General features: G+C 50.9%; 15 protein-coding genes and 10 non-coding genes across 26 annotated transcripts in view; 14 read left to right on the forward strand and 11 right to left on the reverse strand.

Moving 5' to 3' along the window:
* Positions 1-349: 349 nt before the first annotated feature.
* Positions 350-225,431, forward strand: RNF220 (ring finger protein 220). The gene is given in 15 exon segments (XM_068406809.1): positions 350-974; positions 137,490-137,619; positions 152,392-152,437; positions 162,797-162,892; positions 167,069-167,111; positions 175,154-175,197; positions 176,374-176,506; positions 192,002-192,098; positions 193,137-193,223; positions 194,958-195,013; positions 196,757-196,835; positions 212,489-212,560; positions 212,562-212,595; positions 213,730-213,804; positions 222,237-225,431. Coding segments are annotated over 15 exon segments (1,689 nt in total). The 3' UTR covers positions 222,309-225,431.
* A 5,401-nt stretch (positions 225,432-230,832) lies between these two features.
* TMEM53 (transmembrane protein 53) lies at positions 230,833-235,148 on the reverse strand. Its single transcript, XM_068406776.1, has 3 exons — positions 235,066-235,148; positions 234,355-234,467; positions 230,833-232,496 (listed from the first exon to the last, which is right to left on the reverse strand). The coding sequence occupies exons 1-3, from the start codon at positions 235,118-235,120 to the stop codon at positions 231,834-231,836; spliced, it is 831 nt and encodes a 276-aa protein (XP_068262877.1). The 5' UTR covers positions 235,121-235,148; the 3' UTR covers positions 230,833-231,833.
* Positions 235,149-238,765: 3,617 nt separating this feature from the next.
* ARMH1 (armadillo like helical domain containing 1) lies at positions 238,766-247,745 on the forward strand. The gene is made up of 11 exons (XM_068407123.1): positions 238,766-238,971; positions 239,339-239,407; positions 239,900-240,066; positions 240,896-241,009; positions 241,849-242,522; positions 243,312-243,471; positions 243,992-244,064; positions 245,023-245,161; positions 245,974-246,059; positions 246,813-246,916; positions 247,714-247,745. The coding sequence occupies exons 1-11, from the start codon at positions 238,766-238,768 to the stop codon at positions 247,743-247,745; spliced, it is 1,824 nt and encodes a 607-aa protein (XP_068263224.1).
* Positions 241,556-241,670, forward strand: LOC137666903 (U5 spliceosomal RNA). The gene has a single exon (XR_011048719.1). It is a non-coding gene; the product is annotated as a U5 spliceosomal RNA (small nuclear RNA).
* LOC137666891 (U5 spliceosomal RNA) lies at positions 242,553-242,667 on the forward strand. Its single transcript, XR_011048708.1, has one exon. It is a non-coding gene; the product is annotated as a U5 spliceosomal RNA (small nuclear RNA).
* LOC137666910 (U5 spliceosomal RNA) lies at positions 243,058-243,175 on the forward strand. The gene has a single exon (XR_011048726.1). It is a non-coding gene; the product is annotated as a U5 spliceosomal RNA (small nuclear RNA).
* A 330-nt stretch (positions 247,746-248,075) lies between the features above and the next one.
* On the reverse strand, positions 248,076-267,386 carry KIF2C (kinesin family member 2C). The gene is given in 22 exon segments (XM_068406004.1): positions 248,076-248,428; positions 249,768-249,894; positions 250,468-250,584; positions 250,662-250,770; positions 252,337-252,404; positions 252,898-253,008; positions 253,452-253,656; positions 255,114-255,256; positions 255,487-255,578; positions 256,728-256,791; positions 258,445-258,535; positions 258,802-258,964; positions 259,051-259,063; positions 259,065-259,106; positions 260,300-260,344; positions 260,346-260,396; positions 260,659-260,759; positions 261,997-262,137; positions 264,802-264,850; positions 265,071-265,172; positions 267,085-267,179; positions 267,288-267,386. Coding segments are annotated over 22 exon segments (2,070 nt in total). The 5' UTR covers positions 267,352-267,386; the 3' UTR covers positions 248,076-248,351.
* Positions 267,387-267,838: 452 nt separating this feature from the next.
* Positions 267,839-267,951, reverse strand: LOC137666911 (U5 spliceosomal RNA). Its single transcript, XR_011048727.1, has one exon. It is a non-coding gene; the product is annotated as a U5 spliceosomal RNA (small nuclear RNA).
* Positions 267,952-268,416: 465 nt separating this feature from the next.
* On the reverse strand, positions 268,417-268,531 carry LOC137666909 (U5 spliceosomal RNA). Its single transcript, XR_011048725.1, has one exon. It is a non-coding gene; the product is annotated as a U5 spliceosomal RNA (small nuclear RNA).
* Positions 268,532-269,163: 632 nt separating this feature from the next.
* RPS8 (ribosomal protein S8) lies at positions 269,164-274,302 on the forward strand. The gene is given in 9 exon segments (XM_068406291.1): positions 269,164-269,251; positions 270,148-270,254; positions 270,637-270,668; positions 270,670-270,734; positions 272,100-272,113; positions 272,115-272,276; positions 273,284-273,317; positions 273,320-273,415; positions 274,138-274,302. Coding segments are annotated over 9 exon segments (624 nt in total). The 5' UTR covers positions 269,164-269,247; the 3' UTR covers positions 274,248-274,302.
* LOC137666894 (small nucleolar RNA SNORD55/SNORD39) lies at positions 269,997-270,081 on the forward strand. Its single transcript, XR_011048711.1, has one exon. It is a non-coding gene; the product is annotated as a small nucleolar RNA SNORD55/SNORD39 (small nucleolar RNA).
* Positions 270,442-270,545, forward strand: LOC137666900 (small nucleolar RNA SNORD46). Its single transcript, XR_011048716.1, has one exon. It is a non-coding gene; the product is annotated as a small nucleolar RNA SNORD46 (small nucleolar RNA).
* On the forward strand, positions 272,535-272,607 carry LOC137666896 (small nucleolar RNA SNORD38). Its single transcript, XR_011048713.1, has one exon. It is a non-coding gene; the product is annotated as a small nucleolar RNA SNORD38 (small nucleolar RNA).
* Positions 273,860-273,931, forward strand: LOC137666898 (small nucleolar RNA SNORD38). The gene has a single exon (XR_011048714.1). It is a non-coding gene; the product is annotated as a small nucleolar RNA SNORD38 (small nucleolar RNA).
* A 671-nt stretch (positions 274,303-274,973) lies between the features above and the next one.
* LOC137666902 (small nucleolar RNA SNORA35) lies at positions 274,974-275,103 on the forward strand. Its single transcript, XR_011048718.1, has one exon. It is a non-coding gene; the product is annotated as a small nucleolar RNA SNORA35 (small nucleolar RNA).
* Positions 275,104-277,634: 2,531 nt separating this feature from the next.
* BEST4 (bestrophin 4) lies at positions 277,635-281,752 on the reverse strand. Its single transcript, XM_068406787.1, is given in 13 exon segments — positions 277,635-278,052; positions 278,346-278,500; positions 278,953-279,033; positions 279,310-279,462; positions 279,783-279,860; positions 279,960-279,971; positions 279,973-280,100; positions 280,420-280,467; positions 280,470-280,500; positions 280,502-280,621; positions 280,623-280,654; positions 281,176-281,270; positions 281,601-281,752. Coding segments are annotated over 13 exon segments (1,503 nt in total).
* Positions 281,753-290,423: 8,671 nt separating this feature from the next.
* PLK3 (polo like kinase 3) lies at positions 290,424-296,782 on the forward strand. Its single transcript, XM_068406665.1, has 15 exons — positions 290,424-290,582; positions 291,353-291,460; positions 291,547-291,663; positions 292,108-292,237; positions 292,325-292,412; positions 292,959-293,054; positions 293,713-293,908; positions 294,239-294,365; positions 294,765-294,874; positions 294,954-295,071; positions 295,176-295,259; positions 295,454-295,616; positions 295,744-295,873; positions 296,119-296,229; positions 296,588-296,782. Exons 1-15 carry the CDS (start codon positions 290,424-290,426, stop codon positions 296,780-296,782), a joined length of 1,932 nt encoding a protein of 643 aa, XP_068262766.1.
* A 1,640-nt stretch (positions 296,783-298,422) lies between these two features.
* Positions 298,423-299,100, reverse strand: DYNLT4 (dynein light chain Tctex-type 4). The gene has a single exon (XM_068407073.1). The coding sequence runs from the start codon at positions 299,098-299,100 to the stop codon at positions 298,423-298,425; it is 678 nt and encodes a 225-aa protein (XP_068263174.1).
* A 1,878-nt stretch (positions 299,101-300,978) lies between these two features.
* On the forward strand, positions 300,979-307,915 carry BTBD19 (BTB domain containing 19). Its single transcript, XM_068406832.1, has 8 exons — positions 300,979-301,104; positions 303,030-303,264; positions 303,693-303,746; positions 305,346-305,405; positions 306,715-306,783; positions 307,134-307,265; positions 307,483-307,608; positions 307,738-307,915. The coding sequence occupies exons 1-8, from the start codon at positions 301,016-301,018 to the stop codon at positions 307,870-307,872; spliced, it is 900 nt and encodes a 299-aa protein (XP_068262933.1). The 5' UTR covers positions 300,979-301,015; the 3' UTR covers positions 307,873-307,915.
* Positions 307,916-310,101: 2,186 nt separating this feature from the next.
* On the reverse strand, positions 310,102-330,625 carry PTCH2 (patched 2). Its single transcript, XM_068406538.1, is given in 24 exon segments — positions 310,102-310,444; positions 310,446-310,510; positions 310,683-310,928; positions 311,360-311,459; positions 311,730-311,872; positions 312,021-312,158; positions 312,736-313,019; positions 313,565-313,745; positions 313,834-313,976; positions 314,221-314,533; positions 314,616-315,021; positions 315,149-315,267; positions 315,344-315,469; positions 315,558-315,650; positions 315,784-315,939; positions 316,022-316,153; positions 316,375-316,522; positions 316,886-317,007; positions 317,108-317,303; positions 319,205-319,296; positions 319,538-319,607; positions 319,733-319,922; positions 330,071-330,263; positions 330,560-330,625. Coding segments are annotated over 24 exon segments (4,065 nt in total).
* A 13,278-nt stretch (positions 330,626-343,903) lies between these two features.
* Positions 343,904-446,625, reverse strand: EIF2B3 (eukaryotic translation initiation factor 2B subunit gamma). The gene is made up of 12 exons (XM_068406673.1): positions 446,563-446,625; positions 446,178-446,326; positions 443,372-443,511; positions 425,187-425,346; positions 419,420-419,531; positions 393,833-393,922; positions 375,162-375,292; positions 374,317-374,510; positions 370,196-370,273; positions 369,347-369,495; positions 355,771-355,874; positions 343,904-344,120 (listed from the first exon to the last, which is right to left on the reverse strand). Exons 2-12 carry the CDS (start codon positions 446,323-446,325, stop codon positions 344,068-344,070), a joined length of 1,359 nt encoding a protein of 452 aa, XP_068262774.1. The 5' UTR covers position 446,326; positions 446,563-446,625; the 3' UTR covers positions 343,904-344,067.
* Positions 446,626-447,244: 619 nt separating this feature from the next.
* On the reverse strand, positions 447,245-455,811 carry LOC137666415 (E3 ubiquitin-protein ligase HECTD3-like). Its single transcript, XM_068406405.1, has 21 exons — positions 455,488-455,811; positions 455,257-455,417; positions 454,617-454,709; positions 454,052-454,187; positions 453,556-453,671; positions 453,185-453,298; positions 452,029-452,111; positions 451,638-451,803; positions 450,983-451,064; positions 450,526-450,708; positions 450,381-450,430; positions 450,198-450,262; positions 449,827-449,930; positions 449,440-449,559; positions 449,222-449,311; positions 448,923-449,129; positions 448,523-448,652; positions 447,982-448,056; positions 447,620-447,701; positions 447,477-447,548; positions 447,245-447,329 (listed from the first exon to the last, which is right to left on the reverse strand). Exons 1-21 carry the CDS (start codon positions 455,809-455,811, stop codon positions 447,245-447,247), a joined length of 2,538 nt encoding a protein of 845 aa, XP_068262506.1.
* A 1,370-nt stretch (positions 455,812-457,181) lies between these two features.
* Positions 457,182-471,193, reverse strand: LOC137666648 (E3 ubiquitin-protein ligase HECTD3-like). Of its 2 annotated transcripts, XM_068406781.1 has the most exons (21): positions 470,758-471,190; positions 470,498-470,658; positions 469,967-470,059; positions 469,558-469,693; positions 469,016-469,131; positions 468,633-468,746; positions 468,132-468,214; positions 467,707-467,872; positions 467,140-467,221; positions 466,008-466,190; positions 465,285-465,337; positions 464,896-464,960; positions 464,357-464,460; positions 463,899-464,018; positions 463,456-463,545; positions 462,885-463,091; positions 462,363-462,492; positions 461,847-461,921; positions 461,531-461,612; positions 461,338-461,409; positions 457,182-461,075 (listed from the first exon to the last, which is right to left on the reverse strand). In XM_068406781.1, the coding sequence occupies exons 1-21, from the start codon at positions 471,082-471,084 to the stop codon at positions 460,991-460,993; spliced, it is 2,544 nt and encodes an 847-aa protein (XP_068262882.1). In that variant the 5' UTR covers positions 471,085-471,190; the 3' UTR covers positions 457,182-460,990. The 2 variants fall into 2 exon arrangements, with proteins under 2 accessions (XP_068262882.1, XP_068262881.1); XM_068406780.1 differs by having other exon boundaries at positions 470,498-471,193.
* On the forward strand, positions 471,077-476,676 carry UROD (uroporphyrinogen decarboxylase). Its single transcript, XM_068406782.1, has 10 exons — positions 471,077-471,412; positions 472,172-472,284; positions 472,367-472,446; positions 472,644-472,706; positions 472,804-473,001; positions 473,250-473,411; positions 473,537-473,674; positions 473,821-473,921; positions 474,191-474,257; positions 474,442-476,676. The coding sequence occupies exons 1-10, from the start codon at positions 471,183-471,185 to the stop codon at positions 474,604-474,606; spliced, it is 1,317 nt and encodes a 438-aa protein (XP_068262883.1). The 5' UTR covers positions 471,077-471,182; the 3' UTR covers positions 474,607-476,676.
* The window catches only part of ZSWIM5 (zinc finger SWIM-type containing 5), a 101,562-nt gene continuing 11,904 nt past the window's right edge, over positions 475,776-565,433 (reverse strand). The window contains exons 2-14 of the mRNA XM_068406779.1: positions 505,859-506,215; positions 497,082-497,230; positions 496,305-496,455; positions 490,747-490,926; positions 488,282-488,458; positions 485,756-485,902; positions 484,669-484,806; positions 483,917-484,177; positions 483,349-483,484; positions 481,476-481,633; positions 479,033-479,196; positions 478,645-478,726; positions 475,776-478,241 (exon numbers count right to left, since the gene is read on the reverse strand). Coding sequence (XP_068262880.1) covers positions 477,379-478,241; positions 478,645-478,726; positions 479,033-479,196; positions 481,476-481,633; positions 483,349-483,484; positions 483,917-484,177; positions 484,669-484,806; positions 485,756-485,902; positions 488,282-488,458; positions 490,747-490,926; positions 496,305-496,455; positions 497,082-497,230; positions 505,859-506,215 — 2,963 coding nt within the window. The 3' untranslated portion in view covers positions 475,776-477,378. The remainder of the gene's footprint in view (positions 478,242-478,644; positions 478,727-479,032; positions 479,197-481,475; positions 481,634-483,348; positions 483,485-483,916; positions 484,178-484,668; positions 484,807-485,755; positions 485,903-488,281; positions 488,459-490,746; positions 490,927-496,304; positions 496,456-497,081; positions 497,231-505,858; positions 506,216-565,433) is intronic.

The raw sequence follows: 565,433 nt of genomic DNA on the forward strand, positions 1-565,433 counted from the left end.
TTTGGTTTGCCTTTCATTCATCTGCGCTGGATGATACCCTTTAACCTGGAGGGCCAGGGCTGATTCCACTAGTGTGTGAAGTTGTCTATTGATTTTCTTGAATGAGAACAGTGGCGCGTCTCCAGCCGATGCGTTGTAACACATGTGGCCACCCTGCTGCTGGAGCGTCCCAGGGAGATGAGCACAGAAACCTAACCGTTTGTGTTTTTCTTTTCTTTTCTGTTTCCTTGCAGTGTTCGAAGGGTGATGATGCTCCAGTAATTTTCCCTGCTCCATTCCCAGGCATTGCTTTGCTTTCCTTCCAGGGAAGATCATTCTGCTTGTGATCCTGCTGAGGAACGAGACTCCGATGGACTTACACCGGGCAGCGTTCAAGATGGAGAACTCACCCTATCTCCCCAACCCCCTGGCCTCCCCAGCACTGATGGTGCTTGCCTCCACTGCTGAAGCCAGCCGTGATGCTTCCATTCCCTGCCAGCAACCGAGGCCTTTTGGGGTCCCCGTGTCAGCAGATAAGGACGTGCATATTCCCTTTACCAATGGCTCGTATACTTTTGCCTCCATGTATCACCGGCAAGGTGGGGTGCCGGGAGCGTTTGCAAATCGTGACTTTCCTCCATCCTTGCTTCACCTCCACCCCCAGTTTGCACCCCCCAACCTGGACTGCACCCCGATCAGTATGTTGAACCACAGCGGCGTTGGGGCTTTCCGACCTTTTGCATCTACTGAAGACCGGGAGAGCTACCAGTCAGCCTTTACGCCGGCCAAGCGCCTGAAAAACTGCCATGACACTGACTCACCCCATCTGCGCTTCTCGGACGCTGATGGGAAGGAGTATGAGTTTGGCACGCAGCTCCCCTCCAGTTCCCCGGGCTCCCTCAAAGTTGATGATACGGGGAAGAAGATCTTTGCTGTTTCTGGCCTCATTTCTGACCGGGAGACCTCATCCAGTCCCGAAGACCGAAGTGACAGATGTAAGTACCTCCGTTGACTTGTTGGTTCTTCTTTAGTTGCGCCTTGTTGAGGTACTCAACAGGTGATTGTCCCGCAGTGCTGTGGTTGTTGCTGAAGGCAGAGGAAAACCAGCCTTTTCTGCCTGCCAGGCTCGACCACGCAGTATTGCCTTGTCTCTTCTAAATGGACATTAAAAGATTTTAAGGTGAGGTGCTCTTGAAGGAAACTCGTCTTCCAGCACACAGCTGGGGAGACAATGTTGACCATGCAGAAAGCTGCCCGTGCCCCAGTGTGAGACTATAGATGCTGGTACATATATGCCTGTAAACAGGGATGCAGCTGGAGCATGTAGCCAGAAACTTTCCCAGAGCTTGCAGCAAACATGTACCCCCTGCTTCTTCAGGTATTTCTTTCTGACCTTTTCTTCATGCACACTGTTCTTAGAGCAAATGCATCACCTTCAGGATTCATGCCTCAGGTTAGGACAGAAGTACCTTTTCCTCTGGCTAACTTAAGAATATTTCTGGCCACTGAGCTCCCTCTTCAACACATAAACTCGAATCCGTTCTTACAATTCAATAAGCTGTTGCACCATGTGCTTTCTCTGAGTGTTTTTCCCCTTTGGCGCCTGTTGAAAGGTGACGCAGCCTTTCGCAGATCGGTGGTTGGACTGAAGGAAACCAGCCCACACGTTCATGACTGTAACTCCCTGTTCCCCCATCACCTTGTCCCTTGTGGTGTTGCCTACACGGAGGGGCAGAGCTGTCCTTTGTGAAGGGCAGGCTTCCCGCTTTGCTGAGTGGGGAGGTGACCCATGATGGGGAGTGGTCTGGGGGCAACAGAGTATGGTACCGCGCAGAAGAATGCTAAGTTATGGTTAGAGTTTTCCTGCAAACCCAGACGTGTAGACCAAGGAGCAAGTGGTTTGCTTCTCACATGGGCTCTTTTGTTCTGTTTAATTTTCTTCCTAGAAAACAATTTTATTATTGTTGTTGTTATTATTATTACTATTTTTTTTTTTTCAACAAAAACCTGCTGCACTACTTCTTCCTCCCCCTTTCAGACATGATTTTTCTTCTCCCCTTTATGATGCCGAGGAGAGTAATAGAGACATTGTGGCTCGATCTCCCCTGTCGGCGCTGCTTCCTCAGCCTGTCTCCTTGAATTAGGCACTGTGCTAACTTACCGGCGCTAAAAGGCATCTGCCTAAACCCAGCGTACCTTTTCAATAAACGTCATCATAAAATCAACCTGCCTTGTAAATCCATCACTCTTTGGTTTTGAAATATGCTGCGAGTGTGTCTTTTATGTTGGCGTTTGCGAGGGTAGGATGATTCCCACTGAAGGCAGAAGCCATGTACTTCTCGCGCTACGAATGCGACCACTTGTCTGTCTCCCCCCTCTCCTTCTGATCCACCCCCGACTGTGCTACTTTTTGTGCCGTAAGCTCCTTTCATTGTTCAGCATCTCCTCTCCCTTCTTTTGGGTCCGTAGGGGAAGGGGCTGTAGTTGGGAATGCGTATGGATGTCTATGTGTGTAAGCCGGTGATATAATTACCCTGGGTGGGAGGCAGGTGAGATGGCAAGGCTTAGAGACATCGTTGTCAATGCTCTTTCCCGTATCGATATAACCTGGCTGTGGAAACGAAGCTGGCTCGAAAGAATACTCCGGGAGATAGCGGCGGAGGAGCAGGTCCGCGAGCTAAATGAATTTAGAGTGCGTCAGCTGCTGTGGATCTTGCTGGCAAAACCCTGTCAGATACCCCATTTAAAGAAGTAAATCTGTTAAATGAATTAGACCACATGGAGCGCAGCTGCGGACAGACAGACGCGTGCACATCCACCGCCGTGCCGTGCCTTTGCCAGCAACGTGTGCCCAGCGTGGGTCCTCTCCTCCCTGGGAGCAGACGGGGCTTTGCATGGGTGGCGCGAGAGGTGGGCACGGTGACACCGGCTCCCTGCCGCTGCAGGGGACTTGCTGGGGAAGGGAAGCAGAATAAAAACTTTGCAGGCAGCTTTGAAAACTTGGGCAGAAGTGGAAGGTGTTTTGTTTTGCTGTCTTTCTTACCCGTGTTGTTAAATTTCTTTGAGATGCTTGGCTGCACGGCAGAGCTGAGCAAACGCAACATCCCTGATATTTCATCGACATTAAAATTCTTCCGTAACTACCAGCACAGTGTATACTCAATGTGTCTGTTGGCTCTGTATCATACTCCCATCACATGTAGATACTGCACCATGGAAACTTCGCTCCATTAACACGGCGGGTTTATGTGGTGTGTGGGTACACACGCACGGGTGTGTTTGCTGGAGGCCGAGGGAGTGAGCGGCGGAGCTTTTAGAGGATCCTAATGATCTTTGATGTTGACCATTAGAAAGCAAAAACTTCCGCAATGAGGAATTCGAGAGATCGCAGTTTGCGGATATGATCGTGATCCTGTTTTGCATTGATATTTTCATACATATTTTTGGAGTTTCTATACAAATGCATACTTTGAAGGGGGTTGTTGTCTCTTATTATTGGCCCCTGAAAAGTTTTGTGGGTTCCTTGTGTAACTGTTATGTATAACCCATTGTAAAAACCGCCTACTCGTGCTCCTGATGGAGAATCTGTTGCAGGTAGGTGGCTGTAGCTTCTAGGCAAAAATGTAATACGGTTTTTCTACAATGGTGAGCAAAAACCGTAAATTTTTCTTAGATCAGCAACACCTTTACGTGTCTAATGGGTGCTTTTCAGATTTGCAGAGCTCAACCGTTTAGTTGTATTTTTCAGATTCCTGAAAGGGTTTGTGTTACAAGGAAGGTGAATTATTATGATTGTGTATTCTTCTGTACTACTGCACAAGAACTTTTTTGAATAGCTCATTAAAATGTTTGTTTTACCCCATAGCTTAAACGGTGATTTTCTAAGAAGCTTGCTTTGTTGTGTTTTTTTTTTTTTTAAAAAAAAAAAGGATTTCAATGCAGAGTTTTAATTTTCCTGAAAAATAGGTTTATGCCTGAGATACTTTGCAGCAAAATGAGAATCCAAAGTCGGGCATTTTCGTCTCAAGGAGTGTTTGGAAGGTGCTTTATTTAGTCCTCTGCATCATGGGAGCAAAGTCTCATCCTCTTTTCACCGGTGGAGGAAATGCACAGAATTCGGAAAAATTATTTGGGATATGTGCTGGTGTAACCCAGATTAGCACATCGCCCTGTAAGATACGTATCTGTGCAGTAGAGTGCTCAGTCTTTCGGATGAACCTTTCCTTACTTTTAAAGCTGGGTGTTGCTCGCAAGCAGTACCCACACACGTGCATCCCGGGAGGGGACAGCGTATCCTTTGGGGTGCATCTGAGTGGGATTACGCTCCTTGTTACTCAGCAAATTGGGCTGAGATGTCTGCATTTGGGCAAGGTGTCTCTTGCTGTAAAATGCAGGTATTCAGGAGATCCGGAGTGATGGAGGGTCACATAGAAAAGCGGAGCCTTTCCAGGTAGAAACAGACGTAATGTGTGCTGGACAGGCCACTTCCCTTAGGTGCTTACTGAGAAAAATAATGCCATTTGTTAGAGTTTAGGGGTTTCTTGTAAAGCATGTGTTAAAGACACTGGGAGACATATTTTATGGGTTTCCTTTAATAAGCGTACAATGGTTGAGATTCCTAGAAGGAGTGGAAATAAATGGCATGTTCCTTTCTACAAAAGAGATCTATAGCCCTGTTTTAAAATCAGAAAAAAAAAATTAAAGATCCATGGTTTTATTCTTTGTTTCTAATAAAACCTGTCTCAGTGGCCTTCTGTACCCAGTCACCATGGCATCGCTTTCCCACAATGTGACAGGCAGAGGTCCATGCCAAAGCCAGGATCTTGTCAGAGCAGACACCTCTGCCGTCCCCATGAGGCTGCCCATGCCCCCAGCCTCCCACAGGAGATGGTTTCCTATTGCTGTCTGTTGCTTGGTCTTCATCATGTGTTGTCTGTGACTTCTTGTGGAGCACAGCCTGATGTATGAAGGTGACACTCAACACCCTGGCCACTGGTTCAGTTTGCATCCTCTGGCCAGAGCCTAGCTCTCCCAGCCTCAGTTTCCCTGCTAGTGCTGGTGGCTCTCACCCAGCTCCTGGTGTGCCCTGGGGATGAGCGATTGAGTTAGTGAGCAGGCTGGGATCCTCGCTCTTCCCTTGGGACTGGTGGGTAAAGCAGAAGTGGTTCTATTAACATTATTTTGATTGTTATTTTTGATAATCATATTTAACCTTGGTTATTTGGACATAGCCACTTTGTCCTGCAACTGGTTCCTCCCCTGCAAGAGAGGTTGTACGCTGTGTTAGTGAGCTCTTTGTTCCACTTCAGGGTTTTAAACAACATGGAGTTGGTTTTCCTTTTGAAACAACTGGTTCGTTATTGATCAAATGTAAATCGCACTTCAGGTGATGAGCATCAGGGCTACAATGACCACAGCTTGAATTCCTGAATAATCGTAGTGCTTTGGAAATCAGACCGAGGACTGTCTGTACAGTCGCCCACCCGGTCAGACATGGGTGTGTTGGGCTTCGTGTTTGTGGGCTAGGACCTATGTAGAGAGCTTGTGTGTGTGCGTATGCCTGTGTGCTGGGGGGAAGAAGGTTTTTTTTTCTTGTATTTCATGGCAGAACAACGGGTTGTGGGGGGGAACACACATGTGCACACATCCAGCTCTCATGCTCACACCTCTTCCTGCTGGGATGAACCACTTCCAAGGCCGGTGAAATTTGGGGTCTAATGTGAAGTGACGCTTTGTTGCTAATAATAATCAGCTGTGACCATGGGAAATTGCACGCTTAACATTGCTTATGAAATAATGAAATAAATCAAGTGGAACATTTGCCTTCCGTCATGCAGTGCCATGCGTGATGTAGAAGGAGTGAAGGAGTGGGTTTTGTGAAGGGATGGGCAGGCAGATGGACAGTAGCAGAGGTGAGAGCCCCGCATCCATCCCTGTCTCACCACCGAAAACGCGCCGTCCTCGAGGAGCTCGGTGCGCTGCCTGGACGGAGGTCCTGGAACATGCAGCAACCACCTCCTTTCTCTGCTCTTCTGGCAACAACCTTCCCGCTCCCTCTGCAAACTGTTGCAGAGACTCCTTTCCATGCTGTTCAGCTTAATTGTCTTGTTAGGATAAAGAAATGTTTGAACAGTTAAAGTGGGGAAGGGCAGGATGGGAGCAGCCCCCGCCGGCTGCGGGGCCATCTGGCCTGCCTTGGATCTGCCGCTCTCCAGTTTATATTTCTCTTTCTGTTATTTGGGGCTATCTGGCGCACTCAGAATACCTAATCACCATGGTGAGAGGAGGGACGGGGCTGCCTCCCCCGCCGCCCCCTCGGCCTCCCCTTCCCATCAATTGTCATGCAGAGACCTGCCGGGCTGCTGCTCTGCTCGCAGCCCTCGTTTGCTGTCCTCTCGCCCGGCTCTCGGCAGAAGGATGGCTTTTAATTGATCGTTTGGGGGGGAGGGCTGGGGCTGTTTGCTCCTCCAAAATGTTTCCCCGTGCAGCCGCTGCCACTCAGCCAGCTTTCATGTCATCTGAGCCGTGCCAGCAATGCCTCATCCCCTTTCTCTTCCTTTTTGGACTCGAGTTGTTCTCAGGGTCATCCTTGAAGTGCTGAGCAACACCTAAATCTCATATTTATCTATCTCCTGCTGGAGAGATGGGCACAGGCACCATAAATGTTTTTATTTTTTGCCCCGTGTGTCTGAACGCTGGCATGAGGGTATTTATTGTCCGATTGCAGGGCACACTCCCCACCTCACTCAGTATTTCCCATCAAAACAACAGCCCCCAAACCACTGGCCAAACCTTGCTTTTCGAGAAGGTTTTAATCACGTTAAATCTTCAGCCCCATCGATCAGAGTCGCCTGCTGTCACAGAACTGTGGCAGGAGAAGCGAAGGCAGACTCAGTGGCTGCCGTGCTGGGTTGGGGATCCTGAATCCTGACCTTGGGCATGGCTCAGAGTCACAGTTACCCAATCCCGAGTGGGGGAATAGCAATACCTCCCTCACGGCGGCGTGTGCTGCTTTGATATCTTCTGACTGAAGACACTAGGCAAGGGCAAAGTATTAGTATTATTAATATAGTACAGTTAGTAGAATATTATGAACTATTATAAATCATTACCGCTAAACTACAGTTATTAAAGGAAATGACCAAAGTGCACTTTGCGAGCCAGGATCTCTGACAGTTAAAACGTTGTTTTATTATTTTACTTGCTAACTTGCAAAATTCAAGAGTTAGCAACAGTTTCCTGGTTGATCGGTGGCAATTGCGTAAGGAGTTGGGAGAAGCCGGGGGTAACGGGCATACATTTCAGGAGGGAGCTGATGAGCATTAGTGCCTCTGTGATTGTGTTTTCTTTTTCTTTCTTTGATAATTTGAAGGTCTTGAAGGAAAGAGACGTACTCAGGCATGGGCCTAATCCTGCTCTGTAGGAGTGAACGTGTTCCAGGCAATGAGGTCTCAGAGTTTCTGGAATTCCCCCATGGAAGAAATCAAAAGTGAAGGTGTTTGTGAATTGTTGCTGGTTGTTATTTGTTTGATACCATTTAGACAAGTCCCATTAAATGCTAGCGGCAGATTCATTTTTCCCTCTTTGTTTGCCTTCCAAGCAGCAGAAAACAGACATAATTATATTTTACGTGAGACTGTAAGATTTCCTCTCATCTCTTTTTTTCTGGCTAATATCTGCAGCTATAAAATAAATTCCATTTGTGCATACATGGTGTTAGACTGAGGTAAATAACTGTCATCTAAAATCTGTCTAACCTTAATCTGCATCAGGAGCACTATAGAGAACTATACCCATTTGTATTATATTAAGCTTTATTTTTATTATGGATTTCTAATGCAAATTCATAGTGGGGGCAAAGTTGTTTTTTTTTAATACCATATTCCAAGAAAAGCAGCCATTGAAAGCAAATTGTGACGATTTTTATTCCGCGGTTCATGTCACTGGTGGTCTTCGATCACGTCAGTTTGCTTGATGGCCTATGAATTTTTCACCTCTTTTCATCAGGATGGAATAGCAGATTTGGGGCCTTTTGAGGACATTTTTCAGCTATGCAAAGCGATTGAAATTCTATGGGAATAATGGATTCCTATTTGGGAAATTTAATGTGGGATTGGATTACTGTATAGAGTCCTCTGAAAAAGGGCATCTGTATTTTTTTTGTAGATCTACACATGTAACTTGTATGTGTGCCTTTCTCCCCTTTTATGCAGCCTCGCTGTTTGCCTGCTTGTCTCTGCTGGCCTGAGCCATCCCTGTGTATATAAACTCACAGGTTACAGACATTTGGGGCAAATTCATCACCCTGAATTCAGTTTTCTTTACGTTTTAGTGCTGAAATATTTTCCTGTTGCTGCTAAGGTATTGGGTGTTTGTTGGCCAGATGATTGGCAGCCCTTCCCTGGGACCTAGCCCTCAAGTCAGTGAAAGCTCTGGCTGAAGAAGTACTGTGGGATTTGGTACTCTCTGGGTCTGTCCTCTTCTTCTTTGTCTTGTCTTTTTAAAACGTGGATGGTGGTTGAGATAAGCCAGCTGTTCTTCTTTATCCATCACTTTCTCCTCTCCTTCGACCATGTGCTGGTGTCTTGAATTGCAGCAGTGCCCTGAGCAACAGAGGAGGGGGAAAAGCGATGTTGGGAAGGAGTGGGGCAAAGAGAGATTTGTTGTCTTAAACGCAGATAACATGGGGAGGGAGTCCTGGTGACAGTGAAACTGTTCTTTGAGCTCAGGTGTGGGGCACTTCCATCGTATTTTTCCTCACTGGGACATTTTTTCTAATCAGAATTGTTTTAAAACCTTCCTTTTTTGGTAGCTTAAAGCCAAGATCTGCTTTCTCACCGAACTGCAGAGCAAGAATGTGTTTTGTAGTTTTTCGTGTGAATACCGGGCTCCTGCAGTGGGAAAAGGAAGGCACAAAGTGTCTCTGGATACCCCTGAAAGGAAGAGCTGGAAACTGTGTCCTTGCTTTCCCCCAGCAGCACCGATTCTTAGCAACTGGCTCTCACTGGAGTAACAACAGCAAGTTTTTAATTTGGAAAGACACAAGAGCTTTTACGCGTGAGCTTTTTTTGCTGGTTCGGTCCTGCAGCCTTGCCTTCTTTGGCAGTTGTGCCGGGATGGGAAAAGACCTGGTACAAGATTACCGCCCTGCCCTCTCCTCCAACCTTACTCCCAATATTGAAGATTTATTCAGGATTTTTCTATCCCAGGCCTCTTTGGGGGGAGACTCCACAAAATTCCTTACCTCAGGCCCCCGTCCAAGCCCTCACGCTGTGCCGGAGGTGATGTGAGGGCATTTGTGGGTGAGCGGGGAGGAGGGCTGGTGGGGGTGAACGGCACCCTGGGTGCTGCATCTCGGGCTGGGTGAGCGACAGCCTTATCAGGGTGGCCTGGCCATGCCGTAGCCAAGCCATCGCACACCCAGGCCAACCTTTGGCCCACGCAGACTAGAGGGAACCTTGTCTCCTTGTCGCTGTTTGCAGTGTGGATGATCCTGTGAGGTCCTGACGGCTGTGCGTGGGTGGGAAGTGCCACCTTGGGTGCTGGGTATCAGGGCAGGTTAGAGGGATCCAGGCACAACACTGCAGGGCCATCAAGGGGGCTGCAGAAGCCTGCTTCCTTCTCGTGTTTATTCTCCTCCTTGCAACCCAGTTTCACTTCCCATTACCAGCGCTACAGGTTGGAGGTGAGCATCTAGTGAAGTCCTTTGCCATGGTGACAGCTTTTCCCTCCTGAGCACTTGTCTTCAGCCTCTCCGAGGAGGCAGTTTGACCACTGGTCTTTTTTTTTTACTGGGGAGATGAAGGAGCAATCAGTGACCTGGGTAACCCTGCGCGGAGCACGAGCAGAGGAACTTAACGGTCACAATCAAAAAGTTGCCAGCCTGAGTGGATTCATACATCAGGAGGTGCCCCTTAAACAGGAGAAAGCGAGAATGAGCAGCTAAACTCTTGTAACCCTGCTTCTTCGCCCCCGGATTTGCACTTTGCTCAGTGCACAGCCCGGCACAGCACTGCTGGCGTTGCTCCTGCCGTCTCTGCTCCCAGGGCTGGTTGCCACCATCTGTGCTGCTCCTTACTTTCTGCATATTTGGGTTCACGCACAGAAGTGTTGCTCTCCAAGAGTTGTTCTGGTTACAGGAGCGGCATGGTGACCGGCAGCCTGCCTTTGCTCAGGATTTGGGGCTAATGTGTTCAGGGAAGCCATGTTGAAGGCACCTGGAGATTCAGTAGTGGGGGGAGGCGGGAGTTTGCAGACCAGAAATTTAATGTCAGCAAGAGGTCTTCGAGAGAGTGTGAAGTAGAAAAGTCCTACAAGTTATTTCTGTCTTAATTTGGCCGACGTATTATGGCCAGTACCATGTTGGGTCCAGACCTGAAATAAGTATGATGATATTTGGATCAGGACTGGCATATACTGGAAAAACTAAGCTGTGAAAGTTTGCAGATCTCTGTCTCCATTAGCCAGCAGTAATGTTCCCACCATCTCATTATTTTCCCCTCTTAAAATGAAAACAACACATTAACTGTGGAAACAGGGTAGGATTGTGTTAGTGCAAGACAGAGCTGGGCAGAGAGAACTTGAATCAGCCTCACTTGCATGTAACTGAGATGTTGTGGGTGTTGTAGCCTGGGGAAGCTGTGTATGGTGTGGTCTGGGTCGGGCCCCAGGTTTATGGCACATCTCAAGGAAGAAGGGACTTTAAACTACAAAAAAAAATGCTTCACCTTTGGTCATCTCTTCAGGAACACTGTAAGGACCCAAGCCTGCCCTTGGGCATGTGCATCCCCCACCGAGGCGCCCACCCCGGGGAGTGGGCAAGGCCCTGGCAAAGGCTGGGGAAGGTTACGATGTCAATGAGAAACATCTGGGTCTGTGTTCTCCCAGATGTTGCCACTTGTGTCTGGGTTGTTAGCTGCACCTGGGCAAAGAAGAAAAGGAAACCCCCCGGGCGGTGTGATGGGTTTTGCAGACCCTGGGAGGAGAAGGCAGTTAGACGCCACTTGCTGATAGTCCCTCTGTTATGTACTCAGGTGGCTCACTGACATTTGGGTGATCCAGGACCCAAGTTTTCTGCAGCTAAGGAAATGTGTCATCAACTCGTCACATACCGATTATATTACTTTTGTTGTATGTTTCTAGCTTGACTGGTGTGGGGGTACTGAAGATGAAGGGCACATTTATTGGCAGAGCTGAGCGTGCCTTCTCCTAGCAGCCAGGCAGAGCAGGAAGAGGGAAGGGCTGCCTGGGCAAAGCCCTGAGCGTAGGTTGTGCTTGTGCTGTGGACTCTATTGACCTTGGACGAGTAGAGTCATTCCTCATCGCCCATCTTTAAAGCAGGGGTTACGATATTCTTGTAGCACAGCCGTATGCTGAGAGTGGTTGCGTTCACGTTTCGGACGTGCTCGGGTCCTAGGGCAGTGGTTATAACCATGGTACCTGGATGGTTACACCAGGATCGAAGAGGCTGCATGGAGGGGGCAGGGATGGAGGCTTATTTAATAAACATTATCATTGGGATTTTATTCTGAAGAAGCAGTTGCCATATATTTTTATTGATGAAACTTGGATGAACAGCTGAAAGCAGTGGCTAGAAACAGTAGAGAAAGAACTGGGGGGGAAAATTTGGAGTAAGGTAGATAAAAGTGAGAGATAAAAGAAATAATGCAGGGAAGGATGAGTAATCGACATTCTTGGAGTCGAAGCGCAGGCTCTGGCTTCCTTCCTGAGCAGTAAAATAAAATAAAAAAAAAAAAGTCTTTAGAACAACAAAACTCTGGACGCGCTGGTTTCCTTCCTGACAGGCCCAGCCTCGTGGTGTTTCGATGAGTCCTCATTGGCAACCAGGGCTGATCTAAAGGCCAAAGGCAGAAAGATTGGGGGGAAGGGAGAGGCATTTAACTCTTTGAGCACTGCTGGAAAACCAGAGATGATCTGCTTTGTGTGGGTTCCTTTTGCCATTGCTGGAGCATGAACAGCATTCACTGGGGCTCAGAGATCTGAGAGGTGATGGGTACATCTATCCAGGTGCTTGGTCGTAGTCAGATGTTGTAAAATAAAAGTGAGTATTTTTAATCCTTGTGGATAAAATTCCTTGGACTGCGTGTGGTACGTCATGAAACAACAACAGCAATGAGCAACGCGGGAGCAGACTGGCAGCTCGTAGTAGGAAGCCCTGACACGCCACTGTTGCTGTCTCAGGGATGCTCAGTTTACTCATAGCTTCCAGTTTATAGTAAAGTGCTGCTCCAGTGTCTTTCGTTAGCACTCTTCCCAGCTGGGACAGAGCTGCTGGGTGCATGAGAGCCCCTCATGCCCCCGAAGGCTCTGGGCAGCTTGTGAGGAGCCCGGAGTGCGGGAGGAGAGGCTGTGCGTGTGCTAGACAGGTTGAAGGGCTTGGGCAAAGCTTGTTTTGCAACTAGCTCTCTAAGGCTCGCCGCTCTCCACAGGGTTCCCATCTCTGAAAGGTCGAAGCTACTTCTTAATTCTCAGCAGCTGACAAAATATTTATTTTCAGGTACTTAAAATATTATAATTTGAAGTGGAGTCCAGGGCCCTGGCTGGAGCTGAGCTTTTGTACTAACAGCTTCAGTGAAATGCCTTTTTCCTCCTACAACTTGCCAACAAACGCTTGGAAAATAATTGTGGGACAGTCATCCCTTTAGTGAGCAGATCAAGAAGATTTGAGACTTGCCAGAGACTTTCAAAGGACAGGCCAAAGGTTCAAGTTGTTGCCAGTTCTATTTGTCTTAGCCTTTACACTTACTTTTGTGTCATTAATTTCATCAAATGTCTGTGGGTAAAAGGCACCCAGCGGGCTGCTGCTTTTGCTGAGCTCTCGGGGTGTACTTGGACACCTCTCGGGAAATAAGCCCACCTTTTTGTCTAGGGAGAGAGATTAAAACCACCACGGCTGTAGCAGAAAGAGCCTTACCCACTGTCACGCTTGTGATAACCTGACATGGGGACGGCCGCCCCGGGGGAGCAGCACCCACGAGCTACTGGTGTCCTCTCTGCAGCCCTTTTTAAGCAGGTTTTGCAGGGAGATGCGCATATGAGTGATGCTCTCTCAGTGTTACTGTACATATAGGACCTATAGAGACCTACAGAAATAAGGTGCCATGCTCGCATTTTGTGGAAGTTACTGAATTGAGGCCTCAGCAGGAAGGAGAGGTGAGCTGACGCCGGGCAGAGGGGAGTCCAGCAACACGGGGTTCTGTTCCTGGCCCTGCAGTTGGGTTCTCAGGTTAATCATGTATTTGGGGGGATGCTGGCAGGTCATTCTGTTGATTTTGGTAGGCAGGGCACCTCTGTTGAGCTGTTTGCGAGGGCTGCCCTTGCTAGAGTAACAACTCTGTTGGCACTGTCCTCTCCTGGGGGCCATGCAGCAAAAAAAGCAGGGAGGAGGCTGTTTTCTCAGCAGGATCCCTGCAGGCAGAGCTTCCCTGCCCTTCTCTTGTGCCGCCAAACCTCTTTTCTTGGTGCTCCCATTGCTGCCTGCATCCTGACAGCTGCTTTCCTCCCCTTTCTGCCCCAGTGCAGCCGGCCAAGCACGTTGATTTTTCGGCAGAAGTGTTGTAATAATTAGGCAGCTCGTCGGAGGGTTTAGCAGTACTTAACCAGATGTGAAAAGACTCGTCCCATGGTCCCCGCTGGCTCGCTGGGCTCCAGCCAGCTGCCTTTTCCCGCCTGCTCAGGTTGCCTAGAAAGGGCTGTAGGAGCTCTCCCTGCTGCCCTGGCTCCTCTTGCCTCTCTTCTTATGCTAAACACTCATTTATAAAGGAGAAGGAGGGAGGGTGGAAATCCTTGGGCTGTTTGGGAGAAGAGAAGCAAAGAATTAAAAAGCAGACACCTGCAGCGCTTGGAGTCGAGACCTCTGCCATTAACTCTTCCCAAGGCAACATCCCCCAGGCTTGTGGCCTGTCTTTTGGTGCCTGGCAGGGCTGCGTGGTGGGGTGCAAGGGCTAGAGCGGGTGGTGGTGCTATCCGGGGCTCTTGATGCCTCCTTGTTTTATATAATCTCCATCAAGCTTTATATACATATAGAAAAAAGTTTTATATATATATATATCATCTTCATCTCCCCTGCCTCAGTTTCCCTCCCTGTGGGGATGATGCTGTTTCCCTGTCCACTGTGCTCTAAAAGCATTTACACACAACGCAGTATTATTATTGCTAACATGGTTGTAAACCACGGTTGTAGTAAACTGTATTGTCTGCCTAATCCATATTAATGGAAAAAAACTGTTGGAGGCAGGATATTGGCCTGGATGGCCCTTGGACTGAGTCATTCTGACAATTCTTAACATTTCTATTGTAAAGTTTTATAAATACGCACTGGCACCATATATTATGTTTAAAAAAATCTATATACAACCTATAGGTTTATGATTATAGAGAGAAAAGACGTATTAAATCAGCAAGACCAAAGGAGCAGAAAAGATATAAAAATGACACTATATTATGCTAGAGCTTATTGAAAATCCCAACGCATCTTTTTTTGTGTAAATGGTAAATTCTTTTCTATGTTCTGAATTTGTTTCTTAATGTGTGTCACATCCCAGAATAGTAGCATGGACACACTTGCAAATATGGTATGTGTTTTATTGTGAGTATTATACTGCATAGCAGAGTAAGGGTGTTGAATATTGCAGTCGGTTATATACAGCCGTAAATGGGAGCTACCTGCTGTTCTGTATACAGCGAGCTGCATATTTATTAGTAAATACCAGTCTAGGTGAAATAAAAATAAAACAGGAAGTTGTATTAAAGACTTCAAGGTTTAAAACTAGTTTGCACAAAGCTCCTGGGATCCCACTGCAGGGAACGGTCCTGCATTTTTCGCCATTAAGTCTTTTCCATCTGATTTTTCTAGTTCTGTGAATTTGAAAGCCTCTGCTGAACTCCCCCGCTCATCAGTTTGTGGAATAATTCATACGTGTTTCAAAGGAGGGCAAAGACTGGGTTTGGGGCTGGAGAAATTTGGTGTCGGCTCCTTCGCTGGTGTAGCTCCAGCTGAACACATCAGAGTAGCTCTGATGGGTGAAATGCCGAGGACCTGTGGTTTAGGGGAACACGCAAGGGCACGTGCGTCACACGCGTGCGTGCGCATAACACACAGAGCTGTGGGCTGCAGTCGGGTTGCAGGCAGAAAGCACACCCCGCGTTTTCTGGGGTGCTTGCAGGCTTTCCAACTGATAGACGCCTCTCTGGAGACGGGGCAGAGCGTGGACTCCAAATGAGCAATGGCTTCTGAAATACCCGAGTGTTTAACCTAGAGGGAGCTCTCTTACATGAAGAATGAGACTTGGCGCAGCTTGCCTGAACAGCTTTTATCGCGTGTATCATCTTTAGCAAACTTCTGCCTCCTGCATCCTCGGCTTGCGCTTCTGGGTACCACATTTCCCCAGGCTGTTGGACGGAGGGTTGGAGAAGTCCTGTGGGTCACTTCTGCACTCCCAGCTGTGCAGGGGCCAGAGCAGGAGCCTCCCTCAATTTCCAGACGTTGCTCCTTGTGGAAGTTGATGGAGATTTCTCCTGGCGATAGCTTTTCTTCTATTTTTTCCTGTTCCTGGTAGCACCATCACGCCTTGCGAATAAGTCACGGCTGTCAGGGTGTCAGGCACCTGCTCCCCACTCTGCTGGGAGGAGGAAGGGCTCCTTGGTGGGGAACAGTCTTTTGTTGGCTGCTGAGGGTGCTGTTAGCAGGCTGGTTGACTAAGGAGATATTTATGTGGTGGTCTGGGGTGCGCTCAGTGCTCCATTTGGGTCTCTCCTTTTAAATGGCTTTATACCCCTCCTTGGGGTAGATCCAACTGCCTGAATGCAAAGCTGTGATGTTTTGGGGTTAGATGAACTGGTATTTCCTTTCCTGGAAGCTGGGAGATGGTGACACAGATGGATGATGCGAGGGTGCTTCCCCAGTACACAGACAGATCCAGCTCTGACTTAGGGTGAGTCCTTCAAATCCCTTAAGTCCTGTGCCCGGTGGGTGCGGGAGCTCACATCTGGGGCTGGAGGAGAGCCCTGGCTCCTTGGGCCTCCAGGGCAGCCCGTCTCTGGACACTGTGACACAGCAGTGAGAGGTGTGAAAGAGCTGACAGGGAGCTTGGAGCCTTGTGTGCCCACCGCGGCTGGGCAGAGGGGATGTGGCTCTCCAGAGGCAGCAATCATAGCTCTGCACCTCCAGGCCATCCATGGATTTAACAGAGTAAACAAGAAACTTGCTGAAGTACTGCGACAGAGGTCTTGGAGAGCTGACGGTGCCTGCGATGTCATTTAAAAGGAGGACTGAATAAAAGGAGGATGGAGCAATTCTTTCCTGGGTCCAGAAAACTCCTGTCTGGGAACAGTGAGCCCAGAGGAACAGCTTGATGGTGCTGGGGTCGAGCTGGAAGGATTGAGGGTGGTGGTGCTGCCCTGTTCCTCCACCCCGTCCCCTGGCAGTCCAGGTCCCTGTGGTGGCTGCGTTTGCCCTGGCAAGTGGCAGGAGGTTGGGACTGTCACTGCTGGGGGGCTGGCAGTGTCTTTGCTGGGGAGCCTCTCTCCCCAGGGCAGCTGCCCTGCCACTGGCACCGTGCCAGCCCCGGGTAAGAAAAGAACCACGCCAAAAAGCAGAAAGGGGAGGTTTGTCCAGCCTGGGTGTACCTGCGGGGAGCACGGCTGGGAGAAGCTGGGAGCTGAAATCCAGTCTGCTGTCCAGAGCAGGCTTTCCCAGTCACAGTCTCTTCTTGGGGCCTTTCTAAGCTGGTTGGCACAGTCTGTCTGTCTGTCTTCCCATTCTAAGAGACTTAACAGTCCGGGGGGCAGAGGGGCTCCTCTCTCTTCTGCAGTCCCTGCCTTAAGGAGTTTATTTTACAAAGCTGGGCAGGGTGCTGGGGTCCTTCCCCCTTCGGCACACTGCTTGCTGAGAGCCATGGCGTTGTCGGTGGCTCGGCTCCTCGCACGGGCATCCCTGGTAGCACAGGAGAGATGCGGTGTGGTGGTGGTGGCGGTGGCACTGGGAGCAGCTGCTGCTCCTCGGATGCTTTCCTGTTCTCCAGGTCTCTCTAGGCAAGGGCTGGATGTTGCTTAATTAGGTTTTTGTTTCCCTCGTGCCCCCACTGACCTGTCTGGCCCCCTCAGGTCTCTGGACCTATTGACTTAACAGCTTGAAAGGAGGACGAGAAAGCCTAGGTGCAGAAAACAGAAAGCCTAGAGTTTCTGCAGGAGAAAGCAGAGAGATGCTGGCAGAGTCTTTCTGGAGAGTTTTTACAGTGGAGTTCATGGAGAGCTGAATTCAGCCTTTCAAGTACCCCGACCCTGGCACGCGGGGTTGGGGTGATCCTTCTGCAGCCCCGCTGTCCGGCGGTTGGGCTGCTCTGGAAGAGGGCCGCAGAGAGGCAAAGCTGGAGGGGAAATTAAGGACAGATGGAGTAGGACAGTGCATATTTTCCTGTGGGTGCTTTTCTTTTTGTTGGATTTTTTTTTTTAGTTGAATGAAGGATTTGGGGGAAAGAAAGGGCATGTGTGAGGGTAAGGAGCTGAATGGGGAAGGTGGTTGGAGGGAAGAAATGGAGAACTAAAGCACCTTTTTCATCTAATTTTTAAAGAAAGGCTTTGTGCTAACTTTTTGTATGCCTTCACTTTGTAGTGTGGTCTGGGTTTTTTCCAGAACAGGCAAGGAGAATTGTGAGCAGCAGAGGCAGAAGAAGTTACTTTGATTCAAGCCCCCAATCTGGCTTGAAAAATGCCAGAGGAAAGTGGATGGGATTGTAATAAGCACTTTTCCTGGGGATGACTTCTCTCTGTGTCTCAGATGATGGCCAGTCCTTCCTTCTCTCACTGTCCTTGCTTTGCTGGCTAGCAAATGGTACCTGAGCCTCCACCCTTCACTATTCCGAGTTGGCACGAGTTGATTCTGGGAGGCAGCTAACTGCAAGGATATCTCCCCTGGACTTCTAACGAGGTTAGGGGATGCTGTGGGAGAGAGAGCAGGGTGAGTAGGCACACCTGACTTTGGGGTCTCTGCAAATGCCTCTACGTGTTAATAGTGCCCAGGCCTCACCCCATCCCGTTTCTGTCTTTGACAGGAGGAAGCCGCACAGTTGCGTATAACTCATGAAATTCAACTCCGTGAGGGCCTGTGCAAGTGTGGTTAGAAAAAACAACCCATTACTCTAATGGTTAGCTTTAAAGAAGTCTGTTAACTCTAGGAAGCAATGAGAGACCCCAATGTGCTGTCCTTCAGGGCTGCTTCCCCAATACTTGAGTGGCAGACTAGTCCTTACAAATCCTGAAGTAGCAGCTATTAGATGTAAACTCTTTCAGTGAGATGTCTAGATCCCAAATTGTGCATTTAAAAATGATGCCAGTGTTGGTTTGATGCTTGTCCTATGGCTGTGGATGCAGACTGGGTTGTGGTTGTTGACTGAAGTGCATTATCTTGGGCTCAGCTGTCCTGTGTGCTAGATGAAGATGCATTGCATGAGAGCAGTTGGTGCAGGGAAAGTCCTGCTTCCCAAGCTGTGCTGGAGCTGAGGGTGCTGCGTGATGAGGAGGGTCCCAGCCCTGCCCTCCTCACATGGCTCGGGCAGCCTGGGCCTTTGCAGTGAGCAGTGCAACCACAATCCAGATTGTCTCTGCTGATCATGGAGGGACTGTAGTGTCATGGTGTTGCTCACACAGGCACCTTGGTGAAATGCCTGTGGTAGGGACTGTGGATGTCCTCATGCAGCAGAAGTGCTCCATCTCCTCTTCCCCTCTCCCTTGTGGTCCCAAGTCCGCGGCCCAGCAGATAGATACCTGCTGTTTGAGGGCCTTTTTATTCTACATCCAAGCTTCTTGAGAGCAAGTTCCCTGCAAGTCTCTGCTCTTTGCTCAACACAGGCAGCCTTCCTTGTGCATTTGACCTTGTACAGAAAGTTAGTTTTATTTTTACAAGCCCCCAAGGGAGGTGGGTGACTCCCAGGGGAGCAGAGCAAGTCCTGTGTCCTACGCAGGATGGCATGGAGGCAGCTTCAGGGCATGCTGGTTTCTCATCTGTAATTCCCACCAGTCGTCAGCTGTTTGGAGTGAAATGCTTTGGCTCTTGAGGAATTCTTGGGAATCTCAAAGGGTTAAAAAAATCTGACACTTCTGAGTTGTACCTCGTGTGATCTTCCCCTTCGCTTTGCCCCCTTCCACTCATTCACCAGTCAGCAGAGAGCCCAAGATGCTGCAGGTGTACAAAACCAGCCTGATTTACGTTAAATGAATTCGCAGTGCTCTATGTTGTCACCAGTGACTGTCTCGCTGTTCATGACACGGGGATGAGAAACAAACTGCTCCTCTGTCCCATGAGACACCGCCTTTATACCTAAAGATATTAACAGTACAGAGAAAACCAGGAGTAGCAGTCTGCAGGGAAGATGGAAAGGACTTAATACCCACAGCTTGCAAAATGAGAGCGGCTCAGGACATCGGCGTTGAGTGCTGGAGCCTTGGAGGTGGTGGGAGTGTCTGTAGGAAACGGGTTGAAAGGGCTAGGACGAGAGGGGATCGCTGTCGCAGCCTGAGACTGTTTTCAGAAACAATCCTGGACCTTTGGTGTCTCAAAGGAAGTATTGAGAGTCCTACACGTATCTGTTGTGTGCCCCTAATAAAACCGTACCCCCCAAATGAGGAGGCAGGTAGGGCATGGTGAGTGTCTCCTGAACGCGCTGAGAAAGGCGAGCAGAAGAAAGGCTGTCTTCTCCTGGTGGGCTGGCACAGGTTGTCGTGTGGTCACGGGTACAGGAGAGGCTGCGGAGAGCTTGTCCCCAGGCGATGTGCCCGGGCTATGGGGTGACACAGTGCTGCGGCTGATGTAAACCTGTCTTGTGCCATCCCTCCGTGGCTGATGTGACTTGGAGCAGCCCTCTGAGTTAGGGTCGGCTCTTTTCTGCAGGGCGGAGGGGTGACCACCAGCTACACAGCTATGCTCTGCCCCAGGCGGGAGGGTCTGAGGGAGTTTGCAGTTCCCTGCCTGAACGTGGGTGTCTCGTTGTCTTCCCACGCTCTGCCAGGGGTCTGGGCAGCTGCGAGCGGAGGAGCCAGGATGATGCCGCCTGCAACCTGATGGCCCCTTTGGGCCCTTTGTGACCCCCAGTAGGTTGTGATCCGCGCTCAGAGAAGCACTGCTTTAGATCATGGGTGGCTGTCGAGCACATGGGCGGCAAATCCCAGCCCAGCAGTGTCCCGCTGGGAGAGGAGGACCAGGGCTTAGGCATGCCCAGCAAATGGAGTTTGAGAAGGCCTCCTTTTCTTTAGATATGTTTTCAGCTCCCACCTAGACTTTAAATTTAAAAAGTCCTTGCCTGGTAAGTCAGGAGAGACGTAACATTGGCTTGCAAAGTTTGGGCTTGATTTAAACGAGGGCAGCACTTTAAAAATAAATCCTTCTTCCCCAAAATACGTCCAGGTAGGATGTGCTCCATGCTGGTTTAGTGCTTCAGTTTAGAGAGATAATTTTGTCCGAAGCCACCCTTCTGTAGGAGCCTATAATTAGCAATTAAAGCACAAAAAATATTTCCATCGAGTGACTCCTAAATAAATGCTTGTCACTGCTGATCAGAGTTGGTTTATTTCCATGTGTGTTTTCCTTCCTTCTTTTTTTTGTATAACTTACGGCCCTGTAAATGCTCAGCAGCTGTTAATATGATTCTGTCGATACATTTACCATGGTGATTTGGCTATATTTGGCGAGCGTGTGAAGAAATCACTCACTGGTTAGAAGGAGGAAAGACAAGCTGTCGATATCAAGGGAGAAATGCTAATAACCCCGGTGACAAATCATTCCTGGGAATCTCAAAGGGTTAAAAAAAAAAAGCAGCAGCCCTTCCCGGAGAGATGGGCCTTGTGGAGTGAAGGTGACTCATCAGGAGCTGCAGACACCAGCTGTCATCTCCAGCTCCTCCCGTGCTTAATCACTTCACTTTTCTAAAGAAATATTTTGTTCTAATTCAAACAGACCCGGGCTTGTTTGTTTTTTATGAATTATTTACTGGTGAGGAGAACCTCTTGAGGTATCCATCTTCACTCAGAAATAAGTGGACTCTCAGAGCCTGCTGCAGCACTTTAGAGCACACAGTCCCCTCCATGATGAACCTTTTTTAACACCCACTTAAATCCAGAATAAACCCCAGAAAGTCAGCTCTGGCACTTGGATCCATACTGGAGGGAACGCACGCAGACTTTGGCCTCATCTAGTTGCTCTTTGAAAGACATCCCTGCTCATAGGTGTGGGGCAGTGATGCTCCAGGTGACCCTGTGACTGCCACCGGTTTCCCAGCGTGGAGGTGGAGATGTGCCCCCATATCTGACGTGCTCCTAGGTGTGTCCCCGCAGCGAGCACATGCCTACCATGCACAAAGCAAGCGCACGAAGGGGCTTGAGTGTGCCAGTGACCCCCTCTCTGGGCACTGACACCCTCCAGCTCTGGGTGATGTTTCTGTTACTTAATAAACCCATGACCAAATTCCACCTAGCGGTTCTTGGCTTCTGCTCTTTGCACATTTATAGCTCTTCCAGTGGCAACAGGAGCTCGTATGATATTTTGCAGTCCCAAAAGGTCTGATCCAGCAGCCGTGGAAGTAAATAAATAGGAAAATTTGCACTGACTGGACTGGGCATCAGATTAGTCCCTAAAAGTTAGTTGATCTGCTTTGGGGTTATGACAGACAAATATTGCCCCAAGGTTACTGCTACAGGAATAATCGATCTACCTGTCTTCCTCCCAGGAAGACTGTGCCTGACCAAATAAGTTGGCTTTTCTTTGTGTGGTCTGAGACCAGAGAGTGCAGTTTTCAGCGTATTTAAGATCATTTCTATTTGGCACTTATCTGCTCCACAGGATATTGCTACTTGACTGCAATGTCCTTATTACCTACTTCTTATATTTCACTTAGAATCCTTTTCTTAAATTTATTTTTTTACTAAATAAATAACATGATCTGTAAATAAATGACTTGGTCCTCAAAACAGTTTAGACAGGCAAAGTGCCTTGAGTGTGATTTAGCTGGAGTGGTGCAAGTCGCACGGTTATACAAGCTTCAAAATGACAGGAAAGATAATCCCATCAGGCAGTCTGTAAAACAGAACAAGCTTTGAGAAGGGTTTTCTTGTATACAATTACTCTTGGAGACACAGGATGAGGAGGAAGGGGATTCAGGACCTGGGGAGGCTGAAAGAGGCATCTGGTTGTGTCCTAGACACTTACTTGCACTAAGGCTCCTTCATGCATGTCACCATAGCCCATGGAAGCTGGAAAGGAGATGGACACATCCTCGTGGAGAGTAGCTCTGGTGCCCCATCAGCAGGGGTTTGGCCAAAGGGCTTTGCACTGACGCTGGCTGCAGACGCTGGTGTGTTGCAGACCTGCTGGGAACGCGACAGGAGGGTGCTGCATCATGCAGCCTTGCCTCCATCCATCATGGGTTATGGGCAATGGGGCATGTTTTAGCCTCATTACAGGGGTGGTGTGAACCAGAAGCCTGCAGCCTGCCAGCTGCCCTTGAGCACCAGAGACAAAAGTGCCCGAAAGTCTCCTTTGTGCCCCATTTCTGTTTGGAGAATGGGAACATCCCCTGGAAAATATGATGCATGAAAGCGATTCCTTTACCCAAGTCAGCAATATATTTGCTTTTGATTCCTCATTTGTTCTCTTTTTCCTTGCAGAAGACCCTTTAAGCAACACTTTTTTTAAGGGGCACTTTTGACACCCAAACCTTTTCTTCCTGCCTTCTTCCACCCCCTCCTCCCTCCAGCCCTCACAATCTGCCGGGTTCCCTCTCTGCTCCCCTCCTGGTGCAAAGACAAGAAGTTTGGGGTAAGAAGTTTGCGCCGTATTCATTAGTGATTTGTAAGTTAGTGGAACTGAGGACTTCTTTGGGATTTTTGCCACTTACTATGAACTCTGGGATCCCGCTGTTTACAAAGCAGTGGCTGGTGGAAGGCACGAGATACAGCTGAGGTTCACTTCTGAGCCAGTTTCTTGCCTTTCTTCTTGTGTGAAAAGTTCCTGACTCCATGTTGATTTTCTTGAGATCGTGTTTATTTAAATCAGGATAATAATCTTCCAAATATACCCTAAAATTATATAGCCATATAAATCCTGTCATAATATATTCAGTAAAACTGTCAGGTGATCATTCTTAATGTAAAATGAGACCTTTTCATTTTCATCCAGTCAGTTAGCACTAAATTAACTCCTTGGAACAGGCTCAGAGTCATTCATTTGAGTAAATATCCCAGTTATTTATTGAATATACAGCATCGCAGTCTGTCTCGGGGCTGGGAGCGAGGGGCTCCTGTCCTTATCCCAGCTCCGACACCGGTCAGTCAGGATGCTTGAAAACTTCAGTGACACCCACGCAAACAATTTTGCTCTTAATCTCGGTGCAGCCATGAGCTGATTCCCAATGACAGGTTGAAGCTGTGGGCTGGGCTGCAAGCAGGACTCCAGATCCGCTGCCCTGGCAGCAGCCCAGGAGCAGGAATTGTCCCATGCTGGGTCGAGTGCTCGGGCACATGGGCAGGAGCTGCATCCTGGTGCACAGCTGGGGATGCTCAGCTGGTCGGCTCCTTGGAGGACGGCTCTGATCAGTTGCACTGGCCCTGTCCTCCTCAGTCGCCTCACCTCAGAGCACCTTTTCTAAATCATTATTTAACTTTTCCCCAAGCTTTCTGATTCCTAACCATCACAGGTCTTCTAAATCTCTAGCCAGGAACTAGTCAGGGCACATCAGGACCTCCGTCTCCTCTTCTTGGGATTGAAAGGTGCCAGCAGTTGTGGGAGAGGGTTGCTGAGGGGTTCACCATGCATGGCTGTTTGGAAGGAGCATTCAAACTAGTTCTGGAGTCCCAGAAGGGCCGTCAGGGAGATAAAAACCCTCAAAGAGCTTCAGCTCGTCCTTCAACAGGGCGATTTTGTGGAGTGCCTGGTCTGCTACAGCCTCTTCTCCATCCCCAGAGAGGCTAGGTTCCCTCCTTTACTCCTCTTCATCCCTCCTCTGGCTGCCAGGCCAGGGGGGAGCATGAATCAGCAGCAGATGCCTGTCCCAGAGCCTGCCAAAAAACATGACAGAAATTGAAGCGCTGCCTGCAGGGGATTCCCTGGAGGACTCAGATATCTTATCAGCACTCACTGTTTAGATGTCCAGTCCCATGATGGAGCAGGAGGGAGAGGTGAGCTTCTTTCCCTGCATCCATGAGAAGGCGGTGGAAGTGTCTCCAGGGATGCCCTGGCATCCTGTCTGCAGCCTGGGAAGCACGGACTCAGCCAGGTTCAGGGAAACACCTTCCTTCTCCTGGACCTAAAGACAGAGCCTTGCTTGCAGCCCCGTATTCAGCTTGCCAAACACAAAAGCCAAATAAAAATAAACAAATCAATGAATCAAATCCTGACTCTCCGGAACCGAGCTGCAAGGAGATACACTCATCCTGCTCTTCTGGGAGATCAAATTCACTACACAGATCAAAGAAAGAAAAGGAAAAGCTCTTCGAAAGTCAGGAAACAAAATCTCCTCGGCCTTCCCTTAAAGAAGGAAAGTTACTGGACTGCAGCCTAAAAGAACCAGAGGAGAAAGCATCAAAGGGAAGCTCTTACTCACATGTGTCTCTGTGAAAGGTGAGGTCTGCCAGGTACTAGATGTCCAGTTTGAACTGACAAACTTCAGCTTGCAGAGAGCAGTCTCTTATCCTGCCTGCATCCTCCTCCCCTAGAAAAAATGAGATTAGAGTAAGGGAAAAAAGAAATTAAAAGGCTCGCCAGGTTTATTCATAAATTCTTTATAGTCCTGCAGAAAGTGGAGGGCTGTTACCTTTCTTATTTCTTCTTGATGGTGCCCATTTCAGCTATAGCCTGCCTAAACCAAAGACGGTGAGGGTGGCCGGATCGGTCTCTCCTTAGGAGGGTAGGAAAGGAATCCACCCTCATTTGAGGATGGCATGTCGGGTGGGCAATGAAGGTTGAGTAGTAGGAAGATGTGCCAACTGTAGCTAAGGCAAGAAGTTCGGAGCTTAAACCGAAGCCTTCCTGTCAGCTGTTATTTTCTAGCATGGGGGTGACAAAGCAATGCAATAGGCTGTCTAGGGAGTGGAGAGCACTGATGGGTTTCAGGAGCAAATTAACCAGAATTATTTCAGGAATGTGTTAAATTTAGCTGTTTCTGCTTTTGGTCAGAAAGAAGCAGATAACCTCTCATTCACCCTTCCACTTCTGCCTGATTTTGTGATTCTCCAGGTATCATGTTCCCACTGTTGTGCAGATGCAAGGTGTGGAGCACTGGGTGCTCTCCTAGAAATACCCTCCAGTTTCTGGGGGAGCTCAATATTGAGGTAACCTGTTGGGTGGGGAGATGTTTTAATAAACAAGAGGCACAGCAGATTAAAGTTCAGGAGCAGCAGCTGGCAGCAAAAATGGTTCCGTGTAAGTTTATCGGCACATAGTCAACTGGAAGAAGGGAGAAAGAAGTTCCCCCCCAGAAGAAAAGGAAAGAAGGTGCAAAGGGGAAAGGTGTGAAGAAATTGTGCAGGGAGTGGAAGTGGGGAGCCCAGCTAGAGAGATAGACCTTATATTTTTCAAGTCTAGGGGCTGCAGGAGTACAGTGACCCCAACAATCTAGTGGGATCACCTGTCCAGAGGACTCACAAAATGAAAGCTGTGGTGTGTGGCTGCCCGAGGAGGACCACCCATACATGGGTGTCAGCAGAGAGGATGCCAGGGCTCTGTATGGCAGGATGCTGAAGCCTTTTATCTCTGTTTTCTCAGTCTGGCCGACTCAGGACTATTTCGATGCCTAGCTGGGATTTTATGTAGTTTGTTTTAGTTTAGTATGACATGGTTTAGTGTTTAAAGGTTGCCTGGGTTACAAATTTTACTGTTGTATTGATTGACTGTTTTTTTCTGTCTTGTTGCTGAAGATGAGAAGGAATTGAGAAAAATGTTCCTGATTCTCCCACCAAGCTGGAGTACTCCTCCCTCCAGGTGGCTGGCAGTTTCCTTCCAGCATTTGCCTCTGCTACCATCTTGCTATGTGCAAACACGCACACAAGGCACGGGCTTCTTCCAGTATTGCATGATATGCTTGAATCCCACATTGCACACTGCTTTGTATTTCTGCTGGTGCAACTTCTGCTTCTGGATACGTGCAGCAAGGTTTTTAAAAAGCCAGCAATAACCAGTGTGATTCTTTTGAGCAAGGTGTTTGTGTGGGGAAGGCAGGTCAGAGACCACAGGAGGATGCTCTCCTTTCGTGTAGCCTAAGTATGGCCTTGCCAGCGTGACTTCTGCTGTACAGAGCAGAACTGGGAGCAAATGTGTGAGCAGATAGACTATATGCGTTCATCCACTGGAAGGTGTTGTATTTTGGGGGACTGCCGCACACTGAACCTGTGACAGCAGCAATTGCAGATTTGGTCCTTTTCTACTCTTTGGATGAGTGAAGGGTTCCTCGCTGCCCCAGGTACTTTCCACTGGCACTGGACAGGTGTGATCCTCCCAGGGAGGATGTGTTGGCCCCACAAATCTTGGCTGGGATGCTGCTGTTCTCCACTGGCCCCTTTGCTGTGTTTATTAATATCCACATTGCTCCATTTTAGTGTTTTGGCAATGATGGTGATAAACAGCACCATAACAGTGCCCCACAGGCACCTCTATGCCTGTGCTGTAAGGTGCTGCTTAAGTATCTGTGCTGCAGAGCATCCCCAGATGGGAGCTGGTTTGAGGGAGCAGTTGCACCCCAGCACATGGTACCTCTGGAGGTTGTGGTCTGAGGAGGCAGGTGGGCAGCAGGCACGAAGTTCTGCCTCTCGTTTTTCACTCTGTCCACAGAGTGCTGGAAAGCACAAATTCTGTTGAGATTAAGTTATAATTTAAGGCAGTGAACATGTGCTCTGCTGGCGGCTATAAAGATTCAAATCATAAAGTTTTACAGTGGAACGGTTTCTGTAAAAGCATCGTTAGAAAGGGGGAATCGTGCCTTTAATTCTTACGACTTATGGGGCTGCCTGGTTTGTTTTGGTTTTAGTGGAGCTTGGTGTGACATGGGGTTGGGTCCCAACCCCACCTTTCCATTTGAAGTCAGGCCTTTCTTCCCCAGGGCCCTGCTTTTCCAGTGCCTTGAGAAGGCCTGGAAATGGTGCAGAGTTTTTTGTGTTCACCCCATCCACGTGAGAGTTTTGTGACCCCTAATGTGTGCAGAGCTTTTGGCCTGTTGGACTAGCAGGGAGAAAGATGATGTGGTGTGTGCTGCATAGTCGTGCCATGGAGTTTGGGGAAATCCAGGCTGAGACAGGAAGTATCATGAGCATGTTATGAAATGCCTAGCCAAACCATCAGTGTAGGGTTAGGGTTGGGTTAGTCAACCTGGGGCCTGTGAGTCTGTTAAATAGCCTTCCAAAGGATGGATTAGCTTCCTCCTTCTTTCAGACATTGAAACTAAGTTAGGCTTAGTCATGTCCCATGACACTGGTTAGTGCCCAAAAGGAAGCACCACCACACGTTGCTTCAAGTTTTTGCACCATGCAGGGTGGCATTCTTCATCTATAATGTCTTTGCTCTGGTTGCACTTGGAGTGGAGACTCGATTGCGTTCAGCAAGCGAGGGCTCCTGGGTCCGGGCTTTGGAAGCGGTCTGACACAGCCGGTGAAAATCTGCAGCTGCTGCGTGAAAGGCCAATGAATTAAAACGTAATATGAATAATTCAGTCAATACAGCAGCCATGAGTTGTTGTTATTTTTATGTTAAATTCAATGCATTTTTGTCGCCCTCATATTTTGAGTGATCAATAGGCCAAAGATGTTCATATTAACAATATCAGCTGCATTGTAGAAGCGGGGGGAAGTGGGAGGTTTTTGCAGCTGGATAGATGTGTAAGGTTTTTGTCACCTCTTTGGGACACGTGGAGAGCAGTTTGAGATTATGAATAAGCATCATAGGTACATACATTTGCTGAAAGATCAGCAGAGAAATTGTTAACAGTATTCCCAGTTCAATGGTTATCTCCAGCTCCCAGAATTAGCACCCCACTGGGGTGAGTCGACTACGGCAGACCTCGCCGTGCAAGTATAGCAAGATCTTTGCAGGGGGAGGAACGCACCGCTGGTGTGATTACACTTGGTTCATCTTTCGGTTTTATTTATAAATTAAAGCACAAGAACTTGTTCTTAATGAACATTATTCAGATCAGCGGTGCAGGTGGCACGTGTGCCATATTTGAGGCTGTGTTCTGATGAGTTTTGCAGCTGGACCGCCGTTGCAGGGCTGGCCTGGGTGAAACTGAGAGGGGAATTTAGCTCAGCTGTAAGTCGGCTGAGTTTGAAATGGGGGAGTTTTACGGACCTGACTCTTGAGATTTTATGGGATACTGGCAAACAATTCGAACAGGGCATGGGGAGATAGACACCTTCCCAGCCTTGATCTGCAAAATGGAGGAGCAGACAGCTGAGGTGCTGTTGGTATCTTACAGATGGAAAGAAGGCATTTAATCTGTTCCACTGTGTGGTGGAAGTGACTTCCCAGCCTCGGCTGGCAGCTGGTGGCTGGCAACATTGCCTTTAAAGCTGAGTGTCATGGGATTAGATTGAGTCCTGTGGCATTATGGCCAAGTCTTGTTCTGCTTTTGAATCCTCCCTTTGCCGAGCCCATAGATCAGCTCGGCTCAGGCTGTGCGGTGGCAGTAACCCGGCATTATTGAACCCGTCCTCCTCGCTCTCCCAGGCAGTCACACATGCGTCTGGCCAGATTTGCAGGACTCAACAGCGGACAGCCCAGGCCCCACTTACTCAGAGGAGCAGATCGATAACAGAGGCGGGTGATAGATGAGGAGAATTAGGGATGGATAATCTGCTGAATTTACATGACCCAGGGTGGTCCAGGGAAGGCTGCAGCTTTGCTGGGAGACTTTCAATAGGAGACAGAAGTTGCCTTAGTTTCCAGCTGCTGACTGCATTTTAAAAAACATTGCAGGGTCTGTTTGGGTGGGTGGAGGAAACTGCCAATTGTGAGCAGAAAATAAAAAGTGACGTGTCCGCTGCCTGCCTTCAGGGCCGCGTCCCCCCAGCCCCGCTCGGCGCAGCTCAGCCGGCGCTGCGGGAGAGGGAGCGTGCAGTGCCATCCACCCATCTGCCTGTGCCGGCAGGCTCCATCCCGTGATGGATTTTCAGGGATGAAGGAAATACCGGCAGGATGGGCAGGATATACTTTGAGATATTTTATAGATACATATTTGGTGTAGGTGTTAAATGGGCCGTGCTGGCTCACTCGGTGTGAAGCAGAGGGTTTCAGGCCGAAAGCTCTGTATTTCCAGGACCTGGTTAGCAAACACATCATAAAAACAAGAACCAGCAGGTAGAAACGAGAAGCAAAAAGCTGCACTTTTAAATAATAATAATAAAAAAATCCAACTTTCCAGTCCCATTGCTACTGGAGAGTGGAGTTTTAGGGCTTAATCCTGTAAGATGTTGCTAAATGCCTTTTGCCATGAGAACAGAGCATATGCCAGCGGCCGGCTTTTGAGGAGGAAACTTCCCTTGAATGGAGGCTGCCCCCGTAACTGGTTTACAGTGGTGTCTTCCTTTTGTCTTCTTTCGTTTGATCTTCACAGAAGCATCTGGTCTGGCCTTTGCTGAAGACACCACACTGAGCTGGAAGAACCACAGGTCACTTCTTCTGCCCACAAGTGACAGCTCTGGTGCCCATAAAACTATAACCTTCCTCCTGGCTGGAGTGCGCTACTGACAGACCAGGAGGCTTTGATTTAAGTGGTTTGGCTTTTTCTATAATGTGCCTATGTCATTTGGTCTCAGATTTGGTTTTTGGTAAGAAACAATGTTTACAAAGCCTCAAAGGAAAAAAAAACCCAAACAGTAATTCAAAAAAATATGTACGCCAATCTTCTAAAAATCAACCTTCCTCCTTCCCTTTCATCTGTTCATCTTGGAGCTCAGGCCTTGCAGTATTCAGCTTTTGCACAAAACTCAGAAAGATAAGGCACTGCAGAGCAACTGGAAGGAAAAGTGAGAACAGAAAAGCTATTTTCAATATGCAGACTGATAAAAGTGCCCAAATTCCCAAGAGTAGAAAGTGAAATAGATTTTCATGTTTCTTCCCAGTGCAACAATCACAGAAGTTTCTAAAAAAAAAAAAATATTATTTTTTTAAAAATACATATGATTTTAATCAAAGTATGTTTCTTTTTTATTTTACTGAATTAGAACCTGATCCCACAGTTAGATCTATTTTGGATGCAGCTGATTGATTGAGAATCATCTTACTCCCTCCGATTCCAGGAGACCTTTGCTGTCTGTGGAGTCTTTTCCCCTGTACATCTAGTTGCAGAATTGATGTCTTGGAATGAAATGCTCCTCTACTGCTTGAAGATGCCTGTCCACAGGTAGAGCGAGCATTGCAAGGTCTGGGACCTTCTGGGGAGAGCGGTGCTGGAAAAAAAGCAGGGCACTGCGAGCTGCCTTGTGCAGGAGTGCATGGGGCTGGTGTAGACGTAAAGTTGTCCATCAGCTTTGTTTGTGTTTGCTGTTTTGCTGGATATTGTAAGTACTTCGCGATAGACCATGGCTAAGGAGGGGTGGTTTTCATGCCAAAGATTGTACACTGCCAGGAGGGGCTCTGACAGCGAAGGCATCAGACAGTCTTCACACCAAGCAAAAATTGCTATTCTAATGCAAAAAGACCTTAAAGGGACTGATTTTAAAGGCTTTTCCCTTCCTGCTTCCCTCCCCTGCTCTGTATTAGTACTAGGTAAATAGGTTTGGCCCTACGGCGGGCTGTCCTCCTGGGCAGGAACACCCCGGAGCAGGGCTGGCCTCGTGCAGGATGCAGGCTGCTGGGCACTGCGGTGTGGTGCGTGTGCTGATGGGCTGCAAGGGCGGCTGCGGGGATGGGAAGCTCTTGGCTGGAGGTGCCTTGCAGCTCTGTAAATCATCTGTTTGGGTGGCTGTGCTGGGCACCGCAGCATCCTCAGTGAGGCCACGGCTCCGTGATTGAAAGGAGCATCCTGGAGTGGGAGAATGAGCTGTGCAAGTGTAAGGGAGTTGGAAGGAGAGCAGCGGTACCCAGGGGTACCCATATAAGGGTCTTGGTAAAATATGTACCCTCCAAACAAAGCAATTGTGTTGTTACCGAAGCTCTCTGTAGGCAAGGTGTGTATCTGGATTCTCTTCAGCACCCTTGGTTGCCTCTGCCTTCTCCTAAGGAAGAAGAAGGAGCAGTGCTAGGAGCCCGGCATGGATGTGTAAGCCCGTACCAGTGAGCACATGTGCGGGGAGCACGGGTAGCCCTGCATGGCAGACGTGCTCGTGCCACAGCAAACCTGTGTTGCATTGGTGCTGGGGGAGCTTCAAGGAGGAACGGGCTGTTCTACTGGACAAGTTGTATTTCAAGCAGAGAAGTTTAGAAAAGGCAAAACTTTATGTTTCAAACAATTCTGTGTAGTGCTGAAGAAGAGATGCTCTTGCACATCTACCTGTTCTCTATGCATGTAATATACGTACCCATGGGCATATCTGTAGCCAAGCACAACATGCGTGTCTTCTGTAAAATCACAGGCGTGCACATATCTGGACACACGTGCATGCACCCAGCCTGGGGCCTTTGTACATTTGTGTTTATTGAATGGGCTTAATACAGGGCAAAGTTCCCTTGGCTTTCTGCTTCTTGACATTTCAGGGAGGAAAATGTCCTGCCTTAGTAAAATAACTGGGCGAATAACTTAAAGGAAAAAAAAAAATACCGAGGATTGCTCCAGTCAAGGAATTAGCCTGCCTTGCCGCTGCAGTGGAGCTCCTCTCCCTCTCTCCCTGTCAGTCCTGTGGCACTCTCCCTGCTCTGTGTTTTAATTCTAGCCTCTAATCTCAGCCGCTCCTGTGATAAATTAATTGTAATGATAGAGGCCCCAGTTACGAGGTCTGCACCGTTTGCTTGTAATCTGAGCGACAGGTTTAGGGCCTGCTTTATTTAAGATGCGAGGGTAATTACATGGGAGTTAGCATATGCAGGCAGGGAGATATGATTCATTCTCCCAGCGACGGCCATGACACAGCTGTTTGTCGGATAAAATAGAGGAACCGTGTTGTTACAAAATGTTCCCCTTATTATACCTCATTAAAAACAAGGCTGTGATAAGTCAGACCTGGCAATGAATAAAATGTATTGCCCCCTGTAAAAGCTGATAGGAGAGAAAGAGGGTCTTCCGAGCAGCCTCAGGTCATTTATTTATTTTTTGTTCTCTTTCACGCTCCCTCTTCTTTCTTTCTCTCTGGTTTTCTGCCTCGCACTGCCTGCTGGAGAAAAGAAAAGGAATGTTTTCTCTTGCTTTCTCTTCTTTCTTTTTTTCTTTCTTCCTTTCTTTGAACCTGCCTATGCCCTCCCCTTCTGGGAGCAATGGCAGATAAAGCAGAGTTGGGCCAATGGCAATTAGCAAAGCCTTTTGCGGGGAACAAAAGAGGAGATTTGTTCCCATCAGCCCAGCACGAGTTGTGCCTCTTCACCTTGCCTGAATGCAACAGGCTGAGAGAGATGGCAAACTCCCTCTCCAGCCCAGGGGGCAGGGGCCTTCCCAGGCAGGTTATTAAAAAAAAAAAAAAAAAAAATTCCAAATAATAGTAAAGCGTTCCTTCCAGGAGAGAAAAAAATATTTTTCTTTTTCTTTCCCTTTCCCTTTCTTTTTAAATAACCTGAGAAGTGTAAGGTGGTTCTCTCCCCTTTTTCATCTGCAGGAAAAGAGCGGACGTTTAAAAATAAAAGCCAAAAGTGGGGGAGAAGGCCACGAATGACTTCTGAGAGCCTCATCAGGGTGAGACATGTAGAAAGGGTCTCTCTGAACTGGTGTGCCGGAGCAGATGCATAAATCCGTCGCCTCTGAGAGTGTTTGGGCACGAGAGTTCAGAGGATGGCTTTCACTCTTTCACCAGCGGTTTTTTCTTTGCGCACACTTTAAGCTGTCAGACTTTGTGGGTTGCAGGCATTCCTGCTTATTTATTTATTATTTTGCTGCCCTAAAGATACAATGTTGACTTTTGTTTTATTTTTTTTTTTCATTCCGAGAAAGATAAAGTAGTTTTAAAGTAGCAGAGCAGTAAGAGGTGTTGCCTGCTCTGGAGGGCTGTCATTTGGGTGAGAGGCACCAACCAACTCGAGCAAAGCTCAAGGCGGGCAGCTGTGGCCTTTTGGAGCTGTTTGTATGGGCTGCATTAAACCAAATGACATGTGTCTTGGTTTTTCTAACAATTTTTTTTTTTTTGAACTCTGATCAATACGTTCAGCTGCCTCTTCTCAGACCATTTGCTTCTCTCTTGCGTATGTTGCTCTTTTCTTCCCACAATAGCTGAGATGAATGAATAAGGCTGATTGATAGATTGGCTAGTTTATTTTTAACTTAAGCTATTGAGGGAGATTTATAAAAGCATCATAATTTCTCTCTGGGTGGATATTTAAGTTATAAACACTGTAACATTTGACTAACAAGATATTGATCTGCGTTCGATTTAAAAATTAGATTCAATATCTTAGAAATAACTTTTTGAAGTACCGGACACAGCAAATTAGTCACTTTTTAGGTTTGTTCCCTTGGGAATAGGTCCTGTTTGTAAAAATGCATATCTGGTTTGCATCCAAGCCACCAGATTTTCTGAAGGGTAGGTCATTGCTCGCCTGGGATATTGGCTTCTGTGCTGTACCCAGGTCCTGTGCTGCCACGTGGCTGGTGGTGGGTGTTAGCAGTAGGCTCAGGAGTGATGGTGACAGCAGAAGGCATTGCAGTACCATGGGGTATCACCATGGTATTACACCGATTAGGGACTTACGATGGTAGAGCCGGTGTCTTGGGCAAAGGAGATCAGATCCCAGGGTGTAACCTGTGTTCCTGTCCCGTTGCTGCTCATGGATTCTCCCATGCCAGCCAGAAGAGGCATAGGTAATGCCAGGTCTTGCCTCTGTCTGGTGGTACTATTTTAGTGGAAAAAGTGATTTCTGGGTTAGGGGCAGTGTCAGCTCATGGCAGTTATGATAGTACCAGTGTCGTGGACCTGCTGGGCTTTGCAAGCTCGTTTTTTGCTGTGGGGAGTCAGTGCTGTGCACTAGCAGAGAACCTATCCTGTTCACAGCTCCTTGCTCCAAGGACATGGGGTGTAAGGATGAGGAAGCCTCTCAAGACAAAATGTCCCAGGCAGATGTGCCCTCATGCAAGAGTCCACAGCATTGCCGTGGATGGCAATGGTGCTGCAAGTTTCAGGATGAGACTAGTACGTTTTGAAGGCTGATGTTGGAAGGTTGGGGAGAAGTCGAATGCAGCTTAGGCAGCCCCTGGACAGTTTTTCCTGAATCTCTGAGTTAATCACACCTTCCCATACTGGCTTGCTTGTCCCCTCACCTCCTCTTCCCACTTCTGTATTGATCTTCTGTACCAGTTCCCCTTTCTGAGTAGATCTTGTTTACAGAGATGTAATGAAGTGTCTTATTTCCAAATAAAATCCAAAACAAGCAGGAGTAATGGTTCACAGATTCAACCACTCCCACACTGGTAATTTACTAAAATTAAAACTTAATTAAGCCAGGCTCACTCAAAGGTTTTGCATAATTTAGTAGTCTGTCTTGGATAGGCAAGGAGCTGTACAGGCAGACAGCTGAGTCAGGAGCCAGGTCTATCATCCAGCCCTGGAGTTGGAGCTATTACTTGGCTCTTTGTACACCTACTTCTTTTCACTCTTAAGATCTCAGAGCAGCTTAAAGGAGTGAGCTGGAATCACTGCCTGCCTTTTACTGATGGGGAAAATGAGGCACAGAGAAAAGCAGCTCACGAGGCTGGTGCTGTGAGCAGTAGTAGAGGAGAACCTGATGCCTGCTGTCCCACATGCCTGTTTATGCATCACATCAGCCATTCTTGAGATTTTAAAAAATGGATTATCTCACCGTAGCAACATCTGGACTAGGACATGTTTCTGCTGAGGGATGCAACTTGCATTTTAAGGTCACATCTTGGGGGAGCATGTCACCTTTGAGCACAGGACCACTTAGCATCACTTAGGGATGACAGCTTGGGAGTGTGTACAGCCAGGTCATGGTGACAGTACCCGTATGACTTGCTGCTATGGATTAGGGGTCCTTTGCAGGGGAGCACAGAGCAGGGAGGACCACTGCTTCCAAAGATCTTACAGTCTAGGAAGGGAAGACAGGCAGCAGGAACAGTATCACAGGGAAAATGGAAAGGCTTGAGGTGCCATAATGGAGCAGCAGCAGAGGTGCTGGGGAGCATGTAGGAGCAAAGACCGAATCGATGGGCTGCTGTCAGTGTGTGTGAGGCTGTACCGTCTCCCCTCCCCCTGTGAGAGCCTGCTGTTGGACTGGGAAGAAACCATTGTCGCCACAGTTGCTTGGTCTCTTTTCTTTATTCCATAAAGGGAAGTGACAGGTTTTACCACTGGATCCTCTGCTGCCTCTGAGAAAGCTTTGGAGAGACTTGGCGGTAGAAAGGACAAGCCCTCTTCATGCTCCTGTGAAACGGCACTGGTAGAAGCACCACTGTGGGAGGTTATCCCAGGAAAGCTGCTGGCTAAAGGCTGAAAACCAGGGCTTATTCAGTACAGTTTCGCTCTTCTCCTGGGTGCAGGTACCCAACCGCATTAGACACACCTGAGCATGCCTGAGGAGCAGTTTGGACATTAAAGCCTCTCTCTCTCAGTTGTCCCATTGGCAACATGGGGACAGCTGATGGGGACTGCCCAGGTGGGTCAGCACCATGAGGCTTTGAAGCCCAGCAGGGCTGTAGGAGTGCTGTTGCCTTTCTGAAGCCTTTGAGAGATGCTGCCTTGGCTGCAAGGGTTGGATGAGCTGGTGGCATTGGCTTCCTACACAATCAGGCATGAGCCGGGCTTACAGAGAAGATGTCTCTTCTCTGCAAGGGGAATACGGAGCTAGGGAAGTAGAGGGTAACAGAGAGCAACCTTTTAGCTGAAGATGTGTAGAAGGGAGCTCACCACAAAGGGAGGACCCTGAAATGTCTGCCTCAAAGGGAGGGGAGCTGCAGGACCAATGTCTGGACCATCAGCACCGAACGGGACACCCAGCGCTGGTATGGAGGGGAGGGACATCAGCTAGCAGCGAGATTAAGGATCACCCAGAAGATGCCGGCTCCAGAGAAGAGGGGACAGCAACAAAAGCCGGCAGGGGTGTAAAACCAAAGGCCAGCCCTCCCCTCCCCCTCGCCCCATAGAAATCCACGGGGGGCTGGAGAGGCAGGTGAGTAAATCACGCTGCCGGGCTCCATCACCGCCGGGCTCTTCTTTGTGCGTCGCACAAAAGCCGGGAGTGTTTTATTTTTGGTGCGTGCGGGTGTGTTTTGGCGTGCGGGGCCCCCCCGGCCGAGGGCGCGGAGCGGGGCCCCTGCCGAGCTGGGTGCCCCTTGTCGCTAGCCCGAACCCGCCCTGGCCAGACAATGTGGAGGGTGGGCTGGGGGAGGCCTTTGTCTCCCTGTTTTATACACTCTCTTTTCAAGGTGGGGAGGAGGGAGAGGGGCTGAAAAAGTTTTTGAATTTCAATCAGGTTTGGCTTTGAAAGCCTTTGGCTTTTGTTGCGGGGAGAGGAGGGGAGGTTTACATTTCAGCTGAGCCTGGTGGATGGGCGCTGGGGAGCCAAGGGGGCGGGGGGGCAGTCGCTTTAATGACATCAGTTTGGCTTTGGGGCTAGGCATCCAAGAAAAAGTGTCATCCCAGGGCCTGCTTGTTTGGCAGGCACATGAAGAGGGTGTCACGGGGGGGGAGGGATGATGGGACGGTGCTGCGGCTGCTTTCTCAGTAGCTCCGAGACAGGCATGTCCATCTGAAGTGCCGGGTGTGAAACACAAGCCTGCCTGAATGGCTTGTCCCCACCAAGCACTGGCCACCCCCCGCCTAGCTCATCCCCCCCACCTCGGTGGCAGCTTTGACTTGCGTAAGCTGGTGAAGAATGGACCCACCCATGCCTAGAAATCTGCCTTCTCCCTCCCTTCCCACCCCTTCTCCCCTTTTCTGAGAGGAGTAATGGAGCAGATCTTACAGGGACCAGCTGCCTCTGCCCCCATGCCTGCCTGCCCCGTGCTCCGCTTTATAACCCTGGGGTGAAAGGGGGGCATGGGGTGCTGGTGCCCCCCACAATGCAGGGCTCAGGTCTGCTCTTCCCATGCAGTGCCACAGCTGCCACCACAGCGCAGGCTTTGGAGGGGCTTGTTTGGCCAGACGCTGCGGCACCCCTCGATTGGGTGCCATGCAATTTCCAATCTCGCAGCACCATGATGGGGTGAGGGCAGCGCACTGTGACCTCCATGAGCTGGTTCATCTCCCTCTGCACCTCGCTCACCCCCTTCGTGGAGCAGAGGTGACAGGGAGTTGTCCTCTCTGAATGTCTAGCCTTGGCTGGGGAGAGGTCTGGGGGAGAGGAGCATCACTCGCTCCAGCTTGTCATCATCTGTAGTAATGTGTCCATCTTTCACGTGGTGGTGATGCTGCGTGGGTCTTGTCTGCCCGGTGGTAGGGAGGACCTGTACCAGCTTCCATGGTTGTATCAGATGGTGCAGATGGCCCTTCCTCTTTTGTGTGTGGCCTCATTCGACTCTCCTATTCAGCCACAGAACAGCTTATTTTCCTTTGTTTTGAGTAGACTTAAGAAAAACACAAACCTGCGCTTCCAAGAGCAGATCTCAGCTCTCCTAACACGGGCCATTCAGATGCACATCTCCGATATTAAAAATCAAACAGTGCCCTCTTCTCTTGGTTGCTGCAGTTCTGTGTGGGACAAACTTGGAGTAAAAAATGTGGAAGAGCTCATGGAAAGAGAAGGAATATGGTTTCACACAATTATTTTTGATTTTTGAGACGAATCCTGAATTCTAGATCATAGGTCCCAGTTCTTAGGTCATAGAAAGAATGGAACATTCCTGGTTTAAAGAAAATAAAACCAACCACCTTTGGGTTTTGATCAGACACATTTTATGTCCCAAAGCTGTGTGTGCTGCCAGACCACTGTGCCCTTGGCAGTGAAATAAGTTCTTCCTCTTGTGCATCCTTCAGAAGCAGCAGAGCAATGGGATGAAAGGGTGTCAGGAGCAGGTCTTAGCTCTTATAAATTAAGATGTCTCCTATTCTAAAAATATAAAGAACCCATCTCTGTTCCTCGAAAGTCAGAAGATCCAGAACTTCAGTCCTGCCCCAGGGGCGACACCTTGTCCAAGCCTTATTTCAGTACAAATTGGGAGGAATTTCCACAATACAAAGAATGGTTTGAAATGAGTCTCATTGCATGCTGAATTTTTCTTTTAAAGCTGTTTGAGTCTATTAACAAATACGGGCAGCCAAATGAAACCCCATCAGAGAATAGCCCAGGAGAGCTCACCAGAGGCATGCCAGCAGCTGTGTGAGGGTACAGTCTGCGCGGGGCAAGATGTCTTTCTGTCTTTCCATATTGCATTTGTACATTTCTAAGAATACTTCAGCTTTGCCCCTGCACAGTACTTACTAGGTAAAAACACACAATAGAAATCGTATTTCTTAGAGTAATCTTGTCATATGCCCTTTCTGCCTGGTGTGAAGTTTTCTTCATCTTTAAACAGTATCAGAATTTATATTGGTTGCCTTGAGAGATATAGAGTGTCTTCTCAGAGTCTCTGTGGTGCTTGCTGCAGAAGAACATGATCGGATTTTTCCCGCTTTCAGTCTCTGATGTAAGGCTAGCACCTTCAGCTGGTGTCTGATATGGAGATGTCCATGTTCACCATGTCCATTCTGAGCCATAACGGTCTGTTTTAGAAATCAGTCAGCAGAAGAAAGTGTTGGCGGACAGGGAAGACTCACCATCCCTTTCAGGAACTTCACTGTAACGCAAGAGCATACCTGCAAAGAAAATACTGTGCTCCTACATTGGGCAGGCGCTGCTGGCAGCTGCAGATCCTTTGTATCCCTCATCATGAGGAACTTTGGAAATGACCCAAGGTTCTGGGGAGGATAGCGTACAGTGTCCTGCTTTCCATCCGTGTGTCTGTCACCACCTGTGGAACCAGAAGGTGGAGGGTAAGAGCTGCTGTACCACTGCAGAACATGTCCCCTGGGGTGTTGACACAAGGCTGACATGAGTCTAAGGGTGAAGGAGATGCCTGTACCTGCACAGGCTGCTGAAGGTGGTCAGGGTGACACGGCGAAACCCACTTGCACCCAGAGCATGACCCAGTGTTGCTCAGAAAAGGGAAATTGTCAAGAGAGGGAGGGGTTCAAAAGAGCAACAGGTTTGGGGGAAAGCAGCTAGACCTCGAAAACAGAGATGTTGAGATGTTCATGTATGAAACTAGTCAGCAGACCTTTGAGGGCAGATGTTGGCTCCTGGTGGGGCTCTGTGGACATGGTGGCAAGGGGTGGAGGTCAAGGAGGATGTATTCCCTTTGTTTCTACATTAACCTGAACCAGGCCGTGGGAACTCCCGCCAGGACCCATATTTATGTTCATATTTGATTTTTATCTATTTACCTCTCAATTTAAGAGCGATGGGTGTGGATGTCTCCTTGTAGGGGACTCACTTCTGGCCTCAGTTACACCCTGCTCCTGGCTCCAGCAGCATTGCGCTGGGATTTATACCGGCACAGTGGAGGTCAGAATCTGGCCTTGCCACCCCTCCTTCTTCTTGTAGGAACGTTTTTGGTTGTGGTTTGCCATGAGTCCCATGCAGCTCTGTTTTGCTTTTCTCTTCTTTGAAAAAACCCTACAATCTAATTTTTACTCTCTGACTGATTCCAGGACCTGAGGTGCCACCTCAAAATAAAAATGCATCCTCCCTTCCCCAGGTCCAGCGAGTTGTTTTCCTCTGCCTCCTGCAGTGCAGGTTAAGCCAGTGCCAGCTCTGGTCTCAGGAGATTCCCTGCAACCCCCACTTGCCTCGCTCCGTCGCCGGCAGCTTTTTCATTATTTATTTAATGTCTTGTACCGTAAATAATGGTGACTTTATGGTTATTAGGAACGGGTTAAGGTACATGCGGGCAGCACCAGGCTGCCTTCAAAAGGAACAGGCCCGGCATAAAATGTTGCGATAATTGCTTTACTGCTGAGTGCTTGGTCTTTATTTTGTGTCCGATTTGTCTCTTAAGCCAGCGTAACATTCTCCCCGCTGCAGGAGAATGCAGAGAGCAAATTGAAGGTCTGAGCGTGAACAATGCAACATGGTGCACTGCTGGGTTTTTCTTTTCTTTCCTCTTTCTTCGTTCCTCTCTCGACCTCCCTCCAGTCATCTCTGCTCCCCCTCCCCCTCCAGCCTCCTCTCCCTCTCGGCCGCTCCAGCTCTTCCACCTCTTGGCACCCTGTTTACAGCAGGTGAGAGGGGAGGTGGGAAGGTGGCAGGTCCTCTTCAAAAGCAAGGAAAAAAAATATAATGGTGGAAAGTACCTTCTTATACGAAGCCAGGCATGTCCTTCAGCCTGAAACCCCAAGCACGTGTCCCAACCCAAGAATAATGATGGCTTTTCCGTAGTGCTAATGATACCCACGCACGCAGCAGCCATGGGTGCTCCTGGGTACCACACCACCAGCAGTGGCATGGCAGCTGCCTGCACACCACACGCCAAGGAGGAGGCAGCGGGGAGCAGGTCGTGAAGGCAGGTGTGCTTTTAAAACACAGCTCCCAAGGTGCCGGGCCTGGTGGGTGTTTGTGTTGGGCCTGCCGTACACTATAATTACCTTGTTAGGTGTAATTAAACATGGATTTGTGATCCTTCTAAGGTGGAGCTTCCCTTCCCCTCCTCTTAATCATGAATGGCAGCTGCGGTTGCACTGCAGACAATGGGAGCATCCTGGCGCAGGGCGGCTGCGGTGGGTGCATCAGTCATCCCAGGGCCCCGGTAGTTGACCTGACTCTTTTCCCACCCGTACGCTCCTCCCTGGCGTGAAACCATCTGAATTGCTTTCTTCCGACATTTATTTTTGGCAAAGGGGGAAAGGCAAGTGCCAGCCTGGTTCCCACATGTCACTGCAAGTCTGCGCTGGGCTGCTTCTGTGACCTTGACAAAGCTGCTCGGTTTTCCTGGGCCTCAGTTATCCAGGCTGTGAAATGGCACCATTGCCCCCAGTCTGCCTGATTATGAGTCTCTGTTTAATAACTATCCAGAAAGTGCTATAGCAGAGGGACAGAGATCTGCTACAGAGCCTCCTGTCTCTCCTGTGTCCACAGGCAGGAGGAAATGAAGGTTGCAGTTTCTCATTTAATCTCTGGTTGTAGAAAAATCATTGCTTATTGACACGTTCATGTGGATACCTCCAGAGTGCCTGGGTCTCCTTCATATTTGAGAAGCCTTCTCTGGTTGGAAAGTCAGCAGTTTCCTGGTTGTGAAGTATGTGCTCGCATGATGGGATGGGGTGACAGGCAGCTGGCCTGATGCAGAGCAGTTGAACAGCCCTTTCTCCATGCCTTGCTAGCAGTGTTGGGGCCAAGGCGATATTTGTTTTACTAGGAGGATACAGAGAAAGGAGGAGTGATTGTAAAGCAGTCCACAGCCTTCTCCTGGATGCCCAGCCAGGAGTCTTCCAAGATGTTCAGAATCTCTCTCATTTGAGATATGATCTTTGTGGTTTGGTCTTTCTACACCTTATCCACCTGGTATGGAAAATGCAACCAAAAATGTCCCCCGGACAGATGTCATCTTTGAAAAACCTTTGGTTTGAATTTTGCTCTGGAGTTAAGATTTGGCTGTTACCCCAAGTGCAACAGCTACCCGGCTTAGAAGCTGGTATGTGCAAAAATTCAACTTTTTGCTTTGCCCTCTCTTTCCACCTTAGCTAGAGACACGATGCTTACCGGGAATTAAAAATGAGAGAGTTTTACCTTCCCTAGGCCTCTGGAAAATAGCTTGATTAGCAGAGCAAATTATTGCACAGAGTTTTTTTTTTTTCTTTGCAAGGATCCAGGAGTTATTTCAATCAGAAAGTGCTAATCATCAATTTAAGCTTAAGAATCCATGGCTTGTAGCCGTGGCAAAAGCCAAATCAATGCTGAAAATCTGACCCATGGATAGGTTTGGGCCCCTTTCTCACACTCCCCACCTGCCTCCCTTCCCCCTCCCCTTGTCCCCCAGAGCAGCGACCGAGTAATTAATAAGGCATAAGGGGAAATATGAATGAATTGGGCTGAGCGAGAGAAGGACGAGCAGGAGGAAGGATTTGCTCTGTGTATCTGAACAGCTTTAATTAGCTGTTTCTTAGTCTCTTTGGTTTGGTTGCTTGTTAGGGTAATCCAGTTAAAGAGTCTGCCTTTCATCTCTGTTAGACTTTTCTCATCAGAGAGGGATGGGTGAGCTGCGCTGGAGCACAGGGTGGTGCAGGCGGGTGGGAGCCGAGGCCACCCCAAACCCCAAATGCGATTGTTCCTACAGGGCTGCCGCCTTTAAAAACAACTAAAACAACCCAGCTCCGGTGCAGCCCCCTAGCTAGCCACGAAAGTCAGCCGTAAAATGGCCAATGTGCTTCTTCAGGCTTAATGTGTCCTGTTTTCTGACCCCGAAACGTTTTCTTTATGAAAGGATCAAGTTGGGAGCATTGTCCCAGCGCCTTGAAAAGAGCTGCACAGAATGCTCTTTTGTGTTAAGTTGCCTTTTTTTTTTCTTTTTTTTTTTTTTTGAGCCACTGCCTGCTGTGTTTTTTTCCTCCCCCTCCCTTCTGCACGATGGGGGGAGAGGCTGGGACGGACAGTGATACAGACAGAGACTGTCTTGATGAACCATCTGTGCCACAGTGTAATCCAGTGGAGCTGAAAAATTAAACAGCATTTTCAATTAACTTTCTCTTTCTGGCTCTTTTTTCTTCTTCTTCTTGGGGAGAAGTTTTGTTTTAACCCTTTGGAAGCCATTGGGATGAGGAGGATCCCAGACGCGGGGACAGCAAGGGCAGGGCACGTGTGAAAATATACGCCTAGAATCGGGACAGTGTTGGTGAAGCCCAGCGTCCTGTCTGGGGCAGGACATGCTGGCTGAGTTAGGGGATGGTTCGGAAAGGCATGTAATTTTGGAATAAATGGGCCACAGGGGAACTTTTTCTTACTCAGCTGAAAGAGTGTATTCCTTTGAAAAATGACAATGGCAGTTTTTCTTTACTCTTGTTGATACAACCTAGGATGTGTTCATTATCCTGTTTAAGTGGGATTTTTTCTCTTTGGTTGTAACCTCAGTGCTATCTTGTGGCAAGGAGTCCCAGGGGTTAACTCTGCGTTGTCTATAACTATTGCCTTTTTATCAATTGCAAGGGGTTTTTTTGCCATTCATCTTCACTTCATCATTTAATTTCCTTCTTCCTTTACCTAAGGAAAGGCATAGTAGGTGTTACTTCATTAAAACTACTCCTGTTCCACTCCCTGTTTTGTATATGTCCTTTGTGACCATTTTTATTTGTCCTCTACATAAAAGGTATTTTCATTCTCTTTGGGAAAAGGGTTGCTCCCGACCTCGGATGGTGGTTGTGGTTCACATGAACCCTCCTGTTTGCAGCAGAGGTGTGGGAGCTGGCATGGGACACAGAGTCCCTGCTGCTGGCTGCTGATGCACACGTGTGTCTCCTGGGTTGTGGTTACCGTGGCTTTTTGGAGGAGAATCCTGCCTTTTTGCCATTGATGACTCCAGCTGTCCTAGGTGCTCACTTGTGAGCTCCTCTGTCAAAGGCATTTAGAAAGCCTGAAAAACTTGCCGGACAGTTGTTGAGCTGAGGCACTCGGACAATTCCCATAGAGTAGAGAATATTTGCCTTTGCAGGAGGCTGCCTGCGTGGGGTGTGTTAAATCATGGCCATCTGAATACAGTCTTTAATTCTGGAAGGGTTTCCAGCAATTCGCCTGATACTGAAGTAGGGCTTTGCTCATCTGTAATCCTCATGGCCATCCGACGGCCTCTTTGAGGAACATTACCGATGTTTTGCCCTCCAGTCCTCTGGCTTAGTGGTTGCAATAATCCTCATATTATTTTGCTCTTCTAAGCTCCTTTTACAGCTGTAGGACCCCCGGTACTTCAGAAGGGAGATGAACCTTGTTAGTACTTTTTTCTGGAGGAGAAATGAAGCACAAGGAAGCAAAGGGACTCGCCAGAGGTATCACCAGGTGACCAGTGTCATGGCTGAGTCTGGTCCATGAGCTGGAAATCCAGGCTGCTCCCTGTTCGAGCTGCTGGTGTTGAGGAGGATATCCAGCCCTGTCATTCCCACATTCCCTCGCTTGTGTCTCCTCTGAGCCTGGGAACTTGAATTCTCTTAACCTGCGTGCTGTGCACACATACATGCAGAGGCACCCAGGGTCTCACTCCTCTAGCTCATCTCTTGCCTCCCCTCTCAAGCAATTCAGCACCTTTCCTGAGCCCTCCCAGCTCCACACCCTCCTCCTCCTCAGCCTTCCTCCTCAGTCAGTTCTCTTCTCCCACACTTGCAGCACAGCAGCAGCAACTTCTCCCCAGGGAAAGACTCATGAGGATGTCCCCATGCCTATTTCCCCTCCCAGTGCTCGTATGGGGGTTACGGAGCTGGCAGAGGGGTGGCTGCAGAACCTGGGCCCAGTCTTTTTCCTTGGCTGTTGAACACTCCAGGTCTCCATCCACAGCCGCGTAGGCTGGAGGCTGGGGAGGGAGGACCTTTGCTTCCCATCAAAGCAAATCCAGGCTGTCCCTGGACCCAGGCTGCTCTGCCCCACTCTGCAGGAGCTGGGACACGGGGGCAGTGGGTGACAGCAAAGCCATAGCTTCGCTGCAGCCTTTGCATCTCCGCTTCAGACCTGTTTCACGCAGCTGGGTAAGGCCAGGCAAAGAAAAAAAATTGTCCCCTTGAGCCAGTGCCCCCAGTCCACTGACTTCTGCAGCCAGGAGGAGAGGTCGCTGAGATGTGCAAGTCCCTTGAAGCCCTCCACTACAGCTGGAGTTCGTCACTTCTCGGGCTAGCAGGAAAGCAGGGAGAGTAGCCGCTTGCAGCAGGGTCGCGGTGCCCACTTGCCCTGTGTTCACCGTGCCCCCTCGCAGGGCTCCCTCCCTGGCCCGCAGCTCCCCGGGGAGAGCAGCCCGCGGGTCTCCCCCTCCACACGGGCAGCCTCCCAGTTACCAGGGGCTGCTGCTGGCATGACAGGGGGGAAGAATACTCAGCAAATTGCTTTGCTGCACATCTTAAAGCAGCCCTTGATTTGATTTAAACAAAAACAAAAGGGGGCTTGGTGGAAAGCGGGGCGATTGGCGGGCGCAGGCCCTCCTCTGTGTCTCGCACACACAGGCTCGCATAAGTGACAGCTCAGTGGGCCGCTGTTGAGGGCTTTCATTGCCCTGGCTCAGCCTTTCGCTGGGGAAAGCCAAAATGTCTGTCACTGTGTGTCCCGTCCCCCCTCCCCACTCCTTTTCTTTTGCTTTTCCCTTTCTTTCCCTCCCTCTCTCCACAGAGGAATGGGCGAGACCTTTGCATTCAAAGGGAGGATGGCTCTGTGAGGTCTCACTGAGGGTGGAAATCGCTTTAGCAGAGATGATGTTTCTTTGTTTAGGGGCAAATTGTGCCCCTTCTCTGCAGCTCTGGAATTGCCAGATGCTGTCATCTGCAGGGGGGTCCCCAGAGAGGGGTGCAGGAGCCACAAGGGGAGAGGAAGGACTCTAGTTTGGGAGGGGAGCTGCTGGTTTTAGCACTTTTCAGTGGGAGGCAAGGATACAAGGGAGAATAGAGAAAGGTTTGGAAGATTTGTAGTTGGTGTCTGGGGAACTGCGTGTGAGCAAGGGCCCAGGGAAGAAGCGCCGCTGAGCAGAAAGAACATGTGCTCCTTCCTGACATCTTGGGGCCGTGAGCTCCATGCAGTTGCTGAGCTGTGGCTCTCCCTGGATGCTTTGGTCTGAACTTCTGCTGTTATTTGATACCATGTCAGATCCTCACGCTGCCTTCACCTCCAGTTTTGACCAAAATGGAGCCCTAGGACTGAATTAACTGGCACCAAGGGAGATGGATTGGGTATTGCATTTCAATGTCTCTAGTCGTTTATATCATTGGAGCTGTTCTGAACCATATCCAGCTCTCACAGCAAGCTGGGGTAGATCCATCCCTTGGCTTTCACATGAACCTTGCACAAAATGCAAGACAATGGGATCAAGAAAGAGCAGTGAACAGCATCAAGGAAGACATAGGGTACTTGGACATGCAGTGATGGGCGCGATGGAGCAGAGCCTCTTGCTGCTCTCCCTGGAATCAGCACCCACCGCACTTTGTGCTCGAGTGCTGAATACTGCAGACACTGCACTCCCTGCCCCAGCATTGCAGGGAGAAACAGGACATGAGAGGAGCTGCAGGGCTTTTGAGGACATGCCTAGTAGCCCTCTTCTGAAGTCCAGGCACATGGTCTTGGCCAGCTGTGGCCAAGTGTGAATGTGTTTGGGATAATACTTTCTCCTGAGCCCCTGGACCAGGGCTGCTCTTGTTTTGACAACAGACAGCCCCCTCAAGTGTCTGTCCCTCATCATCCTTCATGAGTTGCCACCCTTTGCTGAGCTCTGCTCCCAAATGTATTCATTGGGGTGAGTCTTGTGGGCTCTTGTTCCTGAGGACTCAGAGCATGGTCGTCTCAGCCCTCCACAGCTAGTCATCCTTTCTGGGCATGATCCTGCAGTCTCTGCCTTGACAGCAGCAGATGTCAGATCCATGTGTGTTCAAGGACGCTCTCAGATCACTTCCAGGCTTGACGCCAGCACTTTGGGTGAAGAGGATGATTGGTATTCGGAAGCAGACAGGGTGGTTGCTTTAGTAGCAGAGTGCTGTAACCCATGGCATGAGGAGCACGATGTGGAACACAAATTTTGGCATATGTGCCACTCACGGCAGTCGTTCTCCATTTCTCTGTTCCCAGTGGCAGGGTCAGTCTTACCACAGGTCTGCTTTGGCAGCAGGGAAGGGAAGCAAATATCTCCCCAGTGAGGGATAAGGAGAGCGACTCGTTTGGGTGATCCCACAGAGTCCTTCTGCCAGCCCTGGTTTCATACATCTTGGCTGTGCTGAACACTTTCTCTTGGTCTTTTTGGCAGCCTCACAGTTAAAAACTTTACCAGTTTCTTTCTCTCTCTTTTTCCTTCCTTCCTTTTCAGAGTTGACAGGGGCAAAATAAAGGCTTTATTTTTTTTTAAACAATTTTGTTCCTTCTGGGAGTGATGGAGCGAGAGTGAGTGAAGATTATAGCTCTGTGTGCCGAAGACCTTCATAATGGGGGGAGAAGCAGTGACATAATGGGAACCTAATGGCAGTAATTGGCCCTGGTTTTGACAGGGCCTATATCACAGCTCAGGAAAAAAAGAGATGTTTAAAGTAAAAATTTACACAAAATTATACGGTTTGGGGGGTGAAAACGGCTGTTTGGTTTTTATCTCTCTTTTTTTCCCATTCCTCTGGGGACATTGCCTCGCACTGTGTTTGTGTCTGTGTGTGTTTTCATGTCCAACACTTACTTAATCAAAGTCAGAATGCAGGTCCCTGAACAAGAGAGCCTTCCGTGCGGCGCCCAGATTTTTAAAGCGCTGGGTCAGATGCTGAAAGCCGGCGCTGCTGAAGTCTCCTTCAGGAGAGATGGGATGTGGGGACCCCACTGAGATTTCTCCGAGCCTTAGCTGTGCCAAGGCAGGTGCCATAGGAAAGTGAGGAGTGGGGCGGGGCACAGAAGCTGGAGCAGCAGAGAGGGGCTGTGGGCAGGGGTATCTGCCCACACTGGTTAGCAAGGTCCCTTCTGCTTTTCTCCATCTCCCCTTGTAGGGGCTGTAGGAGCTCATGCATGCAGAGAACAGTGAAAGGGATGTACGTGCAGTGAGCCAGGGAAAGCGCAGCACTGTGTCTGCAGGCTGCACTTCCGTCCCCTCAGCCCTCAGCACACTGCCATTCCTTCAATGTTTGCTCCGGTATTCAGAGAGCAAGGTCCACAATATCTCACCCATCGTTGGACCCTATGAACGTCCTTCCTTGAACGTATCCACAGCTCCCCCAGCCTTAGTCAGCTCCTTGATCATCTCCCAGGATCTCTTTCTGCTGCGTTCCAGATCATCTCTGCCCCTCTCCGGCACTGTGGTCCCAGACACAGTTTTCCAACACAGCCATGGTTTCTCCAACACAGCCATGTCAGCACTGGCCAAAGTAAAACACTAGTTCGAGCTCTGATTCCTTTGCAGGCCTGGACCACGCTGCATGTTTTTTGTTGCCATATCACAGTGCAAGCTGATGTCCAGACTGATGTCCGCTATCATCACCCAGGTTTTACCTGCTGCTGCAGCTTCCCTCGCACATTTTCTTGCTTGATATATATCAGTCATCTTGTCTTCCCTTGGAATAGTGGTGTGTCCTAATGAAAGCTCATACACTGAAGGCCTTTAGCCAGAAAGTGGCCACAGGCTTGGAGGTGTGACTGCAAACGGAAGCTTGGAAGTGCGGCACCGCGAGCATTCATGTGTGTCTGAGTGACTTTATATACACTGCTTGGGACGGGGACTCAAACTTGTATAAGACCCTGCAAGAGCCCTCAAAAAATGTGTGCCTATTGTGGTGTAAGCGTGCTTATCACATGCATGGTTGTGACTGCTCAGTGACAAATTGCATTGCTGCAACTTGGATCACAAAGCTATTCTAGATGATACCTAGAGTTTCTAGAGTTCATTGAGTTATGAATTCCTCTGTCTTGAAGCTGGATTTAGCACGAAGGGTTGCTGGCTTTACAGACAAAAAGGTGTTGAATTGGGATGCATGTCTGCATGTTGGTTTGTTGGTTGAAAAGGTCCCAATTCTTTCACTCTTCTGACACTAGGACCTTTAAGTGTGTCTGGTGAACAAGCTCAAGGCTCACCGTGCCCATCACCCAGTAGAAGCTGGGCAATATTCTTCAAGGACAGACCCCAAGGGGACACCTTGGATGTACAGCATGTACATTTATCTCACAGCAATGGCTGAAGGGGGCTTGTACAGATATCTTGTCCCCATTCTGACCGAAACAAAACCAGTAGATTTGCAGTAGTACAGTTTGAAAGAGACAAGGAGCTTAAAGCAAGATCTCTAAGTGAAAATGCCTGAGGGCTGCTGTTACACCTCTGTGTTAAGGGATCAATAGTCATTTGGACCACATTGAGAGGAGAAATTACTAATCTCAGAAAATGCCATTCCCTGTGTAGCTGGGTTGGAAGTGGTGTGCCGTGGTCCGGGAGGGTGACCTGGCCTCACTGGGCACTTGGTTAGTTTGCAGACCCGGTGGCTGACCGTGGTTTGATATTTTAGGAATAAATAAGAGCATCTCTCCTCTAAGTTACGGGCAGTTTTCTGTTCTTCAACCTATGCAGTTGAGAGTCACGACACAGAAGCTCTGTGCTTGTCCACCAAGGCCACACAGATCACCTACTGCTGTAGTCTGCCTGGAGAGGGCCTTTCCTAGGGCCCTGCTTCAGCAGCTGTCTCAGCCCCCCAACATCTCCCGGGAGGACAGAGAATATGCTTAACTCCAGTTTAGAGGTGGGAACGCAAAGTCCCAACACCTGTGCCGCTGGCTGGCTGTGGGGAAGGGAAGTACTTTTAGCACTAAAGGCTGAGAGTAGCCATAACTCTTCCCTGCGCTTGCTTTGCTTTACTCTGGGGTGCCTCTTTGCCCACCCCACTGTTGAGCTCGTGTGTGAATGTGCATGTTTGTGCGCATGCACCTGACTGACCTTAAACAAGTGTGCAAAACTCGTTTGCCTTCCGGGCTCACAGGCAGCAGAGCTGCTGGGGACCTTGGGGGCAGGGGGGAAGGCAACATCTGTTCAAAACCAAACAGTGCCTCCTGCTAAATGGCCTAGAAAGCTCCTGCAAGCGGGGTCCTGGGTGGAGACTCCAATGCTGGGAATGTTTTGTCTGGAGGAGCTGGGATCGGAGGTGGGTGTCCGTGGGGGCTCCCACATCCTGAGAATGAGCCACATCTGGGGAAGTCGTTTGGCTGGTGCTGATGATTCCCCAAGCGCTCTTGGCTTTAATGACTCGTGATGCCGCAAGAAGTGGCCCTGTAATGGCCATTCCATGCTTGGCCAAGGTGCGCGTGCTCTACTCCCACATTGGCGTGTTTTCTCATTCGCACTGGGGACCTTCCGCTCTCCAGCTGCCCCAGGCAGGGCCACCTGGAGACCCCAGCACCTTCGGGAAGGGTCTGGGGGATTTGCAAGTTGCAGTAAGGTGTGCTTCTAGTGGCCATCCAGGTGTTTGTTCTGGCTCTGCTGTACCCATCGCCAGTACTGGGCCAGTGTGAATTCTCCCTGCATGAGGTGGGTTCAGAGGTGCTGGCTAAGTTGGGCTGTGGATGCAGACCCAGGAGTGTTAAGTCAGAGGACCTGCTGCTTGTCATGGGAGGGAGAAAGTGAGCACCCCGATCCTGGAGCAACAGTCCTGGCTGTTTCACTGCCTGGGAGCTGGATTTTCAATAAGGATGCTGTGTTGTATTGCATGTAGGAGGGGTGGCCAAGCCCCAGCACACCAGCACCAGCCTTGCCTGCAGGGACTTGCTTGGGACTGAGAACCCCCAAGCATGGCCCTGCGCTCACAACCCTTCTTACTGTGCAGCTGAGAGGCAGTGATGGTGTTTGTCCCCCTCGTCCCTGCCAGGCTGCCACAGATGTCCATACAGAAAGGTCCTTGCTTTGGACCTTGCACCCTTCACACGGCTTGTAGAGACAGGGACCATCCTGTCAGCCCAGCATCTGGCCAAGCCTGCCCCTTTGGCCATTTTCAGCTCCCCTCAGAAGGGTGAATTATCGTGGGACTTGTCCTGCTGGGAAGCAAACTAGTAATCTGTTTAATCCAGCACCTTCCCTGCAATGGTGAGTGGAGCTCAGTCATCCAGCAAGAGTTTAAGTACTCTGCAGTTGGCAGTTTGGAGTTAATTCCCCTCCAGCCCTTGTCCCACTCAGTAAGAGATTTTGGTTTAAATCCCCTGGCTGTGTGGCAAATCTAAGCTGAAGTTTCCTTGACTGAAGGTTGACTCCCGCTGACTTGGTGGTGTCCAGTAACCATGGTGCTCATATGGGTTTTCTACTGTTCAAGTACCATCATTAATCCTCCATGGGAGGATTTTCGTGGGCCTCAACCTAGTTTCTGGAGGCATGTGCACATAGTGGCAGGGACTCTGCTCTCCTCCCTGTTGTCAGCCTTGGCACAGAAGCAGAAGCCCAAGAGGGGCCAAGGAGAAAGAAGCTGGCACCATGCAAAGCATGTATCCCGGCTCTCCTGCAGCCCCTGGGACTGCTGCTGACCCCACCAGGTACGTGGGGCGGGCAGTGGGCTGACCCTGCCACACCGCATCTGTCTCTTTAACTCCATATAGCAGAGAGTACCACAGCTAAGCACCCATGAGTAATTTTGCATGCAGGCATGACATTCTCCAGGCTCCAGCTGTGCTGCAGAGGGACAGAGAGACAGGGTCATTGCCTGGCGTCTCCTCCAGTGCCTCCTCCATGGACTTTCTCCTTGGTTGTGCTGGTTTGAGGGTCTGCTGCAGCCTCCTCCCACCCTTGCTCTCTTAACAGCATCCAGATCTGAGTGTTTCTGAAAGACAGACAGGACACTGCTGACTGTCCCCCTCTTCCTCCCCTCCTGCCCCTGCTGTGGGTCCCCTTCCTTTGATGGGTTCTCTTGGTGCTCTCCTGCTTCCCATCCAGACCCTGGAGGAAGATTCGTTTTCACACCAAACCAAATGCAAAGCCCATGACAGCAACAGCAATGAGATTCATGTACGGATTCAGGTTGCTCGCAGGGCCCGATTCCTGCTCAGCTCCGGGTCGTGGCATCCAGTACCCTGTCCTGGCAGGAGCCTGTCCGCCATTCCGGTGGGGAGTGGGGACTTCCCTCCCCCTGCCTGCCTCGCGCAGCGAGCGCTCATAAAGCCGCAGGTGTGGGATGTTTGTTATTTAGTCTACAGCCTGGTATGTGACAGTTTCTTTTCTACTCAGAGTGGTTTCAGATAATTAGTACATTACGATTCCCCCACCTTGAGTGGGGGAGAGAGGAGGGGGCAGCCCACCCTCAGACTACTTGTAATTTCACATCCTGTGTTTTATGGACCCGAACTGTTCGGAGTGGGGAGTTGGATGGGGGGGATCAGAGAGCAAACAGCGAGTCCTTCCCCCACCTTCACCACCAACCAAACCCTGGGGTTGTTAGGGTGGCCAAATGTTATTTTGCAGAGTTGCAACGAACTTAATTCAGAGGTGTTTGTTCGCTTTTCCCCTCTCTTTTTTTTTTCCTTTTAAGGCTTGAATGCCTTAAAAAGGGAAGAATGAAAAACAAGATGCTCTTTCTCCAGGCCTGTCCATGCTCCCCTCTCTCCCTTTTTATTACACGCTTATCGCTTCTTTCCCTCCTGCTTTTGAAATTGATTTCCTTTCCTTTCTCCCCTATTCAGGGCCTAAACGCTGAATGTTCGATATTTCATTTGAGGCCGCTAATCGCATTACCACCCTTGACGTTTTACAGATATCATATTATGGGCGCAAATTTGGCAAATTATTAGCGTTGTAATGTATAGCTTGTCAAAGGTATTTAAGACACTAAGAGCCCTGGGCTTATCGGGGTTAGCAGAGAGCTCTCGTTGAGCTTTTGAAATGCAGAGAGCTGGTTATAAAACACACTGTGACTCTCTTTTCAGCTTGTAAAAAAAAAAAGAGTGCAAGAGAGAGAGAAAGGAGGGAGAAAAATATCATCCATCTATCAGGGGCTTCCAAGGCTGATAACAAGCAAAATTCTTCTCTGTGGGTTTCACTGGAAATGTGAGAAGCTTTTAAAACATTTCACAAGCTGTCTGGGAAAGAGTCAAAAATCTTTATTGAAAGGATGTAGCAATCTTTTTACTGAGGTCTATTTATCTCCTGGGAACAAGCTGTAAGTAGGAGTTCCCTTCCTAGTCACTGGAGGGGTTTGGGAAGGGAGAGCAGGGTCCTCCAGCGCTCCTGCACTGTCCCCTGCTGTGACTGCTCCTGGCCCAGCCTGGGACACCAGCAGCTGGAAATGGGTCCCAGCAGCTCTCCTTCACCCTGCTCGGCCGGGATGCTCATTGCCATGTCCTGTTAGGCAGTGGAGATGCTGTGGGGCCAGTCGCAGGAGGGAAGGTCCGGGGAAGCTCCTTCCTCAGTGCCGCAGCACAGCTCCGGGACAGGCAGAGCAGGACAGAGCCAGTGCTGGCATTTGCTCAGCGACCTTCTCCCAAAGGGAGGTGTTTCCTCTCCGATCAGTTTATTAAAATGGTTTTAAGTCCTTTTAAAGCCCTGTGGGGGATTTGTGCCTTCCCTCGGTGTCGAACTGTGAGCGTGTGTGTTTCCCCCTCTCTTTTCAGAGCGAGGGAGGAGGGGGCATGGCAGCGCTGGGTCACATTTTGCTCCCAATATTGTGATGCTAACAAGCTGCGGAGTTCGTCAAGGCGAAGCGGGGCTCTGGCAGGACCGGGGAGGGGGTGACGGGGTTGGTGTGATTCACTCCCCGCTGGCAGCAGAATGGATATCATGCGTCTTATTACGGAGTTAGACAGACAGAGCCCCACCACTGAGAGCTGTCAGTCCTGCCTCCGCTTGACAAAAACAAGCCATAAATAAGCAAACGCTTCACAGCAAGGGGGTTTGTGTGTGTGTGTGAACGAGAGGGAGAATGGCTGCGTGTGAAATACCCATGGGGGGCCTGCATTCGCATCCCCTGTTTGTAAGAGGGAAAATGGGTGGGATTTATGCCCCTGGGTCTCCATGGAAGAGAACGTGTGTCTTCGTATTGCCTTGCTTAAGTGTTTGGAAACAGTCTTGTGTACACCAGGCAGGGCACAGCTGGGTGAAAGCGTGCCAGTGTGGGGGGTGTGTAAGCACGTTCACAGCAGTTTGTGTTTGTGAGGCTGCGTCAGCAGTAGAGGTAGCTGGGGGGTTCCTCTTGCAGAGGTGTTTCACTGGGAGGATGCAGTGGGATGCTGAGGTTGGTAGAAGCTTTCAAAGTACCTGTTGCATGCACATGTGGGCCTGGCTGCGATGCACGTGTACTCGCAAGATGCAAAGCGGTAGGTTCTGGGAGGTGTTGTGCTTTTCTGAGCACAGAGCATCTCTGAACAGAGCTGAGCATTGAGATGGGTTGTGCACGGGCACGGCTGAAGTGCCCGTCATACTCAGGAAGCTCTGCCAGCACCTGTGAAGGCAGGAGGACACTCAGCCCTCGAGGGCAGGGACCGTGTCTTGTTTGGGGCAGGAAGGGTCCATGGTCTTGTCACAGCTTTTCTGAGAGACTGTCAGTGAAGGACCCCAAGCCCGTGCTCCTGCATGTGCCCTGGGAAGGCTGCAGCATTGATATGTCACCTGTACCTCCCGGGCCAAAGCAGGGGTCAGCACACAGTGCCCTGTCTCTGCTGATGGGTGCAGCAGGTTTTCCTGGCAGCCTAGCAGCCCCTTCCAGCCCCCTTCCGCTGTGAGTGCTCTGCCATCCACATCCTCCCAGCAGCTTTCAGCCCCTTCTCATTTTGTGGTGTGCTAGGGGGTTTCCAGCGGAGGTGTGGAGACCACATGCGGAGCAGTATTTGATCCTTGGTTTGCTTTTCTTGTTCAGCATTCCTGGGTAGATGAGAAGTAATCCATGGACCCTCAGGGGCCACAGACCACAGGCTGCAAATCACTGTGCTCTGCTTACGTCTGTCAAAAAGTTCTGTAACTGCCCCTGTGCCTGTCGGAGGGCAGGGCATGGTGTCCTCTGACCAGCCAGTTAAAGCAGTGAACCACATCATTTTCATGATTTTTCACTGCAATACAGAGCTGCTCAGCATCTCTGTGCCATGCAGCAAGTTTTGGGGCAGTTCTAAGGGCTGGAAGGGCAGAAATGTCAGCCACAGGGCAGGTAGCAGTGCACAGACCTGAGAGGTGCTGGGCACTGCGGTTTGTCGATGCTTGCAGGCTCCCAGAGCAGTGGTGGGGAGGAAGCGATGCAGCAAGATTTGGGGAAAAGCTCTGGGTTGTATTTGGCCTCTCTGAGGACCTTGCCTCATTGCAGGCAAATGTGCCAGGCAAGCTCTTTCCACATCGAATGGAGCTACTTTTCTATCTTGTATGACTGGCTGTGGTCCTTCTACCTTAGAAGAAGGTAGTAGGAAAAAGACACTGCCCTGTCCTCAGTCGGTTTCTGCAGGGTTGAAGTCCATCCTTGTGGCTTTGGTCCCATTTCCCTAATGGACAGAAGTTTGTTTGATTTGAGCGTGGAGCCCTGGGCTCCCTCCCTCTCTCAGCCTCCTAAGGATGCAGCATTCACCCTCTCTCTCATATGAAATGGCGCATCGGTAAGTGCTACTTAAGAAAACACATGTTCTCCCCCTTGAAAGCAGCCCCCCCACTCCCCCCTCACACCAACACCTTTCTTTATTCGACCCAAACCTCACCAAGGGGAATTTGCAACAACTGCGGTGATAAATCCGCCCGCAGATAATTGGCAAGAAAACAACACTTGTGCAGTATATAACGTTTTATGGTTGTTTCATGTACTTTATTATAATACTAATGAGCAGTTATATATCAGGAGCTAACTGCACGCCGGATTAGCTTGTTAGCATGATATGAAACGGCAGAGCAAATAGTCCAGTCCCTCTCACCCGCACACCCTCCCCCTACCTCTCATTCCCATTTGCACTGAGTAATTAGTATGCAAATTAGACCCTGGGACCACACAAGTTCTAGTATATTACAAGGGCTTTATTATGCTCTTGTGAGTAGATGATGGAAGCGGCCCATGACAGTGTTTATCTCACTACCTCTCTCTCTTTCTCTCTCACATACGTTGGCAGAGAGTAAACACATACTGAGCTGGGCCCCGTACCATTATGACTCCCTGAAGATGCCACCAGCTTGCCTTTATCCCAATGACCGGAGTTAAGAGCCTCCTCTGGAAACACCATAACAATGATGTTAATAATAATAATAACCCTGATGATGATGGTGGTGCTAAGAGCAGCCTTGGCTCTGGCAGTCATGGTGATGATTGCAGGATCAAGGAGAAGGATCAGAGTGAGCCAGAATGAGCTCTTTTTCACCTGGGTTGAGCTGTGGAGGAACGAGGATTGCCCTCGGTTTCCAGCCCTGTAGAGATATTCTGCTTTCTTGTAGCGCAGGATTACAGTGTGCTGACTGCTCTTGGCATGGGTGCTCAGAGAGAAGCATCTTCAAAGTCTTTGGTGATTTCCAAGCTACTGAGAGATAGATCTCAGCTGAAGTTTGCTTCTGGGTTCCTCTCCTCTTCTGTTTTCTGTGTATCATACTTTGTGTCCCACTTTCTCTTCTTCCCTTTATTTCTCGCTGAGGTGGTCCCTGTCTTCCAACCATGTATCTGATGATGGACAGACCTCCCTGAATATAGGCACTTTCCATTTAAATTAGACTGTAAGACATCAGCAGCATCCCATGTCTTTCCTGACAGCATGACTCAGATGTGCACCAAGGTACAGACTGAAGTTGGTCTACATGGTCCATTGGTGCTCTGCTGGGACGGTGAACGTGGTGCCATGGGGCCATACTTCTGCCCACAGCAGCTGAACTCACCAGCTTGGGTGCCCAGCAAGCACTTTCTTGAGCTCTGAGTCATAATTTCTAGTTGTCATAACCAGGGCTGATGCCAATCTGGTCACCTGGGTGCTAATGCATACAGTCTCATTCCCACCCCTGACCCAGCCTGCTCTCTTCTCTCCAGGTGTGAGATCTCCTCTCACTTAGCTGAGGTTGCTCTTGAGGTTGAAGAATGAGTACTGAGGAGCCGGTAGGGGTGAAGGAATGGAAAGAATTGCAATGAAACCTCATCCCTGCTGCTTGGGCTCTCATGGGACACAGTCACTTCCACAAGCGTGTTGAGTTCCATCTCAGAAACAAGCAGGTTTTTGCCCAGAGGCTTTCCATTAGAAAGTCCTGGCTGTGAAGCTCTTGGGCTTTGACCAAAAGAAGATGTTGTATGGGGTCGGGGGGCATGTGCTCTGTGGAAATGCAACCTCCTGCAGTTGCTGTAGTGTTTCTGGTGGTGTCTGAGACTTCATGAAGGTTCAGGGGAGGCAGCTGATGGGCCTGGGGTGGGGGGCAGAGAGACCTGGATTGGTGCCAGGCTCTGCGATGGGCTGCCCGTTGGGCAGGGCAAGTGTGGCAGGCATTGGGTGTTAAACCATCTCCGAGGAGCTGCCTTTTGCCAGTCTTCCTTTGGGGGTTTTCTGCCAGCATTCGCTTTGGTTTGCTCCCATTAGCATCTGTCTTTTTCTCACCACAAGAGCTGACTGTCCTGGATGTTCGCTGTTCTGAAGGACAAAGAGAAAGGGAAAACCAGAGGGATGGTTTGCTTTTCTGGGAGGTGTCTTCTCAGGGCTTGATTCTGAAGAACTTCATGCCAAAGTAGAGAGAGCCTGAAATCCCAGAGCAAAAAAAAAAATTGGCCACATTCGTTCTGAGCATAAGCGAGGGGCAGGGGGTGGAAATCTGTAGAGACGGCAGTTTTTGTAAAGCGCTGAAGTGGCCCACACATCACACCCTGACAGGCCCTGATGTTAGCTCCCGGAATGGATCACAGGAGACTCATTAGAAAAAACAAATATTATCACACGCTGAAATGATTTATGGAGAAAAATGAAAAATTTTGTGTTGTTGCGTCCTCGCTCTCCCGCTCTCCTCTGCTTTCGCTCAGGGAAGTTATTTATGGCAGCAGGCCCTTAACAAGAGAAAGGCGAAGCGCCGAGCCGCTCGCTCCTGCAAACTGCCTGCATTTGATTTTTATTAGCGAGTTAAAACTTCCTTCTTTTCACCTCCCCCCTTCCCCTCGCGCGCCTTTATTATCCCGGACTAACTGAAATGCATTTTAATGCCTATTACTTGTGCTTTTAATAGTGATCCTAACGCCACCCCAGCAGCAAATAAAGTGACATTGACAGGAGGAGGAAGGCCTGACAGACAGCCGGGCAGACAGGAAGGAGTTACGGGCCCGCGTGTGCTCCCTCCTCGTCTGCTCGGCGCCGCTACCTTCCCAGTAACCCGAGAGGCGGTTTATTGTCAGAGGAGCAAACGCACACCAAACCCCATCGTTGATGTACTTGCACGGCAGCGCGAGGCCGAGAGCGCGCAGTGCCCCGGGCACGTGGGCTCGTGTCCCTGTGGAGGTGGCGAGCCCTCTGCCTCCCACCTGTGATGAGGGGGCAGTTGATAGGAGACGTGGAGCTTCCCCCAGGCTTCACAAGCGTTCCTGGATGGGGGGCTCCGTACCCTCACCTCCACTGACTGGGGGGGACACAGCCCCACAACTTCCCAAGCAGGGCCCTCAGCTCCAGACGTTGCCTGGGGAGCTCCTCGCCAAGGCCGGGTGGGATTGGGAAGCAGGGGCTGGTGCCTTTCCCCTCCAGGACACAGCCTGGCCTCCTCTGAGAAATTTTTTCCTGGCCTCAACCTGGCCAAATCACCGCCCTTGGCTGTGCCCAGCGGGATGACCCTGGCAGGGGGCTGAGCCACTGAGCACCCCCCGGCCTGGCTGCTGGCAGGGCTCGGCTGGGCCAGCAGGCACCAGCCCATGGGCTGCCGTCCCCTCCACGCGGTTGCTAAGTGTCCCTGTGGCCACAGTGGCTATGCCAGGCCTGGGGCTCCCCTGAAACTCTCTGGGTGGGTGGATGGCCCTGTTCTCCCTCCAGCCAAGCATCCCCGAAGCGGCACGATAAGCTTTCCGGAGCGATGGTTATTGGCTGGCCTTTCCTTCTGCACCCTCTTTGTGCGGGGCCTTCCATCTGAGCCTGGCCCCAGGGACCTCCCAGCCCCGGCAGCGGCCGTCGCCGACTGCCTCCCCAGCCATGGCCGAGCCTTTCAAGGGAGCCCGGAGCCCCGCACGGGTTAATGCCCGCTGACACCTGCAGCTCCTCCGCTGGTGCTGCTGTCTGGGGGGGAGGCGCGCGGGGTGGGGGGATCGTTGGTGGCGTTATTATGAAGAGCTCAGCAGGCCTGGGGCCTTCCATTGTCCGGGTGGCAAATAAATAAATAGAAGAAAGCAAGTCTTCCCTATGGCTCGGCAACGGGAGGTTAACAGCTGGACATGACATGACAAATTGGGCGGGTTTTTTTTTTCCTGTGGGGGCTGATCCCAGCAGCTCGGTGTGAGGGGGAGGGATGGGGGAGAGTGACTGAAAGAGGGGAGGAAAGGAGGGAGAAATCGGCTGGGCGAGGGTCCTGTCGGCTTGTGGAGGGGCTTTGTCCCAGGCTGGCCACCTCCCTCCCCACCAAGCCAGGTCCTTGGGACAAGCCAGTCTCTAGAAAACATGTTGGAGGGGTATTGTCCTCCAGGAGGAAATCCCCAACACCGAGACGCTCGCCCTAACCCCACGCACCTGATTCCCGCACTGACAGGTCCCCACAGCCAGCCCCCACATCGTGTCCTCTCTCCCTGGCACGGCTCCACTCCGAAATCAGGCAGTGCAGTGCCTTTTAACGGGCAATAAAACCCGGAATTCTCCAGCAGGAAAAGCAGGGAAATTAATCAAATCGCGGATCTGCTGTGAATTATGCGCTCACCTCCCATCTGCCCGTTCAGCCGGCTCACCTTCCCCTCCCTGCCTGCAGCCCCTTCAGCTTGCTGCGGGAGGGAGCCTTTATGGCTATGCCTGGAGCCCTCGCCATTTGTCGTGGGCTTAATAGAAAATGTGTTAAACATACAGGAAATGGCCCAAATGTTACTGACGGGTCTAGTTTGCTTGATTTTTTTCTCCTTTTTGGGGGTGTCAGGGGGTGGTTGGTTTCGTTTGGAAATTGTGGGATGTAGTGGCAGCCAGCCTCGTCCCCAAAATGCTCCTTCAAGCTAGCCTTTGCTCGGATGGTGCTCCTGGCTGAGCGTGCTGCTGGTGGCCGTGATGCCCGTCACACCGAACGCCAGCCCCAGCACTTTTGTGAGAGCTGAGGTTTTTTCAAGGCTTCTCCCCAGGCCTTTCCACCAAACCCTGCCTCCCTCCATGCTGAACGGCTGCCTCACTGCACATCCTGTGCTGAGGTCCCTCACCACCTCCCTGCACTCTACTGCCTGCTCCCTGTCCTGGCACAGGGGCACTTTGAGCCCTGCCTGCCTCCATGGCTTTTATTCCCACCCTCGTGCCTCCCAGGATCTGCCAGGGCCTTGGTGCGCCCAGGAGGAACTGCTGCAGCTCTTTGGAGGGCCTCCACATGCAAGCACTGTGCAGTCCAGAATTGCTCTACAGCCCAGAATTGCTCTACAGCTCTTTCTATACATTCTCTCTTTGCAGTACGTTGACTTGGGAGGGCTAGAGTTTGCTCTGTGCAGCCTATGAAAGCCCAGTGCGGTTCGAGGACCCAATCTCACTGAGATTCAGGTTGCACTGTGTTCCCATCACCACACAGATGTGGCCAGGGAGGAGCTGCTTGCTCTCTCCCACCTCAACTGATGTGCCTGGGACCAAAGGAAGGTCCTCTAAAGCTGCAAGCATCACCCAGGCTACCCAGCAGATGTAGTTACGCTGTTTTTTTCTGTATCGTGGACACCAGCAGAGCCATCGCTGTGACTGTAGTGTGGACGGGCCCAAGGGAGCTGGAGCCATGGTGGGTGGTCAGGAGGAAAACTCTATAAACCCCATCAATCTCCTCCTCTGGCTCCCATACATCTGCTTGCAAAAGGAGGGGGAGGCAATAACCTGGATGTCCGCTCACCATTGGCGCTTTGGGAGGCGGAAGGGGGAGGAAGGGGGGAAACGCCAGCCCCGATCCCTTGGCAACTGCGGGCTGAAATATTAACTGGAAGAATGTGCCCAAGCCTTGGCCCCCACACTGGCCTGCTCCAGTTCTGCCTTGTGGGGGGGCTCAGGGAGGGGGTAGCCTGTTTGCACAGCCCGAGTGTCAACTAATTAATAGGAGTTTATAGGAACACTTCCAGGGCAGCTGGCTCACGAGAGGTGCAGGAAGCACCCCACATTTCCTGAATCCCAACTATGACCCGGTGCTCTTCTCCACATCTTGGAGGGACAGTAGCTGCTTTGATTTGCTGTGGGATCTGTGCGGCCAAAGCAGCCTCAGCTGGTCACTGCATTGCTCCTGCCTGGCTGCCACCATGCAAAGCAGTGCCCACAGCCCATTCCTGAGACCTCTTCACTGTGTGGACACAATTCTCTTTCCAGGGCTTCGAAGTGCCTGTTAAATGACCCAGGTGGGTGGACTTAGTGATGTGTGTCCTGAAGCGGTTACCTGAGCACCCATACTTGGTTGAGGAACCGCGAGTTTCACATCCTGCTCTCAGTCCTTTGAGATGCATGTGTGGATGAGTCCATTCCAGACCATAATTTCTCATGTTATCTCAAATAACAGGAAAGATGCTTCCTGGGAAGTGAATACACTCCCCAACAGTGTGTCTGCTGGATGGTCCCCTCAGCATGCACATGCTTCTTTCTCTTGCATTGACATCAAACTGTGTAGACATCAGTGGGAGGTCTTGCATCTCTCCCGATGCATAGCATGTTCCTCGGGGTCAGCTCCCCTCCTGTGCTTCACCTGGTCATGGTGGAGTGATCTTACAGAGGCAGCCAGGATGGAGCTGTCCTTGGGTAGGGAAGGGCGCGAGCTAGGGGAGCGCCCTGGGGTGCAGGGCAGCCTCGCAGACCTGACCACAGAGAGCAGGACTGAAGACCCCTGCTCCAAGCATCCCTGAATTTAGGGCCTACCTGGCTGTGATCTTTGAACAAACCAATAAATGAAGTGTAATAACCAAAACGGTGATTGTTTTCCTCACGGTAGCTGTGGAAATCTCTCCCGGGGGAGCACAGAGCTGCCAGCCTCAGGTTTTAGATCACAATCCCACTAACCTTCCTGTCCCCTGGGCAATAGTTTACCGCTGCTGCCCTCAGAGCTAGGCTCTATTTATTATATATACTGGCCTCTGTGTGTGGCGGTGTGTTTGTAAAGCCTGATTGAGCTGTAAGGAAAAGTGCACTCAAGAGGAAGGAAGAGACAAATGCCTGATTTGGCCTGCCCTAAATATGGGCTTATAACCTCTGTGGGTGCTGCTAGAGGGTTCAAGGCAGTCATCCAGATGCAGCCCCAGCCACACAAAGCTGTTCCTTGATAACCATCCTCCACAGGGGACCATGGTCATCCTGCCCTTGTCACCACCCCTGAGGGGCCCAAAGGGCTGCAGGAGTGTGGCAGGACGTGAGCAGCTCCCTCTGAGCTGGTGGCTTTCCGTTTGCATGGATCTGCAAAGTCCAGCTTGGACAAATCAAGACCCCTGACCATGCAGGTGCAGCTTGGAGCAGCTAGCAGATGGGACCTCAGCATGGCGGGGGATGCTGAGGCCAAAGCCTGCAAGGTGGTGTAGACATTGGATGCTAACAAAGCATTTTGGGTTTGTTTGAAATGGTAGTTACATGTAGCCTGGACCAAAATCATCTGGAGGCGTCTGTCTTCAGATGATGAATGGACAGTCAGGTCACTGTGGGGAGGACAGTGCTCTGATCTCCTGCCAGTGCAAATCTTTGGCACTGGGCTTGAAAAAAACCTAGTCAGGGTGGCAGAGATCAGCAGGCACCCTTGTGCCATGCTGTGCAACATCGCTTTCATGAGCTGGAGACCTTTACAGTTATCGTGCTGCAGGGAGATGATACACACCTCTCTGCAGGGGGATTAGTTGGTTGTCCGTACAAAACCTTGGCCAAAGGGGGAAGAGAGGTTTCTACTGGGGTGCTGTACTGGGGCGTGTGTGTGTATCTGTGTGCAAATGTACACAAACCTGCCCAGCAGCACTCAGCTCTGTGTCACAAGTCCTGTATTGCTCAACACTGGGAGCAAATCTGTACCAGCGTCAGCGGCCGTCTGGTATGGATGGCTATGGGTCATGGCACTGCTGTTGCTCAATGCAGTAAGTAGCCACGGGGCCCAGCAGAGCCTTGACTGGACATTCACATTTTACTTTGCCCAGTTTAGCTGGTTTGATACAAGTGTGAACTGAGGCTGTGACAGAATGGGACAAGAGGCAAGATAGATGTGGTCTCATCACCTGCTGGGAGATGGCATGGCCCAGGAAAGCCCCAAAGGACAAGCAAAACACCATCTTCCGCTCCCAAATCCCACTCCTAGTTGAGCCTTGGCTGTAAATACCTTCAGGCTCTGAAAGCAGTTACCCTTGGATCAGGGCTTGGCTCTTCAGACCCATCTTCAGACCTACATCCTGAAAGCCACCCTCCTGGTATGGCTGGCAGCAGGGATGCTCTCCGGCATGCGGTGTGGCTGGCAGTTGCTGGAGTTACCGGCATTGCTCTGCATGCAGACAGTCTTGCCATAGTTTTTACTGCGATGCCTGTGCAAGGTGAGACCCCAGTACAGATGGATGTGGGAGCTAGCAGACTGGGAATGGCAAGGCTGCCCCAGCCGCCCAAGAAGGGGCACAGTGGTACAGCACATAGTTATTCTTCACTGGGGTAATGGAGAACTATAAGATCTTTCATTTTCCAGGAATCTGCCCCCTCCCCCTACTTTTAGCTTTCCTATATAATATTCCATGCTGTAGCCTATAAATGCTGCTCTGAGCCCACAGCCTGATTGAATTTGGAAGCCTTTGTTTACAGATGTCTGGCTGTACAGGGGTATTTATTGAATTTTCCATGAAATGTTGCTCCTCTAATGCTGTAAAGCACAAGCTGCCCACATCAGAGGAGCTGCGTGTTAGCGGCTCGGGTTACGCAAAGATGCATTGCTCTCCCTCACCATCCTTTGCCTTCCAGGGGAGGAAGGTGGGTGCTGGAGTCCATGCACAGCGGGGCTTTTCAGGGGACTCTGGCCCTTGAGAAGAGGAGGACTGGCTGTTCTGCACCCTGGGGCTGGAAGGTGAGTTTGGTCCTGCAAGGCAGCAACTCCAGCCACATGCGATGCAGCCTGGCTGGTGCTGAGGGCAGAGCAACTCTCTGCGGGTCAGAGCAGCATCCAGGTCTGCTGGTGGGACTGGAGATAGGTCTGACTTTGAGCTGTTATAATTACTGCACTGGCTATCGGCGGCTCAGAGGAGACCTTGATGGCAGGCAGATGTCCTCAGGGCTTTTTTGTGTCTCCCTTTGAGGCTTGCAATGTTGGGGTACAGTCAAAATAGTGGATCATCTCATCAGATGCCCCTTTGGTTTCTGTGTCCATCTTTCCTTACTCGTCTGATCTATCCATCTGATCTCCTGGGGCCCCATGAGCAGAAGACTGTTATCAGCAAAGGAAACAGATTTTTTTTTCCTGGGAGACCTTTATGGAGCCCCTTGGAGCATCCTCTGACCTCAGTGTGTCATTTTTAACCTCTGTCTTGAGAGGGAAATGAGGGAGAGCCTGGTCTGTGAAGGACACATCCGGGACCTGCCGTTCTTGCAGTGGTAGCTGGAGGAATGTGTCTTCCTTCCTCATGGGGGAAAGTACAAAACCATCTTGCAAAACTCTGGGTCAGGAGCCCCAGGATCTCTGATGTAAAATAAATGATTCTCGGGAGAGAGCATGTGTTCACCATGTTAGAAAAACAAGCCCCCTGCAAACAGCACATACCAAACTCTGCCTGGTGGAAGGGACTTCAAGGGTGGACGGAGGGAGCAGTCCAAGCATCAGAGCACAGCCTGCCCCCCTCTCCCAGGCTGGATCTTCACACTGGTCCGAGGAGGAGGCAGGAGGGATGGGGGCTTGTTTTCTCAGATTTGATTGGTTTATTTGTCCTTGGTCCGGGCTCCCATCTGGTCCAACTTCAAACAGGGGCTGCCGCGAAGTGTGGAAGCCACCAAGAGAGATTCTGCAAACAACGGCTGTGCAAAGTATATAAATATTTCTGGACATAAAAATGACTGTGTCTGAGGAGGGATCAATTTGGGCTGGGATGGAGGGTTTCCCATCCTGCTTTAGATGAGATAAGTCCTGGAGAGTGGCTGGGACAAGGAGAAATAATGTGCTTATCTACCGTTTACATGTGCATGTGCAAGGGCAGAACCATGCCTGCTGAGTGCTGCTATTGCCAGAGGCTGGAAGTCAAGGAGAGGACAATGGGAAAGTCTGTCTGTCTGCTCCTGATTTAATAGCATGCAAAAATGTCCACTGATTTTGGGGGCCAGAACTGGATTCAGGGTTTGGAACTTATTGGCAAATCCAGCATGGTCTGTCTCAACCTCCAAAACATAGCAGCTGCGTTTGGAAAGTTTGATGCAGCTGCTGGACATGCACTTTGAATTGAAGATAGAGGGAAAACACAGTTGTGTTAGCGATGGCCTTTTGTTCAGTTTGAACAGCAATGAGTGCCTGGGCCAGGATCCTTGTGCATCCCCAAGCGGTGCAGCCGGTGGCTTTGGAACTGCCTGATGGATTGTAAATCAGATCAGCTCACAGTTTATGGTTTGGATAGCATCCCTTCAGGAAAAAAGGCAGTGGCTGGCGTTATGCATGGCCTAAGCCAGCGCCTGTATTGGTGATACTCAAGAGGACATGAAAGCCATGCAGAGGAATTTGTAGTTGATGCTGCAATGGAGGGAACTGCAGACACCACTGTAGGCAAAGAAATAGTGTCAGGGGAGAGAGGACAGTGCGTGCTAGGCAGGGGATGCTCAGGTGTAGGAACGCCATGTGGCATTCCCAGATGTGCTTCTCAGTATTCACCTAACGATCCTTCCTTGTGCGAGGGAATGTGTATTTCTGTCTGGGATGAGGAGAGGGACAGGGAGGACACAGCCACCCCTATGGGCTCATTGCTGCCTTTGGAAACATTTGGGGTTGCTGGGCCTTGCAGGGTTCACCAGGAGTGTGCCAGCCCCAGACCAGGCATGCTCCACTCTGTAGCTCCCATGGTGCTCAGGTGCTGTTGACCTCTGGACACAGGAACTGGAGCCAAATCATGTGAGAGAAATCCCACCAAGCTAGTTGTTCTCAGATCAGACAAAGAAGAGCCCAAAAGCAGGTGGTTCTGGAGTTGGGTCCTGTTCAGGCTTAAGCGCACAGGGACAGGGCAGTTCCAGATCAGTGGATTTAAATCAGAGCGGTTTACATTCCCAGGATTCAGAGGTTTTAACCTCCAACTTTGAGGTTAAAAGAGGGATATGCAAGAAATGATTGTGCATTTCTCCCTCCCTCAGAGAAAGCCAGGTACTCTCGGCAGTGTGTGGTAGGACCCAACTTCTAACCACAGACAGAAATGACCTTGTGCCTGAGTGGCAGGATGGTTGAGTGCTGTCCCTTCCTCTGCTACGGAGCTGCCTGGTTTGTGTCCCCAGCCTTGCTTCAAGAGGAACACAGCAGTCAGAACCTGGTGGCATGGGCTCAGCCAAGGGAAGAAGAGCAGCTCTACGTGGTCTTGGTTTTTATCACAAACTGCATCAGACAACAGAGTCAGCAGCAAGGCAAAGCCAGAAGAACCCTTAGGAGCAGAGTCAGGAAGCTGAGATTCCCCCTTTGCTTCTTTCCCTCTTGGCAGGGACCAGGATCAGCCCCACATGGGCTCCAGAACCCATCATCCTGTGGCACCGGGCTGCCTCTCCAGGAGCCAAGGCTCTCCTGCCCCACTGTCACTGCTGGCTTCCCACGCTGGGGTTCCCCAAGACTGGGTACTGACCTGGAGGGTAGGGGCGAAGCCCTGGGGAAACTCGCTGGGAAGATCTCAGGGTCAAACTCGGCAGTCTGGGATGGAGAGCGGCTAAAAACCGTCCTGCCCACGTGAAGCCCAGCCTGAGCCCTGGCCCAGCCTCCAGCAGCCGCGCTCTGCAGCAGCCCTCAGTTAAACCTGATCCCTTGCTTTAAGGGCCTGCCTGGCACTTAGTGGAGACCGTAAAGTGCGATTTATAAACGATCTTCACGCCGATTCCTCTGCCGCTGCTCAGACATCAAAGTCTATAATTCACGCCCTCCCGCGTCCTGAGCCTTGCAAAACTGGAGCCTTTGATGTGAGCCTCCCCCTTCGCTACCTGCGCGCGGGGGCCGAGCCCGGCTGGGCTGCGGGCATGTGCGCTGCTTGCAGCCAGGCGCCAGGCCCGCTCTGCGAGGCATTTTATAAGGTGTCTGCTGTCATTCAGCCTGTTCCTGAGCCTGTTATCCCCTTTGGCTGGGCCGCGTGGGACGGCTGTGAAACAATGGGAACGGACCAGGGGGAGATTGCTGGGGGCAGCATCCAGAAAGCACCTGGCCTCTCCTTCCCCCGCTTCCCCCCAGCACCTGCAAATTAATGGAAACTTCTTCCAATAGTGCTGCCTGTGCTGTTTAACAAGTCCGACTGTGTGCTCTGAGGGCTAGAAACCAGCCTCACTTCTTGGGGTGGAGACAGCTCCCAGGACACTTGCACCAGTCCTGGTGCTCTTAGGGCAGAGGCGAATGCTGGTGCAAGAGCTGTGTGGTGTAAACGGGCCGTGATTATATCTAAGGTAAGGCTAAGAAGGAGTTTCTGGGATCTGCAAGCAGGGAGTCTCTGAAACAGCCTCCTAAGAGGGAATAAGGAGAAAGAAAATGTCCAATTAGTTGTAAGATGAAGCTGGATCTATTGTAGGAGGTGGTGATGGTTACGGCCCCTCAGGGCTCCTCCACATGCCTAAACTCACCATGAGCTGCTTCTGGTTTGCAGCCATCCTTGAGGTGGACTCAACAGCCCCACTGTCCTTTCCAGACATCGTGGGGCAGAGTTCAGCTTCATCCTTTTTATGAGTGAAGGCTGGCCTGGGATGTTCTCGCACCTCTCCTGAGCCAGCATTGCCTATGTGGGTGCAGGAGCCCTTCTTCAGTGCTGCAGTCAACCCTCTTCGGGTCCCCTTCCAGCTCCTCTGTTATCTTCTGAAACCTTGAACTGGACGTCTCACCTCTTTTCTGTAAGATGGACAGTTTTCTCTTCCTCTTACATATGAGAGAAGTCTCCACACTGTGATTGCGCTGAGGTCTGGGGGAGCTGCACAGGACAGGTGTCCTCACCAGCTTGGCAATCTCTTCCTCTTTCTTCTGCCTCTTTCTTCCTCTGTTTTTCAGCCCCTGGGGCTATGGAGAGTACTTTCAAGATGTGAAACCAGTGCAGCAATGTTCGTCTGCATCCGTAGGCTCTGGGGAAGGCACACACCCCCCTGGTCACAGCCCTTTTAAACCAAATGATCGGTCAAGCGCCTGTGGTACCAAAGCACTGTGAGAAGGGAAAGAGCGAGGGGTTTGGGACCATACCCCTAATCACCTTCATCTCTGCCAGTTCAACCCCTTGTTCTCCACACAAGGCCCTGCAGCGTCAGGCGCCACAGCTGGATATAAGTCGCATGTAAAGCCCAAATTAAACTCTGTCCGTAAAAAAGCTGCCTGGCGTGGTACAAAATACTATATCTTACAAGCCAGACACTGCAAAGTTGATAGAGGTGTTTGGAGTGTTGGGAGGATTTCAATGTATTTTGCAGTTGGCATAGTTGTGGATTTGTTTATTTTATTTTAAGTGGATGTCTGTAGAAATGTGTTGAGAGAGTCTCGCATGTGCTACAGGCTGGCAAGTGGTGAAGAAAGGGCATGAATCATGTCACTTGGCTCCGTATTTAATCATATCAAACTGGTTTGGTTCTCCAACAAGTCAACATATATTATCTGTGTAAAAAAGGCATTTTACAGGACTGGGAGTCTAAATAGCATTTATAAATATTTAATTCTACAAGTGATCTTTGCAAAAGAAGGATAGCTCTTCATTATCATACCTGTGTCTATTGAAATATCACCATTATTTATCATCCACTGTTGGTGCAGTGTCCTGTCTGGGACTGGAAGAGTTATTTTGTACTGGAGGCCACTACGGGGCTGGTCTTGTCCTTCTCCCCACGCAAGGCACTGTATGAAATGGGACACATGGCCCTGGCATGGATCCCCTCTGCCCTGGCCCCTGACCACACCAGCCCGGTGACAGATGGGTCACACTGTGGAGATGCTTGAGGACCCTGTGCCTAAGCTTGAAGGAGCCTCATGCCACCAGGCTCCTCCTTAGCCTAAGCAACCAGAGCTACTGAAATCCTCTCTGTCTGTCAGAGAGCTTTTGTGGACCACTCATCACCCATCTTGCTGTGAAAGTGCCCCCCATTCTGCCGTAATCCAGTTCCTCTTATGGTTGCTGAAGTGAACCGTAAAAAGCCGTGGCTGCCCTGCTCATCCTGTCCCCGTCCCCATCCCTGTGGCTTTGTGCCTGTTTAATCTCTCTGACATTCAGCCCAGCTTTGCCCTGCTCTGTTTTGACTCCTGACAAGCCTTTCAATTTGCTCTCCTCTCTGAAGAGCTGAGAAGCCATTGATAGCTCTCCACCTGAATTATTGAACCTCAGCATCAGGTTTCGGGCCCCAGGGAGCAGCCCTGCACGCGCAGGGCTCTGAGGCATGCCATTGATCTGCAGGGCTCAGGTTCAGCCTACTGCTGGCACATGCCTGTCCCCAGGTCCCCAGGTGGCCGTGGCTCCCTGCATGCACAACTTCTTGCTCTGCCATGGGAGGAGATCCCCATCTTTTAGGGCTGGGGCTCGAGGGGTGGCGTGCCGCCTCTGGGGTGCGCATCCCACACCGTTGTCCTCCCCATATTTGACAGGGACAGGAGGAGATGGACTTGTTCCTGGCCAGCTCCCCGTTCCTGACCGGCCTGCCAGCTCAAGAACCTTAAGCTCTGCACGTCTCCATGTCCGCTCTCATGAAACAAAGGTGTGCTGTTGAGATAGCAGAGGTGTGCGAAGCACCAAGATCTTCTGTTGGAGCAGAGGGCCAGGAAGGGACAAAGAATTATTCTGCTTAGGGAGTGGGAACCTCTGACTTTGCTCTTCTTGGAGAAACAAACCTCCCTGGAGAAGACACGGTGTCAGGGAATATCTCATTTAAACCCCGCTGGTATCTTTCTGTGACTAGCTAGAACTTTTCTCTTGTCACTGCTGCATGGGCTGATCAGAAAACAGATACCCATTCGCACAACAAATACCCTTGGTCTTTTCATACACTGTTGTGAATTGTTTTCCAAAGACCATGGGAATGTGTGTTGACAGGCTGCAGAAAACCAATAGCATTTTTCACAATGTTTTCAAGAGGAACATTTTTCATCCCGTTTTTTTCACTGCCACCATTACAGACACAGCACATTGAGAGCGAGCAGGGAGCAGGCATCCCTCACACACCCACCCATGTCACCATGCATGTCCCCTGGCACCTCTGGGCAGTGCTGATTACCTAGGAGAGGACAGATATTTTCTCCATCCCTCCCTTACCCCCTTAGGGCATTTTTACCCCCTGGCTGCCCCGTGGTCCTTCTCCCAGAGGCCAGCAAGATGCAGGGACATGGCAGGAGCTGGCCTGGGAGCTAGAGTGCAAGTGCATTTCAGTAGGGGATGAAGAGGAAGGGCAAGTGTGGATTTTATTAAGTGATAACACATCTTCAAATCAGATTATGGGAAATTTTCAGGGGCACCACGGCATTGATTGGCTGGGCCAGAGTTGGAGAGGCTGTGTGGGAGCACATCAGAGCATGTGCAATTGGATCCCTTCCATTAGCCTGATCAATAGCCACCGCGTGGGGGGAGTAGATGGGAGTGTGGACAAAACTGCATAAATATATACACGAGAGCCAAGAAATCACATTACAGCCAAAGAATCTGGGCACAACGTGGGTAACCCTTTCACCCCAGCACCCAGAGCAGGAGGAGCATTAACCCTTTCAGGGCAGCCCTCTGACTCCAGCGCTGGATCAGGGGATGACTGGGTTGTGGCTTGGTGTAGGGGTAGGAAGAAGTGAAGCACTGCTTCTCCATGCCCAGCTTACTGGAGGCCAGATGTGTTTCTTTGGCTGTGAGAGATCCGATGGTACATGCTCTCATGTGCATGAGATGTGGTCGGGCATTGGGAGCGTGAGCAGCGTATGCACGGCGTCCCCTCCAGCAGTGTCTCCACTGCTCTTTGCAGTGGGGTGCTTGTGGCACACCGTGTCGGTGGGTTAGCGTCAGACACTGCACCCGTGTGATGCACAAGCAGAAGGAACTGGCAGAGGGCTGGAGAGTCACCACAGAGCTAAGCCAAGCCCAGCCTGCAGGCAGGGTCTTCCTCCATCACTTCTCCACCACTTATTTGCTGTGCAGCCTCAGGAGACTGGGGGCTATGGGCTTCTTTTCTGCACCATCACATGCAGCATCCCCAGGTGTGCACAAGCAGGCAGAGCTGGGTGCACCCAGTTTGTGGTAGTCTGAGGCCGGTGCAGGAGATGCAAGAAGGGAGAACAAACACTTCCAGTGGGACAGAGAGCAAAACTGGAGGGGTTGTCTGAAAGGGAGAGAGACAGAGAGCTAACATCAAAGAGAGAAATAACACATTTATGAAATCTTCTTCTTTGCTTCTCACAATCGTAAGAATTTGTAGGAACACGGGACAGACGTTGTCCTCTGAGCCCATCTCCTTTACATCTCACATTCGGGATTTCTGGACAAAAAAAAATGTCAGAGAAGCTCAAATGCCGCTTCAGGGACCTTCTGCTCTCACCTGCAGTGTGGTCCGGAGCCCCAGGATTTCATGTCTCTCTGCACCAAGCCCCACTTATCACATTTCCAGGCCCTCCCCAGCCGTGCCTGCCTTGCCAGTCCTGTTTTGACACTTCTAATTAGCAGACATTTAACACCTTGTTTTGCTTGGACTCTGCCTTCAGCCAGACAACACATCGATGGCCTTTGACTTCTCCCCTGACCTCGGCTAACCTGGCAGTGCAGAGCTCTTGGCATTGCTCTGAACACATCCTGTCCAATTTCCTCCCGCTGCCCTCTGCCCCCGGTCCCCACGGCCCTCCCAGCCATGCCGGGGCGAAGGCACGGCGAGATGTGGCGTGCAGCCTTTCCCTTCGTAAGCGCTTTCCTGAACATGATTTAAAGCACTGAAGCAAGAGAAAAAAAAAAAAAGACCTGTAATAAAGTCAGCACTCTGCTTATTAAGGGGAAAAGGCTGTGCTTTACTTATACTAACATTAATTAGATAGATATATAGGGAGCAAAGAGGCCTCTAGGAGATTTATACAGAGGCCCTGAAGATGGATGTGAGGACTGACAGACAGACAGCAGCTCCTGTAGAGTGCCAGGAACAGCGTACTTGGGAAGCGATGATGGGGAGCCAACGGGCAGGCGTCTCAGGGATGCTTCAGTGCAGCAAGTATAAGGGCAGATGAGGATGTTGGGACCTGCCAAAAACACCTGGGGGTGCCATAAAGCTGGAAGGAGGTGCAGGTGGAGAGTACCAGGGAGGTTTCTGAGAGCAACCTCAGAGGGGAGCATGTCTCCCTCTCCTGTTCCCCTATGCCATATAGTCAGGCAGGTGTAGTGGCAGCTGAGGTCTTTCAAGCAATAGTTTGTCTTTCATGCTCCAGAAACCTGTAGTCACCTGGATGCCATTATCAAAGTGAGGAGACACTCAAAGCTGTTTATTTTCACTATGAGACTTTGCTCCCTCAGTTCCCTTCCTCGCTGCATCAATCAAATATTTTCCTACTGCTCCCAGCACCGGAAAAACAGCAGAGCAGAAAACTCATCGTGGCTTTTTCATTATCCTGCTGCAGAAGGATGCTTTGTTAGCATCTGATCAGAGCAGGTCCCCTCCTGCTCAATGCATCATGCCAAGGCGGGAGAGCAGTCCCTGCCTCAGCTGCCCCAGCCCACAGCCACACACAGTGGGACATAACCTTGTGACTGCCACTAACACAACAGGACAGGTGACCATCTTCTTGGTCCTTCTGGGTCTGCCCTGGTGGCCATCTGGATCATCCTTTTCTTCTGTCTCTGTTTGGGGAGGTGACCACAACCTGTGGGTCCGGCAGGGATGACTGAGCCCATGCCTTGCACATGCTCCATGATTTTCACTGTTCTCCCTCCTTCCTCATCTGTCACCGTGGAGAGAGCTCCTCACTGGTCCTTTCCCATTGATGCTTCAGCAAGGACAAGTCTGGAAGTGCTCTGTGATACCTTTGCAACTGCTGAACTTTCTGCTTCTTCAAGACAGTTGGTGTCCTTGGGCTTTCTTCTCTCTCCTCTAAGCATTTCTTTTACCTGCAAGGACCAAATGTGTGTCCTTTCAGCCCCAGTGGAGGGACCTCACTCATCCTATGACTGCCAGGTGCTCGCACACCAGTGAGAGACATCGCCAACCTGGAGAGCTGGCTGTCTCGTTAAATCTCTGGAGGATCTTCAATGCAGGAAAAAGCCCAGGGCTGCTTGGGGAGGCTGCAACAGAGGTGGGAGTTCAGCTGAGGTCTCTTTGATCCCTAGTCTCATGCTCCACCACAAGCCCACCCTGCTCTTGGGTTAGGGCTTGTAAAAGGGCTGTGGCTGCTGCTGACAAGCAAAGGCTGAAGGCTCTGGGGTTTTTATTTGCCATTGCTCCAGCAGGCTCCTGCCTGTGTCCATGGGCTGCATTAGAGTCACTTGTTACTCTGTCCTCCCTTCGCTTTCTGGTCTTCATTTCTCCACCTTACCCAGGGAGTGCCCCCTCCCCTCTTTCCCCCAGCCTGGGTTAAATATAGCAGCTAACTTTGGTGGTGATTAGTAATAAAATTTTAACAAGCATCCATATGAACGTCTTTCTGTCACTTTTATGAGGCCATTTACAGCAGAGAGATATAAGAGCACCTTAAATCTCCCCCTAACAGAAGGGGTCACGTCAGAAGGGTGAGAAGCAGAAGGCCTAGTGTCCCGTGTCACCTGCCTGGTGGTGCTGTAAGTGCTCCCTGTCCCCACGATGGGATGGGAAGGGTGGCTCCTCTTTGTGCTGATGTTACTGGCTTGGCTGGTTGCTTTCTGGACCAACGGGTGGAAAAGCAGAGGGGATGCTGTGGGCTGCCAGTGCCCGCAGGTGCTGCCCATCTGCAGAGGAGCACAGCACGGGGATGGCGCTGGAGCTGGGGACGGGCATGGCAGTGTGAGGTTAGCTCAGGTCCCGCGGCAGGGCAGCTGCCTCAGCGCTAAGGCGTTCCACTTAGACAAATAAACTCTGTTAGGAAAAAGTGTTCACATCGACCATTTTCCATTCGCCTCCCAAGTGTGCTAACTGCAAAATGGGGAATGGTTCCTGATGCTTTGCCCAAGCCTAAATTTGGGGCCTGACTATACCCTGACATTGTCTACCTTTTTTAAGAAAGGCTCATAAAAGCCATGCACTCTTACATGTTTCCGACCAGTTTGACTGCACACCAAGGGCAGGGTCTGCTCCTGCTTCCAGTGGTGCAGATCTCCCCTGCCCTCAGCCGCATCACACCTGGCATAAGCGGGAACAGAACTGAGTCCCTGGTCGGCAATACATGTGTGAGCAGCCGACGGGATCCTTTCCAGGAGTACGGTAGAAGGAATAAGCCTTTGTGTTTCCTGTGTAGTTGCACGTCCCAGCTCTGCTCCTGTCTGTAGGCTTAATTTGTCATCAGTGGTACTTGAAAGCTTTCTGCCTCTGGTTTGGCTCAGCATGGGTGTTATATCAGGCTAGGACAAGTCCCAGGTCTGGACAGGCTCTGGGTCGACCACTGTGGACAAGCAGAGTTTCTGGAGCACTGATCCAGCCAGCAAATTCAGCATCTGAGACTGTACAGGATTTTGGTGGGTGGTGTTTCATGGTGCAAAGGTGAGAGCTCCTTCTGCCCCAGGTAAGAGGCAGCAGCAAACTCCAGCACCTCCTGATGCACCCAGAGGAGGGCAGATGGGATCAGGGGCAGGGAGAGGTGCAGTCCTTTCCCCAGGGTCACACTTTGGGTTGATGGCAAAGCCCAAAATAGAGCCCCTCTGTCCCGACAGCCGCCAAACCACATGGCTTCACAACTGCTCTGTGACACCCCTTTCGTGTGGGCACTCTGCTTCCTGTGCCAGGAGCGTGGATCAAACACAGCTTCACCAAGTCTTTTAATATTAAGAAAAAACCCCAAGAGTTGTGGTCTAGAGTTTTGGGCAGAAGTTTAGGTTTGTTCCTTTTTCTAGTTTTGTTTCTTCAAAAAAAAGGAAACACACCTTTGAATAGTGAAAACAGAAAATAAGGAAGCAAAACATCTCTGAAAAGAGGGCTTGTTTGTTGTGAGCAGTGCCTGGTCCCTAGAAGAACAATGTGGAGCCTCTTCATAGGCAGCACAAGCTTTGTAGGAAGAGCTACTTCTACATAATAGACATTATAACTAATATACATCAGATATGTGAACATACGTAACTAGTTTTCCAACCTCATATATGCTACCCAAACGCTAACTGTGCAAGGCAAGTATAGATATCACCAGTGCAAAGGCAGGGGAGCAGATGCCTTGTTCTAGGTCTAGAGCTGGAATTATAATTCACTGTTGCAAACCTGCTCCTTTCCGAGGTGGCAAGACGGAGCTGTCAGCCTGCAGCAACCCGGCAGAGCAGGCAGCAGGGGTGCTCAAACTCCTTTCAGTACAAATATCTAGTGTGGCCAGCAATAAGAGTAAGAGGAAAAGATCGGTACAGATTATGTCGATTTTCTGGTGAGGAGGACAGAAGTGAATACGTTGGCTAAGTCAGACTGTTACTTTTTGCTCAGAAAAGGTGGCTTTTCCATGCTTGAATATTTCATTTTGGGGTCTTGTAGGATACACCGGCCCTCTGGTTTTGACCAAGCAGGAAAGTGATTCTGCAGTGTTGCTGTTTCCTCTGAAAAGCAAGGCTGGGTGGGTCAGCAGCCCCAGCAGACAGCATCTCGAGGACTGGTCCCCGTGTTGCTCTCAGGCAGCAGGATGAAGCAGGGGCAGAGTGCAGGACAGATGCTGACAGCATGTGGGTGGGTGGAGGTGGTGGCTGCTGCCAGGCCAAGATGATGTTGGCACTGCTTGTGCTTGTCAGCAGCAAAGGGAATGACTGTTTCTTGCTCCCACGCCGCTCTGTTGAGTTTCCCTTGGAGCCCAGGCTCCCCCTGGGCTGGTATTTGGGTGTTTTTCTGGATCGCTTCCCTGGGTCAGATGAGACGTCTGTATCCCTGGGAGCAGAAGGGACACGATGTTCCCTCTGTGCATCACTACATGTTGCTGCTGAGATGTTATTCTGGGAGACCCTTGGTACCCCAGATGAAGTTAGTGAGCCAGGACATCCCCATACATCCCTGGCACTATAAATAACAGTCTCCATCCTCTGCTCACATACACACTCCCATCCCATGGCCATATGTTCACTGCGCATGTCGACGCAGTCATTGATAATGACTGGGATCCTGGGATCACCAAAGTCACCTGTTGGCAGAGGTAGTTTGCCCAAGCTTGGCAGAAGAAGGCACCTTGAGTCTCCTGGAAGGATGGGATGCAAGGGATGGCACTGAGGGAAGGTGAATGGGGAGCAGAGGGCAGTGGCTGGCAGCCCCTGTGGGCAGTGGGATGCAGGGGTAGCCCTGCTCCGTGGGGTTAGAGCTTGCTCCGGCAGGAGGTCAAAAAGGCAAAGTTTCTTGGGAGGTGAATTATCAGTGGGAGCAATATCGGTAGGTCAAGCACATCGGTGCTGGGGTAATACAGTTAAGGTGCAGAGCCTTGGAGGGAGCCCGGCCGAGGAGTGCAGCATTAAAGCAATGAGCCCAGCTTAATCTGCCCCAAGTGAGGGCAGTGGGGTCTTTAATATTGTGTCAGGCTCGCAGGCCCTTGTTGGCGGGTTATTCTTCATGGCAGCTAATGCCACTGGGCTAACTGAATTAGCCCCTCCTTCCGCGGGGTGAGCGTGGGGTTGCCGGGAGGGCGATCGTGCCTCGCAGCTGCAGGGAGAGCGAGTGATGGCCTGGAAATTCAATCAGGTGAGGAGCCGCTGCCATCCCCAAAGGACAGGGAGCAGCCGGATTGGGGAGGAGAGCCCTGGACAGGGACGCCGGTGACTGGCTCCATGTTGTCCCTAGGCAGGGTGCCCTCTGGGGACTGCTCCCTGCTCTGGATGGCATGAAGTGCTGCCCTGCAGCCTGCTGCTCTGCATCCATCAGCCCTCTGGGAGTGCCTTGGTGGAGAGACCATCCGTACCTCCATGCTCGTTTCCAGCTCGCTCACCGCTGGGTGCAGTATTCCCTCGTGCATCCATAGGGAACCATGGCGCGGGGACGTGCTGGGACATGCGGTGTGTCTCCAGCCAGGCTGGGCATCCCCATGGTCCAGCCCCAGCACATTTGCAGCATTTCTGTTTGATCAGAGATGAAGGCTTGCCAGGAGGGAGAGCCTGGACCAAGGAATTGGCAAGCGGGACTTTTTCCTGGCTTTGCTGTTGGACGAGGTGCTGCCCTAACAAGCAGCCGGGTGATCGCACTATCCTCTTTGTAAAGTCCTGGGGGATGCACAGGCAAGGAGGATGGCTAAGGGGCTGGGTACGGAAATGGCCCATCATTGCCAGGAGACGTTTTCTGTCCTTCAAGTTAAGGAAAAATGAAAATCTGAACCTCGCAGGTGTTTGCTTTTTGCCCTCCAAACCTGCTACTGCTTTTTTTCTTTCCCAGCCTCAGCAATTGCTTTTTCCTTCACGTCAAATGAAAAGCACACTCCCGGCAAGTACTGCAGCACATCCTGAGTGGGCAATGGTGTCCGTGCCCACCGCTGCCTGCATGGTGTTGAATCCAGAAGGGCTCACCTGTGTGCCAGGGGCCCGGGACAGCCTGCACCCTGGCAGTGGCACTTTGTCAGCTCCAAGGGCAGGAGTGGCTGTGGGGGCCACGGAGGATGCTGCAGTCCCAGGGGTCTGAGGACAGCAGACCCATGGCACAGGGCTGCTCCCCTCCCACAGGGCACAGCCCCCCTCGCCCCATCACACCAGCCCTTTCCCTACCTGAAGCCACCATCCCTTCATCCCCACTATTGGGGCTGACGCAGTCCCCTCTCCTTTCCCAGGTGCCCCTTTGATCTTCAAACCTGCCCTGGCTCCCTCCACCCCCCCTTCCCTCACATTGTTATAAATGGAGGCTTTGGCTGCCTTTGAATAGTCATATCTATCAGACAAGCTCATGTCAGCCATAAATTCTACAGTAATGATGATTTTCTAAGTGGGTCGACCAGAGCTATTTCCGCTTCAGCCTCAAGTTACTGCACATGTTCCCCCCGAGGGGCTGGCAGCCTCATTTGTTGTCCCCCTAATTGTCATCTCTCCCGTACGCACTTGGGCAGAAGCTGGATGGAAAACGGGCCCTGCTGACAGCCACGGGGTGGGACTCCCCTGTGCCCCCACAGATCCCTCCTGGTCTTCCCACCCGGGAGGGGGCTTCAGGGGAGGCAAAAGGGTTGGAGGGGCGAGACAGCACCGGCTGCCTCTAACGCAGGCAGGGGGAATGGCCGCAGAAGCCCACCATATGGATGCCCTTACCTCTCGCCGCTCTCCCCCGCTCCCCAGCCGCGCGAAACTGGCCCCGACGTGTGAAAGCTGTAATTGCAGGTGATCCCCCTGCACTGCGCATGGTTTGAATTTGGCAGAGGAGGAATGTGGAAGGGAGAAGGGGAATTACCGCCCAGACGTGCTGCAGGGCCAACATCTGCACTAGTCATCAGTGCACATCTGGCCACAGCAGCCTGCGATTGGTAGCCCAGCTGGTCACTTTGGGTCTGTCTCAAGGCCCATTGTGTCTGTCTCAAGCTCCCACTAAGGGCAGGGCATGGACACCCCAGGACAGGGAACACTAGGCTGATAGGGAAATTACTCCCTTCACCTGATATTACTGCTGATATCAGGGCAGTCACACAGACTTGGTGTGCCTTAGATTTTCCCATTTGTACATTAGATTAAGGCTCTCAGGAGCATACTTCAGGGTACTCATCACTAGCTCTTCTGGAGAGGAGAGCGACCATGGCACCCTGTTCCAGGTTTGCCTAAGGCTGGCACTGCTTTGCAGCATCCCCCAGTGAGATGCTGGAGCAAAGGAGCTGATTTCTGCCTCCACGTGCAGTTGGGATCAGTGAGGTGGGTTCCTGCCTGCTTTCTGTTTCACTGGAGCGTGGTCCCAGAGCTAGCAAGCTTTCTGCAGAGATCCTGCCCTGGGGTTCAGTCCTGCAAGGCTGAGCACTTCTCAGTGCAGAGCCCCTGGCTCAAGGCGAAGGATTTCAAATCTGCCTTGAAGGATTAATCCTTTGCTGAGAAAAGCAAGTCAGGATGGGCAGAGTGGGGACTCATGTGCCATCAGTACCAGAGGGTCTTTGTTGCCTCCAGGTGCCATGAACTTCAGTTGGTCTGTTTACACCAGGTAGGGATGGAAAACCTCTGTCATGCAGATGACATGTACTCTTGGTAATTCCTTGCATTTCCTGACAAGCCAGTCCTGCACCCTGGGAAGGCTGCTGGGACCCAGGAGGAAGCTGAAAGGGCTGGGGAAACAGGGGGGCTCAGGGCATGGAGCGGGGCTGCGGTCTTGGTGAGGGGAGGCTGTTATGTCCAATGCCTGGTTTCTGTGGCCGGGCTCAATCTGATCTGCAGGTGAGAGGGTGGGACAAGAATCGGGGAGGTCAGAGAGACAGACAGGCTAGTGGCTGAAGATCCACCCACCGCCATGCTCTGGGATGAGGGCTGGCCCCAGGGAGCACCGTGGCAGTGCCTTGTCCCTCAGGTAGCTGACCCTGCTCTGTCTCCTTGATGGAGAAGACCTGCTGGACCTTCTCATCCCAACCCTTCGCCTCCGACATTTCTTTGGGAATATGCACAGTCAGGGTGTAAATCCTTGCTGCTGGTGAGCTGCCCTGTGCTGGGGAGGGGCTGCTGGGGAGGGCTTTAAGCAGCAGGCATGGGTGTTACATCTCCTCCCAAACGTGGCTGAGCATCCCCCCCCCAAGGAGCCTGCTTGGGGCTGACCCAGAAGCAAAAGCATCTCCTGTGTAGTCACTTACACCCCTCCGTGCTCTCCCAGCCCCAAGAAAAGCTGCCTGACCTTGCTCAGCAAGAAGGCAGATGCAACCTCCTCCCCGGGCAGGCGGCTTCTCAGCTAACCCCCCGGCTTTCTGAGGGCAACGCTGGTGTCAGAGGCATTGTCTCTTTGGAAATTAATTTTCCTGTCGATTTCCTTATTTCTCTTAATTGATGTGGGGCAAGTCTTAGGTATGTTGCCAGCGGCACCAGCCACAGCCTCCCGTAGGTATCGGCACAGCCAAAAGCACTAGCGCTGAGGGCTGGGGAGTGTAATGAACTCTCAGAGGACTCGTTGCAGCTCAGCCCGTGCTCTAGATTAGCTGAGGAATCATCTGGCCCAGCTATTAACTGTCCCATTTAACATCATAAATTATTAACCTAATTTTGAGGAGGGTCGGTGACGGATCATGCTGATTTTGTCAGCTTTTCTGCAGCCTCTCGCACAGCGTGTCAGTGTGGGGTAAGCCTGAGGGTTGGTGCCTCCAGAGAAGGAGAGACAGGGCAGCGCAGGCCAGCTGCTGGCAGAAGGACCAGCTCTACCTCCTCCTCCAGCCCAGTGGAGAGCTCAGGGAGAGCCCAAGCAGGGGAGATCCTCCGGTGGAAATGGGGGATGTAAGAGCTGCCCCTGGGTAAGAGCAAAGCCCCCCCACTCCCCAACACACCTGCACCCACGTGGGGCACATCTGCACCCATGTGCACAGGTGTCCAGGACCTCTGCCCCTTGCTGAGTACCAGTACTTGCTACCCACCCTCAGTGCAAGCCGATACCTGAGGTGATTTTTAGCTTGTTTAAGCAGCTCTCAGGATGCTTTTTAGTTTGCATGGCAAAGGCCTGGGGTCGGGAGGTTTTTTCTTCCTATGCTTGTTGTAGACTAGACCTTGTTTGAAAAGTTTCCTTCCTGGGAAAAGTTTTAAACAAAATAGAGGGAAAAAGTGGATTCTTTGGTATAAGTTTTAAACCAGAGGTTTTTTCCAGCTGATTGACGTGCAATGAAAATTTAAGGGATATCATTGTTTGTTTCTCTTTTATCTTTCTTTGAGAAGAGCGATGCATGCAAGAAGGGGCTGAGAATTGCGCTCAAACCAGCATTTTTTTAATTGAGTGGAAAAATTTTGAACTCATTTGGTCTGTCAAAAAAAACATACAAACCTGAAGGAAAGCAAGCTCTGAAATCCTTGTAAAATGCCTCTTTCATTCTGGCATCACAAAAAAGGACTTTTTGTTTCCCCGCGTGCAGCTGCGCTGCTCGGTGCTGCCTGTCCGTGGTGTGCGAGCATGTGGTCCCCAGGCCGGCCATGTGCGTGTCCCCGTGCCGTGTCCCATGAAGGGGCAGCATTTGGGAGCCAGCGTAGCCCCCAGCCCTGCTCCCCTTCGCTTCAAGGCTGTGCGAGGTTCCATGGCTGTAGGACCACGCCTTGCTCTCTGCCACGTGTTTCCCTGGCTGGAGGTGCTTGTGGTGGGGATGAGCAGGCTGCATTGCTGGTAAAAGAAACCCCTCAAAAACCCCAGCATAAACACAAAGAAGTGCCTTTGGTTGTGATGGGGGGCGTGAAAAGGTGTCAGAGTCTGCATTAAATTGGCAAGAGCCTGTACCACCAGCCTGCTCATCCTTGAGTACCCGTCTGCTAACCAAAGGTGCCTGTAGCTCGTAGTGTGGTTACTGCCCCTCTCTCCCTTAGAGAATGAAATAGGAAAAGGAATCCAGCATTTGCAGACCCGCAGCATCGATGCTGTCACACGCCCCTCGCCTGACACAAGGCATTTCGCACCTGCAGAAGAGAGAAGGTGCAAGGAAATCGCCTTCGCCAATCCTCGCAGTGCACACGCAGTACAGACCCGCGCAGGACTGATGCCCAGCACACAGGTATAAAATACAGCGCCTTGCAATAAAACATGCACTGCTAGTCTATATATTTTGCAATCCCTTTAAAGATTTTTTTTCTTTAAACCCCTCACCCCAGCTCCCTCCCCATTCTCCCCCCAAAAAATTATTATAAAGAATTATTGCCATTAGTACGTCTTTCCCAGTGAAAGGAGAAAATCGCCTCATTCATAATTTATACCCTCAATTACTATTAATAAAGAAATATTTCAGCAGAAAATCGCCTGGGAAAATTACACGTAACATTGCATTAACATTCTATTTGAACATTTTCATCACATTTGTTATAGAGTTAATAAGAGGGATATGCTCCCCTGACTTCTTCATGAAATTATGGGCTGCCTATGATAGTTTAATCTTTTAGACTTTATATAATATATTCACTTTACTAATTGAGCTATCCAAGGAGCAGTTAGGCATGTTCTTAAACGTGGAAGACAAAGTAATCAGGGCCGTGACTTCCTGACAAGAAGATCTTCTTCCGGAGATGAGGAGCTGCACGTGTGAGGAGCACACGCGTATGTGTTTGTGCGCTGATGTGCCACTCCATTAGCCCTTCCCTCCATGTCCTGCCTGTGCTTGGAAGCAAACATGAATGAAGGCTGGAGGTGATTTTCAGACTGGTGAAGTATTCCCCAAAAGCTCCGTTTGTATTTCAGAGTGAAAGGGAGTCTGGTGAGCTTGAGCAAGATGTTATTATTGGAATAAGAAATGCTCAGCATGTGGGGTTTCTCGGGAGCAGTACATTGTGTAGACAAGCCTTTACGCTCGAATTCACGCCCACTCACAATCATGCACAGACCATCTCCAAAACTCTGGACAAGATGCTGGGCTGGGGTGGACAATCCGTCTTCCGCTCTCCCTGGAGTTTCTGCTTCACCAGATAGCATGATCTGGGGCACATGGTGCAGAAAGGCTGCGCCCTGCACAGGGTACAAACAAACCCCAAACTGGGCCAGTGGCAAGAAATGAGGTAGGTGTGAGCAGTGAGGGATGAGGCATTTTGGAAGATGGACACTGCTCTCGTGCGCCATGACGGTGCCACCATGGACAATGCTCTGGACAGTCTGCTTGTCTCCAAAAAACTTGAGCAACAGGAAAGCCTTGGTAGCTCTGTCTTTTGCTCCTGCACCTGCAGCCAGGGACCTCACACAGCAGCTGGAGCCTTCCTCCAGACTTAGCTGCTCTTGGACACTGCCTTGCACAGAGGCAGTGTCAGGCAGAGATTTGAGCCCCTCTGCGAGATCCTTCTTCCCCCTCACGAGGTGTCCCTTACCACAGGCTGTGATCCAGAGCTCTTGGTTTCAAGCAGGAGGCTTCCCTAGGCGACAGCAGGCAGTGGTTTGCACCAGGACCCTGTAGAAGAGGGCTGCATCGTCAGCATGCCAGGAGGTTTCTCACTCATTAAGCCTAAGTACATGCAGCCATGAGCAGGTGCAAAGAGGGATCCATCACTGCTGAGCAATGGCCCTGCCACCGGGGATGAAGGGGAATCTCTGTTAGCTGCCCCTGACGAGGGAGACTGAAGGACCACAGGACCAGCTGCTTTGTTTCACATCCGCAGGGTGCTGGTGTCCCCTCTGCAGCCATTGAGACCGGGCATGGGCAGTGAAAGGGTGGCAGGGCATGAGGCAGCACGCAGGCTCGTAGGTGAGGATTTGCAGTCACCCCAAAACCACTCTTGTGATTCCCAGCCTCTGCAGACCTGTGGCAAATGCTGACAGCAAGCCAAAGGGTTAATGAAAAGCTTTCATGCATTGGGATTCATTAGCTGGGACTCATTAAATAGCGAATAAGAGCCCGGATGTTGCCAACTGACCCCTACGGAAGGCAGCTCCTACGGGTGAGGCAGCCTGGGACTGCAGGAGACCCCCATGCTGGGGGCAGCCGGGTGAGCCCCCATTGCTTCCCGGTAGACCACGGCCAGTGCATCCTACCAGAGATGGGAACCGGTGTGGGAAGAGTGCGAGGGGGGATGTTGGCGGGGACCACCCCTCCGCCACGTCCCCAGTGTTTTAATGTCTATTCACAACGCCTTCAAACCATTGGGCCGGGCCAGGCTCAACCATTCCAACCCCTGGTGTGACATCCAGTTCTGCTCCCGGGAAGAGGGAGCTGAGCTCCTGCCAGCTCTGTCCTCCCAGCCCGTGTGAGCCCATCAGGGAGACAGGGATGGGTGCGTGACAGCCCAAACCTGTGGCCCTCCACTACAGCGTGAGGTATGGGGAGAAGAGCAACCACGCATGGTTCTGTGAGAAGTGCAGCTCCATTAATGCTTTCCTGGTGGAACATGGTTGTCCCTGGACGCATCTCATGGGATGCACTGCACCCTCATTGCTGAGCTTGCAGCCAACATTTTCCTGGGTGATGGTGTGTCACCAGCCAGCACTGATGGAGGCTGTGGCCACCTCGGCCACCTCTGAGCTGTGCTGGACAAGCAGCAGCCCATGCAAACCCACATCTCCCCATTGCCTCCTGGATGGGCAGGAGGGCACAAGCTGCCCTGCGTGGAAACATATGGGGAGTGTGGGGTGTTGGGCATCTTTCCAGGGACAACACGGGCAGCCTGGGCATGGCAGAGGCCGAGGAAGGTGAGGCAAGGACTGTCCACCCCGGGGATGGCCACTGCCTGGTCCTGGGCAGGGTGGACCACGCTGTAAACAGGACAAGGCTTGTAAACAGGGCTACAGCTGGGATAAATTTAGCCCGTTGGGGTTGCAGCCCTGGCGCAGCAGGACACGGTGTCAGGGCATTGTGAAGAGAAGAGGGGGAGAAAGAAGCTGAATAAACAAACACAGCTTGTCCCTTTTTTTTTTTTTGTCCCAGCGTTGTTATTTCAGCCGGACAATTGCCCTGCAGATTGAGGGAACAGGCTGGAGTTCAAGTGAATTTGGCTTTCAGCGCCTCCCTTTTTACATTGTGTTTTCACATGGGAATGTACCCTGGCATATATGGGGGGTGTCCGTACCCGTGTGTATGGATAACTCCATGGATGCTCCACATGCATCTCTGGGCTGGCCCACAGGGATACGGGCTGCTTTGAAGCCCAGGTGACACCAAATAACTTGGTGTTGGCTGCCATGTAGGACTTTGCTTTCTTGACATGCACAGCCCGGACTGACACCCGTGGGTGTCCAGGAGCACACGTGCAAGGTGGTCTGTGCTCCATATGCATCTGTATGTGCCCCCGTGGGCAGAGCAGAGCTGGAGGTGTCCCTCCATGGCAGAGGGGACACTGTAGAAGTGAAAGTCTTTGCAGGACTTTAGAAACGGGGATCAGGACTCCTGAGGTTTTTTTCCCTAGTTCTGTCAAGGGGTTTAGACAAGTCATATTCCCTTGAAAAAATCATCCATGATCTCGGGAGCAAAGGGCATGGATCTTCTCTGTCAGTCCTGCTCTATGAGGACCTAAGTCTTTTCTAAAGGCCATGTTTAGAGGCAGCCTAATTTTCATGTCTTAATTTTATTTTTCTCACATCTCTCTCTGACACACACATACACACACACACATCTATTGGAAAAACGATTTTAATACCCTTGGCACATTGTCCTGGTGTGATATAAAATCCAATGACATGTGGCATTTGGAAAAGGTCACTTCCCCCATCAGGATTCATTATCCTACCTCAGCCTGGGAAGCCACGGGGTTGCCCCCTCCTCCGCGGACCCCTTGCCCCCTCCCTGGCTGCAGCAGGGAAGAGGGGATGAGGCACTGGGTGGCCACGCTGGGGACTTTGTCAGTGTCAGGGCAGTCCCTGCAGCGAAGGCTCTTGTTTCTCATGTTGATGTCCCTGCCCTTCCCAATGACTTCATTTTCCCACCCACCACAAGGCAAGAGGAGTTACAGGGCCATGCTGCTGGGAAGGCTCGGGCTGCAAAGCCGGCTCCGCTGGGTGCACAGGGCTCCGTTGGGCTTTCGCCTGCCTCCCCCTGCTCCTTCTCTGTTCCCTTTCGAGCAGGAGCTGGCTCTTGCGGTGCCCTCGCTCTGCACGGTTGCAGAAGGGAAACGCTCCCCTTCCCTGTTTCACTTGTTCAATTTTTTGGCTGGGTTGGTTGGGAAGTGCCTGTCCACGTCGGTGTTTGCCACCACCTCGGCAGAACTGAGAAGAGAAAGCAGAGGGGACGTGGAAAGCTCAGCTCTTCACCAGCTTCCCCATCAAGTGTGGGGTCCCCGGCTGCCCCACACATGGTGCTCCCCAGCCCCTAGGGGCAGACCAGCAGCACCCAGAAGGCTGAGTGCAGCAGCACTGGGGGGGCTGTGCCCTGTCTCTTGGTGATTGCCCACACCGGGCAGCACCCTGGGCTAGAGAGGGGTCCCTGGTGCATGTTGCGGGTGAGGGACAGCAGGTCAGGAGTAGGGGGATGCTCACAGCAGGGCAGGAGTGACAAGCTGTACTGAGGCACTTGCATGTTTTTGCCTTTCCTCGGACTCATTTCTGCTCAGGCTTCCCCAGAACCATCTTTGTCCAGTATATCCACTTCCCCAAGGTGTTTCCAGCCCAACTTGGAGTTATTCCCTGGAAAGGCAGAAGGGTGCAGGAGGCCCAAACCTGCTGTGGAGGCTGCCTGGGGATGCTTGGTGGATGCAGTCCCTTGCGGGGCAGAGCATGGGCTGTTCCCCAGCAAGTCATCCCATGGGCAGGGGATTGGGAGCCAGGACTTCTCCACTTAGTCACAAACTACTTTGGGGCACCTTGGGCAAGTCGTAACCCTGTTCCCTGTCTGCAGGGAAGGGAGAGGCGAGGGTGGGTGCCCTGAGCACGCAGGGGGCCTGGGGCTGCAGGAAGGGCAGGAGGTGGGGAGCCGGAGCAGTTGTTCCTGGGGAGAGCAGGATTATTTTTGCAGTGGGGAGTGGGGTTTGATGCCTGCTGAAGATGACTTCTTAGAGTGCCGAGGGTGATGGCGAGTGTAGTCCCTTCCTACCACATAAACACCAATGAGTTATGGGTACCCCAGCCTCTAATTATGCAGTCAGCCCCAAATAGGCTGTGTCTAACGAGGCTGACAGACTAATATCTCAAGAGCCCTTAATGCGTTATCATCTCTTGCTGTATGACCTCATATTTATAACTGCTCTGGTGGGAGGTTGAGAAATGTCCTTCTCTTCTCCCAGCCCCCCTCCCCAACTTTCCACCCCCCCCAGAGCAGCAGCTCTTCAGCCTCATCTGTTAGGATCAGGAGGAGAGCAGTGACTTCCCTCCATCCATCATGAGCGGAGTTCACGCTATTAGATGATTAAAGACATTTTTTATAATATTTGGAAGAGGCTTTGAAACGTCTCTCAAACGGTGTGATTAATGCCTGCTTAACCCTCTCCTGGCCGGGATGGGGTGGTGGGGAGGCGGGTGCATCCCAGGGCAGGGCTCCCCGGGCATGTCGGTGGTTGCCCAGCCGTTGGGCACCCCGAGCCCTGACAAGGTGTGATTCATGAGTGCAGGGCACCTGCAGGAAGCTCCAGCCTCCAGGCAGTTCCTAACGCACCGGGGACTTGGTGGTTTCTGAGGCTGCAACGGCCGGGGCAGGAGGAAGCGGCTCCTGCCCCCTCCCCAGAGCTTACACAAGAGGCCCCAGGGCTGTGCAGGTCCGCGTCCGCAAGCTGGACCATCCCACGCTGATGTTGTGGGTTTCAAGGGTGGGCAGAGAGAGGGAGTGAGCAGCCTATGCCCATTCCCAGCTGTCCTGAGCTGGTGATGTGTTTGCTTTCCCCCTTTCCCCTTCTTTTTCCTCTGCCTCTCTGGATGACTTGCTCACAGAGGGAAGTCTCTCCAAAAAAAAAATAATGGGCATCTAGATGCTCCGGTAGGATCCACCTTTAGGATGTTGCATCCTTGCTCAGAGTTTGTCGTAAAGACCCATGGGGCTGGTGGGCATGTTCACACTAAAATTTGTGTCGGCATCGTCTGGTACCTGCCAAAGGCCAAATCGCTGGTGTTCGCTGATGTTGGTTCCTGTGGGGGAGCGGAGGTTTAGCCTCGGATGGGGGAAGGTTACCCGCCTCCTTTGATCACTGGCTCAATGTTTCATAATCTCAATTTCTTGTCAATTGATTGCCAGATAGAAGCGACAACCAAAGAGGGCCCCAGGCGTCCGCAACTGCCATTCATCGTATGATTTTAACTCTCCCCCTCTGTAAGTTTGCATTATTTTCTTCTTGTTGTTGTTGTCATCTAAAGAAACCTCCCCTCCCTCCCCTTCCAAAAAGCCTCCTAGAAATCCCACCGCCCTTGTTAATTTGGTATTCAATGTACAAATAGCTGAGAAGGGTTAATGCATGATTAATAATTGTTTTATTAAAATGGTTAATCTGTCATTATAGAGTCCGAAAGATCAATAGATTTCTTATAATCATGGCTTAAACTCATCTTTAGCACCACTGCTTATGGGCTTAAGACCCTGGGCAAGATGCTTAGGGGACCTGGGGGTCTCCTGTTAACTCATTCTAACCCTTCTGCCATCTGAAGTGTGACCCAAGGTCTCCCACAGACGGAGAAGCTGTGCGTACCGTTATGGTTACCATCCACCTTATTTTTTATGGGTATTAAAATTGTCACACCTGAGCGACAGAAAAGGGAAATGGAAAGAGAGAGAAACTGGGAATGAAGCTGGATAAATGCTCTTTGTTACGACCGTCAGCAGTGCCTGAGCGGGGCAAGGCGAGGGCATGGCTGGGCTGTCTTTGCTCCATTAGTGCCGTTGCAAAGCCGTGAGGGTTGGCCAAGCATCTCCCTGTCACAGCCGTGCTCCTTCACCAACAAGCGCTGCCTCGCACGTCGGGGTGAGGCGAGGGGGTTCCAGCCTTACGTGGAGGTGAAGCCATGTGCCTGGTGTGAGGCAGGGTGTCGGTGGCCAGGGTGGCCCATGCCACCTGAGTCCCACCCGTGTCCCCAGCCCCAGAGGCTGCTTTCGTGGCAGCTGGATGACGTTGGGTCTGGTTGACCAAACCCTTTGGGATGCCTGGTCCAAGCAGCTTTTTGATAACTCTGGTGATACCGTGACAGATCCCAGAGCCGCTGAGCTGCCGACCCCCAGCACGAGGTCTCTGAGGGAGGAGATGCTGTTTAGACAGGCTGACACGGGAGCAGCTGAGGCAGCACAGGCGGGGGGAGCGCAGCCCCCTCTCTGCCCCCCAACTGCCCCGCAGCACCCTCTCCTCCGCGGCAGGGGAGGGATCCTGAGGTCGTGTGAGGGGTCTGCAGTGGAGCCTGGACAGCAATGCGGGGCACCGCAGGAGCACCGTGCTCTGAGCGTGGGGCAGGGCACCTGGCACCGGTGAGTGGTCCCTGAGTGATTTTGGGAGCCCTGGCTATGGATGTCGCTGCGGCGCTCGTGCCACGGAGACCCAGATCTGCTGCCTAGTGAGCAGAGCAGATGCTGGTGTGCTGGGACCAGTCCTGGTGGCCTGAATCTCCTCCCTGTGCCTCCATTTCTCACTCGCTGCCATATGTGTGTGTGCAGGATGGGCAGACTTTTGTGTAGCCCCTGGCACCACAAACCTGCCCAAGGTTGCAGACCCTTGCTGGGAGGCTGCTGGGAGCTGGTGCTCTGATAATTTGGCCATGCAGAGAGCCTCTGCCACAGCTTCCCTCCCTCACCTCCTCGTCCTGCGTGGGGGCTCAGCTCCGCTCCCCACCGAGCTCTCCTCCCTGCCTGACCCCGCAGCCCGTGCCAGCCAGCTGGCCTGAAACCATAGTTCAGGTAAAACAAAGGCAAGTTTGTTTTCATTCATTGCTTTCCCCTTCTCTTCCCTGCCTGTCCTGCACTCGTCCTGCTTAGGGCTGGCTTGAGTAACTGCTGCCTGGCAAGAAATCCCAAGTCTGTCCCGTCCAGCCAGCAGATGCGTGCCCTGTGCAGGGGTCCCAGCCTGCTGAGGGGTATCGCTGCCTCCACCTCCCACCCCCACCAGTGCTCAGCATGGGGCTAGGCAGAGATTTGCCAGACCCCCTGGGTCCAGCCCTCTCCATCCCTGCCTCATTGCTTATTTCTGGACCATTATGTTCGACAGGGAGAATTTGTTACTGTCCGGAGCAGATTCCCGGACAGTCTCAAACCTCTGAGGATTTATCATCCTGAACTTTTGTTTGTGGGTCTCCAGGACCCTCTGCCCCACAGCCGAGCCCAGATGCTTCTCCGTCTCCTCCGCGGAGCCTGCTGCCCCCAGGAGCACTGACCCCTTTATTTCTCCAACGGATGCCCAGGCGTGCAGGCTTCCCTGCACCCTGGTCACACACATGCCTGCAAAGGCCACTGCTGGGGGCAGGATGCTACGGTCACAGCAACAGGGGACATGTCCTACCTACCAGGAAAGTCATGGCTGTGGCTCCTGGCTTTGCTCCCCAGGGCTGCCAAGGGGGTGGCCCAGGGCAGGGCATGCTGGGCTCCCAGCACAGAAGTCCCCCGGGATGCTTAGGTGACATTCAGCCTACCCCAGGACTGGTGTTGTCAAGCTTGGGCTTGTCCCCTTGCAGCGCCCAAATCGCATCCCTGCTTCCAGCCCTGCTCCACGGCAGCTGAGCGGCTGGGAGGGCCGGCCAGCAGCAAGGTGTGAGCCGTCTCGCTTGCCTCGGGGGTCGGCACTGACGTCCGCTCGTGGCTAATAGAGCTGAAACAGCGGCGGCCGCCTGTGCCGAGTGACAGCGTGGTGACAGCGGGGGTGACGCGGGTGCCAGCGCCGCTGCCTGCACTCTCCATCTAGGCAGATGCCTGGCTGCCCTGCGGTCGTGGTGGTGAGGAGTTGGGGTCACTCTCAGCAGGTTCAGGTCTATCAGGACAGAGCTATGGGCTGGCACAGATAGCGACTGGGGTTGCGTTTCCAAATCACCACCGCTGCTGCGTTAGATGGGGACCCTGCTCGCTCTCCGCCTCTCACAGAAGCCACAAAAAGCTGCCCTGGAAGCTGGTGGAGTGTGACAGAGTAGGAAACGGGTGTAGGGCTGGTCCACCAAAGCGCCGCCCCCGCAGCCCCGTCCCCTCCCTGGCCGCCCACATTCCTCCGCAGCAGCGCCAGGAAGCGGGGGACCAACCTTTGGCACGTTTATTGACACTCCCTGAGTTCATACTGTGACTCTACAATCTTTCCCTGAGATTATTAAGAATTAATTGATCACTTTTATACTCCCCCCGATACCCAGTGCTGCTTCGCGACAGGCGGCGGGAGGAGGAAAAGGGGACGGGAGGAGGGCGGGGTGTGTGTAAAAAACACACTGATAAATGTTAATTACTCTTTTACAGCCCTTGTCAAATTCCAAAGCAAGTCGTAAATTCATTAAACTCTAACGGATTAAGCACATGCAGCTTATTTAGTCGCCATAAACAAGATCATTTGGATGTTGATTTTCCCCTTTTTATTGCTGCAGCAGAAAAGGGGAAAAAATCAGATGAGGGAAGCAGTTGGTGGTTACCAGGGAGTCAGAAAAGTTTGGATTTATTTCATATCTTGTTTTCTTGCTCTGTGGCAGCTCTCTGTAGCACATTGGTCCTTGGGTTGCGCCTGTGCAGCATCTTGCCAGGGAATGTGGTGTTCCCAGGAGCCGTGTCCAAGGGACTGAGTCTTTATGGACAGCCCTGGGATGGAGGGGCCATGCTACACAAAAGGTCTTCATGTCCTCTCCATGCCCCAGGTCTGCCTTCTTACTACTGAAGCTCTTAAAGACGCAAGCACGGTCTGGATGAGCAGAGATGGGATGCTCAAAGATCTCTTGGTGGTGGCTGTGGGCTGGGCTGGTGGCTCTGCACTCCATCATGCTGGGAGGTCTCCAAGGGTACGTTGTCTCCAGCGAGGCTCAGCCTGGCCCCTGGGATGTGGGGGTCAGCTCTCAGCCATGCCACAAGAGATTGTGCAGGCAGAGTTAGCATAAAAGCATCTCTGCTCATTCTGGGATGTTTTAGCCCACGTAAGTGCTGTCCTCAAGGTGCTGGCTGTGCCCAAGAGAGTAGGATGTGTCCCCGACCAAGCCCGACCATGAGGGAGAGAAGGCAGGGAAGGGAAACCATGCTGACGGGGAGGGAGAGGGCGCCTTCGGCTGCTCTGAACACAAGGACATGGCCCAGGGTTTGCCAACCCGCTCGGTGAGCTTGCCATCCTCTGCTTGCATGTGTTAATAATCCAGGCTGACCTCCTGAGCTGTGAGAGCAGGGGAAGGAGAATGAGAAGAGGGTCATGGAGATTAATTAATACTCAGGGCTCTAATTACGAGTTTCTTCAACACTGGGCTTCTAATGAGGACCAGGCGCTGAGGCAGCCCAAGTCCCGCTGCCCTTCAGCTGGCCCTGCTGAGACATCTCCTGCCTCCTTGCAGGGGTGGTTTTACTGGGAGAGGGATGGGAGTTAGCCCCCGGCCACCAGCATCTCCCACTCGCTCTGTGTGGCCAAGAAGTCACCATGCTGCTGCGTAACCCTGTCCGTGCCTTGGGCTGAGTGCTGCCATCCCCAGCACACCCAGCTCCCTGCCCTGGTCCAGTACCTGAGCATAGGATAGGGGCAGGAGGTGGCCCCACGGAACCAGGGGACCTTGATGGGTGTCAGAGCCTGGCCTTGCGCAGAGGAGGGGGCTCCCCAGGTCCGGTGCCGGCAGGAGCCCCGGCACTGCTGACTGCTGGCTGCTGGCTCTGCTGATGCTGGTTAGCCATCTCCAGCTGAGTGGCTCACAGCCGGTGATGCTGGCCCTGGGGCACCGCTGTGCTTCTACAGCATCTCCTGGCCTCGGATGCAGCTGTGCTCATCAGGAGCTGCAGGCAGCCGTGCGCTGCAGGCAGCAGAGGGAACTCTAAACACCTCTCCGGAGCTCGCTGCCTGGCTGCTGCCAGAGAAATTCAGGGCTTTTGCTTCAGAGTCCTCAGCAGCACTTCATCTAAAGGAGGTGGCCTGGGCGCTGGAGGGGTGGTTGCTGTCCTCCAACCTTATCTGAGCCCATCTCTGAAACAGGTAAAGCCCAGGAAGGTCTGAGCCATGGGTATGTACCTATCACCCTGGCCCTGCTCCTCTCTCTGTTTGCCTCTTGGGGGGCAGAGGGAAGGAGAGAAGCCGCTGAAGGTCTCAAATAGGACAGTGAGGGGGTGCCAGCCTTCAGACCCCCTTTCCCAGCAAGCCTTTCCCTCCCAGAGTCCTTGCAGCAGGTACGGAGGTGCCCTCGGAGATCTCCCCGGGCTTCTGAGCACAGACGGGGCATCCAGGGGTTAACGGAAGGAGCATGTCCATGCTAAGCAGTAGCTAACAGCCACTAGCTAATAACTTTATGGCTTCAAAGCAGAGCATTTATCATGCTGAAGTTTGTTTATGCACTAGTTATATGGCGCATTATACCAGCGCTGTGTTTGGCTGATAAATTCTCCGTGACAAGCGAGGCTACCAATGGGGACTCACTGAGTCCAAAAGACCAGTAGCTTTTTCCTGAACTCTGCTTTCCAAGATAAGGATGTTTTTTCCCTCTTTTGTTTTGTAAGAAGGAAAGAAAAAAATTTCGACAACCTGTAAACTTAAAAAAAAGGGGGGGAGATTTTTGTTTCAGATAAGTTGCCCGATGCCGTGGTCCCCCACTGGGGGCAGAGGAGAAGGTCCTGGTCGTGATGAGGACCAGGCAGGCTGTGCGTGACCACTTGTGTGCTGGCAAGTGATGCATGTGGGCCCGTGCCAGGAGATGTGTGCATGTGCTGAGTGGGCACTGACAGCTTGTACGGGCTCTGGATGTCTCCAGGAACTGCACACCTCAGTCCTGTCTGCCTTCAGGGAGAGTATTTTGCGGGTAGAAGTGTTAGGGGGCACTCTGGCAACCCTCTAGTTCTGCTCAATGTTTCTGAAATGATTGAGACTCGTAGGATTCATCACTATTTTGAGGTTGTGCGCGTGTGCACTTTGTTGCTGAGCACAGCACAGCGGCTACATTCACCTGTACCCCCTCACTGCTGGGTTCAATTGCTTTAATCCTGCTAATAATAATGACCTTCACATTTCTGGCTTGCTCTATCAGAGGAGCCAAACCCACTTTGCAAACATTAACAAGCTCGGCCTCCCAACTCCGTGCAAACACGATGGGTCAGGATTATTTTTCCTGCTGCGGTGGTGGGGAAACTGAGGCATAAAGCAAAGAGCTGGTTGATCTGAGCCTACCCAGTAGACCTCAACCTGTTCCTGTTTGGACCAGTGTAGGCTTTCATGGATCTCACCTGTGAGCAAGAGCTGGGGCTGTCTGGCTGGTGGGATGCAGCAGGATGAACCCTGATTCTGGGACCTGCCTCCACGGTGCCATCGGGGCAGTTCATGTGTCAGCAGCCTTTGCTTCTGCTGGGGAGCGGGACCCATGCTGAGGGTGTGCCAGCACAGCCTGGCCCCTTCCCCGTGGGGCCACATCCCTCCATCCTGCTGCAATAGGAGGCACTGGTGAGGCCACACCTCGAGTACTGCGTCCAGTTCTGGGCCCTGCACTTCAGGAAAGACATTGAGGATCTGGAGCAGGTCCAGAGGAGCGCAACGAAACTGGTGAAGGGTCTGGACGGTATGTCCTGTGAGGAGCAGCTGGGGGAACTGGGATTGTTTAGCCTGGAGAAAAGGCAGCTCAAGAGAGACCTTATTGCTCTCTACAACTCCGTGAAAGGAGGTTGCAACGGGGGGGTCGGCCTCTTCTCCCAGGCAACTAGCGACAGGACTAGAGGACATAGCCTCAAGCTGCGCCAGGGGAGGTTCAGGTTAGGAAAAATTAGGAAAAATTTCTCCACAGAAAGGGTTATTAGGCATTGGAATGGGCTACCCAGGGAGGTGGTGGAGTCACCATCCCTGGAGGTGTTTAAGAAAAAACTGGCTGTGGCACTTAGTGCCATGGTCTAGTTGACATGGTGGTGTTAAGTCAAAAGTTGGACTCGATGATCCCAGAGGTCTCTTCCAACCTGGTCGATTCTGTGATTCTGTGAATAAGCAGAAAGCCCCTCATCACGGTTCGGTGCTTGGGGGCAAATGCCCAGCCAGCGGATATGTGGGCGCACACCTCCCCACGTGCAAACGTGCTTGTTACGTGCATCTGCAGGTGCTCCCTGGCGAGGGCGTCTTAGCCCCTGTGTGCGTGTATGGGTGCGCATAAACACACACCCATTAGTGCACTACATGTGTACACCTATAAAATGTTCATCTCCATCTCCATGTGCTACATGAGGATCCCTCCACAGCTGCCCACCGCTTTGGGCATCCCCGGCTGCGTCGCCGTCCCAGCCTGCGCGTGTCCGGCTGCGTACCTGTTGCATCCCGGGCTGCGGAGCTGCGCCGGTGCCTGCGCGCAGTGGCCCCTGCAGGCTGTAAATACTGGCAGTGTGGTGGGGAGGTTGAGCGGTTTATGGCTCAAGGTCAGGCCCATGAATCATAAAAAGGTGTCGGAAGGAGCATTAACTCCTAGCCTTCGCTGGGTCTCTGTGTGGTTTCAGGCGGGGCCCCGGAGGCAGTGATTAAAGGGTGCACCTTCCCCTTTCAGTTTTACGGTAAAAGGAAAGCAGTAAATTAGAAGCCCACAGGCTGGGGCAGGCCAGGTCCTGCCAGTACAAGAGCCAGGCGAGTACCTGCCGTGCACTCCGAGACCCTGCCGCCGGCTCTGCATGCCCTGGCCAGCACGGCCCCTGCGCAGCCCCTTCCCACGGCAGCCCCTTCCGAGGGGCAGGGTCCGGCCATGTGCTGGGCAGGCGGCCGTGCTCATGGTGGGTACATCACTCCATCCTTGCCCGGCCAATGGCTCGGGATGGCCAGGGGTGCTCAGCCCTGCTCACCCCATAGAGCAGCAGTGCCTCTTGCTCCGCACCTTTTTACAACTCCAGCTATAGTTAACTCAAGTAATAAATTTTTTTTGAATCCAAATAGATATAATTAACGTTTAATGCCCCTGTTTTTTTGTGAATTGTCACGACTATTAAGAACAGAGTATTGATGGAAGAGGTGAGGCAGAAGTTTGTGCTGCCCAGGTGGGATTGCTGGGGCAGAGGCAGAAAGCCCTGATAATGATCAGGTCCCTGCTACACATCTGGACCTCAGGACAGTGGGTTGAGGCTGGGGAGAGCTGGGGTGATGTCCAGAACTGCGGGGCTGACCCTGGCCCAGATTGGCCGTGGCAGGGAGGAGGGGATGAAGGCTGCTCGCAGGATGCTGCTTTTTCCTACGGCCCAGCTATAGGTAGTCTCGGGTGCTGCAGCCTCATGGCAAGTGCTCAGGCATGGGGCATTGCTGGAGGTTTCACCCCACCAGCGCGTGCTTCAAACCCACCACCTCCTGGAGAAGGGCTTTCAGGGATGGAGGTGTGAACACACCCTGCCCCATCCTCATCCCGGCAGTGGGGTCATCCTCCCGAGCCTGACCCAGCTGGCAGCTGCCCTGGCATCCCTGGCCGGTCCCCACGGCCACCTGCCAGGCTGGCCGGCAGGACATGGGACATGTGCAATGATGCCTTCCCTGAGCTGCTGCTGCTGCAGCCAGCCCTGACAAGGCGCCATGCAAAGGGCTGGGCGCGTTTGGCCAGTGCCAGCCTGATTTCCCCCAGCTTGGCATGGCTGCCCACCCTCCGGCCCTGCAGGGCAGGCTGCCACCGCCTGCCTGGTACCTGCAATAGCAAGGGCCTGGGGGCAGGCAGGGACCTGGAGCGCATCTGCCCCGGGGACACTGCAGGTACCGTGGCCCTTCTGGGCCCTGGCAGGCGGCCGGGAGGCTGGGGCTGAATGCAGAGCCCAGGCGTGTGTTGTGCCCCTGTCCCTGATCTGGGTAGAGCATTGCATGTCTCTGAGGAGGGAGGGAGCCTAGCAGCTTGCCAGGAGGGAAAATACTTCTTCTTTCCCTTAAAAAAAAAAAGTGCTTTTCCCCCCCTGGGGAACGGCATCGCAGAGCCCTGGAATTGATGGGGCTGCCGGGGCTGATGGATGGCGCCGGCGGAGGGAGCAAAGCGGGTCAGCAGAGCAGAAACTAGCAGGCACAAAGGGAGAGCATCCCCGCTGACCCAGGCAGGCGGTGACACCCTGTGCCGGGGCTGGGCCCACAACAGCCGCTCTCTGTTGGGCTGGAGAGCCGGCCCAGCTGGGGTACCTGGGGTGCCATCTGGCGATGCCCCTGGCCTCACCCCAACTGCACCCGCCAACAAGAAGGGCCTTTCTTCGCCTCCGCACAAGCCCTGATTGTTCGGACACTTCCCCTGCCACCGCCTTGTGCTTCTGCTCTTCCCAGAGATGGTTCGGGGAGGAAAGGGAGGACTTGCAGCATCTGCATGGCCAGAGTTGCTGGGGCGTCAAGGTTTCTAAAGGGGCCAAGGCTCCTCGGGCCGCTCCAGACCAGGACAACTCGGTCCCATCAGCAGCTCTGCTGTGTGGCCATGTGAGCCAGAGCACTGGAACAGGCTGCCCAGGGAGGGTGTGGAGTCTCCTTCTCTGGAGATCTTCAAAACCCACTTGGACACGACCCTGTGCAACCTGCTCTAGGTGAACTTGCTTTGGCAGGGGGTTGGACTAGATGATCTCCAAAGGTCCCTTCCAACCCTAACCATGCTGTGATTCTGTGTGATTCTGTGAGCCTACAACCTGCCTGTGCCTCAGTTTCCCCACCAGTGGCTGAGGTCCTGCTCCGCCTTTGCATGTGTGCTGCAAAGAGTGGTGGGTGCGTGCATTCGAGCCAAGGCACCCCCAAGAACTGGGGAGCTGCAGTGCCAACTTCCCAGGACAGCCTCGGTGCAGGCAGTTGTGCTGCCAGGTCCTCTGCCTTCCCTCCCAGCCACACAACATCCCGCTGGCCAGCCCAGAGCTGAGAAGGGGAAAACTGAGAGGTGGAAGCCTGGGCTGGTGTGGGTCTCTGAGGGCTGCTCCAAGCAGGGACCTGGCCGTGTTTTGAGGCTGGTGGGAGGAACTGAGTTTTTGTGAATGGTGGAGGTGGTGGCTGCAGGGAGAGATCTAGAGACTGGGCAGCTGTGCTAAATCAGCCCTAACCTCCCTGAAACTTGTGGGCAGTCTCTGCTTCCTCATGGGAGACACCCAGCCAGCCTCCCAGCAGGAGAGAGGACAGCAGCTTGCAGTGATGCCAGGGGGATGCTGGCTGTTGTGCTGTGACCAGGGCTCACAGACACCCACGACAGCCTGGGAGCCCCTGGCTCTGCCGGCGGGAAGTGTCTCCTCCCCAAGCACTGTCCCCATCAGCCACGTGTAGGAGGGCAGGGTCCGTCCCCATCAAGCATGGGTGGGTGGGCAGGATCGGTGTGGAAGGAGATCGGAGTGGAGGCAGGCCACACCGAGCTGTAGAAAGTGACAACTCTTTGGACAGCTGGAGTAAAACAAGGGTGCAGTGAGCCCTAGGCTTAGGATCCAGGACTGCAGGCTGCTCCCCATCTCTCTTGTGGGATCAGAGGGACCTTCTCATTTCTTCCTCCCTGCACACAAGGAGGAGAAAAAGCTCCTGCCTCAGTTGGGAGGCCACGGCCCTTTGCCCAGGTCCACTGGATGGAGGCTCACAGTGCCCTCCAGGGATGCAGGGCTGCATTGCCTCTCCTGCAGCCTGGGGACACCCAGCAGATGTGTGGCAGGAAGGAGACCAGGCGTCCTGGCTCCTGTCCTGTGCTGTCTCCAGCCGGAGGACACGCCTGAAGCTGCTAGGCTGGAGGGATGTATCTCCGGGGGGATCTGAACCCCAAACTGTCATCTTTGCTCCCCAACAAGCCGTGCTGCTGAGTCCCTCTGCAGTGCCGACCGCTGCTCCAGCAGCTGTGAGGAGGAGGAGGAGTGCGGGGAAGGGGCTCAGCTTCAAATCAATTCTGAGCACTGCGATAAGAATCTCTTATCACCCTTGTCATTGTAATGGCGGGGACTGAAGTGCTGGGCTGAGCTAGGGCCAGGTTTCTGCACGACCAGAGGTGAGGAGGAGACAGGGCGCAGTAAGGAGGCAGCAGTGGCTCTGGGATGAGGTCCCAGTGCTTTGAGCACCTGCTTGCTCTCTCCAGGGATGACCAGAACCAGTTCTCCCTTCCCTTCCCAGCCCTGGGACTGCCCCATCTCCTTCCTCAGATCCTTACAAGGAAGAGCTCTGGGTGGCATGGGTGAAATGCAGTGAAGAAATGGGTCCTGCAGATCCAGACTGTGCTTTGGGGTGAGGGGCACACACAGAAGAGCAGCCCAGAGGGCTGAATGTTGCCAAGAGGGGCCAGGAGTGAAAGGAAGACCTGGGAAGCATCCTGCTCCCACCTCTGCAGCTGCCTTCAGCCTCTTCCCACCTCCCTCTGGGCCAAGCTCAGCCCCAGCCCTTCGGGGGGGTGCAGCACAGGAATGAGACAGGCACGCAGGAGCCACCAGAACAGACAGGGATCTGGGGGGTTTCCAGGCCTTTGGGCCGTTTTTCCAATGGGTAGGGAAAAGGGAGACAGCAAGCTTACATGCTCGGAGTGGTATTAGACTAGACAGTGGCAGCACAGAGTGCCCTCAGCTGTAAGGAGGCTCCCCCCAAGCCCTGCGGCATGCTCTGCCTTTGACCCCGCGTGCTTCTCCCCTATGTTTTATTAACAACTGTTGATTGGGATTCCAAGGAGGTCTGGCCATGCAGAGACACAGATAAAATCTAAGGCTGCTGCAGTCCCCTGCATCTCTGGACCCACCAATCTCTCTACCTACAATCTCTCTCCTCCCGCTCAGCTTTCCTCCAGCGGACAGGCCCGAGAAGGTTAGACAGGGTCCTGCAGCAAGGCCACTACTCTGTCCTCTGCCGATAACCATGTGGCTGGGGGATGTTTTAGCTTTCTGCCTTCTCGCCCCACTCCCCTTTGCCACCGCTATGTGGGATGCCCTGCTGCCAGGCGGGGTTGGCCAGGCAGGGACCGCGGTGCCCAGGAGGGCAGCACTGCTCCAGAAGGATTGCTGAGGGTCTGCAGGTACCTGGGAGGTTTGGCTGCTGGCTCCACATTGTTGGTTGCAAAAAAACCCACACTCAAAAGACCCCATGAGCCCCCTGTGCATGGGTGCCCTGCCATTGGGAGCTCCTAGCCAGGACGAGGGACCCTGGCGCGCTGCAGAGCTGGGGACTTGCACTGTGGTGGCTTTATCAGGCCCGACAGTTGTTCTGCTGGAGAGGGAGGCTGAAGCTATGGGGTGTTTTTTCCTATCGTGGACCAGACACAGGTTTCATGGCTGCTCCCAACTTGGTGGCTAGGGAGCCAGTGGGCAGGGGTGCTGGCATGGTGCCGAGCAGCCCACCGCTCCGAAGAGACACCTCGGTACTCCCCCATTTAATTCCAGGAGAAGCAGTGACAGGTTGACTGAAATTGGCCCCGCCGGAGGATTTATTCCTTTCTCCTTCCCTCTGCCTCCTGCCAGGGGCTGCACTAAATTCCCACACCGCACAGTCATCTCGCTAAAGCCGAGGGGGACTTAGCGCTTAAATGGTTTTCACGCCGCTGCGGAGTTTAGTGCTTGTCAACAAGTCTGAGATCTTGCCGAAAAGCCTTGACAAACAGCAGCGGGGAGAGTGGACATCAGTGCTGGGAGTGGGGAAACACATAGATCCCAAACCACCCCGCGTACATGGGAGCGTTGCATGCCCAGCTCCTCATAGCACCTCCAGCACGGAGACCAATTTGGCTGTCCCATGCTCCAGAGAGAGGTGTATTTGCCCAGCTCTAAGTTTAAACCTCATGGAAACACCTTCATTAAACCTCACTAATGTGAAAAAGCAGAGCTCACCCATGGTTTTTAAGCCCTTGCTTTTGTAGGCTCTTGCAGAAATAGATCTACACATATCACAGAATCACAGAATATATGAAATATATGAATATATTTTGTGCTCCGTATTCATCAGGCTGCTTTTACTGCTGGGGCGAGCCCAAAGCCAGCAGGGCTGAGCGCTGCTGCAGTAACGTGCTGGCTCTGCAGATGGGGATAGCAGAGCTCAGAAACCAAACCCAGCTCCAGATGCCACTTAAAAAGCTTGTCCTGCCTGGGGATGGTGAGGAAGGCACCCTCGCCTCCTCCTGCACCCCAGCCTGCCCGCTGGGAGGAGAAGCCCTCAACCTCATCTCGTTTCCTTTGGAGGAGCTGGATTTGGCAGGGGTGAATTTGCTTAAGCGTGGGATGGCTAACTTCAAGCTGTGGGACATGGATCTGGCACAGTGCAGAGCTGCAAGGTACGCGGCACGGGTGAGCCGGCAGTGCCGAGGTCTGGAGGCCACTTGTGCTGTGGGAAGCAACCCCACACCTTGGTGGCAGCATGGGGAGCGAGGAGGCACGCACGGCAGGGCAGGCTGCCCGTAGCAGCTGGCTGCCCCCACCCCAGGCGTGCTGCGGCAATAATAGCCCCCAAGACACCCGCTCCTGCGGGATCCGCTGCTGCCAGTGGGTCACCCGAGTCAAGCGTTTGAGCAGGATTCGGAGGAGAGCTGGGTAGTTTTATGGGCAGTAATAGTATTTACAGCCCTGCTGGCTGAGGCACTGATCCAGGGGGAAGGGAGCTCCCTCCCCAGTGAAAACCAGGCTGCAACACTATCTCACCTCCAGCCTTCCCAAGGGCAGGATTGGCCCCATCCTTTTTTTGAAGCATCCTCAGTTGACCATGAACCCACAGGTCAGTCCCACCTGGCACAGCCAGCATTCCTGTGCTGGTGAGGTTCCCACCTGGTGTAAACTCACACTTCTCCCTGGATTAAGCCCTTCGCTTTCATGGGAAGTGCCAGAGATTTTCTCTTTTTTCACCCTACTCCTTGGCTTTGTCATCCCATCCGCGGTAACTCCCTTCCTTGGCAGCTCCCCTGCCCGATGGGCAGGGATGGCAGGCAGCCCTGAGCACACCCCACATTGTTTTCCCATCCCCTGCCACTGGCCCTGTGTGTTTTCATTTAGTCAACACAGGGGAAAGCTGTAAAACATATGTCTGCTTCCCAAGGAGAGAGAGAAAAAATGACTCCCAACAGCTTGGGCCAGTTAACAGCTTGGGCTCTTGACTCCGCTGTTGGCTTCACAGGGACTTTGTTTCATGCTCTTCATTAGCTGGACCAAGGCGTGCATCTGGGGGAAGGATATTTGGGAGCAAGGATGCTTGGGGAGCATGGTGGGGCTGCGCTGCCCCCCGAGAGCAGGCAGGCAGGAGCTCTTTCCACCCCACCCTCCGTGGGCTCCTCCCAGCACAGCTCCCCATCCATCCCATACATTTACCTAACGCTAATGAGACGTATTGATTGGAATGATGGGATTTGTAAAGGTCACAGGGTTAAAGTACATAAAACCAGCCTTTCTGGAGCTGCAATATCAGGGCCGATGGGTCTGGTGGGAGAGATTAAAGGCCTCGTGCTGCAAGAATGGAGAGAGCTGACAGCAATTACATTTCAGATGTGTGCATAGTTATAACCCCCGCCTCTGCAAGACAGGCGACCACATCCCTACCACTGCAGAGCAGGTCTCCAACCCCTCCATCTCCCTTTTAAAAGCAGGATTTCAACCGAGCAAGTCAGGGAGTGAAAGAACGAGAGAAAGAGGGAAAGGGAGATAGAGAGAGCCTGGCGATCCCATTGGAGGTGGTGCCCAGCCCCATCCCTGCATCTGGGCTCATGCCCCTGTTCTGGGATTCCCAGCTGAGCTGTTACAGCATCGCTGCGCTAAAATCACATCAGTGGAATCTAAACTCTGAAAACAGCGCCGTCCCTTTTGTTAGGGCAGGACTCCCACTACTGGTAATGAGCTGGCAGGTCATTAGAGCTCTATCTGTCCCCTGGAAAGGACCTTCATTCTCCAGCAGTTTATGCTTGAGGGCTGGAGGAGTCCAGATCCCCAGAACCACAAATGCAGTTGGCTGGAGGTTTGTCCCAGGATTAAACAGGTCTTGCTGTAGGAGGCAGATGGATCTGGACATCACTTTTTCTAGAGGTGCTTCTCAGCCACACCTGGGAATGCTTGGGAGCTCAGTCCCTTGTGCCCTGCTCTGGGCTGCACCCACCAAAGGTGTGTCCTGGAGCTGGAGGGCCAGCCCAGCTCTGGTGGAATCATCTTGTTCCATCATCCCTTCTTGCAGACCCCTCTCTGCACCATGTGTTTGTTTCTTAATCCAAAGCAGAGAAGAGCAAGCACAGCATGGAGATTTGTGTCATCTGAAGGTTATATGCTTTTAACATGGGCTCCTGCACTGGTTCTGGGGTGCAGGTGAATAAACCTGTGCCTTGGTGGCTTTCCTGTGTCTCCAGAGGGAACAAGTAGACAGACATATGAGCTAGGCTGGGGGATGCACTCGTGTTAAGGAAGGATTAGTGTCAACAATATCACTACACACAGAAACAGCTAGATTAGCTCCATGACCAAGCTTCATTAGCCCAGGCTTAAAGCTCAGCTCCAGACAGGAGGAAGCCCAGCTCAAGGGCTTTTCAGCCCCATCTCATCTTGATTTCACATCACCCACTGCACCTCTCATGGCAGTATTAACACCAGAGGCACCTGGGACTCAGGAAACCTGGCTCCATCTGGCATCACACCAAGCCAAGAACATGAGCAGGGGCTGCACTTCCCCAGGGATGCATCCTAGGATGAAACCCAGCAGGGAAAAGGAGCCGCTTGCCATGCAAAGGAAGAGGCACATTGCTTACCTGTAACCGTGGCTGTCTTAGGCTTAGAGCCTTTCCCTGGTGACAAGGCAGGACTTCACACATGGTGTGACATACCAGCAATCTAACAGCCCCTGCAGAGCTATTGCACACAGGGGCTTTCCCCTGCTGCCCATCCACACATGCTGGAGCTTTAAATCCTCCCCCAAAGCCCTGCCAAAGGGGCTGCACCGGGAAGCAGGAGCATCCCCCAGCACTGCAGCTCACCGCCAGTGCCAGGCACCCACCCATATAGCTCAGTCTTTATTTATCCCTCCCACGCACTCTCTTTCCCTCCCTCAGATGGTAATGAGTGGTTTGCACTGGGAACTAAATGAAGTTGATTGCCCACTGGTGTCTGCCATTAGTGGTAATTAGTTAAAACATCAGAGTATAAACAGTAAATTGGCTCTAATAATTAATACTAGCACTCAAGCATATGAGAGACACAGAGACTGGGAGAGAAGCAGTGGCAAGCTTGTAAAATCAGCTGGGGCTGCTTTAATTAAAAAAGAAGGAATGTAAGTAACACAGTATTGGAAAAAGGACAAAAGCCATCAGGATCTTGCTCGTTAGGAGTGTGGTTGTGTCTCGCCTGGAGCGCAGCAGGGCCGAGGGCTTGCCTCGAGCCTCAGGTACCTGCCACGGCAGATGCGGAGCCAGCGATGCCAGAGGCTATCGTATCCCCAAGGTGCTGGGAGACCACTTGTGTGACGAGTTTTAGCCTTGTCACCAGTCTCCTGGGGTGATGGGGAGGACGATAACGTGTGGATCTGTTCCTGGTGCTGCAGATTTGAGGCAAGCTGGGCAGATAGGTGGGATAATCCCACGGGGGGATTTTTTGGGGGAGAGCTGCTCGGATCAGAGGGGCTGCCTCATTCAGCTGCTCCCTGCTTAATAAAGGCACCTTCCTCTTCTCATTCCTCCAGCAGCAGATTTGACATGAGTTTTCCTTTGGGAGGAAGGAGCCAGCAAGAGGTGGGTGGGTCCTGCCAGGGAAGGTTGGTTTTACTCTTAGAATAACATTTTTTTTCTGCAGGTTTTGCTACCCTACATCCTTCCCCTCCTTCCAGCCACCTTCTTCCCCTGCACACCTTCCCCTTCTCCCAGCCAGCATCTGTGGGGGTTCCCACAGCCATGCTTCAGCAGAAAGGCCTATGCACCCTGAGTGCCTGGAACACTTCAACATCATCATCATCATCATCATCATCATCATCATAATAAAATGCAGCATAAAGCAGTAATACTGTCAGTGCTGGGGTGGTGCTGAGCAGCTGGCGCTCCCAGGGAGGGGGTGCGGGATGGCTGTCCCCACGAAGGGGCAGCCCTGGGCTCAGGCAGAGGTGGCAGAGATGCAGTGTTGGGGAGGAGGGGGAGGCTGCATGTATATCGCTATTAATCATCCCCCCGTACGTTAACCATGCTAATGTCGTAAGTGACAATAGCCCATCTCAGCTCTTGATTTAGGGTCTGTGAACGGAAGCTGGGCTCCTGGGAGTAAATGCGTGAATCCTCCGCTGGTACTAAACCTTCTAATAAATCTAACGCACACCAAAAAGCCCTGGGCACTAAATCCCAGAATCCGGTAATTGAAACCCTTACAGCTCTCAGAAAAAAGGTAACCGGTGAGTGGAAGTGAGTGTGTGTTTTTACAGAATATACATCCTATCTGCACCTGATTATCTCCAGCAGAGACAAAGGAAACCTGGTGTCTCCTCGTAAAGCACCTCGTTCCACAGACTTAAAATAATACCTTTGAAAATAAGAACCAAGCCGCCTCGTGCTGCAGGGGCTGAGGCTGTGCTCTGCAGAGCCGAGCAGGAAGGAGCAAGGAGCCGTGGCTCCTTGCTGCATCCCACTGCTGCCCCAGACGTTGGCAAATGCCACCAGGACTGTGGTGGTCCATCATCTGCTGCCCCGGGCTGTAGTGCCTTGGTGTCATGGGGGTTGGGGGCTGGCACACCTGGGGACAGTCACCAGCACAGCCTGGCTCATGAGTGCCTTTGTAGCAGGCTGTTAGTACCAGCGGAGGAGCATCCCTGACCTGTCTTTGCCCTACAAGTTGTGGGCAAAGCCGTGGGGCTCAGCATCCCGGCCGAGGTGGGGTGGTGCAGGGCAGGTGAAGGTGTTCCCCCACCAACCAGCTCTTCAATGCAGGGAGCAGCTGGATGAGCAGAAGTACGTGTGTGGGGCTGATCCCCACCGCTGAGAGCGGGGCGTTTGCAGGCACAAGGATGTTCGTGTTGTGGCAGCGATGATTTCGGCATCCTTCCCACAGCTTGCATGTTTCTAGTAGCCAGTGCTGAGGCTGTTTATCGTTTTGTTTACTTGAGAAGAGATCACGTTGGTGTTTTATTCTGCTTTTAATCTCTGTTACAGAGCACTCTGTAATGCCTTGGCAGGGGACTTAATAAATATAGTCATTTGGATAATGAATGGTGATGATACAGGCGAGCTCGGGGGAGGTCGCAGAGGAGAGATGCTCACAGAGCACCTGGCTGCGTTTGGAGGCAGGAGGGCTGTGTCCTCCCTGGGACCGCCCCTCCGCGAGGTCCCGCAGCCCCGGCTAGTGGCCGGGACTCAGGGGTTGCCCAGCCCTTTCCCAGTTCAGCATCCTTCATAGTGTGAAGAGAGCTGAGACACTGCAGATGCCCAGTGGTGACCACAAGCCTGTCACCCACTGGGACTGGGGGTGGCCCGTGCTCCGGCACCCTGGGGACCTGGGAGCTGTCCCATGCACACTGCAGCACAGTTCTGTGCAGCAATTCTGTATGATGGCTTTCTGTAGGAGGTTTCTCAGAAAGGAGAGAGAACTGGGTTTTTTATTTCCCTTCTCCCAGCTTTTCCCCTTACCGCTGCCTGATTGTCCCTCTGTATTACCACGGGTCATCCTCGCAGCCCCTCTTGCCATCTCCCACCCACCGGAGCCCCGCATCCCTCCCACCACGCCATCCGCACACCAGCACACCGGCGCAGCCATTTTGGGGGGAGCCGGTGCCAGGCTGCAAGTGAGCTGTGAGGAACGACCAGCACAGCCACCCACCCGCATCTCCCATCCCATCCCAGGGCTCTGGGACCATCCCCTTGGGGGCAACCACGGGATTTCCATCGCCTCTCCTCTTCCTCCCCCCCAAACCTGGGGGGAGCCTGAGCACCCTCATTTCTCAGGTCACCGCTTGGCTAATGGTCTATTAATTTGTTCAATTGTCCCCTGTGAGGCAAACTCAATTTCTGCCCGAGATTCCTCCCTGGCTGTCGACACGGTGATTGATAGGACGAGCAGCTGTCACCGCCGGCCCCGGCGCCCGCTCGGCACGCCGGGCACCCACGCCAACCCTCTGCCTGCACGCCAGCGCAGCTCCAGTAGGGCCAATCCACGGCCTCGCACCCAAGGATCTGTCTCCAGCAATGAAAAATGACAGAAATATTTAAGGACAAATAAGGTTTACAAACCCAATTTAAAATTATTACGGGAGGCCCCGGCTGCAGATGGGCCCAAGCTGATTCGCAGCAGCAATCAAATCGAATTTCCTTATCGTTGTATTATTTTAGGGCGTTATCTGGCCCCATAATGCAGTTATAAATTCAATTTCATCTGCGAGCGTTCATTGTTTACTGTCGCCTGTTTGCCGGGGAAAATGTAAACACTTCTCAGCCCTCGGCTGCAAAATTAATTTCTGGTGGAAAACGGGAAAGGGGAGAAAAAGTGGAAGGTGTGAAAAAAAAAAGAGAGAAAACAAGAAAGGTGTTAGTGAGCGCGCTGCTGGGCACGGCACGAGGGCTGGCGACGGCACCCACACCGGCCGTGCCACTTGTGCTGGTCAGCTGCTGGGGCTGGCTGCCACCGTGGTGCCATGCTTGGGACAGCGGCGGGTGGGGACGGGTGGGGATGGATGGGGATGGGTACCCAGCCGTCATTGGCGGATCTCGCCTCTCCTCCCCGCTGCCACATTTCTCCCCTGTGCAAAAGGAGAAAAAAAAAAGTACTTGGTGACCTGCTGGGACTGCCAAGGGAAAGTTGAAGGTCTCCCATTAATTCCAGACTAAAAATGACAAATTCATCTTCTACGACAATTAAATGAAGTCAGTAATTGATGCTAATTGATCTTCAGCCGAAAGGGCTCTTACTGCTTTGCCGTGCTCTCCCCAATGCTCCGGCTCTTTCCCCCTTTCCCCGCTCCTCCTCCCCATGTCCCCCTGACCGCAGGGACGTCCCCAGGTCCCCGACGGCCGCTCCCGAGCCTGCCCAGCCCGGCCAGCCCCATGCATCTCTTTCGGCCACTCGCTTCTTGGAGTTTGCATTTATTTTCTTTTTATTTTTTTGGAGGCAGGTACCAGGCCTGACTGTGTTAGCAACAAAGGATTTATAGCCTACAGCTGTGTAGGTTTCCACTTAATTTTTATAAGCCCAGCATAAGAGCCAGCAGGGGGTAAAGCACACTTGGATTTTCTCTACTTAAAATATTACAATGTTAGCACTTTTGCTTGAGCCCTGAAAAGGGGGCGGTGGGGAGGCTGGATGCGTGTGTGTTTGGGGTTTTTTTTTGGTGTTTTTGTTATTTTTTTTTTTTCTTTTTTATGAGAGCCCTTTAATCTCAAGCCAATATGTCAAAATCAAATTAAGCCTTGGAAGGGGAGCGGGCTCAGCATGCCAAGCTCGCTCGCTGGGTTGTAAATGTACAATTGTTTCTGGGAGCTGTTATTAAAGCAAGGTGACTGCTGCCCATTAAGGGACCCTGACGTCACGTCCTCCAGCCGCGCTCGGGAAGCGGCACCGGGAGGAGGGGGACGGGGCTCGGCCACTTGGTGACCACGGGGACAGGACAGACCCACGGCTCCCCTGGAGCAGAGCGGCGGGAAGGTGGCACCAGCCCTGGCGTGGATGGGCTGCACGGCAGCCCCAGCAAAAGAAGCCCTGGGGACCCGTGGGCACCCCTGAGGACATAGCTTGTGTTTCTGTGCAGAAGAGCAGGTTGAGACCCCCCCTCAAGAAACCATCAGGGGGTGGGTTTGGGGCTTGCAGCAGGGACTGGCTTTTGGAGGTAGGAGAGGTTGCTCAGCCAGGACTTTTCCCAGCCCTTCTGGAGAAGCAAAAGGGGGACATCATGGGGTTTTTTCAGTTTTCTGATGAAAAAGTCCCTATTTGCTCTGGCTGAGAAGCTCATTTCTTCCCCAAGCAAAACCGTTTCAGCCAGGTGGTGGGACCGATGAGAGGTGCCCTGCAGAGTCCTCTACAAAGTGTGGAATAGCATTGCTATTTTTGGGTAGCCAGGGCCCTTTGCCAGGCCGTAATTGGGGGCAGAGGGGGCAAGCCTTGTCCCTAGCGGTTACTGAACCCGCCTGATGCAGAGGTGGGATTTGGGGTGCTCTGCTGTGGGGGACATGCTCTGCAGGGGGGTCGTGAGCCATTTGCAGGGGGTCTTACTGCGGCGAGATGCTGCCGTCAGCACCGTGATGTGTACTTTAAACCCACATTTCTGCTGATCTTCGCTACAAGCAAAGTAACAGCAGTGACAACACTGTAAAGTATCACCATTCTTCACTCAAGACAGTTTACATTTCACCATAACGCTGATATCTGACCTTATATTTAGACTGTGCAAGTCTTTAAGGTGGTCACTTACCACCTTTTAATTCATGCAATGGAACTGAAACAGGCCGGAGAAGCGCTGGGGGCAGCGGGGAGGTGTGATGGCACGCTGAGATCTGCCCGTCACCCTCTCCCGTCCAACACGACTTCAGCTCCTACAGATGCCGAGGCGGGTGGTCCCTGCTTCGTAGCCCCAAATCCCCAATTTCAATGCGTTGATTTGGGCAGCTTCACAGCTCGCCAGGAGCCATCCAGGACTGGATGCTGTGGTCCCTGTTACCATCAGTGCTGGGACGAGGACCCGGCACAAGGACAGCAAGGAGACCTCACGCCTCCCCTTGGCCATGCCATGCTGGGCAAGAGAAACGAACTAACGGCCAGGACAATTAGTCCTGGTGAGAGGCAGTGTTAATGCGACAGAGCGCAGCGCTGCACTAACGGGGCTGTCTTGCTTCCAGGACAAGAGACCGAAGCTCTGCGTGGCGATGGGCTGTCCTGGGTGGACGTACGAGCTCATTGGGAGCAAGCTGAGAGACATCTAACATGATGCTGTAGGCCGGGTGTCAGACCCTGGGGCGGGCAGCCCCTGGGGCCCCAAGGGATGTAGGTAGCGGTCCTCTGCGTCGGCTGGGCGATGCGGCGGCGAAGCCTGCATGCCCGTGGCAGGCTGCTTTGGCTGGTCTCACTGGGTCACCGCTGGGAAGCAACGGCACGGGTAGTTCTGTTCTCTGGTCTTTATGGGTCCCACTAAATCCTGTGTAATGTACTGTAAATAAAGTTTATAGCTGAAATCGGTGTTTTACAGGGGCAAACCAAAGTCCAGCTGCAGAGCTACAAACAAATGCGCTGTATGCAAAGCAGGGACGGCACCGTCGCCTCCCGCCGAGCCTCGACCCGTTTCTGGGGCGTGTTTCACTGGGTCTTAGGGAGAGCATTGCTTGCAGTGGTGGAATCTGACTCTGGCTCATCACCTGCACGTGGCTGCTGGCTCCCAGCACCTCTTCCCCATAAGCAATTAAGACCAAAAGTCATTTGCAAAGTGAAAATAAATTACTTTCTGCAAGTCACACAGGGAATTGACAGTGAGGGCAGAAGTAGATGTCATGCACAGGGAAACTGAGGCTCGGAGTTGTGCTTCAGGGTCATATAACAAGGCTCTTGCAGAGCCAGGAGGAAGACCGAGAACCCTGTGTCACCTTCCTTGTGTCTCTGCTGTTGGTGCCTGACAGGGCATGCAGGGGCTTGCCCCTGTGCACGGGGCCGCGGAAACCCCAATGTGTCAGAGACCCCCAGAATACCCCCCTTTGTCCCTTTTCTCCGCAGCTGGAGCGGCCGGCGGGCAGGGCTGCGCCTGCGGGAGCGCTCCGAGTGGCTCAGCAATTCCCAGACGTGCCGTGCTCGCTGTTTTCCGGGAACCCAGCGGCCTGAGCAGAGATAAATAAGTGATACAGACATCTCTGCACTAAACACACATGACGCGCTCCCTCCTGCTCCCCCCACCCCACGCACACAGTTCTATTAATCCTGACAAATTATGACGTACAGACGTGTAATGCAAACTGATTCATCATACATTCAAATCTGCTGTGCGGGAGCAGCGGGAGGGCAGAGGCAGACAAGTGTATTACACGGATAATGTATTTGACGTATTAATAAAACCAGCCGCATTGCTCAATCTGGAGGTGGGGGGGGGATGCCGATACATCATGACAGATCACATATTGATGGAATCCAGATGTTGGGAATCATAGTCTTGGGGCCTTTCTTGTATTGACTAAAGGTAAAAAATGCAGGCTGTCAGCACATTAAATCTCTGCTCCGCTCGCGGAGGCTGGGGGAGCGATTATTTATTTCTGGACGACAAGGAAGCTGCTCCATGCGTCCCCTGTCCCGTTAGCCCACCTGCAAGGGAGGGTCGGAGAAAGAGGTTTGAACCCTCCTGCTATTTGGTTGGCTATCAACTGCAATGACCAGCCGGAGCCTGTTAACAGAGTCCCATCAGCTTGAAATCCGTGGCTCAGCCCCTCAGCTGATGTACTGCTGTACAGTCCCCATTGAGCACCAGGCCTTGGGTTTTGAGCCAGTGAAGCAGTCGAAACAACCCCCTTGTCTTTACCAGCGATGCTGCCGTTTCCCGTGGTTTGCTCCTTCTGGACAGTGATGCTGCTCAGCTCCGTCTCCCCTTTTATCCTTGTTCTGTGCCGGTCGTCAGTGGTTTCAGTGAATGCTGCGGGCAAATGGGAATGTTACATGTATACTTGTATGCACACGCACAAGTGTGTGTGTATCCATAAGGTATTTTTAGTATTTTTCAGGGAAAGTTATTAGGTTACTCACGCTTTCATGAATAAAGGCCAATAACAACTTCAACTTCTATTTTACCTTACCAAGTCCTTTTAAAATCAAAGCATCTTGTTTCAGGTCTGTTTGGGCCGGTTACTTTTTAAGGGCCACTTGCATTCTTGAAGCCTGATTGACTTTGGCCTGCGTGTGACAAGGCGTTTCGCACATAGTAACATCATCTCTTGGGCATGCAGTGGGGTTACACAAATATATGAATGTACTGACTTGGCATTGTGCTCCTCCACCTGAATAGTGCCTTTCCCTTGAGCATCTGCTTGTTACAGTGGGTTAAGCCTCCTGCTTGGTGCACGGCCACCACGGCAGGATGACGTGACACTGAGAAGATGACAGAGCTTTACGCTAATGCCTTTCCAGGGTTATTGCCATCCTGGAGAAGGTACCGGTGCTCTGTATTGTTGGACCCTACCCCTGCAAGCTTGTGTGACCCACAGAGGGGAGAGACCAGGAGGTGGCTGGGACACAAACGGTCATTGCCTGGGAGGCCAGGGCAGCTCAAAGGAGCGGTGTGGGTTTCAAAAGCAATGAGCTTGCAGCAGAGAGGAAGGAATATTTGAGCACTTGGAAGAGTTTAAATGATCGGGGCACAGTTTCCTTGGATTCAGACTCCAGGGACTTATATATAGGAGCCTATAGAACTATTATATAGGCTCAGAGAGAGACTCTATATAGGAACTATAGAACTATATACATATATCTAACTACATATATAATAGAGAAATATTATATTATATAGAACTAATATATAGGAGCCTATAGAACCATTTGTATGGCATATTTTTCCTCTATCAGAATGGAACAAAAAGCAGGAATCAAGGAATGTAGGGAAATACAAAAGCAGACATTGACATCTCGGTGTTTTCCCCAGGGGAGCCCCAGTGGGTGCACGCCGTGGGTCTGTGCCCGGCAGAGGGGGTTGCCAGGAGGCCTCTGGTGCGCAGAGGTGCAGGTGACCGGCACTGCCCTGGCATCCTGGGTCCCTTGCAGAGGACTCCTGAAATCCTCCACTCCTGGGGAGGGTAGCCATACTGGAGCTGTGCTGAGTGATTAGCCTCACTGAGCCTTCCAAAAAACGTACAAACAGCGGGTTTGCCAGGTGGGAGCAAGCCTGCCCTGTGCTCTGGGGTCAGGGCTCCACCACCACCATCCCTCTGCGAGTCTGCGGTCTCGTGAGCGAGCTTGGCTGGTTGAACAGGGAGCCAGAGCTGCCCATTGACTGCAGCGGCCCCACTCGCAATCCCAGGGGTGAGCGAGACCCGGCCGGCCCCGGCCTTGAGCATGCACAGCGGTGCTGCTGCCCTCGGCGATGGCCAGGGCATCAGGCACAGCCGGGGCATGGGGCCGGCAGCTGGGGTGAGCCTGTCCCCTGCTCAGCCACTGACTCCCTCTCTAGCCGTGGGTGACTCGTGCCATGCGGGGCTTTCAAAAGCCAGGAAAAGTCCCTCGGAGTCCCAAAGTGCTTTTAAAACTCCTCCTTTAACCTCTGGAAGCTGTTTCCTTGCATGTGAAATGGAGACAATAAACACCTGAGATGAAAGGGCAGCTTTTCTCTGCTCAGATAAAGGAGTTTTTGCTCTTTCCCCGGGACTCGTTCGGTACAAGTGAATGGGTCTGGAGGCTGAACCACTGGCAGGGAGAATGCATCAGCCCCAGAAAGTAGCAAGGTCATTTTTCAAGTTGGAGAAAAGCAGCTTAGAGGAAATATAAATTGCACTGAGTGAGCAGGACTTGAAAGCAGGGAGGGCTCCTCAGATGGGGAGCCGGGGAAAATGATGGAGGGAATGTAAGAATGACAAAGCATGTCGTTCCAGTGGAGTGCAAGACGATTTGCTTTAGCTCATTAAATACTGCAATAAAATATTAATAGTTATTGTCCCTCTATTTTTTGTAATTATCCTTGCAAAGAAGGATCTGCTGCAAGTCACTAACGTATTCCCAGCAGCGGGTTGCTTTTTAATACAGCGATGGCAGTCAGGGGTGAGGAGGAGGGGGGCAATGAAAGCGTTTATGTGTGGCCAGAAAATAGTTGTATGATCAGGGTCATTAAGGACCTGGCACTGTCTGCAGAGGGAGAGACACGAGGAGGGGAAGAGGAGGCTGCGGGGAGAGGAAGCTGGGAGCATTCGAGAAGAGACGAGATTTGAGGACAGACTGGTGTCTGCATCCCACCTAACCCCAAGGAAGAAATTTGTGCTGTGGCTGCCCAGCTCGGTGTGCCTGGGTGTTGGCTGGTGAATGTGGTGATTTCTCCTGCCTGGAGCAAAGAGCCACTCTAAGGCTTGAAGCTTCTGCAGCAGCACCCACATCTCATCCCAAGGTGCTCCGGGCAGGCGAGACCTCACTCTGCTTCCTCCAGCTGTGGTTTCCCGCTGCTTGAGCAAAGTGGGATGCAGAGAGATGTCTGGTGAGCCTGGGCAAAGCTATCAGCTTAAAACACAGCGTGGTGGGGGAGCTGGGGCTTCTCCAGCTGGGGTCAGCCCGTGGTGCCCAGAGTGGGTGAGCAAAGGCTGAGCCCCAGTGAAGCACTCCCGGTGTACAAGACCGACCTTGTAACCACTGTGATGTGGCTTGGAAACCCTCAGCCAGAGGAGACAGAAAACACTGTGCTGGCAGAGGAGGAGAGAGCAGAGATCCCACCATGGCTCCTGCCCCAGGCAGGGAAGGCCGGGGAACGCAGGTGCTGGCACGTGGGCAGCAGCAGCGGCGGGGCCATGCTGTGAGCCCACCTCGAAGAGCAAAGCCTGTCCTGGTGACCTGCCCGCCCATCCAGGCAAGTCGAGGGCAGGGGCAGCCATGTCTGTGGTGCTGCCTGCCGCAGCGGGGATGCTCCTGCTTCCTGCGCCAGAGGAGAGATGGAGGCTCCGGCCCTGCTCACATCCCATCAGCCGGCCCTCGTAAGAGAAACGGTGCTGACAGGTATCTAAGCGAGGCAGAATTAAGGGAAATGATAATAAATGTAGATGGTCAGGCAGGGGAATGAAATGATCCATCTTTTGCATGTTAGTCAAGAGGTGCTCGCAGGCTCCCCCCTCCCCGCTCCCGTTCAATCAGGGCCTGTCAGACCTCCAGCAGGATGGCATTTTTGTGAAGAATCTCTCGGCTAAAAATTGTTGTCATTCCTATTTCCTTGTTATCAGTCGGCGGCACCTCGGCAGAGCCCGGAGATTAACGCAGGATCGCCGGGCGAGCATCCATTCCCGAGGAGCCCTATCCATTACGCCGAGCTCGGCGGGTCCCTCCCGCCTCACCTCCCACATTCATCATCTTTAACGCTGACAGCCCGGCGCAGGCCTTTCAAATTTATCTCGCCGCGTCCCGGGCAGGCTCTATCCGTCAAACTGCGCGAGAGGGAGCGAGCGGAGCACCATCTCCTCTCCCCTGTTCGTTGGGGAGGGAGAGGGGGGGAGCAACCTGCCCGTGTGAGGGACTTGGTAAAAGATTGGTCCGAGATACACAATTAATCATGGCTCGCATCAATTTGCTTGATTTACTCCCCGGAGGGAGAAGGGGCGTAAACACAGCGTGTGCAGAGGCAGTGTGGAAACATAATGTGTCTGTCTATAGGAAAAACATTAACACATCATCCCCGTTGTGGGTGATTGATGGGGGAACAGGAGAGGGACAGCCCGGAGCTGGCAGGGTGACAGAGAGCCAGGAGCTCACCAGAGAGATGGACCCAATGGAGATGAACCTCCGGGGCCACCGGTCGGGGCAGGCAGCGCCTGGCACGTCCGACCTGCCTTGTGCATCCCTCCAGGTGCTCTCCCCGAGGCGTCAGCTCAGCCCCGGCATCTTCCACCTCACCGAGACCCTAGGGGTGGGGAAGCGAGGTGGGAAGGGGAGCTGCCAGCCATGCTCTGTGTGAAGGACAAGCACTTCAGGGTACAGATGTACGAAACGTCCCATCCTCAGGGTGATGCGGAATCGCAAAGCAAACCTGCTTTTGCACGTAAAAATCCCCAAGGCATATTTCATGTTCACCTATATGTCCTAAATGGGTGGCAGCGCAGCTCACTCTGCCTTGCCTTCCCTGAATTCCTCCTGAAAATAACTTTTTCTGCCCATCCCTGCAAGTGGGTGCATTTCAGGGTGAGATCCAAACATGCGGAGCGTGCTTGTGAAGCCCTTCGGTAGCCTTCGGGGTGGGAGATGCTGTAGCAATGAAAGATGCTGTTATTATTAGATCCCAAGCACTGGGTTGTGCCATCCCTTGATGGCTCCGGCAGAGAGAAGAGGCTGACTTTTATGGAGAAAGTTACTGCTGTATTTACAATCCAAACCTCCTCGTAACCAGCCGCAGGGTGGAGGAGGAAATGCGGAGAGAGTGTGTGATGATTTAATGTGTCCTTCTCGCGTGCCTTTCATCTAAGGAGCCTCCTCCCTCCTTCACCAGCCCACACTCGGCCGAGCTCTGGCTCGGTGATCATACCCACGCAGACAAGGGGAGCAGGAGGAGAGGTTTAACCGAGGTCAAAACGGGGGAGCAGGAACCTGGAGACCCATGTCCCAGACCTGCATCTTCCTTGGTAAAGTCTTCATGGAAATAAATGGTCCCCAGACCTCACTGGGCCAGGCACAAGGTTTCCCACTAGCTTTTGGAGAGGTTTTGGTGTTTGGAGGGGGAGATGGAGGCTCATGAGAGCTCACTGCCACCAACAAGTAAATCTGCACCTGATATTTGTAGGGAATAACCCTGCTGACAGGAACAGCTCAGTGTGAGGGTCATGCAGGATGAGCCAATGCAGTTCACCAGCTCTTACCGCCCAGGCAGACGTGTTTCCCCGGGCAGGTTGCAGCCCACGGGCCAATCTTAAATGGTGCCATTCCTGCTGGGAGCTGTGAACACCCACCTGAGCCGCGCTGCCGGGTTTGCTCCCTGGTTAGCTAGCCGTGGTGTCGAAGGAGCTCCCTCCTGCCCAGCCACGCGTGGCCCTTGGCTGGCGCCTTCCTGCAGGCACTCCTGTCATTCAGGCTCTGAGCAAGCAGCAATTTCATAGAATCACAGAATCACAGAATGGTTTGGGTTGGAAGGGACCTTAAAGGTCATGTAGTTCCAACCCCCCTGCCACAGGCAGGGACACCTTTCTACTAGACCAGGTTGCTCAAAGCCTCATCCAATCTAGCCTTGAACACTGCCAGGGAGGGGGCATCCACAGCTTCTCTGGGCAACCTGTTCCAGTGTCTCACCACCCTCAAAGTAAAGAATTTCTTCCTAATATCTAATCTAAATCTACCCTCTTTCAGTTTAAAACCATTACCCCTCATCCTATCACTACTTGTCCTTGTAAAAAGCCCCTCTCCCACTTTCCTGTAGGCCCCTTCAGGTACTGGAAGGCTGCTATAAGGTCTCCCTGGAGCCTTCTCTTCTCCAGGCTGAACAACCCCAACTCTCTCAGCCTCTCTTCATAGGAGAGGTGCTCCAGCCCTCTGATCATCTTCGTTGCCCTCCCCTGGACTCGCTCCAACAGCTCCATGTCCTTCTTATGTTGGGGGCCCCAGAGCTGAACACAGTACTCCAGATGAGGTCTCACGAAAGCAATTTCCCCATATATATTTCTTAGCACGCCCAAGGCCGGGTTTAAAAGCTGGTCTTCCAGCTCTTCCACTGCCTCCCTGCAAGGGGTTTCCTTTAGCTGCACCCCAGTGTTTCCACCTGGGAGGAAGGGATGCTAACACAGGGAGATCTGTCATCCACAGAGCGCCGGGCGGTGCTTTGTATGTCAGAAATGCACGAGACACATGTAATCTGCCTTAAATGAAACCTGAGTGGTGCAGGCATGGTTTGAGCATCCAAACAGACTGCCCATTAGCTGCCCTCCTGTTTGCAGGAGAAAAGCCTACCATGCCACATCTTGTTGTCCGTCCATCTGTCTGGCCAGCTATCAGTACAGTGCTTCAGATCATTCCTATTTTTAATTCATAGAGTATGAATTAAACTCTGAGAATTAGCACTCCAGCCGGGGCCTGCTCCCATCTGCAGGGAAATTCCCATCCCCTCTCCGTGATGTGCAGCATCACGCAGTGCCCGCACGCCCGGTGCACCCAGCCCTTTGCCCTCCTCTGGGTAAATCCTGTCCCTAAGGCACGCAGGCTGAGTTCAGGCAGGATCAGGTCTGTGATCCACAATCCTGGGGTTGCTTGTGGTTTAAATTTATCAGTTCAATTTAGTTTTGTTCTCCCCTGAAGTAGTCGTGTCGGAAGAGGGTATTTTTGTGTCATATTATCTTGTGGAAATTACCCATAATTTTGCAGTGGCTGTTTTATATATATACATATATATATATATATATATATGTATGTATATGCTGGGTTTTACAGCCCATTTTTATCACCTTTTTATTATCTCGGGTCAAAAGCTTTACTGGGTTGCATTCAGGGAATTATGCAAACTAAGAGAAAATACCATAGCAAAACTATAGATTTTCTCATTAAACTCTGCTTGGACATGTAGTTATTGTAGTAAAACTCAAGTAACTATTACAGGCCCTAATATAAAATTATAGTTTAACACCTCAGCGTGATTGGCCTCGCACTGTGGTTCAATTAACCCTTTCTGTCCCTTGCCTGCTCAGACTAAAGGCTTTTGCTGGAAGCGGGCGAGCCGGGCTTAAAGGGCAAGCGCGTGGGCTTAGCATGGGACTCACTGCAGCACCCACGGCCCCTCCGTGGTGTGCAGCTTCAGAGCAGCTTTGTCCAGGCTGTCAAAACACTTCACTCCAGCAAGCGGTTAGAGACAGTGATGCTCAAGCAAGGGAGGATCCCGCAACTCCAGAAGGATAAAGTCTAGCAAGGAAGTAGGAGTTTGCTGGAGTTTTCAGCCTCCCCCCATCATCCCAGAAATTGCTTTGTTCCCACTGCCCAAAGACTGCGTAGCTCTCGCTGCTCCGTGCGCAGTGGGTTTAAGGAGCGATAAGCATATTCAGCGACTTAATTATCTCAGACCAGATTTTCTTCTCAATTACACTCAAGTAAACCTGAAGTGATTCCATTTAAGTGGATGGTGTTAGTCCACCCTTGTAAAAAATAAAATTAGATAAAATACTGGCCATGCATTTTAGCAAATCTCCGCCCCTCTGCCGGTAACGCTGCAGTGACCGTGGGAGGTTTTGGGACCGGCTGATTCAGTGACGGGGAGCTACGTTTAAGACAACTTGGATGGTCCAGCAGGGATGAGGACTATTTCCTTCTGATTGTCTGATTAACATTTTAAAGCCATGTTGATAATAACCTGGGGTAGCGTGACAGTTCAGCAACTTCATTTGAGGGAAACACTTAATCATATTTATTATGTAAACACAGCTTGCCATGCCCCCATTAAATTATTAATAGTACCATTAACATATTTACATATAAATCTTATAGCAATTGAAGGAAATGTCTTCAAGAACCTTGCGTTAGCTCCCTTTTTATAATGGGTTCTCTCTTGCAAATAAAGATTTATTAAAGAGACAAAATATTAATTTTTTCTTAAATGTTCTTGTCAAAAATGTCACCTTTGCAGTTTTGCAAATTGCCATTTATGCAAAACCTACTGACTTGGTATTTTCCTGTCTTAAAAAATGGTCTGTTTAAAAATATTGCTTCGGTAGGAGCAATTAAGGAGAATTAGAGTACAGATATTTCAGTGATCTGTTATTTTTGCATTCTCATTAATAATCAAGTTGATAAGCTGAACGACACAAATACTGGAGGGGTTGTTCCATCACTTCACCCCTGGACATACCCTAAAATGGCCTCAGTCCTGCTGCCTGGGGGTTAACCTCTGAGCAAAACATACACAGTTGCTATGTATTTGCAAAAGCTATTTTCTATTACTGGCACCTGAGTTAATTTACTTCGGGCTGGAGTCATGCCCAGATGTCCCAGTTAGAGCTGATCACTCTAATGGGATGCCATCCCCCAGTTACTTATGGGGGATGCTGGACCAGACTCACGGGGAGATGCTGCTGTCCCAGGGAGTTCCCGGGATGGAGGGCAGAGGATAAGGCAGGAGGGATGCGGTTTGCACGCACAGTGGTTGGAGGTGCCGGGCACCAAGGGCCCAATGACTCCCCTCTTTTTTTCTGTATTTCCAGTGAAAAAGGGCAAGGTCTCCTTTCAAAACAGGAGTGGTAAACTGATGGAAATAGGTGGCATAGTGGGAGCATGGGGGGAAGAGTTTAAGGAGGGTAGGGACTATGAAGGTAGGTTTACCAGACAGGATAAAGAGAAGAGGATGGAGGGTAGGTTAGTCCTTCTTCTCCTGTTTCTCTTCCAAATTCTGCATCTTTCCTAACCAGCCCAGCCCTGACTAATAATCCTAATTAGGCTGTATACTGTAATTCCTTAATACCTTCTAGGTAGCGATATCCCAGGGCGATTCATTCTCAGGATTGCCAATTTTCACAAGTTTATCATAAGACTCTCAGGATTCTTTTATTCCTTCTTAAAGTTTCAGCCCCTGCAATCAAGTGGTGACACAAGAATCTCAGTTTTCATTTAAATAAATAGCAAAGGCGTGCTTCAAGCCCTGCGTCAGGGCAAGAAAGCTTGAATATGTGCTGTGAGCAGGGTCCTTAAAGTCTAGAGACCAGAAGGCAGAGAAGAAGATGATCACGGGGTTGTGGAGTTGTAGGATAATTTAGGTTGAAAGGGAGGCCATCATACACTTAATTTCTGATGCATCTCATACTTAAATGGCAGTTTTCATTAGCATATTTAGTAATAAAATTAATAAAACATAGCTCATAACTTTGTGTGGGCTATATATACTATACATCTCCATATTGTGAAGTATAAATCTCTGCCGAGAGCCTGGCTGCCCCTTGCCCCTCCAGCGCTCCCAGCTGTGATGGCAGACGCCCAGCACCAGGAGCTCTGACCAAGCGGAGGCGAGAAAACCAGTTTGCTGGGCAGGAGCTGTAACTGCCTGAACTGGGACCTGCTGGGGGCCCAGTACGAGGCTCCCGTCCCACCTCCACTCGGGATGCGCGACCTCGGCAAGTCGTGTCTCCCTCCCACACCTCCCTTCTTCCCACACAAATATGAGGGTGAATGAGGGACTTTCCTTTCTGGAGAAGTACTAAAGAATTAGACCTTCTTATGATAATGCAGAAGCTGGGGAAAGATGGAGGAGGCATTACATAGGGTTTTTTCCCTTTCTCAATTAAACAAGTGTTCTCCTAACCCGTCGTGCCCAGCCCTTGTGTGTGCTGTTACAGTTGTCTCTAAAAACTCTGATTTTTCAAGCAATTTCTCACGAAACAGGCACTTTCAGAAAAATCATAAGAAAGCAATCGTTTCAAATTGGTCATTTGGGACTCAAATTACTAATCTAATACATTTTTTATTGAGGGTTCCTGAAAGGTTCCATAAAACACAGTCTGTGAAGCTACCCAAACTTGCCAGCCTTCCAGTTTGACAGATCGAACCCAACAATCCACTTTGCAGCTCAGGTTTAGGGCTCGCGAAGCTGCTGCTGAAATAGCGGCATTTATATTTCTCCATCAATAGTGCCTATCTGGTCAGATTTTTAAATTCCCTGGGGTGTTTTGTTAATTTTTTTTTTCCTTTGCTGGATTTTTGTGTCCGTGTGCAAGCTGCAATGCTGATATTGGGGATATTTGTGGGGGTTGACCTGGAATCTAATGCTGAGCATTGGCTCTGGTGCTGCAGGGAAGAGTGAGCAGGAGGACAAAAGTCAGGTCAGGCAAGGAGAGGACTGGGAGCCAGAGACTGAGTTCTTCATTATTTATATTACTTTTATTATTTATATTATTTTTATTATTTATATTCTTTTAGTATTTTTTCATTATTTATAACGTTATTTAGGTTTTTCTTGAGGCTGCACTTAGACAGGGCCCCTATAGCAGCAGAGCACTGCGCACAGTCCCTGTCCCGTTGAGCTTGAGGGCTGCACGGGGAAGGGAGACAAAATATGGGAAAGACAATTTCTTTCTGGAAATGAGGGCTCAAAGCATGGGAAAATGACTGAGATCAAACAGGCGGTCTCTGGTCCTGAGTCCCTGTGTCATGCCATGGCCACGAGAACATACTCCCCTCTTTGCAGCAGTTTTTTGGGAAATAGGGATAGTGCTGACCTGCTTCCCAGCGGCCACTCGTGGTTACAAAACATCAGCCTCCCCACACAGAAAGCATTAATCAAAAACATGTTAATCATTATTTTGGCAGATACTGAGGGCCGGCTGAGTGCCGCCTTGGGGTAGGACAAAAAAAACAGCACCTCTCTGATCAGGTTTAATAAAATCCAAAATAAAACTCCGTGGGTTGACAGCCAACTCCCTCCTGATGCCGTAGAGGCAGCACCCAGCGAGGAAAATCAAGCGGCACAAGGCAAATACCAGCTCAGCTTGCCAAGAGCCCAACCAAAATTGCTTTTCCCCTACAACTTCTGGTGGCAGTTTCTCTTCTGCAAGATCTGCTGGTCGGGAGCAAGGCAGAAATGTGGATTTGGGGAGGATTTTCTAGCAGTGCCTGCTTCTTGGTCCGGCCAGCACAAGAACACAGAGGGGAGAGGGAAAGAGCAGGGCAGCCTGAGAGAGACAGGGAAAGCTGCTGGGCATCGGGCAGAGATGGGGATGGAGAGCCTGGGAAGAGAGGTGGTTCCTCTGCCTGCGGCTCAGCGCCCTCAACACGGCTTGCAGAGCTGGGCTGGTGCGGCACCAATGCTCTTGGCTCGGTCCTGTCATCTCGGTTTGAATTTCACCCTCGGAGAGGAACCACGCAAGCCGGTCCGACGTGCGACAGGCACCGTGCGGGCAGGGAGAGGGGGCTTCCCTGCAGACCCCACTGCGCCCCGTCTGCTCCTCGCCTTGCAGCCCATGGCGTCCTCTGGCTCTGCAGCTCCCTTGGCACTGAGATGGCCAGCTGTGTGCTGACACGCTCCCCGCTAACGCCTCCGAGGGGGCCTGTTACTATTTATTGGCTTAGCACGTAGTTTTCTGCTGCCGTTATGGTTTTACTATGGGGATAATGCACAATGCGTAGTCAAAAAGTAGAGCTGGAGTTGCTTTCAAGCCAAATGTGGCCGTTTTGGATATCAGCTGGGGCTGCATTGCAGCGGGGGAGCCGTTCTCGGCCGATTCTGCCCGTGGTGGTCGCCCATGGGCGATGGGGATGGGCTGGTAGCCCCTCCAGCCCATCCTCTGGTCCACAGCTCCCCAGGGAGTCTGACACCAGGGTCCTGCCCTCACGCAGGCAGGGAGGGTTGCACAGCTTCCTACACAGCCACGGCCCTACAAACAGAATGGAGTTTATTATTGTGTTGTTTCTTTAAAAAAAAAAGTCCATTTATTAAAATTAATAAGCAATGTGACGTTTCAGAGAAAAACTCTCTTCCCATTTCAAACCAAACTTTAAAGCCAAACTCCAAGCTGAAACAGATTCAAGGGGGTGATTTGTAAATCAAGCAAAAAGGAAGGTGAAGCAAGACCCACCCTTTAACTTGGCTGTGGCCGCACCGTCAGCTGCTCCTGCCTGTGCTGCCCAGGCTGGGGGTGATGGTGCCAGTTCATCCCAGCTCTGCCAGCACCATGTCCTGCACGGCTGCTCCTCTTGGAGGTGACACAGGTACTTGTATTCCAGTTGGAAAATCTACGTGCAGGCATGTGCTCCCAGATGTGCATTTTCTTTTGCCCTGCTCCACCTTTTTTTAGGCACGTGTGCGCAGCAAGGTGCCTGCACCTTTCCATCGGGGCCGTTCTGGGCCTGCATGACCCATGAGGATGCATTTCGCAAGCTCAACCCTGCTTTCTCCCTGCACATCTGCACGTTAGACTGCGCGGAGCAGGTCTGCACCCAGGAAAGCTGCATTCACCAGCCTGCTCTGCCTCTGTCCCCGCTGGGTAGGAAAGCCACCAGTACCGGTCCCTTGCAGAGGGGTGGAGAGGTGTCAGGCTACTCTCTCAGCACGAGGTCCCTGCACAGACACACAGAGCCAGTGGCAGGTCGGGGGCATCACTCCTCACTCTGCTGAGTTGCAGGTGTAGCTCTGCCAACCCCTGATCCTTCCCACCGCCCTTCTTTGATCTCCCTCCAGCCGCTCGATGGCTTCACAGGGTGTGCATGCACCGTCTCCTCTTTGCTTTCATGATCCACATCTCTCCCCTGCCGGGACCGTTCCCCCCTCCGCTGTGTGCCGTGGCCGCCTGCCACAGTGCAGCCTCCCCGGGACAGCGTCTGATGAACTGTTTGCTTTAGCCGGAGTGAAGAGCCAGCCACGGGACAGAAGCAGCGGGCGGCCGTGACGGCACGTCTCCCAGCCCACCGCTTGACAGACTTGGATGCCGAGAGGAGCAGAGGTGCCAAGTGCTGATCTGGCTTTCGCGTCGTTGAGGTCCATGAAGCTGTTTTGGATTTACACTCATGGAATTGGGATGGGAACCCGGCCCAAGGTCTCAGTGCCGTCGTAAAGCTTGAAGGAGCCTTTGGACCCACCGCCAAGCCTTGAATTGGGGTGGAGGATGAGGTGGAGGAGAGGAGGGTTGAGACTTGGGGCAGGGGGAAGGCAGTTCCGGTCTTCTTGGCCTCCTGGGGAAAAAGTGATGGCTACAGCCATCATGGGAGAGAACAGCGAGGGTCTGGGCAGGCCAGGATGCAGAAAGAGGGAGAAATCAGGACTTTGAATCCCTTCCCCATGCTCCTCCACTTCCCCTCTGCCTAGAAAAGGCACATTTCTTTGTGCATTAGCCAAGGTACCCTGGGGCATGGGGATGAGGGCATCCCTGTCTCCAGAAGCTGTGCCCGTGCAGGTCAGGGCTGTGTGTGAAACGCCAGATCCCGGCGGCAGATGAAGAGGCTGAAGCATCAGGATGCGTCCTCACCTCGTGCTGAGCATCGCTCTCCGGGGAGGGGAGGCTCTCAGGGCAGATTTCACCTTGTGCAAAGGGGTCAGCGAAAGACTCGCGCGCCACTTAAATCCCACTTAAGCACTCTGCACTGGGGTGAAATTAACTCTCTCCACAGAATAAGCCATCAAGAAAAACTGATCTAAAAACCTACGCTGGGCCACAGCCGAGCCATGCTTCTATTAGCAAGTAAAAAAATATTTCCCGTCCTTAGAGTTAAATGAGCCAATAGTTCAATCACGGAGAGAAAAGCGGCAATAGAGACGGGGATGCTGAGTGCCTCAGGTATTGGCGATCTATGCGAGGAATCACAATAAGCAGAACTCGCCTGTTTTCTCTGGGTTTAGCAGCAGTGTTATTCAACAACCTCTTTGCAAATGCCATCTTCCAAAGTCCTTTTTTCCCCCCTCATTAAAGTTGCAGCGATAATAGGGCGATTACAGTGCAATAAGCTAAATGCAATCCATTAGTGGCATCATGGCTGTTTTTAGATCTTTGAAAAAAAAAAAATCAAAGCTGTTTAAGTTTTCTTATTATGCACGTTAAAGGCAGGCAGCAGGCTCTGATCAAAGACACCACCACCCCTGCGCTCCCCCCGCCCACCTCCTGTCTCTGCATCTTGTCCCCCCTCTATTCATTAGTGGTCACAGCTGTGCAGTCGGCCAATTACTTGGGAATAATAAGTACATTTTGCAGTAAATTAAATATTAATTAGTCCTTGGCAGGTTGGTTTGGTTTGTTTTTTTTTTTCTTATTTCCCTCCCTCCACCTGAAAATGGCAGAAGGGATGTGACACTGTCATCGCCTGTGCTGGCATCTGGGTGACAGTGGGGGAGGCTCCCCTCTGTCCCTGCGCTCGGTCTCCTCTGCAGTGGTTTGCAGCGAGGTCTTTCCTGTTCCTTCTAGAAGATTTGCTGCTGCTGGGTCAGGGTTTGTAAACCCCTCCCCAGCTTTGCCATTATCTTGTTCTCCCAACCCTGGACATGTCCCGTCTCTGCCTGGGTTCCACCTGGGCACTAAGCTCTCCAGGGCAGGGCATCGTCCCTGATTGCCTGTGACATGCCTGTGAAAGTGATCTGGAGGCAGCAAATAAATCCGTGTGGGGTTTGCCTGGCTATGGGGAGGGTCTGCTCCACAGTGCGTGAGGGCAGCTTGGCTGGTGCAACCCCCTTCCCAGCAGTGCTGGCCAGAAAGATGCTGCCTTGTCCCTTGGACGTGCCTGCGAGGTCTCATCCTGCCCTGCTCCTGCACAGCAGGACCCCAACCCAAGCAGTGCATGTTGTGCCGGGGGACAAGGAGGAGGATTGGGGACGGGCAGAAGGGGCTGGCTGAAAAGGAACTGTTGTACAGCCCAGTGTCACCCCTGGTTAAAGCAAGTTGTCCCTTTTGTGGTTCGGTGGCAGACCCCAGGCAAGGTCACACTTTGATGCCATGGCCAGGGACTCTGGGGTCAGAGTGATCTGGTCTGGCTTTGCCTGTTTCTGTGGAGGTCAGGCCACCTTGAACAAGTGCAGACCCTAGGGAAAAGCCCTGCCGACTGTGGTCAGGTGAAGCCCAGACCAGATCCCAAGTGTGGATCTGCTGGGAAGAGCAGTTACTTAAGCTGAGCCTGGTGGGCTGGCTTTGATATTGTAAACATATCAGTTCATATTAAGCTTTAAAGAATGAATGCAGTGGAAAGGAAAAGTAGATGGGAAGAGCAGCAAAGCTCTGCATAGGAGGGATGAGAGGCTGACGTGGAGGGAAGAGCTGTCCTTGCTCTGGTGCTCCCTGGGAGCATGGCTGCAGAGGCTGGCACAGGAGCCCCTGGGAGCCCTCCGCAGTCAGGACAGGAGGAGAAGATGCTCTGGTCACTCACTCATTCCCTGCTGGCTAATTCTGGCTGGAGCCGCTGTCCCTGTCACTGGGGCTATGCCTCCCCGAAGGGCCAGGCAGGAGCCTGGAAACAAGGAGACGGGCTCTCAGCATCCCACCCACCAGCCATCCCTCCTCCCTGGCACCAATGTCAGTGTGAGCTGAGTAGAGTACTTTTTGGGCTCTCTGTTCTTACTAACCCTTTACCAAGAGTTTATGGGGCAGGAATGAGCTTCATTAGCAAAGCTGGAGTAATCCGTGCCTGTCAGCAGATCCCAAGGTAAAAGGCTCCACTTGTCCAGCTCTTGGATTTACACTTTACTAACAAACATCTCTGTGGGCTGCCTTGTGATGCACCGTGCACCAGTTCGCCCCTTGGTGCTCTTCAGTGCAATTGAGTTCGTTTGGTTTTTTTTTTAAATGTAGCTTGACAATATTCAGGTTAGGTTTGTGTTTTATTTACAGCTTTTACTTGGGGACCAATAAAACCCCAGCTGGCTAATGTGAGATCTAAAACTTGCATCTCACTCTTTGCCTTGGATATCTTTTCTATGGTAAACTATTTATTTGCGTTTCATCTTGTACAAGCTCCTCTTTCCATGCTGAGAAGCCGAGAGCTCCAGGGGCTCTTTGAAGACTATTTGCTATAGGATAGCAACTGGAATTCTCTTTAAACATCCGCGCCTGCTTTGTCCTACAACTGGCCTCTTGGTGTCAACACACAGTTTTGTGCGAGTTTCCTGTGCAAAGCTAACATTTGCACACTCCCCGGGCAATTGCGCTTCCAGATCCCTCTTGTTTAAGCATATCCCATCGTTTATCCTTGCAAGCATGAGCAGCAGTTACTCCATGTGCCAAATTAAAGGCGTCATCAAGGCCTCTTTAAAAAGGAAGATTTAACCAGGTTATGAATGACCTCTGTGCTGCTCGGGTAGGGGGGACATGCTGCGTGACCAACGTGACCGGTCAAAATGGTCCATGTTTGGATTGCAAGTACGTGGTCCCCCTATCTCTGAGCCTTCAGGTTCTCAGCACACGGTTAAAATGCCACCAGCTCTTCTTGGAAAGGGTCATTCGACGGCAGGAGGAGGCGCACGCATGCAAAATCCCAGCGCATTTCAATGTCGGGCAGTCAGACATCTCCACCTATGAGCATCCCCCGGACGCTGACCCTGGCGTGCCAGCAGAGCACATGTGAAGGGTGAGGTGGCATCGGGCTAGTGACACAAATCACGCTAAAAATGCCAAATAGCTGCGTTTACATGCATTCGCAACCTGAGGGTCGTGCTCTTGCCATAAAAAGGAAGATGAACCCCAGCGAGATGGGAGTCATGTTCCCAGGGATGCCTCTGGGAGGGAAAGATCAAGAACCGATGCTTGTAATGGCCTCAGCTGCTAAAACAGTCACAATAATAATGGGGTGGTGAGGATGCTGGAGGGGCTAGATGCAGCTGGGGGAGTCACGTCTGCCCGGTGACACCCCGATGTGCCCGTTCTCCCTGGGATACTGCTGGCCTTCAGTGTGTGTATCCCAGCATCCAGCCACCTTTTAAATCCCAGTGGAGATTTCTGTTATGTGGGTGGAAATGGCCAGGACAAGCTCTAGGAAGATACAGAAAGGAAAGTATTTTCTTTTCCTCTGGCATTATTTTTTCACTCCCTCTGTTTTCCTTTCTGCCCTTCCTTTGCCACCTCACAGCTCTCTAAATTCATGGGAGTTCTTCCTCAAGGTGAAATGAAGGCTCTGGGCTGCATTTGGTGGTGCCGGCGATGGCGGGGGAACGAGGGTCAGGGAGGGTTAAGCAGAGAGGGGGCAGTGCAACAAGGCAGCCTGATCTAGTGATTAAACAAAGGGATTCAGCCAACATGTGTAAAATTAAGTGATCAAGAGTTGATTACAGAGTGCATTGATTGTGTACTGATGGATTAAACAGAGTCGTGCTTGGGATGCGATTTTCCGAGGCGGGCACAGAGAGCGCAGGCAATCGACGTGTTGGCCAGAAGGACCCGCTTCTCCCAAGCCCTGGCTTTTATACATTCTCCGGATAAATCTGCAGAGAGGCCCATGGAATTATAATCGATTATCCATTTCTCAAAGTCACTTAAGGGCCCTGAGCTACAAGCTAAAGTGCCGGTGCTGCGAAGAGGCATTGGGTATGCGCCGGCATGTGCAGGTGCCGGCGCGAGGGGAAAATGTGGCAATGACCCTGCGTGCTGCAAGCTGATGAATCTATTTTCTTGTAGGAAATAGTTTTGACAGTTCAATATCTGTGTTTTCGATGTGTGCCCCACACACCCCCGAGGGAGGAGAGGAGAGGAGCCAGAAAGTGGGGGGAGGGAGTGGGTGAGAGGCAGGGAAAGACTCTACCCCATCACCCCTTCGAATTACAGGCGTATCAGTATATCACCAACTTAACAGGCTGCCCTCCAAGTCAAGGGCATGGGAGCAGCGCGGATGCCTGCGAGCGTCTGCTGTGGGGACAGGATGGGGCTGGAGCCCGTCTTGGGGCTGCAGGGTGACCCACAGCAAGCCCCCGGCCAGCTGGCAGTGGGGCGGTCACCAGGCTCCTGTTTCACTGCTGATGGTGAAGGCAGAGTCCTATTTCCAGGCTGATCCTGTCTCTCGGGATGCAGCCAGATCCTTCGCAGAGGACCCAGGGGAGCAGGAGGACGGGGCATGCGAGAGCTGCGCAGCTGCAGCCTGGTGCAGGATCGTTCTGCAGGGAGCTCGGATGTGCAGCAGTGGGATAAGGCTGGGAGGGAGAAGCCCCTCCAGCGCTCCCCCAGCCCCTGTGCAGGGCTGTCGCTCCCACTCACGACTGCTCCCTGGTTTCTGGTGTGGGTGAAGCAATCAGGGCATGGCACAGACCCCAAAAGTGCCTGGGACATCAGACCCCAGCTCTCTTATGGGGTCCCAGGGAGACATGAGGATGTTCCTGTGAAACTTCCACCTTCTCTAGTTCCCACTGCCGTTATTTTTTGGCAGCTGAAGAGGGTATTTTGCTCCAGGTCTTTCCATCCCAACAACCGATGCAGAGCATGGATAATCAAGGCACATGTTGGTGATGCAGCTACACAGCTCCTCCTCTCTGTCCAGCAGGAACCCCAGCTCAGGGGACTGGTTCAGTAAGGGACAAAAAGTGACCCTTGTAACAGTGAACAGGGCCAGAGGCCAGGCCTCTTGGTGAATGTCAGCCAGCTGCCAGCTCTGGATGCACAGCCCCAGGCACGCTGGGTGGCCGAGGAGGAGGAGGAGGGATGGTGATGGTCCAGCCATGGCTGCGCACACACGGCGCAGACAGCAAGAGAGCCCTGGGATCTCCTGCCTGGCTCCCTGCCTGCTGGGGAGTATGTTGGGCCCCAGCACCTCGTTTCGCAAGCCGCACTGAGGAAGGACAGGTTCTGGGCCACAGCGTTTGCAGAATTGCAGGCGTGGTCCCTGGGTCCCACTGGCTCTGGGTGGTTTGTCCACAGCCTGCCCAGTCTTGGCTGTGTGGTGTGACAAGACCCATGGGATGGAAGGCAGTTCAAGGAGCTGCAGGATTCCCCCAGGAGCGTTTCTGCCATGCCACGTTTGCTGAAGCCAGGGACCCCACCGATGCCAGTGAGACCCAGCTGCTCACCAGGACTCATGTGTTTTGGAGACAAGGCAGTGGGTTGGAGGAGGCTCCAGTTTCTCTGCCGGGGCAGAGGGTGGGTGGCAGCAGGAAGGTCCAGCTCTATGGTCCTGAGCTTGCCCAGGCTCATACCAGCACCCAGAAGCTGGAGCGGAGAGGGATCATTTGTCTCTGTCCCTGGTCCCCACTGTCCCAGTTTGGTCCACCCCCAGCCCAGTTCGGATCACGGCCGGGCACTGATGTGCTTCCTTGGGGGAAGCCAGCACGGGCAGCCTGCCCGGCCGGGAGCCACAAGGGAGGAGGGCAGGGACGGAGGCAGGGCAGCCCCTTGGCTTGCTCTCGGTATTTCTCCATTTTTCATGAAGCCCAGGGAGGCATTTCTGCTCCGCTCTGCAGAGCTGCGTTGAGCCCAGTAGCAGCACCGTGGGGAGACGGGGCCACAGCCCGCCCCAGCCCTCCTCTTCCCCTCTCCCTTCCAGGTCCCTGTCACGTTCTCCCTTTCCAGCTCTCCCGACGGCCCGCGTCCCTCTCATCGAGGATTCATTGTCTTGTCAGCCTCTAGTTAGCCGGCATGCGTGCGAATCATAAATTACCCCACCCGGGCCTCTGCTATGCTTCAGCACAGACAAAAAAATTGCACTCCATCACCATGTCTCCCGGCTTTTAGTGGTATTGATCAATGCTGCTCCCTTCCCACCCCCCCCCTTTTCATTTTAACCGAGCCGGTTAAGTGCAGTATCTTATTTTGTGCTGGGACAAATGAAAAGAATATTAGCAAGGGCTGAAATATATCTCTTTTTTATCTCTCTGCTACTTTTTTATTGGATCTTTCTGAGTAGGTGGCTTTCCGCAGGATGACAGCCTCATGACAGGCTCCTCATTAGAGCCGAGACAGTAATTGTGATGCATTTCCCTGCGCGGCCTTTTCACTTCTCACCCGCCTCCTGCCTTTCCTCCTCTCTCCTTTTCCCCTGATTTGTAAAGTGATTGGATGTACAGACTCACTCAGTTTCTTAAATTATTGCCCGGCTCAATCCATCTTCCCCTGCCCCACGCCAGGCAGCCCTGATCTCCGCAGGTGGAGAGCAAGGGCCTGGACCACGAGCAGTGGGGTGGGATGCTCAGAGCGGCCTCTTGCCTCTCCCGCCGCCAGGCTGCCAGCTCCCGTGAGAAACATGGTGCCGGACCTGACAGGACGTGCAACAGCCTCTGAAGAGCCCAGGGTGCTGCCTGAACACTCATTTTTATGGAGCATCCTATGGGATCGCCCCTGCTGGCGTTAGCTGCGTGGGAGCAGCTCTGCGCCAGTTTACACCAGTCCGTCCCCAGTATCCAGCTGTAGAGGCAGCTATGAGAACAACTCTTTTCTTTGGAAGGAAGTCAATATTTTAACAAGGTTTTCTGCCTCGTATCCCTCCATAGTTTTTAGCCTCAGGAGAAGCAGGTATATTTGCTAAGCTGCTTGGCAGCCCAAGCACTGAGTGGTGCTGGGGATCAGGCCCTTATGGGGGTGCAGGGGGTGGAGTTCAGCTCTTCACTGGCCAGTTTTCTCATGAGGTTGTGGAGGTCACTTGGTCCGTCTGTGCCTCTCTTACCCCAGCTGTATAAAACCAGCTGTCAGCCACCCCTTGTGCTCTTCTCTGTGGGGTTCAAGGCAGGAGTGGCCCCACGCCTGTGCCGTGTCCAGCACAATCTGAGTCCAGCTTCTGCCAGTGCCCTGCAGCAGCTTTGCCCTGTGGTGCGGGAGCGGAGATGTGACTCCTCAAAAGCCTTTTCTTACATGAAAAGCCATCTTTCCAGACCTCTGCTCCCTTCCTGCCTGCACAGACCTCCAAAATGCGTGTGCTCCATAGAACATGAACATTGGAACAGGCTGCCCAGGAAAGTGGTGGAGTCACCATCCCTGAAGGTATTTAAAAGACGTGTAGATGTGGTGGTTCGGGATATGCTTTAGTGGTGGGCTTGGCAGTGTTAGGTTAACGGTTGGACTCGATGATCATAAAGGTCCTTTCCAACCAAAACAATTCTATGATTCTATGACCAGCAAGTCTTCTCGACACAGGGTGGTTCCTCAGTGATCTGGATGTGCTCGCTGCACTGTGGGGTGTTTGCAGAGTTAGGTCGTGCTGTGGATGCGGTTACAGCCGGATGCTGAACCCAGCCACAGCACGCGAATCTGGAGTAATTTTACTGCCCATCGCCATCCCCGGCGCCTGGCTCCCACCGCCCTGTGCAGGGCAAGAGCAGGAGGGGCTAGATCCAGGGCGCCTGGCCCTGGGCAGCAATCTGAGGTCTGCATCCCACACAGCCGAGGTCTGCATCCCACACAGCCGAGGTCTGCATCCCACAGAGTAGAGGTCTGCATCCCACAGAGTCGAGGTCTGCATCCCACACAACCAGCCAGGAGCCCGAGGGAGGGGAAGGGACCGCTGGAAGGAGCGGGACGTGCCCTGACCTCAAGCCATCCCCCCGTGCAGTTTTTTTGGGGCCATGTACCTTTTGACCCCAGTCAAAACCAGCAGGATCCAAGGCAGCGCCCGGCAGGCAGGATGCAGCCCCATGGGGATGGCACTGGGAGCACACCAGTAAATAACAGGGAGATGGGAGAGCAATTAACATTATTCCTGCTCCCTCACTTTATTACCAAATACTTTTTGCCTCTGCTGTTATTCCGGGGTGCTCTGCACCGACACATGAGCCATCTCCACCTTCCTCTCCCCACCGTTGTCATCCTCCCCTGGCTGCAGCGCAGCCCCTTGGCTGCCACTTACTGCCAGGGCTCTGCGAGCCTCACAGGCTGTGGCGTGGGCTCGCCGGGAGAAGAACAAGCGTTTGACTATTTCCAAGCTAATATGGGGCTTTCTTTGAATTATTGTTTTTTGAGCTGGAAGGAAAGGAGGCTTGTCACACAAGATATCTGCTATCAGTACACAAATAACAGCAAGCCCATCATCGAATGGAAAATAATCGCTGTGGAAACTGAGTTGCAGGGGAGCCGGGAGGGATTATTACAGGCACTGAAGTGGCGATGCTGTCAAGGAGCCTGTGTCAGCACTTCCATTACCACCCACCTGGTTTCAGCACGGTCCCCGAAGCAGCGTGCAGGGCTGCAGAGCCCCAGCATGGGGTCATTTCTATTCAGAAGAGTTTCGTTTCAACTGGCTTTGATTGGGTTTAAGTGATGGAGCGTTTAAGAGGGATAGAGAGGAAATAGGAGGGCAAGGTGGAGGGAGGCATCTCGGAGGAGGGGGAGTTTGGTACTTAGGCAAGTGGAAAACAGTTTAAGATAGGAGAAATTGGGAGGTGGGAGAGAAGAGCTGGTCTGCTAGGGGCAAGCTTCAGATGGCTGCGAGGAAGGACAGTGTGGGGAGAAGATGACCTGAAACCCGGGCAGATGACCAGTTTGCCCAGAGAAGCTGTGGATGCCCCCTCCCTGGCAGTGTTTAAGGCCAGGTTGGAGGAGGCTTTGAGCAACCTGGTCTAGTGGAAGGTGTCCCTGCCCATGGCAGGGGGTTGGAACTAGCTGATCTTTAAGGTCCCTTCCAGCCCAAACCATTCTGTGATTCCGTGATCTGGGGTCTGCCCAGCGAAGGGGTGTTAGGAAAGAGCGAACGCATCCCCAGCAGGGAATGTGCCCCTGCCAGAGCTCCCCACCCGCTGCCACCGCTGTTGCCACCCACGGTGGCAGTCCCTGGGGAGGCACCTGGCTGTGCAATAAGCCATGAGCTGAGCTGAGCAGTTGAATTATAAACAATTTCTTTCATTTGGCAACTTGCTGAGCGCCTGGGCAGAGTGAGCCCTCGCGCCTTGTAAACTTTGCTCATTCAGAGTCACTTGGGAACATCGTTTACTCCGTGCTCCGTAGTGACAGGGGCTGTATACATCATGTGCCGCCATGGCTGTTGGTGGGACGGATCCCTTTTTTTCTCACATAAATGCTCTCCGAAACAGCATTTCCCATTCTGCTTGTGAAGGGAAAGCTCGCCCTTCCAAGTGACCCAGTCCTGGCCTGCAAACGCCCTGCAGTGCTGTCAGCCCTCCCTTCTGGGGCACAGATGCAGGGTGGGAGCAGGGATGGCTTCACACCTATTCCGTGCCACGCTTGCACCCTGGTACCTGAGCCCAGCTCCCATTAGCAGTCACTTTGCGGTGAATCTCGCCTGACTCAGAGGACTCGGGGAAATGATGTTGGATCCGTATCGGTGTAACTGAGGGCAGGATCTGGCCCTCGATCCCCAGCGAGATCAGGAGGGTTTGATTCGGTCCCCGCCTGGGCTGGGAACCGTTTGCAGTTGCCCTCCAATGGAGCCCATGGACAAATTCCTCCACGCAGGGGTGCGTCGGTGCATTGAGCCCTCTGCTTTTGGAGCAGGAAATATTCGGTTTCAACACTTGGAGTTAAACATTTCCGCAGAGCCCAGGAGACCGTGCAAACAGCGGGAGCAGCAAGGCTCTGCCTTTTCATCTCTCTGGCACTGGCGAGCGGGGGGTCGGCAGCGGGGAAAGCACGGCAGAGCCCAGGAAGGTAAACACTGGAGTTGAGCCTGCCAAGTAACCAGAAAGCGAAGGGGAGAGAGAGGGGCAAAGAAAACAAAAACACAGCTGCCAAAAAGCAAAAGCCTGAAAAGAGCCATTCAGGGTCTCCCAGGAGTGGGTTTGGCCCAGGGCAGGGAGGGAAGAGCGGGGAGCATTAGCTGCTGGGGCAGGTGCGGGTCCAGCCCACTCGGGGATACGGACACTTCGTTTTGCCCTGGGCAAATCAATGCCCCCTGCTCCCCCGAGCGGGGTCAGCACCTACACCCCAGCGCAGCCCAGCCGCACACACAGTGCAGCATCCTTGGCTTTTTCATGGGTACCAGGATGTCCCTGCACCAGAGGGGAGGGGCGGGATGTACACATCTCCCTCCACTTTTGCCTTCACAAATGAAACCTGAGGACTCGCGATGCCGATCCTCTCCCTCCCCACAACCCGGCATCCCACGTCACGGAGCTGGGTACTGCTGCCTGGCACGGGACACCACAGCATGGGCGTGTGCTGTGCTCCAGGGCACGCTGCAGATGCGGGTGCCGCTGATCTGGGGAGACGCATCCCGCCGGCAGCCTCTGTGGCACCGCGGGCAGGCAGTGGGTTTTGCAGACCTGGGGAGGTTTGCGTAGGTGTTCTGCTGGCATGGGAGATGATCCCTCCCTTCTGCCTGTCACTCGCACTTAGCCCTGCTCCTGCAAAAGCGCAGTTGTCGGCCCCTTGGGCCTGGAGCTGGGGCTCCTTCTGTCTCCTGCTTTGCAATCTGTACTTCAGGGGCTTGGCTACGTGTCTGGGTCCATGTTCTCCTGCCCCTCTGGAGGCCCTTGCTTCAGTGCAAGCACCAGCCTGCCATGCTCACTGGAGCAAGGGGATCTTCCCCTGCTGTCACGGGGATGCAGGGTGACAGCTGTCACATCCTTCCTTGGCACAAATTCGTCACCATATCGTTGGTGTAGCTGGTGGATAAAGCCATTGCTGCTCATGTCTCCTGCTGGCCTGGGCTGGGGTTGGGAGTGGCCATGGAAGGCAGCAAGGTTCCTTCCCATGGCCTGAGATCTCTCCTGGTTGCCCCAGCTGTTGAAATCCAAAGTCACCTCTGCTTAGGAACATGCACTGCATGGAAGAGCCCTGAAGAACAAGCAGGGAGCAAGGATCTGAGTGTGCAGGAGGTTAAAAAAGCCACCAGCCCAGTGAGACAGAGCTGGTCCCCAGGTGGGACCCCAGCTGCGCCTCATGGTCCAAGGTTGCCCATCCCAGCACTGCAATCCAGGACTCTCCATCACCTCCGCCAGCAAACAAACACCTCTGGGCTCCTGGGAGAGCAGAGGCCTGGGGATGCTCAACCTCCAGTTCACCCTCCGGTGCTGCTGAGAGCATCCCTGTCCCACCAGCCCAAGTTGTGGGTGGCAGGCGGGGGGGGCTCACGGGCCCCACGGCAGTGGCCTGGGCTGGGAGCGGGGATGCGTCGCGGTAGGGCGGAGGGCAGCATGTTTACCAGTCCATCTGCACACCCCACAGCAGGGATCCAGCAGGATTTCCTGTCCGCTCAAAGGCTGCCTGTTTATTTTGGGAGGGAGACTCAGACAGCTCCATTGTTTCACTGCGAAGTTGGGGTTATAAATAGCAGGTGGTCGGGGACGCTCCTGGGCTATTTTTGGGCCCCCGCTACACAAAAGTGGAAAAGCTCCAAGAGGAAGGTGGAATTACTGAAATGCCGACCTTTCCCGCAAGGGTCAGCGGGAGCTGGTTGTTTGGGTTGGGGTTGGGTTCTGGGCATTATTTAAACACAAGGGAAGGAGAAGAGAGGAAGATGTTCCCAGTTGCACGAGCTGCACGCTCTGTCCTCCCCAGCAGAAGGGTGGTGGGGATGAGGAGTGGAGGTGTCTGGGGTCTGCCAGGGCTCTGCCTGGGAGCTGTCGGGAGCAGCTCAAGTCCAGAGGAGAGACCGGCTGTGTTTTCCTCCTGGCTCTGCAATGGGGAGAGTTCCCAGTGGATGGAGAAGCTGGGCAGGTAGAGGATGTCCCATAGCACTGACCTGCCCCAATGTGCCCCTTGTGCCTCAGTTTCCCCCACTGCCTATAGGGAGGCTGAAGAAAAGGGCAGGCAACGTCCTGGTGACAGCCCCGTGCCCTCCAGGGACATACACTGTGTCCTGATGGAAGGCAAGGATGAGCCAAGGTGACTCTCAAACTTATTTCAGACACTTCCCCTCGTTAAATGCCTGCGCAAGGCGGTTATACAGTGAGCAGCAGGGACCCAGTAAAGCCACTCACACCCATGTTTTATACTTTGTGAAGGTCTATTCCTTTAATGGGGATTCATTTAACTGGGCTCTGCCATCATTAGGAGCCATAAAATGGCACCTTTTTGCTCCTGATTGGAAGGCCACGGTGCACGCAGCCCTCTTGTATCCAGCGCCGGCTGCTTTATTGTGCATTACTGCCTCTCACTCGGATTTAACCAATTTGATCCATGTCTAATACATAAATAAATAATCCAGCAGGAGGGTTCACGTTAGATGACAACAGGCTGCTGTAAACCATGTTTTTCCCCGCCGGAGCCATGTGAGCCGGGCTCCGCACGCCCTCTCATGAGCAGAGCTGCTAATACAGCTGGGAGAGGGGGGCCTGGAGACCCGCGGGCTTCTCTGTTTTATTGAAACTTCATTGTTTGCTTTAGAGTTTTATTTTATGTTAAATAGACGCTGTATATTCCTTACAGAGGGGGCAATAAACTTTCCGAGCTGGAGGAAAATGGCTTCGGAGCAGGGAGTGAGCCAGGGAGATGTCGATGGGCAGGGGAGCGGCGGGGAGGATTTGGGAGGGTATGAGGCAGAGCCCCGCTTCCAGGGAAGCCCCAGGGCTCAGCTCAGCTTGGGATCGGGGTTAGCAGGCACCCCCAGATATCACCCAGGTAGGATGCAGCCCCAGGGGGCTCGGGGTGAGGTTGGCTGCAGGGTTTGGAGCTGCTGGTGGTGTGAGGAGGGTGAGGAGCCCCATCCCAGCCTGGGGACGGGGTGAGCAATCCCCAGTGACCACTGGAGCGGCCATGCTGAGCATCCAGACCTGCTCCTGCCATCCGCAGCCCAGTGCCACGGGGTCTTCCTGCCTCCCAACCGTTGTGTGCCCTCCGAGAAAAGCTCTGCCCTTCCACCCGACTTCAGGAGTGCCGAGGACGATGAAGATGGCTCTTCTTAATTCACTGTTATTAGTTAACAGGAACAGCGGGTAGTGCAGTGTCATCTGTCTGCCCTCAGCCACGCCGTCTACACCGCAAACTGGGGCTGCTCTCCCTGTAAGACTGGAGGTCCCACGGCTGGGGCTGGGATGCTCCCGTGCCAGTTGCTGTCCTGCTGCAGAACAGAGCCAGTCCCTGCCCCAGGGAGCATGGGATGGGGAGAGAAAGGGGGCTCTACCAGGAGAAAATCCCCCGGTTTCAGCTAGGACAGGGACCAGCACTGAGCACAGGTGATGCTGATGGCAGCCGACCAGAGCTAAAGCTTTCTCCCCTCTTTTCCTCCCCGCAGGCAAAAAGAAAGCGACTTTGTTTGACAGCCAGGCTCCGATCTGCCCCATCTGCCAGGTCCTCCTTCGCCCCGGGGAGTTGCAGGAGCACATGGAGCAGGAGCTGGAGAAGCTCACCCAGCTGAACATCAGGTAAGCAGCTCCCTGGGGTTCACCAGCATCCCCAAGTCCACCAGCCGGGGCACCCGCAGGTGGCAAAGGAGATGGTGGTACCCACAGCTACTAGATAGGGGAGATTTAGAGCTAGCCAGCGGGGCAGAAACATTTCCCTGGGGTTCACCACAATGGTAGAGATGGGACAGAAATGGCTCCCAGAGGGCAGAGACACTCCTTTCCCCCGGGACGTGTGTTCGGGTCAGCAGCTCTCACGTTGCTCGCGTCCCGTGATGGAGCAGGCCTGCAGCAATGGTGCGCGCTGCCCCTCAGCTGCCCTCTGCTCCCGTCTGCTTTCCCCAGCACAGCAAAGTCCCCTATTTAACAGAAAATAATAATAATAATAATTGCATTTTAACTGCTGGCAGTTATTTAGGAAATGGCTGCAGCCAAGGGTTGGCAGATCCCTGCCCATGCCTTAATAAAACTCAGCAGCCTTGGAAAGGAGCGTGTTTATTTCAATTATTAATGAATTCCCCAGTCGTTAAAAGGTGAGGAAAGGAATCAAAGTGCCGACTAGGAGCAAAGTTATGTCACCAGGTGGTAGGAGAGGAGGGAGAGTGCACGTGCCAGCTTGCGTGTGTGTGTGCCAGGGCAAGGGTCTGCACGTGGCTGTGCACAGTGTGGGGGACGCAGAATCCGTCCCTGCTTGGCCAGGAGCTGCTTTGCGACTTAGCGATAGCCACTGCAGATGCATGGAGAAGCAGGGAGCTTAAGCTGGAGAAACAGAGACCTCCCCGAATGGGTGCGGGCTGAGATCTCCCAAATTCGGCACCGTAGGCACAGGTTGAGACCCACATCCCCCCCACATTGCACAGGAAGGTGAAGAAAGGGGGAGGAAGGGAACAGGCAGCCCATTCATCCCCCGCGACACCCAGTCCCCTTGCGAGCGTAATTTATGGTGTAATTTGGGCTGCATCCAACTTAATAAAGGGCCACTGCAAATTAGTGAACAGGTTTAAATGAACAGAAGCAATTAGTGCTCGGAGGAGCCCATCAAAGAAGTTGGGCCAATATCAGAGTGAAACTGAAACCGCAAGCCAGGAGCGGAGGCTGGCTGGCGCGAGGCGGTGATGGGAAGGTGGCGTTTAATGGGAAAGGAAAGGAAACCCTAAATCATAAAGTGTGACAAGGGCCATTGTGGGCCAGCTGACAAATGAAAAAGAATGGCATTATTCCTTTAAATAACAGCAGCAGTTAGAGAGGAGACAGCTCTCCCCGGCTTGCCCTCGCTTCCCTGGCCCGCTCCGCTCGGCTGCGCAGGCGGCGGCGAAGAATCAGAGGTCTTTATTAATTATTAAATAACGACTGCCTCCGTAGTGTGATAGATAACGTTCAATCTAGTCGATGGATTCAGGCGATGGAGGCTAATCTGTAACGCAGCAGCTCTGCACAGGGACGGTCCCTCGCGGTCCCAGAGGGGAGCGACGCAGGGGTAGGCGGCAGCAGCAGGCAGGGCAGGCAGGCAGGGCAGGCAGGCAGAGCAGGCAGGCAGAGCAGGCAGCGGAACGCGAGCGGGTCGGGGTCCCACACGCTGCCCGGCTCCGACAGGGCCGCTCGGTCCCGTGGGTGCCCCCGTCTCCCATTCCCCCACCTTTCCCGCCTGGAGGAGCCCGGAGCAAGAACACATCAACAAGAGGAGAGAGAAACTAATAATGATCTCAAATAACCCAATAAACATAAAAATAAAATGTAGGTCTATAAACGTGACGGGCACCGGCAGCCCTGGACGCTCCCTGCCAATGCTGACTCGTTACCGAAATGGCTGAGCAGCTGTTACTTATCAGTCTGATGGGGAGAAGCGAGCTGGGGGGGCTGCTTTCCAAGGGCCTTTCTTTCTTCTAATTTAAAGAGGATGCAGCCAATCATGGCTTGTGCTGTTAAGTTTTAATAAACCTCAATGATTTGCAACAAAATCATAGATTTCCAGCGCTCGGGGTTAGGAAGGCAGATCCCCTCCTGCCCGCTGAGCCTGCAGCACCGGAGAATTGGTGGGCACCACATCAGCTCCCACCGCGGCACCGTGACCACAGGGCTGTGTGGTGGGGTGAGGCAGCCAAGATGCTGCCACAGGGTCAGATCAAGAGGAGGGGAGAGGCTGGTGGAGAAGCAAGGTGGAGGGGTTGCCCCACCCCATCACCGCAGCCAGGTGTTGAGCGCTGACGTGGGCTTTCAGGCATCACTGGAGCAGGGAGCTGGGCATCACTCAGAGGAGGGCAGGGGAAGGAGGAAAAGGGATTCCTCCAGGTGAACACAGGAGATTTTTGGGCCTGAGATGTGAGGGAGCTGTAGGAGCCAGCCGCATGCTGCTACCCATGGTCCTGGCTCACCGGGAGCCTGGGGTTGCATCCGACCCACCTCAATGCATCCCTTGCTCAGCTGGTGCAGGTGGGGTTTGCTGTGCCCCAGAGACAGGGACAGCCCTTTTCCCCCACATGCGGTGCTGATGTGACCATCCTGGTCCCGGGCAGGGACCTCTCAAGGTCTACCCAGCTGGAGCATCGTAGGGCGAGGGCAGGAGGAGTCGTGCTGAGCCACAAGGCAGCACCCACCCATGCCAATGGGCTGTGCATGCCCGGGGGATGGACACCAGCCACTAGACGGGTGATGAACATCACTTAGGAGGATCCAACCCTGGTGCAGGGTCAGGCTTTCCCTTGAAAAAGCAGACTTGGGTGGAAACAAGGGACCTGAGTTTCTAGCTCTGCTGCCTTCTCAGTGTGTCCGTTTTCCCAAAGCAGAGGGAGAGACCCACTTGTGCTCGCCCCATGGCTCCTCCACCCGGCGCGAGTCCGGCCGAGCCCCGAGCACAGCTCTGCGCGGCGAGGCAAGGCTCTCTGAATGCAAATTTCATTTCTGAGCCACTGGCGCTGTTTCAAGAGCCGGCAGCCTCCGAGCCCTTCTTGGTGTTACATATGTAACAGCCTCATTGAACTTGACATGTCAAATTCAGGCCATTTGTGCAAAATCTCCCTTTAATAATACCGTTTCATTTCGCTCAAATGAGACTTGAATGCATGTAAAATGGAAAAGGATATTTAAGCGCTAACATTAGGCAGATGTCTTGCCAGAGGCCGATTGAATATATGAGATTTTGAAGTGCTTAACACGTTTTCAGTGCTCCCTCTTAGAATATGTCACCTGGCTTTCTTTCTTCTCCCCCTCCTTTCTTTTTTTCCCCCCCTCTTTAAGTGAAGGGTATAAATTGAAAGAAAACAAAACTACAAGCCTTGGTTTTATGGGGTTTAACTCTTGCCAGGCAAGACTATTGGTATTCCTCCTCCAAAGAGACATTACCTAGTAGCTCACCTTCGCAGAGCACGAGCACAGAGCAGCCAAGCGCGGGAGGTGGGTGAGCGGCGGCCCCACGGTGCCGTGCAGGAGGGATGCTCTCCTTGCTCTGCGCATACAGCTCGGAGAGCAAGAGGTGCCGGTCCCCAGCTGAGCAACTAAGAGCCACCAAGGTAAAAATGAGAAATAAACCCAGCAACCCTCTGTGCATGCCGGTGCCCTGTGCTCCCAACCAGGCTGGTCCCTGCAGAATACATGATTATTCCCGGCTTGTGTGCACGAAGCTTATCTGTGTGCTAGATGCAGGTCTCCCATCCTCACTCGATTTATATTCACCTGTTTTACACCTCATCCGTATTAAAGGCTTGCAATAAAGCACACTGAAATGTGAGACTCTTCCTGGAGCTGTCAGTGGCCCCAGCTCTGAGCTTCGGCGGGCACTTCGGCTGCAGACAAGTTTCCCCAGCCCAGGGCCACCTGGGGAGCGCAGGCAGGCACAGCACTGGTGAGCAGCACCCATGGGTGTCCCTCAGGGCAGGCACGCACACACATCCCCATGCACATACAAGTGTACCCCTGTGTACGTCACCGAAGGTAAATACTATGAGCAAAGGTGGCGATGCGCAGGGAGACCCTTAAACCCTGCCCGCTGTTCCCCGGGCAGTGACCAAAGAGGACAACCTGCTGAAAGGGGACGATGCAGGAGGCTGGGTGGAGAAGGGACAGGTTTGGGGCTATGGTTTGAGTTTGGGTGGGAGGGAAGATTAGTTTGAGGACAAAAGAGGGAGAAAGGAGGCAGTGGGATCTGTGGAGCGCACTTCAGGTGATGGTCCTTGATGGGTCCACGGTGCTTTCTGAGCCCCTGGCTGGAGTTTGGGGAAGAGGCATTTATTGGCCATTTAAAAAACCTTAGGAAGTCCCATTACAAATACTACAGTTGCTGAGTCAAGCACTTGAAGGTTGGGAAATGTGCCTCTTAAGATGCTCTCTTCTTGAAAATGCAAGTGCTCTTTTTAAAAAATTTATTTGGCAGGGGGCATTTTTATTTCCCTGCATGACCAGCAGCAAACCTGTGCCTCAGAGCTGTGATTTCACCTCCCCAAAAGGATGAGGTGTGTTGTTACAGCTCGGGAATGGTCTAGAGGGTGGAGCAGTGAGTTGGACCATGCCGGCTCTGCTCCTGCTTTTGCAGCTGAAGGACGGTGCGAGCTCAGACAGGACTATCTCATCTCTTTCTCCTTATTTGAAGGGGTTTCTAAGCTTAGATGTAAGCAGCAATATCCTCACACCGTGTTGTAATACCGGCTGTGCCTGTGCTATGGCATCCCGGGGCTGGGCAGCAGCCACCCGGGGTGCTCGGCGGGTGCCGCTGGCGATGGATGTGCTGGGGTGAGCGGATGGGGGATGATGCTGTTCTCACAGTGCCCCATGGCTGTGCTAACTCTCCCCTTCTTCACTTTTCTTCCTTTCTTTCCTCCACCTTGAATCCTTAATCTGAGCATATTTGTGTTTTAAAGCCTGTGCCCACCCGTTGGCAGTTCCCAGTCTGGTCTAGCAGCTCTCATTGCTCCTTGCCACCATGCCAGGAGTGTGGGGTGTTCCTGCACACCCAGCATCTCAGGAGCTACTGATTCCCCCTAATGACCTTTCTGGTGTGTCCAGGAATAATTTCTCTTCCAATTCTCTGATTACAAAGCATTTCCCAGAACACAGAGGGCACTGGGGTCTCTCACCCTGATGCAAATGGGAAGTGCTGCGGGCTATTTTCTGGTGACCTCAAAGATGCTGTTGCAAAGAGGGAGCCAAACAGTGTCAGGCAAAGGAGAGCAGAGCAAGATGCAGTGGGAAGGTCTGTTTCAAAGCAGGTGAAATGCCCAGACGGGGGATTTAGCCTGGCTCTTGGAGCCAGCTTTGATTCGTGTCAGAGGAAAAGAGCCAAGCATGGGACTGTGGTGCTCCAGCTCCTGTAGCAGTTCTCAGTGAACCTCTGCTCAGGCTTAAATCTTCCTTCAGCATCCTTCTGACGCTTCCTCTCCCTCGTTTGCATGCACTCACTTTTCCTCTCACTGTTCTCAATCCTCCCTGCCTTGGCAACCAGCGTGGAATCAGAAAGTGCTGCCTCAGTTCCTGGCACCGCCCTGAGCATCCTCATGCTGCTGTGGGGGAACTTCAGCTCCAGGTTTCTTTATGCAGAGGGGCACAGCGGTAGCTCTCCTGGGGGGGATGGAGGCAGCTCCAGGCCTGGCAGGATAAGGAATGAGGAGGAAGCTGGCGATATAACTAAGACATGAAGGCTGTGGGAACCTGGGAGATAGGCTGGTCACTCCAAGCAGGGTCACTGCCCTTGAGAGATGTCTCCAGGCATCTGGAGACACATCCTCAATTTCACATCCTTTCAGAAGTTGCTTTCACAGTGTTTTGTGGTCTTTCTGATTAAAGCCATCCCATGCTAATGCCCCCAGAGTCTGCACATGAGACACATCATCCCTGCTGAGGGACAAGGAGAGAAGCACACCTGTGGTCCCTGCACCCCCAAATAACAGGGGCTTTTTGTGTTACTCCTGGTCAGGGTAAGGACCAAGAGCAAGTTATGAGGTACGGCTCAGACCCTTCTTCTGCTCAGGGAACCCTGTGTTTAAATATGGCTGCTCCTCACACCGCCCCAGGCAAGGGTTTGCTTCATTTCAGTGGGATGTGCTGAGTGCTGTGTTGTCCCAAAGGGCCCTTGGAGGAGACCTTCCCGGGGCCGGCGCGGGTGGCTGCTCTGGGAAGGGCAAGCGGCCGTGCTCCCTGGCCCAGCAGGATAAATAGAGTGTGTAAAACCCAAATTAGCTCTGTTGTCGTGTGTCACATCAGGGTCATGGCTCTCGTCTCAGGTGTCCTCGATTTATGCCTGAGGACTTTAACTTGATGGCCAGGTACTTCCCCAGACTTCTTGTGCAGCAAACACTGCAAGGTCCTCCAGCCTCGGAGTGAGTGAGATTAGAGGCGTTTTTGAGCAAGAAGGGTTTTTTTTTCAAAGTCCCATCAAAATACATGCTGATTCCCCTCTGTGCATGCGGTAGACATATGAAAGCGCTCCAGAGAGGGCAAGGAGCGCTGGCCAACAAGTGAGATTGCAACCAGGGAAAAGCCGGCATTGCACCCTCCTGCTCCTCAACTTCTGTCCTTTTTCTTCCTTCTTTTTCCCTCTTCTTTTTCCACCTTCTTCTTTTCCTTTCTTCCCTTTTTCCCCCTCTTCTTCCCCCCCCTCCCTCTCTCCCCACCCCCCGGTATCAAGGCAACATCTCCAAGCCAAGTACTTTTAATTTCACCCGTGGCCCTTGCTGACACGGTGGATATGCACAGCAAGTTAAATTCCCGCCTGATCAATAAAGCAGAAGCAGTGTGTCCGACTGGTCGATATTTTTTTATCTGTCTTCAGCCCAGTCCTGCTGATGACAGCCCCCTGCGCTTCAGCAAAGGCACTCAAGGGCATCGGGCTTTGGCAACACAGCTCTTTTTTTTTATTTAAATTAAAAAAAAAACAGATGCCTACAAAAAAAAAAGTTCACGGAGTCTGGCCTTTGCTTAATAACGTTTTATGATTTATCTTAATTTTTAATTGAAAAAAATTTGCGAATTAATTGATTTCTGGGACTTGCCAATTAACATTGTAATTGGGTGCATGATAAATTTCGAGGGAGCATCATTTTTCTCCCTCTCCCCCTTGTCACCGAGAAGGGGAATCGCGAGGGCAGCTGCTTCCTACCCATACGCCCCCCACTCCTTCCTGAGGTGCCGCTGCCCTCCTCCCCCCTGGCTACTGTATCTTAAAGAAGGAACAAGAAAGCTAATAAAGTCGTGTTATTAGAGTCTCGCCAGAGGTGACCCCTCAAGGCATAAATCCAGGCCGGGGAGATGCTGGAGACAGGTACCATTAAGTGCCTGACAGTGCTCTGCGAGACAGGACTGGGCACCTCCCCTGCAGCACCCTCTCCATGGGCTGTGGGAACATGGTCAGCCAGCCTGGGGCTCCCGGGGGCTTTCCCAGAGGGTCCTGACACCCCCCTAAGTTGTTTGACTGACCAGTTCATCACCTGGGATGTTGTCCCATCCTCTCCCCGAGTGCGAGTCCCTCTGTGCAATGCCCAGCTGCTCCAGGGAGACACCCGACCCCAGCACCGAGCACCCAGTACCCCAATGGCCACTTCCCGCAGTGCATGCAGCCCCTGGGGTTTGCCCCACAGCCAATGTCCCCCAACAAAACCAGGCTGCTGGGGCAGGGCCGGTGCTTGGGAGCTGCTGCTTTGCTCCGGGGGCTGCAGCACAGGAGGGGTTGCTGCATCCCGATCTGCCCTGAGCCCCCCAGGGAGCAGGTCCTGCCCCACGGCAGCAGCAAGGCATCCTGTGCCACCCCACAGCAGAGGTGTTCACTGTGGGACCTCAGCTCCGGGGTCATGGGTGTCCAGATTCAGGCACGGACGCATCTCCATGTGCGTGGGAAGCGGCATCACCTAAAGCTTTCTCCAGCAGTGTGGCTTCTGCCAGATGCAAATTAAACACACTCCATCACCGGAGAAACCCGCCTGGAAGTGTCACCTTCTCAGTGATACCCGAGCAGGGCACAGGGCTATCTGCTACCACAAGGCAGCTAACAGGTACACGTCCCCACATGGGGTGTGGAGAAGTGGGTGAGCTGGCTGCTGCCGAAATGAGGAGTGAGGAAACAGCGTTGTGCCAGGGCAGGGAGAGAGAACAAGCCACACCTGGGGGTTCTGGGATGGAGAGTGGAAATACCAAGTAGATGATTAAAGAGCACCTGGTGTCTCTAGTGGTTCTGCCACCCACTTCACGTGCTGGTATGGATCACCTCACCGCAGTCAGCTCAGGTGTTCCATGCATTCTCTAAAGCCCATGAGCTTGGAGGGGGCTTCGCTGTGCTGTCCTGCTGCCCCCGCTACACCCCGATGTGCCCAGGAGGTGAAGGATGCCAGCCCGGGTGGAGGGTCCCAGGCTGCCCTGGCAGAGCGATGGCTCTCCCCATGGGCCAGGACACCAGAGAAGCCAGGAGCAGCCCAACTCCATGCCCACCAGTATCAGCGGCAGAGAACTGTGGGGGAACAGAGGGAAATTTATGACGAGAGGAATCTGTTTATTATCTAGCAAATGTGGTGCTGCTGATACCGTGGATTTATCCTCTTTCATCCCCCCTCTGATTTGTGTCCCTGCCCCTTGCTGTGGCAGATTAATCACAGACAGGAAGGGAAAAGAGACCCTCCGGTTTCCTCCCATGCACTCAAGGGGTGGCAATGGCAGCAGCGGGACCCTTCATCCGCGGCTTCTCCAGCAGAGACAGCACAAGCCATAGAGCCTCCTGTCCTGCTCAGAGATGCCCCATTCCTCCCCTCCCATGGCAGACTCCAGGGTGGGTATAATCCATGAGTGGGAGCCCCTCTAATGGGTCAGGGCTTCCAGGGTAGCACAGCGGGTGAGAAAATTCGTGGGTCATGTATCCCCTCGCTCGTGCAGCACCCTGAAGGTGCTATGAATGCTCCTTGAAGTGCCTTTGGACCCGCAGTACCCACAGCCTGGCTCCAGGGCTGGGGTTTGCGGGCTGGGGTTTGGGACCTCAGTGGGCAAAGCCTTCCTCTGCCGCTGACTCCCAGGGCAGTGGGAGCCCTGGGAAGGGATGCATGGAAACCCAAGGGTGAGAAATAAATCTTTGGTCAGTTATTTGCCCTTAAGCGATGCATGCCTCCTGCAGAGCCTCTGCTGAACTGCCACGTGAGCTGGGAATAATTAAACAGTCATTACAGCCGCGGTAGCAAAGAGCCCCCCAGATCAATCTAATGCATGACCTTTCCCTCTGACTTTTCTCTTTATTTTTCCAGCCACCTCCTTTTCAAATAGTGGGAGAGAAATGAAACAACCCTCCCATCCCAGCGTCCTGCTTCGCCCCACACACATGAACCACCTCCTCCTCACCCAGAAACCTGTCGCCCGCTCTGAGCAGGGTCTCCTGGCAGGGGCATGGGGTACCAGGGGTTGATAAAGAAAAACCTTAGAAAGAGCTAGGGGTGCGAATGGGACAGAGCAAATAGGAGATTTTAGCACGGTCATGTCATGCCACAGTGTTTTATGATCCTGCTGCATTTCTGCTGCAGCATCATCTCTTTGGGGGAGGCCAGTGGCTGCCCTGCGGGGTCACATTTGTTACAGCTGACTGTTGGGCACTGAGGTCTCACAAATACTGACTGGGGGAGCATCTGGGAAGCACAGCTGGGATTGTAGGTGCAGAGCGTTTCTAGACCTGACTCCAGTGTCTTTGGCAATTTTAACCATCACTTGGCTGCTTTCCCCATCGTTGGATGCAGGAGATGTGCTAAGCAGCACTTGGAGCAGGTGCTACTAGCAGAGCCACGGCACGTTAAAAATCCCGACGTGCTTCCACTGACAGCACTGATCAGGTTCGGCCGTGCTGGGGGCTGTCACCTGCGGCTAGGTGAGGATTTGGCCTCATGTAGTTTTAAAAAAAAAATAATCAAACTCTGATTTCCTTATTTAGGCTTCACGTGACACTTCCACTTATTTAAACTGGCATTCACAAAAATCCAATTCCCTCTCTGCCCGGCGACTGCTTATTTACAGCTGGCGCTCCCACCCGCATGGCTCTGCAGGCAGCTCGCTGCGCTGCCGGGGCTCCTGCCCCGGGGCTGCATGTTTGAGCTGCAACTCCTGCTGCTAAAAATAAATTGTTTCCACTGGATTTTTTTTTTTTTTAAGAAATACATCAGTTGGCCATGGCTTGTAGAAACCTTTTGGCCTTGCGGGATCTCATGTGAGAGCTCACTGCGCTCTGGCTGGTGCCCATCAAATTCAGAGGGCTGCTGAGGGTTGTTCTGTGGAAGAGTTGCAGAGCTGGAAGACCCCAGCTGCGTGGCAGCAGCCCTCTTACCTCCTCTTTAAACCTCTTCCGTCTGCAATGTCATTAAGGGATGAGCACAAACAACTGTAGCTGCCTGAGCTCAAGGAACTTCTCTTGCAGTTGTTATTAATTACATGTGGGGAGTGTGGCCGGGGGGTGGCTGCTGTGCCAGGTACTGAGCTCAGCCCTTCCGTGATGGATGCTTGTCATAAGCTCTGCCTTGCCCTGGGTGGGGGCTCTGCAGAAATCTCGTTTGAACATGCTTGGGGAGCCTGAGCGGCTGTGGTGGGCTGAAGCACAGCACTGGAGCTGTTTCTGGCCTTATTGCTGCTGCACTGAAACTTGAAGCAAGTCCCGTCACTGCTCTGTGCTCAGATTTCCCCTCTGAGCACATCTCTCTCTCTCTCTCTCCTCACTCAAGCCGTAGCTACAATCACAACAGCTTTCCAGCCTTGCTCTGGGATGCTGCGGTGATGCCCCGGATGCCTGTGAGCACAGAGGGCTCCTGCCCTGCTTCCCTGGGGCAAGTGCCTGGCACCAGGCTTCTGCCCGGGCTGGGGGCTCAGCGAGAGCCCTGCCTGCATCTGGTGGGCTCTAGGTACCAAGAGCACACCCTGGGTCGGGGTCCTTTGCCTGGCGGCTGATGAGCCATCTCCCATGGGGAGCAGGGCTTCTGCTTTTCTCCTGACTTGGGCACCCAGAAAACTTCTCTTTTCTTTTAGAGGAAAGCTGAGGTTCCTACAGTGGCTTGCAAGAGCAAAGGCTTAAATGAAAAGGAGAAGTACCACATTGCTCGTGGTAAAACACAATCAGATCACTTAGCCTTCATCTCATGCCCTGGGTTTTCCATGTGGGAAGCAGCAGCTTCCATTCATGGGGATGATAAGGTACCACTCCCTGCATATTGCTTTTTTTTTCCCCTATGGCAAGCACACCCCAATAGGCAGGACCATAACAAAAGAAAGAAATAAACCTGAAGGTCATCATGCTCTCTCTACTCCACAGCAGGAGCAGAGAAACCCCAAGACTGTGGGTAAGGAGGGCACATACTGGGCATGCTGAGATGCCCTTTGCCCTTTAGGACATCACGACTGAAGCGTTGGGTCTGAACAGCCCCTTGGGGCTCACTCAAGGCCATGCCAGGAGATTCCCAGTTCCATCTAGGGATGCTCCTAACCAAATCCCTGCCTAGCGTTAAAAGACATCTGCACGTCTGTGGTATAGCCTGACTCGTGTTTTCATTGTGGAGGGCCTTGCTGAGAGTAAGTGTTCTTCTTAAAGCTGCTGTGCCCTAATATAGAGGAGTGATGGGTCCCCGGTGAGCGCCCCGGAGCGCGTGGGGACCTCTTGACGTGAACGGGTGATGCAGCTGCAGGGCTGGGCAGAGCCCTCCAGCAGCAACAGAGCAGGGACCTTATTTTGTCCCCACAGAGGTGTAGGACACCCGAACACATGGGGATGCACTCATGCGTGGCCAGGACTGGTGCCACAGCCCTGAGGGAACCAGTGAGGAAGCAGCCTCGTATCGCTTGGAAATGCAAAGGTGTCAGGAGAGAGAGAAGGAGGCTGTCCAAACCACTGGGTATTTCCAGGGCTTTTCTTGTCTTCTTTGGTACTTTGGAGGGGTTGCCTAAAAGGGAAAGAAGTTGTTTTGCTGTAATGAACTAGATAAACAATTCCCCAAATAGATTAAAACTAACTGTAACTTATAAAAGCGGGTAGTAATTATATTTTATTAGCTAGCAAAACACCATTTTTTTATTTCGTAGGATAATTCTGCGTAAATCACCTTAATTAGAAGTGTCAGACGAGCCCGTGAATATCGTACTTAGTAACTGATTTCCTATGTACAGGTTATAATTTAAAACACATGGATCACTCGCCGAGTGGAAATATGCTAGCCATGAAATAATGTGGGGAGTGTTGGGGTTATTACTATGTAAATGTGTAATCATTTCAGACCACTGCAGCCTGGCTGGGTGATTAAAGAGAATCCCAAGGTCTCCAAAGATTGTGCTCTCTGCAAGGGCCTAGAGCGAAAAAACTTTAAAAGGCACCGAAAAGTGTTTGAACTTTAAAGGTCTTGATTTCCCTTTTACCATTTTTAATTTGTCTGCGGTGTTTATGGAGGGGAAGGTTTCTCTTTGCTGACGGCCTTTCAATCCTCAGCCTGCTGCCAGCATCCTTAAGAGGCATAGGGGGCTGCAGCCGCTGTAATTCGGGGGGTTGTTTAGTGGGACGGAGGAAAGCACCCTTAAATTGCAGGGTCTTGGGACTTGGATGACCGGGGCTTGTGCCCATTCCTGGCCTGCCTCTGGAAATAAATAAAAACAAATCGCAAACTCTTATTAGCAATAGAGTGGGGTGAAATTGCAAGGAGGAGGGTGGTTCTTAATAACCCTCCAAATGAAGAATAAAATAACTTGGCAGAGTTTATCTAAATCAGTCCCCTTCCCCATCAGTCCCAACGGCAGAGGCTTGGCCTTTTGGCTGACCAGAGACTCTCGTCCCGAAAACTGCAGTTTTCTGGCACTAACACGATTTCTGGGAGGAATTAATGAGATTCTTCCTCTTTCCCTTGAAAAGGAATAATTTTAAACACCTTTAACAAGAAAAGGAAGGAAATGAGTTGGGTTTTTTAACCTGGTGTTTGGATTATAAAAGGAAAAAAAAAAGTTGTTTTGCACTTTGGGTGACTGAGAAGTTCAAGGTAGTGCTGGAGATGGGGAGGGGATGGAAATCCTTCCCATCAGGGGCGTTTGGGCACAGGCTGGAGGTGGTGCTGGGGCTGCATCTCCGGGGGCAGCGGGGACTGACTCTGCTCCCCGCCGCCTCCCAAGAGCCGGGGGGGAGGGTAGAGCTGGGGCATGGGGGGCATCCTGCACCCCCCAGCAAGCACCCAGCAGCGCATCCCCTCGGGGAAGGGGGGCTGCGAGGGAGGCGATGCCCCAGCCCATCGATTGGTGGTCCCCGGGAACCACAGCCGCTTGCTCTGCGGAACTGCGGCATTTGGGGGGACCTGATGGGGACAGATAACTGCACGTTCCCCGCTGTGTCGGGGTGGGGGGTGAGGTGGCACTGGGAGAGGAGGGGGACTGTAGCCCCAGGAGAAAACACCTTCCTCCATCCCTGCTCATTTCATAACACCCAGCCATCTGCCAAATCAAGGCAGATTAAAGCCAGCCAAATTCAATTTCTCCCTGCTGCCACTGCAGCTCGGCATCTGGGGCTAAAGTGTCCCCGACAAAGCGAACATGACAGGCACATTGCTTTTTTGTCACATCTAGTACCGTGTTGATCTTCTAAAAGTCTCATAAAAAATTATTGATGTCTCCCATATTGCTGTGATTGAGAAGAAAGGGGCGCGGGCGTGCGGAGCCGGGCGTGCGCGCGCGGGCAAGCGTGTGTGCGTACGTATATTAATGTTTCTGGAGTAGATCTGATTTGATATGTCTTGTTCTATTGTCAGCATCTGTTTAGCGAGGCTTTTTAATACTTTCTGGCTGCCGATCACTCATCCTTAGCCTGGGATGCAGGCTTGCATACAAATTTTGTTATTAAACACAATTCCATTCCCCCCCCTTGCCCACCCTCCGCCTCCCCCCACTAGCCCCCCCCTCCACCCACCCATCCATCACCTCCCCGGGGCTGTGGGGAGCTGGGAGCCAGCCGCCCCACCGGCGCGCGCTTACAAGCACAGGCACCGGGCTTGGCAACATATTTCAAGAGCCTTTTGCCTGCTGCAGGTGCTTTGCATTGACAAATCGAATCATGGGGAAATAATTTATTTCCTAATGCTGTTTGCAGCATGTTAGCAGGAGAATTTACATGAGAGAGATTACTTTAATAACCCCAAAATTACAGTGCAGGCCTCCCCACCATGTCGGCTTTGATATGTAATTGTTTCAAGTTTAACCTGTCTGGATGGGGGAAGGTGTTATTAAATCTATAGCATCTCCCGCTGGCGAGGCCAGGCGAGGAGGAGCACCGTGGCGGGGACCTCCTTCCCTGCTAAATGGGGAACAACCTGAATTAACAAATCACGCCAGCCTCCGGCAGAGCTGCTGCTTCCACGGCACAGCTGGAGCTGAGGGGAACTTCTTTCCCTTGCTCTTACACCGATTTAATCTCCTTCTCTCTCCTTCCCTCCTTTTTTTTATTGTGCCTGACCCTACGCAGGGCTCGTCACCTCCGCTCTCCTCGCCTTGGCTCTCCTCCCTGTGCCTCTGCAGATTTGCTCCCTGCTTTTCCCCAGGACTGGGAGAGGAGCTGTGCAAGCCCCCGAGGAGGGGGAGAGTCAGGATTTCACTCTGCATCGTGTGTCTGGGTTTGGGGGGTTCCATTCATAGGATCATTTTATTCCAGCTGGAGAAATAGTTGGTGCCGCCCTCCTGTCCGTGCACCTCGGGTCAGGGTGAGGAGGCTCTCGTTGGTCCAGGGAAGGGAAGCCATGCGCTTTGCTATTTGACCCCATGAGATCCCTCGAAGCGCTGCTCCCCTTGCCCGCCGCAGCGGTTTTGTGACTCTGACCCCATTCTCTTCTCTCTTGGCAGCAAGAGCTCCATCCTGAAGGATGCCATGGCAGCAGGCACCCCCAAGGTAAGTGAGCACAACTCAGCACGCTTTCCTCCTCCCAAGGGATGCTCTTTACACCTCCTCACCTTCCCAGCCCACTCCCTGTCCTGCTACTCAGTGTCCCCCAGGAAAGTGGCCACACTTTGGGGGCCGGCCAGCACTGGGGGAAGCTGCTGCCCCATTCACCCATTGGGCTGGAGCGGCAGAGTCCCCGCATGGGGCTCTCTCATTTCCCATGCAGCTGAGGGACAGTGGAGCTGAAGGAACCGGCAGGCTCCGGGACTCCAGATTGTGTCTAATGACAGCTAATGAGAGCTGATCACACGGAGGCTGAGCTCAGCCTGGGAAATCATGTGCAGGAGTTCCTGGAGCCGGAGCCATATGCCAGCTTTGGCAGAGGGGAGTGGGACTGCCTCACAGGAGCAAAGCACACTCAAGGATGAGCCCAAATCACTAACAGACCCCATCTCAGGTGCAGTCCCCTCCCCAGGACCCACCTCCCATCCCCTTGGCTCAGAATGCAAAAATGCTAGATGCACGGAGCACCATGGCATCACTGCAAAAGGCATCGTTTACTAATTAGTATCACTGTTAGCTTGGCAAATGCAAGTGGCCCAGTCTCTCCTATGCTTCTGGAGACATAGTCCAAGCCAGGGAGGCTCCTGGCTTCCAGGGAAGCACAAGGCATCTCTCATGGGAGTTGTCTTCATGCTTGTTTTAATAGAATCAACTTCAGGTCTCACTCTCTCTTTTTTTTTTCTGGAAGCTTTGGGTTGTTCTTGGCATGTGATGTCAGAAATGGAGACTGAAATTTCAGCTCTAGGTTTTCCTCTTGGGTGTCTTGCCAAGCACGTTAACACCTTGTCTGCACCACCAAGTGAGGGGCTGGGGAACCACTGTGCTGACCTGAGTTCCCAGCAGGCAGGGATACCTCTCAACTTAACCCAACAATTTCCCAAACCCTCCAAGGGAAAATAAAGATCACAGCAATACTCCATAGTGCTCCACACTTTTGGCATTCCCATCTCCTGTGTGACTATCCCTGTCTCCTGTGCCCTGTCCGGGGGGAGATGGGGAGGAGAGCGGAGACCTGACAATTTCTCCCATGAAAAACAAGCAGAGTAGAAAGCGATCAACAAACCCACCCGCCACTGAAAATCCACGGAGCGTGAGGCTGCCTTGGGACGTACCATAGGGGCTGGAAAGGGCACCCACAAAATGAAAGTAGCTGGACTCTGCAGGCTTCCCTTTCCCTCCTCATCAGGTCTGAGTGTAGATAACTCAACAGTCCCAAGCACAGAGCCTGCGAGGGAGAAGGACGGCTAGGAAGACAGATTAGCTGTTTGGAGGGAAACGCAGTGAGTGACTGACAGAGACCAGATAAAGAAGAAGGTCCATCTCGCGGCAGGGTTGGGCTTTTGAAGTTTCCATTGACAAAGAATCCCATTTGCCTTGAGCGAGGGGATTAAACTGGGACTGGAGCGTCGTTCTATGTAAAAGAGATCAATCGTCCCCTGTCACCACATGGATCTTTTCCCTTTGCCCGTCACGTCTGGGGCTAAGAACATTACTTCAAGAAGCCAGGAGAGCAGGGAGGGAGAGGGTGAAATCAGGAAATCTTTCATTCCCTTCTCAGAGAGCTTGAAAGCTTCTCAGCCCAGGAGGATTCATTATATCTAGGTGGCTTTTGCTAGGAGACAAGTCCTGTGTGGCATGGGAAGGTACAGCGCCGTCACCTTCACCTGAGCTTGGTATTAAAGGTCCCTTTGTAACCACACAGAATTGATCAGGAGGGTGGTGTGGAGATGAAGGCTGCTCTTTCCCTTTGTGCCCACTGATCGTCTGCAACATGGGGTGGGAATAGCCCATTGGGATGTGGAGTGTCTCCGAGAAGGTCCTGCTGGGGACAAAGCTGGGCCCCTGGGCCACCTTTAACAGGGGTCCCAGGTGGAAAGATGGGGACAGACCCCAGGGTGGGCTTGCAGCCCATGCCCAGGCACCCAGGCATCACTGGAGGTCTGGTAGGCATCACCTGGGAAGAGCTGAGGCCTGTGCCGTGTCCCACTTCCCACCCTGGGCACTGGTGGAAGGAGTCACGGGGACTGCCGCTGGGTTTCCTGGAGGGTCCTTCTCCCCAAGCCAACAAAAGGGATGACAGCTCCAGCAGCTCAGCAGCAGGAGAAAGGAGCTGCATCTCCCTGTCCCTTGGGAGCATCCAGCATCCCCTGGCAATGTGTGCAGGCTGGTCCCACTCAGGGCCATGGGAGCTGGGGTAGGGTGCAGGCTGACCTGTTACTTCTGTGGTCACTGGTGGCTTTAACACCACTTTAGGACTCATTTAGGACCTTGCATATAGTATTACAACCGTTGCTGCTTCTGTGCTAGCCTGAGGCTCTTCCTGGGGTGCAGCTGGAGGCAGGGGGTTTAACTCCACCATGCTCTGTCTCCTGGCTCTGCTCCCATCCCTTCCCCGCAGTTGCCTCAGCAAACGTTTCTCCTGGCAATAAAACCCCAGATGTAAACGCATGTTCCTCACTCGCTGCTTTCCTGCCCCTGAAGTGCTGTCACTCACTGTACTGGGTCAATTTTCATGGCAATATGTCAAAGAAAATCCAATCACTCAACATGGGATGTGATGAATGCAGGATTATTGTATCAGGTTCTTCTATTATCGGAGCTGACGGAGGCAGTGACGGCCAGGCAGAGGTGCGAGCTGGGGAGCTCTGGCCAACACATCTGCTGGGCGCCTGGGCTCCACCTCTGCAAAGGCAGCTCGGAGGGCAGCTCTGAGCACCACATAGCTCCACAGCGTCCAGGATCCTCCTTGGCTTTCTGTTAGTGACCAAGCCCAAGCGATGGTCATATGCCAGTGTGGGCAAGCCACTTGGACAAGCAGCTGCCAAACCTGCGTAGTGAGCCTCAGGGTGAGATTTCTATCCAACCCTGACTGCCACTTACTTAGGAAAGCTGGTGACAGCAAGCTGAGCTCTGCCAGCCTCTGGCTGGGGAGAAGGGCCTGAGATAGCTGCTTGGTGTCTTCAGGAAGTCCCATGGCCTGCGGACAGCAAGGGGAACAGCGCTGTCTCCTCTCAGCTGTAGTTTCTGTCCCTAATTGCAAGCTTGGATGTTTCACCCCCAAGGCTTGTGATAGCCTTTGGTGCCTTGATCTTCACATTGCTGAGAGCCAGGCAGCCCACCAAGCCCCCACAGGTCAAGGCAACAGCTTGTTCTTGCTGGGCTGCCTCGTGCCAATGCTTTGCAGCAGGCAGAGAAATAAAAAGTTGCTGAAAGCCCATCTCCTTTGCGGAAAGCGCATCCAGTGGCCCTGCTCTGGGAAAGGTCTTCCTCAGGCATTGGACTTCAAGGAGAGTTCTGGACACCTGTAGCATCCTTCTCTGATGATATCTGAGACTCCAGAAGGAAGAGGTGGGAAAAGAAATGCTTCACCAAGGAGAAGTTTCAGTGTCAGTGGGAACAGATACTTCACTCCCATGGGAAGAGATGGAGGATGTCCTCGCTCTTGCTAAGCTAGAGGCCGTGGCTCCATGGTCCCATTCACCATTGTGGTTGTTCACTAACCTTTCACTGTTGTCCTGGGTCACCATGGGGAAGCCCAACACCAGAGTCATTCAGGAGGACACTCTGAAGGTGTGCCCAAGCCAGCCATGCCCCAGACCTCTGTGAGCCCAGAGCTTCCCTGCAGCACTCTGCAATGTGGCCAGAGGCCATGTTTGAGGCAGGCCAGGCAGCAGGGTTGTCTTGCGGAGGCATATGGACAGCACTGCAGGCTCTGTCCAGGCTCGTGGCTGCCCAGAAGTCTGTACGTAGCTGTCAGCAGTGTGTAGTTCCCCTGGGCATCGTTCCTGGGCTTCGTGATCCCTCCTTGCCCTTCCCCTCTTGCCTTGGCTGCCTCTTGCAAGGGGTTGCAATGTGCGGGCGAGGAGCACACATTGAGCTGAACCCATGCTGGTGAGGTGTATGAGCAGCGTAACTCTGACTGTTCCTGCTCTCCATTGAGCAGCCAGCAGTAACTCCAAGAGTTGGTGTCCCCAGGTCCTCCTAGCTACCTAAGAGCATCTCTTCGCCACTGCCTGTCTGGCCTATGGCTCTCCTTCCACGGGCTGTCAGTAGGTGGGATATCATCTGTGCCCAGAGAGATCTCAACCCCTAAATTTCAAGATATTAGCTGCAGACTGTTGCCTGTCACCTAACAGCGTCCGCTGAACTTTCTTGTAACCTCTCTGAAAGTGCCAGTGCTGACCGGTGAAGGGAAGAGGCTGGGCTCTGTGAAGCACCCTGCTCTTGCAGCGGGTTCGGCATTCCTTTTCCACTGCTGCTTCCTGATACGTGACTGTAAATTGTCTTTCCCACTAAAGGTCCAGCCCGTGCGCTGGCTTTTGCTGCAAGCAAACACACAGCCAGGAACAACATCCATCTCCCGCGCCCAGCAGATGCTTGCGGCCGGTTTGTTTAGGTGTGCGCCCAGCTCCCGGGGGTGCCCGCAGGCAGGCGGCCAGCACGCTGCCCGAGACCTCCGGCGGAGCTGGGAACCAAGACACAGTGCCAGAGCCCTTTGATTCCCCCACCCTCCCCCGTGATTTTACAGATTCACTGAGCAGTTTGAGAGAGAATTACAGCACCTAGAGGGAAATTTGACCACTAAAGCCCTCCAAGGAAAAGGAGCTTTGAAGCAAGCAAGATTTGGAGTCTTAAACCTTGACAGAATGTCTGTATTAAGCCCTTCGCAGCTGCCTCGCTCAAGATGAAATTTCTAGCACAATCATTTAACTTCTCCGTATCATGTCTGGTGGTAGGAACAGGGTACGAGTGTTTGGGCCCTGGGGTTTTAACTCCTTCTCTTGTGTCACTGACTCGCTGCAGGGGTTGGAGAAGTCACTCACCATATCTGTGCCCCCTCCTTCTGTAGCTGTGATTTACAAGGAAAGATTAGAAAGCTACATCTGACATTGTGGCCAAGCCGGGGACACGAGAACAGCCCACAGATGCACGAAGGAGGGGAAATTACCTAGGATGAGTGTTGGCTGAACGCTCTCCCTGCCAGTTCGGGGTGATAAATACCAGAGCCACTCCAAAAAAAATCTCTGCCAGGTTTTATTCCATAAAACAAATTACCCCATGCACAAACAAAGCCCCTCGCTCCCTTGGGCCAAACAGATGTGCCCCTCCCTTCTAGTCCGGGGGAAACCGCTGTGTTCGGCAGGAGGAGCGGAGAGGGTTGTGGTCCTGGGGGGGGAGCCGGACAGGCTGGCAGACCTTGGCCAGACCTCTTTCCCCCTCCATCCCCAATGGGCGGTTCTGCTGGAAGAGGCCCCTTTCCCCACCATGTAGCTGGGGTCTCGCCCAAGAGGACCCAGAGCTCGATTGCAATCCCAGGTGTGACTGTAACATGCACAGAAATAAATCAGTAGCTCACATTTCTGTAAGCTTACTCTGCTTGCGGACCACTGGAATCCTTCAGCGAAGGCCAGAAGCTGCTGATACCATTATTTCTCTTCACTATTCACACCCTTCTCACATTTAAGCCTTTCAGCCCCAGCTCCATCCCACCTTTATCTCTGCCAGCTAAAGCCACTAGATAATTTACCTCTAACTTTCCCAGGAGCAAATGCAGACCCTCCGAAAGCTTCTAGGAAACCTCAGCTCTAATAGTAGCATCTTGTGTCAGGGATCCTCTAGCAATAACATAAAAAACGGTGAGCAGAGTTAGGGGGGAAAATCGCAGCAAGGCTTGGTATCACTCATTGCTTTCGGGTTACAGTTCCCAAGTGATAACAGCTATTAGCAACACTTTGACGGCTTCCCTACCGTGGAGGGGAGGGCAGGAGACAGAAAACATGTCAAGCCATCACCTCCATGTTAAGTGATAAGTACCTATTTAGACGGCTAGAGTTAAAGCTGAATGCATCAAGCAGGGAACACTTTGCGCCAAAATAAAAAAAAAAAAAATAAGAGAAGGCCATATAGATACATAAAAAGCGGGGTTAGGGTGTTTGTTCTGCTGACAGCAGCTGTGATGGATTGTTTAAGAAAAATAGACTCCCTGTGTTTTTCCAAGGCTATCAGAAAGCAGGAGTCCAGCACTTTAATACTCTCAAATGACTGGCCTTGAGAGGCAGCAGAATGTCAGCGGCACCGGCTGGGCTCCTCCACGGCACTGACACCTGCCCCGGGAGGCGGCAGGGCTTCGGGCTGGGGGCGGCAATGTGCCGGCAATTTCCATCCATTTCCTCGGGCTGGCGGCCTGCACCCTGACCCCGTCCCCTCCCCTCACGCTGCCCCAGGCCCACGCTTCGAGCGTGTGTGGGTCAGGAGTCGGTGGCGTGTTGGCACGCATGCCCCTCGCCGCCATCGCCTCGGAGCAGCCCGTGGTTCCTCCACCCGAGCAGGAGGAGCAGGTCGGAGAGCGATGGACTGGGATCACAGCAGCTGCATGATGCACATTCGATTCATGCCGAACCTGCCTGTGTATTTATATATATAAACTATATGTCGTTCCTAAGTGCAATGAGACTGATGAAACACTTGCAGATACTGCAACCCAGCTCTGCAGAATTGCCCATGGAGGGAGTCGGGAGCTACCAGGGTGTGAACCTGGCAGCATGAGCAAGGCTGACGTGGCCTCTGCTTCCTGCGGTGCCACGTCCCCGGGGACAGCCCGGATCCGCGGGTAAAGCCATACACCCAGACGTGCCCAAGCCATACACCCAGATGTGTCAAGCCATACACCCAGACGTGCCCAAGCCATACACCCAGACGTGCCCAAGCCATACACCTAGACTTGTCTGCTCCCCTTGGCACAGCACTGCTGGGCTGCACAGGGTGGGAAGGGAACACCAAGCAGGGCCATGGCTGCCAGGCACAGCAGGAGGGGCAGGAGGAAAGAGGGAGTACATGGCTCGGGCAAGATTGATGGCCTCGTTGCCATTAAGAAAAAAATTAGCCGGTGGCGGCTATCATATTAAAGGGTGAAGAAGCCGTGAATTATTTTCTTAAAGATCTTATCACTTACAATGATAATTTTACCTTCCAAAAGGCCACTTTTAATGAGGCAAGCCAGGCAAAAAGTCATGATTTAATGCCAGATTTTTTTTTCCAAACACATTTTACTGCTTTTTTGTCCATGTTTAAAAAGCGCCGGTGACCTTTTTTTATTTAGCTTGCCCCAGGTGTAATGCTCAGGCTGATCCTCTCAGGGTTTATAACCTCCGCAGAGAGTGCCTTTACCCAATGGAGAGATGATTTAAAGGGAGGGAGAAATATTGAGGCTGCATGGCCGCTCACACAAGGCCCTTGCTCCATCTTTGGTGCTGGGAGCCGTGGTTGTCAAGGGAAAGTGGGACCGGGGAGGGACGAGGGTGCTCTCGCCCTGATAGCCCCACTCAGATGCACCCTGAAGGGGAGCTGGACTGAACTGGCAACCAGGCGGAGATGAGCTGGCTGGTGGCCTTTTCCTGGGGGGAAAGGGACATCTCAGCATCAAGGCTTGTTCCCACCATGCCAAAGCAGATCGTCCCCGATGGTAGCAAGCATCTCTGCACAGCCCTGTCTGCACGCAGAGCACCCAGCACCATGTTTTTGGGGTGGGATGGCAGAATTCGGGGCTGCCCTGCGGCTTGGGTATGCATGAGGGCTGGGAGGGCATGTGTAAAGCTGCCTTTTCCCTCCGCACCCGTCTTCCCAGACGCCAGTTGAGAGAGGTATGGGGATCGTATCACTGCCCCTTCCCCACTTGCCGGTACCTGGGTGGGAGTGAGCGGTGTGGATGCAGGGAGCAGCAAATCCTCAGCTTGGCATGCTGTGGCCCTGCGTCCTCACTGCTTAGCCATCGGGAAACAGACCCAACGCAACGATTTGGGGAAAAAAGAGGCCAAAATGGGGATGGCGGAGGGGCTGGCCTCATGCAGAAATGAAAGTCACCCTGATAGTGAGTGCCTTTCCTAATCCCTTAGCCCCTGAGCCTGCATCCCTGCCTGCCCCGCCAGCTGCCTGACAGGCAAAGCGTGGCACAGCACAGGGAAATGAGAAAAACAAATGAAGTCAAGTTTCCTAAGAGTGAAGGGGAAGTGTGACTTGGCATCTCTAACGCTGTGTTTAACATGCCGGCAAGGTATTTAGAATTGAAGTGCTTGCACGCAATTTAAAAATAGACAGTTTATTAATCTAAACTGCAAGTGTATGTAGAAGAGGCCTCGAGATTGACATCTTTGGGATTAGTTTAGCCCTGCGTTTTTCCAGAGGTCATCGCCATGGTGCTCAGGAGGTTTGTGGAATAAATGGGGCCAGCGTTCTTCCCGGGACCACACGCTAAAAACTAATACATAACGTTTAATTTACTGTCTCCATAGCTAGCCCAACCATTTTTCACATAATAATATTGGATTAGAGCTACCAGAAGCTGAGGGGGGAAGCTGGAGGCGGGGAGGGTTTGTCTGTCTGTCGTCGAGGAATGGGGAGATGGGTGTTTTTTCCCCTTCTCCAGAATACATTGGAAGACAAAACAGATTTAACCCTCCCAGCTCCAGGGTGCTTGGCTTATTAGAGGAGGGAAAGGGCATTAGCACTGCTGCAATGAGGGCTGTCGTTCCGAGTCACACCTGAAGGCTTTGAGCCTCCATCCCTCCATCTTGTAGGACATGTGCAATCCTGCTTCTTCAGAAATGGTCCTCATTCCCCGTTTAGAAAATAAAGAAATTAAACGATGGCAGGAGCTCAGGATCTACACTCTGTGTCGCACGGTTATCAGAGGGCTTCTCCAGAAATAAATGAGACGCCCACCAAAACTGATCACCAGTTGGTTTGGCCAACACGTGAGGCAAGAGAACCCCCTGCTCTGCCTGTCTCTCTTCTGGGAAGCAGGTGCTGGTCTCTTGGGGCAGCTCTTGGGGCAGCCCTCTCTGCATGTCCCCAGCCCCACTGGCTCCCGCTGGCCCTCCCAGCGCCTGGCATCCCCATCGGGCTGAGCTGAGGCGTGTGCCAGCCCTCGGCGTTGGCAGGAGGGACCATACCCGGGGACTTGACAGAACACCCCAGCAGGTAATGCCCCCGTGACCCCTTTCAGGACGTCACGCCTCTGCACAGCCGGTAGAGCCACGTTTTATGGCAGAGACCTTCAGTGCAGACAGGGATGCGGCTCTTGCCTCGTGGCAAGGCTGGCAGCTCATGCCCGTGGGGTTGAACCCAGCTTCCCAAATCCTCCTTCCCTGCCTCCATCCCGAGCATGCCCTACCTCCCTGCCCACGCCGACCGCGCTGCTGTGCTTTTCTCGCCAGGAGAGCTGTCTGAGCCCGGGGGATTGCATCCTGCTGACTGAACAGATTTGTATGCTGAGTCATTTTTCCACTTGCTCATATCTTTCCAAAAAATGCACATTTTTTCACGTTTCATTTCAGCCCAGAGGCAAGTGTTTCTGGAATACTTGCCTTTCTCCAAGGTATTATGCTTTTTAATAATGTCACCACACTTGACCTGTCCAATTCAGATGATATCTACACTTCCCTTCGCAAACATACACATCTCCGAGCAGTCATTTATTGTCGAACCTTGCCAGCTGATTGTCTGAAACAAACATCTGGAGAGCTGCATTTCCACTGTACATTCTTTACAGTGCATGGGGCTATACTTAGCCTAGTTTAGCTAATTTATATTTTAAATTAGAATTTTAAATTGCATTTTTCCCTCAAACTCTTCTAATAATAAAGTTCACTTGCAACTCAGTGTACATTTTTTTAGATGCTGTCAAGCTCCCACAGTAATTTTCCCGCTAGAGTTCACTGTGTGTAGAATTTAGACTTACCTACTATTGACTCGAAGTTTATCAGTGATTTCTTAGGTCTCAAATATCACTGATCTTTTTAACCTTCTAAAAGGCTCTTTTTTTCTGTGCTACTTATTAAAATAAATAGCATCATTACAGAAGGAAGAGGTAGCTGCACGGCAAAGGTGCTGAGAGCTTTAGTGCAGTTTACAAAGCTATTGAGAGATTTAGTGGCACTTAGAGGGGGCAGACGAGGGCACGTTAGCACCGCTCCACATCAGCACGCCTTCGCCTTACCCTGGGAATTTTTGGTGTGGTCCTCACGCATCATTTCCAGCAGGGACTGATTCTGCCTCCATCCACCAGACCTGGGACAAAATGACCATCCCTTTGTTGCCTGATGCATTTGTACTTTGCTAGACCCTGCAACCCGATCCCCTTGTGGGGCACTGTCCCACGGGAAGAGCAGAGCCAGCCCCACAGCCCAGCAATCTGTCCCAGTGCAGCCCCACAGCCCGACAAATGCTCTCCATGGCTTTGAGGACGGCTTAGCGAGGGGCAGAGAGCTCGGCAATGCTCACAGCATGAATTTCTCCTTTTTCTTGCAGTCAATTTTGTTGTCGGCCTCAATCAAGAGGGAAGGAGATTCTCCGACAGCATCACCCCACTCCTCAGATGACATCCATCACTCGGACAGATACCAGGTAAGCAAGTGGATGATGCTACTAGTGTCAGCCTTAGGCAGGGAGCCAGTTCTCCCCAGTGCCTGCAGCTCTCTGTGAGAGCCCAGCTCTTGGCTCTGCACCGGTGCCCCAGCTCGCCTGCCTGCAGCATGGGGACGTGAGCACTTGGTCCCTCACATGGCTACGAAGGCGTGCTTTTGTCTGCAGAGTCCTCCCAGCTCTGACTTTAAACCACAGCTGTGCAAAACTGCTTTATATCTGTGTAAAGGTTTCTGTTGCGTTATATGCATCATCTCGGTTGTTGCCATGGCTATGTTTGTCATTACTTACCCTGTGCCAACAGGAAACTTTCAGATAAGTGATTTTTTTGTAAAACAGTGAATGACGTCGGCCTGCAGCAGGCCAAAATTCTCAATTTCACTGGTGTGCCGCTGCCCAGCAAGCTCACCCATGACTCCCACCCAAAACAGAAGCGGTTTTGGACCATCCACAGCCATGCCAGCATGTTTTATAACACACCCTCTGCCCAGAGGAGCAGCAGGTCGTGACTTGTGACGCAATGAGTAAAAGCTGAGGGAGATGGATCAAGAAAAGAAGATATAGGCAGCAGCACAAGTACAGCTTTGCTTGTTGTAAGTCTGTCTGTGTTTTTGGGGAGAGCTGGCACACTTGACTTTGACTAAACTCACATCCAAACTGTTTGGTTGCAAGCCTGCGCTCAGCCACTGGCTTCAAGTAAGCTCTGAAAGGCAGCAGATAAATTAATGGTGCTCTTCAGCACAGACACAAGCGTGCCTCTGCCTGCTGTGTGGACAGGCTGGGTAGGCCGTGGCTGTACCAGCTTGGCGTACACCCATCACCCCGTACCCTGCGGTGCTCTGCAATGATACCCTGCGCCCAGGGTCAGGCAGACGGGTCAGATCTTCCTGCATCGCCCACTTTGCATGTGCCAGGTCTGCGTTTGGAACTGCAGAGGCAGAGGCTGATGACCAGTGCTGGGGGTCTAACCGAGCAGCCCCAGTTAAAGCATGTGTTTCTGAAGATAGGTCCTATTAGTAGCAGATTTGTGCATTTGTTGCCTATTATTCTCTCCTCTGTCCTATTCATAAGTCACTTTGCCTTTGTATGAACAATGAGACCTGGTACAAAGTAAGGGAAGCAAAACCCTGCAGAAAATACAGAAATGCCTGATTCAGGTAATCCTGCTCCCTTTCTTGCCTGCTTAATAAATAAATCACGTTCTTTCCAAAAGGGCATGGAAGACTTTTGTCGTGGCCCCCTTTGTTGGAGAACAACCCTCCCTTCCCGCTCCTCCAGACTTCAGCCTCTGTGAAATTGGTGGCCCCTTGCAGTCCTCTGTTCCTATAAATTTTTATTATATCATACTCGAGGACAAATATTCTCAGCAGAAGCCCCCTCTATGTGCTGAGTCTAGCTAGTGTCTAATGTGTTTTAAGTTTTTGAGTGTATTTTATGGAGGGTTGCAGCCCTTAATGCAAATGTGTAATGGGAGTTGGAAGTCTGCACTGCAGGGAGAAAAGACCTCTGGGGCCTGATTTTCATTTATGCTTGTGCTGGCTGCGTTATGCTGCTCTGGCAGCGTAAAGAGACCTCAGAGTGGGTGCCAGGGTTGTGTAAAGCCTCAGTGTATCCTTAATAAAGCCACAATATGAATGAGAAGTCAGTCTTCCTGGCTTAGCAAGTGAAATGCTCAGGAAACAGAGCGGAAGACTCTCATGGTGGTGACTTTAAGGGCTGCAAAATTTAGCTTTCCATATGCAGAGGTGTGCTGGAATTATGAATGTCCCTTGTGTTATCTGTGATTTAATCGTGAATATACACTGTATTAGTAACATGCTAGAACGTGAGTTATTGGCATATAGGTTTTCAGAATTCCTGTGGCTTGGTTTTCTTAGTCTTCATGCTTATTTACCATGGGGATATTTAGGGAAGAAGGAGATTTATGAATAGGAGTGCTACAGAAATATTGGCACAAAAGGCTTGCACAGCACTTGGGCTGCTTGCGTTGCTCCCCGCACTGACAGGAGCTGCAGTGGAGGTGGTGGGGTGGCTCTGGGACGTGGGGAGGGGGGAACCCCTTGTCTTCCCTCTGCCAAGCCTGGTTGCTGGAGTTTGGTACATGGACACCGATCGGACCGAGGTGGTGGCAGCTGGTGTAGAGCAGGACCTTGTGATATGGGTCAGTGGTGGGTGCTCCTTGGAGATACAGCATGTCCTGTCAGTCGGGGCTTTTCCTGCGCTCCAAGTAAAGATAAAGCCGTTTTAGTTAGATTTAGATACAACCCTGAATCCCCAGTGGAAAGATTAACAGCAAATTATAAGTCATTCACTGTAGTGCAAAGATAACATTTCAGGCTTGGAGGGAGACCACCTCGTTTGAGTCAGCCGAGCCCACAGAATATTTGTGACTGAATAACATGTGGAGTAAGTATAACTGAAAGCCTAAAATCCTTCTCCAGGAAAGGCTCGCCTCCCTCCACCTGAGCTCAGCTGCCTCCTGCAAGACAGCTTAATTAATTAAAAGTGTAAAACCAACAATCAGCAGCTTTGATTCTGTAAGTAAGCACATGTATGAAAATACAGCTGCGTTTCAGCTTGCAGACAGAGCCGGGATGTATGACGCAGGTCAGCACTGTGCAAAGCTTATTAGCCAGCACCTGAATTTGCTGACTGCCCGTCATCTTCTGATACAGCAAAAGATATCGGGGTTTTTTTTTGTTTTCCCTCTGAAGAAGGAGCGACAGATTGTCAGGTGCCAGAGCGAAGACCCAAAATGTAGGTTTGATTCCAAGAAACGAAGTCTGCAGAGTCTGCAGAGGGGGGAACAAATGGGATTTGTGTGTGTAGGAGCACGTGCTGCCCAATTGCTAGCCGCTAGCTCTGTCCTACCCTCAGGCTGGTCCACTGGAGCCATCCCCCACAGCAGCTGTGGGGCAGACGTGGGAAGGAAATCCAAGAGCCAGGTTTGATTGCCCAGGTTTGATGAAATGCAGAAAGAAAAAGAGGGTGAAGAGGCTGAAAAGCACAGGGGAGACGGCAGGGCTCCACCTGTAGCCTGGGTGCCCCCGCGCCCAAGGCACGGGCCACTTCTCCTCGGGAAGGCCAGGAAGATTTCAGAGCCCGGAAGCGGAGGTCGGTGCTGTTGGGGTGGGTCAGGCCCGGGTGCCCAGCCCAGCCCTGGCAGCCACAGCCGGCCTTGGCATTCAGGGCCGGGTCAGGCAAGGGCCCGGGAGGCAGTGCCGGCACCCCATGGCGGGGCTGGGGCTGGGCAGGGACCGTGGAGGGGCCTCTGGGCCCCCATTGGCCACGTGCCTTTGGGTCTAGTTACCCCTCAGGCCCTGACTGGCCAGGTGCCCTCAGGCCTCAAGGGCCCCCAGTCCCTAACTGGGCAAGAAAACTTGGGGAGCGGTTGCCCCTGGTACCTGATTGGCCAGCACCTTTGGGTTACAGTTGGGCCCAGGGCCCTGACTGGCTAGTGCTGTTGGGCCTAAAGGGCGCCCAGTCCTTATTGGGCAAGGAAACCTGGCTTCCGGTTGCTCCTGGGCACTGACTGGCCACCTGCCCCTGGGTTCCAGTTGCCCTTGGGCCCTGATTGGTCACATGTCCGTGGCCTACAGTGGCTCCTGATTTCTGATTGGACAGGCACTTTTGAGTGCCAGTTACCCCTGCTCCCTGATTGGCCAGATGACCCTGGGTTCCAGCCGCTCCTGGGCCCTGATTGGCCGGGACTCGCTGGGCCCTGCTGCCGCCTGTCGGTTGCCATGGGAACTTCCTCCTCTCGCGCCTCTCCCCGCCGGTTTCCTGGTGAACTTTCACCCGCTCGGCGGCGGGTCACATGACCGGGGCCAACATGGCGGCGGCCGCTGGGGGCTGATCGGCGGCGCCTGCCGGGCCGCGCAGTATCCGCCCGCATCCCGGGCCGCGCGGGGAGGTCCGCCCCGGGGCCCGTCCCCCCGCTGCCCCGCCGGACACCCGCGGCTATGCAGAGCGGCAGGAGGGGGCCCGGCGGCGGGGGCCGGGAAGAGGTGGGTGCGGGGCAGGCCCGGGGCCGGTGCGTTGTCCCGGTGATGCGGAGGGGGGGGGTCGGGCCTTGTTTAGCGGCAGGGCGGGGGGTGAGTTGTTACATCCAGCGCCCGCGGGCCCTGACCCTTCTCCGCTCTTGTCTCCCCTCTGCAGACCTTCCTGCGGGTGCGAGCGAACCGGCAGACCCGGCTGAACGGTGAGTGCGGTCCCGCGCGGCGCCCCGGGCTGCCCCCGCCCCGCCGGGCCTCCCCCCGCGCCTCCCCCGCTGCCCGGAAAACTTCCCAGAGTTGGGACGAGTTGTGTGTGCGAACCCCCCCTCGCAGGCCGGGAGCTGCGACATGGCAGCTGGGGGGCACAGAGTGCGCGGGGTTGAAACCCTCCACCTTCATCCCGGTGTCCTGGGGCAGGCAGCCCCCACCGCTGGCATCCCACCAGCGAGCTTATCGGCAGGCCCTCAGTCCTGGGTTTTAAATGCTGGGGCCAGGCTGCCGTGCTTTCACGGCTCACATGGCAGAATCTTGCAGTAAACTTTTAAACCAGCAGCCTGAGCATCCCTGCATTTGACGTCACGGTTTAGTGGTTTGTTTTTTTTTTTGCTCTCGAACCCACAGATGCTGGTGTGTTACTTTTATTGTATTTCTGGGTGTTCCTAACAGCAAGTAAACGAGCATTTCTAGTGAAAAGTGTCTTGGTGTTTAAAAGACAAATAAATCAAAGGTCACTTTATTACAGAGAAAGTCCCATCTCTGTGTTTGTAAATTGGAAAAAAACAGCAAGTATACTTTTTTTTTTTGCTTGAGCTGAAGAAGTTGAAACTCTTTTCCCAAAGTTCAGAGGAGTTGGAACTTACCATTTCAATAGTAACAATATTCTGTCATCTGCTTTTGTATTGCTTGTAGCTGGTGTAATATGTACCATTTAGTCAGAATTTGGTGGATCAGGCTATCAGGAGGCTTGTTACTTTTGAGCTTCCTGCTGTGATAGTTTGAGATAACACCAGTGATGTTATGCTGATGCAGTTTAGAAGAAGATAGAGATACCTTAACAAAATAGCAAAAGGCTTAAAGTGTACTGATAGCAAAATAGTTTTCTTGAATTTGAAGTATGACATGTTTAGCACAGTCTTAAGCAAATAGAAGTGGTTTTAAGTTACTGGCCCAATATCTTTGATAAGTTATACATAACTGAATTCAGAGCTAGCTTGGAGATTCTTAAATATCGACCCTGAGGGCCAAAAACCTGTGAACTCTTGAAGGTCTGTTAAGTGACACAAGAGACAAGTTACCTTGCATCAATTACAGGTAACTGCTGGCAGGTGTGCTCACATCTGTGCTCCGAGGTGAGTGTGGTGAGCTGCCGGCATTGGCAGGTAGACCCTTTTCCTGACACAGAGACTTCAGATGGCTGAAAGGCACTGAGGTATTGCTCTGCAGTGACTTGTTTTGTGTGACAGAGGTCTCTGGAGTCGGTGATATCAAACTGTTTCTTTGTCATTTCTGGATAGCTGGGGCTAAGTTCCCACCTTCCACCTTTTTCAGGCCAACAATGCCTGGTTACCTTATTTTAAATTTAAAAAAAAAAAAGTCTGAGCCAGGCGTGTGAGGTTCTTGGTGTCGTGGAGTCCTTCAGTGTGAATGAAAGCTCTTGATGACAGCGTGCTCTGCTGAACTGGCTCAGTGGTGCTTTATGCTTTTGACTTTAGCCCGAAGTAGGGCTGCAGCACTATCCGTGTAGACTGTGATCTAGGAACTGCTCTTGGGTTCTGTTCTTAGATGATAAGCCCAGGTTCATAGAAACATCCAAAGGGAGGCTGCTAGGTTTGTACAGCATTTGCCTTGTTTTTGCTGAACCTTTTACTCTTTTTCTATATACCTTTTGGGGTACAGTGAGTAGAACAGCCATGTTCCAGGTGAGGGCATTTGGTTAAATTATATAATGCCTGTATAATGCTGGTGTTTCCTGTCCGTTCTGTTGCAGTCTCTAACAGTACTAGGTCCAGACGTTGGGGAGCTGGATGCAGAAATATTAGCTGAAGTGCTTTGGCTTACGAAGAAGGTCAAACTAGATCAGAACTGGTTCCTCCCAACCTTAGCTTTTTATGACTCTGATTACTGCTCTTCTCAGAACTTGCCTGTAGTGATGCCTGGGTTCAGTCCTGTGCTGCTAGAGTAGTATACAGCTGGATGGATGGGTAGGTTATACTGCTCCTCTCTATGCATGTGACTTTGTATTTGTGACCACTGAACTCAGCCTGCTTTCTTGTTTCCTCCTCTACATTTGTTAACACTAAAATAACTTTGTGGTATTCGTAAGCTTTGCCGCATTATTGTTAAACAGTTATTTAAGCATTATTGCTCCAGATGGAGAACACTTGAGTGCTTTTGGGGAAACAAATACTTACTTGTCTGTATCTTATGTTTTAATGAGCTTCTAATCAATCACACAACTTTTAAGCTTGCTCCGTGAGAACGGTTTCCTTATCCCTGTTAGTTTACATTGACAGAAATTATGTAGGACTTGTCCAACGATATATGGCTTTTTGTTTTATATTCTTATTGACACACTGAAGAAACTTAGGTTATAGAAAATGCAGTCTGTCTGTCAAAAAAAAATCTACTTTGTTTGTTTCTATTATAAGTGTACTCTTCAATATTGTTGTAACCAGTTTATCTTGGTATCTCTGTCAAGCTTCTTACCAGCTGAGTTCCCAGATCACTTCTGGAAACTCCTCCCATAAAAAGGGGCCCATGGTGTTTGCCCTTCTCCCACGTAGTCTTTGACTCCAGTCTCAGCTGCCCAGGCTTTTTGTGCCCAAGTCCTGTCAAATCCCCTCAATGTGTTCCATCCTGTTGTGGTCACTTGAGAAAATGCAACAAGAGCTAAGGAAAGAGAGGGCAGAGAGGGAGATGTCTTCTGTGAGCTGGTGTTGGCCTGGCTGCAACACGATTAGGTCCTGATAGTTACGTGGTTCACGAGTCCCTGACGGTCCAGAATTTTAATTCTGTAAGTCAAACCTTTGACTTAATTGAACTGTAAGTAAAGGTGAATGCATTTGCAAGCTCTGGAGCGGGAGATTAATGTTCTGTCTCTAAGACTCTTGGTTGAGTGTTTGTATCTGAACTTCCCTGTCAGCCTCAGTGAGTTAATCCAGCGCTTCTCACCTGTGCTAACTCACTTTGCAGAGGTTGTGTCCTTGTGAACCCCAGAGTATGAGGTGCTGATTCCTGATGAACCTGTGTGATAAAGAAGGCATTTCTTTCATTTGCCTTATTTCCAGTATTGCCAAACTGGAAACTTTAAGCCACCCTGTAAATTGATGCTTATGGAGTTTAGCAGTGCAGAGCAGGTTAGGTAGTCATTCAAAATTAGAAGCACAAAGGTGTGGGTTAGTGTATCAGAACATGGATTCAGCAGGTTAAGTATGTGCCAACCTCGGGGAATAGTGTCACATTGCTGAAAATCATCTGTGTGGAAGTTTGGCCCTGCAAACGTGAAAGCCCCACTGAGACCCTTCTGTGAATTTGGCTCTTAACGTTCTCTCTCAGGCAGATGAACAGCAAATTGTACATGAGGTCTGAAACAGATTCATTCCTGACCATCTGTTTTCTTGGTTTAGCTTGTTCTTGAGGTGGCTTTTTGTGCTCTGCCATTGCTGCCTTTATTCCCTTGGATCAGATGCTCTTGGATAAGCTGATCATCCACAGAAGCTTCTTGTGATAGGTCTAACAAAGTATAACCGCTCCTCAAGACTCCTCTAGCAGATTTGCAGGGAGCGGGCGTTAACTCTTGTGCTTGAGTATCTTTGATTCAAATTTAGGGGTATTTGCAAAGCTGGCATTCTCAGAAGAGCTATAAAATAGGTCCTTACAAAGCTCCTTTTGCACCTGCCTGAGAAGCTGATTCCTGTGTTGGTGGTGACCAGAAGCCTGCCTCTCTGGGCAGAGCTCTGTGGAGGTGGTCACAGTGCAGTTTGTTGTTAAACCACCACCGGCAGGTCGTGTGCGTTTGTAGCTGATGGGTGGGGGAGGAATAAAGCTAAATTATTTTTGCTGGAAAGGAGACAAAAATGTTTCCACTTAATTTGATTGGCCTGCCATTGCAGGAGCTGCTAATGATGCCTGCATGGGGCTCAGGGGACCACTCAAACTGGTGGAGGGAATCATAAGAGATATTGCTAGTAACTTAATCATCTCCTTTGATGCTTTGGTAGAGGCTTGTGTAGTGTCCACTGCTAGATGCTATGTAAGAGCAGTTCTGAGGTAATTAGTGCCTTGTCCTGAAGGTGAATTTTTGCCTGGGGAGAGGAGTACCAGTGAAAACTAAAACCCATTAGCTTTTCTCTGAGGAAGTTTTGCTGGGCTAGAGAATAACATGATCTTTAGGCATTAATAAGGTTTAGCCTTGATGGGGAGAGCCATCGAGGAAAAAATCCTCGGTCTCTTCTGCCTGTAAGGCAGCAGTGTCTGTGGACAGGGGTGGGCTGGCTCCTTCGCACCTATGGGAAGGCAGGGATTGGTGTACCCCCAGCAGTAGAGGCTATGTCAAGTGCAGTTTAGCTCCTTCTCTAGTGCAAGCAGCTTCTTACCTTGCATAGTCCCAAAAGACCCCATATTAGGAAAGGGAAGAGCAGCTCCCTTAGCCAGCACAGCTCCTAAGTTGAGTCGGAGACCATAACTGAGACCCCAGCCCTTGCAGAGGGTCCCAGTTCTTGCTCATCTCCATGTGCTACTTTCTCATTCGTACACTGTGGTGACTTAAACTCCCTGGGTGCCCGATGGGTTAGTGTAACCTGAGGGAGAACATGCACACACAGCAAGAACGGTGTGTAGGGTAACGTACATCTGTTAAAAGTGAGGCCTCAAAGGTGCTGAAAGCCCTCTGATGGCCTAATAATAATTATTAATGCTAATAAAAATTAGTGAACTCCTCACCTCCTGGCAGAAGGCTGGAATAATTACTACGGAGTCTTTGTTCAGTCAGAGATAAGAATGGGTCAGCCTTGTGCAAAAACCTCCTTCCCTGAGCTCAGTCCTCTTCTTGCATCCAGTCCTACGCTGGCTGCCTTTTTATCTTCCTGAATTACAAGAGGGAATGGCTTCCCCCCTGCCCTGCCATGCTCCTGCGACAGGAGTGAGGGGGAGAGGGATTAGTGAGCTAATTAGAAATGATCGCATCTATCAACACTAATTAACAATCCTGTGGTCTCACTCGCGTGTTCTTTTGAGCCGCTCCCCTTCGGGACAGCGCCACAATCACCCACTGCCTTTGGGGCTGCTCCGTCCCTTCCGCGCTGATTGGAAGTGATGGCCGGGCTGCGTGTCGTGTTGGGTTAGGGACAGCGCTGCTCGGGACGTGCTTTCCAGGCTGCAGCGTTCCCTTTTCGGTTTCTGCTGTCACCAGGGGCACCCTGGGCCTCCGTGGGCACGATGCTGTCGCTGCTAATGACCGCAGAATGAAAATGGCAGGGGGATTTGTTTTCAACACCTCTTTCTTCCAGTGGCTTTTTCACCTGTGGCACTAGAACTTAAAGAGTTGCTTCTTTGGCGGAGCTAAATGAGCCAAGATAGGGGCTGTCTGCTGAGTCTTGCGTGGAGCTGGAGCAGGGTGAGGTCTGTTCCCAACTCTGTGCTAACATCTCAGCAGTAGATCAGGTGCTTGTTCTGGCAAAATGGTTCCAAGAATTTATCCGTGCAAGACCTAAAACAAGTTGTCTTCCTTTTATCACTGTTACAGTGCATGGACTGGAGGATGGCAGTAAAAAAGTGAAAACTACTTGCTAGGGAGACTGACTTAGCTGAATTGATTGGCCGCGGGGAGTCCTACCAGAATAATTAAACTGCTCCTTCCCTGTGTTTCCCTGTTTAAAAACAGGATGAGGGAAGAGAAAGATGTGTCTGCCATCAGGACAGAGAAGGCTTTGTTCCTGTGGGTTTTTCTCTGGTCATATAGGTGTTTGCTGGAGAATGCTCAAGTCGTCTCTGATTCCAGCCACTTCCTCTATTTTGTGGTGGCTCTACAGAGCTAGTGAGGCAAGGAAAGCGCACCCTAAACTTGTGCAGAAGAGCTGTACTGGAGGATATAGGTATTTGCTAAACCAGAACGTCGCAAGTCTATCATGCACTGAAGTGCAAACCAGAAAGAGCATGGCTTAACTCTGACTGCTTGTGGTAACAGGGCTGGATGATGTTGAAGAGGGAGGAGGGATAGCGTTTTGGGGTTCAGGAAGGGGAGAGAAAACACAGAAGACATGGTGGGGGTCACTGTTTTATTTATAAGTGGAACATAATTCATCTGGGCACAATGAAATTAGCAATAACACTTCATGATGTTTGCCTCTGTATTGACTGGAAGTCAAGCGGTTTACCTTCTGGAGCAGAAGCTGACAGTATAGGTAAAATAACAGGTTTAAGCAGACAAAATAGAAGGGAAACTATGAAAATATCCCACTAGGAATATTGAAGTATCTGAAGTGCATGGAGACACAGGTGAGCTGTGGAGCTGTCAGTGTGGTGTACCCAACACAAGAGAGGGTTGTGGAGCTTCAGCAAGTGAAATTTAGGTGACTGATGAAAGTGGTGTGCATTTACTTGACAAGCTCTGTTGTTCAAAGTGCCAGGTCTCAAAAACATTCTTGTTTTGGTCTGAAGTTGCTGTATCTTATTCTAGGAATGTCACATTTGCAGAAGCCTTTTCAAGATGCCAGGAATGAAGATTTGTTTTGGAGGGAGTTTTCCTACAAATCTGTCTCATTTAGTGAGGAAAAGCAGTGCCCAGGGAATAATTTGAAGCCCTCTTAATCCTGGAGCAGCACAGAGTGTAGGGGATGGTCAATATCCCTAATTCTGGATTATGGGAAAGTATATCCTAACCCACAGAGCCCTGAGTCCAGGGAAGCCAACAAGAAAGCCTTGAAAGAGGCCTTTCAGGTTTGTGTTGGTGTGTTCAGATGAAACTTTAGTGCATCCACATCACCAAGTGAGTTATAAACTGATGCACTTTAGAAAACAATTGACAGAAACTTTCCTGTACCCCAGTCCTTCTCTTCCTGGCTTTCCAGCAGCTTTCTCTGACTCGGCTGCAGGGAGCTGTTGGTCCCGCAGTATTCAGGCACGAAGGCTTTCAGAGCATGCTGCAGTGCTCACAATGTCAGTAACGATTTCTGGCTAACACAGCTTTTTGGTGGTGTCATCTCTCATTATCACATGGGCTTTCCTTGGGCTTTTCCTTGTCTCTCATTCAGAATTTTGACCTTCCTTATTAATTAAACAGTGACTTTCCTGCAGCCAGTGATTGAGTTATTCAGTAATACCTGCCTAAAGCCATCATAATAAAGGACAGAAGTTCTTTTTAATGCAAATGATTTGGTTCCAGATGTTTTGATCACATTAAATGATGACTCAAATTAACCAGAGATTGAATTAAGCAACAGGCTACCTTGGCTGCTTTTTCTAATCATCGTGATTCCTGACATGTTTGTTTCCCAGAGCGTGCCCTCAAGAAGGCAGTGTAGACCCCAGTTTTCCTCCACAGGAAAGTAGTAAAATAATAACAGGGAGAGCCAGAAGCTGTCTAGCATATGTGCAGCGGTTTTTACGGCAAAGATCTTTCCTCTCCATAAATGGTACCTGCTGCTAAGCTGCTGCTAAGCTGCTGCTCTGACTTGTTCGTGATGTTCTGGGTAGGAATTATTCAGGGTGTGCAGGAGACTCTGTGGTCCTGGAAGTGACTGTTATATACCTTGTCTAAGGCTTTTCGGGTGCTACGTCATCCTTCCACAGTCTAAGCAAGTTCCCGTATAGGGAATAGATGTGTTAGTGGACTTAGATGTGTCTTGGACTCAGAAGGCAAACTCCAGAACAGGATTCAGTGGCTTGATCACTCAACTTTGAAAACAATTTCAGGCTTCCAAGAGGAAATATTTAACCATTTGAATAACTTATCTGAGGGTGTGCAGCAGATGTTCCCTCTCCTAGTCATAGAGTTGTGAGTAGCTGCCTTTCTGAAATCAGGCTGTACTCAGCCACAAGTTACAGGTTTAATCTGGAAAGTGCTAAGTAACAGTCTCTGTACTGTTTACGGAGGTCAGAAAAGGAAGTTGCAGAGGGATTTTCTGGTGTAAAATCTTACCGTTTCTGCTAAGGTTTTATTATTTGGAGCTGAGCAATAGAACAGTGTATCTACAAACTTGACTTGTCTTCTTTCTTTTTTTTGTTTTCTTTCCCTGCTTTCTCCATGCAGCTCGGATTGGAAAAATGAAACGGAGGAAGCAAGACGAAGGGCAGGTATGTCCCCTCTGCAGCCGACCTCTGTCAGGATCCGAGGAGGAGATGAGTAGGCATGTGGAACAATGCCTTGCAAAGGTAGAGGCGCAGCAGGATCGCCAGCTGCCATTCCCTTCTCCCTACTCCCAGCTTTGTCTTCAGTTGACCTAACATGGGGCCAAAACTAACATTGCTGAGCTTTCAGGCAATGCTAACTATGTCTCCTTAAGATCTGTAGTCACTTCTCTTTGTCTTGGAAGATGGATTCTTGTGGGTTTTTTCTCCTGTCTTGCATTTGTAGCTTTTTTTACTTCATGTACCCTTTTGCTGTTATTGAAGTCTAAGTTGTAGACTGTAAATGTAGAGCTATTGGAGTTCATGAAGCCTTTTGTAAGACTTCATGCTGCCTACGTAGCACAGCAGGAAGAGTTCTTTCTGATCTCTGCCTTTAACAACATTAGAATTATTTTTTGTTGCGTTCTTTTGTAACAGGCTGGCATTTGTAAATGTTGCATGACCATCTTATTCCAGAAAGTGCGTTTGAGCAAAACCGTTCTCTTTCTGTTCATCCCAAAGACAGCAAGGAAGAAGGAGGAACAAGCCCTAGGGGAGGGAGGGAGTTGTGTCATAGGGCTTTCTGTTCTTGTTTCTCAGGAAAAGCTCACAACAGACATGATAACAAATTCATTCTTGTTGCCTCAAGAGGTGTGTGGTAGAAAGAGAGGTGTCTTGATCAGTGGGCTCCAAAAAATATGGTCTAGGAGAACATTCCTGCTGTGTGTCAAAGGAATCTGGGGTTTACATGATAGGGGAATTGTGCATGCGAGGTAGGGAAATGCATGTTGAAATCCACACCAGCATTGTTGTAGGAACCGGAGTTTAAATTTCAGACTTTAAATGGTGGACTTGATGATCTTAAAGGTCCTTTCCAACCAAAATGATTCTGATTCTATGATTCCATGTGTAAAAAATTATGAACCTTGCAACACGTTTTAAGGTTGTCAGGTTCTTCCAGTACCCATTTACTTCTAGATTTAGATCACTGGGAATGAGGGCGGGAGTAGGTGCTGCTTTCTGCTCTGTACTTACCTGTCCTGGGAACAGCCCAGCTTTTCTTCTTCATCCCACCCTGAGTTATTAACCCCAAAGAGGTATTTCATGCATCTCAATGCTCTGCCCCTGCTTTACCCTGTGCAGAGAGAAGGTTCATGCATGACTGAGGATGACTCTGTGGACATCGAGAATGAGAACGGCAACCGCTTTGAAGAGTACGAATGGTGCGGGCAGAAGAGGATACGGGCTACTACTCTCCTGGAGGGAGGATTTCGAGGTGCGCCAGTGTTTTGGGGGCCCTTGTTAATCATTGCACTGTGGAAGCTGATCATTGCCTATCTTTAAAGGGAGGGACCTGGAGATTTGCCTTTCACAAAGGGTGGGACCTTCAGCCTTTGCCAGAATGTAAAGTGATTTCAGCTTTCTGCCTTTCTTGAATGATGAGAGTCAAAATTTGTGCAAATCTGGAATAATAGCATGGCATTATTTCTTGCTCGAGAAAGGTGGCTGAAGAGGGAATGGGTAGGAATGGGTAGAATGGGGAGATCATTTAGGGAAAATAGCTTCTTATATGTTACACATAGTAAGAGATACGTGGCAATATGCGAAGAGAGGGAAATAGAAATGAAATTGTAAAAATTCCCAGCCTGGAGTGACGAAAGCTGGTGTATCAGCCTCTGGTGATGTATTGAAGGTGACAGCTAAGTCGCTTTAGCACCTGCATAAAATATTAAAGGGCCGATTGTGCATTTATCACTCCATCCCTTTTAAGGTTGATAAATGAGAATCCAGGAACCCGCTCTGCACCTCCAGCACAGCAAGCCCTTAGGGCTCCCAGACAAACACATTTTATTTTTCCTCCTTCTTTTGCTCCTTCCCCAGTGACGGGGAAATCAGTTACCGAGGAGAGTGAGTTATGGCAAAATTTGACCTCTCGTGAGCTTTATTGGTGAATGTAATTTTAGCTAGAAACCTGGCCCCTTTCTTACACTCAGCCCTTTGGCCTCGAAGAGGAGGATTTACCAAACTGTTCGTTGGCATGAACCTCTGGCTCTAAGGAGAGTCTCTCACAAGCAATCCACGTAGTGCATACCTAATGAGAGGAGGAATGCTGGCTCCCTCCGTTCAATAAAGAGGATGGGATGTGATCTCTTCCTATATCAGCTTGGATTTTAATTTAAAATATCTCAAGGGGAAAGGCTACTACATAAGGGAGTTGGACTTAAAAGCCAGCCGTGTACTCACGGACAACCTGGCACTCCTCATCTGCTCTTACATTCCTCTGAAATTAAATTGTAGCTGGGTTGTAGCAGAGCAGATGATCAGGAGCGCAGAGGTGAAGGAGCAGCTTCTTTGGGTTTTAAAGGCTATCCAGTGAAGCTCACACTGTTGCTTCCTGTGTCTGTAGCCTTACCTACCTTGACTTTTTTTGTGCCCACATGGAGACTTGAGTCTGTATGTGATTCCAGGTGGAGGTCTGATGAGACCATGCAGGGCCTTAGACTATGTTTATGTAGTACAGTTACTGCAGTCTAGCAGGGAAGCATGGGATGTTTGTGTGCCTCTATTGTCATTGCTAGTCCTGATTAGAAAAAGCTACTAAGTTCATTTCTGCCCTTTTTTATGCATGTGTGGTTTCTTCCTTCACCCCCACTGAACACCTGAGTTTGAGGAGAGCACAATCTTCCACTTCCTTTGGTGTGGACGTTGTGCTGTCTTCACCTGGTTAACATTCCTGGTTGTTTTTGAGTTAACTCATTGAAGTGTGATCTCAGCCTTTCATATTGCTTCAGTCACGTGGAGACCCTCTTTCAAGTGAGGCTTCAGATGGACAAAATGTGTGTAACTGATGTGATTAGGCTGTGTAAATGGAAAGTACTTGCTCCTTGTTGCATTTTCTTATTTTAAGGAATTCTCAAATTCATTAGTTTGCATTATGTAGATCAACTGATTTCCTACGCCAGAGGAGGAGGATTCTAGCAACAGTCAGGGCAGTAACCTCTGCTAGATGGCTGCACACGCATGTGCAGGTAGTTCTGCATTTCATACTTAGAAATAGCCTTGATTCCATCAAGAAGTATGGGGTCTATCTCTTATTTCCTTTTTGAGATTTTCTTGACGCCTTCAAGAGTGTTTAGTTACATGAACAGATCCAGCAAAGGATCAGAAGACTAGTAGGAGAAGAGTAGAGCACAACCAGATGCAGTTCTAAAACTCTCCATAATTGCCCTGGTGGGAAGGCTTTTGGATTAGACTCCTTTGTGATGCCGGATCAAAGGTGTCTGTAGATTAGCTCGCAAGCACAGGAACCTCCCTGTAGCATTCGTAGTGAGGAGCATCCTCTCCGTGCAGCTTTTGGTGGCAGAGGCACTGCTGAAGCAATGGCTCCACCTGAGCAGCTGGCAGGTCCCTGGTGCATGCATTTCTCCCTGCCCTTCCTCCTCTGGAGCACGCCTCGGCTGGCAGCTGGATTCAACAGCTGCCGTGCTCCTCTAGAGAGGTGTCCTCTTCCCTAAACGGGGGAACTATTTGCCACCAACTTTCTACCTAGTATTTTGGGCTGACCAGATAATATCTGCAGGGTACCTACATACTCTGCACAAGAAGTTTCTGTAAAATTTGGGAAGCCGAAGCAAACCTGGAATGATCTCCCATAGCTGGCTGATTGGTTTTCTTTTTAAGCAAGTTGTACTTTTTCATGCTCCCTTTTGTGGTTCTCGTATTGTCTCTGGCTGCTGGCATTCAGAGGTCTCCGTAAGTCAGACCTGCTTTGTGCACTCTCAGGTAACCTTGACTGTCTTTTTCCTTTCTCTGCCAGTGTTGGCTCTTGCCTTGTTTTAGGGACAGAATTCTTATTTTACAGCCCTGAAGCACAGCACAACATTTGGGAGATGCTTTCCAATGCTTAAAACTGCTTTGTCTGGAGTTGGCAAGGCCCTCGTTAACCCCCGTCACCCGAGGCTTTGTGTTGGCTCTTTTCCCTTTGCTGAGAAGTAGCAGCGATGTGGAAATTGAAGGCCTTTTGTAACGCCAGACAGCCTTTGCCAGGCTGCAGGGATGTCAGCAGTGGCTAAAGAGATGACATGGGGAAATACATAAAACCAGAGGGGAAAATAGATGTCCGTGTGTCTCATTAATTTCAGTTTTAATGGTGTATTGCTTTGAGGAGATGTCACAGCTGGGCGAAGGGGGAGCCAGGATGCTGTGACCGGCATGTGTTGCATGAGTCGGTCAGACCATTGGGCAGCATTACAGAAGTGACTCAAACTTAGCACAGGTCCTGGCTGCTTCTTTTTATCATTTTTGGTTAATGGACAAAGTTCATATCACTCTCAAGGTGAGGAAAAGTCTTTGCTAATTATATGAAAGATCCAGCCAGGTTCTCAGGTGAGGGAAGATCGGGAGATCTTGGGGTCTTTTTTCTTGAAAACGGAAAGGTCAGGGAAATAGACGGCCCTGCTCAGGTTTTCTGGAAGGTGGTCTAATGCTTGGGAGCAATCACAGGCTGAAACTCTCACTTGTATGGTTCCTAGGATGAAGCTTTCTTGCTTCCAAAGTGCTTGCAGGGAAGACTTGCTCCTGTCACCCGAGGGGCTGTCTTATAAGGTGGGAATTCTTGTCTTCTGTGTTGGTGTTGCAGCTGCAAATCCTCATTCGGGTCTAGTGCAGCAGAGCCAAAGCACGCCTTCTTGCCTGCCATGGCTTGGCATACTTGAGGCAGCAGGTGGAAAGAACAGGAGATGGCAGCAAGTAGGAACATGACGTAACTGAGAAGTGCTGGGATCACTATATTGTCTCTTAAGCTGTTGGGTTTTGGTATTCAGTCAGGAATTATTTGGTACTTCTAGCTCTCCTCCTGGCTTCTTAAGGCATCACTTGCTATCACTTAATTTGCTTACCCAAAACCGGAAGAACGCAGGCTGTAAATGAAGATTATTGGCAATTATATAGGATTTGGAACCACTTTGTTTCAGCAGAGGTCCTGCTTGAAGTAGGGATTCGTAGCAGGAGAGTTCTTGCTTCTGTTTGGGATGGGTGCAGAAGGTTACCAACATGAAATACCAAGCGCTGTTTAAGTCAGGCTTGTGCTTCAAAGTGAAAAGCTATGCAGATGTAATAATCAAATATTTCCCTATCTCAGAACAGTGTCACAAGACTCAAATTTCTCTTGAAATACCTGAACATTCAGTAACCATCTATCCCCACGTCTCTCGATCATCCCTCTCCGAAGCTCTTTGTTGCAGGGCATTATTTCATGCCATCTTTGTCTAATGAGTTTCTGTGTTTAGCAAGCCAGCAAGGCTTCGCAAGTGAAAGCATCAAGTGGCTCCCTCTCTGATGTTTTTTTTTTAACGCTTAACATATTTGTAGCAATTCTTCTGTTCCCTCTCCAGAAAGGATGTACGTTACCCTCGGTGTTTACACTGTAAGGTTATCCCTTTAAAGAATTCCTGAGGGAAGTTCAAAAGGGGTTTTTTTCTTTGAAAGATTCAGTGTCTCTTTTTGTGTGTGTGTCTCTTACTTGAAAGAAGGGAAAGGGAGGGGGGGAGTGAAAAAAAAAGTGCTTTATCTGAAAAGAATCACATCAGCTTCGCACTGATAGAAGCCGCTGTCATCTCTTAAACGGCTTAGCACAGTCAAAAGGCAAGAGGACTTAAAACAGTGTCTTACACAGGGATCGATGGGTGGAACACATAACTCGTAACTGCAAAAAAAAAAAGCAGCACGGGGGAGAGATAACGGTAATGATTGCATTGAGGGAAGCTTGAGGGAGGCTTGTTCTTTGTAACACAGCTTCAAAGGTGTCTGGACCGGTGCCTAAGCAAACTGTCCTGTGAAGTCGCTGCCTCTGTAGGTCTAGGGAAGGCGGGGGGGATGCTTGCACCCTTCTGTTTCTTAGCAGATGGGACAAAGATTAGTAAATGCCGGGTTAGCAGCTCCCTTCTGCCGCTTCGGATTTGAGGAGAGGATTTTGTCACTTGGTCTCTTGGTGTCCATTCCGGGAAGACGGCTTGTCCGGGAGAGGGGAAGGAGGCGAGTGGCGGATGGGGCGGTTGGGGAGTTCGGGTGGGGGGACGGGATGTCAGTTTATCGATCGCACCTCAGTCAGGAGAGCTGCAGGCGCAGTGCTCTGAGCACGAGCGGCAGCGTGCTTAATGTGATTGAAAGGCAGTTAAAATGGCGGTGACCTTTTCAGGGGGAATTAGATTGCCTGCCAAGAGTGGTTAGAGGGAGTGATAACGCCAGCTTGAGGAAGCTGTCCAGTCTGCTTCAAAGGGAGAGAGACAGAGACGGGGAAAGCAAGCGAGCAGCAAGTACCATTTAAAGCACGAACTGCACGGCCTGATAGAACAGAGATTGCTGTCCTCTTTAGATATGAAAGAACTGAAGAATTGTAGCTAAGTTCTCTCCACCCTCCCCGTCCTCCTCCTCTCCCCTCCAGCTTCCCCACCAAAAAGCCTTCCTCCAAGCACAGTAGCAAACTAGTCACCACTGCTCTTCTGGGTTTCTCTTCCTTCAGCAGATCAGTTGCATCAAAAATAACAGAGAAGAGAGTAAGACTTTGAAAATGTTAAAATGGTAAGCAGGGCATTTTCAGGGAAGGATACTTTCTAAGAAAGATCAACATGACAAGGATCTGTCTGATAGATTGCGATACTCTTGAAGAAGGAGAAACACACAGGGATTACTTAACTCTGAAGTTTCTCTTTATTTCTCCATGCTGCCCTCCTCCCAAGCTAGCAAAGGGCTTGTATCTGTTGATTAATATCTTACCAAGAGAAAGAACAGTACAACTTAGCGTATGCATAGAGGGACTTGGTAAAGCCTTATAAGCTGTAACAAACTACAGTTACCCTTGGGTGCCCATTTGCATTGGATCTCATGTCATGTACAATTAGGGCAGCTGCCTGGAAAGTGGGACTATATTAAAATGTCTAAAAGTTTCCAGCAAATGGCTGGAGTCCCACTGTCAGCTTTCTATCTCCGCAGAATCAAGATGTGCTTCAGTTTGAGCAGCAAATGTTGTAGGCCAGCCTTCATCCAGCATGGGTTAGCTGTCCAAGAAAGAACATCGGGGCAAGAGCTAGATGCTCTTCCAATTTGTTCTTCTAAATACATGCAACGTTAGCAGCATGCTCTCAAGTGTACGGTCCTGTCCTCAGAATCTTAAGTAGATGCTTTTCAATTCTCCTGCCTCAGCAGCAGGTGTTTGTGAACACAGGGCCTTGGCTTGTGTCTGGTAACTGCCTGGCAGGAAGCTCCAAATAGAGGAAGAAAACTCAGTTGTGCTTCTCGGTGCAATTCCATGAACATCAAACTCTTCAACAGAACTCTGCAAAATCTGTGTTTGACACGTATGTGGAAACTGAAGCATGGAGAAGCATCTTCTCTAATGTTATAAAGTTAGTAGCAAACCTGGCAACAGAGCTTAAAAGTCTTGCTCTAGAATCTCGCCTAGTAGCCAGCTGTGCTCTCTCTTTCAGATAAAATATAATGAGGCATGCAGGAAAGCTTCAGGAGGCAAGGAGACTTCCCATTTTTCCATCAGGAGGTTCAGGCTGCATTTAAGGTCATATTAGTAAGAGGGTATAAACTGATCTACTCAAATTCAGCAAGAGAACTTGAGCTGAACAGTAAAAGTGTGACTTCTCCTATGAGACTGTGTGGGAAATAGAAGATGTCACTGGCATGTTTAGACCTTTTGGAAGAATGGTCTAGTAAATATAATAGCCTTCCCCATTTCTGTGTAGATAGTCAGAATTCATTCATTTTACCCTGGCAGGCTAAAGCAAACTTCAGCTTGGATGCAAGAGCAGTCTGTGGTAAGAGTATAGGGAATCTTTTCCATAATGAAATTCTTAATCTTCCTTCCACTTAGCGAGAGCTCAGTTCAGTGCCTTTCTCTGTCACGTTTCCAGTGTCAGTGTCCCTCGTTGCTTAGTCTCTAAGGTGAATGCATCTATACATCTGAGCATCCTTCCCAGCGTCTCGGTCTTGGTATTTTAGCCTTCCTACATTTGGTTTGCTACCTTCTGCTGGTCACTTCTACTTCCAAGTGGGCAAAATGTATAAATTTCATGTTTCTCAAGTGCTTGTTCTGTGCCTTATGCCCCTTTTAGAGGGCTGCTGAGCCCCAGAGCACTCATATGCCATACCTCAGCCCTTGTTTAAAACGGTGGTAATCCTGGTAATCCCTCCATTGCTGAAGGACTGTACTTTGTACTGGTCTGATGGAGTAGCCCAGCCACTCCTTAATGTTTGCACCTCTCTCATTTGAGAGCAAGTACTAGTCCATAAGGTAATACTTGACCTAAAAATTCTAACAGATCTGTTTACAGAGTATTATATACAATAATCAGATGGGCTGTACCTGACTATTTCTCCATAGTTTGTGTCCTCGTATAGAATTTGAGGGATTCTGTAGCTAATAAATGTCTCTTAAATATTATTCTGTGTATTAATATTGGAAGTTTACTTTAGTGAGCAGGAAAAACAGATGAGAACAGTACGTGATTTAAAAAGAAACAAATACAGAATTCCTACCTTACATACAAAAGCCATCATGACCTACCATGTAACTGATGCTTGATATCATGTGTGTTTAAAGTTCATATGATGTTTCAAGGAGCAGTGTTTTCATTTTGGAACACAAAGTAATCAATGGAACTTGGCAAAGTAAAAATCACTTTAACTGAAGAAAAAAAAAATTGGTGATTATAGCTGTTAAAATTCTTGATTGTTGATAGTACATTTTTGTTAACTTGAATGCATGCAAAAAATGTAAGAACCTAATTTTTATGCTCAAACTGCCAGAGCACATTAGATGAAATAAGCACAACCAACTAAACCTTGCTGTTTGATTTACATAATGCTGACAGCCACTCTAACCAGGAAAAGATTTTCTGTGGGGAAAAGGGGGAGTTCTCTTCATTTGACAGTATTGTGTATCATACTTGGAGACGGAAAAGGGATGTCTGTCACCCAGCAAAAGAGGAAGGAGAAAAAAAATTACTTAAAAACAGAAAATGCAGTTGTAACACCGTGAAAATTGGCAGGGGGAGTAAGTGAGCAGGTAGAGCACCTGAAACTACTCAATTTTTTGAAATTTAACTGGGTTTCAAGTTGACAGCATCCCTTTAAACTTCAATTTTCCTCGATCTCAGACATGCAGCATAAGATCTTCCAGTCCCATCTGCTGCCCTTGCTTAGCTGTTCTCTACCACCCGTTTCTCTAGTGATCTGTCTGCTCTGGTTTTGAAAGTCCCAGGCTTTTAAGACAGTCATTTGATAATTTTTTTTTTTCAAGCATTTGCAGTTTTGCTAAACTGGAACCTACTTCTTGGACACTCAGGTCAAACTTCAGCCTTAAGAACCCCGTAGTTGATTGACGTGATTTTAATAGCATTTTAGTTGTTAAGTCAGGGGCGGTGAGATTTTTCTAAAGGAAAAGGGAGCACGGGTCTCAATGGCTCTAAACAGCTCCTGTCTCCACATGTCGTCTCTTACACTCGGCAGTGAAACACATTATCGAGTAGTGCCCGGAAAGTGGCTAACTGCATTTGACACACGCCAACTCCCTGCCTCCACACTGGATAATTGCATTGTCAACTGTTCAGCAAAGTGGCAGGTGACACTGCAGCCGGATTGATTGTCCTAGTATGGAGGCTCCCAAGACTGTCAGCCATCCAATCGATAGAGTTTACACAAGACACCGTGACTGCATCTGTAACTAATTTCAGTTTGAACTTCGCAAGATGCGGCTGTCCCTGTTTCCTGGCCTCTCTTCTTTGCTTGCATCTTCTCCCTGGACGAGGAAGTTGCTTTCCCGCTGAAAGCCTGGCTTTTATTTCTTGTTCTGGAGCTGGAAGTGAAGAAATCAATGGTGTGTTTTGTGGTTTCAGAGTTGAGGGCATTACAGCACATGGCTAACTAGCAGCTCCAGTTTTGCAATCAATAGGCTGATCAATTGATTAAATTAGCACTGATTTTTCTTTCTTCTTGCCAGCCTAGAAAAGAATTAGTTCGAGGGGAAGAACATACAGGTTTGGCCCGTTAAATTTAGCCCTTGGTTTTTCCAGTCCTTGGCTGCCTTTCTCCCATGAATACAATCTCTGTACTCATCATTATTTAAAGCAAACTGCATCGAGCCCCGCTGCTGGCAGCGGCCCGCTGTAAGCCAGGGTGTCACTTTCAGCTGTTCGCCAGCCTTGCTGCTTCATGCTCGGCTGCCTTAGAAAAGTCATCCTCCAAGCTCTGCTGTGCTGCTTTATTATTGGCAAAGCTGCGACATTCCTGTGATCCCTGTCAGTGGTGCTTATTGATCCAGTGATGTGAATCTGCTTAGTGATTCAAGATTACTTTAATTCTCCCTCTTCCTTTTTTTGTTTGTTTCCACCCTCTCCCCAGGGGAACAAAAGCTTTCAGATCCACCTTTTCCTGACTGTGGAAAACGAGCCGTAGCTGCAAAGACCATGGCTGTTGCTGCTGCTTTTGTACTTCAGCTCTGGGTTTTGAAGAGCAGCCTTTGAGATAGACGTGAGACTCTTCTCACCTTAGTGCATCACACTGGCATGAGGGTCTAAGGGGCAGCCAGGCATGAATGGCCACACCACATCAGACCTCTGGTCCGAGTGCGTTTTCCCCTCTGCAGCCATAGTCTGCACCTGATGGGTTACGGAGAGGCACAAAGGAAATCTCTGGAATACTCCTTGGTGCTGCGAGGGGTGGGGAAGCCTCTTCCCTGAGCCTTGCAGCAGCTGGCTCTTATCCTGTACAGCGGAGCTTGCCTGCCCTTTGTTCAGCACGCTGCTGCAAAATGATGTTAATGGTCGTAAAATTATATGGCCCCTTTCTTTAAAGGCAGCTGTTCCTCTGATCTGTTAGCAAGATCACTGCAAGCACCTGAGACACTGGTAAGCAGTCAGGTCTCCCATTTGTGACTCTGTGGGAGCTAATAGATGGCATCAGATGGATGCATCTGCGCTTTCAGGTGTGCACTGTTAACAACACAGTTGGGTGTCAGTTTTTCAGGTAAGTCTCTGTTTTGCTTGAAATGGATCTGGCTCCGGCGAAATGAAACCCTTGTCCAGTAAGCAGCTTTTCATGGCCTCTGAATGTCATTTTTCCTGCAACAGGCTGGGAAAGTCACCGGAAGAGCTATTCTATCCCTGTCTGTGCAAGGAAAAAATGGAGAAACAATTTGACTGTCCAAAAGCATGGCTGGGGAAATGTTATGGATCTGTAGAAAGACTGCTGTTCAGCATGTCCTCATCTCTGCCTTCCTCTTGTTTTCAAGAATCTCTAATGGCTTTCTCTTTCTTCCCAAACGACTTTTAAAATAAAACGACATCTGTGCCACCTTGTCATCTTAGTACTAGTTTGGGATACTTCAGCAGCTGATGAAATAAACCCAGTTTAGAGCCATTCTTGGGAAGTGTGTGTGAGGCCTGGCCGTGTGTCTGCATAAACTACTTTTATTGCCTTCATTGTTTTTACTCTCCAAGAAGCCAACGAGTGACATTTCGTTAAGAAAATAGAGTGAACGTGCTGGAAAGGGAGGTTGTGCAGAAGGGGGTTACTGCAAGGAGTGTAATTAGCAAAGGCTACAGTTCTGGAGATTTACGGGAGGCTTTTTTTCTTCTTTCCTGAACACGTGTAAATTACCTGCGAGCAGAATGAATGCCTCTTCCCAGCCAAAACAGGCCCCAGTAACGCTGCATGCCCCTGAAATGGGTTTGGATTTAGACCCACTTACAGGACTTACACAAATTTCTGGATTTCTAGAATATTTCTGGTACAGATTTGACACCACCCCCCTTCCTCGAGTGGCCAAACAGGAGAAACAGTACTTATACAGTTGAGTTTGATCCTCTGCATGAGCAGTATCTAGTAGCTGCAATCATAATGGTGGTGCAAATAATAATAGCATCTTAGTTTTATTCCTCAGTCTTGTTTGGGGTGATAATTAAATGTGTACAGAACAGCTGGCCTCCAAAACTGACTTATCGGCCTAGGCAGGAGTCGAGGAGCAGAGGTGGAACGCAGTAGGTTTGTGGTTTCCTACCGGTGCTGATAAAATTTGGCTGTGGTCATTTGGATCTGCACTGGTCTGGTTGTCTTACCTTTCTCCTCCTGAGACTGACAGTCTCTGCGCAAACTCATGCCTGTGCAGGAGCCAGCAGTGCTGCCAGCACCTGAAGCAGCGTATGTTGTCACTTGGACCATCTGCCACTGAACGTGATAGAGAAAAGGAGGGACTTGAATGTGAGGCCCTTTTATCTGTTCTGTGAATCTGCTTATATATCATGTTAATGACTCTCGATCTTAGCTTGAGTCGCCATTCACTTGAGAGATGTTGAGATGACCGTTCATCAGGGGTTGCACGAAGGAAGTGAGACTTGAGAAGCAGTGCAGAGGTCAGAGGGGATGCTTAGGCATAGGGGATGGCTTAGGAGAAAGACAAGTGCTATGACAACTTATGGAAAGGGGAAGAAAAGGATTTCAGATGAGATTTATCTCCAGCCATTATTAATGGACACGTGGAAGAAAGTGGGAAGTGTTTTCTAGTCTCCTTCAAGCTCACTGATTCCTGTAGCCTGCCAGTGCCTGCAGCCTGGCAGTAGCAAAGAGGCATGCGAATTTTTTCTGCTTTTCAGACCTCTGTGTCAGTATTTCAGAAACACTGTTGCTTCTGTAGAGTACCTAAAATTTTCAGAAACTACCTTGAATTGATGCTCAGGCGAACTGCTCTGAGGCCAGCCCAAGCAAAGCTGTGTACACAGTGGTGGAGGGTGGCAGGCGCTCTAGGTAAGTGATCTTGATGGGTACATTCTGATTGATGGGGGAGTTTGTCTCCCAAACTGTCACAGGGTTTATAGAGGTGCCACTCAATACCAGTGCTGGAATTGCTTGTCAGAGCACCTGGCTACAAGAGCAATGGGGACTGGAGACAGAGCTGTAACTTTGTTTTTTCTCTGCTTAATGGCACTGGTGTCTGACCTGCCTGCTCACTCCTGTTTGTCTGGACCTTAAGGAGGCAGCTGGGATTAAGGCTGTCAGAGGATTGTGCTGCTTTAGCATCGGGAGGCTGTTGTATCAGGGCTGGCAGCATAAGACAAGCAGTGCCTCTTATCAAATGCGCAACAAGAGCAAAAAATTATTCAACAAGGAAGAGGAAAGATACAAGAGAGTCTGTATTTTGGTTTGTTCTTCTTTCATCTGAAAGCGGCGTTTTCAAATTCATATGTGGAATTACGTTCCTCAGGCCTTAGGTGACTCTCCTTGTAAGAGTCGCAGCTGCTTCTGTGCGTAACAGCCTCAGGATCGTGTCTCTTTTGAATTCCTAGGTCAAACTCACAACTTAACATTCAGTTGTCAGATTTCACTTTATTAACACATTGGGATAAAGTTCTGGTCTCGAACATTGACCTCTGGATAGCAGCACTGGCTTTAGAGGTCTGCTCTAGGCAGCATTGCTGATGGCCGTGAATTACTGTGTGACCTTCAGAAGCCAAGCCTTGCTAAAGGAACCCTTCCCCGATCCCAGTGCATGCTACTGAATTGCAAATCACCTGAGTATAGTGGTAGGGGGTCTTCTGGAAGCTCCCATTCTCCTCATAGCGGGTCCAAAACAGTGCTGTTGCAAAGGCAATTTTATTCTGCTCGACGCCCTCTGCACTCCATTTCACATTTTCCTTGCTCCTGGGATGGCAGCGTATGCCACTGGCAGGAGCCTGGAAGTTGTGAGCCCTCCTTTACATTTGGGCTGAGTTAGTGAGAAGCAGGTGTGATCCTATCCGCCTTCCTTGCATTTAGTAGTCCTCTTAATCCGTTTATAACAGCACTTGTCCAGAAATCTGGTTTGAATGAGCCTGAGATTGAATGAATAATGTCAGCAGTTCAGACGTCAAATATTTGAACAGCTGTGTGGGTGTTTTCACTGGCTTTCTGCATGGAAGCAAACCCCAGAAGTGAGTACCAGGAGGGTCAGGTTGAAAATTGTGGCACCAACACCCCAGCCCACCAGGACTGGCCTCAAAACCCATCTCTGCAGCAGATGAAAGGGTATTAGGGTGCTGGTGGCAGGCCGTTTTGCTCCGCAGGTGATGCAGGACCAAGCTTTGCATCCTATTCTTTGGTGTTGTCTTGCATGTAAGGGCAGTACTCTGGGATTTATGGACCTTTTGAGTCACATCAGAAAAAATATTTTGTGGATTTTGTTTTCTTTAAGGCAGCCTCTGAAGTCCTAAAACTGATAGCACAGCTTGTATTCAGAGTCTTCCTGGTACAGGGAGGTTACTTGTTTAGCATACAGTTTCTGAATCATTTTTTTTTACCGTGTTGCAGTGGATTGCATTTGGTCATGTTCAAAAAAAAAAAACCCAAAATCCAAAAAGCAGAGAGTTGGATCACCTTATTGTGGCTTCCTCCAGGCCCTGGCTGAGAATCATTTGATCAGAAGAGAAACTTGCCCTTCTCCGCCCCTCATCTTAGCCTATGAGCTTCTCTGCCTATGCCCTCCTCTCTGACTGAAATGCTGTATCAGAGCATCCAAGTGTGTATCTGTCATCATAATACATACTGTCCAAACCTTCCTCTGTACCCCTCCCTGTGTAGTGGGGATAGTGCTCTGCTGGGAATGCCAGTGGTTCCTATTATAACAGCTAGATTCAGCAAAATGTCTGTGGAGTATTTTTGTTACAGACTTAAAAGGGATTTTCTTAAGTACAAAGGTTTTGAGAGCAAGGACACCAGGATTGTGAAGTCAAGGTGCCTTAATATTTTTAAATTGTATTGCAGTAAGCAGATCTTCTTTTCTTAAGCTCTAACCATAAACCACTAGTTGACTTGAGTCACTTAGAAACAAAATTGATCGAAAACTGCATTTTTGCTGTGTGCTTGGCATCCTTGCGGAGAGGGGGATGCACAGAACAGTCCCACTTACGTTCACTCTTTTGGATACCTTTCCCCCCTCCAAGGCACTAGCTCCGAGGATTCATTATCTGGCTAGCATTCAGATCACCTCCGGGACTGGCCAAGTCACAGCTCCAGCTTTGCATGATTTGTGTTTCCCACAGCTACAAGAAAAATGAAGACCTGTGTGTCCAAAGTTTATGGCCTTTGAGAAGTGATGGGCTAAAGTAATGCCAGGTGCAGGGGTGGTGTTACTGCAGGTTAAATGCCATGCCTGTAAATTACACCCCATTGCCCACTGTGGCTTCTAAGGCAGCTTTGAAAGACTATCTAGCTTCTTTGACAGGTCTCTCTTACTCCTCTAAATCTTCTCCCAAACATTGGGATGAACTGAAGGATTCAAGATTTACTGGATGAGCCATTGCAGCAAGAGAAGGCAGCTTGTGGCATGTGTTGGCTGGTGGCGTGCAGCTGGTACGTGAAACACTTTATAAGGGGTCTGCTAGCAGAGGGCTGCCCCAGTGACACCACAGAGCTGACCTACGAGTGTGGCTCCTGCAGTACCTGGCGCAGACAGCGGATGCTGCGTGGTTGATGCCAGTTTTGTTACCTCTGCAGAAAATTAAGGCTGGAAATTACTTTGAAGTAAAAGGTAGTTTATGCTTCTAGAGAAAGGTTAGTCTTAAAATCATTGTCATGCTACGGTTATCACTCGTTAAGGACCTTCTTTATATTCAGGGGAGAGAAATATCAAATCCATATAAACAAATTTTATTGGGGGCTTAATGAATCAGTAAGAGCATCCATTACTAGAGAGCAACAGTAAAGAACTGTGTCTGCGTGGTGCCCTTGGCAATGAGACCTTCACCTTGCCCTGCTCTCTACATGGATGCAGACTGTTGGAAATATGGCTCACTCTTCTGGGCTGGGAAGGTGCAAGTTTGGTGCTGACAGCACAAGCTTGTGTAATTGTGCTCGTGAGAGCCCAGTGGGTTGTACAGCCTGAGACATCTGTAGCACTAAAAGGGCTACCCTGAACCTTGGGAATGTCCTCATTCTTCAGACATGCACCTTATATTCAGTGCTTCTATATTCATTTTAACCTGTCTTCTTCACTTAGAACCACTTTCACAGTGCAGAAATGTACCACTTCTGGGGCATTTGTGCAAAGCCAAGGCTACCTCTACCTTATTCTTTCAGTGTTTGCCAGTGGGATGTGCTCCCTGGGGTAGCCACAGACTGAGGTCACCAGCCAGCTGGATGTGCCAGGTCCTTCAGGCTCTAGCAGATACCCTCTGTCTGTGAGCCAGGTGTCCAGGTCTGCTCTCTGGACAGTGGGATGCTACGTGAAAGAGCCTACCAGAGACAGCCAGAGCGAGCCAGTTTCTATCTATGTAGCTTATGTATCCAAACAGCTTAGATCTGTTGCAGAATTGAACACAAATGAGAATCTTGCACCACCCTAGGATTCAGAGATCTTGGCTTAATTTCTGATCTCATGGGAGAGAGCATGTCCAGTGTTAGATCGCATAAAGAGTAAATACACGTCTTCCTTAGTTTCCATTAATAAACCTTAGGCAACAAATACCATGTGAAGGTTCATCTTCATAGGTGCCTGCATGCAGATTCAATTAGAAGACTGGTTACAATCAGCAGTAACACAGTCAACAGAATGCTTGAGAACCAAAATAAGTGTATATAGTCTTCAGAAAATTGTCCTTTCGAGAAAGGTACCTTTTGTGAGGCTGTTAAGAATAAAGGGCAGCCTGCAGACTGGTGCTGTCCCACCATCCTTAGGAGATGTCCTTCGCTTTGTCTCCCATTCAGACACTCATCCACATGTTTTATTTTCTTCCAGGTTCTGGGTTTATCATGTGCAGCGGCAAGGAGAACCCAGACAGCGACGCTGACCTGGATGTGGATGGGGACGACACACTTGAATACGGGAAACCACAGTATCGTTTTTGAAAAGCTCTTACTGAGAGGGAACCTGGAGTTGCATCTTCAGCTAGCTTTCATACAGCACTGCCCTGGGTAGTGGTGGATAATCCATGTCCAGCCCTACTGGAAATGGCACCACCTTCCCCAGTTCCCCTGTTATTTGAACTAGGAGAGATTCCCAGGTGCTGCCTTTGAGATCCTTCTGTTGATGCAGCACTACTTCAGACATGGTTCGTGAAGTCTGTAGGAGACATTGCAGGAGATCAAAGTTAGTGTTTCTCTATTCTGTTCCATAAGCAACCTGTTGCCTTCATCCAAGTTTATTCCATATGGATAGCTTTTCCTGCTTCATGGGTATGAACTGAGTTTATTTTCCCCAAGACACCCCTTTGTTTTCAGGGGGTTTGTGCAGTAAACGTTTCAAGCACTGATTCACCCACCACTCTGAGAGACTGAATTTTTTTCCTTTCATTAGACAATTCATGGGCAGAACTATCACTAGGGGCAATTTTGGGAACTTCTCCATCTGGGAGCCAGGCTTGTAGGACACAGCTCTGGGAGAGCTGGGGGCAGACTTCTGCATGCAGCAGCTGTACAGCCATCAAGGAGGAATTCCTGCAAGGGTATTAGGCAGACATTGACTTAGCTGTGATGAGGGGGAATGTATAGCTATGGAATTAGATATTATTGAAATCTGTACCAGCCTTTAAGACTGAAGCCCCAACCCCTAGCTGGTAAAAGATCTCTGTACCTCAAACAGAAGTAGTGGAATTGTGCAAGTTAGACTTGCAGAGGTTGAGGTTGGGTTTCGCCTTCTAAGAGGCTGTGTTGTCCTGTTGATGTCAAAAGACTTTTCTGTTTCTTTCCACCTAAACCAAAACTTTAATCCAGGATTTAAAAGCAAGCCCCTCCATGGTTACCAGCCCCTCTTCTTTTGAGGTGTTCCCAGTTGGAATTAATTTGTTCTGTATCCCAGATAGTGTCCCAACCATCTCAAAAGCCTTTCCACTGTCTGCAGCAGGGCTGTATGTTCCTTAACCCCTTGTGCTCAGGTACACAGAGGCAGACGTTATCCCTTGCACTGGGGAAGAGCCAGGTGAAGCCAAAGAGAGGGAGGCGCTGCGAGGTGCTGTTTTAAAGTAAGTACTCTCCCTTTCTAATTTGCATTCGTTACCTTTGGGGAATCTCAATTTGTGGAAAATACCCATTCACTTGAGTGCAAGAGTTGCAACAAGAGACTTACAAAGAAGCATAATGTGACAGGCGGGTCTCTATTTCTACCCGTGCAGCCTTATAAAGCCTCCCTGCACACTCTTCCTCCCTTAACCACTCCACTGCCCAGACAGTGCCGTCTTCTCCCTGAACAGTGATGGACAGAAGGTGAATTCTGGCGATGGGGAAACTGCTGTTCTAAGGCCTCATCTTGCTTCACAATAAAATGTGGCCTCTTAGTAGTGGTATAACATGATGCCATACGAATCTTGTTCTACACTTTAGGACTGTGGCACCCAGGGTATGATTTCATTGCATCCTATTATGTGTTGTGGGGTGCACAAACTAATCCTTCTGCCTTTGGTTCTGGGGTTGGGGCAGGTCAGGCCAGGATGTGTGCTCTGACCACAAACATATGTGGAGAATGTAGACAGCCATTGTTCAGAGCACTTGGGGAAGCATTTCAGGCAAATAAAATGAGTCTTAACAGGGAGGTAGGATTGCTTTCTAAGCCCTCTGCCCTGCATAAAACAGGGCTTAGATTACCCCTCTATCTCTTTCACTGAGTGATCCTGTGAGGTCAAGGTTGAAGTGATTGATAGAGCAGTGAAATGAAGTTTTCTTACTGCTTAGCCTGTCACAAACACTGGTTCAAAATTAGGTTCCACTCCATAGAAAAGTGGCATTTGCCACACTGGATCCAAACCATTGATCCGTTCAATACTTCGCTAACCATGCTAGTGCATAGGCAGGGCCTCAAAGATGCTGAAGCTCCTTCACAGCCAGGAAAGTGGTATTGTAGCAGGAGGACATTGGGGTATCCCTTACCACTGGCTGCGGACATCTAGTGCTTGGTGAGGTGACTGAGGACCTGAGGCCAGGAGACACAGTTCCTTCATGTGGCTTGCACCTAACACATTGTTTTGCTGTTTGGGCAAGGTCCTTGCACATCTCCTGGATTTGTTTGCCAATCTTTAAAACAGGAGAGATGATGTTGCTTGTAAAAGCACTTTGAAATTCTGGCAAGTTTCTGTAGAAATGCAGTAGGGTAGCTGATGCCCTGAAGCATGAGCCTACATTACCTTTTGAGTGCAACTGTCTTAGCTCATAGAGCTAAGATGTTATACAGTCACAGGTGTGCAGCCTGCTCAGAAGATTCCTTTCTCTTACAGTCTCTGTTACTGGCTTGAAAGAGAATGGACAGGGTTAGGAGTTGTCTCTGCTTCAATGATGTTGTTCTTCACATGGGAAGATGGAAAAGATGGGGCTTGTGAAGGTGTAAAGTTATTCTTAAAGGGAGAAGCTATTGCAACACAGAGGATTTCTGTTCATGAGTAAGGTTTTTTCATCTTTGAAATTGTGTATTCAAAAATGAGCCTTAGGTCACAGGTGCTGTTTGAATCCCAAGCCTTCAGTCAGCATCACAACCCTTGTGTGATTCAGCAGAGGTCGCAGCTAGAAGTACAGGTTGGGAGAACACTAGTGGAAATGTGGACTAGCACAAAAACACCTCCTGCAGCAGGCTGACCACTCACATTTTGAAGCCTAGACTGATGGATAGAAGTATTGAGAAGTGGTGGGTGGAAGGGGTAGCTTTTCCTGAGCAGCAAAATTTTCCATATTCAACCTTTAGCATTCTGCCCTTTTCTCTTCTCTTTTAGTGGTGGCACACCCAGTACTCGAATAACACCAGAGTTTTCTAAATGGGCCAGCGACGGTAAGTGTTGAATTTGTAAATTACTAATTTGTATGCTACAGGAGGGCAGATAGATATTCCATATCTTCTGATTGCCAGTAATTAGGCAAATGGTAGTTACAAATGCCCTTGCACAGTACCTGCAGATACATACACACATAAAATCACGTTATCTTTTTGAAACTTTACAGCACAATTAACTGTAGTCAGTGGTAGCGGGGGGAGTACCCAAAAATGGAACCTTAACTGGTATGGCAATAAGAGATAGGGGTTGGATTGACTTGCTGTCATGTCACTAAAAGACAAACTGCTGTATCCCAGAGGGAGCCATCAGAATTTGATTATGGGGTGGTGGTGGTCAGCTGCTGGGGTTTTAAACTACCAGGCACCTGTTGCTTGGGTTTTTTCAACTGCTTTCTTACCGTCTTCCCTTCTTTAAAAGGGTATGTTAGAGACTTGTCTCATGATCTGTTGGGTAGGTGTTGTCATTGCTGGCCTCTGTTATGGCAAGAAAGGCCTGCAGCTCTGAAGCCTGCACCTTTAGAGTGGGAACTCTAGGATCTGTCCCGCTTCATGACCTGTAGTTGAGACTATGGAGGAAACGAGTGAATGTGAAATTGTACCTTTGCATGCATTATTTGAAAGCTCATAGCATTAAAGGCGGGGGAGGTGTTAAATCCATTGGGCTGCTGATTTTTTTTTTTTATTTAATGCCAGCAGCACTGGAAGTGTAAGTAGCAACCTAGTGGAAATATGAGAATAATAAAACCTGGCGCTTTCCAGCTGTAGATGCCAAATCCATTTTCAGAGCTGGGCAGTGCTGCTTCAGCTGCCTTAGGAAGGAAACTGAAGCTCAGCGACCTGAAGAGACTTGTCCCAATGATTTTGTTCCCTGTTCTGTTACTGTGATGCTTTGGACATTTGATTCCCAGCCTTAGAAGTATCTACAAGATATAACTGCTTGCCAGTGGGAGCGGGGGTGGGTAGAACCAGTTTTGCCAAGGGCACAATGATTAAATGGAGAACATAGGATATCTATCGCAGGCATTTTCTTCTGTGGGACAGGCAATCACGTTTGTTTTCTGTGATGCAGGAGCTTGTAGGTGTGTTCAGCTTCAGTAACTACAGCCACAGAGGCGACAAGGAAGCAGCCCTGATGGCACTTGCTATGAGCTGTTTTCTACATAACTTTTACCTGAAGCCATGGTGCTGAACCTACAGCCCAGGGGATGGCCCTAGGACAGTTCACCTGGCTCATCTCCAACTGGTATCTCACATCCCCTCTAGTGCTGCGAAGAACTGTGGGAGTACTGGCAGAGGAGAGCTATGAGCAGACTGTTCTATCGTACTAGTTACCTGGCATATATTTTTCTCCCTGTCTATGTCTGAGGGGTCTCAGAAAAAGAGAGAAGTGAGAGCAGGGTCTGGGCTGGGTGGATTTGCTCCAGATCCACCTTTCTGGAAGTACGCTTTGGTGTGGCAGCTACATCAAAGCTTTCTGAATTAAATCCTCCTTTAAACAACTGGAACATCTATGAGGGTCAGTCAGTATCTTCAGCCCCGAATCATAGAAGCATGTTGTACAGAGAGGGCCTCCCTGCCAGACAGGGACACGTAGCATTGGTCTCTTTTTCTTTCTTTCCGAGAATTGACATGAAAATGACTCATCAGGGTCCTCTGCTTCAGAAACTGTAACTCGCTCAGACGATTTCATTGCAGTGATCAAATGTTCTCTTACTAGTTCATCTGTTCTTTCCTCGACAGAAATGCCCTCAACAAGTAATGGCGAAAGCAGTAAACAGGAGACCATGCAGAAGACCTGTAAGAACAGTGACATTGAAAAGTGAGTGTAAAGTGGATAGCTTTCATTTTCCTTGTTTTAGGAACTGTAGTGTCCCGTCTGGCATTCCTAGAAGCAGTGGTAGTCTGAGGGTAAGCACGTTAGAAGCTTTTACCACTGAGAAGGGAAATTTTGCTCCAGTGTGAAGCCTGGGCTTGGACCTAGTGGCATCCTGACTTGCCACTGCTGTGTCCACGGAGGGCCTGTGGGGAGTTCTCCCCCAGATACCTGCATGGCCAGGTACCCAATGACAAGGAACTGAGAGCAGCTTCCAAATGGCTTTTCCACTGCAAATTGCCATATTTTAAAATACGTAAATAGATATATCTATATTTTCCACCGTATTCTAGGTATGGTGGGTCTTCAGATACATTGTGTGGTGCATAACAGCCTAGACTAGGGCTGGGACTTGGATGGGAGGTGAAGACTCAAAGCCGCTCTAACGTGACAAAAGCAACTGGCTTGTCAAGCTGTACCTGGATTTTTTTATTCCCCCCTGCAAGATTTCTGCTGTCAATGTATCTGTGTGATCCTGCTTTTACTAGCGAAGTGACCTTACTGTTGCGTCTCTTTTTTTGAGAGCGGTCCTTCATGTGTGGTCTCTGTTCTGTCTTTTCCGTGGTACCTGCATGCTCTACCCTCCATCTCTCCAGCAAGGGGGATCCCAGCAGCCCCCTAACTTGGCAGAAGCATCACTAAGTGAATTTTCTTTCCCCTTAAGATCCACATTTCATCTCTGTGTGGTTTCTAACAAAAATAATGTTTCAGTTCCTGAGTTTTTTACCTGAAGCCCTTCCAGCTGATTCAGAAGCTTGAGTCCCAGTGTTTCAGTATACAACAGTGCAGAGGCTCCTGGCCATCTCCTTTCCTGTCCCTTTCTGCTTCCTGGATATCCTGCAGCCTAGTCTGGGATAGAAAGAAATGGTTTTATCTGCAGTGTGCATTTAAGTAACAACGTCTCTCCTCAGCCACTTTCTGCTGGGATAACTTCCTGCCTGGGCAGTTTTGACAATCCAAGCCTAAAACTACGGGTTCTTCACTGCTGCCATGGACTGTATTAATTATCAGCAGGGAGGGTTGAACTGATTATTGCCTGATGTAAAATGTTGCCTCAAGATCAAGTGAGAGACAAAACAACTGGAATGAGGTAGAAGCAGTGAGGTAACTGTGGCTTTTAAGCAGGGAACATTTATGTTTTGGAGGGCAGGCCCGTTGATATTTTGGGATCGGGAAAAAATCTGGTGGTGGAATTAAGCTGATTTTACAGAAAGTTATTTGTTGTATGGTTTGTTCTCTTCCTGCCCCTAGTCCGGACTTGAGAGGTTGTGTCCCTGGCACATTTTGGGTTCTCTGACAGTTCAGGCAGCCTGGCAAAGCATGTGTTCACAGTCAGGGGTTAACTGGGGAAACTCCCTGCTGCAGAGGAAACTTTAACACGGCTTTGCTGTCTTGGCACTTTGCTTTTTACAAGACTTTTTATTGGCGTGTCCCAGCATTGGCTGTCTGCTGTTCATTGCTTCTCGGTGAGCAGGCTTTGGCCAAGGACCACTGAGTTTGGGAGCTCACGGGTCAGTGCAGAAGCAGCTTTGTCCTTAGAGTGAGCCAGCCATTGCATGCTGTCTTGGTGGCAAGGACTCATCCCTTCTGCACTAATCTGTCAGCCTCTGTCTCAGCTGCTGCTTGGTTTCCCTTTGGGCCTCCTGCCTGTCAGCCCAGCAGCCCTCCACCCTCCCAGATCCGCTCCTATTGAAAATCTTTAAACTGCAGGAGCTGAAAGGATTTGACATTTTCCAGAACACTTGAGCTCAAGTGATAAAATTGACATAGCTTTAATAATCTGATCAAAGAGGCTTTAGCTAGCACCTTTTGAAGGATCCCAGAATCCTTTCCAAACAGCACTTGTGCTAACGCCACTGTGAAGTGGGGGGAGCACGTATGTGTATGTGTGCGTGCACGTGTATGCGTGCACACCTTGCTCTGCAATAACCTTGCCCTGCAATAACCTTGCCCCTCTAAAGCTTCAGTTCTGGAAAAGGTGCAAAAAGTCAGCAAAACCCAATGGAAATTACAGAAAAGCATTAAGTGTCTTGCTGAGTCTTTCTATAATGTTGATTTTTTTTTTGAAAGTAGCAGGGAGAGCTTTTTATTTAAGGTGCGTTATTTCACTGAGGTTCAGAAAGAAAGATGGTGTTTCAGGTGGAGAATTCCTAGCTGCTTTTTTTTTTTTCTCTCCTTTCCTTTGAGATTCGTGCGTGATAAATAGTTTCTGTCCTGCCATTTAAGGAGTCTGAATGCTCTGTGTGCTTGTCTGTGTAGAGGGGTTCTGTTAAATTAATTGATAACAGGGATCAGAGCTAGAAGCCTACAGAAAAGGAGGGGGAAGGGTTTCACACTGTCTGGCTGCTTCCCACTCCACTGCTGAGCCATGATATATGGTGACCCAGCCCAACAGGCTAAATTGATTCATCTCTAGTTCCTGTTTCTTAATCTGGAGCTAAATTGGTTTCATTTTTCTTGTTTTGGGTGGCGCTTACAGGAAGTTTTTGGCAGCATCACTTTACTCTATTGTTTGTAACTTTAATTTTTGCCTTTAAATCTGAGCGTTATTGATTGGCATGTTAAACCCCGTGTAGCATCTAATTAGCATTTTCAAAACTGTCCAGAAGCACATGGCTTACCACCTGTGTCAGCCGTGCTGTCCGTTTAGAGCAGCGGCTAATAGAGTTAGCAGCGATCTGTGTATTGATCCTTCTCTCATAAGAATGAACCCACTCCCCTGTTCCAAAAATAAGTCTAGGCAAGGAGAGCAGTGTGGTTTTGTTTGTTTGTTTTTTAATCCATTAATACAGTACAGCAAGTGGTCCTCCTTTTGGCACGCAGCTGAAGCTTGTTGCTTGAGCAAGGTAATTTAATCTAAACTTAGGTTTTCGTGGAAGAGTCTCTTCCATGTAGAACAACTAGATGATGTTTGGGGTAAGTCTGTGTTTGTTGCCCCACTCCTTGTGCCATTGCCAGGTCATCAATAGCTTGGGCAGGTTGACCTCATCTGCCTTGTGTTGAACTTAAGATGGCAGCCACAGGTAATGCGAGACATGGTGCTGATCCTAGCTCTCCTTCGCAGTCACGCCAGGACATCAATAGGTCGGGCAGGTTTCTCACCATTGGCCTCGTCTGCCTTGTGTTACTTCAGACGGCAGCCACAGGTAATGAGAGATGTGGTGCTGGTCCCACCTCTCCTTCCCAGCGCTGTGGGATGTCTCAGGCTTGCTGAGCATTTCTAATCTTGCCAGCGTGAGGTGTCTGGGAGACACCCTGGGGTGCTGAAGGCTCATGGGGAGAGGTAAAGGAGCATCGCACTGGCAGAGCTCTGCCCGTCTGCTGAAGACCCCAGCCACCAGTGGGGGTCTTCACCAGTGGCTGGGGTCTGCAGCAGACGGGCAGAGCTCAGCTGGTGCGACGCTCCTTTACCTCCACTCAAGATGCAGCTTTGCTCGGAGAGAGCAGCCGGTCCCTAATTGCCCAGGGATCCTCCCCGACTCCTCCGCCAATGTCGTGCTCTCAGCTGAAGCACCGTCACGCACAGAGAGCTGCGAAAAGCACCTTCCCTGCAAAAAGTCTTCCTCCCTCCTCCCTCCCGAGATGCAGCCCACGAGGGTCTGGTGCCATTTTGAAACCGAGGTTCCCCGGGGTTAAAAGCCAGCATCTTAATTCAGAGTGCCAATGTTCAATTTTGCTTTCTGCCACCAGACTAGATTGCAGGCCAGCGAGAGAGTCTGGGTTAGTGGCCCACTGGGTCACCTCCCATTTGTTTTCCTCAATTTTGTGTTGTCATAAATTCATTCCAGCCCGTTGTGGTTGATCAGTTTATCTCCGCCGGGGCAGGGAGCGCTGCGAGCATGATATATGGCACAGAGCATTGTAGCCAGCCTCTCCATGAATCACTCCAGCTGTTTGGTGTCAGCCCCAAAGCAAACAGGACCCGGCCGCTGAGCGTTGACTACGATGAGCTCAGTATGGGAAGAGACATGACGTATGAATGTTTATTTAATAATTCTCTAATATTTCCAGCGGAGTGTGGCTGTGCCTTCTGGGGAGGGGTGAAGGAGGCAGGGGGGGAGGTTGAAGAGGGAAACTCTAATCTGTTGGGGTGGGTCATAAATCAGGCAGACAACATCATTAATCAGGGATGGGACAGAAGTGGAAGGAGGTGGGACTGGAGCTGCCATCCTCAGTGGGAAGGGGGCTGTGCTCTTTTTTTTTTTGTAAAACAAATCTTGTTTCTGATTCCGCTTGGCCCCAGCCACGCTGCCCGCATAATAGCAAACCCGGGCACAAGGCTGTGTGAGTGAGTATGCTACCTCCGCTGTAAACCTTGCAATACAAGCCTGCCAAGCATTAAATCCCTTTATAATTATCTTCTTTATATAACACTTCATGCTTATCATGCTTCATTGGTTGCGACACTCATTGGGTTAAAAAGAGGGTTTTAGAGACAAAAAGCAATTGTACTTGTTTTATTTTTCTCGTCTCCTCTTTCCTCCGCACCTCACCTCTTTCCAATCCAGCTGTTCCTAAAGCATCAGCTCCAGAAGGGCTCTGGTGTGGCAGCACAGAAAGGAGCATCAGTTAAAATTAAACAAAGTTTAGGCTGGGATCCTTGCACAAAGAGTAAAGCATGTGAGAGCAGTTGGGGAGGTAACAGTGTCCGTCACAGGGACCCTGCTCCCGGGCAGGCGGGTCAAGACGGGAGCAGAGTGTAAAGTCAGAGGATTAGCAGGGGCCTGAAAGGGAAGGAGCTAAGCTTAAGCTGATATGTTGGAGGGAAACAAAAGCTGTTGTGAATTCACAGCAGAGCATAAGCACTCCCCAGCCCTTCTCCATAGTGTCACACCATTAATAGGCTTTGGTGGGAGACAAGAACGTCATATAGCAAAGATAGAATGAAAAAATTAACTTGAGTCATAAATGAACTAACCCTTTGTACTCTGCTAAGAGAGAGAGCGTGAAGCTGCGGGTGGGTCCAGTCCTAGATCAATCCATGTAAACTTGAGACAGGATCCAGGAAGCTGAACTAAAGCATGGGATTGTCAAAGCCAGGCTGAGAAAGCACTGCTGGGCTGAGTGCTGCTTGTGTCCAGATTTTTATCTTTATTAGGTTTTAGTCCTTCCTTTCAATAATTCAGTGGTATGTAATATGTGCTTGTGATGTATACTGGTGTTCAGTGTAGGAAGGTGCATAGGTAGATGCTCCATTTCTTTATGAAGTGAGACTTTGGCATCGCTTCGTCCTCTGTGTTGTGGCAGTGGGGAGCAGGCTGCTGGGCTGCATTTCTTTATTCTGCTCCCTCTTTTAACTGTTTGGTAGAAATTGTGTGTGCCAATGGTGGTCTCAAACGTTATTACCACTGCACCAACTGAAATTGTGTCAGTGTCATGGTTCATCATAGGCTAGCGGTTAACGAAGCTCAGCAAGGCAAGCTGACTGTCCGAGCTCAGACGGGAGGGAAGGTGCTCTCTCTGTTTAGTGCAGCTGTCTCCAGAGGTTTGGTCTCATTCTCCTGCCTTGGGGCAGTTTCCTATAGATCTTGACATCTTCATATGGGGAGGGACTCTTATGTATGTTGAACCTGTGATGTTTTAGAGCTGAAGTGTATGCAAACCCAAGGTGGCTGCCGGCTTCAGGGGCAGTAGCATCCCTGTCCCATAACTGGTGAAAACCCCAGGAAGAAATTTTATTCCTGTGTTGCGGGTGCAGTTTAGGCATCTTGCCATTCGTGTCTCTTCACCTGCCCCTTCTTTTCTTCTCTTCTCTTTTCTTTTCTTTATTTTCTTTTCTTTTTTTCCTTAGTTTCAGAAATGCTGTTAACTTTAATTTGTGGAGTTGCTTCCTGGGAGTGAAAAATCGATGGGGGGCTATCACAGTGTGAAATTCGACTGTCACTATTGAGCTATAGAGTTAGCAAGATGTCTTAGAAGGTAAAAAATAAATCGTGGCCCAGCAAGTGCTCAGCTGTGCTATTTCAAAGGGGATATGAGGCTGATGGTCCGTTAGAGGGTACTTCAGTTAGATGGATGATGATTCCCTGTGAAATATTGGAGTTATTCCATAGGTAAGAGAAACTTTAGCTTATAAAACACAAACAGCTGCCTTCTAGCAGACGAATTCTGCCCTTAGATGTGTGAGCAGCTTGTCAGAGGGAGAACTCGTCCCTAAAATTAGCCTGGTGTGTTTAACAACATCTCTAATGGAGATTGTAGATCCTGCGTGTTCCTTCTGAAATATTTTAAGGATGTGACTGTTTGTTCACATCCCTTACCTACGCTGCAAGAATTAAGAGCAGGGACTGAATTTCTTTTTTCTTTTAGGAAAGTTTGTGTGGTGCCCAGATGCTCTCAAGAGAAAAGTAACAATTATTTTTATGTAGGCTGCATTCCCTGTTTGGATGGAAATGTTCCTTTCAGAGCAGAAAAAGGGATCACGTTGTGCCCCATCCGCTGCCAGTTTGCTGTCGCCCTCGTGCATCTGTTGAAGGGCAGCCCCGGCTGCGCAGGCTGTCTTGTGTGCTGGCATTAATAGGGCTACTGCTTTCTTTGGCACTTACTGACTATTGTGGCAGGACTCAGTAAGTGTTTGTGCTGTGCCAGCTGCTGTATGACAACAGGATGATTGTAATTACAGCTCTTGGTAGTTTATGCATTTCTTAGACTATAGTTAGTAAGTATGAATATGAAATAGTACCCAAAAAAACCCCATTTTGTATTACTTCTCACTAAACCATGTCTGGGACAACTGTAGAGTCTGGAATTATTTCTCTTACACTTGCATGCACAGTTGCAATACCACTGAGGGGAGCTTACTGCTGCAAGAAGGAGTTTTAAGCCACATTAAGGTGGAGCTTGGTAAAGATTTCCCAAAGAAATTAACGACAGAAGAATTCATTGTGCTTTCGTATCTCCTCTGCCCCTGTAACACTGAACCCAGCACTGCCCTTACAGAAGCGGTGTAATAGCAAGTAATTAACATAGTTTAATATCTGTGTTGATTTTTTTTTCCCTCACTTAGTGTCAATGCTTGTCCTAACCTTACTTGCTCCCCACCCCTGTGGGCACTTCATCCTATTTTTCCATTCACATCTCCTTTCTTCCTTTTTGATGGTTTTTGTCCCCAAAAAGCTGCTGTTTCTCGCTCAGTTGCGTAAGCATTCCTGCTTTTCCCTCAGATAGCCAGCTCATGACCTGTCCTTCCTCTGCATTGCTGGTTTCCTCTTCCAGCTCTGGGACCACAGTTGATTATGTGATACTGATGTGCCACGGCCTCCTTTAATAGCTTCATGTTTCTTTTTGAAGGCACGATTACCTTAAATGATGCTAATTCTGATACTTTCTTTCCCCGTAAAGGAAACAGTAACGGTGTAAAAGTTTCTAGGGCGGCAGCAGCAGTTGTAGGAAGCTGTGTGGAGGATGTGTTATTGCGCTGCCCTTGGGTACCTCCAATCAGCAGTCATGAATGGAAGTTCTGGAAAGCATATCACCTCCACGGTACAGCCCTTAAAAGGCTGCAGATGAATCCAAGTGCTGCTGTAGTAACATAGATATTTCCTGTTTATTTCGGCCGTTTGGATGCAGGCCATGGGAGTAGAAGGCATTTCATTGTGCACAGAGGCTGACCGCGAGACTTGGCTGCATGTCCAACCTTCTGAACACATTTCAGCCCTAGGAATTTGCTATTCCTCTTTCACTTCAGTGATATTTTATAATTTTCTGCCCTGATCATCCAACCAAAACTACCAATAATCCCAGACCACCTCCAGGCCACAGTAAGATGACGGGTTACAGCTGCCATAAGTCTTCCAGTAGAAAAATATACCTGCCTAGCTATACGTGCAGCTTGGTCATAATCCAAACATGTTTACTTGTGGGTGGAGGCGAGTTTCAGTAGGCTGGAACCTCTAACCCCTGTGCCTCAGCAGAGAGAGGAGCTGCATTTTCCATTTCCACTGCCTGCCTTTTGTGGCCCTGGCTTGTATTAAGATAGAGACCATGATGCACCTTCACAGATCTGTTAGGAATACAATTAGGGTCACCAGAATGAAGGATAATTTGAAAAGTGAACTGAGATATTAACACATTAGATGTGCAATTATTTCTATTAGGAACTTTGTTTAGAGAGTCATTTTTCTAACTTAGCCTGTGCTGCCTCAACAAAACCTTGCTGCAGCAAAATACCCTTCCATAGCATGGCTTTTTCCTTTATTGCCAAAGCTGCTCCAGTGAAGCAATGGGATTGCATTTATTTTCTCTTTGGAACAGGGGACATAGTCTCTAAATCGAAATCAGAATGACCCATGCATTCTTTCTCCCAGCTTTCATGTCGAACCATAATTGCTCAAATGGCACATTTAAAATTTTGGCGCAAGCTCAGACTTTCACTCGCCGCCTTTTTAAATCAGTCCCAGTGGCCAGCGGGTACTGCGTAGCCCTACAAATGCATCTAAACATGCTGACTCCGAGGCTCCTTCCATTCTGAATGATCAGCTGTGCCATCTGTCTCTGTTTTGATTGGGGCTGGGCACATGTGTCCCAGTGAAACACGGGCCAAAAAAAAGAGAGAGAGAAAGAGACAGTGCCTGAATTTACTTCCCGCTTCTGTAAAGACATTGTTGGATTCTGTGTTATAGAGGCGGAGGAGATATGAAAGCATAATGAATTCTTCTGTCATTAAATTCTTTGGGGAATCTTTACCCAAGTCCCTACTAAATGCGGCTTAAAACGCCTTCTTGCAGCAGTAAGATCCCCCTCAGTGGTATTGCAACGGTGCATACAAGTGTAAGAGAAATAATTCCTCTGTGGGGAAAAAAAAAGAAGCAATGTTTTTGGTTTGCATCAAGATGAAATTAGTCAGAAGCAAACTCTGAATTTGGCAAGCAGATGCCGATATTAACAAGTTGTGCAAGCAAGTATAAAATAGAGGCGCTCATGACTGAGAGAGCCTCGGCGTGTGTGTGTATGCCCTTGCATGCACCCCGCTCCAAATTCACAACTTGGAACACGGAAATTAGAATGGGGAACATTGCATTATTCATAACTTGGCAACCAGAAGCCAGGGCACTTTGCCAAAATAAACTATTCTCTATAATTACAGGTGAAGCAACATTCCTTAATATCTTACAATACAAAAACATACATTAATCAAGGAAAAGAGGGCTTTTTTTTTTTTTCCTAGAGGACAATAAATTAGCATCCTTGCCAATTTCCTCAATACATATGACAATGTTTTACAGGATTATAAGTCAGCCTTTTTTAAAGGAGGTTAGTCCAAAACCAAATAAACCCAATAAATGAGATTTTTAGCTAAATAGAGGGGAAGCCAGCTCCTAAAACGATGATGTCTTGCCAGAGGATTTGCTTTTAGCCCTGGCGTTCTCACAGACTGAGGGGTTAAACTTCACTTGGTGTGATTTGACGGGGCTCTACTGCAAACACCTTTGTTGGGCAGTTTTCTCCTGCTAAGGATCTGTCCCCTTCTGCCGTAACCAGCTCATCTAGTGACATAAAATTGCAGTGCATGGTGCCAATCCGGTAACTCACATGTTCTGGGGTGATTCACAGTCAATCTGCCACCAGTGCCTGACACTGGACTTCTTTCAGAGACTTAACATAATGAAAATACTTGAGCTGTGTCCGTTGCCTTTTAAAGCCACCTGTGACTTTTCCGTTTAAAAACGTTCTTATCAGTTTAAGTGTTTTGCTTGTTAGTAGTGAACGTTTTTTTTCAGCTTTACGTTATGTTCTTGCACTCCAGTAAGTGCAAAAGGCCTTTGTGTCTGTGTATCTCCCACTGACTTCAGTTGTGCTCACCCACATCTGCCAAAATAACCTCCCTGTGTCGTTAGCTATAGCACTTGCTGCAGGTGATGCTTGCTAAATTGAAAGGGGGGGGTGGATTCTTTCACCAGCTTGAAAACAGAAGCAGTTCTTGTCCCAGAAAGCTTAGGGTTGTTTTTAGTTAGTGTTTGAAACTCAGATAGCGAGGGAGTTTTGTTGAAGACTGTGTATGAGTGAGAGCCAAGACAGCATCATCAGTGAGCTGATGTGACATCAGGAGGGTGTGGAGTCTCCTTCTCTGGAGATATTCAAAACCCGCCTGGATGCAACCCTGTGCAACCTGCTCTAGGTGAACCTGCTTTGGGAGGGGGTTGGACTAGATGATCTCCAGAGGTCCCTTCTAACCCTTAACCATTCTGTGATTCTGTGATCATGCTCTGCCGTTCTGCAGTGTCACAGCAACTATGCACAGCATGTTACAGGCTAATGAAACGTGGTCTCTGCTCTGAAAAAGTTGCCCTCTCACCCAAACGTAAATTGGCTATGAGAGAAGGCTTGCAATTAAATGATTGTGCACTGATGTTGGGGTCATTTTTTTGATCATTTTATCAAGTCATAAAGATTTGTGCCCCCCAAAGCAAGGGCTGCAGTAGGCTTTCTCTTCTGCAGCGTAGTAGTGGTTATGATAATTGTCATCTGCAGCCATGGTTGGATATGGCCAGGAGCAATTTCTCTGCTCCTGGAATCTTACTTTAGCTTGATTCTGCCTTCAAAGCATCGACCAGTCTGTTTCTAATATTTATGATATGTAAGCTGCTAGCGACCTGACCTCTGCCCCTGGTGCAGGGAAATGGCATGTATGTTCTGCTGGGATCAAGTTCTCCACCACGGACAAGGGAAGATAAAGGCTTTGTTTAAAAATAAAGACATCACTCTCAGGTTTGTCAGTTGTACTGTACATTTTCCCCTCTGCCACTCTGTGTTTACAGGCATATGAAAACAAAAATAAATGTATGAGGAAAAGAGAAGAAGGTCAGAATATCAAGTGTCAAAAGTAGCCCATGAAATTTTATTGGTGGTGCATTTAATCAGTGCTAAGCGTTTTTTACAAGGTACATACAAACAGTGGAACTGTAAAAATTTATGGAATGCTGTGTACAGTGTGGCCATTTATGAAGAAAGGAAAATTTATATCCAGTTGAAATAAACCAAAGGGGAATGTTTTATGGAGACTCCTCAACAGCAGGTTACATCAAGTGAGATCTGGGTAAGGGGAGGATGGGGTATTCGCAGGGGCTTACTGATCTGTGAGGCATTTTTCTGCTTCTTCAGCAGCGAACAGTTTGCATCTTTCTGTCGCTCTCAAATAGGCAGGGTGCTGGATGCAGTGACAGTATGGTGGTTTGGGTTTTTTTTTCTGTACCAACGGAAAGGAAACACAAGTGAACAGCTGCTACTGGTGTGTCTGGTACGAGGCCTCTCGCTCTTGGGCTCATTCCAGTCCAACAGTTTCTTGAGCAGCCCTTAATATCCAGCTGGGAAGGGTTTAACTGAAGCCAATCACTTTGACATCAGCATTTTTGTTTCCTTTTTAGTCCAGTATTTTGTTGATGATAAAGCACAGACTTAGTCAATTGAGAGATTCCAGAGCTGCAGAATCAGAGATAATTTAATTAACGGGAATTGCTTGTGATTGCCCACTGGACAGCGGGTAGGAATTGCTCGATTTAATTTGGAGAAACAAAGATCACATGCATGCTAATGTTTGACAAATAACCAGTGTTTGGGTTACAGTTTTCTTGCACAGAGGGGGGCAGCCGATTCCCAGGGGAGGTTTCCCAGGAGGTGATTGCTGAGTAACAGCTCAAAGGAAAAAGGTCCTTTTTCCTCTTCCGTGGTATTTTTGTGCCCTTCTTCTGGTGTTTTACCTGAACAAAGCAAGGATTTGCTTAGAGGAAGAAAGTTTGTTCTTATTTTCAGTGCTCAGGGGAAAATGCTACAAACAGTAGAAAAACATGCACTGGGCACAAAGACTGAAACCTATCACCTGCTGTCTGCCCAGTCTCATAGACTTGCTCCCTGGTACTCAGCATCCTCAGCTGTGACTGCCAGGTTGTTGAAGAAGTAACCACAAAGTCCAGAGAGACATGCAAGACCAAGCTTCCTCCACGAGGAGCCCTGCCTTCATGTTTTCGCTCTCGTATAAACATTCTCGCTCAGGCTCCCTTCTTTGTAGTGATGTAGGTCCACAGTGGATGTGCCCTCTTGATACGTCCTCAGCCAGGGAGGACAATTCAAGTATCAGTGAGGCCTCTTGCACCTGCGTGGCTGGAGAAGCACCAGCGCTGGGGCTCGAGGCATTGCTCTTGGCAGCAGTTGTGCTCAGCAGAACTCTCTGGAGGCTGATAAATGACGTTATCCAAACACGTCAAATCAAAGCACTGAGGCGCAAAATTGTTAAAAGAGTCCTCCTACATCCAGCATGAGGTCAAGGCAAAGTGGGGAGAGCAGGGCTGTGGAAGCCAACTCCTTCTTCCCTGTAATTCCCTCTGCCTCCCTTGGCAGGGTAACGTGTACACAGCCTTACCCCGTCTGTGGAGCTTGGCTTTCTGACCCTCGTTCCACCCCAGCATTACCATGTAAAATACTGCACAGGCTGCTCCAGCTGTGTCCGGGCAAGCGCACAGGAGGTGTGCACGCAAGAGGGAAGCCTGAGGGAGTTCCCAAGATTGCTGTTGCAGGAAGAGTTGCTCCTAAGCGATGCTTATCTTTAGGATACAAGCAGCAGGTTGACGGTAAAATGTCACTAAATGGAATGGCATGTGTCCCAAGTGTGCTGGCCACCACGGGAGCCAGACACATGGAAGTGACTCTCGTCCTTTATTCCATCCCTGGAGGTAGTTCCAGTTTCCTTTATTTACTAATGTTCTCCCTATTTCCCTTGACCTCATTTCCTCTGGCTTTTCGGAAGCAACCATGCAATTATCGCTCACTTTGGGTTGACCCTTGGCCGCCACGTCCCTGGTTGCTGCTGCTTCGGCAGGCTTTCCTGAAATCTCAAGTGCAAAATACTCACTTGTGGCCAAAATCTCTTTCTTGTGAGATAGGAGCTGCGTCTTTGGCACTAGGCTGTGCGTCGGGATTTGTCCTGAGAGCACTCTTGTCAGGGAGAACATGGAATTTAAAGTCTGTCACAGCTGAGCTTTGATCAGCACTGGGAGATATTGCAGTGGCTAAAGCTCCCTCTCTTACCAATGCACCCCAGTCTTGTTAATAAATGTATATTTAACAATGTCTGGAGCGTATGAAGTGATAATAACTAAATCAATACCTCCCACATTGATTGTCCAGGATCCCTACAGGCGTGACGCACACAGTGGTGCGGTAATTTTCCAGCTAACTAGCACCCTGGATCTACAGCCCTCCTATTGATTGGCCATTGTATCAGGCAGCCTCTGAGCATTATTGCTTAATACCTTCTATTCAGCCTCCTTTTCTGATTCATTCGTTTATTACTGGACAGGTGCGATTATCTCAGAGACTTTCCGAAATTGGCCGATGGAGGTCAGCCATTTAGACTTCTATAAACAAGCCATTTTCTATCTCCTCTAGTTGTTGCAGTGGCAAATTTTTCCTTTTCAAGCTTTGACTGTTACCGGGCTGGGGCTGGGGCTAGGGCTGAACTGGCCTTTGCTTGGATCTGCTCAAGGATTCCACTTTTCCCTTTCCTTGATGGTCGCCTGCCCTTCAGAGGAGGACGGATAGCTCCATGGATAGTAATAGGAGAATTTAGCAAGGGTTGAGGTTCTGCTTGCCGCTCACTTTGGGCAGGAGCCACACTCACTGCCTTTTAAAACTCCAGTGCTCTTATGCACTCAGGAGGGAGAAATGGATTCCAGAAAGTCAAATTCAACTGCAGCCTTCATCCAGCATCAGCTTGTTGATGGGCCAGACTGGGAGGGAAACAATTTTCTCATCCAGCAATAATCTTCAAGCTATAAATAAATAATTCTGTTTTTTCCTTGGACAAAACTAACACCTTTCTAGACTTTCTTTGAAAACACTAACAACTCTTCCTTGAGGGTGAGAACCCAAGCTGGGATATGATAATAATTTATACCAGTGAGTAGGAGCAAGTAGGTGTTTCACAGCAGGGAGCACTGTCTCCTACTGCAGCCCTTTCATTTTGCTCCAAAGAATGTTTATTGATACCAAGACTTGAATCTACAGTGTCCCTGTGCCCAGACAGTCCTCACCCACTAGGCTATCATGGGACATGTGTATTTCTTTGTCTTTTTTGCAGTTATAAAATTGTTACCATTTCCTAGCAGCTGTCATTTGCAATGAATCTCCTCCTGATGAAGGTCTCTCCTCAGTTAGCTAGTGCAGAGAGTGTCTGATCTGTACAAAGGTAGGAGTGAAGCTGGAGGAGCTTTGTAACACTGCTACTTAACTAAATGCACTCCTGCAGCTCCAGTTTCTTCTGAAGTGTCATAATTAGAAAAATCACTCAAGATCTTTTCAACTAGCTGTGTTTCCAGAGCCTTGGGAAAAGCCAGCAGAATCATCTCGTGGGAGATACCTCAGGTCCCTCCCTGTGTGCTGGTGACAAGTGACTAATGAACAAAGGAGCGAGTGTGTGCATGCAGTGGGAGTGCTCAGATTGCAGCTCACTTTATTGGTTGTAGTAATTCCACTAGACCCATGTTTTAGCCACCTGTTGATGAATCATCCTCTAAAAAGGTAGAACACGTAGGTGCCACTGTGGGTTATGTTGTGATTGATATAGCTTCTGGTGGCGAGGTACTCTTCAGGTTCTGAGCTGGAATCTGCTTGGACAGGCCTGAAATTCACTGACATACATGAAAATTGCTGTTCTGTTTTGGTATTTTTGCAAGAATGAAAGCCTTAATGCCAATGCAATACTCTAAACCTTTTCTGGGGAATGCTTGAAGGCCCCTCCCTGTGTCTGCACTGTGTAGAAATCAGATTTTGCAGCATGCTGGAGTGACACATCCTTGTCTATAATGTTCCCTGCATCTCATTTGCTAAGCATCGCTGTCTGCCCTTGCTTTTAGGTTGGCAAGTTGCTCTTTCCACCAGCCTCGCAGAACCATGAAAATACACTTGCCTGCCCTCAGCACAGCACCTCTGTGACAAAAGAGATAATGCTGCCCATCAAAAATGGCCCTAGGAAATGGGAAAGCAGAGATTGTAAGGCTACTTTTATAGCCACCCAGCTGGCACAGTGTCCAGTGCTTTTGGTTTCTCCTTTTTTCAGTATTAGAACGCAACAAGCTAGGGGCTTCTTTAATATAAAAGGACTGCGTTGATCCTGTGTGATGAGCCGATTTTGTGTTTCACAAGGTTGATGGCCAGCAAAGACCTCCATTCTCTAAGGGGAAGAGCAGCTTCTGTTGCCCACAGAAAGTTATCTCACCGGCTTTAGCTCAACGTACAGAACTTTGTCCAAAGCATTTGTTCCTAAGGAATCTCTTAAGGGAAACAAGAAAAGAGGCAGAAAACAAAAAAAAAAAAAACACAAAACAAAAATCTGTTCTTTAAATGTCCATGTCTTGCGGAAACTTGCTGTGTATGAAGTTGGCAGCCCCAGCCCCATTGTGTTCTGTCTGATGTATTTGGAAGTGTTTAGTAGGGCACCTCAAAGAATTCACACTGGGCTTTTCAGGAATTCTTTTTCACCCCAAGTTAGATGTATTAGTTCAAACGTTGCCATTTCCTGTGTGGTACCCGTTGTGGGATCCTTTTTTCCCCGAACTCTTAACAATCTTGTGCGCTCAGTGATGCTCACCCTCCATCATCTTTTGCAGAATTACAGAAGACTCTGCAGTGACAACATTTGAAGCGTTAAAGGCTCGTGTCCGTGAGTTAGAAGGCAGCTTTCCGTGGGGACCGCTATAAATGTCTCATTTGCATGGTGAGTAGCACTCCACTTGTAATGAATCAGAAACGTCTTGGTATCTTTGACGAGGAGGGGAGAAGCTTTTCTCCTTTTTCAGGTGGAGTGGGGGAACTCATCTTTGTGCCTATACACCAATTAGCCTTCCAAATGAAGGTGCTAGTTCTCTTTAGCAATTGAAATTTCTGTACGTATCGCATTGTTCCACTGGCATCTGTAGCTGTCCATCTGTATCCAGGCAAGAAAGCCCAACTTTGGAAGACTTTCAGCCTACCTGTAGAAAACACCGAGATACCAGCGTCTTCTTCCTGCATGTGCAGATTTACATACATAGGAGAGAGCAGAATCTGTGATCTGAGACCCACCATACAATTTGAGAACAGGAATGTTGCCTGAGCGTTTAAAAGTTGTCATGTCCTGCTTGCTCTGTGGTGGTGCTGTGGCCTTCTTAAAGAAGGGCAGCAGCTCCCTCTGATGGTCTGAGCCTGCAAAGCTTTGCATCTCCTGTTGGGTTTTTATTCTGATGATAGCAGGAGAAAATTCTGCTTGGTGGAGGGCTCCCTCTGCAATTTCAAGCTTGATGCATGGTGCTCTCTCTCCCAGCTTACGACTTGTAGGTATGGGAGTGCAGTCCCCATCTCTCATCCCATAGGAGGGACAACAGCTTGCTGCTGATTTCCAGAGGTTTATTAGCAAAGATATAAAATACTCAAGAGAAAGCGTGTCTGCTGAAATAGCAGCAATATTCTTGGGATGTAGTTAAGCTGTTCCTGCAGAGCTAAGAGTTGTGATAAGGGTTAATCTTACCCTGTCACTGTTTTTTGTATGATCTGGTGGCCTTTCTGGTGGGAATAATGGCAGGTGGCCACAGCAACTTCAGATGCTCTTGCGATAACTGTGCTGAGCCAAGTCACCACTTGAGTGAATTATGGGCTTCCAACAGGAGTTCTGGGAAGCCAGAAAAATGGACTGCAGGAGACTTTCTTCCTCTACATTACAAAAATACAAACTTCTATATTACATAAGCTTATTTTTTTTTAATACAAAATATAAGGCAATGTTACCCACGAAGAAGGGTGGTGTGATGGGGTTGGGAGCAAAGAATCAGTAGATCCCTGCTGTGGAAATAACCTGTTTGCTTCCTCTCCTCAGGACTCCTACACAATGCCCCTGACTTCTATTCAGTGCTGGCATGTGCACTGTGAAGAATGCTGGCTGCGGACTCTGGTGAGGCTCTTGGCTACTTTCTTGTTGACTTACAGACTTTTTCCTCTCTTCTGGGATACTTTATTTAAATCACCAGAGGGAAGGTGCTTTTTGCTTTATTTTAAACAATGTGAGTACTGTGCATGCAGACTTCCCAAGCCTTGCTGTTTAACACCCCACTCTAGCTTTGACCTGAGTGAGTTTCGTTTCAGTCATCATGACCAAAGTGTCATCCTGCCCCTTGCTTGCTCCTCTGCTGCTGTGGGGACAGACATTGCTCGTGTAAGAGCTTTGTGCTGGGGACAGCCTTGCCTTACAGTAATTTCTTGTGGGGCATCCGTGCAGAGAGGTAAAGCTGTGAGAATGGAGACCAAATCCACTGAGATTCATGGAATGGGTAGCTTCTGAGAAGCCTGATATTCCCCTGAAGCAAAGGGAATCATCTTCAGGATGGATGATGTGGAAGGGAGCTTTTATGAATATGAACCTGTATTTTTCAGAAATAGCACTGTACAGTTTTCAAGCATTATGCCATTCTGTTTGGAAGATTGGGGACTACCTAGAACATTGAATAGGTGATCCAATGCAGTAATAATTTGTACATATATTAAAGGACATCAGGTTAAAATTTAAGGTGTTATTAAACAAAATGTTTTCCTTTCCTGTGTTAAAACTGTGGGCTTTATAATGAGCTTTTCATTTGCCCTGTGCAGCTGATTTTCAGGCTTTCATTTCATTCAGGTTGAGGAGTGGAAAATAGTCAGTTGTGCTCTCTAGTTCTTTTGCTAGCAAGATGATACAGTGTTGGGTTGCAAAAAATGTAAGGGAAGGCCACTCCTAAAAACTGTTCCTGTAAGGCATTACAAAATCTACTTTATAGAACACGTTGTGCGCTTGGAATTACGATTAAGCCAATCATGCTCCTTTAAATCGTGCCTTTTAAAAGTCTTGTCCAAGAAAAGTTACCAGGATGGTGAAGTGCCTGTGGCTTGAGTACTAATAGCAACTCAATAACTTGGCTATCCCTTGGGCTGTATTTTATAGCTCTTCAGCTACACCCTATCACTATTTAGATTATACAAGCTTTTGTAAACATTTTAGCAGCATGTTATAAAAGACACATATGTGGGTACATAGCTGTGAGGTGTTTGGATGAACGTGTGCTCTACCACCTTTGCTAAATCAAGAGTAATCTTGTCCTTCGGCGTGACAAGCAGAGGATAAGACACTAATTTCTTTTTCATTTTCTTTGCTCTAAAGTCTTTGTCCTCTCCTCTTCCCAGCAGCTTCAAGTCATCTTCTAAATCTGTGGCACCGATTTCAGGCTGTTCTTAGGCTCAGCAGCAACTTATTTGAACTTCAGTCAGGCCCCTTTGTTTCGTGTACAGTGGTGAAGGCTGCTCATGAGAACAGGGAAACCCCACTCCAGGTGCTCAGGGGTTAGCATTTACCCTGGCAGAGGGGAGTCATCTCCCCTCTAGATACCCGTGAGGAAGGTGGGGCTGGAGCTGGCTGTGTGCTATCCACACATGGCTCTTCTGCCTCCCAGGCAGGCGGGATGGGAATAGTCCAGCAAGACGTCGTATTAGGACTTGGCACTTGCATAGGGGAAGCAATTAATAAGTGGCTACTCATGTGTTCCCCAGTCCTAGCCTCTCCCTGCAGCCCCCAATTTATTAAACCAGGCCTTTTCACAAGGCATGCTTGCACTCCCTCTCCCGTCTCAAAAAAAAATCTCCCAGCCTGTGTTCGCATGTTTCTAATGTAACCATTAAAATGTAGCCCGAAGACAGCAATAAAAACCCTGGAACGCCTTGGTGCTTTTGTGTCTTGATCAAAGTCAATGTGTGTAATCTCGTTAAGACTGCCCTCCTTCCCCCCTCCTTTTTTATGAATTTAATGGCATACAGCAGCTGGGCTCAGTGTTTAATGCTCACCAACCTGCATTGTTCTAATTAAGGTATCTCCTTTTATTTCGGGCACAAAAGAGACTCTTGTTTTTTTTAACAAGCGAGGAGCTGTGGGATGGTGTGTGTAATAATCGCTGCTGTTACCTTTCCCTGGGTATAAAGCTGGCTCCCCAGCGGGGGCGGGAAGAGGGAGCCTGCGCGTACAGCACACATGGAAAGACTTGGCTGGGGGAGAGGGGCAACATTTTTCTTCTGTTGTGCAATAAACAATTTGTTGGAGTTAATAGGAGTTGGGGCGGGCGGGTTGTGTCAGGCTTCCGGCCCCTTTTGAACATTCTGGAGATCTGCCATCCCTGCTGGTGAAAAGTCCCCTTTCTCCTGTGCGCCTGTGGTTTATGTGCCCAGCCGACATCTAATATTAAATTAGAGTGTGAGTGTGTCTGAGAGAGAGAGGGAGGACCGTGTATGGAACAAGGCCCTGGAACTGGAGGCTCAGAGTGCCTGGGAGCACTTCTAAACCTCTGCAGGGTATTGAAGGCTGGGTGAAAGTTGATGCTTACATCTGTCTATGGACCAGAGGAGGTGAAGTGGTTTTTAAAAGGTTTAAGGTTTAAGCATTTTCTAGGACACGAAGCTACAATGATCTGAGCATCTCTAGTATCCTCGGACTTTAGTGGTGTCTAGGGCAGTGATGAGGATTGGATCTTTAAAGTGCTTTGGCTTTCTGAAAATATAATTTTTGGACTTTTGGCTCTTGATGTCCAGTTCCAAATTATAACTGTTCTGTTGCTAAGGGAGAGGGGGAGACATTTTTAACCGCTGACTCTACAAATGGTTGCTGGGCTCTCTAGCTTAGGTACTGTTATAGAGCACTAGAGCTCAGTGCATCAAACTGGCTCCTGGATCTGGGTTTGAAACATTCACCAGAGCAAACTCCATCTCTGTCTCCTGTTGCTGTGTTGGATTAATGTGAAGGAAAGGCTGGGGTCGCAGAAAGGGACCCTGGAGATGGCTTAAGAGAACCAAGATCGTGGTGCTCGCTGAGTTAGCCAGCACTTCAGTGCCTGTAGAAGCTGCTTGGTTAGATGGTCCTCCTCAGGGTGGGCGTGGAGAAAGGGAGGAACCGTCCCTTCAGTCAGCATCAGGACATGATGAATTGAGTGGTTTTCTCTCCTTCCACTTGCTCTGTGAGCAGAACCGGTCTGCCTGAGGGCTGCGGTCCAGGAGCCACAGGCTAAAGGTGTGCTGCATACGCTGTGGGCAGCTCTGCGGTTGTAGGCACAACAGGAATGGAGACAAGGAGAGGGTTACAGGAACGTGTTGCTTGATGCCATGTGGTCATGCCTGGGTTCTCAGGAAATCCTGTTAGCTTGTTGTCAGCTGGGTTTGTCTGCTGGTTTTGTATTCCTGTGTCAAACCACACCAATGAGCTTGCTGCTCTCTACTTGCTGGTTGTCTGGGTCACTCAACACGGTGACAGTTTTCATTCATCCATCCTGCATGCAGAGAGCTAGTTGATATCTTCAAGTGATGCAGAAACTGGGACACAAGCCTGTAGTGACTTCCCTGCGATCCCTTTTGGAAACCCCTGAAAACACATGCAGGTTCTTCAAAGACAGGAGAGGAAATGGTGTTGCAGGAGGAAGGCTTAACCTCGGCAGGGGGAGGTGGGGTTCATTTCCCTGAACATCAGCTGTCCTCATGGCGGGTGCCCGTCCTCAGCTAGTTGTTGGACTGCAACCCTGAGTCACTGGGTGATGCAGGATGATCTCCCTCTGGAAGAGGTTTGTATGCCCCTTCTCTATCCTTCCCCATTAACCAAGAGGGGGACCCTACAGCTACTAGTGGGTGAGATTCATATTTTCCTTCTCCTGGGAAGAGTACTATGACAGTAGAGATTGGCAATCTGCTACAGTGCTTTGCTAGGGAAGTTTGGAGCCTCCATCCTTGGAGGTTTGTGAGAACAGGTTTGACATGTGTCTGTCAGCAGTAATTCAGGTTGAGGTGATCTGGCCAGGGCAATGGGTCGGTGAGTTCTTGACGACCCTCTGAGCTGTAATTCTGTGATCTCCCAAACCCTGGTATCCTTCCTTATGAAGTAAATGGAGTTAAAAGCTAAGTCAGGCTGCTGTTTGCCAGTGATGGAGCTGTTGGTGAGTGCAGGCGTGCAGGGGCTGATAGAGGACAGATTTATTTGAGCATGTGCAGTTTGCTGAGTTTCTCCCATCACCTGTACAGCCAGATCCAGCATTTCCTATGTGTATATGCTGACCTCAGGCTTTTCCTTGCCTGTCTTGGGCTTATTTGAAAATGACAACTGCAAGAGCAGGAAAAAAATACTTCTAAAAAGCCTTCTTCATCACAGAATATACTTCCAGGGGATCCATCGATAGATATGTATGCTCTGCAGTTGACACGTTTCCATAGTTGGTAGATTACACTACTATGCTCTTAGCCTTGTCGCTTTTTCTAGGCTACAATACTGTATATCCCATGCAGGCTGGAGTATTTTTGTAAGGAACAGCGCAGATACAGAGCAGTCATTCTGGGTGATTCCTTAGTGCTTCCAGCAATGTAGGGACCTCTTGAGTCAGGAACTGCATGGAGGATGCTGCACTTGATCCTTGGTGATGTTCCTATCTGCCATGAGGTTGTCTGGTTATTTATTAACTTATTTCAGTTTTGGCCTCCAACAACCTGTGGGGGTGAGCTCAACCCTGTGAGGAGACTCTGCGAGAAAGGTTGCTCTCCTGGTTGCTTTAACCCCATTACCTGATAACTGGAGGTACCCCACGACAGCAGTGGTGAATGGCTGCTTCTCTGGGAATTAGCATTTGCCATTTCATGTGGAGGCGTGGGTGGGGAGGGGGCTGTTGCCTTGGTTGAGGATTGGATCTCAGAGTTCAATTCCTCTCCTGGCAGAAGCTGGCTCTTGGTTTGGGTCCCTCCTGTCACCTCTCTACGTTGGTTTTCCTTCCTATAAAATAGGCAAACTTTGAGCCCAGGTTTGATGGTGGCACTGTGTAGGCAAAGTTGCTCTGTGTGTGCATGTGTCTCCCTATTCTCTGTGCCTCACATATTCTGCTTGGAAATTGCCCATTTTTAGACCCACAGGACAGCAGGAAGTGCCTAAATCCTTCCTTTGGAGTTTTCTTGCTTTAGCCAATTTATAGCAGACGTCACGCCATTTTTTTTTTAAGAGGCAACTTTAAGACAAAATACTCCCAATCCTTCCTGGCACCATGTGAGCCCTAACGATTTCTCAACATCTCAGCTCTCGTTAATGTATTTTTCAAACTACTACCCCGAGTGATTAGCCTGTATTGTGGATCAATCACTTGCCAAATTTTAATTAAGAAAGGAGAAGAAAAAATAAACTCCATCCTGGTTCCAGCCCTTTTTCTTTGCTTTGTAACAGCCCTGGAGCAAATTTCTTGTAGCAGAGTTTTATAAACCCCTCAAAACTGGGGTTTATAATGGAAAATCTGAGGTGGCCTTTACTCTAGCACACGCAGCTATAACACATCAAGGCTTTTCCATGAAGCTATGATGAAAGGAGCAGAAGGACCTGGAAAAAAAAAGAAAGAAAGAAATGGCTGACAGGTGGGACTTATTATTCCACAGCATTTTTATTTCAAGGGAAAAGTTTAGTAACCCCAGCTGGCAGGTGAGCAGTGGGGGAGCAAACGCTTTTTCATTGTGCCTCTGCCAGCATGTGTGTGTGTACAAGCTTATGTGCCTCTCTGCAAGAGAGGAGAGCTTAAATGTTAGTGCCAATAAATGTCGTACACCGACACCGAAAAGTCAGATGTAAGGAACAAGGTTCTAAGCAATTTCAATCTAAAAAGAAAAAAATCAGGACTTAGTTCTGAATTTAACACACATGCTTATGTGTGCAGAGGATGACAGTTTTATTTTAAAAAAAAAAAAAAAAAAAAAAAAATGCTTCCCCAAGGGTCCAAAGTCATTATTTTTGCTTAAACTGTTTAATACCAAGCATAAGTACTAGGGAGACCCAGAGACCTGGGCCTGGCATGCCATGTGCAGTCAGCCGGCGCAGCATTCTAGCCAGGCTGCTGAAGGTCTCTAGGATGGTGCTGTTCACTCCAATGTACCCGGGCTTCAGAGCTCACAGCGAGCTGCCCTTCCCACGTGCAGGTGAAGCAACATCCACCGCTGCCCTAAGTGAATCTGTGATTATGTAGCTTTTGCAGAAAATGGGTCAAGCTACGTGTGGTTGAGTTCTGCCTTCTTGTGTGGTTGAAAGCTTGGCCCTGGCTGTCCATGTGCAGCTCTCAGCCTTTGGTGGGGAGAATGGATGCCCCTAAAGCCATCAGCATGTGATACAGAAAGCAGATCTCTGGCACAGAGATCCTGGGGTCTGGCAGGATAAATCCACCCATCTTCCCGTTCCCTGTGGTGTGAGGGAATTGCATACCTGACCTTGCTTTGCCACGGAAGAGAGGAGCAAAGCTGCGGTCGGTTTAATCAGGCTTGTTCTGCCATCCTGTGGGCTGAGCACAGAGCACTTGTGCTTACAGAGAGCACCTGCACAGCCTTTGGACAGACCTGGGCAGAATGGCTTTCCAGGAATCTGTCCTTCCGAAATTTCCCATATTGAGCTGTCTAGGCTGTGTTAGTGAGATTGCCCGTGCTAAGGGTCAAACACATCTGCCTGCAGCTGTCTCAGTGCACCTCCAAATCCCAGAACGGAGCACAAGATGCAAGACAGTGAGATGGCAGCAGCTGAGGTTTGCTTCTAGCAAAAATGAACTCAAGGGGGTTCAGTGCTCCTCCCCACCCACCTACAGCCAAATATCTCCACGTGTGTCGGGCAGCAGCTCAGCTGCCAGCAGCACGGGGTATCAAATGGGAGCCTGATTGCTCAGAATTCCAAAGCTCGGGGAGCAGCGAGCGTGCAAGGTCCATGTCTGCCAGGAATAATGTGCCCTGGGAGCAGGGAGGGGGCTGGTTCAAGGCTGGGCTGCAGGGGCTTTTCGGTAGTGCTCAGTACTGCAGAGCAAACATGACTTGCACCTCTTTGGAGCTGCATCCTTGTGAATTACTTGCACCCATGTAAATTTTCTGTACCTGGGACTCTTTCCTCCAGATTCTCCTTAGTCCAAGGAGCTTCCAGGGGAGAAGGCAAGCCCCTGTCCTGTCTCTGCAGGTGTTGTCACATAGCAGAGAGGACCTTTTCTAAGGACTTTTGTGGGCAGCAGTGCCAGCTCCTCTGCTAGGGATGTACCCGAATGCAGGTAGCAGTACTGAAGCAGTGTGGCAGGTCACGGTCCTGCCCTGCCACTCTGTCCACGTCCTGCTCACTGCTGCAGGTACTGGAACAAGCCCTGCTGAGGGAGAGCAGCAGCATCACTGAACCGAACGGCTTCAGTTCTGCCAGCAAGCCCCATGCAAGCTGGCGGGCTTTCACACGGCGTGTTGCATCCCCGGCAGCTCGCTTGTCATGCTGAGCGCTGGGCATTAGCTGCTGGAAGAGTCCAGCAGCACTGAGCAAAACTCGGGATGCTCGGACAGAGCCTGTGCTCGGCTCTGCGCGGCAGGAGGTCGTGTTGAGGCTGCGGTCGGTGTTGAAAGCCAGGGCATCCCAGTTCCCTGAGCTGCTGGTGCTGTAGACAGAAGGCTGCCTTGCAGCAGAGCCATCGTTCTGTCATTTTTCCCATCAACTGTCTGTCACATCTGCCAATCTAATGATGACCAGCTTAGGTTGACCCCGATTCTGAGGCTTATTAACACCCTCTTGCTGTCAGGCTTGGTGACAGATGGCACATCAGCCCTTGTTTTATTTCATGTAGTGTTCGTGTCGGCCGCCCATTACCTCGCCCCAGCTCACATCACAGTTTGCTGGTTTCAGCTCACCTTGGCAGAACAGAGTCGTCTCCGCAGCGTCCCTGAGAGCCGTGGGGGGGACAGGACGGGGGTCTCCATGCCAGCAGCTCTGGGGCTTTTGCAGGATGGCAGAGGCAGGCCCCCAGCGTGCTGCCCTGAAAGGGATGGTCCAACCCCACCATGAACCAGTTCAGTCATCCCAGATGAAAACGGCGCTTGTTCCAGCTGGGTTGGTTTTCTGCCTGCTCAGTGACCTGAACTGGCTCATCAAGGGCTGCAGGTGAGTGAGGGAAGCAGAAAGGAGCAGATCTGCCTGGCAGCCAGCGGTGACAGCACAGCGGGACGGGGGGCTTGGGCCGATCCCTCTGCAGAGCCTCCTCTCCCCGGAGCTGCTGAGTTTGGTGACACAACTTGGCTCTGGGTTTCAGCCTCCTGCAGAGCTCCTGCCTGCCCAGCTGCCTCGTGCCAGGGGCTGGAGTGGGACGAGGGGCTTGCAGGGCAGGCAGGAGAGGCGTTGGGGCTCCCCCTTCTCACAGCTTGTGCCAGCTGTTGGGAGGGCATGGCCCTGCCTGGAGGGGATGTGGGATGGCCTTGCTGTGCCGTGCTGGTCCCCCCGAGATCCTAGGCCAAGGGCAGGGCCGTGCAGGTTGTCCTCCTTTGCTCTCTCACGCTGTTCGTCTCGTCTGCCGGTTGCAGGGTGCCAAGAAGCTCTGTCCCCAGTGTAACACCATCACGTCTCCCGGAGACCTTCGGCGCATCTACTTATGAAGGACCCAGTGGGAGGGCGGGACCCAGCTACTTGGCTCAGCTCATCACACCAAGGGGGAGAAGAACGACAGCAACAAAAAAAAGACGTTTTAAAATTTCAAGAAAAAATAAACCAGAGACTCCAGACACGGACTCGAGGATACAGGAGCAGCGGGGAGCCTCGGCTCTCAGGTCCCGCACATTGAGACCTCCTTCAGCATCTGCAGCGGGCGAAACCAAACCCTTTGTCGTGAAGCCCCCTTTTTTAAAACCAGTATTCCCCATCCACCCGTTCCCTGGAGCTGGCTTTGCATCGCGGATGGCTCGCGAGCTCTCCTTTGGACTGTGTTGTTGACCGCTCTGCCCCCAGGAGACTGGGGAAGGGACCCTTGACAGAAAGATGTTAAATAACCTGTAACTTGTGTTCTTTGTTCGGTTTTTTTTGTTTGTTTTGTTTTTATTTGTTTTGGTTTGGGTTTTGGTTTGGTTCTGTTTTGGTTTTTTGTGGTGTTCTAGTGATAAAAAAAGGTTTAAAGAAAAAAAAAAACACACCCAGGCAGAAATGAAGCACATGTAATATAGATTATATATGTTTACAATGTTGTGTATAAATGGGATAGACTCAAACATTACATACTAATAAGTTTCCCTTTCTTTTTTTTGGGTTGTATTTTTTTTAAAGAAGAAAAAAAAATGAGCAGAGAACATTAAACCCATATTTTTCTTGGTTCAGCAAAGTTTTGGCATTAAAGTCATTAGTTTAAAAAAAGTATATATATACATATATATAATATAAATGGTTTAATGTTCTGTGGTGTATATTTCCTCATTCAGATATGAAGTTAACAGCTTTTAGTAATGGCTGTAGCATTGCCCATAACTTACAGAACTTATGGGGAGTAGAGGAGGTGGATTTTTGTCATTAGTTGTAGCTAATGGGGCTATTTATAATAGAATCGTTATCCCCGGAAAGACACGGCTTTTAACTCCTCACCGGGGGACCGGGCAGGGCCCGGGGATCTGGCTCAGCCCCCTTTGCCTTTCCCAGCTGGGGAAGGGGCAAACGGTGCAGAGCTGGAGGGAGGCAGCCTGCCAGAGCGCTGCCCTCTCCCCCGGCCGGGAGTGCCTGCTCAAGGGTCCGCCTGACCCCCTCGTGCCTCCTCCAAGGCCGTAGCCCCTGCCCCTGCCCCTGCCTTGCTTTGCTGTCCTCCCCTCCAGGCAGTGTTTGCTGGCTGAGGATGCCCAGCCAGCATCCCGAGGCAAGACGGCAGGGAAGCTGGCATGGGGAGGGATGGCGGGGATGGGATGGACCTGCTGGTGGCTTTGCCCGGAGAGGCTCGGCCAGTTCCCTTGTGGTGCTGGCTGCAGCGAGCCCCGGCACTGCTCGGAGAGCCAGCCCTGCCCCGTGCCAGCTTCCCCCGGCTCCCGCTCTTCTGGAGCCTGCCTTGTGCAAAAGAGGTTTTGGCACCAGGGCGGAGAGTCAAGACAGCCCTCTCCCCCAGTCCAGACCTCTCCCCAAGCCAGCCCTCTCTCCTCGTCCCCATGGCCACCCCCAGGGCTTGCCCGCAGGCTGCAGCCAGCAGAGATGCTTCCAGCCAGAGCCAGGGGTTCCCCATGGCCCCGGCATCTTCCACGCAGTGCCCCATGCTTGTCCCTATCTCCCATATCCTCAGCCTTAACCAAAGCTGCCATCTGGCCTGTTTTTTGTTGGGTTTTTTTTTTTATTTTCAGGACCCAAGAAACAGATACTGATGCATTTCCCAAGGCGAACGCACGGCCCGTGTGCTGACGTCTCCCAGCCCCACACTGTGCAGCCCTGCCCCAGCTCCTCAGCAGTCACGGGGTGCCGGCCTCACAAAGCCAGAAGACACGGAGATGGGGAAGCTGATCTCCCCCTGCTACCGCAGCGTCTTTCCAAGCAGATCCCACCTGGAAGCGCAATGTGGCCGGGGCATTTTAAGACAGTCTGGAAAGAGCACTGGATGAGGGGTTTGGAGCTGGGACCCCAGCGCTGCTGGGCTGCCAGGGCCTTTCTGGAGAGGGAAGGGCTGGGGAGGCAGGATGCCTGGGGGGTGATGGTCCCATCACCACCTCTCTGCCCTGAGCTTTGTGCTGTTTTGCAGAGAGCAGCTGCTGTCTTTGGTGTCTCTCGAGTGATTTCAGGATCCCGCTGCACCCAAAAAACAAAACCCAAACCAAATTGAAGGAGATGTATTTTACAAGCATCTTGTCAAAAGCTGACAATTCCTAATTGAGAGTTTCCGAGGTCTCCAAGCCCACAGCAGCGTGGTGGCCTCTGAGACAAGAGAGCTGCAGTCTCCCCTGCTTGGGGGTACATCCCTGCAGAGCTCCCAGGGACCAGAGGAAGCCGAGGCACCCCAGGAAGGTCCTGCCTCCCCGGGGAGGCTGCGGGCAGGGGAAGGGGCCGCAGCGATGGGCTGTCACTGCTGGGTAACCCCCCGGCCAGCAGCACTCGGGCAGGGGAAGGGTAGGCACGCAGAACTGGGGTCTGGGTTTGTAAAGGGGGAAAAAATTTGGGGGGAGGCATGGCTGGGCTGCGAGTGGCAGCCAGCCAGGGCTGTGCTGCCTGGGTGCTGGCGCTGGGATCTCGGAGATGGATTTGGAGAGGGTGAGGCAGGTGGGTTTGAGAGGCAGCCAGGAAGGGGGCAGAGGGCAGAACACCCCACCCCAGCCTTTCCTTGGAAATGGCCCCGGGAGGGAGCCGGGCTCACTGGCGGGTGTTGCGGACCAGCCATGCGCTCTGTGTACGTATGTGTAAAACCATATGTAACTAGTCATTGGTTCTTTGTTTTGGGGGTTATTTTTGGTTTATTTTTTTGTTTTAATTGTAAAGACATCCTGTTTTTAAAGGGGGAGGCTGCAGGGGAAAGGCTGGGGAGAGAGGCATCCCAGTTTGTAACAGGCATCTGCCACTTCCCGTCTTCTGTAATGAGTTTAAATGATTTAAAAAAAAAAAAAAATTGAAATATTGGAGTTACCTATCTTTGCCCAAAGAATCCCAGTTGCACAAAGCGATATTCCAGTGTGTCGATGATTGTGTGTCGGTGTATATTATACAAAGAGGTACTTGTCACTCCCGTTTGTAAACTACATTTGACATTAATTAAACAAATATAAATCTTCTTGGGCGCTTCCCGCCTTTCTGTGTTTCCCTTCGCAGGCAAGAAACAGGAGAGGAGACCCCCCACCACCATGCCACAGCCCCTGGATGTGGGTAATGTTCCATTTTGGGGTGCAGGGACAGATGCAGGGACAGATGCGGGGGGATGCTGGGGCAGGCTGGCGGAGATCCCGCCCCAGCGTCCCCCTGCAGTGATGCATCTTTGCCCCACCACAGATGGGGTCCCCCAACTTGTTCCCCACCGTAGAGCCAGGAGGGCAAGGTTAAGGGCATACCTCAGGGGACACACCCCCCCCATAATGAAGTCTCGTCGGCTGCATTAGTTGGGGGCAGGAGACGCCCAGCCCCAACAGATCTATATGTCCTGCATTAGGGGCCACCAGCGCCGTATAGGGTTACCCCTGACAGCAGGGACCAGGAGGCTGCTGCGGTGGGGAGAGGTGGAGGTCGGGTTCCCCCCCAGCATGGAGCTGGCGCCGCCAATTTTGGTTTACAAACATTTTGCAGACGAGTCGATGGGGTGTTTTTAAACCCCTCCCCATGGCTGCGTCCCCTGGGGATGGGGTGCTGGCGGGGGGTACCCAGGCTGGTGGGGCTGGGCAGCCAGGATGTCAGGGTCCTCTTTCCATCTCCAGTGGGGAAAGGAGTGGATTTGGCTGGTTTTTTTGGCTGGCAGGGAGCAGCAGGGCATCGCAGCCATTCTCAGGTCCTCTTTCAGCCCAGAAGAGGCCTGAGGCCAGGGTGAGAGGCAGGAACCCTCCTTCCCTCCCCCATCGCCCACCCCACAGCAGGCTGCTAATATTTTATTTAAAATATCTTCAGGAAGCGGAGGGCCGTGATGTATCGGACGTATTGAGAAAATGCTAATGTGTAATAGCGTGTGTCAGGGGCCTCGTTCATCACCCGGTGCCGCCTTCTGGGGGATCCATATCTAATTAACAGTAATGAATGAGGGAGCCCACCTAATGACAGCCCACCAGTTTGTTATGGAAATGAAGCAATCCCATTAGGCAAAACACTTAATTAAACAAACTGCTCGGAGTGGAGGCTGGAGCAGGATGGGCACAGGCCCTTTGGGGGACCATGAGGCCCTGGTACCTGGCCCCCCACATGCCAGATGGGGGGCACAGGGGCTGCTGCAGCCCCATAGAGATGGGTGCCCATGGTCAACCCCAGCAGCCGTGGGCTGGGGGGGCCAAGAGGGACTCAGAGGAGGGTCCAGCCCAGGGAGGGGGCAGCAGGGTGGTTCACATCCCTCTCTCGTCTCTCCAGCACGTCGATGGGCACAGAAGGCAAACACAGATTTCCAATCAAACGTGTGTACTTGGCTCCTACTCTATTGACACTGAAGCAAGAAGGGCTCAAGGTTAATTCCTTATCAATAACCTATTGTCAGCTCATTCATCACCTGTGCAGGGCAGGGGCTGCCCAGGCTCTCCTTGCCCCAGCCCCCCTGGGTTTGGGAGGATGACTGAAGGATGCCTGCACCCCTCTGCTCATCCCAGCCCTGCCCGGGCGGCCCGTCTCTGACCAGCGGTGCTGGGGTGGGCTTGCAGCCATGTGAGGATGTGGAGATGAGGGGATGGGGGCTCAAGTTCAAAGGGAAGGGGATGGGGGGATGCCAGGTAGGCAGAGCAAGCAGCTGCCTGGTGAGCCCCTGCCTCCTTGCCTGTGCCCCCGGCTGGCTGCAGGAGCTGTGTGTAGGGTGGGTACATTGGGGGGCCGGGGGGGGGGAAGGAGGGGGGGCGGTTCAGGTAGTGGCAGTGGCCCCCATTTGTGCTATCCTGTTTCCTAACTGGCCCCCAAGCCCCCAGCCCCATGTGCCAGGGGGTCCTGCCAAGCTTTCCAGAGAGCAGGAAAGCAGGGCAGGGGGTTAACAGGGACCCCAAGGCAGCTCTGCAGTCCCAATCCACCGGGGATTTTGGGAGGGCCTGGCACCAAGCCCCAGGAAGCTGGACCATGATCTGTCTAACCACAGTGTTGCATAGATTCGCTTAAAAAAACAGACAGCCCTCTCTTGGTGACGGAGGGGGAAGTGGTGCGACCTGGCCTGCCGAAGCAGGAAGGGCGGTAAAGCTATTCCTGCTGTTAGACCTTCGGTTTTAATGTTCATTTAAAGCTGAGAAACAGGATCTAGTATGACTTCCAGGGGCAGGTAGCTCCAGGGTGAGACGCTGTTCCACATTAACTCCTGATCTCTACTTCTCAGCGTCGCAGTTTGTTCTCGCTGCTCTTTTTCCTTGTCTCCAGAGGGGACTTTTTGCAGGAGATGCTCTCAGGCATGCAGAAGCGCTGGGCTGAGCTGCACTGTCGGGGTTTTCTCCAGCATCTTCTGGTCTCCTAAACTAGCAATCTCTCCCCGCAGGAAAGAGGGGCCCTGCTGCCACCTCGTGGAGTCAGCACCCCCACCCCGAGCACCTCACGCCCGGCCGCTGCGGCCACCAGCAGTGACCTTGGCACAGCCACCCTGGGCCAGCTCCCTCCTCCATGACCTCCATGGGGCGATGGAGACCAGCCTCACGCCTCCCCCCTGCTCTTTCTAGGAAGCAGAACGTGGGGTTGGGGTGCTCATTTCCATGTCCAGCCGTCCATACCTGCTTTTCCAGTGGCACAGCTTCACACGTACGCCTGCGCCTTCCCAACACATACAGAGATGGGGCCTTGGCCCATATGCAATTTGCTGCCCCAACACACAAAAGGCAACAGCAGACTTTTAAAACACCTTTATTAGGTGTGGGCACTGGTCTGTCTTTGCCCAGGAGCTTGGTTTGAATTACTGGCACTGCAAGATGCTCCCCGCTGCTCCAAAACGCAACCCCTGGCTGGGCTGGATCATGCCCCAGGCCTGCTCGGGTCTCTCCCAGCACTGCAGAGGCACCCTGGCTTGACGGGCACCCTCCCATCGCCCGTCAGCAGCACCTGAGCACCCTCCAGCCCAGGCAGACAACCCCCCTGATGCCCAACTAGGCAGCTTTTTGTCTTTTTTTAAAACCTTCCCCTAACATGACCGCTGCCTGGGGAGAGAAGGCAGCACAGGGGAGCGAGCCATTGGCCAGCTCCCTCGCAGGAATCACTCAAATGGGTTTTGTTGGTGAGGAAAGGTTAATTTGTGCTCTGGCAAAACAAAGCGAGCTGGGAAATGCGCAATGGCAGCAGCTGGCCCCTGGGCATCCTCCTCTCCCACCTCCGCTGGCGTTTCACCCACACTGCTCTGCTGGCTGTGCACGAGGGCTGGACTGTGGGAAAACAAGATCCATGTCCCCAGGCAGAGATCACCGGTGCCACATCCCGCTCCCCACCCACGAGGCAAGCCCACGGATGCTGCATTTTTCCTCCCAAAGAATGGATCTGCAATACCCCTCCCATAGCTTGTCTCAGGGATTTACTCGGATTTGCCAAGATATCCCAACCTTTGGCTTTCAGCGTTCAGGCTGAAGCTCTTTAGGAACACAGGCTGCACCAAACTGTGACAGTTTAGGAAGGATTAATGGTTTGAGGCTGGGTTTTTTTAAATCCAGTAGTGCTTGGATCAGTTCTTGGCCGTGTGCCTTCAAGCTCCAAGTTATTAACCTTCTGTTTCAAATAAGCAACAGAAATAAAGAGGGCAAAAAGGGGGAGGCTGAGCATACATGCTGTATAGGAAAGAAGAGGGCAATATATCACACAATACATTTAACACACTGTTCATAATCATCATTAAAACTTACTGGGACATGGAAAACAAAACCCACCCAGACTGATGTTGATGACTTCCTCTGTAAATCACCAGCTTGCTGAGATCCCCCCCGTGCCCTTAGAGAGGTGCGTACACAAATTAGCCCTGAATTTCCAGTCAGTTTTGCAGCAGTGGAAATGCCTGTGAGCTGGTTCCCGCTTGCGTAGCGCAGGGCACCTCTGACTGCTGAGCTCCAACGGGCAGCACCCGCTCCCTGCCTGCTGCCCTGCAAAGCGGGGAGGTGGAGCAGAGCTGGACTGGGCTGGGGGAGCAACAATCCCATGGTGGGGAGGTGAAGGTGGAGATGGAAGGTGGAGCTGACACGCGTGGGGCTCTTCCGGAGGCAGCTTTGTTGTCCCATCACACAGGGAGAGGGGCTCCAGCTCCTGCCAGCCACGCTCCGCAACAGCCCGAGTCCTTAAACAGAAGTTCAGCGCCCACGGCAATAAACAGGAACAGCAGATTCCCAGCCCAGCACAACTGTATTAATTCAGAGGCGTATATTATAGAGTGTTTAACTGTTCTGTAAATACTGAACCTGCAGAAACCAGCATGAGGGCAAGTGCTAGTTAAATAACCTTTATCACCTCTGCTCCCTAAGAGTTTTCACAGTGCCCCAAAGAGGCTGGATGCTCAGACACAGCCCAGCTCTCCAGGAAGGCAGGCAAACAGATCACAGTCCAGGAGTTACAGCACTGACAGCACAAACCTAGGGCCCGCTTTAAAAAGCTGGGAGATCTCTGATGGGCTTTCTGGGGATAGGGGACCATGCCTGGATTTTACAGGTCCAAACCCTAGGAACAAGAATTTCTTCATGCAAAGCAGCAGGCTGAAGGCTATCTCACTGCAGGGTAGCCCTCGCTGCTTGTCTTCACAGTGGAAGCTGAAACTGGGATCACACCTACAGAAGACTGGACCTCGAGCAACAAGGGCTCCTGTGCCTGGGGCCAGTCTTCGCTTTAAAAAAACTGAAGACAAACCAGGCCATCAGCCCCTTTTCAGCTAATTCTCACGTATCCCATACACCCCAGTCCACCCTTTAAAACCACACTCAAAAGGGGGTTATTCTTTGCTTTAAATAAGTGTTGCCACACTAGCCTGCTAAAAACAGTTGTGCTGGCCACTGACCACAACCCACCCTGTGCTTCCACTTCCGTGGGGTGTTACGGTTCTTGTTTTAAACTTCCAAATTTAAGATTGCAGTGCTTCCCAAGATACCTCCCTCTCTGCATTTCATTCAGAACAGCAAGCACTTTGTAATTGTGGGTGACAGCACCCCACGCGTGGGCAACACAAGCACAGCAGCCCACAGGCAGCAAACATCTGTAAAAATCCTCATGCTTTTTATGTCCCTACCCCTCGAGGGCAGCCCCTTGTTCAAACAGGCCCATATCACAGCCCTCCAGAGCCTGCTCCTGGCAATCCTTGACTGGGAATTTAAAGTTGGGTAATCCTGTCCACCACATTATTAATTAGCTTGCAATGCTGTGACATGGCATAAACATGTTAGCGGGCTCTCCTCTGTCTTTATCCCCACTTCTCCCCCAAATAACCAACAAAACCCAAAACCAAAGACGGATGAAGTGCAGTGCAATGGGCTACTTCTTCACTAGGTGGAAGGAATAAATTTCTTGTATTACTAGTACACACTGCATGGACAGCAAAGACTGATCATCTGAAGAGAACACTATGGGGAAAAACATCAAATTTAATGGTCATTTGTGGGCTGGAAGTGATTTAAGAAACACCCAGTATAAGTCACAGCTCCAAGAGACAGTTTCATTTTCCTCTGTAGTTCCACCTTTCTATTTCTGAGGTCTTCTGTGGTACAGCTGTGCCAGTTTCCCTGCGTTTCCAGATGCACAATATAGGCTGCTCAAAGACACACAATAATAAATGAGCAGTTCTGCAAGAAAGCAAAACTACTCGGGAGAACACACAAAAGGCTGGAAGGAAGAGAAACAAAACACAAGACACATTCAAAAAGGTTAACTTAATCTTTTGGTTGAAGAACACAAATGTTATCACAAACATTTGAGCTCCACCAAGGATCAGAGCTTTGACTGCTCTATATCTCAGCTATTTAACAGAAACCAGATGACAGCCTGGTCATACTGCCCTGCCCACACCTTTTCCAGGTCTTACACTTGATTTCTGGGCCTGATCTCCAGCAAGGAGTATAACAAGAGCTGGGATGCACCAAGAGAAGAGAAAAGTCCTGCAGAGCTGCTTCTGTTTGCTCAGTGCAAGAAAAAATAAATGGCAGAGAGGAAAAAAATGACACAGACATGGAAGAACTGTATTGTAAAATCAGTACAAGGCAACAGAACATGCACATTGGACATCAGGGACAAGAAGACAACATGGAAAGCAGAGAACAATAGGAAACAGGAAGAAACAAATAACACTCTGTGTGAAATTCTGGTCTGTGGTACCTTAGTAAAGCACATCAACTTCAACCATGCCAGGATTTCACCTTCAGTGCTTTAAATTAATCCGTATCTACTTTTTGCTATAACGTGGCTGGCCCAAAAGCCAGCCTGGAGGCTTTCAGACTTGCAGATGGTGGGGAAAAAAAAGCAGCTAAGAAGCCTCTACTTTCCTCCCTCAAAGACACAAAGGCAAAGGGGGTGACATTTCCCATACAAGCTGAGCAAAGCAGAGGCAAACACTGGAGGTCATTACAGCACTAACGAGGCAAGCCCCCGACACAGTCAGACAGGAAAGTCGTACAGAGGTTGCTGTAGTAGGTGGGATACGCCCGCATGTGGCAGACGTGAGCCGAATCCAAGAAGTCTACAGCTTTCACGGAGACACCGAGCTGCTGCCGGGCATCAGCCATGTGCTTAATTTCACTGGCCTCGATGATGGCATCAGCTTGGGAATAGAGGTAAAGCTCAGGCCACCGCGAGGGTGCTTCCAGCAGGGCATCGTAATGGCTCTCGTGGATGAAGCGGGTCAATGGGTACAGCAAGATCCGCAGCACGACAGCTGTAGTAGCAAAAGCTAGTAAGAGGAAATACTTGAGCAGGACATTCGTGGATACCAAGACAGTTGCCAAAGCACGAAGGCCTCCTCTCAAGTTTCTTCTGCCAGGGGCACTATCAAAAACAGTGCCTGCTACTTTGAGGTTCTTAAATGGCTTATGAGTGTGGAGCACCTCAATGATGTAACGGTACAGCATGACACCACCATTGCTAAAAACATGAAAAAGAACCGGTTTGTTTTCAATGCTGTAGTCAAAGAGCAGCTCCAGCAGTTGTCTGGCGGGGCTCTGGAGGGATCTGATGCCAAAGGTCTCCGAGAAGAATACCATCCTCCATGGAGCCGTGTAGCGGATGACAGTGCACCCCTAAAAAAAAACAGAAAGGGATCCCATACACGTTTAGGCTGTGCTGTAAATTACAAGCATCAGTACAAAGAACGTGAAAATCTGGGACAGGTTTCCAACAGAAACCACAGGGCCAGTAGAAAGTCTTTAGTGTCAGTAGCAAGGCACCAATGTGAATAGGATTGTTAATCGTAATAGCACACAGTATTATGAAAAGGTTTCTGCAGCAGCAGAGGCCTGGATTTGATGATGTTTGAGATCCTTTCAAATCTTGTGCTAACTGGCACAGCCCCTGGGGACACTGCTAACCAAGCTTTTCTGAGTGTTAGTCTTCACCCAGGAAGAGAAAACCATCTCCCTGATTCACAAACCTTCACTATCAGCCATTTTGGTAAGAAGGGCCTGCTCTGGTACACATCCAGTTCATAACATTGAAACAAACATAAGAAGGAAGAGGAACTTCTTCCTGTCCTTGGTTAGTACTTGTGTGCAGCTGTCTCTAAGCCTCACCCACAATCAACACTGACATGATTTTCATAAGCCTTTCTGAAACGCTCCAGCTGTGCAAATTAGGAGCACTGGTTCAGAGATGCAGAACACCTGAGCAATTGCCTTTACAGTTCAGGTCTTACATTTAGGTGTAGATTGGGAAACAGTATCTTGGAAGAGTTTCTAAATAGAGCAGATAGATAGAACTACATTTATAAATGCTTCAGATCTTTTCTATCACCTAAACTCACTGACATTACACACTGACAAACACAAGGCAAAGCCACCAAGAGAGCTCTCCCACCTAGAGCTCTCTAAACAGTGAACAAGGAAGACAAGGATATCAAGTTTTTTAATCAAAGTCTTCTATACCATCTTGCCATGATTGCAGCCAGTCCCTCATTAGGGAGCTAAGAAAACCCTTTCTCTCCTTTCCCATTCCTATCATCTTTCTGATAGAAAAGTATTTTCAAAAAAGCTTGCATGCTCCCACGTAACGTGCTCGTCATCTGCTCAGCAGCATCTCTCAGTCACAACAGTCACTTAACAATTAAATCTTCACTAGAACAAGCCAATTCATGACTCTTGCACTGGATTACACATTAACAATAGACTTGTTAATGTACAAACTCCGACATCTATAGCTGAAACAGATTTGGATAAATACAAGATCCTTGTATGCTGACCAAAAAAAAAAAAAAGTGTAATGTTTCACTGAGTCCCCACACTACAAGCTGGGGTCATTCCAGTAAAATACAGTATTAGAAAGGAAAATATCATAACTTAGGGAACTCGCAATTGGACAGACCTCTCTAGGTCAAACATAAGGAGTTCCTAGTGAGCCTGTATGACTATCATAGGATGCCCGTTTCCCAGACAGGATAAAGTGAATTTGGATTACAACATTTAGATGAATCATCTTCATAGGAAGGAAAAGCCGAAGGAACAACAGATGCTGACGTGCTCTGTCAGTCCTCAGCCTGGCCTTGCCAAGTCTGTGCTGTGGCTTATTAACAAGCAGTAAATGCATAATCTTTCCCTGCCTGTTTACCTGTTTGGAAAGCTAACACAGTTCATGGCATTCATGAACAATCTCACAACTTTAAAAGCCTTAAAATACTCCAGTGATTCACATGACAACACGAAGTTTCTCTGAGGAAGTAATTTTGTCCCAAGTGCACGCATAAAGATGACATCAGCAACTGTTAGATAACGCTGCCTGGGCTCCGAGACACAAGGAGCTTTCAATGACAAGAGAGCTCGCCACTCAGTCCCAATGAGTCTTCAGACTGAGAGAGGCTTTAGAGCAATTTTACCAACATGCAGAAAAGAGGCAGTTTCTCAAGAGAGCTGTATGCCAGTGTCATGAAAATACAAATAAGCTACTCACCTTCTGACTGTAGATTGCACTGTATTTGGCCAGGTATTTGTCCTGGCAGCCTGCCCAACCTAAAAGGATCACCACAGGCTGACCATCTGCATGCTCTCTCTCTGTACCGCTCTCTGAAACAAATGACAAGATTTAAAAGAACTGTCCTCCAGTCTACCAGAATCAGAATGTGACGGCAACTTGCCTGGTTACTAAAGTTTAGAGGTAATGGTGAAGCAAGTATTAGCTGAATTTCTCAATCAGTTATGGACACTGCCTCATCCCAGTGTCACTATGTGGGCGTGCTCAGTAGGACAGCACAGTTTCAGTTCCTGCAGCTTTCCAAAGCTCTCCACTGACGTGAAGCCAGCAGATCGCTACGGGGGCAGAGACCCCCTCCTCAGCCTCCCGCGAGCTGGGGGGGGCAGCAGAGCCCGCTGCCCACTTCCAGGGGGGAAAGGGAAGCGTCCTGCCCTGCCCTGCCCTCCCCTCCGGGAACTACCGGACACCTGGTACGGCACAAGTGTCTCCACGGCTCCCTCCCCTCACACCCTGACGGGTCCCCCAGGCCCGGTTCCCTCCCCTCCACCCTCAGGAGCCCCACAGGCCCTGCCCCCCCTCCACCCCCAGGGGTCCCCCCAGTCCCTCCTGTCACTGGTGTCCCCTGGGCCCGGCCCGCCCCTCACTCCCTCTCCCTCCCCACCCCCCCTCGGGTCCCGCTCGCCTCCGCACCGCGGGCCGCCCCCGGCACCAGCTCCACCGCCGCCTCCAGCCCGCGGACCCCCATCGCCGCGCGCCTCCGCCTCACACCCCACCGGCGCTTCCGCTCTCCCCACCGGAAGCTCCACCCCCCCGCCGCTCCCACAGCCAATGGAGAGGAAAAGCGCCCACCCTGCCTCACTCTCCGTCCCCGCCCCTCCTCCCTCTCACTTCCTTAGCAACGCGCCCTTAGCACCGGCCCGGGCTGGGCGCCCCGCCCACTGGTGGCGGAAACTGGCCCACCCATTGGGCCGGGCGGGGAAAAGACGGGTCGCGATTGGCTCGGCTGCGGTGTCAGTTATTCTGCGGGGTATCCGCCCCCTCGGGGAAAGTGAGAGGGAGTGAGGGGCTGAGGCGGGCGCTGCGGCTGGGGGGTTGTAGGGCCTGAGGGGGGGTCGCAGTCAAGGGGCTGGGGGATAGGATGGGCGTGGGGGCTGAGGGGGATTGTTGGTCCTGAGGTGGGTGTTTGGGTCACGGGGGGCGGACATGGGGGCTGGGGTGGCACTGGGGTCAGGGAGCGTGTGAGGGACTGTAAGTCCTGAGGTAGGTTTTGGGGTGTGGGGGAGCACAGGGCCTGAACTAGATTTGCTCTGTTTTTTTCTTATCTTATTTCTATGGCATGAACAACGTGGCCTGTTGTTGGGCTGGATCAGGCCTGGGAGTGTGGTTTGGCCTCAGGGCGAATGTTGAGGCTGCAGTGGATTAGGGGTTAGGAAGCAGGGGGGCGGTAAGCGCTGGGATGGATAGGGGGTCAGTTCAGGGCCCAGCTGGGGCTGAGGGGAGTGCAGGGACTAGGTTTGGGGTTGTGGCTGGGGTTAACAGTGAGGCAGGACATGTAGGTGAGAGAGGGGCCAGTACGACTGTGGGTTGATAGGAACTGGGTAGAAGGCATTGGGGTACACTGAGGGAGGTGCATTGTGTGTGAGGAGAGTTGTGGGGGACTTGAGGTATGCCAGGAGAGGGTGAAACCCGCTGGGGAAACAGAAGCTCAAAGTTTTGCTTGAGGCAGGGCACAGCCTTGATGTTGTGGGATGCAAAGGCAACACCAAATCACCATCACTTTGTCCTTCCACGAGTCCAAGGCTATCAGCCCCTGGCACCTCACGCTCGGACCGAGGCTGACGCAGCACCAGCCTGCCTTTTGGTCTCCATCTGATGATTTAGCAGCACTCTGGATGTAAAGGACTGCTGAACTGCCAGAGCCAGTTCCTAAATTACTTGTGTTTTTCTTGGCAGGAAAAAAGCACTGCCCTGACCTGGTCTTGTTCTGATTATTAGGTCCAGTGGACTGGGGTGGCAGCCCAGCACTGTTGAGAGCAGAACTGGAAGCCAACAAACAGGATTTATGTGCTGATGTTAGCACTGACAAAGGACTCAGTCATTTAACTTCCCTGTGTCTGTATGTTCCCATGTGTGAAACGGTCATAATAAAAATATTTGTGTACGTTTTCAGGGTACTTTGCAATGTCAGCTTAAACACTACTATGTCAGCAGATGCTGTTATTATAGCACCCAGGAACAGATACCACTGTATCCTCAGAAGCCTCATGTGATCATTGTTTCCAACTCTTCTTTTTTTTGCCATTGATTCATAGGCAAGCCCTTTGTATCACTAAAATCCTCACGTCCAGAGGCTGATGCTGGTATTTCTGAATAGTGGGGAGTTACTGCAGCTTTATAATAAAAATAAGATAGCATTACACCACCAGCATCTCAAACATAAATGTGAAAACATTAATTTAGAATCAATTTTGGGATGTTTCAGACTGTAAAGTTCTTTTAACTAGATCTCTGTTGAGGACAGAGGAGCACTTTATGGGACTGTAAATTTCATGCAAACCGTCTCTGTGAAATACAGATTCCCCCTACACACTAGCTGTTCTCTCAATATCAATCATATGCCTTGCAAGTAATGTTTCACAAATATTCTGTAAATCACAGGAAAATGCTCGCAATAATGTGAAATATGACTTTCACTTGACTGTTTCACCAGAGGCCCCTAACAGGCCATTCTCCTGTCAGCACTAACATTTGTTATGGCTAATAACATTTTCAATCACAACTATTTTGGGAAAATGGATTTATTTTAAACCTGCTTCCCCACAAAGGAGATCCTGAAAACGCCCTGCCAAGGACACAGACTCCTTACAGAGCACAGACCATTAATTCCCAACTGAAATTTCATCTCGTGTTAATTCTCAAATGTTGTTTCTTAGCCAGCTTTTTGAAGACTTTGTTTGTTTTCAGGCACTGAGGTACATGTTCACCACTTGGTCACTGCTTTCAGTCTGGTTCAGCTAATAGCAATAGAAAGTTACTTTTGAGCAGGTATCTTGGGGATATTCTGGACCTGATTTGGGATTTTGCTCCAGATTATAGGAAACAAGGCTTAAGAACTTTGTAGATAGGAAATTGGTAAACTTGGCGACTTGCATTACACTGAAATAAGCTTCTTATTCTGAAAACAAAGATTTTGTGTCATTTTAACTTTTTTTCTCTTAAACCACACTTTAAATAAAACCTAAAATGGTGCTTTTCTTACGTAGGAAGTCCAAGAACTGTATTAGACAAGGCATGAATTCCTTTCTTATCCTCAGGCACGTTGATACCACTTAGTGGAGGACAATGCACATGTGTTAATGCAGCTGTCTGTGACCTTGTCCCTCTTTCTGCATCTGTGTATGTACACAGATACTGATGTTGACCTGTGAGGCTCCTTGAGATTGGTCAATGTCTTAAAGCCAAATGCATACATGTCAGTGAAATTCTCACCTACCTGAATGAACGGAGAGCTTAATCCTCTGATATTTTATCCCCCTACTAACTGCACCTTCACATTTGTCAAGCTGGAAGAGGGGATATCATACTGAGCCAAAAGCGTGCCAAAGAAATTTGGCAAGATGTGGATTGCTTTATTTAACACCTGTGTGAAGGGATGGAAGGAAGTGCAGGCAAGGGGTGTTTCTGGAGCTTCTGTTTTCTTGCCTACAGTTCTTATCATTTCATGTTTTCTTAGATGGTTTAAAAATGTGCCATAGAAATTAGATAAGAAAAAAACAGAGCAAATGTCTGTCATGCCAAAGCGTCCCAAAGCACTCTCCCAGCGCCAAGGCCAAGCACATCTTCCTGGAGTGGATGTGGGCTCAGTCCAAACGACTGTCGCTCCATCATGTGAGTGAGGGCATGCTGCACTGCTGTGCTAACAGGCATTTACAGCCCCCTTGACCCTGTCACTCCCCATAAATCCATACCTATTTGTGCTCTCATTTCACCCTATTTATTCTCTGGCAGGTCAGATATGAGATGCAGTGTTCATATCATGAGGCTAGTGAGAAACCGAGGCTGGGGGAATGGGTAACATCCAAATGACTTTATTAACAGAGCAGAGAAGAGAGCTCCTGTGGTGAAGCCACCTGCCCTGGAAAATAATCTCAAGTCTGTCGCAGATTCATTGTGCAGCTTCAGACACACCAGGAACTCTCCTTTTGCCTCAGTTTTCCTATCTATGAGATACATATAAAGGAAAATGAGATTAAATTAATGGCTAGTAAGTGCTTTAATATTATTTGCCAGAGATTTTAAATGTGATTCTGGTGGTAATTCCTTAGTACAGACTTTTTCTATCTTCAAAGCCCTTTTTTAACTTCTTTCTCACTTTTCTCTAGAAGAGATCATGACTTCTGTCAAAGAGCAGGAAGCCATCAGGAAGCTCATGGTTTTCTTGCAGGAATGGGATAGTGCCCACAAAGTTGCTCGAAGCCGCATCCTGGACAACTTCATTAAAAGCAATGATGGCAAGACGGAACCAGAGCTGGAGCTGGAGTTCTCCCAGGGAGCCAGCTTGTTCCTGGCTCGCCTAACAGCATGGCTCAGGATGACGTATCTCTTTCCTTGGACAGCTGGAGGTGGCGTGTGGTAGTGGGATGGAGAGGAAGGGAAAGTTCTCTACTGAAAATTTGTTTAAAGAATAAGCTTCTGTATGGAGACATCCATATCCAGCTGTGTTCTTCAGGGTTAGAAAAAAACTGGCTATCTAAAGATGGAACGTCATGTAACCTGTCTCTCAGGGACCTAGAATTAGTGTTTTTTCTCATATTGGGATGAGCGTGCTGCCTCTGCATGCCTGTGAGAGGAAGGTCCATGCTCTCTCGCAGAGTGAGTACCCACTTCAGACCTCCACATTGCCAAAGACACCCTGGGGGACACTATGATAGTCTGTAAATCTCTCCTTAGCCTTGTCAAACAGCTACATGTACAGCACGTGCCTCAACAAGGTGCTCAAGTCCATTGGCATCTTCCTGTCTGCTGCAAGTGGGTGAGTATAGAATGTCACTGTGTGAGAGGTGCCGCGGGGAAGGCACACGAGGGTGAGGGTGTGAGCAGATAAAGAAAATAACAAGTCCTTTGCTGTCTTCTGGGAGGGCTGTGTAAGCATTTCAGGCAAGGCAGGCCCCAGTGAGGCCTGTGGTAGGAATTTCAAATGCTCTAGAAAATAAATCCACTGTTTGCACACATCTCCAGAGCCACCGAGTCACTGGCACAAGGTGGAAGGAGTGTGGTGAGAGCCTGAGTGCGGAGACGGGGCTTTCTGTGTCCAAGCTGGTGACCTGCTGGCAGCAAAGCATGCTGCTGGTGGGCATCTGCCTCTGCGCTCCAGGCTGAGCCTCCTTGTGCTCACTGCCCGGGCACTGGGCAGCCGCTGTGGTGGGGCAGGAGGGGATGGTTCCCAGGAGCACAGCGTGCTGACAGAGGAAGATGGGCTCCAGGGCAGGTGACACTTTTGGCTTTGTTCCCCTTCTCCTTGCAGATGCAGATACCTCATTGAATTTCTGGAGATCGGAGGTGTCTCCATTCTCCTGGAAATACTAGGGCTAAACCACCTGAAAGAAGAGGACAAAAGGGATTCTGTAAAGCTGCTGCAGCTCATCGCAGATGCTGGCGGGAAGTATAAGGAGCTCATTTGTGATAGCTACAGTAGGCATGTCCATCCCTGCTTTTTCCTAATTCAGGCGAGAGTGTTCTCTCCCGACCTCTGGCCCCCAGGGCTGCTTGCCGCGCTGAGCCACTCCCTTCCCTCCACCTGCCGGGAGGCAGATTGCCTCAGCGTTTCTCTGGCTGGAAGGAGTGCAGAGTCTCGGCTATTGTTGAGGGGTTGCGTTTCATCCCCTCACTCAGTTTTTAATGAGCTCACTTTCTTTACAGTCGTTTTTGATGCAATATTGCTGTCCTGCTGGTTGCAACTGCTCCAGTTGCAACCACAAAACAGTTTCCATCCTTACCTGCAGGTTCACCTACTGCAAACTTTCCCAGACTACCCCTCAGGGGGTGGGGATGTTTTGTGGCTTGTATCTTTTGAAAGAGCATTACAACGGGTTTTTTCTTGTGTTTTCTCCTGGGCAGTGGAAGCCAAAGCCCGTTAGTTGTTCTGTGGTTCGGATGATGGTGTCGGAGGCTATGGGGTGATACCTACCATCACAGCTTCCTCCAAGGGAGGCGAAGCAGCAGGATCAGCAGAGGGATCCTTAGCAGCACTGCTGGCATCCCAGTGCCAGGTTCTCTGCTTGTATAAACGCCCGCAGACGGGCCTTGGCCACCTACTCCAGCTGAGAATTTTGCCAGCTGGTTTTCAGTTGGTGGTGTGGCTCCTGACAAGGGCAAAGAACTTTTTTCCTGTCTTCAGTTCTTCCAGCCACACTTTGATTGGGACGTGGTGCTGGGTTCTCTTAGGGTGTCAGTGAAACACCTGAGGTGCGTGACCTGCAGACTCGTCCAGGCACATCACTTGGCGTCTTTCTCTGCACAGGGGTTCGATCCCTGGCCGAGTTCTTGGCCTCTTCCAACTCAGCAGAGGCTCAAGAAGACGTGCAGGTTCTGCTGGACTCTTTGGGCCGCAGCAATCCCAAGTACCAGAACTTATAAGAAGTCCAGTCAATCAAACCAGCCAGTAAGAGCAGCAATTTTTCAGTGGACTTTGATATTAAACATGGACCACCGAGGCTTTTTCTGTCTCTCTCATTAGCACTGTAGTAAACCCCGATTAATTTGTTATGCATCTTTAAGAACTAGTTGATAAAAATTATGTCTTGTGAAATCGGCAAATAGGGAATGGAGGGCAGTGGACGGGAGGCCTCGGCCCGTGCGGCTCCGGGCGCAGCAGCCCCCGCCGTCCTCAGGCTGCGGCCCCGCAGCAGCTGCGGAGCGTGGGCGCCTTATTACATGAGGCTCATTAGCATTCGTCTGGTTTGCATACCCAGGGTGCACCGCGGGCCAGCGGCGCGGCGCCGGTAGCACGGTCCGCCGCCGCTCCCGCGGGCCCCTCGGGTCCGGGCATGGAGCCGTGTCCGTGAGCGCTGCCGGGGGGACGGGCCGGGCGGCGGGGACCGGGGGGCGGGAGGGGCGGGGGTCGCCGTGTCCTGCAGAGCGATAGCCGGGGGTGGGTCCGCATGCGGGTGGAGAAGTCAGTATACTCCGGTTTCTCTTCAGATCGCATAAATCTTTCGCCTTTTACTAAAGATTTCCGTGGAGAGGAACAGGCACGAGTGTCGATAAATTTTTTGAGGCTCCATTTCGGTGGAGCTACCCTTTGCGTGGTAAAAAGTAGAGTGAATCTTAGCATCAGTAACAGAAACGGTTCCGCTGTCTGACTGCACAGTACCCATCTGCTGCAGGACCGAGCCTAGTAAGCATGACGGAGCTGGGCTTGGCGGGGGTTATCCGCACCGCTGCACCTGCTGGTCGGGCTTCTCTGCGCCGTAGCTACCGGCGGCCCCTCGTTACCCTCGTCTGGTCAAAAAACGAGCGAGCGATCGGGCGGGCCCGGCAACGCACCGCCCGGGCCGCCGCTCTGGCGCCGTTGGCGCCGCGGGGCTCCTAAGCGGGCCCAGTCGTCAGCGGGCCCAGTCGTCACTGCAGCGGGGCTCGCCCGCGTGCCCCCTCGCCGCCGAGCTCTGGCCCGTGGCGGCGGTGGGGGCGTACGGCAGCCGCTGTTTCGCCTCTGCGCGGCGCTGCCCGCGGGGCCGATGCGGCCCAACCCGGGCGCCGCACGGCGCTGCTTCCGCTCGCTGTCCCCGGCTGCCCCGCTCCACCGCCCCTCCCGCTCGCTCCGCCCCGGCCCATCCGGTCCCCGACCGGGCGCCGCGCGGCCCGCCCAGCGCTGCCTCCCTTCCTGCCGCGGCGCCGGGGGCGGGGCGGACCGCCTCATTAGCATGTCCCTCATCAATATGGCTCTGATTAGCATACCCAGGGTGCAATGCGGAGCAGCTCCGTGCTGGCCCCGCTGGACGCCGCCGCCCCGAGCTAGTGTGGCCGGTGGGCTCGTCCGAGCTGGCGGTGTCGGTAGCCGCGACGAGCCGGTGTCGGGCCGGGTGCGGGGAGCGGGGGGTCGGGGGTCGGAGAGTGGGTCGCCGTGTCCTCAGGGGCAGCAGCCAAGGGTAGGTATGTGTGCGGGAAGAAATAGCGGTATACTCTGGTTTCTCTTCAGATCGCATAAATCTTTCGCCTTTTACTAAAGATTTCCGTGGAGAGGAACAGGCACGAGTGTCGATGAATTTTTTGAGGCTCCATTTCGGTGGAGCTACTCTTTGAGCGGTTAATAATAGACCAAAAAAATTAAACAGGGCAGGGGGAGGCTGTACTGGATCCCATATGGAAACGCAGCGGTTTTGTGGGTTCGCTGACCGGGGATCTATGGCGGGGCGGGCACTGGCGGCAGAGTTGAGTCACGGAGTGGCGACCTCGCCCGCCCGTGCTGCCGCATCATTAGCGTGTGTCTCATTACTATTCGGTTGGTTTGCGTACCCAGGGTGCACCGCGGCTGCCCGGCCCCGCCGATGTCCGCGGCTGCGGCCGGTCCCGGCCGGGCCGGGCCAGGGGCTGCGGTGGCGGGAGCGGGAGCGCGGGGTCCGTCGCCCTGACTCGTGGGATGCGAGGCGGGCGGGCGGCGTGCCGGGGGTGAGGGCTGATGTCATACTTTGTTTTCTTTTAATAACGCATAAGTGTTTCGCCTTTTACTAAAGATTTCCGTGGAGAGAAACAAGTACGAGTATTATGATAATTTTTTTGAGGCTCCATTTTCAGTGGAGCTGTTGTTTGTATGTTTAAAAACAGAAGAGTTTGCTTAGGGAGCTGTAGAACAATCTGTTCATTAACAACTGAACGTGGGGGGTGGCAGCCGTCACTATAATAAGTGAACCCAAATCCCTGCTGCTCGCTGCAACCAGCCCCAAAATGCGAGCCCTGGTGTTGACAGCCATCCAGCCGTCCAGCTGCTGAAGGCCCTCATGGCCTGCGAGGCCCGGCCAGCCCTGCTGCAGGGCCTGGTTGCGTTGTTGACACCACCCAGGAAGGAAGTGTTTACCTTCTGCGACGAGATGGCCAAAGGTAAAGGCACTGATCAAGGCCTCCGAGTACACAGCTGGGGCCTGCCAGGGCGACCAGGGGGTGTTTCTCCCAGGGTCCCTCATCTCCTTCTGCAGGGCTCAGCCATCACCCTGACCCGTAGGGGAGGAGGTGCAGGGGGCTGTCCGCTGAGGCAAGGGGCACAGCAGCAAGGGCTGCCTGGGTCGAGGCAGTGGTTGCCTGCATCACTGATGCTAGCACGCAGATTTCCAGAGACCGGCTGAGGTCTGCTCTCTGCTGGGTGAGGGTGATGAACCGTGCAAGCCCTGGGTGTTTCCTCCCCTGACTCAACAGACCAGGCTGCAGTGGCCCGGGCTCTCGGAGCTGTGGCTGTGCCATGGGTACTACATATGATACATAGCCACAGGGTTTCCGTGAGGCATGTTTCCTGAAAAAAACATCCTCCTTTAACACTACCAGTGTAATTACACCTCCCCTCCCTTCTAGCATCTTAGAACTGTTTCGAAGCATCATTCTCACCTTCCTAATGTTCCTCACACAGGCCCAACCGCACTTTGCCTGAAGGAGCCTGCGCTGGTGTATGTTCAGCAGGCAGCTGCTGCAAAAGCCATTGGGTAAGAAACTCTGGAGCAAAATCCACAGGAGCATAAAAGGGACCTTAGAGAAGTGGTTCCTTCGGGTAGGAAAGGACTGGGACATGTTCCTCCTGGGGAGCATTCACCCGTTCACCTCTGGCACTGCTCTCTGGCTGAGTTATCCCAGCCTTGCAGAGTCTCCAGTACCAGACTGTTCAGAGATGGGTTGTGTTCAGGAATGAGGCAGACCCTCCCTGCTACTGACACGGCAGCTGGCTTGAAGTTTTACTTACTTATAGGGAGATGTGGAATCCCATCTGCTCTGGCCCTGTGTGCTGTCACAGTGTCCCCTTTATGGCTGGGCCTGGAAGCGATGTGTGTGTCCTGCCACGGTGCAGGGCTGTACTGATCAAGGCCACTGTATTCTCCACATAGCTGGGAGCCACAGCAAGCAGTGAAACACCCTTACTTAACATCAGCCACCCAACGGAAGAATCTAGTACCTATGATTGACTGCAGAATCCTTAAGGAAATTCATCCGTTTGTGCTAAAATTTGTTGATTCAGTATGAATTTCCTGCAGTGTCCACAAGATAGTGCTAGCAGGACATTTTTCCAGCAAAAGCAGATGACAGAAAACCCTTGGTGGATAGGGAGACATACTGGAGTGTCCTCCAGGGACGTACTCACAATGGGGGTGTTTGAGTCCTGTGTTCTTCATGGTCACATAGGAAACTTGTTAGACTTTAATACACATGAGGAAGCTCCTGCCAATCATTAAACAATTGCTTCTCAGCAAGCCCATATGTTAAATGATTGCTAATCCATGCACAGCCAAACATTTGTTTATTTTGAGACCCTCCTGCCTGCTGGTGCCACTAGGGCAGGGTAGGAACACATCATTTTCCATTGGGGGTCGCACTGGTACGGCAACAAAAGGCCCAGACTCAATTTGTTGTGTGCGGGCTAGGGGCTGATGGCCTATCATCTCATTGCAGCATATTAGCCAAGGAGTCCACAGAAGTGGCTGAAGAGCTGATCCAGCTGAAAGTGGTACCTGGCCTGATGATTGCTGTGGGGAACCTGGATCATGTGGCCAGCCAGAGACATGCCAGCATCTCCCTGGAGATAAGCAGGGTGGTACCTGGTGGCACACATCGTAGTACAGGGTCTGTTCCCAGAGCACCTGAGCACTCCCTACACTGTGGATTTTTTTTCCTAAGCATAGCAGGCACAGGCATATTCACAAAGGCAGGAATGACACTTCCTTCAGGAAAGAGCTGTATTTCCCCTCCTGTCTGCCTCCCTCCTGCCACCCCATCACAAACAGGGTGCTGGGAAGCCAGCGTTGGCCCTCACACATCTGTTCTGCCTGCATGCTTGCTGTGGGTAGCGAGCACAGACAGAGCTAAAGGGCTAACAAAGACAATTTGCCTGGAGCAAGACACTAGTACAGAATTTTAAGCAGGCTATTTTTTCCTGCTGGTGCTGGGTAAAGAGTTTTGGCCTGCCTCAGCACTGCTCTGCCTGTGTGACAGCCACAGGGAAGGACCATGCTGTCAGTAGATGGGAACGGCTGAATAAGTGATGGCCAAGAACCAGGCTGCTCAGGGGGAAAAAGGGTTTACAAACCTACCTTGTAATGCAGAGGGTCAGTGCACCCTTCCTCTGCATAGGATGAACTCCCTGGCAACTGCTGCACTGCAATCGTTTCACTGAGACACCCTCCCTCCTCTTGTCAACAAGGGTGGGAGCTGGCACTGGGGGAGGGCAGGAGGGAGCAAGGTGGGGCTTGAGCAGGGACCCACAGGTTCCTCTTGGTGTGTTTAAAGCGTTAAAGGAGTTGGGCTGGGGACTCACTGGCATGTGACACAGATTATCTGAAGCCACATCATCCATGCAGCTCTACCACCTCCTTTCTTTCATACCAGCTCTCTGTTCTGTTGCAGCATTTTGTACACACATTTCCCTTTGTGGAGGAGTGCGTAAAGAAGGCACTAGGACAGACACTGTTCCAGCACTTTATGTTAAACACGCCTCCCTTACAGGGTTTACTAGTGACCCTAGGACCTTGGTCTGTTTTGCAGGGATGTAGGGACTGGATTTCTTTTCACAAGAAATGCAGTCTCGCATGGGAGCCCAGAAATAAACCAAGCCCTCCTTTGAGACGTTCACCTTCAGCCTCAGTGTTCAGGAAGATAATTGCTCTACTTCAGCCCCAAGACAGAGCCAAGAGGGGATCTCACACTCCTGCTACTTCTGTGACAGTGGGAACTTGGTGTCAGATGTATGAGCTGAAGGGCTAATGAGGCAAGAGGTGACTTGAGCTCCTCCAAATCAGGTCCCTCCAGACTCTAGCTGCTGGGGTGGGTATACAGATTAGTAAACCAGATTAGTAAGGAAGGTGGAGCAAACAAGGGGTAACATTTTGTTCCTTGCACCCAGGCCCATCCTTACTCACCCCAAGACACCACAGGTCAAGGCTGGGTAATCCAAGTGCGATAACAGCTGAAGTAGAACAGGACTGCCTTGCTTTAGTCCGAACTCAGTAGAGCACAACAGCCTTTTTGCTCTGGATGTGCCATCTTACTATGATGCAGGCAGAGCCTAGGTACAAGTCAGCTTTGACAGTTCAGAGGCCCTTAAGAGCACTCAGCCCCATACTGCCCCCAGGACCTCAACTGTGGATCACACAGTGTTGAGGATCCTATCTGGGCTGAAGTATCCCTTCTCTACCTGTCCTGGTCCCATTAAGATCCTAACTCTTTTGCTGCCTTTTCCAGCACAGTCCTGAGACCTGGTATTCAAAAATGGATCCAGTCCAGGCTGAAGAACTGGCCTCCCATATAGCAGACTTCCCCAGAGACATGGCAAGAATGCAGTCCACGGAAGGTGTGTACAGAGCTGGGGGTACAGTCAGTTAAATTGCACCCTTTACTTTTAGGGGGAGAAGGCAGCTCAGCAAGCAGGAGACCAGGGTGGGGATTCTAGGGAAAGAGGGAGTAAAAGGATCCCTTGGTAATCTGGTGTTTGTATAGCTGCATCCTGTGTTGCTGGACCTGGAGTTCACAGGGTTGTTTTATCCTTTCAGAGAGACAGCCTGGAGTGAATCACCTGGTGGAGTCACCATCTCTGGATGTGTTTAAGACAAGACTGGACATGGCACTTAGTGCCATGGTCTAGTCGACAGGGTGGTGTCAGGGCAATGGTTGGACTCAATGATCCCTGAGGTCTCTTCCAACCTGGTTGATTCTGTCTGAGCTGAACGGACAGGAAACAGAGGGCAGCACCACACACCTCCCATCTGTCCTCCCCACCCTGCCCCTCTGCCTGCTCCTCCCCAGAGGACAAATTGTGTGGGGCCACCTGGACCCAGATTGCACACAAGGGTCCCCTGAGCCAGTGGCAAGTTTTGCACTTCTGCCCTCAAATACAGATTTTGGTGGGCTGCTGAACATGTGCATTTTATGTGGCATATTAGCCATTTCCCCTATGGGAAATAGGTGTGAAAAAATGAAGTAACATTGTGGGTGTACCTTCAAAGCCTAACTGAACTGCAATGGCACAAGGGAGTCACAGGGCCCTTCCCACTTACCTGCTGTCTTAAGAGCTGAGCCACTCACTACATGCTGAGCTTTGCTCAGGTGCAGGATATAGGTAACCCTCTAAACAAGCTCCCTCCTTGCTAGGCAAGCTCTACCCAGCAGGATCTCAAAATTAAGAGAAAAAAATTATTGAGTTATTTTTATGTAAACATTAAAAGTGTAAAGACTTTAAAAAAACTTAATCCAAGAAATCAGCCTCTCTCTACAACACCAGCCAGTCTTTATGCGCTGTTAGACTACCAAAATCAGCAAGAAATATATTTTATAAGACAGAAGATGATTAAATTCAGGCACATTTATTTATTAAGCAAACTTCTTAAAATATTGATTTTTTACAATTATGTATAGTCCATTTTCTTTCTAGAAAAGACAGACTTGCAATGTTTCAAGCACATCTGGAAAAGTTATATGTACACTAGAAAACTATACATGTGTATCTAGTTCTATTAGAGACCACCGCTGTCACTAGAAAAGGGCCAGATGCTGGACACATCTAGCAAACTCTCAGGCCGCTCTCCCCAAGCCTTGCAGGGGGTGTTTCTACTCTGCCGAGTACCCTGATACCAGGCCATGAAGAGAGAGAGGCTGCTGTGTTCACTGCCCTCAGGCACACGTGACCTGCAGACACTGTAGAGTGTATTTAAAATAGAAGTTACACAAACCACTGACAAACATGCAAGACATACAGAAGACTGCTTGTGAACCAGGTTTCACTGTATTTACTAAGGCCTCTGCCAGTTCATCTGCTTGCTGGCTTGCTCCTCCAGTTGCATGGCAGCCCCCAGGGCATCCAGAGTTTCTGTAAAAGAAGACGATGACAGGGTGACTGGCCTGGAAGCTGAGCTCCCCAGCCCAGCTGTCCCCCTCAGCAGGGCTCTGCAAGGGCCACAGCAGAAAGTGAACTGGGCAAGAACTGCTCAGCCAACATCAAATCCTGCCTGGTCCCACAAAGCTCTTCAGCTGTACTTCTTCATTTCCACTCAGTTTCAAGCCTGCAGTTTGTAGTTCAGACTAGATGCCACTAATCCAGCCACTCCAGAGGGCCAGGTTTCCCTGGCCTATAAGGCACCGAGGGTAGCAGGACATTTACTCTTACCTTGTCACCACCCCTCCATGGTGAATGGAGGGAAACAGCTCTCAGGCTGCATTTGAGATGGGAAGACAGTCAGGGGTGTTTAAAAAAAAAGTCACTACTTCTTCAGGTTAACTTTGATGCCACAATCTTCAGCCTCATTTTAAAAAAAAAAAAAACAAACCCCTTACAACCCTGTTTTGGGTGCAAAGACTATGCCAGCTGTAATGGCTCCAGTGGCATCAAAGCCCAAATTATTGCAACAGTGGCAGAAAAGCAGCAGTTACCAGTGTAGCTTCTCATGTCCTAGTCAGGCAGTATGTTACCATGTGTCAGCCAAGCTCATACACCTGCCTCGCTGCCTCTCTACCACCACTTCAACCAGCACAGTCCAAAACAAGGCAGGCAGTGCTCAGGGAACAGGCAGCTGACATCCTCCTGCACAGAGCTGGGAAGTCTCCAAACTGGTCAGAACTGAAGAGTTGGAGGGATTTTGTTGCACATTAGGTAATGCTCTACACTAAGGCAAAGGCACACCAAAGGCAGGTGCTGGCAGACACAGCATCTCAGTGTCTGCCTGGCAGATGCTTGGTGTAAGTGGATGGGTGTGGATATCCATGAAAACAGGAGTGGAGACAGTGGGCATACCCTTATGAATCCCTACAACATGGCACTGGGACCTATTCCTCAAAGTCTGGTTTTTGGCCAAGGCAACAGGCAAACTGTATAACCAACTAGCCAAACAGACTTCAGCTCATCTGCTCTTGGTGGATACTGCATTCTGCTCAGGGGAAGTCAGTTTTGTATGGCAGTGCAAAGCAAGTGGACGTTATGAGTCAAAATTTTACTTTGGAAAATGCAGATAATAGGACATTTCAGATCTGTCCCTGTGATCACCTAGGAAAGTGATCCAGACCATAAGCTATGCAGAAGGACTGGGTGCTCAAACCCCCACAGGTATGCAGAAGGACTGGGTGCTCAAACTCCCACAGGTATACTGGTGTTACTTTCAGGTCTTTGAAAAAAGATTAGTGACAGTGCTAGTCAGAGACAGGCATTAACATACCTCTGACACTGAGGAAGTTTCTTGAGCTCTCCTCTATAAAGTGCTTAGCTGTGCTCACAAAGGTCTCGAGATCATAGTCTGGTTGCTCCGTGGTTCCCAAGAGGTAGTCAAGTTCAGTTGTCATTCTCTATATTTAGAAGGATAATAGTGATGAGAAATTGACTTTCTGGAAATTCAATTAGTTTTGTCAAATATGGCACACCAATCAACAGAGCTGAGCTTCTACAGACCAGTACCAGTCAGTGCTCATTAGCAGCAAGCAGAGGTTGGTAGCTGGAGGGAAAGGGGGACCAGCTGGCCAAAAGCACTGAAATGCCCCAGTTTTAACCAGTTGGGCAGGAAACCACAAGAAAAATTTGGCAGTGAGGAAAAAGTAACACCACTGTACAGCATCTTGCATTACAGCCCACAGCTTCCCCAGCAGCACTTGGCTCAGACAAGGCAAGCTGCTATCGACATGTAGAAGGCAGGCTGGGCTGGGCTTGCCTCTTATAGAATCATAGAATGGTTTGGGTTGGAAGGGACCTTTAAAGGTCATCTAGTCCAATGCCCCTGCCACAGGCAGGGACACCTTCTACTAGATTGGGCTGCTCAGAGTCCCATCCAGCCTGACCTTGAATGTCTCCAGGGATGGGGCATCTACTTCCTCTCCAGGCAACCTGTTCCAGTGTCTCACCACCGTCGCAGCTCTTCCACATACCTGTCTCAGTTCTCTAAGCTGTTCTACAACCTTCTCCTCCCTTTCACTGATTTGAGTCATAGCCTCATGGAAGTTGAACATGTGGGGAGAGATATCTTCATCCTCATCCTTGGAGATCTGCAAGAGACAGCCCAAGTAAGAACAGCAAGCTGTTCTCAGCTTTGAGATCTGTTCAGCCCACTGCACACACATACATTGTGTTGAAGACCTGAGCCTTCTCCACTTGTCTCTGTTTCCTCATTCTCAGTCTCCATCTGATTCTGTGTTTCACCACCTCCATTATGAGGGCTGAGCTCTTTCACTCTGCAAGAAGAAGATTTGTCACTCACACTCTTCTTCCAGCAATTTCCAGGCTACAGCATCACAAAGCAGCTACTGCAATCAATCACTGCTCAGCAAGAAACATTCAGCTGCACTTAAAAAGTTGCACATTACCACCCCCAGAAACAAGTTCACATAGGTAGAAACCCCAGAGGGCCATGGGAAGGAAAGCTGAGAGATGTTTGTCTCCATGCCCAATCTAAGACCTCTCCTGGAGAGAAATGTCCAAGTACAAATGCTAATTGCCAGCAACGCCTTTCACAGAAGCTGTCTGTCTTCCACACATCAGCTTCATCTGTCATGACCAAGAGAACTTAGTATGGAAAGAAAAGGACTAAGGTTGATTTTTTTTCAGAGACCAGAATAGGTCTATAATAAGGATAAAAGTCATGGCTGATGACATGGTACTAGAGGTAGATGTTGGGCACCAGCTGGGCATTTCATTCCAGTTACTAGTGTCAGCTTCCTATTTCCAGTGAGTTTCACCCTTTCTTACAGCTTGAACTTGCCTTATGCACTGGCTAAGAACTCAATAGGCCCAACTCAAGACTAGACTCTTGCAGAAGCACATGAAGTCAGATGTTGCACTCTGTCCTGTACTTTCAGGTGAGCAGGAATGACTGTCCACCAGAAGAAAAAAAAAATAAAACTTCAATCCAGAACCAAATCTGGGAATCTGTCAAGATTCAGTGTTCCTGAATGCTTATGACAAGAATTGCCATACATCCTTTCAGAGAGTGGAATGCTTTCCAGGAAGGAACCAAGCAGTCTCTTGTGAACCAAATGAAGGAAAGCTACCAAGCCTGAAATGTGCAAGTGTCATCTTGTTAACATATGACAAAAAGTGACAGTCATCTTTTTACTTGTCACCTCAACGGAGAGGTCTAGAGGCACACAAAGCAGAGACAGGGAGGCACTCACTGCTCTGTCACAGGGGTTCCAGGTATCAGCAAAACCCCCAGGGAAACCTGGGGTTCAGTCCCTGTAAATCTACCTTGCCCTGCAGGTACCCAAGGTCAACTATGGGGCACTCAAAATGCTCCCACCATCTGCTTAGAGGCATTTGAGTTCTCCAGGTCCTTCAGATTTCACCCAAAGCCTCCAAGGTGCCATACCCTACTAGTTCATATCAAAGTTCATCAAGAACACCAAGTGTTTTGTGGCATCTGTAGGGTTGTGTCAGGGACACATTCTGAGCGCACCACTCACGGATGGGACCCAAAGTACTACAAGAAGTAAAGGACATGGAAGTAACCATTCAGGACAGGGTAAACTCCCTACAAAAACCAGTGCAGTCTGAAGTCTAACATGAGAGGCTTCTCTGAGGAAAGGAGACATTAGTCACAGTTTAATACAATCTCTATTATGTCTCACACAGAGAACACCCACATTAGTTTCATAACACAGCTCTAAGATAATTTGCTTTAACAAACAACCTCCAAATTGTCATTACAGGCAATGACAGCAAGAGACCTTTTGGTCAGAATAAAAGCAGCCAAAACACCTTCTGCAACATGAGTAGAATCCCCAGGTCAGAAAGGCCATTACCTGTCAGCATATCTCAGGGTGTTTAAGGTGTACTCACACGAACTCATGCCTGGGGAAATCATTGCTATCTGCAAACAGAAAGAAGAGCTCAGTGACTCCCATGTCTGACTTTTGCTCATGTTAGTGGTCCTACAGATCTCATGAGGCAGCTGGGACATATTAGGGCAAAGGCTCAGAGTTGAGACATTCTGTCAAGTCCATTTTTCCTTATAGCTTCTGTGGGACATGCCAGTGGCCCTGTATCCAGCTTTCCACTGGCTTTATGTACACCCACTGTGCTGCATCCTCCACAGGGAGCAAAGCCCTTTGAGAGCACACCAGGCTCTACTGTAGATTCATTGTATGAAAGTGACATCCGCAGCCCTGCTTCTACTGGGGCTGGGCAAAGCTCGCCAGTTTTTGATCTCAGTCACCATGGGTGAGTGGAGCAGGAAACTGTATGACTTTTTCAGAGAAGTGAAGCTTTCTGACTTCAAAGTCCCCTCACTCTAGAAGCAGCATGCAGCTATTTGGTCAAATTGCAGAGCCCATAAGCAGTGTCTGTGCCATGCACATACTCACCATACAAGTCCTTGAGTTTGTTCCTATGAAAGAGTCTCTTAGCACCTGGGTCAGCTTGCTCTCCCGGAAAGGGGTATGAGATTTGTTCTGCCCTAAAGCTCGAATACATTCCTAAGAAAAGACAAGTCTTGTGAATGTAATATCTGCATCTCTTCTGAAACAGCTCTGCAAGCTATCAACCACCAATTGCTGGTAAACCCAGCAGGCTGGAGAATGGTCATCTCTGTTGCTCTGTAAATGCTTCATATCCTTTTAAATATACACCAAGTTTTAGACTGTCACAGGACAGCTGGTATATCCATCATATGTATAAAAAAAGACAACTTGAACGAAGCTCAAAGTGGCTGTACCAGTGTCTGGCCTCACAAGACTGCACTGCTTTCCTGGAAACATTCTAAATGGAACTATACACCATTTTCAGGATTAACACACTAAACTAGGATCTTTTTGGCTGTTCTTTTCTCTTACACTGGAAAGAAACAGAACCGATAACCCAGAGTTGAACAGAATCCATGTGCTGATTAGCACTATTTGCTTCCTGAGCTGTAGCTCACCTTCAAAGCCAGCAAGCTCTTATTGATTTCTGCACCTTCCATTCGTGTCCGCCGATCAGCACTAGATGTGTCAGCACCCCTCTCATTTCCTGCCAGATCCACCAAGGAAAATTTGCCAAGCAGTTTCCCTCTTTGGCGTAGTATGATTTGGAAGCAGGCATGTGACCGTGAAGAGCTAGCATTTGCAAATGTCTGACCAGATGTCCTACAGCAAAGATGCAAACAAGTGTTACAACTGTGTCACAGAAGATGCAACAGGTCCCAACAGCACTAGACATGACCAGCAGCCATTCAATTAAGTTGTTTAGCCTCCCCAGTTTTATCCCACACATTAATATCTCAAGTTTGTATGAATTCTCTGATATAAGAGCACAGAATGACTGTTATGAGAAACAGGAACCTGTACTCCAGTTGTGGAGGTTTAAGGCTATTTAATCAGCCTGGCTCAACTTGGCCAGCCGACACTGGATTGCCTTTCTGACTGCTAATGCCTTACATGCATTTGGAGCTAGAAGACATACTTTCAGCACTGCATCCCCTGCCTCAGAGCAGGCCACATGTTTTTCTCCTAATGCATCTGCCATTACACAGTAAGCTCAGCCAAGCTTCCCACTGAACAGCATTAGCTATGCCAGCACATTACAATCATGGTAAATCCCCTTCTCCAGCCAAGCTGGCTTGGCACTTTACCTCTGCTGTGCAACTGCACTTACCCCATCACTGCAAGACAGAGACTGATGTCTTATAAGTTACCATAAACTTCCCTGTGACCTTCACTATCATTCCCTGAGCAGGCTGGCAGGTTCGCTGTCCCACCTGCACCTCTGCTGCTGGGGGGGAAAGGGAGGGAGGTTGTCCTAAAGTGAGGCAGGAGTCAAATGTTAAATAGTTCTTGGCTGAATTGTCAGCCAAAAAAGAATGCACAGCAGGGTGCTGAATGAGCTTTCAGGATGTGCATAACTGCACTTGCAGTGTAATATGGAAGGCAAGGAGTTCTCATTTGCCTAGTAATGTATCCACAGCAGCTGCAATTTCACTGAGACAGATTAAGACCTGATAATACAGATTTTTAGCTCCTGATTAAAGACACCAATATGATGGCAGAGTTGCCCCAACCACAGCCTTCCTGCCAGGATGATGAGCCAAGCCTACAGCTGTCCCTTGGCACCTGCTCTCAAGGATTCTTTAGACAAGATCCCTGAACAATATGCAGCATTTTTGTTGCCGTTGGAATAGCTCACCTGGCCTGCAGTTAAGCCAAAGCATTTTTGCAACTGTAGGCTGATACCAGCTGCTCTTCCTTGATCTTACACGAGCCCACAGCGAGCTACTTGTGCTCCTGTAAACTAGCTGATACTTCTAGAAAGCAGCCAGACTGTTCAGTTTAGCTGTGGCAAGGCAGCCATCTCCTCTCTCTTCTGGAATTACCCGAGGCCATGCAAACCATGAACCCTGACCTCCTCTACGGAAGGCAGACTAAACCCACCCCTGCTAGCCCTTTATTCTGTAACCACCTTCTTGTTTCCATGCAGAGGTGCTGCTCAGTGCCTGCCTATTACTGGGAACAACAAGCTCCTGTTTAAGTCTCAAAGCACCAGATACAGATATTATATATTTTTTGTAGACATGGAGACTCTTCTTATTGGTTTTAAGGCACCAAACCTGCAGGCACTGCCCATCTCAATCATTCTGATGACATCCTCAGCACATCTGACTTGTCTCTCTTGGAGACCAACGACCTGGACCTGCTGCTTGCCATCCTCCAGAACTCGAAGTTTTGCCTTCTTATTCAAGAGGTCAAACACCTGTATTAAAGCAACAAGATTGAGGAAAATCTGAACAAAGTCTCCTTGTAAGTGTTTTGCACTGTTTTTATAGAAAGCTATGTAGAAACAGCACCTTTAACGTAGCCTTCCAATTCAATTCCAAACACACCAAGAACTACACAAAACTATAGAGACTAGTAAGTTTCACACAGCTACTTATGAAACATTCAGCCAAAGAAGTCAGGTCAAGATTTTTTAAAAAGTCTTACCTTTCCATTGTATATTTCAAAGAAAGTCACATAGACTTCCAGGTCCTGACTCCTGTACCTGGGCTGGTTTAGGAGGAGGAAGACATCTTGTGCTGGTGAGGAAAGATAGTTTAGTTAACTAGTTTAAAACACATTCTAGTTGCTACCTGATCTGCTTTCAAATATCACACAGCCATAAGGCAGTGTCTAGCAGCTGAATGACTGTCATCCTAAACAAATGCGAGCAGAACAATTAGTGCTGTGCTATCATCTGGAGAACAGTTTCAGCAGCATCCTTATCCATGGACTGAAAACATGGGGGTATACAGAAGTTTCTACTGATAGTGCCATCTGCAGACAGTAATCCTTACTGATCTGGGGGAACACTGGGATCTGCTATTGTTTTGGACAGGCCTGAAAAAGTCATGTATTTGTGTTTCAAGTGCTTCTTGCGGAAAGCCTAGAAAACAGGCATCTCCAAGCACCTGCATTGCTGCTGTCTGGAGACAATATACCAGATTTGTTGACCCTTTGGCTGGATCCAGTGCAGCTTCTCACATTTAGGCTTCAGACTTTAAAACTGAGCTGAAAAGCAAAGACTTTCCTTCAGGGCCAGTCGTAAGTAATTCTCAGAGACTAGCAAACAGTTGCTCTTGTTTCAACTGCCTTGCTACACAGACTAGTTTCACAATATGTCTTTCCAAAGGGAAAATAGAAGAGGTCTGGTTTCATGATGCTTTCTAGGCATTATATCAAGGAGGGGTTTCTAAGCATCTGTCTTCTGAAATCATTTTGTACATGCTTCTTTATTTGCATCTAACACTTACAAGAAGAAACATAACACATACATTCACATGCTTTCTTTATAACAAGCTTTATATCAGAAATGGGTAGGGTTGTGTTGCATTCAAGTCAGGTATTTCCAAACACCATCCTTAGTCTGAGACAAAAGCAAAGCAGAAGAATCAAACAGTTCAGCCCAGCAAATGCCAAACCAGAAAACGTGTCATCTCTTTGCCTCAAAAGCAAATATCTTCTGGTGAGTTAAGTGTGGATTTAGAAACTTACAGGCTAGATGAAAAATATTTTGTGAAACTGAAATAATCATACCTCCTGCAACAAACACCACTACTTATTCCTGAAAACAAACACTTTATGTATCTTTTACTGGAAGCATTTTAAATAACCATACAAAACCAGATCTTATCTATTTAAAAACAAGCACTGATTTGATGTTCCTATCTAAAGAGGAATCAACTTACATGCAAAAGCATATATGCCCTTTGAGGCATTCTGTGCTCTCCCAGAGAAGTCTCCACCCATAGTCTGGAAGAGAAAAGGCCAGAGGTGAGGTGTGGTGCAAACAAGTTGGGCTACCTGATTTTAGTCCCAAGAACATACTAGGAAGTTTATATATATATATATATACATATATATATATACACACACACACAGAGCGAGATGATTAGAACATAGTGCAATTCAGGATAAAATTAGTTTGCTGCTTCCCTATCAGTTCAGAAAGAAGATCTGGACTATGCAAAGCAACAGCTGAATGCCTGTAAGGCTCTGCAGTGCAGAGTCAAAGCAGTTGTTCCTCCAGGGGGAAATACGTGGCCTTGACAGTGCAACCAAATAGCCTCTGGTCAGAAGAAACAAAGCCTCATTTTTCAGGATGTAGGTTGAGTAACATTTTCACTGCTACTTGCAAAAGCTCACATGTGTGATATCAAAACACATCAAACTTCTAGAGCAGACAATACCTTTAACTCCTTTGATCAAGGTACCTTTAATTTCAACAAAATTTTCAGTTGGTGCTATCCTGGTGACTTGCTGTACCACTTTTATATGAAACAGAGTCAATTCTTTAAAACACAACTCAATCCCATGACACATTCTCAAAACTGCCAGAGTTTAATACACAGCACTCCAGACTCAAGGTGCAGCTATTGTCCTTGCACTAGTTCTGCGCCCTAGGGTCAGAAAGGGAAAGTACCTTCATTGCCTGTGATTTTTGTGCCTCAGTTGTATTCCTGTAACAATACTCAGATGAGCAGGTTTGTCTGCCCGTTCCAGTGCAACAGAGGCAGCCTATGTACAAACTTCTATAAACTTCCAAATTTCTTTCTGGATTACTGGAAGAGATCTACAGCTCACTACATAGCACCAACAATAGGAGATCCTAGCCTAAAACTTGCCTCTAACACTGGAATGACAGCAACTGTCCAATTACTCAAACTGGCAGGCTAGCCTAGTCCAGCCCAGATTATTGTGGTTTGAGGAAAAGGCTTCTTCAGAACAAGACAGCAGATTTGACTCCACTATCATGCTCTGAGGAAAGAGTTTCCCACTTTCCTTCCCTGTAGTTTCCATAAGAAGAAAGTTAAAAAGATGACAGCTGTTGAAAATTTGAAAAGCAGATGACCTTTGAGGCAGAAAATCTTCAGGTCTCTTGAAACTGCAACTGGTAGACTGGAAGGAGTGGTTAGAAAGTCAACACACTAATTTGCTCACTTCACAAACAATACCAGATCACTTAAAATGTTCGTGTGCAACAAGAGGCTTATTCTTATATAACCAATGAAGTCTTTGGAATGCCTCCAAGCTCAAAACACAGTACAGACAAGAGCCTTTGTCTCAGACGTAGGCTAGTAGCCCCACTTTGCAGACTGGAGTTAGGCAGCAACAGCCTTTTGAGGCAAGGAATAGCCATGACTAACACTAACATGTCACAACATCCTAAGCCTCTAAAAAGCCAGCTATGGGGGGATTTTAGTACAATTTTCTTCACATCCTCAAAAGAAACCCACTAATATGTAGAATTACAGAAAAAGAGGATTAACAACTGACAAAGTATTAGCTTTAAGACAATAAAGCCAAGATCCAAACTCCTTATACAATCCTACCCATTATCAACATCAATGAGCTTTAAAATACTTTAGATAAATCTAGAAAATTTGAGACCTTGGAGAAACTTACATGTGTCTTGCCACTGCCTGTCTGGCCATATGCAAAGCATGTTGCCTTCCCACCCTCAAAGATGGTCTCTACGAGAGGTCTAGCAGTGAACCTGGATATTCAGAAGGTAAAGACAGTTTAAAGCAAGCATTTCACACCCTGCTTCATCAGTTTTTCCTTAAAAAAGGCAAATAAAAGCAAATTCTTATGAAATCAGGCAAGGCCATGCCAAAATAAGCTTTAGACTTTCAATCCTTTGGTTTCCTCCAAAAGGATTTTAATATTTATTTCAGGTAGCAGTTTTCTTTAAGCCAGGATGCCGTCTAGCATAGCTCTATGCTTTTATCTTGAAAGTCGTTCCCAATAAGAAAGCATTACCTGTATACCATTTCATTAGAAGATGATTCATCAAATGAAAAGTCAAATCTAAATGCTTGGGTTTCAAGGTATTTTGTTAGGTCCACTTTCTGCTTTGGCTCATGCACCAGCAGGACATACTTGCTCGGAACAGTAATCACATCACATTCCTTTTTCAGAAGTTCTGTTGACAGAAAAGACCCTCAGTTTTAACAAGAATAAGCAATGTCAAACTGCTCCAAGACAGAGCTGCTTTGTCAGTACACTCACCTTGTTTATTGAGGAGGGCGCTTCCTCACACAAACACAAATCCTATGTTCTTCTATCTAAATAGAAAAGCAATGTGTTTTTCCCATTTATACCCACACCTACTCAGTATCACAGAGACAAAGATCTGCTGCTCACTCACATCTGCTTTTCTACATGCTGATCAGAGTTGCCTCTGCTACTGATCGGACCCACTCATGCAGGGATGTCAGTCTTAAAGTCCATTCAGTGCAAAAGAAACACTACAAGCAATTGACCTTGACATAGCATGCTCCAACATATCAGGTGGAAATGCTGCTACGCTATAGAAAGTGCCCTAAATATTCTGTATCAGAATTAGTAAAAAGTGTAGTCCTTGGCCAGCTTTCCAGCAAAATTTGCGATATCAATACTGCAACTATGGTTAAATTCAGGCAAATTATTATTTTAGTTTATCCCAGAGGTGTTTTTTGACCTGAAGTTCTTTACTGATGCAGTAAAAGTTCAGCTATTTGTGCAGCACAGCTACACATCAGTTGAGTTTGGGGAAGTGCATATTCCATTGAGTGAGACAGAAAGCAGATGACAAACTCTTACTCTGTCATGCAGTGATATGTACACAAACAGCTGGTTCTCAGCCCCACAGGATGCAGGCACACAAACCACTCCATGTTCTAACCTAGTCCACACCTACTTTTTTGTTTGAACTTAAATGCTGTCATTTTTCACTGACCGTAACAAGGCTTTTGCTAAACAAGGACTACTTGTTCTCGGGTATTAAAGAATACTACCTCCATAATTGCTGAAGATATCAACTGAGCCTGGTTTTTCTAGTTTTTGACCTCTACTTTTGCTCCCCCACTTTTTGACTTAGTTTAAAATTACTTAATAAATGACTTACATACAATAACACTTTCTGTTATAGGGCAATAGTCCATTTTAAATTTATACCCTATACCTACAACAAGCTAAGCTACTATGTAATAGGCTCTGACATTTACAATACTGATGTTACCACACAAATCATTGCATGATAATTGTCAAAGTGCAAGCTCTTTGCTAGTGACATATGCAAAGTAACACAAGGCAGCTTAGCCCTAAATAGGGGAGGCAAGTGACCTCACATATACCATCAGGTGCCTCATGATCACAGTATGGTCAGAGGATTTCCAAGGTGCAGTGATGCATAAATTGCTCATATGCTAAAGTCTTCAGTACAAATAAAGATAGTCTGTCTACAGGCTGCCATTTAGTAGCCTCAGTATTTACTTACTGGATCAGTTATAGATATTGGCTGGCAGTCTAAAGTTGCTCTGAATTTCCTTGATCATCCGTGCAACACTCCCAGTTTGGACAGCTGCTGTCAAATCCTGCATGGAAAAACCATGAATGTGAAGGTAAATAACCTGTTACAGCAAACAAAGCCCCAGAGCATACTAAACAATCAGCTGTACACAATTAGAAATATTTCACAAGATTCAGAACTTTCTGAAACCAGAAATCGTAAGGAAATCGATCCTTACGTACAGCTTTGTAAGAACAAAGCCTGTCCAAAATATGTTTTAGTTTCAATTATTGTGATACACCATCCTATAGAATTTTCCACTTGTGGTGTATTGTAGAGTACTCCACCTGTGCACGTTTTGTCCTGATTTCACTAATTTGAGCTCTTTTTTCTTCTCTCTTGTTTTTCATTTTCTCCATCTCTTTCACAATGTTAGATCTTCTCTGAACTAGATAAAGTAAAACATTTCCTTGGATTAAATTTTAAGTACAATACAAATATTTCATCTTTTCCAGGTACTGACAGACTAAAATTGTACAGGAAACAATCATCTTCAGAAGACTGGTCATTAACTTTTGCAGCATTTCCTTCCTAAAACAGATCTACCTATCACAGAAATTGCCTTGCAAGCCTCACTACCACTCTAAGTAAAGGCAGCATTTCTGAGGCAATACCACTATAACAGAATACACATTTGTAACAAAAAATACTCAAGATATTCAGTTCTTGCTGCCAAAGCCACCATTCCAAAGCTTTAGTCTCTGAGTACACAAAGCAGCAATCACCAGTGATGCACTGCTGACTTGGTGAGTCAGCTCTTACCCCACTGCCTCCCTGGTACCTGGGCTCATTGAAGAGCTCATTTCTAGCAGCAGGCAGATGATCCTCTGAATTTCCATTTACATTCGGTCAGTGAGGCTTCTGGAGCACAGCTCCGCCTGCTAGTCCTGGTTCGGCCAGCTGCAGAAAGAAGCCAAACCAAAACCAATAATAGATCCCAAAGATCAGAATAATTTTGTAATTTGTAAGGCCTCACAGACCACAGGCATTCCCAACTCTGATTCTGGATCAGGAGAGAGAACTAGCTAAAACCTGGGAAATGTGCAAATAATTTAACTCCTTTGCCAATCACCAACTTTTACTCATAGCTACAATCAAGGCCACACCAACTAGAAAATAATTTAGTATCAAGCCTCTTATTTCAGTGTTTTTTGCAGAACTTAATCCACAAGGCATTGCCCTCAACTATTCATAGAGTAGGTCTGGTAAGATAAATAACTACAATTTCATAATTCAAAGGCTCAAGTTTTTTGCTTTACTCAACCAGTACAGGTAAAACTACTACCAGTATAGTTACAGAGCATGTGGTCAAGCAGTATTAAGGCACTTCTCCTTCCCACTCTAGCCCTGCAAATACCACTTTATGCCTTTAAGCAGATACCACATCCACCCCCACACAAAACCCCAGCTCCTTGGCTAATAAAGCACATCATTGTTCAACAACATTGTTTCCAAAGTCCCTTTGAGAACCCCTTCAGGTAGGAGTCCTGAATATTTACATAGTGGTAGACTCTAGTACTCTTTTGTTTTGCGTGTGAAGGAGTAAGAGGTAGCTCGTCCATCTGGGATTTGCAGTTTACGTAATTAAATGCATACAAAACATCTCACTTCATAGTAGAATTCACTGGGTCTTTTGCCACTCACCAGGAACTTGAGGAATTGTTTCTGCTTTGTGTTAGAAGTGCAGGGATCCACTCCCATCTCATTTTCCTGGAGGCAGCACTGAGATTCTGTGATAACAGACATCCTGGAACGGCCACGCACAGCTTTGGAAGCAACACATGAATTCAAGGTCAGCATCGTGCCTCGGACACTCAGATATTTGCAAGTAATCAAGTGCTCACAAAGTGCAGAACAGTGGAGAACGAGGTGGGATCAAAAGGACCTTTCCCAGATCTCTGATGCATTAGCAAAGTGCAGGACAAAGCAATGCAGGTGGGTGAAAAGTGATCATGAAATACACCACTACAGAAAAGCAAATAGTTCATTCCAGATTTGCAGTTCCAGTGGATTTCTTTCAGATACCACTAAGGATTCACTCATATGGCAGTTCCAGAACCTTAATACCTAGGAAAGAGGCAGTTACAAGTCAGGGAACTGGGAAAGCCTCTGAAGCTTCACACTTGCAGGGCTGTGCAAATTAACTGTTTGATGGTGACAGTAGTACTGCAATCTGGCAGCTGGTCATGGGCAGCATCATGCCCACCATCGCAGCACCCACACACAGTGTGCGTGGTGCACAGTGGAGTGGGAGCTTGATAACACTAAATTCAGCTAAAAGACTATATAAGCACAACAATAAATCTTTGGAAAAGTTTCTTTTGTAGGCAGTCTCCATTGTCACATGCCAAGGTATTTATTTCACTGAGACCAAGTCCATCACAAAGCTTCCCAGGGAAGGGATTGGAACATAGACCTCAATAGATTTGTAGAGAAAGTAAATCTGATTTGAAAAAAATAGAAGCGTGATAAGCAAGCTAGCACTGCCTTCACCTCTAGCAATCACAAGAATTTATCCAGAATTAATTACTATGATTTCAAAGCACACCAGATCTGTTTCAGACCAAGGGTTAATTTTAATTCTGGATCAAATTCCTTAGAACCACACCCATGAAATTCAGTGCTCCTATCTGTTAACTCTTTACCTGGAATCTTCTGCTCAGGTGCAGAGACATTAGGTGTCACTGCTGCAACTTTAGGAACAAAAAGCATCACTTTCATTATACTCAGAGATGGCATTTTATTCCATTTGCTTTTGTCACACATGCCCAGACCCCATCTCATCACAAACTCAGCAGCACTTTTTCTGTAAATGCTAGTGCTCCTGGACAGGCATACTAATTGTAGGATTTGCTGCATCTAAGTGGGTTTGGTTCAAGTGATTCTTGTACATGAGGATATTCAGCATTCTCCAAATTCTTATTGATTCAGAGGGCTGAGGCAACATCCGTTTCTTAATTCTTTCTGAAAGCACTGGTTCTGCTTCTCTCACTTCCCCTCTGTCGAGACAGACACCTCCTGATCATCTTTAATTTGTTTAATCTAAGAAGCAAAACCTGAAGCCAATGTTAGCTTTCCAACTGGTGCAGTGCAGAGTTTGCAACAGGATGGGTACTCACTGACACTCATGGGGTTTAGCTAGTTACAATCACAGATAAGAATATTTGAGGAATACTGAAAACACTGCTTCTCTCTTGTACTCTGAGCAGGGACAAGACTGTGCCAGCAGGAAATGCAACAGATATTTCAGATTTGCAATTAGATTCTATGCTTCAGGAAAGCCGTGAGCTCTGAGGACATTTTTCCATCAGTTGGTGACTGGATTAACACACCTTTATTTTTCCAGCTGGCTATCCAGCTCCATTAACTGACCCATCTATAGACAGTCACAACTTCACGGCATCATTTTGCTTGCCAGTTCACAAAACTTGTGGAGAGTTCTATGGATTTGAGGAAGATCAGGATGCTCTAGTACAGAACAACTTTTGACACATTAAGCTTCTTAGACTGCACCTGCTGCTCTGATGCAAGAGGATTTGTACTGTTATCTTCTGGTACCAGCTTTGCTGTCTTGCATCTATATCACAAAAGAGGCCAGACAAGCCCAGATGGTTTGTTTACAGCTCAATTGCATGGAAAAGCACAAGTTTTGGCTAACTATGCACCTTAAGAGAACCACTAAATTAGCAACCATTCAACCTCAGCATCACACAAGTGTATTACAAATAGACTTGTAACGCTGCCACTTGCAACTCAAAAAAACAAGAGTCAACAAACTAAAAGAAGGTAGAAAACATTGGAGTTTTCTAACTCCTGACACCTCAGGAAAAACAATTTCTTAGCAATCCCACACTCTGACATCTCTATCTTCTCTTCTGGCTTTGCTCAAAACATTGTACTGACATACAGTCACTGAGCCATGGCACACCAGCTGGCACTTTGGCTGCCTGGTCTGAAATGCCTCCAAGGATAAAGCTCTAGTTATTGTCTTGGGGGACTGTTTGAAGAGGAGACACCCATTTGTCACCACTATTTCTTTTTTGCCCTTTCCACTTTTGTTTTGACACTTTTAATCTTAATAACTGGCACTTAACTTTTGTTGTTTGTGGCATTTGCAAAACTCCATACAAAACTTTAAAACTCACTGCGACAGCAACTGCCTAGTGACATTCGAAGCAGTATCAAGGAATAACTACGGCAATGCTGCAGAAAAGGGTAACACATCAACAAACTGCAGCTCACAGGAACAGGACAGCAATCTGTTAGCAAAGTTTCTGCACTCAGGAGTCCAGAATGTTGGTATGAAATGGTTCTTTCCATTAGCACTGCCTGAATGAGCAGCCTTATGGTGCACTAAAGTAGAATATTCTGGCTACTGTGAAAGACCACCACTGTTTCATCAGGATATAGCAGAGAAAACATTTTCTCACCTTCCCGTGGAGCAGGAATTTTTGAAAGGGTTGTTCTACGCTTCTGCTTCTGAAAAACAATGAATGCTGTAAGTAATCTGAATAAGTTGCAAACACCTAGCAGTGCACTTCAAGACAACATTGATACAAGAATTTCTGACCAACATCTAACTATGAGACAGAAAAGACAAGTTAGAGGCCTCAAACTTTAAGACTGAGGGTATTATTTATAACAAGTGAGGGTATTATTTATAACCTTAGGAAAGACTAAATCACTTTAAAGCACTTACCTGTACAGTTACATTCTCTTGCAAAGGAAGGTTCTCTTTCACATCTGCAGCAGGTAGTTCTGATAACTCAGGATTTATTGCTATCACATCATCAATATCAATCTACAAGAGCAAAGGCAGGATTTTACAGAGTGGAATTGTGCTGCTACCACTTAGAGCATTTTTTTTAACCTTGACTTTCAATACAGACAAACAAGCCTGACCCACTGCCTGCTAAATGTTCAGTTAAAATTACCTGGAAGGACAAGACAGTAGCTCATATTCTGTTTGAGTAGACTCATACATCCAAACACACTAGAAGAAATGGGCTAGCTAAGCCCTCAACTGCCAAACACCACGCAGCTCTATGCGTGCCATAGAGCACTCCTGAAGAGATGGGCAAAGCCCATTTGGCATCATCTGCTTTAATCTCTTACTGCTAATCTTAATAAATCTTAGCAGCTCTGTGACTTCTGTGCTAGGAGACCATTAAGCATTTGCTGTGTGATTGCACTTACTGAAATAAACTTTAAAGTGCTGCTTAGACTTTGGGAAATGAAGGATTCAGCATTTAATCCACAAGTCAATTCACCTGAATCTTCACTTGCTATTGCAAGCAATTTCACCTAGAGCCAGCTACCACCTCCTGTGTGCCCCTCCAGTGAAGCCAGAATCCTGCCTTCACAGACTTCTGCGGCATCCTGGTGCAGGCAGCCGCAGGGCAGGGGGAGCAACAGGGGGCAGGCAGCCAAGGGCAGGCTCGAGCACAGAAGGCAGCAACTCTCTCAGTTCAGTTTTTCAAACTTAACCTTGCAGAAGAGGCTGAAGGCACATGTACACAAAACCTCTGGCAGCAGAGCAGCTTGCGATGGAATTCACCTAACAAAGCAACACAAGCAGCACTCCAGGAAGTTCTTGAGTTCTCAATTAACTTTTAAATTACTTAAATAAAATAAGAGTCCATGAAAAGAGCAAAACCAAGTAGATGAGCCTCTGTAAAATGTGGAGATACCACATTCTAACAGAAGTAATCTATAAAATTTGATTTATATGGAATCTGTAAGTATCTAATTGGAAAGTGAATTAGCTCAGAAACACATCCATGCAGACAGTATAATGTATGTAAGCGTACATACACAGTGTCTATATAAGCATATAAGAAAATTGCTGGATTTTAAAGCATCTTCATAAAGATTTAATATCATAACACATACATGTAATTTAGCCTGCAATTACACCTGAATCTGCACATTTTGCGTATTTGAATGCAGCGTGCACATAAACAGTGTGTGATCCAGTTTCAAAGAACCAGCCAATGGCGACTTTAAGATTTTAACTAAACTCTCGAGTACATGTTTGCAGAGAAATCAGCAGGACAAGCACGTTTGCTCAGTTACCAAAGGAGATTTTGTTAAGTGTCAGAATTTCAGCCACATCAACCTCAAATGCCCCAGACTTCCACCATCCCATATCACACAGTACTTATTTTACACCAGTGTAGAGAGTCAGGAAATCAAACTCAGCCCTCTTAACACGTCCCCTCAGTAGTGGCACATTGAGTCTTAAGGAAAGCCTGAAGGCCATTGTTAGAGACACGAAAAGCCACCAGACAGCCCCCAGAGCTGGGCAAACGGGGACTTCGGGGCATTCCAAATCAGCAGCCAACAGCATAAGAGGCCCAACACCCCCTTGCTCACTCTGAAAGGTTAAGAGCCCTTTTTCGGTACTGCTCCGTACAACTTTCACACCTTACCTTTACACATCTGTTTCATTGCTTTAGTTATGCATAACGTTGAAGTATGCACAGAACTGAATCAGCTACAACAGCGTGGAAGAAGCACTGCTCAGGCAGAGGAGCGGGCTGTGCCTGGGGCCCGCGTTACAAGCCTTCGGCTTCCCGGGGCAGGCACCCAGCCGGGGGTTCCGCTGGCCGCACGCAAAGCCCGGCTGTCCGGGGGGGTGGCTGGACCCCCCCCGCCATGGGCTGAGACAGCATAAGAACAACCCGGGGAAGGAGCCGCGGGCCGCCCCTCACCTCCTTGCCCTTGACCGTGCCGGCCTCGGACCACTCCACGGACACGCAGGACCGCTCCACGTTCACCGTCTTCACCGTCGCCTTATGGATCAAGCCTGGGAAGAAGCCGGCGTTAGGCCCCGGCCCAGCCGCCCCCGAGGGGCGCTACGGGAGGCGGCGGCCAGGGCCCCCACAGACGTCCCGCTCCCCTCCCCACCCCTCACCATTGCTCCGCTGGATGTTAATGACACGGCCGGGGCAGATGTGGCGGTGGATACGGGAGTCCATGACGCGGACACAGGGAGAGCGGGCGGCAGCGAAACGCCCACCCGGCCAACCGCCGCTCATTTAAACCCCGCGCGCCGGCGTGCCGCGGGGCCTACCGGGAAACACCTCCCGGCGTGCTCTGCGCGCACGGCCGCCTACAGCTCCCGGCGTGCCCCGGGGCCTACCGGGAAACACCGGCCGGCGGAGGCGGCCCGCGGCGGCCGCTGCGGGCGGAGGGCATGCTGGGAGCTGTAGTTCGGCGTGGCGGCGCGCGTGCGCGCTGCGTGACGGCAGTCTGGGACAGGGCGGGGGCGGGCGGCGGTCCCGCCCCGGGGAGGGCTGCAGGGGCCCAACCGTCGTCGGGCCCGGCGCGAAGCAGGGGGTTGCCGGCACCCCCGTGGCTACCGTGGGGCTGGGAGCTGAAAAACGGGAATAGGAGCACTGATGGAACGGTGACAGATTTTGGAAAAAAACTTTATTGATCTGCTTTTCAACCAGAAACAGGAGCAGTTCCGCCGAACATGGAGCCTCGAAAAATTTTCGACACTCGTTCTTGTTCCCTTCCACGGAAATCTTAGTAAAACACGAAAGATTTGTGCGATTTGAAAAAAACCACAGTATAATATCACCCTCCGCCCCCGGCACACCGCCCGCCCACCGCACACCCAAGTCAGGGCGACGGACCCCGCTCTCCCGCTCCGCCACCGCAGCCCCTGGCCCGGCCCGGCCCGGCCGGGCCCCGCCGCGGACGCACAAGCCCTGCAGACCTCAACAGCTCGGAACGGCCGCCGGGACCGGCCGCGGCGGCGGACATAGGCGGGGCCGGGCAGCCCTGCCGCGGTGCACCCTGGGTATGCAAAACAGACGAATGGTAATGAGACACATGCTAATGAGGCGGCGGCACGGGCGGGCGAGGGCGCCACTGCGGGGGCTCGAAGTGCGGGGTCAGTTCTGCCGCTGGTCCCAGCCCCGCAGTAGGTTCCAGCCTCGCGTACACACTGGAGGTGTTGGGCTCCCGTAAACCATCCGTCAGCCTTTTCCATTAGCATGTTTGTTTGTTCTTCTATTTTTAACCACACAAAACACAGCCCCACCGAAGTGGAGCCTCAAAAAATTCATCGACACTCGTGCCTGTTCCTCTCCACGGAAATCTTTAGTAAAAGGCGAAAGATTTTTGCGGTTTGAAGAAAAACCGGAGTATAGCCATGAATGTCTTCCGCGTACAGACCACCCCACGGCTGTCGCTCCTTAGCACACAGCGACTCCGGCTGTCCGGCCGTTCCCCCCCCCCTCCCGCCCGGTTCTCGCTGCCCCGGCCCGCTCCGCCGGCGGCGCACACGGGCACGGCCCCGCGCCCGCACCCGAGGGGCCCGCCGGGAGCTGCGAAATGTGCTACGGGGACCGGGCCACCGGTGCGCGGTGCACCCTGGGTATGCAAATCACTAAACCACTAACAAGCCGTATGCTAATGAAGCACGCAGGGCCCGCAGCGCCGAGAGCTGCTGTGGTCAGGGGAGCGCAGGGGCTGCTGCGCCCGTACGGCCCCGCCGCAGGATGCCGGGCCCTGGGCCCAGCCCGGAGGCGTTTGGTGAGGTGACCCGCGAGGCAGGACGGGCAGAGCTGCGACAGCCAAACCCCGGGCAATGCTCTCCTCCCTCCCGGGCCCGCGGGCTGGAGCCCGGGGCCGCTGGTGCCCCGGCAGAGGGGCCCCAACGCTGACACACGCTGAGACTCGGCCCCGGCAGAGCGCGCCCGGGCGCCGCCATCGCCCACCGCCTCCCCTCCGCGCCGCCGCGTCGCCGGGCACCGGCGCGCGCCCCACGCTGGCGGCGCGGTGACATCACTACCTCGCGAGAGCTCGTCCCGCCAAACCGCCCCGTGAGGTTCGGCCCCGCCTCTTTGCGCTAGTGCCGCATCATGGGTGAGTGGGGCAGATGCGGGGCCCGGCTGCCATCCGCCGCCATCCGCCCGCCGCGCCGCCGCTGCCCGCCCCTGCCCCTTACCGGGTGACAGCGGGGGATGCCGCCGGCCCGCATCGCCCGCCATTGGGGGCGGCCGCGGCGGCGCCGAGCTGCTGGCGGGAGGGGGGTGCCTAGGCCCAACATGGCGACGGGAGGGCGGCCTGGCCCTGCTCTGCCTTGCCTTGCTGCAGGCCCCGAGCGCTGGGCTCGCTCTCGGTGGTGCTGGGGCCGTAGTGCTCGGGGGTGTGGAGGGAGTGTGTTTCCCGCAGGGAACCCTGCGGATGAGGTGGGACGGCTTTCGTAGGGGACCCAGCAAGGGCGGGGGGGGGAGTTGCCCTGTACCTAGCTGGGTGGCGGGGGAATTCTAGAGGAAACACGGGATGGGCTCGATGGGGAGATAGTCCTTATGGGGTACCCAGCAGGCTGCGTAGGATAAGGGGGGTTGTGTTGGGGTGTCTCTCAGGGGACCAGCAGATGGGTGCAACGGGGGCTTCTTTCTGTAGATGATGTGCCAGATCCAGAGGATAACATAGGGTGTCTCCTATAGGGTGCATAGCAGCTTGGGATGGGACACTTCCCATAGGGTGCCCAGCACATGAGGTAGGTTGGGAGGCTGCTTCCCAAAGGGGACACCCGTCAGACACAGTGGAGGGAGCCTGTCTGCTTTGTACACCTCTGCTGGAAGGGAGGAGCTCAAGGTGGATCTGAGTATCAATGATGAAGCTTCTCTGACTGCTGCATAAGGCTGAGTGCACTGTGCGGATACCAACCTTGGAGAGCTGAGGACTCAGAACCGTGCCCTGCTATGGCCAGGTGGGCTCTGTGCCATGCTCTGACCACACTGCTCTCCATTCAGGTATCTCCAGGGACAACTGGCATAAGCGTCGCAAGACTGGGGGCAAGAGGAAGCCCTACCACAAGAAGAGGAAGTATGAGTTGGGGCGACCTCCTGCCAACACTAAGGTGGGTGATTTGGGGAGGGTGATCAGTAGTTGTGTTTTCAAACTTGGGTTGCTGGTCATGTGTTGTTAAGAGGCTTAAATACACGCTGTGTTTTGTGAGTGATTAAATACCTGTCGCCACTTCTTTAAAAGGTGCTGTTTTCCCCTATGCTTGTGGAAAGCAATTACACATTTTTGCAATAAGAGGCAATTGGAGTGATGAAACTTTCACCTTAGGTAGATGCAACAGACCGTTTTGGTCATTTATGGTATCTGCCGATGCTGGGGTTTGTCATAGTTACACTGACCACATTGCCTTGGAGGTTAGGGGTTGGCTGGGCGCCTGCATTGGCTGTGCAGCATTCCAGCACCAACGCCACCCTGGTGTTTGTTTCTGACCGTAGATTGGCCCACGCCGAATTCATACAGTGAGGGTCGTGGTGAAATAAGAAGTACCGTGCCCTTCGGTTGGATGTTGGCAACTTCTCCTGGGGATCGGAATGTAAGTACGTCGTAAGCCTGGTGTGTTGGAAGGGAAAAGTCTTTTACAGCTGTGCTGGTCCCCGGTAGTGCCACAGAATAAAGGAATGATGATACAAGCGTGGATTTGTAGGCTGCATTTGAACACGGTGGAGCTTGTAGTACCAGGTCTGAAGCAGCATGCGTAGTGATGATAACTTTGACCTTATGTGGCCTTAGGAGACTTGGGTGCCTGCTAAGTTCACAGTGATTGGAGCGTCATAATTACACTGAGTGACATGCTCGCGTTACCTTTTTACTGGGGAGAGTAACTACTGAGGGGAAAAAAAAAACCTAAATATGGGTAGTTCTAAAAGTTAGGTGGTCCTGTACAAGAGAGAAGGGCGTTGAGGATTTTGTCCTAGGGCCACGCCTTCTCAGAAAAATCCTAGCATGGGCAGTTTACTCATGCTCCTGCTTTGCTAAGCAAAACCGGGAAGCACAGAAGCGAGAGGGGAGTCTATAGTGTTTCCCTGAGCAAGTTGGGTTTTTCCCTGAATTACAAGCTGAAAACCGAGTAAGTTGAGCCCGGGCCTGTCAGTGTTTAGTCAGCACGATGGTAAAGCCAGCTGTTAGTAAGGTTCTGTGACAAGCGTGGCATGAGGGAGAAAGGACATGTTTTCTCCTCAGTGATGACAGAGCATTGTCCATCCTGTGATAAGTGCTGTCATTCATAGGCATTACTGCCTAGAAGTGAAGGGACTGAGCATACCTTGCAGAACAAGGATGAGGTACATGAGCAACAAGGAGAGAACCCATCTTGTGCCTGGCTTTTGCATATGTGGAGGGCTGTGTCTCCAGGGCAGGCAACTGCTAACTAATCAAATCTAGTAGCTAAGACTTGGATTCAGGTGGGTCTTAAAGGGTGAAAACAGCTTCCCCTCTCAATTTACTCCTAAACCCTCATCCTATAAAAATGGTTTCTGATACATGTCGCAGAGCAGTGCCGTTCCACACTGCTTCATTCAGTAACCCTAGGAAGTACATAGGAAACTGAGCCCTGAGTGTAATGTTACTTGGCATCTGCTGAGGTATCTTCCAATCCAGAAATTTATTTTTTAGCATTGCTTAGTCTCGTTTGAGGTGAGTTCCAGCAAGGCCACAGATCCCAGTTTTTCACCTGTGGTGAATCAGTTTCCAGGTGTAGGCTTCTGTCCTAGCAACAGAAAGTTGGACTGATGAAAAATAGCTGCATCTCTTGGTTAAATTTAATTCGATGCCAGGGAAGCTGGAGGACATTTGATGGGCTGATGAGCGTGAGATGGTTTGAGGGTATGTGTGAAATGCTGTGGACTGTATTCTCAGTGTCTGATCCCGTAGGTTTGAATTCATACTCTTCTTTTGAAAGGCTGCACTCGCAAGGACCAGAATCATTGATGTCGTCTACAACGCTTCCAACAACGAACTGGTGCGCACAAAGACCCTGGTGAAGAATTGCATCGTTCTCGTTGACAGCACCCCGTACCGGCAGTGGTACGAAGCCCACTATGCCTTGCCCCTTGGGCGTAAGAAGGGCGCCAAACTGGTACGTCTGAGACTGACATTTTGACTTCTTGCAGAGCTGAGTCTGCCCTGCTAGCGGCAGTTAGCCGTCGGGAGTGGACAGTGCCTGCCAGAAAGAGGGTTGAGTACCCATCGGTGATAACACTGGTTATCTGGGCTGCATTCCCACCAGCTCCCAGGACAAGTCTGGCTCTGTTAATGGCGTGTTCAGTACCACGAAGCTCTCTCTGAGGTATTGCACCCCTTTGTGCACAAGGACCTGCCTGTCGATCTCTTTGGTCTTCTAATGATGATACCTTCGTCCAGTTCTGCTACTGAAGGGAGGGCGATGACATTTTATGATGCTGAGGAAGACTTTGCAGATCAGGTCCTTGTGCTGGGGGATGATTGCTTTGATGAGAAGCTTGTGGATTGCTACCTAAATTTCGGCTTGCTTTTAAGTGTTCTTAAGTGTCTTTAAACTATCTAGACCCATCACTATAATTTTTTTTTTCAAGAGGCAAACCCCAGACTGTTGAAAGGTGTTTAAAGCCTAATGTGTAGCACTCAGCTTAAGGTTGTCTCCTTGCATTAAAAACAAAGCACGTCTTACCTGAGCACTGTGCAGTTCAGCAGCACAGGGAGAGCTTGTAACCCGTCTGCCAGGCCTTGCACCACACCCGCGTGCTCTCATTATGTCTGGAGACAGAAAGAGTGTTCGCTTTTCTGGAGGAGGATTAATTCATGAAGGAAACCTTTGCGATTTCATTTGTCTCAGAGCGCCCTTCCCTAGGGCACTGTGCTTTGTTGTCAGCGGTGACTCTGGTTAGCAGCACCACATTTCTTGACCTCGAAAATGAAATGCGGCACCTGGTTCTGTGAGGTTGAAGTATTTGTACCTCTGCCCGGTATGACTTGGGAAACAGTGCAGTGCTGAGAGAACAAGGGTCTCCGTATTAGCAGGGACCACCTGCACTAGCAGAAGGTGGCCATATGTTTAACCTTGTCTTCACTTATGGTCGTTTGTGGGTTTTTTTTTTTTTTACCCAGACTCCTGAAGAGGAGGAAATCTTGAACAAGAAGCGTCAAAGAAGATCCAGAAAAAATATGATGAGCGAAAGAAGAATGCCAAGATAGCAAGTATTCTTGAGGAGCAGTTCCAGCAAGGAAGCTACTTGGTGAGTCCCTGGCAGCCTTAATGTGGGTGGGAATGAGGGAGTCAGGGCACAAATCAGGGTGCCAGAGCAGATCTCATTCTTGGTCTTGGGATCATTTAAAGTTCTACTTGCTGTGATAAAGCTAACTGCAGGGTGAAAGCAGTGGCATGTTCTCTGTATCTACAGGAGTATCTTCTGGGTCTCAAATGTAACTTGTTCTTTTATCTTCTCTGGAGATATCCACTACGGCAGGAAGGGGAAATGCATTTCTGGAGCTTGAATTGGTATATGTGCCAGCCAGGCTCCTGGAGCTGATCATTCCTGGGCCTTTGAGGAAAAATAATGGGGCTCGAGAGGTGCGAAATGAGCAAAGACCCATGGGCTGCACTGTGTGTCAGAAAAATGTGCTACAACATGCGACAGCTTTGACCGGTTTCAAGTTCTGGTGAATAGTTGAGTGTTGTGAAGTCTTCTGGTGATGAGACCTTTGTCCAGTTCTGCTACTGAACTTGAGCGATGACAGTTTGGAGATCTGAAGAGGACTTCATTAGGGACTCAGCGCAGCAGAGCAGGTTCAAGAGCACGTACTTTAGGGGGAGGTCCTGAAGCCAGCACAGAAACGAGTGTATCTGCTCCTGGTAACTTGCTGGTCCGTGCTTTTGCAGAGCGTACGTGCAGTGTTTCTTCTGGTGGGTGTATGTACTGGGGTGGTGAATTATTTAACTGTAACTGGATGACTTCTTGCAGCCTGCATTGCCTCCAGACCTGGACAGTGTGGCCGAGCCGATGGCTACGTGTTGGAAGGCAAGGAGTTAGAGTTCTACTTGAGGAAGATAAAGGCCAGAAAAGGCAAATGAATAAAAACTATTCTGCTGAGAGAACAAATAAAACCAAGAGTGTACTACAGTGAAAGGCTTGTGTGCTCATTTGTGTGTGCAGGGCGGAGGGGGCTTGTGTAGCTCCTCCTGCCTGTAAAATATGAAGGAAGAAGGATCTCTCCTGGAATGCCTGAGCGTTTTTGTGTCTTCGGGCAAGCTCTGACCCTGCATGCTCTCAACTAAAACATCTCCCTGGGTTCTAGGACAGTGACTTAATGGAGCAAGTAGGTGTGGAAAAGAGCTGTCAGACTTGGCTCAAGTGGAGAATTTCCAGTACTGGAAACCTGTGAGCAGGAGGAAAGTGCGAATGTCCACCCCCATTAAGAGTTGTGGCTCTCTGGGAGCTGCTGGGGTCTGGCTGGGTGTGCACCCCACCTTTTCCTGGGGTGTGTTAGGTCAGCACATGCTGCCTTTGGGGTCTTGGAGTGAGGTCAATGGGAAAGGGGCCCCACTGCCTCAGGCCTGTCCAGGGTTCAGCTCTACAGCTGCAGTGCTGTGTTTCTTAGACTCTGTGTTAAGTCTGGCTGAAAACTTCTTTCCTGCACCTCCAGCCTCTGCGGCTGGTACCTCCTGCCTCCACTTCCAGGTCACACAGGCTCCCATCCCCTGGTTCAGGCCAGCAGCCCCTCTTGCCACTGCTTGGTGTTTCCTGCCTGGTTATACAACTGCCTTCAGGGGCCGGTATCTTCGTTTAACCAACCTTGGCTGCACTGTTCATTGACCAGCTGGTCTTTCCCTGACCTCCTTGGTATCATTGCAGTGCAAGATGAATTCCTTCTAGCAGAAGGGCCAGGCTGTCATCATGGCCTGTCCCTTTCAAAAGCTGGGTACAAACTCCAGCTTTCTGCCCTGTCACTTGTGGTGATTGGAAAGCTGCAGTGAACAAAAGCTTTTCTGGATGCTTTGGGGCACAGGATGTCATTACTTGGGGCTGCTGTCTTTAAAGAAAGGTGGATCTCTGCTTCTAGTTGCCAAATGCTTTGTGCAGGTGTTAGGGTGATGTTGGGAGCCCAACTAAGGGCTGGTCCTGGGGCTGTAGGGGCAGAACAGAGTCACACTTGCCAAGTGGACACACTGCACACTTCACCCCACTTCTATATTTTTACAAAAGCCTCATTTATCTGTAGGAGAGCTCCAGTGCGAGGCAGGCTGCCTACAGCCCCAGCTCTGAGATGAAGGAGATGATCCGTGATCATCTTGCCAGGAGCAGAGTTATGATGAGACCCATGTCTTTAGTGCCTTAAAATGCAGACTGTGCCCCACAAAGAGCTTGTGCTTGGTATTTTAAGTTTTCCCTGCGATGCTCTGCTGTAGCTGCTGTGTGTGGTAGCAGGAAGTGCCAGCAGGCTCGTGCTCTGGGCAGTGTGGGCTCATCCTGCCCTGCTGGCAGGGAGCCGAGGGTGGAATGGAGAGACACGCCAACAACATCAGAAGATGGTACCTGTTACCTGGCTGGCGGCAGCAGCGTGGTTATGCCGTGGTGGGCGTGCGTTGGCACTGCCTCGCAGCTTGGGCCTGCGCTTGCGTGGGCACTGCAAACAGAGCCGTGCCCAGTGGGGTACAACTGGCCACCCTTCTGGAGTCCCTGGCCGTGGGACCTGGGCTGGGCGGGACGTTTGCACAAGCACATTCCTTCTCCATAGTGATCAGGGTAAACTTTCCCTGCTCTCCAGCAACGCCTGCTTTCCAGGGAGGTGGGGCGGCGGCCATAAAGGGCACTTGGGAGGGATGCGTCACGGCTGCTTCCTCTGAGTGCGTTTCTTCTCTCCCCTCGCCCTCTGCAGAGTGCAAACAGGACTCAGGGTGTTTCTGGGGTACTTTGTACAGATGGAGAAACTGAGGCTTACAGAGCAAGTGCCAACTTGGTGTCAGAGCAGGAGCTGTAAAGCTGGCCCCTGATGAGCAGGGTTATGGCTAATTCATCAACGCACACTGCTCATAAAGATACTGCTTTGGAAAAGGCAGCTGCCAAGGGCAAAAGCCCGTGGGAACGGAAGAGGCATCTATTGCCCACCGGAGCCGTGCCATAGGTGTGACATGGGAACAGGACGGTGGCAGCTGGCCAGGGGCGTGTGGCATCTGGCTCCCACGGTGGCACAGGCTGCGGGACCTTGTGCAGCTTGGCCGCAGGACGTATGGTTTCTGGTCTGGCTTTGGCATAGCCCTGTGGATGCACACAGGGATTTACCTGCCTGGGAAGAGGCGAGCACGCCGTGCGCCGAGCCAGCAGGAGATGGGCAGGGGCTGGGGTTAAGCACAGCTTTAGTCTGGCTGGGTTTAAGCCCGGTCTAAGGACCTTACCCACTTCTGCAGGTAGGTGCAAGGGCTGAGTTTAAAAAAAGCTACTTTTCACCCAATGAGCAGCCGGCAGCGTAACCCAAGAGAGGTCACTCGTCCTCCTGAGTGCTGATCCTTGCTGTTGAGTGGCTCTCTGGGCTCCACGCAGTATTAACCTTGGGGTATTTTCATGGCACATGGGCCAACCCAGAAAAATGACCTCGTGGTTATGCTTTAACAGGTCCAGCAGTGGCCCGGAGGGCAGTGGAGGAGGAGCAGGGCTGGCTCGCTGGGAGGAGAAGGGAGCGTTAAAGGAAAGGTGGCTTTGGGAAAGGGGGGCTTGCAGGAAAGGGAATTTTTTAACAGCTCTGCTAATATTCTCAGGGGAAACACACATCTGAATGCGGGAATCCTACGGGGACTGAAAGCATCTTTCTTTCTGTTGTTTGGCTGTAATTCTTGGTCTAATACCCCACAACCATCACTGGTGTCAGTCCTTGGGGCTGTGCCCTTTTTGCCCCAGGAGAACATGTGCACTCCTTGACAAAAATCCAAATGCACCTGCTTTTTTGGATAAATGTGGTGACCCTGCTGTCACACTGCTGGGGATGATTCACACCGACAAGGAAGAACCTCAAAGCTGAGGTTGACAATAGCTTTATTAATATTGAGGGAACATTTCCATCACAGTGTTGGTTTTCTGCAAGACTAATACCCTCGTCCCATTCCTTGCTTGGGGTCTGAGCTGTCCCCTGTCCCCTGCGCTGGGCCACAGGAGCAAGAGGTGAGCCTGGCCAGCTGCAAGTCAGCAGCATCATCACACGGGTGGGCTGAATCCTGCAGTTTTGGGGCTAACAGCTAGTGCTGAAGGCTGTCTACCCAGTCCCAAACCCACCAGGATCTTCCCATCAACCTGGGGACACATCTTGGTTTGGGGCTGAGTGGCAGAAGACCTGCCAATGTCCTGCTTCTGGACAGGGGGTCCGAGGCGGGTGTCTGGGGACAGGGAGCTTTGTGGCTGGTGGTGGCAGTGCCTTGGGGTGGGGGCAGCTATTCTGCCCCCAGGAAAGGGGTGCTTTGGGGGGAGCCTCAGGGCTCACAGGCCTCCGTCTGGTCAGCCCCAATGCTGTCGCTGGATGGTGCCTTCACCTGGATCAGCGGCAGCTCCATCCTCCGTGTTTCGGAGGCCTCCGGTGGGTGGGTTCCCCCCGAGGGACCGCCAGGCGTGCTGGACTTGGTGGCCTGGCTCTCCTCATCCTCCATCTCCTCCTCCTCGATGCAGGCCACCGACTCGGGGTCCTCAGACCGTTTGGGGTAAGGTGAGGGGAAGCCACTGTCTGCCCGGGGACGCCGCAGGTGGGGGTGACCTCGGCTGCCCCGGCCGAAGTTTTTGAGGCTGATGGCGGGGGATGCGGCAGTGAAGAAGCGGCTGAGCAGAGGCGTCTGGGTGCGTGGCATGCTCGGCGAGGCGTCCACTGCCTGGTTCTGCTCCGTGTCCTCGCACATGCTGAGGGAGCACAGTGGGGTGATGGGGACAGGCTGCCATGCTCCGCAGGGATGCCCAGCACCACTCACCACCTCCATCCCAATGCATTTGCAAGCAGGGAGCAGCTCTGGGCGGCCACGTCCCTGCCCCAGCAGCTCATCCACCACCCCACAGGGGCTGGGCAACACACTCCCGGGAGGGGGGGGAATTGCTGTTTCCTGGCTGTAATTGGGCCCAGGGGGGACAAGCCCCCTTGTGTTATCGCAACCCTGAAGCACTCGCCCTCTTTTTCTCCAGCTGCGCCGCGCACTCACCGCATGTCAAAGGTGGAGCCCAGGAAGGAGGGCTTCAAGGTCTCCGCGGCTGTGGCCGTGGTGTAGGGGGGCTGAGCCGTGGACTCGTTCCAGTATTTGTCCTTCACGGCGGGGGGCAGGTTCTGGTACATGTCATCCACAGAGAGCAGGGACACCTGGCAAAGGCAGGGGATGGGGTGGCTTTGCGAGGACAGGAACAGGACTGGTGGCTGCAGATGCTGCTCCCAGCGCCAGCCAGGCAGGGGTAGGGCTGGGCTCTGCGAGGGGTCGGGGAGGCTCCGGTCCCATCTCCTGGCTGAATTTGGGGTTTTTCCCCTTTTGAACGCTTTTCTTGGAGGTGAGGGGCTGAGCAGCAGTGCCAGGCTGCTGCGTGTCCCTTGAGGGGTGCTGACACTGCCGTGGGGAGCAGACATACGGAGGGGCAGGGATGGAGGGACAAGGTGCAGCCCTGCTTCCTTGCATGGGAACCCACTTTGGACAAGGACCTGTGTGGCCAGGAGCAGGGCTGGGGGCTGGCAGGGCACAGGTCCCACTGCCAGGAGGCAGAGATGTCCCTGTGCCCCGATTGCAGCAGCCCCACACAACGTCAGCCTGGGGCAGGACCCACCTGCAGGTTCCTGTCTATCAGTTTGTTGGTCTCAAAGTCATCGTCATCTTCTCCGAAGGGGTTAATTATCTGCTCTGCAACCTGGGGAGGGAGAGGGACAGGTGAGACAGGGGAGCAGGGACGAGGACACCTTCCCACAGGGTTCTCCATCCCCCGGTCCACCCATAGGGCACATGAAATGTGCAGACTTGGAGCTCCATGGTGCCCCACTGTGACCACTGAGACCAGAGAATGTGTCAATGACGTGGCTGGTGCCATGCCCTGGGCCAGCCACCCCTGCAGCCCAGCAGGGTGCTCAGGGCCACCTGGCCACCCCCAGCCCATAAAGCAAAGCCCAGCTGCCTGGCCATATCTCACCTTCAGCCAACCAGCATAGAAGAAGAACTGGAGGAGGGTGGAGAGGGGGATGTACATGTCCAGGTCCCCCTCCTGTCCCGGCTCCAGCGGCTCCAGGAACTGCCGCCCAATGAGGCAGAAAGCGAAGAAGGAGTAGACAGCGATGGTGACCACCTGCCAGAAGCACGGGTCATCCAGCGGTGAGGGTGGAAGCCGAGGGGGACACTCAGCATGGGAGCAGCGAGGATGTGAGAGGCTCAGCCAGTCACTGATGCTCTCATGGGCTTAACCCCACTGCCCCACTGCCCGGGCTCCTGCACATCCCTGCAGGGCTGTGAAGCAGCGGCCGTGCTGGACACGGCACCAGATTCAAAGGGGTAGTAAAGTGCTCCCCATCAGAGTGGAGGGAGGAGGCTGAGGGCTCTTCTGCCATTATGGGGTGGAAGGAGCTGGGATCTGGGCTCATGGGGCCCATGGGGTGCGTGGGTACCCACCTGTGTGTACACCAGGGGGATGCTGATCCAGTCGTAATGGAACAACATGCTGCACTTGGCCCGGTAGAGATTCAGCTCCTGGGCAGAGAGGACAAGGACAGGTGACCTGGGCTTTGTGCAAGCCCCCCCGACCCCGCACTCCTGGTCCCCCACCGCGGCATCTGGCACCCGACTCACATCCATGAGCAGCGCGGAGGGCCACGTCGTCGCGGATGCAGCCGTCCCGCCTGGCCTGGGCCGCCAGGTTGGTGAACCACACGCAGGGGATCCAGTACTTGTTGAAATCGGAGTGGAGGCTCTCGACTTCTTGCGCTCGTCCTGCGCATGAAGCCTGCAGCGGGGCAGAGGCTCAGCGCCGTGGCCCCCGTGTCAGTGAGGGGAAGACCTTTTGGGGACCTTCCCCAGCAGGAGTACAGGGTGAAAACTACAGCCCCCAGAGACAGGCTCTGGGCAGAAGGGATGTGGGGCTTTTTGGAGGTGAACGTCCATGCAAGGTTGCCGCCCCATGTGCGGGCAGGGATGCTTGCAAGGATCCCTGGCTGCCAGTTACACCCTCCCAGTGACAGGGACACATCCGTAACCCCCCAGCTCTCACCCCACATTGCAAACCATCACCCCCCAGAGTTTAGCTCCTCACCTGCTTCCACCACGTGGTCCATGGTGGGGAAGCGCTTGAGCACCCTGTGCTGACGGAGCGCAGGATGAGGACCGCTGACAGAATTGGCGTAGCGGATAAGGGTGCGCCGCAGGATCCGGCCCCTCTCGTCCTTGCCATGGACGTTGCTGGAGACGACGCACATGAGCTGGTCAGGCAGGGGGATGCTGGTGTACTGGGCCCACCCACCGGTTCACAATCAAGGTGACATAAAAACCTGCACCGAGAGATAGCACGTGGCAGGGCTCAGCGTGACCGGGTGGTCAGTTGAGGTGAGGATGAGCCCACGCCAGGAGAGCTGCCACATTTCCAGGGGTGACAGATTTCTCTGTGGCCAGGAGATAAAGTGCACGTCGTGCTTCCCTTTGGACTGCCCTTCCCGGGGTGGAGGTGGGGATGTCTCCAGCTCTTCCCTGCCCTGGGCGCAGGTGGCACAGGGCAGGACAGCCATCTCTTGTAGGTAAGGTGCCCCTTTCCTGGGCCTGGGGAGGAGGGTGCAGAGCAGGCCAGGGGAAATCATAGCCTCCCACTGGCATCCCCAGGGCCAGGCAGCTGCGCTTGATGGGTCTGGAAGCCAAGGGCCATCCCTGGGGCGCCAGGCTCCTCCATCCCCCCTCCAGTGGTGTCCAAGGCATGTTTTGGCATGGGGTCAGGATGGGCAGTGGTGGCATCCTCAAGGCACCAGCACCAGGGGGAGCAGGGGACCCCCACTCCTGGGTTCAGGGAAGGGACCCATACCTAGGACAAACGACATGGGGATGAGGTCCGTGGAGCGGTTGCAGTATTGAGCCACTTTGGTATAGAGGCGCTTCTGCTCCTCGGTCAGCAGCCGCCTGCAGTGGACACGCAGCAGGGTCAGGGACATGCAGCGGGGTCAGGGACACGCAGCAGGGTCGGGGACACAGAGTGGGGTCAGGGACATGCAGTGGGGTCAGCGGTGAGCGGTGGGGCTGGGGCGCTGCCTTGGACCCCCACAAAAAGCCGTTGCCTGATTCCCCTTCTCCTTGCCCTCCCCTGCTCACTCCCACCCTCCCTGGGGGAGTCCCCTGGGCTTCTCCCCTCCCTGCAGGGACCCCAGTCCATGACCAACAGGGCATCTCTGCACATCCCAGTGGGTCACCAGGGAGGGATACAACTGGCAGAGACACACCGACCCCGCTCACCGGTAGACGAGGCTGAGCAGGGCGTACAGCACCACGAAGACAATGAACTCCTTGTAGAGCAGCTTGTAGATGCTGCCTTTCCAGCGGAAGAGCAGCTTGGAGAAGCCTCCAAAACGGGAGTTGGCGACTTTCAGCGTGTAGGAGACAGTCATGGCGGCTCAGCCCTGCACCTCAGGGGAAAAATCCTTTTTGCACCGGCTGCCGATTAAACGGAAGAGAACTGGGGTTCCCGCTGCCGTCCAGGCTGTGGGGCCTGGGGACACGCACTCGCTCCCACGCCAAGCGCTACGGCCCATCAGCAGAATCACCCCCGTGGCCACCCTGCCCGTCCCACGCCTGCCACAGCCATTGCCTGCTCCCTGCCTGCACCCCCCCGTCCCGCCAGTGCCTCTTCCCCCTAAATACCCCAGCATGGGCCCGCGCAGCCGAGCCCTCCCCGTGATGGATTGGGGCTGTCAGGGGCAGGGAACAAGGAACTGCGGATCGGTCACACCTCCCTGCCACCAGCCACGGACGGAGATTTTGGTGGAGGCTGCGGGTGCCGGAATCAGGGCTGGGCAGGACCCAGTGAGGGGTTTGGGTCGTTCCCCTTTGCAGCCACGGTGGCTGGATTTAGGCTCCGTGGGAAGGAGGGGAAAGGACGGAGGTTTGCATCGCTCCTGGCAGCCATGGGAACTGGACCCCGGGGTGCACAGGCAGAGCCAGCACCCAGGGAGGGCTGTGGGATATTTCTGGAGCACGGGTGGAAAAACGTGCCCGTCACTGCCCAAGTCCTCGCTGCCAGCAACAGGCAGCGCCTGCGGCCATGGGCCAGGCTGCAGCCCCTGGGGACAGCGGGCTGAGCCCTGCCTGTCCGGCCTCGGCACTGCAGCAGCTCCCGGTCCCTGGTCCCTCCGTGTCCCCGGGGGGGCTTGGGGAGGGCATGAGCTGGGGCACGCCCAGATGCCCTGGCTGCAGTACCTGGCAGGGGCGATGGAGGCATATTGAAGGCTGTCACCGGGCCACTTTCCCAGGGCCCGGGAGGGAGCAGGAAGGGAAAAATTCCAGTGGGAAATAAAACAGTGGGAAATCCGTGAGCAACAGGGGGACATGCAGGGAAATCATCCCGTCCTCGTCCCCGACCCACGCTGGGACTGGGGCTGAGCGCTGCCGGGCCCGTGGCTCGTCCCACCATGGGCTGCCGGAGGCCACGCCGTGCTCCGCAGGAAACCTCGCTTCCTTCGCCGGCCGGAGCACCGCGTCCTGCCCTGCCCGGCTCCCTCCCTTCCTGCCCGGGCACAGCGCCCGGCCCAGGCCCAGCACGGTTCCAGTGCAGAGCGGGGCGGCTGCTGGGGCTTCCAGCCTGGGAAATGTCCCCCTGGGCAGAGGGGACAGGACTCAAGGGTGTCTGTGTCCCCCTGTCCCCGGAGAAGGGCTGGAGCACCCATGGGTGAGGCTTGCCGGGGGGTGCCTGTGCAGGGGGGTGATTTACAGCAGCCCAAGCCTTTGCCCTGTTCCCAGGAGCCCCGCAAGTCCCTGCCCCGTCTAGGAACCGCGCTGTAAACAGCAGGGTGGCACCTTCCCCAGCGGGGCTGTAAATCACGGTGCAAGGCAGAGGCTCCACTCACCTGCAGCCAGTGCCCAGCTCTGCTCCACCAGGCCAGCAAAGCAGCCCGGGGCTGCTGGATGAGACCCACGCTGGGGCATCACCCGGGGCACGGGAGGGGAGATGGGGTAGGAGCGAACCCCCCAATCCTGCACTCCTCCACGTCCCGTCGGTTGGCTCCCCACCACCCCAAACCACACAGACACAGGGATGGAGCCACGGTGCCAGGAGTAAAATGATTTATTTTTTATTGAGAGATGGATCCTACAGGGCTTGGAAGCACCTCGGGCAGGGAAAGCTGCAAGGGGCCCCTCCAGTGCCTCCCTATGTGTGTGTGTGTGTGTGTGTGCATGCATGCACCTCGCACACCCGCTCACACCCACCCGTACACAGTCTCTGCACACACATGTGCACACACACTCGTGCATGCAGCAGCACACATGCACCGGCTGTTTCAAGCCCCCATGCCACGTGGTGGGACACGGTGGGATGTGGGGTGGGCAGCAGGCAGGGCCACCTCAGACTCCCCCTGACAAGCCCAGGGTACCCCATCCACACGTGACACCCTCTGCAGACCATGCAGGCAGAGCCAGCCCCGTTTCATGTCCCCAGACCCCCTTTTCTGTGGGCTGGGGAGCAACAGGTCCATGCCAGATGCCATCTGGCTCCAGCAAGAGAGGATGGAGGCCCAGATCGGTGGATCTGGCACACACAGTATTGTCACCTGGTCCCCAAAACCAGCCCCCACCTCCTCTCCACATCGTTCCTCCGGCACTGCCAGCCTGCATCAGGGTCCCCAGTGCCTGAAGCACCCTCACACCCCCTGCCCAGCTGCAGCACATGGCAAGCAAGGGGTTCACATGGTAGTGCAGGGGAAGGGATGGGAATCTGGGGGGTGCAGCTTTGCAAACAGCCACCTTAAGCCATGGCAGGACAGCTCGTGCCTCTCCTGCTCTGCCGGCTTTCACTACTGCCCAGCCCCTGCCACCCTCCTGGCGTCTCCCAGACACAGCCCGAGCCCTGGCATCAGTGCAGGTCGATGTTCTCATACTCCAGGTTGTCCAAGTCCTCCAGCTCAATGCCAGGTACCAGGTTGTAATAGTTGGTCGACTGATTCATGTAGATCTTCTCCCGGTCGGCAGAGTCCTTCAGGACTTCGCTCACACTGACGGTGTCCACCTCTGGCTCGCTGTCCCCCCGCTCCTCTGCCCTCGGTGCTGGGGTGTCCCACTGCCTGCCCAGGCCCACACTCCCCCGCCCTTCATGGGTTGGCACCTGGGAACTGCTGGGGGATCCCACCTGGATCTCCACCTCCTCGTAGAGGTCTCTGCTGCTCTCCAGCAGGTCTGCGGAGGGCTGGAGCAGGAGCTGGCTCCCCAGCAGCACCTTCTCGGTCTCAGAGGGAGCAGCAGGCAGCTCGTAGGGGACATAGTGGTGGGGCTCCACAGGCACTGGCGTGTTGCCCCTCTCTGCTATGGCCGGGTGGCTCTGGGACCTGCTTTGAAGGCTGTAGTTGGTCTTTCTCTTCCGCCTGCAGAAGCACCAGGTGATGCTGGCAAGGATGAGGAGAGGGGGCAGGCAGATGAAGAGGGCGGTGAGGCTGTGCGAGCGGCACAGCTCATCCCGGGGGATGCTCTGGAGGTCCACGCCATGGTACCGCTCTGGCGTGTGGCAGATAACCTCAGTGGCCAGGCTGGGCCAACCCTCCAGGTTGCTGAGCAAAGCACAGCTGCAGTCCCAGCTGTTGTTGGAGAGCTGGAGCTGGAGCAGAGACGGCTTCAGGAGGCTGGCAGGCAGGAAGGTCAGGGCATTGAAGCCCAGGTAGACCTCCTGGACCTGGGTCGATGCTTTCAGGAAGGACTTGGGCAGCTCCTGGAGCTGGTTGCTGTCCAGATAAAGGACCCTCAAATTAGGAGCATCTTCCAGAAAGCTTCCAGGGAGACTTTCCAGCAGGTTGTGACTTAAGTGCAAGATCTCCAAGGCAAGGGGGACTCCCTGCGCGTTGCTGATATCCGTGATACTGCAGTGCGAGAGGTAGAGCTCCCGCAGCCCCCGCACCCCTACCAGCACACCCCAGTCCAGGTGGGTGATGTTGGAGCTGGTGAAATTGAGGCAGCAGCTCTCGGGGAGCGGAGCCTCCCGGAAAGCCTGGAAGTCCACGGGCTCGGTGCAGTTGCAGCGATGCGGTGCTGCGTCGAGGGCCAGGCCGGCAGCGAGCAGGAGGGCTGCCCCAGAGGGGCACGGTCCCCAGCCCAGCGCCTGCGGGGGAGAGCAGAGGGGACGGGTGACCCCCCGGCAGGACCAGCTCTCCCCTTGCTCCAGCCCGCCCTGGCGGGGGGGTGACCCCCGGTTCTCCCCCCCCCCCCCCCGCCCGGGAAGGGACCCGGGTCCCCGCAGCCCCTCCGGAGCCACCTCCCGCCCCCGCCAGCCCGGGGCTGTCACACCCGACGTCCCGCTGCTCCTGCCGGGTGCCCGCGGGCAGCGAGTCCCCCCCGGGGCTGTGCTCGTCCCGTCCTCCCCCCCGGGGTGCCCTGCCCGGCCTCACCTGCCGCCGCCCGCCTCATCCTGCGGGCCGCTCCGCGCCCCGCCGCGCGCCCCGCCGCGCTCCCCGCCGGCTCCGCCTCACCGCGGGGCGGCCCCGCCCCGGCCCGGGCCCGCTGCCCACCCCCGCGGGTCGTGGGCTCCCTTCAGCCCCCTGTGCTCCGTCCCCTTGCTGGGCTCCCACCAGCCATGGAGCCTCCAGCCGCACTGTGCCCTGGCACCCCACAAAATACGCCTGACCCCGCCCCCCCCCCCGGCGATTGACTAATCGCACGGTGCCCCTCCACCATAAACCACAGACCCCCCATCCCTTCCCTATCCCTCCCCTCTCCATCTCCCAGATGTCCCTTCCCAGTTTCCCCCAATCTCCACCCTCCCCTGGCCCCCCACAAGCCATATGTCCCTCCAGCCCCCTCCGTACTCCAGCACCAGCCCCCCAAGGTCCTGGAGAGGGGCCAGGCTGGACTCTGCTGAGTTCCCCTCCCTCCTGGGAGGGGGAGAGGGCTCTGCCTGGCTGGTCCCCACCTCCATGCATGGTGCGACTCCCAGCCCCACTAGGGAGAGGATGCTGGGTGGGCGTGCTTGAGGATGGGGACCAAAGGGACCAGCTTCTCTCTCCATTGCTGGACCCCTTATGACTTCCTTCCATCCCGCACAAGTCCTGGGCTGGGAAGGAGGAGCAGAGTCAGACACGAGCACCACAGCCCACAGGAAAAGCAGTGCTGGAGAGGGGAGCTGTGTTTCCACACCCTGAAAGTGCAAGCGTGCTCACCACGGTGTGAACTGGGTAAACTGAGGCATGCAGCGTGGTACCGACAGCGTTTTGCTTCGGTACTGGTGGGAGATGGGTGAGATGGGACCTGGCCTGAGTGCTGGTGTGGTATGGGAGCCTACTGGGGTGACCGCAGTGGGGCAGGGCTCTGGTGGCTGCTCTTCAGCCTTGCTCGGGGTGCAGAGTGCTAAGACACCCTACGTTCTGCTTATCTGCAGTGCCTCAGAGGCCTGGCAAGCTCAGCACACCGGTAATAAAAGTGCTGGGTTGCTTCAGGCTTCCTTGGGCCACCCGTGGTATCCTGAGGGATGCACCGATATTTGAGAAGGCATCAGGCTTCAAGAGTTTCTTCCCTTGATTTCACCCCTCGCTCATGGCTGAAAACTGGCACCTCAGGTGCTGCTCCCACATCTCAGCTCCAGCCCCAAGTGGGAGAGCAGCAGCTCCCTTTGGCACAGACCCATCGCCCACGTCCCATGTGCCCTGCTTGGGTCTCTCACAGACCCACAAACCCTGGCAGAGGGTGGGTTCCTGGCAGTGGGACCTGCCCTGTCCTGCTGCGGGCGTTGCCTCTTGAGCAGTGGGTCTGGGGTGCCAGCACCTTGTCCTGTGCAGCAAATGCTGCAGCAACAAAGCATGCAGCAGGGATTGCTGCTGGGGAGCAGGGCTGGGATGGGACGGAGCAGGGAGGGAAGCAGGGCCAGCCAAATCCCAGCTGCTGGAGTGGGACGCAGGAAACGGCCGTTCAGGCCCTTGCGGGAAGGGAGGTGCCGGCAGCGCGCTGGCCTGGGGGTAGGGGAGTTGCCCCTCGGGGTGCCCTGGGCTTGGTCACACAGCCCCAGGCTGGCACCCACGGGCTGGAGCCTGTTAACACCCTGCTTGGGGTAAAGCCTTCCCCACTGCCCTCTCTCCGGGGCAGCAGCTGAGCCAAGAGCCCCATTGCAGGACATTTCAGAGGGCTCCCTGAGCCTCCATGGGCTGGATCCAGCCTCCCGGGGGTACCTTCCAGCACCAGCATTTTATACACCATCCCAGATCTAAGTGCTTCTTTAATCTGGAGGGATCCGGGTCCTTTTATCTCTCCCTCCAGGCAGCTCTGCCCAGATTTGCAGCTGCCCCTCTGCACATCCACAGCCATCCCCTGGGGCAGATTGGCCTCCCTGGTGCTGGTGCTGGTGCTGGTGCTGATGCTGGTGCTTCCTTTTCCGGCTCAGCTGAGGGACCAGCCAGCTTCTCCCTCCTGCTCCTCAGCGGCTGCAGCCCCGTGCTTTGCAGGAACTCACCAGATGAGAGTGCTGAGGGAGGGGGAAATCCCGCTCCCGAGGGGGTGAGGGCTGTCACCCCAGTCCCGGGGATCTACCCTGCATCCCAGGCTATGAAGGTGGGGGAACATCAGGGGGGACCAGGCTGGGGCCAGACCAGGTCTGAGTATTGTGGGGGACGGAGATCCCACAGCCTCTCTGGGCTCCCATAGTATTTTGCCATGCTCACAGGGGAAAAAAATGTTTCCTAGTATCTAGATGGAATTTCCCGTGATGCAACTTGCATCGGGTGCCTGTCCCCGTTTGCTGGACGCCTCCCCAAAGAGCCTGGCTCCCTTTTCCTGTAACTCCATCTAAATAGCTGCAGGCAGCCAGGACATCGCCCCAGAGCCTCCCCTTCCCCAGGCCAGGCAGCTTGTTGATGTTAAACCACGTTTCCTCCCACCGCCCCAGCTCGGTGATGGGAAAACCCCCGGCTGCGATCTGCGATGCTCTGCATCACCGCGGACCCCAGCTGCAGGTGGAGGGGGGCTGCTCCCGGGCTCCATGCCTCTTGGAGAGGAGGTGTCCCAGCCCTGGTAGGATGTGGGCTGTAGGGTCTGTCTGTGCCTCCAAACCCATCCCGAGGGCTCGCTCGTAGCCTGTGGGGAGCAGGAGCAGAGACAGCAGCTCTCGGCCCTCGCTGATCCCCGCTGTGCCTCTGTGGGGGACCCCGGGGCAAGCCCCACGCAGGTCATCCCGCCACCCCCGGGTAGGTCCCCTGGAGCCTCCCTGCACCCCTGGGTGCCTCCACCCACATGCTGCCTCCAGACGCCTGACTCAGCTCTGCCTGGGGAGCTCCCGCAGCCCCAAGCTGGGGCCTCCATCGGAAAACCAACGTTGCCCCGTGACGCCGCCCGCACCCCGGGAGCCCTGGGGCCCTGGTGGAAACAGGCAGCTTTCCCCCAAGGGGCAGCAGCCTCCCCGCCTGCCTCCTGGAGCGTGTTTGCTGCCGGGCGGTGGGGTTTGCACACATTTCCTCTGCAAAAGCTGGAAACCTGAGAAAAAAAAAGCAGGCAGGTCCGGGTTGTTTCCTCTCTTCCTACAGGTTTGCTCAGCTTTCCTGCAGCAGAAAAAGGGGTTAATTGCCCTCACAGAGGGTGTGCTGTGAAGCACGGGGCTGTGTGGCTGGGAGTACTCATGCAAAACCCTCAGCGTATTCAGGAGCAGATCAAGCATCGGTGACCAGAGCCCTGAGCTGCCCCAGGGAAGCAGAGGTGGAGTGCAGAGTGGGGAAACTGAGGCACGGGGCAAGGGGCGTGCACACAGTCACCCTGTGTGCAGCATGGAGCAGGGGAAGAGCAGCAGGATCTGATTTTGAGGGGCTCTCACAAAGCTGCTCTTCCAGGTTCACAGGAGGCCATGTGTCCGCGGCCACCTCTGCCAGCTCCCACACGCATGAGGAGGGAGAGATGCCCCACATGCTTCCATGACCTGTGTCGGGTGACACAGAGACGTGTCCTCCTCATGGCCATTAGAGAGCAGCACCGCTGTGGCACCCTGCCCGGACACCACTGTACACGGGGGCCAGCACAACCAGGCCCACCCCACAACACCAGAGCCCCCAGGAAGCCCAGGATGAAGTGCCCAAGTGCCGAGGGGCGAGCATGGACATCCCCAGTGGGACAGTCCCACAGGTTCCCAGTCCTGGACTGGCCACCGTGGGCGGGGGACTGACCTTTTGGGGCTGTTTGGGGGCCACTGGGGCACACGGCTGGGCTGGAGCCAGGGCAAAGAGTGGCCAAGGGGCACCTACCCAGGGGACAGCCCAGCCAGGGAGCTCACCTGCATCTGCCACTGTCCCCTACTTCCCCAACACCCCACATGGGGAGGGCTGTGACCCCCCTCCCTGGTCCCTGGCACAGAATGAGGGGCTCCAAGGGGGTCCCTGCCTGCATCCAGGTTTGGCATGGGGGGGCCAGGGCCCACAGCAAACATGTGTGCTTTGAAATCCCACCCTGGCCACAGCCTTTCCGTGAGGTGTAGGTGTGGGGTCCCCAGTCCCCAGGGGGTCGTGTGACACAAACTGGTCACCCCTGCGAGGGGAGGAGTCCTGTGAGGGGGGGGTGGGGGTGGGTGTATTCACGGATGTGTATAGAGAGGGGGCTCTGCATGCCCTGGGAGAGCGGGGAGGGAGCTAAGGAGGGGTCTCTGCTTGTCTGTGGGGTCTCGATGTGTCTATAGGGGATCCCTGTGTCTAAGGGGGCTGCCTGGCTCATGGGGGTCTCTGTGTCTGGGGGGGGGCATGAATCTATTGGGGGCCCCTGTGTCTGCGGGGGCTGTGTGTGTCGGGGGGGTCCCTGTGCGGTGGAGGCAGCAGGGCCGTAGCAGGACTCCCCTCGGGTCACCGCCGGCCAACGGATGCCGGTGGGTGCGTAGGACCTCGCGCACTCCACCGCCCCCTTCACTGTGCGGCGGCCCCTTTAAGGGCAGCGCGGGGCCGCCCGGGGGCGGGGCTCCGCGGGTGACGTCAGCGCGCCCATTGATAAAGCCGGCGGGATTCCCGGGGCGGCAGCAGCAGCGCGCGGTGGGGCCACGTGCGTGGGGCCCGGCGGTGGCGGAGCAGCAGCCCCGGCCCTGCGGAGCCGCCTCCTCCTCTTCATCCTCACCCTCCCGCGGCCGCCATGGAGCCCGCCGGCCTCTTCCCCCCCTTCCCCGCCGCCTGCCTCCCCGCACAGCCCGCGCCCGCCCCGCCGCCTCCGCCCCGCGTCGCCGAGACCACCCGCATCATCACCGACCCCATCTCCGGCCGCTCCTACTGCAAGGGACGGCTGCTGGGAAAGGTACCGGGGAATGGCGGAGGGGGGCACCGGCCGCGGCGTGCCGGGATGAGCGGGGCTGGAGCCACCGCCCGGTGCGGGCGCGGGGAGGGGCGCGGGGCTGCGCTCCTGCTCGATCCCCCCCACCCCGGGGTGGCCCGGGGCTGGCTGCGGCCCCTCGGCTGCCGCACGCCGCCCCCGCCCTCCCCGCCTCTCCCGGCGGGCCGGCAGCAGCGCTGGAAGCCGTGAATCACCCGGGCTGGCTGCATGCCTCGCCGGCTATCGAAGTCGCATCGGTTTCGGGGCGCCCCGCGGGGTGTGCGTGGGCCGGCGGGTGCCCCGGTTCCCAGGGGTGCCGGCCCGGGCCGCTCTGCCACACGCACCTTTGCCGGCGGTGCGTGTAGGAGGCGGGTGCCGGTTCCCAGCCCGGCCCGGCTGAGTGTGCAGATTGGAGGCTGACATCACGGCAGGAAAAACCTGTCTCCATGGGGCTGCCTTTCGGTGGCCTCCGGTCCCCGCGCTCCCTGCCCTGCGCAGGACTTTCCGGGTTGATCTGTCATGTGGAAAGATGCGGAGTCTGGCCGTGGTGGGAGGAAAAACGCCCTGGAGGTTTTACAGGAACTGGGTGAAGAAAATCCCTGGTTGAGAGCATCATAGTTCAGATCTTAGTGGGCGATGCAGAACGAGGGAGCCTGTGGTGCTTGCTGGGCTGTGCTGCAAGGGAAGGGAGGAGGCTTGTAGGCAGGGACGAAGAGCTGTCTCTTGCCCATCCATAACCACCTCTTCCCTTGCAGGGTGGGTTTGCACGATGCTATGAAATGACAGACCTCTCCAGCAACAAAACCTATGCTGTGAAGGTCATTCCTCACAGCCGGGTGGCTAAACCACACCAGCGGGAGAAGGTGGGTGCCATGGGGATGATGGGGTGGTGGTCTGGCAGGGTGCAGTAAGGGTCCTGCGCTCACCCAGGGCCACTCCTCCCTTTCAGATCACCAATGAGATTGAGTTGCACCGGGACTTGCACCACAAGCACATCGTCAAGTTTTCCCACTACTTTGAGGACACAGAGAGCATCTACATCTTCCTGGAGCACTGCAGTAGGAAGGTGAGGGCTGGTGTGGCCTCCCTGCCAAAGGATCTCCTAAACAGAGCTGTGGCTGGTTGGAGCAGGCCTTATCTGAGGTGCTTTTTTAGCACACTCCTCTTGGGTTGCCTTGCTGCCTGCTCTGTCACACCTTCTGAGCTCAGCCACGAGCCATGTGGCTTCACATGGCACTGGGGACACTGCTGGCTGCCTGTCCTACTTGGGCTGCCCATAGCTCCTGGTGGGGCCACCATAAATCCAGTGGTTCCCCTGGCTGTGCTGAGCAACCTCAGCCTTGTGTGGGGAGTCTGCTGAGGTCATGGCTGTGGAAGGAGGATTATTTGTATTTGTGGATGTGCAACTTCTGGAAGAACTGGCTTTGACCCTGCCTGTGCCGTGCCTAGTCAGCAGGGCTGCCTGTTCTCCCTGCCTGCCATCACCGAGCTGCCTTCTCTCCCTCCACAGTCCCTGGCCCACATCTGGAAGGCCCGCCATACTCTGCTGGAGCCTGAAGTGCGCTATTACCTCAAACAGATCATCTCAGGCTTGAAATACCTTCACCTCAAGGGCATCCTGCACAGAGACCTCAAGCTTGGTGAGTGCTGTGGTTGGGGGAGGGTGTCACGTGGGGAGCGACCTGCCCCAGAGGGACTTGTGGTGATGCGTCGCCCTTGACTTGCAGGCAATTTCTTCATCAATGAAAACATGGAGCTGAAAGTGGGGGACTTTGGGCTAGCTGCTTGCCAGGATCTCTCTGACCAGAAGAAAAAGTAAGTTTGAGGTTTCCCTATTCCAGAGCCCTCTGAGATTTCACTCTTCTTCCTGTGGCTTCTTCCTGGGAGAGTGGAGGGGTGAGTGGTCCCTCCTGGCCTGGGGAGGGGAAGCCTTGGGGACCTCTTCCTGGGTTAGGAGAGCGATTCCTGCCCCAGCTGCAGGCAAGGCAAGGGGGCTGAGGGCTTTGTGGCTCCTTCAGGAGTGAGCTCGCAGCCGTTGGGGAGAACAATGTGCTGACTACTGCTATTGTGCCTGCCTGGCTGCCCCGCCGGCTGCACAGCCTGGACACAAAGGCTCTGTTCCTCCCCAGCTCTAGGACAAGCTCTTCCCAACGGCTCCCCAGGAGCAGCTGCTCCTGACCCTCAGGAGCTGGAGAGGGGGGAGTCTATGGGGCTCCTTGTAGATGGAGGCGGGGCTTTGGGCCACAAAGAGCAAAATGAAGTGGGAAGGACAGGCTGCGAGCTAAATCCCAGGGCTTGGAGCGGGGGAAGGCTGTCTGTGGGGGTGCAGGGCACGCACTGACCTGGCGCTCTGCCCCGCAGGACAATATGTGGGACCCCCAACTACCTGGCCCCAGAAGTGCTGCTGAGACAGGGCCATGGGCCGGAGTCAGACGTGTGGTCTCTGGGCTGTGTCATGTAAGTCTGCGCTGCTGGGTGGGGAGGGGGCCGGGGAGAGCCGGGCTGTGGAGCAGCCCCATGAGGAAGTCCTCTCGCGCTTGGCCTCGTGGTTTCGCAGCGGTTGCCAAAAGGCAGGGGGAGGGGAGGGGAGCGGGCGGCCGGATCCTGCCCAGCCCCACTTTGGAGTGGGTGCTGCCAGCCATCCCGCGAGTGGGAACTGCAAAGGACAGGCACTCCTGGCCACGCTCAGCTCCGGTTCAACGTGGGCTCAGCCGCCCCATGAACCTGGTAAACAACGGAAGATCTCGGTGGCTGGCAGCAGCTGCCGCTCTGTTTGTACAGGGAGCGATCGCTGCGCTGCTTCGGCGCTTCCAGCCCCTTGCCTGGTGGCTGCCCGCAGCTTCCTGCTCTGCTTTCTGCCCCGGCAGCCGTGCGGGCGGTGGCAGCGGGGTGGCCTTCCCCAGCCAGCCCTCTCCCCTTCCCCAGGTCTCCTCTCCTGTTGCTCTAAGCAGTTGCGAGGCAGAAGCGTGGCCGGATGTGAGCCCGGCTGCCCGGGCTGGAAATGGTGCTCCCGGCCAGGTGTGGCCGGCCAAATGCCAATAACTTCCTTGCTTTAAATGCTGCTGAGTCACAAGCCTGGCGGGGATGTGATGGTGGCACGTGTGTCCCCTCCCAGGTACACCCTGCTGTGTGGGAACCCTCCCTTCGAGACCTCCGACCTCAAGGAGACCTACAGGTGTATCAAGCAGGTGGAGTACACCCTCCCTGCCTTCCTCTCCCTGCCCGCCAAGCACCTCATTGCTGGCATCCTCAGACGCAACCCCCAGGACCGCCTCACCCTCGATGAGATTTTGGACCATGAGTTCTTCAAGGTGAGCAGGTGGGGGCCTTGCTTTGACCCTTCTCCAGGTGGGATGAGGCTTTTTGGGCTGTGCAGGGTGCTGTCCTTGGAGGCCAAGTCTTAGTCCTTCAAAGGAAGCAGCTGCTGTCCTGCCCAAATGCCAGCCAGGGGAATGGAGGGATCTAGTGTGCTCCTGCCACCTTGTCCCTATAGTATGATGCCAGTTGTGGGGCCAAGGCTTGACAGAAACACAAACTGGCTGTCAGGAGGGCTGTGAGTGACTGTGTTCAGGCCAGGGTAGCTGCTCTGCCTGGAGCATGTGGGCTATGGAAACCAAACCTCTGCCTTGACCTCTCTGCAGGGCTACACGCCTGAGAAGCTCCCTCCCAGCAGCTGCGTGATGGCTCCAGAGCTGAGTCCTCCCAATCCAGCAAAGAGTCTGTTCGCTAAAGTCACCAAGACACTCTTTGGGAAGAAGAAACCCAAGGGTGAGTCTATGCACTTGCCCAGGAGCCTCTGGGTGACCCTTCCTCCAGGGAGAAGTGGATCCTGTCTCCTGGAGAGACCTCCTGATGGGTCTCTGTGGGCCCCCTGCCCAGGGCCAGTACAAGCTGGGCTTGCCCCTGCCTTTCTGGTGCTGGTGGCCTGTCATGGGTGTGTGCCTGGAGAGCGGATGCTGTGCTGCAATCCATGGGGGCAGTTCCTCCTGGAAGCCCTGTCTTGCATGAGAACTGGGAAGTGAAAGTGTGAGGCAGCTGCCTGACACACCATCCTCACCACTGTGGGCATGGGAGCAGATGAGGGAGAGCAGAGCTACTGGGAGGGGTGGCCCTGATGTCCCCATCCCCTGCGCTCAGTGGTGTGCTCATCGCTTGCTCTCTCCTCAGCCAAGAAGGGCTCTTTGGAGGACAAGGATGACATTTCCAAGCTGGTCACTGGGCTGATGAAGACCTCTATCTGCCGGCAGATGAGCTATAAAACTGTGGAAGGGAATGAGGTGAGAACATCACTAAGCCTGTGCACACCCCTCCTCAGGGGAGCAGGCAGGACAGTGGTAAAGCCAGGTCTCTCCACAGGCCACCCCTGTATCATGCCGCAGCGCCAGCTCTAGCCCTGTGGAGACAGTGGTGGAGGAGACATCTCACAAGTCTGCGTCCCCCTCCATCCGGGGGACAATGGCCAGCAGCTGTGAGGGTGAGCAATACCTGCCCAGGCCACCCCAGCCTGCCCTGAGCTTCCTGTCCTGCCCTGGCTGATAGCAGGGCCGGCTGACTCAGCCTGTCATCTTCTCTCTGCAGCCTTTGAAGACTGCATCACTGCCTCTGCCATCATTGAGTCGGCTGTCCGGCTCCTGCGGACCTGCCTCTCCTCCATGCCCCCAGGTAAACCGGTTGGACTGCTCTGGGAGGGGACAGGGCACTCTGCATCCCCTTCCCCATGGGATGAAGGCACAGCTGCTATTTGGGGTACCTTAAATGCTGCTAGAGCCCGCTGCGGGGGATCTGCTCCCTCCTGGGGAGGCGAGATGGGCAGGGGCTGGCTGCATGTTCTGCTCACCCCCTCTCTTCTCTGCCAGCGGAGAAAAACCCAGCTTCCCTGGCCCGCCACGAGCACTTTGTCTGGGTGAGCAAGTGGGTGGATTACTCCAACAAGTATGGCTTTGGCTACCAGCTCTCCAACCGCAGCATCGGGGTCCTCTTCAACAACGGCACGCACATGACTCTTTCCCCCAACCACAGGTAAGCAGTGGGGAAGGGTCTGGTGTCTCTGAGGAAGCCCCTCAGGTGGGAAGGTGCAAGGGGAGGCTGTGCTAGGGGTGGGTTTGGTGCTGGGGAGCCCAAAAGCTCATGGTCTGCTCCCTCCCAGGATGGTGCATTACAACCCGACCAACAGCAAGCACCTTGTGTTCTCTGTGGCCGCCATCCCTGAGCAGCTGCAGGGACAGATGAGCATCTTGCGCTACTTTGCGTCCTACATGGAGCAGCATCTCATGAAGGTGGGTGCTGGGGCCCTGGGATGGGCTGGGATCATGGGTGGGTTGGATGTTGGGTCATGGCTTGACCACGCTGCTTGGGGTTGTGGGACTCCTGGCTCACAGGCTGTGGTCAGATAGACACCCAGAGAGTTGTGTCCTGGGAGTGGGGACCCCACTGGGGGTGTGTCCAGGTCTGACTGTGTGTATGTTGGTGGCAGCGCTCCCATGTATGGGACCAGTGGCTTATGCAGACTCTTCTTTCCAAGGGAGGTGACTTGCCCAGTATAGATGACCTTGGACAGCCAGCTCTGCTCCTCCTGCAGTGGGTGAAGACTGACCAAGCCTTGCTCATGCTTTTCAGCAGTGGCACCCTCCAGGTATGTGTGGGGCACAGGGCAGATGCCCAGACCCCTGTGGGGAGGAGGCCAGCTGGGGTTTCCTGGCCTGTGTTAGGTCTTGCCTGCCACAGCCCAAATGTGAGGTTCAGCTGTGAAAACAGTGCCTAGAGATGCTGGTCACAGCTTGTCCAGCCCATGGGGGACATGATGTTTCCATCAGCCGCTTCCATCTGCCCCGATGTTGGGGCTGGTGTGTTCCTGCCATGGGGCATGGAGCAGGGATGCTCCCGGGCAGGTTGGGGAGGAGGAACGGGTTGAGGCAGGAAGCGTGGCTCCATCCTGGCTCCCGACATGCCGCGGGGAGCGTGGGTTAAACTGAGCCCAACCTGTCTCCTAGGTGAACTTCTACAATGACCACACCAAAGTGATCATTAGCAAGCCTGACCACTCCTGCCTTGTCACCTACATCAACCGGGAGCGCAACTCCTACACCTACAAGCTGCACAGCATCCAGGAGCTGGGCTGCTCTCCTGAGCTCCACCACCGCCTCAGATACATCCTCAAGCTCCTCCAAGAACGGGCTGAGGCCTAGTGTGGGACCTTGCGGGGGACCCTCTCTGGACATAGATGTCTCCCCCTGCCCTCCCACGGGATGGGAGGTATGTTGTGGTGCTAGCTGCCCACCTGGGCACCCTGTATCCCGGTGCTCAGCTGGACTCTGGACTTAAGACACGTGGATGTGGTTACAGCAGCAGGTTTGGACATCCTTGCTGCTCCCTGGCTCTGGGCAATTGCTGTCTTCCCACTGGCAGCTCCTGCTCTGGTTTTGCTGGTCTTAGTGGAGTGGACTGGGGTGGCACAGGAAAGGTGGTGGGTGAGTGCCCTGCGGCCAGGTTTGGGGCTGGCTGTGCCTCATTTACGGCCTGGTGCTCCAGCCTGCCCTGGGGGCTTGGGCTGTCCTGCCCAAGGTGATGCACCAGTTGCACAGACCCTCTCCATGGCCTGGAGAGGACTGGCACAGCCTTGACCTCAAGGCTTGGCTGCTGAGGGGTAGGGAAAACTCCTTCCCAGGAGTGGACAGGGGTGAAGGGCGCTGCCTGCCCTGCCAGGGGCTCTGTGGGCTGGTGTGTGCCACTCCACAACCACTACGCTAAGGAGGGTGCTGTGCTGGGCCCAGCCGTGCCCTGTCTGCTCCCAAATTGTGAATTGTCTGGTACAACTTGAGATTTGATAAAGGGTGGGGGGGGTGGGATCCGAGGGCTTGCCTGGAGAAGCCCTTGTCTCGCTGGGATGCAGGGAGGTTTCTTGTTTCAAGGCAGTCTCTGCCATGTGGGACTATTTATGTAATTATTTATATGGAATTATTTATTTTCCTGTTGGTCTGTCCATGTGCAGCTCCCCTGTCCCTGACTCACCTCAATAAAAGTTTGTGAGGACAAACTGTGTCTGCCTTGCTTGGAGCTGAGGCTTTGGTCACAAAAGGGCTTCAGCTTCATCCTTGCTCCAGGGCTGCTTCTGCCTGCTAGGCAAGACCCCTCTTGACACAGGTCAGGGAGGCAGGAGGGGTACCCATCCTTCCTGGGGCTGGCAGGAAGGGCAGAACTAGCTCTTGCTGATGCCTGTGGAGCCCTAGAGCTGCCTCAGCTTCCTGCTGCTGCTCAACTCTCATCCCCAAGTGTCTCTGTATTTGGACCAAACCCAGCTGCTCTCATGCTTCTGCTGAGCTGGAGAAGGCAGGGACTGTGGCATGGAGGGAGTGGGTTGGCTGCGTCCTGGCACTATCATACCTGGTGTGATGGGATATGAGCTGGAAATGAAGCCAGGAAAGAGGAGGGGCTTATTCTGCTCCCTGAGCTTGCTTTGAAGGTGATCTGTCACCTCCTTCCCCAGTGCCTGGAAGCAGCCTGGGCTGCGGGAAGCAGCCTGGGCTGCGGGAAGCAGCCCGGGCTGCTTGTGGTAGCATGGCCTTGGGCAGCTGCCTGCTCCAGGGTGATGCAGCCTTTTGGGGTGCATTGGCTGCAGCTTGGGTCTTCTTGTAAACTGTGGTAGTAGAAGCTACAGTGTGGGTGTGAGCCCAAGCTGGGGGCTGTAGTGAGCATCAGGGCACCAAGGTGTATCCATGCCTTGCTCCCTCTATGGACCATTAGGTATGAGACACAGCTGGAGCAAACCTTTATTTCAGCTGCTCTCCCGCGGCAGCTCTACAAGGCTGGGTGGAGGGAGAGGCAGGTGCTACTCAAAGTAGACCCCATGCACTATGGCCACAGCAAAAAGGGAAGCATTGGAGAAGGTGGTGGAGGCAAAGCTGTCGCTCTCAGGGTCCCACAGTGCCCGGCTGGCCACCAGCAGGCTCTGCTGGCCCTGCTGGCCCAGCAGCACCTGGCAGACCAGCTTGTAGCGGGGTGGCACCACCTCCTTCACCTGGCTCCGCAGCAGCTCGGCCAGGCTCTGGGCTAGCAGGCTGGTGCCCTGGGGGCTGTAGACAGTGGTCCCCAGGGTTCTGGCCAGGGCCCCCTCCAGCACCCCCTGCACCCGCCCTGCATCAAACTTACAGCCTTCATCTGGCTGCATCCTGTAAGTGTTTTCGAGGCGGGTTTTGAGGATGGGTTGGAAGAGGGGGAGCCCAGAGAAGCTCACACGGCTGTGGAGCATCCAGGGGCCGATGGAGGGGCGCCTGCCCCCCGGGGCTGCCCCAAGCGAGCTGCGGCGGCTGGCCAGGGGTGCTGGGTGGGTGCTGAGGGTGGAGCTGCGGCGGGAGAGCTGGAGCAGTGGTTTGCCTTCCTCCGTGCCCCGTGTCAGGGCTTGGGGTTGGGACCCGCGACGGGTGGCCCGGGGTGGAGGGGCTTCAGTGTTGTTTGCAGCCATCACTTGGGCTGGCAGGGCCACCTCAGGGGAGGGCTGCTCGGCCATACAGGTGGCCTGGAAAGGAGACTGGCTCTGAGTGTCAGGGAGAGGCAAGTTGTTCCCCAGCCTCTCCATCCCATCACCTCTGCTTCACTTCTCCATGCCCCCTGCAAATTCCATGCCTCCTGGCAGGTGGATCCCTGTGGGGCTGGGTGCAGAGGGGCTGTGGGGACTGTGCCAGCTGCCTTCCCTTCTCCAGCACCTCCCTCCTCAGCAGCTTGGCCAACTGGGACTGATCCAGCACAGCCACGCACAGTCCATCCAGGCCTCTGCTCTCCCATCCCCAGCCTTTCCCCCCAGCACGGGTGAGTGGCTCCTTTCCCTCCAGCCTCCCCAGCCCTCCTCCCTGCATCTGCTCCCACACTTACCCCTAGCCCTGCTCCTGCCCTGACGGGGTGAACCCAGGGGACTTGTCTCCGGCCGATGTGCTCCTGGCTGCCCAGGACCAGCCTTGGTCCCGCAGGTCGCAGTGAGCAGGGTCAAACCTGTTGTGCTTGTGGAGCATGAAGGGTTGCTACGTGACACTGCAGCTCTCCAGGGCTGCTCTGTGGCACGGCTCCCATAACTCCTTGTTTCCTGGTCTCCAGACAGCCCCGTCCCCTTTCACTCCTGCCCTGTCTGCATTTCCAGCTGTGCCAGCACAGGGGCATGGGCGCTCCGGGTATGTGCCCTCCAACATCCGCTGCTCCCTCCCAGCCCTGAAAAATGCTTACTGGTGTTGAACGTGTAAAGGAAGAGCATGGGGTGGAGAACCCCAAGTGATCACCACTTTGCACCCCAAATATGGGCTGCGCTGGGACCGGGACCTCCACTGTCTTGATTTTACCCAAAGGTTTGCATCCTTCAGGTACTTATCCCCCCTGCACCGAGAGAGAGTGTGGGCAGGTGGGCACCCATTGAGCACAACCCTGCCACATGCTGGGGGCCCTGCTGATGCAATGCCCTGGCCCGAGAGCAGGTTTGCTGGGGGCTCCTGACCCCGAGCGGGGTTTTTCTCTACCAGTGGAGCACAGCCCAGCTGGTACACCACGGCCACCCCATCAATGTGCCTTTGTCTGGCCCGGCTACTGAGCTATTTGAAGAAAGTGGAGACTGCTTTTGTGTTTCTATCTGCTGTGGGAGGTATTTATAGCCTGCCACTGACTAGCGCTGCCAAGCACACTGGCAGCTGGACCCCGCTCCCTCGGGGTGCTGTGCTGGCTGTGGGCCCTGCTCCTCCCTCTCCCTCCCACCACTGCTGGCAAGCGAAAAGGTGGGGGGGGGGGTGGGCCCTCTGTGGGCACCTTCCCTGTATCCCCATCCGCAGGCTGCTTGGGGCCAGCCAGCCTTGGGCGAAAGGGGATGGGGCATCCCCTGGCACTGCACTTGGTTTGCGCTTGGGCGAGGCTGAGTGTGCTTTTTTCTGCCTGCGATTGCTTGTGGCCTAAGCAGACACAAGAGCTGCAGGGCTTTGGCCTGGAGCATCGGCAGGAGAGGTGGCTTTTGCCATTTCAGGTGGGCAGATCTCCCCGCTGGGCTTGAGTTTGCCCTACTGCTGGTGCTGGGGACCCAGCCATGCCCAGCGGCTTTCCACGGGGGCTGTGCAGGTGGAGGTGGGGGTGAGCTTTGTGCATTTAACCTCTGTGTCTGTTGCCTTTTCCAAAAATCCCAGCCGCCTGCCTCCCTTCACCCCCTCCACGGGCTCCTCTGCAGCAAAGCCACGGCCGGGGCGAGGGGGCAGGACCCGCGATGGAGCCCTGCCCCTCCGCTCCGCTCCCGGCCGGGGCGAGGCTGGGCTCCGCCGCCCGTTCCCCCCCTCCCTTCGCCCGCCCCGGCCCCGGCGCTGCCTGCCGGATTTCCCCAGCGCTGGGCCGTGCCGTACGGGGCCGCCCAGCCGCCCGCCCGCCTCCCTCCTCCCCGCACCGCCCTCCCCAGGCCGCCCATGGCCGGACCCTGCTCGGCGCGGCTGCGGGGCGAAGCGGCCGCCTTCACCGCCGCCCTCCGCACCCTGGTCAACAACCCCCAGTTCAGGTGAGGGGCCGGGGGGGGCTGCCACCGCCACCCCCGCCACCACCACCCCCCCCAAGCCATGCCGGAGCCCCGCTCCATGGCTGCTGGAGGCGGGGTTGGGGGCCCCGGGCGATGCGGGGAGCCCCGGGCTGCTGGCGGGGCGGGCATGGCTTGTGCACGCCCCGGGCACCCCGCGCTGACTTTGCAGCGCTCACCCCGCCATCAGGAGCCCAGGGCTGCCCGGGTGCATCCCCCCTGGGACGGCCACCGCCTCTCCGGAGGGGGGAAGGACGCCGGGTGCGCCCGGACCCGCTCTGTCCCGGGCGTGATGCCGGCGGTGCCCCAGGCTAAGCCCCGCGCCGGGGCTCCTGCCCTTGCCAGGAGTGGGGGTACTGCAGCCGCCGTGCTCCCCGGGGGCAGCTCCCCCTGCTTGGCTCCTTGCCCACCCTGGCTTCACCGGTGCTTTCCTTCCACATCTCCAACCTCCCCATGCCCCGGAGGGCAGGCGGCAGCCTGGCTGCCCCCCCTTGCAGCGCCCGGCGTCCCTGCCACCTCCTCCCTGAGCAAGGAGCGGAGATGGAGAGCCACTGCCTTGGTCACCCCCCACCTACGCAGCATGTCCTGTCCAGCAGCTGGCCAGCTGTGTGGTCCTCTTCGCCCACTTCACGCTGAGGCCTGGCACAAATGCCAGTGCTATCTGAGGAAATCCCCATCCCTGCTGAAATTTTGGGCACCCAGAGGAGAAATCCCAGTAAAAACTCCCCAGGCACAGCACCAAGCAGTGGGAAAGCAGCTGCCAGTGCCTGGCCATCCCCAGCACACATGCTGCTACTTGCATCTTGCATCCCCCAACCCTCATCCTGCAACCTGAAATCTGCATCCATCAACCTTCGCCCCACACCCTTCCTCCTGCAGCCTGCGTCCTCCAGCCTGCACCCTGCCGCCTTCATTCTGCATCCTGCAACCTGCAACCTGCATCCTGCATCCTTTGTTCTGCATCCTGCATCCTACAACCTTCACCCTGCACCCATGCGGCAACTTGCAGCCTGCATCCTATGTCCCAGACCTTGCCTCCCGTAACCACAGCCTGCATCCCGCGGCCTGCACCCTGCTTCCCGCTTGGCCTGTGGACCATAGCCACAGAGCAGTTTATTTCGCTCCTCCTTGCAGTACCAGTCACAGAGGACCTGCCAGGCTCTGCTCCCGCCACCCAGCATACCCCAGCCATGTATATCCCGATACACATGTGGGATGACCCAAGTGCCCTTCCCTCTAGTAGGCATGTCCTCTGTGGGACACCACGAGGGTTGGGTGGGTTTGTGCATGGCTTTGTGGCAGCTAGGGTTTGGGTGGCATGTCTTCTGCTCACTACTCTGCTGGGATGAGGGAAGAGAGGAGGGGATAGGTGGAGGAGGAGGGTGTGCTGGGGGACTGTGGGGGACCAGTGCAGCAGGACCCTGTGACCCGGTGTGCACCGCAGGCTGCCCTGTCCCACAGATGCAGGGAGGGCCAGTGCCAGCCCCGCTGGCAGCAATGCCGGAGGCTTCTCATCCCTGAGCCCATGAGTCAGTGCCCACGAGTCAAGGAGGCCAAGCCCAGCGGCAGCCACACTTTCCCCTGCTTTGCCGTGCCAAGAGAGAAAGCCACTTTCTCCAGCTGTCCCAGGCCTTTCTTTTTCTTGCTCTGTGCTGGCACCCGTGGCTCTCTGCGCCCTCCAGAGGACCCATCTTGCTCACCCTGCCTGCAGCATACAGATGGCCACAAGGAGCCACCAGCAAGGACCCCTCTGTGCCTGGGACAAGCCCCTGGGTTAAGACTAAAGGGCACTGCTCTGACAGGCTGGGCACCCAGCTGGTCCTGGCCCATGTGCCCTGTCCCAGCCCCAGGGCATCCCATGCCCTGGCTTCCCAGGCACCCCATCCCTCACGGTCCCCTCTCCCCCACAGTGATGTGACGTTTGTGGTGGGCCGGGAGCAGCAGAAGGTGTTTGCGCACCGCTGCGTGCTGGCGTGCCGCTGCCAGGCATTCCAGGGGATGCTCAGTGGGCTGGCTGGCAGCGAGGACCCCCCCAGCAGCATCCCACCCCAGGGCCCCTTCGTCCTGGGCAACGTGCAGCCCGAGGTCTTCCTGGCCGTCATCGAGTTCCTCTACACCAACAGCGTCACCCTCAACAGCCACATCGTGAGTGGGGATGGGGCTGGTGGGGGCCATGGGCATGGGAGGGATAAGGGGGATGCAGGGTTAGGGAGTGCTTTGCCAGCTCCTGGGGTGCCAAAGGTGGAAGGGATGCTCTGCGTGATGCTTTCTGGCTGGCTAACAGTGCAATGAGTGTGTGGGGGTCTCAGCCCAGCACAGTGGGATGTCCAGAGCACCCCATCCCATATGTGTCTGCCCCAGCCTTGGGACAGCTGGCTGTGCACACCTTGGATGCTGGGAATGAGGACACCAGAGCAGGACACCTTCATATGCCCCCATGCAGCAACCCTTTCCCCCTGCTCCCCACCTGGGAACTCCCGTGGAGGCAGGAGGACACATGCCCTTGGCCCCTGGCTGCCATGCCCGTCTGTGGCCCTGCATGTCCATGCTCACAAGGTCTCTCTTGCCTGCAGGCGCTGGAGGTGCTGACCTCATCAGTGGAGTACGGCCTGCAGGACCTGTGCAAGGTATGGCCCTGCTTGGACTGGGGTGGTGGTCCCTGAGTGCCCCATGCTGAGGAGCACCCCAAGATGGTCCTTGCATGGCCTGTGGCTGGAGGTGGCTCTGAGGATAGCACTGTGGTGCATCACCCGGGTCCATCGCAGGCTCAGCCCCTTCTTCTTGATCCTGGAGGGTCTGTCCGGTGGGATCCCCCTTGAGGGGGTGCAGCACCGTCCGGGAGCCCCACGGGGGCCGGGGAATCCCGGGGAAGGACATGGGGCCTCACATCTCCGGCATGGCAAGGGCAGCAGGAAAGCCCCTGTGCCATCGCCCACGGGTCCCCCCGGTCATCTGGCAGGATGATGCCATAGGGAAAACCCCGGTCCTGGGGAGCACTCAGCACCCCAGCCGAGGTGCTGCCAAGGGGGTGCTGCCGTGGGGGTGCTGCCAAGTGGGTGCTGCTTTGGGTGGGAGGGCTTTGGGAAGGCAGCAGGGAGCAAAAAGGAGGGGTGGGAGCTGGACGAGGAGCGGGCAGGGAGCTGGGGCGGCTCGGCGTTGGGGAGGGCGACCGGGCCACGTCATCAGAGTGATTCCTGAATTACGGCTGGGCCGATCGCGTGACCCGCCGTCTCGCGCCCGGACTTCCCCTCTCTTCCCATCGCGCTGAGGAAGGACCTCGCTGAGGAGCTGAGGAACTGTGGGCTGCTGTGTGCTGAGGTGACAGGACGGGACCTGCCCCATCACCCCATGGGGACAAGCTCAGCCCGACCGCAGATGTGGCACGGGGCTGTCAAACAGCTGGCTGGGCAGGACATGAGGGGTGTTGCAAAAAAGGGGGAACCCAGCGCCCCGGCCACATGAGTCCCACCCCACCATCCAGCAAATGCATCCTCGGGGGGGTGACCTGCGGCGGGGAGAGCCGTAGAGGAGGGGTGGGGGGAAGGGGCTGACCAAGGACAGCTGGGGAAGCCTGTGGCTGTGTCCCCAGCTGCAGGGTGACCTCATCTCCCTCCCGCCAGTGACTCAGGGCCCTTCTGCCCCAGCTGATGGCTCCTCCCTGCTTGTCACATCCTCTTGGGTTCCTGGGGGCTCTGACCCCTTTGTGTGGGAGGCAGCTGAGATCATAGAATCGTTTTGGTTGGAAAAGACCTTTAAGATGGACAGGAGGGAGGTCCTGCTCCCCCACAGACGTACCCCTGTGGCTGCATGCCACCTTCGTGGCCCATGTTTGGGCTGCAGCCGGAGCTGCTGGTCCCCCAGCAGTCACAGGCAGAGGGCAGATGGCAGGCAGGGCTGGGTAGAGCTGTGGTCACCCAGTGCACTGCAGCCAGCACCAGGGCCATCCCCCATGGCAGGACATGGCTGGTGACCTTGGCCAGGGTTAAGTGACCCACCTGGGGCTATGAGGTTGGCTGCGGTTTGGTCGCATCGAGCTTGGTCCCTGGCTGAATCAGTGCCCGGGCTGGCTGCCCACAGCCCATCGCTGCCTTGTGAAACTCTGCGGGGCTGGAGGTGCCTCCACCCTTGTCCCGTGTCCTGGAGGCTCAGTGGATGCTGAGAGTCACGGGAGGGGGTGGCAGGGCTGGGTCCCTGCTCTGCCCACCCTCTCTCCATCTGCCTTCCAGCTCTGCATTGAGTTCATCAAGGACACACTGAACGTTGAGCAGGTCTGCGAGGCTCTGCAGGTGAGTGTGACCCAAGGGGGACACACAGGGTTAAAAATAACCTGTCTGATTTTGGGGCAGGAGCTGGCCTGACCCTCCTGCCCTGGGCTGGATGGTGGGTCAGGATTTCCTACCCACCCCTGGCCCAGCAGCTGCCCTGCCAGCTCCTGGGCACATTGTACCAGGGCTGCAAGGGCCACCGGGGCCACCACAGCCTGGCAGGGAAATGTCCCCAAGGTCACGCTGCCCTGAGCAGGGCTGGCCAGAGCTCCCCAGTACCAGGGCCTTGCCATCATTTGCATGAAACTGGGAGGTCCCAGCTTGCTGGGAGCTCTCATGGTTTTGAGGCCAGACCCAAAAACCCCGCTGAGAGTTGGGGCACCTAAAAATATCCTGGAGGGGGTGTCCCAATGGCCCTGCCATGCTGCTTGGTGGGACCAAGGCTGCTCCCCAGAGAAGGGGGATTTGTTCCATCTCCCATGGGCTGAAGCGATGCTCTCGGGGTGCGATGCCGGCCCCAGAGCACAGAAGCTCCTGCCAGATGTGGTGCCAGACCACCGCGGTGGAAGCAGAGCTAAAACAGGCCCGGAGGAAACAAACAGAAAACCCCAAAACCCCAGAACAAAACAAACCTGAAGAAAACATCTCGCCTTCCCTCCCTGCTTGCGTCAATGCTGGTCCCCTGCCGTGGTGGAGGGGGAGGCGATGCTCGCCTTGCCTGTGCTGGCACCGAGTACCCCGCATGCAGGGGCTGCCACCGCGGCGGGACAGGGATGTGTCCTCCCGGTGCCCAGATGGGCAGTGCCAGCCCTGGGATGAGCATTGCTGGGTAGGGCTGGGGGAGGATGAGAGCACCCCAAATTCCTGCTGCAGTGGGGGATGGCAGCTATGGGACAGGCTGGGGCTGGCACCAGGGCATGGGGCACATGTGGCTGATCTAAGCTGATCCTGTGCCTGCGCAAGGAGTGCTGAGGATGGGTGGCCCCATGGCCCCATATCCCCATAGTGTGGCCTTGTGAGAGCAACGCTGTGGCCCCTCGCCCACCTGGAGCTGGGTGACATCCCGAGCAGCGGTGGAAAAATCAGGTGCTGCCTGCTGACAGTGGGGCTAGGTGGGCAGTAGAGCCATCAAACCCTTTGCCGTGGGGCAGGCCAGGAAAGGAGGGGACCTTGGTGCCCCTTCCCCACCACACCTGCACTGTGGCAACCACACACACAGAGGGATGCTCACCTCACCTGGGTCCCTGAGAGTGCCCATATCTCTGTAGGGCTTTGGCAGGGTGTCCCTCCTGCCCCGGACCCCCTCACAGGTGTCTGTGCTGTCCCACAGGCTGCAGTGACCTACGGGCAGGCAGACCTCCAGCAGCACTGCCTGGCCTTCATCGAGGGCTGCACTGCGGTACGGCTGCGGGTGATGGGGGAGCATGGCATGGGGTCCCCCAGGGCGTGGGGAGCACTGGGGGCATGTGGCACGGGGAACACTGAGGGACACAGCATGAGGCGGGGCAATGGGGTGGCTGGAGGTTGGGCAGGGGAGGAAAAGAAGCAAACGGTGTTTGGGGAGAAGATGCTGGGTGCCAGGTACAGGCTGGATGGGATGTACTGGGGTGCCAGGGGATGGGGGTCTGGGTGGAGGGATGCTGAGGTGCCAGGCAGGGATGGCGCCAGGATGGGTTCGACGGCCCATGGAGGTGGGGGGCCAGTGTGAGGTCCCCGTACCAGCGCCCCGGTGCTGCGGTGTGCTGGCAGGCGGTGGTGCGGACACAGGGCTTCCACGAGCTCTCCGACGTGGTGCTGGCGCAGGTGCTGCGCAGCGACCGCCTGGCCATGGACGAGCTGGACCTGGTGCAGGCTGTGCGGGAGTGGGCGCACGTCAGCTCAGTGAGTGCGATACGGTGGTGATGGGGGGTTGGTCCTGGCTGGCGCCCCCCTGGCAGAGCCACCCAGGGGTGCCTGGACCCCCCCCCAGCAGCCCAGGCAGGGAACCCAGACACCCTGTCCCTGAGCCCAGGGCTGTGTGGTGGGCACAGACGCTTTGTTCCCCCCAAACACCCTTGGTGCCCAGGGCATCACCGGCCCCATCCCTCACATCCCACAGGCCGTCTTGGAGCGCCCAGTGCCCGAGGTGGCCGCCCTGCCTGTACAGGAGCTGCGCCTGCCCTTGCTGGCACCCAACGAGCTGGCGACGCTGGAGAGCCACAACCAGCGGGACCTGCTCATCCCGGTGAGCTGCTGCCTCCCCTCGGGGTGCCCCGGCTCAGCTCCAGGGCTGGAGGATGCTGCAGGGCTGGGTTTGGGGGGGCATAATGCTGTGGCCGTGCTGATGCCCCCATCCCTGTCCCCATCCCCGCAGGTGGAGAGCATCGCGGCAGCGTGGCGGTCCCACGCGCTGAGAAAGGCCAGCAGGGTACCCTCTCACCTCTGCCGGCCCCGGCGTGGCACACGGCCCCGCGACCACCACCGTCACCTGGACCCGCACGCCAAGTAGGGGCTGAAGTCCCCCCAGCCACAGCTTTGGGGTCAGGGCAGGATGCCTGGGTCACCCCAAAAAGGGGTGCGGGGACTGGGGAGGGGGTTGGAGCTGGGCCATGGGGTGGGTGCGAGGATGCCCATGGTCTCGCACGCAGCCCGGGCGGTGACCCCAGGGGCGGCGGGGCTGCGGGGTCCCTTGAGGGATGGGGGCACAGGGTGAGTCCCCCCCCTTTCCCAGCCCCACTGCTGCCTCCCCCCGGCAGCGGGGCTGTGCTGCAGCAGGCAGTGAGCACTGGCACTGGCCTGGGCAGGGGCACAAACCCCCCCAACCCCATGGCAGCGGTGGGGAAGGGGCTGAGCGGGATGGGGAGCCTGAGGCTTGGGGGGGAGCAAGGGGGAGGGAAAACCCTGGCACCCCTGCACCCACCCAGCACCGCTGCACCAACACCAGTGACACCGCCCCCGCCCCCGAACCCCACCACAAGCCCTGCCAGCAGTCCCAGCCCCTCATAGCCCCAGGGTGGGGGGGACAGGCCACCAGCCCCATCATGTGCCACACACACACTCTCACACACCTCTCCACAGTGTGCATCCCCCCTCCCTGCACACCCCATTTTCATGTGCACACACGGCTGGGCCTGTCTCAAGCATCCCCCCCACCCCGAGCTATGCCCCCCCCGGAGAAAGGGCTGGACACGGCAGGTAATTTATATATAATATATATATATATTTACTCTTTAAAAATAAACCTTCCGTCCCCACTACCGCCTGTACAAACTACAAAAATAAACCTTTGCTCTCTTTGATATAAATAACTTAGATGGCGTGTTGGGGAGAGGGGCTGCCCGCCGTGCCCACGCCTGGCACGGGGACGGGGTCCCCGGGGCCACCCCAGCTCAGCGGCAATGTCTGGGGGCCGGGGAGGGGCCAGGGCCACAGGCACGGCAAACACCATTGGAGTTAAAGTGCTGGGTAACGGCACAGACAGTGCCTGGGATGGGGACGGGGACAGGGGCTGGGCTCATGGACAGCCCCATTGCAGGGGGGACACGGTGAGAAGTTTGCTTTCCCAGCGAGATGTGCCCGGTGGCACCTCAGGCACCTCGGTAAGCATGAGCTGCCCTGGGCGTGCACCAGCACGTGCTGTCACCAGGGCAGAGCATGAGCAGCCATGACCATGGGACAGCTCCAGGGCTCGGCACAGCAAGGACCAACCCAAGGACCCCCTCAAAACCCTGCCTGGGCAGTGGGAGCAACAGGCTCCGTGGCACGTCCCCTATCTCCAGCCCTCCCGTGCTCACTGGTGGGGAAACTGAGGCATGGAGCAGTGTGTTGGAGGGGGTGAGCTGCTCGTGACCACCCAGCACCCCGTGGAGCAGTGGCATGAACCAGGTCTGCACCCCTGCCCTGGGTTCCCGCTGCCTCCGGCAGGCAGCCCTGCACCGGCAAAGGGTCTGCCCCCTCCCCGCCTGCACCCTGGCAGCCAGGCGAGGCCGTAGGCCGAGAAATAAATCTTTAAAAATAAGCTTAAAAATATATATCTCTCTATAGATAGTTTCCCTTTGCAATAAATAAAGGTGGGGGGTGCCCACCCCAGGCCTTGCCCACAGCACCTCAGGGCACGGCTGGCTCTGGGGCTGCCCTCTTATCGGGACGGGGGGCACCAGGGCAACCTGTTGGGGCACCCCAGCTTGTGGACCGGGTGGGGGGTCCCAGGAGGAGGTGACAGGGAGCAGGCAGTGACCCCGCGGGGGCAAGCTGGCAGGGCACCAAGCCCGCCTGCCAGCAGCTCCAGAAACAGAGGGGGGGGGTTAGTGCTTCCATTTCTGGGGGGTCAACAAGCCCGGGGCAGGGTAACCCCAAACCTTGGGTGGGGGGACACGGCACCAGTGATCGGCACAGCCCCTGCGGGGGACACGTGGGCACAGCGTGGCCTGCACACAGCTTGCATAGAAGTGCCAGCCTGCCCTGCCGAGTCCCTTTGCAGGGTGCATGGGGGGGGGGCCGGTCCTCCTCAGCCGAGACTGGGGGGCATCGCCGCTCTGGCGATTAGCAGCACGACGCGGGCGACCCCCTTCTGCTCCCTCCTGTGCCCGCCGGGCACTGGGGAGATGATCTGCCCACAAGCTGGCAACCTGCAGGGAGAGGGAACAGGTGGGTCAGCCGTGTCCCTCCAAAGCCACCCTGTGCCCCCATGCCGCTGTGCATGAGCCCCGGGGTAGGGTGCCCGTGTTCCCAGGCTCACCTAGCGCCGGGCACCTGCCCCGCGGTATCCCATGTTCTGCATCTCGAAGGCGTCGGGCACCGCGGTGCCGCCGGCACTGGGCACGCCAGGCTCCTCCAGGCAGACCTGTTCGCCGCTGGCGAAGCCCTCAGGGCCGAAGCTGGGGTAGGAGCCGGGCAGCGTGGGGTGCAGGGCCACCGTCACCGAAGCGGTGGCTGTGACGGTGGTGTAGCTGCCGACGGGACCCTGCAGGTGGGTGCTGTAGGCAGGCAGGGCTGCCGGGGGGCCTGGCCGGGTGCCCGGCGGGCAGGGCTGCGGGTAGTCCTGGGGCGGCGTGGGGCATGGCTCCCCAAAGGGTAGGGGGGGGTGCAGGGCCAGGAGCCTCCTTCTTCCCCTGGACCTCTGGGCTGTCCTTGTAGGGCTTCAGCACCTGGGGGGGGGTGTAAAAGGCATGTGAGGGGCCCCAGCCATGCTGAGAATCCCTCCGCAAGCCCACCAGGGTCACAGAGGACCCACGAGCCCCTGTCCCCTGGCTCTACCCGTGACCCTCTCCCAGGGGACGCCGGGGAGTCGGTGATGCCGCAGCAGGCAGAGACACTCACAGTGATGCGGGGGAAGCTGGGGTCCTTGCCGGCCTCCAGCAGGATGTGTGCTGGGGCAGGGGGCACGATGAAGGGTCCCCGGGGGCTGCCTGGCCCCACGCCCTCTGCATAGCGCTCCGTGTCCGAGGGGTCAGGGAAGGCGGCGGGCCAGGCTGGGGCATGCCGGACATACAGCCCCCCGGGGCCCAGGCACGGAGATACCGGCTCCGGAGGGGGCAGGCGGGGGCCGTTATCCACCGGGGATGCCTGGGGATAGAGGGGATGGCATCAGAGGAACCGGGGACATGCAGAGATGGAGGAGCAGGGGGTGGCAGGGAGTATGGGGTGATGCAAGGATGGGGCGAGGGCTGTGTGGGGTGAGGGTGATATGAGGTGAGGCAGGGATGGGGGGTTAAATGGGTCAGCGAGGGATGGGGGGAGTCCAGCACAGGATGAGGCAAGAGTGGGGTCATGCAGGTATGGGGCAAGTTGGATATAGGGCAGAGAAAGGATGGGGTAAAGCAGGGATGGTACAGGGTGAGGGATGGGCTGAGGTGGGTACAGGGCGAGGTTGGGACTGGACAAGGCAAGGATGGGTGTAGGAAGAAGGGGAGACAGGGTGAGGGGCGAGGGGCAATGAAGAGAGGTGGGCATGGGGTGGGGGAGGAACAGGGATAGGTGCGACAGGGGTCTCGTACCTCAGGGGGTGGCCCAATGATGGAGAGCAGGACAGGCAGCAGCACCAGCCCGTTGAGCAGCCCCAGCAGTGTCAGGATGGTGAGCACCGCAAAGAAGTACCTGGGGGGGCCGCAGGAAGAGAGGTAAGCGGGCACGGTCCCCATGAACCCCATCCCACCACAAACATGGCTCCCGACACCACACACCCCAGCCCCTCCATGTCTCCCCAGCCTCCATGCAAGATGGTGTGTGTGCCTCCAGCAAGACATGGCCTCGCCAGCTGCCCCACATCCCCACCACCAGCCAGGGAGGCTGCCATGCTCACCAGCCCCCAGTGCCAAAGCTTTTGGGGGGCAGCAAGTGGCTGGTTTACCCCTCTCTGGTGCTCACCTCATGATGAAGTCAAACTCGGAGCTGGCCAACATGAGGACACCCAGGAGGGTGGAGACGGCACCATCCATCACGGGGGCGAAGGTGTGCTCCAGAGCTGTGGCTGAGCGCACGTTCCTGCTCCCCACAGCTGTCAGGAAGCCCTGCATGGGGTGGGGATGTCACACAGGGCTTGTCTCCATGTGCCACTCCAGACGTGGCCACCCAATGGCACATGGCCAAGGGGGTGAGGGTGCTGGGGAGTGGGAACTGTGGTGTCCCATGGCTGGGCAGGGGTCTGCCTGCACTCACCAGGGCCACGTGGACAGTGAACTCCACGCCGATGCCCACTGAGGCAATGAGGATGACCACAGGGATGGCACTCAGCTTGATGCCCATCAGCCCCATGATGCCAAACAGCTCCACTGCCATCATGGCCAAGATGGAGACCTGGGGGAGCGGTGGGGTCAGTGAGGGGTGGCTCTGCCCAGCTGTCCTCTCTGCCCCTCCACCTGGCATGCCCAATCCTACCTCTCCATATAGGGCAGCCTCACTCTATTGCCTCTTTCCCCTCTATTCACGGTGTCCCTCTGTCCCATCTATTGGGGGTGGCCCTCAACCTCCTCTGCATGAATGTCTCCAAATCCCTGCCCACTATGTATGTTCCCATCATAAGGGGTGTCCCTGATCCCTCCATATGGGTTGCCCACTTGCTGCCACCTCCATATGGGTGCTTCCCTGACACTCCTGTGCATGAATGTCCTCAGTTCCCTGTCCCCTCCATATGTTCCCTTCACAAGTGATGTCTCTGATCCCTCCATATGGGTGTCCCCCACCCACTGCCACCTCCATATGGGTGTCCCTTCCACCAGCGTGCCCCTGGCCACCCCATCACCCCATTCCCATGAAGCAGGTACCCAGGGCCACCCAGCAGGATGGGAGCAGAGCTCGATGTCCCCGTCCCCACCCATCAGGAGGGCAGCACGGCCAGTCACCCCCCGTCCCCATGCATTGGGTGCGTACTCACGATGATGCCAGCCGTCCAGGGGTTGAGCAGCAGCAGGGCGCAGACGAGGAAGGTGCAGGCCAGCAGGATGCTGATAGCCAGCAGGAACCAGTGGCGCAGGCCGATGTACTGCTCCCAGAAGAGGAAGGGGTAGCCGCTGGGGTAGCTCAGCACCCCGTGGCGCTGGGCAGCCTCCTGGCAGATGGCCCGCACGCTCTCGATTGCCTCCACAAAGTCAGCCGTGCGACGCAGCCCGCTCAGGTAGAAGGGGAACTGGGCGAACTCCAGCGGCTGGGCTGCCGGGACTGGGGAGGAGAGCACGGGCAGCATGGGGGTACGGGCAAGGACAGGGGCACCCCAGCCACACCAGCCCGAGCGCAGCCCAGGCAGCCTGATGCCTGGCTGGGTACTACCGGGCTGGGGAGCGCACGGGGAGCAGGCTGGGGGCAAGGAGGAGGGGGTTTCTCTGCTGGCAGGATGCTTGTGGGATAGGGGGGGTCACGGGGAGCAAGGGAATGCTTGTGGGGCAGAGGGGGAACAGAATGGAGTGGTTTCTTTGAGGTGAGACACTCGTGGACTGGAGCAGGGAGGTGTTGCTGCAGCAGAAGGGCGAAGGGCAGGGGGAGTGTGCAGTGGGGTGCTCAGGGTGTGGGGTGCAGGGAGACGAGCGTGGGGCACGGGGAAGCAGGGCAGTTTCTATACCGGAGGATGCTGATGGGATGAGGGATGCAAGGGGGGGGTTCTCTTTGGGGGGATGCTTGTGGGGCAGAAAAGGTGCAGGGAGCGGGGTCCTCTGCAGGGGGATGCCGGGGGCAGGAGGGGCTGCAGGGAGCCCACCACGCTCACTCACTTCGCAGGTTCTCGCCCGTGGTGTCATACTTGTCATGGATCCACTCGGGTGGTGGGGGGTAGAAGTTCGCCTGGGAGGCTGCGAAGCCCAGGGGGTCATTGCTGGCCCACACCGTCAGGCAGATGTAGAAGGTGTCAGGGGGGATGATGCCGTTCTCGTCCACCAGCCGCCGCGTGGTCAGCTACGGGGGACAGCAGGAGCGGGCATGAGCAGGGCAGCGGGTGCAGCGTTGTCCCCAGCCCAGTCGCTCCAGCCCCGTCCCCACGCACCTGGTTGAAGTTGAAGGGCTCCTTCTTGTTGCCGGTCTGGATGAGGAGCTTGTACGCCAGCGCCCCGTCCTCGGAGCCGTTGCGGTAGCTGTCGTGGGTGATGCGCCCGGCTTGCCAGTCCCTGTCGAAGGTGGCCTGGAGCCCTGGGGATGCAGCGCGAGGGGTGAGCATCCCGTGGGGCATGCCACCCTGCAGAGCATCCCGTGGAAGCACTGTGCCAGCAAGATGGGCATGCAGAAACCCCGGGGCTCAGTTTGGCATTGCTGGGAACCTTGGGACCTCCATGGGACCACCCTCCCCAGGGTGCCACACACCAGGGAAGGCATTCCCAGGCCAGCGGGGAGGTCGCAGGTTTGGGAGGGCATGTAGAAGAGGAATGTCCCTCACCTCGCAGCCAGTCCTGGAAGTAGTGGAGCCACATCTTGGGCAGGTCACGGTTGCCCTCCCGCACCACGTACTTGACGGTGCTGAAGGCCTGGTGCAGGCTCAGCAGGGCGGCTTGGGCACCTGGGTAGTGGAAGCCGCCCTTGGTGACAATGAACATGTTGTAGAAGGAGAAGTACTTGAACTGGGCCGAGATGAAGGCGTGCGCCTTGGTGTCCCGCGGCACGATGTCTGTCAGGTAGAGCCCATCGTGCACCATGGTGGTGCCGTAGAGGCTCAGCCCCAGCAGCGCCAGGAACAGCACCACCACCACCGCCTGTGGGGACAGCGAGGGGTCAGGCAGGGCCCATGCCACCCACCTGCCTCGGGTGGCACCGCCGGGGCCGTCCACACCTCACCTTGGTCCGGGTCCGCAGGAGGAGCGGGGCATACTTCTCCCGGGCGAAGTCAGCGAGGCTCCAGCGGCAGAAGGGCAGGGGGACGCACTCCCGCCCACCCTTGGCCTCGTCCAGCTGGGCCAGCAGGTCCCGGGTGGAGCTGGACGGGGTGAAGACCTGAGAGCCCAAGGGGTTGGTCTGGGGCAAGAGGACAGCAGGTGAGGTGCACACCTGGGAGGTGGGCGGCAGGACAGTGACGACGTGGTGGCCCGAGGGGTCGCACCGGGTGAAGGCTTGCACGGTGGTGGTGATCTGTGTGCTGGTGGCCACGCCGGGGTGTCCGTAAGGGGAGGGATGGCAGGTGTGGTTGTCATTGGCATCGGCAAGCTCCTGGGGTTGGATCTGGATAACCCGCGAGGAGCAAGGGCTGCAGGGAGAGGGGAACGGAGGAGAGAGGGAAGGAGAAGATGTTGAGGGAGAGGAGCAGAGCCACCCCATGCTTCTGTGGGGGACCTGAGGGGTCAGCCCCATCCTGGCCAGCCCGATGCCAGTACCTGTAGAAGCAGCAGAGAATGTCAAGCCGGCGTTTCTCCCGGCGGTGCAGATCTAGGCTCAAGATGGCAGGGAAGACAAATAGCACCATGGCAAAGTTGAACACCACAACCACTGCAGCCTGTGGGCAGGGGGACATGTCAGAGTTGGGTCCGGTCACCCCTTCCCACCCCCCCAGAGAGGGACCCCAGCCGAACCTGGAGGGAGAAGGCACGCAGGGCAGGGATGGGCACCAGGGCTGCCATGAAGAAGGCGATCATGTTGCTGATGGAGGTGAGAGCCACGCTGGTCCCCGTGTGCTTCAGGCATTCGCCCGTCCGCTCCTGCAGGGACAGAGGGAGGGGGTGACAAGAGGGGCTGCAGGGAGGAGGGAGGCGACCAGGCAGACCCTGGGGAGGGCTTGGCACTCACTTTGAAGGGGATGTGCTGGCTGGTCTCAGTGAAGGCATGGGCCAACAGGAACATGTCATCCACACCGATGCCGAGGGCCAGGAAGGGCAGGACCTGACGGAGAGCAGCTGGTGTCAGTGGTGGGGAACACAGCCACCACCCAGGAGGCGACCTGGCCACCTGGCCACCCCGCAGCCCCCAGGGTCCCACCAGCCCCATGGTACCCAACTCTTCCCCCGGCACATACCTGGGTGGTGGCTGCATTGAAGGAGATGCCCAGCAGTGAGCAAAGCCCCAGGCCAGAGGCTACGGAGAGAGCCACAAGCAGGACTCCAGCCAGGCCCACGGCCCCTTGGGACTTGGAGCAGTCCCACCGCAGCATGGTGACGCAGGCATAGGCCAGCTGGAAGAGCACAGCGGGTTAGTGGGGACGGGGGGGGGGAGAGGGAAGGATGGCGGGGGACAGAGAGAGGGGGCACACGCACCATGAGGAGGTAGCCACCGGCCACCCGGATGGCGCTGACATCGGAGAAGGACTTCATGATGTCGTTGAGCGTGGTGGTGGAGAAAGCGTGGACGCTTTGTGTGGCATTGGGCGGGATGGAGTCCTGTGCCAGCTGCCAGAGACACCCCATTAGGAGTCAGGACCCCCCTGCTCCCTGGTACATCCCCCCCAGAGACACCCAGGGTGTCAGCATCGCCACTGAGGGTCCCCAGGGACCCACCAGACCACAGGAGAGTGGTGCCAAGACCTGTGGCCACATGAAAACCTGGGCACAGGGGGATGCCACGCACAGGCTCACCCCTGCCCCACGTAGGGGTTGTTCCCAGTGCCCACCTCCACGAATTTCCTTTGCCAGGCCTCCAGGATGGCGCCCGCCTTCTCCTCGCTCCAGCTGATGTCATGGATCTCGTAGTCATCCTTGAAGTGCTCAAAGAGCTGCCGGGGGCTCATGAGGAGGAACATGGTCTGCAGGGCCTCGGCGCTGGGGGACAGGCACATACCTCGCTGGGACCGGCTGCAGTGTCCCAGGATGCAGGAATGGGTCCATCCCCCACCCCACGGCTCCCAGACCCACTGCAGACACCCAGGACAGGACCCAGCCATCCTGCCCCCCGTCCCCACCCTTGCTCCGAAGCACTGCCCTGCTTGCCAGCCCCATACACTCGCCAGCCTCACACACTCTCCCAGACAGCCCCATAGCCCCTCTTGCAGCCAGGGCGGGTTCCCGTGGGCACCAGATGAGGATGAGGATAAGGGAACCCTGCCCCAAACCATCCCGGGGGCAAGCGCTGTGGCTGCGCCCCTGCGCTGTGCCGGGGGATGCCCGCACCGCAGCGGCTCTCACCGTAGCAGCTTGCCCTCGGAGTCTTTGGTCGTGCCACCTAAAATCAGCTCCTCCTGCCAGCGCATGAACTTCCTGGAGAAGCCGTGGCAGCCCCCCGAGAGCTCGGCCGGGATGTCAGGGCTCTGCGGGCGGAGGGGAAGGCATCAGGGTTGTGGGACCATGCGGCAGGCAGGAGAGCAGCAAGTCCCCGCACCCTCCCGGTCCCCACAGGCTGTGACCCACCTGCTGGCTCTGCTTGTTGGGGGCACTGAGGGGGCACTGGGGGTCCCGGGGGTCCAGGCAGGGCCGCTCCATGTAAGCCTGCCCCACCTCTGCCTTGTCCAGCAGCTCTTTGAAGCCTTCCAGGGATGTGAACTGCCCCAGCTCCTCCATCAGCTGCAGAGGGTCCAGGTTGCTCCACTGGATGTCTGGGCGGCCCCTGGGGAGAGAGCAGGGCTGGGGTGATGGGGGATGCCGAAACCCACGTGCAGTACCACCACTGCCAGCACATCCCATGGGTCCCGGGGGTGCTCTCGAAGGCAGGGTGCGAGGATGCAGAGCAGCGTCAGTCCCCAGCGCAGCCCCTACCCCCTCCCGGGGCTGCCTACAGCATCCCCCGTGCCCCGCACGACGCAGCGGGCCGTGCCCGAGTCAAGTAGCGTGCCTGATCCTGTTAGGCTGGGACAAAGCCGGGGGGAGCCGGCCCCGCCGCCCAGCCCCGCTTTGTGCGAGCAGTCAGGCCGATTACTGCCCGCGGGCTAACATCTTGATAGAGGGGAGCAGGCAGGCAAGGGCTCCTGGTATCCCCTCCAGCCCCTTCTGCCACCTCCCCCCACGCTGGAGATTTTGGGGCTCAGCAGAGGTGCTGGGGGTTCAGGATGATGCTGGGAGCTGGACGCAGACCAGGTCCTTGGAGGTCCAGTGGGACCCCACGGGACTTGGGTACCTGGGAAAAGGAGCTTTTCCATGGCCTGCAGATGCTCTGCTCCCTCCATCCCAGCCCGGGGTGCCGGGGGCCAGCTCCCAGCCTCACTCGGCTTCTTTTTTAAGACAGAAGGGACACACAAAAAAGCCAATAACCCAGCCCAGCGCTCCAAAGAGGGGAAGAAAAAGCCCCGAGCAAGTGTGGGCTCTGGGGAGAAACACAGCCTAATAATTCATGAAGGCTGGCTGGGCCGGAGCCGGCCGCTCAAGATTCCCACATACCAACCAGAGCTGCTGCTGCTTCCAAAGAGAGCCCCTTTTATCTGCTTTCCCTTGCTTCACTGAGCCAGGGCAAATCCTTTTGTCTTTCCATAGATTGCTGCTCTTTGTTCTCCCAGCTCCCACCCCGCTCACCCCTCGGCGTTAAAAAGGGGGACGAGTCCCCACAGGCTGGCCGGCACTCAGCCGGGGTGCCCACCCGGGCACCCGTTCACCCAGCTGCGAGGAGAGCTGGGTCCCACTGCTGCAGTGGGTGCCACCATGCCTGCCACATACCCCAGCACCAGGATGCTGCCCGCCCCGGCGGACGATGCCACCAGCATCCCGCTCGGCACGGCCAACCCCGGCTCCGCTTGCTCCCACTCCCGGCTGCTCCCCAGGCTGGGATGGGGAGAACCTAAGGTCTTGGGGGGACAAAGACGGTCCCCTAGTCCTGGCTGGGGATGCTGTGGTCCCTTCCCCCTCCTCCTGTCCAGCAGCAGCCTGAATAAGGCCACTATTTCATCTGTTTGGCAAGGGGCAGCTTTCAGAGCAGCATTAGCATGAGAAAGCGTGGGGCTGCGTTTGCTGACAATGCACAAGCCGCCCCGGCTCTCCCGGACAAACACACGTGTAAACAGAAGGAATGTGGCGGGGGGCTGCCCCTGCCCCGCCCGGGGTCCCCAGCCCCACCACCGCCGTGCGGGGAGCTGGCCGGGAGTCATGCATCGCCCATCCCAGGGTCTCTGCACCCTCTGTGGCCCTGGGCACAGCTCAGGAGTCTGGGTGCCTCCTCGCCATCGTGGCACCCACGAAGCGCCATGAGGGGGAGCAGCCCCCAGGGACCCGCCTGTGGCATGGCCTGTCCCTGTGTCCCCATCCCTGCCTGGTGTGACGGCAGGGATGGGCAGCTCCTGCCTGTGCGCTGCAGCCCCCTCCCCGTGCCACAGAGGCCAGGCGGATGAGGACAGGGACCTGTCCCCGGGGTGTTGACCCAGCAGGCGAGCAACGGCGGTGGGACCAACATGAGGACAAGCAGCAGCACTGAGGGACCTTGGGGCAGGAGGGCCGAGCTGCATGGGGAGGTCAAGCCCAGCCCCTTGGCAGCCCCCCAGCCCCTGCGGCCCCCCACCCCCCGGGACAGCCCCCCACACTCACGGGAGGTAGGCTGAGCCTCCCTGCAGCTTGGCGCCTTCCCAGAAGCAGTCCAGCGGCGTCAGAATCACACAGGGGAACAGCTTCTCTATCATCTGTGGGAGAAGGAGATGCCAAGGGTCAGCAGGGATGGATCAGACACCCCTTGGTCCCCCCTCCAGCCCTGCAGGGCTGCCCAAACCTGCACCCTCCCGCATGGAGCTGTCGGTGCCTTCGCAGCACCTGGGGCTGGCAAGTCCCATTCCTACCACAGCCCATCTGCTGCCTGTTTCTTGGGGGACCCCTCCCCGCCCCAGTGGAGGGCTCCCCGGGGGCCACACCATGCCCAGCGCTCACCCTCTCGATCATGCCATTCTCGATGATGGGGACACCTGACTTGTAGCAGATCTTATTCAAATCCCACGATCTGGAGAGGCAGAAGGAGGAGCTGAGGACAGGCATCATCCCACGGGGGACACAGCAAGGGGTGTGGGGGACACGCAGGACATGGTGGGGTCTCCGTTCCCCCCCCTCATCCAGAGCTGGACTCACTTTCCGTACAGCGAGACTTGGACTTTGCTGGCGGCCAGGGCCGCCTCGAGGTGGAGCTGCAGGGCCTCCTGCGTCAGGATGTTCTCCCCATCCCGCTTCGGGGTCTGGATCAACATTTGGGACGTGTAGACGGACTCCTCGCCCAGCTTCTCCTTGGTGTAGCGCAGCTCCTGGCTCACCCGGCTGCCCGCTGCAGAGGGGACCACAACATGCCCTGTCTGTGCCAAGGCTGGCAGAGCCCCCATCCCACCAATCCACCCTGCCCATCAGGATACCCAGATGGTGCCACGTTAACCCAGGGGGACTTCTTGCCATAGGGTTCCCCAACTGCTGCATCCTCTGGGCGCTCGCACCCAGGGGACCCAAGCAGGGAGCACCCCAGCCCACGCTGGATCAGGCATCCCCCTTCCCACCGACAAAGATATTTCCAGCCCTGGAGCAGCTTGTTGGCTTTGCTTTCCCTGGAAAACCTCACGGACAGACAGCTGGCACAGCGGGTGGGGCGCATCCTGCCTGCTCCCACCCATGCGCCGCAGTGGGCACCGCAGATGCCCCACACAACTGGACCCCGGCACTGCGAGCGAAACTGGGAACACCCCACCTCATCCCTGCCCAGCTGCTCCCTGGCACCCCGAGGCAGACAGCATTTTGGCCAGGGGATGGGTGTAGGGAGAGGTGGGTACCCCCAAACCCACGCACGTGCAGGCTGCCCCGGGAGAGGCTTGGGCACAGTGGAGGGACACGGTGCTGGGGAGCCCCGCAGGACTCCTCTCCTCCTGCCAAGGCTCCGGGGTCCGTCCCCGACGGCAGAGGCAGAGCTCCGAGCGCAGCGGGGCCAAGGTTTCTGGGAGAAGCCGACGACTTTATTTGCAGCCACCTCCGTGCAGAAGAGAAATGCCCCCCCGGCCCCACCAGCATGGCTGGGGCTGTGATCAGACCCTGCGTGGCCTTTCGCATGGTGGAGCGGTGTCCCAGGGACAGCTGTCCCCATCGAACAAGGGGCTCCCATCCCTCGTGGCACAGTGAAGGGGGGACAACAGAGCTCAGAGGAGGGCAGGAGGCTGAACCTGAGGCCCCCTAAGCACAGCGCCTGGCCGCCCTGCTCCCAGCCCCTGCCCCAGGTGGGCGATGCTGCACGTAGCCCCCACCCCAGTGCCACCCACCAGGGACGCCCCAGGATGCCCAGCACCAGGCAGCGCTGCTGGGAAGGGGGAGGCCGGCTCCTGCCCAGCGCCGGGTGCTGGGGAAGGGTGGGGGGGCTCAGGATTCATCTGTGCTGGGACGCTCCCTCAGCAAGAGGCGGGGGCCCCGGCGGGCCTGGTCCCCTGCCAGCGCCGAGGAGGCCGGAGCGAGACCACAAATAAGGAGCAGAATCTTCCCTTTTAATGACTTATTATATGGCTTGGTGTTTTTTTGTTTTGTTTTTTTTTTTTTTCCCCTGCTTTTTGGGAACGGGGAGGGGGAAGCATCTTTATTGTTCCTTGCTGGGCCGGGAAGCAGCTGGTGTCCATCAGATGCCAGTTGGGATGGAGGTTGTGCCAGGGCTGGGGAGGGGGGGGACACGGCCGCGGCCTTTGTTTGTGTGTGTCAGAGGGGCCGGCAGCGCCCAGGGCGAGGGGACGAGGACACAGGGAGGGTGGGTGTCAGGGGGTGGTGGTGGGGAGAACCCGTCCCCTTCCCAGCAGGCTGGGAGGTCGGGCAGGAGGTGTGCCGAGCTGCTCTGATCTCAGCCACGCCACCCACGCAGAACCTGATGGGTGATGGGGGACATGGCCACCGCGGGCGGTGGGACACGGCAACGGGGGACACGGCCACCGCTCCCGGGTGACACATCCTGCTGCGCCCCGTGGGCATCTCCACCCAGCACAGCCGCGGGAGGAGCTGCACATCTGCAAGCGTGGAGTCGGGGAGGAGCCCCCCGAAAAATTAAAGAGGGGAAAAAAAAAAGAAAAAAAAAGAGAGAAAATAAAAAGCCGTCCCTTGTAATTAGTGTTAATTTGGAACAGGGCACTGCGAGCCGTCAGCAAGCTTCAAAGGCCGTGAGGAAGCCTCAAATTCCAACACCCTAATTAACCAAAGAGCAACATGAAAAGACAAGGCAGCGCGCGTGGGGCTGCCAAGGACACTTCAAACGGGCGCGCGCCCGCCGGCCAGCTGCCCCGCAGCGGGGCGAGACGCCCCATGCAGCCCCCAGCCTGCCCAGGGGGCCCGAGGGGGCACCCCGATACCAACAATGACCACGTTAATGAGGAACTGTATGTAAATTCTTCTTTTTTTTTTTTAATCCCAATTAACAAAGGGAGCCCTTGGATTTTTCATGCAAAGGGCCCTCTGGTTCCAGTCAGGCGCCCCCGGTCCTGCTTATTAACAGCCCACTCTGCTCCCTGGCAGGGGCTGCCTTCACACCCACACCCCCCCCTCCAGACCCCCACACTGGGCAAAGGGACCCCCACGCCCCCCAAAACCCCACAGCAGGGCCTGGGGGCAGGACAGTCCCCGGATGCAGCCGTGCCTTACCCGAGCATCTGCCCTGGGGTGGGCACCGCTTCTGGGTACCACTGGCCGGGCGTTTCACACTGGGGGGGGTCATGGGGTGCAGGTATGCAGCAGTGTGGGCCGGAGGGTGGATGGGACCCCCATGCCCACCTGCACCCCAAACACCCAGGGTGCAGGGCAGGCTCCCAGTGTGCCCAAGCAGGGAGGGTGTGGGTGCCAGGGAGAGGACGGGGGGACCCCAGCAGCGAGGGTGGCTGCGTGTGGGGCTGCCTCCCGCCCGCAGGCCACACCGGGGGGGCCCTCCCCGTAATTACAGCATCCGCTGCAAAATTACAGAGCAGGGCTGGAGCCTCCCTGCCCCCTTCCCGGCCACCCTGCCTGAGCCACCCCCCCGCCACCCCTCCCCAAGCCCTCCTGGCACAGGACCCACAGCCATGGCTGCAGCACCGCAGCCGGCTCACCCTTGTCTGGTGCCCTCGGCTGTCCCGGTGGGTGCCGGGACCTCAGCACCCCCTGCCCGGTGCCAGCCCTTCCGCACCCTCCAGTCATGGGCAACCCAGGCTGGGGGGGGAAAAGGGGAGTGCTTCTGCTCCCAGCCAGGACAGAGCTCCATCCCCTGCATTGCCCCCCTGCCCAGGAAGGGGTCTGACCCAAGCTCACCCCACATCCCCCCAAGGGCTGCCAGCACCCCCCAGACTCAGCTCAGAGGGTTTGGGGTCAGAGGAGTCCACGCCAGGTCCTGCTGCTCCAGCACAGCTGCAAGCTCCGCTGCAGCCACCTCGCCTGGCATGGCAGCAAGTGGACATCCCGCCGCGCCTACTTAGGGCAGGAGATGGGCAAACCCCACAGAGACCCTGTCCCCAAGTGCCCATGGGTTGGGGGGCAAAGGGCTGAGTGTGCCGGGGCAGTGTGCCCGGGAGGGCAATGGGTCAGGGCAAGCTGCCAGCCCCACACCAAGTCCTGCCTGCCTGGCAAGGGCAGAGTGGCTGGAGGTGAGGGAGGGCCATGGGAGGTGCTGGGGGCCGTGGAGAGGCACTGGTGTCCCCTCAGGAGATGCAAGCTGCTGCAAGGACTAGTCTGTATCCCCCCAGGGTGGGTGGAGGCTGTGGTCAACAGCAGTACCACCACTCTGCAGGTGGGACCCAGGCACCGCCAACAGCCGTCACCACCACTTGAGTGACCCAGGTGGGACAGGGTGGCGGGAAGGGAGCACACCTGGGTACGTGTCCTCACCTGGCCTCCAAAAAATCAGGCCCTGTCCTCCTGCCTGGGATAATGGGGCTATGGGATGTGGTGACAAACATGGCAAGTCCCAGATTTGGCTGGTGCACAGGGGATGCTGCAGCCCTGTCTCAGGGTCAGCGAGCCCCAGAGCCAGGCCAGCCCTGACCCCAGCTCCAGCCATGTCCTCCAGAGAGGGAAGAGCTGGGGGCAGTAACGGGGAGGTCCCCTGGGGATCAGCCCCCTTTCCACAGCACAACATCTCAATGCCAGGGCTAGAAAGCCCTGCTCAAGTCCACCGTTGGGAGCAGGGCAAGGTCATGCTGAGATCCCCTGGGAAAAGCCATCCCCATGGGGACCCCCCTCTGCAACAACGGACACCCGTGGCGCCAAACACTGGACTGTCGAGCCACCCCACAGCACAGACCGAGTGCACCCGAGCAGCAGACGTGCCCACCCCTGGGTGATGAAAGCCCCCAGGGGCATCAGAGTGATGCCGGCACCATCCCACATCCTGCACACCATCCCGCATCCCGGTGGGAGGAGGTCCCGAGGCGCCGCCCTGAGCATCCCTCGGCTGCCTGCTTCCCCGTGCCGAGCGGCGCGCAAGCCGGAGGCCACCTTCAAAGTGTTGTGGGGCGGATTAGCTGGATTAGGGAGGCAGTGAAAGGACCCATGCTGCTCCGGAGGAAGTCTCGCCCAGGGCATGCTGAAAGAGCCATTTTTACCTGTCCCGGCCGCTACCGCCAGCCTCGCCAAAAGCCCTGCGGCCCCGTCCTGTCAAAACATGTCCTCCCGGCCCCATTCACCCCACAGCGCGGGGCCGGCCCCAGGGAAAGGTGGGTGGGTGGCAGATGGGTGTCCCCAGCCACGCCAAGGGATGAACACGGGGCTCGATGCTGCCCCTGCACCTCTGACCCAACCTGGCCCCACCAAAGAGGCTCCCACCGCCCGGGAGCGGGAGAAGAGGGGGATGCCTTCAAAAAGCCAACGGTGGAGGGGCTGAAAGGGCCCGTTTGGGGCCAGCTCCCCAGCCGCCGGCCCCGGCCAAACCCTTTTGTTTAACGGCAAAGCTAAATTAATGTCTTTATTACCCCCAAATCACAGGGCGGCGGTTCCCAGCGCCGGGATGGAAGGCAGCCGGGAGCTCGCACCGCCCCGGCCGGCACCGAGGGGACAGCGCGACCCCCGAAAAAAGAGGGGGGGAAAAAAGGGGGGGGAGGTAGAGGGGATTCAGTTGGGAACTATTCACCGCTAAGACTCCTGTCAGCATTGACATAAATTTCCACTGGTGTTGGCATTTAGGCATTTGCCATTTCCATATGTATAGGGCTGCCTGTACTAATTATGCTAATCACCCCCTCTGTTGGCTGCTGTGAAAAATGGCCACATTAGGCACTCCACTGCTTGCTAATGTCACTTAATGTGTGGTTGAAACATACATTCATCCCCCTCTGAATGGTGAAATTTTTCCACATTGCTGGCTTCATTCAGGCAAGAAATGAATTTTTTGAACTCAGACCACTTTTCCAGGCCCGAGGGAGAGGCAGATAATAAAACCCTCTTCTCGGGCCCTGGCGCTGCCCCCTCCCAGCCGCCAAATAACATTTAAAACACAAAAAAAAAAAAAAAAGAAAAAAAAAAGAGCCCCCTCCCTATGTTCGTGGATATGTGTAAGTTTTAAAAAAAAAAAAAAAAACCCACAAAAAACCACACAAAATACTTTCTAGGAAATAAAAAAAAAATATACACGTTGAAAAGCAAAGTAAAATGGATAGGGGCAGATAAGCCACAGCCATCTGTAAAGAGTCTCCCAGTCTTTTTGGGTTAATTAGCAAAATTTTCCAGCCCCAAAAAGCCAACCGAGCTGTCAAGGAAGGGAAAAGGAAAAGCAAGAGGTTTCACGCTTGCCTCCCGAAGATAAATAAAGGCGAACTGCCTGCGCCCCATCTTCGGGCAGGCGGGGGCCGCTGGGCGAGCCCCCCCCGAGAAGAAAGGTCCTTTCAGAGCCAGCTGGGGCTGCGAGGGGCTTTGGAGCAGAGGGCAGAGCCAGGCAGGCGGGTTCTGGGGTAACAGGGACCTCGGCACCCCATGGCAGAAATGCCCCAGCTGCCCCTCACTCCTCCAAGCCCCCGAGGATGGGGACACAGGATCCCCAAGGACACCCAGACCCTACAAACAGGGATGACTGCAGGGTCCCGAAGGAAAAATCCCACTGGGCCAGGCAGAGGGTCCCCAGGGCAGTGCTGGAGACCGTGGGCAGCCCCTTCCCTCCCCACGGGGTGACACCTGTGTTACTGCACCCGGAGAGGAGCGGGGACCCTGTCCCCACAGGACGCCTCTCTGGGGATGGAGCGGCGACATGGCAGCCCGGGAGCCACCCTCGGGTGTGAGGCTGGATCAGGGCAGATCCCGGCAGGCGCCTCGGTGCCCCTGCCGCAGGGACGAGCTGCCATCAGAGCCCCCCACGCTGCCAGCACCAGCCCCATGCAGCCCCCCCAGCCCCACACCCCGGCTTCGCCCACTCCTTCCTCAGCCCCCACACCATCTCACCCCACAAAACCCACCCGCTGGCAGCAACAAGACCACCCAGCTCTCCCCGTGCCCACCCAGGAATGGCCACAGCACCCTGCTCCCCCCACAGCTGCTGCCCCACACCCCTCCGTGGGTCCCACCATGTGCAGTGGGGACAGGGGTTGGGAAGAGGGGCCACACGGATTGTCTCCCCAGGGCAGAGGCGGGGTGGGGAGGGTGCTGAATCCCCATCCTTGGCTTTTCGTTATAGCTTTCCCACCCCTGACACCCCTTTCTCTGCAAAGACAGAGCCAGGCAGGCTCTCCTCTCCTGCTTGCCCCTGCTGTAGGGGAGCCCCTGCCCTGCACCCCAGCCCTGCCCTGGGTGTGGGGAGAGGACACCCTGTGCCAAGTCCTATTGCAAATGTCAAGGAAGGACAAAAACTATTGCCAAGGGGGCTGGGGGTGTCTCGGCTTCACAACCCAAGCTCCGAACAAGGCAGCAAATTCCCCTTGCCCCCATACCACGCATCCCACGTCATCCCACTGGCGCATTCGGGGTGTCCCTGACCCCTCCAGGAGAGGACCAGGGTCTTCTCTGGGGAGACTCGGCAGCTCTTTGAGAGCGCGACGGCTGTGTGGGGTGCAGGGCTGTTCCGGTTAGGAATTAACCCGGCCTTCCTTTGAACCAGTCCCTGGTGCTATAAATCAGGCAGGCCCATTCACCACCCAGGGCTCTGCCTGCCCGGAGCTCGCTGCCCCGGCCCCTTGGCCCTACAGACGCCCTGGGAGAGCTGGGAACAGCTGCCAGGTGTCTAGAGGTAACTCAACACTCACCACTAGCCGGGATTTCAAAGCCTCTGAGTGGCTAATTGCTTTGGAGGAACCTAATTGAACATTTCCACAGTCGAGTCCAATTTATGGGGTGACACGGCCTCCCTCCATCTCCCGAACAGGGATGTGAGTCAGGCATAACCCCAGGACACCACCAGCATCCCCCAGCCAGATCCCAGCCCATGGGACACCCCCTAAAATGGGACAGGCAACTCTGCGCTTTCCCACGGTGGATGGGGTCACAGCCCAGGCTCAGGGGGACCCATCAGGGCACCCGCCCTCAGCACAGCCCCAACGCTGACCCCAGCCGTGGAGGGCAAAGCAGGGCTGCCCACCCTATTCCCCTGCGAGGGGACAGCAGCACGGTGCCCCCATGGGAAGCAGCTCTCCTCCCTCCCCTGCCTGCCAGCAACCACCACGTCCCCGGCTCCCGGAGGGCTGAGCTCAGTCTGCAGTGGGGACAGCCCGGCACGGGGTCATGCTCTGCTCCTGTGGGGTTGGGACCTCACCTGGGTGAGGTGGTTTGGGTTGGAGCATCACCAACCCACATCCCTCAGCCTGGCTAGGCAGAGGCAGGTGAGCAGAGACCTGCTTCAGGGGATCATCAGAGGCTTCCCGGGACCCTCAGCCACCCTGCCTCTGAGCTGGGGGATCAGCCAGGACCCACCAGCATAGGACAACGGGATCAGGACTCTCCACACACATATCCTGCCCCTTAAACACCCCACGGCACTGCCTCAGGGCTGGGATGAACCACGCTCCTGCAAACATCTCCCCACACATATGCAGAGAGGGCAGGAGCCGGGGTCCTCCCAGCACCCTGGGGATCCCAAGGCTTTGGGGTGAGGCTGATGGGGGCACCCAGATTTGCCAGCCCAGGGGTGAGGGCTGCTTTGCCTTGACCTGGCATGGTGGTACCAGGCTCGCTGCAGAGGGACACACATGCCAGCCACCCTGCCACACTCCCAGGGACGGGAGAAAGTGGTGACTGAGAGAATCCAGAAGCAGTTTAAAGTGCTCAGGAGCCAACCACACAGTCTGGGAAACTGCATCCTGCTCCCCAGGGGCAGCCCAGGCCCTCCTGCTCCCCAGTAACACACATCCCCACACCAGGATGGGGTCCAGAGATCAGGGAGGGCTGGGTACACCTGAGGACACCAGACGATGCTCTGATCTTGCCAGAAAATGCTGAAGCAGAGGCCAGCGGAGAGGCCAGGACCCACAGATGGTTATGGGGAAGGGAGGCAGCCCCACAGCTGATACACAACACAGAGTGAGACACTGCAAACCTTCCATGTCCTGACCCACACATGCCTGTTGGGGACCCACAGGACTAAAGCCACCCCAGCCACATCATCCTTGGTGGTCGCAGGTAGTATCAATGCCCGAGGACAGCCTCCTTGAGCACGCTGGGTCCGTGCCACCCAGGAGCAAGGCACGGAGGGGTCTGCCCCAAGTGCACACTCTCAGGGGACAAGCCCTTCCAGGAAGGTCAAGGGGGGGCGCCAAGCAGCACCACCAGCACCCCAGTATTGCATGCCATCCCCACCCCAGGTGCTACAGATCCAGAACAGGGCTGTGTACAGACCCCAGTGCACCCATCGCCCAGGAAGGGGCAGGATGCCCCAGGTCAGCAGTGTTCCACTGTGGGGTAAAAAAAAAAAAAAATCTCCAGCTCTTGATACCAAAGAAGATGCCCTGGCCCTGAGAAAGAGCCAGTTTCTCAGAGAGGCCATGGGCACCCATGCTACAGCCACACCACAGTGCGGGGGAAGTATCTCCCACCAGCAGCCGCAGTGCCTCCTGGCCGTACCCACGTGAGCGGGAAGCACGATGGGGCGCAGAACGTGTGTGCAATAACAGCCGGGTTTCTGGGCACTTACAGCCATCCCCAGGCTCGGCCCCTTCCCCATCCCACTCTCCACCCCGATGTGCGAGAAGTCCCGTTCCCCCTCAACGGGAACAACCACAGCCACTTCCCAGGCTCCGGCCAGGGTTGCACAAAACGCCGACTCCTTCCAACCCCAAAAGCACAATAAAAATCCGACAGAGCCAGAGCCACGACCCGGAGCAAGGGAACCACAGAAGGAGTGTGTCCCTCCTCCAGCAGCCACCACTCAGGCGCTGGCCGGACCGGGAGGTATCACTGGATTTCTCTGCTACGTGTTGCAGAGGAAAGGGGTGATGGAGACAAGACCTCGGGGGCGGGGGGGGGGGGGGGGGACACGACAAACAACCCTGGGGAGTGCTCCACCAGCAGGTGGGAGAGCTGGGCATTCCTGGGCAGGGGGGTGTGTGTGCATCTGTGTGCAAGCAGTGAGGGAGCGCAGGGCTTTTCTTTTTTTTTTTTTTAAATTAAAAAAAAAAAAAGGGGTGGGAGAGCAAAGTTGCTTCTATTGTTGAACCAAATCCAAGAGTAGCTGAGGACCACACAGGGAGCGGGGCGTGGGGGAGGAGGCAGCGCTCCCGCACAAAGATGGCTGACACCCCTCCGCTGAGCAACATCTGCCCCTGCACAGCACCCCGCCGGGGACCCCAGGCTGGGAGACCCCCCCCCGCCCCGGCCAGGGCCTGGCAGGGAGCGGGAGGTGCGATGTGGGGTGCTGCCCCCCGCCCCGGGACCCCCAAAGCAGGAGGGAGGCGCAGGGAAAGCAAATCCCAGCGCTGGGGAGCAGAGCTGCAGGGAGAGGGGAGAGAAAACCCACGCTGGAGTTATTAATAACAAAGGGGGGGTCCACAGCTTCCACTCGGAAACAGGGCATTGCTCCAGCCTGACCCTGCCCGCTGCCCCGTCCCCGCCGGGCAGGGCTCCCGAGCCGGGACCGGCAGCCCCGCGGCACCGGCTCTGCCCCGGTACAGGGCTGCCACGGTCCCCGGGGGTGCCCACGCGTGGGGACAGGCGCGCTCAGCCGGCGCCAAGCACCATCCCCGCACCACGTGTCCGCTCCTGCGGGGACGCGACCGCACCTTCGCGCGGGGACACGCGTGGGGGTCCCTTTGCCACTCAGCATCACGCACCCGCGCAAGACGCGGCCCGAGCGGCCGCGCAGACGGGACCTCCGCTGGCGGGCATCCACGGCCCCGTCCTCCGCGGCCCCGCGCGCAGGAATCCCGGCGGCATCCTCCTCCTCCTCCCGCCCCGCTCCTCCTCGCTGTCACCTGCCTCCGGGGCCGGCCCCGCACCTCCGCGCCCCATGGAGGAGTGGGGGGACAAAGCCGCGGCCGGGAGCGGGACCGTTCCCACGGGCGGCTGTGCCCGTGGGGCCGCGCTTACCTTCCACCCAGAGGTGCTCGATGTCGGTCTCGATGGAGGCCACCCGCAGCCCCACGGCCAGCGCCCCGAACACCAGCAGCCCCACGAAGAGCACCTTCCCGCAGTGCCGCTGGATCCGGCAGCCCAGGGCGAAGAGCAGCGCCTGAAAGCGGGCCCGCAGCCACAGCGGGGCCCTTCGGCCCACGGCCCTGCCCTGCGGAGAGGGCGAGGATCAGGCTGGGAGCGGGTAAGGGGAGCCCCTGCCCGGGCTGGGGTCGGGGGATCCCGCAGCAGAGCGGGATGCCCGCGGCGGCCACGCTCCGTGGGCTGCGGAGCGGGACCGGGACCCCTCCGGCAGCCGCGATGCTGGGGGTCCCCAGCCGGGGAGAGAGCGGGTCCCCGAGCTGCCCGCCCCGGGCTCCCCCGCCCTCCCTCCGCGCAGCCCGAGCCCCCCCCCCCGCCTCCCCGTCCCGGAGCCCCTCGCGGGAGCGGGCGATGCTCACCCCTTACCTCGGGCAGCGGCTTGCGGCGGGCGGCGCGGAGCGGCGGCGCGGAGCGGGTGGGCTCGGCCGGCATGGCGGGGCGGCTGGCGGGGCTGAGCACCCCCCGTTATGTGGGGCCGAGCGCGGCGGCCGCCATGCGCGCGGCGGGGGGCCGGTGGTGCCGGTAGCGGGGCCGGTGGCGGTGCAGCGCGGGGCCGGTGCGGAGGGCTGTGTGCCGCCGGCCGCCCGCCGCGCCTCTAAAGGGGAGGCGGGGGCGGGGGGCGCCGGGGCCGCGCCGCCGCCGCCGCTCCCATTGGCCGCCGCCGCCGCGGCAGCGCCCATCGCCGCTGCTAAGCAACGGCGCGCCCGCCGCCGGCGGCCACACACGGCGGCACCCCCCCCTCCGCTCCGCCCGCCCCCCCGGCCCGCACGGCCCGGCCCCGCCGCGGGGGGGGAGCGCGGCGGCGGCGGCACCGGGGGCGGCCCGGTCCGGCTCGCCCCGCCCGCAGGCAACGGCACCCCCCCGCCCCTCCCCGGGAGTGGCGCCCCCCCACAGACACCCCCAGGGAGGGGCATCCCCCTGTAACCACCCCGCTAAAGGTAGGCGCCCCCCCCCTAGCTATCCCCCAAGGATGGACACCCCACAAGCGGGGCTTCCCCCCACAGCCGCCCCCAGGAATGAGCATCCTGCTCCCCCAGGTGCCCCCCAAGGGCAGGCAGCCCCCTGGAGCTGCCCCAGGGGATGGACATCCCTCCCAAGGGCATCCCAAGGGCAGGGTGTGCCCCCGGAGCCTCTCCCCGAGGATGGGCATCTCCCCATAGCTACCCTCCTTGGTCCAGGCATTTCCCCAGTGCTGCACAGACCCCCCACAGCCACCCCAAGGGCCAGGTGTCCCCTCCAGAGCCAGGCAACTTCCCATAACCACTTCCCACGGGACAGGCAGCCCTCCTAAGGGCTGGGTATCCCACTGAGTCCCCCGTGCAGCTCCCCCATAGCCATCCCAAGGGACAGGCAGCCCCCCCCAGAGGCTGCGCATCTCCCCTATAGCCACCCCAAGGATGGGCATCCCCCCTGCAAGGGCCAGGTGTCCTTCCCCAAAGGACCAGGTATCCCCCTCTATGCCTCTTCCCAAGAACAAACCATCCCCCCCCCCCAAGATCAGGGTGTCCCCCCACCCCCAGTGCCAGCTGCTCTCCCCAAGGGCGTGATGTTCCCGCAGGGCCATGGTGGGGGCAGGAAGACACCCCACTCTTTGGGTGTGCCCACAAGCGCTGCCCCATCCCCTGCCATGGGGCACCAAGCCCAACACCCCAGGGCTGGACGCAGGGGGGTACAGAGCCCCCATCCATGGGGCAGGGGGCTGGCAAAAGGGCAAGGGGTAAATGCCACCACTAATTTGTCAGGTAATTAGGATTATTTCTCTCCTCATTTTACACCCTTCTCGGGTCTTTATTGGACAGACCTGATGCATCTCCCACCGAGAACAGCACCCCGAGGAGCTTCTGAGGGCACCCACGGGGGCTGGTAAATCCACATGGAGCAGCACCCACCTCACAGGCATCTCCACCCTCGCTGCCCACCCCGGGCCCCTGGAGCAATGATGGTGATGCTCATCCTGGTGTCTCCTTGCTGGCCAAAAATGGGGGAAACCCCAATAAATAAACCGAGTTCCTTGGGTGGCTCCTCCATGCCCCCCGGCCACGGCCCCCGCCAGCCTGACCCGCTGCCGCTGAGCTCCCCTGGGCCTTCGCGGCACGTAAAGGGTCTCTCCCTCGTCCGGCCTTAGGCCCGTAGCATCTGGCGTGTCCCCAAATACAGAGGGAAACGGCTATTCAGCACTTCTGCTGCCTGATCGCCATTAACAGCTCCACCACTCCTCTTTCTCCGTGGACCCGCACTACCGCTGGGCAGCTCCTGCTTTTTATGAACTTAATTTTTCAAAACTAAGTTGTCATCCCCCTCTCCAGCACCACCAGTTCCCCAACCCACGTTCTCCATCTGCTCCCTATCTGTCACCCTTGGTTCCCACCTGGGACTCTCACGCCAGTGCCCTGCAGACACGGAAACGGCATCGATGTGGGATGGTCAATGGAGACCTGCCCTGGGGCCCTGGGCTGAGCTGGATTTGCCCCAGCCCGGGGCACCAAGGGTTTCCCTGGGACCTGGGCTCCCGCTGCTGCAGGACCGGCTTCCCCGACCCCATCCTGGCTCACCCATGCCAGCTCCGGGCTCCTATGCCGCAGCAGCACCATGCAGGGCCGGCCGTGGCAGGACCACCCCGGCACTCCTGCCTGCTCTGCACCATGCACCCCTGTCCCGCTGCCTACCTGCTTCCTCCGTGGTCCCCAGGGACCAGCTGCCCCCACACACACTCGCATGGCCCCGGCAGCAGCTGGCACTGTCATGGCACAGTGACACGCACCCCAAGCGAGAGGGCATAGGGCTCGCAGGGGGGTGACAACCCCAGCGACAGGGCCAGACCCTGCCACGCCAAAGGGGATTAAAAACCCAACAGGAAAACGCCTGTGGGCAGGACGGGGCTCAGCCTGCCCTTGCCCTGACGCCACAGTGATGGGCTCCTGGACAGTGGCTCTGCTCTGAGCGGGGGACTTTGGGTCTCCCTGCAAGACCTTTATTTCCCCCCGGAGCCACCCAGAAGGGGACTTGGAGACCTGTGGGCCACCATCCCTGGGGGAGTGGGATGGGGAGCGGGGGACCGGCTCGTGCACAGGGAGACTTTGCTCGCCGCTTCTTGCTGACCGGCTGTTTTATATCAAGACGGGAGGGGGGATTTGCCGTTCTAGATGGTATTTTAATGGGCAGGCAGGCAGCTGGAGCCTGGGAGAAGCCTGCTTTACATTGTTTGGGGTTGTAACAAATAAATTCAATTAAAGGCAAATGGCTCCGCGCAGCCCCCACCCTGCGCAGTGGCTCTGCAGCCCTGGTGGCTGCGAGAGCCATGGGTGTGAGGCAGGGGCTCGGGGCTTTGCCCCCATACCAGGGCCACCCGAGGGCCCTGCCCACCCTCGCCCCTCACCCCTGCTGCGGGGAGATGCCAGGGTGAGCCGGTGGGATGTGGTGGGAGCCGGGGAGCCTGGGGCACCGTGACCACCGAGCGCCCGGAGAGGGGATGGCATGGCCGGGGAGCCCACCCTGTCCCCTGTCCTCTGTCCCCCGTCCCCGTACTGCATGTCCCACCCCGTTGAGCAAAGGAGATGGGAAAATCCCCCCGGGCAGGAGCCGTGCCGCAGCGGGCACTCCCTGGGGACGGGCAACCCAGGACAACGGCCTCGGCGGGCAGCGGCATCCTCTGGGCAAGCAGAGGCCGGCCATGGGCTGGGGCGTGGAGCCGGGCTTTGCACGGCCGCGATGCAGCCCAGAGCCCCGCGGCCAGGGGGGAAAGCAGAGGGGACTTGGAGGGGACATGCCAGAGCCTCGGCACGCTGTAAACAGCCGCCACCGCAGCAGCAACTCCTCTGCCGGGAGCCAGCGCCGGGCGTTTGAGAGTTGGAAACCAGATGGTGCTCTCCCAAGCGCCGGCACAGCCCGCCCGGCCACGGCCCCGAGCCAGGCGCAGGCTCCCAGGGACCCCGGGGCTGCAGAGCGCCCAGCGCTGGGACCCCGTCGGGCTGGCCGGAGAGGTGGAGGTGCAGGGAGGGCCCCCCGGATGGATTGGTGGTGTCGGGGTGCCCCCTGCCCCTGCCAGGACCGGGTGTGTCCCAAGGACATGCTGTGTCCCAAGGGATGCTGTGTCCCAAAGGGATGCCGTGTCCCAAGGACATGCTGTGTCCCAAGGGATGCAGAAGGGAGGCAGCATCCACCACAGGGGATTAGAGATGGGGCATTAACATCCCTTAAAACCCCCGCGCATCTCTGTGTGCCGCACCGTGCCTCAGTTTCCCTGCACCTCCCCAACAGCAGGAGGAGAAAGGCTGGTCCCCAGGTCAAGGTCCACCTGATCCCCCCAGGTAGGGCTGAGCTAGCAGGGAAGGGATAAAGCCCCATCTCCGAGGTCAGGGAAAGCCCGGGGGAGGGCGGAGAGGGGTCCCTGTCATATCCCACCTGGGGTAACTCTCCATGGGACACTGCACAGGGGCCATGGCCAGTGAGCCCCCGGCCCAGCATCGCCAGCAGGACCCAGGGGTCCGGGCTCTGCCCCAGCCCCCGGCCGTCCTGGGGGCAGGTGCACCAAGGGGGCACGGACGGACCCATCCCAGCCCCGGGATTTTGAGGGGGCCGCAGCAAGCGGACAAACAGACAGTGCTGGGGAGGGGCTGGGGGGGAGGACGGCATCCCTGGCAGCCGTGGGGGGGTCCCGCAGTGTTTACAGAGCTTAAAAACCGCCTAAGCCCCGCAAGGCCACGGCGTACAATAGCGTGTGGACGTGGTGACACCGGCCGTCCCCACACCACCTTGGAAGACAGAGGGCCCTGCCACCCACCGCCAGCACCGGGATTAATTATGATAATGTAGTTCTTTCCCCCTTTGTCACCCTAATGAATGGGCCCCTTTAGGATTTTAAGGCCTTTGTTTGGTGCCTCTTTACTGCGGTATTGTAGGATGGGGACTAGCAGGTGGCAGGTCCCCAAACAGCCCCTTTTGTCTCCTTTGGGGGCTGTTTTGTGATGGGGTTGGGGAGGGGGATGCAAGGATGCGGGAAGGGGGGGGGCTGCAAGGGGGCTCCTGGCTGGAGCCGCAGTGCTCGCCCCATTGCTGTGGGGCCGCGGTGCCCTATGTCATGCACCGTGGCATCGGGCACCACTGGCCCCCCGCCATGCCCCGACCCACCCGTGCCCCGGCCCGCTCGGTGGGCAGATGCTGGGAGCCACCATCTGAGCCCTTGCCTTGATCTTTTACTGCCTGGACAAATCAATTACCCGGCAGAAAAGTCCCTAAATCCCACCATAAAACCCGTTTAGCAGCCGCCGTGGTGCTCTCCAGGCCCTGGGCAAACCTCGCCCGCTGCTGGCAGGAAGCCGGGGGCCATTTGCTGCGAGGAGGGTGGGTAACTGCTGCCGGGGAAGGCCGGGCTGCGGCTGCGGCTGCACGGCATCTCCCCACTCCCGGGAGGCGGCTGGGGGCTTCCCAGGGGTCCTGCTTGTGCTCAGACCCCCCTGAGACACCCCCACACGTCCCTGCCCCTCTGCACCAGCCTGTCCCCATCTGCATCCCCTGGGCACAGGAGCAGCTGGGGATATGCCAGTGCTGGGGACGGCGCTGGGGACCAGGGGCTCACAGATGAGGTGGCACAGAGGCACAGAGAGCGGGGACAAGGCAGGGCATGGAGGCACCCGGGTGGCGATGCCCTGTGCCAGGGTGGGTCTGTGCGCCTCATGGCAGGGTCACTGGCCATGCTCAGCAGCGAGCCTGATGCCACCACGGTGGTGACGATAGAGCCTTGTTCCCTCCCATGCAGCCACATAGGAGCATCTTGAATACCACAGGGACAATGCCAGCACAGGGACAACACCAATGCGGAGCCGAGGGACCTGGGGATGGTTGACATCTCCATGATTGCAGGCTGGGCTGGGAGATGCCTTCAAGGATGCCCAGGAGCACCAGAGACATGGGCTGGTTCTGCCTGGGGGCATCGCCAGGTGCCAGGCACTGGGGATCCCTCTACCCCTTCCCCATGGCACAGGGGACCCCAACCGCCCTGTCCCCCTGGCTGCGCAGGGCAGAGGGGCTCCATGGGGAGGAGGCAGATCCCGGCTGGGCACCGCTGGGGGCTGCGAACTCAAACTGGTGAGCAGTGGGGTGGTAAAACAGTGACAAGTAATTGGTGTCCCGGCCAGTCCTTTCATGACGACGCCGTTTTATGGGTGAGGAAATTGCTTGTGAGTCAGGAACACAGGAGACAAATTTAGGAAGTGCTCTCTGAATGTGCTGGGGTCAGGCGCAGAGGCCGAGCGCTCGAAACCTGGGTGGCCTCGGCGTTCGCCCCTCACTCCCCCCCCCCCCATCTCCTCAGCATGGGAAAGCAGACCTTTTATCTTATCACTGCTCTTCCGCCGCCCCGATCTCCCCCGTGCAGCCCCCTCGTGCCGCAGACACAATGCGTGGCGGCAGCCAGCCCCCTGCCCACCATCCTCCGGGATCACCCGGCATGGGGGCTGCTCCCATCCTCCTCCACCCACCCACCTGCCAGGGGGCTTGGGGTCCCCTGCTACATCCCGCATCCCTTTGCCCCACGGTGCCTTGTTGGCCAGGGGGGTAATTCTCCACAGGACACGGCACAACAAGGCGCCGTGGGGCGAAGGGATGCGGGGTCCCCGCACCCCAGCCTTCCCCATGTCCTGTCGCACGCTGGGGAGCAGGTTCTCCCTTTTGTTCATTTGCTACGGTTTTAATTGGGAGGCAAGGCCGTGGCCCATTAAAACGCACCCGAACGCAGGCGACGGCTACCTTGAGAGCGCACAAACCCCGTTCCCCGGCCGCCGCCGAGCACGCCACATCGGGCGGTTTGGATGTATTTTTCTTGATCGGTGGCCAAGCGCTCTCTCTCCTGCAAAAGCAGCATGTTTCTCATTTTCTGTAGGTTTAACTCCAAATTAATTTGTAAGTGATCTAGGTTTCTTGTTCCCTGAAAGATACCTAATAGCGGGCGGGGAACTCCTGCCAACCGAAACGTCTCAGCAGGGTAAAGGAAAAAGAAACCCAGGAACTGTGACCCCTGGTGGGTATTTAACAAGGTGTCAGGGCGAGGGATTTTCGGAGCTGGCTAAGTGGATGTGACACCAGCCCCGCGGGTCAGGACGAGGCGCAGGGATGTTCCTGCTGTGGCGGCGGCTGCTGCTGCCAGGTCTCATCCTGACCCGACCCTTGGGAGGAGTGGGAGTGGGGAGGGATGCTCAGCACCCCACTGCCTGCGCTGGCGGGTGCTGTGAGCTCTGGGGGAGCGAGGAAAGCGAGGGGAAGAGGAGATGCTTGGGGATGGGGTGAGCCATCCCCAGCACCAGCCACTGGAGAAGCCCTCGCCGGGGGATGCAGGGAGCATATTCATGCCTGGCGAGGGCGGCCGAAACGCCGGCGCCTGCGGGAAGGCAAGGGAGGCCCCATAGGGTTGGGGTCCCCCAGGGCTGGTGGGCAGCGGGAGGGGGCCAGTGAGCCTGCTGGGCGCCCCTGCCGCATGGGAAGCGGGCACGGTTTAATTGGGCGGGCGGCCGCTCGGCGGGGCCGGCTGCTGGCAGGAGGACACAAGCTCTTTTGTCTCCGCTCTCGCTCCCAGCACCGGCTGGGGCTGGCAGGGCCCGGAGCGGTTCAGCCACCAAGAGCTGAGCTCGCCACGGGGGCAAGCAGCCAAACCCACCCCGGCTCCCCGGGCTGTCACAGGCCTTCGCCGCACGCGAGGAAGCACCCAGGTGGCCGGCGAGGCTTCCCGGCTGATTAGGGGTTAGGAAAGTTGCGTCAATCCCCGGCAGAAAGCCCCACAGCCCTCCCCGTGCCCCTTTCTGGCCAGGAGAGCTGGCGGGAGCAGGTGAAGGCTCCTGCCCTCCCCAGTGGCCGAGGCTCCCCGGAGCTCCCGGGGGGGCTGGCTGCACAGCTGGGGTCCAGGGGCAGTAGGGGTGTGAAAGTACCCGTGCCTCCACTCCCCGAAGCAGGAGCTGCAAGGAGATGCCAAGGAGGGATCTGCAGTAAAAGCAGCCACCGCTTTTGGATCGCAGTTCCTCTTGCATCCCCTCATCCCTCAGCTCTGCTCAGATCCCCTCTGCAGCACAGGGTCACTGGCCAGGGGGCTGCGCATCTGCCGCGTTCCCCAGCACCCGCCAGACATGGTGGCTCTCCAGCCCCTCGGGTGACATCTGTGAGGGTGGACAGTGGCAGGGTTGGTGCTGGCTGGGGAAGAAGGGGCTGACCCCCACCACGTTCATCCTTTGCCTGCCCAGTCTCCTGGGGGCAGCATGGTAAGGAGCCCAGGAGCCTCCTCTCCCAGACCTCCCTTACCACGGGGGGGAACGAGTGGGAGCAGAAGCCTTTGCGGCAGGAGCAGAAGCCGTCCCCAGGTGATGGGGGAGATGGCCTGGCCACCACCCAGAAGTAGCCATCCCTCCTCGCAGAGCAGCCCCAGCCCCTCGCGCAGGGGGAGCAGAACTGGGGCTGCCGGGTGGGCCGAAGCCAGCCGTGGATCAGCAGCAGCCACGAGCAGAGTGCGGCCAAATCCCTTCTTCCCGGCATCCGGCACCAACCACCCCCTTTGCAGAAAGGCCCAAGCAGGGGGAGACGCCGCTATTGCTCAATGACCCTGTGAGGGCCCAGGTCCCGGCTCCTTCCCATCATTGCAGGGAATGGCTGGGTGACACGGCGGAGCATCACCAACCCAAAGAGCAGACGCCGTCATGGTGGTGAAGGACCTCTCACAGCCAGCGCAGCCCAGCTTGGTTTGGCCCCTCGAGTCTCCCAACCCATCGCTGGGGGATTCCCGGCTTTCCTTGCCCAGGAGCATGGCTGGATGGTTTGGGGGAATCCTGGTGCTGGGGTGAAAATCAGAGGGAAGGTGCTGCGGGATCTTTACCCGCCAGCCACCTCAAATGTGCCCGTTATCAGCATCGCTGGTCGGTTGTTCCTCACCGTCCTGTCCAGCTCTCCCAGTGCCAGCAGGCACCGGCGCCTGCGCCCCAGTCCCGGGCACAGGTGTTAGCACTGGGGACGGCAGCCCGTGGTCCCCGGGGACGGCGGTCGTGGCTCCCTTCCCTGGGGTGACCCACATCCTGCCATGGGGTTAAACTCCCCAAGGAAAGGAGGGAGGAAGATAGGAAAAACAATCACAAGAATTTGTTTCATGCTGCCTGGATCCCTCCCCGCACGCAGCAGTGTTTTTGGACGGCCAATTTATAATCAGCAGTGTGGAATGTTGTAAATTAAATATTTTTAAACAACTTTGCTCTCTCTCTGGTTAAACATTTCAGAGATCGCTCTTTCTTGTCTGTCTCTTGCTGGGTGGTCCCTCCATTCGCCCGTACATCTTCCTCAAACACAATTAACCATTTAGATGTTGCACAAAGGAATAGCTTATGCATACAACACCAGTCGCTCGCTGCTCCGGCGCTGGGGGAGGGAGGCAAATAAGAAGGCAGCTTCTTTTATTTTCTACTAAAAACAAAAACAAGAAAATCCCTTTTTCCTTCGCAAACTATCCCATTTTCCCTTGAATTGTAAAGGCACCAATCCAAGCTCATCAGCTGTCTTGGTGCTCAGTCCAGCAATCCCCCTGCGTCCCCCCTCCCCTGAAATTCAACATGAGCATTTTAAAAGCCTTAAACATACAAGTTTATTTAGACTCAAGCTCTCCCAAGCTCTTGCTTCCCATATTTATATACACACACGTATTTTAACGTATATAAAATGTCTGTCTATAGGACCTGGAAGGAAGTTCTCGTCTGCCGGCCCGTCTGGGAGGCACAGGCGCGGCTGTGGACCTTGGCTCCCGTGAGATGGAGTGAAAACCGACAGGATCCAGCAATCAGCCGCCTGGCTGAGAGCGAGTGAGCCTCGCGGGCCGGCTGCCGCAGAGCTGCTGAGGGGTGCTGGACGCCAGAGAGGGAACCTCCACGTCCCCAAACTAACCCTGCAGGTTGCCCAGTGAGAAGGGCCCCGCACCCTGCGCTCTCCCCATGGCGCTGAGAGGCTGGGATGGGGCATAGTGGGCAGCCTGTAATGCCAAGGGACTCAGTCCCAACTGCCCGCTGCAATTGTCAGTCCTTTGGAACAAGTGACCAAGGGCCACAGGAAGGGCTGTGTGTGACAGGAGGGTGGCACCGATGGCCACTGGCGGTACCCTGGGAGCGGGTTACACTATGCACTGTGCAACATCTGGTCGTCACACCGTTGCTGCCAGTACAGGCGATTCCTCTGCGAGCTCCACCTGGGGCTTGATCTAACCCTGCCCCTAGCAAGACACCGGGGCAGGGATCAGAGCAGCCACTGGCCCTTGCTGCACATTTGGGCCAGCGTGGAGGCAACAAGGCACCTCCTGAAGACACTGGTATTCCCCCGACCTGCAGAGTTTTATAAGGAAAACTCTGGTCTCCCGGGACAAGAAGGTCCCACCAGCAAAGTCCAAAGGATGGGCAGGGCATGGCGAAAACCACCCTTTCCAGGCAGCCAGAGGAAGGCAAGTAGGGTGCAGAAGACAGCAAGCAGGCCAACAGGAGCAACACAGCCCTGCACGGTAAACCTTGGAGACCAGAGGCAGTAAAAGACTGGTGAGCCCTCATGATGTCCAGCTGCAAGAGGTTCAGGAGAGTCCTATTGCCAGGGCTGCACACACAGTGTCAACTTGATAGGTGACGGGGCAGCCAGACCTGTGGACCTGAGGCCATATGACTGCTCAGCCTGGCGCTCCCCTCTCCTTCCTTTCCACAAGCCAAAAAAGTGTCCCAAAAGCGAGATCAAAGCCTGCTGCAAAGCAGGTTTTGCGTCCCTTTGAACACCGCCGGGGTGGGAAGCTCACTGTCCCCAGGAATGGCTGGCTGCTCACCTCCCCCTCTCGAGGTTCCACTCCGAGGCTGCCAGGAAGATGGGAACCATCCACTTCGGTTTGACTGCAGAAGGGATCAGACGAGCTACTGCTTCCTGAAAGATCACAACAGTTACCTACAAAAGCAAACCCAAATGGCTGAGGGAGAAGAGCCGCGGCTCTGGGTGTCTGTAACCTCCCCCCCAACTGCTTTTCCCAAATCTGCGTCTTGCAAATGGGCTTGGCTGAAAACATCCTGGGAAGGACCTTGCTGCAGAGCTGCTGCGGGTGGTGCCCACCTCTCACCAGAGCCTGGGCAAGGTGACAGAGCTTCAGGAGCCCCCGACACGGTGTGCTAGGGGTGCAGGCCCCACGGGAATAAGTACAGGCCAGGTGTGTGCACACACTGCTGCTGGGCTCTGCACCCACGCCAACCTCCTGCCCTGGTCACAGAAAAAGCCTTTTAGGAGCTGCTGTCAGGACACTGCTCTATGAAATGCAGGAGCCAGAGGTGCTGCTGGCTGGGGACCTCGCTGGGCATCACAGCAAGACCCTGCTTTACCGCGTGTGGATGCAGCATACGACATGCCACTGCAAGAACCTTCTCACATCAACCCCAGCTGTACATCTGCCAAGGAAGCATTCAGGACAAGCCTGTCGAGGAAGCGCCAGTGCCTACAGAGCTGGGAAGTTCCATCTTTTCAGAGACACGTTGCCTGTAAAGCACTGCCTTGGTGCTAACAGCACCGTGATGGGCACAGGCTGTAACGCTCAGCTGCCTGGGTGTGACAGAGCAGCAAAGTGAGGAGACTTACTTGCTGTATGAGAGGTGACTCGTTCCTCAAAGCTGGTGAGCAGCCTGTACCAGTAACACCTTCCAGAAGGTCTGTATGACCTAGGACCAAACAGTCGCATCCGAAACTACCTGGGAACAGAACTTCCTTTCCTTGGTCGCCTCCACGATTTTCTTGAAGATTGTAACATTTATCACTCAGTTTGTAAAGTTGCCTGACTCAACCCATCATCTGCTCACCTGATGATGACAGCGGCGTGGAGACCAGGTTAGTTGAGGAAGGGTTAACCTCCCAGTGCCCGCCTTGGGATTCCTGAAGGCCCTATTATCCCAAATTATTTTTCATAATTACTGCCACACACGTAGACTACATCAAGAGTGAATCTTCACTTTGATAATTTGTGCTGTGAAATCTCACTTTGGGATCTACTTTTATCTCACACCAAACACCTGCAGGTCGTAAAAGGCAAAAAGGAAAAGAAAACGCCTCGAATCCTGGCCAGGTTTTCAAGTGTCAGAGAACACTAAATTAATGCTAAATTCTAACCGACACAGTAAAGAGCCCCCCACACTCTTCTTAAATTAGCTAAACAAAAGGACCGAGACTTTAACATATAATTAAGGCACAAGGAGGTAAAGCTGTAGCTGTTAAGTAAGGGGATGCGGACTTTTCAAAGTTAAGATATATCCCAAAAGCGGAGAGGGAGGCGGCTTTGTGTTGAAGCAAAAGGACCGGGAGTCAAAGTCCCTGCGGATCTCTCTCAGCTTTGCCACAGCCTTCTGGGAAAATGCAAAGCCAGGTAATTACGCTCCACTCTGCTTCTGTTTCTACACACCCCAAATGGATGCCTCGCTCTCTTGCCGCACACAGAGACAAGAACTCTCTTTAATTCATCTTTGTAAAGCCTCTGTGATCCTTGGATGAAAAAAGCTTCGTACCTTAGGAACATGTTTGCGCACATACACAAGCAAAACCTCTAGCACAAAGCTGGAGCTGAACCGCAGTGCGTTTCTTCTTCCTGTGGCTTGTCAAAGGCCTTGAAGCTCATCCTCACCCATACTTTCCATTCCAATCTGCTCCTTGAGAGGAGGGATTTTGTTTACGAAACTCGGAGAATGTCTGGATTATAATCTCTCTCCTGTCAAATTAACTAGGAAACAGTAATTTTCCTCAGGGGACACGTGTGCCCATGAAGCACACATTTAAAATTTATCACTTCAGTTAATGAAATATCATCCCAGCCAGTTGCTGTAAGCACCTCTCAATGTCAAACGGCCAGGGGCAGATAAACGTCCCGTTGAATCCTACTAGATTCCAATAAACAGCCTTTAGGTAGGAACTTGTGTCCAATTTATAAACGTTAAAGAACAGCTTGTGTTTCAGTCCCATCCATGTGCCTTACAACCCTGGCACAGCCCCTGACCACAAGGCTGTGCGTTTCGCATCACCGCGCTTGACTCGTCTCACAGACGTAGGTATAGTCATCCACAGATGATCTAGATGTGCGGAGGGACGTCTTGTCTGGGATCAGGAACAGCGGACTGACAAGCGAAAGAACCATCAGAATAAGGCAGAGAGTACCCACTGCTTAGGCCCCGCTGCCCCTCCACAGTCCCCCATCCCTCCAGCCCTCTCACATACTTGCTGTTGGGCAGGATTTCAAAGTAACGGACCAAACTCAGCCCTGATGGAAATGGGTGCCAAACTCCTCAACTGCATTACAGAAGAGAAGAGGTGCAGCTTAAACACTTCTGTGCTATGGGGCAGCACCAGGAGAGAGAGAGAGGAGGAGGAGGCTGGCAAAGCTGCCGGGCTGCACAGAGCAGCCCGCATTACCGCGGTGTTTCGCTGCCCGCCTGCTGCGTTGATGAGATGCACAAGCAGCATCCCGAGCAGTTTCTCCCAGGCTTGGGGACAGTGGTGCAGGACTGCGGGGACGTGGTTTACAGTGCAGGGAGGGTGGCTAAGTCATTCTTTGGAGTGGGCACAGTCTGTGTGGTCCCCGCTCTCCCTTACTGCTGGAAAAGTACTGTGCGTTCGCTGGGCGCGCAGGAACCAATATTACCCGGCACAAACCCGCGTGCATCCCAATGAGGGGGGAAGGGCTGACGGACACACCGCTCTGTAAATACTTCTTTATTAAGACATAAATATAAAGCTGAACAGGAAAGGAGCAATGACAGGGTAAACCGTGCCAGTACTGATCTGTACGGATGATCTTACGATACTTGAACATCTGGTTCTGCTGCTGGCTTCCATAAAATCATCTTTAAAACCTATTCGGGTTATATCTCCATCAGCTGTTCGGTGCCCACAATGACTTCATTAACATGTTTGGCTGAAAAGAGGGAGGGAGAAAAAGAAGAGGAATTGAGTTTTGCAGCAGCGCTTCAGCCCTTGCATTCCTCAAATCTGCAACTTTAAAACAAATGAGAAAAGCAGATTCTGGGGAACTCGAACACAGATTCGCTGCCTTTCTCTGGACTCCAGCGTCTCTCCGACAGTATCCCACACACATGGCAAAAGCCTAAACAACTGACTAAACATCAGGAGGCTTCTCTAATGAGGGTTTTCACATGTATGTGTCACTACTAAACAAGAGAGGCCCGACAGAAGTCACAGCTGCTGCTGACAGGTGTACACCTCAGTCGAGGCAAAGAACCATCGACATCCAACATGGAGATGTGACATAAAATTAAAGATCACTAATCAACCCCAGCCCTAAAGAGTGCTGTGTGCCCTCAAACTGCACAGAGGCTGGGGAGGAGAAGGGCTGCTCAGCATCAGGGGGGCATCACCGAGGAAGCATGAGATCCTCTCAGCAATCCTAACTAACTCAACCCTGGCCCCTTAAAAAAAAGTTTGGTGTTTTTTTGTTTGTTTTTTTTTTTTTTAATTTAAACCTGATTTCTCCCTCCTGGATTGAGCTCTGGATGGAGCCTCTCCAAGAGCATCCATGTGAAGCAAGGTCTCTGAGCACAGTTATCACCTCTGAGGGTAATGGTGGACAGCCCACCTCAGGCTCCTTTGGAGCAAATTTGTTGGAGGAGCAGTTTCTACAAGGTCACTCCTTTGCCTGTTCCCAGGAGCTCTGCACAGCCCCCATGGACACATTAGCGTGCCAGTCCCTGCCCCAGCACTGTTAATGCACTGTACTGAAAGAGCCTTCCCTTTAAAATGCAAAAGCAGCTTGTCAGGCAAGGACTGCAAATAAGGGATCTAAAGCCAAAATAATAAAAACATGCAACTGAAAGCTCAGTGCCTTAAAAAACCCAAGCATGTGGCCTCCGAGGGTGACACAATACCCCTGTGCTCAAAGTGGGTGTCCTCAGGGTACCGTGGGGGGGAGGCTGTGAATCTAAATTGCTGTCTGATAGCTGGACACCTATTCAGGTGGAGCTCAGGTGGTTTGACCCATGCCCCTAGATTCTCCATCTCCCCTTCTGCACATCAGCAATAAAAACCAGCTCTGGAGCCTTGGATAAAGCATTAAGGCCTGTGAGGTGCTGGGATACACGGATGGAGGCTGTGTTGTCTCCAACACCTTACACAGCAGTGGGGGTGGATAGACAAGGATGATGGAAATAACGAGTTGTGTTTTATTTACCCACCTAAAACTCCTCCCCTCAGGGGAGTGGATTTTGCAAGACTGCTGCAAAACAACAAACATGCCACCTTTGGCTAAATGAAGAAATTCTTGGCAATCCCCAAACTGGCCGGGCCAACACGATGCTTCTCTTGGTTTAAAATTCAAGACATTACCTTTGCTCCATGTGAACCACTGCTCCAGAAAAGGTCTGATCAAGAACTGCTCTATAAACTTCAAGGAGTTTTGAACTGTGGCAAGATAATTTCCCACTACAACCGTGACCCCACAATCATACGGATCCTGCTGTCTCAGTCTGGGGGACAGAGTTGGGTTAGCCTCACGACCGCTTTTCAGAGACCCTTTGTAAAGGCAAAAATAAGGAGATCAAGAAGCTGCTTCTCACCTTCAGCATCAGATCGAGTCATTTAGATCTTTGCTCAAGGCATTTAGTGACAACTGGTAATTAACCCTGGAGTCTCATGCTAACATCTTGAAGCTTAAAGTTGGAACGTGGAGCTCAATCTCCAGCACTTTGGGGAGGACACGCAGAGGTGGATGAGGTGCTCAGGAAAATGAGGGACTGCCTGTATGAGTGCCAGGTGCAAGTGTGATGTAGGTAGCACCACACAACCTCTCCAGCACCGTGCTGCCAATAGCCCCAAGTCCAGCCTTCAGCACCTCTCTCCTCCCGTCCTGGACCCCACACAGCTTTGCCAAGGTACCTCAAATCCAACCTGCAGCACTTCTTGCTATAACATTCCTCACCCTCAACAACTTTCCCAATATATCTCAAACAGGCCCTGTAGCAACTCCTGTGACTCCATTCCTGAACCTCCTCCAAGCAGACTACCTATCATGTTGATTTCTGTGATGTGAATAAAACCCTGGCTACCATCCAGTGAGAGTAATTACGTTATGCCTCTGCAGATTAAACATGCCTTCACCTAGGCCTATAAAGAGCCATGTCAATTTATGCTTCTATATATAGGTTATCTGTAGCAATACTTTTTAATAAGGAACTTCTTGCTTCATTTCAGACAGCATCCTGCACTGTCCTAAACGTGCAGAGCTGGGATGGGTCCTGCCACATACTTTGTTGCAGAGGTGGTACCAACTATTTGTATTTTGCACTGACATGCTTGTAGCCACCTTATGGAACTAGCATTTTACACCTGGTGAGTTCAAAATGCCTTTCAAGACTGGGGGAATAAGAGCATTCCCATTTTACAGATGGGAAACTGAGGCAGCAGGGAGTTTAGGGAGTTGAAGTAGCTAAAGCCACAGGGGAAACCAGAGCACACATTCCCTCATCTCCCATCCCTCTGCCTGTTTTGTCTCCTCCCTCCTTGATCCGTGTGGCCCAGATTCCCCAAGTAGGCACACACAACCTGCCCGGTCTGTCACTGCTACCTCAGAGACTCACATGAAACCACCAAACTCATTTCTCCTTGTACAGGCTAAAAGAAAACACATGAACGTGCCTGCCTCAAATCCGCGAGAAAGTTTTGAAGCGATAAAGAGAATGGTTTTGCTAGAAACAAAGCCCGATTCCGCACCCCCAGGGGATGCGATAGGCAGATAAGGATTCACCCTGCTTCCCTCTTCCCTTCCCAAAGCCCTCCTTGCAGAGGGAAGGGAATTCAGGCTCCGCTGTGTGTGCCAGAGAGCCGAGCTGTGGATAGCGTTTCATTATCAGCCGTGGCTGCCAGTTGCCAGTGGCTCTGGCTGGTACCAGCAAGCTCAGTTCATGCAGAAACTCTGCCTGAAACTCTGGGGGAGGAGGGAGAAGTACCTCACATGCTTAGCTGTTCAGTTCCCTTCTCCTTCCCCAGCTCCCCATGAGGGATTTCTTACCAGGCTGCCTTTTATCTGACACTGGCAGGGTTACAGATGCATTCAGCCCACAGAGAAAGAAGAGGGATTAGAGGAAAGGACTTTCAGAAAGCCTTAGAGTTGGACTCCACAACCTTAAATCATGTTCAACTAGATCTTCTCAGATTGGGAGCATCTGGTGCTAAGCAAATCCAGAGCTGATCAACACATTCAACCTCCTGATTAGCACTTTGCTTCAACTTGCTGACGCAGCCCAGCCTGAAGTCAGCCTGGGAGCTTAAACCGAGTGTCCACGGAGATTTTACTGAGCGTAAATCAAAAACCTGTCACTCGTTATATATGCGTTCCTGCCTTGGAAGACATTTGTTTACACATACTGTACACTAGCCCCTTAAAAACATACGCACAAGGCAAGGAGAACTAGAGAGCTGGGGAGCAGTGCAGCTTTTGGTGCTTGGCTAAAAACAAATTGTAATGCAAATAAACAGAGGGGCGGAAATGACTGGGCAGCCCAGCACAAACCCCAGCAGCAGGCCGGGGGCCGGGGACCCAGCGCTCCCCAGCCTTCCTGGCAGGTTCCTGCCAAGCTGCTCACAGAAAAGGGGATGCCGGAGCATTCCTTTAAAAGCCATGTGAAAGCATCTCCTTGTTGTTTGCTCAATTAGCCCCAGACAGATTGCTGCTGCTGGTGGCAACGCTGGGTTGTAAAGGAGGAGGGGAAGGAGGGGAAAGGGAGGGGGGGGGGGGGAAAGAGGGGGGGGAAAAAAAAGGTTAGGGCCTAGGCCCAGGACCACCACGAAGTTCCAGCCCTCAGGGGCTCCAGAAAACGTTCAGTTTACTCACTCAATTACATACACTGTTTTATAAACCCTTTAAAATAAAATAGAAAACAGTCCCTGGCACGGAATTACTGCTCTATTATACAGCAGTGATGAAAGCCACTGCTGTGTATTTGCTCTCTTTAAAGCAAGAGATAGTTTAACTTAAAAAACGAGGCAGGGGGGAGGGGTGGCTGCAGAAACGCATGCACGAAAACACGCTGTGGGTGGTTCCCACCACATTCACCCAGGATAGAAAGGATCGGAGAGTGGGAGAGAAGAGCAACTTGTCTCTGCAGTGATGGTTGGCCCTGGAAAAGCAGCCAGGTTGCGGGGGGAAGAGGAACTAAAGGGGCTTAAGGGGATGGGAAGCAGCTGAAGCTTGACTTTGGGAGGCTGGAGGGTGTTTTAAATTACATGTAGAGATAAAGAAGGGAAGCAGGTGATGGGGGCTGATTTGTTTGTGTTTACAGAGCAGTGGGGCTTTCCAGTCAAGGCCTGCTCTCTCCCCAGCCACGATTTACTTACGCGATCACGGGAGATCAGGGATGACCACGCTGTGGCCCCAAAGGCCAGCAGTGCCTCATAGGTTTCTCCCAAGCGCCATGTCAGCCCTGCTTGTGCAGCCGTCAGCCGAGCCCGTGGGTCTCCGGGAGCGATGCTGCCCGTGAGCTGGGTGCCCCAGCTGCTCCCAGGGCTGGGATGTGCAACTCACCCCAGGGCACTGGGCTGGCGGTAGCCTCAGGCAGATGAGCTCTGGCCCACAGCTGGGGCCTCCGGCCCAGGAACACACGGGCAGTAGAGATCTCACTCCTGCCTTACAGCCATCCCTAGCGAGGGCCAGTGCACAGTGCTGGGAATCACCTGGTTCAGCTAAGGCTTTTCTCATAGTTCAACCGGTATTAAGCATTTTGCCCTCCAACCCATCTGGGGAGTAGACGTGTCTTGGGAGTGTAAAGGCAACACTGAATTCAGTGCCTGAAGAGAGATGAATTTACTGTGGCTTGGAGCAGATGGATGGGGGGAGTGAAGGAACTGGAAAGAGAGGTGTATGGGAAAGTGATCAGTCAGGGACTTAGGAGAAAGGTTAGTCAAGGGAAAAGGAGACTGGGGATGTGCCTAAGATAGCAAGCTCCTTGGGGAGGGGGACACACTTGGAGTCCTAGTATTGGGGCAGAGTCCTAGCGAAGTGTTTAAGAAAGGGACTAGATTGTACTGATCGATGTGCTCCCGTGGCGTATCACCACCTGACAGCAAATGCAAGCAGGGACCTCAGAAACATCAGTCTGAAAGACTCTGTACCCTCTTCCTGCTAAGATGGCAGAGATGCCATATTTGCCTGGACGCCATTGCCTGCTGTGCTGGATGCAAGTAGAGGTCCCTTTCCTTTCTCAGCATCCATTGGGGTGTTCTTCTTCGCTCTTTCATGTTGCTGAGCTCTAGCAGAGCACAAGTGGTTATTTTCTCTGTGTGGAGCATGTAAAAATATTTCCATAAGGTTACAAACTGCTGCCTTATGGGTAGACTTCACAGTCAACATGCTGTGAATGTGGCAGCTCGTTTAACCTGCTCACTCAGGAAGCGTGAACATCCCCAGCAGGCAATGACAGTATGCCCGAGTGTGACAGTCCCCAGCGGCAGAGGGGAGGACAAAGTGTCGCCGGATGGATATTCTAGGGAAGTTTTATGCCACTGCTAAGGCCAGGACTAATAAACCATTTTTATACAACACGGAAAAGAGGCTTATTAGGATCAGTTAGAAATGTAGTCGCTGCATAGTCAGTGAAACAAAAATGACAACTATTTAAGAGATGCCTGTTTTAACTGCCAACAATATCTTTCTCATGGACACTCAGTAGTTAAACTACTTCAGGGAACAAGTCTTATGGACCTCTCAGTTTTGCCATAAATTTACACCATTCCTACATCATCTCCAGCTCATCTTGTACCCCAATGCACAATATACATGTGTGCACTGTTTAGTCCGTGTCTGTTCTTCACAAGCTTTCATAACTCCCATCTGCGCTGCAGCACGCTTTCTGATCCCAACCTTGTGTCGTGCTAAGTGTTTTCAGTTCCTGAAGACTTCACCAGGAGGTACTCAGCATCTTGCAGGAGCAGATGCTCACCCCTACTTGAATGCAGTGAGAGCATCAGAAAGTTCCTCAGTTCCTTTCTGGCCCTACCCTGCTAAATCTTGGCTGGGGCAAAGCATCCTCACAAGCAGTCACCCATTCACATGTGGAGGTTTCATAAACTGTACCTGCCTTCAGAGGATGACATTAGAGAAAAATGTGCTCTTTGGCCCTCATTAAAATAGAACAATCTTACTCTGTTTCATTGAGAAGCCCTAGGACTCCAAGCTTGGAACAGGACTTGGAAAATGATCGGAAACGGGAGCCAGTCCTTACTGGATATGTGCCTTTTTCTGTTCTTGTGAGAAACCTCACGGTTTTGGCTACCTGATAAGCCTCTGGAAAAAAAAAAAATCTCACTTTGCACATGTTCTCAGGAGGGCAGCTAAAAGCTCCAGAGACTCTGTCTGCAGTGAGCGCTCTCGACCATCGAAGTTCAGGAGGAAGGCAGGGCTTTCCCCATGCTTGTATCCCTGCTCTATGAACCAGTGCAGCAGTCGGCACAGAACCGCTCCCCTCCTGTGCCCAGAATGATCCTGCTCGGGCACAACAGCAGTACGGAAAGGGATGTAGTTTGACTCAAAGCAGTCAGGAGGTGAGTGCCAGATGGGAAATGGAGCATGGGACTGTTCGGCAAGGGGACTGGAAACAGCAGCTACGGTCAGACCAGAGGTGGAGTCAGGTGGGTGTCTGGGAATAACCAAATAAGAGAGAAAAATAAGAATCTTGATGGGACAAAGACTAGAGGAAAAAACAAAGTGAAGGCTGGGACTGGGATGAGACTGGTCCTGGGACAAAGCCATAGCAAGGAGCTATGAAGCAGGAGTCAAGATCAGGTGGGACACAGGTGATGTAGTTGGGGCCCAATGGCTGATGCTGGAGGCAGGAGCAGTAAAGCCCACAGTAACCAGAGCCTTCTCCTTCCAGCACCAGGAGTGGACCTCAGGGCTGCTGACACCCACGGGCATCTGCGAAACCTCCTGGCAAAGAGTTTCTCTTGTCACCTTGCAGATCCAGCTCCCCTTAAGGAAGATGACCCACTACTACCAGTTCCCATCAGCTGAAGCAGCAAAAAGCTGTACAATGGAGTTCAAGTTTCAAGTTTCTGACACCGCTAACGATCCATGCAAGGGCCAGCATCATCCCATATAAACCATCATGGGTTTTTTTTCAGTGCACTGAACTTTTCCTCCCAACATTTACAAAGAAAATGCTCAGGCCAAAATGTCAAGCCCCTAATAGCTAGGAAATGCCACACGCAGCATGCAACTTCAGCACTTAAGCTGGCCAGTCCAAATGAACGGGCAGATGATGAGAATATCTCTGTCTCTCAGGTCTCTAAAATAGGAGGAAAAGCCAACCACAAATGACGTTGTTAACAATTGTGAAGCATTAAGATGACAAATATTGCAGGAAGGCCATACAAAGGAAGGATCTTGTCTCTTGCATAGTGTACAGTAACTAAGGTTTCAGACACAAACTGAAAAAAAGACAGGAAAATGAGGAATATGGAAAACCCCTGCATTCAGCAAGCACTACTCATTCTGGGTGTTGACTGTGTCAGGGCACCAAGGAAAATAAAAATATATTGTGGCATAAAAACTGCACAGGAACAAGCACAGTGAAGTCTTAGTCTACAGCCTGGTCACGGAGATAATGCTAGTACTAAGTATGTACGAGGATACCAAGCTAAGATTACATCAGCATCCTGGCTGCTGGTATGTTTTCCCTTTCTGAACATATGCTTTGTGGCAACAACACTGCTGTAATGCACTTTTTGGGTGTGCAATGACTCAAGCTGTCCCCAAATGACACTGGCTCCTTAATATCCAATACACATAAAGCATTCCTGCCTCAACAACAGAGATGAAGGTGAGGGATACGGTGGTGAGTTTTGTGTCAATTTTGCTAGTTCTATCCTATGTGCGTGGCTTTACCATCTCTGTTCTTGGTGTTGCTTTGAAGCAGTAAAGTTAGGCCACTTTACTGTATAATGCCCCTTCCTGGCTAACCTACACCAGATGTATAAGCTGCTCCCTGCTCAATCTGGCCTAGAGACTCCTTTGGAAACTGAACTCACTGACTCTAGGGCTCATCTGACTCCTTAACTGGCCCATCACCAGCACTCCCTCTCTCTAGTCCTCCTTCAATGAGTGTGTGCTGCTTTTGAGCTCCTCTTTAAAAATAGGTTCATCAAAAAGGCTGGAGCATGATCCTAATAACTGTCTTCGAAACAGTGATTGAATGCTCTGTGCAATTAAGTTATTTCAGAACTGCTGCCTGCCATTTCCTATTCCTTTAATAATTATCTCCTTTTTCTTAGGTATCAACATGTTTTTCAAAATGCTACCTGTGTGAGGTAGCTTTCACAAAGCCCATCTGTTAATTCTCTGCTAGCAAATTCCTTAAATTAAAGTATCAAAGAGGAAGGAAAGTGGATGCTTCCTAAGCATGGTAATAAAAGCAGTAGGAAGAGAATAGTATGGCTCTCAGGAGGCATGGCTTGCAAATCCAGAAGTTTAATAAAACTCCATACCTTGACTTTAAGAGGCACTTAAAAGTACTATCTCTGGCCAGTGCTGTGATAGGGCTGAAGTCAATGCAGAACTGGGACGTCCTTGCTGACAGTTACCTGGCTCCCCTGCATCTCTAACTTTCTTTTCAGGTTGAAAGTAATAGGCTGCAACTGATCTACCCCAGTAACCAGTGTTGGAATGTTCCCTCTACTTAGGTGTCCAGAGCTTTGCCAAGCCTGTTATTAAGTGATGAGGTCTCCCACCATGTCCCCAGGGAGATTCCAGGATAGCCAACCTAAATTGTGTTTAATTCAATCCCATTAATCCCAGTTGTACCATTTGGACCACCCTAAATATGCCCATGTTCTTCTGCAGAAGGAAAAGGGTGAGAGCTGGCTTGAGTTACGTTTGCCTATCATTTGTGGTGGCTGTTCTCCTGCCATCCTCCTTGCATGGGACTGGAGTTCATTTTATGAAAGGAGGTCAGTGCACCACTGGCTCAAAGAGCTCTTGTACCCCGAGGTGCCTGGGCAGTGTGGCCAGGACTCACACAGCAGAGCAGGGAGCACACAGCCAGTTCTGCAGCAAAGTCAACTGTGGGATTTGCTTGGGACCATGTAGGATGATTCAGGGATACTTCTACCTTTGATGAATCCTGGCTGATGCTTTGGAATAAGGGACTGCTGTATTTTTATTTTTTTTAGTGTTTCTGGGAAGGTGTATGCAGCTTTGCTGAGGAGGTTTCTAACATGTAACTCCCAGACTAGGGTCAAGAGCCAGCTGCTACTGCTTACGTCTGCTGAAGTGTGATCAGCTTGCAACAAAAGGTGGCTCCAACCCAAGAGAACTAGTTTTTTTCTAACCTGGCCATGGAAGTTTGAGTTTGAAGGAAAAGTTACCAAACAGAACAACACAGCCAAAGTCTTGATGAAAGTGGGAATATGGAAACAGACTTACAGGGCCACACCAAAAGCTTGGCACGAGATGCAGGAAGTCTTGGGCACGGGAAAGGAAGTCATGGCATGCTTTCACAGCGAAAAAGAGAGGGACCAGTTTACTATGGGACCAGCCACGGTCAGAAGAGACATGCTGGGCTGGAAAGACTCCACAGTTCAGGAAATAAGTCATGAACTTCGCAGACAGATCCCAGACCACCGAGGAGAACCTGACCCCTGGCCCAAAGAAATTCCAGAATGGTTAGGAAACTGAGGCAGGGAAATGAACTGAAGCTTTATCATTTTTTCTTTTGCTCAGCATAATGGCGTATTCATAATCTACCTGAATGTGTCTTTGCTAACGTAAATCATACGTTTCTGAACAGTTTAACTAGAGGGCCCACAGACTCATTAAGAAGTGGGTTTAAGCTTTGGAGAGGTGACCAGTAGACTCTAGAAGAACAGGCAAATGAACCATGGGTTACAGCTCCGTTACTCTCCCTGCAAATATATCTACAGAACCTGAAAAATATTTGGACAAGAATGACAAGGACAATCAAGAAGAACGGTTTCCATACTAAAATCAACTAGACTAGGATCTGCACCCTGGAAGAGACTGCTGAAGCAGATGTGCGCAAGGTCAAAGGGTGATATTTCTGTTCGATAGAATCTACTAAAGAAAGCAAACATATTCCTATTTCCTAAAATATTAGCTAAATCTACACTCCGTCTCCTCGTAGTTCACGCTGCAGGTTAACAACTAAACGTGACCTGATTCAGCTCTCCTAGTGATTCATGCAGATGTGTAGATGTGGCACTTAGGGACACGGTTTAGTGGTGGACTTGGCAGTGTTAGGTTTACAGTTGGACCTGATGATCTTAAAGGTCTTTTCCAACCTAAATGATGCTATGATTCTCTGATTCCATGCTCAGGAGAGGACTCAGATGGAGCATCATGAACAGTGCAAATCTTCAGTGATGGGGGGGCAGTGAAACCCACAAGGGCCACTGATTCAGACTGATGTGACAGGGAAAGCCATGAGTGGGCACAGACTCTGGTACACAGGGACCAAGACCACAGTGCACAGAACACTCACTGGGTGTTTCCTACAGTATCTGAGACTTGCAACTGCAAGATCAATACTTTGTTTTCATGAGTCTTTTTTACTTTTAGTTTCAATTTAAAGGAAAATTTGTCATATGCATAGCTGACAATAGGTTACTACGTTAAGTGCAAACCCTGTTCTGTGTCAGGACACTTACAATTGGGAATCTGCCCATAAAGACAAAGCGAGCAAACAAATCCTAATCTGACTAAATAACTTCACATGGAGCTTGCAGAGGAACTCACTTTTGTCCTCAGTCCACACCCTAGAGCAGGGATCTGCCAAACCCCAACTATAAATATTCATTAAAAAGCCCTCTGCTTGGGATGCAGTCACTGAGACAGCCATTTCCTGCCCATTATCTCTTAGGGCAGGAAATCAACAGTTCCACTCAGGCGGTTACCACCCAGCCCTCGCCAGCACACTTCCACTGGATGGCTTAACTTTGCCCAAATGAGGACCACGTAGTTGTAAGCTCTCTGAAGCCCCAAAATAGCATTTCATAGCAGTAAAGCAGATCTGAATGTAGCTGCCCTTGTATTTAGTACTGAGCACAGCAGCTCAGTACGATATTCCACCTCCTAGTACGATATTACACCTCGAGCTTTTGCTTGGAGCAAGGTGAATGGGAGCATGCTGGTGCTGTGGGTTGGTAGCATCTACAAAGAGAAGGATGTCCATGTGATCAGTAATTTGACTGCATCGCCCCGGACACTGACAGAGATTACTAGTCAAAATAACAGCTCCTTCTGCTGAGGAGAGTTTCAGGCTGATCTAATTGTGGTCTCTGGGAAAGGACTGTCTCAGCACCCAATCTTCTTCTTTATAACAACAACAACAGAGCTTTTCTGCCAACTTCAGAGGAGCAAGTTCCTGAACTATTCTTATGCCAAGAAGCTGTACTTTCCATGAAAAACAAATCCTAATATTATAGGACACCACACTGTAGAACTGCCACAGTTTACTGGCGCTTCATGAAGAAATGAGAGTAAAATCTCGATGAAGAAATTCTGAAAACAATTACAAATGCACTGTAAATACAGTTCCTCTACTTACCTTTGGCTTCCAGCCTCTGATCGCTTCCAATCAAACAGTCTTTGATGTCTGCACCCTTCTCTATCACAGCGTGATGACAAATAACACTGCCCTGAAGACAGCACCTACAACATAAACATAAAGTAAAGCAAGAAAACAGTTCAAAATGACAGGTACAAAACAAAGGTATCCACTGGAATATCTAATGAGCCTGTGACATGATCCTGTAAGTAGGTTCAGTTCTGCTCTTTTCTCAAAAATTCCACTATTCTTCTGATCCTCACACCCAGTTGCTGGAAAAACTGAAATGCCAGCTGTCAGAATAGGTTTCCAAAAAAGGGTTTCCAGTTTTACCTCCTGTTAGAAGAGCTTTCCTCTACATTTCCTTAACAGAATAAATACTGCCAGAGGATTTCATAGACAGGACACTGGCTTGGGACTTGGGACCTCGATCAAGTCTCATATTTTCCACAGACAGTCTGGGTAACTGCAGGGGTGGCTTCTCTGCTCAGCTCCCCAGTTAAAAAGAGGAGCAGCAGCCCAGTCCTTCCCTGCAAATTTTGCTGAGAAGTTTCATACGTTCCAGCTTGCCAGGCACTAAGAAAGGGTGGTGAGAAGGGGCAGTTCAATACCTCAGCTGGTTGGCTTTGTTCGTGTTACATTCAAGCACCCAAACATGATTACTCCGCAGTACCAAACCAATGAAACCCACACTGGATATGCTCTACCTGCCTTGGATGTCTTCACACTCACGTAGCCTTTGACACTGCAAAGTCTGAAATGCCACATAGGATGGAAATTTAGCAAAAGTCACCTTCTTCCAAAATGTATCTGAATCTGTGATAACCAGCTTTCAAATCTGCTGATCTGATTGTCCAGATAGGAAAAAAGTTCAGAGTCCAAGTGCTGGCTCATCTCTGAAGTTTTTTGGCTTCAGTGACTTTCTGCATGGTGAGTTCCACAGTTTAATGACCTGCAGTCATTCCCCACCTTGGTCACAGGCGTCACCACTACTCACTGCACTAGTGAAACACAGCTGCACCGCACCATCAGGCTGGCTTGGGGACAGAATTGCTACCCTGGAGTCGGAACTAACAGCACAGAGGGATTTTGGTATCAGGTCAAAGCCCTGAGCCTCAATTCTGTATGGAATAGAAAGCTAGCCGGTTGTGGTCGTCCAAAGAGAGAAACATCAATCCTCGCTCCAGACTGCCGATCCTGAAATTAATTCCTAGTATTTTCCTCCTCACACATCACTATTATCTTGTATGCAGAATTTGCCATTAAACATATTACAATCCTGTTGCTTGTGTGAGTCAGAGCAGAAACCATCTGCCCCACAAAACCAGCATTAATTCTGCAGGAGTAAAAGCAATAAAACTGGACCTCAGCCGCAGGGGTTAGCAGTTACGAACCCCCTTGAACAGACTGTCCCTTCTGAACAATTATTCTTTTAACTCACTTCAACTCCCTCTTCTCTGACCTATAAGGAGGCAACATGAGCAATTATGCTACAAGTAACCAGCTCAGGTTGCCTTGGCAAGGTTTTTACTAACATGTTAATAAGATAAAAAGCGGCAAAGATACACAGCAGACCCCCGCCTGCCTTTGCTCTCACACTGTCACGACCTGCTTCCTTTCCAATAGCTTCATGTGCCCGCGCAGTGGCTCAGGCCATCGTCTTGCACAACAGCGGTCGCTGAGAGCGACAGCACTCAGCATTTGCAGCCGGGCTAGGGAATGAATCTGTGGAGGGAGGACTGCCAACTGCTGCCATCCCGACTTGGCTTTCAATGGGACTAGCAAAGGCGATGGGAGAGGTTGCTCATTTCCCACTGAAATGGCTCCTATCCAAAATGCACACTCCAAAAGACCTCCTCCTTCATCTCTTCGAGCCAGTCAGATGAGAGCTTTCCCTTGCAAACTTTTAGGTTCCCACCATCTATCACTTCTGAGCACGAAAGCAGCCGTGAGTACACTACACCTCTCAGCATTATCCTCACAGAGGAGGACATTCCCCAATGGAGAGAGGATTTAAGCTGTTGGTCTGGAGTTCAGGCTGGAGAATACTGGATGTGTGTTCAGAGCCTGCTTGGGGATAGTTTTTCAACTCCTAGAAAAAGAATAGCATTGTAACCAAGAAACTGCTGATGACATTAACATCAAAGATAAGGGGGGTTCCTGCCAAACCATTTGTCAGGGACAGGCCAGGGAACCAAGATGAACTTCTCTGTGCCAGGTGCTCGCAAACCAACCCTTCCCCAGTGCCAGGGTAAACCAAAACCCAAGAACTCCACCACCCCAGGAGTTTCTTAAAACTTATAAACCCAACCAACTGCAGAAGTTTTAAAACCATACTCAATGCTCAGATTACCCCAATCACACAAACCAGCAGCGAGTCCGGCTTTTATTGCTCAAGTGGAACAAAACTTCAAGAGATAAAAACACAATTTGTGGGTGTTCCCTTCACCCGCTGACAGATGTAACACAGCCATTTTGAAACCACTTGTAAATGCCATTTTTTTTAAAAAAAAGTATGTTATAAAGCCTGCCAAGAGAAGTATTTTGTGTGTTTATTTAATTTTTACTATTTTTTTAAGTTGAAGAGTAAGGAATAAACTTTTATTCTCTTACAGGGTAAATATCACATCTCAGGGCACTCTGCTGTATTCTCCTTGCCTACATGGCCACCACGGTTCCTGCCTTGCTTAACAATTAGGTGCTATTAGTCCTCAAAGGTGCTCTGACAGCATCCAGCTTCATCAACACTGTTGTGTGCGTGCATACGTGCACATTTGATGTACTGCTTTATAATGCAAACCATATTTTTTTTTTCTGAAAACGTAGTATATTTTTAAACTTTTCAGCGCGGTGAAAATGGATATCTTCTGACCTTAAAATCCAAAGAGCATGTTCAAACCCACAAGAGGAACTAATTTGGGGCATTTGATTTATAGCTGAAATTTCAATTTGAATTTGTTTTAAGTGTAATCACAAACTGAAAGTCTGGCAGCTGTGTGTTTTTCAGAAAATAAATAAAAATATTCAGTGTGCGTCTGCATTCTAGAGAGAGCATTTTACAAGCCCAGTCCTGTAGCAGGAACAGATGTAGCTAAGACATTAATTTCTTATACAGGTACAACGTGCGAATGGAAGCATATGAGAGTGTGCATGTACGTCTGTGTCTGTGCATGCGTGCATGCGTGTATGTTACGTGCCTGTATCTGAGAGACAGAAAGGCTGACTTTGGGGTGGGTTTTTTTTTTTTTGAAAGTGAGAGAACAAGAGCAAAAGGAGTAGTGGCCAAGGAGGCATGGGGGGATTACAAGGATTTAGGTCTTTAAACTGCAGACCACCTAACAAGATCACTCTGAAATGCCACTAATTTCAGTTAAGGCCACAGACCTCCCTTCCTCTGCCCTCCCTCTCTCCCCCATTGTAAACAACTAATCCCAGCAGAAAACAACAGAGAGCAAAATGTACACACATTCTGCAACATTCCAGGTCCTTCTTTATCTTTTATTTATTTTTCTAAAAGGTCAGTGTATGTATGGAGGGAGGGGGGAGGGGAAGAAAGCCAAAAAACCTCAAGTCCATCTCTTGTGTGGGCTTGAAGGAAGCTGGGAGAAAGCAAAGTCCAAGAGCATACAATATGGAGCTTTTATAGCACAGCAATTCCTGGACTCGGCTTACTTTCCCCTCCCTCTATTTGTGGCAAAGTCACATAGCTTTAAACCAAAGGACAGGGTGGTCGATTACATCTGAAAGAAATGTAAAGAATCGAGAAAGAATTCCATCTCCTGTCGAAATTATAAATAAGGAAGTATTAGTCCCAGAGACAGGCTGATTTACACAGCCCTGGAACTGCTGACTTTCAGCCTGAGTATCAGTCTATAAATCAAACTCTTAAATCAAGTGTGTCAATCGCTGCAGCACTGTGATACTTAGGAAAAGCAAGGCACCTACCACCGAAAGCAGGAAGACTGCCAGGGGACTGAAGTGCCGTACCCTTCTTAATTTTCTAAAGCGTAAATCTGAGATCAAACATCCTTTGGGGGAAGGGGAAATCAAAATACGCAGCGCTCAGCACACCGGGAGCAGGCTGCAGGAGTCCAAGACACAACCCCCTAATTACAGGCTACCCACTGATTATTTAGGACTCTGTGATTAAAGTGATGAACGCTCCTGGGAGAAAGGGGCTTAAGTAACTGAGGTCAAGACCTTAACTGCAGCTCTTGCCCTACTTGTGCAAGCTTAGGAAGGTATGAATGTCACAGGTTTGCCTTACAGCAAATCTCCTGAAATGCCAATGGAAGCTATCCAGGTCTGCTAGTTTAATCCAATTGTGCTAAAACCCCAACATAATCTCTGTTGGGCAGCAAAGCAAATGAGGTGTCCAAAATGCAACGCTTAAAACTATACACTCACGAGGAAGAAAGAGCCTGGAGCACAAAGCTTAGGACAGCCTGTTGGTAACGCTCTGCCATGCCAAGATGTCGGGTGTCTTGCTCCTCCAGATGAGCTATGAAATGGAGAGACTGATTCAGGAGTTAAAAGCAAAGGATGACATGCCTCAGCAGCTACTTTGCTGACTGAGGGGTAACAGCTGTGGATTCCCCTGGGAGCAACATCCCATTCTGCCATGACCAAGAAGATAACAGCCACACCAGGCACCTTAATAACACTGTGAGGTGGCAAGAAGGCAGGTAGACCTCTAAAACCTACCAGCAAGCCCTCAAGGAATCCCTCGTTAGCTAGTGAGTCGGTGGCTGGGACACACAATCACAGGGATGAGGCACAAAGACCAGGGGAAAACAGGGAAGAGGCAAAAACACTTCTAGGAAACTTGAGAATCCGAAATGTTGCCTTCACCAACACGCTGTACACAGTAACATGTTTTTACACCCACACGCTTTTACACACCAACAAGCGAATGCGGGGCACTGTGAATCTCACGTTATACTCTCAAGTAAATACCAAAGACTACAATAGATGCCAGCAGTACACGCTATAATTTATAGATACATTTCAAAGCAAGCATTCTTAAGTGAATTTGGGCTTTGATCTCCTGTTCTTCCCCTTGGGGGTAACAAAAACATTCTACCAACCCCCCTAAATTCTTCACCCATCTCTGAGGGTGTTTTCACTAAGGAACTTGTTTCATGTCTCTTTTCTAGCCAAGCTCATCGCTGTGGTATGGCTCCTTTACACTTCTTCCCCATACCCTAAACATTTTGCATTACATATTGCATATACTTGCCAGCACTCGTATTTTCCAGTGAAAGTTCAACTGACCTTAAAGGATTGCCTCAAACCTACCTTAACATGCTTTATTAAGTGAAACTTAGGCTACTGGGGGAGGTCGCCTGGTAGGTTGTGCCTCGCCTCCGAAACTTCAGTTAAATCCAGCTGATCTTGGAAAAAACAAATTGGTGGCCTTTTATGTAGCTGCAAGCTCAATTTTGCACACTTCAGCGAAAGTACGCTGCAAGGAGTTTTATACCAGGAAACCCCACATACAGGAAAATTGGCCTCCCTCCGGACTCTCTTTTGCAGAGTGGGAGGGTCGCGTCCTACACGATTTTACAGACACTCAGCTGATGCCTGGGAAAAGCTATCGATGTCTATGTTAAGGTAACAAAGTAGAAAAATTCTATGTTCACTCTCATCTCTGGGTTTGCCTTACTTGCTCACTAGCTGGCATGGTCAGACTGAACAGAGTAGCTGGCACACACAGTAGAAAGACACTTTCTCTGGGGTTTTTCAAGGGCAATTCTGGGTTGAGAGCTGTAGCCCTCCATAGGTTAAATCAGCTTCCGTATCCTATGGGCTAGATTGACAAGAAAAAGGATTTTCTAGATGTCATCCTTATAAACTAAGGATGACAGCTGAACTTGTTCAACTGCACAGTCGCCTTAGGAATGTACAGGCACGATTTTGGCACAGTGTGAGAATCTCTTCCTCTTTCATACCCAGGTTGGGGAAGATTATCAAGAGCACTGGAGACACTTACATCCAGATTCCCACTCAAACCCAACAGCAATCAGTTGCTTGTGAAAGATCTCCATACCCCTCTTCGATTAGACCCATGTGGCTAGCAGGAGGCAGAAGTTAATTTATAGCTCTGCAGTCAGACATACTTTCGGCCGCCTGAAGATGCAGATGAGCAGAATGAGAGGAGATGTTTTAAAATGCCACTTTTCAGAGCTGATCCATGCCTTAAGTTCAACATTTGATGTACAAGATGTTTGGAAAATTGGGAAGAGCTCCCTGCACTATCAGGGAAACATCTGTATCTGAGATTAAAGAACAGGTGATTTATTTAAGACAGATTGAGGTACCAGGAAGCTAGCCAGAAGAAAACTTCTTGTTGAGGAGCTGCTAGTAATAATGGTTCAGACATTCACAAGATAACAGGTACTATATGAGAAATATCCTAAATACATTAGAGCAGAATTTGACTTCAGTTGAAAGTAACTGAAAACTAGCCCTGCAAGTAGCTCAGCCGCTTTCTGCTCACTGGTTTCTAGTTTGGCCTCCTTTCTTCAATTTATCTTCGTGAAAGCAAACTCTGTCGCCCAGAGGTTTTCTCTATTCCGTATCTTATATGGCATGTGCATTGAATTAAATAGTAGAATGAAATTTTTGGTCCCTGACCAAAAAATTTACAGTATAAAACCATGAGGTGTGACAGAAAGGACTGAGTGTAATTGCTACATAATAAAGAGAAATAAAAGCCCTTTTTACAGGCAAGGACTATACCTAGCTGTCTTCATATAGTCATGCTTATCCACATCCATGCTATACTTTATCCATATACACACTTTATCCGTATATTTAAGCTGAGCATGTGCTTTTTCTGAATCAAGTTCTCACTTTTCATGTACTTTCTGCAATACCTGTTCTAAACTCATTCTTCTTTCTAGGGCTAGCATAGGGCAGGAGGGCAATTGACAGTGTGACACAAAGTGTCCAGAAGACAACAGCTACCTTAAAATATGGTTCAAGATACAAAATGTTTGGGAATCTCAGCATAAGCAAAGCTTTATTTCCAGCTTTGCAAGCTATGGTGCTGGAAACAACTTTATCATCTCCTCATTCCTTCTCATGAGGGAATGTGCTGTAAAATATATTTTACAATTTCAACAAGTGTTGCCTTGGCAATAGGGATCATTCCTTTGTACTGTCATTATCCAAGGGGAAAAAGACCACTTACGCACTGAACCCCTATAAACGCTCAATTCCATCCTGGTTTTAATTAGAGCTTTCTTCAAATCTCTGACTGTTTCTACATCAGGTGCTGATCTGGCACTATGGAGGAAACAACCAATAAACTTCACAATCAATCTGCAGTTAGTAGTCAGTCCAGCTCGGCTTGCTTGTTGTTTTCTTCCTTTGTACATTTTCTCATAGAAAATAGCAATAAATTGGAGACATGTGGTAAACTAGAGTAGCCTTTAACCAGTCACACGTGGTCTCTCTCCAGTCCCCTCACTGAGTGTTACTCAGTATCTGTGCCATTTGGTTTCACACAGGTAGCCAGAACACCTTTAGCAAAATCCAACAGATAACTTACTGTCTTCCTATGACCGAACAAGGAAGATGCTAGTTTTGGCTGACATAACATTTTCAGTGCCAGTTCTTCCTCCACAAATCTGGGTACTTTAGTCCTTCATGCAAATTTTTAATGCAGCCTATTCTTTCTGCCCAGGGATTCAGAACTGCCCAAGGTTTACCACATCTCCCCATGGGACTCGTCTAACTTTCCCTCTGTCCTCAATATTCATGTCACCTCCCTGAAGTTTTCGTAACCCGCAGTGCTCGGCGTCACCTCCCTTGCATTCCAAGTTCCCTGATGCTGCAACGCTCTGCAGTTTGCTGCCATCATGTGCACCCTGACCCAAAATATATCTGTTAGTCTTCTTAACCCCTTCCCTTTCCAAAAGGTAACCTCAGCAGTGTGTCATATGGGGAATTTCACCAGTTCTCGTTGGGTAGGATGTTTTTATGTAGTCCCAACAACATGCTATAAGCTTTACTAATGCAACAAGGAGACAAGGTTGTTGTTCAATATTTCCTGCCCCTGCACACACACACACGATAACCTAAGTCCCATGTGCAATCCCAGTCATACAGTTCCTGACCTGAGACTGCCCACTACACCAGGCTATCTGGCAACTGTCTGATACAAACTCCTTTCTGGAAGGAACCTGCTCCTTCTCCCACTGCTATTTACAGTTTGGGATACAGCCAGAGGAGTTTAACGGTGAGGCATCTTTGGAGACATCACATCAAAGTATATCCACATGACAGACACCAGGATAAAGACACTGTTGTACAATCGAAGGGGAAACCTTGAAGAGTTCCACCCAGAGAACTATTAAGTGCCAGCAATGCAGATACCAAAGAAAGGCAGTACCTGCCCTTCAGAGCTTGCGATTCTGCATCCCACAAATTACACCTGTGCTGGCAAGCCCCTGGGCCACACAAAGCATCTTTGACCGCAGACTGTAAAACACTCAGGATCGGAGGTGTGTGTCTATACATTAAAAATGGAAATAGGTAGGGAGACTAAAATGAACATTGGAACAGCTTTCCAACGTGGTCAGCAGACCTCAAATTGTTCATGATTTTCAAAGAAGATCGCCATGTTTTAAAGTCAACAGCTGCTGAGTTCAACTCAGCAGGCACTGCCTAAAATTCTCTGGCCTGTGCCAGGCAGATGACCAGACATTTCATTTATCTTTTCCGTTACCCAAAAATGATCATCCCCAATGACCAGTTTTTCTGATAAAATTATAGGTGAGAAAGGTTGAGCTTCCTTGGTTACTCTGTGAAGATCTCGTACTTCCTAGCTGTGGAGGTGAAATCTTGATGCAAATCTTGAGCTGTTTGCATCTTGCTGTCACCACCCCTCTGTTAATCACAGCAGCCTAATTATGATTTCCATAAAAACATCATTTGAAGCATACTGCTTTCCTATATTTCCTTGAAAAAAAAACCCAGAAAAGCAGCAAAATGCTTCATTTCAGAGACTAAATCTGTCACAGAGCCCCTATGGTACTGACTACCAGCATGCCAACAAGACCATTTCAAAGCCTGGCTTACTGTGGACTCGATATTTATCCAAGCTTTTCACGCTTGCCTCCTCAACTAACCTCTAAGTAGTCCTCAACTAACCTCTAAGTAGTCCAAAGATCAGGTTTTTTTTTTTTCCTACTACAGTCCCATCTCTTGAATCTTTCCCAGGGAAACGTTCATTTTCCATGACCAAGGAAGAGGGATATACTGCGCACGTGACAAAAATGGCCAAGCTCCTTTCAGTAAGTGTATACACTGAGATAGCTTCACTAACAAACAAGAGATTTCGAAATCTTCATCTGCAGGGATGGAATAAAGGATTCAACATGTTTTTCCTGTTAATATTATTTCTAATGCTTAGAGCACTTCGGTACAAGGTCCTGTATGACCACAGCAATCAGACAATTCTTGCTGCCAAAAGCTAACAAACTAAGTAAAACTACAAGGCTGGTAAAAATAAAGCCAGTGTTTGAAAAACAACCCCAACAAACCAACCACCAGCTGTTAAAACAAATGCCAAAACAGGAACCCAAAGCTGAATTAATCCATCCATATCTAGGTCTCATTTCAAGGAAGCTGTGTGCCTGAGTATACCAAATGAAACACAGTTATCATGCTCAGGTCAGCATAATTAGTTGCGAGATTGTCTACAAGCCCCAACATCAGTAATTTCTGTTCTATGAAGATCTCAGGGTGGAGTTAATGTATCAGAGACATCACTTTTCATTGCAAATGGCACAATCTCCCTACATAACCAGCTTCAGTCAGTCTGCCAGTGTTACAGACCGCTCCTTTGCAAGCGAGCTATAATGAGGGGACTCCTGGACCAAAGACAGGCATCCAGGGACCCTGTTGTACTGCACCACCTCTAATGCAAGCAGAACAAACAGAAGGGGCAGCCCCAAGATACTATAGAGACTGAGGACACATACAGCTACTGCAGGAGCATTCAGATACACAAATTTTTCAAGTGACCTATAATTTCAGCTCGATTAGTAGATTTTCTCCAACTATGTAACTCAGTGCAGTCATTTGTCACTGAGCTCTGGGGACCCGTCCAGAGGGAAACAAGAACCGTTTCCCCGCTGCAGCCTGTCACCTGGGCAGTCAGCATCTCTCAGCACTTGTGCTGTTGTATAAATTACATCCCTCCCAGCTTGGTCAAGTATGTCCATCATTCAGCACATATGTAATCTTCGCTATTTTATTGTCTCATTGATGGAAGAATTAGCTGCACAGTGGGAAACACATTAAGAAAGGACGACCGATTATTTTGCCTGTGTTACTAACTTCTTTAATCCCCTGTAATCTCTTCTAAGGGGGGACTCATATCTACTCAAATCACTTCACAGGAGGCATGTATAACGTAACAGAAGCCCTACACACCAGAGAAAACAAAAAACTCAGCTACTGGTCCTCCAGAGTATCAAACACACCAGCCATCACTGAAGAACGGATCATAATTTGCACACAGTATGCAATGGCACTGTCCAAGTGAACCCCAGTTCCTTGATCCATTGAGTTGGGAAGGTCATCATCATCTAGGTCATAACCTCTGCTTCTCCAATAAGGAGCCAACCACAGCCTAACAACAGGAACCTAGTTTTGTTCTAAGCACCTTGGGGTGTTCCCATCTGCCCAGAAAGAATCTGTTTATCCATTTCAGAAGCTGGTATCAAATGTGATGAGGCTATTCAAAACCTTTTTCTGGTTTGGAGATGCAATTTGTGGATCTTAAAGCTGCAGGAACTATGGCACAGGATCCTCAATTCACATTACAGGAAAACCATCAAGAGATAAAACTTTTTCATCTGTTTTTGTTTTGTTTTGGGTTTATTTTGGTTTTCCCTATATTGACATAGTGAACTAAAGCTGCTGATCACTCTTGCAGCTGAGATGGGGGAAAAAAAAAAAAAAAAAAAAGAAAGGTAAGATTCAACCCAGAGAAATGAGAGGTGATGTAAGTGGTAATGGAATTACTAAGGCAGACCCACGTATAATCATAGCTCTTGATAAATGAACTTAGAAGGCGGAGCAATTTTTGCATTTGGTTGTTCCCAGTCTCTCAACTTTCAGAAATTATTTACCCAATCTTTCTTTCTTCTCTGGATTATCTAAACAACTTTGTCTTTTCCACAATATGTGCCCTACTGCAGTCTTCTCAGCCTCCTGCTTCAAGTTGGTATTATTGCAATGAACACTGCTGGGACGAGCCTTCAGTTACCACTCACATTTGACTAGGGCATTAATATAGTAGTCCATTAGTTTGGTGGAGCTGCTCATGTCAGCGTTAAAATGTACATTCTTTAAATGACACAGCTTTTATCCACTTCTCAGTGCAATTCCAGAAGTTTCTAATATACAATACCTTAGATGGTGTTAAAATTGGCTTACTTTCCGGACATTTGCTGTGCAACAAAAAATGAATTAGTTCTATTAAGGCATTTTATTATGTTCATTTTGACCCATATCAGCCAACATATACTGACTTTCCAATTAAAGTCCAGATGTTTTCTGAAGTCAGTGATTAGATAAAGCCTGAGTTATTTTAGAGACACTTGGGAGAAAAGGTGTTTGTAATGAGTTGTTGTCCATTGTGGGCAGTTTAAAAAAAAACACATATAATTTATCCACCTGTTGCAAACAGATCCATCAACACATATAAGAATCATTAGCAGTTTAACAAAAATTTATCAGATTGCATCAAAGTCATGATAGAAGGTCAAAATACGTAGAAATTCTTCACTAAGATACAAGCAAGACTTCTTTCAACAAAATTTAGCAGCTAGAATATTTCTTTATCTCGCCAGCTGTGTATACATGACTTTACACCCCTCTAATCTTAAGACTTACCATGAGGCAATAAGAAATACTTTATCAGCTCAATATCTGTGCAGATCTACCCATTATGAATTACAATATGCTTTGAAATAAAGCTCCACACTCTATAATCTTATTTCTGGCTGGAGAGGAATAATTACAAATTTGACTCCAGTGCATCAGTGTGCAGTAACGATAGAGCAGCTAAAGAGGGTAAACCCCTGGGACTATGAAGTTTTTCACTCAATGGTAGCTACATTGTTTTCACTGAGAGTGATAAGGGATGACATTGTTCTCCAGAAACTCACAAAAATGTTACCCCAAAAGTTAGTTTTTCCCTCTTAAAAAAAATATCTCACCATCTTTATGATGCTTATGGAATTTTGTGGAATGCTTAAGACAATGACTCTGAGCTCAATTTAGGATTTAGAAGAGAATATTACTATATACCAGTGCAGACAAACACAAGCTGATTTGGGACTCTTCATAAAAATAGCACTATTTATACACTTAGCTGCCTCACCTCATATGCAAAACCATACCATTATGACTGTGGCATCAATTCATTAATCAAAATGACAGAGGGTCTCACGATCAAACGAGAGAGGTTCCCGTACTTCTTATGACAGCAGTGCTTGTGATACAGCCATACTGGATCCATTTGCGATTGAACTGGAAACCAGCTATTTTCTATACTCAACGGAAATCTGATTTATGATGTGCTGGAAATTACTGTGGATTTCTATTAAAGACAAACACTTGGCAGTAAGGTACCATACTTACCTGTAATTTAGTTATGTAACAGTAGTATCCTCCATAGACCCCACATCCTTTGGGGTTTTTTGTTTTTCAGATATGCAACTTTTAGAGCCAACTTGGCATTTTTTTAAGAGTTTGGCCTTTTTCCTGAGGCCCTAAGCAAACCTCAAGCCCTGAAGGAGCAGAGAATTTATACGAGCCTGCACAGACTCAATCAGCAGTTTCCTTTCCACTGACATCCACAGGAAGCCAGCATGTATGGAAAGATGGGGGCATGCAGACATCAACAATTACAGATAGGCCACTTTTCCCGCATTTGGAAATGAACAGCTCAAGGCTACCTATTTAGTTAGTGTCTTTAATGCATGGGAAACCTCTACTAGCTGGCAGATTTTCTCTTTGAAAAGTTTATTCATTTATTCTATTACTCAGCATACGCAATGGTAAAGTAAAGCTGCAAGATGAAAAAAAAGGGCCAAAGAAAATTACATTTTAGGTGAAGCTGTAATGTTCAAAGGTGGTAACATTTCTAGCTGGTAAGTGTACTACTTCAAAATATGCTTTGTGCCTCAAACATTTTAGGTATACTCATAGACCCAGCCACTAAAATAAAGCTTGGAAGGATGACACACAAGCTCATACAGACTCTTACATCCACTTAACTTACTTAACACATTCTGAAGATGATATGATCTCCTCTAAAAATAAGAAATTTATGTTTCAAGACTGCAGCCCTCTCGCTAATTCATTTCACTTGTGCATTTGTAGCCTGTTTATAGAGACTTATTTCTGACTCAGCCTTTAGAAACAGTATCTAAACCCTGCTACCAACTGTTCCGGCTGAGGATTGCTTACAGAACAAAAATTACTGACTCAGAATCTATCTAGAAAGAGAAACTGGAAATTTAGGGGACCAAGATACAAAGAGGTGACATACCCTTCCTCAATTGTAACAGAATTCATGATGATGCAGTTTGTTATCTTAACTTTGTCTTTTATGATACACATGCTGCCGATGATAGAGTGTTTAATGGATGTCTTCTCCCCCACTTGCGTGGATGACCCAATGATGCTGTCTGATCCAACCTAGGGAAGAAAAGAACAGAAACTGGCAAAAGTACCCGGAGCTCTCTGATATCTGTTCTTCGTACTTGTGTTCCAAACAGCACATCTCACACACTCCTCAACAAAGCGTACCCTGCTCTACCCTTAGGGATCCTTGGCAGAGCAAAGACCTAAAAATCTGGAGCCCATTCCCACAGTCTTCCCAAGGTCCATTAGCTCGGTAAAACTACATTAACTGGTCTGTCTCTGTAGGCCTTATGCAATAAGGTAAGCACAGTAAGAATAGTCCTGCTGGCAGTCACTGGTTTCACTAGGGCTTGCCCAATGAGATCTGTGAAAAGGAGGCTTGAAGCTGCTATTCAACCAAAGTGCTTTAGCAAGAAGCAGAGCTAAAATACTGGCCCCTTCTGAGTTTGGTGCCCTTTGGGAGGTAAACTGCTCACCTATCATGAACTGCCATTAGGGAACAAGAGACTGCAGTGTCTGACTTGAGGGTAAGGTAGAATTTTTACCAAATATTTTTAAAGACAGAGACTGAAAGGTAGGAATCCATTGGTAAGCCTACGAGGAGACTCTGGGCTGAATCACCTACACTGTAATTCCACACTTCAGAACTCAGCTTTGCTTCCAACAGTGGGACTCAATTTTATGAAGCAGTTCTTGAAGCAAAGGGCATGCAGACTGTATTGAAAGAGCAGAGATGGGGAAAGGGAACACTTACCATGCCTCTGTCAGTGATCTGTGCAGACCCATGAACCAGTGGCTCTTCCAGACCCAGATTGAGCAACAGCTTGGGAACCTGGATGGAAAAACCCATATCCCAAGTTAACATGACAGTGCTATACACGCATGTTACCTAAACAGTTCACAGATGGCTTTGGTTTTCATTGCAGCTATGCATCTACCATAAACATTTTAACTTAATAGGAAAATGTAGGTTCCTGCATTTTAAATCTGCAACCAGATATATGTGTGATTTATCATCTTCCCCTTTTGTAAAGGAGACACAGGTACACTTCCACTGCAGTGCGCTGCATGTCTCCTCTCAACTCAGCTTCCCACCTGTGTAGAGGCAGTAGATCATCATCACCAAGCAGGCTCACTCCAGCAGAACACAGTGACATCTCATACATTACTACAATGTCCAGCACCTGCCATTTCAAATGCAGCTCAACATGTTTTACACCATTCAGTAATGCAAGACAGGGAAGCAAGTAATATCAAATATAAACCAGTAAACTGGCTTAAAAAGATGACTATGTTCAGCCCACTTAATAAGGTACCTGCTAAGGATACAGGCAACAAAAAAGTGTGTCAGATGTTTAAGGAGAAAGAAACTAAAGTTTATCAAGTGGCTATTCTCAATGGTAGAAAGCTGCAGAAGAAAAGGCTCTTGACAGAGAGAAGGCAGGTGTTAGATCAGCAGGCAAAGCAGTGATGGCAATAAAGAGAGACACAGTCCATGAGGTAGCCAAGAACAAATCCATGGAGAGCAATTCGGAACTGGCTCCTGAAAAGACAGGGAAGCCAGCGTTGCAGGAGGCTGGAATTTCACTCCATCATTCCTCCTTTTCTGGGTGAAAGAGCAGCCTGAGGCATTCTGCATCTCCTGGCATCAGGCTGGGGCCAAGGTCACACACCACAGAAGAGGTGATGACAGCACGGATGATGATTTCAGTGGAGGTGGGATTCTCACAGCAATGCACAGACACAGTGCTGTACAGAGTTACTTGCAGTGGTGATGCAATGTATGATGCAATGTAGGACAGAGATGGCAGTCAAAGAAACACAGGAGATACAGAAGGTGGCAAAGTGATGCATGAGCACTAAGAGGTCTGTGTCACGGCAAACAGTATGCCTGAGTGAGAGGCAGCGTGTGCCGGGGCTGGTGTGGAGCCCTGCACATGCTGTTGGCCAGCCAGGATGCGTACACTGACTGTCCATCTAGGAGGTCAACTGGAGTCTCAGCTCAGTAGTGGTGTAAGTGGGTTTGCCGGAGGGGAGGAAGCAGCACTCATTAAGTCTCTCTTTTCTCTACCCAGGCACCTAGTTTTACAAAACTCTTAGGAGAGTTTATCTTTCAGATCTCTATTGCTCTGTTAAATTTGGCTGAGAGTTGCCAGCAATTTCCAAAGCTGCTATGAAGGAGCTGCCATACAGTACGATTGTGTAAAAAGACTTCCTTAGAAAGCTGGGATAACAAGAGCTGATGGCTAGGGAGTGAACCTCAAGAAGCAGATCCCACAGATCTGAAGAAGTTGGGATCAGATCAGAAAAAAAATATCTCAAGATCTCAAATGAGATGATACTTGCAGGAAATTGTTTGGATATTCATAGTATGACCAGCCCGTTTCCCTTCCAGCATGCAATGATGGATAAATAGTGCTGTTTTTCATATTATAAGAATTTTCACAGTTGATGCTTCACTCAGATGAGGGAGATGAGCTCAGATGAGCTCACACCTCTGAGCTATCATTTCAGGCTGCCTGTTGTCCCCAGTAGACACTTCCACATCTGTAGCTCTTTACATCTTGAAGGTGGTCCTTCTCACTAGCTTGTGTTTTCTTTCTTTTTTAAAAAATAAAGAGTAGATTAGATCCTTCAGTCCAAGGTGCAGGCACTACAGAAAACCACCAGCTTACCAGAACACCACAAACTAGGCCAATCCACCTGGATGATGCTGGCTTGATGAAGGGATGTTGTCCTCACCTGACACATAGCTGGGCAGTCACAACAGATAGATCCATGAGAGGAACATACACCAAAGCATACCTACAGCATAGGTTGGAAAGATTCCTACTACCCAGCATTGCTCTGTGGGAAAAGAAAGAAACGAGGAAAGGCTCTTGCCCTCCTCAGTGGAAAGATGGTGTGGTGAAACAAATAAAGAATTTTACTGGCCAGAGCAAAACCCTTATTAGAATCAGTCAATAGTAGTGCAGCCTGAGGGGTGACCCAAGAAAGCTACCAGCTCAAGCATTTTGCTCTGAAAAGGAAGGTTAGACGGGGGGCAGGAGTCAGAGGGAGTGCCTGGGTCAAGGGAAGGTTTAAGATGTGTTTGGATTTAATTCATCTTACAAAGAAACTATTTCCTGCTATTGAAGATAACTCCCTCCTGAACCCACCTGCCCACACACAGACTGCAGGCATCCAGAAAACCAGCTGGAAGTGAAATGATGTGAGCAAAGTGTTTCCTCACCAGAAGGGCAATGGGTTAGGATGCCATTCCTTCCCATGACTACTGGACTGGACTGCTACTGCTCTGTGAGTCTGTCCTCTTGGACAGCAAAGTTACAGGTCCTGGCTTTGCAGCCAGGGAATCAGAATCTGGTCTGTGAAGACCAAGATAAGAGCAAACAAGACACCAAAAGTCTTCCTTAGAGACCAACAATACAGTTTAAAAAAGCAGATAAAATTAAATGTATCTTTTATGAGGATTAGCAAGAGAAACAAAATGCAGTGGCACTGAAAAAAGGAACTCCTTTCTTATAACCCCTCATTAAGCTCCATTTTATGTTTTACCTCCACATAGTTTCCTTAGAAATTTTACCATTCTGGAAAAGTTAAAAATTCAAAGAAAATCCTTTCCAATGTTGAAGGCCCCAATGTGATTTCAAAACACTAATTCTATGTACCACCCAGGAGCAAACACATTTCCTGAACTGACCAAAATGTAGAATATTTAGGTTAAAAAAAAAAAAAAGAGAAAAAAAACAACACAAAAAACCCACATGGAGTCTGACTGGCTCAACTCAATAACTTTTTACTGAAGCAGCTGCTGCCAAATGTACACGCACACTTCCCCTAGTAAGCGGTGTTCTCCTTTAACCCTTTGGGCACACTTGTTCCTGATATTCTTGGGGAAAGTTTTCCCTTTCTGACAGCAGTGCTGCCTCCCTCCTCTCTTCCTCATGTCCCTAACTCCAAAACAAATAATTTTATTGCTGTGCTCCCCTATAAGCACCAAGAAGAAAGAGCTCCAGTGTGTGAACTCATTCTGCCATGCTGCAATTTTAATTTGCATAAATTCATCCATTCATTTTCATAAAAAGAAATCAACTCAATCTGAGAGCAAAGGCAAGGCAGTGACCACTTCCAGGATGCCCAAATCACATAGCAGAGCAGCGTGAGAACTTGTATATTGCATCAGCCAGTGTAGTAACACACAAAAAAACATCGTATTAAAAGCTTTTAATCATCAGCTCATTAGCTAGTATAGGAGTTCTCTAATCCTCCTCTGTGATCTTTTATTTTATGAATTCTCAGTAATGTGAAAGTCAAAGCTGCAACAGATCAACATTTCACCTCTGTGTCTACCTGGAGTGCTGCTGTAGTGAAACCTGTTCATAAAATAATTCTTTCATAATGGAAAGCACTAGGCAATTTGAATGTATGGTTAGTTTAAGTCTTCCTGCAAATCATTAATAACTTTTGTCATTATCACTTAGATAAACATCTGTTAGTAAGAGTCCAGTCAGAACTGATCTTGCCTTTAGGACATGGAGGACATTGACTAGATGAGCTATCAAAGCTACTTCCAGCCTTATTTTCCACACTTCTTGGCTCTTTGGCTGCAGGTCTTGCCACCCCCAAAAAACAGAAGAGTGTGTGGGGTGGGGCTTTTCTTAGCTAAATCAAAGCTATGGAGTAAATTAGTGACAGAACCGTTTCCTGGCCTCATGTCCCTATCCAGCAACCAGGAGGGTGATGTGCCTAGATAACATGGCACTGGTTCAGTTCCCACACACTCCTCCGCTGTATCACAGGGAGCCACTCCCGGAGGCTAAAATGTCCCATAAACTACTGCTGTATTCCCACGTGGCAGTTCTATATTTTTCTCACCTGTCTGTTAGCTTCAATATACAATCCAAGAGTATTCACTCGGTAGCACAGTCCCTCTTTCATTATATGGACGTAGCAGCGCACTTTTCCTTCATGGAGAGTTTCATTCATATCTCCTCTATGATCATTCCAACAAGAGTTATCTGGAGCAGGTTTCAGCAAGCTATTATCTTCCTTTATGAAACTGTAAATGTCTGGAGAACACACACATGCATGAAGTTAGACAGGATTTAATGAAATACCTTCTGAAGAGGAATACTATTAAAATACTGTTGGTGAAGGGAAATCTTTGCCTCACATCATCTGAATGGCTAGATACTTAGCAATCATTAACAGATTTTATCACATGTAGTGAGTAAGTGCTTATTTTTATTCTGCAGGTGGGAATCAAGGGATCAGGACAGACGCAACGTTTTGCCCAAGGTCACACAAGGAGACATCGGAACTGCTAAAAATAAATTCCAAGATCTGAGATCCTGTCCAGTTCACAGTGCCGGGTGGTTAAGGCTTAGTCTGTTGCCCTATGCGATTTTAGGAACTCCCTCCTAAAATTATATTTTCAAAAGTGCACTTACCTATACTGTATTCCAGAAGAAAAAAATACAGAGCACCTAGCTGATTTGCTTTTGATTTACACCAAAAAAAGGGAGAACAAAACTATTTATGTAATGTACAATACTGTTTGAAAAAGAAATCTACTAGAATCTTTGCTATCATGAAGTATAAGAGAAAAAAAAACCAAACAAACAAACTAGTGTTTCAGGCTATTCTATACTCTACCCAATAATTCAGCTGTAGCATTTGGGCTTTAAAACCTTCATCAAATCTTTGACACTTGTACTGACCTAGGGATGCTTGTTCGTTTTTCTTTTGGTCCTCCTCTTTGTTGTCTAGTCCTTGCTGCAATGATGTAGGAGAAGAGAACTGTTTCCTAACCAGATGTGGAATCAGTTCACTTCGGAGAGATGTGATTGTCCTGGGGAAGGAGATGCACACATGAAGTCCATGAATGCTGAAACTTCCATGCCTTCATTTTCTTTGCATAACATTGTCAGGCATTTTGAACATTTTTCATGAGGACAAATCAAAATGCCAAATACTCCAAGACATCTGGCACTAAGACAATGTCCACTAGTCACATGCTTCCTTAATGCATTAAAATATAAAGGAAGATTCAAAATAAGGAAAAAGCTTCATCTTCAGAACTAATTGCCCTACATTTTAACAGATAATAATTTAATAGGGCATAACCCTGCAATTCATGCTCGTGTGCAGATGGAATGCAGAAAGTACCAACATTGTAATGACAACAACTGAAATCCACTTTATGTGGCATCAATTGACAGGAAAAGAGAGAATAAAGTGCCTATAGAGGAAAAACCAAAGCAGCTCCTTTTCTTTGTGATAAAAATATGGAAATGCTCAAGGATACCCAAAATATCAGATCCTTAAATGAAAATATTTATGACACAGACATGAATGATGTCCTCTTGTTCAAATGAAACACCAAGAACATTTTAAAGACTCAGTCCTTTTACCAAGAGAAATCAGTACATTTTAACAAGTTTAGGTCCCACAAGTTTCATGCTCTTTAGGTGTCCCAATCCAAAACACATCAGTGAACAGAAAGCCTCCAAATGCTTCAGCTGGCAATACACCCACCTTCCCTGCATACAGATTTCAACTTTTGTTATATTCATTGTGACATCCCAATACTAGAAGGGAGAGAAGTCACGAGGGGTTTGTGATAAAAAGCAGGGATTTGAACCCAAGCCACCTATGCCTTAAACAAGGACCCTGATCACTACATTATCTTTCCTCTTGCATTGATTTATATATTACAATGTATCAAGGAAAAAACCCTCCCCAACAGACAAATATCAATGTAGAAAGTCTACTGTACAATGGCATTAAAAGCCTGGTAATTTAATTTTGACTATTAAAAGATAATTTTATTTTTCAATAAAGTACTTGGAAAAACCTCCCAAATCAGTAGTTTTTGCAGTTGGAGTACATGAGATTCAGTCTTAAAAGAGCTTTATTGTTGTTTCATTATTTTAACAATCTGCATTTAGTTACTGAATTGTGGATTATTTAAAGTAGTGCTTGGGAAAATCATGCGGAAAATGAACTCAAACTTGGCATACATAAGAGGAAGTGCTAAACTTCAGAGGAAGGATTGGGAGAACTAACACAGAGGGCTTGGCTAGAGGAACTTAACAAAGGATAACCCGAAAGAGGAGTTGTTTAGAATGGAAGACAGCAAAACTAGGAACTAACTATAGGTTAAATTAAAAAAGGAAAGTACTAGAATGAGTATCCTGAAAGTGATTTTGGTTGGCAAAATCTCTAGCAAAGGGGGATCTTAAACAGGTCAAACTAAGAAACACACGCAGCTCAGACCCACCCAGGCCCCTGTTCAGGTCAATGATAGCAAAGCAGACCTATGGCCCGAAACAGTCTTTCCTGTCTCGAACTTTGATGGGAAGCTTCAGATGTGATTGCCAGTTCAGCCCTACGAACAAATACAGTGTTTTCCTTTTTCTTGACAAACTTTTCCTTCAGTCCTCAACTGTAGGTTGTGTCACATCCTCCGTCCTGCAGTGACATGGATCTAACCCATCCCAGATCTGAAATCCTGCTTTTGTTTTTTTATTACAGACAAGGAAAAGCTCTAGTCTTCAGTCTCTCCTCCTTTTTGAAAATGAGATTATAATCACCTTCACATAGCTGTATTTCAGGAACTAATGAAGCAAAACACTTCATTCTTTAATCACCAAATTTCTCCCTGCTAACCACTTACAGGCGCGCTCTGCCATGGACGCCCTGGCCCTGCGCTCCAACACACGTGTGGCTGTGCAGATGGGCAGTTTACTAGCTTACAGTGTTTGCCTGCAGCTGTGCCATTCAGCAATGATTTCCTGCTTGGGTTTTATACTCCATCCAAAACCGACAATCCTGTGTTTCCCTCAGAGGCTGGCCATGGCATTTATAAGATATATTACCTATAAAATATCCAAGTATTTGGCAGTCTTAAATAGTCTGATGCAGAGGACAACACAACATGGTAGGAAATGAAAGCAGTGGAAAGGGGGAAAGACAAAGTTTTGCCTGGTTTTTGATGGTTTACTCTTTCTTGGCCAAACTCCTGAAGCTTTCCTGCACTTCTCTGAACTGCTAGCCACATTCCTCCAGCAAAGGTGGAGTAAATCTCCAGGTCATCCATAAGATGTGGCTCAGAAACACACCCTTCTTACTGGAAAAGGAAAACCAGGAAGGTTTGCCTTTGCTTGCTGTTTAAGCAGAATTTATATGCAACGTTAAAGGAATTTACCTTTGGAAAGTATTAAAAAAAAAAATGCTGTAAGACACTCGGTGACAAAAATTTTGGATCTTTTTGTGACAAATCTTGCTAATGCGGATATACGAACTGATAGCGTGAGAAAATTATCCGACTGTCAACAGCAAGGGAAACCAAACATCTGGCTAGGACTAGGAAAGGAATTTAAATCAAAGGAGGGATAGGACTGAAGACCCTTCATCAAGAGAGAAAAAAATTAGCAGGAGTTTGGAAGAACCAACTAGCCTGTAACCTAGATTCAGGAAAAAACAAACCAAAAAGGTTTCTGGTCTAGTGTGTTAAAAATTCATACAATCAAATCCTGTACTACACGTGCCTATATTAAGAAGAAATAAGTGTAAGGCTGTATATGCTGAAGAAAGCAGTCTTTTTGTTCTCTTCAAGTTTTGAAACTTGGCATCACCCTGGTTTCTAAGCTTGTTATTTTCTTTAGCACCAAGAAGTAAGAATGAAATACCCACTGAGATCAACGTAAGGAAAAATCTACTATGACCAGGAGAAAGACAGTGGGAAGGTGGGCAGAAGGAGAGGAGGGCATACAGAATTTTGGCAGAAATCCAGTTCTAAGCCAAATCAGAGTAACCATGCTCTGACACCTCACAGCAAAACCCAGACAGTACAGAGGAGAAAAATGAACTTGCTTTTGAGAAACGTTTGCCAAAAGAAACATGCTTTCATAAATTCCAGCTCAAGTGACGAGCCTTTTTCGTGATCTTTCGTTCCCCAAAATTTGATTTTTGGAGCGATATCTGTCCGTTTTCACCTCGACAGAAAGTAGAAGGTTTTCAATTAAACAGTCAACGATTGAGAGTGCCGTTAAATTGCTTCTTGTAAAGGAAGGGGGGACTAAGCCCTGGAGCACCTTATGTGGCTTCAGTCCCATGAGAACAACGGGAGAGGGCAGCAATTTTGAAAGGGGTCGATTCTGATCCCTTTTTAAGCATACAAAAATTAGAATTATATCTGGGATGGAATCCTCCATTCACACAGCAGGTCACAACCAAGGGGGATGTTGGCAAGTGACAGTGCATACACGGGGGAAATGAAGACAACAGGGCAGTTGAAATTCATGGTGCGCGTGCAAGAAACAGCTGGGAATTCCAGAGAAGATAAAATTTTAAAAAAACAAAGGAATCCCCTGGAAAAGTCTATATTAAATGTACCTAAAGCTCAGAGCACACATCAGGCATTTGCAGTCAGCTCTGCAGACTGTAGACTCAGACCCAGGCATTATAAATCTAGAGTATTAAAGGTTAATTTTATTTAAAACCTGAAGCGTTACGGTACAAAAATGGATACTTGGTCAAACAGCCATACCTTTACCAAGTACTATCACCACCATGCCTTTAGAATCCCTTTATCCCCAGACCCCGTGTGCACTACGACATCTTCCCAGTGTTCCCGGGATTTCTGCATGACATTAAGGGCACAGATATGGTGGTGCTAAATTAAAAATTTTCACTTGTGAAGAACATTAGGTGAAAATACCCTAGATCTTTAAGTTTCATATTTAAACACAGGTATGCAGAAGTTTTCATTGAGTTTTAACCACAAATGAAATTAGAACAGGCTGTGATATGGCAGAATTAAGTTTGTATCTATGTATATTGTATTGTGTTCTATTACATTACATTACACACATTACAGCCCACAGAGGGCCAGCTTTTACTTGTTGCTGAAATGCAACTGTCTCTGGAATGAAGGGAAGCTTATTGAAACTTTAGTAAGAAATGAAGAACAATGGAGCCAATTGAAACACAAGAAGAGTTTTGGGGAAAAAAAAATATTGACCACCTAAACTTAAAAAAATTTCACAATTATGCTTCAAGGGGCTGTGATTTCTGCTCTTAGACATACGTACTGCTGGAGACTCTGTCTTTCATATGACACCGAAAATAATGGTTCTGACCAATACTGGTAAAGAAAAAACGTCATCAAATATTTTATAATAATAGAAGGGTCTGTTTAAGTCTAAGTTTAGGCGACCTTGCAAAAGTCTAGGTACCAGGAGGTGCTGTTTGGCTTGACCCACAGCAGGAATGGGAGCATCCACAGCTTTTATTTCCTGCAGCTAGATCTCACTAGCTTCAGACATCCTGAACACAACTGTCAGTTCCATTTACTGGCTGTCATTCATTTTCATTTTCCATGTTTAAACACCATAAAACGGTATTAATGAGTATTAGCATTTTAATATCCTCCCTGTTTTATTAATCTGTGATGAAGCATGAAATCTGCCATTGCTGCCAGCACCCACCTGTGAAATCTGCTGTTACTCTCCATGGGCTAGTTGCAGGGGGTCTCCCTTGCTATCATTATTAGCACAATCAGCTACATCTACAGGTGCTGATAGTATCCGTGATTCCCCACTACAAACAAACAGATTATTAGCCCTTTTATACCTATTTTGCCTCTTTTTTTTTTTTTTTTTTTTTTTTTTAAACAGGCTAATGTTAGCTCTTGTACAACTATGCAAGCATACAGTGGGTTGGGTTCTGATCTTAGCTCCATGGCCTTCAACAGAGATTCTTCAGATCACATCAAAAGGAGAACATGAGGCCGTATTTCAACTGGTGCTCATAATTAACGTTAGAAATGTATACATAAATACAACTAAACAAATCCTAAGGCACTTATAAGTTTTGGCCAAAAAGAACTTGCATGTTTATGCAGAACAATAAAGATGTAAGAAAAAGGGAGAGAGAAAGAAAAAAAATAGAGGGTGTGTTGGAAGAAAGAGAAAAGTTAATTCTGAACCCTGTAGGTACATAGTTCATGGTTCTCATTGCTTAAAGGATAAAGCCAAATAACATTTAAAAATTCCATGTAAGCTGGGAGCTCTCTTGTTGAATCTCAACGTTATTTTCTCCTGATCCTTTGATGGAGATTAAAAATTTCCATGTGAATACAAAGAAAGAAACAGTTACTCTGAGATTTTTTTTCCCCAAGCATTTAATACTCCAAACTAGAGCAGCCAGCCACCATTCCCATCTCCTCCCCCCTCCTTAAAGGAAAAAACAAAAAAAAAAGTCAACTCACTTTGAAGAAAAGACAAAACAGGGTCAGGGCAAGGGGGATTAGGGAAATGATATTTATATCATGGACCAAATTAAAATGTCAATGCGAGAGGCAGGCAAACAGCCCTTGCCACATATATACACCAGGCATGTTTCCTCAAGGAAACAGGAAAGAGATTTGAAAAGAGTTAATGCAGTCCTGAGTTAATACCACCTGCCTCAGACTCAACACCACTTAAAAGACAGTGTTTGGGTCCATTTCCCACAATGCGGTTTTAACAAGCACAATGGAAAAAGCAATTACAGGCCTTTTCCCCTTCTTCTCACCGATTCACTGCTAAAAATGCTGGAATTTCTGAGACATGCTAAGAATGTGGAGAAAGCAGACAAGGACTATGTATAAAAGGAAAAAGTATCAAATGATAAATTTATAGGGTGTGCCACATCCCTGCAGAAGGCTAATTCTGCCCTTATATCTTGCAATAATCTTTTTGCCTTTGTTTGGTGCACCCAAAACTAATTATAATAAAGGAAAACTCCAAAGTAACCAGGCAAGCCAATAAACTACCAGGCAATTACTTGTGTCTAATTCAATAACCTGCAACACCAATCATAGCATCAAACAGATGTTATTTCTTGCTACATTCTATTTGTCTTGTTCTAATCTCAAAATTTCTATCACAAAAAGAGTAAATATATTTCTCATCACCCCCAATTCCATATTAATTACTTATTTGTCAGTGTCTCTTATTATTTTTGGAGCTAAAAGCCTATAGAGAAGGCAAGGAAACTTTGAGAAATGTTCTACTAAAAGGTAATTCCACATGACTGCATTTGTGCTTCATTTGTCTTTCCATGCTATTTTCTAACCAAAACCTTCAAGCCTGACAGCAACCTACTCCCAACGTTCACAGGAGCGTGCATGACAATATTTCAAAAGCCACTGCACAGCAAGCTGGTATAACCGTGCAGTTTTGCTTTGCAGGCTCAAGTTTATGAATGACTTCCCAAAACTGCAGAATCACCACTGAAATTCCTGCATTCTCGATGACGGAGGGAAAGCAGAAGACGACACGCAAGTGACAGTCATAGACACCGCAGTGCAGAGAAGATCCAGATCTAAGTATGGAAGGGATGGTATGGATGCAAACCACATAAAAAGCTGTTCTCAAGTTCCACCAAGTCTGGATGTACTTAAAGGGGCAGGGATCTAACTTCCACTTCTGCCAAAAAACCCTTTGGGAAACAAGGCAGCTTTCTGAAAAACTGACCACAGAAATTAAAACTCCTCAATTACTCAAATCCTTTGAAAGCGTGCATGCACTCAGCTTGGGTCATCTAAGTAACCTTAACTCTGCCCACCCGCCAAACAGCCAGGAACGCCCGCAGCTCCCCACTGATACAGCTTTTGCACGAGAATGCCAGCAAGTTTAGACATTTTTAGAACTTCTCTCTGACCAAAAGTCTCTGAGGCCGTCGGAGGCCACCCAGGGTGTTTGGCAGGTTGCACATGCTGCTGAGGAATGGATCTCATTCATTCCCAGACAGCATCCCATTCTTCTAAAACAAGCGCACCTGCACCAAACGTGATTCCTTGCCAGAACTCATCTTTCCCCATTCTCTCCCACCTCCGCCTTTGCAGCCATCTGTGTCTGAGTTACCAACTTTTTTCTAAATGCCTTTGAAATTAGGCTCCTTTTCTGAAAAGCACACTGAGCAGAGGCATTCTGGTAATATGCCTAAACAAACACATGCATGTGATGCGTTTGATAAAGTTGACGTGTAACCATAAAACTGATGAACTATGTAAACTTAAGGTGCATAGGTACATATTTAGATAGATAGATTTAAACACTTCAGACTTGTCTGTGTAAAACATTTAAGTGTCAAAAAAACGCAGACATGGCTGTAGCTTCACATGGGTAAGCCCTTTCACCCCACTCCACTGAGCCTGCATTAAAGGCCCCATACACGTCCACATCACTTTGCTCTGTTTCTCCACACGATACTGTGTTTGGTGGTCTGCAATCAAATAGACCCATTCTTGGTTTGACTTAACAACATGCCCATTCTTTCAGCAATCTAGGAGATAAACTGGAAGCTCTGGTGTGTAATTCAATCTTGCTTCCACCTGTACAAGTCCCATTTCTACACCCTTCTCCCCAGTAACCATTCTACCTTAATTCCTATCCTCACTATTGGTTACTAATCCTTGCTCCATATCCCTCCCTGTAGGACAACTCTTCTGTTCTCTTTACTGTGGCATCTGCAACACGATCTTCTGTCCTGTGATAAGACTAAACTTTTTTTTTGTCACTTTATCCTTTCCTGAAGAACTTTAAGACAAAGCTTTTTGGCCAATGAATCCCGTCTCCTCTTCTTTGCAAGCCTACTTCTATTCATAATGTTCTGTCCAGGTGGTATTTGTCTGGAAAACTTTGGTGTAAAGTGCTGTGTGTGCTACAGTTCATCTCTGCATCTTTGATTTAGGGAAGTGTCACTCCTCCTCCCACTCAGGTCTTTGACTTCTTCAAAATCAGAACTTAACTAGACAGCACTCAGTATTTCCCACAGACTGTTCTGTGGCTGTTTAAAATGTTATACTCCTTGTTTTTATTTTTTCACTTTAAGTGAAGAAACTTGTAGTTGCTCCCCTTTGATGCAAGACTGTTCTAAGATCAGCCCTTACCTCATACTCTACTTATCAGATTAAAAATGGAATTTAGAGTATTGTTATTGATTGATTGATGATTCACTGACTTAATGAAGATCTCTTAGCTACTCTATTCAGGCATGTGTGCACTATCATTAGTAGCATTTATTATCCTTTCTATATGCAGGAAGTTAAGAGTCTCCTATCACGATAATTCAATGTAATAATAAAGTCAGCAACAGTGTTACAGACATCTTTATCATTGTCCATGTTTCATTTGACTGGCTAAGGTGCAATGAAATTTGACATTGAACTAACACCTAGAATACAAAAACTATGAGAAATGGAATAGTAGGGAAACAATCACTATTTTCTCTCTTTTCCAAAAAAAAAAAAAGAGTAAAAGGGGACTCAGCATTTCAGAAGGAGCAGTCAGTGACTGAGGTAGTGTGGAAGAAAGGAGATTTAGAAGCAAACCAAAAGAGGGGAAGAAAGGAAAAGATCATCTTGAAAATTCTTGAAAGTTGTACAATCAGATAGAAAACACAGGAGAATTATGTTTTTCACTGCAAGAGAAATAAACCATGATATCACATATGATTGTATAAGGAGATGTCCAGCAAGGTAAGATAATAATTTCACCTCAAGTATTATCTTACATGCAAGTAGTGCTGTGTGAAAGAAAAAGTACTGCACTGATGAAAGAATGCTTAGGGTGATACTGTCCAAGCGGCAATGATTCAATGAGGAAAAAAAAAAAAAAAGAAAAAAAGCACACATAGATGGATAAAAGAATCATCATTTCTCCTCGGTTCAAAATCCACGTCTCGTATGAAGACAAAAGGACAAAAGTCAATTTGACTGAAGGCTACCCAAGGAAACTGCAACTGCATGAAACAGTGGAAAAAATAGTTAACAATTTTTAATGTTTATTATCAGATCAGAGCAAGCCCAGCTGAGGCCACCAAAGAGGGCCAGGAGCACATGACCCAGAAGGAAAAACTGGGGGAGCTGGGTTTGTTCAGCCTGGAGAAGAGAAGGCTGCAGGGGGATCTGATTACAGTTTTTCACTACCAAAAGCGAAGCGATACAGAAGACAGCCAGACTTTTCCAAGAGGTGCTCAGTAAAAGGGCAAGAGGCAACGGACGCAAGCTGCAACAAGGGAAATTCCAGTTGGGACATAAAGAAAACAACTTTTCAGGGAGGGGTACAGTCCTGGGACAAGGCCCAGCCTCCATCCTTGGAGATTTTCAAAACCCAACTGCAGGAAAATCCCCTGAGCAACACAAAAGTTAGACTTACTTGAGCAGCAAATTGGACTCGAGACTGCTAGAGGTCCCTCCCCAACCTACATTCTTCTATGATTCTATAATATTTGCATTGACATTTGAATGACCTTTTTCATGTCCTCCCTACATTCACTTTTCATAGGGAATCCAAAGGGTCACTATCTGATGCTATAAATCACAGTTAGAGAACAAAATTAACAAATTTTAACATTTATTGTAGAAAAATTTGCATTAGGAGCAGCTTGCATGCACAGAATACTGTGCTGTGACCAAGCATGCTTCAAATATCTCAGGCACATGGCCACTATGGCATATCGTGGTCTCACAGAAAGATCTGCAGCTATTCATGAAGTTAATCAGCTCCAATTCAGCACATTCAAAGATATGTCTGCTCCCAGGTAGTCCGCTAACAGGGAAAGGAATCGTATTTATTACAGAATTGATTTGCTGAAAGTCATAATTTGTTTAAATCTAGTTTGGATCATTAGGGTTTTTTCCCCTGAGGTTTCAGGAGCGAGCTTGATTGGTACCATGGAAAGATGATAATTGTAATGATACTCTGGAGGAGGAGGACATCCACAAATTTCAAGTCTTGGCATTTCTAGCAGGGAGCAGAGAAAGCTGCAGCAGCTGGATATGTTTGACAAGGAAAGGAAACAGGAAAGATAAATTGCCATTTCACATTCTAATAGATTAAATGCACTAAGGAGGAGCTTGCGGGGTTTTTTTTCCCCCTTTTTCTTTTCCTTGTTTGGAAAGCTACAATCTATTTGCCCTGTCTTCACACAGTATACTTCCTGTAGGAGCTATTTGTTTATTTACCCATTTTAATCACAAGGAAAGTATTCATTATAAAATCTCTCTTTACAGCAAAGGAGAAACCTTCCAGCCACACGGCTGACACATGTTAACTCACAGGTATTCACAGAGCAGGTTCTGTTTTAAGCCATCTTTCAGGCAGCCACACAAAGACCACCAAAGCTGGGTGTTCAGCTCTGCCAGACCTCCCCCAGCCAGCAGCCCTTGCCAGGAAACACAGGTGACAGCCTGAATGATAAAAAGGCATTTAGAGGGGAAAAAGAAAAAATGCACTGGTTTAGTCTGGGCAGCACCTTAATATAAACCTGCAGGGGCCTTTGTGTACAGCATAGCACACAGCCATCCAAGCAGGAGCTTCAGAGCCAGTCACTTGCACCTCCAGTTTTCAAAGATCTCATACTGCCCCTGCCATTTATCGGGGAGAAGGATGGCTCCAACTGCAGCTCTTCTCACAGCCACAGATCTCAGAACACAGCACCGAGACAGCAAACCTTCCTCACCCCTCCCAGTGCTGGCCCAGCAGAGGCTTTCTGGACACAGCAGAGGGGAGCCGAGAAGAGAAGCTTGCTCTGGGATTGCAGCTGAAGCAGTTTGGAAAGGCAGAGCGCTATGACCTCACACGATTTGCTCTTATTTATTTCAGCAGTTCAAAAAAAAAAAAACCCCCAGTGTTTAACTTTGCAAACAAATCATACTGACTTTGGCTATAAAGCTCACTGCAAATTTGCTCAGTTCAGAGCTGAGTTTCTCTACTGGCGAATTCTGTCAGGCAGCTCTCGAGCGCTGGAAGAACTGCAGAAGAGACAATTTGTGTCCTTAGCTCCAGCTCAGCCTCTCACGGGGTGCACCCCAAGCAGAGGGCTCCCCAGGGAAAGTGGAGTTCCCTGGTGGCAAGCAAGATGTTAGCACTCAGCGTTCCCAGGACAAGGCACTGCGAATGCTTACTCAGACCTTTCAAAGCGACCACAGTGCTGCTGTTTATTATTCTTGCCCTTCCAGTACCACACATCATTCCTTCTGGCCACAAACAGAGCTGCCTGCTTCCCAGGTGACTGTACAAGGGAAATGGTGGCTTTTTCTACACCCAACAATTCAGAAGTGCTAGATTCAGGACAAAATGGTGATTTGCAGAACACATTACTAAACACAATAAAAATTTTACCTTCCTTTTAGGAGGAAGAGGGGAGAAAAAAGGGGGAAGACGACCATGAAAGTATGTTAAATGTTCTAATGTATAAGAAAAATACGTGCTATCAACTTTGTTTTACATATATGGACATAGTATTTTGAAACAAAGTCCAAAGATCTCCTTATGTTAGAAAATGCAATTGCCACTCTGGTGCATAACAGAGGAGCCATAACATCTGAGCAAACACACAGTGGCATCATCCGCCTTCATAAAAATTGAGATGACTAGCTTTCAGAGGTGGTGCAAATGGGGTGCCTATAGATAAATTGCCCAGTATTTCCTATTGTAAGTTTCTGTCTTTATCTGTTTGTAAACTTTGCCAAAGTTTAACTGTTTTGGCTGAAATTACCCATGCCAGGTGTTTGCCTGAAGCTGATTTTTTTTGGATAACTCCATCAAAAATGTCTCAGCTATTTCCAAGAACGAAATTATGGGAATACTTTGTTTTGTCCATGTTAAAAATATTTCAACTGCTCTGCTGAAAAGCTCTTGCACTTCCATGCCTGCAATTTGGCACAAGGTTGTGTTTTCATCAGGGCGTTACATTTGTAAACATAAAAAGTGCCCATACTACATCAGGCTAAGTCTGAAAAACCACTGTTTGCACATGCTTGGAAGAGACCCGTTTTGCAGCTAAATTTTTTTGAGTCCTTCTACGTTGGGCATGCTCCATTCTCTCTCTCTTTCTGCAAGGTAACTGAACTGCTCATGCAGTACTCCACAAAGTAACAGAGCACGCTCCAGGCCAAGGTTACAAAGGCTGAGCTGGATATTCTTTGAAGTTTAGAGTATCCCATCTCCTTCTGTTGACTGACCTGAAAGGTGATAAATCTATGTCGATAACAGCTACTCCATTAGCAAGAGTCACAGTAGCCTCACTGATTAATTCTAAAAATGTCACATATATAAATATATATACACACACTTAAAAGAACATCAGGGTAACCATTTGGGCACGCAAATTAAGAAAATCTAGAACTACGTTGCTTATACAACCTTAATTAAGACCTCGCGTGTACACATTATGACACAATCCTTAAGAACACACTCACCTACTTTTCCTCTCTCCCCAATCTCCATCTCTTCTTTACCCAATGTAAAGATGGACTACGCCCTGGGGATGAATCGAGGTTGTTTAATGAGGCAGAAGAACGCCTGCCTCATTTGTTAGAACATGTGTGTTAAATGTACAAGGCAGAGGGCTGCGAGAGGAGAAAAGAACTGCTAATATTTAAGGCAAATGAATGATGTCTGAAGAAGTGATTTTTCACATTTTTTTAAAATTCCCTTCTGTCAGAGTAGTTTACAGATGCTGCTGAATGCAGAACATAAGTCTAATTTCTGCAGGTTGACACTGATTGTGTGCTTTTGATTTGAGCTGTGTCACCCTGTGACAGCTGTCATCAATGAAAAAGATCCTTTCAACATTAAGAGCTCTCTGTATAACATTAAGGACTGAAAAATGGCATACTTAAGACAAAGATGCTTCAAACTTCAGCTCTTGCGTGCCATTGTTTCCCCCTTTCAGAATGGGGAAAGACTGCTACTTCACTAATATGCATGCTGGAAAGATAGTTAATGAAGTGTGTGCAGAGCATTATAGCATCAGTGATGAGTACCAAGAATCCAAAAGGAAAGTATTAACCTTATCTTCAGAACAGGGTTTAAACAGCGAGCAGCAAATAATGCTGGTGACCTTCACCTGAACTACAGAAGTTACATACAACAGTGAACAGTATCACCTTCAGTGAGCATCTCAGGCAACAAATGGAGCAATGGTCACAGAGGGGGAAAAAAAACATAGTCATGCAGCTGGAGACTGCACCATAGTATGTGGCACATACAGAAGCAAAAGGTTGCCCAGGGAGCCTCAGCTGTGACACTTCCTAACTGCCAAGTACTTAACTTTGAGAGTTAGTATTTTTAAATGTAGCTTTTCATGTGCCCAAGCTGTAACTAAGGTTTGGTTAGCACATTCATGACAAGCTCTGCACTGATGAAAATTGACAAAAGTCATTTTTGGGAGGTAACTTAATAAGTAGGGCCATATACTGCTTTGTTTTAGGCAACCTTGATCTGGCTTCAGATTTTCTGGTTTACCTGAATAAGAGGTGAAAACAGCAGCCTCCACGTGCCCACAGGTTTCAGCTGTGAGCAGGGTGAAATCCTTACACATATAACAAACATTGTCATCTATACCTGTATAACCTGACTGTGGGCACAACGCCATTCATGCATACATATAAATGCATATTACATATGTTTTTAAGCATATACACAGGATATATAGACAGACATACATCTTCAACACTTAAATTTCCAAAGCAAGTTTGAATTTTCCATGTTAAAACTTTACAGAAGGGGTTGCTTTATATCTCTCTCTACCTCTCGCCCTCCTCCAAATCAGGTGTCTTATTGCACCCAGCTAGAGCTTTAGAAATATTCTGGAAAAACAGAACACAAACTCCCATGCAATTTCACTTCGATCACATCTCTTCTGCTAGCAGCTTTGCTGGGATTGTTAGCAAGCAAACTGTCAGCACACAGTAAAGAAATATCAGTGCACGCCTGTGCAACATGCTGGGCTCACAAAGCACAGGCCTAGATCCTGCCCTCTCCTACAGACGAAGTTCACAGGGGAAAGGGAATAAGGACTCTCTTCTTCCATCTGCCCTGAATGCAGCAGCGAGGCAGGATTCCAACTTAGCACTCAGGAGAGTGCCAAAAAAAGGGGACTGGCTACTGTGCTGGCTGCCACCCCAGGGCCCCAGGGGTGTGAGGCCCGCCAGCTGTGGGGTGGAGCCGTGCCCCCAGCCAGCTACAGCCTCTGCTTCTGTCTAGCCTGCTGGCTCAGCTTGTCTGAAAACTAATGATAGTTTTCAGAAAAGCAATATTGTGCAGTTCATCATGTGGTGCAGGTGTTCACCTTCAACTATCCCTGCCCTGTGCTGGCAGAGCAGCTCCTGCAACACACACAGCTAGCGCTTGCCGTCTTCCCCACAACACAAAGCACAGCACCTATAAGATCCTCATGTTAGCTTTATTCTGAAAAGGAAATGTTTAGGAAAGAAAAGCTCTCGCCTGAATACAGGGAGATCAGATTTTTTAACCGACCTCCCTCCCGTGCAAAGCTGTGATATGATTTGGCGGACTCTATATCTGCCAAACCAAGACCAACCTCAGCAACTCTAACTTCACTGATGCAGAAAGGAACCTGGGGAAGAACCAAAGGTCTCTGCAGAAAAGAAAACAGGGACAGTTATAATCAGCAGAAAATTCAGCCCAAACAAGCTGCTGCTTGTTCACACTGAGATCACAGTCCCTGTTCAGACGGGATAAATCTCGTTGGTAGCAGAGTATGGTCCGTGACCTCTAGTGAATCTAGTGGGAACAGACCCAGACGTCGTCAGCACCAGGTATCCACTGCAGATGCAAGGATGAAGATGTCCATCCCAGGGCAGAGCTCCAAGTGCTCCTGCTGGCACCACTGGGCAGAGGCTGCCAGTGCACTGGAGCTGATTAAGGAGCACTCAGATAATCAACCTGCCCTGCTGATGCACGAGTGTGGAGAGAAGGGAAGGAGTAAATCCCAGCTGCAGGGAATAACAAACTGCTAGGGGAAAGAATTTCTTCAGCTGTTCCCCAAGTCACTGTGGAACCAAGAATGTTTGACCTTGGTAAATTCGGACAGGGTAGGACTGTCATACCCTTGAAGACTCAATTCCACTAAGATGCAGTGTTGAACTAGTGGATGAGAGAGAGATGGAGATGGGGATTTTAACTGCCAAAATGCATTTTTCCTCCTAGGAGAGGAAAAAGAAAGCAGTTTCATTACCTGAAAAATAAATTCCTCAGGTTTAAACAACATTAGGGGCATGATATTTTTTTTGGTTTTGTCTGGACATACATATTTGAGGGGGTTCTAATAAACAGACCATTTCCTCTGACTTTCATTCAAAGGCACTAGAGATCTCTGCTTTTTAAAACTTGAGAATTTGTTTGGTTTGCTATAGTGCAATAAAACTTCAGGCAGGAGAATCTACTATTCAGTCCTTTTAAAATAGTTCATAAAAATGTATTAAAGGACTACGAACTGAGTTACAGACTACCAAACAGTATTTTGACCTCTCCTAACATCCCCCGTAGTAGAATCTCACTGCTGCCAAACAAATAGTGATTATTCTCTAAACAATCCCACCCAGAAGAGGAAACAAGTGCATAGAAAAATTAAGGGACCTGTCTAGTACCACACTGCAAGACAGTGGCTGAGGTGATGATAAAACCTTGATATCACAACTTCATTCTGGAACTGAACAATAAATTCAGCCTTTTTCCAGAGGTATCATACAACAAAGTTGTCCCAAATCCTAAAGCAAGATTCATACATGTAGACAAAACAAAGGTTTAGCCATTTCATGTTCTCTTTTCCCTGTTTTCATATTAGTCACTTGTGACTTTGGACTTTACATACAATATTAATCCGACCAAAGTTGAGGAATGCAATTTACCCTTACAGGTGCAGCTATATACAAACTACATTCACTTGGGGAGAGCTTGTTCTTGCCACATCTTTGCAGCTAAGCTGGGACTACACTGGGCTTTTATCCCATTTGAAGCAACAGATCCCACATACATAACCACATTAGTTTTCATGTAATTCTTTGACCTGGAAGTAATCATAATTTTCCTCTGCAAAAGAGTGAGCTATAGCCAGCTGTAGGATCTGAATTTTTTTATTGCTGGGCAACATCTTTTCTGCTTTTGTATGTCAAAATAAAATTTGAAAAAATGTAAATGCTTCACGGAGCTACAAACAATGAAAAAAGGTGTTCTGCCTGCCATCAAACCCCACTGTTAAAATATTAACACAATGTAAATATTGTAATATTGAGGAAGTACACTGTGTCAGTACTTCCTGGCACCGTACAAGAGCTTCACTGTTCACTTCAGTCCCTGCTGTTAGTTTTAAACACGCACAACTTAAACAAGGCATCTGAGCTTCTCCAGTCCTGGTGCGGAATTGCAGAGAGGCAAAATCTTACTGTAGGTTCTCTCTAGACTAAAAACAAAGTATTAAAAAGAATCCTTAAACCCAAACAATTATGTAGATGTCAGTACTTTTGAGGCAAAAATATTCCACAGGGTCTTTCAAAAGTCCTGGCGTATTGCTGCCAAACATGGAAAGATCTTTGGGTGTGCACTGTCCTCCCCTTCCTCAGAGAAGAAAAACAAGCTGCAAATGCCCACCAATGCCAGAAGCCTGAAAGCCCGAGTTATTCCTCATGGCAAAAGTCCCATTCCCCAGATTTGCCAGTTAAGCACATTTCTTGCAACCGACTCTCTCTCTCTCTCTCTCAATTGACTGAATAAGCAGCATGTGTGTAATAAAGAGAATGAAGCAGCTACCTGCCATTAGTAACCCAGATGTTGCTACCAGGTCTTAAGAAATGCTGTCTAGCTGCTGTAATTACGTATTTGTCATGGAAGTGTCACAGAAAAGAAGCACAGCTTCAAAAAACAGTGAAGACAGAGAATGACCTCTCTACAGAAAACAAAAAAAACTGGTCATACTGGCAAAACGACAGTAGACTTGTTCTAGGAGGAGCTGTGGGCAACTGGAAGAGTTCAGAGCAGGATTTCACTCTGCTGGCTCTGGTTAATACAAGGTAAAATCCCACCACTGACAAAGCCAAAGATCTCACCAGTTTCAATGGAAATAGCATAAAGCCTTGAAATCTGAAGTTACCACTATTTACGCTTAGAGGCCTCATTGTGTCACGCACTGTGGCATGTCTGACAAAGACCGTCCTTGTCCCACAGACCTAATGATCTAAATTCAAACAGCATGAAACACCAGGGAAAAAGAACTGAATGTGTGAAATGTCTAATATTCCAGAAATGTCTAATCCCAGCAAAACTAGATGGCTAGGATTTCAATAAATGACTCCTACATGTATTATGACAAAAGAAAGGTGTAAACACTGCTTCATGCTACCACAGGAAATACAAGAAGTCCAAACTGTCACCAACTTTCTAAAATACACTGAATAAATGGCTCATTCCAGCTTTAAAGCATCTGCTGCTCCTGAAGCTTTCTCACCTTTCAGACATGTTCCCATACACAAATGGGAATTAAAATGACTTGTACAATGCCCCCATGTACCAATCAAAGTATTGGATAAGCTTTATTCTTATGCATGGTTAGAAATTGCCCTGGGGGTTAACACAGATTTTCCACTTAATTTTAACTCATTCACAGAACCTTATTCTGGAAGAGCTCCTTCAAGCATGTATCCAACTGCATCACCAGATTTGTATATGGTCAAGACTATCACAAATTCCAGCCCCCCCAATGTTTTTTCACATGTCAGTTTATCTGCTAAGAAATAGCACTATGAACACAACACTCAGTCAGGCCCTTTATCTTTCATCTTACTTAAAAGGGGAGAAAAAACTCTGGAGAACTCAGGGAGCATTCAATATATGTAACGGGCATGAGCGTGCTACAAAAAGTCTAGGAACAGGACATCATTCCAAAACTGAACTACTTACTGTGAGGGGGTTGTTCATTTGTTTGTTTTTTAAAGATAAACAGGGGTTTTTTTTCAGTCTGTTTCATGAAATATTATAGCTAAGATCCTTCTCTGCTTCCATAAATGGATGTTTTTCTTACTCTCAGTGGGTGGTCTCAGAGTTTTGACAGAGGAACATCACAAGCTAAAAACATAGGATGCTACAGAGATAGCCCACCTGCAGTGGTGGTGGATGTGAAGGGGGAGAGAAAAGGTGATTGCAGAGGCCAAAACAGACTGTGGTGGGGGAAATCAAAGGTCAGAAATGTATTCACAGCCCTAACAATGGGGGAGCCCTGGTGAAATGAGCAGCCAAAAAGCACAGATACATTAGGAAAACAAGGGATGCACAAAACAGGCAAAAATTTTAGCTTTCACTTCTGCTGTTATTAGATTTTATTTTTTTTTTTTTTTTAAAGGCCTGAATAAGAAACTCAGACACAATGCTTTGCATTCTTTTTAGCGTAGTTAAAGCATTTTGAAAACTGGTTTCTGTTACATTTCTATTTCATGCTAGCCAGTTTAATGAAACAAATCTCCCTGTAAAAGCTCTGGTATGAACCATATGTCAATGCAAACACCTGCTACTACCTTGTGTATTGCTTGGTTTCTTACCTGTTTTCTACAAGGAAGTCTACCACGTATTTCTTCAGACAGTAGAGATGGGCATCCATCAGCCCGGTTCTGATGTGCATTCTGGGGTGCCTGGAAAAGAAAAAAAAAAAAAAAAGGAAAATCATGGAGCTTTGCATGGCCATTTACAAGAGCCTGACTTTGCAATTAAGTCAGTGGATAGTGAGAAGTGTGCAAAGGCAGATCTGTTCCTTTCCATCTACTGCTGGATTAACAGAGGAGAACCGTGCAGGCTGCCATTATTGGACTGTGTCTATAAACTTACACCTGCTGGCCCTGGGCTGATTTGCTGTGAAAGAAAACACCTCCTCCAAGGAGTCATTACTCCTGCTACATCTTCTTATGTAAGTGGAAATTGCACATTACTGGGCAGGAAGCCAAAGTAATGGGCCCAGAGTGCTAAAAGTTACAGTGGGTAATGTCAGGGTACAATAATTCAAAGCTTCTGGCTAAGTGCCTGCCTTAATATGCAAGGCCATGCATGTTCTGCTAGCAAACACAACAACACTACTGTATTTTCTCCAACACTTCCTGGAGGGCAATAGGGGAAGGAGATGGGGTCTGCTCACCTTTCCTACACTGCACATTACAAATGACTGCCACAGCTCAATTACAAAGCATTTGCCTATCCAGCCCAGTAAGATGGAAAAGATCAGTAAAACTCCCTCTCATCATTAGCCAAACAATGGCAAACAGGGAAGTCCTTGCTTTCAGACGAGTGGCAGGTAAATATTTCAGAAACTCAGAAATCTCCAATAGCTTCAATATTTTAAGAACAACGTTTTAAATCAGAAAGACACATCGATTACTTCTATTACTTCTCTTCATGCATTCTGTGCTCTAGTGGAAACCCTTTTTGGAACCTGTCTCAAAGCAGCTAGATATTTTATGCCAATATTACTTTCCCTCCCACACACCTGTAGCCTCATTTAAGAGTGTTCTGTCTGTCTGAACACTCACCACTAGTTCTCAGGACAGAAAAGCCACAAGAATATTTAGTTTGCAAATTAAAAATGACAAAACACAACAGTCAGGGACTACACTGGGCTGTTCAAGAGATCTGTAACTGTACTCACAGTCCAGAGGCTATTAAGGAGAGAAATTTCAATCCACTTATGTAATTGCCTCTGTTTTAATTTTTCCTCCTTTGATGACTGGATTTCATAATGAAGTTTGAATTAACGTATCTTACCAGTATATTCCATCCAACCTTTGCTTGCTTAATCCAGAACAAGCTGAAGTCAGATGTTGGTGACCATGATCACTTTTATTATTTAGTTAGCTCAGCAAAGGGATCACTCACAACTTGGGCATATATAAATATATATATATATGTAGTAAACCAATACTAGCTCACCGAATATTTAGTAACATCAAAGCTATCAAGAATACCAGCTGTTCTAGTAAGCCATTTTTCAGTATATTTCTCAATTAATGCATTGAACTACCAAAGTATTTAAGTCTCAAAATGTTATAATTTAGGTGGCATTTCTCAAGCATGCCATTCAATTCAAGCTACACATATTATTAACTATAACGAAATTCTTTAAGTCCCACTTGCAAAGGAAAGCTCTTATAATAGTACTATGACACTTTGCAGTAAAGTATGTGGTACTAAAAAAATGATATATGCACTTTCAGTAGATTACTTCATTAACAAAACATGAGCTCACCTAGCAATGCTCCAGTACTGATGTTATCAGTGGCCCAGATGTTGCTGTGGAAGTCAGCCCAAATAGCAATGTTCCTTATGCAAAGAGGATAGGGAATCCACTAATTTTAATGAGGTCTTGCAGTTGGAAGTCAGCAGACTCCCTCCTGCTCTGCATCCTGAGGATGGTTTCCACAATTTGTGTATTTATGAGAGGAAGAATTTTCATATCTTCTATGAGAAAAAAAGAACTCCCTTGTATTTATATAATGAATATAATAGTTTATTGAAATGGGTGAAAGAGACAAATGGAAAGAAATTGAGCAGGGACAAAAGCTGGGAAAATGAACAAAACGATGGAACAAGGCAAAAAACATGTAAAATAAATAGAAAAGGATGCAACATGGGAAGAAGAGGGAAAAATAGGAGGAAAAAACCCAATTCTTAACTTGAAGATGCAAACAGGACACAGCTTCTTTAGTGCCAGAATGCCAGGTTCTTCCCTCACTATTCAAGATCTATCACAACCCCCCTTAAGTGCAAGGCAGGGGGAGGCTGCAAGGGCTAGACATCAAGCAGAAGAGTGTAAAACAGAAATTCCTCAATAAATGCTGGTTCTGCTGCCAGTGTCTGTGCAGCTTTCACACATCCAGTCTCCCCACCTGCAAACTGGAATAACACTATTTAGCTACACTGCAGGGTACTGAGGATTTGTGGGCTGAAGTTTGTATCTGCATGCAAGTATTGTACCAAGTTTTTCTGTAGCTTAGCAACTTTATAACAAAGTTATACAAAATCAGTGCAAGTGGACAGCCAGTAGCACAGTGCTATCCTAGCTGCAGCTCCACCACACACAGAAAAACTCCACAAAAACCAGCCAGACAACAAGATGTACTGAAATGCCACTCTGAGTTAGCTTTCAATGTAGAATATACTAACAATAACAGAACATCATGCTGGACAAGAGGGAGGTCCCACAATGAAAATCCTCTGAAATACAGACCACCTAAGTGATTTGCAACAAAATAGTCCCATAGATTAATATTACAATCACAGCTTCAGAGGTCAAACAGGCAAGTTTGGGCACATGTATAAACAAAGCTGTGATTTCTGTAAACCAGACTCAAGTAGAGAATAGACACACTAAACCAGACTGATAAGAGCACTCTACCATAACAAGCCACTAAAGATGATGCTAATTTTCATTGACTAATGCTTAAACCAGTTTATCTTCAGGTAAAAGCAAAGGAGCCAAATAATCTAACAGATAACAGAAAACTACATCACCATTTCAAATGAACATCTGGTTACTAATATCGAAAGCCACACTCCCTTCTTATGCCTCTGATCTCTCACTCCATCAGCTAATCTTTACAACATATGAAAAATGAGCCCGTCCGAGGAACAGCTGATACAGAGAGAATCGAATAACAAACAATGCATGTGCAGAGCGCTGACGCACCTAGACTTATCGCTCTAAGGGAGATAATACAGAAGGCTTTTAATTATACCATCAAAGCAAGGGAGAAGGTACTAGGAGGGGCTGGCTGCAGATGGTTAAGTGTTAATGAATGCCGGGTTGGGTGGTTTATCAAAAGAAAAAGACTGGATATATATCTGAGAGGGTCACCGTTGAGATGAAAGTTGTAACAGCCATTGTTGGAGCTCTTTAATGAGTGAGGAATGTCAAATGTGAACCCTCTAAGAATCATACCAATTACTAAATGAACTTCGGTTCAACATAGCAAATGTAATCAAGCACAAGTCATTAAAATACATGGTAGAACTCCCATTGGCGCCGCTGCTATAGTGTCTATTATTGTCTGCGCTCCCATGCAAGGGAGGGGGCTGCTCCCAGTTGTAAGCTCTGTGTGCTATGTTAAGTGATGGCCGATTTTAGCCCTAATGATGAAGCATGGAGGGCTCCCTGACAGAAAGTCGACAATGAAGAGGCTCGGAGAGATCTGCGGAGAAGTCAGGGAAAGATCAGCAATTAAAAGAGCTATTTCAAAGACTGTAATTTAATGTGTAAAATTAGCTTTTATTAGCACGTACTTCCACAAAATCCTGACTCGGGATGAGAGTGCATAAAGGTCTGCAAGAGTCCTTAGAAAGGTCTGTGCCCGTAATTCCTGACACGCCATTGTGAAATAATAAGCAGTACTAACAGGATTGATGCATGCTTCGTACATGGCATTGCTTTGAAAGTGGAGCCCAGAGCTTTTCTCTCCCCGATAACCTCTCTCAGGATTTCCTCCCTCAGGGAAATCAACCACTGATAGAGCAAACTTCCCTTGTTTAAAGGCAGAAAGACGGACAATTGTTTCAACTGTAAACTAATTAAGAGAGATTACCACCATGAGCTGGAGGTTCAAACCAGCCCTGCACTCCCACTGACAGTGTGATAATGCCAGGCTGGGGTCAAAATCATAAATCTGATGGGAGCACACACAATGCTTAAAGCCAAAAAGCCTCTCTACTAAGCATGGGATATTGCCACATTAACCTCACCACCTCACAAATAAACTAGCTGAGAAAGAGAAATCCCATGGCCTCTTCCCTTTTAACTTCATACAGCTGTTGACGGAAAACATGAAGATCTTTAAATAAGCTCAAGGACCTGAGGCTGTCCATACTCTAACACTAATCCGAGCAATGACACAATAAAAATCCAATCATACCTGCTATTAACCTGGCTCCTGAACCAATATCTGAATTACATCTTATAGGGTATTAGTTCATCTTCCTCCCCATCCCTCCAAATAAGTAAATAACAGCACGCTAAGTGCAAACTACACATTCCACACTCATTTATTTTCTAATTAATTGCAGGTAGCTCACATAGTCCACACAGCCAAACAGTCTACTGCATTCCTCCTATCCCCCACGCTACGTACTGTATTCTTGCATGAAGCAGCGTGCCATCCAGTTCAGACACACGCTGCTGACCCCTGACTGTCTGCAGTGGAGGTGGTGCTCTCGTGTTCATACAGAGCCAGCGTACAGATCAACACGAAGAGAAGTCTCACAGCAAAAGCTGCCAGACCACCTTTAATGTCTCAAGCATTCCTACTTATAAAGGGGAAAAAAAAAAAAAAAAAAAATCCCTAAATCGCATTGCTCATTTACGGGACAGCTCTTGGCTGCAAACTCACTAATAATAAAAGACCACTGTTACGGTGGCTCTTCAAAAATCCCAGACACCTTATGACCCTTTTTTTTTTTTGTTGTTTTTTACACCGTTCTTTTCGCCAAATGAATGTCCCCACTGTATCCTCGGCCCCCTTTGCCCACCAGTGAAATGCTGCCACCTCCGGGCTGAACCGCTGCAGCTGTAGCGGCGCAGGCCCGAGCACCCCCCCACCCACCCCGGTCCCCCCTCGGCCTGCGGGGCCTCCTGGACACCCCCCCGCCCCCGGCCTGCGGGGCCTCCCGGACACCCCCGGCCTGCCCTGCGGAGGGGGAGCAGGGTTTCATGAGAGGATGCTGCTCCTCGGGTGGAACAGCTGGTTGGGTTCCGGCGCTGAGGAACACCTCGGTGAGGTGAGAGCGCTGGAAAGGGGCACAGCAAAGCAACCCCCCCGGGTTTCCAGACAGCACAGGATACTTCAAGGTGTCTTACAAAACGCGCCGTGGCCCCGGGTGACCCTGGCACCCCCTTGCTGTTTCCCTTCCTCCAGTTTTGTAACAACCTTATTTACAAAGACAGGAGGGTAAGAAGCACTTCAGTCCCTTGAGGACCTGGCAAGGGAGGACACGCCATGCTCGCAGCTTCTCCGGTATCTACCCACGGATCCATCCGCACGGCTGCTGCTTCTAAGGACACATCGCATCAGGAATGGGAAGCACTTTCCAAATGAAAATGTTTTATTGCTCTAATGACCTAAGTTGCTTGAAAGCCTTCCGAATAATAAATATTTTTCATTTAAAACCTTCAGCGCATGCCATTTTTCTTTGTTGTGTTATATTATTAATATACCCATGAGACGATAATACAAACTATGAACGTACTTCTGACAAAAACATGCTGAAAACTTTTTGGTAAAGGAACCAACTTTCATTGAAAGCCAAAGATTAAATCATTTTCTCTAGTATAAAGAGTGTAAGTTAGCAGTCAGAACTCACGATTAATATTTGTTCGAGGTCAGTAATGGTTTACAATAAGCCAGCGTGACCTCCCGTAGAAAGAGTCATTATCTTAGAACCAACACCGTGCTTTAACGCTAACATCTCTCTCGACTTCTATGCTGAACAGTGAGGGTGCTGATGGCTGCACAGCCAACTCACCCCAGGGCCTTATATAAAATGTTTTTCTTTGCCCTGCTTCAGCTTCCCCATATGAAAAATGAGAACAACAGTAATTCCCCACCCACTCCAAATCTGAGGAGCACACTCTGGGGGGTGCGTGGCCACGTCGCTGGGTGCACATGCATCCCCCCAGGTGCACACCAGACACAGCTGCTGGGGAAAGCATTTCCCTAAACTTGGTTCTAAGGGTCTTCTCTGCCCTAGTGAGTGCTAACAGCTGTAGGAAATAACACAGGGGCCAGGCTCCCCACAATCCTCCTGCCCTTTCTCTCTTTCCCTGTCCTCCACTGAAAATACAGAGAAAATGCAAATATTTTATACTAGACACTTTTATAGTAGACTCAAGTCTGCTAAAATACCTCAATTGCTATGTAGGAACTGGGAAAGCAAAAGAGAGAGACCAAAATGATAATAAGTCCAGAGTTTGGTGTGAACAGAAGATAATACACGGCGAAGGAGGGCGGGGACTGCCAGAGACATTATTAATAGGTTTTACCCTTGAGCTCTGGCAGCTACTTGTTCTATACACAGAGGAAAAGGATTAATCAAGCCTTGCACGTAAAGGTTCTTTCTGTGGTGTGCCAAAATATTTAAAGCAGTATATACAAAGTGTAAGCCTTATTATTATACACATTCAATGTAATCATCTTATGCTACAGTTAAGGCCAGGATGACAATAAAGTAGATTATTGTGCACTATAACCAACTCAATTCTAACACAACGGGACGTGGCTTAGTCACTTGGTTCAGATCTGGTATTGGAACTTATTTTTTCTTATGCTGGGCTAAACTGTGATTTAAGAGATTTAATCAAGCTTTGGGAAATGCTTTCTTTGCTAAAGAGAGAGAAAGAACTGAAAGTCTGCACCTGGCAACCCTCATAATTTCCAATTTTCAGCTCATTTTGCTTCCTGCTTTGTGGAAATTCACCTTAGTAAATAATTGTTCCCTAAAATCGCCAAGGCTGAAAGGATGACAACACAAAGAGGAACAAGTTTTAAGCAAACAACTGAAGCTGGAGGATTGTACAGAGGCTACTGAAGAACAGCAGCTCCTGCTGATCCCTCCTACGCTAGTTCCCGAAGGGCTGAGCAGTAGACATATGATATATTTTCTTAAATCAAATAATTACAGTAAATGCATGGGAAACAGTGAAACTGAATACTAGGTCAAAGCTGTAGGTCACTAGCAATATATGGCTTAAACACAGCAAGGCTGCCACAATTTCTTTATGTCACTGGCCTAGACTCAAAGGCCAACAGAACCGTACTCGGCAGCGCGACTGCCTGATCGCAGCCTCGCTCAATAAGGCTCCAAAGAGCTTCTGTGCCTCTCAGGTGAGGTGGGTTTTACTAGTGGCTAGAACTTAAAATCTATGATATGCAAAATTTTGGGATTTAAGGTAAGCACATACGTTCAGACTACTAAAGCACACAGGCACTCCCTCTCCTGACCTTAAATTCCAAGCAAAGGCAGAAGCGGAAAAAACAAAGTGGAAATAAGCATTATAAGCATTTCTGTTTTATTTTACAGGGCCCAAAAGCAGGACAAACTGAAGCTGTCACACATGCCTTTGAATTTCCCATTGTCAGTAGCCCTCCAGGTACCTCATGAAAACCACCTACCTTTGCACCATTAATTTATAAAAATCAAAAATCCCTCTTTAAACCTGTTACTGTGCACAGGCCATACCCAATCACCGCTTTCCTTTGCTTGGATCTTTGCTTGACAAGAAAATGGGCTGTTATGACAGAAGGTGCATGTTTGTCTTTCTTTAGAAGATATTTGCATTCAAAAGAGTTAAATTTCATGGGACTGGAAAACAACCTGACAAGAGTCTGAAAGCAGGTCATGAGGGTTAAAAGGAAGAACAGAGGGAGAGAACAGAAGAAAGAAAAGAACAATAAATGTTGTGGGTTAGACAAAGAAGCATCTGGCTTCCCCCAACACTTACAGTCTAGAAAGCAAGAAGGCATGAGCTTTGAATCCAAAGATGGGAAAAATTCAAGTGTTATAGTTTAAATTACCAAAACCTACACAAATCCAGCCCATGTAGGATGTCCTCTGCAGTAAATCTGGCAATGCTCATTTCCTTCACCCACAGTAAGTGAATTATACTCAGTTCCTGTTCCTCAAGGGTCTGTAGCTTCCTCAGCTGGTGCTTTGACCTGTGTTTCCTTTTGATTTCCCCTTGGAACCTACTGCTTCTGCCTCACTTTTGATCATGGTAAGGTTTTACAGTTGCACCTATTCACATCTCAACTCCACTGAAACCTGGTCACTTTAGCATTTGGCAACACAGTAACCACGCTTCATTCTGACAAGACCCCAACAACTGTAAGTGCCAAATATTTAATCAATTAATGAAAACACCTTTATCTCAGGCAGAAATTAAAGCATGCACAGAACTTGGCTCTGCTGCCACTGCAGAGGGAGCCTGGCTGGGACAGCCAGGACACAGGCTGCTCCACGTCTCAGCAACGCTGAATGGGTACATAGAAGAAAAATACATTTTAGGGGAAATTACACTAAGGTATCAGCAGTCAGACTTGATGAATCCTGCTTCCCTACAGAAAAACAGAGAGGTTTCCCAACTTGGCTACACTGAAGTAATGACTCAGCCCCTGTATTCAGATACATCCTCAGACACATGCTACCCTGGATTTAGGGCATCAACCTTGAGCCGCAAGATTTCAGGACACAGAGCCATCAGGGCTTGGGGCAACATCAGCACTGGAGTACGGCCCAGTTCTGCAGTGAAGAAATACTCCAAGAGATAGGAACGTCACACAAGAAATACAGAGATACTTGTGTTCTTTTCTAGTTTTAAATAACCTATATTATTTAATTTATCAGCTAATATTTTGACAGTATCAAATAAGAACTTCATTAAAACAAAGCCTTAAAATTAGAAAGTGTAGCATTCTTTTTGCAGAGTGACAGCAGAATTTAAAACCAAAGGAAAACTGAAGTCAGACTGAAGCCACTTGCAGACATCTCTCATCTTTTCAACCCAAAAGAACTTTATGATTAATTCTTTTAATAACTAACTAGCATTTTACAAAACACCATTAGAAACACCATGGGATGATGAACATAAGTATCGGGGGGGAAAAAATAGGAAAAAAGACAAGACAGAAAAATCTATCGTTACCACAAGAAGAGCTTAACTTCCACCCAAAGTCCAAATTTGCATTTTTTAAACAAGCAATCACAGTGGTTACAACCACACTGGACTAGTTTCAGGTTAGACCAGATTACTCATGATCTAAAATTTCCAGATTTGTTAATAGCTATAACAGAAGTTGCTGCTTCATATTACTATAAGAAACTGAGCTTACACCTAAAATGCTTTCAGGAGGATGCTAAAGCTGGAGCACTACAGCACTCAGCCCAACTGAACAAAAACGTACACTGCACTGAGGACAGAGCTGGATTTCCAAAAATCTCTCTCATTTTTCACCTGTTACTAGGACCTGAATAACAGCTTAAGGTAGGGCCAGAGGAATTGCACTCCTTTTGAACAGTGATAATATGGCAATTAGAGTATTGCAGAGGACAGAAGAAAATCCCGGCGAACTGAATGTGGTGAGACAGTGCTTTGAGCAGTAGGTTAGCTTCCTTCCCTGGGATGGTTACTGCTGACTGAGAAACTTCACGCAAACAAGACTGCTGTTCCGCAGAGCCCAGCATGTGCTAGCTCTCTTCATACAGAAGGTGGGAGCTGCCTTTATAAGTAGGCTACAGCCACTGTTCATGTAAAAAAAAAAAAAACCCACAAACACACATTATTGAAGAAAAAGCTGTCTGGACAACTATTAAGACACTGCTCATCTGTGTATTTTCACAATTTAAATACTATTTTTTTTTTTTTTTTAGCTTCAGTTACAAAGTTCAGTTTTTGGCCAAAATTAGCAAGTATTTTATTGCTGTGATAAGGAGACACCTGCACATTACTTGTCTGGAGACAGTGTAGCTTCAGCAATGAAACAGATCGCAGAAATGTCATCACTCTAGACTTAAGTGGTCTCTAATACTGAAAGCAGTGGTAGAGAACCATTTTCACCACTGAACATAAGCTGGCATTGAAAAGCAAGAGAGAAGACAGCAACTGAAGCCTCTGGTGCTCATGCCACCTTGGGTAGTGAGTTAAACCTCACAGCCTAGAAGCAATAAACTGGCCATGGCAAGTAACAGAGTTGGGATTTCTCCACAATTTGCTCAGAACAGCTCTCTGTACAAAGACCACAATGGCAACAAATCCAATCCCTTTCCTTTACAAGGCTAAACCAACAGTAGGAAAATTTCCTCACCTTGAAACACTTAGCCTAACAGAAAGAAAAAGAAAATAGGTCATGGATGACCTGAAGATTATAATTTACAGTTTTACAGTAACCTCAAATACTATTAAAACAAAACAACTTCTATTCCCTTCTTGCTTGGAAGAAACTGGGACTATTCCGTCTGTGGTTGTGGACTGTTTCAGTATTATCCAACTGCATAAACGAAACTAGCGTCAAAATTAAGTTTTAAATGGCTTGAGGTTTATAGGAATTAAAGAAGGAAAAATTAAATTTGAAACTCTGCTTGTTTACTAGCACTAATTAAATATGCCAGATTTCTGGGCAAGCTTCCTAGCCTGTGGCTACTACGTTACTGGCTTGTAAAACAGTCAACAAGTACATGAGTACAAAGCACAAATACAATAACAGAGGTTTCGTGTACAGTCCTGCCCTTAGTTTATAAAAGAAAAATGTATTAGAAACGATCTGTAACTATAAAGACCTGTGCTAAACCTCTAGACTATATCAGTAATATAAAAAGGGCCAAGCCTACAATGTTTGCTTTTGCAGAGAACAGGTAAAAAAAAAAAAAAAAAAAAATCAGAGAGGTAAGCAGCAATAAGCACAACCAAAATGAACAGGAAGCCTTAAAAGACTAGTTTAGTTCTAAAAATCCCATGCTTCTGGGCTCTGCTCTCAAAATAATTTGCTATTAAAAATAAAAGGGAGTTTTTGCACTTCTGGTTATTCACACAAGGAAGCTGCACTCCTCACAAACAGTGGATTTTTTGATTATACTGGAATTCACTAGAAAATAGGTTTATACTGAAGAGCTGGAATTTAACACTGAATGGGAACAAGGGCCATATCCATAATCATACAGTCCATTTATCATAGAATCATAGAATGGTTTGGGCTGGAAGGGACCTTAAAGATCACCTAGTTCCAACCCCCCTGCCACAGGCAGGGACACCTTTCCTCTAGACCAGGTTGCTCAAAGCCCCATCCAACCTGGCCTTGAACACTGCCAGGAAGGGGGCAGCCACAGCTTCTCTAGGCAACCTGTTCCAGAGTCTCACCACTCTAAACTCTTAAGACAGGTACTATTTTTGCATTCTACATTTTAAAGGAACCAGCACAATGAGCTCAGAGTCTATGAGGAAGCTGTAAAACCAACCAAGAAAGAACAAACTAAAGCCAACCTCAGATAAATGGAGTCCCTGGAGACTGCTCATCTCGGCATGCAGCTGAAATGAAACATAATAAAATGCAGTGATGCCTGCACTGTCCCCAGGTAGGCAGGGGCAGGAGAAGGAGGGACAGTAAGATCCCATGGCCTAAAAGCTGTTCTTTGCACATCCTTCTTTCAGGAAAAGTTCCCGATTTACTTTCTGTGGCTGAAACAGCCGTTTCTTCAAAAGCAGCAAACAACCCTTAATGAAAAAACACTTGAGGACAATTTGCTGCCTTGACAGCTTTAAAATGAACAGCCTTTCACAGCAACTCAAATTAATGGGTGTTCCCACTGTACAGTAGCCTTGCTCAGCTTTAAGGAAACCAGGAATTATGCTTCAATAAAAATTCAGACACGCAAATATTCTGCTATAAAAAGAGGCATAAACATATAAAACTCTCCAACTTCCAGAAATCACGTACATGAGGCAAAGGGAAATGATATAAAAATAACTAGGTTTTTGTTTACATCTCAGATTTACAAGAGCAATTCCAGAAACTAAATTCTTCCACAGAGGCATTGATTTAATTAGCCCACATAGCACGCTTTATTTGTATTTGGACCTCTGACGTACACTGATAAAAAAGAAACAAACACACAATGGATATATACAAAATTATTTCCTAAACTTTTTCTATGCCCAGGTGCAGGTAAGAATTCTCAAACACACCTTCATGGGCTCTTCCTCCACGCCAATGATCCTTTTAAAATATATACAAACTATGTATGTTTTCAATTAAAAATGTGACTGGATCGATTGGATCATATATTCTTGCAAACCAGCCAAAAATCAAATACAAACTGAAGCCCTGAAGGAATTTCTGGAAGTACAAACCATACAGCACAACAGTTCTACTTCTGGCAAGGAGTATCACCTCTCCTTTGAAACAAAGTTAGAAGCGATAGCACTGCATAAAAACGTGCCATTATTCAGCAATGAAATAACTACATTAATGAACAGTACTCAGAAATCATAAAAAAATGTAACTGGTGAAAATCTTAACTTAGCAAGTAAGCACAAAATGATCAAGTAACAGCAGAGCACTTGCTTCTTACTTTTTGATAACTGTTAATCCCAATTTTGGGTCTTACTATTCAAGTGGATGACAAAATTAGTTCCTCAGAGATGTGAACACTGGATTCTCTTCAGGGACACAAACAGTGTCAGTGAAGGGGACACTTTTGCTTAAGGTAACAAGAGAACTACTAGAATGGGTTCTCATACACTTTTTTCCTCACTGTATTTTGATTCACGTTAGTACAGACTTTGTCTGCTTGTCCTTCCTTACATCAGATTTAAAAGCCAAAACATCGCAGAATTTTGGGAATAAATATTTAACTGGGAGTGTAAATAAGAAGGTATTATCCACTTTTAGCGACAACGTGCAAGTTCAGGTCAGTGCCTACCTGCAAGGAATGCTTCCAAGGCTCATCAATTTTTTTCCTCCTTATAACTTCATCTAATTCTCCACACCCATGCTCTACCCTGCCTGCAGCAAGCAGGGATCAACAATTTTGACCAGCAAACATACACTTAGAAATTAGATAAGCCTTTGCAAAGATACAGCCCCAACATCTTTCACTTGCATACACTGCAGTTGTCCTTGGCTCTCCCACGTGCACAGCACACGATTGGTTGTGGCCTCAAATCACTACAGTGCAGCACACCTTCAACTAATCCCCATTCCTTTCAACTGTTTTGAAGCTGAGCAGCTTGGTGCAGCTTTCACCTCTTCACCATACAACAACTTTTCAGGCACCGATCAATGATGAAAAACACTCACCAGCTACATGTGAACATACGTAGAAACCTTAGGAAAGAGCAGTATCCTAAGATACCTAAGACTCTGGATACTTCCATTGAGACTTGAATTAACACTTATGGCCAGTTTTCTTATTGTCATTGTTGGAGGAGCTGAAATCAGCAGTAGATGTACAGGCACATGGCAGGTAAAAGACTGAAGCGTTCCAGAAGTCCTGAATGGAATCTGTGAGTCACGTCCACTGTGGACACAACATGTTTTCATTTAGGAAAATTAAGAAGCCAAAGGACAGAAAGAGTGTCAAAGCAAAACTAGCCTTTAAATTATTGTGCTGCAGTCTATGAGCTTTCTGTCACTCAAAGACTTGTGCTCAATACTAAACACCTTTCTCAAATGCACAAATTCATATCCTTGCATCCATTGCTTCAAGATGGCGAAACTATTAGTTACAACTTCAAAACACAGAAATAAAGGAACAGGTAATGCGACAGGCTTCTTTGCAGCAAGTTACTCAGCTGTGCTTCAGCTCCAGTGTTTGGCATTTCTGCTGTTCATGGCATTCTTGGCTTACAGGTTCATTATGTCTTCACTTATACACATGACCTTTATGAGGCCACTGTTTATTAGGGCAGTATCACCTTGTTTTATGACCATAACCAGTCATTCAGAAAACATTAACTCTTTCTCTTTATGGATAAAGTTGTCATTAAAAAAAAGTGAAGAAGCAGATCTCACACACAGCAGCCAAATCAAATTCAGAAGATGTTTTACAGCAGATAGCTTGTAAAAAATAGTTGTCATTCTTTTTAAAAATGTTTAGGAAGAAATGAAAGCAGTTAGTCGTTTGGAGGGATCACCTTCTAAAGGGAATTACTTTTCTACTGTAAAAAGTAAGCTATTTGAACAACTATAAAAGATTAACGCTTGTTTGATATTTGTACTTTGCTGGAACCTGGAAGTGCTGACCAAAGCTGTACATATGGGTAACAAAAACACAATTCTTATCTCAGAATTTAAAAGCTGCCATCAGGTGGCCAAACTGGAAGCAGAGAGCAGCAAACAAATGCAAGGATTAAAGAAACAAACACTGCTTTTTCTCCTTTATCCAGAGTAATATGGAACCAAGAAAGCCCAGGCGATAGTATTGTTTCTGCACCAGAACTGGCTCCTACCAAGTCCTTCTGGTACTCCCACGGTGCGCCCTGGGTCTCCGCAGGATTCGCTAGTTCAGGATCTGCTCTGCCCACCCAGCCACGCCGCTGCCAGCCCAGCCTGGCCCTGGCAGCACCACAGCCTCTGGCACATTAGCTTAGGTGCACTGCTACAAGCCTTGCCAGACTCAAGCCAGCATTTATAAAACCAGTTCGTGCACACGCAAGGAACCACCTATCTATAAACTTCATCGTGTACACTCAGGAGTAGTGGCTTGTTATGCGAAAGAAAGTATATTTCATTTTTCACTGTACCTTCAGTGCTTTTGTGTGAAAAACTGGAGAATTAGTACATTGAAAGGAAATTAGAGAAAGTGGAGTGATAAGAATAGCAGCACGTAACAACATAACACGCAATAAAATATACAATAACACATTTAAATACTACTGGCGTCTGACATGCAGAAATTCAAGTGCTGAAACTGAAAATCTAGGTTTAAACATGATCTGTAGCTCAGCTGCTTCCTGCAGGTCATTTTGACAAGCACCATTCTGATTCTAAATGCAGGAAAGCCAACAGTTAACACCCTGTACTCAGAGCAGCATTCTACATTCACAGTACTGACATAAACATTCATGAGTCGTGCACCTATGAGACAGGAAAGTAATACAGCGCTCATTTTAAAAAGCGAAGTGTTAGAGACAAAGATTCAGTGGACTTCTCAAGACCACAGAGCCCAGCAGAGAAGTGTATATTGTATATTAATTACAAGACATTCTTAGTGCAAACAGGTGACAGCACATCAATTCACATGTTAACTTTTAGCCTTTCCGGCACCAGATCACCTGTAGAACAAGAGAACTCTTCCTCTGTAAACACAAAGGTTACTTATTTTAATGGTTTTCTACAACAAACAAACAGATTAACATTTCTATTTTTTTCCAAAGAAAAGAATAGATTACTTGACAAGTAAGGTCAGACAACTTTTCTGCAAACCTTTTAAGTGAACAGATGTCCAGGACATGAGAAGTCATTTTTTACCCCAGGCACAAGGTTATCCCCGTCTCATATGAAAGCCTGGAATCTATATAACATCCCTAGTATCATAACCCTTCTTTTCAGTTGACAAACATCAATGGCACAGCAAAAAAATGCCAGTCTACTTTTTTTTTCAGGTTGCTTCCTTCATATAATAACATAAAATCAGAAGACATACACAGAATCCTGCATTCTAGAGCTACACTATCATGGGGTACATCTAAAAAAAACACATGCAAGAGACATACTCCTTAAACGTGAAATATATACTATTTTCTCAAAGGGCAAGATATAGGAAAAACATACCAGCAAGCACTAATTTGTCTCACTGATCAATCCCCTCAAATAGCCAGAGGCTACTTTGAACTACACTGCCTTAACAAAGGAATCTAAATTCTATAAATCAACATCTCAATTAACATTTTGTTTAGGAAGAGTTACAGAAGAGAAACAGAATGTAATCATTGGCTAGCCCAGTGGCTCCAGAGGTCTGGGAGCCAGTGCAAGAAGGATGGAGTTGAATGTGGGAAGGGTCCATTATTCTTTCAATAGCGTCTGGTGCTGCAAAATATGTGCTTGCATACTTTCCTACTTGAAAAGCTTAAGTCTTCAGCAGCTCCTTGGTCTGGGAAAATGGCAGGCACCCAAATGCTAACCCAGAGATCTAGGAAGGAGATCTACCTGAAGAACAATATTTTTCAAGTGGCCTTAGAAGTGAAAAATGGCCATAAAGAGAAGTCTCATTCCCAAGGGATTTTATTCCTTCTGTCTGGCTGCCGCTCGTCAGGTGCCATTCCCGCATACATCCCCAGCACATTCTAATGCAAGAATGGAGAGAGGGCCTCTCTGAAAATAATCACACTTGCTGAAAGACCTGCCCTGCATAAATATCTCATAACAACAGTACAAACAGAAATCAGCCTTCTTGCCTGGTACTTTCACTGAAATTTATGGCACTGCTGGTCATGATTCTGTTATTACTATTCTACCTGGCTAAGGCTCAAAGTCGCAGAAGTGGGAATTTCAGAGGTATTTTCAGAAATGTTGTAGCTCATTTGGGGGGGAAAAAAAATAACAAAAAAATAAATACCTAGTTCTAGAAATGCTGTACCCATAGATTAGTGAACAAAGCTATACAGTACACATATATGCATACACGTATGAACACATGTACCACAGAGATGAGACAGAAGTTACGGACACACATGGCCTCTGAAATGATATTTAATGCTACACCTTGGGAATAATAAAGCAAAGGGAAAAAATAAAATCAAAGGGAATACTGAAAGACAGTCTCTTGTGCTTTTGCAAATATCACCAGCTGCTGGAGGATTTATATGCAGAAAAACTAGAAGTTAAGCTTTAACTTGAATTTCCCTTGCTTCTTACTGGTTTGCTTCCAACCCTCGGAGTTTAATTAAAGTCCATCAGCCAAATTTTTTCTGTCTGAAGGCCCTAAATTATTCCCTTTTTAAATCTCTCTGTATTGACTGACCCAGATTTTTCAAAATCTTGAGCTTCCACTAACCTGAATTATGGATACCACCCCCCCCCATGTTTTTTTAAAAGGTTAAAGGATTTCAAGATGATCAACCCAAGTTAATACCAACAGCTATTGCTGGTCAATATACAGGTATGCAGGTACATGTAAGTTAGAATGAGTAACTGTGCAAGATACACCATTCTGCATTGCCAGTTCACATATCAAGGTCTAATAGCCGTGTCCTCTTAATTCCTAACAGAGTATTTCATATTTGGTGACTGGGGAAGGAAAGAGTCCTATAAGAAATCTCTAAGACAAGTGGATAAGAAGTTTTACTGCATGTAAAAGGAATCTCTAATCTTCTCTAGCTGGGGAAATGGTACAATAAATTTGATGAAGAAAGAAAGGATTTAAAGCCAGTGAAAATTAGGATTTCTCAAAGCAGAAACGTAGAGGACACGCTGCCATTAGGAACAGATCTCTGCTATTTTCTCAGTCTACTGGAAGAGCTCCCCGGGAGCATGTCTTAGCAAGAGAAAGGAAAGTTTGCTATGCTCTTCATTTCCTGTGTAATTCCAGAAACTGCCAGCACAATGCTGTTTGGGGAGAACCACACAACGGCTATTCAAGAGGGAATTTAGCATTGTATTCTGAATGAATGGAAACATTTTGAAATATATATATTTGCTGTGAGTAAAGTAGAATATGAACCCAACAAGGATTGTACGCACACATACACCTTCAACCAGCTAATTGTATATTCTGACTCTTTCCATTATGACTTTCACAATATTCTTTTCAGTGCTAAATATCACGGTAAATCACCCAGGTTAGAGTTCACAGTAGCCATGAAGTAAGTGTAATAAATCAGCACTAAAAATATTATGCAACTACAGTTCAATTGATATGAAGTGTAGCCTCTCCATTAAAATTAGCTATCACTTTTACGTATCCCTCCAAGTTAGTGATTTGGGATCTCAATGACCAGGATAAAGGAAAGGCTCTTCAAAGTCCAGGTTTCTTAAAATAAATTAGATGAATGGTTCCTTGCAAAAGTCCCAAGGGTATTTCCTCCAGCCCACTGCAAAAATCTTCTGTGAAGCATGACAATTTAAAGATAGAAAAAAAAAAAAAAAAAAAAAATCAGTAACGCAGAAGAGTAAGGGAACCACAAGCTTTGGCTGGGCTCGGGAGCCAGGACCTCAGCCCCAAGCAGAATCAGACCTTTTAACTGAAGGGGAACAGTCACATGCCTCATTTCACCCTTACTTTGCTTTAAACTAGGCTGTTTCCTCCCCCCCATATTCCACATTGGCTGATAAATTCCCCAACGGCGGGTGTTAACTAACTCCACATTCCAGTCTGCTCTGCGTCATGGAGTTCCACATCCCGCTGATGAGGAACACATGGTGGACATGTGGTAGGGGAGAGCCTGACAGCGCTCGCACAAGCAGGGATAACTCCGCTGACCTTTGGCTTTTTTTTTTTTCCTCTGTACCATCCCAACAGCACAATAAGGAGTCTGTGCCCCTCTGTCACATACTGGTTATTCTGGGATCACTGGACACAAGCTGAAACCCTAAGATTTCAACAGGCAGACGTACTGAATACACACTATGGCTGAAAACATATGCTAAAAGCAAATAATTGATCAGCCTATGTCTCGCCCCTATCCAGACCACTCAGAGGAACTTTTTGATCATACAGGTTGCATCTTGATCAATTAGAGTAAATATGTCACAAAAACAATCAGTGATGGCTGCATTTCCCATAAACTCTAAAAAATAAACTAACTCACAGCGTTGCTAACATCTACACAGTGGCAACTGTATAAAAAAACTAAGACTTCTTTCTAAAACGAGCAGACCATTTGTCATTTTTTCAAGACCCAAGCCTGGCTTAGCGTAACAACGAGATTCAACTTCAGTGTAGTCCAACCTGATGACTCATCCAGAGCACTGCATTTACCAAGTCACATGGACTCGAGGGTGTCCAAGCAATACAATCAGCTCTTCCTCCTTCGAAACCTCCGAAAAGTAAAACCGAATCATGGGCTAAGTGCTGGTTTGAGACCGCAGCACACAGTGAAATGACTAACGACAATTCGTGCAACATACATTTACTGACAATTAGAAAGCAAATGCTGAGCCTCACGCTCTCTGCTTTTAGTCTTACGTATACTGTAACGCTGGCAAGAATCTTGCAGTGAAACTAAATCCATTGCCAGTAAGTCTTCCTATAGCTACATTCAATAGAAGTCCTTGCTAATATTCCAGTTTCTAAGATTCATGACCTCTTACCTGTACAAGCTGTCAAGACATGGCACGACCTTTCTTTTATAAATAGGACCTGGATACGTTGTACATTCCTTTCAGCGCGCCCCCCCCCCCCCCGCCCCGCAATGAATGAATAAAATAACTCAGCAGCAGCAAAACACAATAAAATCCTGTGGAAGCAACAGTATTAATATCAGGAATAGCAGTATGTTCTTTAAAATATAAAGTCAATGTCTCATGAACTCCTTTGATAGAATGTTCATGTTTATTGTACAAGCATAACATATAAAAGCACTAAATTAAAATGTTTTCCTTATATTTGGCTACATCTATTTTAGAAACAATAAATAATTTTAAAAATACTCCATTTCTGAACTTGAAGGCTACACTCATCCCCAACATGTTTACAGAAAAAGCAGAGCAAATTGAGCCAAGTTTAAATGCATAATAAAAAGGGGAAGCTTTCTGAGAAAATTAATGTCTTTTAGTTACAGGAGCTACTCTTAGTGAACTGAGAAACTTCTAAACAGGCAAGAAACACCTCCAAGGGCATCTTGAGAACATCTCCCAACTCATGGCTCAAACAACTGACAGGCCAATATCTTTTCCTGAAATGTTCACCAAAACCCTCTTTTGTAAAGAAATATGATTAAAGCTACACCAACATTTTTAAAGTGTGGTTATAGCCCAAGAAGTTAGTGTGTAAAAATCACACCCTCTTATTCAATAGACCTAGTTCCCCTGTTTTGATTCAGAGTCAGATCCGCTTGCTTTACTGGCTAAAATAACTTTTTACAACTTTCTAAATTCCTACTAGTACTGTGAAACCAATTCAGTTCTGGGAAGGGGAACCAGATTCTCTTCTGGCTTGTGCATCTGCAAAAGGATTATTACCTACATCAACACATAGAACTTCTGGTTTTTGTGATGGAGGAGCCAAAAAGAATCTGACTTATTTTCTGGGTCCTAATCAGAAAATTTTATTTTTATTCATGAAAAGAGCAGATCTGGACTAACAGGAAAGATATAAAGATCTACACATCACTCTATAAAAGTCACATTTCAGAGAAAAAATAAATATTCAACATCTTTCTATGGCATTCCTCAAAATGTAACTTGAATGCAAAGGAAACTTAGTAACAAAAGTTTGCTAATAGTGAAAACTACCAACTTTTCCAACACAGGACCACCACCAAGCTAATACATAGATATTCATCCTGTAGACAGCTGAGCCCAGCAAAGAGTTTTTGTTCCCTGGTCTGCCGCAAGTTACTCCTCAAGATTTTCCTACTGAGTTGGGTTATTGCATCCCTCCCTTCCCTACCAGAGGCACTGCTTGTGAGGACCACTCCTTAATGCACAAAGTAAACCGAACCAAGTTATCAAAGTCCTGCTGTTTAACCTACTAAAAGTAATGCAACTCATTTTGACACGTGGCTTATGAAGTACTCGATCATACATCCAGCTGGGGGCAAGCTGGAGGTGGTGGCCCCCCTCACCAGCATAGCTTGATCTGGAAGAGAACATCGGCCCATGATGTAGTTTAGGATGCTTTACACAGCGGAGCACCTGCCTATATCTGTGTCATTCCCAGCCCTTCTCATGGAAGCAGATTAAAAACCAAATCAAAACAAAAGAACCACCATAGGAGTGGCAGAGTATTTTAGGGGTGCCAGTTTCCCAAGAAGGGCAGTTTCAGAGAACAGAAACACTAAGGAAGTTGCAGTGTGTTGATATATGATCCACTTATTTAAAACAAATTATCAGCAGAAAAAAAAAGGCAATATCCCAAGGCAACAGAAAGGAAATCAAGTGTATCAAAGCTATTACTAAACTCCCATTACCTACCCACTTGGCAACGCTGACTTTTAAAATTATACTACACCATTCATTTTTACTCTCATGATGCAAGGAGAAAAGGAAGAAAAAACTCCCCCGTCTTACCCCCCTCTTTTCACTAAAATATCTTAAAAACAGATCTGTATTGTTACTTCAAGGTTACTAATGTTAGTACTGTATATATTTATAGATGAGGTATTCCTTTCTGTCTGAAGCACATGAGGTAATAAGTAGCTGGAATTGTCACGGTGATTTATGAACATATTCTCTAGGAGAAGCCCTGCACCTGCGTCTGTGCAGACAGAACACCCACGAAGGCTGAACTCACCCTTACACAGCCCACAAGATCTTAAAAGGAAATGCTCCAAATTTAGACCTGCTCCAACAGGTGTCTTTTACTGTCTCACTTTGCATGACCATAAATATCAGAGGTGGAGCAAAAAGCTCCCCATCCATTGTAATCATGCTTTGAAAACAAATACCTTTGCCCCCTCCGAAAGCAAAGGCAGCAGCGATGGAATTCTCATCATTTCCTCACTCCTTCATCCTGCCAAGACCCAAGTCAGAGGGATGTCACCGGCAAAACCAGGCTCCAGGGATGAGCACATAACTTCTTTTTTCTCTTCAGAGGGCCCTAAGCTGGCTCTGAACCTTCCCCAAACTGTATTTCTTTCATTCTAGTATCTCATCTTGTAGCTATTTGCCAAAGTGAGTGACATGCACAGGCTTGTTCATGCTTTTTATAAGCTCTCATTACCCAAACAGGGAACCATTTCCTTGAAAATGATTTCCCCAGCAGCACTAGTCTCTCTAGGCACCACCAATACATTTGTCTCCTGGCCCATCCTGATGCACACCAAAACGTGCCTGCATGCATGTATTTTATACTGTTTTGCACTTGTTTACTGGAGGGAGGATGCTACCTGTGGCACTTGTCATCAGGTGATTAACAGCACAGAAAAAAAAAAAGACAATTTTAACAGCTGAATGGAAAGCTTTGCCAGATTTGCTCTGGCAAGCAAAGGAGCCAAATCCACATTCTTTTCTGTGGTGTAACAAGGACAGGCACTCTCAAAACCAAAATGGCTATCCACAACTCACAAAACCCCAAAACAAATCAAAGCAACAAATCTGGAAAAGAAATCCTAACCAAACTGAGAAAGGGAATAATAAGTTACACCATGAACTTAGAAATCCTATTAACATGTATCATTCTGCAACACTTCCGTTATTACAAAATGCCTGAGTCAAGAGCAAATAAATATTTTAATACTCAACAGGTACTCAGGAGAATGTGTGTTTTCCACTGTCCCTTCCCACCAGCTGCTCTTTTATGGCAGGAAAGTGAAGAGCGTGAAATCCAATGATAGGAAGAAGGCAAAGGTCAGGAAAAAGGTTTTTCTTCAAGGATTTAAATTAGCCTTCTACAGCTTTGGATGTTTTGTCAACACAACTTCCCTTCTGTGAGGAGGTGAAGCCAAAGGTCCTTTGAACCATTTCTGTATGGGATCTAGATTTTTACCACTAACAAGATTCCTAGCTTTAAAGAAAAGTTCATCTACCCTCTTCCCATTCCTTTCACCACTCCCTCCTTGTCCCTCCTTCCACCTCCCTCCTTAAAAAGGGAGAGAAAAAAAGAAAAAGGAAAAAGAAAAGGATCTGAAGAGCAAAACAAGCACTGAAGGAGTTCTAGAGTTCATGTAACAAGACCACCACAGCCCTTCAAAGGGACCATTAAAAGCAAAACAAACAAAAGCAACACCCTCAAGATGTCTATTGTATTTTACAGAGGAACGAATGAGTGTACTGGAAATTCTCCCATCTTGCCACAAAGTCTGTTATTTCACCAAAACAAAGTCCAGAGATCAAGAAACAGCCAACGTGGTAACTGAAAGCCAGTCACTTCAAGTGATCCATGAAGAAAAACGAGACTAGGCTTGCTCTTCCCCCGCCCCCCACCGCATCCTTGCTTTGCTATGATGTATTTTAAAAAAAAAAAAAAAAGACTTCAAAGACCGTTTTAAGCATCGTTTTTGTTTCTCACATGAGAAAGTCAGGGCTTGAGCAGGTCTAGACAACACAGTGGTTAAAATATCATTAGCTGCCAACACTTTGTCCTCCTAGAGCTCCCACAGTTGTTGCTAACCTGGAATTGCCTCATTTGAAAATATTTGATGATTTCCATATACTGTTTTGCTTCCCTCAGAGCTTCTCCAAGATGGCAACTTGGAGAAGTGAAACAGTGAGCGTGCATAAGCATCCACAGCAGGCAGTTTCAGACATCAGCGGCTCACCCAGGTGGATACTGGCCCAATGCTCCTGCCTGATGCTTCAAAAAAACTTTTTCTTAATTTTTTTTTCCCCTTCTTTTTAACACTTAGCAGATTGTCTTAATTTAGCCTACACCCAAGCTAAACAATAACAGTTTTTCTCTCACGCAACGTCCCTTCCCCAACCAAGGAAGGAAATTGGGAAAAGGAGAGAGATTCATGGGTTAAAATTGAACAGATTTAATAAAATCAAGAAACCAGTATCAACAATAACACAAAATATACAAAAGTATACTTAGCTACAGATTTGCAGGAGGTCGTTCCAGGAATACCAATCATTGGGAATAAGAAAAAGGGAGGCTAGAAGACAGGAGAGCAAAAAGAACCCTGCTCCCCCCCCAGCCAGCTTTCCCTTTTGTAGTCAACTTGATGTTAATGATACAGAACACACCTGTGGGCCAGCCTGGGGCAGCTGCCCTGGGTTTAGCTGCTAATAGCCCTGATCACCATGGCTGGCCACAAACTGAAACAAAAATCTAACAGAAACTTGATTCTATAAATTTCATCCCATGAAACCAGGACACAGATCTTCTCTCTTTGTGCTTCTAGACTATCCTATCTTCTGTGGACTTCGCTTGGAGGGTGGCTAGCACTTTACATTAGCTTTGATAGCTGTGCATATGGAAATATAAGAAAGACAGGGAGACACTGAGATTTTTATCCCTGTATATCAGTATATCTGGATATCTGTATATCATCAACACTACATTTACCAAATCCCAAACAGTTATGCTCAAGAAGATCTGCTGAAGACAATGTAACTGAACAGGTGTTCCTGAAGGCAGTCTGGCCTGCAGGATAAAGCCTGATTAATTTAGCTATAGGGTAACAGGAATGAGAATCCTCTGGTTAGATGAACCTGTAAAATCAGAGGTCAACTAAGATCACACATGTTACAGCAATTTCTAAGTCGTTACATCATAGCCATCCGCTAGTGCTAGAAGAAAGCCATAAAGACAACCCCATCACTAACGGTAGATGAAATATTCCTCCCTAGCCCAAAATAGAGCTATTAGTCTTTGTCTGCACAAAAACACAATGCAACAGTGATGAATTTCCTAAACTATGTGTATCACCTGCTGTGTATGTACAGAAGGCTTGCCTGAAGCTTGGTCCCTGCCATGTCCAAGAAAAACCCAGGAGACAGCTAGTGGGAACACGCTGGGACAGCCTCTTTCCATCACAGCATTAACAGGGCTCACTCTTGACCACCTTCCTTCTGGGGTAAGCCTTAAATTTGGGCACAAGAGAAGTCCTCTGTCCATGGGCATACAGCACCTCCCTGGCATTGGGTAGTGGGATGTTCAAGGAAAGATTACACCTCGCTGTGGCCCACAGCACACAGCAGAGACATTTTCACAGAAGAGATTAGCTGAGAGCAGACTGCAGATGTCCGCATCATTGACTTACAAGGCCCACATGGATGAATTTCCCAGCTCAGATGGCTGCCCCACAGGTGTCTAATCTCACAGAGGTGAAAGTCTGACTGTCAGCCTGGGACAGACTACAAAGGCTGGCCTCTCAAGGAGCCAGCAGAGCTTTCCACAGAACATGTCAGACATGTTTTCACAGACAACATACATCTGAAAAAAACAAAATCAGTGTACACAAGAGCATAAAGAGCAACAAGCCATCTTTCCTTCTACTAATGGATGTGAATTATGCTGTGCAGGAAGCTCAGCTAGTCTGGCATATCTAATTAATTCATCCAAGTCCCCAGTGCAGTTTAATGGTGAATATAACATGGATTCTCTAATGAATCTTTTTAGGCCTGGAAATACAGCTGAGGTTTTGTGCCTTATATACAGAAGACTGTCATGAAATCCTGAGAGCCTCTCTCAGATACTCTGTAAATCCATTTGGGACTCAGCCAATGAGAACAGCATTTCATTTACGGACATAGGTCTACCACTTCTGAATCTCTGAATCAAAACTGTATCTGAACTATAGCGATACTGGCTTCATTTCAAGGAGAGTTACCTTTTCACCCATGCCGTTTCTTTCCCTGGAATTTTTCACAATACAGGTATCAGACAAGTCTATCAACTGGTTGTAATGATGTAATGAATAATAAAATACTTCTCCCTGAATACTGCAAAAGCTGCTTTCCTCTTCCTTCTCATCCTACTTTGTCTTTAACCGTCACTCCTAGTCCACAGTTATCTCCCCCCATTACAAGTTCAGTTTCTATTACAAGGACTCATAAGCTTACTTCTGAAGGATGGATCTTTTAATGACAAGTTCTTCATCCAAGTCAGCTTCATTAGCCATGAAGAGCAATCTTTTTCCTGTGTCATCCACTCCAATGAAATCGCGCTGCTCCACTGAAGCGGAAAATCAAACACAATCATTATATAACCCTGTCTTAATGCAGGCTGGAAAGACAAATGGGACCACCAACCACCCCCAAAATATGAAATACTAGGTTTTAGACTAACACAGCAAATTTACAAATGAATTTGTAAAATCTATCCACAATATTTATTAACTTCTTTTCAGTCAGGGTAGCTGATAGATGTCTTGACATTCAAAACACTGGCCCTGCAAGCTTTTTGCACCCTTTTTATGAAGATGCCAACTACAGGTCCTGACATGCAACACTCCACCTTGAGCTGTGCTTTCCTTCTCACTCTCTCATTTTTTTTTTTTTTAACAACAATGCTGTTACCTGAATTTACACAACAAACCCAAGGCAATCAGAGAGTTCTTCAAAACTCAGCTGCTTCTTCCTCATCATAAATCACTCCACATTAGAATTTGGTGGTCTGGAGGGGATTATGATTTCAGTTAAGACATGACTACTTTGCCACTGATCTCCCATTTCAGATAAATACTGATGGCAATAGAAAACCTAAATCACATATACAAACACACATAAAAGTATAGATTCTAAGACTCCTACCATTGATGCTTCTGGGTGGGTTAACTTGGTTTAAATATCTTTTTTATGAAACTGCCAACCAAGAGAATACCTAATAGTCACATACATTATTGTGGCAATTCCCGTCTCCTGCAATGAGTGACTGTGCATCAACAGTGACTTTGGTCTACTGAAATGTAGAGCATTTATTTTTGAACAGTTTTCCACAACATCTGAATACAGTGGTGGCAGCTTATTCTAACTAGCACTTCGTAGTATGAGCCATCACTCTGGTGGCAACCATACACTGATCTTTAAAGGAACGCAGGCTGTACAAGAATGCTAGGGTACAGTTCTAACAAAAACCTCTCTTCTGCCAATAAATACTATTATTTTGGGTCAAACTGGCAAATATTCAATCTCCTAAGTTCTAAGCCTTTAACCACACTGGAGTAACAGCATGGTCTGTAAGTAGTTAATTCTCTAATATCTTTTCTCAGCCAAACTATTTTTAACCCTGTCTTCCTCATTTCAGCCCCATCCCTTATTTTCCTTTTACCTGTTCTTTCAGAGTTACCATAGTAATAACCACTATCAAAATACAGTCAAATCTATGCAGCTGTTGAAAGTTCTCCTACTGGCAGCCTTTGATCCAAGTGATCAAGCATACCCTCTTCAGAAATCCCCCTATCCCTCTCAGAAATTAATTATACAGCAAAGCAGTACAAAAATAGGTCTGAACATGAAACACTATGACAAGTTAAGTACAATTAGGATAAAGCTCACTAGCTGTAAAAAACTCAGAAATAACTCTCGAAAGCAGTGCTGATCCTCATACTAAGGAGAGCGATGAAGTTTGAGAGTAGGGGCTAACCAACCATTGCCACTGCCACCTAACTGGGGTCTCCTGACAGGCTAGAAACACAACAGCGACCGATTTTCCTCCATCAAGGTACCAACACTTCTCTCAAAGTTCAGGCTGTGGCTGCCCATCTCCTGACTGTTCCTACAGTAACATAACATATTACACTGCTATCGCAAAGCTCTATGCAGTAAGAAAAAGGGAAAAAGAAAACTTGATGAAAACAGGACCATGTACATGACTGCCACCAAACCAGTTTCTCTTGCTTGTGTGGATAGGTAAGAAACAGACAGCGAAATCATGTGGGAGTACTACATTTTTTTTGTAGTGGATTCCAGGTCAGGTTAGGTTTTTCGCTGTACACTGGTAATAAATAGCATTACTTTTGTAATTTAGAAAAGACAAGTTACTACTAAAATCAATTACCCAGAGATACAAGACTGCTGTTTCAAATCACATTGGCATTACTTAGTGAGAAAAAAAATAAATGGAAGAACAAATACATAACTAGTTTACAAAATCCCTGCAAGGCAAGTATTAGAAAAATGTTAAAGCTGCAGTGATGGTAACTAAAAAAAAAATCATTTAAAGGATAAAAATGGAATGCAGGATGTGTTTTGCCTCCTCACAATAGATAAATAAGGGTTTGACACAGCTATTGCAATTTATTAATTACCTTAGAAGTTAGATCCCCAATAATTTTGAGGGCTTTAATGACCTAAAGAAATCATGACATCACAAGAGAACGGAAGTTGAGCAATTTCGTGATGAAATGAAATAATTTTCAGTCAGATTTTCTAAAAGGCTTTTTATTCAAACATAATTAATTGACACTTGGGAAAAAGACACCTTTGTTAAAGATTTGGTATCCCCACCCTTTCAATTAAAGGGAGAAAATTCACACGATGCAGCCTGCAAGACCACCAAGAGGTCTTCTGGCAAACACAGGGAATACCAGTGATGACATGCCTGCTGCTTTCAAGACAAGAAAAAACAAGCATGAAGAGTCACCATCCCCATCTTTTCTGTCTTTCTTTATACAGAGAAAGGTTCAGAAATTCTTTTCCACTCAGTCCCTTGCAGATCATCTTGAGGCACATGGCTCCATCCTGGGGGTCTGAATTCCTGTCACTCTCTGTTTATTTGGGTTACTACCATTCACTAACACACTGTGCCTTTTTTTTTTTTATTGTCATGCCTCTTATTAACCAATTAAAAAAGACAATGACATGAGTATTGTCAATATATGATCCCCTAAATATAAAAGCCAATGAATTTCACCCTGTAACTTGCAGCTGAGTTATGTCAAGCATTTCAGGAAACCATCAGTATGAATTTATAGCTGCTTAACACTGCAATTCATGCTAATTTAAAAACTGTTTCTTATATCACAGTTCTTGAATGTTCAATATCCTGAAAGCAAGGACTTTGTATCGGATCCCATGACATGCGAAATAAAAGTCTTGTTGCTCCGTTTCAAAAAATTAATGAATTTGTAGGAACACTGAAACAATAAATAAAGGTGCAAATATATCTAGTGCCTCATCAGGATTAAGGATCCATTTCCTAATGCTAACACTTGAACAGTACAGTGCAAATACGTAGAAACATGTATGTGCCATGATTTAGAGAAGGAGCTAATAGTGCCACATACTATGAAAAGCTGCCCGACACATTCCATGTTAACATGTTTTGTCTTCATCAAATTTTAAGTGTTTGGGATGAAATTTCCGATGCCAGGTGCTTTAAGATGAACATTCAGAAAACTTCAGTGAAAAACAGGTCACATGCTTCTAAGGCTAAAGAAAAAAAAAAGTGTTTAGGCTAAGCTAGAACAGTTAGGTGGCCCTTCCCTTGAAAAGCTCTGGTATTCCAGTTCTTCAGAGAAGCAGCATGACATTCAGTACGTGCTGCTGACCTGTGTATCAGGAGTGTACTTTTGCCACCTGACTCCATTATAAATCTTTGGAAAACTGCAGTTTCATGTGCTCTTTCAAGATTTGGGGTTTTTTTTGCTGCAAAAACTTCTGCATATTTCATTCTTAAGGAAGGGTTGTTTCAATTCCTCAGCTCCTGGAACTGATCAAATAGCAGGAGCCATCTAAGGTCTTTGGTACCATCAGGTGGTACAAGCAAAGCACACAAGCCCTGAGGCTCCACAACCATGCTATGATGGCTGCTCCAGGGGAAAGAGCTTGATCTGTTGTGGTTTTGCAACCTGTTTTTTTACAAGGAAATAAAACTTATAAGCTCACAACGGTGAGGGGAAAGAAAAGCATAAAAACGAGGACTCTGCAAGACGGGCTAGAAGAGAGAGAAAGTAGTCCCTGAAAACTGGTGGAAATTGGGACTGTCCATGAAAGGACACTGGATCACAGAGACAGGAAACAGAAGAGAATAAAAAAGGTAACTATGGGCAGATAAATGAAACAGGTCGAGATGAGAAGTCAGAAATGGAACAGTGGATGGGACTGGTAGTGAAAGAAAAGAATAATACATGAGAAAGAGAAGCTGAACTCCTGACAAGGATCCTTGAAGGATAAGACTAAACAAAGAGAACAAGAATGGAGGCTGGTGGTGGCAAGAAGCCAGCATGGGAAAAGAGATAGGGATGAGCTAGGACGATATTGAAAGCAATAGGGTGCAGACAAGTAGGAATTAAAGGTAGGAGGGTCCAGTGCTCCCTAAAATGTACTGCCCCTCTCCAGAACCTGGAGAGGAACCCAAAATGACTCAGTCTTGGCACTCCCCTGCTTTTAGCAAATGACTGAAAAAGGTGTGGTAGGGTACATGTCTCATCGAAGGCAGTTCATAGAAAACAACTTACTAGAGCTATCCATGACAGCTTGAGTAGAGTAGCTTTGAGTGGGAGACCTTAGCATCCAGCCCCACAGAAAAACACTTCCACATGATGGAATTCTAATGTTTTCAAGTTTGGTCTTTTACAGATCTGAGAAATCATACACAAATTTTAACAAGTCATGTAGGAAGAGTAATGCTACAACTTCAAGCACAGAGACATTAAAAACCAAGCAAATTAAGAATGCATGTGCAACCTGATGTGTTTACATTTACAAAGAGTCTTCAGATGATCTTGTTTATTCTCATAGACCTCCTCACCCCTGCCCTCTGTGCTCAGAGCTCATGTACTGGGCAGCTCTATGATGTTTAACCATAGATCCATTAGTTTGTAACTCCTGAATGCTCAACTCTGTGGCTGTAGTAGTGCTCCTGACAATATTTTATGTGCCATTATCACTTAGACTGCCTTTTCAAAAACAAGGGGGTTTAGAGCTGTTTGAGAGTCCAAGTCCTAAATGCTTTCAGCCCTATTATCCTTACACTTTGCTCCAGAAAATCTTTTCGTGCAGAGTCTAAGCAGCTTTCTTTTAAAAACACATTTCTTCCACTTTCAGACAGACACGTAGTCCAACTGTTGGCTTGCATTTCACCCCTCTCTCAAACAGTGCGAAGCTACGCTTTCTTACTCATATTACTGTAATGCCCCTGAGCTTTAATCATGGACCAGGACCCACTAAGCTGGCAATAATCAAGCCTCAGCAATTTAACAGATATCATTAAAAGAAAATGAGAGGTATGGTATGGGAACAACTGTATGGTATTTAGTACTTTTAGCATATAAATAAAATGGGGATAATAGTCCTGCCCTGCCTTACAGCAGTGTTGTGAGAATAGATACATTAAAGATTACAAGGCACTAAGATAGGGTAAGAGGGACAAGATAAGCATCTAACCAAGTCCTTGAAATCACTGGGAGTTTTGCCTAGCAAGAGGCTCCTGGATGTGATCTCAGAAGAGTAATTCAGTATATACCATGAGAAGGGAGAATTTCTAGAAGTATTTGTTACCCATCTAACACTGGTCCCTACAGTCAATGGTAAAATTCCCAGCTATAATCTGGCTGATGCTTAGTGCTCTTGAAAAACTTAACGGCTTTAATGTTCATACGAAACAAAAATTTAGGGTTTGATCCAAAACTCACTGAAGTCACCTGGAGCTTTTCCCTTAACTCTTGTGAGCTTTGGATTAGAGCCTGAAAGATTACATGAGTCTAATACTTAATTCGGAGCTGGAAAAAAACAAGTCACACCCCCACCAGGGAATCTGAGGAAAAATAGGGTATCTGTGCCTTTTTTATTTCTTTCGCTCTGGGATTGATAACTAAACATATCATACATACCAGTGGTTTCTCTACAATTTATTAATAAATAAATATACGTATTCCTATCTACGTACCTGGCTTTTTTTTCCCTTTCTGTCCTGGTACCACTTCTGTGGGTTCATGAGTTTTCTTCATCAACATGGAGAGAGTAGCATCATGTGTCCGAAAGAGATCCACAACTTTATATAAATCAACATCTGTGATCAGATCGCAGCTCAACACCAAGACATCAGTCTGTCAAAGAAGAAAAAAAACCCCAAACCCTTCAGAGATACAAATGACCACATATGGATTAGCATTTGAGGACTCAACAGCAAATACACCTGTAACTTTTTTTCTTTTCTTTTTTTTTTTTTAATTTAAAAAACAGGGTCTGTTATATTCTGCCAAAATAGTTACTGTTTTTTATCAGTTCACTTTTCTTGAGTCCTGTTGCTGCTTAATTAGTTATTTGGTTAATCCAGCTCTGGACCATAAAGAATATGTGACCATCTAAACTGCCATCATCTGCTCCTAAGGGAAGGAACCAGGACACAGAAGCCATGGCTTTCAAAGCCGCCAGGAAATTCTGCAGTATTTAGAACAGCTACTTTTAGTTACATAATGATGTAGAAAAGAAATCTTTCTGAAGAAATCTTTTTTAGCTGACTTTGCAACTGGCTACAAACCACTGGAAAAGATATTTAAACTATGTTATTTTATCGGGGGAAAAAAAAGCAAAGACTATCTAGGATGTGATTTACTCAGTAATTGCTCTGCGATGGTGGGCTCAGTTTAGAAATATATTTCCTAAAACCAGCAATACCCCATATAATAAAAAAAAAAAAAAAAAAAAAAAAGAGAGAAAGTTAGGTCCTATTTAATAACAGGCCTGTATTTAATTTTGATCTCAAAGGATTCCAAAGTGCCTTACAAAGTATTTAAGAGAACTGCTGCATATATCACAGAAACATTGTCACATACTGAGTGAGACATAGCAGCTTCATTAACCATGCACATTATCAATATACTCTGGCTAAAAACTCTTACTTAGAAACAATTTTCTGTATTTCACGTGGGTTGTGGAATATACTGCCAAAAATCTACTACTTCGGCAATTATCTTCATTTAAACTAATCCTAACATAATATTTGTGCAGCATGGCCTACAGAAAAGTAGCAAGTGTCCACTTTATTTTTTGTTAATGATCAACCTTCTAAATGTGCCTCAAGAAGATAGTGTTTCTTTCTTGACATTTACCATTTTCACTTTCTGTGATACCATTTACTACAGTAAGCCTCCCTGCAGAGTGTAACATGGCTTCCTAGTCTTGTCTTTTTTTAAAAGACATTATTTAGTAAGAAGGGTACTAGAAAATATTTGGTAAAATAAGTTGATTAACTCATGGAGGATCAGTAATTCTACTTTTACTTCTGAAAACTTATCTTGGTTCAAAGCGAACTAGTTTAGCATTGACGTTTTACTACAGAAAAGTTTGCTTTACAGACTTTATCTAATACTAGGAGATTCCACGTTGAAGATGAGACTGAGGTCTGGTATTTACATTATTTGACAGGTTCTCCTACAAATGCTAGGCAGCTTCATGTGTTTACCAATAAGTCATTGGAATTCATCATGTCACAAACTGTTAGAGCTGCTGACTTGGCATGCTGCGCAAAAGGTCAAGCTCTTCAATTTTCATTTGATTTCTCCCCACTTTACTGAGAAACACCTGGCTGCTTAGGGGAAGGAACAATGTGCAGGTTGAGAATTTCACACATTCAAAATCTGACTCGCATCTCCCCTTTTAATGTATTTTCAAAATGTGTATTATATATTCCAGTTTTACCCAGGAAAAGCACTTTAATTATCACTTCTCTAAAATAAACAACATGCACACATCAGAAAAAAAATTAAAAACCAACCCAAACCACTAAAGCAAGCTGCCCAGCACGCTGGAGCAGCCCTGCTCCAACATTCCAGTGTGTACAAAGAAAGTAAGAAAAAAATTCAACTTGGTATGGAAGTAAATCTCCCGCTTCATAACAGTAAATAGTGAAGAAACACATATTAAACATCTTGGAAAATCCTGCATATTCTGTTTTTACAAGAGCACAAATGAGTTAGTTACAATATTTGCAGAAAAGGCCAAAAGGTATCCAAGACCCATATAAATAGACCTGTACTTTTTAAACTCAGTTTGTAGAATGAAGATATCACCGGCTTCAAATCCAAATGCATTCATTCCAGTGGTGAAAATCAGAAATAATAATAAAAAGAAAGAGACAGACATACCAATGGACTTATCCTAAGGAACAAGTATTTGGACTTGTAAAACAAACCTTGTAATTATTTCACATTTTACTAAATGCTTTAATCTGTCTCTATAGCAAAAACCCTACAAGTGTTTCATAGTTGTGAACAGGCTCCTGGGTTTTTTCTCCTCACTATAGGACAAGCTTTTTGCAAAAACTGAATGCAAGACCCCTGAGGAGCATACGGGAACGGAACCACCAAATGTCTGGTTGCCATCTGTTCTACCCATTTACTCTCCCAATATGTAAATAAACGTCAGTGAGCGCAGGGACCAGTGAAACACACAGTTGCTCTGTAAAGCCCACATTTCTGCCTCTCCTCCTGATGAGCAGAGCAGTGGCCTCAGAAGCACGCTGAGAATACACCATGAAAGGCTCTTTTGGGACTTGACAGCCTCCCCTTTGAAACACCACCCCCCTCATAAATAAAGCCCTCACTGTCTAATGGATGCACTTTTTTTCCAGTGTACAACTCCTGAACGAATAAACTAATGGCTGAATGAAAAAATAAACTATCCTAGAACTCTAGCAGAAGTGTGTGTTTTTCTTTACGTTTTTAGGGTGGGTGTAGAAGAAAGAAAATAAATGGTAGAGCTTGTGGGTTTTTTACATATATACATGCCGAATAAATACCGTGCGCCTTTCCCAATGAGCCACTGATACAAAGAAGAGAAGTACATACTTACTACATGCACTCATGCGCTAACAAGGGGTATGTGAACATACTTGACTTCATGAATTATGCAAACACCTAAGTACACACACACATCCATCTCTTAATGAAATATATGTAACAATGATTACATCAACCCCAAACTATTATACAAACACACGATAAGAATCAACATGAACTGATTAAAAAACCCAGCAAGCACACACCCCAAGCAGACCCACTGCAAAGGAAGAAAAATGCATGCACAAATGCACTCTCAGCACCCATTACAACCACGGGAAGGACAAGGCAAGGGTCTTAAAGAGGACCAGCTAATGGATGGGGCATGAAACAAACGCTTGGAATTTCTGGCATTTTCCTGCTCTGCCAAACTTGATATGGGCCATTTTGTTTACTATTTTTATGACACAGAGGAGTCCTCGTCACAGACCCAGGGCTCTACCACAGAAGCTGCTGCACAGACCAGGTGACAATACCACCAAGCACAATAAGAGAGAACAGCAAATGACTTTGGGTTGGGGAACACTAGGAAATGCTGCAGTGCTACTCAGGTACAGCGACAGCAGCCCTAGCTTGCTGGCAGCAGAGCTCATGGTTTTTTGTGAGCATCACAAGAGCCACAGAAAAGACAAGGAGAATATGACACTCCTTGGAAGAGTCACTTGGGCCTCAGCAATCCCATTTAACCTCAGATTTGCAATTTGTGCACTCAAGTTCAGAATTTAGACTCAGCTGCTGATCAGTGGAGAAAAACGAGGTCCTGCAGAGATCATCCCACCCACAATCTGAGTTTCAAAGAGATGTTTTTCTGTCCCTACTGACCATGGATGGAGCCCTGGGCTTCCAGTCTAGCCATTGCTGAACACAGACTGCTCAGTCACGTCAAGTACAGAAACACTGCACTTATGGCCTCCAAATTTCCGCTCTCCCTTTCTAATACTGGCTAACAGCACTTCACCATCACGTTTCCGAACTGTGAGATACTCAGATATTATGAGATAACTTACATACTCAATCTGGATAAATACAACAGTGTAACATAAAACACTAAGAGATTTATACAAAATAGAGAAAAAAAACAGTAAAGAAAAAAAAAAAACCCAAACCAACATGTCAACAATTACATTAAAACCAGCACAATATGGAAAATCTACACAAAAACAAGACCAAAAAGCAGAACGTTTCAAGAACTCAGTTCAAGACAACCAATTTAAAAATAGAAAACATGTTTTCAATGGAACTAATTCATACCACAGATCAAAAGATGGATGCAATTATATGGTGTAATACACCAGCATAAATAAAAAGTCTTGGACTTTCTCACACCCTGCATACAAAGGCAATGCTAAAAACTCTTTTATATTCAGCAATAATTGCTGGATCCCTTCTGTTCAAACAGGAGATATCAAGGTTACCACAGATAGCTGGCAGCAAATGATGAATTTTTAGGGGCATTCACTATGCTTTTTCTATCAAGTATAGACAAGGGCAGGACTATGTAGCCTAAACTGCTGAGGGCCTCAAAAACTGCAGACTAAAAAATGAGAAAACATGTGTTACAAGGAAATCTCTAATTTGAACAAAATCAGCCTCAAGAGAAAGAGGAAAACAAATGTCAGATTGCATTATAAACAGAAAAGAAGCAAAATATCCACAAGCAGTAAAACCAGCTTCTAACAGAACTGAAGACAGACAAAACATTGAATTTAAATGCTAAAAGTTTCCAATTGCATAGTATTACAGCTGAGACTTTGACAGGAAAAGAAAAAAAATCAAGAGATTAGACAGACTCTGTTCCTACACTCAGCCTAAGTTAACGCACGCACAAATAGAGAACTTTGCATCACTTCCTGCAGTGTCACCATACAACAGGGGAGAGAAGCACAAGTTATAATTACTGCTGGAATTAAGACTGAGAGTTTTATACACAATAGCCTGGAACTTCACCCACATGTTGCATTAACAGTGAGGTCTGTGTGTAATGCTTTTATTATTCTAAAGAGTGGAAAGGGAAAGAAGAGTTTGGCTGTGGGCAAGCGTTTTGATTGCTCGTTAGCATGCTCCAGGCAAAGCCAAAGATGCCTCCTAGCAATTGCATTACTCACCACTCTTCAGAAACTTACATCCAAGGCTTTAGAGAATCCCTTTTTATCTCAGTCTCCATTAAGAGTCCTCCAATTTCCACACCTGTGACCTCTTTGAAGCTCTATGGCTCTTGCTGTAACTGGAGCAGGGAACCTCATTTAATTTTTGATGTCTGTAGGATCTTGTTAGCTACCAAGTGAAATGGCTGCCTTTGGCTGGGAATTCCCACTCTGCTTTTGTAACGTCCTTGACAGCAAGATTCAGAAGAAAATCATGATTTAGTACTTTGCTAGCAGACATGAAGTGTTTGTCTACTGTGCACTCACCCTGCAGCAGCAAGTTTGCTGTAGACCACCACCTTCGTAACTCTTCTAAGGACACAGGGCAGTGGAGACACAGGATGTCCCTCAATCTGAAATCCAGCAGCAACCTTCAGCAGACGGAAGAAACTTTTTTTTTCCGAAGACAGTGTGTAATGTGAAAGAGGCTTCTTTTTTCCTTTTTTTTTTTTTTTTTAAAGACAGAGAAGTCTAATGAGGGAGCCAAGGGAGTCTCTTCTAATTTCTTGGATGGCCCTGAATTCATCAGGTGAGGATACCTTAAGGCAATGTGAATGCCTCCACATACGTAACCTGTCAGCATCACTGTTTATCTTCTCAAAGAAAGCTGGAAGAAAGATGCCAGAAGCTGGGGAGGAGACTTAACCTTGGTCCCATCATATGGCTCATCCTATGCGTTATATCAGATGGGATCATACAATGAAAACACCATTTTAGGTTATCTGTGTATCTCAAGAGCTACCATCCAAAATCAATATTTTTAAATTTGCATACATATAAGCTAGGAACAGGAAAGATATTCAAGCCCAGAAGGCATCCTGTCTCCTCCCAGGAGGAAGTCTCGTTACCTATTCCTCAAACTAACACACGGGGTGGAAAAGGGTAATTTACAGTTATCAGCAACCAAAACCAGAAGTTTAGAGATGAACACAAGTTCATAAGCTTATTAAGAATGTTTCCAAAGCAGGACTTTGATATTATGACACTGACCAGTAAAGCTTCTGGTCTGGAGCATAAGCATTACAATCCACATTCTCCTCTGGTTCTGACTAAGGCAATTCTGTCCTACTTGGTACTCCAAAAATAATTTTCCCAGCTTCCTCCTCCAACCACATCACCCTTCTTCACTGGTTCAATTTTCTGTCACATCAAGAACAAGCTGTTTACCCTCCTTTTAATAGTCTATCCCTTCCACTCGCCATTCACTTACCAAGTCTACTTCTGCCTTACATCAATAAAGGATGCCAGCTCTATTACCTACTTATATCTTTTAAAGGATGTGGTTTTAGGCTCTGCTGTCTTTTAATAAAAGAAATCTGCTACTCTTACACTTACAGAAAACTGACAGTTATCAGGCTATCAGTATGTTGGGGCACCAGACTGATACACTGACACATATTATCCTGTCTCACTAGGCATTCTCATTTTTTCTGAGGTCAGGCATCATCTGCCGGACTTGTGTCCAGATCCTAAGCATGCCACAGAGAAGACTGTTTTTCCCCCATCTAAAGGCATCCAGAAAGCGTGCACCATCACTCACGAGAACCATGTGTGCTAAAGCTCAGTGGAGCACCCCATAACCCAGGCCCTGAATTCACCAGTTCCTGGAGGGTGAGCCTGGCAAGCTGAATTCTCCCCTGGCTCAACGCACGAACAGATCCCTTCTTCGCAGGCAGCAGAACTCCAGAAGCAAATGATGCTCTCCTCATCACCCCTATTCCTGCAAGGCAGGTTTCCAGGACTACCTGGACAGCAGTGCTACCAGACCTGCTGTGCAGCTGATCTTGGACTCTGCCTCACATGAACAGAAAGGAGAATTCTGCAGTTGGGCTCCAATCTCAACAGCAGCGGTGCAGCAGGCTTGCTGCCAAAGCCCAGAGCTCAAGCCCAGGCTCAACACTTAATGTAAGCAGAGCCTTAGGCAGTCAGGTGCTGTAGTCATACAAACAATAATAATAAAAAGTAGTCCTAATGGAGCTCAACTGGCTCAACTTCTTGAAGAGAAAGAAGGCCTTTGCCCACAGCCCGCAGTTACCTGAACAGCAGAAGATCTCGCAGCAACACAACAAAAAGCAAGCATGACCTGATTCAGTGGCTCGAAATCAGTGTTCAACGTAGAAATAAAAGGCAAAGTGTTTTAAGAAGGAGGATAAATATCATCTGGAATAAAATACCAAAGGATATAATAGACTCTTCATCTACTAGAATATATGAATAAAGACTTGCTGTCTTTCAAAACACATTCACTAAGTCATCCATAAGTTTCGGGGATAACAGCCCTAATTACCGTGTGCAAATTCCCTTACAGCCTAGAGGATCATAATGGTTGCTTGCAGTCTCAAACCAAACTATAAATGAAAACCAAGACATAAACAGCATGTGTCCTCAGGAATCATTCTGCCATCCCGCAGCTAGTATCAGCATGATCTTAAATTTAAAAAAAAAATGGTGTGAAACTCTTTCCAAGGTCAACCCAAGTCATTACACAAAACCCAGTTTCAACTCTGCTCCAACAGAAAACCCAAATGCTAAACTGCTCCACAAAGCTCAGGCTCAACAGAACCAGTCACTGTGAAGCACGGCTCAATGGCATTGCTGCTTCACACCAGCATGCACTGACGGAGCGTCCATACACGTGAAACCTGCTTAGCTTTGTTCAAGTGCTTTTTTCCTGTAAAAACAAATCATGCCATGTTACATAAAAGTACTGGTTTGAACTGTAGATTCCTATACTACCCTCCATGCAACACTACTTTCTCCTCTAGCACCTCTCCAATTTTTCCAGTGTTATTTGGTCTGCAGCAACTGGTGTTGTAAGAAACATATTACGAAAACTTCAAGACCTCCACTGCTTTTTTCCAGCATTATTGGTCTACATCCAGAATTGTCACCATCTTCCCAAAGGAGCTAACAGAATTTATACTACAGAAGAATGCCTAAATTTTCTTCAAGAAAATCTGAATACACAATTGTTTTTCCCTTTTCAGCACAGAGCCAAGGAAAAAAAAAACCCTACATAACCTACGTGGGTTTCCCAGTTAACGTAACATGACAAAAATGCAAAATTAAATTCCAGGCATCCTACAAGTCCACTGATCTTCACCATGGCTTTCACCAAATTAAACAATGACAGAAAAACAGTGCTGAGCAAAGTGACAGCCTCTGGGACAGCCTGTGCTGTTCACAGCACCACCTTCCTATTACCAATGTTACACTACTGTACCAGGCTGAAAAAACAGACACAAGGAAAAATCCTCTCTGGCACAGTAACTCCATGGGTTGACGTTCAGCATCTACTCCCTCCCACGTTCCCCAGTAACTGGAACTATGTACTTAGGTTAACACATACAACTGCATTTGATGTAAACAATTCCATTTTCTGTTTCAAAGGATGAATACTCACTAAGGACTGTCACCTGCAACAGGGTAACTGGGATAGCTGTACAGCCCACAATTGTCATGAAATGCCTCAACCTCCAATGAGGGAAGGGCTGTTAAGTTCCAAACATGAGGACAATACACAACATGAAATCATGCAGGCTAGAAACAAAGCAAAAAGGCTTCAGACAGCAGGGAGGGAATGTTATTCCACAAAAATGTGCAAATAATCAGTGAATGCCTCCTTGAAAGTGTCACCCTACCTGAAGAGAGGGAGGCCTCGAGTCTTATGGGGAAAGGCCAAGGACATTGCATATTACAAGCCAAAACTTATTAAACCATCAGACTAGGTGGTGACTTAACATTCAAAACAAGGACATCATCAAGGAACACCAAAGATACCCCTACACAACTCCTTTTCCTACTCTGTGGAGTCCAGGGTGACACTGACATCAGTGCTGCCTTCACGCCTCCCTTCACGCCCTCTTCCAGGCACAGGGGCAGTTACGTTCTCAAGGCTCATACAGAGCACAGGGCTTTGGCCTCTCCACTGAGAGCACCAAGGAAAGACGGCAGCTGGAAGACACAGACTTTTTTTCCCCACTCTCTTAATATTTTACTTTCTCTTTGGAAATAAGATGTAGAAATTCATTTCACACAGACTTTTCACTTCTTTGAACATATGTCATAGACAGAAAGTGCAAAATGTTTTTTGAGATTACTTTTACTAAAGCTGTAACTTCTCCTTAATGCATAGCACAGTAAGTTATTTACACAAGATGACTGTATATACTTTAAATAGCGAAAATGAAGGATGATTTACAAAAATGAACACTAACTTCTATTTACTCCAAACAAATGAAAACTAGTAGTAGCTCACACAAAGGCAAATATTTTTACCAGGGTGCTTTTAAACAAACAATTTCAGCTATACACATGTGCAAAGAGCTTACTATGTCTGCAACTAGAATAGGCTGAATTTGTGTAATTCATCAGAAACCACATAGGGTCTAAATGAAAACATACACTGCCATACAGGAGAAATACTGACAATTAACTTCTACATGGAAACAAGAGGCATTGGTTAACATAATGAGCACAGGCCTCAAGTTGCCAAGAGTGTTAAAAGGATAAGGACATGCAGTGGGAGATGCAACAATTAAAACTGACAGGCATCTCAGGTCTGTCAATGACTCTTCTTGCAAAACACTTCAGGTCTTCACATATTTTTTGCCTGTGTGTATAATGGAAGGCATCCTCTTTAACCAACAATGTGCAGAATAGCAAATGCCCTAATAACCACTCTTGATCCTAAGCTTCAGAGCTAATTGCCTCATTCAAACTTCTGGTGTTTTAACCCTGATCCATAGTAAACCCTGGCAGCAAAATAATTAATTTAATTAGCTACACTCTTCTAAAGCTGAGTAACTTTAAAAAAAAAAAAAACAACAAAACGAACAATAACCAACAACTGTTGAATTCTCTAACTCTTACCCTGCCAGGAAAAATAAAGATCAGAGCAAAGTCCTGAACACATTCATCAAGCACACAGTCATCAAGCACACAGGCAGCGCTATATCATTCCCCCCAGCAACATCGCCAGCCTAAGCACCTGCCAGTATAAGCTGCTTTCTACTAAGACAATCAGCTGTGCTTTGGGAATGGGACTTGGGCATGCAATCCGTAATAAATTTTGCCTAGTGCCTCAGTGGTGGCAGCTTTCAATCAGAGGTAGAGAAGGAAACAAGATGCTATGAACTGCCATCTGATACATCTGCTTTTCCCACCCAGCACTAACAACATTGTGAAAGGCAGAATTGGAAAAACTGTCAAGACAGCAACTTTTAGTTTCATTTTAGACACTCAAGCAAACAGTATTTTATCTCAGGTCTGCTGGAAAAAACTGATGAAATTCTTTTTACTATTTCAAAATAGATGAACAGAATATTTAGTTAAATCTTGCTCATACATATATATAGAAAGACTTTGTCTCTTACAAATTAATTTCATTTGTTTGGTTTTTTTTTTATTTTCACTGACAATATAAAAAATACGTAACTATATATTAAGAGAACTGAAGTTTTTCTTTCCATGCTAACCAAACTCTGCTCAACTGTACCAAAAGGATTCAGATTCCACCTTCCAGCCGTTACAGCAAGCTTACTTACATCATGTGTTTGGAAAGGAGATTTTTCAACAGAGGAAGTGAAGCGCTTAGCCATGCTGTCCAAGACTCCACGGATCAGTGACCCTCAGCAGCATACAGACCACCACCGTGACATCACACTTTCCATAACATGGCTCCCAAAGATGCACATACCAAGAGAATCTGGAGTTTCAATCTTTGTTTATTTGTTCAAAGAAAGTTGGTTTTTCTTCTTCTTTTTGGTAGCTTTTTAGGGTTTGTTTTGCTTTGCTTTTTAAGAGCTGTATTACTTTCAAATCTTACTTTTTGAAACTGAGAAAACCAGGTGGACCACCTGAGACGAAACATTTCACATGCAAGCACTCACCAGTGATAGCAGCAGAAGACATGCTGATTAATTCACACCATATTAGTCAGGGCTTCCACTAACACAACTAAGGGCTCATCAAGGAAGGAAAATGTTAAATTGTTCCATTGCTGTTACTCTGCTGGAAAGCCACATTTTAATCACTGGCTGGAGTATAGTTGAGTGACACAAGGGAGAGAAATGCTTAACAGAAGATGAAAATAATATAGACACAGAGAAGACAAATGCTTGATCCAGACACACCCAATCCACCTCCTGCTTCAGCCTGAAACACAGATTCATGATTTAACAAGGTTTCTCAACCTGCTGCTTGGAGAGGCCCCAGCGTGGGAGGTGACGCCAGGCAGCAGCTGTGTGGGCCCGGTAAAATTTGGCACAAGAAACAAAATGGTCAAGTATTAGAGACACCCAAATTTCAGAGGAACTCATTTGTAAACTACAGTGACACCCCCCACCTTTTTTTATTTTTCGTCAACAATAATCTACAACCCACAAAAAGGTCTGCGGCAGTTTGATGAATGGTACAAGCAGAAGGTCACAGAAACACAGTTCTCAAAGAGGTTTTCTGAGTCAGAGTTTAGCCTCCTGCCATTCCAGGTATCACATTACTTAGTTTATTTAAAAAACAAACAAACAAACAAAGGAAAAAACAGTCTCTCACTCCAGTATAAAGTTACAGGATTTTTGTCTTGATTACTCCTTCTGGAAGACTGCTTCACAATCCTATTCTGCTCTGATTAAAACCTTTCTGTAATTTTCAGCCTATGTTTTCCTCATAGCAAATTTAAACCCATATACCACTCTGAATATCTTATCTCCTTTTCTAGTGTTTGTTCTGTATTTGATGCATTTAAGTTCCACACCTGTGCAGTATTCCGGGCAAAAAAATCTTCCTATTGCATTAAGCAATAGTATTAATTTCTGATCTCTATTTAAAAAAATCTTTACCTGATACATTCTAGTCTTGTGTTTACCCTTCCTCCTTCCATCAGAGCGGCTGTTCACCATCACCCTATTTCAACACATACATTCCGAGAAGTTGCAATTTACTCTTGGGATCCTAACTCCCATTACAATTTGTCACTAGTCCCCAAAATCATGAGTTCTGTGTTACCAACCAAGGTCTTTACGCTATTACTGTGCTATAACACGACAGGTCATAGCACACATATTTTGCACACTGGTCCTGTGAATCATCCAAAGGAGACCTACTGAACTGCAAGAGAAGGCCTTTAAGAATGGTAGTAGAAGTCAAATAAACGAAGACATAAATCTGGACTGAAGAAATCACAGAGCAACATACTGGAGGATATAACCCCACTAAAAAGCCCTGATGGACATACCAGAAGACTTTACATTATGACTTGAAAAAAAGTGTGTCCACTAACACCAGCTACAGAAGAAAAGCCTCCCTAAGTGAGCCAAGGGATTTCACTACATCCAATTTCAAGAGACATCAAAAGAAGCTGACTTTTAAAAAGGCAGTCTACTGTCCACAATTATGGGGGGAAAAAAAAAATCACCACTAAAAGACGAGCTGCCTACAAAACAAAACTGCATCATCTCCTACCACACACAGCACTCACATCTCTTCTCTTGCTAGAAAGTGTATTAGGTGTCACTACTGAAACTGTCAGGACTCTTACTAATTTCCCTATTATTCAGACCGGACTTATCTGAATGCTCCAGCCAGTGCTGCTTACCAGTGAAAAACAGAAACAAGGACTGGTGACAGTCACTGAGAAGAAAGCAATTATACATGACCTTAAAAAAAGAAAAGCCACACCTCTTACAGAGACCCCCTTCCACACTGCTCTGGGCAGTTAGCAAGCTTGGGATGCTAAATAAAAATAAATAAAGACAGAAGCATGGAAGTTATCAAATTACACCTTAGCACCTCCTCTGTCACACCTGTAACATCATCCTTAGTTTACAGCAGCATGCTGAACATACTCTTTTACTAAAAATGCCAAACACTGATCTCATTTAAAAACCCCTGTATCTTGAAACACCATGTGTGAGGAAAATTAAAGACAAATCCAGAGCAAGGTTAGTGTTTTCTCATCATCTATGGAAGAGGTATTCATTTGTTCATGCTCAGGGCTAGATTAAGCCAACCTTACATGCTAATTGTTTGAAAGTGTAATGAAATGAAAGCTTACGCTTTAGAGAATCTGACTCTTAAAGCAAATTATTTCTTCCTCTTTACAAATTCTACAGGCTCCTTAGGAAAGCATGCAAAGGCTGTGTGCCTCCCATGCCTGTAGTGGATGAAACAGTGACCAGTAATAGCCTAAGTGACTGATGAAGTAGAAAAGATATCTTAAGGGAGCAGAATCAGAAAGTGATAGGAAAAAAAAAAAATGGATGTGGAAAATGTGATTTCATGAAGGAGGGAGTTTGATTTACATTCATACAAATATAATTTTTTACACCTATGCTAACTATTTTTTTTATTTCAAGCACTCCCTGACAGGTTAAGGATATTCTTTAATGCAAGCAATAGATTAAGACAACAGCAACACAGCTCAAACCAAAGCAGACTAATGTGCCCTTCAGAGACAAAGGAAAGCATAGATTCTGCCCTAAAGAGCTCACAGTCTGCTTTTACTAACGCACATTGGATGAGGTGATATTTACCTATTACAGACTTAGAGCTGAATTTGTTATTTAATCTATAAAAATCATTTTCTGAAGTTTCAAAGTGATTATTGACAATGATTCTTGAAAACAGACATGAACACACAGCAATATTTTAAAACTTCAACATAAAGATACTGGACCGAGTAAATTGTGCGAGAGTACTGCTTTAACAGATTTGGAACCTAAGGATATAACTGCTTGATTGATTGCTTCTTACAATCCATCAAAGTTGCTTGGTTTACCATAGCTCTTCGTTGTCTTCAAAAGGTTTAGTGAAAGGCTTTTTCCACTACGTTGCATAGCTTTTTTAAAACCTGGCAGGCACACAGCCAAAGAAATCCATGGTAGTGCCTCTTTTTGGGTCCTGTAAGTCTTGCTGGACCTGTCTCACTTGCATGCTGCGGGTAAGGCAATAACTGCAAAAGTACTGAAGTTTTCACTAAGTAAATCACTTTAGAATTACTCTAGTATAATTGGATATGTGAATAATTGAAAAAAAAAAAGTCATCGGGCATTTTAAATAAACAAATAAATGAAATCAATGTTCCTGTAATGAATTTACTCAGCTACAGAAACAGACCTTCATCTTCCAAAACACTTAATTCCTCTTGCCAAGGCCCCGTCTGGAATAGGGGAGCTCTCTTCACTCTTCATGACCAGGGAAGGTCATCAATCCAAACGTACAGGCATGGAAGGCTGGCTTGTTTCTCTGTTTAGGCTAGATCACAAAGTGACAAAGACCTGCAAACACCCCTATGGTGGTACAGCTGCAGTTTCAATAAGAGCATTATTATAATACCATCAACTGTCAGTCTACACAGTCTATGTTCTACCATTTCCAATCCTATATATAAATGAGAAAAAAATTAAGACTTTGCAGCTTCACTTTCATTTTTGTATTTTGAAAAGCCACCCATTATCAGTCCTGCAAAAGATGAGCAGAGGACTAGAACCTTAAAGGGCCAAAAGAATACAACTGACAGTGATATTAAAAGTATATCAAAAAACAAAGACTGGACATTAAAATGATAGCCATGGAAACTGCCATAAGGTACACAGAGTGCAGCAGGATCCTGAAACCAACAGCATTCTAGAGAAATACTGGGACAGTCTATAGGAGAGCAATTAAGGGATCTGATCAATAGTTGTCAAAAAGTCCTTAAACAAATTGTTTTTATACCCCTGTATAAAACAAACATTTAAGAAATAAATGAGTAACTTCTATACCCATTTTTTGCTTTTTGACAACATCATTTTAAGTGCTGGACTTGGTGCAAAACATTGGTAGGTGTTACATTATCCAATCAAATCAACAATATGAACAGAGGCAAAAAAAAAATTCCTATGAGTTTCTACTTCATGGGCTGCGAAATGATTTTTCAGTTACTTACATTTAGACCGACGCATACCGAAACTGAGGACCTTTTTAAAGTCCTAATCTAGCACACACTAAAAAAACCCACAACACTCACAATTCAGAAACTGGACTGCAGTTCTACTGAACTTTCTATTTCGGTAGTTTCCATTTAAAACAGCTTGTGTTTAATCTCTTGTCCTGTTGGCCTTTTCAAGGTGGGGAAACAGACTATGCAATATGCACACAGTACAGAAAGATGATCTTATGCACAAAACCATGAGAGATTTGAGACAGCTGTCCAGTTCCCAGTACTGTTACAAATCTCTTTAATGATCCTAGGTAAATTACTTCACCTCATTAAGCCTCAGTTCTCAGTCATAGAGTTGTGAAGACAAACTGGTTAGTGGTGTTAGCTATTCAGACCCCAGAATTGAACATTTAAATAAAAACCAAAAAACCCACCACACAAGTCAATTAAATAACTACTAGTAAAGAACAGGCCAGACTGACACCCAGGCCTAGGAACCCAGAAAGTGGAACTTCTGGGACCAAGTTCTCTGTTGTTCATTACTTCTCAAGCAGGTGCCTTTAGGAATGAAGTTTAGCATAATATCATTATTGTGTGAAGGATCCAAGAAAAGCATGCATTCAGACTTGTAATGAACATAAAAACCCTAACGAAGCTGCTACCTTGTCAATCAGGTGTAGGCTGAGACAGCCAAAAATAACAGGAAGAGTTCCAGTAGAGCAAAGAGCATGCATCTACTATATCAACTCTTGACGTAAAAATGTCAAAAAAATCCTGTGTGTGCAGAGTGGGCGAATAGCAAACAAAAACTTGAACGGGCTTCCTTTGCTCTCATGAACTTCTGAACAACCAGGAAAGACTGAGACTGGTGGAGTCAGCTGCTTGTCACTGTGAACCAAGACAGTCAGTCTTACCTGCCCCCAAAAACGCCAGCACCAAAAAGCTATAAAACAACAATGCATACTACCTTCCCTCAGCCCTTACACGCTTTGCACGTACGTATTCTCATGCTACTAGTGAACGCAATGCTGTAAATCTCATCTCAACATCTAGTCTTTAAAGTATCAAGCTTCATTAACCAAGGTGCAACACAACAAAAAGACCTGCAATTGCAGACACAGCAAGCAGCAAAACTGCACTGGTGGAACTCGCTCAGTCAAATGCTAGACAAGGCAGCAAGTCAGGAGATTTTATGCTTTAGAGTGCCCCAACATTTATGCATATCTCAGGATTTGTGATCAGCAGTTCAGCTACCCTTAGATGTATTTCTTACTGTGCATTTATAATCTCGGCTTTACTCCCTGTCGCTTGCATTGCACAGAAGCAGGTTGTCTATACTATGCCACGTTACCTCGTTTTTATTGAGCATACTTGCTCTTCTGTCTGTGGGCAATTAACTCAATTTGCAACAACTAAGTTTCAGCAACCAGTTTAAACTTCTCATCAGACTTTTGGCATGGGTTGCAAAAAGCCTGCCAGCACCCTATGGCCACAAGCAGCAGTTGTTTTCACGAGGGAAACTCATTCTTCAGCGAGATCCCTCTCCCGCTACATTCCAGACACAGCCAACATATAGCAGCTTTTCAGCTACCTCTACTGTGTAGTTCTCTCACCTACATCACACAGGAAGGGTATACCCTGTAAGAGGTGTACCAGTGGCATGCATTTACTAGAGGAATGACTCCAAAATACACAGTGCAGAAATCTGCTCAAGAAGTTAGTATAGGTTTATTTCAAATAAGAGACCACTTTGTCCTCTCTGGTCAGAGAAGCAAGACATGGAATGAAAAGAGCAGAAGCAGTTGTTGCTGTTCATACACAGCAGCTGACTGAAGAAAAGTTGTGTGCTTTTCAATACTACCTCACATCTTCTCTAAGCCTTTTTTTCTGAAAAATAAACAGAAGATCAACACTGCCGCCTCTGAAGACACACTCTATTTTCTTATCCCCACACGCTTTACTGTTGTCTCCCAGGCCTCCTCCTAAGCAAACTTGCCTGGATTACCAAAAAGAGGGACACCCAGACAGCTGGACTGGTCACTCTGATCAGGCAATAAAACTGTAAAGCCAGGGTCACAATTTGAAGTGCAAAGATATTTCCCTACTGCCTGCACCTATTTAAAAAACACTGCCAAACTGAGTTATGACAGAGTGCGATTCTCCACATGACAGAAACATTCAGTTAAGTTAAACTCATTTTGTTGATTCTGCTTTTCCTTTTTGTATCTTCTCTTTGCCTTCTAAAATATTCTAGTCTGTGCATTACTAATCCCTTGCAGAATCTCTCTTGTGCCACCTAGACACCCACATTTGCCTGGAAAGTTTCATCTTGTCTCAGTTGGAGTCTTTCTCTTGGGAGTACACAGCCTGTTATACCACAGTTTATTACCTTCAAAAAGATCTTGAAGACAAAAAGACACCTCAGGACTTAAATGGTTCATTGATGTTCTGTTGTAACCTTTATTTAAACAGCCAATTTGGCTAAGATGGCCTAAACAGACAGGGAACAAATCAGAAAGATTAAGTGTATGACAACGACAAAAACAAAATTCCATCCCAAATCGTGGTAAGAGCTGCGAGCGCATTTCTGCCTTACATGGGAGTCTTTTAATTGTACAGCTGGAAAATTAAAATTTCTATATAACTGGTGTTTTTATTAGAACAGCAGCCCTTTATCACATTTAGGGCACTGTTTATCCGAAGAGCTTTACCGTATGACCAAGCCAGCAAAAGCACAGGAAAAGCAGAAAACTGAAGCACAGAGCAAGTCACTTGCCTAATGGCACTGGCAAGCCTGTGGCAGGGCCAAGAACTGAACATAAACTTCCTTACATATCAGCGTATTGCCTAAGCTAAGGCAACAATGAACATTTGTGCAGAACCACTTCCCTAAGCACGATGTGGACAACAGTTATCACACAGCACATCAAAAATCGTATAAACAAATAAAACCTTTTAATTAACCTGCCAGAAAGCTAACACTGACTAAGCAGCAGGCAGTGCCCAGCCCAGATCTGCTTCAGCCTTCCTAGCTGCCAGTTCTAGCCATTTAGAGTCTTTGTTTGAGTTCTCCCATGAGGTGATCTTTACAAAATTCAGCTCTTCTGAAGATCGGGGAATTCAGTTACCAGCAATATCATTACATGGGACAGCTCTTAAAGCACAATGAAAAAAAAATATTATTATAAAGAAATGTCTTCCAGTCAAGTTCAATAAAAGACAGTAATACCTTAATTTTCTGGTGAATATGCCTCAGTGAATCTGCTGTACCCATGTCCGTGTTGTCACTGATGCACACAAAATCCAGCTTCATTTTTGTGTCCAAGTTTAACATCTTTTGGATTTCCTTCCTTGTAATCACAATGACCTCTAGAATAAAGGAAAGTGGGATGAGATCAAGCAGAAAAAAAAAAAAATCATCACAAATAGGATACACTCACTTTTTACTTACAAAGGCTGATCAAACTGTCAAAAGGCTTGAATAACATAACTGGGTTCTACAACGAACCAAGCTCTTTTGGCAATAGCAACTTTTGAAGAAGAGCATTAAACTCTTAATGAATATGAAAACAATCTCTCCTGCTTTGTGTGGGTGGAGGGTTGTTACTGAAAGGGACACATGAACATGAATGGCATGAGTTAGCACAACAGAACAGAAACATCTTCTGCCATAAGTTAGAGACCTCGAACCATATGTCCTCAAACAGACCAATAAGACCCTGCATTAATGTCACCAACACTTTAAAGCTTTGTCTTTTGTCCACCCTGATCCTGTATAATCCTCTGTGGACAACAACACCGACCACAGTATTACAATACGATGGTTCAACTATTTCTCATCATCAGCTTAGCAAGGGAGCAGAGTAATATGTGAGCAACAAACTCATTCCATCTACAAAAGAAAAAAGATAAATGCGTATTTGAAAGATATCAACAGTGTCATGAAAGCTTATTTTCCAAAATGAAGAATGTGAAAACAAAAGCTCTGCAAAGAAAAGATGAGAAAACAAAGCAGCAAGAAACCTTTTCCCCTGGCCTCAAGAACTGGGAGGAAAAGCAACACTCAAACCCTCAAATTAAAAATCCCCCCCCTCCAAAACCCCAACACTGTAACATCGTATTCCACGTGGAATTTTAACAGACAAGTATGGGAAATAACACAGCCCTCAGCCTATGAAGCTCCTGTGCTAAGACGAAAACACACTAAGAATAAATCTGTATCAAAACTGAACTCATCCTGAATCTGTTAACAGAAAAGAGAAATGAACTGTAAACATGAGAACCGTGGGGCAGTTTGGTACCAGAGATATGGGAGGGCTCCTCTCCCACTCCCGTACCAGATGCCAGCTTGGATTCAAAAGAGGCTGAAGAACCTAGAGAAAGGGATTGAAAGCACACCTTGAACTGGGGAAAGAAGTAACCGATGGAGAAGGAACTGGTGTCAGGCAGAAATTATAAGACCACAGTTCAGCATAAATCTGGTGAGCTGGACAAAGGTCTCCTAAGGAAAGATGAAGCACTTGCAATTAGGACAAAAGGGACGCAGTGAATCAGACTGTGGAACACCTACTTACTAACATAAACAAGCATGAGGAACTAAAGCCTCATGTAATACTTAATAAAATACTTAATAAAAATTATGATCCAGGGAGAGAATTCATGCCACTGGAGTATTAACGAAGAAACGTAGTTTGGTCAGGGGGCAGAAGCAAGAGAGGAGCAGGATGGTGGCAGCTTGCTTACTGACGCTGCATATACAACCCTACATGTCCAAATTTTCGTAGACAATAGATGAGCTGAAGAGCTATATGTGAGAAAGGAAAAAGATCTGACTGTAACACCACCTACTAGTGGTCAAGAGCATCAAGTGGAAATGGTTATTTCTGAATAGCTAAAGAGCCACACAAAGCACAATATTGGTTACAGAGAAGCTTTCAGCTACCCACATATCCATATCACAGGATAAAAGTATGATCCTAGCGAAAAAAGGAGACAGGAGAACAGTCAAAGAAAGCGGACATTCAGAAAACAGACTTCAACAAACAACAGGTAAAGAGCAATTCCAAGGGAAAATCATTCTTAAGGATTTCTTAATGAAGCAAAATAAAGGCAAAGTCTTAAGTTTGCTCTTTCTTTTGTTCCTTCACACTGAAACAGTAAGAGACTGACATAGATAACCATGAACTGATCTTTACATCTTCACAGAGAAAAGCAGCAGCCAGGAAAAAAGCCACATTCTCGGGATGGAGTATAGAATAATTGCACAGTCACGCCAGAGAAGCAAAAACAGAGAAGCAGAAAGGCGAAGGACAAACAGGAAAAAAACAGAGCCATGAAAGGTGTCAGGAAGAAGTTTTACATGTAGCAGGGGGAACACCACAGAAAGATTTGGTTCACAAAGGTAAACAAAAACCTAAACCCAGAAAATACTAAAGAACCTCACCATGTACTAAATACCATTTTAGCCCTCCCGTGAAACAAGGCCCATGGGTCAGCATTACAAGTCTGCCACTTCCCCCTGCCCTGTTCTGTCCAAAACCTAGCACTGGGCTCCGCGCTACAACAACAAGGACTAAATGCCTCAGACAGAGCAAGTAACCCTGAACTTCAGGCCAGACTGAAACAACAAACCAAGACATATCCCAAGAGAGCTGACACGCTTTTCATGCCACTCGCATCACTGATTCAGAGAAAGAAACGAAAGACTCCTGCTTAACAACACTGGAAAAGACACCAAACTTGGGAAAAGCATATAGATGGGAAAAGCCTTGGCGAGGGGAGAAGAGGGGGAAGGGGGCACAGGCGGCACAGTCCAGAGTTAAGGAAAGGATGCGATATGGGCCAATGGCACAGCTCCAGTGCAGAGAAGAGACCTCCTGCTAAGGCAACTGCCCTGATCAACAGGGCACTTACGACGGGACATTAGAACAAGGGAGGCAACAAACAGGAACGGCAGAGATGGCCACGGAAAGCCTGAAGAGACCAGCGTAAGCACGTCGTCTCCACCCGCACCCCAAGCCACGGTCGCGCCTCACCCTCGAAGCCGGCGCGCTCCAGGAGGTTCAGCGGGTACCAGAGCAGGGGCCGGTTGCCCACCGGGAGCAGCGGCTTCGGGATGCTGGAGGTCAGGTCCGTCATACGGGAACCGCCTCCCGCCGCCATCACCACGGCCTGGAACTCCATGCTGCAGAGGGAGCACAGGGGCAGGGCCTCACTCAACCACGGCAGAACCGGGCAGACCCGCTCCGGGCCAGGCCGAGCCGAGCCGAGCCGAGCCGGGCCGGGCTAAGACCGGTTCGGTTCAGCCTCGCCCAACTTTACCCGCCAGCGCTTCTCAGAGCCGTGCGTCGGCTCCCCGCCTGCCCCGCGCCCCTCACAGCCCGTGCGGAGGCGTCGGGCCTCCCCCCGCCTCGCCGTTACCTCCGCTCTGGCTGCCGCCGGCTCCCAGCGGCTCACTGACAGGACAGGAATGGCGGCGCCGGCGCGCACTGCGCATGCGCGCGGAGAGCCGAGTGGCTCAATCGCAGGCAGCGGCGGCAGAGCGCCGATAGGCTCGATCCCCCTTCTCGCCTTGCTGAGTATCGGCTCCTCCGGCAAGGCCAGCGAGAAGAACACCGAGGGGAGGATCCCAGGCTGCGGAGCGCCGAGTTATGGATGCCTGCCCGGCCGCGAGAGGGGCTCGGCAGCACAGCGCCCCCAGGCGGCCGGAGAGGGGCTGCAGGCAGGGGCTGCCGGGGCGGCGGGGGGGGCAGTTTGCAGGGTGCAGGGGGGGCAGCTTGTAGGGTACATGGGGGGCAGTTGCAGGGTGCATGAGGGGACAGTTTGCAGCCACCCTCCCCACACACACCATGTCCCACAGCCCCTACGTGCATGCCATGCTCTCCCCCCCGCAGCACCCCGTGCTGGCGCAGCACCCAGCAGACTGTGCCATGCTGGCCCCCCCAGTTGTAGCACTGGCCAAATATGCTCCAGTCCCAGCCCTCAAGAAGCAGGGACACAAACGGGACCTGGGGCAGGATGGCAGGACTTGGCCCTGCAGTTTTATTGAATCCAGTGTCCCAGGGGCGGGCAGCTCCCACGGCTCGGGACACCTTGGGGGGTCTCATTCATCCCAGGGGTTCTTGTCAGTGTCGATGGACATGCAGTTGTATACGGCGTACCGCAGCAGCTCCTCACAGGCCTTGGCCCTGTGGGGGGAAGCTGGGTCATGGCCATGACGAGCATCAAGAGCCTCATGCTTCCCCCTCCACACCCACCCAAATGTCCCCTGAGGCAGGACCTGGGGAGCCTGGGAGGGGGACGCATCCCCATCCCCTGTCCCCATCTCGACTCACGAGGAATAGTTGGGCAAGAAGAAGGTGCAGGAGCACGTGGAGGCCTGTGGCATCAGGTCCAACGCGTCCAAGCTTGGGAGAAAGGAGAGAGAGTCAGACCCTGGCATGGCACAGGGACCCCAGCCCAGGCAGGGTGGACTCACTTTCCCCTTTCCGGGTAGACAGTGATCTGAACTGGGAGGCGGCTCCGGCCAGTGACGAACTTGAGGAAGCGGCTGAGATCCTCTGGGGGGGGAAGGACAGGGCTCAGGTCTCAGGGACAGGGACACGACTGTCCCAGTCACTGCTATCATGGCAGGGTTTGCCCTTGCAGAAGCATCCCGGGAGCACTGGGCAAAGCTAAGGGATGCTCTCAGCATCCCGGTAAGGGCCAGCAGCTGACAACCCCAGCCGATTCCCAGGGAAGTGCCCAGTGAGCATCCCCGGGGTGCAGGGCAGTGGGTACCCTGGCCCCTGGCCCACCCCGCTGCACATGAAGAGCAGGGAAAGGCTTGGGGTCGCTCACCGCTGGTGAAGTTGTTGAGTGCCTCCAAGAAGTTCTGGACACGGGTGTCATCGGAGGGAAAGTCCTCAAATTTGACTGTGACAAAGAACGTGCAAGAGCTTTGTTAGAAACTCACAGCAAAGCAAATTAGCATGGGACACGTCCATCCCACCCTTCTGTGAGAGCCCAGAGTGGAGGCGGGAGCGGAGGAGACCCTCCGCTCTCGGTGAGCCCCTGCAGGCCCCCAGCACCGTGAGACGGGCCGGCACCCTGTGCAAAGGTGCTGAAGAAACGGGGGTCCTGGTTTGCGGGGTGGCTGTTTGCCTCTGCCCACAGTGGCCAAAGACCAGAGGAACCAGAGTGGGGACTGGTGGGGTTTGCAGCTAAACCTGAAGCGTCCTTATCCAGGGTCCCTCTGGCTCGTCCTCCCCCAGGCTCCCAGGCACGCCACAGCCAGGGACTCGGCGTGGGGCAGGATGCATGCACAGGATGAGCATCGTCGAGGGGGACCTCTGCCCACGCCGGGGGCTGGGAGCAGCTTTGGGCTGGCCCTGGCACCTACTGAACTTCCGCAGTTCAGCCACCGTGATCTCGGGGTCCCCGCAGACCTTCTTCTCCAGCTGCTGCCAGGTGAGCAGGTCCAGAACAGGCTGGGGCACCACGCGGAGCAGCCCGGCACGCATGGCTGCGATCTGGAGGGGGCACAAGAGGAGTCCCACGTCACTGCGATGGGTCTGAGCCCAGGGCAGCCAGCCAGAGCGCGAGAGGCAGGGACCACAAGATCCCAAAGGGGGTCCCCAGGGCTCATGGATACCATGGGCATGGGATGCACGGAGGAACCACCCAGCTGGAGCTGGTTTTGGGGGCACATTTTCACAGCCACCAACCCCACAGGTACCAGGAAGGCTTGCCACAGAGCAGGGTCCCCTTGCAGTCACACTGGCCGTGGGGGACAGCATTACCTGCTCCTTGCTCTCCTCCAGCCGAGCCTTCTGCACCAGGCAGATGAACTCTTTACGGTCCTCGTAGCGCACCACAGTGTTGCTGCCATTGGGGATCAGCTCCACCACGCGCTGGTCGCTCAGCACCGTCGTGTAGGTCAGCTCTCTGCCAAACATGAACTCAAAGGCTTCCCTGTCCACACACTCCAGCACTTCCAGCAGCTTCACCTGCAACCCCAACGGGCAAAAGCCATCACGGCGGAGCCAAAGCAGCCACAGGAGCGCATGGCACAGCCCTTCTGGCCCCCAGCCCCGCTCACCAGCTCTGAATCCACGGCAGCGAAGTCCTTGCTCCAGATGACCTCCTCCCCTGCCAGCTGCTTCCACACTAGTGCCGGCAGAGCCAGGATCTGCCAGAGGGAGTGGACATGTGCGTCCTCCCCATGTCCCTCCTTCACCTGAGGGCAGCCCCGCTCCCCAAGACACGGTGGCCCCCGCCAAGCCCCCTTGCCAGCTGGGGAGGCTCTGCCATGCTCACCAGAAACTCCTTGCTCCTCAGGGCTGCTCCCATCAGCTGCCCAATCCACTCATACTTGGGGAAGTCCTTGCAGGAGGGGTTGGGGACGTACATGTCCCTGGTGTCGCCGCTGCTGTTACCCTGCAGGAGAGAGGCTTAGGACCCCGTGGACACAGATGCAACCAGCCCAGTGCAGTCTCTCCCGGCAGCCTCCCTCTCCATCACCCCTCCGCCTGCCCCTCCTGCCCTTTACACCCCTCCAGGAGATTTCCACCACCCAGGTACAAGCGCAGCCCTCCCCGGCTAATAGCCCTGCAAGCGTTAAGATAGGACTAACATCCCAAAAGGCCCTAGGCTCTGCTGGATGCTCCCCCAGGGCCAGGACAGGCAGACAGCAGGGTGCCAAACCTGGTTGGAGGTGCGCACGAAGAAGGGCAGGGGCACAGGGACATCGCTTGAGCTGGGACACAGCTCCTCCGACACGTCCGACAGGCTGTCCCGAAAACCGCCACCTGCAACGGGGGAGGCTGGTTAATGCCTGACATGCCTGGGGCCAGACGCTGAGCCGCAGAACCTGGTCCAGCCACCCCATCTCTGTGGGACAGTGCTGGGGGCCTGGGGGAGATGCAGGGACCACCCCCCGTGTGCAGAGCAGGGCTGCCTTCCACAGAGCAGCCGGGACAGTGTGGGCACCCCGCCACAGCAGGCGACGCACCGAGCTGCCCCCAATACGAGAAAGCCCAGGGGAGAGCCCTGGGGCAGGAGGGGAGAGTTCTCACCATTGTCGATGATGCCCTCGGTGATGAAGTCGCACTCCCACCACTGGCTGTAGCTCAGGGGCCACCTGTGGGAAGCAACAGCCCCATGCACTTCCCTCCTCCAAGAGAGCCAGCAGCACCCAACATCGCCCCGCACCCCACTCCGGGGATGTGACACCCCACTAATGTGACGTGAAGACCTACCTGTAGTCCAGGGGCTGATTGTTCTTGGAAGATCTGAGGCTTTCGTACAGCTGGAGAAGAGCAGAGCGGAAAGGGGATGAGACTCAGCGGGGGCAAGCGATGCTGAACTGGCAAGTACCCAGTGCGGGGCATGGCATGGCCGTACCTGGGTGAAGACGGTGTTCCTGCAGCTGGGGTCCAGTGCGGGGTTGGCGCGGTGCTCCCGGGCCAGGTGCCGGTTGATGTTCAGCTTTGGTGGGGATTGAGGTGGGGAGCTCTCTGAGGACTGGAGACAGTGGGCAATGAGGGCTGCACTCTGCTTGGACAGCAGCAGGAATGGCTTCATGCTCTAGCAGGGGACGAGCAGAGATCGTTAGAGGCCTGAATCTGCCGCCACGTGCCCTCTTTCCCCCTACCCAAGCACAGCCCCCAGTGTTGCAGGGGATGCTCAGCTCCTCCATCCCTCCGGCAATGCCCAGCATGGCAGTTTTCAGCATGAGCCCTGGGCTGGTCTGTCCCCATCAGATCAAGGGGGAGATGCCACAGCCCCCAGGGAAACCAGCCAAGCCCGTGACGAGATGCTCCTACTGGCACAATCCCAGGGGAGCCCAGCAAACACTCACCCTGAGTACACTGAAGGTGCCAATGCTGTCCTCAGAGAGAGGGATCAGGTAATGCAGGACACTGTCCAGGAGCTGGACGAACCTGGAGACCGGAGAGGAGCAGCATGAGGATGCGAGGCGGCTGGTGGATGCGTGGAGCCCTATATGCCCGTGGCATTTCACCGCAGACAGCCCCAGGCACGCACTGAGCCTGGGTGCCACACTCCCTGCACATGGGTCTCCTCCAGCACACAGAAGGACACCAGCACACCAAGGGGAGCACCCAACCAGCACGCTCTGACCAAGGGCTTTATTTCGCTCCCCCTAAGAAAAAGCTGCAAACAAGGGCAGCCCAGCCCACGCCACAGCACTGCAGCTAAGTCGCTGCAGAGGGTCTCTCCACAGGGCCAGTCCTGACCCTAGCCTGGGGCTGCCCTGCAGGCAGTGGGGTGGGGGATTCCACGTGATGCAGGTCCCCCTCGCTGCCACCATGCTGCCCAGGCACTGGAAGCAGCCATGTTCGGAGGGGGAGCGGCAAGCCAAAGTCCCTGCCGCACACGGGAAAGGATCTGGCAGACTTTAAGCAAGACACGTGCAACCCCTTGCTAGAGGCCAGGGCACGGTCCTTCTTGGGGCCCGGGCTCGCTGCAGGGACAGTGCCATCCCTGTGCTGTACCTCTGAATGAGCACAGCCCGCCGGTACAGCACGTCAGCATCCACCCCTTCCAGAAGAGGGTAGCGCACCAGCCGAGGCGGCTGGAACATGTCAGCATTGAGGATCAGGTCCCACTCCCAGAAGGACTTGATCTTAATCCCTCGCAGGCGGACGTTGTACCCTTGGTCTGCCAAGAAAGGACAGCGATGCTGTGTGCATGGCTGCAGCGGTGTGGCTGGCACAGCTCGGATGCTGCAACTGCAGCATCCCAAACGAAGCTCATTCCCCCGCTGTTCCTCCAATGGACCCCAAAAAGCAGCTGGTGTGGCAGGAAGAACCACAGGTGCTGGGACCAGCTGCAGCTTTAGAGCTGAGCTGGGCTGCCAGTCCCAGTCCCGCAGCGCAGGCTCACCCCGGCACTCCAGGATGTGGATCTCCAGCACCGGCAAGTGGGTCTTCATGTCACGGAGGATGCAGACATCCTTGAAGCTGTTCCTGCACACAGCACAGAGGGAGATGGCAGAGCTACGAGGCACACTGACGAGGTGGCCAGTGAGGCACGGGCCACTCTGGCTCCCCAGCTGAGGATGCACCGCTACCCCTGGCGAAAGCTCCCCCGCCTCACCAGGGCTGTGGCAGGAGGGGACCAAGCAGAGAGGAGAGGCTGTCAGAGGCACAGAGACGTCCTGAAGAAGGTGGAAGCCGCATCCAAAAAGCCAGAAAAGAGCATAAATTCAAAGCAGAACAGAAAGGTGAGACGGTCAAGAGCGCATCACTGTTCCGGGGGCTCCTGGCGCATCTTGCAATGGCACAACCATCCTTCAAGCTGAGCTGGTCACGCAAGGGTGATGTGTTTTGAAGGAAACAGGGATTTGTGGAGATGAGCAATTTGGCAAGTTATTTGCTTGCGTTTCCAAAGCCTCTAGCAAAGTCCCGTCAAAGACCTACGTGTGTGGGGGGAAAAACCACTGCAACTGCCCAGATGCAGTGAGGAGTTGGCTCCTGCCACCAGGAAAGAGACCTCAGTGGTCTCATGGATGCTTCTTCAAAGACAAATCTCACTGCTCAGCCAAAAAAAAGGCAAACAGGCAAGTTTTGGGGAAGGAGGAGGAGATCTTCGCACCCCTGTGTAAACCCCTACCTGCCTCAAGAAGGGTGCTGCAGAGCCAGAGCGAAGAGGGAGAGGTGAAGCACCTCAGGACTTCTCAGCTACAGCACAGCAGAGATGCTCAGAAAGGAGACGGTAGCGGCACATGCCCCCAGAAGCAAGGAGGAGAAGGAGGAGGAGGAAAGACCCCCAAAGTCACCAGGCAGGAGGAAACATGCTGCAGCCCAGCTGCTGCAGCACAGATGAGGAGCAGGAGTAGAGATGAAGGCTGGCACATGGAGGCGGGGGACCACCACGCCTGTGGGGACAGATGTAGCCTGCGCCCATGGAGAGCCACCATCACTGCCAGGTCACTCAGACTGACCCCAGCCCTTTCCTTAGCATCTGCTTGGAATGCAGAGACAGCTTGGGAGTTTGGCCCAAGCTGGACCCAGGCTGCTCCTCCTCACTCATTACTCACTCATTAATTAGGATGGTTCTCAGATGCTGCAGCCTGTTCGGTGCCCCCCCATACACAGCCACCCGCCTGGGTATATAGGAACTGGCCTGTCCATCCAGCATCAGCCACAGGTTCCTGGGGATGAGAAGAGCAAGGGGCAGCGTTGTCCTCCCCTCCCAAGCTGCCTCGGCACAGAGATGCCCCCAGAGACGTCCCGGGGCTGGGGGCAAGGTTGTGCCCTCCTGGGGTGCATCTGGCAGCAGCTGCCCCCCACCTCGACTCCAAGATCCTGGCTGCAGCCTGGGGAAAGCTGCAGTCAGGAGGAAGATGGTGCTTTGTCCCGCACCCTGCCCATTCCTGGCACAGCTGCAGGGGACACCCCAAGGTCTCACTTGACAATGGTGCCTTTCTTCATGTTGAGCCGCACCCAGTGCTGCCCCGGGGGCCCGTTGCTCTCCCAGAAGGTGCATGTCTGGTTGTCAGTCAGATGGGCCGCACCGCAGTCCTCCTGCAAGAGTGCAGCGAGTGAAGGGAGGGAGCTGAGCATCCTTGGGCATGCTGTGGCCACCCCCGGGATGGGTCCCATGGGGCCAGAGGAGGTCAGAACTGGGCCAGACCCTCAGTTTGCTGGGCTGTGGGTGGATGGTGGCTCCCGCACAGAGTGAGCTGGGCAAAGCCCTGGACCCCTCACAGCACCCCAGAGACACAACAACGGGGTTTTGCTCCAGATGCCCAGCTCCTCACAGCTTCGCTAGAGCAGAGAACCCAACCACTATCCCATGCCCCTCATGGAGGAGACAGCCACCGCCAGCCGCTCTTCCCTGCAGCTGCGGCCATGCTCTTGTGTCTCATGCTGATTTTAAGCCATGGAGGAGCTCCACTACGCACCGCCTGCGAGGAGACCTCGACACTGCTGAGGTGCTCCTTGGTGCAGTCCCCACGCTGCAGCTCCCTCTCGCTGTGATCGTAGAGGAAGCGCCCCAGCTCCATGTCACGTTCGTAGCTCCAGCCCAGGGGCACGGACCTACAGGGGGGCTCCATGTTAATGGGATGGGGGGGATCAGGCTGCGCCCCAAACCTGCCCACCAGCACTGTGCAGGTGCCCCAACTTGAATCGGCCGCAGCATCTCATGGTCACCACATTGGGATGGCACCGCGCATCTGTCCCCGCCACGGGCAGATGGCACACCTGTATCTCACCACCACCATGACGGGTGTTTATGGCCACCCCAGCCCAGTGGGAATAGCACCATGCAGTCACTCCAATGCTCCATGGAGCAAAGGCCATCTTTGCTTGAGCAGTATCAAATGGTATCAATGTAAAAGGCATCTCATGGCACCCATCCTCCCTGCTTCCGACCCTGAAGCCAGTCCTGGCCTCACAGGCATGTCCAGGCCCCGTCTGGCCACCCCTCGGGGTGCTGCAGTACCGCCCTAGGAGATACACTCTTACCGAAACTTCTGCACCGCGGCCTCATCCTGCTCTATGAGTCTGGGCTTCTCTCCCAGGCGCATGGAGTACGTCAGGTCCACCACTTGTTCCCAGCTGGAGCAGCACCGGTGGAAGAGTCACACAAGGAAAAACATGAGTCAGTGCTCAGCATGCCCAAGCGTTCCTGCCCTAGCCTGGAGTGGAGGCAGCAGCGGTGGGGGACAGGGGTGGCACCCAGGGAGTGCAGGAACAGCTGCGGGAGGGATGAGAGTGTCCCTACACCTGGGTGCAGGCTGGGGTGGAGCAGGGCAATCCAGCCCTGCACATGCTTTCAGTCATGAATATCAAACACGAGCTCTCTCATCACTGCATTACTTTTGCGACATCACTCAGCGCAAACCCGAGTGCCTCAGAAACCCCCCTGGCATCACCTTTATCCCACGCAGGTGCTGCCACAAGCAAGGTTAGCCCAGGCGGGGGCACCCGCCTGCCCGCAGGCAGTTTGGCAGGGATGTGTCCCACCCGCGCCGGAGGGAGCGAAGGGGGCTGTGCTGGACGTGCCCAGGGGCTCGGGATGGTTGGGTCACCCGTCCTCTGTGGGCACCGGCCGCACGCGCCTCCAGCCCGGTCCCTACCCGGGGTGCAGCGGGCGGGGCCGTACCTGACCGCGGGTTTATAATCAAACCCGAGAGCCTGGTGCTGCCACTGGATCTTCTCCACGGAGTCAACCGGCACCAATTTATCTCCTCCCTCTCCAAACCTCTGCGCCAGGAGCCAGCTCTCCGCCAGCTCGTGGCTGCCCGTGTGCTCCTCCAGCTGCTCCTGAAAGCACATCCCGGCTCGTCACCGGCTCGTCACCCGCCGTCCCCGGGGCCGTTCCCGCCGCCGTTACCTTGCTGAGCTTGACCCAGAGCCCGGCGCCGTTGCAGTACTCCTCGCCGGTGGCGCGCAGGCAGCCGCCCTTCCGCACCTCGATGGTGGCCCGCGCCGCCCGCTTGCCGCCCCGCGCCGGCCCCGGGCTGTCCCACACGCTGAGCAGGCTGCGGGCGGCGGCGGCGGTGGCGGCGGGGTCCTTGCAGATCTTGTACTGCACCTCCCGCGGCACGTAGCAGAGCGCGGCGGGCAGCGCCTGGGCGCGGCGGAAGGACTCGCTGCACTGCAGCAGGAACCGCAGCCGGCCCAGCGCCTGGTGCGGGGCTTCCCCGCCCGCACGCATCGCGTACCGGGCACCAAGCGGCCCCGTCGGTACCGCTCCCGCTGCGCCCCGGTCTGTCCCGGCGCTGTGCCCCGGCGGTACCGGCTCGCCTCCGGCGGTGCCACCGCGCCCGCCTCCGCCCGCTCCCGGCCCGGCCCTCCGGGGCCGCCCCGCCGCAGGCAGCCCTGACCCGGGCTGCCACCTCCTCCCCGGGCAGGCGCCGCTCCGCCCGTGCCCTCCGGCACGCCCCAGCCCTTCTCTGCCCCTCCCGGGCCACGGTCCCCCCGGCTCCGCAGCACAGTACTGGGTGCAGGGCTGCCGTCACCCCCCTTTGCCGAGATGTGGCTGTTAACCCCACCTCGGTCCCTCTGTCCCTGGCAGGAGCTGACCCGGGTCACCTGCATCGCCTCTTCCCGCGGCTTAGGACTCTGCTCTGTCCTGGCCCCCAACGTCCCTGTCTGCACCCCTACAAGCAGAGAGGGGGTCCCTGCGGGGTCAGGGCACAGGGCTACGTCTCCAGAATAAGAGGGAAGGAGGCATCCTGCTATGGGGAGAGCCAGTTCCTGGCTGGCTGGGGGACATATTCCTGCCCCAGGCAGGCTTGCAGGGGAGGATGACGGGCTTCCCTGCCCAGGAGCGACTTTATCCCAGCCAGCCATGGCATCCTGGCAGCAGGAGTGAGGCCATGACACCCAGCAGCACCCAACCACCCCAGAACACTGGCAGTGCATTACCCCACATCACATCTGCCTGTTGCATACCACGGCGAGGCGGTGGCACAGAACAACTCAGCTCCACCCCACACTACCTGAATTTCTCCAGGCTGGGCACAAAGAGCTGTGTTTAGGGATCCAGAAACAACCAGGCTGGCAGAGCTCAAAGGTCCCTGCACCCGTCTGGCGCCCGCCTGCTCTCCTGGCAGGGCAGAGTCCAGCTCCAAGCTCCATCCCTGCCTGTGAAGGCACGGCGCAAAGAGAGGCCCGACAGCCGTCACCCTTGGGCGTTATCTATTGAACAGGCATGACTGTGCCTCGCTGCAGGACAGGCACCGGCCTCGCCAGGAGCAAAGTGCCCTGAACCACAGCGCAAGAGAAAAGCAAACTTCTGCCTTGCTCCTAACTGTGGCCACCACAGCCACGAGGCTCCCGTGCCCTCACTCCGCAGCCACGTCACCCTATAAAACTGGCTGCAGAGATGCTGTAAAGGGTTGTGCCAGTCAATACTCTTGAGTCCGGTCCATGACACCACTTTGTGTGCAAAGGGTATCACAGGGCCAATTTCTGCTTCACCTCCAGTCACCTCTCATGACACCAGTCTCCATCACTGTTTAATCCAACAGAAGGACGTAGGAGCCCCAGCCAGACCAGACAAATTATCAGGAAGGCCAAGAGTAGTTAGTTCATTCACTTTATTTTAGATCCTACATGAGGTAGGGACAGATAGATCCTGTCAAACTATTTATAGCTTGTCATACTCCAGGTTATTAGTGGAATAACAAGAATAGCCAGACTACACGTGCATTATTAATCACCTGAAGCTATTCTATGACAATTCAGCAAGCTGAAGTCACAAGAGAGTGAGTGGTTACACAGAGCTGTCACAGCATCAGTCCCTCCCCCAGCTCATCCCTACCCACCCTGTAAAGCTGCAGCTCTGGCACATACATCTGCCTCCTCTTCTCAGCAGCACATGGGCACCAGCACCTTCCTCTGGATGGCTCTGGCTTGAAAATCGATCTTGACTGACTTGAGATTGGGTGACGGGGTGGGGACACACAGCCTCTGGTTTCTGGTGCCCAGGAGGGCTCCCTCCACCCGGGCCATGCACAGCAGGAGTCTGGGGCAGGGGGTCTTGACTTGTGTCTGGTCAAACATGGTAGGAGACAGCTCCTACCCGCAACTTCAGAGATCAGAGGAGAAGGAGCATGACCCAGCACTGAAATAACACCTACTTGGGCCCCTGAGAGTGGCCAGAGCTGAGCCAGGCTGACTTTTTCCACAATTCGCTGGGCTGTCAGAGCTGAAATTCAGTTTGCAATCGGCTTTAAAACACCACAGATGAGACAGAGGACCGCACAGAAGAGTCCAGGTGGGTTACCAGCTCCCTCTGCCCAGCTCACTGCTGCACAGCAAACTCACCAGCATGATCTGTGGGTTATCTTGGTGTCCTTGCTCAGCAGCCACGTTTGTCCAGACCCTCTGACCATGCACTAAATGATCTCAGCTGAGACCTCGCTGCAGCGACGGGCCCTTCCTGCAACTGGAAGGGCTTTCACAGGTCTCTACACGCTGGTATAACACTACACAAAATAGACAGTAAACCAATGTTTTTCTCAATATGCTTGTAGGGGTTAAACCCAGACCATCCTGGATGAGCTCTCAACTGCAGCCTTTCTGCTAGGGCCAGGCTCCTGTTACTACAAGTATTTTTTAAGTAGAAATCCCCATCACAAGCTAGATCCTTTCCCCACAGCTCCAGCAAGCCCCTGGGCAGTACTCTTTTCTCAGTGGCAGGAAATAAACCCAAGGGTGTGAGATGTCAGGGGCTAAAAGACCTTGCTGGGATGAAGAGTAGGAAAATGTGGGAAAAGCTAGAGTCAGTAACTCCACAGTCATCAAGTGCTTCAGGTTAGGGAGGACCTAGACCTGAAGCCAGCAGGGTGAGACTAGAAGTTAGAACAGATTGCCCAGGGCTGTAAGACAAGTCTTGAGCATCTCCAAGGATGTAGATACCACAATGCTTCTAGGAAAGGATCCCATCACTTCATCCAGGCTCTGCGCTCAGCACCACCCTGCACAGCAGCTCTCCCCTCACCACAGAGGGCTGGGACTGTGTACATGGATGATAAGAGGGAATAGAGCTGTCCAAGCATCTCATTCCTCAGTGAGAAACCTGAGCTGCTCTAGGTACCTCCATAATTACCACAGTTACCTTCTGTCAGTTGCACTTGCTTCCACCAAGGCCAGGGAAGCCAGTGGTCACCTGCTGGAGATGTCTCGGCCTGAGGTGCCCATTCCCCCACAGCTGGTCACCCCAAGCAGCATCAGCTGGCTCTTACCCTGCCTGTTCCCACAGGTGACATCAGCTCACCCTCCACCAAGGACTAGGGCCATTTTATCCATCCTGCCCTGAGCCACTCATCAACCAACCGTCCTCTGCCTGGCAATAAAGAACCAGAGAAGAGTAAATTTTTCTTGCTACTTCCAGTTCTGCTCAGTAAATAATGTGACCTCCTGCTCATCTCCCTTAGAGACAAGTGGGCAAGGCTGGAAAAAGCAGGATTGATTCCACCCAAATGTCAGTGGCCAGAAAGGATCTAGGATGGCTCATTTCAAATTCCAGCTCAATGCTCAAGACTCCTTCCCCAACACTCCTGACTGAAGCCAAGCCAGCAGATCACAGTCCTTTCCCCAGCTCGCTCACGCCCATTTAAAACAGCACCCTAGGAAATGACTCATCCACTAGCACAGAAAGGTATCACACTGATTCTGCTCCTGTCCATGCTGGTCATTGAAATCAGCCACAAAGCCACAGAGCTCAATTCTGAGATAACTCTAGGATTTACAAAAAACCTCCTCCAGCAGACAGGACTTCACACCCACCCAGCTGAGCGTGGAAGGCTCTGCTGCAGGCAAGGGCTGCCATAAACGGCTGCCCTGCTTGCCCTATACTCCTTCCACTCACCACGATGCAGGAGATGGCAACAGACTCTCTCCTGGTCCTAGATCCCTTTTAGTACAAAGCTCCTCAGCAGGTCTGGGAATACAGCAGTTTCAAAGGAAACTGGTGAAGGGAAGGACTTTGTTTACAACTGGAAGTGATTTCTGGATGACAGACTCCTTCAACAGAGGAGGAAAAAGGCATGAAGCACTACGATAGGATAAATCTTAACTCACGGCATTAGCCATACTCCAGTGAAGCCCCAGTGACACAGTGGCTCTTGGCAGCAGTGGTCCAACAGACAACACAGGCTGAAGCTGGGGGTATAAAATGGACTGACATCTGGTAGCTCACAGTGCTAGGCAATGACTAGCCCTGCCCATGGCTGGGAAGATCAAGGAACATTTCCAACGGTCTTGAAGTCATAAAGCTTTCATTGCCCGCTGCTCGCTCACACACTGCATGTCCATCTGCTCAGGGAACTCCAGCCCTTGGTACCCACAGTCTCTCCACTCCCCTGGGGCAAAGGCTTTCCCTGTCCACCTGAAACCTCCACCTACCTCCTCATGGCAGAGGGGAGCAGAGCCCAGCACTGCCGTGCCTGCTACTGCTCTAACCCCTACTGTCTGGGAGAAGAGCTTGGCCCTGCCTGCACATCTCCATGAGAACTAGAACAGATTAGTTGTAATACTGGCTTTTAGGGGAAAATCAAGGCTTAAAGAGCCTGGGAAAACAGCTGCTAGGCCACCAGCATGGCGGATGCAGAACTGAAGGTTACAGAGCAGGAGAAAAGCAGACAGTTCCCACCTCCTGTAGGGGAGCAGCGCCCCCAGCAGTCACTGCTGTGCAAGGGGTGCAGGGAACCACGGGTGGTCACAGGAACTGGGATGCTGGGCGACGTCAAAGCGTGTAAGCCCAATCCTGACAGCACCCACAGTCCTGCTGTGCAGGTCTGTCATGACACCTGGTGGCCAGAGGCACCCCTGCAGCACCGGCCACCAGCCTGCCCCATTCTTAAATCAAGATGAATGATCTCATTTCCTCATTGACCTCAGCAGAGAGCAGGAACAAGGCAAGGGAATGTGGTCAGAACACTCAGGCTAGGACACACTGCGCATCTCTGAGCACCCACTCGGCAGCAGCTCAAAGTTCTCTGTTGTGTGCTGTAACCTGTTGTGCAGCTTTGTGGCCCTACCCCACTTCTGTTCGGAGCAGGGCGCAGCCTGGGAGGAGCGAGAGTTGTGGAGCTGCAACAGGGACACATGGAGAAGAAACTCGTTACAAAAGCCCACCAGACCTTTCTGATGTACGAGGGCTCAGCCAGGGTTTCATTTTTGTAATCACATTTACACTCCAAGCTAGCTCCACCCTGCTGAAGATCCAAACGTCCATGTCCAAAGAGGTGGTTATTACCATTGCTGGGAGCCAGGCTTCACACCTATATATTTATTATATATACACATCCTGGGGGGCAAGGGAGCTCTTCCCACTGCACGGTTTAGTTGAACGATTGTCCATACTGCTCATTCAGGCTGTAACATCACTCTTCCCACGGGCTCATATCTGTGTCAATGGCCACGCAGTTATAGGCGGCATAGCGCAACTTCTCTTCACATACCTTGGCTCTAGGGATGGCAGGAGGGGGGGGAAGAAAAAAGACAAGGAGGAGTTGCCACTGCTGCATTTGCCAGCCGCAAAGGACAAGATGCCTTCTGAGATGGAGGTTATGCTTCACCAGCTGCTCACAGAGAGAATCACAGCAGCCGCATGGTACAGGCAGGGGGACATAAGTGTGGCAAAGCAATGGGGCCCTATGGCTCAGCACCAAGGCTGAGAAGAGAGCCCAGTCAAACAGTGCCCCAGATGTAGGGAAGCACCAAAACTTACGTGGCATAGTTGGGCAAGAAGAGGGTGCTGGAGCAGGTGGACGACTCCGGCAAAGCATCTGTCGTCTCAGAGCTTAGGGAGAAGGTGACAAGCAGGTCAGAACCAGCAGACCAGCGAGGCAGGGGAGACCAGACCACACATCCCTTTGGTGTGGTATCTGTCAGCCTTGCAGTCTACAGAAGAATGGACTCACCCCATCTTGTCTGGATAGATGTAGATCCGTGCTGGAAGGCGGCTTCTGCCAGTGACAAATCTGAGGAAGCGGCTGCGATCCTCTGTGAAGGAAAAGCAAAGACATCAGCAGACCCTAGAGGGATGTGAGATGGAGTACAGCCACTTCCAGGTATCCTCAGCGCTAGCAAGCAGTTCCTTGAGCCCAGCTGCTTGCTCTCCTTGGCTCCCATCTGTTCCCCAGGCAGCAATGAGGGTGGTTTCACCCTCCCAGTTCCCAGCCAGCATGCAGGGGCTGTCACAGCACAAGATATGCAGGGACAGAGCAAATCACTCACCATTGGTGAAGTTGTTGAGTGCTTCCCAGAAGTACTGAACACGGGTGTCCAACGGCTCAAAATCCTCAAACCGAGCTGGCAGGAAGGATACAGAAAAGGGAGTTTATTAAAGATCCAAGCTCCTCCTGGATAAATCACAGCAGGGCCTCCCCTGCTCACCCTGAGGTCCTCTGCCAGCACAGGAAGGAACCTCTAGGTGCCTGCAGGGTGTGAGCACGTAGACCCAAGGTGCAACAGACACACGCAGAAAGCACATCCAGATCCACACCTCAGCTCCACAGAGGCTCAGATACTGGCAGTCTAGGGATGCCCCAGCCTCTACTCTGAGGTGCAGCATGGAGACAAGGGACACCCCTGCCCTCATCAGCACCCAGGCTAAAGGCAAGAAGTATACATGCCCATATTCTCACTGTAATAAAGGCTAATATCAGCCTCCCACATCTCTCCTTGTCCCAGCACGGAGAGAAGACAGTCTCGTTTCCAGGGAAAGAGTTTTCAGCAGAGCCCTTCACTTACTGAGCTTTTTCAGGGCATCAACCGTGACTTCAGGGTCTCCACAGACTTTTTTTTCCAGCTCCTGCCAGGTGAGGAGGTCAAGAACAGCTTGGGGCACCACCTTTAGCAGCCCAGCCTGCATGGCCATGATCTGAAAAGGAGACAGGGCAGGTAAGCAGCATGTCTTGCCCATTTCCCTGGCTCATGGTTGAGCCTAGGGACTCAACTGGATGCAAGCCATGTGACTGCTCAGCAAATGCTCCACGGAACCTGAAGAAGGGAATAGGATCTCACAGAGATGATCCCAGTTCATTCAGGAAGTGTGTGTCAGAGCTGGAAATAAAACCCCGTGTCTCCCATGCTGCTACAAGCCACTTTGCTTCTCAAACAACTCCATGGGCTCCAGGACCTCACCAAAAAGGACTGCCTACTATTGCACTGCTGAGCACAGGGACACTAACCACGATGCATTTTACCAGAAACAGACTGGAGGAGTATGTCTCTGGGAACTCAGTGACCACTGATGCTATGGGACAGCATTACCTGCTCCTTGCTCTCCTCCAGCCGAGCCTTCTGCACCAGGCGGATGAACTCTTTACGGTCCTCGTAGCGCACCACGGTGCTGCTGCCATTGGGGATCAGCTCCACCATGCGCTGGTCACTCAGCACTGTCGTGTAGGTCAGCTCATTCCCAAATTTGAACTCAAAGGTGTCTTTGTCCATGACTTCCATCACCTCCAGGAGCTTCACCTGCCCAGGCCCCAGAGGAGTGCTTGTTAGAAAGATGCCCAGTGGGCAGTGGTGTGCCTGAGCCCCCATCTCCTCCCTTCCCAGACAAGGGCTGAAGTGACTGTGACAGCAGCACAGCATGGGATATGCTGCCCTAGAGGTGTTTAGCAGACCCTGGGCCATTGCACGCTTGAAGCAGTAGTCAGCACAGCTACATCCCTATGTTAGCTATAGGATGCATTAAATGCTAAGAATGCCCTTTTTGCGTGTGTTTCTTTGACATATCACAGGAGGAAGCAAGTACAACATGAGGACAGGGACACAGATCACCACCTTGCCGAGTACCACAAGGAATAGATAGGCACAGCCTCCCAGTCCCTCTCACCAGCACAGAGTCCACGGCAGGGAAGTCTTTGCTCCAGCTGACCTCCTCCCCTGTTAACTGTTTCCATACGAAGCCAGGAAGAGCCAGGACCTGAAGGAGAACAGGGATTTTGCTGAGTCTGTGTGAAAGGAGACATCTCCAAAGATGGAGATAGGGCTCAACAGTGCAGACACAAAGGAGCTTCCCTGCTCCCCCTGTCTACATGCAGAGCTCATCATAGCTGAGCAGAGACTGGACACCCTCTCCCAAGCTCCCAGCAACACCTCCCAAAACTCAGGCCATGAGCTCTCCTAACTCCTCGGCCCCAAATCCTGCCAAACACCTTTTGTCCCAGTGTGTGATCACAGAGCCCTCCCAAATGCTCCTGTCGGACAGGCTGAAGGAGGGGGGTAATGACTCCCTTTGCAGCAAACCTCCATGCAGGGACAGGGTTGAAAGCTTACCAGAAACTCTTTGCCCCTCAGAGCTGCTCCCATGATCTGCCCAATCCACTCGTACTTTGGGAAGTCTTTACAGGAGGGGTTGGGGACATACATGTCCCTGGCTTCTCCAGTGCCGTTACCCTACAGAAGCGAAAGGCAAAATTCCAAGTCGTGATCTCAGCACAGCATGAAGCACCACAAACTCAGTTCCTGCAGTGCCTCTGGGCACTTCTCGCATCAGAAGTGGGCTAAACCCCCCATCCTCCTTGGCGATATTCCCAGCAAGAGACAAGTATCCAGGCACTTGTCAGCATATCCTAAAAGGAGATGCCACAAAGCAATCTACCCAACCCTTCACAAGGAAGAGCTTCGGGCCAGCAAAAGTAGGTACATCCCTGGCATGCAGGGGGACAGGGACAAGACACCACTGCATTGCCAGGCACAGAAAGATCTGTCTCAAACACCCCGACCCACAGCACCTGGTTGGACGTGCGCACAAAGAAGGGTAGAGGCACGGGGGTGTCTGCCGAGCTGGGACACAGCTCCTCCGACATGTCTGCCAGGCTGTCCCGAAAACCGCCACCTGCAACACCAAAAGGAGGGTGTTTTTAGTGATGCGAACTCCCCATGTGTTGACCCTCACAGTTATGGAGCAAAGATGAGGAATTCTGGTCCAACCTGGCCCAGGGCTGAGCAGAAGGCTCCTGTCAGAGCCTTATGGCACCAGAGGAAATAATACAGGAGAAATAACATCCCTGCCTGGCCTGCGGAGGACAGCCAGAGGGAGCAGTGGCACTGTCAGAGCTGTTGTTAGTGACTAATGGAGGTCTGGTCCCCATCCCAGCAAGCAGCACTCCTTACGCGGAACATGGCCGGGGGGTGGCAGGATGAGGCAATCATCCCTCTCTCCTCCATGGGCAGTAACACTGGGAGCAAACGAGAGCCCCTACAGCAACAGAGTCACCCCATCAACCCCCAACTCTGCTCCAGAGGAGCCCTTGCCTCACACAGCCCCTACCTTGGTCGATGATGCCCTCTGCGATGAATTTGCATTCCCACCACTGGTCATAACGCAACGGCCACCTGTGGAGAAGCAGGCATCGCCTCAGGTGCTGCCCAAAGCCAAGGAGATGCTGGGGAGGCAGCAGGCACAGCAGGGACACCAGGGGACTAGGGTGAACCAGCCTGGGCTTAGGACAGGACAAGATCTCAATCTCCAGCCAGCTGCATCCTCAGTAGGGAGGTGACACTTTGGGGAACAGGTCCTGATCCCACGGCTGAGCTGACTCTTACTCTAGCAAACCCTCTCCAGAGCACAGGTCGCACATAGGCTTCCCAGACACCTTGGTGACAAAGGACTTATCTCCAGCACTGCATGATCCCCTCCCTCCCCCAGACACTGCTTACCTATAATCCAGAGGCTTTTCAAACTTGTCTGAGGGTTTCAGGCCTTCATACACCTGCAACAAGTAGAGAAGAACAAGGCTGGTATCCCCTCTCCAGGGAAACAGGTGTCAGGTGAAGGCAGGAAATTGGAAGAAATCTGTTTTGCCCCAGACCTTTAAATGCTGACCGAAGCTGATGTCTAAACGGCCTAGGAGCCCTTCGTTTTTGGAAAGGGAACATAAGTTACACTGCTAACCTTTGTATGGAGCTTTCTGACCTCAGAGGTACATTGAACACATATTAAACCTCACAGCAGTCTGGGCTGTTTGTGCACATATAGAGCAACAGATCTTTTGGAAGTGGTGGGAGAATTACAATAGGATTGCTGTAAAACCATGCTACAGGACTGTATGTAGCTGCATTATTGTTGTCACACAATAATTCTTTGCTGCCCTTTTAGTGTAACGAGATTGTTATGCTCTGCATTAGCAACATGCCACAGAGAGCATCCAGGATAGAGACTTCAGCTCAGAGATCCCAAATCCCTCCTAGATGTTATTCCAGGATATGGGATCATCAGCACATGTAATTGTAGAGCCTATGAGTCATGTGAAGAGGCCTTGAGGACTCCAGGTATCTCCAGCTCCAAGTTGTCCCTTCCACCCACCTCTATGAGGTTCATTTTGGTTTTGGGATGTCCCACTCTCCCCAGAGCAGTGGGGACCCCTCCAGGAGGGACAGTACCTGGGTGAAGACAGCATTCTTGCAGGTGGGGTCCAGGGCAGGATTGTCTCGGTGCTCCATAGCCAGGCGTCGGTTAATATAGAGCCGCGGCATGAAATTGGGCTTGCTGGTCTCCGAGTCCTTCAGACACTGGGTAATAAGAGCTGTGCGCCTCTTGGACAGCAGCAAGAACTGCTTGATATGCTGCCAACAGGTATGTCCAAAACATCAGAAGTGCCTAGTGTCCAAAACATGTCACCTACTTCCTACTGAAGCCACTGCACCACCACTACTCTCCCCTTCCCAGGGCCACTGCCTTCCACACACGGACACAATCTCCTCGACAATATTTGCTCCCCCTCCACCTCTGAAAGATTTTGCTTTCTGGCTTAAGGGAGATACTAAGCCCAGTCCTCTCTCCATCAGTCGTCATCTGATGCTCACACTCCAGCGTTGCCTGGACTCTCTTTCACCCTCACTCTCACCAGAACACCAGTGTTACTATCCCTCCTATTGGTAATCAAAGCAAGCTCCTCTAAACAAACAAGAATCCTCAAATGCTTTTGGTCCTATGTTGAGCCGGCTCAGGAATTACACTGCTTTCTGACACCAGGCCTGGAAACACACAGAATGGGGCTACTCCACCAATGTCCAGCACACATATTCTGGGAGGGGATGTAAAGAAAGCAGACAACTAGAGGGATGAACTCAAGTCTTATGAGAAAGATAGAAATCAAAAGCTTATTAAAGCCAGAAAGAAGTTACTGGTAAAAGCCTTGCTGTTTGGGTACAGCCAGCTCAAAGCTGCTGGCAGCAAGTGCAGGAACAGAGTGTCCTGGGCTGAGACCTCGGAGGGGATAAGCGTCCAGCTCACATGCCCAGTGCTGCTATGGTCCAAGTCCTTTTAAGGGTGAAGTGCTCTGGTTTGATTCTACTTGTTACCCCATAGCTACATGTCTCCACATCAGCATTTTAGCAGGAATCTAGCTTCTAAACAATATCACCTTTCACAGCTTTGATGAACTGAGCTCAGCCAGGTATTTCCCTTGAGCCACTTTAAAGGCAACAAGCACTGACTGCCTCCCTTGCCACAGCCCAAGCACAATCACCCTGCCAGACTGAGGCCTCACAAGACACAGAGGGAATCGCTCACCTTGAGTTTGCTGAACGTGCCAACAGTGTGGTCCCAGGCTGGCACCAAGTGATGCAGGACACTGTCCAGGAGCTTGATGAACCTAAATCCCAAAGAAGAAGGTATTGCAATACAGGAGGGACAGGGATCTGCACAAGCTCATTCCAGACCAGACAGCCCTGGACACAAGCAGAAAAGTAACAACTGATCCAAACCCAACCCAGCACGGTCTTTTACACCACAGAGCCTTTGGTACTAAATTCCCACTCCCTGGGCACTGCAGGGACCTTGTACCCCTTGAAAGGGATTCTGCATGCACCTGCCCCACACACCACACAGATATGCTGCGCTTGTGACACACAAGACACTGTGAACCTGAGCTGCAAAATTCCTCTGAAAGCATAGGGGAGTTATCCCAGAGAGCCCACTTTGTTCCCAAATGACTCTGCTATTTTCTCCAGGGTCCACGATGCCTGTCCCAAGGGGAGTCACACAGCTGTACAGCTTCCAGCCATACTCGTGCTGGAGATGGCACCAATCCCTGCAGGCAACACCACGCCACTTGCCTGCCCCCGCTCCATACAGTACCTTTGAATGAGCACGGCCCGTCGGTACAGCAGATCAGGGTCTGTCCCTTCTAGGCGAGGGTAGCGCACTAAATTGGGCAGCTGGAACATGTCAGCACTGAGCCCCAAGTCCCTCTGTCGGGAGGATTTGATTTTGATGCCTCGGAGACGAACATCAATCCCATCATCTGCCAAGGAAGACCACAGATGATACTCTAAGACCATGAGAAAGCAAGCCTTCCAGCATGGGAGGTCTGTAAGTAAAAGCACTGGAATGTGACCAGCTCCACCAGCTCTGGGACTGGGCACTGAGAGCCTGAAATACCTCTGTGAAGAAGCAGTGGGGCATTTACAGCAGGGCCAAGAAGTACAAGCCACAGGAATAAACTCTTAATGTACAGTATCTTACAGGTGCATTATGGATGTGGCCGTAACACCCAGCCCTACCTCTGCACTCCACAATCCGGATCTCGATGACAGGCAGGTGTGTTGTCATGTCCTCAAGGACGCACACATCCCCAATGTAGCTCCTGCAAACACAACACAGATGAGGGCTGCAGAGCTGTTCCCTCGATCATCCTGATAAAATCCACTCGGCCACTTGTAAGGGAAGAGAGTTTGCATCTTTTGAAATAGGAACCTGCAGCAGGAACCCAGACCCAGTTGCCTACAACACAGCCTATGTTGAATGCCTGAACCTGCTGGTGTCTCAGGTCCAGGCGATGTGATCCCGATGGGTCCCACAATGGGATCAGGAGAGCCCTGACGATTGTGCCACCTGCTATTGTAGGCGGAGTGAACCTGCAGCTCAGCGATGGAAAATGCCTATCCCAAGGCCCTGGGCCTCTTAAGCCAGGCTGGTGCTGGCATGACTGCTCAGGGTTGGGGTGTCCAGCACGTCCTGCCCCTGCAAGGACCACAATGCCCTCTCTACCTCCATCCACTCACTCATCAATGCCGACGTCGTTCAGCTTCTTCAGATTGTCCCCCTCACCCCCGTACACGGCAACCCGCTTGGGCATGAAGTTCTCATCAGTGGTGTCCACTGTCAGCAGGAGCTTCCTGCAAAGGGAAGCTTGAAATGAGGAGAAGGTAACTGCATCTGAACACCCACTGCTGCTCCTCCTCATTGCCTGGTCACATTTGTTACCAAGCACATGCAGCTGGTGCTGCGATTGATGGGTACCTATGACAATGCTAAGACCCCTTCAAGCCCAGAGCAAAGGCTAAAGGGACAGGACAAATTTGGGCCATGACAGACTCATGCAGAGAGCAGGGGCTGCAGGGCTTGCCCCAGCCGCGAGCCAGCACGTAGGGGAGAGGTGCCTCACTTGACAATGGTGCCTTTCTTCATGTTGAGCCGCACCCAGTGCTGGCCCTGGGACCCGTCACTCTCCCAGTATGTGTCGGCGTGGCTGTCAGTCAGGCATGACACATTGAAGTCCTCCTGGAAGAGAGCAGTGAATGAAAGAAAGATCAGATGGGGGTAGGATTAACTTCCCCTTAGTCATTACTCTCGTCGTGAAACTTAGAGCCAGAGGACGTCAAACTGGCCCATTCCCTTTGCCAGGCTGTGGGTAGACACAGGGAGTACAGGACACTGGGGCTGACCTTTCAAGGTGCTCTGAGGTCACACACACAGCACAGAATATCAAACCCTCCCTAAAAGCAGCTTACCAGCTAATATTAGCATTTGCTTCTCAAACCACAGCCCCTCCAGGGGCCACATTACACAATATGCTGCATGATGCTCCCCAGGCTTCTCTCCCACATCCTCAAAGCAGCCCAGGCCAGAGCAGCATACCAAGAACCATCCACGCTCCCCAGCCCCATGGCACAGCGGGCCTGATGCAGCCTTGTCCCTTTAACTCACCGTGTAGGATGAGACATCGATGCTGTCCACGTACTGCTTGACACTGCCCAAGTTCTCATCCTCCTTCCCAATGTGATCATACAGGAAATGCACCAGGTCTTCATCACATTCATAAGTCCATGTTGGGGGCACAAACCTACCAGGGAAAAGGGATTAATGGGTCTGGGTAGCCAGGAGCAGCCAGGCTAACGGGTCAGGGAAGGCAGGTCCATGTTCTGCTTGCCTTGGTCTTGTCCTGTTTTCTGCTTTGTGCAGGTTTATCTAGGACAAGACTGTGCTGAGCAGAGCTGTTCCCCGCTGTCTGTCTCACCCCCTCTCCCCCTGGACTGCAGAAGACCGCTATCTGAGCAGCCAGGGAGAGACAGTGGCTTGCACCCAACCACAGCAGAAGCTGGGAAACGGCTCGTACCGAAGCTTCTCTACTGCGGCCTCATCCTGCTCCATGGGCTTGGGCTTCGCTCCGAGGCGCAGGGAGTATGTCAGATCCACCACCTGCTCCCATCTGAAACAACCCAGAGGAGGGAAGAGTGAGAAAATCCCAGGTGAAAGAAGGAGCTGGTGGTCGAGGAGTAGCTGGAAGGGGAAGATTTGGGTTTAAAGCCCCACCGCACTCCATCCTCCATCACCTCCAGCCTCATCCACCGCCCTTTCTAATCATCTCTACTTCTTCCAGCCCACACCCCGCTAGGCAGGTGACAAGAACAGTGACAGAGCCAAACCCAGTTAACTCCACATCTGGTACTTCTACCACCTCACTTCCATGGAAGCAGTGGCCAAGCCGGTCAGGGCTGCTCAGGAAGGGCTGAGGGGCAACCCACCCAAACCCCACGCAGCTGGGCCTGGGGGAATGGGGGGTGAGAACCTCCCTGCTCTGCCGTGCAAGGGGGAGCCGGGGAAGCCAGGGCCGGCGACCTAGAGGGAGAGAGCGGCGGCCCCGCACCTGATGACGGGTTTGTAGTCCACCCCGAAGAGCTGCTGCTGCCGCTGGATCCGCTCCGTGGACTCCACGGGCACCAGCCGGTCCCCGCCGTCGGCGTGCTTGCACACCAGCACCCAGCCCTCCTCCAGCTCGCAGCCGCTCCGGTACTCCTCCAGCTGCTCCTGCGGGGGACGGGCGGCTCCCGTCAGCGGGCGGACAGGGCCCCTCCGCGGGCAGCGCAGGCCGCGGCGGCCTCCCCGCACCGCCCCCGCCGCCGTTACCTTGCTGAGCTTGACCCAGAGCCCGGCGCCGTTGCAGTACTCCTCGCCGGTGGCGCGCAGGCAGCCGCCCTTCCGCACCTCGATGGTGGCCCGCGCCGCCCGCTTGCCGCCCCGCGCCGGCCCCGGGCTGTCCCACACGCTGAGCAGGCTGCGGGCGGCGGCAGCGGCGGCGGCGGCGGGGTCCTTGCAGATCTTGTACTGCACCTCCCGCGGCACGTAGCAGAGCGCGGCGGGCAGCGCCTGGGCGCGGCGGAAGCACTCGCTGCACTGCAGCAGGAACCGCAGCCGGCCCAGCACCTGATGCGGGGCTTCCCCGCCCGCACGCATCGCGTACCGAGCACCGCGGGCAGCGGCCGAGCCCCCCCGCACCGGCGGAGTCGCTACTCTCAGGGTTTACGGCAAACCCCGCCCGCCGGCAAGGCAAGATGGCGGCGCCCTCCGGGGCGGACGTAGGGCAAGATGGCGGCGCCCGTGCGGCGTACGGAGAAGCGGGGAGCAGAGCAAGATGGCGGCGTACGGAGGAGCTGGAAGCCGGGCAGGATGGCGGCGCCGGCGGGGCGGGACGGGGACGGGAAGGGGCGGGGCGGGCCGCGTCGGGCGGTAACGGAGGGGCCGAGGAGCGGCGCAGGAGGATGGAGGGCGACGAGCGGATCCTGTGAGTAACCGGACCCGGGGAGCGCGGCGGGGGCGCAGGTCCCGTCCCGCCACCCTCCTGGTGCGGCGAGGGGGGGACACGCACCGGGGCCTGCACAGTGGACACTGGTGAGGCGCTGCGGGGGCTGATGCCGCACTGGTGTGGCACTGGGACTACTGATCCTGCACTGGGGTGGATCAGCAGGGCCGCCGGTGTGGCAGTCAACTCGCTGGTCCCACACCAGAGGTTTTGGGGACTTTGTCCCCGTGGCTCCCGCCTGCCGCAGCAGGATGGTGCTGGCCCCCCCGGGGTCCCCGTCCCTGGGGCAGGCCGGGCTCCAGCAGCCCATCGGCGGTGACACCGTGGGGTGGAGGCTGGGGACGCGTGGTTGCCGCCTCAGCAGGCACCTGGGCCCCCGGGGGCTGCACGGCACAGATAGGGGCTGGGGCCGCCGGTGACAGGGCTACCCGCACCCCGCTGGCCCCAAATCTCTCCGGGCGGGAGCAACTGCTGGCCCTGATAATCTCGCGGTGCCCTGGGCCAGGCATCGCCTCTCCCTGGGTAGGGCCCCACGATCCCAAGCAGGAAGAGGCCCTGGACCGTGATGGGCAGCATTTGTCACATTTGTCACAGCTGGGCGCAAGCCCTTTCCTGTGGTCACTGGCCAGGGAGTGGGGACGAGCTGCTGGCTATGGCACCCCCTGCCCCCAGCCGCGGGGATCTGGCAGGGTACCTGGACCCCTCGTGGGTGACAACCCGTATCTGCTCTTTCATCCGCAGCCCCAAGGGCTTCCCCAAGCTGAAGAACGACACGTTCCTGCGAGCAGCGCGCGGGGAGGAGACAGAGCACACCCCGGTGTGGTGCATGCGGCAGGCGGGGCGCTACCTGCCTGGTGAGCGGGCGGAGGCGTGCGGGGGAGGACTGCGAGGGGCGCCTGGCACGCACCCCGTAACGGTCATGCTGGTCCCTTGCAGAGTTTCGGGAGACCCGGGCGGCGCAGGATTTCTTCGCCACTTGCCGGAGCCCCAAAGTGTGCTGTGAGCTGACGCTGCAGGTGAGCATCCCCTGGGGGGTCTGTGTGTCCCCTCTCCCTGCCCAGATGGATGGGGAGAAACCTTGAGCTTGGCCACCTCAGGTGGCTCCAGTAAGTTGTGCAGCCCTTGGGGACCCCACTGCCCCATGTGCTTGTCCAGATCTTCCATGGGGAGGGGGTCCCAGCCCTTCAGTGATGCTGCCTCTTCGCCTCCGCAGCCGCTCAGACGATTCCCCCTGGATGCTGCCATCATCTTCTCTGACATCTTGGTGGTGCCCCAGGTGAGAGCCATGGTCGGTGGTGGGGAGCAGTGTCTGGGAACGTGGCTGGGTTTGGGGCTACCCCATTCCTGCTTCTTCAATTCTCCCCTGTCCCTAGGCACTGGGAATGGAGGTTGTCATGGTCCCTGGCAAAGGACCCACATTCACAGAGCCCCTGAAGGAGGTGGAGGATCTGCTGAAACTGCGACAGAAGGTGGACGTGACTGCGGAGCTGGGTTACGTCTTCCAGGCCATCACGCTAACACGACACAGCCTGGAGGGCAGGGTGCCCCTCATTGGCTTCTCCGGGGCACCTGTAAGTGATGTGGCTCCTCCATGTGGGCTTCCTAGCTGGGCTTCTCTGCTCTTTCTTCTGGGGTGATGCCGGCCGTGACACCCCCAGAGCTGTAGGTGCTATAGGGAGGGGTAGGTAGGGGACACTGAATGCAGGAGCAGCCATGCCCCAGGCTCTGGGATGCTCACAGGTCCTACCTTCAGCATTGTGACTGGCTCCTCGCGTCTTCTTCGTCTTCATCACCCTCCTCACTCCACTCCTTCCCACAGTGGACGCTCATGTCCTACATGATTGAAGGTGGCGGCTCCACTACGATGGCCAAGGCCAAGAGCTGGCTCTACCGTCACCCCGAGGCAAGCCACCGACTGCTGCGGCTGCTGGCCGATGTCATCACTGACTACCTGGTGGGGCAGGTGGCTGCTGGAGCACAGGTGTGTCCTGGGGCATAGCGACAGGGCCAGGCAGGGATTGGGGACAGGGAGCAGAGAGGGTCCAGCTTCTGGGAGGAGGAGGAGGGACTGAGGTGCGGCTCTCCGAGCCCCATGTCCCGTGGCAGGCGCTTCAGCTGTTTGAGTCCCACGCGGGGCACCTGGGCCCGGAGCAGTTCCAGGACTTCGCCCTGCCTTACATCCGGGACATCGCCCAGGCTGTCAAGAGCAGGCTGAAGGAGGAGGCACTGCCCCTGGTGCCCATGGTGAGTTGGGGCTGCCTGGGGTGACCCTGGCATCTGGGGGCTGCTGGAGAAGGGTTGCTATCCCCTGGTACCTGCCTCCCCCAGTCTAGCCCGTGGAGAGGGGCTTGACCCATAGCAGAGTTTCTGCCCGTCTCCTCCCTCCTCAGATCATCTTTGCGAAGGACGCACACTACGCGCTGCGCGACCTGGCCCGTGCCGGTTACGAGGTGATTGGTCTCGACTGGACCATCCAGCCCCGGGAAGCTCGGTAAGAGTCTGGGAGAGCGCTCAGGTGCCTGGGCAGCACCCCAGGCCGGGTACCCTGACCTCTTCCTCTGCCCTGAGCCATCCCAGGCCTGGAGGTTTCTGCTCCAGAGGTGGGGATAGTTGGGCCCCCCCACACTATGTGGAGCTCACAGCAACCAGGGGCTACATTGAGGGGTCCCATCTGTCCTGTGGTGGGGGCTGCAGGCACCCGGCTGCCCCCAGCCTCTGCACCACACACACAACAACTCACCTGTTTCCGCCCTGCTGCAGCGCACAGACAGGGAAAGACGTCACCCTGCAAGGGAACCTGGATCCCTGCGCTCTCTACGCACCCAAGGTGAGCCATGGCCATTGCCAGCAAGGGGGGGGGCTTGTTCCAGGCTGTGTTAAAAGGCCTCCCACCTCAGTTTCCCCAGCTGCAGTGCTGGCTTGTGTCCCAGCAGCCCCCCAGGCTGGCTGGGGACTGGAGGAGTACCCTGGGCTGGGTGCGGCTGACACATGGTTTCCCACTGTGCTTACAGGAGAAGATTGGCGAGCTGGTGAAGAAGATGCTGGAGGGTTTCGGAACACAACGCTACATTGCCAACCTGGGCCACGGCCTTTACCCTGACATGAGCCCCGAGCACGTGGGTGCCTTCGTGGAGGCTGTGCATGCTCATTCCCGCCACATCAACAAGCACAGCTGAGCCTGGCGCCTTGGGGACAGGACTCTGGTTTGGGCACAGTCACCCTAAGTAATGTGTTGTCACAAGGCCCGCTCCAGGCTGGGCTGCAGCATTAAACCAGCACCTTCTCCACAGCAAGCCGTGTGGCTCTGGCTGGGGGGATGGGGAACTGAATGGCCCTGGAGGAGATGGGCAGTGATGGCAGCCTGGCAGCGGGGCATGTGAGGTCGGGGGAGCCCCTGAGCCCCAGCCTGGGGGTCAGGATGGGGAAAGGGGGATGCCAGCGAAGTGGGGGGTTGCCTCTCCCTGCCTGGCTGCAGTGTTCTGCCAAGGGCTTGTGAGAGAGGATGTGAGCCCAGAGCACAACAGGCATCCCCTGGCACTATGGGTGTGCTCAGCCCTGTTAGGGAAGATGGGCTGCCTGAGACGGGCAGGGGCACAGCCAGGGAGCTGGGGGCTCACAGCCAACCCCTGCCACAGGCTCAGTGTGAGCTGTGCCACAGTCCGGCTCAGGTGGCAATAGGCAACATGACATCAACCCAGGGCATCCTCGAGTGGGTGGGAGACCCAGTAGGACTCACCTGGGGGACAGCTGGCCACGTGCAGAGCTCTTCAGACACTAGCACCACCAGCACCCTGCCACACCATGGTCCTAGCACTGCAGCCACCCTCCTCCAGCTCCCAGAGCCTCTTGGGACCATCCCACTGGTCTCAGAGATCTCTCCCCCATGCACACCTCCCCATCTCCTCTGATCCTTGGGGCCAAGTCTGCCTGGGGCTCAGCAAAGCCTGCAGAAAGCAGCCCAGGGTGCTGGCAGCCCCCAGGAACCCTGGGTTATGACTCCGTGCCAGCCCCATCCCACACTGCAGCACACTCACTGTGGTCCAGGCTGGCTGTGGGATGGATCGGGACATGGGCATCAACACTGCTCTAGCTGGCACAGATGGGGCAGTGCCACCAGGGTGGGCAGGGACCTGCTGATGATTCCCTGCGTGGCAGGGAATTGCGCCCTGAAGCGGCCAGCGTGCCTTGCCGCTGCTCCGTCCCCCTCCTTGGGGTGCAGGAGCTGGGTACCACAGGGGGCTGCGATGGCAGTGCCCACGATGCCAGGCTGCCCAGCAAGCGTGGTGACCCCTCTGACTTCAGAGAAAGGCAGTAGAGATACAGGCAGTAACGTTCATCCCTTTTATTATTAAACATCAGATGAAGAGGTCGCACACACACATACACGCACGCACGCAAAAAGAAAAAAAAAAAACAAAAAAGGAAGGAAAAAGAGAAACGGACTGGTCAAAGACCGCTATTTTGGTGGCGACAGAGACCGAGTACAATTGGTTTCCTGGCCGGAGCACGGACACAAGTCACTTGCCAAAAAATTAAAAAGTCAAACCAGACAGCAGATAACTAGCCCACGTTCTCTAACTACAAGTCACCATCCAGACTGGCCCTGGCCCCCCCCAGCCCTCCCAACCCGCTGCCAAAGAAACAAACCAAAACCGAAGAGCCACCGGCCCGGGGCTGGACTGTCCGCCCCCAGCATGGGGCGAAGCTGGGAAGGGCTGAGCATTGGCCGCACCATGGAGCTGGGAAGCAGGAGGGTGCAGGGAGGCGGCGTGGCTGTGCCTGCCTCTGTCCGTCCCCAGGAGCCGGGCAGCCCTGGTGCCCCCCCACGCCCGCCCGGGCACCTCGCACCCCAGCGCCCACCGGGAGACGGCTCTGTACCAGGCGCTGGGCTCGTGTCCTCCACCGCCAGCATCCATGCGTGTCCGAGCGAGCGTCGCCCCGAGTCCCTTCCTTCGTCATCCTCCAGCGCTGGGCTGCCACTCCCCTCCCTCCATCCGTCCATCTGTCAGTCTGTCCGTCCCAGGGCTGCAAGTTGAGCGGACGTTCGCCTCCCTCCACACCCTTCTCGCTGCCGACGATGCTGTGGGAACCTGAGAAATGTTCACGTGCTTCCTCCTCTTTTTGTCTGTGGTTTTGTTTTGTGTTTTTTTTTTTTTTAAATAATAGTTATTATAATAACAATAATAATAATAGCAATAATAAAAATAATGCCCCCAGCCCACAACAATTTCAAGTATACCCCAAATAAAAGACAGAATTATAAATAATTATAACTTTACAATTTAATAATTGACACATATACTATAGTATTTACAGTATCATAAATGCGCTTTTTTTTTTGTGTTACTTTTAGTAAGCAATCCCTGAGAACAGTTACTTTTACTTGTTTTTATTGAAGTATCTTCACAAATAGAGGAGTCTGCATGTCTCGGGCGGGCGGGAGAAGCGCTCTGCAAAGCCATCGCTTTTGGTGACGCATGAGGTTCTAGTGTTGAGGGTTTCTTTGCTCGCTCTTTTTTTTTTTTTTTTTTTTTTTTTTTTTTTAATTCTCCACATAATTTTAAAGGTTTTTGCACTTTGCAACCTTCGGATCCCTCCAGCGACCGCTTCCTTCAGGAAAGAGGTATTAGATTTCCAGGTTAGCTTTTGGTATTGGCAAAGGAGGGCAGGGGGCTGAGCGAACCATCTTTTTTTCCCCGTCGTTGCCTTTTGGTTTGTGCCCAAGGACTCTCTGGATCCTCTCAGCATGTGAAATGGTTAAATCCAAGAAAGAAAGAATTAAAAAAAAAAAAAAAAAAGAAAACAAACAAAAAAAAAAGAAACAGAAGACCAGAACAGAGCAGCCTCTGCTGATGGGGGGAAAGTGATCTCCGCTTTCCTTCCTTCTTCTCTCCTGAGTCCCCGTGCTGCGGCCGGACCCTGCCAGTGAGCATGGCGGCGGCCGGGGCTCATCCAAACCGTTCCCGCACCAACAGCATCAGTTTTTTCTTGCCTTTGTAGATTTGTTTGAGATTGTCAATGAACTGGGCGAACTGTATGTGCCCGTCCTGCGCCAGGAGGAAGGTCTCCCTGGCCTTGCTGAGGAACTCGATGAACTCCCCGTAGTGCCGTGGGCTGATGTGGGTGAGCCGGGAGTGGGTGGTGTTGATGTAGGCGCTTATCGTTGCGTCCAGCAGCTGTCGCAAGGGGGCTTTGTCGGTGGACATCAGCTTCCCCGAGTTCCTGCGGCCGGGGATGCCAGCCAGCCCTGGGGCCGTCATGGTGCAGCGGCGAAGGATGTCCGAGAGCACCGTGGCACAGTGCACGCTCTTCACCACCAGCGGGATGATGGCCGCCAGCTCGTTTTTGCCCAGGGAGTGGCTCAAGGCGCAGGCCCAGAGCACATCGTTGATGGCTGGGTGCGTGTCCTGGTTGTAGGCCAGGTTGAGATGTGTCATGGCCAACGAGGCCAGTTTGAATGCCCGGAGCGGGTAGCCCCGGTGCTCCATGTAGCGGGCGATGGTGAAGAGCTGGGTGTAGGTCATGCCGGTGGAGGCAGCGTCGATGACGATCTGGTAGGCGGTCTCGAAGGCGATGTGGTCCTTCTCACAGAGGGTCAGGGCGGACAGGGCGCAGTTCTGCGGGTCCTTCATGGCGCACTGCAGGGCCAGGGTGCGGGCGCAGCTGGCCAGCTCTTCCCGCTGCGGGTAGTCCAGGCTCAGGCGCAGGATGGTGTTGTGGGACATCACCGTGGCCGCCACGATGCTGGTGGCTTCCGTAGGGGTGAACAGTGAGTACCAGCTCTGCAGGATGCTCACCAGGGCCCTCACCCCTGCAAGAAAACACTGGGGTCACGACCCAGCCTTAGTGCCTGGCCCGGAGGTACCCAGAGCCGGGGCAAAGCCAGCCCACGGCAGTGCTGAACTGCTGCCTCTGCCCCAAGAGGGACAGGGCCGGAGGGGGACAGGCAGAGGCTATCCTGCTTGGCCATGCTGCAGGGCACAGCGAACACCGCTGGCCTGGCCCAGGTACAGTGGACCCGTTCTAGTCCCAAACCCGGCCACTGCTGTGGCCCCAGCCCTGCCAGCTGGCACTCTGGGGGTGCATCCAGTTACCCAGGAAGAAATGGGAGACCCAGGAGAGCTCAGACGCCCAGGGCTATGGATGACCCCGGGATGTCCGTGCCCACCCCACTCCCACCGCACACAGGATGGACACCGCGGCGCTGCACTCACCCACTTCGGTAGCACACGTCACCAGCCACCTCACCATCTCCCGCCGCCGCCAGTTGAGGGTGGACAGGGTCATGCGCATCACCTGCGAGGCAAAGTCAGGGTGACCAGCTGCACCACAGGGCTCCAACGTGTCCACCCAACACAGTGGTGCTCCCCAAAAATCCCTCTGGCCCAGCTGGCTACAGGCTCCCTGTCGCTGCTCCGCCTCCACCCAAACCGCAGTGGGCACAGGGGCCTCCCAGGGCTGAGCTCCCCTGCTCGGGGCCATGCAGGGATGAATTTACTCCTTCCACAGGGGACCGCCTGCTTGGTGGAAGACCATCACCAGTGCTGCTGCCACAGCATGTGGGGCAGAAGGGCCACCGGCACCCCCAACGCCATCCCGTACCTGGAGCCCCAGCTCCAGCGCCACGTTGAGCAGCGTTGTGTCTGAGTTGCTGTCGGCTGGCGTGGCGATCTTGAACGCATCCTGGGCCAGCTTGAAGATCAAGGAGGAGGAGTGGATGTTCTTCTGGATGGCCTCCAGCACCGTGCGTAGGCGTAGCATGTCCCCTGGGTGCAGGCAAGAATGGTCAGATGGCTCGGCCTCCCCCCACCTTGCCCTCGAGCCTCATCTCCTGCCTGCACTAGGTGTTGAACAGCCCCTTCAGCATGGTCAGCCACTCTAGACATGCATGTGGAGGGACGCACAGGGATGCTGGATCAGGCCCTGCAGTCCAACAGCAAAATGGTGCGTCCTCCCCAGGAGGTGACACATCCTACAGCACACACCCTCACTCAAGAACATCCTCTCATGGAGAGGACAAACAACACTGAGTGATCCCAGAGACATCCTGGAGCATTAGCAGACATGTCCAGGCACCTGGATGTTCTACCCTGGGCTCAAGTTTGACAGCTGTAAAGCAGACTCTTCCCAACAAAGGAGGGGTTTGGGGAGATGCCCAGTGCTGAACGGCCGCAGAAAGGTCAGCCTTCATTTAAGAACATTAAAAAGAAGAAGAAAAGCTGTTTGCTGCACACATACTGTCTTGCCCGGTAAGTCCCTTCGCTCTGCAAGACTAGCAAAGGCTGGGCCAGGGTCACCCAGACTCACTATGGCTTGGTCCTGGCTGCCCCAGGTCAGGCACGCAGCTCTCACGACTGAGACAGGCTGAGATACCCCCAAAGAAGGGGGTTCCTGGCACAACACCCAGTGATGCTGTGGGTCTCCTGCCACAGGAGGCCATGCGTACCAGAAGGACATGTGATGACATCGGAAGATGGGACAGGATCTTGGAAGAGGGATCCATCAATGCATATTAAATCATGATCCTGCATCTGGCTTGGGAAATCCTCCTGTCAGCCTCTGTGGGACACAGGGTGGGGAGAGGGACCTTCGGCATGGGTGCAGACCAGAGATGCCAACATGCCACATCAGGTCCCTCTGCTTTGCTCCAGGTTCGTGTTTCTACTCCCATAGTCGTAAACTGAGCAGATGAACCTCATGCAAGGAGAGCCAAGTAAATCACAGCAGTGGGAAAAACCTAGTGCTGCTCCTGGGCACACGGAGACATGTGGGGTGACTAATAGCTAAAGATATCGCCTGCCGCCCACAGCAGCTGCCTGCAACACCACCAAAATCCAAGCCTAAAACAGCTCGCGGGGGCGCGGGTGAGAGAGGCTGTGAGGACACAGGATCGCATCGGGACAGGCTGCAGCGGGGGAACACCTGGGGAAGGGGACAGCGGGAAAAGCAGACATAGTCCAATGGCCCTGCACCCTCAGCATAAAAACCTCATCCCCATTAGGCGCTGGAAGGGAGAAGAAATTAAAGGATAAGTCAGGTACCAGCTCTCCATCAGGGCACTGCAAGGCAGGGGCAGGACACCATCAGCCCTGGAAAAGCAGCCAAGAGGAGGAGGGCTGGAAGGAGAGAAGAGGCTGCCGAGGCAGCGAGGCTGGAGCTTTCTGACAGCTCATTTACCTTCCACCTCGCTGGGGAAGCAGCACCTTCCCTCTCAGGCTGGCAGCACCGAGGGCCGGAGGCTGCCGCAGCCTGCGCAGGACAGCAGTGGGCAGTGGTAACTGCTTGGCTCACCGACCCTCATGGGGCACAAGGTGCTCACCATCCCAGTGGGGTTGGTTTCTGGACAGAAGGATGTTTAATGAAAAACCTATGTTCGCCTTCATCGCTGTGCCTGGGCAGAAACCAAAGAGGCCTGAGAAACCAGCAAGGAGGTGTTCTACGAGCCCCCCAACGGATGGGACCAAGGTGTCCCAACCCAGCACAGCTGTCCTCATCTCGAGCCCTGCCGAAAGCCACACGTGGTTTGGTGCACAGGAAGGTCTTCTCCCTCCTACAGCCTGTGCAAGTTCATTACCACAGGGCAGGAAGAGACAAAGCAGAGGTAAAAGCATAAGCAGCTTCAAACTAAACCATGGCATGAACCCAGGACACTTCTGGCAGGGCTAGCTGACCTGGCAGCTGACCACGCTACAGGGAAGACATGGTCCAGCATCACCCAGGCGAACCACCCAGGATCCACAGCACTGTGCCTGGCATCCCTGCAGGGTTGTCTGCACCTCCTGGGAACCTCCTGTCCTGCCCTGCCAGACCACGAGCCTTGGGGCCCTTTGTGACAACAGCCCCAGAATCCTTGTCTATGGTGGGCTGCTCCAAGGCCAGCTCACCGTGCCCTGCCCGTGGTGGGCTGCCAGCGGGGCACCCAGCCAGTCTGCCAGTGCTCAAGGGAGCAGAAGCAGGAGCTCCCTCTTTTCTCCAGGAAATCCCTTTGATGCTCTTGTGCAGCATCATCCCATCACCCCTGTCCCAGAGCTGTCCCCCCACCAACCTTTGGCTGCTGTGAGCATGGTGGAGGCCAGCTCGCACTGCTGCGACTCCAGGTGCCCCAGGGTGAACCAGCGCGGGTATCTGCTGGGGACCACCGAGACCAGGTGGTGGGGGTGAGTCACGTCGCCGGACGGTGCCGTGGTCTCCAGGACGGGCAACCTGAAAGGCGGACGGTAGGAGGCAACATCAGACCCCAGCCCAGCCCCGGCTTTGCCCCATCTCCCCAAGGCGCTGGCGAGGTGAGGCAGGGGCTGCCTGCAGGCAGCTGCCCACAGCGCTGCCTTTGAAACCATCCTACTGCCGTGCACGTGTGGGGGGTCCTGCAGCTGCGTGCTCAACACATGGGCACAGGCATCAATCTGAGACCAACTTGAAAGGAGGAGAATGATCCGTGAAGTGACTTATAAACTTGTAAGGAAAAGCACAAGCCTCAGAAAAAAAAAAAAGCAGCAAAATCCCTCCTCCCTCCACGCTCCTTTCATGTCAAGAGTGGCCGGCAGAACTCCTGGCTTTATCATCTGGTTCTTCTCAAAACACCCAGCCGTGATCAGAAGCAGCAGAACATTTCCCCAGGGCCTCTGCAGCCGGTTTCGGTTACCTGCTTTTGTGGGGATATCTCAAAGCCTGGAAAACCTGGGGGAGAAGGAAGCCTAAGGAAGGGGAGCAGGAGTCTCACGTCGCCAGCCATGGTGACAAAACCATGTTGGCTCTTAAACCCCTGATTTGGTGCTGGTGTCACTAACTCGATGGTCAGCTGAGGCGTGCAGGAGGGAAATTGTCCCCCCAGACACGGAGAGCATCCAACTATCTCTGCTTTCCTCGTTCGCAGGCTTGGGTACCCACAGGGCAGCAGAAGCCCAACCTTCCCAGCCCAGGTCAGAGACACCTAAACACAGGAGGTCCCAGCTGGGAGCAGGGGACAGGCACTAAGAGATGGCGAGGGAGCAATGCGCACCCACAGGGCACTCAATCCCAGTCCTGCTCGGCAGCTGGAGGTCTTAGGTCTGGTGGGGCATGGTGTTCCCACAAGCTGCAGAGGCCTTTGGCTGCTCTTTTAGGCCTGGCTGTCCTCCTGAGCAGCTCTTCCCAGGACAGGAGGATTTCAAAATTTCCCTCTGTGCTGGGGAGAGATGGCTCATTTCACCGAGGAAATGGCGTCAGAAGGAGAGGGCACTGGGATGCTCTGGGGTTGATGGTCCTTGAAGCATTGACTCATTTGGGAAATTCCAGCCTTTTCAAGACCCACCCAGCCCCTGCCAAAAAACTGCAGTACACGGGCTGATGTCTGAGGTGTGTCATGCTCTGGGGAGGGAGATGTGGCTGCTCTCGGCATCAGCCCTGTCCCTGGTCCCAGAGACGGAGCTCGGCTTTAATGGAGAACAGGGTGCGACTGTGCTCTGCACCCAGCTCTGCGACATCCTGGAGCCCAGGACAAATCATCTGCCCATCGGTGCCGGGATAACAGCAGGGTGCCTGAGGCCTGGCAGACAGAAGGCAGATGACAGCACCATGCCTCTCTGGGACCTGCTTCGGTGGAGGACGCCTGTCACCAGGAGAGGCAGGTGGTGGTCCAGCCTGGGGCGAGGGGCTGGGCAGAGGGCTGGACCAGCAGACATTATCAGGCCCGTGCAAATCCCTACGGATGGGGCTTGAAAAGCAGGAATCGCCCAAACAGAGAGCAGGAGTCTCTTTGCACTGCTGCTTGGTGCCCGGGCAGCCCTACACGCTGCACAGGACGATCCCAGGCATGGCAAGCTCCAAGCCTGCCTCCACTCCCATCCCTGCTTGAGGGTTGCAAAGCATCCCAGCTTCCCAGCAGAGCAGAGAAGGGAGGCAAAACTGGGGGACAGAGACAGAATAAAACATGCACCAACCTCATGGCCCGCAAAGCCAGCTTGTACGCCAGATCTGCATCGTGGGGCAGCAGGGCAGAGAACAGGTATTTGGCAAAGGTGTGCATGGGGACGCTCTCACGGTGGATGACTTCTCCCAAGCCGCTGAAGGGACCACCTAGGTGGAAGCAGAGCCCATCAGCCATAATAAGCACAGCAGAATCTGTGGATGGGGTTTGCACCACCTCAAAGCTTTGAGGATCTGCTCAGCAGCTTCCTGGTGCGTTACTCAAGTTGGATACAGGACAAAGGGCTGCTCTTTCCTTTTCTAAAAACCCCTTTCAGGTCAAAATCCCTCAGAAACTGAGGCCACATGCTTAGCACCCTTCTCCGTAACATCTCTGAGGTGGTGTCGCTCCAGGGATGTCAGCAAACCCTTGTTTTGCCAGATGATGGGGCAGAGCAGCCATCCTACAGACTCAGCACCACACCCACACAGGAAGAAGCCAGGATGGGGTCAGCCAGGTGTAAATCTTGGAAAGGGCACCCTGGAGATGTTACCAGCACCCAGCTAAGACACAGGAGCCAGCTAGATGGACCAAGCCCCCACCTTCCAGAAGCAAGATGCACTGCTTCCGCAGGGTCTGCACCAGCACTGGGTCCAGCTCCAGGTCCTGCAGCCGGGCAATGATCTGCTCCTCATTGCGGCACACCTTGTCCTGGGCATAGAGACCTTCAGGCATCACTCTCTGCTGACCCATCCCCATCAGGGCCACCTCTAAGGCCAGGGACAGGTAAGACTCGCCGCTGTCTTGGCTGCCAGTTGCGACGGGCACATGTTGATACACTGGGGGTTTGGAGTCCCCGGCGTCTGGAAGAAAGGGGGAGTGATGCAGCAATGTTAGAAGAGCCTTCTTTAGTGGCAGAACCACAGCAGAGAGAAAACCCTCTCAACTTCAGAAGCAAGACCCACGCTTCCCTTGCTGCCTGCCTTTGGTCACTCAGAGATGATGGATAAAAGCTCCCTATGGGAGATGTGGGCTCCATCCTCCTCTCGTGCAGAAGACCCAAGACCTGTGCAACAGGGTGCACGGCTGACACCAGTGCCTTCCCATGGGCCAGCATGCCTTGGCCCAGCTCTGCTCTGCTGCTCTGCTCTGGTTGCACCCTGAAGGCTGGGAAAACTCAGGGCACTAACTCCCCCTCTCTGCACTGCAGCTCTGCCCTGGCTGCTCTGCAGAGGCGGAGAGGGGAGATTTGGAGCCCAGGAGTCCTGAGCCCCACACCTGCACCCAGGGTCTGCCCGCTGGGCTCGGTTCAACTGCAGCCACCGGGAAGGGAGCCAGGAGGAGCACTCAGTACCTGAAATTTCAAGGCAATTTTCCTCTTCTAATCTACAAGCTTCGGTCAGGGTGAGAAAGAGGCAGCCGATGGGGTTCAGGGGGTGGCCTACCCAGCCCTCCAAGTTGGTGATGGTTGTTGCTCCTCGCTGCAGCAGCTCTACAAAAAAAAAACAGAACAGAAAGACATTAAAAGTGAAGAATTTAAAGACAGGTTTCTGCACTCAGAGAGGTCTCTCAGACCAAAGACCATGGGCCTGGGACATGGGGACCTCCAGGGCCAACCTGGACATGGCAGCTTGCGAGGGCAAGCAGCAGCTCAGAGCAACCACCCCGCACGCTGCCACAGACATCAGAGGGAGCAGGCACCCAACAAAAAAAGGTGCGCCGAAGGCCACATAAGACACAGCGGTTCATTCTCTGTTCCAAGAGGACACGAGGGGCTGCAGAGTCCCAAGATGGAGTCTTAAAGTCAGACCGCAGCTTGTGGACTCGTTTGCAAAGGTAGCCTGAATGTTTTGGAAACACAAGCACAAATCTCTCTGGAGATGACAAAGACTCCCAGTGAGTCTTAAAAGCTCCATCTTTTGATGACCTCAAGCTGGCTGAGCTACTGAGGCCCAGGAGTTACCGACCACCAGCAGTGCTGCAGTAACTGCCCCCAGCTCTCTAACAACTGCAACTGCAAAAGGAGAAACACTGGTCTTGTCTCCTGGCACAATTTACCCAGTGAATGAAAGGTGGAAGTAGCACACACAGCCAGTTACTGCAGCTCTGCAGACAAAGCAGCTCCTCTTCAATGCAGGCATCACCCACCATCGCCTGGGCAATCCTTACAGGCAACCAGACAACAGTGGGAACAAGAACACCCCTACTCCAGCAGCCCCAAGACAGCACGTGGGCACCTCTCTGTCCTTAGCAGGTGGGTACCAATGCAGTTTGGCTCAAGCAATCAGATGCATCAGTTTGTCTGGTACAGCACTGCCCACTGCCAACCTGTGCCGCTCTGGATGGGGCAGCACCACTCTGAGACGGAGAAGACCTTCTCAGCCAGCTGGGACACCCCAGCTAGACCTCATGGGATGCTTCTCCCATAGTTCTATTCATACCTTTCTTCTGATGCTTATATATCTCCAGCTGCCTTTGCTGTTGCAGTCGCAGGGTGTTGATTATGGCAACAGTTAGTCGGAGAGCTTCTCTGGGATAGCCGTGGGAGCGCAGGGCATCCACCCGAGCGCAGGCTGTCGGCACGTGTTCTGCAAGACAAGGACAAACACAGTGGCATGGCTGAGCCAGAGAAGTACAGAAATTCACGGGATGGTACTGATGGGGGGAGCAAACCTGACAGCATCAGGCTTCAGGGCATTTTCTTCTACTGGTCTTCCCCACGCCCCAGCTAAACTCCTACTCCCTGCCTTAAAGTCATCCCTTTCTCCCTGCCCCATGGCCAGGAATACTAACAAACAGGACTCCCACCACGTTCAACCCACAGCAGCCATGTCAGCACCTAAATCCCCACCTCCACAAACCTTATCTAGTGGAAGCATTTCCAACACACCATTGCTGCAATACGACAGCTCCAAATACAGGCTGTTACAACACTGCCACTCATTTCTCCTATAATCTGCCCAGCTTACGGTGATTTCTCTCATTGCCATGCACTCAAACACTTCTTGGCATCTCGCCCAACACCTCTCCCTGCTCTCATGGCACAGGTGATGATACGTAGGGTAAGGCTGTGCATTCAGCACTGAGCAGGGGGCACTGGCAGATTTGGGGTGATGTTTTAAACTGCTTCCTTAACACCTCCGTGGAGCGAGCTCTGCAGACACCCCATCTCTTCTGCAGCTCTCCTACCTGGTGTTTTATTACTCGGAACAGTCGTATGAAACCCCCCCCCCCGCCAAGACTCACAGTTGCTTAGGAATTCATCTGCTCCTGTTGCTCATTGCTCACCTGAAATCATAAGCAACTGTGGAGAGGATTATGACTGAGTGAGAAATTAGGAGGAGCAGATGACATGACATGCTGCATAACAAGTGGCGAAAATCCCACTTGACATTCTTGCAAAATGTCCTACCAAAGTGGAAAAGAAAAACAAAAACAAAAAAAAAGGCAAACAGAGAAGATCTAAAATTATGGTAGAGGGATAATTTCTATTCCTGGAAGAGCTCAGAAAGCTTTGGAAATGCAGACAGCCACCTCCACAAATGGGGTTTCCGCTTCCCAAAGGTCACCCTCAAGGAATACATGAGGAAGAGGCTTCACAACAAACACATCTGTAAAAGAGCTTCTTGTTGCTCCCTCTATTCATTTGCTAAATGGATGAAATATTCAGCTTCTCACTGAATTCATCACTGGAAGTTGCTGACAAATCACTCTCCTCTCCCAGCACCGAGTCCTCGTAGGGGTGCCAAGAAAGCAAAAGCACTAAATCCAAAAATCATGGCAAATACATCAGAAAAATAACATGCACCAACCAGCTGGGCCAAAGGGCTCACCAGAACCCAGATTATGCTAGGGACAGGGGAGCTGTGGCCACTACATCACTGCTAGATAGAGTCCATGGAAGCACTAACCCACCACCGCTGCCTATGGCTGTGCGGGGAGGAGAGCTGCTGCCTGCAGCTACACAAAACTCTTCCCAGAGTAGAAATGTCCTCTCCTGCTCCAGCTAAGCTAGCAGAGGTGTGCCAGCAGCCTTCACATAGGCCCTTTTAAACTCGTTTCCTGGCCTTAATAGCAACTTAGTGCCTGCTGCTCCACAAACCACATCTCTGGATGACTTTAAATATTGTCTTCCCATTTGGCTGGGTGATGGCAGACCTCGGCTCCTGGAGTGGACAACAGTGCAGTGGTGGATTTTGACCTGTTCCATGTCCATACATTCACCTCCTGGGCTGTAGGGATGAGGCATCCACCCTCCTGGAGGTGTGGGGGGCTTGTGTCTCCCATTCTGGGGTCAGTCTGAGGGCTGACAGCAACACCAGGCACCCCCAAGCCCTTCGTCTCACTCATTCTCATCCCAGACATGTAGCTGTCGAGGGTTTGCAGATCTGCCCAGGGTCATGAATTTGCAGTAGAGAAGTTGCATGGCTTGAGGTACGTGGACTAAGGGTCTACAACACAGGAGGGTAACTGGGCTTGACTGGTCCAGTATGCCTTAAGCTCACACAAGGCTTAATTGTACTGTTTGTTAATTGCCTTTCAGGGAAGACTAAAGAGAGTATGAGAGCAGGGAAGAAAAAAATCCAGAGGATACAGCTGTGCTCCCCAGACAACTTTCAAGGGACTTTACACAACCAGTCCCCCTGTACTGGGAACAGTGAGAGCTTGCACTGGGGACAGCCAAACACTGGCAGGATTAAAGAGGACACGAATCTGGTCCAAGCTGCTCAAGGGGAACTGAGACTGTAAAGATGTGGGGCTTGCTATAAGGACTGTGGCTGGGGTGTGGGAGGGCATCAAGTTGTTCTGCTCACCCTACTCCTCAGGCTAAGGGCCAGGGAGGCATTTTCAATCTAGGATGCAGAAGGTTGCAAGGACCCAGGGTAGCAAAGCTTCTTTGATGCCTTGGGTGGCTCTTCTCCACTGCCACCCAGGCCATGCAAGGGGCTGCTGGTTTGGATGCTCACCTAGCCACAGTGGCTGCCCCTGGGAGTTGAAGAGGAGGCTCTCGCCCTCGCGTTGGTAGGAGGGAGACACGTAGAAGTCACTGCTAATGATGCGCTGCAGGTGGCTGTCCTGCCAGTGGAGGTCACAGCCCTCGATCGCCCGGGTGAACACGGTTCGTCTAGGCCTGGCAAGCGAGTCTGCAAAGAGAAAAACCGTCAGTGCCTTGGTGGGGCAGGGACAGCCTGTTCCTGCCCCCAGACACGACCTCCCTGGGCAGAGCAATGTCTTTCCAATGAGAGCAAAGCCCCACCTGGTCCCACCCCAGCCATTTCTGAGCTGAGCGCAGGGGCTCTGGCCACTGCACTGCGTCAGATTGCCTTTAGATACCTCTGCTGCCCATCCTGTCTCTGATGGAGACTGGTGTCTCCTCAGACAGCACTGGTAAGTAACTTGCTAGAATAGCTGCCTTGGCCAGAGAGACGAGAAAAGAGGCAGGGACTGCCCATGCGTTTGCTTTTGGATGATAATCCACTGTCACACACGGGGCTGACGCCTTGAAACGCGGCAGCGCACTCCCACCCCAGCGTGCAGGCAGCGGCCAGGGGTCAGGACTGGGCTTCCTCAGCGTTACTGCCCCGCAAGCACCACGAGCTCTCCTGCTCCAGTGCAAAGCTCCAGCTTCACTGAAGCACAGCTGCTTAGATCAACAGCACCTGAAGCCACCAGGGGAACCAGAATGAGCATGTCATCTGCTTCTGGGTGATGGGGGGAAACCATCACCTCCCAGCAACCTCCTCTAGCTGTGTGAGAGGGCTGGAAGGGAGAAGGTGGCACTGTCTGAAACCCACCGCTGCGCTCTGCAGCGGGTGCCTGTGCACCTCTTCAGAGATGCTCTGTAACTTCACTGACATTTCTGAAGCTATTGAATGCTGGATGAGCATTTCACTCAGTCCAGACAGATCAGATGAGTGGTTCGTCGGAGGAAAAGGTCTGTTTGGAGCAATGCTGCTATCGCTCCAGCCACACCAGACCACCAGGGCCAAATGCAGCTCGTGGGCTGCAAAACGGGAAGCCACAAAGGAGATGCAACGCTGAATGTTTGGTCCTGCAACCCGCAATATGGGCCGACTTAAATGCATTCAAGTTGGGGAAACAAAAGGCACTGCTCAAAGCTGATCCAGGGAGGCTGGATAAACATGCTCTGGAAACGATGGCAACAAGTAATTAGCCTGAATGCTGCAGGCACCCCGAGGTAGAGAGAAATTAAACAGGTGTCGGTACGTACAGAACCAAGCCTGCTCACTTCACCGGGAAGGATTTCAGGAATCAGCTGTTCTCCTTCAGTAATAAAACAGGCTGGCAACAATCTGCAGCAATATGTGCCTATGCACAAACATTAACCCCGGGACACCTCCAGGGTCCGTGCTGCTTACAGTCCCCTGCTTGGAGAGGCAGGAGCGTGGGGACAAGGGGACATCACTGGCATGTGCTTTGGAAGCTCCCCGCACATCTGAAGAAATGACCTGCTCAGCCCCAGTGACCTGCCCCGAATGCCAGAGCGAATCCTTGGCCGAGCTGGGAACACCAGGGGGGAGTCCCAGGGCTGGCACAGGACATGGAGCACGGCCAGGTTTAAATTAAGCTGCTCCCCAAGGATGCACACAGGGAGGCACAGCGAGCAGCTGGGGCAGGCTGGCAGGACAGCTATGCTCCTGAGCCACTGCTGAGGGACTAATCCCACCCAGAAGAGTGAAGTTTCCTTTGTGGCACGGCTGCCATCCCCCCTGTCCTCTTCCCACTTTGGCCACACATAATACACCAAAGAGCAATCCCAGTGCAGCAGATGGAGGCACGGTAAGAGCAGTAACTTTCAGTTCATGTCTACTTCAGGCAAAAGGAAGGGGGAAAAGTGCTTTAAATTTAAGGGATCAAATGCTTTGTCAGGGGTTGAGAAAATATTTTAGCACAAAGGAACAACCCCACAACTACATGCTCTGTTTATGCTCTGCCCTTGAACATTCCTGGCTTAATAACTTATCTACCACCTGAATCAAAGCCCATAAGCAAGGCTCAAGGGCTGGGAAAGGGGCTCTGCATCATCTCCAACTGCTCACTCTCACATTACAGCCAGAGCTTCCCAGCTCAGCTCCATTCTGATTCAAGCAGCACTGGTTTTCTGTAAAACTCCATACCCAAACCTGCACAGACCGTAGGTGTCTAAACTCCCCCAAGGTCAAATTGCTTTAAAATGGCCTCTAATTTGATGCTCAATACACAGGTGACTTCACCCAAGATGTAGCAAAGAGCCAAACACTTCCAAATGTATCTAAAACCAGAGGCTCTAAAGCGAAACGTTTTGTATTCCCATGACTCCTGGAGACATCACCAGCAGCTGAACTGAGGTCTCTCAACTCTGGGGTGAGTTTTGACCCAGACCCAACTCCTGTGGCCACCGGCTGGATTTCCACTCCCTGCCCGGACTCACCTTGGCTGTGACCGGAGCTCTGCGTAAGCGCGTTGGTGATGTTGGGAAGCTCGTTACCATAATTGCCATCTTCCAGGGGACAGACGTCCATCTCGCCCCACTTGCGCAGCTGCCGGAGCCAGCAGGATTTCTCTTCCAGCTTGCAGTGGGGGTTTAACACCACGCACACCCACAGCGCCCCTAAACAAAGCCAAGGAATCAAGGAGGTGCCACCACCGTACCCATGTGGCAAAGCTCTTCCGCCGCCGCGCTTGTCGTGAGAGCCTGCAAGGTTTCATTGGCGTTCGTAAACTCATTTCAGCATAATGCACGGACCCAGGAGGGGGATTTAGACAGCTTTTAAATAAAAGTAAAACTCCTCTGTAATGAAGCTAAATTATAATCTCATGAGATGGGGGACAGTGGGGAGGAGGGAAGGAGAGAGTGGCTGTGTATGAATTTGTGAGTGCTTCTGTCTGCCAGGACAAATCTAGTGTTTGAACTACACATCAAAGCATGCTTAAAAACACCCTGGCAAGCTGCAGAGTCTGTATCTCCAAAGACTAACCTGATTTTGATCCTACCCACGTTCCAAGCGCTTTAAAGCCTGCTCTAAATGCTATTTCATCTGCCATTGTTCTTCAGGCCATTTGCATTCAACTATTTAAAAAGGAGATTTAGTGTATTTTCTTCCTTTTTTTTTTTTTTTTTTTTCCTTTTTCTTTTTTAATCCCCAGTAGCCCCCAGCCTGCAGAGGAACCAGCCCAGGAACCTGGAGCTTGGCTTGATGTCTCGCAGGCAAGAGCCCTTCTCACAAAGATCTCACAAGCAGAGGTGTCCATCAGTAGGACACCCATGCTGACACCCTCCAGGTCAACTATGGCACCTCACAGGCCCGACAATGCTGTCTGCTGTGTGAGAGGCAAAACCAGGCCCAAGACATCTGTTGTCACTAAGATCCAACTCATCCTTTTATGAGACAGGGCTGATGCTGGTGCTGCTAGCCGAGACTTGCCGACTCTCCTGAGTCACCCACTGCTCTGAAAAGGGCTGCAGCAACCCAAATAAGTGCAAAACCGTGATTTCTCCTTTAGCTAATTGCATTTCTGCTCAAATTTCCCATAAGGCTGCCAGGACACAGTGTGTCCCCTCCCTTGTGCCTGCCCCACAGGGCGGGATGGCTGTGTGCTGGCACAGCTGCCGTGTGCAGTGTCCCCGGGGATCCCCCTGGGCTCCTCTCTCTGCCCGTGTAGGATCCTGCCACGCATGCGGGACAGCTCAGCCTCCTGCAGAAACACCCTCCCCTGCCACTCCTCCATGGGCCCAGTGGGGACCTGGAGCACCTTCCTTCTCCCCACCCAGCCAGCCACTCTCCTCCCACCTCTCCATCACTCCCAGAGACAAAGTTCCCATCCCAAAGTGACAGCCAGCAGCAGGACAACATCACCCAACACGGCTCCACTGCGTGGTGAGGGAATTCCTCCACATGCCCAAACCACCCCCCTCGCTTGCTGTGTTTTGTGCAGCAGCTCCCCAGCTGCACAGCCACGCTGCCGAGCCAAACAGCCCCAAGCGAGTCTGCGCCTCCGACACAGGCAGCCGGTCCCTTTTCCAGGCACTGTGAGGCAAAACCAGGCTGAGAAGCGATGTCCTGACTCCGGCTCCACTCCAGTGTCTCCCCGCTCCTCTGGGTTGTAGCTGAGCTTTGGTGATGCTTTTGGGGTGCATCTTCCATCCTCTGCCAGTCGGGACTTGTGGACATGCTTGGTTCAAACCATTAATGAGGTGTGGAGGCTGTGCACGTCCGGCTCCTTGGAGCAGCTTGGATCAGCAGGAGGGACATCACAGCACAGATAGTGGCAGCAGCATCGCACACAGGAACGGCGACCGCAGTCACTGAAGATCAGCAAATATTCAAAGCAGCCCTCGCCCAGTCCAGCTCCATCTGTGCCTCAGCTCTGCTGCTCCCAGGGAAACCCACCAAAACCCCACTCCTTTCTGATGAACAGGGGGCAATAACACTTTTGATCTGCAACATCAGCGATTAATGCATGTGCAAGAGAAGAGCTATCTCCTTAGGGGTTTTCAGGGCCCATCCCTCCCAGAGCAAGTCTATGTCACTTGCTCCCAGGTTCCTGCAGGCTCCACGGGGGCTGCACAGACACAATGTCTTTGAAAAAGAGCAGGTCTCTGCTCCAGAAAATGAGTTTTCCTTAAGGCTCTGGTTACTACCCCTCAGCTGAGCAGTGGGTGCCTGCCCACTGCCACCCCAAGGGTATAAAACTCCCCACCACCTCCTCAGGCCAGCATGAGCTAAACGCTGCACGCAGCTCCTGCTGCTGGGCATCCCGGGGCTCCGACTGGTTTCAGGCACCCCCTTCCCACCAGCACTCCCGCCTGTTATAATTGCTCCTCTTTGCCTGCTCCAGGGGCTGCTTGTGCAAAAAACAGCCTCTGGCAATTTCGGCTCATGCCTCTGATGGTGCACAGAGTGGCTCGGCTGACAGGCGGTAACCAGGCTTGGTGCTCTAGCTCCGCTGCTCCCAGGAATGGGATGCACTCACTGGATTTTTGGCTCCCACAGCTCAGCTAAGATGCAATCTTCAGAAGCCTCATGACTTTGCAGCCTATTTTTGGGAGCTCTCCAAGGCATCCTTTGCCTGCCAAAACGCTGTGCCCCTGGGCTCTCCTGCAGAAGGGAAGATGCGGTGGGAGGTAAGGACAAGGAGGGAAGAGGGATTCACATCTGTCTCAGCCGTGATAGTTATCTGGGAAATGGAAAAGAGGGGTGTTCTGAGCCCTATGGTCAAGTGACATCAGCTGACAGCACAAGTGACTCCTGTCCTGAGCTGAAATGCCACGCCAGGTCAGACTCCATGTCTGCTCACATGCTGCAGAAACCTTCATCTGAACTTTCCGATAGCAGGAAGTTAAGCGGGAAACAAAGCGGCAGATCATGATTAAGCTAAGCCTCTACACAAAAATGCTTTTTGATGATGGGGCTGGGTGCAGGGACAGGGGGGTCGGAGCCTTCCCAGCCCAGCGGTCTCGGCTGCCGGCCCCGCAGAGGACAGGCACCCCGATCCCGTGCCCAAGTTTCCAAACCATCAAAGAAATTCTCCCGTTTCCCACAGGGTCACTCCCTGGCTTAATCTGCTGAAATTCCCCACTGTAAACAAGTGGCCGAGATAAATAAACCCGTCTCCAGGCAGATTAAGGTCAGGCTGCACTTCAGCTGGTTTTTCGTCTATTTTTTGTAATTAGGCTTTAATCGTAAGTACTAATGCGCCAGGGCAAATACTCCCACGCCGTAGAGCTCTCCATCCAGCAGGTCTTTCCTTTGGCTCCCCAGCAGACGGGGCAATAGATGTTCAGTTGGCAGCACATGCGCAAGCAAATGCCCTTTTTATTTCAATTTTTTTTTTTAAACTCTGAAATCCTGCGAAATCCTTTACATTTTCCACAGCATAAATCCACAATCTTCTTTAAGGCTGATCTTCTTCCAATCCCACGCATCTGTGATGCAGTCTTTGCTAAAATCGATGATTAATTATTAAACACGTGCCCAAAATAATTTCCGCGAGGCCTGTTTTTCTTTTCCATGTGGCAGGTGAACGCGGTCTGTGCTGGGGTTTCCCACAGCACCTGGCAACAGCCCCCTCATCCCTCCCTTTGGCAGCAGTGGTAACATCGGCCAGCTTTGGCATCCGCAGCCCACAGGCAGTGGGACAACGTGCCTTCACACACCCTGGCTACCATTACCCACCCAGTGATGGTTTAGGACATCTCTCCATGCTGCTGATGTTCATTACTGGTGAACACCACCAGCTCACTGCAGCTCTGGTCCCTTCGTGCCTCCACCCTTCATTCAGAGAGATGCTCTAATCCAAAAGCAAATGCTGCCCAAGGCCAAATCCAAAAGGCTTCCGTAAAATGGGGGAAATAATCCCTGCTTTGAGTATAGCCCATGCCTATCCTGCCCTGAAGCTGCTTCTTGGACCATTATCATGTCCTCTGCAGGGGCTTCTCTTCAGCATGGAGATGCCCAGACCCTCCTGCATGACATGACTACACCAGGCGAGCCGCTCGCTCTGACGTGCACTGGCTGGCACCACGCTTCGCCTGCTGTCAGGCTGATCCAGCCTTGGTAGGGTCCTGACGTCCACTGGCCACCTTGCCATCTGCTGATGGGGACGTGCTGTTGCCTCCTCCCACTCTGCCGACCAAAACTACGCACACCACCCTGGTCCTTGCACAGTTAAGCCAGGACTGAAACCCAACCACTCCCTGCATCGTGTGTGCAGGAAGGGAGGGAGGGCTCTCGGCTTGGATAGCGGGTTTGAAATCTGACCAAATAATCTGCAATTCTGGGCAAATTGCTTCCTGCATCCAGGCCTGCCCGGACACCCATCCATCCACATTTCACCAATGTGTTTGCTTTCTTCCATGCAGAAATTCTGGCTTGGTGGATTTGGCCACCTCTCCAGGATCCTTGCACATCCAACCATCTAGCTGCAGCATCCCAAAATCCTGGAAATATCTTCTTAGCAAGAAGCATAGATGAGTCCTCCAGAGCTGGTGTGGTTATTTCCATCCACTTAACTTCACACAGAAGCAAGACATCCCACCCCACCTGGCCCTTCTGCGCAGTTTGGCCAGGCTCTCCGGTCTCATGGCTATCTTTGCATTTGTTGGGCACTTAGTAGGAAGGTCTGTGATCCCAGCTGCAGTTTCAGGTGCTCCAGACCCTGGATCACCCTCACCCTTCTTCCAGCTCTACAACATCCCTCTGGTCCCAGCCCATGAGCCCTTGCCCTTACACAGCATATCCTACCAGCAGGCTGCAAAGAAGCTCAAACTCAAACTCACTCGTAAAACTATGGCACAAATCAAACTATTCAGCCAAGATCCCAGATGTCCAGGAGAGCCCAGAACTGCTGGGTTAACTCCAGCACACAACCAACCTCCCTGGGCCCACGTCATCTAAATGTTTTATTCTAATGATATTAGGTGTCAGCCAGCTGAGCCGGTGTCTAAGGTGCTTAGCTGGAATTACCCAGAACTGCATTTCCCTTAAAGCCAGGCTCTGCGCCGGCCATCCTGCCCCCGCTCACCCTGGAAATGTGCACCAGAGCAGGCAGAAATCTGTTAGACAGGATGAGACTTGAGAACCTGCCTTGTCCCCTCTGGATCACAGTTCCTTCAGGAACAGCACTTTCACGTCCAGGCTACATCCAGCCCCTGGGGCTCACCAGCCCCTGTGTCCTCCCTCGCAAAGGCTTCGGGGCAGCACACCAAACAACAGGCTGCTGCAAGTATGGGAGCAGCCACACTCTGCAAACCCATCATCCTTGACCCCTTTGTAGCACAGGGGCCAGTTTAAGGTGTCGAACCGTGTAGTTTGGGCCTGATCCAGCTGTCCCACCAGGACTTCCCCAGCAGGGGATACAGTAAGCTCCTGGCATCTCTCAGAGCCTCTGCCCCCCAAAAAAGAGCACCAAAGGCCTCTGGGATGATGTCTGATGGCTTGGCAGCCCAGCCAACCCTGCTGCTGCTCTCTGTGAGGCAGTGACCCTTACCCAGCTCATCCCAGAGCTGCCGGCACTTCTCCGTTATGCCCGTCCCCTGCTGCCTCCAGAGGGAGAGCCGAGGATCGGCCATGAACTGCTCTGTTATCAACGTCAGCATCCTGGCCCCGTTGGAGTCCCTCATGCGCAGCATCTCCCGGACCTGGAGAGGACAGAGAGAAGGTCTTTGGTGAGACAAACCATGGTCTCTCGGAAGTGCTGAAGACATGATCACCTGGCTGGCAACCCACAGCTCCCTCAGTCTGGGGGTCCAGCCTGTAAATATATACATATATATATATGTGTATAACGTATAGTCATATATGATAACACTCGTGCAATGGCTGTGATGTGCCTGGTTGGAGTCCAACTGCGTAGCAGCCACAGCCTAGGCTTTGAAGAGAACCAAGCGATCAAGAACATGAAAATAAGGCCCTTCTACAAAGAGAAGAGACCGTAGGCCAGTGCCACCTCGCCACGATCTCAGTAGGCTCTGCAGGGTTGGCCTTCCCCACACCGTGCTGATGGGGAGATGGGGGAAAGCCCTCCCTTGCGCAGGGATCACAGCAAGCCCATTGCGTGGGGGGAAGGGACCTGCCAGGAGAGAGGGTGGGACAACCCAGGCCTGACCCAGAGCCTGGATTACAACCGCCTGCTCTGCGACCAGGCAAGAAGGCACTGGAGCAGAGATTCCCAGCTGTGATGGGCACCCTGCCAGGGCAGCTGGCGAGCTGCCGGCTATGTGACACGCTGAGCAGAGAGGGAAGAGAGCAGCCGGCTCCTCCTCACCTTGGCAAACATGGAGTTGAGCTGCTTCCCCGAGCCGTAGTACCCTCCCTGAGATAGGAACAGCTTCACCTGCTCTCGGACCTGTTCCTCATCCAAGTGCCAGCAGTTCTCATCGTCGATGCTGGCCCCAGCAGTGGGGTCAGGAGCACCTGAGGGGACAGGGAGGGAGGAGAAAAAAAGAGAACCATGTTTATAGCAGCAGCATCAGCAGTCCCACCACCAAGAAGTGAACCTGTCACTATTTTACCTAGACCCACCTCTATTTTATCAGCTCAGGTGAGGGAAAACCAACCAGGTTCCCAGGCAGTGAGCCCCAGCTGGCAGTATCATGCTCTCCTTCCACAGCGGTGGCAGCAGCCATCAGAAGCGATCCCGACCACTGGGCTAATGCCTAGCTAGCCCCTTTCCCTCTGCGCCCCACGTGAAGTGAGGCTGAGGAAGAGCAGGTACCTGCCTTCCTTCAAAGCCCTGGGGGTGCAGGCAGCGCAGCTGCAGAGCCCAGAGCCCTCCCCAGCTCCAGGAATCACCCAGGGTCTCCTCCTCCTGCTCCACATCACCGGTTTGTTTAAACATCAGTAAAGCTCCAACTCCTGCAAGCCCTTCCCCATGTTAGGAACAGTCTAACAAAGGTACCACTGGGGGCTCCAGAACCCCAGGTTAAACACCCGGTCCTGCCCCTCATTTGCTTTAGGACAGGGGACAAGTCCCTGTGCATCAGTGTACCCGCCTGGGAGAGACCCTGCGCTGGAAAGAGCAAAGGATCAGTAATCCTTCAGCGAGCAAACTGTGACGAGAGCAGGGCCTTTGGAAGGCACACACGTGTGTTCACCAGCTGTATTTCATCTTCCAGAGAACCAAAAAAAAGAAAAAACCCCACAAGTGCTTTAAACAACAGCTCGGATCCACGTCTCCTTGCCTTGCCCCTTTCAATTCCCATTTTTCCCCCAAGCACTGCCCCACCTCCCAGCAATGCCCCGGCTTCCCAGGCTCACAGCACCGCTCCAGCGAGCGGCCAGGAGCACAAAAGGGAACAGAAACTCAGCTTTTTGGCTCCCTGCTTTTGAGTCCTGCTCTGCAGAAACTCTTCGGGGAAAATCAGTGCCAAGGAGGGACCGGTGCGGCTGGAGGATGCTCCGCTCCACTTTGCTCTGCCTCCCCCATTTCATCTCCCTTTTGAGTGAGGAAGGGGGTCAGCGTGGGAGAGGCGAGGAGCTGCGCAGACAGCCAAGGAATGCTGGAGCCAACACGTTCCCAGTTAAATCTTCCCCACTCGACTGGGATCTGGTTGGGAAGCAGACATCGCTTTCATGCAGAGACAGCTCGGGATGCTGCGCACGCCCCAGCCCCGTGCATTGCTGAACCAGGATCTCAAATGCAATTCATGAAAATCAAGCTCCAGGATGCCTGCTCAGCAGGCAACTGTCTCTTCTTGGCTTGTAAGCAAGAGGACATCAACCAAAGGGGTTCTGCTCTTCCGGCAAAGGCTGAGAACGCTCCCGACCTGATAAGATATAGCTATTTGTATTTAATGTCCTTTACAAAATTCCTTTGATTTCTGCTAACAGGCGCTGCCCGAGAGCGGTTCCAGCAAGCTCAAGGCGCAGCCTGCACCACGCTGAAGGGACAGGATGCTGCTGCTCCCTCTGCAGAATAATTTATGGTCGACACAACCACATAATAGGGACGGGAGCTGAAGCAGCAGAAAGGAAATCATGTCCCCTGGATGAGCACGAGGGCTTTCGCCGACAGCCCGCCGTGTGCCCTGATCTTGCTCCCCTGCTGCTGGTGGCCAAGCTCTGCCGTAAGACACGAGGGACCACTACACCTGGCACAGTCCATCCTGGCCATCTCAGCTTTTCTGGGCCTTTTCCTTCCCTCCCCCAAACCAGTCCTTATCTCGCAGATAAAGAGCACACAAGCCAGCGATTATCCCCTATCAGGAACCGATGACTAATCTGTCTACCCCAAGCGCTTATCCGGCCCCATCGCAGAGGTATCCCAGACTCTCGCACTCTTAATATCCTCCTCCCCACCATCCCGCCCACAGCTGCGGCTATCCAGCGTGGCAGGGTCATCTCAGCTGCCTCTATAGGGTCACCTGGCTGCATCTATAGGGACCAGGAGGGCGTGGATGCCTGGGGTGACCCATCTCACCTAAGCTCAGCTCATCCTTGGTCTCTCACCGAGGCCGCTGTGACAAGTAAAGACTGGAGGAGTTAGCAAGATGCAAAGAGTGGCTGCATTTTTCTGGGGTTCCCAGGACTACCCTCAGCGCTCGCTGCTCACACATAGCGTTAGCCCAAGCCGCGAGGAAAGAAGCGTGCAGCTAAATAAAACCTCCTCCTCCCACGCAACACATTGAGCACTTCACACATTGGGGTTCGGGCCGCAGCCAAATTAGTAACGTGCCTCCCGCACCTCCAAATAAAACCCAAATTTGCTTGTAAATGTATTTTTCTCTCCTATAAAAGATTCAGAGGGCTGTAATAGCAGATTCCCACACATGCGACACAACCCAGCAGATAACAGGCTGCCCAATTACGCTGGGGAGCTGGATAAACATTTAAGAGCAAACAACGGGATTTGTGCCGGGTTTAAATACTCATGGCAGGATTTGTCCACTTCCCCTTGCCAATGTTCACACCGCGGGGGCTTCGGCAGCGGCACGCCGTGACGCAGCCGCTGAGTGATTCCATGTCTCGGCTCCAAAGGAGCAGGGAACGGCATGTAAAACAGCCCGGCGCCTGCGTAACACGTTTCTCATATAGCAGCATTCCTGCTCCAAAGAGCCCTGTTTCAGATGTGCTGGATCTTGGTCCTGCCGGATTCAGATTTAAGGAAACACCATCGCACATCTTGAGTGGAAAGAGTGTTTTTCCAGCCCGTTTACACTGGCTGTGGAAACAGAGATAAAAATGCAATCCATCACGCTCCAAGCAGGACCCCCGCCTCGCTGCGGACTCGGGGTTTAACTGTTTGACAGCCAAGCGAGACTTCTCCAGGCAGACACAAAGACTGAGAAATAAGGACTGGAAAAATTTACAAATTAGAAAACAGAGCGAAGCCAGGCACGGAAAATTCAACGCCTTGCTCAGAAATTAGCTGCCCAACACACAAAAAAATGAAAGGCACTCCTGGACTGGAAAGCAGCAGGTTTCCAGGGCTGAGGACGTGGTGGGACCTCGTGAGTCATGCCAAGGCATCAGCGCATCCCAAATCCAAGCAGGGGAGACACATCAGCTGGGCGGCGTGGGAAGCACTCCCAGAGCATCTCACCCAGAGCAGGAGTGGCGACACAAAGTAAAAGGGATAATTATTATTTTTAACCAGTGCCTGGAGCTGATAAACTGATGGTAAAAGCAACCCAGGGATGCAGGTGGCCACCCTGGCATCTCCCTCGCAGTCATCTCAGCTGACTGTGCCCAGTACCCACTGGTGGCTCGGGGTCTGGCCGTGCTGGCCCCAGGGTCAGTGGTGCCGGGGAGGGCTCTGCCAGCCAGCCGAGCCACAGCCGCCCAGAGCAGGGCTGGCCGTCGTGGCAGCAGTTCACAAGGGCCATCTCATGACTGCACGTGGTGGCGTTGCTGAATGCCTCTGGGCTGCCTCTGCAGCGTCCAGAGAGAAAACAGACGTGAAGGAACAGCTTGGGGCAAGGCGTGGGGAGGACACAGACAAATAAACAAACAGCAGAAAACCTCAGAGAGAAAATAACCAGGCACCAGAAAGGAAATGAACTCTAATGAGGGATTAAAAACAGCAGCAAAACAAGGAGTCAAGCTCCACCAAGCCTCCCCGTTCATTTTCAAGGGGAGACGGGTTGTATGGAGACTCCAGGGTGGCCTGAAGATTCACACCCATCTGACAGTGATGGGGCAACTGAAGCCGGACCGGCTCCCAGCATGGTGGCCGGGAGCTCTCTGGTCCAGCTAGTACCAGCATCAGGACCAGCTGTCTTTGGAAGCCACTTGTCAAGCGCTACACATGTGCTCTGAGGTCATTTGGCAACCCCAGCAGCTCTGCAAGAGAAGGGGGAAAGCTGCTGGCAGAGACTTTCTCTCCAGCACTCAGGTGTGTTATTTTCCCTTAAATTCACATCAGCTCAGCAACCAGGAACACGAATCCCCTGGAGACCTGACCTTCTCCTCCTCCCCAGCGGGAAGGCAGAATTTCAAATAGACTTACCTGTGCTGCCCTCCAGATGCTGTTGTGGGATGACCTCCAAGTTGAAGACCGCCTGAGGACTCCTCAAACATTAGCCCTGGCTCAGTGCGACAGCACAAGCAGGCAGGGACTTCCCGCACGGCTGACCTGGCAGCCGACTTGCTGTGCACAAGGAGTAAGATGGGCCAACAGGTGAACAACAGTATTAGCCCAGGAGTTGAAGGAAGAGCTCAAGGTCGCCAAGAATACATCCCGGACAAAAGTGAAAAGGCAGAGGGCTCCTTATGGCTTTTGCATAAGCAGATCCAGTTTTCCTGTGCCAAAGCCTGAGGGACCATTCCCACTAAGAGTTTTCTGAAGGTCCTCTCCTCCAAGGAAGCTTCCGAGACCCTGACGGACCACAGAGGCCCCTTGGTGATTCACACTGACTCTCCGCTGGCATGTCCTCAGAGGGAGCTGCCCCTGCACTGCGAGACAGCGGAGGTTTTGTGGCTTTTCCCACTTCTGGCTCAAGAAGAGCATCCCAAGCCTTTCAACGGCATCAGCTGAGCGCCACAGACACTGTGTCACCCCCTGGCATTTCCGTGGGGCAGACAGACCGCTCTGACCATGTCTCCTGGGCTGAGGGCAACAGCTCACCCTGCCGTGCCCAAGCGCCGCTCAAGCAGGGTGAGTTACTGAGCTGCAAAGACCAGGCCTGCCAAAACCTCCTGCTCCTTACCCAAGGAAGGGAGAGACTTCACTGATGATGCACAAAGGATACCTCTAAGTCCCAAATCTTCTGGGTCCACAGTCCTCAGAGCTGCCTCTCCCGTCTTTAAGCTTCTAATTAAAGATTTTAATGACCACTGCCTCTGGACCTGCAGTGGTTTCCATCAGCCTCCTCTCCTTCCTTGGCCACAGACTGCTTTTGCCCTCAGGAAGAATCCAACATTTGCCTCCAAAGCCTGGACATCCCAATCAGGCTCAAAGGATGTATCTGAGAGAGCAGCTTTCCTTCTGTACACCCCACGCTGATCCTGTCTTCCTCTTAAAATAAATTCAAATCATTCCCTACAAGCATGAACCAAAACACCAGAGAAGAGTAAAGCCACCTCCCAAGTCTGCCGGATGGCTTGGACCCTGTGCACTCGCTTCTGCTGGGTGCCGGATCCACACTGTGAGAGGAGGAAGCCCAGCGCTGCTGTTAGGACTCATGGGTCCTTCCGAGTTCCCCTTCCTTCACATTGCTTGCTTTTGCCCCTGAAATCTCCCTCTCTGCCTACGATTCTCATTTCAGCTCTTTTTCACAGCCTTGCCCTCTCCGGTGACTCCTGGCCCTCTCTGCAATACTTCACTGCACCAAAGCAATCGCTCTCTGTTTCTCATTTGCACCTCAGAAGGACATCATCTTCCCATGTTTCATGGTGGTAGAGCATGGATCCCCCCCAATGGCAAAGCTGCACCTATCCCCGGCACGTCCCACCATGGCTGGTGGCCCTGAGCCACTTTCTCAGCTCGCATTTCCCCCGAGCCAGGCTGGCCCCATGGCAAACCAACGTGAGCCCTTGGCTGATGCTCTTGGAAGAGCAGAGGGAGCAGGGTGTCAAGGTGGCCACCATTGGATGCTCCTCACTCCGTCGGTGGCCTGGCTGTTGGATCCAAGCTCTCCAGCTACAGATCCTGGCTGCCCCCAGCAGCCACCCTACCAGGAAAAGCCAAGCAGTCACGTTTGTTGGCACAATGACAACCTTGCAGCCTTGCTCCATGCTGGTCAGTCACACCACCAACTTTGTCCCCAGGCAGGATCACACTGGGGGAGGGGACACAGCAGCACTGAAACCCATCCTGGTGTCCTGACTCCAGCTGTCACTTTGGACGCGGAGCGTAGAGGTGTCAGACACGTGAGACGCTCTCGCTGCAAGCACCCTGCCCTTTGCAGCCAGCACTAGAGCAGGAACATGGCCCACTTAAGCAGGCAGAGGTCAAGTGGGGAGCAGAGCAGCAGGCACACCTAGGCTCTCTGCTTGGATTGAATCCTTCGAGAACACAGAAGCGCCTTGGCTGCGCTCCGAGACTCCATCATTACTGGACAGTTTGCATTTCCTTCTAGGAAGGCAGCCGGGAAGATCTGCATGTGGTGCACAGCCCGCGGCTACAGACTCCTGCAAGGAACAAAGCTCTGACGCCCCGAGACGAGCGTGCCAGACAATGGACTGTAATTTTCTTCACCATTCAGGCTCTGCAGGGGGAGAAGGAGCAGCCCTGAAAGCCTTATTTTACAAAACCAGATGATCCCCTTGCACAAGGGGCATTCCCCAGCGAGCCCAGAGTGCTCCCGAGGTGCAGAATCAGCTCCTCCATCCCATATGCTCACCACTGACATGGAAGCAGTAGCCCAGAGGCAGGTGGGGAAGACCCGACTGCTGACCTGAAGCTCAACAGACCTCTCCTCAGATGAAATGGGGGAAAAATTAAAGGATTTCTGGAGAGGCTGTTCTTGTTCCAACGTGTAATAACCTCAGGCGTCCAATGCACACACTGGGTTACTGTTTGGGCTGCAGAGGTTGGCCGGCCAAAAGCCACCTTGGCCTCAACCCTAAGGTGAACGAAGGTGTGACCCCAAGGGTCTGAACTAGATGCGGCCAAGAAACACGCACAGAAGCGCATAAAGCTCTGAAGAATTTCAAATCCCAGAATCAGCGACCCTCTATCAATGCGTGAACCACAGCTGAGAAGGGCAAGATAGGGGAAAAATTTGGATCCCCTTCAACTGGAGCCCCCAAAATTGCTCTCACATGCACAGCATCTCTTACTGCATCTGCGCTTCATTGGCAGGACGAGGAGGGCAAAGCTTGCAACAGTGTCCAGGATCAAGAGCTGAAGCCCTGGACAACATCACTCTGAACTTGAATGCAAGGTTTTTTGAGCCTTCCTTTTCACAGGGTGCAACACTTATGAGTTCTAGATCATTTTAAGATCACCTTTAGATCATCTCATCATCCTAAGGCTGATCTGCATCCTCCCCCAGGATGAGACGAAGCTGTTCTGCTTGCAGAGGCATTTACTTGCTTGCGACCCCAGCTAGGCAGCCATACGGGCGTCGGAGAGGTGCCACCTTCTGCTGGGTAAGTCAGCACATCTCTATCGGTTCAAAATCGCGTACTGGAGTGCGTGAATTTGCCCAAGTCTGAAGGGACAGAGAATTTTTGCTTTGTTTTTTAAAACCACTTGTAAAAACAAGAGGCAGATATTGAACCGGAGCCAACATCTGTATCTTTGTAAGACTCTCAATCACCAGCCTTTTGCTGACTCTAGAGCAATAAATATTCAGACCCTTAAAAGCTTTTCTTCAATCTGCTTAGGAGAAAGCAGTCTCAAACAATGGCCAAAATGGGATATTGCCCAACCTCAGCTTCAGTGGATCAGGTCAGGGAGGGAACGGACCTCACCAGACTCTTGCAGTAACACAGCTCCTCATTCTTTTTTAATGCCAAAAAATGAGGAAACCCCCCCAAAAGCCAATAATTTAGAGCACAACCACACACGCAGCAGATGTGGCCCAGCGAAGGAGACAAAAGCCTCTCCCAAGGCAGAAGCAGGCATAACCAGATAGAGGGAGGGGAAAATATCTGAGATCAGAGCTGCCATCACCCCTATGGTGGAGGTGGACCCCTGGCCTTCAACTCTACATATGGATTCAACCAGTTCAGATCCTATTTTAGGCTGCATATGGGGCTTTTCATCTTTGTAGCACTTAACAGGCACGTGTTAATCCCCACAACGCCCTTCCGTGGTAGATAAGCGTTTATTATCTCTGCTCTACAACTGGTGGGACAGGCGTGGTGGGGAGCAGCTCATTGTTGCAGACCCTGGGCAACCTCAGCTCCTGGGTTCCTTGGAAAGACATAGCGCGAGCACCTGGCTTGGGCTGATGAAGGGAGCCTCAGGGCAACTCCCCAGGGAGCCTGGGCCACCTCCTGAGCCATCGGGCAACTGGAACAGGGCTGGGATGGGCATTGTCCCCCAGGGGAGGAAGTCAAAAGCATCTTCCAAACACAAAGCCCCAGGACACATCTCTGCTGCCTTTGTGCAGTAAGTCAGGACAGCAGCACTAATTTATTATGAGCAAATTAACACCCATAGAGATTAAAGCTTTATCTCCTGCCGGCTCAGCCGCATCTGACTTAGCAACGTGCAGGGCTGGGCTAACACAGTGTCCCCACACGCTGGAGGAGCCACGTCCGCACCGCACCTCTCGCGCCTCAGGATCCCAGCACCATGTCCTTCTGTGTTGGGGACTAAATGTGCTCCCTTCCTCTACTCTTGGCTTCTCCATCCTACTCCGAGCTGTGTCTTGTGCACTGCCAGCCTGCCTGCTCTGCCTTTTCTTGCCTGTTGAAGCCCGTGTTTGACGGATAAACATATAAAGAAGAACAGAGGGCAAAACACGTGGCCAACCGATGTGGTCCCAACACCCATGCATTAACATGAGTTTGACACCGCCACCTCTCTCTGTGCAGCAACAGACAAACACGGCAAAATGAAGGTCATCACCACCAGTGTGAAACCACCACCCCAGCCCCAAACGCAGAGTGAATCACTGCCAAGCCACCCAGGGAGGAGGGAGGAATTACCGTGCACTTGGTTGATCTCCGAGTTGGACGACAGGATCTCATCAGCCAACTTCTGGGCAGTGGGCAGCACCTCGGTGTGGTGTGCCGTGATCAAATACTGAACAAATTTCTGGAGCTGGTCCCTGTTCATCTGGAAAAGGGTCTCTGAGATGGGAAGACGGAGTTTGACCTGGTCCGGCTTACGGATCCTGTACAGCGAAAGCGCCACAACGTGGGCACAGTAAAAAATGTCCTTGTTCCCGCAGCCACATGTCACTGAGGTGATTTTGCAGCGGTCGAAGCTGATGGCCACCTTGTAGGTCATCTCTGGTTCTGTTGCAGTTGCTGGCTCCGTTACTGTCCCACTGAGGTGGAACCCTGGAGAGGGAAACGAGACGAGGGAAAAGCCAGATTAGCTTCCCTCTGACCATGACCACCCACACAAACTCTGAAAGAAGGACAAGGCCAGCCAAGGCTGCTCATGCATCGCTATGTCAAGGAGCACACCACCCAATGCACACCATCCTGGTGGCTTACACCCAGCAACACCCAGCCTGCATACGAACACACTTCTGCATCAACACACACATGCAGCCAGACTCATCGGCGAGTTTATTTAACAGCCAAACCCTCAGGGGAAGAGCAAAGCTGCTCGGTTCCCATTTGTTTAAGAGTCTCTCAGACTGTTTCTCTCCCGGGAGTCATCTTCATCCACACCTCTGTCTCACTGAATTTGTAACTCACGTGAGAGAGGGCTGGCAGAAAAAGGCCAGGTTTTCTTTGATGAGGCAGACAAAAAATCCCACAAATTAAATGCAATGCAACTCCAATTTCAGTCCCTCAACCAGGCAGAATGCTCCAGGGCATGGCCACAGCTCTGAGCTCTTCTATGCAGCGGGAACAAGGAGCACAGCCCAAACCATGGGCTGGGGGGAAACTTGTTTGTTCCTTGAGCTCCACAACATTTTCTGTCCCCCTGTGAGCTCTTGAGCTTTCCATGAAATACTGCTGCCAGGGAGCCAGCCGCTCATCAGCACGATCCATGTGTTGGGCTGCAGGGACAGCCCAAATCACTCACACAAACGTTACGGTGCTCCTGACAGCCCGCACTGTACTGCGAGGGGCTGCAGCACCTTCAGGCACAAACCATGAAAAAAAAGCCCCAACAAGTCCCCGAACACAAGTGAGGAGCATGAAACGGGAGTTGGAAGGTCCTCTGGGTCCAAGGAAGGTGGATGCATCAAGCAAGCAAGGGATAAAGTCAGCGAGAAAAGACTGGATTCCCATCACCTCAATCTGAAAGCCCAGGGAGCGTTTCCCAGGAGCTGGCTGCTGAGGAGGCTACACTTGCCCAGCCACCTGGAAAAGGGACATCTTTGTTTCCCCCATCCATTGTCCTTGTTGCTCCGAGGAGAATGAGGCTGCATGAGGAGGTTAATTAATGTGGCTGGGGCCACCCAGCACCCCCATGTCAGAGCCTGGCATGGTACCCAGGATGCAGCACCCTTCTCCAGCTCTCCTCCCCAAAGAGGATGCTCACTTTTCTCTGTGTCGCTGCAACCTTATTAAGCCCGTGTTTGTACACAGGTCCCTGCAGAGCCTGCCGTCCCCCCGGAGAAGGCAGCAGACAGCTGAGAGCCCTACAATTAGCAACAGAAAAGGAGAAGGCGAGGGGTGTGGGGGGGGTGGGGGGGAGATTAAAATACATTAACTGCATCAAACCCTTGTGCGTTTGCCAGCTCTCACAAAGGCTTTCCGAGACAAATTCTACCAGAGGTTTTTAATAAATGGCATCAAAACCAGCTATCCACTGCCAGTCTCTTTAAAACCACGCCAAAAACCACATTCAAATCTGATTAAGCGGCAAGGAGGTCTGCTTTCACTTTAGCGCAGGGGAGGGGGAAAGCAGACCTGCTCTGCTGCCATTGCCCGAAACCCACCCCGCACAGCCGGCAGAGCGGGAGGGGAGGGATGGACAACCCCGCACTGCCCTCTCGCTCGCACGCTGCCAGGAGTGGAAGTGTGGATGCGGAGGTGCTGGGCTCGGGACCAGTGCAGCCAGGGGCTGACAAGCCCCCCTGCCTCGCACAAGTTCACCCCCCGACAGCCAAACTATATAAATCCCGAGGACAAACTCCAAAGTGTTTATGTTTTACCACTTCTCTGGTCTGCAATGCTTGGCAGGCAGCTCCGACTCACTGCCAGTTTCTCCCCAGTTTACTTTTTGAACAAGTTAAAAGGACTGGAAACGACGTTCCTGAGCAAGAATGTATGTATATAGACGTATGTACACCCGTAGGCACACACGCACATATATATAAAACCCTCTAAGATAAATTACTAGCCATAAACACTGCCTTCAAACACTTACTTTAGCAGTTTCATGGGCCAGACCCCATCTGGGGCTAACTGGTGTAAGGCTGGAGAAACTCCTTTAACCAAACAGCCTGTTTCAGGCAGGTGTAAGTCTGAAAATACATCAACTGTGGTCTGAACCCAGCCCCTCGAGAGAAAGGAAATTTGCCCAGATACTTCCCAGGCTGCTCTCAGGCATCCTAAAAGCTGTGCTCTCCCATCCGCTGCAAGAGCCGGTCCTCACAGCTCTTAGCCGGCGTCTGCACGTCCAACAGGACCATTCAACGCATTGGCAACTGCCAAGTTCATCTGGCAGACGAGCCCACAGTCAAGTACCAGTTTAGATTTTAGCCATGGTGGCAGCAGGTCTACTTAAGATAAACTGGGAGCTCTATACAAAACATTTATCAAAAGCTTAGTCCAAAATTAAACATGGTGAAAGGGGGAGAGAGGAGCTGGCAGGAGCAGCGGCATTATTTGGGAATATTTACATTAACGGGAGGCCAGCCTGCAGCTACCATGCTGTGCCCTGCTCTGTGGCCAGGCCTGCACCCCAGCACCCATGGGTGGGAGATGGGTTCACCACCTCAGCAGTGATGGGTATCACTGTCCCAGTGAAAAGAGGTGGTTAAAAGGTAGGTTGTGAGGTTGTGGTGTGGTTACTCCATCATCCATCGAAGCACTCACTCCTGGTCCCCATAAAACCCTGATGCTACAGTCACCAAGAAGCTACAAGTCACCCTGAAGGACAGCTGTCACCGTACCCTCCTTGGCATTCATCTCATGTCCCAAGAAGCACGTGGGGCAGGTGATACCGGCACTCCAGCAGAAACACAGCCCTGGCCACAGACACGAGGTCTAGATTGCGCCGAAAGCAAAAACAAATACTTTCCTCTGTGTCCCCCCTGCACATTTCAATTTAAGACGTTCCTACAGCTGAGTGCTTATCTAGGACTTCATCTTCTGCTCCTTAACATAAGCTAATTTGGTGTTTGATTTGCTGCCAGCAAAGTGACAGTGCCAGGGCTTGAAAACCATGGAAAAGAAATAATTAAATACCATCTTTGTAACTACAGACTCATTACACCACATCGGAGCCCAGCTTTGCTCCAAGAATGACGTCGCCTCCTCCCTGCCCCAGAACAGCCTCCCCTACTTTTACCAGGATGGTTCCCAGTGGATGTCTCTTTAATCCAGGTTGCAAAAGGAGCTAAGTGTTCATACCTGCCCCAGAAAGAGCACAGAACGGTGCCACGAATGTTCACAGGCACACAGGGCATGACAAGCACATCTTCTTCCTAATTCCACTTACCCATCAAGTGGAGACAAAACATCGGAGCAAGGACTTTTCATTAGTGCAGCAGGATACTGTGCCTCTGATTTAAATTAAAACAGACCCTGCAAATGTCTTTTGGGAGTCTGTGAGCTCCACACCAGTGGCACTTCCAAACTCATCAGCTGGGCAACACTTTCCTCTCTGGAACTGATAAACCCCACAGACTGTGAGGAGCACAGATACACAAGACAGCCCTGGGCTCTGAAATGGCTATAAAGGATCAAGCCTTTAGCAGGAGCTTCAGTGCAGGAGACTTTGCTATTAAGACAAGACAGTTAAGGCCTCAACAGAAGTGTCTTTAACCATGATGGAGAATTCGTTGATCTCTAAACCTACTCAACCTTTGCAAACCCTTCCAGTTCTGTAAGAGCAGCCAGAGTCTTTCAGCTGGGCATTTTTAACCCAGATGTCCACAAGCCACCCATCAGAAAAGACTGCTAGCCCATCCTGCAGCTCCAACCCACCACCAGGCCGGCTGTGGAGACCCCTAGTCTTGGATCCTCCAGCAAACCACTGAAGGTAAAGCCAACGTTCAAGTTGGTTACACCAAAATACCTGAAGTTCAGAGATGGGCAGACCATAGCTGGAAATTTAAACCCCAGAAACAAGAAAAAAACAGGAGTAATCCTTTCCCTTCTCATAACTGTGTCAGCTAGAGCCCTCCAACACCCACAAGGAGGAGGAGGGAGAGAAGGACCCTGCAGCTACAACACTAGACAGGAACTTGAGAGCTCAGCTCTGCTCCCTCTGGCAGTTGCTGCTCGCAGCCATCCCCCAGATTTCACACGGCAACCCAGGCAGAAGTCACAGTTGTCATTCGCAAAGTTGTGCCATTTGGAAAAATTAGCTCACTCTTCCCAGGCACTCGCTTGCCTTTCACAGAGCCTTAGTGCAATCCTGCCAGGGAAGCAGCCTTCATGCCACAGCAGCCATCTCTAGGACCTAACCCTGGACCAGCAGAGACCATCTGAGGTTGCTGCACTGGCATTGTTGCGCAGGAGGACTGGGACCAGTAATGCATGGGTAACACAGGGAGCATTTCTTCATGCCCCTGTGGCTCCTCTGCCTCCTCTGCAGGCTTTGCTCGGTCTTCATGGAAACCCTGAAGCGGGGCAAGGAATTGTTCTGTAGAGAGAAACGTGCAACCACATCCACCCCCCTGAGCAAGTACCACTGGCGGGATGCAGCCAGACGTTGTACATAAAGAACTCACTCCCACATCTGGCTGCCAAAACCTCAAGCAACCTCCTAGTAGCCAAGGCTGGTATTTCGGGCAGGATCTGTTAGGAGCAATACAACATGAAGTCCATCCAGGCAGTTTCCTGAAGGCATGAGCCGCATCCCCCTGCATCCCGGGTGGAGAGGGGCGGCTGTGGCCAGCAGCGGCTTGGCTCCTCACTGCTCTTGTGCCTGGTGCTCAGCTCCCAGGACCCCACCGCTAGTCAAAGTAACCCCATTGCAAGTCTGTCTTTGGGCAGCTCTGCCTTCAGGCAGGCAGGAGCTCTGCAAAACCGAAAGGGAACGAATACACGGATATTTATGGGGCTCAGCAGATGCAGACGAAGTAAACTGAAATCCTCAGCACAAGTCGTATACACTAGGTTAACATGACCCAAATATATTTTTTTTTAAATTTCCAAACCACAGTGGAAAGGTATTTTAAACTGAAGCGATTCCAAGCTCTTTAGTGATTAAACGGACTGCAGCTCCAGCTCTTAGTGGAAAAAACATTTGTTTTTCCACTGTGTGAAAGCCATAACTAGCAATGAATAATAATTGCTGCACCAAGTGTTATTTATAAGCCATTCTTGGTCACATTTCCATGCCTCGGAACAGCAGCTTTCCAAACGTGAACTTAAAATTGGTCAATATTTGTAACGCAGACAAATCCACAGGAGGAAGGTGTCAGTGTGCTCGCACGGTGGGAAGCCGAGGTTAGTAACATCTCCCAAAGCTTTCTAGCTTCTAGATCAATTCCTCCAGCCGGCTGATGCTGACAATTGCTCAGTCCCTGACCTTGCAGTTGGAAAGGAGATGGGCTCATGAACTCATTTGCACATGACAATGCTCTGTCGAAGTGAATCATCTGCCTCCGATAGTAACGGAGAGTATGGCGCGCCCCAGCCCTCCCGGGCTCCATTCAGCCAGCGCGGGGCTGGCCTTTTGTGCTGCCAGTGCAAGAAAGACTCCGCTGAAGATGTGTGCAATTAAACCCACTTTTCTTGTTGCTCTTTTGATTCAGCGCGTCTCAATGAGAGGCACCCTAGGCAGGTGTTGTCACACACAGATAAAATGTGCCTTTTCAGAGCACTGGCAGACAAAAAGAAAGAGGGTAAGGCTGAATCAATTGCCATTTCTCCCTTGCAAAACAGGGAATCCAGGCTTCCAGTGAGTCAATGAGCAGAGCTGCTCTGAGTTTACATCCTCCCTCCTCCCTAGAGCACCTCTTTTTGTGACCACAGGCAAAGGTGTTGCCGCTGAGCGAGACCTCAGCAGCGATGGAGGAGGCAGGCAATGGCTTGGCCGGGAGGATGCTGCCCCAGCAGAACCCAGCCACGCTTCCTCAGCTGTACACTTTCCCCTCTCAGCCCTCCTCCACAGGACCCACCATGCTCCTGTCCTTTCACAGGCCTGGAAAAGCACCTCAGAGATAATGAAGACCATTAAAAGCCCCCGGTTAGGAGCTGGACCCATGGCTGAGCTGATGCCTGCGGAGCCATAACAAAGGGATGTGGCTGAGTTGGAGATGATGTGCAGTGCCTGCAAGCATCCCTCTACGTACCTATGGCCTCAGACACCAGCCACCATGGGTTTAGGAGAAATACTGTGTCTCCAGGCAGGCCGGCGAAGAAGCACGAGCTGCAGCTGCAAACAGAGATGCAAGCGGGGCTGTTTGTGCTGGAGGGAGCCGTAAGCTCCTCTGAGCAGCTGAGTAAGCTGGAGGGACGCTCTCTCTGCCATCTGCTCTGATCCCACAACACCTCCTGCAAATGAAGAGTCAATCCGCTGGTTTCTATCCCTGTTAACCTCTAATCAGCCACGAGGACCAGCCTCTGCCTTGCTCTTTATCCGAGCCAGCTAATGCGTGAAGCACACCACGCTTCCCATCTGCTCCAGCATTACTAGAGTTAAAGGACAAAGCCGTTTCCCTGTCCCGAGCATTCACTTACACAGATGCCCTTGTATTAACTCAATTTCCCAGTGATTTCCATTATTACCCTGACGAGATTTCTGGTGTTTGTTTATCCAGGAGCCTGGAATGGAGGTTTTTTTCCTCCCCCTACCCAGCTCAGGGGGTGGCTGGACCACGGCCGTGTTCCAGCAGGCTGGTCCCATTCTGTGACATTCCCCAAAAATATTCAAAACTGTTCCCCCATTCTCTCCCTGGCCTGCAGTGCTCTTTGTTGCCCACCCAGACCTGAAGACCCAGGATTTTTAGGTCTTTGTTGCTAGCCCCAAAGCCAAGACCACCCCCCTCCCAGCATCACCTTCCACATCCTTCCGCCTCCCGCCAGCAAATGGGTTTTTAATCTACCCAGATGCGCAACCCTTGGTCCAAAGACATATGGTTTGGGGGAAGACGTTAAAAAATACAACCAGTTAAAGCTCGGACTGATTTCCTCTGCTAAGGTGCAGCCCTGCAAGCTGAATTCCTCCGCTAGCAGCTCAGATTTAACACAAACCAATCCAAATGCCATTTTTGCAGCAGCATAAGCAACAGAAAGGACTTGAAGAGAGGAAGGGTTCACCGCATCTTTGCTAACGTGTGCTGCCCACGTAATAACTGGTGGCAAAATGCTGTCAAGTCTCTGCTCTTTACTGCTACAGTATATCTCATGGTAAGCTTGAAAGTAAGGAGCTTTCTTAAAACCACGAGAAATGAGAAAGATGAGGATGTGCAGTACGTTTTTTGGCAGAAGTGGTGAACGCACCATCTTTACATCAAGGGAGAAAAAGCGACCCATCTCTCTGACCATTCCAAAAGCATCCCCTCTGCTCTCATGAGTGGCTGTGTCTGAACAAGGAGCAACACAGTTCCTTGTTACAGCTCAGGTGTTTTCTTAACAGATGCAGGGTTGTTTTCAAGCATGAAAGAAAATATCCATGGGGAGGAAATACACTTTTGCTGGAGTTTCCGGGCTTGTGCATCCCATCAGTTGAGCTGCCGCAGAGCAGACCCAGCCCCGTGCTGTCACCACCCCAGCTGCCTCAAGGAAACCGATGGGAGATGCCAAAACCCACATGCGAGGATAAGCTGGGGGTCACCTCACGACTTCAATGGAGACACCCAGATTTCCAACAGCTGAGAAGCTGGCTTCTAGTACATAAAAGGGCTTTAATTAGGAAATGCCTCTTATCCCTCCATGCAAGTGTCGCTGTGATGGTCCCCACTAATCTTCGCTGCAGTCGAAAGCAAGCGGAGCAGCGCTCTTCCCTTCATCGTCTTTTTTTTATGTGGCGATTCACATAACTCTTAGCCCCACAAAAACATAATCCCGACGCCCAAAAGCAAAGCGCCTCCAATACCAAAGCCCTTAACCTCCTGTTCCTGGCTTAAAGGCTCATCCCTGGGTACCCTCTGGTCAGGGAAGAAGTGGCTCCAGAGCCAGGGACATCCTTTTCTCTCTATGGATCTGCTCTCCTTGCTGCCCTGCTTTTTTGGAGACAGGAGACATGGCCTCCCTCCCGCATGGACAGCTTCTCCAGGTCTGTCTTAGCCTCGGGCTAGGGAGCAGCTTTGGATTTTGTCCCCAAATACACAAAGATAAATTGCATTCAATGCATATTTTGCAATTCAAAGCCAGCTCTGGGATCGGGCCACCTCCATACCGAAATCCAAACTCAACCCACCAATATGGAAAATCAAAAGCAAAACCAAGCCTAAGAGCCTCCTGACTTGTTTTCCTCCCACGTTTTGGTTTTGCACAGGGCAGGACTAGCAGCCAGCTTAACAAGGACCAGAATCAAACCAGGGCACCATGCAGCAATGGAGGGAAGCAGGACACCACCCCGCTCCTCCCTGAGACACCAGATCTTAAAATAGCAGCTCTACAATTTATAGGGAAGTTATTAGTGATAATTTTCCTGGCCCTCAGAAGCCTTCTGAGGGAAGGAGGCAGCCTAGATTCAGTACAAAAATCTGCTCCAAATTCTTCCCAAAAAAGACATTTTTTTCCACTAAGAAAAGCTTTATTTTTTTTTTTAAAGGGAGGCTAAAGTCTGACTTTCTAAGTTATTGGCAATGTTGTTAAACGAACATTATATTTATGAAGCGTTTCAATAGCATTTGTGGTAATGGCCTCAGCAACAGATTTGCTCAAAAGGTCAAATAACTTCCTTCTGAAAACCTCGCTTTTAAGCACAGAAAAGGGCTCTGCATTGAAACTGCTCCCCTAAAGTGGAAAAAATCTTTGAGATGACACCGTTTTGCTGTTTCTGCTCTCCATTCCCCATTCGGGAGTTGGGCACAGACCCCTGGAATAGGCACCGGGACAACCCCCCCTCTCCTGCCAATTTTTACAGCCCCCATTTATAATAAACCCGCCTCTCTTTTTTTTTTTTTTTTTTTTGCTATTGAATTTCACTTAGAAGACCAGAGCCAAACATTTTTTATGTTGTAGAAATATTATTATACTTAAACAGCTTAGCTCACTTCAGTAGCTTCACAAAAACTTAGTGGTTTCCTTTATTCCACCCCTCCAAACCAATAAAGCTTAAATTTTGGAGCTTATTAGGGCTGCTCCATATAGGGAAATTAACTACTCATTGCAGAATAAATTATTCAGCAATTGCTATTCCAGATCAGCCTCCTCTGTGGACATTTTATTTCAGAATCATTTTGGGAAACTTTGAGAGTGTATTAATTATTCCTGAAGGAAAGGACTTTAATTCCAGGACAGGGAGTCATTCAAATAACTCCTGCACACCAGCGGCTGGGCTGGTCACCAGCCCTTGGTGACAACCCTGACCAGAGCAACCCCAGAAAAGGTGGTGAGAAGGGGTGGTAAGCTAAGCTTGGGAAGGTTGATGCTGAATTTCAACATCCAGCAAAAACTGAGGTGAGGGAAAAGCACACACCTTGATTTCATGTGGGAAAACCATTTTTCCAGCTTTCTTTCAACCCAAAGGCTGCAAAGTGAGAGAAACCATCTAGTGAACAGGCATCATGAGATGCAACATCTGCCCCACAGCGCTGGGGAAAGCGGCAAATGATTCCTGTCCCTGGCATCTCTGCACAGAGTCCGGAAAGGGTAAGCTACATGGGGACCTTCAGCAGGACCACACTTTGGAGGGAGGAACGCTTGCTGTCATGTCGTGCTTCCCACATCTCCATCTTGGCTCTGTGTTCTTCCCGCAAGAGTCCTGCCCGTACATAAGGGTGCCCCATCCCATTGGTCCCTCACAGGAGGGACGCCAGCACTTACGCGGGTCCCTGGGAGGTCGCAAGGCTTTCATCCATCATGCACGTGAAGCGTGTTGAGGGTATCTGAAAAGGATCAACTTTGCCAGTGGAGAGACCTGCAGAGCATCCAAGCATGCTGTGGCAGCTGCGAAGCCCAACTCAACCTGCTGGTGGTTGAGTTTTCCGCCTCTTCCACATGGACCAGGTTTTTCTTGGGTATTCTACAGTCCTACCAAACTATACATCACACCCAAAATTACTCAGACAACTACAGAGTCAGCTCCGTGGAGCCCAGAGGCCGTGTCAGAGCAGCTAGACTCCTTGCCATCTCCTGGGCATGGCCATTTCCCCAAGCCCCACAAATGGTATCACTAAAGCAATCCCTGACACACTCTCCACTGCCACCCACGAAGTTCAACACACTTCAGAGGGCAACGGCAAGGCAGTGTGTTCAGGCACTGTAATAAAAATTGAAGAGGGACAAGACCAAGCCAAGTGAGGCAACCACATATGAGTTCTTAGTTGCCAGTATCTCGTCTCTGGTGAGACCCTGCAGTGAAGTTTAGGGTCACAGCTGATGAGCCGTCAAATCACCCAATTTTGCATGACGAAAACCCTCCGCAGAACAGTCACTACGCTTTAAATAACACTTTAAAACACCTTTTGATCACATTAATTTTCACATGACCCTTCTGAGAAGTCGGGAAGGCACCAGGAGGTCTGCAGAGCAGAGACTTCCTAGGCAGCCCTCCTTGCTTGAAAGGAAGACGGTTGGGAGACAGATGCCTGACAAAGATGCTCTGCTCTCCTGCGTCAGCAGTTTTCACCATCTTTAGCACGCAGGCATTTCATGAGAAGCAGATTCCCGTGCAGTGATTTTAAGCCCCTCTCGGGTGCTACCCTTTCTCCTTCTGGACACATGTCCCCAGCATCTCCTAGCAGCAGGCCACCTACCTCTGCTTTAGCGAGGAGCCTGCAACTGGAAAGCTGCCCCAGAGGATCCACCATGCACAGGAAAACACAAGCCCTCCTGTTTTTCAAGTTCAAGGTAACTCCATGACTTCACAGCCTTCAGAAACACAGAGGGCCACAAAAGCTGATACCCAGAGGGACGCGAGCCATCGCTTCATTGGGTCGGGAGTGCTGTACGGGCTGCCTCTGCGAAACTTATGTTTCTGATTAAAAACTTCACAGATTTTTTTTTTTTTTTTCCTGGAAAAACATTGTTATTCAATCCACCGCCTAGAACGCAGGCTCCTCCGTTTGCCTTTGGTGCAGTGCAAACATCTAAAACGACACCACATAATGACAAGATCTGTCATCGGGATGGCTGGGGCTACAGTAGAAAAGAAAAACGAGGGAGCGATCCATTCCTTCTCCCTGGAATTCATCACAATTAAACCAAAAGGAAACCTATATTGTGCAGTTAACGCTAAATACACAGGACCGAAGGGAAGGGGGAAAAGCGTGATGCGAGACATTTAGTGGCGGTTTTCTCCCATTATGCGGCATGAGGTCCTTCTGGTGGTGGATGGAGAGTCTCCAGCTTCTCTAGCCACAGACCTAGTTCAGTAATTAAGTCCCAAAGTGAAAGGGAAAGGGCTGCAATATCCCAGCCAACTATCTGTTGGCTGGCTGAAATACAACCTGAAAGCCCCACTGGAGTGAAACCCCACCCCTGTCGCCCCCCACAACTCCTGGTTTGCCCGGCTCCTCAGCGGGGTGAGCCAGTCAGTGGACACCACACATGCCAGAGGGTTATCAGCAGATTTATCTCAAGTTGGAATTGGAAGCAACCAAAAATGCAGTGAGCTCAGTACAATAGGACAGAAACAAAGTAAAAAGCAAAACCAGATGAGCGCCTGGGGAGTGGACTCTTCTCTTCCCTTCGAAAAGGGAATCTGGTAATTTGAGAGAAGGCAGTTTCACCCACAATCTCAGCAAAGGGTTTTAGGAATCGCCCTAATCAGCACATAACCCAAGTATTACATGGTATTAGATTGGGAAGCAGTGGAGCAAACCCTTGAAAAACGGTCCACAGACGCCCCCAGAAAAAGGGGAGCAGCCACACACCATGGGTGACACTTCCTGGCTTGCGGGTCTCTCACCTGGCCAGCCAGCAGAGCACACCCAGGGAGCTGCACCCAGCTGGGGATCTCCCCCAAGAATGGCATCCGCCACCTTCCCCACCCTGTGCTGAGCCAGGAGCAGGGTCCCTCTTCACGCAGCCGGGAAACTGAGGCAGCGAGGTCTGGCAGCAAAGTTGAGCGCCGTGGGGCAGCCGGCTGGGAAGCACTGAGCAAGGGATGCAAGGAGCCCACACTCCGCCGCTGCCTCCCCAGGAAGGAAACCTCCAGCCCTGCCTTCACCCTAAGCAACCTTCTCTGGCTCCGCCTGGAATACCTGCAAGGTTTTGTATAAACTCCCATGGTCGGGTTTTCCAGGAACCACGGCCACCAGGCTGAACATGGCACATAATTGCAAACTAAAGCGTTGTAGGAGGGTCAGGGCTGACGCTGGGAAACTCATCCTCGACGAGATGACACATGAAAATGGATCCATGCAGGTGGATTCCATCCTGCCCCAATGCTGGATGCTCTAACCCAGATTCTCACAGCTGCTTACCAACTCCCACAGCCTCCTGCACTGACAGTGTGTCAGGCATCACATACCCTCACACTCAGGTTTTGCAGATGAGGAACAGCCAGGAGATAAAACACAGAGAGGCCTTTTTCTCCTCCAAGAGGTGCCATCTCAGCCCCCACCAGGACGCTGGCCCACAGTGCATGCCCACGAGTAACGGCAATCGGACCATTTGGGGTTGAAAAGCCCCAACCTGTGGGGTCGGGGAGAAGCCTGGCCATCACGGGCACCTCGAGGAGATGCAAGTGCGAGCTCAAAACCACACAGAAAGGTGCAGGAATGAAACTCAATTTTCTTCCCAGAGCTCCTCACCTTTTAAGTAGATACGATTGTTCTCATCGTGGCTCAGGGCTTCTGAGCACTCAGGTTTAGTTGTTTGGTGATGTTATCACTCTGATGCACGTACAGCCAGGCTCCAGCATCATCTCCATGTTCCCACAGAAAGGGTACGTACAGTGCCCAGGGCCAGGCCACCTCCAAATGAAACACAGCACCACCTCGTGTGGGTGTCTGAGGGATGCAGCTGTGGGTTTCTGGCATATAAAGAGGGCTAAGACCTGGTACCACACATCAAACGATGATGCTTGCCTAGAAGAGCAACGCTGGGATTGCCCAGCGATGCACAGGGGAGATGTGTCTGTCCAGTCATGCTGGGTTTCAAACTTACCCAGAGCTAAAGGAGACTGAAGCCCCAAAGCTCCCAGCAAGACCAGCTTAATTCCCCTGAGCCCTTGCTCGGAGACCTACTTGCAAGACTACACCCACTGCTTGTGTGCACAGGGAACGGTAGTATTTTACCAGGTCTGACACCAATGTGCCCACCTCAACAGTGAACAGTCCCTGCAACAACACACATGCTAAATTAAAACGACTGCAGCCTTCAGTAGTCTCTATCTCTAAAGAGCAATTGCCATTACTTATTAATTTTCTTCCTCAAGATAAACAAGAAATTTATTAAAATCTGAAATAGATAGAGAGCACATGGGGCAGCAGAGGGACAGGAGGTTGCCACTCACCTTTAAAAAATAAATACTTCTACGCTGGATTACACTGTCCACTTGCTGTTTCCCTAGCAGCTATTTTCCACACTCTGCATTCCCTCCACAGGAGAGGGAAACCTCACAGGCCTCTATGGCAGGTCAATGGCTCAGCCATCTTCGAGGGGAGGAAGCAGGTTTTGGGACCTAGCAGGTGAAATGCAAATAAAAACAGAAATTTAGAAATAAAAGTTAAGTGCATCTTAGTGATGAACATATCTGAAGATGTCTACAGGCTGCTCTCACGCCTTGCCATCTTGCAGAGGAGGTGTATTCTTTCAAAATCAATTCAGTTCCTTGTTTAGAGAAGCCACTCTGTTAAAGCTAGAGGCGAACTCATCATGGACAGAGAAACCAACACTTCTCAGGAGAGCTGAAAGCAGAGTCTCACTCCATCCAGCCTACAAGCAGGTGATGCTCACAGGTGGAACTGAAGGCACAAAATGCTTCAACACAATTTCTCACATCATCTACAGCAAGGAGAAATGGCTGGAAGGATGACGAGGAGCAGAGTTCCCATCACACTCACAATGTACATTTGCAAAGGCAAAACGGCATCTGTGGATCTTCCACCCATGCAACAGCCACTCCAACAGCCTTGCTTTCATACATCCCTCCTTGTTTCTCCAGTCATAAGGAAAGGATTAACTCTCATTGCGCTGGCGACAGCCATTTTTATCAGTCGCACCGGTACACTAGGCGAAAGTAGAAGCAAATGACATTCCCAATATACTCGACATTTGTGCAGGCAGTAGTGCATGGGAGATTCGAGGGAAACAAAATGCACAGCAGATAATCAGGACACCTAAAATACAAGCAGCGAGTTCACAGTCATGGCTGCCTTCAGTCTTGGTGGTTTACTAAAAATCAACCTGATTTTTACGTGAGCAAAGCTGAGCAACAGCACTGAGGAAACCTCTGGGGCAGTCGCAACCACTCTACCCTGTGGGACCTCTAGGATGCCACAAAGCCCTTATCCCTCAGCCTTCCCCTTAAGGAAGGTATGAAAACCCATGCTAGCATCCTCACGGTCTCCAACCATGTAACTGGTAAGAAGTGCAGCTTTGGGAGCTCTGTGCCACCAAGAGACATTGCTGGATTTGGGCAATGGGCATGAAGTGTGTTGGGGGGAAACACCACCAGACCCATAAGTCTGAGTAAACTAAACTAAAAAGAAATGAAACCCAAACCCATTGCTACATCAACCCTATTGCAGGCTCTGTTGAGCTCAGCCAGCCTTAACCGTTGTCTCCTTCTCCTACTGTCCCCTGGACCACACCAGCCCAGGGGGGCTGTCCCAGGCACACCTTTGCCATCCCCAATGCCAAACACTTGGGAAATGCTATCCTCACTTGATGCCTTCAGAAGATGTGATGACCGAAGGGTCACCAGTTGACATTTCCAGGCTCTCCTGCAGTGAGTTGGCAGCAGAAACAGCACAGCAGAGGCTGGTGCAAGCAGCAAAGCCAACAATGGTCAGTCCAGCCTCTGGTCACCCTCCACCTTCCAGTCCATCATTCACCCAGCCTGTGTTCTGCTCCTTCGCACCCAGAGCAGGCTGTGGACATCAAACAATCTCCAAGGCAGATGCTGCTGAACCCACCTACTTCCATTGAAGACACAAATTAAACTCACCTTGAAATTTTCAGGCGCCTGCATCTGCGCCGACTGGATATTTAAGCTGACACTTTTGCACGTTCACTTTGTCTGAAGCCAACAGATCAATCTGCTTCAAATACAGGAGATCTCTTTTTAACACTCCAAAGCTAATGAAAAAAAATCCCCTCTGGTGAAAGGACAACACTGGATCAGAGGGGTGTTATTAGCCCTTAACCATGCAAAGTTGGAAGCTTGTCCCCTGTTTAATTCTAATACTCCGACTCTGCAAAACATTAACTGTATAAATAATCAAATACTTCACATGACAGAGCCATACTTCCAATCTGGGGCCAATAACCCAGAGCGTAATAAAGGGTGTAGTCTTCTGGGCTGAAGGATTTCCAGCGCACTCCAAAGAGCAGAACAAAGGCGGTCCCTTCCCCCTCCACCGCCTTCAAAGCAAAAGCTTTCAGTTGCTCGGCAAGACCACATCAAGCCAGAGCACAGGCATGCGAACGGTATGTATCTCATCACCCCCCGCCGCTCCAGAGACACACACGAAACCACCAGCCATTGTGTGGTCTCAGCTCCATCAAACAGCTCGAGACCCCTCCTCAAAAACCCACCTCTTCCTGGCCTCGCCGGCTCGCAGCCTCCGAGCATCCCTCTCGCCTTCACTCCGCACCGCCGGGGAGGTGACGCAGCAGCAACCCAGCCAGCCCACGTCAGTCCCAGACGTGGACCCTTCCACCAAACCACCTGGTGCTTCTCCAAGAGGAGCATTTTCCTGGTGAACGGCGCTTGGGTGAGATGGGAGCTCCAGCTCTCCAAACACCTGTGGTCTTCTGCCTGGCTCACAGGGGCCAGAGACTCAACACTGCTGAAAACAGTTTCCATCGCTTGTAATGAGAATCACAACTGCCTGGCACCTCTGAAACAAAGCTCTTGCCCTCTTTGGGCTTTGGTTTCCCCGACCACAAAGCTAGGATAATGTCCCTTCTGGGCCTCACTGGGGTATTTTAAGGAGCAGGCTGAAGTTGTTTTGGCTCGTTAGGAAATGACTGGTGCATTTACAATATGCTGTGGAAAGATAGATCTACACAGGAAAAAAGCCCGTTTGAAAGACGTTAAAAATGAAAAGCTGCATTAAAAATATATAAATCTGATGCTGACCATTCCCCTCTTCCAAGGTCAAGATAAGGAAATTTTTTTGAATATGTAATCATCTTATGTCCAGGACTTCCCTGGTTTAGACTGATGCTCTCACTTTAATGGTGACTGAAAAGCTTCAAGTGATGTTTGACAATCAAAGTAGCAGCAGCCAAATGGAGAAACGTTCGACCCACAGCCCTGGCTAAAACTGCACTTTCAGTACTTCTGAGCTGACTTCAGAAAATTAGTATTGGCTTTGCCAGAACCCAGGAGAGCAATTCTGCATTAATTATCACTCTCGCTCTGCAGACAGACATACAAAAAATAAAGACAATTGCAAGGCTTGTTCAGAACAGGGGATCCAGCACCAGGGCTTGGCACAAACATTTTCTCCTTCAAGTGTTATTCAACCATCCAGCTCCTGAAGGAAGCCCTTGACTGGACCTATGCTGCATGGTAAAGCATGGACTCACCACAGCCCATATGACTTCTGTCCACATTGATGAGTTTAGCTTCAGCGCATAGCATCTGAGCTGTACAAAAAGTGACCCGAGGTCAGACAGGGGATGTGTTGCCAAGTCTTTTGCTACAGTGAGCATGAAGCCCCTCTGGAAGTGGTGCGAAGTCTTCTGGGACATTTGCTGGCACACCAGCCCCACCTCACGCCTGCACCACCTCTACTCCTGCAGAAAGTCCATACGGACATGAGCGCAGGTGGATCAGACCGAAGGGTGGGCTTGCCTCCCAAGCAGGGCAGTCACACCAAGACCTGCATCCTAGGGAGGAGCTCTGCTGACTCCTTCAGTCAGCTGCATGGGCAAGAAAAGACCCATGTCCCCCACTTCACACTGCAGACCTAGCTGCACGGTTGAGCGGTGCTGCGTATGGTCCATCGTACCACCTGTATATTATTAATTAGACCAAAGCAGTGCAGTCTGTAGTGTGCTGGTACAGGAACCTGCTTCAGCAGCAAGTTCCCCTGCTTCCCCCAGCAGGACCCTGATTTATCTCCCTCTCCTGATGAATGGGGAGAGCGCAGCTGGGATGTACAAGCACAGACAAGGACTCTTGATTTTTAGCACATCAACCATGGGGTGGGGGAACCCAGGTGTTGCACCCTGGGAAAATGCTTTTTCTGGTCACCCATCATTTTCAGTTTGCTCCTCTCAGCACCCCCATGAAGCACAGACAGCATGTACGAGAGCATGAGACACCTCTTCATGGTAGGGGTCCCCAGCCTACCAGCACTGATTGGAGTAGTTCAGGCTTGCTTAAGCCCAGCTCTTTGCAGACACAGCCTGTCCCACGTGCACAGACATAGCTTGAGAGTGTACAGAGCAAATGTGAACAGGAGAAGGGTCCCAGATCCTTGGGACTTGGTCCCGTCAAAAAGCCACATTGGAAAGGGCTTAGCAGCGCTTTACAGCATCCACAAGCAGGTTACAGCAAGTAATTCAGATGTCATTCAAATTACTGGTGCGGCACCAAGGGAACAACCCTATGTGAGCATTGGACACGAGGTTCTCAGTCCCTCCCGGCTCCCTCACCCACGCTGACATGCTTCACAGGCAAACTGCCCATGCCGAGAACAAGGAGCCTGCTCCAGGGCTGATTCCCACTGCATCTCCCATCCTTATTTAAAACACGAGGTAGCTGGTTTCCCTGTTCAATGTACTGCAACGCCACCTGCGCTGAACAGGCTTCGTCTAAAACACAACCCGCTGCCTTTCCAAGCCAAGGGGGAGATGTTCCCCCAGTTTGCAAAGAGGAATTTCAGGAACTCTTAAAGCCAAACTCTTGGTCTTCCTTTCCTTGACATAGCAAGACAGAGAAAGCACCGCGGCTCTCCGACTGCTGCTTTTTATGCCAGCTCCTTCAGCGAGATGGAGCTGCTTATAGCACTCTTCCATCTCATGGAGTTGCCAGGGACATTACCAAAGGACCACGGGCATTAATGAAAGTCACTGTTAAACAGATTTCCTATTGGAAAGGTTAAATCTTGAGGATCATTCCCCTACACACCCATCCACAAAGGGAAAGATTGTTTTTAAACTCAAACAAAACAAGCAAATTCACCCAAATGACGGTGTCCCAGCCTTTGGTGCCATGACTGCCAAACCCAACACAGCAGCACAGTCCTCCAGCTGCTCCCTGTCACATTGCGTTCTTTTCCTGCAATAAATGCAAAGAGACCTTAGGAAAAAGAGAGGACAGACAAGGGTCCTTCTGAAGCAGAACAACCCCATGCCTCATGGGGCTGATGGAAAAGCCCTGCCAGGATTACGTCCGGCAGCAAGAGAGCTCACACCAAGGGCTCTGGGGAAGCATCTACGCAAGCTTTCCTTGCGTATACGCTCTCCCCTAGACACCTACCACCGCTCTCACCTTGGAGGCACAACACTCAGCTACCTGCCCAACAGGCCAGAGCCCAGGTGGAAGGCGCAAGAAGCCCCAAAGCAGGGGAGAGCTGGCAGCACCACACTGCACATGTCCAAGATGTGGGGACTGGATTGGCTGGATGGCCGAGACCAGAGAGTGGTGGTGAACAGGGCAAAGTCCAACTGGCGGCCGGTCACTAGCGGTGTTCCCCAGGGCTCAATTCTGGGGCCGGTGCTGTTCAATATCTTTATAGATGATCTAGACGTAGGGATTGAGTGCACCCTGAGGAAATTTGCAGATGACACCAAGCTGGGTGGGAGTGTCGATCTGCTGGAGGGTAGAAAGGCCCTACAGAGGATCTGGACAGGTTAGATAGATGGGCCGAGACCAACGGCATGAGGTTCAACAAGAACAAGTGCCGGGTCTTACACTTTGGCCACAACAACCCCATGCAGCGCTACAGGCTGGGGGAAGAGTGGTTAGAAAGCGGCCCGGCGGAAAGAGACCTGGGGGTGCTGATCAACAGCCAGCTAAACATGAGCCAGCAGTGTGCCCAGGTGGCCAAGAAGGACAATGGCATCCTGGCCTCTATTAGGAATAGTGTAGCCAGCCGGTCTAGGGAAGTGATCGTCCCTCTGTACTTGGCACTGGTGAGGCCGCACCTTGAATCCTGTGTCCAGTTCTGGGCCCCACACTTCAAGAAAGATGTTGAGGTGTTAGAGCGAGTCCAGAGGAGGGCGACCAAGCTGGTGAAGGGTCTGGAGGGTATGACCTATGAGGAACGGCTGAGGGAGCTGGGGCTGTTTAGCCTGGAGAAGAGGAGGCTCAGAGGTGACCTTATTGCAGTCTACAACTACCTGAAGGGAGGTTGTAGCAGAGCCGGAATCAGCCTCTTCTCCCAGGCAACTAGCAATAGGACAAGAGGACATAGCCTCAAGCTTTGCCAGGGGAGGTTCAGGTTGGACATTAGGAAGAATTTCTTCTCAGAAAGGGTCATTAGACATTGGAGCGGGCTGCCCAGGGAGGTGGTGGAGTCACCATCTCTGGATGTGTTTAAGAAAAGACTGGCCATGGCACTTAGTGCTGTGGTCTAGTTGACATGGTGGTGTCAGGGCAATGGTTGGACTCGATGATCCCAGAGGTCTCTTCCAACCTGATTGATTCTGTGATTCTGTGACTTGGGCTGGAGGCACACAAGGCAGCCAGGATGCTGTGGTGGAGCTGCTGCCGCCAACATCCTCCTACACCACCCACCACTGCTCCAGCACCACTGGCAACAGGCGGTCCAGACCTGGGAGGTAAAGCCAAGACCTGCAGCAGAATGGTGAATGCAGAGGCAGGAGAGCCAAGGGCTCTTCGCCTCCCACGCAGCCATGGAACCATGGCCAGAGAGCCCCTTTTTGACTTGCATTTCCTCATGCTGACAGAAAATTCAAAGCTGATTTTTACTCCTGACTTGCATATCCTGAGGAGGAGGGAAAGAAGAAAAAAAAGCTAGGCCATCTGCTCAAGGTCCCTGCAGCAGAGGAGAGGGCTGCACAGAGCGATTCCCCAGGCAGAGCCCTGGTACGACTTTCAGGTTGACTTGGCTGTTTGATTTCTTCAGTGTAATTTTGGACCCAGATGTTTTACAACGCACACTATCGAGCGCGTACATGCGAGGAAGCTAACTCTGATTTGAATATCCCTGAGAGTACGTTGCTCTTATTAAACACACTCTGCAGAGCTATTGCTCCATGCGGCATTAGATAGTGCAAGACGTTCTGGTAGACTACAAAAATTGGCCCATAAAAAATAAACACTTCTGCCTTACTAAGGGCATCTGGAAATGACCCAGAGGGCTTGTCTATTTTCATTGGTAGCATTCTTGTACAACAGGAGAAAGAATTTGGTTGTGAATTTAGAGCAAATGTTCCTCAAACACTTACAAGCAATCCTTCTTGAAAACATCAGCAAGCATGCCAGTCACCCAGCTTCCCATGGGGAGAGCTGGAAGTCCCATTTCACACAGGCTTTCCCCCACAAACTCTCCTTCCTGCTGCCTCTCAGTAAATCACATTCTTGAGGAAAGAGACTTGTCTCAAACACAGGACCCACACACTCCCACAAGCATCCAACCCCACCACGGCACACATGGGGCAGGGGAAGACAAGCCAAAGCAATGCACAGGCAGCCCTTTGCTCCTTTGATAGCAAACTGTGGTTGTGAAAGGAAAACCCACTAACACTGTTTGAAGTTGATACATTGCTACATTTGCACTCCCCACAGCTATAAATTTCTGCCCTGACAGCTGGATGCAGCATCAGTTCAAATCCAAGAAGCAGGTTCCTCCTTGGCATTTATAGGTGCAAATGTAAAACCTCCCTTTGTGTGCTGGCGTGACCATGGTCTTTTCTAGAGCTTCAGCACATCTGCAATGGTGTCCTCCCACATTGCTGCAGACAACAGCATGTCGTAACACACTAGCGAGCCGGGAAGCAGGAGGTCCAAGAAAGCTCAACTGAGCCACTCATTCTGCTGCAGAAGTGAACCAGGAGCACTCACATCCACCAGTGATGGGGTCCTAGATGAGCAGACAGGAATAAACAACAAAGAGACAGCATCTTCCTCAACAGCCTCTTGTCCGGAGACACGTTGCTGGTGACTGGTTTCTCAGGGCTCTCCAAATTCCTGCTCCAAGCCTGGCAGAGCAGAAACAGGAACGGTGGAGTCCCCCATCCCAGATCCTACCCATGGACTCCTCTGCTGGCTGCCTGGCTCCTTCCTTCCCAGCAAAACACTCCAAAAAAGAACAAAACCAAACTCTAGCGTCGTGACACTTTTCACAAGGCAGACTCCAGGCTCTCCAGTGAGGCCCAACTGTAGACACTACAGAAGTGTATTTATTTTAAAGCGACTGTTTGAGCTGGAGTTTGCAAGAGGAACGATCCTTTTTTTGAAGTGCTTGCGGTTATTGTAAAAATTGATTTTAGCAACGGTTACATTTCAGGCTCTCTTTAGAGAAACCATCTGCTGATCTCCCGAACGTGGCACAAACATCTCCGCAGACCTCTGCGACAACTGCGCGCTGGAGACACAGCACCCGGCGAAGGGCCATTACTCAAGCTGCACAATTAGGAAATACCAGAGTGACACAAACTGACCTGGTGTGCCCCTGTTGCACAACACCATCCCATGCTTTTCCCTGGCCCTGGAAGGAATCCCTCCTCCGGTCGCTATCCCAACCCCTTCCTATTTTCTGTGCTTGTCTAGAGCATCTTTATTTTTCCACGTTCCCTGCCAGCCCCATCCCACCTGCCTGCCCAGCTGTGATTAGGGACAAGCTCCCTGCTCTGTGTCTGCTCCCCGAAGCGGCTATTTGAGGAAAAGCCTGCTCTGGCGCAGCTAGCCCCAGGGAGTCACTGGCTGGGGATGGCCAGTGTCCAGCCCTGCCTCCCCAGGGAGCCGTGTGGGAAGGAGCCTTGTCTGTTGTGAAGGGACTCGGGTAATTATCAGTCGCTGGAATCAAAGAGGTCTCTGCTGAGCACATGCAAATTCCAACTTTTCATTGGTTTGGCCACGTTTGCAGAGGGATGGCAAAGGCGTCTCACAAAATGGGCACCTCCTCCCCCTTCCTCTTGCACTGAGCTTCACAGCAAGCTCCAAGAAAAGCTCCTCTGAATTCTTCAGCAGGGCAAAACCAACATTTTTCTCAAAGCTTGCTCTCCAAAATGGCAGGACCACTCTACACTCATTTTTTTTCCCTAAAATCAAACAGTTTAAGGCATACATCCAGCATAGAAATTGAAAGCATGAATGGTTAAAACCCTGACAAAATTACAAGCAAAACTGAAAACAGGGTCTTATCTCGTGAACTGTTGGGCAAATCTTAATAATAGCTGGTGCCACCAACCCCGCCTCCAGTAATCCCCATCCTTAGACAAACTGCTTCCAGACACCAGCTCGGCAGCATGACAGCACCCATCTCAACTCACTCCTCGCCTCTGCTGACGCTGAAATTGAAGCAGACTGACAGCAGGATACTTTAGAGGAAAATTACACTTTCTATATAACTTTCATACGTGACTATATTTAGCAGATGGAGAAACAAAGCACATGTATTCAGTAAATATATATTTTTATAGCCATAAAATTATAAACACATATGTATGTTCCAAGAAGATCTTAAGTCTATTTTAAGATGCTCTTCACATGTGGATCATTAAAGCCTACAATATAGTTCCTTTGCCATAGTATAATAAATATGGAAAGCAAATACACACTTCTCAACACTTGTAGGTCACGAAAGACCTAAAGATGATCTCGCTTCTCTTCTGGTCACCCTCCTTAGTGCTGTTTCAAAGGGAAATTGGTTTCGTATGTGGGCTGACTGCACCTCGCAGCACTGTTTTGCCTGCAAACCTAATTTAGAGAGCTGCCGAAACACTGTAATGTAGGCAAGCATCAACTCCAGACCTCCGAAATCCATAGGGTTACCCTTGGAAATGAATTCCTCGCCTGACAGACTGCTAGCCTTGCAAAGGCAGCAAATCCAGCATCTTTCCACCTCTTGCGTTCGGGAGGCATTAATCACACTTGCATCATTCCAGCCATTGGAATTTCTGATCCAGGCTGATTAATTTCCTCCCCAGGCCCATTTCAAGCCACTCACGAGGTCCAGGATGTGCCTTTGGGCGGGGATGCTGAGCTCCTCTTCCTGCTCCCTGCGTGGCCAAAGCCAGGAAATGGAACAACTTTCTCCACTTTATTTCCTCAAGACTTCTGTCCCTGGGGAGTCAACGAGGTTTTAATCAGCACCTGGCACTGTATCTATCAGATATGCTAATAAGGTACCTTACCTTAACAAACACCCTCACGAGCAGACTCATCTATCTTAATTGGTAAATGCTTCATTAATAATGCAGCTGAGGAGTCTCAGAGCTAGAAATATAAATAGCAAGTTCTGATGCAAGGGGTTTTTTTTGTTCTAGCAGTACAGATTTGAAGGAAGGTCTCTTCATCAGGCCCTGCTGCAGACAGAAGTGCCCTTTGCAGCCTGTACAAAAAGCCCCTTTTCTGTCTTTTGGGGGGTCCAAGTTCAGAGCATCCCTTCCAAAAGGAGAAAGGCGGGCACACTGGAAGGCATTCCTGGGCTGGGAGGCACCCAGGAGGACGGGAACCCATCAAGCACCATCACAGCGGTCAACGTGACAACACTACCGAGACAGTGGCTTCCAGCCTGCTGATCAATGACAGGAAAAGCATTAAAACGCCTCTTCGATTAAGTCACAAATTCCAGTCCTATGATTAACGCTGCTCTTAGCCAGGGAGCAAAGCAAAGGCTCAAACATCACAACCAGAAGGGACGTCTGAAGAAAGAGATCTTGTGTGTCTGAGACTATATATTCTGCAATGAGATGACCCCAGGCCTACCACGTTAATTTCCAGCTTTCCATTTTAAGGACTTAGCCAGAACAAGGCAGGGGAGTCTCTGAAACCCAGCTCTACTCATGAATTCCAGGCATGTTGAAATAGTAGGCTTGGGTTCTCCTTTCTCTTATAAATTCACCCTCCAGACAAAAAGCCAGACAATTAGGGATTTTAAGCATACTCAGTCCAGCCAGAGACTTGATCTTGCTGATCTTGACAAGTTTCTCAGAGCAGTGGCCATTATTTGTACACAAGACCATTTTTATTACCCTTTTTTTAAAGCTCTGTTTATCAGTCCCTACAAAGTCTGAATGGGTCAGACTAGGGGTTTAAATCTAAATGTAGAAGAAGAAATTACTGGGGTTTCTGGAGTTTGGATATAACAATTGTGGTTAAATATCTTTCTCCTAATGGCATTTGGAGGATTTAAATAAGAAGGAAGTGTTAGATCGACTCCCAGATAAACAGCTTTTGGCAAAAATTTACGTATCGCGAGCAAGGAGGTTCCAGCCACTTTTCTTGGGGAAAAACTGCCAAACCAGTTTTGTTCCTGATTCAACTACCATGTCCACATCTTGATTTGATCTAAGCAACCCCTCTCTGACCCAGTCTCTGACAATTCACAAGTCTCCTTCTGCATTATTTATGGCATCTTTCTACAGCAAATGGCTCTTCCAAACAATCAGAGGCATCTTTCAGAGGTTTTTAAAGTGGTTCTAGCATCAAGCTTGGAGAACGAGGCTGCTGTACAAGTCCAGCTCACAAACTTTCAGTGTGACTTCAGGTCCTGTGCCTGAAGGTCCTCCTTTAGAAATGGCTTCTGGGCACATGTGAAAACTCCTGATCGGAACAAAAGTCAGGCCAGAGATTCTATTTCCAAGGGATCACAAACACTCATACCTGGAAACACTGTTTTTTGCCCCCAAATCCTCTTCCAAATCCCATTTAGTGCTTGTGGGATAGTGACAAGAAACTTTTAATGGGGCGCTTGCCAAAGGTAAGTAACTTACTTTTTGTACTTGTTAAGAAGAGCAGCTCAGCAACACCTCCCAGTCCAGCAGCAGCAAGATGGGATTTTGCAAAGGGGTCTGCATGGACACGACGTCCTTGTATCCCCCTCTGCTGATCACAGGCAGAGGGGCTCAGTGTTCCCAGTCCTGCCCGGTGCCTCTGGCTGGGAGCGTCTCGTCCGAGACAAAACCATCACTGTGCAGGATGCTCTGCAGCGCCAGCCCGGCAGGACATCAAGGACATTTGGAAACTGATTTATCCAGCTAGCCTGAGCTCCTGCCTCCTGCCCCACTGATTAATGGTTCTCCACCACACCAGCTAATAGGATCCTCTTTGAAATCCAAATAACCAGCATTAGTGACCTAAGAGCCCTGCCTGCTAACTGGACATACTCCCTGCCTTTAATTCTCTCCATCTTCCGTAGCATCTTCTCTACCACAGCTTCCCTTCCCATCACTTTCTTTTCAAGCCCCTACACCCCTGTTCTGCTGACTGCTCCCCACCTGCCACCCCGGCTGTGCCCCTGCGTGTGGATGTACAGCAGCATCACCCCGACCCAGCGCACCCTCCTCCCGCTCCCCCAAGCCTGGGGAAGGGTTTGGGTCAGCTGCTGTAATCCCACAGCAACATCCATACCCACACAAAGTCCGGGCCAAGGAGTTATAGCAAGCGCTCTCCTGGCATGGGGAATTGCAGTCGAGTGTATCCCAGGGCTGATTCTCAGCAGCCAACAATTTAAAGCTAAAATTCACCAGGCTCCCTTGCCGCTCCCACATGTACCTCAGCAGAAGACTGTCTGTAAGGGACTAACATTTAGGCAACCAGCTCTGACTACAGTAAATCTCCTTCTTTCCTTTTTTTTTTTTTCCCCTGTTAATCCATAACCACCAGCTTTAAAGCTTTAAATCAATATCCCCTCTTGCGATCTGCATTCAGGGAGGAATTACTCACATTGAGAGCTTTAAAAATTAAGCCAAACCCTGCAGGGCCCAGGCCAAACTTAAATCACAGCAAAGCTTTAAACAGTGGATCAGGGACACAGCATGAGCCGTGTCCTGGTCTCAGACGCAAACTAAATGTAGAAAACAAAGCTGCCGTCACTGTGTTAAAAGGGAAAACCATAAACGGTCCGTGCTGCAGCTTCTCCCAGGGACACAAGGAACAAGGGCTCTCCTTCCACGAAGAGAGGTCAACCCATTCCAACCAAACTTCTCACAAAGGAAATAAACCAATTGTCCCTGCAAAGGAAAGAGACTTATTGTCACTGTTTGAAGGAGAAAATGGCATCTGATCCATCACCCGTTTGGGATGCTGGCCAGAGGCAGCTTTTTCAGAGGGACAATGCGTGGGCAAAAAGAGCAGTACCACACGCTTCCTCTGCGGTGGTACCCACATCCACGGGAACAGCAGGTTCTCAGCATCAGGACCTGCTGCTGCTCACCGCCAGCGACAGCCGGCCCCAGATTGGGCAGAAAGTGCCAGATGCCGAGCTAAGAGTCCAAAACATCCCTGGAGGTGCCAATTTTAAGGAGCAATTGAAGAGGAGGCAGGGCAAGAAAAACTCACAACCTAAAACAACACCTGTTTGTGCCCTAGAGGAGCACAAAGGCAGGAAAGGATGGATGAAAGAGCAAGAACTCTCGGTCTCACTGGTAAGAAGACTTCCCATCTTTAACTTGAGATGGGGTCTAACCTGCTCAATGACAGGACCAGATATTAGAGGGAAGACCTCCTGTTCCCCCGTCTCTCCTCCCACCACTGGAACATGGGGCTGCAAGCACCTGCCTCCCTACAAAGACACCTCAATCCCACCCCGTCACCCACCTGATGTTGTGATGGCAGCAGAGGCAGAGGGTTGGGTATAACCAGCCCAGGAAACATCAGCTGGATTTCCACCACTCTAATAGTGGTGTTTAAGTGAACAGTGAAATCTTTCCTTCTTCCCTGCCTGAGGGATGGCATGAAGGAGTTCGTCTGGACTGTGCAGAAAGCATCCTTCATCCCACAGCCACCAGCCCAATGTAAGACCCAACAAATACTGGAACAGGCCAAGGAGCTGGAACAAGGCTAAGAAATGGGTACAATGCAATGCAAGTCAGGAGGTTCTCCTGGCCCTGAATGACCTCGCTGTCCTGCCATACCTTGACCTCTTATAGGTATGAAGTGCACAGGGAACCTCAAGGCTTGAAACCACCCCAGCACAGAGGTCGTGCCTTGTGTTCAACCCTTCAGATGCCCACACACAGCCATTTCTCTGGCTTTCAGTCACGGGGGTGACTGCCCAGGCCTTAATATTTGTAAAGTCCTTCGGAAATCCTTGGAGGGAAAGAGCAGAGTATTATTATGAAATAATAGCTTTTTATTCTGTTCCATCTGAAAGCAGCAGTCCTTTGTTTGGCCCCATGTCGTCTAAGCCAAGGGTTAAAACTTGACTGGCTGGGATGTAAGAAGGCCATCCCTCGCAGTGGGGGAGAGGTAGACTTCTGAGGATCTGAAGAACAAGATGTCTTTCTAACCTGTTCGGACTCCAATAAGCAGCTTTAAATCTAACAATAGGGAACTGAAAACCCAAATGCCCCAAAGCCTGGAGGCAATCAGGACTGTTTAAGCATCCACAACTGACATTTCTAACATCACCTGAAATGTGCATTTTCCTTTCTGTTTCAAAGCCTTATTTTCCAATCAGATTATGTGCAGGATAAATACCCTTATACGGTGACAGCAGGCACTGCACAAGAAAATTGGGGATAATGGTAAATGCAAAGATTTACAGATACTTATCTCAGCATCTGCAAGAAGTATTAGCTTTGAACGTGGTGTTCAAACACAATGTCAATCACCAGAACCCAGAGAAACTGCGAACTTGTTTAGCTGAACTCAGCCCTAAAAGAAATTAAATAAAATTAAACAAATAAAACAGAACTAGGTTTTTAGAGACCATCTCTAGAATGGGAAGTAGCAGCTGCATGCATGAAATGTCTGGCTGGTCCAGGCTGACAAAGCCCAAGAACAGATGAGCAACCAATAGGGATGACCCTGGCATATTGGGAAAGCTCTTGTCCGGGGCCAGGGGCACCCAACCATGAGGGACCCCATGATCGGGCAGGCAACCCGACCATCACCTGCAGATACAGCAGGCACAAACATACCATGTCTGCCATGGAGTACGTTGACGCTGGTCAGCCGGGCTCGGGAAATGTCCACACAAGCAGCCCAAGCTCACTACAGTCATGAAGCAGCACCCATGTGCTCAAAACATCAGGCTGCAACCCCCTGCCTTGCAGACCATAAAGCCTTGATGGCTTCTGCTGTCACCGTTCCCTCCATACTTCCAACCCAGGAAGAGGACCCCAAGCTCAGGCTGTTGCAGACAATCCCTGACCAACACTGCCCAGGACAACGCATCTACATGCAAATTTGTCAACCAGCAGCTGTTGAATGCACACGCAGGTCCTACACATTCCCACATAAATAATCCATGTATCAAGGAGGCCCCTGCAATACATTTGCCCTGACACTGACCTAGGAGTGAAGGATGTGCAATCAGGTCCTTAAACTTTAATGAATCACCTCAAAAAAGAATACAACAGTTACCAGCTTAAAAATACACTAGCATTAGTGATGTCAGTGGAGAGGAGAGATGAAGGAGGAGGATGCCTCTTCAACAATCCACATCTTCTTAGCTCTCAGAGTCCAACATGTACTGGTATCTCTGAAGATATGGCTGGACCTCCTTTGGCTGGCCAGCCGTGCCATGAAAGCACAGGATCCACTCTCCAATCATCAGTTCCTTCCCCTGCACTTGCTTTCAGCACTGAATGTCTTTTATACCCCCAAAGTCAGCTGGCCACACAACCGATCCTCCAGATAAACAACCCGACATCTAGCAGCGAGACTCTGGCTACAGCCATAGATTATCAACAGAAAAAGCAAAGCTGTGATCTGAAATCTTATCTGGTCGCTGCAGAAATGCAGCGGAGAAGGTCAACTTTCCATCATTCAGCAAAGAGACTCAGCGCCAGCACATAAAGAAACACAAAAAATATCACTGTTGAGTTAAGACAACTTTGGGGTTTCTGCTTTGCAGCCAAATATCACTCAGCGGCCATTAAACAGATTTTTTAGCCATCAGTGGAACATTAGAAATTCCATGAATTTGAAGTTTATTATTTCCACGATACAGTTTATACTTTTTTCAGGATTTATACTCCTTGGCTTCACTCTTTCAGCTATAAATAAAACCATTTGCTAAGTTGGCTGATACACCGCAGCCCATGACTGGCACATTTACGCAAGTTGGCTGAAAAACAAGACAGTTCAAGGAATCATCAGAAACACTAAATCCAGTTATTTCAAATCCATTTTGAAACATCTAATAAATCTGCAGGGATCACTTGATATACAGAACTGGCTAAACTCAAGTAGTCGTGCTTCTGCGCAGCATGTCTGACGTTTATGGAGTGGCTGATGTGCATTTTACAGCTTTCAATCTCAAGTCCTTCACAGTCCATCACAAAATACTCATGTCCTTGGATAGTCTTCAGAAAGGAAACTAGGAGAAAGAAATGGCAAAAGAGATCCAGCAGAACAGCCTTATAGGAATCCCCGTGGCTTCCCACAAGAAGCTGGAAATTGAAAGGAGACCCACATCCATGGCTTCCCATCTTGGTTGGACACACCTGGTAGGAATAGCACGGGGCATGCAGGGGTCTTTGCACCCCAGGCACTCCAAGCAAGAGGATATCCCATGCATCACTCAAGAGACTAGTCTCCACTCCCTCAGACCTCCTGGAAGACACTTCCCTTGATAGAGAAGATATAGCAGCTTCTTATGAGAGAGCACAATGTTCCCTTTCATCAGCTTTACACCTACAATGAATCTATTTCACAGAGCTGTGTTGCCCCCCAGGGCTTGTTCACACTGTCCTCTACTGTACACTCAAGACATTCTCATCACGTGTTGCAGCAGCAACGAGTGGCCAGAGGTGCTAAGAGGGGAAAAGCATCAAGTGGACCCAAGTGCTACAACTTTGATCTTGCTTGAAGTCAATGTAAATACAGGCTCATCTCAAGCAAAAAAGCAGATCTGGAAGCTGCTCTGGTCCACCAACAAGCGCCAGCAAGATGGTGAGCCCACACAGCTACTCACTAAGTCAAAGAGAGCTAGAGAGCTTTTAAAGCTTCGTGAGGCTGGGCCAATGGCAAACATTGCATTGGACTAAATTTATGCAGCTTTTGGGGTAGATGGAGATGCTGAAATCCGCCCAGCTTTCAGAGCTCCCTGGTTAGTGAGATGCAAGCGATGAAAGACCTGATCACAGGAGAAAAAAATAAAGACATCCAACTCAACGTTTTTATCATAGCACTTGTAATCTGTGCCCTGGGAACTACTCGGAAACAGAAAGTAACTCTAGCCTCAGGATACGTCAACAGATCTTACTCCAGTGCACAAGGGACTGCCGGCAGCTTTGCCTCTCCAGTAAGACGAGCAAGCCAAAGGAGAAGGCGTGAAAGTCATCTCACTCAGAAAGGGCCGTGCAGGAAACCCTGAGCTAGAGGCACAGGCTGAATATTCAACAGGAGCCTACTTTATAAGCAAAACAAAAACCTTGCAAAGCCGCTCAGACAGGCGATGATCAGCACTGCAAAAGCAACACAGGCCCTCCAGGAGCAAACTCAAGGTGTGTGGTGCCCTCAGCCAGGAGGGCGCAACTCGAGCCCTGGGGAAACTGCAAAACTAAGCCTTGATTAGGCCAAGAGAGATGGGAGAAAATAAATCCGACGACTAATAGATCAGAGCCACAAGCCAGGGCTTCCCTTCCTGCCTCCCCTGCTCCAGGAGGTCCTGTGTCCAGGCAGTAGCCCATTTTCTCTTAACCACCGGTCAAAGCCATACTTCTGAGTTTTGGTTTGGGGCTCTCTGATTGCCAAGACTGGCAGCTTGTGTACACTCCCTGCTAGTTGCATGTTGTATTTTCCTTACCTGAAAGCATCATTATTGCTCGGAAGTCCCCCCTCTCCCTTTGTATCTCCCAAACAGCAGTAATAGATAGTTAGCAGCAGCAATATCTCATCCATGGAAATGCCAACCATTTTGGAGCATAAAACACTTGACAAGACCAGTGGGATGTTTTTATTGCTCTGTCCTGTCTGGTTAACAGCTGACGAGACTGTAGCCCCCAACAGCACGCTGCTATGTAATTCACCTCCCTGCTGCCCCCAACCGTTACATGATAACACTGCTGACCACCACCACAATGTGGAGCACCCAAGGTGCAAGCCAACGCTAGATACTTCACTTCCTCTGCCCCAGCTGCTGGAAGCCAAAAAAGCAATCATTCCCTACTCCTCCCTGGCGCAACTGCTCAGAAACTGCTGAGTTCGACCTTACTTATCGCTGGATGTAGTGCAGATCTGTTTTCTAATCCCCTACATCTGCATTTTGTACAGCCCTTTTCTAAGGCTCTTCAGATTTGCTTTACAGTTTATCGTCCTGCTCAAGCAAGATGACGCATCTTTAAACTTTCCACTCAAAAGAAGCACTGAGGGATGAAACCATTCAAAACCCAAGAAGCTGCCTGGGAAAATGGTCCCCCTACAGAAAACAGCCAGCAGGATTTTTTTTTTTAAAGTCAAACATAATGAGACAAGGGATTATCTTTTCTGTTGGAAAGACTCCTCGTTCCTGGTATCATAACAAAACATTGAACCATTTGAGAACTTTTCTTCTTAGCTTTGCTCAAAAACTAGGACGATGACAAACAAGTGATGAGCTCAGAGTAAAAAAAGAACATTTCTGTTTTCCTATATGTAGAACAGAAAAAGGCTTCCCAGCACAGACCTAAGAAACAGCCCCTTCTCCTCTACCCCAACTCAAGAAGTCCTTCTGTGTCTCCCATGTAGACAATCCTAGAGCAACCGAGACCCTCCAGGCCCAGGCTGAAGTTTCCTTACTGATACATCCCGGCGCTCAGAAAGGGTTTATCATAGTCTCTAGAAGCTCAAATAGATTTCAGAAGTTTTAAGGTCCCTGGATTCAAATGAGAAGAAAACCAGCCCAGCCTGGCTCGCAAAGTTATTTTTGGTGGAAAAGCCCAAGAGGAGGCAGGCAACACACACTCACCAAAGAGAACAAGATCTAAGAGCAGAGATGCTGCTGCTGTCTGGCTGCCTACGGGGTTGACCTTTACGTCCTTCCCCCTTACAAGAACCTCAGCTTCACGCCCACATGTGGGTCCCTGGGGACCCCCATCACACAGGAGAGAGTATTGGCTCCAGTTCACGTGGGCTTTGGGGTCTGCAGAGTCTGGCCAGCACACGTGCACCAATCCAAGCAACAAGTACAACAACAGACAGAGAACCATTTCATCCCGTGTCTTAGGGCCATCAGCCCATTTATGCCACAGGGAGCCTCTGATCCTAACCATCTCCCTAAGCACAACCCCCAGCACCTCACAGCTCAGTGGGGGCAGGCTCTCCATGGGGGTTCGGGATGCATTTCAAAGACAAAATGTTGCCAGAACAGGAAAACCCTGGATAAAAAGCAAATGAGCAGCTCTACTGCTCTACATCAGGCCCACAGGAAGCCAAGGAAGCCTTCAAGAACCCAGAGGACAGGGCCCCCCAGCAAAGGTGCTAAGCCAGGAACCACATGGCCCAGCAACCCTGAAGAGCACACACTGCCTCCCACATCAGAGCCTTGAGGGTTATTTGTATACAAATCTGTGTTGAATTAGGGCAGCCAGAGATAGTGTTGTGGATCCAATGAGGAGCATACACATGGTCTCCCTTCATGATGGAGATGACCTGACCAGCCCTGCCATTAACAGCACCAAGCTGGGGAACAGCCACTGCACCGGTGGGGCAGTATCTTCGAGGGAAGGTTTGGGTGGGACAGACAGAAGAAAGCAAGCCAAGTTTTACTTGGCCCAGAAGCAGGCAGAGGGACCTGAGATGATGTCCCAGTCCACCACACAACCACTGCAGGGAGCAGAACCCAACACCTTGCTCTACCAGGGCTGGTCTTGTAGAGTCAATGCTCCTGGACCAAGCCCCTGTGGCCTCAGCTGTGCCCTGGGAAAATGTTGACATAACCAAGGGAATATCTGTCAGCCCTTTGCGCTTGGGTTTATCATCTGGAGAAGGCAGGACCCTCCACAGCGCAGGCAGATGCTACAGTCGTTCTGATTCCAGAAGGAAACTTCTGCCACTACATGTGCAACCACTTTTCTGCATTCTGCCCTAGTGATGTTCCCACATTCAGCAAAAAAACAACCCCAAACATTCCCTTTGGTTAGGTTGTTAGCTGTTTTTACTGTAAGGTTCAAGATAGACTCTGTCACTACCTGTGTAACCATAAAACCGCACACTGGCATAACTAGCTTCCTTGGATTTTAATTCATCTTTTTTAGATCTAAAGAGAAAAAAATAGAAGATAAGCTCAAAAAAAGAAAAAAACACTTTTAGTCCCCACCAGGTGACTTCTTCCTCTCACCTGGATTTGGCACGCAGATGTACAGCGCTGCTGGCACCCAGGCTGATGGAGAACCTGCTCACACCAGCAGCAGTAAAATGGTCCCAACCCCCCCCAGCCATCACATCTCCTTCCCTGGGTGAGCCCAGCACAGCACCACAATTTATTACAGATGGCTTCATCAACGATAACCAAACACGACACCCAGTCACCCCGATTTCGCTTGCAGTCCAGCTGTCCCAGAGAAAGGACAAGCCACCCCACCGTCGGGCTAAAATGCAATCAAATATTTAAATGAACGTTTCTTCTCTAGGTCGGCTTCCCCTTCCTCCTGCCGGCAGCTACCAAGTGGCAGAGCGATCTCCTTGCATTACCGTGACAACCCGAGGATGGGTTACAGCCATCACCGGGCTGCTGAATGGCGGAGTTTGGGTACTTGACATGCTACAATAGGATACGTTTGCCTTTTTTCGGAAATGAGAGGCCGACATTGTGAAGCAGTTAAAGGCAGACATCCAAGCGAGGCCATCGCCACACACGGGCTCAAAAGGCTTTGTCTGCCTTTCTAAGAGAAATTTCATAATATGCGAGGGTGAGCAGTCAGTAAAAGGCTTGGATCTCTCGACTTATAATCATCCCCGGTCTCCTCACAACAGCCCTGAATACATCTTTGATTGGTTATATATGAGAGGAACTGTCCCCAGCATGGTGCCAGACATGTGCAACACAGACTTGGGTTGAGATCTCGAGCAGGAAGAAGAATTCAATTCAGCAGCCATGCTCAAAAGGATAAAAAAAAAAAAAATAATAATAATGTAAAAATGCAGCAATTATTTCATCCCGAATGGTTTCGAGCTATTACTGGTTCAATAAGGGCTTGCCTGGAAATTAAAGGCTAGAGCACTTGCGTTACCCCCTGCAGACAAGACGAAGAACCAATTCCCAGGCTATGTCTCTCATGCCCCAGAAGGGCATTTCCACCCGGTCCTCTGCTTCTCGCCCCAAAGGCGAGGGCCACCCTGTCCTGGGGTAGGACCCCAGCCCTCTGAGCACCCAGCCACCTCCAGCATCCACCCAGGACCCCAGCCCCAGCAGGGGCAAGGAGGGGAGGGGGGCACAGATCCAGCGCTCATCCACCGCACAAGCGGCTTTCCTGTTGTTGTAGGCGAACAAAAGCCGAGCGGCGCAGCGGGCCCTGAGGAGGGTGCCTTCCCTTTAATGAAGGTGATTTCAATCCCAGTGAATATTCATAAAATTACCCCGGCTCTAATTTGTATAAAATGACAGCCTGCAAACCAGGGATGATTGAAGAGGACCAAAATCATTTTGTTTGATTACAATCTCCCCTCCTTCCTCCCCCCCCTCCCCACCTTCATTATCTTTTATGTCTATTTAAACTCTGGACACTGCATATTCATCTCAATTCTCCCTCCATCTCTCCTTCTGTTTGTGGCCTGCTGCTGCCTTTTTCCCCCCTCCCGTCTCTCCTCCTTTCATTGTAATTTTCTTCTTGCTTCTGTTGTGCATTCAGGGATTTGAGGAGGTTTTCTAGGGGGGTGAGGGTGGACTTCATTTTATAAAATAAAAAAAGTGTGTTGTCTGGATAGAAAATTACATTTGCATGCTCGAGGGGCCTGAGGGCTTCTCTGTGGGCTTGGCAGAGATCCTACCTCAGGGGGGGAGGGAGGTGGAAGACGCTGATTTGATTTCCTCCTCTTCCCACCCCTTCCCCCTTTCCTTTCCATATTATAGATGTCTGCCTGATTTTTCTTTTCTTTTTCTGCATGTGCAAACCACTTGAAGAACAATGGCACAGATTAGAGGCCTTCCTTAGGGCTGTTTATGAATGCAGTTGTGGAGTTCAGCAAAGCAGAAACATTACATACAGTAATTGGACATTTAATTACTAATGAAGCTGGCAACTGAGTATTTTTTTTTCCAAGGGTCTGAAGCAATGTGACAGACCCTCCAACTGCAGGTTTAATTATGGTTGGAGACAGGCTTAATACTCCATCTTATACTCTATTACCCTCTCGAAAGCCCTTCTGCCTTTTATTTGTAATTTTTATGCCCCTGCCCCCTCCAAGGAGGGAAACATCCCAATGCTCAGGCCACCAGAGGGGATGATGCTTCTGCTGCTGCTCTTGATTGCAGCGAAGCTGAAGCCAGCCCTGGACAGGTGTCCTATGGAGCCAGCTCTCCTAGGAGTGTGGAGGGAAGAGACCTGTCTTGATGGCTGAGAACATCCAGAAACAATCCTTCCTTGCACGATCATGTCCCAGTTATGGTCCAAACCTAGTTTCTGACATCTCAGCAGGTTTCAGTCCCTCTTTTTAAGAAGCCAAATATTCAGATCATTTATCCCCACTTGGAGAGATTTCTTTTCCTCCTAGTATCTAGCTTAAGTTTTCTTCTCCTTCCTCCCCTTCACCAAGTCACTGTGTTCTTCAAAGCCCACAGGGCAACTGGAAATGAAGGCCTTTGTGGAAGTCCTGACGCTGCAGAGGAGCCAGAGCAGGCTTCAGGCAGCGTAAAAGCAGTTTTGGCTCCCCAAAGTTTTGCTCCCCTAGGTTTATAATGAGGTATCTGTGCAACACTGGGCTGATTTCAGGAGGGAGAGATGAGCAGCTCATGCGTCTGGGGTGGGGAATTAGGCTGCGTCCATTTAGGTACCCAGGTCCCAATCCTACCACTGGCAGCACATCTCAGAGGACCCCAAAACAACGAGCCACTCTGCACTGGACCACAGCTTTCACATCTATCTTGTCTCTAGCAGAGGCTGACAATCCCTGGGAAGATACAGCAAGAGCTTCTCCCCTGCTTCTGGCAAAAGCAGCTTCAGGACTTCCTGAGCTGGAAGCCACATCTGGACCATCTGGTTTAATACCACCATCTAACACCGAAATGGGGCTGGAATAGGGCTAACAAAGCAAGTTTGGAGCTTTTTGATCTCTTTCTGCCTCACTGTTTCATTCATTGCTGCTCCAATTTCCTTCTTCAGGTGAAAGGAGACTAAGTGCCAGGCAACCCCACCTCCTTGTGTGGAGTGCTAAGCTCCAGGGAGCAGAACCTCCAGCTTCTGTTGATCAGAAAAGCTTCTAATTGATTACAGATTAATGCCGTGCAGCAACACTGTTGGATTTTAAGAGCACAGAGAGCACTTTTGTAAAATGTCATATGCATATTGGGATTTTTCTTTCCTGGTTTTAATGACAAAGTGCAACTTTGGGGAAGAAAAAGGCAGGCGAAGGCAGAATAACAGGCGTGAGGAGACAAAAAATGTTCCCGAAGAATAAGTCACCCATTTCTTCCTCCAGATTTCCCAGCACACTCCACTGCCTCTGTAAGACTCTATGCTCTCATGGTTCGCTCATGCTAATGTTTACGTGTGTTACAGAGCATATGACCAACTCTCATACAGAAGCCATCGATTCAACTGGCCTGTACAGTCCTTACATAGCCGGGCCATCTCCTCCGGTCCCAGGGTGCCAAGCCAGCAGGAAGGACTCAAGCCTATGGGAACTTTGTGCTAATTTAGCTAAATCCACTGCAAAATGGAGCAGTCGGTTTCCCAGTCACATGGCTGATGCTGGGATTCATCTCCTACCCACTGACGGTCTATGCCAGTAGACAAGGCTCCTCTACCATCAACTGCAATAAAATCACCTACGTACCCCAAAAGACTGGGCTAGCATCCCCTCCAGGCAGCACCGGTCTCACCAGTCTATTATAGAGATCTTGGAGGACTATGCTGAAAGAGACAGCAGGCAAGAGGAATCCCTCTCAAACAGCATTTGCTTGGGTAATAGATGCAATTTCCCCCCAGGATTTACCTTCCAAATGTGGGATTCAGCCAGTAAGCATACCAAAAGTTCACTGGCACCAGCGAGAGGCCCCACTGTTCTGCCTCCGACTTGGATCCTAGACAATTCGCCCCTGGCTGTTTTCAGAAGCAGATACCATGCTTCTTGGACCAGGAACAAGAGTCTGCACCGAGCCTCTTTCTAAACTTTGCCCAGTTCCTCAGCTTTGACTGAATTCAAGACTTTTTTGTAGCATGCAGACTGGAGGGCAGGGGGTCTCAGTGGATGCAGCAACTCGGCCCCCGTTCACCTTCCTCGCACATGGAAGCAGCCAAACAAAAACTATTTCCATGTTCCTTGAGATGATTTTCAGCCTGTCCTTCACACAGAGATGCAGCTGATAGACTTGGTCACTGCTTTTATAAGTTTTTTAAGATCCCTTTTCAAATCAGGCTAAACAATGGGGGACTGCCAGAAAATGGAGCAGCACAGGACATGGGAGGACCCCTTTCAGAATGGGCAAACAGCCTGTACAAGCCTGCACGGACAGACAGCATCTCTGGCCAGATCCCACTACCAGAAACTGCATGCAGCCAAGCAGAGAGTATCTTCTGGCCTGTGCTCTGCCCTCACCTCCTCCTGCCAGCTAACTCAGCACGTGGCAGTCACCTTGCATTTCAAAGGAACACTAAATTTCATCCAGGGTCATCTCCAGGAACACCTCAAGCACCAGCTCACCAGCAGCAGCCCCCGCCCTCTGGGAGCTGACCATTGCCAGTTCAGTGTTACAGAAACACTGGTGGCCAGACTCATCTGCTTTCCTGCATGCCAGAAAAATATGACCCATTGACTCATCTCAGCATTCCTCAGAAACCTCGCGGCACCGAGAACATCTCCTCAGTCACCTGGACCTAAACCTCTGATCACACCCATAAACTTCTATCAACATCAGCTGTATTTCAAGCTATTTTAAAGCAACAGCAGCAAATGCAACACACAACCTTAATACAGATTATATGGCAGAACATAGCCCTGACGTGAGCTGCCTCTGACCAGCACAGCTCCATGCAGCCCCCGCCATAAGAAATGATACTTTACCCAAGTGACTTGCAACTGCTGCTGTCCATCTGACAGCCCTTAAATGGGGCCTGCTTATAGAAAAGGATGAACACCCTCCTGCTTAAATTTGGGCCTCTTCAAGATGTCTCAAGTCAGACGTTCAACATTTAATTGCTTTTGAAGACCAAAGAGCCCCTTTCCGTTCTCCTCCCATGTGTTTATCTTCTGCAGAAGTCAGCTGCTGAGTTTGCAGGACAAAGATCAAATAACAACAAAAAGAAGTTTTAAGTTGCCGACCCACTGCCATTAATCATATTTGCAACATCTTCCTTCCCTCGCTGCCTTAAAAATGCTTATTTTCCAGACCCCAGCCAGCCTGCTCCCTACAAACACATGTACGGTGTCCATCAGAGAAGCTGCTTCTATGGAGAAAACATGCCAACAGGTACAAGAAACTAGTTCCCTACTCAACACATCCACCAATGCCAGGCAAAGGTGTCAGCAGAAAAGCAGGATGACGTGGAGGTTCAGTCCTGTCCAAAGTAACTCCAAGGCTGGAAGGCAAAGGAGAGCAAGAGACTCCTCCAGCCCTTGGGCCATGGGAAGCTCTGGCAGGGGGAGGCAGCTGGCTCCTCCAGCAGTGCCGGGGCCTGTTTAGGGTCTGGGTGCTGGAGCCTGAGCTCACTCTGCAAAAACTCGTTGAGGTTTTGTGACTGTTTGGGACTGCATTCAGAGAAAGAAGGCAGCCGCATTTAGAGATAGTTTCCCTCTTTGAGGGCCAACAGACCCTTCAAGCCACTTCAGAGAGAACACATCTGCCCAACAGTTGTCTTTTTTCCTAGCTGTCCCATGGTCCAAGAAATCCATTACCTTCCCACGCACTGCCAGATATCATGCCTAGACAGGGATGCCCCAAGCACCCTCCAGACCCTGCTGGCAGACCAGACCAGCGCATCAAAACCTTGCCAGACCAGAGCCAAGCCCAGAAGGGAACCTGATCTCCCCCAGTTCCCCCACCACACCCAAACTGGCCTCCAAGTCCCCACTCGCTCCCAGGGATTTTCAAGCTGAAACTCATCTTTGCTCCCAGTTCAGGGAGTTCACAGTGGGAGGCAAGGCTGGGGTGGCAGCAGGACCACCCCAAGGCTCATACACTATGGAGGAGAGGGGAAAAGCAGAGCGTAGAAAGCCACACCAAGGACATTTGGTCTCCAACAAGGCCAGAAACATCAAGCCAGCATCATGGCATTGCTCAAGACGAGCTGGATGGAGGCAGTGGGGCCGTGCCTGTTCACCGCTGGGCCTGGAGCCAGATTGGAGGTAAACAACTCAGCAAGCCCCCAGGATCCCAGCTCCTAACGGGGAGCGTGGCACTCAGCCCCCATTCCAAACCACTTCAAACCCCAGCGAATCCTGGTCGGAGTCGTCTGCCACTCGCCGAGAGCCTGCTGCCGTGGTGGAGGAGCACACCGCTCTCAAGCTGGACTCTCTTTCAACATCTCTAACTTGCTACAGCTGTTCACTTCAACTGCTAAAAATCAGCATAAGCTTATTTTGCAAAGAGCCCGTCTATGTAAATCACGCTGTTCCTCCAAAATAAATAGTGCGATCCTGCCCTATAATTTCAGCAACTTGATGTTTTCTTGGCCAAAAGCAAGCCCAAGGAACTGGAGATGGAAACAGCTTTAGAAAGCCTGGCCAACTGCACAACACAGTCTGAAGAGGTCCCTAAGGGGACGGCGCTCACAGTCATGTGGCCAAACTAGCACCCCTTCACTGCAGCTCACACCCACACACCCCACGGATGGCGGGCAGGCGAGTGCTTCACACTGCAACACACGCTGCACTCTCCAACACGCTCCTATGTGGCCAGGGCTATCAAGTGAAATATACTGCAAAGCTGGCAGAGAGACAAACCAAGTCCAAAAAACATTTAAGTGTCACAAATATCCCAAATCTAACCCTGCTCCTCGTAAAACCAGGTCCTGGATGTGGATTTTTAGGACAAAACATTCTCCTTCTTGCTATAACACCTGGGAAAGGCAGATGAGGAGAGCACGTTGCTGTGGAGGTCTACAGCCTCCACTGCCACCATCCTAGTGCCTCTTCATTTTATCTCAGTCCCAAGCGGCCAGGTCAGCTTGGTGACTGCCAGGGGTTGTCCTGACTTCACCTGGATGAAGCACAAGGAGCTCCATTGACACAGAACCCATATCACACACAGCACCTCCTGAAGGATGCAAGGGCCTACACATCCTCAAAACCAGCAGCAAGGCTCCGCTATGCTGCTCGCACACTGTATGTGAAGTAGCCTTTAAATCTATGTAGTGTCCTACTAAAGCGATGCTGCTTCTTTGTTCCCCAGTGCAGAAAGCATCCTCTGAGCTAGCCAGATTTCAAAGCTCTCCACTCCTCACCGCAGCCAGAGGTAAATACATTAGGATGCAAGGAATTAACAACTGAAGACAACAATTCTGAGTTTAATAGAAAATGTTCCTCCCACCGCTCGCTCTGAAGAGGAGGATGGCTGTTAAACCTGTGCAAAACTTGCATTAATTCACCAACTGTTTCCATGGCAGAAACGGGTGATGCAGTGAAGTCAGTGACTTCATTTCCTGAGGACATCAGATCTTGCTCTGTACTAAAAATATGGGTTTAATTTTTAGGTCTGCAAAGGGATGCTGGGTTTTAAGCTTCCACAGAAATCTCTGGGAAGGCACGTACCTGAGGAATCAGGGGAGCAAACCCTTTAACAGACCTACAGGTTAGCCCTTCACCTTGGCATCAGTATCTAGCATGATTTGCTGCTTTGAGACAGTAAGACAGAAGTAGTTTGTCAGGAAAATCACCTCCTTGCTTCCTTCACTGCCCTTCAGAAAAATATGATGCCCACGTTGGCTGCTCATGCTTTGATACCTACACTGAGGAGATGTTCAGCTCAGCTCAGAGGGGAGATGGGCAGAAGTCTCAGAAGATAAATCTGCCACACGTGCAAACTGACCATTAACAAGAGGCCGAGGAGATGACACAGACATTAAAACACAAGTGAGAAATCCACAGCTTTATTTCCAGGGCAATCGGTGGTGAGACAGAATAGCCATTTTACACACCTGAGCTATCTTCAGCAGCCTGCTGACACTCCCTTCTCTCCTCTCCCAACTGTGCAATTTGTCTTCAAAGTTAATTACAAAGATCAACATCAACATGCAGAAATCAGCCAGCACCCTAGCTATTTTTGGAACAAAAAGCACAGGACAGAAAGTGATCTGCTTTGATGGGTAGAGAAGATACCCGAAATAAATGATCTTTTATGCTTCTTCATATTTTCTTTCCCTTTTGTTTTCATTTAACATCTTTGAACGTTTTAAAACAAGATCCACTCATGAATTCTCTCCTAACTAAATGTTCTAATTAAAATGCACCACACTCCATAAATTCACACTGGTTTTGAAAGCTGGGTTTTAATCTAGAGGGCAAATAACTCTGATCTCAGAGTCGAAAAAAAAAAAAAAAAAAACAACAAAACACCTCACATTCAACTGATTCAACAACGTTTAAAAAAAGGAATCTACCCCAAGACCTAGAGGGTAAACAGGAACATTCATCTCCACTTATGTTACCAAGATGACACTGGCAGGTGACACCACCTCTCCCCAAGTCCATACATCAGCTGGCATAATGGTAGCATCTATCCTAAAACAAATATTTACCCTGATTTCTACTTATGTAAATACCTGGAAGGCAAGATGACCTTTACAGATCACTACAATCAATTTAACCAGTGTTCTACCTGCCCTGCCTAGCGCTTCTCTAGTCCTGTACTGTAATTCCTCATACACCCATATAATTTGGGTATCTACTTGAAGATCGAGCAGAGGGTACAATAAAGCAAAATTCTTCTTCAGTAAATCTGTAGTTTAACAAACTTCTGCCCTAAGGTTAAAAACATAGGCTCCGACAAGAAAGTCCCTGCGGCCACCGAACATGAGCACGCCTGTTATTGGGATAAAGTGTCCCACCTCCTTCCCAAGAGACTGGAAGGATGAGTTTAGCACTGTGTACTTTCCCCACTGGTTATTATCCAGGACACCTTACACAACCATGCTGTATGCCAGACAGATGCTAAATGTCAAACGCACAAACTTAAGACCAAGTTCATTGTACATATGAAATGCTAAATAAGAAGAATTCAGAGAGATCCCACATCAAACTTCGGCCTCGGCTCCATTTCCCAGTAAAGCCTCTAAAGTAGCTTTTGATGCAGAGCAGACTGGTGTCCTCTCCTTCCTGCAAAAGCAAAAGGCCACCAAGGTATAAAGGGGACTCCAAAACAACACTTTCATTTGGGAGAAGATTTCTCTACAGCTGATGCTATGAGGACACGGTGCTGTACACCTTCATGCTGCACAGACCCGCCAGCACTGCCACCCAAGGGCCAGATACTGATGCTCCCACCCTGAAACAAACCCCTGCATGGTTTCAGTTATGTCAGGAGCCGTGGAGTGGCTAGAGATCAGCATCTTGCCAAAGGCATCTTAGGGCCACACTTGAAGTGTGGAACAAGAACCTTGGAACAAGAACTCTGTGAAAACACCTTTCCCTCGCTCACAGTTTGGGTATGTGCTTTTGTTTAGTTTCCCGGAAAGAAAAAAGATCAAACAGGCCAATTTATGACATATGAGCAGACTTGTGCACGTGTGACAACATCCCAACAGCGTGAAACGGCATGGACCCATTCCTCTACACTCAAGTGGAATCCTTCCCCGTTTGCCAGTATACTTCTACATATTTTACAGAAGTTTAGCATTGCACGTGGGCAAAGCTTCTCTCTCCAGTGGTTTTTCATTCCAGCATCTAATTGGCTTGAGGACTTGTCCTCACAGGGACCAAATCACTGTGAAAGAAGACATTAGCTGAGTATTCTAACACAAAATCTACATCTTTGCAGAAGAAGAGCACACTTCGATAGACCAAAATAGACAAAAATTTATTTTGTCTGGATGGGCTTTAGGAAAAAAAAAATAAACACAAACCAAAAAACATTTCTCTGCAACCAAGCCTTTTTTCACCCCAAAAAGTGTTTTCTTCCCCCGCCCCTAGAACATTGTGGTCACATAGCCTAAACATTACCAAGGGCACTGATGGTGAGGTAGGTACTTGGTGGCAAAAAAGCACTAGTAATTTCTGCTTCCTAATACAAAAGTTGCTATGAATCTTGCACCAATTCAATGCTTCACCAGCAGATGAAAATGGGTTTTGAGGGGAAAAAGCCTTACTTTAATCACAGATCTTCAAGATGACAGCTACACTGCAAAAATGAAACACATTCACGAAGCCCCACTAGAAAAATCAATGGTTTTAGGTTTCAGGGAGATTAGACTGTATATTTTTAAAGTTCTGCAATATGAATTTGGTTTAGACAAAAAGAAGAAAGTGGGGGAGAAGTGTAATCTATAACACTTGTTCTTTTTGAGTTTGAAAGCCATTTATTATTTTGGAGACACTTCTATAGCACCATTCCCAAGTGACCAAGGATGTGATTTTTACAGCAGAATTAACCATTACAAGTAGAAAGCCAAGCTCCTGGCATCCTGAGGAGAACAGGAACAACCTGATATCAGCATGCTTGGAAAGGAAGAGCTCATATCTTCGACTTCATTCCCACTACACGCTTTGCCACCAGCTTTGCCAAAGTAAGTGGCCACCATGAGCCCCAACCTGACTCATAGAGGCTCTCTACAAACTGCCCTGGAGAACTCAGCTCCTTCCAACACATAGCCCTTGGTCTCTCCTACAGACCTGGGGAGGCAACAGCCCATCTGGCACAGACCACTTCTAGTCATCATGGGGTGAAATTAGGTGCATAGTCCATCAGATAAAACATGGCTGAAGCTCTCCTGTGGCCCTGAGATCTTACATTCAGATATCCCCTAAAACTGGAGACTTTTGTCATCTTCTGAGCTTCTCCAACTTAAAGAATATATTGGCCCAGGGAGTCACTATTTAGTTAAAGCACAATGATTTCAGAAAAAAAGCCTTGCTGCATTTCACATGCGCTGAATACCTTCATCCTCTGTGCTCCTTAGGGCTACACTGCCCATGTTCTTCCAATTTTGCAACAGAGCTATTCTCTGCACTACTCAGCTTGATCGGACACCATGGGAAGCTAAAGAGACAGGAGTACAACGTCTCCAACCCTTTTCTGTTTCCAGATCTCTATGCATTTTCCCAGTGGAGATGCAACCCCACAGCATGAACATCAGCTTCCTGAAAATAGGCTGGGTTTTCTTAGCCTGTCTACTTTTGCAGATCCTTTAGGGTAATCCTCTAATCTCCAGGCCCTCAGACCACAGCCACTGGGACAGAATAGACACAAAGATGGCCAAGATGGACAAGGAAGGCAGGGGGGAAAGAAATACGAATTTAGAAAATAAGATAAACTACAAAAACACAAACGAAGGAAGGAAGGAGACTAAATCCCTGCCACAAGAGCGTCAGCAAAACACGTTTGCATTCCTCTGATACCTCCTGCCACTCAACAGCTGACAAGCCAAACTAAAAGGTACTGCAGAAGGTCTATGCTGGAAGCATTTGCAACTTCTTGCCTTATAATATCCCTGCCAGGTGCGGGTTTTGTTTAAGTTAACGTGCCACAGCGGGGATGCACAATTATAGGCAAGTTCTCAAAAATAGCAGGAGACAAGTTTTTCACCTAGCAATTGTACAGGCTCCCTTTCTTTGTCCAATGGCACAGAGTGAAATCCACCAATTAAGGATTGTGGGGAATGGGCTGTCTCTCCCATCCTATTTACTCACCTAAATGGGGAAGAAAGCAGCTCAGACACAGACATGGAGGCAATGCTCCGTCTGCGTGAAGAAACTGGTCCCAACAGCACAAACATCCCAACCCCGAGGGCAGAGTCCACCCTTCCAACTCTTTGGTGGCTGCAACTAATAATACACATCTGAACACCAAATGAGCATTAAATCAGAAAGGAGCCCGGTTTCTACAGCACCCCAAGCCCTGATAACCTCCATGAATTTCAGCAGGGCACCCGTCCATAGCGGTAGGACACAGAGCTCCACCAATCCCACCAATTCATCCTTCATCATGCCGCTTGCAGGAGATTCACAGGAGCAAACAGGCAAGTGCTAAGGAATGCAAATGGCCAGGTTCTCCCACTGCCCAAGTCTCCTGAGATGCCAGGCAAGCAGGGACATCAAAACAGATCCTCTTCCAACACAGGGTTATGATTGCAAGAGGGCAGCTCAGTGAGGAACCCAAAAACCAATGCCAAAAGGCAGAGAGACAGAAAGACAAACATTCAGAGACCATTCCCAAACTGAGTGAGTTATTCAAAGATATCCAGGAGGAGATTTTTTTTAAAAAAAAAAAAAAAAGAGAGAAAGAGAAGCATTAGGAAATGCTGTCAGTAAAGGCAGAGAAGGACAGCTCTCTGAAGACTGAGTGTTCCAATCTTCTCCCCTTCTCAAGCCTTCAATGGTGCAGAGCACCCTCCCTCTGCCTGCATACTGCAGCAGCAAAAAAAGGAGCAGGGATCTCCATCAGCCACTAACACGCAGCTCACAGACAGCTCTCCCAGGGAAGCGAGCTCCAGGATACTTCCCCCAGCACAGCAAGGACCTCTCCTGACGGACAAAATGGAGAAGGGCTTATTTATTTTAGCTGCTGTGAAATGTCTGGATGCCAACGTTGTTTAGAGAAGGGATGTGTCTCAGCTAGCCAGTCTGCTACTCAGTTAGCAAGGATGAAACATCAGCTCTGCTTGGCCTCTTACTAGGTCTGCTGCCCAAGCATCATCTAATTGTCACTCCAGTTTACGAGATGAAGGTTTGTGTTAAGACTGGGTGAATTTTTGGCAGCGTGTCCACAGCAGACAGGACGCCTAGACCTAATGAAAACTAATTCAATCACCTTCCCTGTCTGAAATGCCCTCCTGCCCACCGGCAGCAGCAGGTCTAGAGAAATGGGATAGAGCACCAAGGATCGTTATGGGTCCAAGCGGGTGATTCAAACCCAAAGATCAAAAAAGCCTGCTCACTTTGAAATAAATGTACTTGCTTAAAGTGCCAGATGGACCTCACGCTGAACTACTTCCAAAGCAATAAAGGCTACTTGGGCATACTGTTCACTTGATCATAGGGCCAACACCACAGTGAATGCTGTTCCCTTCCTATAGAAAGTAGACTTCTTACCCTACCCTAGAAACATCCCTACCACACTCCAAATCACTAACTCCTACTGAAGATAATAGGAAGGGATCACAAAACAGAGCTGAGGCAGGTTCTTGAAGCCTTATGGGTCATTCAGATAGAAAAAGTCTTCCAAGATGAACCACCTTGAGCCACCTTGGTTGGGATTCATCTTATCCTACTCTGGACTCAAGCAACAAAACCCTCTGTCCTAGCTCCTCATCCACCCTCCCTCTCCAGTCAGAGCATCTCCAAAGTGCCCATCTCCTTCGTCAGCAAAGGGAACCAAGACAGAGACAGTCTCCAGCCAGGTCTGACCTGGGACACACCATGAACCCACCAAGAGTATCTCCATGCACATCCCACCCATTCCCATCACGCTGCCAACCTTCTCCAAACTGGCACATTGAGGAGCTGCCCCAGCTCATTGCCACCCCACAGACCAGCAAGAGGGCACAACCCACAGCTCCTTCCCACAAGAAAACATGCTGAACTGATGCACTGAGTAAGGCTGCAACCAAGAGAAATGTCTGCTGTCACTGCATTTGGAAACAGCAAAGCCATCAGTGTTCAAATTCAGAAATGAAGCAAATCACACCACTGCATATCTGTTCTCGCTCAAATTACACTTTATTTTTTTTTTTAAAAAAAAAAAAAAACAACAAACCTGTGACTGTACAGTGCCCTAGCACCCCCTCTCCATCCCAAACTTAGCAGACGTTTTTCTACATTACGAATTCCAAAGGCGGCTAATTAGCCAAGACTCAGCAAACTCAGGTTAAAAAAAGAAGCTGCTCCAACTCTGTCACGGAGGCAGATGGCAACGGCACGTTTCAGTCACTGCAGGCTGCATCAGCAGTTTCTCCAGCCGACAGTGTCTGAACAGGGGAGGACTGCAGATTGGAGGCAGCACGGCGGTCCGTCTGCCAACGGGCCACAAACAGGTGACTCATCGCCGCGAAGAATTCCTCCCCGGCTCACGCCACGCAGCCTGGAAAGGCATCCGACCAATTTATTAACTTGCTAGACATTTTCACCCACCAGGAGCTGGCCCTCATGCAGTGGTCCCAGCCTCACACAGAGACACAAGCGCATTACAGCCACAGCCTGGGTGTTTATTGGGGTGTCCAGAGCCCAGGATTTCACCCTGCCTTTCCCCAGATCTGCTTCCCACCTCACTCACTCGGATGTAGGAAAAAGACAGGGCTACTGCCAACGATGGGGGAATGAAAACGTGCCATGGGGAAGCCTGTGCTGGATACATGAAGCAGTGAGATCAGTGCCTATGCAGCCCAGCTGACTCTTCAGAATAATCCCTTACGCCAGCAGGAACTCAGCCAGGTAGACACAATTTAATTAAAATGATGTCAGCTCACAACACAGGAGTCGGAGGTCCCTCTGGACACGGGGCCCAGCGGCTCAGATATCGAGCAGAGACTAGCAGAGGTCAAACTTGCTTGGACTCCATCCATGCTCCTGATTTTCTCTCCTCTTGGTTTTAAGCAGGTCTTCACTTCAGACACCCTCCTATGTGCTCTTCCCAATGCCCCGAGTTCTCACCAACACCATAAGCCATCAGGCGATATCAGGAGCAGCACGTCCTATTTGCAGTGTCTCCTGTCCCTCTCAATCCTGTCCCACTCCTTCAGGACCTTGAGGCATGTCCCAGATGAGAAGTAACGGTGAGGGCACAGCAGCTGCAAGAAACCATAGCGCATCGCTCTCCGTGCTGCAGGGGATGTCTTACACACACTGGGAATACCAACAAAATCTCTCTTGGACTGGCTGTGGAAGTAAAAGCCACATCCCAGAGATGGGACTCTGCATTTGCAAAGGAGCACTCAGCCTTTGTGCCTGAGCAGACCAGAGTCAACAAGATACACTTTGGGTTTTCAGATGGTCAGTTAAGCATTTGCGGGTTCTCCCATTGCCCGCAGATACTGCTCCTAAAACCCGAACCTTCTGTGGGCTCATTGCCCGATTCCAGCTTAGTTACAGACTGGGGGTTGCACAGACACATCTGTCAGGAGAATCCATGTCATGTTCCCAAAGCATCTACCTGGAGCAATGAGGAGTAGGTGACTAGTTTCACCTAGATCATGACCACAAAAGACCAAGTTCTCCAGATGCCACCACAGCTCAGATCCACTGCAGCAAATGTTCTCCCTGCACTTCTCCAGTTTGCCTTGCATTAGCACTACAGACAAAGAATAGCAACCCAGGGAACTTGGGTGGCTGAGAACAGCCTCATCCCCTCGACTAGGATGCAGGACGTGTCCGCTGACAAGTCCACAGCCCTGTGCGAGATGAGGAGACCCCGAGCGGTGGGCTAAGCTACCTGTTGTGCTTCCAAGTGCAGGTATAGAGGGCAATTTCCAGCTGAGAGGGCGAGGGCACCTGTGCCCAGCATGTCTGACCAGGCCCTGACTTCATGGGTGGACAGGGTCTGGGGTCCTTATCTATAAGCTTCAAAAAGGTCCAAAAGATAACGAGGGACTGGCTGCCCTGTAAGCAATATTAAAGCCTCTTCAAAACATCTGGCCGGCGCTCAGGGACTGATCGATAGCAATCAATTCCTGCGTATCAGCGGGATTTTGCAAGTGCCTGGTGCTCTCCTGAATGGGGCCATTAGCACCTACAATCTCAAACTAATAGCCTGTAATGAAGGGATTTTACCTATGCTAATAGCAGGGCGGATGATAAACAGCAATTTCACTATTAATGTTCATCCAGGGTGAGAGAACCTTCATCTTGCCATGGCGGAGAAGACACAGTCAGAGATGATGCTGGCACCCTGGGAAGTCGGCAATTTAGAGGGACAGGGAACATGGTTCCCCAGGAACTGCTCCCTCACATGGCCCTTTGATGTCCACAAAATTTGAGGAACAACGGGAGTTTCCCCCAGTTGCATAAGCTCCCTCCCAGGTGGATATTCTGGTGCCTGGTAGAAGGGTTGGGCTCACACTGATGTTGCCTTCCCCTGGAGACCTACCAGGGACGGGCTTCTCTCCCCTCCCGAGGCCATACACCCGTCAAGAGTTAACTTCACAGCTGGTTCCAGCTCCCACTTTGTGGGTTTAATATGCCTAGAGCTGTCGCAAGGGTGTTAAACTCCCACTCTTCCAGTTCAAAGGCAGCTTTGCAGAGCTGAGCAGTCTTAAAATGCACAGCTTTTCAGAAGTGTGACCTTTTCACAAGGTTTCCAATTCAGTAAAGATTTGTTTCCTCCCTCTTCAAGCACGTTAACTAATGCTAGTCATGGAACACCTCCTCCAATGGTAGCAGGCAGGTGGGCCAGGCTCCCAGGAAACGTCATGACCAGTTCCCTTTGGTTATCGTGACAGTGTTTCTGCAAAGGCTCAAGGGCAGGGAAAGTCACCGCGGCATCGTCAGGCATCCAAGTCCTTGCATACTCTGTCTTCACGCAGCTGCACACCACCTCCATCCCGCTGCCCTCCGCCCAGCACAGGGATCAGCCAGTGCAGGCAGGCAGGGCAGCAGGCCGAGGGTCCTGGACCCACCACATCCCTCTGTGCAACACAGTATTGGCGCTGCCCCATGCACACAAACCCCATCGACCCACATCAGGAGTGGAAGAGGTCTCCCGCTTTCAGAAAGCTGTTCAAATCCCTAATTGCCCTCCCCAGTAAAGCCCATGCCTGGCTCTTTCCGGTAGATATCAACCTGGGAGACCTTCCCAGCTCTCCCCAATGCCAGATTTAGGTCACATACAAGTTTCACTGGCCATCTTTCCTTGCCTTTGCTTGCCCTGGCATTTCTCCAGGGGAAATAAGAGGAAGAGGAGCATTTTGATGCATTTGCACCAATAAATCCTACATCACACCAGAGGGGAGACTTTTCAATGCACACCAGGCAGATACCTGTCCCCAGCCCTCACCATATGCCCACTGCCCAGGGCAGCCTCATTCATGGGTTCCTGATCTTGCCCCTCTCCACCAAGACACTTGCAGCTCCAGTGTTTTACACATTGCAATCCAAGAATAAAAGTTACCACTGGGCAAACAAAGCAAAGCCTTAGGCTGACAGGATGGACAGCTGCATTGCCACCCACCGGGACTTTTCCATCGTTAAGTGCCTACAAACCCACAAGCCCCCAAAGAGCCTTGGCACGAGGCACTGCTCCTGGCTCCATCTGCAATGCCACCCCTCTCCTTCTATCCTAATGCAAGTGAAACTCCTGCACACACCCTGCCTGTCCTCTTCCTCCTCCTCTGCTCACACTGCCTGGAAACCTCTTTCCGTCCCCACACAGACTGGGAGGTCTTGAGGGCCGAAGCCAGTTTTCACACAGCTGGGAAGTGCCTCCCCATGCTACCTAGCTATGCATGAAGCACAGAACCACGGAACTGCCCCATTAGACAACTCCCTTTCACACGCCATTTCCCTGCAAATTAGCTCAACTTTTCCTTTTGCACTTTTCCCGTGTTTACACCACAGGACTGGGGGGATGCACTGCTGTCCCCTCCAAGGGCAGCAAGCCAGCTCTCAAAGGCTACCAAAGCCAATGAAGACCGCACTCTGCATACCCCCACCAAAACCAAAGGTGTCCCAAAGCTTTGCTGCTGCTACGTTATAAGGACCTCATTTTAAGTTGTACCCTTCTTCCAGGGTACCCAAGTCATGACCACAACAGCAAACCCCATGACAGGATGGAGGTGGTCCGTAGAGACATCCACGCATTCCCTACCGCTCAGGAGACTTGTCTTAAAATATCTGGGATTAGTAATCTAAGTAGGCAGGTCACACACTCTTTAGGGCAGAAGTCAAGGACTGTAGAAACTGGTCTCAAATCCAGGACCAGAGAAGTTCAGTACAAGTACACTGCTGAGGGTCACCAGCACCGACATGCCAGGTATTTTTGAGCTAACCAACCAGACACACCACCGATCCCAAAGTTTACAACCTCCTAATCCAAGGCACCCTCAATAACACAGCTGACGTTTGCAAGGAACACGTTATTTTTATGCTGACAAAGCTTCTCCAAATACAGGGCACAACATCACACACACCAAGTTCAGAGTTTGGGTTACAAGCTTCCCAGAAAACCTTTGGGCCAGCCAAGGGGGAACTCCAGCCTTACACCAGACTTCATAAACCTGCCACACAGCTCCCAAAGCAAGCCTTGGCTAACCGGCATTTAGGCATTTTCCCTACCCATTGCATATTTACCGCACGGGTTTGTTTGGATGCGCTTCGCTCACGATTTGCTCTTTGGAGCAACTCCAAATCTGCCTCCCTCTTAAGTTGTGCTACAATATAGTCATTTAAACTGATTGCAAACATCAGAAGCGAGGGTTGATTTCTTTATGCACACTAATTCTAGACTAGGTCACCAAACTATTTTCATAGTTATGTCAGCACTGTCTAGACAAACCATTAAAAACAGGATGCAATGATCATCAGAAATGCAACGTCAAGTTTGTGCCCAGAGATACCGCGGGAGTCACAGGGAGAAAAGAAAAAGCCAGATCTGTCCCATTCGCATAGGTTGGCCAGAGCTGGCTCAGTTGTCACTTCTTTGTTTAAGGTGAACTTTACTAAAGCTCACCAGAAAAATGTGTATTTAACTGCAATTTGAAAAAAAATAAGCTGACATCAACAAGCCTGGAGCACAACAGGATCTTTAGAAGGACTCTCAATGCAGTCGCAAGCCCACCCAAAGCTGGCTCCTCCGTGCTAGTGGATGCCCCCACCTCGCTACCAGTGCCAGAGCCTCACCAGGAGCTTAATACCCACATCAGCATCTTCATGCCATCACGCACAGCACCCTGCAGCATGAGTCCCAGCACAGACACCAGGATTCGGCCACCCTGGGCACTGGCCCTCACCAGCCTCTGGTGGGCTCCCATCCTCGCCACCAAAACCACTGCCTCCACACCCACGGAGAGTTTCTTCCTAGCATTGTGCACCAGAAAGGCGGCTTCCCATTCCTTGCCACTTCTTGGCAGGGAACTCTTCCAAACGCCAAGAACGCGAGCTGTAATCTTGGCAGAAATGGACGCGCGTATAAAAATCACCACTCTGTCAAAACACAAAAATAATGCAGGAGCTGATCTGTGCACATTAATCCACTGCAGTCAATGAGGAGACAATTTCCCTGGAGAAAGTCATACATTAAAAGGAAAAAGAAAAAAAAAAAAAGAAAAAGAGATTAATGTGACTTTGAAATATCACAAGCACCGTTTATCTTCCTCCTGCCACCGCAGGTTTCTTGCCTTTTTTTCTCTTTTTTTTTTTTTTAAATACAAAGAGCCTTAAAATTCACTGTGAATACAGCCCTTCTGCCTCAGATGTGCAAACATAGGTGCATTACAGTATAGCAAAAATATAAATATAGTACCACCTGCTCTCTCAGTGTACAACCTTAACATTTTTAATTAATTCAATTTAAAAAACCCACAATTGCTTTTCACTGGCATAACCTTCTAATTATACTCAGAGTAGATGGATGCTTCTCAGAGCTCCTACTTATGCTAGCAATTTCATCACACATGAAGTTCAGTCCTCGGTACTCCTGTGTCAGCATCGAAGCTGATTGCAAAATATTGCTCCCCAATATACATTTAGGAACAGATACAGAGCTCAGGCCGTGTCACGGGCATGACCAGAAATTCAAATATGCATTCCCTTTCTCAGGCAGAGCTGACAGATTTTTGCCAGTTAAAAATAAATAAATAAGGTTCAGTCTATGTCACATGAAGATGACAGACACGCTTAAAACTGAGGTGAATTGCGTGAACTCAGCCTTTGGCAATCCTGAAACAAATGAGCTCACCATACCGTTTATATTCTCATTTTCTTTTTACACATATCCTATAGATCATAAATATACATTAATAACTGTAACAGCCAAAGTTTACATTCGGCTGTAACATTTAGGATCAATACTCTTCAAATGACCTTTAATAGTAATAAGCTGCCATAACACTGTCTGGAGGACATTAAATTTTTATTAGAAATACTTTATTACAAATGTTCAAACCTGTCTCCATGCACTTGTGCACCCATACAAATATTCTCCCACTATTATATTTTCCCTTGACAAAAAAAAAAAGCCAGTCTTCCAAGGTTATTGAAAAAATATGCAGTGTGAAGGTTTTAGATATTTCACATTTTCAGATGTGGGGGGGTTTTTTCTTGTTGTTTTTTTAATCAGAACCCACAAGCCATGGGTTGCAAAATCATCCACTTTTCAAAGTGATAAATAGGAATTGTTCCCACGTGGCTTGAACGGGATGAGACTGAGCTCCTGATTACCATAAACCCTCAATTCGAGGGGGTGGAGGAGGTGGGAGAAGCTGATGCCCTGTGGAGGGGTGACCCAGGGCAGCATCACCTCCTGGCCCTGCAGACCACGCTGGGCTCCCTGAGGAAGCCAACAAGAGGCTCCGCTCCTGCCCCAGGTCTGTGGGGACCCCGATGGGGACCCCCATCAGAACAGGTCCATCTCACACAGCTCTGGCCAACTGAAAAACGAAAAACAAAGATGGGGGGAAACAGCAACAAAAAAAAAAAAAAGGAAAACATAGTCAAAACCCAGCCTCTCCTTAATTTATTTTTTTAATGATTAGTCAAGTTCAAAGATCATGTCCCTGTCTCACTGTCTATTTTAAGGATTAAAAATAATTCACAGGATGGGGGGCTTTTAGCAATTTATTTTTTCAGTTGCAGGTCCTGGTCTCAAACAATACAGAAATCTGATTTTAGCAGAACAATGAAACGGAGCTGACGGAGGTGAAGTCAAACAAAGGAAACACAGGGGAGAAAAAGAAAAATATTTCTCTGCATTGTTATTAGATGCCACCTCTAAGAGTTGCAAATTAAACACATTCAAGGCACCACTGTATATCGCAACTAATGTCCTTTGAAGAACCAGCCCCGGCTCAGCGCAGACACCAGGTTGCTACGAGGAGCCCAGACCTGACTGGGAGGGCAGCACAAGCATGTCCCCACATTTCATTCTGCATTTCTTCGGAGTGTTGACTCTTAAGAAAAACATTTCGGTTTTGCCTCTCTTGTTCATGCTGCTCTAGAAATCAGTCTCTAAAAAAGCATTTCGTGATTTCCAAACGGCGCTTTCTAAATGGCATCAACCACATCGGAGGGAGGCACCCCTGTAGCAGCACCATAAGATGGCAGACAAGCTGATCAATCAATATTTGCACTTTAACCACCCCGATTTTTAAGGAGGTGCTCTGAAACTGCAGCAAGCATCTTTCCAAGCCCTTTGAAGAGGATCCTCCTTTCCAGTGGCAGTACCAGGAGAGCAGGCAGCGCTCTCCTCCCCTCTCTCAGCAGAAGGCAAAACGCATCCTCCCACCTCCCCAAACCCCTTAACTGGGTCATGACAGTGGCAGCCCCTCACCACAACCCCCATTTCTCCGTCGGCTGTTGCAGCGGCTCATTAGGGTGGAGAAAGGCACCGGCGCATCATCTCTGCGGGCTTGTCGAGGGCTGATGCGCGACGGGTAATTCCCACTGCTTAATGACCTGAGACCAGCCGAGGCGGAGGCAAATGGGAAAGGGAATCTTCTCATTTGCTACCCATCCCCACATCCCGATAAAAAGAATGATTACACTTTTAAGTTTGAACAATTCCCTGCAGTTGTAGCCATGTCATATCTAGATTGTCTAATTTACATGCATATTCATAATCCCTGTGTATTTAATTAAATTCTTCAATCCCTGGAGTGTCTTTCCTAAACAATAGTAATTTATCTTGCACAGATAAGGGTGCCCTCGATTTATTCCACTCTGTAGCTAACAGCATTTCCTTCTGATCAAGGCTCGGAAGCAAACTCAAACAGAGGGAATCTTTAAATATATTTAAATATATCTTTCCTTCTCTCTCACCCCAAGTTACCCTTTTAAATGATAAACACTTTCTCCTGAGCTCCAAGGATAACCTTTCACCCAACCTCCTGATAACAGCTGCATGCTCCAAATACAAAAACGCTGCCCAAAACCCACATTGCAAAGAGATCTCGCAGACCGGGCGCCATGAGCTACCAAGTAGCAGGGGTTTCATCCAGTGTGGTCCATGGGACATCCTCTGCACACACCTTTCACCACAGTCTAAGAACTCCTCCATTGTAGCCCACAGCAAGCAAGCCGCACAGTAAAGAGTTGCGGCCAGGAGGATGAAGAGCCCTTTATCTTTCCAGGAAGTATCCCTATACAAGGGGCTATTCCTCAATGGATAACATCAGGCATGTAGGAGAGGGCCACACAATGCACCAGACCCCCAGAGACCAGACAGCCCTTCAGAGAGACACCGCCTCCAGACCACTAACCCTGTTCAAATATTAGCATGGGGAATTTAACTCGGCCTGCAATTAGAAAAGCATTAAAATATTCAGCAAAGTCAAACCGATGAGAAGATCGCAATGGGAAAAGGAAAAGAGAAGAGTCTGGTCCTACAGCACATCTTTTGATTGCACAGTTCTCCCACCGCGTTAAATCCACAGCTCTTAATAGCTTCGCTCCCTCTCCCAAACCTCAGTCAGCAGCTCCGGGACGGCATCGAAATGGAGTGGAGAAGTGTCGGTCTCTCCAAAAGCCTCTTTGGCTCCACCAGCTCTGCATCACAGCTGCCTCCCACAGTGGTGCCGGTGGTCCTGCCAGGGGAGCGGCCATCCCACTGCCTGTGCAAAAGGGATGCTACGCCCCAAGGAGACTCGGTGAAAATCCCAGTGCTGCAGGAGATGTGGGGCCAGGGCTGCCATTGCAAACCATCTCCTGCATCCACATTGCAGCCGAGGGCCAGTGCAGCCCTTTGGCTGTGGATGAGGCCATCCACAACCAGGGAAGCATCCCTCTGCTTTGGCCCCGTTTCTTAATCTCCTCCCCAAGCATCTGCTGCTGACCACTGCCAGACACAGCGGAACCCAGCCGCTCTGTTCCCAAGCAAGCCTTCAAAGCCTTTAGAGATGCTGTTACTATTTATGAAAATACGGTCAGGATCCTGCTGTTAGCTCCTTCCTGAGCTACGGAGTCACCCGTGCCACAGAGGCAGCTATAGGAAAGCCCTCAGGAATGGGACTGCTGGGACTCGGCGATGGACAGGCTCCGAGTCACAGCCACTAACCCCACTCTGGAGTAAAACCAACCTCCTCCCATCTGGGTATCCCTGCACCCACCTCCCCAGGCAACCCCACCTCCCAGTTTCATACACCGCCACATCGATCAGGTCCTCCTCCAGACCATGCCCATGGCCACAAGACCCCTGCTTTGCAACACCACTGCATCGCACCCATGGCTTAACAACCACAGCCCTCCGCAGCTGTATCCAGCTTACACCACGAGGAGTCCCCACCCTTCACAGTTAGTTGCTTCTCCCCTCATTCAATAACAGGAGAAGCAACACATGAGGAGGGCGGTGGTCTCCTTCAGCACTGGACCAGGACCCGGCACTGCCCTGAAAGGGAAGGGGCTCATGCAGCCACAATGCCCTGTTAACACTGCGCTCGGCACCCAGCAGAGCCCACGGGACAGCAAGGTGCTGTCCTCCACCAGCAACACAGAGCCTGCCCGCTGATACAGCCTGCCATTGCCAAATCCTCTTCCCCAGGAATTCGTAGCTGGATTCAGACATTCCCAGCCTGTTACTTATTTCAATGCTTTCAGCTCTCCAGAGTACAGGGACATCCTGTCTTAAACCTGCTGAGGCTCATGCCAAGAGGACATCTGCTTGGAAGGCGGCCCTCCCCGGGTGACCCGGCCCTGGAGGGCTGCCTTCCCGTCTCTGCAAGATCCCAAACATACCCTTGCACCCACAAAGTGAAGCCAGTTCACAGCAGAGCCAGGAGCAAGAAAAGCTGCTCAGGCAAACCACAGCTCCCATTCCCACTTCAGAAGCTTTGGAAGATTTTTCAGACCTTGGAAACATTTCTTCTTACTCAGGGCATTTTTAGGTTAGTGGTTCATCAAACCTCACAGTCCAGGAAACCTTAGCGTGGCTGACCAGTGTGTGGGTGTGGGGATGCGTGGGGAAAAAAAACTCCACCTCTCAGACATCAGTTCTTCCTACAGCCCTTGAACCACAAGCTCTGGGCTGAGCTAGGAGCCATCAGAAACAAGCCAAAAACCAGGCAGGCAGGCAAGGGAAGACCTCACTGCTGCCTTCTGCCTCCTTCAGATACGGGGAACGCAGACAGCAAATGATCACTCATGAAAAGCATCGATTTCCCATTCAGGATGCTCTCCAAAACACAGCATCCCCACGAGGAGCAGCTGTGCCTGCTAAGCCCCTCTGCAAACCCCCAGAGGTGCTGGGTGGCACCACCAGCGCTGGGCAATAACAATGCTGTCAGCAGAGGGGACACACAACGTCCGAACTCTCCATTTGCCCAGGAGCAGGTCTCCAGTGTAACACAACTCTGACTGCCTGTGCTGACTTCATTTGGCTTGGTCCTTTTTGCCCAAGCCTTATTTCACATGCATTCCTCAAGTGCAGAACGAAGCATCGGTGTTTTTTGGAAGAGCCCTCGGTACCCAGCAGCTCACCCTTCTTGGAAAAACTAGTGTTTTCAAGCAAAAGTCCCAAATTTGGACAATTCCCATGAAGTCATTCCCCCACATCACCCACCCTCTCTTCTAAAGTGGAAGGCGAGAAGCTGAGCCATGGCTAGGAACATCTGATCATTTCTCTTTATCCTGCCCAGTTTTTGTAAGTTTTTATGATTTTCCAGGGCCTAGGTAACAGCAGGTTTTTATCACAACACAGACAGAAAGGCAACAGAGCAAAATTTCCTTCTGCCCCCTCTCCAGGCAAGCACAGCACCAGTTATAACACACTTCCAGTTCCCCTCCTGCCCCTCAGGTACCCCCATGGAGAAGGCAGCCCACCAGCAAATAACCTCCAGCTTAAGCAAGGCCCAAGGCAGTGCAATCTTTCAAATCCCGTCACTGTGCTGAATTTTAGAGATAGCGGATGTTTGAGCTGTATGAGGGCTGTGACTCAAAGTGGACAGAGTGATGCACCTGAAGATACCCACTCTTTCCACATCCTCCCAGCAACGTGGTCAGGAGGTGACCAGAAACCATCTTTTCACAAATAACCAGTAAATTCCAAACTGGGAAGCAAATATTTGCTCCCAATACACCTCACCTGCACGGGAACAGCCTGACCTTGCCAATCACCTCCTCATCCACCCCAACCCTGAAGCAGCAGAAAGCAAGGATGCGTGCTGCTCTTCACCATCCATTCAGTGAGATGGTTTCAGAAGCCATTGTCCTTGCACTGCAGAGAGCCGTGGGCAGGTTTCAACAGCAAGGTGCTGTGTCCTGGCTCTGAAACCAGCAACCTCATAAACCACTGTCTGAACATGCTCCTTGATCTCAAAAAAAACAGCTGCTATCAAGCACACCTGAGGGGGGGTTTAGCCAAGGAACCTAAATTTTATGTAGTGGGATGGAGTCCATTGAGCTAAAGCAGACTGAGTTAAACTCAAGAGAAGTAAGAGATGGAGAGAGCCCTAGGAAGGGGAGGCAATGTGCATTTCCATGCCACCTAGGAGGTTCTGGAAAAGAGCAAAGGGGCTAAGCTCCACTCTGCACCATTTCAGAGGGCATAGCTTAAAAGCACCCCAAACCCCATTACTCGTTCTTGGTCATCCTCACAAGCACCTGCTTTGCAACTGTTGTTGGTGAGTAATACTTTCCACAGTGGGAAGCAAGTGAACAGAAGCAGCACACCAGAAG

This window comes from Nyctibius grandis, chromosome 8 (genome assembly GCF_013368605.1).
Source record: "Nyctibius grandis isolate bNycGra1 chromosome 8, bNycGra1.pri, whole genome shotgun sequence".
NCBI lineage: Eukaryota > Metazoa > Chordata > Aves > Nyctibiiformes > Nyctibiidae > Nyctibius > Nyctibius grandis.

What these genes read in the sequence shown, in the direction of transcription:
- TMEM53 (XM_068406776.1), bottom strand. Translation starts at nt 235,120, where the DNA reads ATGGGGGTCCGCGGGCTGGAGGCGGCGGTGGAGCTGGTGCCGGGGGCG. An exon ending in GGTGCCGGGGGCGGCCCGCG is followed by an intron (nt 234,468 to 235,065) that starts GTGCGGAGGCGA and finishes CATTTGTTTCAG; the next exon opens with AGAGCGGTACAGAGAGAGAG. An exon ending in GTGCAATCTACAGTCAGAAG is followed by an intron (nt 232,497 to 234,354) that starts GTGAGTAGCTTA and finishes GTTTTTTTTTAG; the next exon opens with GGGTGCACTGTCATCCGCTA.
- ARMH1 (XM_068407123.1), top strand. Translation starts at nt 238,766, where the DNA reads ATGACTTCTGTCAAAGAGCAGGAAGCCATCAGGAAGCTCATGGTTTTC. An exon ending in TCCCAAGTACCAGAACTTAT is followed by an intron (nt 241,010 to 241,848) that starts AAGAAGTCCAGT and finishes TCTGCGCCGTAG; the next exon opens with CTACCGGCGGCCCCTCGTTA. An exon ending in GCTGCTGCAAAAGCCATTGG is followed by an intron (nt 244,065 to 245,022) that starts GTAAGAAACTCT and finishes ATCTCATTGCAG; the next exon opens with CATATTAGCCAAGGAGTCCA.
- PLK3 (XM_068406665.1), top strand. Translation starts at nt 290,424, where the DNA reads ATGGAGCCCGCCGGCCTCTTCCCCCCCTTCCCCGCCGCCTGCCTCCCC. An exon ending in TGGGAAGAAGAAACCCAAGG is followed by an intron (nt 294,366 to 294,764) that starts GTGAGTCTATGC and finishes CTCTCTCCTCAG; the next exon opens with CCAAGAAGGGCTCTTTGGAG. An exon ending in TGGAGCAGCATCTCATGAAG is followed by an intron (nt 295,874 to 296,118) that starts GTGGGTGCTGGG and finishes CTTCTTTCCAAG; the next exon opens with GGAGGTGACTTGCCCAGTAT.
- DYNLT4 (XM_068407073.1), bottom strand. Translation starts at nt 299,100, where the DNA reads ATGGCCGAGCAGCCCTCCCCTGAGGTGGCCCTGCCAGCCCAAGTGATG.
- BTBD19 (XM_068406832.1), top strand. Translation starts at nt 301,016, where the DNA reads ATGGCCGGACCCTGCTCGGCGCGGCTGCGGGGCGAAGCGGCCGCCTTC. An exon ending in TCATCGAGGGCTGCACTGCG is followed by an intron (nt 306,784 to 307,133) that starts GTACGGCTGCGG and finishes GTGTGCTGGCAG; the next exon opens with GCGGTGGTGCGGACACAGGG. An exon ending in AGCGGGACCTGCTCATCCCG is followed by an intron (nt 307,609 to 307,737) that starts GTGAGCTGCTGC and finishes CCATCCCCGCAG; the next exon opens with GTGGAGAGCATCGCGGCAGC.
- EIF2B3 (XM_068406673.1), bottom strand. Translation starts at nt 446,325, where the DNA reads ATGGAGTTCCAGGCCGTGGTGATGGCGGCGGGAGGCGGTTCCCGTATG. An exon ending in AAACGAACAAGCATCCCTAG is followed by an intron (nt 374,511 to 375,161) that starts GTCAGTACAAGT and finishes TGTGTTCTCCAG; the next exon opens with ACATTTACAGTTTCATAAAG. An exon ending in TCAGAGGCTGGAAGCCAAAG is followed by an intron (nt 344,121 to 355,770) that starts GTAAGTAGAGGA and finishes CCCTCTTTTCAG; the next exon opens with CCAAACATGTTAATGAAGTC.
- LOC137666415 (XM_068406405.1), bottom strand. Translation starts at nt 455,811, where the DNA reads ATGCGTGCGGGCGGGGAAGCCCCGCACCAGGCGCTGGGCCGGCTGCGG. An exon ending in GGAACACCGTCTTCACCCAG is followed by an intron (nt 450,431 to 450,525) that starts GTACGGCCATGC and finishes GCTCTTCTCCAG; the next exon opens with CTGTACGAAAGCCTCAGATC. An exon ending in CTGCCGTGGATTCAGAGCTG is followed by an intron (nt 449,130 to 449,221) that starts GTGAGCGGGGCT and finishes TTGGGGTTGCAG; the next exon opens with GTGAAGCTGCTGGAAGTGCT.
- LOC137666648 (XM_068406780.1), bottom strand. Translation starts at nt 471,084, where the DNA reads ATGCGTGCGGGCGGGGAAGCCCCGCATCAGGTGCTGGGCCGGCTGCGG. An exon ending in AGAATGCTGTCTTCACCCAG is followed by an intron (nt 465,338 to 466,007) that starts GTACTGTCCCTC and finishes TACTTGTTGCAG; the next exon opens with GTGTATGAAGGCCTGAAACC. An exon ending in ATCTATCCAGACAAGATGGG is followed by an intron (nt 461,410 to 461,530) that starts GTGAGTCCATTC and finishes CTTCTCCCTAAG; the next exon opens with CTCTGAGACGACAGATGCTT.
- UROD (XM_068406782.1), top strand. Translation starts at nt 471,183, where the DNA reads ATGGCGGCGCCCTCCGGGGCGGACGTAGGGCAAGATGGCGGCGCCCGT. An exon ending in ACATCTTGGTGGTGCCCCAG is followed by an intron (nt 472,707 to 472,803) that starts GTGAGAGCCATG and finishes CCCTGTCCCTAG; the next exon opens with GCACTGGGAATGGAGGTTGT. An exon ending in TTGGCTTCTCCGGGGCACCT is followed by an intron (nt 473,002 to 473,249) that starts GTAAGTGATGTG and finishes TCCTTCCCACAG; the next exon opens with TGGACGCTCATGTCCTACAT.